This window comes from Malaya genurostris, chromosome 2 (assembly GCF_030247185.1).
Source record: "Malaya genurostris strain Urasoe2022 chromosome 2, Malgen_1.1, whole genome shotgun sequence".
Classification (NCBI taxonomy): Eukaryota; Metazoa; Arthropoda; class Insecta; order Diptera; family Culicidae; genus Malaya; species Malaya genurostris.
In genome coordinates this window covers 15,492,176-16,068,891 of record NC_080571.1, presented here as the reverse complement: position 1 = coordinate 16,068,891, position 576,716 = coordinate 15,492,176, and the positions used below count along the sequence as shown (strand labels likewise).

The 576,716-nt window shown below is 38.2% G+C and overlaps 11 protein-coding genes across 25 annotated transcripts; 5 read left to right on the top strand and 6 right to left on the bottom strand.

The window, feature by feature from the left end:
* Positions 1-27,354: 27,354 nt before the first annotated feature.
* Positions 27,355-58,003, bottom strand: LOC131427293 (uncharacterized). Of its 3 annotated transcripts, XR_009229253.1 has the most exons (8): positions 57,276-58,003; positions 56,503-56,567; positions 55,698-56,051; positions 51,064-52,104; positions 49,457-51,007; positions 49,161-49,265; positions 34,631-37,030; positions 27,355-33,742 (listed from the first exon to the last, which is right to left on the bottom strand). XR_009229253.1 is itself a non-coding variant. In XM_058590348.1 (7 exons), the coding sequence occupies exons 1-7, from the start codon at positions 57,349-57,351 to the stop codon at positions 35,969-35,971; spliced, it is 4,254 nt and encodes a 1,417-aa protein (XP_058446331.1). In that variant the 5' UTR covers positions 57,352-58,003; the 3' UTR covers positions 34,520-35,968. The 3 variants fall into 3 exon arrangements, 2 of the variants coding, with proteins under 2 accessions (XP_058446331.1, XP_058446332.1); XM_058590348.1 differs by lacking the exon at positions 27,355-33,742 and having other exon boundaries at positions 34,520-37,030; XM_058590349.1 differs by lacking the exons at positions 27,355-33,742; positions 49,161-49,265 and having other exon boundaries at positions 34,520-37,030.
* Positions 58,004-60,329: 2,326 nt separating this feature from the next.
* Positions 60,330-62,563, bottom strand: LOC131431985 (uncharacterized). Its single transcript, XM_058597990.1, has 3 exons — positions 62,414-62,563; positions 61,511-62,351; positions 60,330-61,448 (listed from the first exon to the last, which is right to left on the bottom strand). The coding sequence occupies exons 1-3, from the start codon at positions 62,494-62,496 to the stop codon at positions 60,630-60,632; spliced, it is 1,743 nt and encodes a 580-aa protein (XP_058453973.1). The 5' UTR covers positions 62,497-62,563; the 3' UTR covers positions 60,330-60,629.
* Positions 62,564-64,507: 1,944 nt separating this feature from the next.
* LOC131431396 (large ribosomal subunit protein bL19m) lies at positions 64,508-65,641 on the top strand. Its single transcript, XM_058597077.1, has 2 exons — positions 64,508-64,675; positions 64,733-65,641. The coding sequence occupies exons 1-2, from the start codon at positions 64,609-64,611 to the stop codon at positions 65,614-65,616; spliced, it is 951 nt and encodes a 316-aa protein (XP_058453060.1). The 5' UTR covers positions 64,508-64,608; the 3' UTR covers positions 65,617-65,641.
* A 5,010-nt stretch (positions 65,642-70,651) lies between these two features.
* Positions 70,652-86,471, bottom strand: LOC131427666 (zinc finger MYM-type protein 4). 3 transcript variants are annotated; one of them, XM_058591059.1, is made up of 8 exons: positions 86,352-86,471; positions 79,479-80,496; positions 75,870-79,421; positions 75,684-75,809; positions 75,494-75,615; positions 75,278-75,413; positions 75,111-75,210; positions 70,652-72,240 (listed from the first exon to the last, which is right to left on the bottom strand). In XM_058591059.1, the coding sequence occupies exons 2-8, from the start codon at positions 80,383-80,385 to the stop codon at positions 72,066-72,068; spliced, it is 5,118 nt and encodes a 1,705-aa protein (XP_058447042.1). In that variant the 5' UTR covers positions 80,386-80,496; positions 86,352-86,471; the 3' UTR covers positions 70,652-72,065. The 3 variants fall into 3 exon arrangements, with proteins under 3 accessions (XP_058447042.1, XP_058447040.1, XP_058447043.1); XM_058591057.1 differs by lacking the exon at positions 86,352-86,471 and adding an exon at positions 81,063-81,273; XM_058591060.1 differs by lacking the exon at positions 86,352-86,471 and adding an exon at positions 80,635-81,023.
* A 289-nt stretch (positions 86,472-86,760) lies between these two features.
* On the bottom strand, positions 86,761-88,074 carry LOC131432164 (short coiled-coil protein B). The gene is made up of 2 exons (XM_058598276.1): positions 87,882-88,074; positions 86,761-87,704 (listed from the first exon to the last, which is right to left on the bottom strand). The coding sequence occupies exons 1-2, from the start codon at positions 87,946-87,948 to the stop codon at positions 87,355-87,357; spliced, it is 417 nt and encodes a 138-aa protein (XP_058454259.1). The 5' UTR covers positions 87,949-88,074; the 3' UTR covers positions 86,761-87,354.
* A 6,999-nt stretch (positions 88,075-95,073) lies between these two features.
* On the top strand, positions 95,074-109,311 carry LOC131429670 (cysteine-rich hydrophobic domain-containing protein 2). Of its 3 annotated transcripts, none has more exons than XM_058593955.1 (4): positions 95,074-95,283; positions 96,601-97,409; positions 108,094-108,304; positions 108,398-109,311. In XM_058593955.1, exons 2-4 carry the CDS (start codon positions 97,288-97,290, stop codon positions 108,563-108,565), a joined length of 501 nt encoding a protein of 166 aa, XP_058449938.1. In that variant the 5' UTR covers positions 95,074-95,283; positions 96,601-97,287; the 3' UTR covers positions 108,566-109,311. The 3 variants fall into 3 exon arrangements, with proteins under 3 accessions (XP_058449938.1, XP_058449937.1, XP_058449939.1); XM_058593954.1 differs by having other exon boundaries at positions 95,074-95,413; XM_058593956.1 differs by lacking the exon at positions 95,074-95,283 and adding an exon at positions 95,426-95,762.
* Positions 109,312-120,361: 11,050 nt separating this feature from the next.
* LOC131433161 (G protein-activated inward rectifier potassium channel 3) lies at positions 120,362-427,425 on the top strand. 7 transcript variants are annotated; one of them, XM_058600013.1, is made up of 11 exons: positions 232,001-233,050; positions 234,201-234,301; positions 286,605-286,651; positions 363,650-363,764; positions 400,064-400,211; positions 400,267-400,625; positions 400,688-400,877; positions 400,935-401,059; positions 401,242-401,347; positions 401,443-401,878; positions 427,287-427,425. In XM_058600013.1, the coding sequence occupies exons 2-10, from the start codon at positions 234,203-234,205 to the stop codon at positions 401,781-401,783; spliced, it is 1,530 nt and encodes a 509-aa protein (XP_058455996.1). In that variant the 5' UTR covers positions 232,001-233,050; positions 234,201-234,202; the 3' UTR covers positions 401,784-401,878; positions 427,287-427,425. The 7 variants fall into 7 exon arrangements, with proteins under 7 accessions (XP_058455993.1, XP_058455997.1, XP_058455991.1 ...); XM_058600010.1 differs by lacking the exons at positions 232,001-233,050; positions 234,201-234,301; positions 286,605-286,651 and adding exons at positions 120,362-121,266; positions 147,107-147,456 and having other exon boundaries at positions 401,443-401,667; positions 427,287-427,421; XM_058600008.1 differs by lacking the exons at positions 232,001-233,050; positions 234,201-234,301; positions 286,605-286,651 and adding exons at positions 120,364-121,266; positions 147,107-147,456.
* LOC131433162 (serine/threonine-protein phosphatase 2B catalytic subunit 3-like) lies at positions 162,283-362,174 on the bottom strand. Its single transcript, XM_058600015.1, has 4 exons — positions 361,935-362,174; positions 360,138-360,849; positions 272,714-272,785; positions 162,283-171,914 (listed from the first exon to the last, which is right to left on the bottom strand). Exon 4 carries the CDS (start codon positions 171,366-171,368, stop codon positions 169,833-169,835), a length of 1,536 nt encoding a protein of 511 aa, XP_058455998.1. The 5' UTR covers positions 171,369-171,914; positions 272,714-272,785; positions 360,138-360,849; positions 361,935-362,174; the 3' UTR covers positions 162,283-169,832.
* Positions 427,426-427,826: 401 nt separating the features above from the next.
* Positions 427,827-470,110, top strand: LOC131433163 (G protein-activated inward rectifier potassium channel 3-like). 3 transcript variants are annotated; one of them, XR_009230032.1, is made up of 5 exons: positions 448,757-449,312; positions 461,455-461,729; positions 461,800-462,582; positions 469,031-469,324; positions 469,433-470,110. XR_009230032.1 is itself a non-coding variant. In XM_058600018.1 (4 exons), exons 1-4 carry the CDS (start codon positions 427,827-427,829, stop codon positions 469,057-469,059), a joined length of 1,278 nt encoding a protein of 425 aa, XP_058456001.1. In that variant the 3' UTR covers positions 469,060-470,110. The 3 variants fall into 3 exon arrangements, 2 of the variants coding, with proteins under 2 accessions (XP_058456001.1, XP_058456000.1); XM_058600018.1 differs by lacking the exon at positions 448,757-449,312 and adding an exon at positions 427,827-428,017 and having other exon boundaries at positions 469,031-470,110; XM_058600017.1 differs by having other exon boundaries at positions 469,031-470,110.
* On the top strand, positions 469,501-470,110 carry LOC131433164 (uncharacterized). Its single transcript, XM_058600019.1, has one exon. The coding sequence runs from the start codon at positions 469,501-469,503 to the stop codon at positions 469,855-469,857; it is 357 nt and encodes a 118-aa protein (XP_058456002.1). The 3' UTR covers positions 469,858-470,110.
* Positions 470,111-486,377: 16,267 nt separating this feature from the next.
* Positions 486,378-499,187, bottom strand: LOC131432056 (ATP-sensitive inward rectifier potassium channel 12-like). The gene is made up of 4 exons (XM_058598102.1): positions 498,795-499,187; positions 487,966-488,243; positions 487,129-487,899; positions 486,378-487,061 (listed from the first exon to the last, which is right to left on the bottom strand). The coding sequence occupies exons 1-4, from the start codon at positions 499,022-499,024 to the stop codon at positions 486,766-486,768; spliced, it is 1,575 nt and encodes a 524-aa protein (XP_058454085.1). The 5' UTR covers positions 499,025-499,187; the 3' UTR covers positions 486,378-486,765.
* Between the last annotated feature and the right edge of the window lie 77,529 nt (positions 499,188-576,716).

Sequence of the window (576,716 nt, the reverse complement as noted above, 5' to 3'; positions counted from 1 at the left end):
GGTATATCTAAGAGGGCCGAAAGGTTCTAGCATGGAAAAGTTATTATTCCGGGAATCTGTCCATCCGGCGGGTGGTGCTCCATTTACTAGGGCAAAGCAACCGGCACAATTTTCCGAGCGCATACGTTTAAATGCAAAATAATTGGCCTTATTTGCCGCTCCTGCACCAAAGGTGAAAGGTGAAATTAATTGGGCGGAATGGTCATAAAGGATAACATCGTGTGCATCCGCATTCACTTCTAAGCTTTTATAGATGAATGCAGCGGGGTTCTCCTTCTGTTCAAATATGGCAGGGCCGGTAATCACATCACGGATATTTGAAAATACTCCACAAGCCGTCTCAACTGCATGAGGGCTGTGGGCAATCCTACCTGCTATGGAATCGTCATTATCAAAGGCGCATTCTTGTAACTTCTGTAGGGCAGTACGATGACATTGTTCTAAAGGTAGCTATCCTAACAGATTTTCATTAACTCTAGCACCAGCTGGTAACCATTCTGCTGGGAAAGGGTTCCAATACGCATCTCTCACAACGCCCCTATTGTACTCTATGGTTGATAGAATGTATTGTTTTGTAACATGTGGACTCCAATAAGCCTCGTAGACATTATGGTTCGCTGCAGTTGGCATTCCAAACGTGCCGCTCTCTGCGTCTTCTATTGGTCCCTGTGGCATGGCTTGGTTGGGATAGTTGAACCAAACTTTATCTCCAGTTGGAGTAATACTCTGGCCGACACTGTTGATATAATCAAAAATAGGTTTTGGAATAAGCAAGTCTTTTGCGCGTATGGCTTCTAGCGCATCTTGCATTCCTGTCAAGGCGGGATTCCGCTGTTCGTTTCTTTGCACTGACAAAATCCTGGCGTTCAGCACTTCGACCATTGCATGTTGGTACAATGGGAATGGACACATTTGCTGGAGTCGTGGTTCACATTTTTGTGCCGTGTTATATGAACTAGATAGAACATCGGAAAAACTGGAAAATTCTAAATTATGGCCAATAGTTTTCCGTTTCGCTGTCGCTCCTTTGCAATCGCCGGTATAGATGTCTTCGTCAATTGGTTTTGTTTCCGAGGTAGAAACTTGAATTAACGGTGCTTCTCTCCTCTTACGTGGTGGTCTCTTCTTGTCGATGGCCACTCGATACTTGTCCTCTCTCTCCGTCTCGTGATACCAAGAATTCTCATCGTTCCTGGCTTCAATCTTCCTCTCGTTAAACGCGTTCATGCGGTCGAGGTCGCGGCGAGAAGGCTTCTTCACTGTGCGAGGTACTCCATCGCGTGGGTCTGCCGTTTGCCGGAATTCCTGGCTTCGTGCTCCTTTTGACGCCATTAGGCTTTGAATTTACTTTTGAGAAAAATAAGAAGATGATTCGACTTGACGATTCTAATATTAGGTAACAATATTTCAAAACCCTTGTGTGGACACCACTTATACAAAGGCAAGTTTTAAGAGCTCGTAGTAAGTCACATGCTTCTAGTGGTTCATCTTTAAAGGTTTTTTCTCTTCCACCACCGTGTTTGTCTTCGACATCGAAATCAGAATATTCGTCGCTTTCGTTCGCGTGATTTCGATTGCGCATGCGACGGGCCATGATGGCCTATCGGTATATCTAAGAGGGCCGAAAGGTTCTAGCATGGAAAAGTTATTATTCCGGGAATCTGTCCATCCGGCGGGTGGTGCTCCATTTACTAGGGCAAAGCAACCGGCACAATTTTCCGAGCGCATACGTTTAAATGCAAAATAATTGGCCTTATTTGCCGCTCCTGCACCAAAGGTGAAAGGTGAAATTAATTGGGCGGAATGGTCATAAAGGATAACATCGTGTGCATCCGCATTCACTTCTAAACTTTTATAGATGAATGCAGCGGGGTTCTCCTTCTGTTCAAATATGGCAGGGACGGTAATCACATCACGGATATTTGAAAATACTCCACAAGCCGTCTCAACTGCATGAGGGCTGTGGGCAATCCTACCTGCTATGGAATCGTCATTATCAAAGGCGCATTCTTGTAACTTCTGTAGGGCAGTACGATGACATTGTTCTAAAGGTAGCTATCCTAACAGATTTTCATTAACTCTAGCACCAGCTGGTAACCATTCTGCTGGGAAAGGGTTCCAATACGCATCTCTCACAACGCCCCTATTGTACTCTATGGTTGATAGAATGTATTGTTTTGTGATATGTGGACTCCAATAAGCCTCGTAGACATTATGGTTCGCTGCAGTTGGCATTCCAAACGTGCCGCTCTCTGCGTCTTCTATTGGTCCCTGTGGCATGGCTTGGTTGGGATAGTTGAACCAAACTTTATCTCCAGTTGGAGTAATACTCTGGCCGACACTGTTGATATAATCAAAAATAGGTTTTGGAATAAGCAAGTCTTTTGCGCGTATGGCTTCTAGCGCATCTTGCATTCCTGTCAAGGCGGGATTCCGCTGTTCGTTTCTTTGCACTGACAAAATCCTGGCGTTCAGCACTTCGACCATTGCATGTTGGTACAATGGGAATGGACACATTTGCTGGAGTCGTGGTTCACATTTTTGTGCCGTGTTATATGAACTAGGTAGAACATCGGAAAAACTGGAAAATTCTAAATTATGGCCAATAGTTTTCCGTTTCGCTGTCGCTCCTTTGCAATCGCCGGTATAGATGTCTTCGTCAATTGGTTTTGTTTCCGAGGTAGAAACTTGAATTAACGGTGCTTCTCTCCTCTTACGTGGTGGTCTCTTCTTGTCGATGGCCACTCGATACTTGTCCTCTCTCTCCGTCTCGTGATACCAAGAATTCTCATCGTTCCTGGCTTCAATCTTCCTCTCGTTAAACGCGTTCATGCGGTCGAGGTCGCGGCGAGAAGGCTTCTTCACTGTGCGAGGTACTCCATCGCGTGGGTCTGCCGTTTGCCGGAATTCCTGGCTTCATGCTCCTTTTGACGCCATTAGGCTTTGAATTTACTTTTGAGAAAAATAAGAGGATGATTCGACTTGACGATTCTAATATTAGGTAACAATATTTCAAAACCCTTGTGTGGACACCACTTATACAAAGGCAAGTTTTAAGAGCTCGTAGTAAGTCACATGCTTCTAGTGGTTCATCTTTAAAGGTTTTTTCTCTTCCACCACCGTGTTTGTCTTCGACATCGAAATCAGAATATTCGTCGCTTTCGTTCGCGTGATTTCGATTGCGCATGCGACGGGCCATGATGGCCTATCGGTATATCTAAGAGGGCCGAAAGGTTCTAGCATGGAAAAGTTATTATTCCGGGAATCTGTCCATCCGGCGGGTGGTGCTCCATTTACTAGGGCAAAGCAACCGGCACAATTTTCCGAGCGCATACGTTTAAATGCAAAATAATTGGCCTTATTTGCCGCTCCTGCACCAAAGGTGAAAGGTGAAATTAATTGGGCGGAATGGTCATAAAGGATAACATCGTGTGCATCCGCATTCACTTCTAAACTTTTATAGATGAATGCAGCGGGGTTCTCCTTCTGTTCAAATATGGCAGGGACGGTAATCACATCACGGATATTTGAAAATACTCCACAAGCCGTCTCAACTGCATGAGGGCTGTGGGCAATCCTACCTGCTATGGAATCGTCATTATCAAAGGCGCATTCTTGTAACTTCTGTAGGGCAGTACGATGACATTGTTCTAAAGGTAGCTATCCTAACAGATTTTCATTAACTCTAGCACCAGCTGGTAACCATTCTGCTGGGAAAGGGTTCCAATACGCATCTCTCACAACGCCCCTATTGTACTCTATGGTTGATAGAATGTATTGTTTTGTGATATGTGGACTCCAATAAGCCTCGTAGACATTATGGTTCGCTGCAGTTGGCATTCCAAACGTGCCGCTCTCTGCGTCTTCTATTGGTCCCTGTGGCATGGCTTGGTTGGGATAGTTGAACCAAACTTTATCTCCAGTTGGAGTAATACTCTGGCCGACACTGTTGATATAATCAAAAATAGGTTTTGGAATAAGCAAGTCTTTTGCGCGTATGGCTTCTAGCGCATCTTGCATTCCTGTCAAGGCGGGATTCCGCTGTTCGTTTCTTTGCACTGACAAAATCCTGGCGTTCAGCACTTCGACCATTGCATGTTGGTACAATGGGAATGGACACATTTGCTGGAGTCGTGGTTCACATTTTTGTGCCGTGTTATATGAACTAGATAGAACATCGGAAAAACTGGAAAATTCTAAATTATGGCCAATAGTTTTCCGTTTCGCTGTCGCTCCTTTGCAATCGCCGGTATAGATGTCTTCGTCAATTGGTTTTGTTTCCGAGGTAGAAACTTGAATTAACGGTGCTTCTCTCCTCTTACGTGGTGGTCTCTTCTTGTCGATGGCCACTCGATACTTGTCCTCTCTCTCCGTCTCGTGATACCAAGAATTCTCATCGTTCCTGGCTTCAATCTTCCTCTCGTTAAACGCGTTCATGCGGTCGAGGTCGCGGCGAGAAGGCTTCTTCACTGTGCGAGGTACTCCATCGCGTGGGTCTGCCGTTTGCCGGAATTCCTGGCTTCGTGCTCCTTTTGACGCCATTAGGCTTTGAATTTACTTTTGAGAAAAATAAGAAGATGATTCGACTTGACGATTCTAATATTAGGTAACAATATTTCAAAACCCTTGTGTGGACACCACTTATACAAAGGCAAGTTTTAAGAGCTCGTAGTAAGTCACATGCTTCTAGTGGTTCATCTTTAAAGGTTTTTTCTCTTCCACCACCGTGTTTGTCTTCGACATCGAAATCAGAATATTCGTCGCTTTCGTTCGCGTGATTTCGATTGCGCATGCGACGGGCCATGATGGCCTATCGGTATATCTAAGAGGGCCGAAAGGTTCTAGCATGGAAAAGTTATTATTCCGGGAATCTGTCCATCCGGCGGGTGGTGCTCCATTTACTAGGGCAAAGCAACCGGCACAATTTTCCGAGCGCATACGTTTAAATGCAAAATAATTGGCCTTATTTGCCGCTCCTGCACCAAAGGTGAAAGGTGAAATTAATTGGGCGGAATGGTCATAAAGGATAACATCGTGTGCATCCGCATTCACTTCTAAACTTTTATAGATGAATGCAGCGGGGTTCTCCTTCTGTTCAAATATGGCAGGGACGGTAATCACATCACGGATATTTGAAAATACTCCACAAGCCGTCTCAACTGCATGAGGGCTGTGGGCAATCCTACCTGCTATGGAATCGTCATTATCAAAGGCGCATTCTTGTAACTTCTGTAGGGCAGTACGATGACATTGTTCTAAAGGTAGCTATCCTAACAGATTTTCATTAACTCTAGCACCAGCTGGTAACCATTCTGCTGGGAAAGGGTTCCAATACGCATCTCTCACAACGCCCCTATTGTACTCTATGGTTGATAGAATGTATTGTTTTGTGATATGTGGACTCCAATAAGCCTCGTAGACATTATGGTTCGCTGCAGTTGGCATTCCAAACGTGCCGCTCTCTGCGTCTTCTATTGGTCCCTGTGGCATGGCTTGGTTGGGATAGTTGAACCAAACTTTATCTCCAGTTGGAGTAATACTCTGGCCGACACTGTTGATATAATCAAAAATAGGTTTTGGAATAAGCAAGTCTTTTGCGCGTATGGCTTCTAGCGCATCTTGCATTCCTGTCAAGGCGGGATTCCGCTGTTCGTTTCTTTGCACTGACAAAATCCTGGCGTTCAGCACTTCGACCATTGCATGTTGGTACAATGGGAATGGACACATTTGCTGGAGTCGTGGTTCACATTTTTGTGCCGTGTTATATGAACTAGATAGAACATCGGAAAAACTGGAAAATTCTAAATTATGGCCAATAGTTTTCCGTTTCGCTGTCGCTCCTTTGCAATCGCCGGTATAGATGTCTTCGTCAATTGGTTTTGTTTCCGAGGTAGAAACTTGAATTAACGGTGCTTCTCTCCTCTTACGTGGTGGTCTCTTCTTGTCGATGGCCACTCGATACTTGTCCTCTCTCTCCGTCTCGTGATACCAAGAATTCTCATCGTTCCTGGCTTCAATCTTCCTCTCGTTAAACGCGTTCATGCGGTCGAGGTCGCGGCGAGAAGGCTTCTTCACTGTGCGAGGTACTCCATCGCGTGGGTCTGCCGTTTGCAGGAATTCCTGGCTTCGTGCTCCTTTTGACGCCATTAGGCTTTGAATTTACTTTTGAGAAAAATAAGAAGATGATTCGACTTGACGATTCTAATATTAGGTAACAATATTTCAAAACCCTTGTGTGGACACCACTTATACAAAGGCAAGTTTTAAGAGCTCGTAGTAAGTCACATGCTTCTAGTGGTTCATCTTTAAAGGTTTTTTCTCTTCCACCACCGTGTTTGTCTTCGACATCGAAATCACCATTTTTGAAACGTTGAAACCACTCCCGACACGTTCTTTTACTCAGAGCAGCATCACCGTAAGTTTCTGAGAGCATTCGATGCGCTTCAGCAGCATTTTTATTTCGAATTGTAACAGAAAAGATAAACTTCCCGCAAATAGCGAGAATTGGGCACATAAACAGACAATTCGTTAGGCACTGTACACACTCACTTTAAAGGCATTATCATCTATGTATTTTAACCAGCCTCAGCCGGTACAGCCACCTGTCGGAAAACGACGGAGGCAAAGTTGTACACCTGATAAAACGCAATCTATTGCAATTCTCGGTTGATTTTTCAGAAGGCCGTAAGACCAAGTGACAGTTTCTCTTTGTTGACTTTCACTTTCGGTTATTGTAATGTGATAATGAAGATTTTCTTGGATTTCACAGGTCTATCTTAAAGTTGAAAGTTTCGAGTGTCATTTTATGCAGAGTCGAGTGATAAAGGTGAAAACCTCTTGGTAATTGATAGAAGAGAAAGTAAACAAAGAGAAGCTGTCCTTCGCTCTAACGGCCTTCTGAAAAATCAACTGAGAATTACGTACTACTCGTACAGGGTTGGTCATCAAAGAATAGAAACATCCACATCTTGTCACGTATAGGTAGACTACGATTAATAGATTCTCACATTTATATATTTTATCATGTGCGTTATAAGCGATGATTCATTCCACCACGACAGGCACTAAAGAATCACTTGGCAGTATCTTCTAGGGTAGAAATGATATTCTATGTAAAAATGTACTAGTAATAGTGCACTGGTGTACTAAAAAATTGATGCTCAACTATTTAACAAGAGCTGAAGTTTTTAGCTGGATTGCGGTTTTTTCGTATCACATCGTCAATGATGTAAGATTATAGATTCTCCATATTCGAGCTGAAAATCCCACGCGCTCATTTTAACGTGTGGATTATCAGGAATCTAGCGAATATTTAAAATCTTAATATTCTTCCGATTCAATTCATTTCGATTTAGTGGAATAAAAACAAATAACTTCACAAGAATGGTATAATGAAAATAGTTGATGATACACGAAGGAATCGGTCTGCAATACAGTCGATCTTGGAGTGCAGAGTCGAACAATCCACTGATGGAACTGTGGCGATATGTCCGGGTGTTTTTTGGTGTGATTGAATTACAGCTGAATTTAGAATATTGGGAAAGAATCCCTGGTTGTTTTGATAACCAAACCAACAACTCAAATTTTCAACATTTAAGCCTTGACCAAAAACCTCACTCGTTGCCACTGTGGCATTTGAAATACTGAGATTTTCAATTTGAGTTCGACATGCAATCACTAGATTCGACCGTGATTCATTCGAGCTGAGTGCCTTTGTGGCTGCCTGACTGTCGAAACACAAATAAATTCATTAACCATTTATTTTATTTACTCTGCTGAAGTACCGAATGTATTTCACAGGGAATCTGCTTGGAAAACAGTACAATATCTACCAAGTGAACGAGCCTGTTCTAGCCTCATTTCACGACAGTAGACACCAGCATCTGTAGTGTACCATCGGTTACCAAACCTGAACTTTGCTGGAAGTATAGGGGTGTAATCAATTTTAGTACCTCTTTTTTGCAATATACGAGTTACTGGAGCCAAAAACATTGTTTCATTATTATGGTTGACTGGTATCTCATGGTGGACATGGCTCAGATGTTCGATAGGTTACATAAACCGGTTTGCATTCTAGTATGTAAACTACCTCATCAGCTACAACTACTGTGTACCCAGGCTGCTTTACGATGCTATTAACAAATTCTGTAGGGTTCAATCTTGCTAGAGTTAGCTTTGTTTCCATCATAGCTTTATCAATTTTACACATTTCAGTCGTAATGGTTCCATAAACTTTGTCCAGTTTTTGGCCGATATAATTTTCTATTTTCGAATTAATATATGTAAATATATCATAATTCTTACTCGTCGGTTTGCGCTTGAAAGGAGACCTGAAATCAGTTTCCTGAAAAATTAGAATTCAGAAATTTATCCATTACGTAACTTTATTTCATTGTTTTCAATGTCTATCGTTGCCAGGAAGAAAAACGCACTCTGACTTAATCGTGGAGGTGCAGTTTACTCGTTTTTTCCACGTTATTGGGTAATGTTTCCCACTTAAGCTAATTCATTTATCCTAACGTTACGACTTTCTTACGACGATATCGTATTCCGTTTGCTTAACATACTCCAGGAACTCGTCTATCTCCTCCCAGATTTCTCCGAGGATCGAATCTTTCATTTCATTTTGTTTTTAGCCTTATCTACGTGGTTCTCTCAATGCTACAGCGAAGGTATCGAAATGCTGCTCGGAGAGAGTTGTGCAGTAACAGTAACAGTAATTTCTATTAGAACCATAGGATTCTTTAAAACTATCGTTTCATAATGTTTATATTTCGACTTGGAGCGACTTACTTGATGGTATCCGGAGGGTTTACTTTTACGATTGATTCAATGCCGTACCAATTTACCCGGCTTTACACTACACTTATCGTCTTGTTCACTAGGCCCTTTTTCTTCGAAATATTTCCTTGACTAAAATCTTCCGAATATCCGAGAAGAAACAAGTAGGGCATAATTTGGACATTTTCTCTAAGAAATGTGTACTGAATGAAATTCCTGATACAAGTATATTTAAGCCCGCTTTGGTGGCCGTTGCTTCTGCTACCTCAGGGGGTATTTTTGTTTAATATAGATATGCTCGAGTGAAGTAGTTAAGTTTTCTACATCCTCGCAGAATTTTGTTATTGGGCCAGTCTGTCTGGTGGCCTTAAGTTTTGCGATTATGTTTTCGGGTGTTGAAACGTCCATACACCTCGATCTAACGTTTTCTATTAGTTCATTTATATTATTTATACTAACAGGTAGGCCCAATCGTGCGCTATCTGATAAACGTAATTTTATTTAATTAAAAGCTTTATTGCGAACAAGTGCTTACAGATGTATTATTCAAAGTATTGTCCGTCGCTAGCGATAACTTTCTCCCATCTTTCCGGCCATTTTCGGATCCCGGCTCGACAAAAGGAGTCCTCTTTTGACGCTATCCATGAAGCAAACAATTTTTCCAACTCTTCGAAGAATTTAAAATGTTGATCTGCCAGCCCGTGTGCCATCGAACGGAATAAGTGGAAGTCAGAAGGGGCGACATCTGGGGAATACGGCGGGTGGGGCAAGACTTCCCATTTCAGCGTTGTTGGAGGATGACTTTGTCATGAACACGAGCAAGATGGTTTTTCGGCATGAGAGCCTATACCTTGCGCTCAGTGGAATTGGATGTATGTTGGTTTAGGCCTTCCATTTGATGAAGACAAACCGTTTGCCTAATTATGTATTGTGATTGAAAAATGTCGGTGATTAGGCATAATGATACCAACAACTTGATTTTTATTTTAATCGCAGCGTTAACAAGCAAACTATCTCGTCGCCACTTTTATGTTTTGCTTGTGTATTTCTTGGGTATGTCCAGATTCAAGGGAAGAAGAAACCGGACGCAACAAATGTTTTTGATTTTTGCTAACATGAGTCTTAAAGTTAAATGGATTGCAGCAACGATTTTTGATTTTTGGATTCATTTTTTAACCGCGATGTTAACTGAAACGTTGCTAATAATAAACTGTCAAAGTTAGGATTCGATCAGTGGCGCGACATGTGTTGACAAGTTAAGCCCGTATTCGAGCGAGTTGCGCTGCGGTACACTCCGCGCGTGCTGTAAGTTTTGCCAAATAGGATCTGTAGGCTGTGTAGATCCCTGTATTGCAGCGCAGTCCGAGCGGCGTGCGTCGAGGATTGAAGGGGTGTTTCTTTTTGATCGGAAATATAAAACTGGTTTTGTCGTTTACACAAACTTTTTATTCATTGGCACTTTTGCTATCTTCGACTTAGCGTATAGAAGCAGGTACGATCACTGCTGGCTTATTATCATAAGTTCAGGTGTTTACAGTTGGTCTTTACTTAGTATGGATAATTAATTTTGTTTTCATGGGATATCACAAACTATCTCGTCGCCACTTTTATGTTTTGCTTATGTATTTCTTGCGGGTATTCCCAGACTCAAAGGCGGGTCTCCCTATCGTGATTAAGACATCCTGAAACGTTACAATTATTAGAAATACACTGCTCCTACTCGTGAAATTAAAATGATGATTATCTTGCCCATTCCAAGCTATGGTGTTCGTCTGTTTGGTTTTCTGGACATTGAACAAGTATAGTTATAACTGTTTTAATTTTTCACCAGCATCACACTCGTCTACTTCGATTTGTTATTTTTCTGTTTCCATAGGAACACGATCACCTGTCAACGAAAGCGCTTCGGTTGCCAGTAACGATTGCCCAATAGTGTTGTCAACACTAAATACATTTTTGTTTTGAAACTTACGCCATATAAAACTGTTTCGAATTAATTGTTCGTCTTGAAGGTACAGTTAAAATATCAGGCATACTAATTTCTATTTAACTCTGATATTGGCATAAAAATTCCCTCGTCGCCAACTTGTGATTTCCGACTTCCGACGAACTGGACTTCATCACTCATTAATTTATATGAAAAAGTATCAATGTGAACAATCAAATAAATAGGAGCGTTAATAATATGTTTACTGGCACTCGTGTCCTAGGCGTTCTATTTTCATTCGTAAACTGAGACGCAGATATGATGAATCTAGCAGGAGATATTGGGTCTACATATTTATTCTGGGATCATAATCTGGTGTTCGAAATTTTCAACATTAACGTTAACCAATCACCGTAGTTTCTATTTAAACCGTACTATGTTTCAAAACCTCCCTCGTCGCCAATTTGTGGTAACCCACTTGCCCATTTGTGGTAACGATGAATGGAGTTTTATGCACTACTATGCGTGACTGACGGACTTCGGAGATTCAACGAGGATCCGATCAGGCGGTCACTGAGCGGTTTCTTTAACACAAGCATCATCTCCGACGGTCCCCATTTGAGATTTTTGGGGACCATTGAATGTAAAACTCATGAGTTTCCAATTACAAGTCTTTTTTTATTTCAAAAAATTGGTCTTATATATCTCTAAAGTGCTCAGAGTATTTTAGGGGTGTATCCTACACGCGTTTGCTAGAAGCTTTCGTGATGTGGAAGAAGGGTATGTGATCGTAGTGGTGGATAGAACGTGAGAGTAAGTGGCTTTGTATTTCTTCGAAGAGAATGAGTAGGAATGTGAAGGAGGAGAGTGAGAATATGAGTGACCTGATACAATATGGGATTCTCACTAGCTTACTGGGTCAAGTGTTCTATAAGCTGCAATGTGTTGTTATTACGTAACTGTTGAAATCGGATCTTTTCCTTGCTCGTGTGATGCCGAGTTGATATTTATGGTTAGAATGTTTTTGTAAGGTTTGGGATTACTGGTTACTGTGTTCGAGTACGTGTATGATTTGTGGTTTATGCATGAGGTTAGCTTTGGTGGTAAGAAAGTAAATTTATTTTCTAAGATTTTATAGTTTTTTCTTGGCAAGAGATTTCTCGGGTGTCTTGTCAAGTGCGTGTAGTGTAATGAATTTTGGTTTTCGTGGGAAATTTGTTTGATTGGTTGGGAAAGTCATTAATTTTGATTGCTTGAGAAAGTTATTGAGTGTAGGATAGATATTCATTTCACAGTATTGTAACTCCCGATCAAATTATTGTATTAGCTTCACTCTCACTTTTGCATCCAAACTATTAAATTCTAGTTAATTTAACTAACTTTGACATTTACAATGGATCTTACAAAATTTTCTGTGGCGTTTTAAATTCGCGCACTCTGTGTTATCCACCATTTTCTACACAGTTTAACGTTTTCCTTGATCAGCTAATAGTGTGTCCGGAGACACAGGTTGTCCATCATGGCTGTCATGTCTTATGTTTCCGACATGTAGTTTGGTAGATCTTAACTACTTCAGGGATTATTCCGGAATGCTGCCTGGTGGCCATCAGCACGTGGGCATAGGTTCGTTATTTTTCCGGAACCAATCAAACTCTGTCGTTCTGCTTATTCACGAAAAGTGAACAGTTTTCCGTCTGTAAAAAAAGATTCTCCAACCTCAGAAATTTCTTATTACTTAAATTATTATAAAAACAAAATAACAACAATTTTTCTTTTTATATGTAGATAGCAAAGATATAAACTTATGTGTTTGAACACTAGTTTGTTAGTTTGTTATAATAGTAAACTTTCACTTCACTAGTTAGAGTTTCTTCACTAAATCGTAGAACAAGCCGTACGACTGCGCCACTTATGTGTTATGTTTCATCAATGTATTTAAAAAAAAAACATTACACTTTGATTTACATGTGATTCTTACGACCGAACTGTTTTACTTCTCAAATCGAACTGACTATCTTGTCCTGCCTGAATGATCGTTAGACCTGACTACCTAGCCCTAAACTATTGTATCAGCGGTTATCCTGTCCGAACATGTCGAATCATCGATGCGGCGTGGTGGTTTCGGCTGATGCAACCACGGTGGCCGGATGTCTGCTGCGATGTCAGCGGTTCAATAATTGGTAACAGGGTGGTTGACATCTCCACGCGTTGGATACACTGGCGTCTTACTGCTGGCGCGTACTTTGCTGAGGTCTGTGCGTACGGGCCATATGCTATTCGGGTTCGTCCATAACTATAATTGTCGGTTTGAATTTGTAGAAAAAAAAACAACATCAAACATAACTTTTTACGTTTCGTCTTCAACTCATTGAAATACTTGCATTAGCAGTTTATCAACATAAACTAACGCCATCTAACGGTGAGTCGAAGACGAAACGTAAAAAAATAACATAGTTATGGGAGGGTTGGCGATTCAATTCCTAGGGCGCTGGTCTTACAAGTCAGTTGTCGTATGTTCGAGTCCCGACCTTGGTCCCAATTCTTAGTGCTAGTATGATAGTAGTACTAGCCATGCAATGATTCTGTACGCTATGAATCGGCTGCGAAGTCTGTTAAAAAGGAACGACCAAATTCCACCAAAGGAATGTAATGCCAGGACCTTCGTTTGTGCGTCGTTTATGGAGTATCAATTACGAAGACAAATGAGTATGTACAGTATATTGAAGCACAAATTGGTATAATAATAATTTATTCATATTTTTTGCAAAATTTTGTACAATTCAATGAAATTTAGACAAACAATTTTGGCTTAATCTATCAATTATCCCGTGATTCTTTCTTAGCACTAAGCACAAGTTCAATTGACGATAAACACATTTGCTTAGTTAAAACTCCAACCGACTGTCTCGCAAACCCTAAGTCCACTCACGAAATTCAAAGCTAATATTATTTCGACATCCACGATACTAATGAACGACTCTCCGATACTAACGAGCGAGAATGGATTTGCTCAACAGACAGTCCGTTCGGTCTGATTGGTATTTATATAAATGAATGCAAACCTCTGCAATTTCAATTGCATGGCTTCCCAGAGAAGCAGTTTAAAGGCTGGCAAAAGCTTGTGTTAATCGTTTAATGGCAATGGCAACTCCTACTCCTCTGGCAGCCGGGGTACAAAAGTTGTCATCTGTGTTTAGAAACGATGATGCCGACCCGGCATTTTATGTCTTACTTCTATGTGCTTATCTTTCATTCGGCCATGGCCTGCTCCAACTGTCGTCGCACACCGTGAGTGTTTCTCTTTCAAAAGTACTTTTGAAAGTTGAAACGAGTGTTTTCGTCGCGTTTGGTGTCGTATATTTGAAGCGTTGCGATTTTTTCTCGGCGTCGCTTTGCGGTAGGTTATTCGTGTCGACTGGTCGACAATATCTTATTGATGTAGGATAATAATTCTCCCAAATGACTGTTTCGCCTTTGGAACAATTTTAACGATACGACTGATGTCAACATGCCATTGTTGCATCTGAGCTAGCTGCTTTGCAAATTTTCGGTTATACTGTGTGAATGTTGTACTCCATTTGAGAACTATGCGCAATGCAGTTTGTGCTTCAATTCTTACATTACCAAGACGAACTAATCGCGAAGCAGTGTGGTTTACAAGTTCTTGGAAATTAATTTTGCTTTGAATCTCAAATATTTCAAAACTAATATTGCAAAGTATAACACTTCAGCAGCAGAGAACTCTTTTAATGGTCCACCAGTTTTTTACACTACTATTCACAGTTTGAAGGAACGGATTATGACGAAGCAAATCGGCAAAATAGGATTTTTATTGCTGCAAATTAACTGCTCTTGTTTTTAAGAAAATTTCATATATATGCTCTAAGCTTTTGAAGTACATATGGGAAGTAATTGACAGTTGGATGCGGAGAACTGAGATTTTCTTCATCTAAACGAGTGGTAACGGGTTTTCTTAGTAATCATATCGATTATGGCATGATTTTTACAGAAAAACAAATAATTTCCTGTTTCTCTTTCTCTCCCGACGACACCCAATTTTGAAGTTTGGATTTATCCGTCACATATAAATTTATTTTCATATTTAAATTCAAATGAATGAATACCAACCTCTGAAATTTTTTTTTGCATGGCTTCCCGAAGAAGCAAGTTAAAGGCTGACAAAAGCTTGTGTTGAACGTTTAATGGCAATGGCAACTCTTACTCCTCTGGCAGCCGGGATACACAAGTTGTCATCTGTGTTTAAAAACGAGGATGCCGACCCGGCATTTTATATCTTACTTCTATGTTACTGTGCTTATCTTTCCTTCGGTCATGGCCTGCTCCAACTGTCGTCGCACACCGTGAGTGTTTCTCTTTCAAAAGTACTTTTGACAGTTGAAACGAGTGTTTTCGTCGCGTTTGGTCGTCGCGTATCTTTGAAGCGTTGCTAGTTTTTCTCGGCGTCGCTTTGCGGTAGGTTATTCGTGTCGACTGGTCGACAATATTTTGTTGATGAAGAATAAGAATTTTCTTAAATGACTGTTTCACCTTTGGAACAATTTTAACGATACGACTGATGTCAACATGCCATTGTTGCACCTGAGCTAGCTGCTTTGCAAATTCTCGGTTATACTGTGTGAATGTTGTACTCCATTTGAAAACTATACGCAAATCTGTTTGTGCTTCAATAGTTACATTACCAAGACGAACTAATCGCGTTCTTGGAAAATAAATTTTGCTATGAACCTCAAAAATTTCAAAACAAATATTGCAAAGGATAACGCTTTAGCAGCAGAGAATTCTTTTAATGGTCTACTACTTTTTTACATCACTATTCACATTTTGAAGGAACGGAATATGAAGAAACAAACCGTCAAAATAGGATTTTCATTGCTGCAAGTTAACTGTTCTTGTTTTTAAGAAAATTTCATATATATGCTCTAAGCTTTTGAAGTACAAATGGGAAGTAATTTACAGTTGGATGCGGCGAAACTGGGATTTTCTTCATGTAAACGAGTTGTAACGGGTTTTCTTAGTAATCATATCGATTATGGCATGATTTTTACAGAAAAAAACAAATAATTTCCTGTTTCTCTTTCTCTCCCGATGATACCCAATTTTGAAGTTTGGTTTTAATTATTTTCATAATTAAATTCAAATGAATGAATACCAACCTCTGAATTTTTTTTGCATGGCTTCCCGAAGAAGCAAGTTAAAGGCTGGCAAAAGCTTGTGTTGAACGTTTAATGGCAATGGCAACTCTTACTCCTCTGGCAGCCGGGGTACAAAAGATGTCATCTTACTTTATGTCTTACTTCTATGTTTCTGTGCTTATCTTTCCTTCGGTCATGGCCTGCTCCAACTGTAGTCGCACATCGTGACTGTTTCTTTCTCTCTTGATGATACCCAGTTGCCATTACATTATTTTTGAAGTTTGGATCTATCTGTCACATTTGAATTTATTTTCATAATTAAATTCAAATGAATGAATACCAACCTCTGAAATTTTTTTTTGCATGGCTTCCCGAAGAAGCAAGTTAAAGGCTGGCAAAAGCTTGTGTTGGACGTTTAATGGCAATGGCAACTCTTACTCCTCTGGCAGCCGGGGTACAAAAGATGTCATCTTACTTTATGTCTTACTTCTATATTTCTGTGCTTATCTTTCCTTCGGTCATGGCCTGCTCCAACTGTCGTCGCACATCGTGAGTGTTTCTTTCTCTCTTGATGATACCCAGTTGCCATTACATTAATTTTGAAGTTTGGATCTATCTGTCACATATGAATTTATTTTCATAATTAAATTCAAATGAATGAATACCAACCTCTGAAATTTTTTTTGCATGATTTCCCAAAGAAGCAGTTTAAAGGCAGGCAAAAGCTTGTGTTAATCGTTTAATGGCAATGGCAACTCTTACTCCTCTTGAAAAATCTTAACTTCTAAAGGCCACTGAGTGGCGTGAATTTCTTTCCATTGAATTAACTACATTCCAGGTCGAGTGTATCTTCTAAATGGTTTTACTATTTATTACTGTTACTATTTATTTTCATTGATTTATTTTTTCTTCCTCTTCTTCTACATAATTTACCCAGGTTAATGGATAATCTCCTGGTAATTCTTTTAACTATTTCGTTCCACTTAGGGCACGAATTTTTCTCAAGGGGGGCAAAAGCTCCTGTTCGCTTCGCTGTTGATTTCTTTCTAAAGAACCAATTGTCTGAGGATGATAGGCTGTAGAAAATCTCTGTTTGATGTTTAGTAATTTACAAAACTTTGTTCTAGAACCTCATTTTTGTATTCAGTTCCTCTGTCAGTTTGTAGGACGATTTCAAATATCTTATTCACTAATTTTATTGCTAATATCAAATAATTGCTGAGGTATAATTTTATTTCTCTTGAACACGATTTTTACGATTACGCTGAGTGCGTCCATAAACAAAACTGAAAAAAATGATCTAGGGATCAAGGTCGTGTGAATTAAGTCAGTCACGAAACGAACTCTTCCTGTGAAACATTTCTTCAAGATACTCTAGAATAGTCTTATTGATATGGCCCAAACCGGCACCGAGGAGACCGATTCCGAAGGAAAGATAGATTTCTTTTTAAACCATTGTTGTACGCTTGGAAACAGCAAGGTTCGAATGAATTGCAATACTCCGCTGGTTAACGGTACCACAGATACGACCACTTGATTTTCTATACTAGCTCACAACTAGACCGGATTAACGGATTAATTCGGACTATCATTCAACTGCTCTAATGCAAATACATTATGAATACGGAATTACCTTGATAACGGATTAATTCATGACTTAACGATTTTATTCATTAAAACGTCTACTGTTCTTGCTACCTATCACGACTATCTCTGTAACTTGACGACGGTGTTTGGGTTTTCGCACGGACTTTATTTCTTATATGTGTGTACGCGATCGAGATTAACAGTACAAGAATTTTTCTGATTTGCACTGATCTGACACCACTTCATGGGTACAATGTTGCTAGGAAGAGCAGTTTTTTATACACTCTGATTCTAAACAGGTAACATTTCAGTACATCAACACTCTGACAGATGACAAATAAGAAGCACTGATTTTAGCTAAAGTCTGCCCTTTTATATGACCCAGACTATTTTCCGGCTATAGTGAATCTGCCGCAGCCCCAGCAGAATTTGTGATTATTTATGCTCTAATGACACTTTTCCATTGTACTTACCAATACTGAAACATGATGTAAGCTATACTAGTGGTCAATTTCGTTTCGTTTACGTTGACTTTTCAAGGAAAAACGGAATGATGTTGTTTGACGATCCACAATTCCATTACCTAAAAACAGTTCTTGGTGGAAATCAAGTTTCGTTTTCGTTGACTTTCAAGGAAAAACGGAATGATGTTGTTTGACGATCCACAATTCCATTGGCTAAAACATTTCTTGGTGGAAATCAAGTTTCGTTTTCGTTGACTTTTCAAGGAAAATCGGAAAGAAGTTGTTTGACGATCCACAATTCCATTACCTAAAAACAGTTCTTGGTGGAAACTTTTTTTTTATTCTTGCAGCCGTTTTGTTCAAAAGTAGCTATTTATATGTTTGACACTTAATATGGCCACTGTTCTTTTATGATGTTTTATCAATATTGAATACGTTTCCGAATTGAAAACGTTTTCGAGTTCGGTTATTTCTGCGGTGCTTGTTCGCACCGACTTTGAAAAGTTACATTCAGTTTTGTGATATCTCTGGGAAATGAGCACACGAGTCGGAGTTCAGTTGACGACTAAACAATTCTTTATTCTCTATTCTTACACTTACAAACTGTTCAGCCTGGTTGCTGGTTTCCAGGTTCAAATTTAGTAACTGTCATAAATTATGCATCTAGAACTTCTAAATATGTCTGCAATTCACGGTTTGCTCTTTAAACTAGAAAACTAAAAACTAACTCGACTGATCTGATTCTGATTTGAATAACGTTCTAATTATCTGCGAAGGTTTGAATCAAATAATGCCATCAAACAATTATTGTCTTGAGAAGTAAAGCTCAATCGACCCATGGTCGTCTATAGGATTCATATTGTAACTAATTTTTACGATGAAATGTCTATCAAAACGAATTAACTGACTATTAAAAGACTTGCATTTTCCGTGAGTAAATAAAACCTGAAATCTTAACTATAAGTCTTTTCTAATGGATTCATAAATGTATAGAAGAATTTTCAGTTCTGCCATTTATTTTTAGAGCTATAAATACCGTAGAAAATAGATAAAAAACAACAAAAAGCAAGAGAACAGATATGAACCGGAGAAATTTGGTTAGGATGCAATTTACAATCTATGGAAATTCATTTACGAATTTATTCAGTAATTATCTATACATACAAACGAACAGAATCCAAAATCTACTAATAATCTACTACTAGCTAGTGAAGAGTGAGTGAAGTATTATATTATAGGTATTATAACATTGAATATTCTGAGTAATTTCCAAATCAACCAATACCAGTAAGTTCGAATTGTCACTCTAACCAGGGAAAAACTGTATCTTGGTGACTGGAAGATCCTTCTTTTTTAAATGTCACAATGCGTAGAAGAGCTAAGTTTCGGATGAATTCAAAATAATTACATCACATTTATATGTATAACGTTTAAGAAGTATTTAAGAACGTTACGAGTCAAAACGCCAAATAAAACAAACACGTACAGTCAAATGAAGATACATCGACATTAATATAAACATGGAAAATATATCTGAAGCTGGTTTGCTAATAAAAGTTAAATGCAATAAACCTGTTCTGACTTTATAATGGATCTGAAACAGCCGAAAGCTTTAAGTGTCCCGTGAATGATATGCAAGTAAGTATAAGTATACGATATTACACTGTTTTATTCCAGTTTCTCAGTAAGTAGGGCTATTGTACCAATAGTCGTTTCATTAGTAAAATGTGGACAAACAATCGAGCATTAAAAATCGAGTAGAATTTTAATTTCTTTATCGTAATTCGTAATGATGGTATTCTGATCGATGGTATGGTAAAGTATGGTTAATAGACACTGAATAAATGTGTAGCTAACACTATCCAATTTTTGTTGAATATTCTTCTACATTGTTCTGATCTTTGCAGAAACATGTTCACCACAGTAACATGGCTTCCCAGCAGCGGGCTGGTTTCATCGATAATTGCAGTGGAACTGATTTGAATGTGATAATCATAGTAGGCGTGCTCATAGGACGCACTCCCGTCAAAAAATTAGTGAGGAAAAAGAGTTTTGGTCGATATAGTTGAATTTCGGTACGCAAAACATTGACAATTCAGTAGTGAATCCGGAAGGAATTGAGGAGTGGTACAGTGAATTTTGTAGAAGGCCTTTTGGTTTGGCCAGATTCTGAAACCAAGCAAGATAATTAGTGACACGAAATTTTGAGATGATTAATTAAGGTCCCAGGATATCAATGAAAACATTTCTAGTATATGACAGGTAGGATAAATTAACGCATTTCAATAGATATGTTTAAAATAATATTATAGGAGATGTTACATACATCTCCTATAATATTATTTTAAACATTTTATCTACATGAGTGTTCTTTGGTATGCGTGAACCAATTTACAAACGTTGTTTTTGACGTTTATGCAAAGGTTTTAGGGACATTGCAAAAAATCATCGGAAAAGTTGAGAAAATCTAGGAAATTGTTTTGTGTGGAATAGAAAATCTTTAATGATTGAAATAGAAAATCTTTGATGATTGATTATTAATAAAATTGTTTGGCGCGCAACGAACTGTTTTGTGTGGATATTTTATCCGTACTTCACTAGTGCGAAACGTATGCTCAATAGAGCATTAACTTTCCAACCAAACATCTTTTTCATTGAAGAAAATACTGCTTCCGTTTTTTCTACGTTATAGGTTTTGAATAGACTTGCTGCCTTCACTAAAAAAATTGGCTTCCCGAATTTCTTTCGCAAGAATATTGGAGAGAAAATTATTTTCTTTTTCTTCTACAAGGCCCAAGGCAGAGCCGGTGAAATGTATAAAGCCCAGGTGGGTATTTATTCGTACCGGGGAGCAAGGATGGCTTTTATCGTATCAAAGAACGTTCGCTGGCAACTCTTCACCGATTGAATCAGTGCCATCAAAGAGAGTTGGAAATCATCGCAACAACAAAAAACCCGCCATGGCTCATTTAACATAGAATCGACACCAGTGCGAGAGCGAATTTCTCTCGATGACATTTCTGAGAATCAAAGGTTAGCACGCTACTGTGGGGATCCTTTCTGAAGCAACAAACAGTTGCTTATTCTCGTTTCGCGATCCGATTCTATACAGCAGTTGATAATTGCGATAGAATCATTTTACTATTGCCGCTTATTCTAACTATGTGCATATAATCTTTGTATAAGTTGTGTCTATGAAAATGTATGTAAATGCTCCACACAAGGGTTTTGAAATATTGCAACCTAGTATGAGAATCATCAAGTCGAATCATCGATTCGATTTTCTGCGATAATTGTCAACTTGCGATTCTCTCTTGGTAAATTCCACACAACGGCGATCATTATCAGACTGCAATTTTTTTTAAGGGCCGAGAAATACTCAGAGTATGAAGTGGAGCGAAGGAATGTAGAAAAATTCTCTCGCGGTTCATGCATTGAGAGACTCGAGTTCTTGTAGCATCGTCTACCGGATTGAAAATGTTGTATACAATATAGATAGCAATATACCAGCTTCTGTGAAATTTTCGGCAATCACCAACACTGCCGGGGAGAACGACCCACTATTTTGAAGTATTATTTAGTCGATTTATAAATAATATTTTGTTTCGATATAACTTTGCATGAGACGCGTAAAAGCTTGAAGCGTTTTCGATATTTTGTTGTAAAACAAAATTGCGCATTTAAGGGTTAAATACAATATCAAACTTCAAAATTTCTGCCAATATTTGTTTGGAATATTAGGTCAGCAGTCTTTTAGGTTCCGTATAAACTTATTTGTGTTTGCAAATTTTCGAAATTATTTCTTTGAGAATTTTGGTTACTCTGATCTTTTAGCTGGTTGGGGTTGATGGTGAAAAATGTCTCGCATGAATCGAAAGCAATGTCTTGGCATTAAATTCCTTCTGGGGAATTTGGTCTTTCTGTTTCAACAGACTTCGCAGCCGATTCTTAGCATACAGAATCATTTTATGGCTAGTACTACGATCCTACTGACACTATGTGAATCATTCCACGTCGGGGCTCGAACATACGACAACTGGCTTAAAAGACCAGCGCCGTATGCATTGAACCGCAAACCCGGGCGAATCGAACGGTGCACAAAACAAACCAGCCGCTGATGTGCATAGCACATTGTTAAAAATGGTCCTGGGACCGACTGAGATGACGTCTTAAATTCTTAGTCTCAGGTCTCTAATTCAATGCTCCAAGTTCTTAATTCTAAGTACCTAATTTCTAGCTCCAAGCAGAGCTGCAAATTGTCAGTCATGTCAAATGACCTTGACAGACTGACTAAAATCATCGTCAACTGTAATCGGTACGATCAAATTGTCTGTCAAATGAGATACTCGATAGTTCAATGACCAAGTAGAAGTATAGTCAGTCAAAGACAGGTGACGCATTTTGTTCTCTCTCTCATTCTCCTATTCCCTGTTGAATTAAAAAAAAATCCATGAGAGTACTAGCATAAACATAAATTGATAAAGTTAATTGTTCTTTGTAAAAAGTCATCGGACTTCGGAGTTTATTGGTGTACATGAATTTAATTTAATGTTTATGCTGCTTGATTAATATTTAGTCACATTGTAATCAAGCAGTGACAGGAGAAATGAAGATAATATCAATCGCATCGGCAATCAATGAGCGTCCTGGTGAGTATAATATCAAGAGAATTTAAGTTATGACAGATCGGCTCTCAGACACTCAATATATGACGATTGGTAGAGCCTAGTTGGCAGCAGTCCAGTGACATAAACTTTCCAATCTCCGTCGTGCAAAGTTGCTCGTTGATAGTGACATTAAGCAGCTCTGGCCAAGATAGCTCGGCGGCACAAAGCATTATTGCATTTGCGTTTATAACAAGATTGACGACTACATGGTGTATCGCTAGTGCAAAAGTGTGAAGAGATACCAAAACAAAGAGCACAACGGAGTGCTCACCGTAAGCTTCCGCAAACATTCGATATGATTCGGCAGCCGTTTTCTTCAATAGGTAGTAGAAAAGGCACAACATTCGATATTTTCAACACAGTAAAACAATCGGGTGTTGTGAGAAACTTGGATTGATGTAAACTAAATATTGTTGCCAGAATGAAAAATTGTTATAAAGGGTAATTTTTCAAGAGGTGTAGATTTGATTTTCGAAAAAAAAACAAAAAAATTGGGAAAATTGAATTGATTCTTTATTGGAATGGATAGGACGTTCAATATAATCACCCCTATCCAGTATTTCGATCGAATCGGATTTTTTCGAACGAATGTAATTGCATTCTGTAATTCGACCGAGTTATGGTTTTGTATGGAAAACTCGAACTAGATCGAGTTACAGAATGTAAAATTTAATTTTCGATTCGAACGAAATACAGAATCGGGGTAAATTTAATATTTGAAGATGATTTCATGCAAATGTAAATAATCCAATTTTGGCACACTCTCTCCAACATATCAACCGGTATTTCACGGATACTGCCACCGGCGCATAATCCACACCAAACAGTGACTTTTTTGGGATGCATTGGTAGCTTTTGTAATGTTTCTGGCTGGTTTTCACTCCAGATGCAGCAATTTTGCTTGTTGAGGTATTCATTCAACCAGAAATCGTTGCTCAACACAATTTTTCGATAAAAAGGATGATCTTCCTGCAATTTTATCAGCGCCTATTCATGATTAAATTATAGATCAAATGACGATTTAAAATCACCCTTTAGTTGGCAGAGTTGGACAACAATTGAATTGTTTGAAACAAGAGACAAGCATTAAGTAATGAGCCATTGTTCGGACTTGTGGCGATTTTCCTTTAATAACTTTTTCCACAAATGTGGGATTGTTTTGCGGTCTTCGAAGGTTTTGTTCCTCATTGAATTTCCTGCGATAATAACACATACAGGCCCTTATTCTGCGAGTCGAGTGAGGAGTGAGGTGACTCGACAAATCTCACCTCGCTGTCACGTGACTGTAGTCGCCCTATTCTACGAGTCGATTCGGGTGACGTGAGAGGTTCATTCCATGGTGAGTGAGAAGATGTACCTCAAGCGACAAACGATTCATTCCCCAAATGTCAAAACAATTGAAATTGCCCCTTGGTAAGAATCGCCTGTTGTGAGGCAAATAAATTATTTATTCCGATTGAAACATATTCAATTAAAATCTTTATATTTTTGCAGGGTTTGTTATTTGCATGCGTTATTCTAATATAACACGTGGATCAATAAGTCCCGAGACTAACAATGGGAACAACATTTTTTTTGCAAATTTTTTTTTATTCATCAACATAATCAACCTTTTAGGGTGAACCTTTACAATGGTTCCAACGTTTTTCCAATTTTTCAATACCATGTTTATAGAAAAATTATCTTTCGCTTCAAAATAAGCTTCAGTTTCAGCGATGACCTCCTCATTTGAGCCAAATCTTTTTCCCTGGAGCATTTTTTTAAGATCAGCAAAGAGCCAGTAGTCACTGGGGGCTAAATCTGGCGAGTATGGGGGTGGTGAAGCAGATCAAAGCCCAATTCGTTCAATTTCGCCATTGTTTTCATCGACTTGTGGCAGGGTGCATTGCAGCAATCGCGGCACCCACTTGGAAAAAAACCTTTTTCATGCTCAATTTTTCATGAAGGATAGTAAATACACTTCCATATGATATCTGTGTCATCTCAGCAATCTCACGGAGCTTCACTTTACGATCTTTCATTATAATTTTTGTCACTTCACTCACATTTTCCGATGTAACGGCTTCCACAGGTCTACCCGAGCGTTCCGCGTCATTTGTGTCGGTACGACCACGTTTAAACTCGGCGAACCACCGACAAATCGTTGCTTTTGATGGACAAGAGTCCGGATAACTTTTATCAAAACACAAAACTCGTTTTATTCCATTTTTTAAACAAACTGCAAAACGACTTTACTCCAACCTCGATAACTCAGCTGTTTCTGGTCGGATCGACTTAAAATTTTGACCCGTTTCAAGCAAAGGTTAGTACTCTAGAAAGACGTGGTTACTGGTTTACTACGAGCGCCATCTCTGCTTTAGTCTCGGGACTTATTGATCCATGTGTTAATAAAAATTCTAAGTGCACTAATATAACAAATACGCTAGTGCATGCTCGTGATAAATATTCCAGCATCGAAAATGATTTGGAAAAAGTTGAAATTTGCCAAATGGGCCGTGGAAGCCGCTGATAGTTCCTACCAAAATATATTTGATTAGTTTCCTTCATGGATTTGGTTACGATGGCCGGTACACTCGATTTTATTACGTGGTTTCGATAAACTGATAGCCGTTGTAACCGGTGACGCTGTGAAAAATCAAAAGAGAAAATTGTTTCATAACACAACCGCAGTCAATAGCGAATCAAGTTGATTGTCGTATGTTGGTGAACTACGCTTCCGACGATGGCCAGGATATAATTTTGCTTGCAATTGAATATTGGTTTTGACAGATCAAGCGGGAGTTGTAACCGCCGAAAGTAGCAAATTCGATAAGTTAAATTCAGGTATTGTTTAAGTGGAAGGGAAAAGCTTCAGCCCATCAGTCTGAAAGCGGTTTACAGTAAAAAGATTGCTTCATGTATTTTTAACACAAACAAAAAAATCAACTCCTAGATTCGGAAAGGTGAACGAACTTTTTGAATGATATAGGGCACAGCCAAACATCATTCGGTTAGATGAAATAATACTAATGGTTTTGCTACTAATAATCATAGAAAAGTATTCCAAAATTATTTACTGTTAAATTGAATCTAGATCATATTATTTATTATCTCTCACCTTTTATATCAAGAATAATCGGAATATTATCATGGTATCTGAAGCCCTTTCAGTTGAATCTCAGATGTTAAAAATTAGTCGAGGCATGTTCGGAAGAAGTTACTGATGATCACCTTATAATTCCGGAACCGGAAGTCGCATCTACATGAATCTCAGAATCTGTATGGGACCATGAGAGCTTTCATTTGAATCTAAGTTTGAGAAAAACGGCTTAGTGTTCTTCGAAAAAATCGAATGACAATATTTGTCACACACACAGACATTTGCTCAGTTCTTCGAGCTGAATCGAATAATATATGGAATTCGGTTGAAAAGCCCATGTTCACGTTGATTATATATGCCTTTGTATATGAGGAAGGCAAAAATTAAAAACCTGTAACCGCATCATTTTCACCAGTTACTAAGTTATTCCATACGTTATTACGCCATATAAAGTTGACATAATACAGTTGGCGATGAGTAACATGAGTTGTTTTTCAATGACCAGTTAGAACTTTAGGTGTTTTATCATTAAAAAAATTACAATTGACAATAATTATGCAGTGTATTGAAAAATACAAAATAAAATTCATTGAATTTACTTCCCACTAAAATTAACAATTATCATGGTATAAATTGTAAATTCTCTGCAATTTTGTTCTCAGTTTTTCTTCTCAAGCATGTGCATAGAACATGATATAGAACCCGAAATCTTTTTTCGAATCAAATCCTCATACGTTATAGCATAAATCTTTAAATCTTTTACTTCAAAATTTCTTTTTGTGCTAAACCTACCGATATCGACTTCGAAACTTCAAGATTTCTGAGTCGATTTCCAAAGTGATTACATAGCCATTCTGTATGAGAAAGGCAAAATTATACCCAACTTGACAATCACAAAATAGGTGAACAATGATCGTGCAAAGCTTATCAATAAAATTCAATGGCAATAGCCGTTCGTTGCTCATAAAAAATGGAATCAGTAAATACTCCTCATCTCAAAATATCCAGAATGTTGTTTGATTTGATTTAGCAAGCAAGGCAAGCGATTCCGACCGAGCGCATATTTTGAGAATTACTAAAAAGATTAACATTTTTCAGTTTTTCTGTCTAAAAAAAAACAATTTAATCTTTTTCCGTACATCATTCACATTTTCTATAGCAGAAATTTTGAAAATCTCTAAGACTATTCGTTTAATATTTCTGCTGTCACTTGCCTAAAAGTTATCGACTCTGAAACACACCCCCGGTGACTTCTGTCACCCAGATTCGACTGCAAGAATACGGTGAGATTTTATCGAAGTTCATCCTGGTGACGTTTGTCACTTCATTCGACTGTCAGAATCGTGTGACTCGACTCATCTCACCTCACTCGACTCGCAGAATAAGGGCCGGTGTTCTATAACGGTTGATCTGAGTTATTTGATGTCTTCACAATAGTTACTCAGCTTAATATGAAGATTCTTTTTACATGACAATCCATGTTCCAAAACTTACTGTAAAGACACAAAAACGTCATATTTTTTTGTTAGCTTAAAAATTTTCATGATTTCTCAATCATGGGTACCGGCAATGGATTTGTATCCGTGTAGACTAACACAGACTTGGATTTGAACATTGGTCGATTTTGTAAGGCCGAGAAGTAAAATGAGAAAACGGACGTTTGTGATAAATCGCTACGCCCAGACAAGCAACACAGTTATAACTTTTATTTCGATAAATTATCGTATGTATCTTGCACAGGAGAAAAAAATGAACCAAGGAAAAAGCTTCATTTACGAGTTGGTTTTAAGGGAAAAGTTACACAAATTGTATTTGCACGTAGCGCAGTTCCCATACGCGACTATATAAATCTTCCTTGCTTAGGCACTAGTTTTTTTATGGTATACAATTTAAGTAAATTATGGTAAAAATACATAATCTTTCTTCTTTCTTTCTGTACGATCTGGGCTTTTTATTCGAATTTTTATTCAATATCTCGGGCCCATTTTGACCTAAACTTTGGACTGATTGACGCATGTTTTTAGTGGTTGTTTTGATTTTTATTACTTGAATGTATATGAAGTTTTGCTTCGCGTGAGAGACAGCATCTGCAAAATGACTCTCTAGATAATAAATATTATAAAAACAGGAAACTATAACATCTATTGGTAAGTATTTTATCAAACTTACTTCTGTAAAACAAAAAAAAAACACGATTGGTAAATATGGTTGTATGTATTGCCTAATCTTTCTCGCGAAATATCTCTCACGTTTAGCCTAAGTCTTAAGGTTTATGAAAAAAAAACAATATAATAATATAATTTGCATACGGTACATAGTAAAATCAATTCACCTTTGGTCTCTGCTTCCTAAACATAACCTCCTAGCCCGCTGATAAACATGTTTGGGTTTATGCTTCTTGCTGTATAGCATTATGCTCTTGTTCAAGGTTTAGCGGAAAAAAAAACCTGTGCCGGGAGATTCGATTACCTTACACACTAGAAAAAAAATATAGCTCAACATCGGTGCATATAAACTCTTGTCCGTTATGGGTTTATTTGGCTTTCAAAAGGCACAATGATTGCATTCTGGTTTCGCTTGGCAAAATGGCACTTGTGTTTTATCTTTTTTATCTTCCCCTTTCCGTTTCATGATAGTTTTGCACTAGTTTGCTTCAAAGCTGCCTCTTCGATTGAGAATCTTTGTTTACCTATGTTTTGTTTTTGCTATATACGTAATTGCTGTACTGATAATAAATTCGATTAACTGTCAGTGGTTGAAATTTCGATTAAGTAAATATGGTTTGATTTGCAGCGCAATGTGGCGGTTAAAGCATGTATGATGCATATATCAAAAGAAAAATTACACTGCTTTCAGAAAGTCATTTCAGATCAATTACTTCTACGCAGTGTCCTAAAACTGTTCTATAATCATTCAATTCAGAAAAGTATTATGATTTTGTATTTATGTTCCATAATGTGGATAGATTGTGTTACGTAAATACACAACAGAATTACAACGGCTCAGGAAAACAATGGGAGCCATAATGGAATTTGAGTAGTTCAATAATTAATATGGTTGCAATCGCGCCTGGTAGTTGTTTATTGAGTGTTAACGCATCGTTGGTTAAATTTTTTCGTCAACTCTAAGACTCTTTTCTGATTAGTTAAAATGTTGAAAAAAAAATGAAATATTCACCTACAAGAAATAAATCGGTTGTTGTTATTAAACTCCGGACGCCGTATTAACTAAAAATTTACGTTTGTCGTTTGCTGAGAAAAATGGAAATGACTTTTATGTGCTAAATGTTGAATAATTGAGACCCTTTCAAACTTCGAATTATGTTCGGACCAGAACACGAAACAACACAAATCGCACAATTTATTATTTCAAACAGTTAATGCACCGGCGTTTTACAGCAAATGGAAAACACCAGAAACATCTTTCCTTGTGTGACAAGTGCTGAGTGCCTCTTGATCGAAATCTCTATTTTTCCTAACAACTGGACCACCAGTTGTTAAATAAATAAATACCGGTGGTATTTTTTGGTAATCGCAAAAATAGTTTTTTTCCTATTTGAAAATTGTACTCCAGTTTCGACAATTTATTGCTGCCTGGTTTGCAACAAAAGTCGAAGGTATATTTGCAAGTTTGCAACAAAAGTCGCGAAAATATTCAGTTGCAAACTATACGGTATAAACATAGCTTAATACATTGTTGATAACAACGCCGCCGCATCTCCCCATATATCCTGAATGAATTTCGAATAAAATTCAAATGGACGCAGAATTTTCATCCGGTATTTCATGTGAAACTAATAAATTGCAAATTAATGCGGACTCTAGTTTCATTGATGCTGGTATGTATGTGACAAAAAATGTGCACTCAATTGGCTGAATGACTGAAATGTGCACTCACTTTGCTCGGAGATGACTGAACCGATTTTCACAATCTTAGTTGGCATTGATCAGTGGTTCAGTCCCTTAGTCCTGCTATTGAATTTCATCTAGATCCACCTTCCGATTCCCGAGTTACAGAGTGGTGGGCAATGAAATGAAAAAAAAATATGAGCTCGATTTTCTCAGAGTTGGCTGGACCGATCTTTTCGAAATGAAAGGTTTTATAGTTTCATGAAAAATTCCTGCGAATTTCATCCGGATCCGGAATTACAGGAAGTAAGTGGAACAATTTCAATTTCAGTACGTGGCATTGTAGAAAGGAGTAAAATTCTCAAAACCGTTTGTTATAGTACAAGCAACGTATATGGCAAAATCGGAAACACTCGGCTTCGGTGTTAGCCGAAGTCAGGAACACTCGATTTCAGTGCTGCCCGAAAATCTAAGCACCAGTGTTTGGCAATTACACGACCACCGCTACGGGTGCTTTTTCTACTGCGTTCGGTGCTTGTTTTGTCGTGAATACGACTTACTTTACTATGGGGTGCCTTTTCAAAATTAGTCATTTGGAAGAATGGGCAGAACTTAATCGTGAATATCTCGACTTGTATTAATGGCAGCAACATAATTCTTTTACTATTTCATCAAAAATATGATCAGAAATTTAGGATAATATTTTGAACTGTGTGAGATAACCACAAACAACTCAAAAATTAAGTTTTCAGAAAATTTTAAAACAACGCGGAAAACTCTTTACTTTTGCTTGGGTTTTTCGCGCAAGGATGACGATTTTGAGGTAGTCAGGCACATATCTTCAACTAAACGTTATAAAAGGGGAACCGTGGTCGAAAATCGATCATTTCTTCTTGTGCGTTGGATGGAAGCAGACGTCGGGACGAGAAGACGCATTCCAACAGCGGCATCTGAGAGCGTATTTTCTGCGTGGTTAAAAATCTTAAACGCTCAGGTCGTAGTTCTCATTTGCCTACCGGTCGTCAAGGCGAAAAGACGCATTAAACCAGTTTCGCATCATTTGGCACTGCGAGCGGATGTGTCTTTTTGTACGCAAAGCTAGTTTCAATTCAAGCAAGAACGATTGTATCAGCTGCTGGTGCTTTGCATCGGAGAGAAAGAAAACAAGAAACGAAAAGTGGACAGCATTATATAAAATTAGCCGTTCTAATGGCTCTAAATGTTATCTAAAGAACTATTAAGATTACTTCTTTGCAAATCGAAGGTAGAAATCATCAGTTTAGTAAAAATCGAAAATAATTTGATTTGCTTCGTGCACTTTTCGCTGTGCGAAAATCGTTCGAGATAAATGTTCCGAACTATGCTAAATATCGTAGAGAATTCCACAATTTGGTCCTTCTAAAAGGCAGAAATGAATCCTGTACAGCACCTTGATAGTTTCTTTCAATGAAATATGCAAATCCGAAATGAGATAATCGACGTCAAAAATCGTTGAAAATTTTAGTAGTGAAAAGGGGGAAAGTTTCGCAATTCACACAATCAATCAACTATCAATTCGAATTCGAAAGTGTAAAGAAATTGTGTCAGTTTTATTCGTATTCACGACATCCAGTTATGTCTCTGACATTACACACCCGTACTTTTTTCAACACGGGCACGAAGCGTTGCATTCAATACTTTCGGTGGTGTGTTCACGAGTGAAGGGGAGTACCGTGCCGAACGGATCCGTGTTTTTGCCATGCCTGGTTGTGAAACTTTAAACTTTTTAGGATTTTATGTCGAGCCATGCTGAAAGACTTGAAAGCAAGATGGTTTGAACAAAATTTAATTTTGATTCGTTCGAGGGTCATAAGTCCACTAATAATCACTCATTGACTGAAACATTGTTGTTAGCGAAAGAACCAACCCACATCGACAAAACAATGTGCATATCTAACACCGCGTTGGGTTTCCGGTAATTAGATCCATAGTTAGTTATGTACACTCCAAACAATGTGAGAAAAATACGGTAAGACTAGTACTCAGATACGACTGTAGCATCAGATATAAGAGCTGATTTGTATGATTTGAAATGTTGGAAAGCCAAATTCATTATCTTTTTCCTCCAAATAAAATTGTTATCGGGACAGCGATGGTTCCGAGGTGGAAATTCCGAATGAACGAAAACATTTCACTTGAGATTCAGTATGAATTCCAAATCAATACAAACTCCGGTGCAACAAACGGTTCCGAATGAATTTCGTCGCCAACCCAAACAATTGGGAAATCCGTCCCAATTAAGTGATAAAAAGCGAACTGAACTAACATTACGTTTCTTGATTCTTCTACTTCTTTTCCGATCTAGAATTTCATCTTTTTTGGAATATCTTCCAAATTTGGAATGAAAATATTTTTATATAGAATTTGTTGAACTGAAACCTCTAATTTTTCGGATACATATACATGGTGACTGATAAATCAATGTTACTCTAGATAGGAGGCGATAGTAGACCTTATTTTCAACCTAAATTTTTTTTGTTGTTCGTGTTATTTCAAAAAATCGACAAAAAAGAGATAAAATTGATTGCAATCAAAGAGAAAATGTGGCTTCATGCTGGATGGCTTGGATAGTTTCCTCTAGATAAAAAAAAAAAACAATATATCCTATGATCCCCAATAAAAGCAATACAGATAAAGTTTGCACACTTAGCCGTTAGCCGGGCGCAAGAACAATAACCTAGTGCGGCTTCGGTAAATGTACCTAACTGAGATAAATTTGCCTAGTTTTGGGTAGGCCAGGAAACGGAGAGAAATCGTACATTCGCCAAACATTTGGGCTTTCGCAAAAGCTTTTCAAAGTTGACATCCGGTATGCGAATACAACTAAGAAATGCGAAAAAAAAGCTACTCAAACCCGTAGCATACATGAAGACGTCCTAGATTTTCCACTGTACGGAGATACTGAGAACACTGCCAGTGAGAAGTGGGTGTACCTTTTTTCCAATAAATACTGCATACTGCTACACTGGATAGTCTTGATGCATTTAATTCAGGCCCGTAGTTGGATCCTACCCGGCGAAATCGTTTTGCCAACTAAACTACCCAACATGTGAAACACATGAAGAAACAACCTAATTGAACCGAAGAACCGAGTATGCTTCGCTGTGCTCGGGCGCCACACAGTTCAATTATAATCAAACTCAAGCCCTCCGCAAGCAATCACTACACATCGCAAGTCTCATTTCATTCGCATTCTTCTATTTATTCAGGCTGTTTCTACGTGTGTTTCACATGCAGGGTAGTTTAATTGGAAAAACGATTTCCCCGGATGAAATAAGCTTCAGGTTCGAGTCCTGTCTTCCGATAGCTTTTCCGCAGTTTTCATTTCATAGTTCATTTTGACAAGACAAGACTAAAATAAATCGTTGAAGAGATTTTGATTTCTTTTTTCTTTCTCAAATATCAAAGAATTTCTTCTTGAATTTAAAGAAATTTTGTGAATTTGGCTGGTGGAATCTCTGGAGACAATGTGGGATAGATTTAGTATTTCTTAACTCGATTGTTTGTAGTCTTGTATGGCAAGAATCCAGAACCGATGATAACCGTTACGTGAATTGCATTATTACCAAGCTCTAGCCGGAATTCTGACCAAATGTCGCCAGATATTTTTGGCAGGCACTATTTGTTTTTTTATGGGAGCATTAGTCAGAGTTATGGTCGTTCAAATTTTCTTGTTAATGTCGATTCAGTTGAATTTTGATTCGGCTGTAAATGTGGCACCCAAAATAGTGTCGATCGTGGCGACATCTGCAAGTGTTCGCCAGGCTAATTCAAAAACCTTTGTTATTTGTTATCTGGGGTAAAAGGCATGAGAACTTTATCGTTCCGAAACGTTTTGAAAGATCGAGACGAACAGTCAAAAAGGTGGCAGTGGTGAGTTCCTTATTTCCACCGTACAGCAAATTTAAAATTTACACAGATTTCTGACACATTATTGTCGAGCCTTGTACGGCTTAATGCCGATACGAAACGGTACCGGACAAATGTGAATACACGCATTGAATCGTTTGGAAGAATATTTGCGTCCGTGCACGGAACTGTGCCGGTTTTGAACAAAACACCGAATAAAAATTTAAACAGATCTTTATGTGCGACAAGTGGGGAGGAATCAATGTGGTAGAAACAGGTGGGGCAAACACAACTCTTTTCTGTTAGTGAAAATGACTTTGCTTCAGCAAGCCAAGTAAAACTAAAAACCTGTTTTAATCCACCTAGTGGTGTAATGATGCCTTTCTCATATCAATCATACTATCATATATAATAATGTGGTATTCTTCAAAATAATTTTCTTTGATTCTTAAAAGAATAACCGAAATCGGTTTGTTTGACCGTCTACTGATGAAAACTATCAATTGGAAAAAAATTGAGCTCGATTTAAAAAACTTTTTACGGTTTTACGCTCTTTTCAGTGATGGTATAAAATTTTTAACACACTTTATCCTATATTTCCGGATCCGGAAGTCGGATCCTGATGAAATTCAGGAATTACGTATGGGACCACAGGACCTTTCATTTGAACCTAAGTTTGTGAAAATCGGTCGCGCCATCTATTAGAAAAGTTAGAACACATATTTTCCTTTTTTTTGCACATTTTACCCCATAACTTCCGAACCGGAAGTCGGATCCAAATAATATTCAGGAATTTTGTATGGGACCACAAGACCTTTCATTTGAATCTAAGTTTGTGAAAATCGGTTCAGCCATCTCCGAGAAAAGTTACTGCAAAAAAACGTTACATACACACATAGGCACATACAAGCACACACATACACACACACACACACACATATATATATATATATATATATATATATATATATATATATATATATATATATATATATATATATATATATATATATATATATATATATATATATATATATATATATATATATATATATATATATATATATATATATATATATATATATATATATATATATATATATATACATATATATATACATGCACACACAGACATTTTGCGTACTCGACGAACTGAGTCGAATGGTATATGACACTCGGTTCAAAAGTCGCTTTTCACAGTGATTGCATAACTTTTCTATATGAGAAAGGCAAAACCACGTGCTTGCTGTCGTCACATCGTTCGGGCAAGTTTATTTTTAATGTATGTCGTCATACCGAACTATTTACAAATTTTTGGTTACCAACGCAAGCATGCCATGTGGTCTGCCCCACCTGTTTATATCACATTGGGGAGGAATCACGGTTCAAACTTTCAACCAGTTTGCAATTTATTCTCCGTCACAACAACGAGGATTTGTATTATGTGTACGGATTAAACAAACTAAACTAAGCTAAAGCCCCTGTTAGACATTCGAAAAAATTGTTTCCGAGCCGTTCAACATTGGACCTAAGCCAGTTTTGATCGATTGGTTAGATGTTGAGCCGTATCGATTCAACGTTGTGTCACGATCTTTTACGGGATCAGCATTTGACAAAAAAGTGTCCAAATCCTATCTTAAAGTACTCTACTTAGTCCATGACTCATAAAAATGTGAGGTCTCAATTATTTTTCCCAGTGAGCTAAGTTGTGAGTTCTAAAAAACGAGTCTCTACGTACGAAGATTTTTCGATTCTAATTCTAAAAATTCGTGAAATTTTTTATCATATAATAACCAAAATGCGACAGAACACTACGATACATATGAACGTGATCAACAACAAAAAAAATAAACAACCATGCGCCTCCACAAATCTTCTGAACTCAACGCCTTCCTCCATTCCAGCGATTGCATTCATTGCAGCGGATCACCAATGAAAATCAATCAAATGACTAGCAACATATTTAATCGTCAAACACATGTAGGAAGTCTCTGCAGATCCCGCTGCTTTTGTTAAAAAATATTCATGCTATTCGAAATCGTTAACGGTAGCTTCAATAGTTACTGAACTTGTGCCTCAATTTTGTCCCTAATGGGTGTATTCTCTAAGCTTAAAATCTGCCACTATAGAGTTATAAAACTGTCAACCTAACGATGAAAATTATTTGTTGAAATATACGCAGATAAATATAACTTATCTTAGCATTTTGTGCTTGTTTTCAGTTTTCAATAGGTAAACAAGTTATCCCTAAATAGCAATAGAGCGTACGCGCGTTATCGCGTACTTGCATGCACACACACATAGTTTCTATAATAAATATACGTAATAAATAAGTCTACAACAAAAAAAAAACAAACGAAAACGCCGGGAAACGGAACAGAAAAGCATTTGAGTGTTGCACTTAATTGCTAGAGGAAAAAATTATGCTACAGCAAATAAACATGCAGAATGTACGAACGAAAACAACATCTAAACCACGCGCACATTCTGTCGATCGCGCATCATCGTCTCCCGGAACGCTCCCTTCATCCATGCAATCCCATTTCCCATCTTCCCTCCTGTCAGTTCGTTCCCTTATATCAGCATAATATTCTCCTCTACGTTAAGCAGCTTATCGCCGATCTCATTCGATGAATCATTCGTCATTAGGTTATTCTGCCATTTCAGCTGCTCCTCGTCAAACGACAGCTCAGCGTCTAGCTTCTCTTGGATCTGATCGAACGATGTTTTGAACCGCTCTTCGATCAGATTGTACGACTGGATCGATGTATTGTCATCGAATTCGTAGTTTTCAATCGAAATGGTATCGAACAAATTGTCCAGTATCATCTGGTTATCAACTGTCGAACTGTGCGTCCCGTTGCTGTGTCCACCACTGCCCCCCGGTGGATGCATTGGATGGCCACCGGTACTGCTTCCCTCACCCACACCAATCGATTTCTTCCTCATGTACTTTAATGCTCCATTGCTGGCCGCAGATGCTGTGACGTAACGCACTTCCTGTCCATGCGCATCCACAAGCCGTATTTTCTTACCTTCGTCTCCTGCATTGATTCGCCGTTCAGTTGCTCCTACAGCATTGGCACAGTCGATTGGCTTTCGTTTCAAGCCATTGCTCTCGTCATTCCTAATCTCATTGCTACCATTTGTACTGCTCTTTCGTTCTTCACTTCCTCCTTCTCGCTCGCTACTACGCTGCTCATTCTGGTAGCTGTTCAGCATCTCATCCGGTGTGACTCTGTGTGTCATCTCGGTGCCCGTGTCCTGTTGCATTACGCGTGATTGCTGTTCAACCATCGTGACACAATTTTCCAAAACAGTGTGTTGATTTTGTTGTTGCTGTTGTTGCTGCTGCTGCTGCTGCTGCTGTTGAAGCTGCTTTGCTTGCAACTTGGCACACTTGTTTCTGATCTTTCGCTCGTTTTTAGCGTACAACTCTCGTAATATTTCCTCGTCTTTCACCACCAGCGTGGAGATAAATTTGTTCATCTCCTCCTTCGGAGGTGCCCGTTCCGGATGGATCGTGTTGAGATGTTTACGTACCGACGTTTTTGCCTTCAGCGGCGATCGGTCACAGTACGGACACATGTAGTAGGTGCTGTCGTGGATTTCCATGTGGCGTTTGAGTTGGTAGTTCTACAGTAAGGATAGATAGAAAAAAACAGGCATTAAAATTTCGGTAGGAATGAATTTGAATGCTAGTTTTAAATGATGTAATGCAAGGCTTGACTCCGTAGATGGTGTATAACAACTAAATGTCATTTTTATGTTGGAACCGAAGCCAATTCAGTTCCAATTCCGTTACTGCTAAATCCGTATATTCGACAGCAGTTGAGATCAAAACTGAGCTAAGTTTAATTTCAAGTGAAAACTTCATAACATTACTGCAGAATAAGTAAATAAATACATACAATTCCAGTTCTAGATGCATAATTACGTCAGTTTCAAAATTTAAATCTGGAAATTATAATAGGAAAAACTGGTAACCCCAGCAGCGTTTTACCAAAGATAAACTCAAGATTACAATGTCCCATACGATTCCTTATAGTTTCCTTATATTACATTTTGGTGGGGAAAGGGTTCCAATCAGCTTTTTAAAGCCCTGTCCAAAATGTATTGCCCTCCCCGTTAATTTGTATCAGGCCGAATTAGCGCATGCGCGCCATATAAACGCCTCTTTCAATATGAGGAAATTATATTATTACCCAACAGTTTCTATTATTTATTCATGTTGGTTTTCTTACCTTTGGTCATAGTTTATGTTCTGTTTTACCTTAATTCCAGTGTTCTATTCAATTGACACTTACGAAAGTCTTTTGTTGTCCTTCTATTTTATTTCCATTCCGTACTTTTGCTGATGTTATTTTATTCCCTGAAATGTAAAAGTTAGTTGTATGCAATGGTCTTTTTATTCTTACCGATGTTCCATTTTGTATCTAAGATTTCCTAAGAGTGTTAATTAAATTATTTTCCAATTTTTCAGCTCCACATTTATCACCTTTGTTCCTGCTTTTCTTGAGTATCTTATTCTTTATTCTTGGTTATGCTCAGTCATCCATTTCCGAAAAAAAAACAAAAAGAGAGACAAGAAAGGATTAGTGTTTTTTTAATGACATCTTTGTACGGCCGGTCATGATAGTTTGACGGGAAAAAAACTGAGAACATGCATTTTTATTTAAATTATATTGACCCTTGGGTCCCATAAGTATCCCATAAGTATTGCTACAGCATGTTCACATTTAGTTGTCTTCAGTTGATCCTTGACAGTGGCAAGGCACAAATCTCCAAATATCAAGGGGAACGTGCCATTTGAGCCAATTTGTTCTGATTCCTGATTCCTGACCCACAATCGAAATGCATCACTACCAATTTGGTACAACGCACTCAAAGGCACGGTAAAATGTATATTGTATATACACACAAAAACACATACATACACACACAGTCACACACATACACGCATGCATACATACCCACATGTATTTCACACGCAAGCATTACAACATTGAGTTACTATTTCTACTCTGATAGATCCTAACTAAAACTAGTGTGCCAATAGTCATCTCATTAGTAGAGTCACCATGTTATTTTAGCGATCACTCGACTTTTAATAATTGATTTGTGATAAATACAAAGTCTTTGCATCGTCTCTAAGAAGCAATAACGCATAGCAGTAGTTCGGAAGTGGTTCAATACTGCTGTTTTAGCGAAGCAAAATTTCATGTTACTTCTGAAATTAATATATCAAACAGAGATAACAGAGCTCACTATAACTAATGGTTCTCGTATATGAAATGACTAATGGATTTGAGATGAATGGAGGTACCGTTATCCAATTTCTATCTCTTCTAATGATCGATCGTTAGTCCTGAGCTGAAACGGTGGCCTTTATTACCATTCTTGCATGCACTTACTCTTACATTTCACTCACACATCATCTCACCCATCAGGTCCCAAACGATACATCCTCACAATACAAACTGGATGAACATCGTTTGACAGCTATCAGTGGTTTGCCCATTGGTTAAGTCATTATTATTCCGTTCTATTTTACAATATTCTATCTCATACCACAGTAATCCATTGTACACAAACCACCAATAAACGTCAAATATGGACTCGATTCACCGTTCACCTGTTGTCATCGTGTGAAACCCAATTGGGATACGTTCACTCCACTTAACTTCTACTTCTATAACACTGGTTATAGGAACCGGTAGTATGAAAATAAAACATAAAAAGAGCTCAGTTAAGCCCTACCGGCCTCTCCAACCCCGGATGTTGGAGCGTAATGCAATCAACATTTCACTCACAATCGAAAGGTATCATAATATACGGTTTGATACAACGCATACATACATACATGTATAAATATATACAGGCACCAAGGCATACTGACGTACACACATATATACATCCATATACACACATGTGTACATACATATACATATTTACAAATATGTATTTCACACGCAAATATTGTAACATTGATTAAATAGTAAATTCTAATAGATAAATTCGAATAGATTTTAACTAAATTCATTGTGCCAATAGCCATTTCATTAATAGAGTCACCATATTATTCTACCGATTACTCGACTTTCAATAACTGAATTGGGATGAAATCAAATACAAAATCTTTGCTTCATCTCTGATAAGCAATACCGCATAAAAGTAGTTCAGAAAATGTACGATATCGCTGTTATAGCGACGCGAAATACTCCTAACCTCATCTCACTCTCGAAGTCAATCTATCGAACAGACACAACAGATCTCGCTCTAACCAATGGTTTTCATATATGAAATGACTAATGGATTTGAGATGAATAGGGGTGCCGTCACCCATTTTCTATCTCTTTTATTGGTCGATCGTTAGTCCTGAGCTGAAACGGTGGCCTTTATTACCGTTCTTGCATTCCACTTCACTTATACTTCACTCACATATCACCTCATCCATCAGATCCCACACGAGCACGACACAACCTCACAGAATAAACGTCAAAGATGAACTTAATTCATAATTCAACTATTCCGTTATCGTGTGAAACCTGAGTGGGGTACGTTCATTTCGCTTAATTTCCACTTCACATCGGTAATAAGGGCCGGTAGTATGAAAATGAAACATAAAAAAGAGCTCAGTTAAGCCCTACCGGCCTCTCCAACCCCGGATGTTGGAGCGTATTGCAATCAACATCTTATTCAAATCGTTTCATGCCTCACTCAATAATTAAACTAAAAGTTATAACACATATTTATATTAAATTGTAACAATAATTAATCGTATCTGATGATGTTTGCAATACCGTCAAGCCCATCAACCACGGAGGGAGAATGTCCCATACGATTCGTTGAAAAATGTTGGGTCAGTAATCACTGGTTCATTTTTCATAGCGCAAAATTCTCTTCATTGACGCATTTTTGGTTGAATGGATACGTCAACAAGAAAAAATGGCCGAATTTGGAGCTAAGATAATCCACACGCCGTTCAAGAATTATCGATGCATCCCGATAAATGTACACTGAGGTCTTTTTTTATGCGGTCTTTTTTATGCGGTTTTTTCACGCGACTTTTGTTATGCGAATTTTCAGAGTTATGCGTTTTTTTTATGCGAAGTTTCAGAGTTATGCGGTTTTTTATGCGAATTTTCAGAGTTATGCGGTTTTTTTTATGCGGTACGTAAATTCGCATAAAAAAAGACTTCAGTGTACTGTTTGGTGCGGTCTATGGGCTGGAGGAATCATCGGTCCTTAACTTCTTTAAATGCGTTACTGTGAATGGAAATCTATACTGAACCAGGATCAATGAATTTTTGTTGTCAAATCTTCAAGATATGGATGTAGACGAAATGTGGTTTCAACAGGATGGTGTCACTTGTCATACTGCGGCCCAAACAATCGACTTATTTAAAGAACATTTCATCGACAACATTATTTCAAGAGATGGACGCTCGTGTGATTTGACACCACTCGATGATTTTTTGTGAGGATCAGTGCGGTAAAACCAAATACAAATTATTATACGGAGTACTCCGACAAATTTTCAAGGACACATTTTGCATCGTGCGGTACATTATCATGATACACTGTCAGAGTGACAATGTACTTTAATGAATTTCCTATAAAACTAGCAACACTGAAGGGTAAGAACAAGTTCACTATAGTTACTGTTTATTATAGTGAAAAATATGTAAACACAAGCGAAGTCAGAAGAACTATAATCTTAACCGATCCTTATGATGGAATTTGAACTGGTCCATGAAAATACGAAGAGCTCACTCTCCTAATAGAACAGCATCTATAAATTCTGTATACTGAAATACATAATATTAAATTTAAGTAGAATAGAAATATGAATATCATTACCATTTCGAAAGCTTCTCGTTTATTTACCGGAGATATTTAGACTGATTGTTGCAGTTTAATACAGCAACGATAAACAAACAAGTTTGTTTTGCATCGTAGCAACTAGCATAAAGCGTTGCCAGAACCAATCTCCTTTCACATTTTCACACTATCGCAACGAAAGGGAGATATTTGCTAGGCTTACTTGTTCATGCTGTGAACCAAACATTGGCGATTCGTTTATATGGGACTTAGGGGTATTATTATTTGTATTTGGTAAAACTTCATTTCAATCAAATATTATTAGTTGAAAATGAAAGTTATGGCCGTTGACTGTCAGAATATCCCACTCTCAGCTTCGCTTGCAAACTATGAGAACGAAATCCATGTCCAGTCAATGACATAAGCGGAACAGTAGTTTCAAAATTGTGTTCTTTCTTTCATTAGCCCTTTCAGTCATTTGCTGTTTTCAGTGAAAATCCCAAAGTATGCAGTATCGGTATTCAACCAAAGCTTTGAGAATCGAAAATGATAGAAAAAGGTTTCATAATTACTTTTACCTGTTGGTGCGTGAATTTGTAGTAGTTTTGATTTCCAAAGAGGTTCTGGAATGTAATTACTTCTATTTATCATATGTTAGATACTTTTTATAGCCAAGCGTCGCAGATGTTCAATACATCAATGGAAGAATGAGAATTGAAATTCTGCTGATGCTCTCTGAAGACGTTAGTTTGGTTTCGTCTTGTCATAGAGGAAAGAGTGACGTTGGCAATTATACTCTCTCTTTGTTTCAATGAGAAACGAAAATGCTTCGTCGCTCTTCGTTTGTTCTGGTGTCGGTCATTTACGAATGAGACAGTAAAATATTGAAAATGAGACTGTTGGACTGGTTTCATTCATTGAGAATGCGTGACAATTTTAAGCTCTGGTCTTTACTGTGGGTAGTAAGCAAGTGCGAATGAATAGGCATAAACATCAACTCGATAACACAAAACTCTCTCCGACCATAATGACAAATAAAGGGTAGCGGTTCTCATTTGAGTTTTCAATTATCAGCAGCAAGTTAAAATCGATAATTTCGACTGTTTGAAATGTATTGAGATGTGTTTGGAAAAATTAAAAAAAAACAGAAAGAGGGAACAATCAATTCATGTTTATTTTGTAATTGGAAATATCAAATTATCATGACTGGTTTACCTTTCATTAATTATCTTGAACCAATTTGAATGTTAACCTAAACCTCACTTGAAGGCCGCTCTCTTATTCAATTTTAAGAGATGTTTTGTTACTTCAAGAGATAAACTAACGGTGGTTGAACTCTAAGACAAGACCTGACATCTGGGGGGGCTGCTTTTGTTCCAAAATGGACCAGTTTCTGATTGGCTGATTTTGATGTTGCCACCTGCACATTGTGAAAAGAAAAAACTTTTGCAGGGTACGCGAGCAATGATGCCAAGTATAAAGAAAATCAGAAAACAATTTTTTTTAAATGTATAACTTTAGCTCACCAATGAAAATGAAAATTTTCGGAGAATGTTTCACTTTTTTTTCAATCTCATTGGTAATAAATGTTTATAGTGGCAGGACTGTGTGATTAAAATAGGCATCAAGCCGTTTTTCTTTTTAGTGAATTAAAGTGTAACTAAAAAAGATTTGTTAAATTAGTGTAAACTCGAAAGTGTGTTTAGTTTTACGAGAAGAATGAACTGTTGTTTTCCACACTGTGGTCGCATTAAGCATTTCTATCCAAACCTGACTTTTTCCGGTTTCCAAATAATCCGGTAATACGTCAACAATGGATTCGATTTTTCGTTCAACATGAGATATTTCGTGTTTTGTCATCAAAGCTCAATTAATTATTTTTAAGCATTAATATATAATAAAGAAATGCATTCACCAAAACATGTTTTATGTTTATTTCAAATCAAAAACCTAAAGTCTAAAAATTTAAATGTAATATTTTTTTTCTAGCATAGTTATTAAAAAATCTGTAAATATGGCTACACTGTAGCCGATACGTTGGTATTTATTCCACAGGGCGAAAATGACGAGAAGGATGATTCGGAAGGAAGAATAAGAATCCAGTTGTCAGGTCTTGTCTTAGGTTGAACTGAGCTTCGGTAGAAAGAGAAACGCTTGATGGGCGGGATGATACCCCTTCGCTGTGACAGCGAAGATAGTGTGTTAGAATGTGAAGTTTACTGCAGTAGAGTGGTCGTCAGTGTGTGAACACATTCGATTTCAATTGAATTGAATGAAGTTATACAGCACTGATGGGGATACATGATGTCATTGGTTTATGTGGATAAACCAGCAACGATTGATGCTTTGGTATTCAATATTTAACGTGTCATTGCTGAAATAAGTCTTCAAATGCTTGAAAATGAAATCGAAAATTGGACCTCGAAATAATATTTAAATACTAAATGCCAAGAAATTATTCAAAAACTAACAAAAAATAGGCCATTTCATAATTTGGCATGTGTTTCATTTTGATTTAAAATGAGCAAGCTCCTAAAAACTATTCTTTAAGATCTTGCACGATTTAAAAAAAAATATACTTCCCGTGAATCATTCGAACATTTTGTATTTTTTTCATGGAAAAATATTGAGAAATAAGTCGGTGAAGAGATATTTTTGAGGACGCCTCTTAAAAATCATGATTTGCGTTGTCCACTGTATCTCAGCGCAGACTAATCAGAAGTGAAAAAAAAGAACGCAGCATAGTTAGAGTAGGAGTTTTTCTAGACCCCAACGTTTCTGTATGATTTTTTTAAACATTTTTTTTTTAATTTTTGGTGGTTGCTCAAAGTGAAAACTACGATTTGTCGCCAAAAAATCCGCCATTTTGTAGCTGTTAAACCTCCCCAAAGGTAAAAACAACGAAAAGGAAACGTAGGGGTCTGGTTTTTTATCTGTAGAAAGTGTGTGCAAAATTTGAAATAAAACTTGATTCAATAGTTTTTGAATGACGATGGACACGGACTTTCAAAACCTGCTTTCGAGAAAGTTTTTTGTCTACAAAATCAATGGAAACAATTTATTACTATAGGCAGCCCGTAAGGTCCAACATCTTTAAAAACTCATATTTTTTCTTTTCGAATTAATTATAATGAAACATTTCAAGTATGTTTTGTCAAGTTTTGAAGTCAATCGAAGTAGAAATCTTGGGTTTGTGCGCCGAGCTCTTTTTCTTCGCAGAATGAGATAGCCATAGATAAAGGTTCATAACTTCCAGAGTTTCGTTCCAATAGGCTTGAAAATTGCACAGAATATTATTGAAATGTTTTACTATAAGGAAGTATAAAGAAAATAATAAATGATTTTTCAAAAGTGTTAGACCCTACCCGCCCCTTAACAAGCGTCGACTAGTTCCCACAAAATGCCATGGAAACAATACAAGTTAGAAAGGAAGCAAACATATATTTACATTCAGCACATAACGACGCATCTGGTGATCAGACGCTTGTTGTTTTGCTTCAAAAACTGAAACTGACAGTGAACCGAGCTCATCGAGAGGTCCTATTCAAATCATATATACTAAATCGCAGAGTTTATCTTTGATTTTACTAATGTTTCAAAAATACAAAAAGTAGAATGGCATCGTACACCAGTTTTAAATTTGACAGTAGAACTGTTTGATTAAATAAAACTAGAACGACTGGCTGGGGATACGTTTGTTTCAGTTTTAGTTCTATTATAGATCGCCCATATTAAACTTCCAGCTGATAAATTGGGCTTTAATGTCGAACTCATCAAGTAGTCTTTGAGGTAAAGAAGATGGCTGGAAATGTCTATGAAAATGTCAAATTTACTGAACTTTTTTTAGTAAACATGAAATAATTTTCTTCTATAAACCTTAGCTGGAACAGTATTCAGTCGTGAACCAAAAATGCTTAGATAGTCACTATGAATTCATTTGTAGAGTGTCAAACATTCAAGAATTTAAAATTTCAGGATATTTATCATATTTATAGAAAATTTGGAACATTTTTCGTCTGAAAACTATAACTTGTACCAAAATCAAATCGATGAGAATCAAAAAGTTCTTTCTTTCTTTTGCATTTCGTCTTCGATTCATTGGTGCTATAGCAGTTTAAATTAAACTGCTTCCTCAGCCTAGCAGTTTAATTTAGACCATTGGTTTACTCTTTCGAGTATAACGGAACCATAATCGGAATGTCCTTTCAGTTCCAATTATTAATCGAAAGCTTGGTTTTTAAGTACATGAAAACAAATATAAATAGAAATAAAAGTAGTATCAAAAATTACCTTGCAAATTAATTCGAAAGAAATCAATTGAATCTACTGCGAAATAATTGTTTGTCAAGGAATTGACAGGAACGCACAATTGTCATTTTTATCAAAATATGGATAGAAACAAACTAATTGTTTAGTTGCCCATCAAACCAAAACAATAGTTGTTTCAAAACGAGATATCGCAGATGGAAACAAATTATGCTTGCTTTAAACTAGAATATAGTTGTTCCAAACAAATGCTGGTTGTTTAAAAAATACATTGATTGAATTGACATTGTCACAATATCCACAACAAAAAATCGTTAAAATTATTCGGGTATCATTTATTTTTACTTTTTTTGCGGTACAGTCTTGTTGAAAACTTTACATCTACTTAACGGTTTATTTTGCACTACTGAATGTCGTGGCTATTCAACATAAACTGCTATGCACTAATGAATCGAAGACGAAATGTAGAAAAAAAAAACAAAAATACGAATAGATTTTTTAATTTTATTTGACGAAAACTTGCTATAAATAAGTTATATTTTGAAATGACTGAGGAAAAACATAGATTAAAAAGGCGAGTAGGTAATGTCACAGACCTAACTGGAGGACGTGAATACAAATAAAACTGGCATGCTTCTTTCATACTTCCGAATATAGATAAACGGTACCATACCATTAAATAATGAGGAACAAGTACAGTTTTTGTAGAATTAGATATTCAGTAGACTTCGCATACACTTCGCCACCGATTCGTAGGTGCGATTTCATGATCACTGGTCAACTGAACTTAAAAGCTAACAAATATGAATTCGTAACAACTGGGGTCAGTTTGATAAAAGTAGTCGATCGCGTTCAAAAAACCAAAACGTCAAAATGGAACTCGAAAAAATATAAAAAATAATTTGTTCAAACACCTGGAAAATCCATAATTGAGTGTCGAACCTACGGACAAACTGTAATCAGGGATCATCAGCAACGTGTTGAGGTCCTTTAAGGGCTGAGGACAGTACGTTTTTTTAATATTGTCCCGTTTCAAATCAAATTTTCTTTGAAACGGCAATGAATATCGAAAAATCCACCTGATGATGTCTTTGTAATTTAGGTAGGTGAAATTTTCAAAATGATTTTTTGAGTTTACTGCCCGAGTTGTATTTTTCCTGATTGAAGAACTGTTGAAAACTGCAATATTCATCGAGTATCTAGACTCTTAAGGGCTTAGGCCAGTGCGTTTTAGGGTGTTTTAAAGGGCTATTTTCACGCTTCAAATCTGATTTTCTCAGAAACGGTGACGAATATCAAAAAACCCAACTGACAATCTCTTAGAAAATTAGTTAAGATTATTCTGTGAAAATTTCAGAATGATTGTTTGACTTTAGCGGTCGGGAAAGTCTTTTTTCTGAAGGAAAAATTGCATAGTTGAAACCAGCAACTTTCAATTTGCTCATTGAATATCTCGCCTTCAAAAGCATGGATCAAAAATCTATCCTTACAATGTCTAGATAATTTAATTTAGATGCGATGAGTGCATAAAAACATATATGTTGTCGAGATGAAAATGAAGTGAATGTTATTTTTGTGGAGGTAAGTCGATTTCTATGTCGGCGCTATTTTAGTTCCCTGGTAACGTAACGAAACATGAGAGAGAAATAAATCGGCTCAAAAAGGCTGCCAAACAAGGGGCAGCTTTCTTGGATTTTATGTGATGTAGTCAAAATTGTAACCGAAAATATCAAAACTTTCTTGGCGACCCGGCCACATCGAGAGTCATTTTGCACATTTGCGAGAGAGCATGGAGAGGAATGTAATACGTACAGCGAGCCACGTGGTTTTACGCGACCTACTAGCCTCAGCCCTTAAGGCATAAATCTATTGTGGTGAAGTTCAAATACGATTAGTACCATTCGTCCGCCAGCTTTATCAGCTTTAATTTCCTGGTAGCAGTCGGAACAAGGAGAGAGAAATTAAGTCGACTCAACAAGTTTGCCTGACACACAAATGCAAAAGAAAATTGAGGGATCCACGTTGTCGATTCAATATCTGTACGTGACACACTGTCCTCAGGCCTTAAAGCCAACCCCGGTCTTTCGATCCGAGGTTCTACGATCGTGTTTTAATTAAATACAAGTTCTGCACTTTTTTTATTTAAAAGATATTTTTATTCAGGCCTATTTGCGTACAAGCTTTACGTGGCCGAATAAGCCGATTTTTTAAATAAAGAATTTTTTGAAGTGGATCTCGTTGTCACTCTTTTTCTAGGAGGAGAAGAGCTTCCATTTCCCTCCTGCGAGGGTCACTTTGTTCGTGGCTCGTCTCGTCATCCATTGCCGCATCGGTGGTTTTGTTGTTGATTTCCGTCTTCTTTTCGTTTTCCTTGTTGTTCGCAGTCTTGAGCTCGTTGTCAGTTGCTGTAGAAGCGCCTTGTTGTACATTGGTTGCAGTTGTTGGTTGGTTTGATGGTGAAACAGGAGTACTACGCTCACTAGTTTTCGTTGCTGAACGGTTGACCTTGTCTTTGGTTGAAGATTTTCTTTTCGCAGTTTCAGTGCAAAGTTTACCGTAGTGTGCAGGTTTTTCACAAAACTGACATGTAACCAGCTGATTTTCGTAGGTAATCAATTCACGTTTAAACATAATTTACATCGTAATCGCATTCACGTTTAAACATAATGTACACATAGTTAGACGCTTTGTTGAATTGAATCTCACTTACATTATTAGCGTCTAGATGCATTCGTTCTTTAAGTAAGATTTTAATTTCATTTGCTGCTGGTCTAACTTTGCAACGCTTGAAATCTATACAAATCGAATTTGGTCTTGTAGGCCAAGTTTCAGGCTTTGTTAAATCCTATTTGACCATTCCGTACATTCTATTGTTCACTGCACTGTATTGTCTTTGTTTCTGTTGTTTCGACCGCGAACGATTTTCGATTGTGTCGGGTAAGATGCGAGCACGAACTGAGGGGCTGCACTTTGATCGATTACGAAACATAGATCAAACTCAATTTTAAGTAGCTTCTCGATAAACAGTTTTACATCGCACCTGGACGAGGGAATATGCCGAGAAAATTCAATTTCGTGTCTGCTTGCTCGTGAAAAAAGCCATAATATGGCAAGCGATTTGCAGTTGTGACCTGAAAATGCAATCAGCAATCAGTGGACGGCTGCCACTACTCCAATGTGGTTCTGAAGTCTGCCAACAAGATCGATTATGTTTCCAAGTTAATGAATTCTTTAAACTCCGACAAAGCGGCGGGACAGTCAAGGACATCAGCCAGTGCAGGGAAAATTCAAGAATTGCACTGATTCTGTGTCCATTTTCACCGTGCGGGCGCTGATGAGCTTGAAATGTAACCATCTGATTGCGGTTTGAAGAAATTCTGATTACGGTTTTCCCAACTCTGGTAATCTGTCGCACTAAAGTGATTTCATCAGATATTGTCAAACTTTATTTTTTACACTTTTGCCTTTCTCATACTTTTTCGATGTGCTCCATTTTACTAATGATCACTCCGATGTATTTGACTGAGATATGCCATCGCCCGGTTGGCGATAAATAAATAGTAGTATTTTTTTTAATGAAATATTCAAAACAGCACTTCTATACACTATACACAAAACAATTTTTAGAAGCCACGAATAATTGAAATAATAAAAAAAACAACTGAGCATATGTTACCTTTGGAAACACCTTATCGCACTCATCGCATGGATAGCTTGTCTGGGTTAGTTGTGCGCTATCGCTATCGCCATCGTTACAATGGTTACTGTCGTTAGCATCCGCCTAGCATCGTGAGCAAAGCAACGTCGAGAAAGCAGTCCGCCGAGTCATAATGCAGCGTGACCATCATGAAAAAAGGAAAAACACAGCAGCAGAATAGTAAAGCCAATAGATACAACGAAACAGTAGAGCGAAGAAAAAAACACAAATCTAACAAAGAACGCAACACGTTAGGTCGAACGCGAGGTACTTACGGAGAGCTCATCTGGGCTGAGGAAACTGTTGCTGATCGCTTCGACTGCTCGTTCTCCGGACACAGAAATTAGCTGTTGCCCTTCACTGTTGTTCTGACCGCCGACCTTAATCGGAGAAAGGGTCAACAAATGTGATTCGCCCCCGACGGAAGCATCATTGAACATGTGATTAGACTCGTCCACGCGGTCACTGTTGTCAACGATTGCGTTGAGACTGTGGGTGCTTGAGATACCGTCCAGTAGGCCGGAGTTGTTTGATCCTGCTGTTGATAGAACCGTATTGGGCTGGTGAAGCGATGTGATTGGAGAAACTTGAAATTGGCTCCCGGTAGGAACCGCCTGGGGAGCACCGGACGCTGATGGAAGAATCGCTGCAGGAAGTAGTGCCGTTTGCGATTGCTGGTGATTGTGGTGTGAGCCGTGATTAGATATCGGTACCAGCTTTGGTAACTTGTCGGTTGAGTTTAATACTTTAAGATCTATCTTATTGCCTAGAGCGTTACTGTTTTGGTTCAAAAACAGTTGACTAGTATCAATCAGGTTGTTGTTGGTCAGCTCGAGATTCGAGATTATGATGATGCTGTGAGGTTTGCTGGAATTGTTACCATTCGGTGATGACGTACTGCTGCTGACAATTGTGGAAGCTGCTGACGAAGCAACCTGCATGGTGACCGGTGGATTGATTGTCGACGTAATTGTTTTGTTCGGATGTTTTTTCTTGTTATATTGACGTGGCACATGGATCGGTTGCTCTGGAACCAGCGCTACGTTCGGACTCTGATTCGGGCTGGTAGTTGCGGTCGTTTCTTCCAGTTTCTTGTTTTTCTGGGTTAGCTTTGTGGCCAACGCTTTTGCAATGGCTGGTTTTATCGGCGAAGTTTTTTTCTGACTTATCTGGGTAATAACTTTTTTCTCTGTTTTGTGATCATTCGAAACCGTATAAACGGTGTGAACTTTTCTCAAATGCTTCTCTAATGCGTTGGGATTTTTGAACAGTTTAGCACACACAATACACTTGTACAGTTGCTTTCCGTTAGCCGCATGCACGTCAGTAATCATGTCCTGACTGGAACAAGTGTTCGTTATCGAAATAGAAGGAATGCCGGGCAACGCAGAGGTCAGTGACGGTAACTGCTGTTGCTGCTGCTGCTGCTGATGGTGCATGTAGTCGAGTTCTGGTTCTACATCGATTTCCTGTAGCTGCATTGGCTCTGTTTCCATCATAATGTCACTGCTCTCGTCGGCTAGGAGCAAAGGTTCGCTGTTTGCCGCAATAGGTTCGATACTTGGTTTCAACTCGTCCAGAGGAGTCGGTTCGATTTCTTCGAAAACCGGCTGCTCTTTCGATTCAACTAAAACTTTGTCAACCGAATCTTCCGCCACCGAAACACTCAACACCGACTCGTTTGGGTCCTTGTGAATCTTCATGTGCCGCTGCAGTGACCATGAGTTGGATAGAACTTTCAAACATTGGGGACAATGCAGGTAAGCTGTCTTGGATTTGCGTTCGGTGCATTCGTGATCCTTCAACTCTTCTGCCATTTGGAATAACTAGAATGGGATAGATTCGTTAACATCTAATAGGGGGTAGAAAAAGAGAAACCAACCTTCATGCAAAATACACACAAAAACAGATTGTGCTTTCGCATGTGCTTGTCCAGGTTTGACTTAGTCATATACTTCCGCAGACAAATCTCGCATGGATATTTTTTATCCGTCTCCGGATCAGCTGCAGGCGTGACCACAGTATTGGATGTGGAAGGTGCCGACGTTACCGATGGGACCATGTTCAAACTTTCATTCAGTGTTACCAACGAATCCGTCGACGACGAATACCGACTGTGCAATTTTTCCAATCCCTGCCCACCACTAACACTGATACCGGAGTCTCCCAAATTGCTACCACTGCTACTACCACCATCGTATCCGATCAGATTACTGGTACCGAAAGAATCGAAGGAAATATTCATATCGCTGGCTCCAAGGGAGATATTAATTAAATCAGCCGGACTAAGAGTGTCTTCCGGAAGTGTCTGATAACTGGGATAAGTTGAGTGCACCATCTGCTGGTGCAATGAGTGTTGCTGTTGCATATCTGCATTTTGATGATTTTGAATTTGCCCCTGTGATGAAGACTGCTGATGCTGACTAGAATGATGCATTTGCGAAGGTGGATTAAATTGTCCGTAGTCATCGCACGGTTGTTGCTGTTGCGCAGGCGCTCCGTGCTGGGTGATTAAATCGATATCGAACATGTGGTAGTGGTTAATGTATTTTGGTGACGTGGTTTTCATAAGGCTATCTATCGGTGGTAGAGAAATCTTATCGTAGCTGGAAACCACATCCCCGGATGAAATCGATCCCATGTTGCTATTGTTGTTCAAATCGCTGCCGCCCATCGCGAGAGCAGCCGGCGACGAATGCACACCCGACGTAGACGGAAAGCCTTCGACGTAGTTCTGATTCTGATCGAGATTGAGTCCATAATCGAGACTGACTGACCGAAGAATGTTGTTGCAGATATCGTAGGGACTTGGTTCCAGCAGTGTGGCACCAATTTTAGCCGCGTAACTTTGGGAATACCAAACCCGCAGAATATCGCCCAGTTCGATGTCCTTGACAGCCGTGTAGTATATCTCGTCATTTTCCTAGGAACAGGAGAAATTCAAAGTTATTTTCAATCGAAAATGTTTTTTAATTTTGCTATTAATATAATTCTTTGATAAACTAGGATTTTTTTTCGCAGCTTACTATCTGGTAGAGTGTAAAGAAAAGGATCACTCAATATGACAAAGAATTTCTATAATTGCTACCAACTCCAACAGTAGTTTTCATCTACTGTAGTAGTATGTAAAGACTGTCCCAGAAAGTATGGACGCAACCAAAAACCGCTGCCATTTCGCAATGGTTCAGAATCTGTCAATTTTCATGGCTGCGTCCTGTTGTTTACACTCTTCTCTAACCACTTGTGCAGTTGTTTATTCGTTTTCATTAGTTTGTTTCGAAACACGTGGACTATCAGCAGAACAAGGTCGAAAAATTGTGTACAAATGGTGCACAGAACGCGGACTGTCACTGAGAAAGATAGCAAAAATGGAAGGAGTAAGTGAAAAAGCCGTGCGAAATGCAATCAGGAAGTTCGGTGAGGATAACACTTTTGAGGATAAACCGAAAACGGGTCGAAAAAAAAGTCCTGCTAACCCTCAGTTGGATAAACGTATACTGAAGGCGTTCGAGCAAAAGAAGAAGGTTTCAGTTCGGGATGTGGCCAAAAAAGTGGGCATGATTCGAAGCCACAAGGATCCTGTTGTCTTCTGGCCAGATCTAGCTTCTTGTCACTACTCGAAATTAACGGTAGAATGGTATACTACCAAAAATGTCACTTTCGTCCCAAAAGACATGAGTCCACCAAATTACCCACAACTTCGACCAATTGAGGAATTTTGATTAATTAACGAAAGCACATCTTAGGAAACATGTCTCGGCAGCCGAAACCATTCAACAGTTCGGAAAAGATTGGAAAAAAAAGTGTCAAAGCTTGTCGCCTAGAAGTCTGTACGGAATTTAATGAGGAACGTTCGCAAGAAGGTGCGCCAGCTAGTCTACAGTGGCTAAGTAGCAAATGTTGAGAATAATATTCTGTTGTTGTAGTCTAATATTATCAGTATATCGAACAAAATCTGAATATCTAACAATGTGAATTATTTACAGCGAAAACAAAGTGCGGCCATACTTTCTGGGACAGTCTTTATCAAACAGTTTAAATTTATCGTCCAGCAAAATTTTATCCCTCCAAGAATTGATATGTGAATTGAAATTATTTCTTGCAGTCATGAATTCACCCGAGTTTAAGCCACATTAAGACTGCAGAAGCACCAAAGGACATAAGTTACTCGCATTACACTCCAAATTTATTATTTAACTATCTAACTCAGTACTTTGTTTGAGGTAATCTAATAATGATCAAGCACAATTTTAACAATTTACAGTTATTTAGTTTGATAATTCATAATAAAAATTTCAGCACGTTCTAAAAGTCCGCGTCCATCGTCACTTAGAACATTTTTTTCAATTATTGTCAATTAATGAAACTTTCTACATATTTTTACTCAACCCCAAAACTTTCGTTTTTTTTTTTACTTTGGGGATGTTTTACAATTACAAAATGGCGGACTTTTTCGTGAAAAATCGTAGTTTTGACTTTGAACAACCACCAAAAATTATAAAATCAAATAAAAACAAAGGGATCTGGAAAAACATCTACTGAAACTATGGTGCTTTAATTGATTGACTTATGATAATTCTACACTGAGATACAGTGGACACCGCAAGTCATGATATCGAAAACACGTCCTCAAAAATACTTTTTCACCGACTTATTATAATTGAATATTGAAGCAGCCTTGAGTTCAATTTAGAAGATGTTTTAGGTTTTTCGCAGAGTCGTTTTCATTGTTTGAATGAAATTTCAGTTGCTAGCTACCCTGTTATTTCGGAACTGCAAGTCGATCGAAAAGAAAAACAGTAATCCTAATCCTTTGAAACTAAACGTGTGTAAATCCACAAGAAATAATATTATTTGGTCATCGACTATTAAAATCTATAAACAAGATCAATTTATGTGAAATTGACATTTTTACAATCACGTTGTATGTGCGGAACCAGATGTTTTTATGCACTTATCGCATCTAAATTAAATTATCTAGACATTGTCAGGATAGATTTTTGATCCATGCTTTTGAAGGCGTTTTCATCTATGCAATTTTTCCTTCAGAAAAAATACTTTCCCGACCGCTAAAGTCAAGTAACGTGATACTGGTGATAGGAAAAATCAAGTGAAGTGACATGTAAATGAAGTGAATGTGAAAGTGGAAGTGAATGTGAAAGTGGAAGTGAAAACGGTAATAAGGGCCAATAAATCATTCTGAATCTTTCACAGAATAATCTAAACTAATTTCCTGAGAGATTGTCAGTTGAGTTTTTGGATATTCGTAACCGTTTCTAAAAAAAATTGAAGACTTGGACCTGGTCTCATCCTTTTCCTGATGGCAAGGGAAGGATAAAAGAAACATGGAATGGTATTGCGAAGTTGGTGAGGTGGGAAAACAGTACAACACGAACAGAAAGAAATCGCGAAATGATGTTGAACGATTTGCAGGTACCAAAATGCACATTCAATAAAACCTCCAATCTCCGAGAGGATTCAAAGAATTTACAAAAACGACACTATTCTGCATTCCCAGCAGAATGCAGAACGATTCGCAATATGTAAGAGCAGAAATAAATTCGACACCCCATGAGGGATGCCAAACAATCTGCTGAAATTATTTAGGGTACATACAGAATGAATTCATTCACTCCATGAAGAACGATGAACCCCTCCATCTATAGCTCCTTACCACATTGGGTGAGAAACAATAGAATGTCCTTCAATGTTTCGTCTTTGACTCATCAGTGCATAACAGTTTATGTTGAGTTGTTATGTAACATAAACCGCTGATAAGTCAAAGACGAAACGTAAACATATTCAAAACTGGTATTTAGAGATTTTGACAACGCATCGTTACCGGTTTGTGCTACGCGCACAGAACAATTTTCTAATTTTTACATTTCGTCTACGACTCACAGGTGCATTAGCAGTTTATGTTGAGCTGGTAACAATACAATTAACTACCTATGCGGTACTAAAACCCCTAAATAACTATTATTTATTGACGGCAAAAACGGTTTTGCAAACATCATTAAGTGAACATCTGCTTAGTGGCTAATGTTAAACAATTAGGTTGCGTTAGCAGTTCAACATAAACTGCGAATGTACTGATGAATCAAAAACGAAACGCAAAAAAAAAACAAATTGAGTAAATCTGTAATAATCAAAACATTGTACGATTATGGTTATGTATCTACACGGTTAATATTGATTTTCGAGTTACCATCGCCTTCTTCAAACTATTATTCCAGAGAAAATACATTAACTCAACAAATTTTCGCATTGGGTTGTGACAAGACAATGATTGCTTTGATCAAACCGAATATTGAATGCTAATGCTAACATGCTCAGACGTTTGTAGATGTTTTTTTTTTCTCTACCAAGACATGGTTTGCTACAACAGCCATGCAAACCCGATTCTAAAATATAAGCAAGATTAAATAAATCTGACAGTCTGTGACCGCCGATTAATCTTTCCAACCGAAAACTATCCTTAAATGGCAGTATCTATCACTGCTCGGGCTCACTGACCTGATAGCAGATCAGATTCTGCTCGTTGGAGAACCGTGCCAGACTAACGTGGATCATCCAGTTGCACTTGCTTTCGTTCCTGGTATCCAGATACACGTTCCGCCCGTTGAACAGCGTTTGAAGATCGAAATCGAACTCGTTGCCATAGTAGAATGGGGTCGCGAACAGCACCAGCGGAAATGGGATGTTCTTGATCGGTGCGTAAGATTTCTGTGCCAACAGCGGTCCGAAGCGTGTTCCTTTTGCAAACTTTTGGGACGTCACCACACAGCTGGACCCGTCGGCAGCATCCATTATCAGGAGCCCATTGGGTACGGATGACCTTGACAGGTTAAGTGAGGGCTTATCTTTGATCTGATTGTTGGTCGATGGTCGATCGTTGAGTGGGTGGTCGCGCAGCACGTAGGATGAAATGGAACAGAGCAGAAAAATGGATTAATCGAAGAATGTTGTTTTGACTGTCGGTACGCATCGGGAGGGAGAAAAACATCATCTCTTGGATCCGTCCATTTGCAAAGTGGCTGCTGCAACATGGGGATAAAAATATTGACTTTTTTCGCCGAGCTGCGCAAAGACTAGCTAATGGCGAACGGACTGCGCACATGTTGTCATGGACATTAAAATGCGTAAATTATATAATTTATTCAGGTCAAGTTGCACTTCCTGTGCTTCGGGCTGCTAGGGCTTAGGGCGCCCCACCAGTTGGCGCCCCGTTGGGGTAGATTTTCACTCAGCAAACGGTCGGATCCGACAATACTTCCATAAATGGTATTAAATGGCCAGGCACTAACTTGGATCTACTTACATGATCTCCCTTGGCAAACTCTGGACAATTTTGGGTGTAGTGCGATGCTCCACAGATGCTGCATACTAGTATCATGATGGATCGAGCCCAGCGGTGGGTTCGAAATGCGTCGTTTTGCGGATAAGGTTGGTTCGGTCCGGAACCACGATCAGCAGCACAGGAAATTGACGAGATTCGTAGACGGCAGACACCACCGAGAAACAGAGAGAAAAGATCCAGGGATTTTGTAGTACTCGTTCCAGTTTTTCGCCCGAGGACAGCGAGAGCGAGAGTGTTTTGCCAGAGCCGTACCAGTACCAGCACCAGCAGCTTAGCACTGACGGCACACGGGACCCACACACAGAGCCGTGTCCACCACCCAAGCTCGCATAGGAATGGTGGGTTTTCGTTGGCGAACGCAAATGACACAGACCAATCAAGCTAATGTGTGTGAGAAAACCCAAGTTGTGCGGAAAAATAAGTCAGAAAATGGATACCACTTTTCCCTGTTCGCTTTCCCAAGACTTGACAAATGGGTTCAAATGGAACGTCTAATTGACCCCTTTCGAGCCATTTTCCAGCCATAAAAACATTGTACAAACGACCTAATTACACTCCAGTGTATTCTGGTAGGTTCCATTTTGTGTACTAATGATCACTGACGTTGAAAGTTGCTAATCCGGAAAAGGGATCTTATTTTCCGACCGAACCCGTTTGGCTGCGGCTGCTGATGCTGGCTTCTGGGGACACCTTTTGGTAGATTCCAAGTAGGCACTGGTACTGTAACTGCTTACCATTTTCGACTAATTGCACATTGCCACTTAGTACAGATAATGCATCAAAACAAATATTGGTTGATAAGTCACTCATAACTGAGGCCAAAGAGCCCGACTTTTCACTGTGCCTAATTACACTATTCTTTTTGGTACAATTGGATCGCGCAGAAAGCCAATACCCGTGGGTTAAGAAATAAATAAATAAAAAGACTAAAGGAAAAGAGCAGAGAGGAAAAAGACCGAACTATGGTGAATTCAGCCAAGAAAATACGCTTATACTAATCCATTTTTTCCGCTGTCTCTCAAACCCCTGTCCATATGTAATAACTATATACACTAAAGTGATCGAAAGTACAGACACGCATATATGCATGCGCATAGATCTTACTTTTCCATATTTACAGTCAATTAAATGGCCCCCGTCCTATGCGAACACGAGACATTACACACCCACATTTACAGAATAGTAGTGTCAAATGCAGTCGTGGAATATGCATGAGCGCCACCACACCATCAATCGATGAATCGGGTGACCATCGGAGTTCGGCTCATTAAAAGTTGACTTAAGCTGCAGCGGTAGTGGTATAATAATGAAAGCGGCGAACTAATGAAGCAATTTTACTATAAAACTTGCTAGAAATGTTATCGAAATGTAAAATGATACTTCTATAGGATATCGATGCAACTGATTCAGGACACGGCAGCAAATACTTAAGGGCGGAGTAGAGTCTAAATGATGAAAAAAATCATCATTTTTGCGATTTTTATTAGAAATATCGTGCAACAAAATAAATTCAAAGGTTTTGCATGATAAAAAGAATCATTCGAATAACATTTTGTAATTTTTTCGTGGAAAAATATTGAGAAATAAGTCGGTGAAGAGGTATTTTTGTGAACGCTTCCTAAAAATCATGATTTGCGGTGTCCACTGTATCTCAGTGCAAACTAATCAGAAGTGAACTAATCAAAGCAACATAGATAGAGCAGAAGGTTTCCTAGACTCCAACGTTTCTGTTTGATTATTTTTGATTTTGTGAATTTTTGGTGGTTGCTCAAAGAGAAAACTACGATTTTTCACGAAAAAAATCCGCCATGTTGTAGCTGTACAACCTCCCCAAAGTAACAAACAACAAAAAGGATCTGGTTTTTATATGTAGAAAGTGTGTGCCAAATTTGAACGAAATTGGTGCAGTAATTTTTGAACGACGATCGACACGGACTTCCAAAATCTGCTTTCGAGAAAAACGCGTTTAAAGTTTTTTGTCTATAAAATCAATGTAAACAATTCATTACTCAAAGGAGCCCGTAGGGTCTAACATTTTCGAAAATTCCTATTTATTCTCTTATAACTTGTTATAATGAAACATTTCAAGTATATTTTGTCAAGTTTTTAAAACGAACAAAGCAGAAATCTTGAGCCTGTGTGTCGATCTCTTACTTCTTCGCAGTATGAGATAAGCAAAGATAAAGGCCCATAATTTGCTGAGTTTTGTTCCTAGTGGCTTGAAAATTTCACAGAATATTCTTGAAATATTTTACTATGAGAAAATACAAAGAAAATAATAAATTATTTTTCAAAAGTGTTAGACCCTACCCGCCCCTTGAAAACTGATTCTATTAAAATATATATATATGGAAAGTCCTTCCCTCAATGTACGGAATTTCAGTGCAAAATGGAATGCAAAAACCATTGGAATATTTCACAATTTATCGGTGAAATGAAATTGATTTATAGGGTAACAGAGGTATTTTGGCCACTTCATATATTTTGTCCCACCTAACAAACTTTATGGATTTAAGCGATGTTAAGTAACCCATGTTGCATCAATTTTAAGCTAATTAAATTAAATTACCTATTGCGGAAGAGTTTTTCAAAGATATTATAACATTTGGTGGATATTTTCACAAAGTGGACCAAAATACCTCTGTTACCCTACGTATTCGTTAATATCGATTCATTTATCAAGGAATCGAATCGAATCCGATTTGTTTGCAAAAAGTACCAGAACACAAACGAATTATAAAAACATGTTTTAAATATGTTTGATTTAATTTCAATCGAAATCGTCATACATATTGTAGAAATATTTCTATTTAGATCGTTTAGTCGAATGACTAATAAAATCATAAAGTGTGTCATAATGTCAGACTTAATATTAATACACTTTTTAAGACTGCAATAGGAGGACGAAAATTTTAATAGGGTTATTGTACCAATAGTCATCTTATAAGAAGCTATTATTTTGCTATATTTTTTTTTGTCGATATATCAACGAATTTTGATATATCAACGAATTTTGACAAAATCGAATACAATATCTTTACTTCGGCTCTAAGAAGCAATACCGCAGAAGAAATAGTTTGAAAATTGTTAAACAGTGCTCTTACCCTTAAGATTAATCTACCTAACAGAGACAACAGATCTCACTCTCACTATTGATTTTTGTATATGAGATGATTACAGGAGCTGCGTTGACTACTGGAGTAATAGAATTGCTGGAAAACACGACTTCCGAATGGAGCCGCGGAGACCCATAACGGCCCTTATTACTGGTATCACTACACGAGGAAAACCAAGTGAAGTGATTGTGACTCTTATTGTCGGTATCACTTCACAGTGAAAATCAAGTGAAGTGCATGTAGGTCCTTATTACCGAAGTAACTTCAGAGAAACAGTAATTACTTGGATGAGCTTGATGTTTCTATGAACATCATGTCACCAACATTTTGTTGGAAAACATTATTTTTTTGACTGCAGTTATCACAATACTGTGCGTGATACTGGTAATAGGTAAAATCAAGTGAAGTGATATGAGAGTGGCATGATTGTGAAAGTGGAAGTGACATGAATGTGAAAGTATGATATATGTGTGTGTGTCATTGTCAAAAAAAACTTTACAGTTCAACTTTTTCGGAGAGTCAACGGAGATTTTCTCGAAGATGACTCAACGAATTTCGATATACTCAGACTGTTCTGCACGCCGAGTACAAGTGGGATAATGGTTTTATTATTTTCCTTTCACAACTTCAGATTCCTTAACAAATCATAAAAAAAACATTCCAATTGTGGAAATCTGTGTTCGGAGCTCGAACATACGAAAAATGACTTGTAAGACCGGTGCAATCAGATTGCCGTGCGAAAATTTGTATCAGTTCACTTATCAGAAGTTAGTATCGAAATATATACAATAACGTTGAGTCAAACCGGAACATCAGTATTATTCTACAAGACGCAAGAAATACGTTTACCGCAAACCGAAGATAAGTAAATATAAAATATTTGAACTTTATTTTTCAATCCATTTCAGAATCGCACTTATATACAGAATTCATTTTTGTTCTTTTATAATGAATTTTTAAAGTTAAACTTTTTTAATTGTTCGCCAAATCTTTATATATTCGCCACTGCTGAATTTGTTCCAAGTCATTTAACCCTTGTTGCCAATTAGCGTACATGTTATGAAACAATACGCCGTCATATTTTGGACATTCGAGTAAATCCTTTACTTCTATGTTCAGTGCTTTGAAGGCCTTAGCAAAGTGCGTGTAAAACTTGATGAACATAAAAGACACATGAAATGCGCGGTAATCAAGTTTCTTAGGATATGGAATCTGGTCGAAATTGTAGGTTTTGAAGTGCACATCGAAAGCCACCCGTAAAAACAGGTCTCCTTCGAATAATTTGATTATTTTTTTCTCAAGCAGAAAATAGACAGTAACTACGGTCTCCCGTAAGGCGGCTGGAACCTGTTGAAGTAGTCGAATGTCTAGAGTGTCGGATACAATCCAACAATAAAGTCTCATCTTCGTGTCGTGCAGACTGGCACGAACTTCCGGATTTGTTGACAGTAAATCAAGCAACGGTGGTGGTGCGATGTGTTTCGGAAACACGACTGGATATTCTTGAAGGGAATGACCGGCATCATGATTGAGTTTGATGACTACACTGCAGGTAGAGCTATTGGGTAACAATTGATGATGATATAGGATGACGCCTGCCTGTCGCAGCACTACTTCTAGAGCAATATTTGGAAATTGTGCACCTAGTTCCGGTTGGCGCATATCCAAAAAGAACGTTGTAACATTTACTGGATGTCCGACCCAAAGTTGATAGATGAATGTATTTTCCAAATTTATAATTTGTTCTAGTACAGGATCAACTTTTGAACCTGGCTCTGGTGCAGGATAATTCTGCAATTTGGAATAAATAAAAACGTTCAACATTATCAAAAGGATACTGACAAAGTACTTACAGTGTCGTAAAACTCTAAACTCTTCTGGAAACGATAGATCAAATCATCATTTATTGCTACCCTTCCAAATACCCGAGACAGCACGGTCTGGAGACGTTCGCCGATTGGAATATTTCGCACAAAATTAGCCAACTTGTGAAATTTATTCAAATTTCTCGGACCTAACGTATTGTGAAAGTGTTTAACTTCGTCGTACTTGATAATATCATTTCCGCCTAGCGTTGCAAACATGGGCATCTGTTTGTAGTTTAGACGTAAATGTTGAACGAGGGCCGGACGGTTATACTCGTAGGTTGTGAGAGTTTCCAAATCAATATCTTTAGAAGACCAATATCGCCAAGCACCTTCAAAGATCATAAAATCCGTGTCATTTGAAATGACAGCTATTGCTCGAACCGCGTTCGCATAAGCAGCCAATTCTTGGTCACATTCGCGATCAATTGCAGTCCTCAAAGAGCCATATTTCATCCCGACTTGTTTTACCGGGTACAAGGTGTTCGATGGTATAGTTCTTGCGAATCGTTTTACGATATCCCGAAGATCCATAGACCTTACTGCATCTGTAATTTGCATCATGTCCTGATACTTATTATCTTGACGCGTGGCCCAGGTGTCATATTTGGTGTCCTGAACCGGTCCGTCATAATAAAACGCCAAAGTAACATTAAGATTTTTTAGCCTTGTGTAAAACTGATCCAGCACATATTCTGCCCTATTAAAGCGTCCCCCGCAGAGTAATCCAGCGAGATCTAGCTGGCACACAGGATAGTACAGGGACATTAAATCGATAACGATGACCGGAGGAACAAAGGTTTGAGAATTTTTGTTATTTGTGTACTTCCTGTTAACCGAGGAAAACGAATGTGATTAATTGGAAAATGAATAAATGTCACTCTAATTTACTTGATTTCTTCTTCGATGTTGATTTGAAAATATCCATTGGGAACATTTTGCCGGACAAACGTTTCCAGATGACGAATCCCCATCGTTGTTTATATTATGAATACCTTTTTGTATCATGCACTGAATACGCACTACGCAGAGACATCAGCAGAGTTGCCAATGTTTCAGATTTATTTGGTAGATGCAAGATTATTCTCAATTCGACAGACACTCAACCAAACCCCAAATCGTTTGCCAGATTTCACTAGATTTTTTCCCCAAAGAAATATATGCATTCTCAGATTATAATTGTCTTGATTTGTTAAAATATTTCTTTTGTCAGACTGTGTTTTCCGAATTGGACATATTTCATTTAGTTAATCTTGGCACCCCTGGATATCAGGCTAATTCTCGACGGTTGTTTTTATCAGTCATCTTCACGCAGAGAAATGGGGCATGTTTCAAATAACAAAACAATTAGTACATTTTTGAATTTCGACAAAAGGGCCAAACTGCAAATGAGAGTCTCTCTTTGTTTACTTTCTCTTTTGATTGTTACGGAGCCATTATTGCAAATTCTTCAAAGTTTCCAATATAAATCGAAAGATTGTAGTTTTACCTTGAAAGTTTTGCGAAGAGTAAAGCGTAAAATGTATAATCAATTCGGTAAATCGTGAAAGAAAAAGTAAACAAAGAGAAACTGTCATTTTCAGTTAGGCCCTTTTATCGTGGGACGGTTGATTTAATTTATGTTCATTTCAAGCGCGAATATAAATGTTTTGTAATAATTTATCCCATCAACATCAACAACGATCTCTGTTTGATTTGAATCAAAATTTTGGTCTAACCAAACAAAAAATATATTTGTTCATGCGAAGTTTTTTGTAGAAATTAACTATCTATTTATTATGTGTCGACCAAAGTTGATTTGATATTATCGAAATGTCCACATTGACTTGATTCTGATATATCTTTATGTCACGAAAAAAAAGATTCAATTTATCAAAGAACATATTTGTGTAATGATACAACTAAGTTTACTGTTTAAATGAACAGTAATAGTTTTATTTCTTATACACGAGAGCGATTTTTTCCGCGTGAATAAATCACAACATTTTTTGTTCGGCGGAAAAGTTTGTACGCGTTTTCTAAGAAAAATTTCATCCGCTCTTTTCAACAATTCGATCGTATGTATTGATATTTAAGAATATTTTGGAAAATTGCATAACATTACATAACAAATTTTCTTTAGAAACAATACTATCTTGACCGGACTGATGGAGCACCGAATCGTTGGATGCTATAAAAATTAACAAAAAACTGGATTTGATTGTGAAATGGGAATAAATCGATCATCTTGCGACATAACGGTTAAATGTTTAAAAAAATATAATTCAAAAAATGCTTTTCAGAAATTCGAAAACGAATATCAATCAAAATAAAAGTATTATCAAAACTTACCTTGTAAATATGTTTGAAAGAAATCATTTTATTCTTAAAAACAAACAAAAATGAATGATTTCAAAAATTAAAAGCGTTAGTTGAAAGGAAATTTATTTCAACTAAAAGGTTTGTGAATTTAAAGCGCAACAATTGTTAACTTCATCAAAAGTTCGTTAATTTATTTGTTTGTCAAGAAATTGACAGGAACGCTCAAGTAAAATATTTGTTATTTTTATCAAAATGTCGCTTGAAACAAACTAATCCGCTGAGAAAAATTAATTGTCATGTTTTGTAGTTTCTAAAATCAATATTTGCTAAATCAAACCAGATTTTCTATTGTCACTATTTCAATAAAAAAGAATCATTGTGTGCAACCCGAAATAAGATATTTTTACAATTTTTTTCTCTGCGTGTTAAGTCTTGACCAGAGTTGCCATTAAAATATCTGTATTTCGACTTAAAATATCTGTGTCCCGTCTGTGTTGCATATTCTCAATCATAATCTGTGATAATCGGTGAAACATTTTGAAAATTTGCCATTTTGATCATTTTCATGCAATATTCAAAAATAGTCTAATGAAATCTGTGAATTTTGATAAAATCTGTGATCTGTGACATATAATCTGTGTAGCAAAATAAAAAGAATCTGTGAATATGGTAACTCTGGTCTTGACAGACAGAACACAGAACCAAAATATTTCCCGTTAAATGTGCGGTAATTCATGCCGTTTTTTTGACTCTATATTCAGCTCCGTTTCTTAATATCTTAAATCATGATTATTATATCCAGAAGGTTGATTGCCGAAAATTTCAGCCTGTACAACGCGGCTCGTAGATTAGGTAAGACTTCATAACAATAACTCACTGCAAATTCAACACATGTAATGATGTTTACAGAGTTTCTCAGTTCACCTGGAGTCACATATTCAACCAAACCAAGCTTAGATCCAAATGCAAAAAATGCTACGACCTCACACACTCACTCCCGAACCGGGAATCCGGTAGCAATAGGTGCGGAACGCAAAAGTATAGTTCCACCAGAATATCGATTTATCTATCAGGAATTCCTACCAGATCCTAAGATTGAATGGCGTAATCCAATCCGCGAAAAGCTAGAGCGTATGGATATGCTAGACCGTCGTTCGAATATTGACATACCTGAGTTCTACGTCGGTTCAGTCATAGCAGTGACGAGTTCGGATATGCATGCCGTTGGCAAGACTTCCCGCTTCGTTGGTATTTGCATCTTGCGAGAAAAATGTGGACTGAGGGCCAGATTCATATTGCGAAATGTGGTCGATAAGCAGGGAATTGAAATTAGTTATGATTTGTATGATCCCACCCTGCTGAAGATTGAAGTACTTCGGCTCGAAAAACGAGTGGATGATCATTTGCTCTACCTGCGTGACGCCCTCGATGAGTACAGCACATTCGATTTAAACATGGAGCCCGAGATATTGCCCGATGGAGTGCCTGTTCCGGTGAACGATGTCAAGGTAACACTGAAACCGAGGCCCTGGTACGACCGCTGGGAACGTCACAATCTGCAGGGCGTTGCCAACATTGATGAGCACACTAACACGAAAAAGCGATTGAAGGCGGAAAAATTAGCGACTCCGTGGGAACGGTTTGACCTGATGAAAGAATACAGAAGGACGATTCCGGAAGAGGAACAGAAGCAGGTCTTTACCGAGGTGTACTCCCAGTTACATCAGTTGGAACTGGCCCGTAAGAAGATGAAGAAAAAGCGTACGTTTGTCAAACCGACTAAACTTGCTTAACTGAACAAATAATATTAGAATAGGACATAGTTTGTTTGCAGTGAATTAGTTCTTAAAAGAAATTGCTGATTTTGCTGTCGCTTACACTGGTTGTGGTCCATTATAAAGATCAAGGTGGTTAAAGAATTTGTACTTTGAAACTTACCTTACTTACCTAACAGCTATAGGCCTGGGGTGTCCTTTGCTGTATCAAGCATACGTATCCACATAACTCGGTCCATGGCTACTCGTCGCCAGCCACTCAAGGCACGGATGCTGCTGAGATCACCCTCCACTTGATCGATCAACTTGCTCGCTGCGCTCCTCTTCTTGTACCAGTCGGATTAGATTCAAGAACCTTTTTCACTGGGCTGTCGTCCGACATTTTTATGACATGCCCAGCCCATCGTAGACGTCCGATTTTAGCTGTCCGTACGATGGGTGGTTCTCCTAGCAGCTGTTGCAATTCGTGATTCATACGCCGTCTCCACGTTCCATCTTCCATCTGCACTCCGCCATAGATGGTTCTCAGTACTTTTCTTTCGAAAACACTGAGGGCGTGTTGGTCCTCTGCCAACACAGTCCCGGTCTCGTGACCATAGAGAACAACCGGTCTAATAAGCGTTTTGTAGATGGTCAATTGCGTGCGGTGGCGTACTTTCCTCGATCGAAGGGTTTTTCTAAGTCCAAAGTACGCACAATTCCCTGCCAAAATACGTCTCTGTATTTCTCTGCTGGTGTCATTGTCGGCGGTCACCAGTGAGCCCAAATACACGAGCTCGTCAACCATCTCGATATCGTCACCGTCTATCAATATTCGTGGTGGGAGGCGTAGTGTTTCTTCTCTAGAGCCTCTTCCTCTCATGTATTTTGTTTTCGACGCATTTATGGCCAGTCCGATACGCCTAGCTTCCGCTTTCAGTCCGATGTTGGTTTTCGTCATCTTCTCAAGGTTACGTGCCACAATATCAATATCGTCAGCGAAGCCAGAAAGTTGTACGGACTTTCGGAAGATCGTGCCACTCGTGTCGATCCTCGCTCTTCGAATCACACCTTCCAGGGCAATATTGAACAAGATACCAGAAAGTCCATCACCTTGACGTAGCCCTCTCCGAGATTCGAAGGGACTCGAGAGCGTCCCAGATACTCGGACGTAGCCACATCACTCTATCAATCGTTGCTTTGACCAATCGCGACAGTTTATCCGGGAAACTGTATTCGTGCATTATCTGCCATAGCTGTTCTCGATCTATTGTGTCGTATGCTGCTTTGAAGTCAATGAATAGGGTACGTTATATTCACGACACTTCTGGAGTACTTGTCTTATCGCGAATATATGATCCGTAGTGGCGCGGGCTCCAGTAAATCCCGCTTGGAACGGCCCTACGAATTCCTTAGCTATTGGTGATAGACGACGGCAAAGGATTTGGGAGAGTACCTTGTAGGCGGCGTTCAGCATTGTGATTGCGCGGTAATTGCAACAGTCTAGCTTATCGCCCTTTTTGTAGACGGGATATACCACTCCATCCATCCATTCCTGCGGTAGAATCTCCTCCTCCCAAATCCTAGAAATCATCCAGTGCAGCGCTCTAGCCAGTACCTCTCCTCCATGTTTGAGCAGCTCGCCTGGCAACTGGTCATTGCCCGCGGCTTTGTTGTTCCTCAGCTTGCCGATCTCCTCACTTATCTCCGACAGATCAGGGGCTGGGAATCTGTCGTCGGCTGAGCGTGCACCCAGATTGATTCCTGTACCGTTCTCTGTATCTTGTGCTTCGCCATTCAGATGTTCGTCATAGTACTACTTCCACCTGTCGATCATCGGCGTGTAGCCTCTACGTGAGCGGTTCACCTTCTCATAGAACTTCCGTGTGTCATTTGCGCGGTACAGCTGTTCCATCGCTTCGCGATCTTGGTCTTCCTGGTGGCGTTTTTTTTCCGGAAAACCGTGTTCTGTCTGTTCCGCGCCTTTGATACGACTTAGTTGGTCACCCCTATTCTAAATTTTGATCGAATCGGATTATTGCGATCGAATGTGAAAATTTTCATTCTGTTATTCGATCGAGTAACACTTTCGTATGAAAACTCTATCGAGATTCAGAATGCAAAATTTTGCATTCGATCGGAATATTCCGATTTCATGGAAATAAAGGGCGGGTAGTTCAGAGCACCACCTCTATTTTGCATTCTGATCGAATGTAAACTTTTCCTTCTGCATTTTGAACAAGTGACGTTTTTGTATGGATAACTCGAACTCGATCGAAACACAGAATGAAAAATAAAACATTCGATCGAAATATTTCAACTCGATCGATGTACAGAGTAGGGACACATCACCCCTGTCAAATTTTCTAATGAATTTACAGCAAAAGATATTCATGTTTTGCGTTACAAATTGATCACGCGAAGCAATTTGTCGCTTGAGTCATATGCTGAAGGGAACTTATTATTTAGCTGATGGGCTTGGTTTCCGCCTGGGTTGGCGGTTCAACACATTGGGCACTGATCTTACAAGTCAGTAATCGTATATTCGAGTCCCGATTTGGAAGGATTCTCAGTGTCTGTAGGATCGTAGTACTAGCCATGCAATGATTCTGTACACTATCAATCGGCTATGAGGTCTGTTGAAACAGAAAGGGTAAATTCCACAGAAGAAATATAATACCCAAGATTGGGTGAAGTAGCCTAGTTCGTCTGGTATAGAATGTATGGAACCTGGAAATTCCCATCCTTGGCCAGAGTAGCCAACAAAGCAAAAAAAAAAAATACGTGTGCAGTACAGTGCTTTTGCTTTCCTATTCCTTTCGAATCCAAGATTTAACAGTTCGGCTGAGAAGTTCGTATCGTTTAATAGAAACACACATTTTTTTGCCAAAATTCGTTTTTATTATTCAACATAATTGCCATCAGAGGCGATACAGCGATTATAGCGATCTTCCAACTTTTCGATTCCATTTTTGTAGTACGATTTGTCCTTTGCCTCAAAATAGGCCTCAGTTTCAGCGATTACCTCTTCATTGCTTCTAAATTTTTTACCATCGAGCATTCTCTTGAGGTCTGAGAACAGGAAAAAGTCACTGGGGGCCAAATCTGGAGAATACGGTGGATGAGGGAGCAATTCGAAGCCTAATTCGTTCAATTTCAGCATGGTTTTCATCGACTTGTGACACGGTGCATTGTCTTGATGAAACAAAACTTTTTTCTGCTTTAAATGAGGCCGTTTTTTTTTAAATTTCGTCCTTCAAACGCTCTAATAACGTTATAGAATAGTCACTGTTGATGGTTTTTCCCTTTTCAAGGTAGTCGATGAAAATTATACCATGCGAATCCCAAAATACAGACGCCATAACCTTACCGGCCGATTGTTGAGTCTTTCCACGCTTTCTGTTCGGTTCATCGCGTGCAGTCCACTCAGATGACTGTCGATTGAACTCCGGAGTGAAGTGATGGAGCCATGTTTCGTCCATTGTTATATATCGACGAAAAAAATCGGTTTTATTTTGATATAACAGCTCCAAACACTGCTCAGAATCATCAATTCGTTGTTGTTTTTGATCGATTGTGAGCTCACGCGGCACCCATTTTGCACAAAGCTTTCTCATATCCAAATATTCGTGAATAATATGTCCAACACGTTCCTTTGATATCTTTTGGGTGTCAGCTATCTCGATCAACTTCACTTTACGGTCATTGAAAATCATTTTGTGGATTTTTTTTACGTTTTCATCGGTAACAGCCTCTTTTGGACGTCCACTGCGTTCATCGTCTTCGGTGCTCATATGACCAGTACGAAATTTTGCAAACCACTTACGAATTGTTGCTTCGCCCGGTGCAGAGTCTGGATAACACTCATCAAGCCATTTTTTGGTATCGGCGGCACTTTTTTTCATCAAAAAGTAGTGTTTCATCAGCACACGAAATTCCTTTTTTTCCATTTTTCACAATAACAAAAGTAGCTTCACTCAAAATGCAATATCTCACAAACTAATAATAAGACAGCTGTCAAATTTTTACACGTATCTTTTGAAGGTTGGTAACTAACTGAAAATGGTATAGATTTAATTCTAGTGGCGCCCTCTCATAGAAACGAAACGAACTTTTCAACCGATCTGTTACACTGATTAGAGAAAAACATTATTCGAGGAAATTACTTCCGCTATTCTAGAGATCGCTTTAATTTCCATGTTTTTGTGTATTTTTAGAAAATAATACTAGTAAGAAATATATTTGCGTCTCCGACTTTAAAAGATTTTATTACTTTCCAATATTTTTTGTAACCGAATCGTGCGTAGTATTCCAAAGAATAACCGAAATCGGGCGATTTCTCGTGAATATTAGGTTTACCAATCATGGGAAAAGACGCGTAAATCGAAATATATGAATAGGAGTCAGTACTTCCAATTGTCATATCAGTACGTACCGAGGAAATTTGGCGCACGGTGTAAAATAAGAGTTTTGCCGCGTCCATCGTTGGATACGCCACTGCGTCATATGTTTTACAATCGGTAGCCGGCTACCGAAGCATCAGCCACATGCTATCATTAGGACATTTACAAAAAAAAACTGCCCCTCCCTATCATTTATTCCCATACTCTGTATTTCTATCGAATCGAAATGTTTCGATCGAACGAAACATTTTTCATCATGTACAAACTTTTCTTTCACGAGCAACGGTTACCACGGATAATGTTTACTGTACGCACAAAAAGGCAAATGACTGCGGAATCAAACCACCATCTGAAATAGCTGTAGAAGTAGTGCACGTACAGATATGCAAACGATTGAGCGTGCGTTTGACTTGTCGATTTCGAAATATAAGCGTCGGTATTGATCAACATGCAGGGAACATTGAAGTGTGAACCCATGTGTTATTCCCAAGCATGCTCCTGCAACCTCGATCGATCCTGATCAATAACGGAAAAGAAACACACGGACGGTCTCCAATGCCTATCCATGTGAGATGGACCGGTTCAACATAAACTGCTAATGCACCGATGAGTCGAAGACGAATTGTTAAAATACACAATTAATGCTGTCATCGTAACACCGATAAGAACTGTTTTGTTATTATTTGATACTTTATTTTAAATCCGCTTATTCTCTGATCAGAAATTGGGATAGTTTGTGTGCACTGCGACTACTTTTGTCCGGATGCAGATACTATTTTTTACTGAAAACGAAATCCATTCTTGCCCCTGAAATGATCAATTTACGGTGTAACTGCTATCGAAATTGCGACATTTGTGTTAGCTGGATATAAGTTTTTACCATCCACTAATGTATCATACTGCTCGGATTTATTTTGCTCGTTGAACTTACGATGTGTATATGGAGCAGCTTTTTTCTTGATCAAGATAGTATCTCCTTAAACACATTGTGAAGTTAAACTCGTTTGTATCATCTGTTTTTATTACTTCTAACAATAAAATGTGTATTTTCATTTTTTGCATATACTCACAAATGTATGTGTCTGTAGAGTGATTCATCTTTCTTATTCAGTTCCACCTAAAAACTATGTACTGCTATCGATTCCACTGACTTTATGGTTTTATGTGTTTATACTCAGAGTGTAGTTATCGCTATCAAGCTGTTAAAGGTAATATTTACAAAAACTCGCTGACTTCTAGCTTTCACTCTCCCTCGTTACATTCTTCTCCACGCGATGCAATTCTATGTGTTTGAACTAAATATAGTCTCTCCTCTAACAACTAAAAGCACTTATAAAACAAAAATTTGATAATGATAAGATCCTCATTTTCTCCCGTTTTGCAGCGGTTAGAATATTCTCTGAAACTACGCCGGGGTAAGCTGGCTCAATTCAATCAACAACAAACGTGTTTTAACCGAATAGAAGGATAGAACGGGGTGAAATTTATGATTTTTTTTTGTTTCGCGAGTGGTGCTTTGCACTGTTATGGAATCTCCATATTGTATCTCTAGAGATATTCGACCATAATCACTCGGTTTTCAGTTTTCTGTTTTAACGAAAGCGGATCAACATCTCGAACCTACGACCGACCTTCTGTTCCATGTCTTCATCTTTGTGTTCTGTGCTTTCACTTGTAGAAATTCATAATGCCGCTCCAGCGACGATAGTAATCGTTATAATAGTAGTCATAATCAGGTGGCGGTGGCGGATGCGTTGTGTTGTTAGCCATGAAACTGGCCGGAGGCTGTCCGGAGGTCGGCACAGAGGCTTGTACATTGTTACAGTTTGCCTGATGTTGAAAGTAATTCTGCTGCTGGGAAACGGCATTCTGATGCTGCTGTTGTTGTTGTTGTTGCTGTTGGTGATTATGTAGCTGCTGGAGTGATGTCTGCAAACTACGAAACGGAAGCGAACTGAGAGCATTCGCTACCTGATTCATCGTCGAACAGAAGTTTACATTCGGGCCGGTTGTGATTGCGTTGGAACTGGTGGTGGTTGTGGTGCTGTTACAAGTGTTGTCCTCGTCATCGTGGGTCTCGTTTCATTAGCTGGTGAGCAGGGCGATGTTTATTTCCTTTACCATCTTAACGCGGTGCAGCATTTTGCTCAGGGAATCCTTGCTGAGGGCCTGCGTCGAGTACCAGACGGGAGAGTCGGGCACGCAGGATCGTTCCGGTTGCAGGTAGAATACATCGTTGCGGGTTTTGACACTCTCCGGACTAGAAAGATCGAAAGAAAACTCAAGTTACTTATTTGTTGTTAGAAGAAGAAAAAACCTGTTTTAATCCACCTAGTGGTGTAATGATGCCTTTCTCATATCAATCATACTATCGTATATAATACTGTGGTATTCTTCAAAATAATTTTCTTCGGTTCTTAAAAGAATAACCGAAATCGGTTTGTTTGACCGTCTACTGATAAAAACTATCAATTGGAAAAAAAATTTGAGGTCGATTTAGAAATTTTTTAAAGGTTTTTCCCCATTTTCAGTGATGGTATACAATTTTTAACCCACTTTACCTTATATTTCCGGATCTGGAAGTCGGATCCGCATGAAATTCAGGAATTACGCATGGGACCACAGAACCTTTCATTTGAACCTAAGTTTGTGAAAATCGGTCGCGCCATCTATGAGAAAAGTTAGAACACATTTTTTGCACATTTTACCCCATATATATCCCGAACCGGAAGTCGGATCCAAATAATATTCAGGAATTTTGTATGGGACCACAAGAACTTTCATTTGAATCTAAGTTTGTGAAAATCGGTTCAGCCATCTCCGAGAAAAGTTAGTGCAAAAAAACGCACACACACACACAGACATTTTGCGTACTCGACGAACTGAGTCGAATGGTATATGACACTCGACCCTCCGGGCCTCGGTTCAAAAGTCGGTTTTCATAGTGATTGCATAACCTTTCTATATGAGAAAGGCAAAAACCTGAAGATCAAGCATGTCAACTATTCTTAAAAGCTATTTTTTTATCTCGAAAATAAAGGAACTTCAACCGGCACCGGCAAAGCATCGTGCATTTAGTTCGGCTCAGGAATTTGAAATAAAAAAAAAAATGAATTGAGATGAGAATGGAGTTTCAGATTGCAATTTTTATTAAAAAGCTATGTAGTTTTCACAATAGTATTCGAACGTTTCTTTGATCATCCCAATTTTGATCTACATTTGATAAGTAATATTTAGTTTAAAACACTTGTCTCATCTTAATTGTGAAATTCACATCGATTTCCCAATGATATCCCATAAAATAGTTTTTTTTCTGTAGACAACATCCGATTCGTGAGTTTTAAAAAGCGATTGGCTAAAAAATCCCATTCGGAAAAATTTGAAAATATTTGCTATTCTGGTTTTGTTAACGACTAACCAAAGGGCCATTGGTTAATTTGGTTTTCGATACTGGTGCCATTTGAGCAAATTTGTTCTGATTCCTGATACACATTTAATATGTGAATTTCAAGAGTCAAATGAAAATTCTTCAAAGAATCCCATAGTAATCTCATACCTACGTAATTATTGAGGGGGGCTTCAAAATTTCTACTAGCTGTGACGTGGTAAAGAGGGGGTTATTTTTAGGAAATTTGGCCTGACGTAATTTTTATATAGTCATTTTGCGATTTCGACAAACTGAGTCGAATGGTAAAAGACACTCAGCATCTGGTTCAAAAGTCGGAGTTCACATAAAACATCTGTAGAGAAAATGGCGTGTGGATGGATAAAGTTGCATGAATTGAATACGAATAAAATAAAAAGCCACTAGGTCGGTACAATACAAACTATAATCAAGACAAAATTAGAATAAATCTTACTACAAAAAACAGATTTTTTTTTATTATTTTGAAGGAAAATCCGCGTATTTCAATAGAAAAATCAAAAACGGGTAATTTAGTCTTTAAAAGATGCCATAATGGGATGGACATGTCATTAGGATGCCGAACAGCAACCCAGTGAAAATGGTTTTTGAATCCGATCCGGTAGGCACAAGAAAAAGAAAAGCACAGCGAGCAAGGTGGATCGATCAAGTGGAGGAGGATTTACGAAGTATTCGGACCTTGAGTCACTGGTGAAATGTGGTCATGGATTGAGTTACATGTAGACATTCGCTAAATATAACAAAGGACACTACAGGACTAGGCTGATAGATAGGGTAAGTAACCATTTTGAATGCGAAATGTTCCATAAAATACAATCGAATTAATCGACAACAAAATCAACGTTCACAAAACTTTCTTTTTCAGTTCTGTTCCTATTATTTTGTCGAGTTCTGTTCCTATTATTTGAATACGACTTACTTTACTATGCGGTGCCTTTTCAAAATTAGCCTTATGGAAGAATGGGCAGAACTCAACCGTGAATATCTCGACTTGTATTCATGGCAGCAACATAATTCTTTCACTATTTCATCAAAAATATGATCAGGAATTTAGGATAATATTTTGAACAGTGTTAGATAACCACAAACAACTCAAAAATTAAGTTTTTTCAAAATTTGAAAACAACGACATAGCACCGACTCAGAAACCATTCATTTCGAATTTGGCTGTCGTTGTCATCGTGTTGATTATGGTGTGATCGAGGAATCTCCAAGCGAAATACAAAGCTTGTTACCGCAAGCGGAAGAACTCCAACAGAACACATATCAGTTTCGCATTCACGGACAACAGGTCATCCTGGAAATAGGTGACGGAAGTCAGCGGTATCCATCGGAATTTGAACTTAACTCGTCACTCTCCATCACAAACGCCTTCACAAAAGGTTCTTTTCGGAGCCACCATTATTTTATCATAGGGAACTATACTGGTTATTTCGTAATATTTGTGTGTCAGAATGTAACTAATCTGTACTGTAGTTTAGGTGTATCGTTTCAAATTCTAGTAGTGTAAAAGGGCAAAACTTGCACAATTCACACTATCGATCAACTAATTTATATTCGGAAGTATAAACAAAGAGTTTCAGTTTTATTCGTATACACGACATCCAGTTATGTCTCTGACATTACACACCTGTACTTTTTGTTGGACATGTTCATAACATTACATGTGAATAAAGAATTCAGAAAAAGCGCATTTTGTTACTTACCATTTCGACAGGTAGAACTCGTACAATTTCACCGGACACCTGAGGGGATTCTCTTCATTCTCCTGTTGTTCATAGACCTTCTTTTTTCTTGAATTGGCGGCTGTATCAAATTCGAAAAGCAATATAAATAACTCATGTCTTACAATGATTCCATCTGGTTAGCTTACCAAGTGATGACTGTGGCGGATAGAACCGCAGAAGCACATTCCTTGAACCGGGCATTTTAGCACCACCCTGATTAGGGTTCCGTTTCCAGTGTTTCATAATGTGCGAGAAGCTCAGCTCCATGTGTTCCTCGACAGTCTGAATGGGATAAAGGAAAATATTTAAAGAAAAAAAAAAATGCCATTGGGCAGGACATTCAAGATCGAGATGTGACGTACCGTCAAGTTGAAATGTTTTGTGTTGAAGAACATTAGTGTACTGAGTAAAACGTGTGGCGAGTGGGCTCCTAGTTGTTTGCATTCCCAAAGGTGTTCCTCTTCGACACGGGTTACGATGTACTCTGCAATACAGATAGTATACGAGTTAGAAAAAAAAACTAGGAGGTAGTTGAAGATTTCGTTAACTTACGGGAATCATTATATAGCACGGAGAATTTCTTCGCCACTTCATCCAGACAGTCAGTGAAGCGCTCGTAGTACGGATCAGTGAAGATATTATCGATTCGTCCATTCTCAAACAGATATTGCTGGATACCTATCGGAACATAAATGAATTGCTAATGTTGACGACAAAATAAGCATAAAAATGTTTTACCTAACACCAGATAGTAGATTGTATCGGGCGCATATTCGGTTCCATTCGGTTTGCGCACTTCTTTCACGAACAGACAGAGAGAATAGTTGAGTTCGTCTGCAGTTAACTGTAGAATTTCCGATTTGAACGGTTTCCTTCGTATGGTGCTCTTTTCGAGATCAGCATTTTTAGTAAGAACCCACTGCTTCCAAGCGTTCACCCCGAATGTGTATTTTAGACACATGTTGGCGTCTGGTTTTTCCACCGGTTCTCGAGGAGGTTCAGGTGACGGTTCGTTGATCTGTTCACGTTTGATGCGTTTGTTGGGTGAAGCTTGCTGGCGATTGTTATTGTTGGCGCGAGAGTTCTGAGCTCGTTTGCGTCCTCCTCGTTGCGCGACCGTCTGATTTTGACGTTGCTGTTCAAGCATCATGAGTTGCTGCTGGTGATGTATTTGTTGCTGGGATCCGTCATCGTAGCCATGGTGCGTCGGTGGTTGTGGAGCGATTGTATTTGCTTGCATGGCGGACTCTAAATCCACCGGCGGATCTTCAAAATCGTTCGATGCCATTTTGAGTGCCATCTGCACCAGATCTTCATTGAAGGAGGTATTATTCTCTATTCCATGATCGGTTCCAGTGCCCGTGTACTGATCCGTGGCATCGTCATCGGAATCTGAATCACTGTCGTCTTTTTTCTTATCACCGGCAACCATCTCGGCCATCATCAACAGTTCGGCTTCGTACGGATCGGTAGGCATTTTGTCCTGGATCTTCTTGATTTCTTTCATGATACCGTTAGCGGAATTTCGCGTGGTGGGTATAAACACGGGAACCGGAATAGGCAGCGGTATTGGAACAGGGATTGGTACCGGCATAGAGTACATATGCATTGGTGTTGGAACATAGATGGGTACCGGAATGGGAATGACAATTTTTCTTTGCAACCAATCTTCCGTCTGGCACTCAACGTTGCACTGAACTGGTCGACAACTTACGGCTTTCGATAGTTGGACAGGCTTACACATTGTGCCAGCGTTTGCCACAGGAGGCGGAATAGTCGGTACCGTTACGATTTGCGTTTTCAACTCTACTCTTGGTGGTGGTGGTTCAGGTGCTTCGTACCGGGGCGGCACTGCTGTGGTCAACTGTACGCTGAGTGGTTCCAAGGACACTCTCAACTCGGGAAGATCCATAGACGAAGCGGATGGCGCCGACGTTGCCGCAGATGGACGTCCTACTTTGGAGCGCGTAGATCGATTAGCACTACCAATTTGACCGGCGAGAGATTGCACCGATGAAATGACAGGCAAATCACCCGAACTCATAACAGCATTGGCAACCGCAGCTGCCGTTCGAGGAGGCCGTCCCTTCTTCGCTGGCATCTGTCCTTGGGACACTAGAGGCAACGAAGGAGTAGATGCTGCAGCTGCCATTGCCACTGCCGGCAGTGAACCTGTCTTTTTGACGCGTTTTGGCAACCCAGTCGGAACGGGATTATTTCGTACTTCTTCGGAATCGATCGTCAATGGAGTTTTGTTGAATTGACTCTGGAAGGACATCACGCACTGATAGGTACAGAAATTGCGGACACTGGCATCACTCATCGTTAGATGGTATTGCGGGGTTTTCAACTGCTTGCAATGATCGCAATGGATCTGCTTCATCGAAAGTGCATTCACCGACACTTCACACAAAGTTAAACAGTTCAGCGAACACATGGCCATGTTTCCGATCACCTTTTGGATCATATCGAAATTGTACTTCTTCACTTTACACCAGTTGCATGAGACAATCTTCCTGTTGGTGATAATAAAGAGATTCATGCAAATCTTCGAACAAAACGGAGCTCCCTCCGGACCACGATCCGATGTAAAGATGGTGAAGCATTCGGCCGACTTCCGTTCGAAATATAGTTTGCACATCGAACACTCATCTGGGTTGACGTTGTTGACGAATTTGAACGCCGAAAAACAAGGCGTACTGCAGAAGAAATGCTCACGATTGTCCAGCACAACGTTTATTTTGGTCACCTTCTCGTGATTGCAGACAGCACACACGTGAGGAATCTGCTTCTTACTGGGATCCAAGACCTCTTCGTACTTTTTCAAACAGGTCTGGGTACAGAAATCTTTGAACAGACCCTTATCGCCAACCGGTGCGAGGAACCCAAGTCCCCCGACGGTGATATCGCGCTGACAGTAGGAACAAACTTTTAAATTCTTCTTATACTGATCCAAACAACTCGAACGACAAAACTGTCGTACATCGAAACCAAATCGGACACAGTATTTACCCAGACTGGTCACCGACACGGCGTTACTGCACATCGCACAGTTTGATCCGACCGAATTTTGATAAATCCCCAAGCATTTCTCGTTACAGAAATCCAATGTTTCCCACTGCAAAGTTTTCTCGTTCAGTTGAATAAGTGTAAAACACTGAGCACAACGTCTCATATAGCTGGCATCGCGATCCAAACGGGCATGTTCGGCTTCCTCTTCGGTACGGGCAACCGCTTTGGCATTTTCTACCACCGGTTCCGGTTCGGTTGGAATCCGTTTCGGTAGGTCCCTAACTCGGACCGATCTTCGCTTCAAACGGAACAGATCCGGATGCTCGGTCATCAGCAAATTCAAACAGTCCTCATGGCAAATGAACAATTCATCATCATCCTGCGAGAAAAAGTATTTGCAGCTCTTGACGTCATTACATTGGATGCATTTTTTCTCTTCCGCTTCGGATTTTTCGTCAATCAAATAACGCTTCTTCTTCAGTACATATTTCTCGCCGTTGATTGTAGTCAAATGCTCAACACATTTCGTGTCACAAATGTACTTATAGCGATTCTGATCACTGACTTTGCCACCCAGGTACCGATACTTGCACGTGGTGCTTTTCTCGCAACGGCAGCAAATCTGTTCACAGTCGAAAATTTGCACGATCGGTACTCGCTTCTGAACGAGCACATATTTTCCCGGGGACTCCGTCCTCATCGATTGCACACAGTCGAAGGAACAGATAAATTTTGCCTCTTCACCATCCTCTTGGATTAAACTGTACTCGCAAGGTTTTACGGCGGAACACTTCAAACAAGTCTGCTCCATCGGTTCCGGCACCTCGCGGATTTCATTGACTTGAGGAGGTGCATCCGCTGGTTGATCTTGTTCATTTTCAATTTCTTCGATTTGTTCGGCTGCCGCTTCCTGCCGAACCTCAACCTCCTGTGGGGCACTTTCCTTGTTCTGATCTTCAACTTCCGCTGTTGTCGTCGCCGCCGCCGCCGCCGTCGCCTCTGTAGGCTCTTCACTAGCCACCTCCGAGTCTTTGCTCGCTGGTTCCCCATCAACCTGATCGCTTTCTTTTGCTTTATCTTCTGGTGTTTCCTTTTCCACTGGAACCTCACCGCTTGTACCGGTATCCATACCGTCTAGACTTTTTTCTGCTTCTTCCGCTGCTTCGCGAACAACACGGGCCTGCTCTTTGTCCGCTTCCGAGAGTTCCCGTTCGTCATCTGGCAGTAGACAGACATTCTCGTCCACGCCTTCACCCTCCGTCAGTTCGTCGATGCTGTCTGTGGAAGGATCTATCATTAGTAACTTAAACAACAACTGATTAATAACTTATTTACCTTCAGCTACACTTTCATCTGGATGTTCCGTTTCTTCCGCGGGCTGCACATCTGCCGTGGGTTCCGATGTTTCAGTTTGATCCATGCTCTCGACGTTTTCTGTCACATCCGCGACGACACTTTCGTTTATAGTGGTTTCATTTCCTGACGGCAGATTGTCATCAGTATCGTTCGTAGCCAACGTAGTATCGCCCTCAGTTGCAACGCTACTTTCCTGCAGCACCGAAGACTCATCCTTGGACTGATCGGCGTGCTTCACCTGATCGAACGGGTCCAATGTGGCCAACGATCGGTCGTGTGATTTATCTGTTTCATCCATCGGTTCACCTTCGGCAACGTTAGTCATTTCGATGTCTTCCAACAAATCATACTCGTTTCCTTTATCTTCGGCAGCACTTTCCGGACGACTTTCGTGCCTCGTCGGTTCTTCTTCCGGCTGTTCAACACACTGACTTTCACCCTTTTCTTCCACTGTTTCTAACGTAGGAGCAAAACTATCTCCGTCGTCCTTTTCTGCGGGTGTATCATCAGCAACATCACCACCACCTTCATCATTTTCACCTTTATCCGCCGTCACAACGGGTTCGTCCTCCTCTGCCACCGGAGGTATCAAGCATTCGTCTACTTCCATCTGTTCTGGAGGTTCCTGAGCTTCCTGAGTTACTACTGGTACACTTTCATCAGTGTTATTATCTTGGGATTGTTCTTCTGCCACCGTCGGAATAGAAGCGAGCTTCTGACCCTCAACTTCGTCCGTTCCTGCTACTGAGGAGGACTCTTGAGAGTCCTCTCCGGTAACAGCGGGTGGCACAATGCCAGCATCGATGGCATCTTCTGCCTCGGTGCTGACAGTGCTCTCCTCAACCGGGGGCGCCGGTGGTGGCGTTTGATCGCCTTGCTCATCCATTCTAACAACGCGATCCACTTGTCAAGCTAGTACGTACTTACGAGATTGTTTGTTTTCTTGCGATTATGTGTACAATTGACTTTACTAATGGTTCAATGCTGCCTTTGTAATCTGGAACAAGAAATGTTTCTAATTAGTTTAACACATTTAGCGAATTCCGAAAATTACTGCTCATTATTCATTTGTTCCAAACAATTACGTTAAGAAATCCCAAATTTATGATCTTCACCAATTATAAACATCACTAACCGGCAAACCGCCCAGTGCGGCAATCTTGATCCAGTAACTAGCGTACAAAAACACGCAAAAACAACCCGCGACTGTACATCGCTGAAAACAACTACAAAACTCCTTTTTCCCTCGTTTATGTTTTCCACGCGCTGATGCCGTCAGATCGAGGCAAGCGACGATGGCGAAGCGGAAGAAAAATAAAAAAAAATGTGCAGCTCCAATCAGAAACACACTCCCGCGTTCCGCCTAGACAGAAATCTTTGTAACAAAATTACGGTGCTTGACCATTAGTAAAATTGACCGGAAAATAATGAAAAACAATCGTCCTCACACTAGCTTCACTTTCAGGGTTAGCTAGCACAGTGTAGCAAAATTTTAAGCAGAAAACTTAGTTTTTTTCACATGGTTACCACAAAACACTAATCACGATTGGTCGGCTTAATTACCTTTCTAGTTTGTGCGCACAATGTTGCCGCTCAGCACTTCACATTATATTCCGTCTGCAACCGATGGATCGAACTAACGATTGGGACCGGTTCGATGCGGGTGTAAAGGATTTTTTCCGCAATATTTTACTTTTTCACGTACCGCGAAACCCTAGCGCAACATTATGTCAAAAACAAGCGCACACCATTTTGTTTTTCCTTGCGTCGCAGCACTGCTCCTCTATGACATTTGATTATCTGACACTGACCGATCGACCGACCCTGTACCCGCGTGCATGCTGTATGTTGGAGATGCGAGGCGATAAAAGAAAGCAACAAGCCCTCCCTGTGGCTGGGGTTTGTTTCAGCGATATTCAATAAAACATTTGTGAAAGATGGAATGTTTATAATTTTTCTAATTTAAAACATCCCGCATAAATAGAATTAACCAATACGGTTCGAATTATATAATAATCTTTTGTGTTGTGGTAACCACATATGTTATGGTATGTTGTTGTTTATACGATAAACACAGATTTCTGTCAACTACAAGGCATTGTACTCAGATGGTACGATTTGTTGTTGTAATATATAGTTTATGGATATTGCACAACATGCTGTAATAAGAAAAAATTGCAAGTGTTTAAGATAATTATAAAGAACTTTTGTTGAACCATCTGACATGTATTCGCTACAATTATCTTTGTAGTGCAGTTTTGCATTAAATTATTTAATAATGCTTCAACCATTATAGGTTACAACAAAAAGGCTTCAACCACCTACACTGAAAATAATTTGCACGATAGCATCATGTGCAAAGCATTTGAACTATTACTACATCTAGAACAAAATGAAATTCATGAAAATATACACTTAACATTAAATTGAAGTGCTCTATACATACGAATCGACCGTGTAAACTTTTATCAGTGTACTGTAATAAATGAGCAAATGCGATAGTTTACTTTTGCGTAAGGCCAACTTGATTATTCTAATCCACATTTAGCGAAGCTTTATTTATGTACATGTTATACCCATTGCTTCTCATGTATTATGGATTTACGAATAATTTGGATCAATTCAGAATCTTCGATTACAGTAACACGTTCGATTTAAAAATTCGTTATTAGTCCGCGAATTGATAAGATATATTATTTTGTACCAACACTACATTATACACGAGGATAATTTTTCACTTATTACAATCCAGAGCAATAAACTACTCAAGCTTGTAATTTTTAAAAAGTGGCACAAGTGTGGAGTATAGTATGAGGAAAAACGCACGGCTAACTCAAATGAAGCAATAGTTCAATTCATCAAATTGTAATCATCAACGTCAAATGAATGAAACGAAAGCAAGGCAAAACATTTATGTTTTTCCTATCCGTTTTGACAGTTAGATGAACACATATATAGTATTGAAAAAATTTATTTGTATAATTTATTACATATTCTTGAACGTACGACGATATTTAGTATAGTTTCAAATTTTTTCATGCGAACTTGTCAATCAAAATAGGTGAATTTATTAAAATAGTAGGGTTTTCAACACACTTTTAAAAATTTTGTAATTTTTGTCATATTTTTTCTAAATTATAACGATCCTGAGGTTAAAACAAAAAATACCTTGTTATTGGATTTTTTTTTGTAACATGAAGCTTATTTGACAGATATTTATGTTTCTATACAATGTTTGAAAGTGTTACCAATTTCGAATTGTTTCTTCATGTCTACAATTTTTTTAAAAGTCACGACAGTTTGTTTCCTAAACCTGTTTTAATTCACCTAGTGGTGTGATGGTGCCTTTCTCATGTTACTGACACTATCATAAAAATTACTATAGTATTTTTCAAAACCCTCCATTGAATTTTGAATAAAAATAAGCAAGTTTGTTCGAGCATAAACTATCATATCCTACTAATTGAAACAGTTTTGAATAACCAAATTTAGAAAAATCTACTAATATATGTATAGAACGCTTTTGAAATGAATATTTTGCTACTAATCACCATGTAATTTGGGAGCCGGAAGTAGTACCCAAACAAAAGTCTCGACGTTTCATGTAATTCTAAGACGTTTGACATAAAAAAATTCTCATGTACTCCCCCTATGGTGATTTTTAAAGATCGAAAATTTTCAAACCTTGACCACCGGGTAGCACCTCTTACCCATATCTGATTTAGCTCAAATTTTGAATGGGAACTTTTTTCGAGATGCTTGAACTTTTTTTTCTAGCGCTTTAAGAAATTAGAAGTGATCCCAAAATATTGGCACTCTTATATACATTAGAGCGGTAAAAAACAACGTGTTTTGTCGGTTACGTCACTTGTACCATTATATCTCCGGAACCAAAAGACAGACATTCGATCTTCGAACTTGATCAATGGACTAAGAATAGCTTTTAAATGGGCCTAAGCTGGTTAAAATCTGTTTGGCCATCTCCGATAAATTTGCGCGGTAAAAAAAAAACAACACGTTTTGTCGGTTACGTCACTTATACCATTATATCTCCGGAACCAAAAGTCACAGCCATTTGATCTTCGAACTTGATCAATGGCCTAACAAAAGCTTTCAAACGAGCATAAGTTTGTTAAAATCAGTTCAGCCATCTCTGAGAAAATTAAGCGCGTAAAAATACAAAGCGTTTTGTCGGTTACGTCACTTAAACAATCATATCTCTGGAACCAAAAGTCACAGCCATTTGATATTTGAACTTGATCAATGGCCCGACAGTAGCTTTCAAACGAGAGTAAGTTTGTTAAAATCGGTTCAGCAATCTCTGAGAAAATTTAGCGCGTAGAAATATCTTCGACAAGTGCCCACACAGACATTTTCCGATCTCGTCGAACTGAGTCGAATGGTATATAACACTATGGGTCTCCGAGGCTCCGTTCGAAAATCGGGTTTCCAGCAATTCTAATACCTTTCTAAAGGCAAATACAAAATGTTTAGTAAATTTCATTCTGAAATCACAGTAGTTCGGAAACAGCAGCGTTTAGAAAAAAATGACGCAAACCTTTTATTCGATTTTTTTTTCATTTTCATAACTTTCAAGGCAGACAATATTAAAAAAAATATTTCAACATTTTTCAGGAATTTAACATTTTTAATAACTATAACACATTTACTTATATAAGCAGACAAAAAAAACCTGATTCAATCAACCTAGTGGTGCGTTAATTAAACCTTAAGGTTACCCCGACAATATCCACAAATCAAAACATTTTAGAGCCAAATTTAGAAAAAAAATCAGTTCGTTTGGCCAGCAATTCACATTACCAACCAGTCTGTTTTAACCGAAATTTAGATGTATTTTTCTGTTTACGGAATTGTCGCATGAAATTTTAAACTTAATTGCACTGCAATTCCGGAATCGGAAGTCGGATCGGAATAAAAAAAATAATGTTGCATACGTACGAACACATAGACAATTTGCGTACTCGAAGAACCGATTCTCCGGCGAACGACTATTGCAAGATAAAAGCCGGGGTTAAAAAAAGTATATGATACACGAGGTTTCTATGTGAGAAAGATAAAAAATCATAGATACTTTGGAGAAAATTGATCTACGTTAATTAAAAAAATTATATTTGTATGAAATGTTCAAAACGACGAATGTGACAATGAGAAATTCTCTTTGTTTACTTTCTCTTTCGATTATTGCGGGATATTCCTGCTTTTTTCGATAATTTCTCCAGTGCAGATTCAAAGATGATAACTTCAGTTATTAATATCGGTAAATAATTGGAGTGAAGGATTGCTAAGAGTACCGTAATAATCGAAAGAGAAAGTAAACAAAGAGGATCTTTCATTGTTATTAGATGTACAACTTTGCTTTCGCCGTTTTTTCCAAAATTTAAAGCTTTATTGCGAAAAAGTGCTTACAGATGTATTATTCAAAGTATTGTCCGTCGCTAGCGACAACTTTCTTCCATATTTCCGGAAATTTTTGGATCCCGGCTCGAAAAAAACAGTCCTTTTTTGACGCTATCCATGAAGCAATCCATGTTTCCAACTCTTCGAAGGATTGAAAATGTTGATCTGCCAGGCCGTGTGCCATCGAACGGAATAGGTGGAAGTCAGAAGGGGCGACATCTGGGGAATACGGCTGGTGAGGCAAGACTTCCCATTTCAGCGTTTCCAGGTACTTTTTGATCACTTTTGCGACGTGAGGCCGAGCATTGTCGTGTTGGAGGATGACTTTGCCATGTCGCTCTTGATACTGTGGCCGCTTTTCTTTTAGCGCGCGACTAAGGCGCATCAGTTGCGTTGCGATCTCCTGTGATGGTTTCACCCGGTTTTAAGAGCTCGTAGTAAATTGTTATTCATCTTTGAAGGTTTTTTCTCTTCCACCATCATGTTTGTCTTCGACATCGAAATCACCATTTTTAAAACGTTGGAACCACTCCCGACACGTTCTTTTACTCAGAGCAGCATCACCGTAAGTTTCTGAAAGCATTCCATGCGCTTCAGTTGCATTTTCTTTCGAATTGTAACAGAAAAGTGAAACTTCCCGCAAATGGCGAGAATTGGGCACATAAACAGACATTTTCGAGCGTGAATAATACGAAAACAAGAACAACTGTCACTGAAACGGCGATAACAATTTGTTAGGCACTGTACACACTCACTTTAAAGGCATTATCATCTATGTATTTTGATTAGCCTCAGCCGGTACAGCCACCTATCGGAATACGGCGGAAGCAAAGTTGTACACCTGATACATTCGTCGTTTTGAACATTTCATACAGATATATAAACATCTTTTGGTAATTCTTTTTCACATAGTGCCGAAGATACCGAATGGACCAACCGTTTTCAATCTTTTGAATTATTTCAAAGAATTTACAAATTACTAGTCAGAATGAAAACTTATATAAGTAATTTCGTCATTTGAAATCGAATAAATTAAAATTTTACCCTTGTGATTCCGATAATTTAACTAAAGTATGATGCGCTAACAACTAAACTAGAAAAAAGAAATTAACATTACAAAACTGAGTTTCGATATATATTTAATTATCTCTTGCAAAAAATCTATTAACATATTTCTAATCTCAGTCACAGGGAAAATAGTTTGTTGATTCTTTCTTCTCACACACAAGAAAATCAAAGCCTCGAAACAATTGTCAAGCGAAAGCTCTTGACCGCTGTCAATGAGTTAAATTTTCCTAGCCCGGCCCGTGAGCCGTCGAGGCAGCAGCAAAGTTTGAGCCGAAAATGACGCCTTGTTCGGTGGGGATTTTTTTTCTGATCAATTTTCTGCACTATCCTCATATTATAAACCGTAAATGCAACTGTATCACTTACCTTTCACGATGCGGTAAAATTTGAATGCACTTACGATCACTTTTCACGACACCGTTTGCACAAATTATCACTTCTTAATAGCGGTGACGTTCTTATGGACCGACTCTTCTGCTGCAAACTTGCACTGACTCGGCTGACCGCTCTAGCAAGCTGGGATGTCATTGAGAAGGGTGCGATTCTGATGGCGTGCTTCGGCGTTGCGTCAAATTCAGAGCTTTGGACAAACATTTCTTCCAATAAGAATATAAGCTCGTAATGTTTTGTTTGCAAGGGGTGAGTTGATGATAAAAAAATTTTCTGAGTTCTGCGTATTCTTCCTTTTTCATATGACTAATGCAAGTGGAAGCCCCATCTTGCCGCATTCTTTCTTTAATGAATACGAAGGGTTGGATCAAAAAGCGAGAATTTATTACATCTATGAATCAAAATAAGTTTTTGTGGTCTGATCACAATATTGCATAAAACTTAAACAACTAAAAATAGAATTAAAATTGAGTTTGAACGAACAAATGCGCGATAATTTCCAAGAAATCATTAAACCTATTAATACATTATGTTACTTATAGAGAGTCATTGTATACGAGGAGCAAATGTTCGAACACAGGATTAAAATTAATGCCTAAACGACCAGAAAAGTAATGGCTATTTGTCATGTATCATACAAAACTTATAAGTAGTAATATTTGATAACTAAATCGCTTGAACTGTGTGTCATTTTTATAGTTTGTTACTTTATACGTGTGACTGTTATTTTCTAGTATAGTTACTTTGATTCTGTGTTTAAGGTAGAAATAGATATAACATATCTTTTGCACATTTAGTTGGACGAAGTGTCCGGCAATATAAGCGATTTCAACTACTCCGTTGAACGTGAAAGCGTTTAACTATTTTGTTCATAATTTTTATATCTAGCACCAGCGTGAAGACAAATCTGCGTGTCAAACGAATGATTCTCTTTGGTCTACGGAAATTATATTCCAAAATTCACCAACTGAAGGCCGGTTTACTTTTTCTTCGGTGCAGAAGAAGATTGGCCTTGGTTGGTCGATTGGAACACCGACGAAGCGGACATCAGGTTCTCAATGTATTGACCAAGAACCTGATTTTCAGAGCGCAGTTTAAGATTCTCCTCCTTCACGCTGTCTACGCGTTGCGACAGATCATCCAGTGTGTTTTGCAGCTCCAGTACCTGCGTTATGAGTCGTGCCCTTTCCTCTTGTTCGTCCGCATCCGGACATTCGGCTTCCAAAAAATGACGGGGGCTTGTATTCCCATTAGTGTAAGAACTAGCAATCGAATCCAATGAGCGTCCGTTTTGCATGTACTTTGAGCTTTCGTCGTCGTTGATGATTACTGTGTATAAATAATAAGTCAGTTTAACAAATAACCTTTTTGATCAAAGATTTGGGCGATTTCTAATCTAGGCACGTTCTTGTTCTATACAGTAACATCAAATTGGGAAGCAACCAGAACGTTATACAAAAAAATATCAAGTTTCGGTTTCTGTGGGTTGTTTTCGCCATGACTCACCTTCCAGATCATCATCCGCTAGGGGAATATCTTCCGTGGAATTTAGTGACATTGCAGAAGTATCCATCTTACACTTTCTACTGCACCAAATTCCTAATAATCGAAAATCCTTGCAGCCGAAAAACTGCAGATTAAATTTTTTAAAGAATTGATTGACTGAAAAATCGACGTTTTGCAAAATTATGACGTTTTGACAGAATCTAAAAGTGTAAACAAAAAATAAGAGTTGCCAAAATGTTGACTAGGCATGGGCTCTTAAATGCGATGAAAATTCTGAACAGTACGGTGTTGTAGAATGAGTTCGAATTGCTTCGAATTAGTAAGATGTACACATCAACGTTGCCAGGTATACCGATTTCTCGGTATTTATACAGGTTTTTGACCTCTATACCGCAATACAGATATGTACTCCCAAAATACCTTGGTGACATTTTCCAGGTACTTAGACTATCCCCGCCGGTGCGTGGGTAGAAGTAATTTGGCAACCATGATCATAACAAGATTCCACACAGGCAGTTGCTAAACTGGTTGAGAAATAGATATCAACTCGTTTAGTTATTAGCGGGTTTTTAAATTTAGCAACGCTTTCCAAGCATATTAATCGTTTCTATTTTCACGTATGATTCCACATTGCTTGAATGACAACCGCTGGTGTGGAAACGCGGTTGAGTTTTAGCAACCGTGGTATGCACAACCGATGTAGAAAAGAGTGTTTAAGCAAAGACATCATATTAACAAGATACTCAGCTCTCACATTTCCCGAACAAATCATTGACAACATCCTTTTTTGCGAGCATGTTGCCCTCAGGTGAGTCCGCGTCGAATCTCACATATAAGTAGAGGAGAGAAATGTCAAATTCGTGCGCGCCAAAATAGCAGGGCTGCGCACCCATACAATTGACATGATATGTTGAATGTGATGCCGTGCGATGGCGTTGTTGAACTGAAGATTGATTTCGCTCCAAGCTGACAGGGTCTGGTTTAAGTAAAATAGTATTGCAATGCGTAATCATAATAGACACGCATTTAGATACTCACTGGTGGGCATGGTCTTATGTAGAAGAAATTCTGATACGTACAGATAGATTTTTGTGCCGAATACAGATTTTTGGAAAAATGATCTGACAACGCTGGTTCACATTAAACTGGAATATATAATGATAATTGAGCGTATACTTAAATTTCTTACAAACAAAGATTTAAATAATTTTTCAAGAAAGAATACAGTACAAAAAGTATGACAAAAAGAATTCAATTTATACACTTATCATATATTTAAAAAGTCGCTCTTTACACGTGATATATATACATTTTATATATGTGTATTTGTATTTAGATTTCACAACTGAAACACAAACTAATCGAGCTCTATCTAGAAATCTTCAAATCCAGCACACATAGTGCTCAAACAAAAAAACTAATCTATTCCGAAATAATTTCACCTTGTCCCGCCCAATCCTTCCTGAGCTCCAAAGTCCAGAGTAAGGGTGAAGATAAAGTGCGGAAAAGTGAGGCGTGACAAGGGTCATTTAAGTAAGCAGAAGGCTTCTCGTATCTAAACTTTTACCTTCTACCAGAGGAGTCGAACTTAGGCATCTTAGCGATACGAATCATCCGAGTCTCTGATATGTCAGAAAGTAAACACATTGTGTGAAAAGCCGTCGTGGGCAGAATGTGACAACTTCTCGAAACTTTACTTCTGCTGGTTCGGATAGTAAATGGCAAACGACCTTTGCTTTTGCTTTTTGCTAAAGATACAAAGCAAAAAAAATCAGAAATCAGTCTCCAAGTAGCACACTTTATTACACTCCAATGACAGTAACTTATATGACACAAATTCATGGAAGCCTCTTACGTTTTTCAGGTTACATAACAGTTATATGTAACCTGAAAAGCGTAAAAGGCGGAGCTTATGCGACTTACCAAGGATTGCCAAACAACTTCTCAATCACGAATATTTGATTTGATTCAGCGTGCACATCAGTCGCAATGAAACAGAAAATAAAAGTTTGTGCCAGGTTACAATTTGTAGATGCTTTTCCCATTCAACATTTACGACCAAAAATTGGCATCCGATAATCAGAGTTAAAATCTTAAATATTCTTTAAATTCACTATATCTACTCAAAATCTAAGTGCTATTCGATATTTATGGTGAAGTTGATCATTGTATTTATTGAATTTGTTATTTTACTTATTGGGTCTTAGAACATCGACAAACAAAATAATATTCGTATTTTTATGCCCGTCATATTAAAATTTGTTCAGATAGAACTTTTTATTTTATTAATATTAGTTTTTCATATACAAAAGTTAGACCATTCGCAATAATTAAAAATTGCCGTTTTTTTTTCAAATTCAATGAATATTTCATTCCCTGGTCATAATGGTAGCCATTGGTATGTTTTTCCATGCATGCACAGCCTGGACAAAGTGTAGAAATATTCTCGTCAGTACAGAGAATGTACTTCCCAAAACGTAACAAGTTGGCTTCGCACATGTACTGGCAAATAATTTGCGTATAAGCGCAAATTGAACGAGAGCCATTTCTTTAAACTGAAGGTATTTTATTCTACTTATTGATTTAATGTTATTGTCCGGGATAATGTACGGAAGCTTTCAATCGACATTGTAATTGTATTTCTTTGTTGCACAACAACGAATTCGGTAACCGATATGAAATCATAACTTAACTTTGTAATGTGTCACTTTTTCTTTGTCACATTTTGTTATGGTGACCAGTTGGCGACAAAAAACAGTCAATGCGAGCACGTCGTAAGAGTTAGATTACCAAAACGTTACGCAGGAACTTATTGTAACTTAGTATGATGATATGTGAATTCGTAACATTATTTTGACTCCATTGTCACCATTATAATACGACTTGTTTCGTCGTCATTCGACCATTATGCAGCATCTGTTTTATTTTATTTTTTGTCGTGAATACGACTTACTTTACTATGGGGCGCCTTTTCAAAATTTACCCTCTGAGAGAGTGATAAGTTTTTGATCGTGAATATCTCCTGTTATATCTAACGAATCAACATAATTCTTGCTACATGCCATCGGAAATATGATCACAATTTTATGATAAAACTTTCAGTTGTGTGACATATTCTTAAATAGTTCACAATTAAACTTTTCTGAAATGTTTGGTATAAACGAGTATCAAAGAGGATAATTCATATGGCGCGTTTGCCTTTCTCGTATTTTGAAAGCTCATAGCTCAGTGATCTGTAGAAGGATTTATATAATCTAACTACCAATAGAATCGAAAATCTTCGACTTGAACGTGTATTACAACAATATTGAAGTTTTTCAATAGTACACTATTGAAAAACCTGTTTGATTTAACCCATGACAGCACCAGCCAATCAGAACGCGAGATGTCTGTATCTATACAAAAGCATCCATATAAAAGTTGAATGGTTCATTTTTCCTATCATTTGCTGAGCAACTCTTCCCGAAACAAGACACACGACAGCAACATCGAGGACCTGTCGTCTCATTGTTTCCCGATATGAATGCACGAGACACCGTCAGCACAATGACACCGAAAAAGGCAGCCAAAAAGTCCAGCAAGGCCCATTGCCGAAACAAGACACACACGAGAACCATCTCAGATCTCAATATTTCCTACCAAAAGATTCATCAAGATGGGAGTTAAAATAATTTGCACCGTCACTAACACATTCAATTACGAACGGCAATGCGAAAGCGAAAGTGATGATTTTGAACACATTTTTATACTAGTATACAAATATGCCGTGCGAAACAGAGTTGCCACAGATCAATATGTATTTTTGTCGCGATTACTTTAGTATGTGGCCGAAAACAAAAATTTTTAGAACAAATGTTTCCACTTGATTTGCGCATTCTACTTTCCAGACGTATCAGAACTGGCTAAACTTAAAGCAATTCTAAATATTTCTTTATCACAGTAATGTGGTCATCCTGAAAAGGACGGTGTTTTCAACTGATGGCCAGCTGCAGATGGCGAGGGATGATTTTCGTTTTCGTTGTCGTGGGCAGCGTTACCGGTCAACTCCAACACTTCGGCAACCAAGTACTCCATCACTGCCGCCAGATAGACCGATGCACCAGCACTGACACGCTCGGCGTAGTTCCCCTTCCGAGGCAAACGATTGATTCTGCCGCCAACTGGGCACTTCAGACCAGCACGGTTTGAGCGGGACTTTACCTTGCCCTTAATTGTTCCTCGACAATATGCTGTTACCAGCTCGACGACCCATTCAGTATTACTGGCTGCCGCTCTGCTAACTCTCTCTTTTATATCGTTTCACTGTTTCCCGTTCTGCGTATAGGAAAGGGATTCTAACAAAGGGGACGTCCTACCGTGCTACCACTAGCACGTATAAAAGGAAATGTGATGTGAGAAATAGCGTCATTTAAGTTAAAGCAGCTACTCTGTACGTACGAGACACCGTCAGAACGATGGCTCCGACAACAGGTAGAAAAGCAGATTTGTACCGTCACTAACACATTCAATTACGAACGGCAATGCGAAAGCGAAAGTGATGATGTTGAACACATCTTTATACTAGTATGGGGTCGTGTGAAAATATGCCATGCGAAACAGGGTTGCCATATATACAAGTTAATCTGTATTATTATTATTACTATCATTATTATTATTAGAGTCACTCTTGCATACCGGAGATCGTAGATACATTTCAGACCAGGCCATTGCAATTGTCTCGTACTGAAATTTCGAGAAGAATCAGATATCTTCGAACTTCATAGCTTCAATAAAAATAAACTACAAATTTGTCGTACCTAGCTTCCTATATTAGCAAATTAAAAAGGAATTGTTTCAAGTTTGGAATATATAGTTGTAGTATAGTAGCTGTTTAATGTAACTAATCTGTACTTTAATGTAGGTGCATCGCTTCAAATTCTAATAGTGAAAAAGAGGAAAGCTTGCACAATTCATACAATCAATCAACTAACTGATATTCGGAAAAGTGATGGGAGCGTGTCAGTTTTTTCGTATTCACGACATCCAGTTATGTCTCTGACATTACTCACCCGCCTTTTTTTTTTTAATGAACAGTTACACGTGCTTTTTGGGTCTTCAGATCAGCTACGCCATTGTACGGCATTACATATCATGTGAATTATGTGGGTGCGTAGTGCTGTCATTTTGGTGCGCACGAATTTGACAATCTCTCAGCTACACTCAGACAAAATGAGTAGTGGAAATCGTAGGGCCAGTCTTATGATGCATCAAAAACCACCATTTCAAAAGATTAATATGAAAAATATATTTATTATAATGTTTATGACTCTGCAATATACGTAACATTTATCACTATTATAGTTTTTATACGAACTACTTATGAACTCCACAGCAGGGATGCCAGGTTCACAGATTAATCTGTGTTTCACAGATTATGAACTTTGTGCACAGATTTTAAAAATGACACAGATTTTCACAGACTTATGAAAATGATCACAGATTTTCACAGATGTTGAAATAAATCACAGTTTTTTTTAAATCGAGCGCAGTTTAGCTCGAAAAAAGTACAGAGCTGTTGAGTAAAAAGGTACGAGAGCGTGTTGGTAGTGAGACCTTTTCTTTTGCTCACCAAAATGATTTTCGATGACCTTTTTTTGCTCACAAAATTGATTCCGAACTGCTATAATGGTACGGGTTACGAGCACAGATTTTCACAGACAGGTTTTTGGCTTGATCACAGATTTTTGAAAAAATGATCTGGCATCCCTGCTCTACAGTAGTTGCGAAATGTTATGTTTGTTATAGAAATTTCGCACAATGTTCCTAAAAATTTCGCATGAATTTCATAAGGCTTTTTATTGGAATACCAATTTTCGTGACTTCATAAGGCGGTCTTATGATTCGCATACGATATTCTTGTGGCTAAAAACCATATGATATCATTATGAAATGTCATATATTTTGGCCTGAGTGTACCTTATGATAAAAAAAGAACCGGAATTTTATTAAAAAACGCAAAATTTCAATTTTTAATAAATTTCTTTATTATCGCCTTCAAAGTACTCTCGTCCTGCGGCAATACATGCATGCCAACGCTTGATTCAATTTTTCATACAAGTTTTATAGGCCGCCGAAGGTATGGCCTTTAGTTCACGCAGCGAATTCTCTTTCATGGCCTCTATGGTCTCAAACCGCGTTCCCCGCAATGGCAATTTGAGTCTGGGGAAGAGGAAAAAGTTACACGGGGCCATATCTGGAGAGTACGGTGCTTGGTTGAGTTTTTGGCCAAAAACTGCGACACAACCAACGCTGTTTTTGAATTAAATTCAGCTTTTTTGGCACCAGCCGAGAAGCGACGCGTTTCAAACCCAAAACATCTGTTAAAATGTGTTCGGCTGATCCATAAGATATGCCCAACAACACAGCAATCTCGCTAATCGTACAGAACGATTTTGTAACACGATTTGCTTCGCCGATTCAATGTTTTCTTCAGTAACAGATGTTGTTGGGCGGCCAGGGATCTCATCATGATCCAAGCTTGTACGACCACCTTTGAAGCGTTTATACCACTCGTATGCCTGTGTTTTTCCTAGACACAATTCACCAAAGGCCATTTCTAACATTTTCAACGTTTCGGAACACTTAAATCCATGTGCAACACAAAATTTGATGCACGCACGTTGTTCTAAATTTTCATCCATTATAAAAATAGCCACACGCAAATTTTTCAACTTCTTTGTATAGACGCCAAACAAAAACTAATCGTACGATATGCGTCAAAATTTGACAGAATGTGTATAAAAGAGTTGCCAACGTTGAGAGAGTAAAAGTTTACCGATTGGACAAGCGCGGAAATTTTAAAATGAAAATTCCGGGTCTTTTTTGATCATAAGGTATACCGAACTTGTATGTACGAGATTTGTTGTGCACTCGTCCAAGAGTGCCATAGTGGCAAAAATGTTTGTCGCTTACGATTTGTTCTAAAATTTGAGAACTGGATATCTTGATAATATGATTTCTTTGATAGTGTGCAGTTATAGATTTGGCGTGAACTGTGTGTAATACAATATTTCTCTTCATGCTGTACATTCATGTCTCGCACTTTTGGGGAGCTTAAAAATAGTCGAACAAAATGGCTCAACCCATAATTCGAACCTTACAAAAACTGTCAAAGTATGATGACAGGAACCATGCGATGTTTTCGTAGTGCGTAATCTGCGTAATCATAACCATTCGAAGAGCGAAAATTTATCAAAGCTCAGCAATCGAGTGATGTGAGTGTGGTGCAGTGTGAGGGTCATCGAGTTTTTCTTTTGCTGTGCTGTAATTTTGTTTCGATGATTGGTGGCCCTTAGAACCTTCAAATAAATTAAGTGTACTTGCACCAAATCTTTCCTATTGGTTTAGCTTAGGGTCTCTGCGTGTGAGTACAGTTTCAAGTTTATCTCGCATAACAAAGTTTGATGCTGAAATCTTTTGCGCGGGGGATCATTGTAGCAAGAGTTGTGATGAAAAGTAGTTTTCATTTGTGGAGGAGGTTCAGCAGTGGAGAGGTAAAATTTACAAAAATCCCCTTCGTGCGAGTGCATTATGGTTTGGCTCCGCTTGTGAACCTACGTATGGAGGAATTTGACAGGCCAGCAGACACCAGAGGAATAGCAAACAAAACTGAAAGCGAAGATTGCGAAAGAAGTACGAAACGCAAAGTCTGTGAAATTTTTTGTGTGGATTGGTTCGACTGGAATTGTAGAGCAGTTCGTAGCCTGCAGCAACAATAACATCAACAACAGTAGCAGCATCAGCAGTGGTGTTATATTTATTTGTAACAATATTTTTTTTTGCAATCGACATCGACTGTTTCTACTCGGAAAGTACATCATCAGCGGTTGTGCCATCCATCGTGTGAGTGAGGGTTCGCGTTACACCAATATAGACGATGCATGGTACGGTTCTTGGTTGGTTCTACTTGGACGAAGGGCAACAAAGGAACCTGAAACGAGCATTCCGAGAGGACGTCGATACGACATGCTCTGCCAATTGTTGAATGATTTTTTTTAAAAGAACCTCGTAACCCCCCGGACAGTTTTATTGATTCTTGGGTTTTGTAAAATTCAATACTTCGATCTTTGCTGTTGAATGTTTGCTTACATGAACGATAATTAACAAAATAATAGTGTTACTAAAAATGTGTTTTGAATCATAAAATGTTAAACTTGAGAATGAACGGTTTTTTTACTGCAGCTTTACTGATGTATGAATAGAATCAACGTGTTGATCAAAAGAACGCAATGGGCATAGCATGATGGAGAAGGCCATTCGTTTTTCGTGCTCGAGTTTGATGCGAAACCTACCAGCTCAAAATCCGAAAGTTGAAGCAAAATTGTGTTCCACATTAAACGTACCGTTTAGTGAGAAATAATGTTAAAATTTCAACAGTTTGTCAAAACTGATGTTAATTCTTTCCCAAACGGCGATTTGTACTGGAAAAACAGTGTCTGAAAGAACATCTACCAACCCTGCTTGCGAAACTGTTTTGTCTTCTTGTCTCCTGTTGGTTTTCATCATGGCCAGCTGAGATTGTTTTCAAAAAATGATGGCCACCATTAGTGGTAGTGGTGCTAATTGTCAGAAAACATTTATCACGGAAGTCACAGTTCTTATTCATTTGAATGTTCCTGATTAATGACTGAATGGTCTGTTGTCTTATTTTTTCTGATAAAATTTCTCTTCCCACTTACAGTTTAATCACAAAATCACACCCTGCTCGTGCTGTCGTGGGAGGATTGCGTCAACAGTGGAACATACAAAATTGCGCGGCTACTTATTTACTTTATTTTTCAAGTGAATCGATCGAAATAACAATCATTGGCAACAGTAGCAAACGATAGTGAAGTGCCAGTTATGGTGCGGTGATGAGTTGATAAATAATAACGAACAAGATGAGATTTTTTTCGGTAAAAGGTGAACGAATTCGATGGAATTCCTTGAAAGACACGTAGTTGTTGGTTCCTGAAAAAAGAAGGTCAAGCTGAGTTCAAGAAACATCAACTTGTACTCGGCTGTGAGGTCCTTGAATTAAGATAAAAACAGCAAAGGTAGTGCTACGAAAAGTAACTAGTGCGAGGGAATGCTTCCCTTTTGTCATTGTTTTGTTGTTGTAAATGTCTCATCAGCTACGGTTTCCGCGACTGCTATCGAGCGGATGTCTGTCACTGTTGCAACGGAAGCGATTAGGTGTAACTAGGAGGCCAGGGTGGAAAACACCATCTTGTATGTTTATTCACACCGAAGAAAGGAAAGCCAGTTGAAATTGAAAGCTGTATCATTCGGAGCGATCAGAGTGGAATAGAAAGAACTCGACAAAGATCATCGTGCTGTGAAGTGAATAGGGGCATTTAGCTAGCAGAAAGGGGCAAAATTCCGAACAATGGCTGATTTTGATGCGATCTACGAAGAACAGGAATTGGCTGAATCGGAGGAAGTGGAAGAGGCTCATGTGCAGTTGGTGCCAGATCCAATTGTCATACGGGGAGCAGGCAATATGACAGTGTGAGTATGATTTTGTTTTTTTTTTCTATATTTCCTCCCCTCGACAGAGCAATTTAGCCCAGATGGACGAAATATATAGAAACTAGAGTTCAAAACAATGTATTTAACCAGTTGCGATAGTGTTGACGTTAGCAAAGCAATTGACAGAATTTGTTTGAGACAGTAGACGGTAAACAAACGTTTTATAATCTTTTAAATTTCTCTTCTACATTCGGAATTTTCGAATTATTCGATTATTCCATGATTAGATTGTAGTCGATTATCTTGGAAAAGTCAAAATTTACCATTTACAAAATATGTTTTCGAAGAGCCACATCCAATAACTATAAGGAAGCGCCTCATGCGGTTGTTCAAATTCTTGATGTGGAACAAGTCAATTAAAATTTAGGGTGGTATATTTCCAATCCTGAAGTTTACTCAATCGTCATTTTCAATGTGCAATTGAATGGTAGTCTCATTATACCGATCCTCATTATTCTCGGAAAAATGCGTACAACATCCAACTCGCGAGCCAAGAAAATAGTCTCTGTCAACCTTGATTTGTATTTGTCTTGCAACTGACAAATTTATATAAATAGCCCCAATATATGCAATTATATCAACGTGCTTACTAGTGTTACAGATTTTTAACCTGCTCTTCGCCATGTTTGTGTTCAAGTTTTTGTTGCATGCAGTTATTTTTATAGCGTTAAGTGTCTTGCTAATGTGTAACGTAGCGATTATGGTTCTACCAGTCTGCGATTTCGGTTAGAGTGATAGAGTTCTTTTCACTATGAACCGTGTACATCTTATTTACATTGGAAATTATTCTTAGGCACTCAAGATTTACCCTTGGGTCAGTTCCAGGTTTCTCAGGCGAAAACGATATAGCATAGCATTCCATTCAAACTCGTCACTTTTTTCCATAAATACGTTTATTTCTGAAGGCAATGTACCTAAGTTTTTCTTCGCCGTAGCATCACTTTTACATAAAATTCTTATCCTAATATAGAACTAATATAGTCACAACGATTTGAGTTTATTAAAACATATTCCTCTTATTTTTAAATATCATATTATTTGAACCAAACGATTAACTGCTATAAATTATAAAATAAGCTAAAATTTTTATATCTACATTTTGTTGTTGATTTCATAACCTATCTCGAGTTTGTTTAAGCACATCATTTTTATAAAAAAATTGCTATTGGATGAACTAATGGACGCAGTAGGAGTCAGAACTAAAACTCAAAAGGGTTGATTATTAAATTGAAACTTCAATTGTCTTTATGAAATGATAAAGAAGTTTCATGTAAGAAAGGTCATGACAAGCAAGAATGTTTCGAACTGGGACATTGGATGGTCTACCTTGGGTACGCAAAGAATTTATTAGTTTAAATCTGACATCACGGCGCATGTCAAAACAACATGATCAATATCGCGATAGCCTTCGCCACAAGCACAATGATTAGTCTCGTAAAGTCCAATTTGAAGGAGATGTGCATCTAACGTGTAGTGATTGGACATGAGTCTGGACATCACACGAATGAAACCTCTACTCACATCCAGTCATGTTTTCTTGAGAAGACGACCAGCTCTGTTTTCTTCGCAGAGAATTCGATACCCAGATGAACAGCCCAAACAGACAAGTTATCTAAGGTATCTTGCAATGGTTTTTGCAGATCAATAGCTTTGGGTCCAGTAACTGAAACCACGCCATCATCTGTCAATTGTCTTAGTGTACATGGGGATACTAGACAGCTGTCAATGTCATTCACGTAAAAATCATAGTGGAGCGCACTGAGGCATGAGCCTTGCGGGAGACTCATGTAGCTAATTCTGAATGTTGCCAAATCGCCATGTGAAAAATACATGCATTTCTCTGACAAAAAGGTTGTGCAAATAATTATTTATAATCGCTGGAAGTCAATGTTGATGGAGCTTGTCTGAAAGAACATCAATGAAAACTGAATCAAATGCTCCTTTAATGTCTAAAAATACAGAGGCCATTTGTTGTTTTTGAGCGAAGGCAATTTGGATGTCAGACGAAAGCAATGCAAGGCAATCATTCGTCGCTTTATTTCTACGGAAACTAAACTGAGTATCTGACAACAAGCCGTTCGTCTCGACCCAAGTGTCGAGACGTCGTAGAATAATTTTTTCGAACAATTTTCTGATACAGGACAACATTGCAATGGGTCTATATGAGTAGTGATTGGAAGCTGGTTTACCCGGCTTTGAATGGCAATAACTTTCACTTGCCTCCAGTCAGGTGGAACAATATTTTGCTCAAAAAACTTGTTGAACAATTCCAACAAACGTCTTTTTGCAAGGTCGGACAGATTCTTCACCAAGTTGAATTTAATTCTGTCCAACCCAGGAGCGTTATTGTCACAAGACATGAGTGCTATGGAAAATTCCATCATTGAAAAGGGGCTATAATGAAACCATTACCAGTCTTTGTCCCACCAAGAGTTTGGAGGCCTTCTGTTAGACGATGGATCAACAATAAATAAATAATATTAGTGATTGAAGCAAAATTGACTAAGTTCCAAGTGTAAAAAACCAGCAATTTTTTTACATGTATTTTACCTTGAGTTTCTAATTGATTCTCAAAGATATTACTCAATTAAACGTTCGGTTTTCTGAGGAATCCCACATTAATGTTGTCACAGAATTATCGATTATTCACGTGACGAGTCTGGGCTCAATTGCTTCATCAGTTTCTGGTTATTGCTCCGAACATAATGCTTTTCATTTGAGATAAAATTATTTTTCCTGGATACTGTTTCTCACGCGGATTATCTGTGCTCAATTGATAACGCCCGCGCCTAAGCTGTATTAGTCATACAAAGCTTGATCGTGTCAGCCTTCGAAATTATAACGCAACACTCCGGTGAAGGTAAATGTTTGCTGTCGTTTTTAGCAGTTGTGAAGTTTATACAATGTTACACATTTCGCAGTATTGCTTGAAGTCGGTAAATAAGCAACAACGAAGTTCGTCAAATCTAAATAATAAATGTGTTGTGAAAACAAGCGGACAAAGGATGTTTACATGTATTTAGGGTCATAGCAAAGCGAAGTAAAGTTAGGGTACTACATTCCGATACGGAACTTGGCCTTTTGTTCCAACAGACTTCTTGGTCGATTCATAAGTGTACCTGATTTTTGCATGGCCAGTGCTACGATCCTAGGACACTGAGGATCCTTCCAATTCATAAAAAAAGATTTGGGTTTGGTGCCATATAAAATTCAATTGGTGCTATAATTGAAGTCATACGACCATCGTATGCGCCGTGAATTCAGTAATTGGTCGCTTAATCAATTGGACGAAGACCCGCTTTTTTACCGCCAAATTCTCTTCAGTGATGATTTTGGTTTCATGGATACGTCAACAAGCAAAATTTCCGTATTTGGAGAAAAGATAATCCACGCGCCGTTCAAGAAATACCGATGCATCCCGTTAAATGTACTGTTTGGTGCGATCCATGAGCTGGTGGAATCAACTGAGCAAATGTCCGTGTGTGTGTGTTGTCAACAAAGAGGTCGAGATCTCAGAGATGACTGGACCGATTTTGATCAAACTAGTCGCAAATGAAAGGTCTTCCCGTCACACTAAACCCAGGTATTGAATGGTTTTGAGATCGGATGTTTACTTTTTGAGTTATACAAAGTTTTACGTAAAATTTTTTTTTGACAATATCTGTTACAATTGACCTTGAAAACAAAATATGTTTTTAGATTTAGATTCCGCACGGTAATAGCTATCCAACAAGCCATAGATTGTTAACATCCATCCATTTTTAGCGGAGATATCTATATTTTTGTGTAAGCAACTTTTCGCCTTATTCCAGTAGTAGGCGTTTTGAGTGCTGTATGACAAAGCAATGCTTGGGATCTACGTGAAATACGATTTTTTGTACTGTTACATACAATTGTTTCTAAGTACCAAAAAGACTGCGTACGGCATTCTTTTTATGATTTTTTGCCTCGGACCGATTTTAGCATGGCAACATAACCGTTCAAATATAACATATGTTAACTAGATGAAAGCAGAATTTTCGAGTTGAAAGCAATTCCATAATTATATTGATTTAAACTGCTTACAGCAATAAATGCTGGAAGAACGTAACACCCATATACCATTCGAATCAGTTCGTCTAGATCAGCAAATGCGTGTGTGATGAATAAGTTCACTCAATTTTATCGGAGGTGACTCAACCGTGTACTACAAAGTCAGATTCATATGAAAAGTCGTATGCTCCCAAACTAGGTTCCTGAATAACGTTTGGATCCGACTTCTGGTTCCGGAACTACAGGATGATATGTGGAACGAAAATACAACTGTGTAACTCATTTTTCTCGTAGATGCCTGAACCGATCTAAGATTCAAATGAAAAGTTTTAAGATCTTATAAAACATATTGCTTTTCAGTCAGGTCCAACTGTCGTTTGGTCACCTTTTTGCCTTCGAGACATTCAACGCCTTGAATGATTTACACGGAACGGCCGAAATTAGCTCTGCGCCTAATTAGTATTACTGTTTTTGAATTAGTTGATTTTAACAACAAAATTTTCAAAATAACTATAAAATTAGTTAAAATTAAGAATTTACTTTGCTGAAAAAAAACTCCTATTTTTAGAGAATGTGTTTAGTTGGCGAATATCCTGGACACAAACCAGCAATATTTCAATCCAACACAAAATTCTCATTGACAACTAATTTTGTTATTTAAATCAGAAAATTTGTTTCTATTTATCTATCACCATCATTACTGAAGGACAGCACAAAGAAAACAAAAATGAAATTGATTTTATTAACAAAGTTTATTAGCCAAAAACTCACGAGAAGTGTCAAAGCAAAACCATCCATTAAAAAGCTCAAAAGGATAGTCTTGTTGAAACTGCTTGCAAATTGTTTAGATGTTTTTCGCATGTGTTACGATATATCCATATATAAATTTCTAAACCGATATGTAAAAATGACGTAAACTGTTAGTGGAAAGTGCATTTATTCAGAATTTGTGCGCATTTGAAGCGATTGTGCGTAATAACGTTTTTACGCGAAACAGTGAAGTGAGTTTCGAATGTTGCACTCTAATGGTATATGTCAAATGATGTTTTTTGTACATTCCAACCTTCCGGGCTACGCCATCCGGTGTACTACTTGTATTCGGTTTTTGTTTTCCGAGTGCTCAAATTTTTAGTGAGAGAGTCAATTTCGCGAAGTCGAATGATTTAGAAGAAAACATTTGCGAAAATAGGTTTTGGTTTCGTTTATATCTTTTTCTCCAATACAACATTGTATTTATACCTGCCAATATAGAAATGACAACCGCAACTGAATTTTTTTTCGGTCGTAGTGTGCCATCTAGTGGCTAGTAGACATTACGGTGTTAACGTTTTTTCGGTGACAGAGCGTTGAAAACAACGTTTTATTTCTCTAATTCAACTAAAAAATTCGTTGAATGGAAATGAAGTGTGCCGTAGCTAAGAAATGACAGCACGTTTAATTGGTGAATTCAACTAAAAAAAATAGCCATTTCAACAAATATTTTATTATTATTGAGGGAATGAGAATGAAAAAATCTATATTAGCAAAAGTAAGATTTTTTTAGTTGTCTCAAAAAATAACTAACTAAAATCAGAAAATCAACTAATTTTTTCGCCAAAATGCTGATTTCGGTCTTTCCGTGTAACGCAAATTCGTCTGTTTTGCACTTCGTCGTCTTCCGTGGATAGACCCATCCGAGCTACGAAGATCGTTCTAGATTTGCTCTCTGTTCGACGTGACGTCTGTAAGGTCATTTTTGTCGCTGATTTACTATACAAGCTCGTATAAACTGTTCAGATCTTCTACAATTGTTACACATAGATATTCATCGCCGTACTCTTCGTTTCCACCCATTTCTTAGAAAACCCTCATCTAGAAATAACTACGGTTATCGCCTATTCAATAATTGCTCCAATGCACGATATCGCAGTTTTTGATTTTTGCGATAGTTGATTTAACTAATTTCTTTTTGATTCAACCAATATGGTTTTTGATTTTCATATATTCAAGTAGTTGAAAAATATGTTGTTTTGAATGCTGTCAAATGCCGGAGACAGTTGAAAGGAAAACAATAATCGCAATGCAAAATCAACAACTTTTTTAGTTGAAATCTGTTCGCGTCGCTTCAAAATGTCAATGAAAACAACATCGATGGTTGAAGCGTTTGGTGAAATTGTGTTCATTCGATTTGAGAATTTTATGATAACAAGTGTTTATCTAACAGCGGTGTTGTGATAAAGGTAACCTTATTCAAGATGAAAAAGATTTGGTGACAAATAAGAAAATGTTAAGGAATGATCTCGTAATCTTTCAGGTATGCGCAAAAATTTTATTCTTCAAATTCGATCATTGATTTACTTCTAGCAGACTGTTTAACTTCCAGCTGTTTGATACCGATGATGATGTTCATGCATTAGCAATAAAACGCTTTTTGACATGAATTTAATTTATGAAAGTAACAGGAGCGAAGGGTTTCAAACACACAGAACGCGCTGTGATTGAACGGCGCGTTTGAATTACCGTCGCAAAATTCCAATTCCCAGCGGTTTATGCACCCAAGCTCATGTTATAAATTGACTGAAATTATCAGTGCATAACTTTAGTTCAACCGTTTTAAAGCATTATCTTTCAATACTAATTTTAAGTAAATTTAATAATTTCGCTAATTTACTCGCGCCTCCGGGCGCTTTTTGCTAATTAAAAACGTTTTTCTACATCAATCATTTCCAATGGAATCAGAGGTTTTTTTTAGAATTTAGATCTTTACTGATCTCAACTTGACATGATCATGATCATACAAAAATCAAAATCACTTAGAGATCAGATCAGTTCTGATTTCGTAATGATAATTTATTCCTTGGTTAAGATCACTTGAAATCAGCAGTGATTGGTGGTTTTCCCAGCCCTAATGATATTACATGTCAATATAAAATACTGTTTATATTTTAACAACGATATTTAATTCATGAATCTCAACATACCGAACTTATTTCAAATAGATCATGACGTGTATCAGTAAGTATATTTTGATTATGTTCGAGTTGATTCAACTATTTGGAATGTCTAAAACAAATAAAACCGATTTATTTTTCAACTAACAGAATTTTGTTTCAATAACAACACTAGTTATTTCAACTAAAATATTTGTTGAAATTGAAAGGTATGTGTCCTCACTTATTGACAGCATTTTTTTTTCAAACAGTTAAATTAGTTGTTTCAACCATCGTTTCTGCTAATCGAAAAACAAAAATGACAGTTTAGTTAAAACAACAATCGATTAGTTGTACCAAATTTTAACCAATCGAATTCAGAAAATCAACTAATATTCTGGTTGAAATGGGATCGCGGGTGGTTCCGTGTGTATTTGACCTCCATCATTCTCGTAATGTTCTAAAAAAGCTGTTTCTCAGTTATCTTTCTCGATAAGTTCTAGTAACTAGAATACTATATTTAGTATTAGTTTTCTCTCATCATTGTATAATTACTAAGTTTTAGTTTTGAGTTATTATGTATTATGTATCATTTGGATCATTGTAATCTGTTGATGCAAAAGATGAGGAGGTTTTATTTTTTTTATTATCAAATTTTATTTGGCTCATTTGCTTTAGCTTAACGTGGCCGATTGTCTTGTTGTTATAGGAGAAGAAGGGACGCCGTATTAAGGGGGCGGCATACTCCCCTAGAGTTAGTAAAGAAATGTGAGCAGGGCTGGATTTACAAAATATTGATATCGTTTGTGGCACAAATTTTTTAGAGTTTTCTGGATCTTCACGTTCTTCAGATTGTAACGAGAGAGATTATCCTTGGCTGGGATGCTTTGTTGGTGGGCTCTGACGTTGATGAGGCGTTTTTGGGTAGTTTTCAGCAACTCAGTCAGTTCAAGGCAGGTGCATGCTCCGCTTTCAGCAGCCTAAAGAAGAGTGCGATAGAGCTGTAGACGAGAGAGAGATAGGGAAAGCACTATATTTGGGCATTGATAGTTTTCAAGAAGTTATAGATGAGAGTCATATAAGGAAGATTTCGAGTTGCCAAGACGTCGCGGACTGGTACGAAGGGTGGTATACCTCGGGCCCGAAGGGAACCTATGGGTTGGGACCTGGCATCACAATACTCGACACACATCCAAACAACATGCTCGATGTCATAATAACCCTCACCGCAAACGCAGACACCACTCACGGCGAGCCCCACACGACGGAGATGCGCGCTGAACAGGTATAATGATTAGACATGAGCCTTGACATTACACGAATAAACGCCCTTATTCTGAATAACGACGTATCGTTTTTTCGATCGTATTTCATTCGTATTCCTAGTAACGCTAGCAAAATCAAACGTAGCTAGGATTCGACCGAACCATATTCGATCGAAAAACCAATACGTCGTTATTCAGAATAAGGGCGAAAGTCACGGCTCACGTCTAACCCCCGGAACCAAGGTTTCGTCGATACCTGTGGAATTATTGAGTGTAACCATCGTCCCAGAGTTCCACTATTCCATGTATTTTGCCAGCTGGCTAGAGTTTTCTGACGACAACAACTGAAAAATTCATTGAAGCAGATTGGTCTTTCATAGATATCACCTTCTAGTGCGCCCACCTTGGCTAACGAGTCCGCCCTCTCATTGCCCCGTATGGAGCAATGTTAGGGGACCCAAACCAAGGTAATCTGGTATGATTTTGCTGAAAAAGAGGAGGTTTTATGCCTGTTAGAGGGAAAGTTTTAACTAAACTAGCTCTACTAGGCTTTTCCCTGCTCCACAATTACAGAATGATGAGTTTTTAAAATTCAAACCGATATAGAAGATGACAATCCCAAAAAGCCTCGAAGTTGGACTCAAAACCATTGCAATTTATTCGTTATATTTAGTTTTTGGTAAAGTCGAAGATGGAAATCGATACTGAACCATGATCAATGATTTTTTGTTGCCAAATCTTCAAGATATGGATGTGGACAAAATGCTGTTTCAACTGGATGGTGCCACTTGTCATACTGCAGCTGAAGAACAATTCAACGACAACATTATTTCGAGAAATGGACCGTTTTTTTTGGATAAACCAGCAACGATTGATGCTTTGGAAACCAACATTCGACGTGTCGTTGCTGAAATACGTCCTCAAATATTTGAAAAGGTGGTCTAAAATTGGACCTCCAGAATGACCTTTGTAAAAAATAGTCGGGCGACCATATGCCAGAAATCATATATAAATGTTAAATGTCAAGAAATTATCTACAAAAAAAAGTTTGATCATTTCATAATTGTGTTTTCTTTAAAGTTCAAATCAGCAAGATAAAGTAAAAAAAGAAAGTAAAAAGGGTTCGAATAATTCTACTGACTGCTTAAGCTAAATGTAGTGACTCAAAACACAATTCTAAAATTTCAATACTGGGAAAAATGCCCGTTCAGGTTGATCAGTTCAGTCCGTTCTAAAGAAAGTAGGTGAATTTATCTAAATGCGGGAAACACTGTTTAATAATAGGAATTCACTAGCTCTGTTCGCGAATGACAACTGTAACAGGCTCTAACCTTTTTGAGAATCAACTAGTCTCGGGTCCGATAAATCCATTCTCATGAAAACCACAGCCTCTCTACCCGAGGTGTTACGCCCTCGAGGAACCATACACGGTACTCCCATTAGAATCTGCCATATGACATACGATATAGTAGGTGTAGAGACGTCAGTCAGGTTGGGATGCTCGGCACATTGGCCTTATATAAGCACTTCACTTAGCCCGCACAAAGAGGATTGCGGTGAGCCGCATCGATGAAAGAGTGAAATGGGGCTAATGTGTGAGGGTTGAGCTTCATGAAAGTAAAATCACATAGCAGAGCCGAGTGTGTTGAAAGGAAGACTATCAAAAATGGACTTTTCGGCCGGTGCTGACAGACAGAAGCCCACAAATTTCGATATATCAAACCATGCAACCAAACTATGGACGGTGAGTCGGTTGGCGAGGGACACAAAGCAGTATCACCTTGATAGGAATATTAATTTTCTCATTCGTCGTTTTTTTTCTCGTTCTACTTCGTATCATCATAGCACTGGCTTCGTAGAACCTGTAATGGATGCGAGGAAAGAGGTGTATTCCCGTCCGCCGCCGTAGCGTTTCAGGGAAGGCATTTTAATAGTCATTTCACTCGCCGATTTTCGTTCAACACTTGCCTTGCGTTGTTTTTTTTTTTGCTTCAGTTTCGGAACGGTTGGCACGATTTTTGGAGCGAAATTGATTTGCACAAATCCGTGCGGTTGCCTCAAAACATTACCGCGAGTGTCGGATCGGAATTCGACGCTGCAGATCAGGTCTGGTCTGCTGATGTAATAGGTGAGGCGCGCGTTTTACCCTAGTTAGTTATGTGAATTTTTGATGATTTTGAAATGAGTTGCTTGTTTGTTTTGTTTCAATTCGATTTTATGTATAATTCAGTGGTTTTCGTTCGTAGAGGTTCCACGATATGAATAATTGATGAAATGTTAAAGGAATGACTTGTTTTTGAATGAGCGAGAGGATACTGTTTAGGACTTTGTTGGGTGGCAGGTTGAATCGAACCAAAAAATGATACAAATTCTCGCAAAATCTCGATGATAGAATTAAATTCGGTTGAGTTTGAACTACATCCAGTACTAATCCATCTTTCCTTCTTTTTTTTACAGTTTCGGTTTGAGCAACCGGTTCAACGTGCAATTCCCAGCCGGTCTGGTTTCGCGCGTCGCCCCGGAGGAATTCAAGGCGACTATCCTGCGCATCAACGCCGTCCTGAAAAAGACACTTCCGGTTAACGTGAAGTGGCTGTTCTGCGGTTGCGTGTGCTGCTGCTGCACACTTGGATGTTCCCTATGGCCTGTGATATGTTTAAGTAAACGAGTAAGTTTTTGTGCCGCGCTGGTGGCCGTTGCGTCGCTCCGTAACCTTCGATACATTTACATTTACCTTAACCTTGTACGCTTTCCTTTGCAGACTCAGCACACATTGAACAAACTGCTCGAGTGGGAAAATAGTCATTTGTATCATAAGCTCGGGCTGCACTGGCGGCTCAGCAAACAACAGTGCGATTCAAACTCGATGATGGAGTACGTGCTGTTGATAGAGTTTATACCGAAGACGCCCATCTATCGTCCGGATTAGAGCGTTGTTTGTTCTGGACGTCCTGACTAATTTTGGTCTCTATAAATATAATTATTAACATTACTAGTTAAAATACATGATTGTATTATGGATGTTTTTTTCGAGAACAAATGGATGGCGAACTTGCCAGTAGACTGTTTAACTGAAAGGAAAAACTTTCTTATCGATAAAATTCAGTTCCTTTGATGAGAAGTAGATTAAAGGTTGGTGCTGAATCAAATAGAAAAAATGAAACAAACAAGAGTCGAGTTCAAGAGAGTTAGCTTAGTTTTGAAGCTAGAAAAATATTATTTAGCGAGTTTGATCTTGCGTATTAAAGCAAAAAGAAATATCTGAGAAGTAATTGTTCTTTGCTTGTCAAAGATGTTTATTGTTTTTGTACACTTGCCGTCAGAGTTATATAGAAAATTGTGAACCGTACTTCCGAAACAGAGATTACAGTAGATGGAAGTGGAATTTTGGAACAGGGAAACATGTTCGAATATGTTTGGCTATGGCGATGAATGCAGAGGTAGAATGAAATATAATTGACTAACAATAACCACTCAAGTGATCTTAGACCCGCAACAGAAAAATGGTGAGTTAAAATTAAAGATACTGAACAAAGGCTTTATTAGAAATCAATCGTAAAGCAACAGGAAGAATAAATTCATCCGAACGCGAGGAGTAGTTGTATAGTGTATAGAGATTTGTTTAGCATGTAAGGCGAATTCAACAATAAAAATGGAAAGCAACTATTTCAAAGAGCGATGTTTCATTCGACGGAAGCATAAACCTGATGGTGTAATGATGCCCTTCTCTTATCACTCATATTTTCATTAATATTACCAAGCGATTCTTCAAAAAGCTTAGTTATGAATTAAAACAAAATTCATAAGTTTAGTTTTTAGCATAAACTAGCATAACCTTTTCAATTTGTAAACAGTTTTGTGAAAAAATTACAAGTTTTGTCCCGTTTATTTGCATCATCGCTCTAAATGTCGGTTCGAAATATTAAACACACTTTATTCTGTAATTCCGGAGCCGTAAGTCGGATCCGGATAAAATGCAATAGTAGCCTACGAAACCATTCATAATATCATTCATTTGAGTTTGAATTTGTGAAAATCGATTTAGCTGTCTCTGAGAAAATGAAGTGAGTTCGGTTTTTGAGTTTTCGACCACTTTTCATGGTATTTCCGGAACCGGAATCTGGGAACAGGTATAGCCGAAAACAGATCTTTTAGCCAGTAACAAACATGACCTACAACTTGATAATTTTTTTTTTGCTAAATGTAGAAGAATTTTTTTGCTTTTAGAATATCGTTCAACTGCAGGCTTACACTTTCAGTCACACTTCACCCTGTACTTCTGGATCCGGACAAAATTCTGCATCAGCTTATGGGACCATATGACCTTTCATTTTAATCAAATTTTGTGAAAATCGGTTCCGCTGTTTCTGAGAAATTGGAGTAATTTCCGGTTGATGTAAATGCACTTTTTTCCGGTCAAACATTTGGAAACAATGCGAAAGAAAAACTGATCACACTTGCTTGCATTTCTCATACCCGTGACTACGGTTTTGAGGTAGTCATACACATATCAGTCCCGATATTCAACTGCACGATGATCGAAGATCGATCGATTCTTTTTCTTGTGCTTTGGAAGAAACTGGACGCTCAGTTCGTTCGATCATTCGCATTTCACACGTCGCGACGTGTAGTCGCCTTCAACCAGCAGCAGCAGGGTATTGAATTTTGGATTAAATTCTAGAACTAAATTGAGAACCTGGATTCTGGTCTACCTGAATCCCGAACTGGTTTCTTAAGATTTAGGAACTGATTTCAGTTCCTTAATTTATGTTCGGGAATCGAATTCATAATTCTGATTAGGGGTTTCAACTACAAAACACAACTAGATCTGGATTCATGAACTAAATGTTAGATCTGAAATCCGAGCCTGAGTTCTAGAACTGACTTTCGAATCAGAATTAAATTCCTGAATTGAGCTACAGATTTTATTTCCAGAATTCAGAACCTGCATGGTAGAACGAAATTCGGAACATGGATTTTGAAGCTAGATTTCGGAACTGCATTCAGTTTCTTTAAGGTTCGGAATTAACGTTTCTGAAGGATTCTGAAAACGAGTTCAGTTCTATAATTGTAGAACTAAATTTATGATCTGATTTCTTGATCTTTTTTAAATTCTTGATTGGCAGGCCCGGTCCTCTAGTTATTTAGAGACTTGTGCTTTACTATGTCTTCTCATCATTTTCCTGATGGGAAGGAAAGGATAAAGGGAACGTGGAATGGAATTGTGTAGTGGATTCTGCATTCCAGTACTTTTCCCTCAAAAGGATGCCGAACGATCTGCAGCTGCTAAATTACACATTTTTAAAACCTTCAACAACCAAAAAAATTTAGAGATTTTATAAAAGCGATACCATTCTCCATTCCCGGGAGAATGCAGAACAATTATAAGTAGAATTAAATTCGGCACCCAATAAGGGATGTCCAACGATCTGATAAAACCTACAGAAAGGATTCATTCATTCCATGAAGAATGATGAACCTTACCACATAGGGTGAGAAACGATAGCATATCCTTCAGTTTCAGCTCCACATACACAGATGCTTGGAGAACCAAAAACCTGGATACGTAATTAAGGAACACTTACACTTACATATCAGATGCTAAGAGGAGCCGTGTTGTCGTTTTAGTAACATTTTATGATATGGAACAGGGAACCAGTGGATCAATTTTTGGTTGAAATAATTCCGCCAGATACTTATACTACGGGGACAGGGAGCGTAGTGTTATTCTTAGCCAGTTGGGAACCGCTACCGGCTCAGACAAGCAAAGTTGACACTGAAGGTCAATTTCATTAGCGGCCGATGGAACTGTAAATCGCTTGGCTTCCCAGGTGTACTCGAATACTGCACGATGAGTGCACTCACAAATTCGATGTCGTAGCACTACAGGAACTTTGTCGAGTCCCACCTTTAATTACAGCATCATCAGCGTACACTGCCCACATGTGACGAGACCCCATGAAGAGAAGAAAGCATTTTACGCACGGAACGAACCTATGATAGCTGCTCACGAGATGTGAAACTCGTAAATACTACCTTGTCGCGGTTCGTATGTGCTCAAAACTATCGACAGCACACGAACGCCGCGACTCAGTCTCAAGTAGCTACGTAACGATCGTACTGCCAAGGAAAACGCGCTTTAGCTGGATTTAGAATAGAAGAGCAACTTAGCACGGCGTCTAGGAGATGGCAGTAGGAATACAAGGTCCGCTATAAGTAGCACTACAGCAACAGTATAATAGATACGAATCGAGGAATTGACTGGTTTGTCGGCAAATGCCAGCAGTTGGTTGAAGATAAGAATGCAGTGAGGGCGAGGACACTCGGTTTTCCGGAGAAAATAGCGCCACCAGGAAGATCGTGATCGCGAAGTGGAGGCCTCACACAACAGGCTACAGTGGTAACCTTTTCACAAAGAATGTGAGGTGATCGATAGGTAGAAGCTGTACTATGACGAGCATCTGAATGGCGATTTGCAAGAAACAGAGAACGACACAGGAATCAATTTGGGTGCACACTCAGCCATCGACAGATATTAAACACCTGTTCTATCGAAGATTAGTACGGAGATCGGTTATTTGAACTGCGGTCTATTGCCGATTGCCAAGTGAGCTCATCAAATATGGTCGCAATTGGTCAAAGCAACAATGGATAGAGTGATGTGTTACGTCCGAGTATCTGGGACGCTCTCGAGCCCCTTCGAATCTCGGATAGGGCTACGGCAAGGTAATGTCTTTTGTTTAACATTGCTTGGGGAGATGTGATTCGAAGAGCAAGGATAGACACGAGTGACATTGTGTCACGTAACTTTGAAAAGATGGTGAACATACGTTGTACTGATAGCCGTACCGGACTGGCTATAAATTCGTCGAAAACAAAAAAAACATGATAAGAAGATACTCTAAAGAAGAAACATTATGCCTCCCACCATATTGATAGACGGCGACGATAACGAGGTAGTTGACAAATTCTTGTATTCTTTCTCACTGATGACCGCCGATAATGAGCAGAGAAATTCAGAGGCGTATTTTGGATTGAAATCGTGCATACTTTGAACGCAGAAAAACAATATTTCAATCATTTGTCTTTCCGGAATCCGTTTTTCGTAGAATAAAGCTAAGCTGATGATGGTTTCACATCATAACAAAAAAAATCGGCTGGGTTGACTGAATTGCGTAGTTAATTTATATTAAATAACTAAAAAGCGGGTGGGCTGTATAAAATATATATATAATGATAATAAGCTTAATACTTAATATGATAACATACGACAAAAGTATAGGAAATATTAGAAATAGTTCTTTACAATAACGCATGCGCTATCGAATATAATAAATATTTAAGGTAGAGAATGAAAAACAATCAAAAAGTTTATTTGGTCGGTCGCATCGAAATTTCATGCTTCTTGATGTTTTTAAAATTCATTCAACAATACCATGTTGGCGGAGTAATATCAATAAAACCAGCAAATAACATTAACGTATACGTTGTGATTATCAATAATTATAATGATAAGAAAAATATGTTCAATCATAAAGCATGTCATGCAGCTGATTAATTTACCCTGTTTAGCTTGAATATCATACGCAGAAGTAACAGCCCGGGTAGAAGTGATTTGCTAACCATTTATTAAAACCAAACATCTCAATGGTAGAAAATAACATTATTTAGTTTGAAATAAGAGTTAAAATATCAAAAATCATTTCAAAGTCATTCATAACGTAACGAAACCGGTATTTTCCCCAACTCTGCTGATAAGGAGTGTTAAAAGAGCATTTCCCAAAGATACAAAATTGACAATGTTCCATGATTTTGGAAAAGTCTCATTGACACGCGCAATCCTTAGTTATAAATTCCTTTAGGATAGCTGTTATTATTAATTTTCACACTCCTCAGCGGGGGATCAACGATTTCTGACGTAGATCATGTCATGTCTTATCTTGATCATATGTGATTTTCCTCCACCAAGATCAAAGCTGATCGAATCATCCAATAATAATCCATGAATCAAGAATCATTTTAGCTCAAAATCACTACCGATTTTGTGTGACGGAAGATCCGTACCGATTATCTAATTAATATTAATAAAATAATTGCAATGGTTTTGTAGTTTTAGAAATACTTTTTAATCTAATGACAGCAATAAATAATAAATCGATTTTTCCCTCATATTTGTATAGTTTGTCAGACATATTGAGTATGTATTGAGATGATTTTTTTTTTATTTTGAATTCGTGACATGTGACATAAAGGGGGTGGGGGGTCTTTGCTGATGTGACAATTTGTGACAAAGGGGGAGTGGGGAATCAAAAATTGTTAAAAAAAGCGTGACGTCTTTTATGGACAGCCCCTAACTCGGACAACTTAACAGAACAGCGGTATTTTCAAACACAGCGCTCTTATGAAACTCTGATGATTTCCATTGCTACACACAGGAAACGCAAATCGCTGTTAAAAAGTGTGAGGGCTTCGGAGTTAATTAAATTTTGAATTAATTGATACAACGAGAGATATTCACGATCAAAAACTTATCACTCTCTCAGAGTGTAATATTTGAAAAGATGTCCCATAGTAAAGTCAGGCGTATTCATGACAAAGTTTCATTTTACTCTACACAAACGCAGTCAGTTTTATTCATCGCTAAATGTATATATAAACAGGTTCATGTATGATCTTACCCCTAAAGAAAAGTGTTCAGAATAATTTGACAAGAAAGGTGCATCTACCCTCTCAGTAGGCCGTTCAATTTTGTTGGAAAACGCCAGCCGCATTTTGGATGAAACTTCATTCAAAATGATATATAACTGAGGATTCCGACTATTGAATGATAGAACAATTTGCATGATCATGGCCCTTATTACCGTTCTCACTCCACTTTCACATTCACTTCACTTACATGTCACTTCACTTGATTTTACCTATTACCAGTATCACGCATAATGAAGTGATCACTGTAGTGGAAAAACTCATTTTTTCAACGAAATGTTGGTGGCGTGATGTTCATAATGACATCTAGTGCATCCAAGTAATTACTTTTGTCTCTGAAGCGACTTTCGTAATAAGGACCTACATTCACTTCACTTGATTTCCACCGTGAAGTGATACCCATAATAAGTCACAGTCACTTCACCTGGTTTTTACCGTGTAGTGACACCGGTAATAAGGGCCCATATAATCAATATTCAGTGAGTTTTACTTCTTTTATGTGTGGTTTCCATCCATATGTTATATAGCTGTCAGTTACTTTTGAAATGTTAGTGAACTTTGTGTTAATGGTCATGAATCAGACTAAATGTATATTAGCAATTGTCATTTTAATCCTTGAGAAGAATTTATTCCTAAAAATAAATTTCAGTTACAGACAGTTCGAATAATTTTATGTTTAACAATGAAGGAGTTTTATACACATTTTGTCGGATTTTCTTCCACTATTTATATGAATGGCACAATAATAATATGGAATTGTATTACAATTGTATGTATGTTTTCTTGAATCGAAATTAATGTGATCTTTGGAATTTCCGTTACAAAAATCATTCCATGCAAGCTTTATTTTAAATTTGCAGTTATCATAGAGTCGAACACAGAAGAAATTTTCCCCTAAAGTTGAATGAAGCTTTCGCAATGTTGAAGGAAAAATAAGATCGTTTCCTTCACTTTGTTTTTTGTACTCCAAAAAACGGAACTCAATTCGATTTCTCAGCAACGGTTTCACGAATCATGTTTCAAATCAATTTCATCCAGATTCGACTTCCGGTTCCGAAATTATAGGGCGATGAGTGTTAAAACATTCAAAATGGCGATACAAAACTAGTACGCGACGGTACGTGCGGCTTTGCTACATTCGCAGCGTGCTTTGTTCAATTTCGTGTAGCGTGCAGGGTTTCCATAATTATAATTCTTTAATTCAATTTGCACCTACACTGAATTCTTTCAGTGTAGGTGCAAATTTAATAAAAGAATTTGAAGTTTACATTTTTTTTCACCTGAAAAATATAAATTTTAATGTACACGCTACACGAAATTGAACAAAGCACGCTGCGCATGTAGCAAAGCCGCACGTACCGCGTACTAGTTTTGTATCATCATTTTGAATGTTTTAACACCCATCGCCCTATAATTTCGGAACCGGAAGTCGGATCTGGGTGAAATTGATTTGAAACATGATTCGTGAAACCGTTGCTGAGAAATCGAATTGAGTTCCGTTTTTTGTAGATTTTCTTCGCTATTATCGGTGCTTTCGGACTAGTAGTCCCAAAGTAGTTTTATATATTCACCAACTAACAAGATCTGCCAACTAGATGAATTAGCAGTAATACTCGTGAAATTGAAAATTTTAACTAATCGCACTGTAATATCGGAACCGGAAGTCGGACTTTTCGAGGACTTTTTAAAGAATTTTAGGACCTTTTATTTGCTTCTAAGTTTTAAAAATTGGTTCAGAAAGCACTGAGCAAATTGAGTGCGTATTTTTTTTAAATAAAATTGCACATATTTCTTTGTAATTCCGGAATCGGAAGCCGGATCCAGAAAAATCAAAAAAATTGTATGAGGCAATAAGACCTTTCAATTGAATCTAAGTTTGTGAAAATTGGTTCAGCCATCTCTGAGAAAATTTAGTGACATTGACAAATTAACACACATACATACATACACACATATGTACACAGACATTTTGTGATCTCGACGAACTGAGTCGAATGGTATATGACACTCGACCCTCCGGGCCTCGGTTCAAAAGTCGATTTTCACAGTGATTGCATAACCTTTCTATATGAGAAAGGCAAAAAAATATATTTTGAAAGTGCTAGACCCTCTAGGCCCTCTAAAACAATTAAAACAAACTTATAAAACCGATGAATTCCCACATGCTGTAAGGTAAAGGGTGGGAGATCTTTTTCTAGAAAAATTCTAATTAAAATTCAACACGAAATTTTGAAAGAGAAGGTTAAAAAATTGTATAGCATTCAGAGCGTAAAAACTTTGGAATGCTATAACCTTAACTTGAAACTAGCGAAACAATATCCCCAAGGCTTCGAAACTTTTCTAAACAAAGTAAAAATTGCAGAACATTGCGAATCCGAACGCAAACGAATTCTTCTTCATAAGAAATTCGAAAATTTACGTTCCAAAAATCTTTCAGACCGTCCCCCAAAACCTCCAGTACAATTTTTGGAGGATTTTCTTGTAAATCGTTCATCTCAAAATTGTACCAATGAACAAACTAATCTTCTAAATCTTGGTTTAAATTATGCAATTTCTTCAAAAGTAAATCTCGAACAAGTTATTATAGACATAGAAACAGGTTTAAATAACTGTGATCTTTCCTTTCCTCAAATTAATGACGCCAGAACTATCGTAGCTGACGTCATTAGAAGTACTTCTTTGAATAATCAGCAAACCATAGATGAAAAAGAACTAGTGAAACAATTGCGAGAAAAGCCTGTTTTTTATGTAAAGGCTGACAAGGGAAATAAAGTAGTTATTATGGACAACTTGATAACCCAAAAAATTAATGATGGTCCTTATAGGAAACGAAGAACCTACCCCCTTCCTGGAATTATCAAAAAAGCGGATAAAACTCTTCTTGAATGTAATCCAAACTTCGATATCAACCTCAATTACCTCAAAGTTCCTAACCCTTCTTTACCCAAAATCAAAGGACTACCAAAGGTTCACAAACCTGGTAACGAAATAAGGGAAATTAATTCTTCAGTGGGAGCCCCTACCCAAAAAATCGTCAACTGGCTAGTAAAAGAATTTCATTCTATGCCAAAAAAATTTTTCAGTAGATCAGTCCCCAACACACAAGAATTTACGAGTCAACTTCAAAATTCTGGTGAAATCGAAGAAGACGAAATAATGGTGTCATTCGATGTAACCGCCTTATTCCCAAGTGTCCCGGTGAAGGACTCAATCAATCTATTGGAAGATTGGTTACTTCAACAACATAGTAACAGTTTATGGAAAAGCAAAGTAAGGTCATATCTGAACCTAACTCGGCTTTGTATGGATGTAAATTACTTCAAATTCAGAGGCGGATTTTATAAACAGTTACAAGGGGCACCAATGGGTAATCCGCTCTCCCCGTTTTTATGCGAATTGTTTATGGCAAATCTTCAAGAACTTTTGAAAAACCAGGGATTATTACCTAATCGCTGGTGGATACGTTGATGATATATTCTGTATCATCAAACGCAATGATTTATCAACTTTCTTACAAATGATTAATAACTTACATAAAAACATTAAATTCACCTATGAGGAGGAGAAAAACAACAGTTTACCTTTCTTAGATATCCTCATTGTCAGAGAAGCAAAAACCTTAAATTTCGAGATATACAGGAAGCCAACCAACACAGATCGGGTCATACCAAATACTACTAATCATTCCCAACAACACAAAATGGCAGCTCTCCTCCATATGATTCACAGAATGCTGACCTTACCCCTTAAAAGAGATGCTGCAATAAAAGAGAAAAACTTTATTTTCGAAATTGGAAAGCTCAATGGATATCCGGAGCGTTCAATCCAAACAATCCTCGACAAAAAATTAAGATTGTTGAAAAAACAATCACTCCCCCATCGGAAAATTTAAAAAGAATATCGGTGGACTTCAATCCAAACATTGCACATCCTTTGAAATCAAAACTAAATAAATTTGGTTTAGATTTAGTATTGCATAACTATTTAGTATAGCATGAACTGTCAATTGAAAAATTTACTAGGTTCTACAAAAGATCCTACGGATAATTTGAAAAAATCTGGGGTATACAAAATCTCGTGTTCTCATTGTGATAAAATATATATTGGACAAACAAAGAGAACTCTAGACATCCGTTTCAAAGAGCACGTCGCTGAAATAGCGAAAGCAAATAAAGAATTAGAGAAAGGACTACCACATCATTTCAAGTCAAAAGTAGCTGAACATGCCTTTTCTGAAGATCATGAACTCACTACCAACGACATAAAAATCATAAGACAAATTTCCAACGCATGGAAATTAGACACACCCTAACTCCATTTCTTTATTGAATCGTGACCAAGGAAATAAGCCCTAATGGCTATTCAAGTTATTACCGACACATAAGATACAAATAGATTTTGGAAATACTTAATCTCTTAATATCCCACTTCTTCAGTTTGTCACCCTCCGCTGACTACCGTCCTACCCGTTTGTTACTATCTATTTCTTTCCGTTTTTACCCGTTGACAATAAGACATTTTGTATAAAATGAGCAGCATTACAGCATTCTTTCAAACAAACTTATAAAACCGATACACTGAAGAAGGATGTAAATAACGTTCCAAAAACGCGTATCTGTATTGTAACGTTTGTTATGCTTCATTAAAGTATAGTGACTTTGTGAAAGTGTAATAACGTGACAGTGAAATAGTAGAATTAAATGGTACATAAATAGTGACACTGTTGAATAAATTGTTTTCCTCGAAAGCAGATTTAAAAAGCCCGTGTCCATCGTCATTCGAAAACTATGTCACCAATTATTTTCAAATTTTGCACACACCTTCTGCATGTAAAATACTAAACACCAACGTTTTCCTTTTCGTTGTTTGTTACTTCGGAGAGGTTGTACAGCTACAAAATGGCCGAATTTTTTATGAAAAATCGCAGTTTTGACTTTAAACAATCACCGAAAATTAAAAAAATCAAACAAAAACGTTGGGGTCTAGAAAAACTACTACAGCTATTCTGCTTTGATATACACTGAAGTCTTTTTTTATGTGAGTTTACGTACCGCATAAAAAAATCACATAAAAAACCGCATAACTCTGAAACTTCGCATAAAAAAAACCGCATAACTCTGAAAGTTCGCATAAAAAAGGCGCATAAAAAAACCTCATAAAAAAGACCGCATAAAAAAAAGACCTGACTTCTGTTGACTTCTGATTTGTCTTCGCTTAGACACCACAAAGAAGCGTCCTCAAAAGTACTCCTTCACCGTCTTATTTCTCAATATTTTAAGAAAATTACTAAATGTTGTTCGAATGATGCTTTTTATTATGCAAAACATTAGGCAGAATACTTGTTCCGCAGAGTAACAAAAGTTGTTACCCGGTCAAAACGAATGAATCAAATGAAATAGGGAATTTAGTCTTCAAAAGCGGAAAACTTTCTGATGATGTCACGAGTAAAAAAAATGCATCACAAAAACCACCAAGCGTTCCCCACTGTAATTAACTGTCGCCAGTTTCACGTCTGACATGCAAACAACGGACTGCATTTATGTCCACTGCAAACGGGGTCTATTTTGTAGTTTTTATAGCACAGCACGTTCTCCAAGTTCCTAAACTGATGTTGACTCATCGGTAACTTTGATTGAAGGGAAGCAATTTTCAGCTTGTGCCGAAGTGATCAAACATAAACAAAACGAAATGACGCTGAGACGTCGGATTCTCACTGTTTTTCCCATGAGAACCGTGAGAGGGAATGGAGCGCAAACTGCGCGAACGTACTCCAAATCACAACAGCAGCCAATGGTGCACGCGGTACCCTGACCCAAACCGTGTCGTGCGCCGGCTGGGAGATACGCGAAACTGTTTGCAAGCGTGCGTCATTGAAAGTTTTGTGCTGCGCTGCGCTACGATCATCAACGATGCTTCATCATCAGTAGCAACGGACAGGTGCTATTGCTGCTGCTGCTGCTGCTACTGTTGCGAATGTTTCCGAGTAGCAGTAGCAGTAGCAGACAGTACAAGAGTTTGTCAGCAGGAGCGGCGGCAGTTAGGAAGCCAACCTTTAGTCGATAAAACGTCGCGATCGTATTCACATCGTTTCACTCTGGTAGTGGGTAGTGCCATCCTAGTAACGATTTACATCGTTGCGAATTGAATCGAATCAAGTATTTCGCATCGAACCAGGAACAGAACAAGCATCGTGATCGTGAGACTGGTACGAAGCTGCCGGGTACCGTTTTTGTGTTGCGCTTTTATGTGTGTTTGTTGGTGCGACACGCCTGCTTTGTGTTTTCGTAAACCCGGCCTTTGCGCTCTCGGGCGGATTGGTTTTTGACAGTCGCGGGAGGATTGGTTTTTTGTAGGGCGCTGGGCTAAAAATTGAGTGGCCGTGGGACGGAAGTTCACCGCTTCATTGGAAAATAGATGCATTTCGTGTCCGGCGAGACAGTGGATCAGCTTAGTCATCTAAAATTCTGCGGTTTAATTAGGGAAGATTTCCAACGTGAGATTTTTGTTGTTTCCTGTCGGAAGTTTTGCAGTGTACTTCAAAGGTTGCAATCGGAGTGACGCAAGGAGAAATTTCCTATTTTTTTATTTGGGCGAATGTGCATAAGAGTAAATTAGAGTGCAATACGTTACAGTTAAAATTCAAAGGTTGTGCTAATAACAAAAACGTGTTGTCGACGCGTTTCACGTTCGTGTCCGGAGAGTGTAAGTGTAGCCTTGATCAACAACTGAGAGTGAGGTATTTGGTTTATAAATAGTTTATCGTTTGGTCGAAGATTGTCATAGAAATCTCAAAGTGAGTGATTGGTAAATTACAATCCGCTGGCAAGATAATAGTAAAACAAAGCTAACAATCAGAAATCAGAGCGCCTGGTTTGGTTCACAAGAAAGACCTGCACACTGACGAATCTATTCATCAACTCAAAGGTGAGTATTTGTTTGTTTACCAACAACCGTCTGCCGGCTGCTTGGAAGGATGGCACCACTTGGGTTTCATTGACCTTAACCTAATATCGACTGTCAGACGTTGAAGCGTTGCCAGGTTTTCTGTTCCTGGACGCTTTGATATCCTGTGTCAATCGATCGATGATAGCTGATATACTGATACATACAACAATGATCGCTGTCTAGCGTGGTTTTCTAACGAACGATTATAAACTAAACGTGGGGGTACGCGTTTCTTTTTTTGGTTCAAGGCTATACGCATATTTCATGATGCTGAGACGTATATAATAAATTCAAACGCTTCCTGACGCATATGTTGTCTTGGATAACAAACAAACTATGAGACTTTGTGAATCTTTGTTTATCTAGGCCTATTGTCAATCGTGAAACGACTTATCAACTCGACTGAGCAAACGTCGCCGTTGATTTAGCAACTAATCCCAGCGTATACATGTGTGTGCGTCCTCAGTTCTGATGAAGTGGATAATTAGAATTTAAACCTCCTAACTAGCCATCAACGGAACGATTTCGTGAAGAGCGAAGCACCGCTGGAGACCAGACACGGCGCTGGTGTCAACCTTCCGTGGCCGGAGAGTATACGTGGGATGGATGCATGACCAGCAGGAAATCCAATTTGAGGTGATCGTGTGCGTTCCTTACGAACCGACTTATCTTGATATACGGTTCGAGGATGTTGCGCACTGATGCCAACAATCAACTAATTAATTTCGGTTATCACAATTTGCGTCAGACCTATGGTACTGCAGAATCACTAAGCTTCATGCACTGTAGAGCGGATTTATGGTTGATTGTCGGTATATTGCATGTTTAGCCTATTATTAATGGATTAGTTCAAATGATGGTTCACTATTTGTTCATCTTGAATATTTATAGCAGTGTAATTTCCGCATGCTTAACGGTACTATTGTACAGATGTTTTTGGTAAGCCTATCAGAGAACGGTAAAATGTTCCACTAATACCAAGCGTTCATCTTAATACCGGTTTTATGATATACCATTAGAGCTTGGCAAGATTCTTAAATTTAAGATATTTTTCTTTAGGTTTCGATATTCATCGACAGTAAAATGTGCATTTTTATACGCTTACTAATGCTAATCAATATAATTCTTCAATTGCAGTTTGTCATAATAAGGAGTGTATCGAAAATAAGCTATCCACATACATTTGTGTTGTACGCATGTATTTGTGATGGTTTTTTATGCTCAGATCACAGCATACTGTGCGTTTGGCTGTCAGCTTTTGTTTGTTTACTTGTTTGTGCGGTTGAAATTCAGCGTTTTCAAAATGTTGCGTATTAAAAAGGTAGTGAAAATTAAGGTTCTGGACACATGGCTAAGTGAGAAGGGTATTACTATGCGAAAATTGGCGAAGCGATTTGGAATTCATCATGCCAGTTTTAAAATAATCATTAATAAGTATGAGGAACACTATTCTTTGGATGAGCTACCAGGAAGAGGCAGAAAACCCGGTTCTTTCAACCCGAAACTGGACCAGAAAGGTATCTCTAATCATGAAGAACAAATCAATGTCAATACGTGATTTGGCCAAAAAAGCAGGAACGAGTGTCGGAATGATCCAGGCGAAATCACCTAAAGATCTACAAGAAGCAGAAAATCTCGAAACAAAGTGTAGAACAGAAGAAGTGAGCAGCAACAAGGGCCCGGAAATTGTATTCGCGTCTTTTGCAGTTTCCGGATGCATGCGTTTTGATGGACGATGCGACTTATGTAAAGGAGGACTCAAAAATCTTTCCAGGTCCACAATACTTTACTGTCGTCGTTGCGAACAGGTCGATTCAAGTGGAGAAATTCGGTCGAAAGCTACTGGTATGGCAAGCAATATGTGCCTGTGGTTTGAAGTCAACCATTTTTTACACCACCGAAACTATAAATGCAGAAATCTTTCGATCTGAGTGTCTCCAGAAAAGATTGCTGCCTTTATATAAGAAGCATAGTACACCTCCACTGTTTTGGCTGGATTTAGCGTCGGCTCACTATGCCGAAACCACTCTCAATTGGGCAAAAATTTCGTTGCGAAAAATATCTATCTACCAAATTGCTCTCAGCTGCGACCCATCGAACGTTATTGGGCAATCGTGAAGAGAGTCTTCAAAAAGACTGGTACGGCAGCTGGGAACATGCAGGAGTTCAAAAAAAGTTGGACTCAAGCGTCCAAAAAATGCGATGCAACACTTGTCCGGAACTTGATGAAATGCGTTCGACCAAAAGTTCGAAAATTCGTGAAGAAATAACTTAAATTTCATCCGGTTTTCATTATGCTCAATTTTAACCTCGTACAATAAAGGATCAATTTTTAGTTTGAATAACATATTGTTTTTTATCATAGTTTGAAAGAAAAATTTGTTGATAGCTTATTTTCGATACACTCCTTATTATAGGAACACGATACAAATATAAATATTGTATGTTTTGATGTAGTTTTTTTGGAGATGGTGTGGAGAAAGTACCGTCATCCGTAAGTGTACATTACTTCTTATCCAATTTCTCGCAGGACTAACAACAGTGTGAAGCTTTCTGCCAATATTGACTTGTAGCAAGCTGATTCTCGTAGGTGACGAAGGATTTATATGGAATTCATGGGTCCTGACCGAATATCGTAGAAAAAGGCATAAAGAGCTAGAAATATTGACATTCAGGGGTTTTGGTACCTCAAAGGAATTCAGTTTGTGCAAAGAGCACATGACGTATTTCATATTTGGTACGTTTTGTCTTCGACTCATCAGTGTATTAAAAAACGCACTTTATCCACCTGGCGGTGAGATGATACCTTTTTATCGAACCACATGTCTTCTGCATCAATATCTGATTTTTTCTCAAAAATTGTAACTAGAAAGAATGGCAATCCTTTTTTTTTTTAATAAATAACACAAAATATTAAAAAATTCAACGAATAACGGGTGGCAACTAAAATTTTGGAATTTGTTCGAGGCCTGTATGCTCAACAAAAAACGAGCTCAGAAAGAACTAACACATGGATCAATAAGTCCCGAGACTAACAATGGAAACAACATTTTTTTTTGCAAATTTTTTTTTTATTCATCAACATAATCACCTTTTAGGGTGATACAATGGTTCCAACGTTTTTCCAATTTTTCAATACCATGTTTATACAAAAATTTATCTTTCGCTTCAAAATAAACTTCAGTTTCAGCGATGATCTCCTCATTTGAGCCAAATCTTTTTCCCTGGAGCATTTTTTTAAGATCAGCAAAGAGCCAGTAGTCACTGGGGGCTAAATCTGGCGAGTATGGGGGGTGGGGAAGCAGATCAAAGCCCAATTCGTTCAATTTCGCCATTGTTTTCATCGACTTGTGGCAGGGTGCATTTTGTTCCATCGAAAGCAATCGCGGCACCCACTTGGAAAAAACCTTTTTTATGCTCAATTTTTCATGAAGGATAGTAAATACACTTCCATATGATATCTGTATCATCTCAGCAATCTCACAGAGTTTCACTTTACGATCTTTCATTATAATTTTTGTCACTTCACTCACATTTTCCGGTGTAACGGCTTCCACAGGTCAACCCGAGCGTTCCGCGTCATTTGTGTCGGTACGACCACGTTTAAACTCGGCGAACCACCGACAAATCGTTGCTTTTGATGGACAAGAGTCCGCATAACATTTTTCAATCCATTGTTTCGCTTGCACGGTGTTTTTACCCATTAAAAAACAATGTTTTATCAAAACACGAAACTCGGTTTTTGCCATTTTTTAAACAAACTACAAAACGACTTTACTCCAACCTCGATAACTCACCTGTTTCTGGTCGGATCGACTTAAAATTTTGACCCGTTTTAAGCAAAGGTTAGTACTCTAGAAAGACGTGGTTACTGGTTTACTACGAGCGCCATCTCTGCTTTAGTCTCGGGACTTATTGATCCATGTGTTAAGAGTGTGTATGTGTTAGCTCTCTTTCTTCTCTTTCTGCTAGTATTTTCTGTTCTGTTCATGCTTGCTCAGTTTTGCTCAAAATGCCGTCGAAACAAGAAGTATTTCACGAGCGCATTGCACGGTTCTACGAACTGCACAGAAATCTCGGCAAATAGTATACGGTACAACATTTTAAAAGCAAAAATGTTGCAGCTTCGACAGTTTACAATATCCTAAGATGCCCAACAACTGCTCGTAAGGGAGGTAGTGGAAGACCAGCAAAAATTATGGACGCAAAAGGACTTCATTCTCTTTCTCGTGCCTTCAACAACAAGGATTCACTGAGTCAAAGGGATGCCGCAAAAAAGTTCAACTGTTCTCACCAGTACATCTGCAAAACATTGAAAAGACTCGGAATAAAGTACCGAAAGAAGACACGAGCCCCGGCATATACTGACGCACAGATTTCAACGCTGAATTCCCAATGCCGCTGGTTGATTAAAATTTTTTTGGAAAAAAATTTGTTTTGGACGACGAAAGTTACTTCCCTCTTTCGAAGACGCAGATTCCCGCAAACGATCGATACTATTCAACGGATAGTTCTACTGTAAATTCGAACATTAAATATTAGTTTAAACATTACTTCTTATCCAATTTCTCGCCGGACTTATCACAGTGTGAAGCTTTCTGCCAATATTGGCTTGTAACAAGCTGATTCTCGTAGGTGACAAGATATGAAATTCATGGGTCCTGACCGAATGTCATAGAAAAAGGCATAAAGAGCTAGAAATATTGACATTCAGGGGTTTTAGTACCTCAAAGGAATTCAGTTTGTGCAAAGAGCACATGACGTATATCATATTTGGTACGTTTTGTCTTCGACTCATCAGTGTACACTGAGGTCTTTTTTATGCGGTCTTTTTTATGCGGTTTTTTACGCGACTTTTTTATGCGAATTATCAGAGTTTTCTTTATGCGAAGTTTCAGAGTTATGCCGTTATTTTTATGCGAAGTCTCAGAGTTACGCGGTTTTTTTATGCGAATTTTCAGAGTTATGCGGTTTTTTATATGCGGTACGTAAATTCGCATAAAACTTCATTGTATTAAAAAACGGACTTTATCCACCTGGCGGTGAGATGATGCCTTTTTATCGAAACACAAGTTTTCTGCACCAGTGTTCGATTTTTTCTCAAAAATTGTGACTAGAAATAATGCAATCCATTGTTTTTTTTTTTTAAATAAATTACACAAAATATAAAAAAAATCAACGAATATACATATTTTTAATGAATATATATGAGTGAAATAAAAAAAAACATCGTTTTTTTTGTTGTAGCAGTTGAAGATATTTACAGTCGATTTAGTTATTTATAAATGTATGTGCAACATTGAGTTCGAAGATAATGCAGAATTGCCAATATAAGAATTAACATGTCACAGTTGAACGATTATGTTGTAAAAAAGGAACTGTGCTAAAAACAAATCGAACCAAAAAACTATGCTAAAGAGCACTGTATTCAATCTTTCAATTATTTAAAAAAAATAAAATTGTGTTTAATTTAGATTTCAAGCGTCATTCTATCGCGCATCATTCTAAACTCCCACTATGAAGATACCATGAACTATTCGATAACACAAAAATTCAAACACAGAAATATCTCCGTGAATAGTAAACGGATTCATACAATTACAATAAGGAATTTGGAATCATGTTTTGTTTACAAGGTCAATTGCGACAGATATTTTCAAAAAGCTGCAACTTTTTACATAACAATTTGTATAACTCGGAAAGTAATCGTCCGATCTAAAAACAAAAAAAAAAAACAATAGCGTAAATACTTTCAGAAAGACCTTCTATTTGCAACTAGTTTGGTCAAAATCGGTCATTTTTTTCATTGTTTGGTAGAATATGTTTGTCGTCAATAAGTCGAACTTGAGTATAGATGCACCGTTACAATTCCGGAAGTGAAGCAATAAATGTTGCAAAATTCACACAATCACGAACGATTATCTACATTCGGAAGTGTGAAAGAAGCATTTCAGTTTTATTAGTATTCACGGTCTCCAGTTATATCTGTGACATTACCCACCCGGCTTTTTTGTAGATTTAGATAGTAGAGGTAAACTCAGAGGGCATAATCCGTTGAGAATATTTAAATGGTTCGAATATGAACCATATGTGGAATTTATTCAATTTTGAATCTGCACGGCCTTCAATTAAATTATGTTTCTGAATTCTGGAACTGGATTCAAGAACTAAATTCGAAATCTGCGACTTAGGTTTAGAACTTAGTTCAAAATTCAGGTTCGGAATCCAGATGAAGAAATCAGGTGATAAATTCAGATCTAGGATTATAGAACTTTGTCCCGGGTTGGCGGTTCAATGCATAGAGCGCTGGTCTTACAAACCAGTTGTCGTATGTTCGAGTCCCGATCTGGAAGGATTCGTAGTGTCAGTAGAATCGTAGCACCAGCCATGCACTGGTTCTGTACACTCTGAATCGGCTGCGAAGTCTTTTGAAACAGAAGGTCAAATTCCACTACAGGAATGTAATACCAAGGCTTTGCTTTGCATTATAGAACTGACCTCATTTCCAGAATCTAGGTTCCGAGTTTAGTTTAAGAACTGGATTCTAAACATGAATTCCGAACCGTAACAAAGCAACTGAATTTAGTCCCAAAGTCTAGCTCCATGTTTCGAATTTAGTTCTAGCGTGCAGGTTCAGAATTATGGAATTGAAATCTGAAACTGAATTAAATTCTAAAACTGAATTTAGGAACTAAATTCTAAAACTGAATTCAGGAATCAATTTCTGATTAAAAAGTTAGTTGTAGAATTCAGGTTCGGAGTACAGACGCTAGTTCCAGAATTCAGATCGAAAATTCATATCCTGAATTTTGTTCATGTAGCACTGGTTTCTTTCCGCCATATGTCAACATAACGCTGTTAAGTGTGTGTGCTTTATCGACTGTGCACAGAGATGCCAGATACTTTTATAGAAAATAAGTATCTGCTCTATCTGTTTTCACTAATAAAATGAATCAGTTCAAATTGGTTTAAAATTTTAATATAAATGTTTATCAGTGTTCATCATCAAATATTTGAACAAAAGATTTCCATTTTAACATGTGATTTGTCCGTTGATTAATTAACTTTTAAAGAAATACTGCAATCAAATACTAACAGATACTCAGAAACTTTTAACTTCTTACTTTTCATAAACCTTTACAAATTATTAAAAATTAAATTAAATTTTAATTTAGAAAATCTGTATAAAATCTGTACTCTAATTCAAATCAGTATGCGAACGCAAAAATCTATACAATACAGATAAATCTGTACAAATGGCAACTCTGGTTCTGCGTTTTGTTTTTAGAAGGGCTAATGCCTAAATAGTAACAATAGTTTTAAATTTAAAACGAAATTTAACGAAAACGATCCAAAAAATTTTAAACTTCGAAATGATTCCAAACTGTTTCTAAAAATATCTTGTGTTGTCTTATAGTTGGCATTAGGCCCTTTTTAAGACAATTTCTGACATTTTGAACCTCAAAGTGTAATAGTGCAATATTTTAGTTTTGATTACTGTTGCCATTGCTAATTTATGGGATGAATAAAGGACCAATGATAGGATGAATATAAAACCTTAGAGATGAAATTAGGAGTACAGTAGTGCACATATCAGAAGTGTGTTTAGCTGATTTTTTGAATATTATTTTTATTTCTACCGAATATGAATCAATTTCCAATGTGGAATCAATTCCCAAAGGCGAATTAAGCAGAAATGAAAATGAAATGAAAAAATCGTAGTGATTTTAGTGGCTAAATCAGGTTTTTGAGGTAAAATTCTTACAAATGAGATGAAATAGGGAGCCCTTACCCTATGTAATGAAACGTTACAGTAGAGTAGTGACATACACCCAAACGAAAAATTAAACGTTTCAATGAAGCGTCATTTGTACAACTGAGCGTTACGGAGTATTACGAAGCGTTATTTTTGTGTAAGTTATAGGGGTTACGTAGCATAACATGCGTTACTTTTTTGTAAGTTATAGCCGTTACGAAGCGTTATATGCGTTACGAAGCACTACATGCGTTAGTTTTTGTAAGTTCTAGACGTTACGAAGCGTTACATGCGTTACTTTTTTGTATGTTTGAGGTGTTACGGAGCGTTACATGCATTACTTTCTTGTCAGTTATAGGCGTTACGAAGCGTTACATGTGTTACTTTTTTGTAAGTTATAGCCGTTGCGAAGCACTACATGCGTTAGTTTTTGTAAGTTCTAGGCGTTACGAAGCGTTACATGCGTTACTTTTTTGTATGTTTGAGGTGTTACGGAGCGTTACATGCACTACTTTCTTGTCAGTTATAAGCGTTACGAAGCGTTACATGTGTTAGTTTTTGTAAGTTATAGGTGTTACGAAGCACTACATGCGTTAGTTTTTGTAAGTTCTAGACGTTACGAAGCGTTACATGCGTTACTTTTTGTAAGTTATAGGTGTTACGGAGCGTTACATGCATTACTTTCTTGTCAGTTATATGCGTTACATGTGTTACTTTTTTGTAAGTTATAAATGTTACGAGCCGTTACATACGTTACTTTTTTGTAAGTTCTAGGCGTTACGAAGCGTTACATGCGTTACTTTTTTGTATGTTTGAGGTGTTACGGAGCGTTACATGCACTACTTTCTTGTCCGTTATAAGCATTACGAAGCGTTACATGTGTTAGTTTTTGTAAGTTCTAGGCGTTACGAAGCACTACATACGTTAGTTTTTGTAAGTTCTAGACATTACGAAGCGTTACTTTTTGTAAGTTATAGGTGTTACGGAGCGTTACATGCATTACTTTCTTGTCAGTTATAGGCGTTACGAAGCGTTACATGTGTTACTTTTTTGTAAGTTATAGCCGTTGCGAAGCACTACATGCGTTAGTTTTTGTAAGTTCTAGGCGTTACGAAGCGTTACATGCGTTACTTTTTTTGTAAGTTATGAATGTTACGAGCCGTTACATACGTTACTTTTTTGTAAGTTATAGGTGTTACGGAGCGTTACATGCATTACTTTCTTGTCAGTTATAGGCGTTACGAAGCGTTACATGCGTTACTTTTTTGTAAATTATAAACATTACGAAGCGTTATATACGTTACTTTTTTGTAAGTTATAGGCAGTTTTTGCAATGACTGAGCGGAAACATATATTGGAGGAGCCAAATGATTGAAAAATTAACAGAAAAAAAAATTATTGGAAAAAGGACCAGGACCTGTCTCTGAGCGTATCTTTTTCCAATAAATCATCATTTCCGCTCAGTCATTGCAAAAATTGAACTTAGTTATGGCGGCTTCACGTCAAACCCACTAAAATTAATAAAAAATTATAGGCGTTACGGAGCGTTACATACATTACTTTTTTGTCTGGTATAGGTGTTACGAAGCATTACATGCGTTACTTCTTTGTAAATAAAAGCGATACGAAGCACTACGAAACGAGTCTTTTTTGTAAGTTATAGGCGTTACGAAGCGTTACATGCGTTACATTTTTGTAAGTTATAGACATTACGACATGCGTTACTTTTTTGTAAGTTTTAGGTGTTACAAAACATTAAATGTGTTATATTTTTAAAAGGTACAACCGTTACTCTTTTGTAAGTTCTGTGTGTGACGAAGCGTTATATATGTTACTTTTTGTAAGCTTGTAGTGTTTAAAAGCGTTACAAGAGTTTTGGCGTCCCATTTTTAACTCATTTGCAAAATTACTGGAAATGTTAAAATTATGAAATGATTAGAAATGATTCTACAACGACATGGAATTGATATGCATTAATTGTTCTATTCTATCCACGAAGGAAGAATCATTAGTACTTTTCTTGATATGTTATTTAACATGATGTTATTTAACATGAATGTGAGATAGAGGTTTTGAGAGTTACGTGATGGCCAAAACTCTACTGTCGATGGGAACGGGTCATTTCGCCGAAAGTCGTTTAACCGAAAGGGATATTTTTTCGTCTGCACTCAGTTAGCAGAAAATACCGCAAACAATTGCCTGTTAGGTACACTAATAAAATCAACAAGTTTATTTTGGGAATTCAGAAGTACGAGTGTAGGTCAAAAAACGGGAATTAAAATGATTGTTTTTGTTTTGTCTTTATTTTATCAATTCCAATCACGATATTAGAACTAATGAAGAATTCGGCGAAATTACTCGAAATTAGAATTCCGCGAAATGATTTTCGGCGAAATTACCCTTTCGGCGAAATGACTCTTTTGGTGAAATGTTATTCGGCAAAACGGCTTTCGACGAAATGGCTTTCTGCGAAATGACCCTGATCCACTACTGATAAAGCAAACCGCGGCATGTCCTCTGAATCAGAACACAGCCAAAACCACATAAAATGAAGGATGACACCGTTGTAAAATAAAGACAATAATAATAATAATAATAATAATACACTGAAGTCTTTTTTATGCGAGTTTACGTACCGCATAAACTAGCCGCATAAAAAAAACCGCATAACTCTGAAAATTCGCATTAAAAAAACCGCATAACTCTGAAACTTCGCATAAAAAAACCATCACATACGTTACTGAAAATTCGCATAAAAAACCGCAAATACTTCGCATAAAAAAACCGCATAACTCTGAAAATTCGCATAAAAAGGTCGCATCAAAAAACCGCATAAAATAAGGCCTCAGTGTACATCAAATTAAAAAGAGAAAGTGCGAGAGCATGCCTTAATGAAACAAGATTCTGCAGATGAGAAAGATATCCTGCCGCTGGATCCCGCACATACTTATTTAGGACTAGAAAGAGGTACGCAAGCTCACTTCGAGTACATGTTTGGCTGAATCCAATATTATACGCCAGAGAACAGAATGATTACCCGACAACAGCCTGCAGTCAGCACGAGTGCCTCGAAGGGCGTCGCAATGGGACGGAAAGATAACAATGTTGGTTTTCAGGGATAGGCATAGTATACTTTTGGAGGACTACCTCAAATCAGAAAAACGCCAGTATTAGCGTGCATTAATGAAGCGATTTGTAAGCGAGGGTTAACGACCATAGAGACTTTTCCGAAACGATAATCCCGAAGAAATAAAACACCTGTGATTATATTGAACGAAAGATTATAATTTTCCTGTGGAGGAATCATGATTTATACCGTGAGTTCATGTGTATAAATAAATATGTAATTTTTCTTACGTTTAGTATCTCCGAACTGATCAATTAGTAGTTTGCGGTTTGTTACATGTCACGCCTGCTCCGTTAAGGTTAGGCTCGTGCAACTGATCTTTTCAATCACTCAAATTCAAATTTCAATCAAGCATCTATAATCTATTGATCGTACCTGATTAAACGGAAATTCAACTAGCTTTATATAAATTGTTATTCACTGCCAATTACTCGAAACTGTGGCTGGACTATTCTTCTCAAAAACAGTAATTGTAGTTCAGCTTTCATCTAGTCTCTCTTACTTCCTTTCGTGTTTACATTCCAGTGTAGCCAGTGTAGTTTATTTTCAGGTGTGACCAAGTTTCGGGGGGACCGCAATCGAACATTGCAAAGTCGGTTTATCTCATGAAGGTGCGCTTAAGTATTCACGCCACACGATTGAAAACCGCAATCGCTGTGAAATGTTCATGTGGATCGCTACAATGGAGGAAATCAACGGTTTAGGTTTCAATTACTTGGGCACTGGGATTTGGCTTCCTCGTCCTATTATCTGTGCTCAAACGTTAATTTATCTCTGAGTGTGTATGAGTTTCGTTATAGAACTTCAGACCACTACTTCCGGAATCTGAATCCGAGAAAAGTATAGCCAAAAAGATGTTTCTCGTTCTCCACGAATAGGCTGTGCTACTCTATGCAGGAAATTGTCGTCATTTAAAGTAGAAATGTAAATGCTCTCAGAATGTATGGCATCATCACAAGTCTTGTGGATTGTTGTGCTATATAAATATTTAGAAGGTTTTAGACATGTGTTACAGAAATACATGACATGACAGTAAACGTAAAGAAATGTAATACAATTACCTTCTCTCTATAATGACAGTTCTAGTGTAGAAGCTTTTGGTATTTGTTGAATACTTTAGGAGAATTAGGCACATAAGTAATTTTCAATAACATTATTTTTGCCTTTCTCATATAGAAAGGTTATGCAATCACTTGAAAAACCGACTAGTGAAAATTGGCCCGGAGGGCCAAGTGTCATATACCATTCGACTCAGTTCATCGAGCTGAGCAATGTGTGTGTGTGTGTGTGTGTGTGTGTGTGTGTGTGTGTGTGTGTGTGTGTGTGTGTGTGTGTGTGTGTGTGTGTGTGTGTGTGTGTGTGTGTGTGTGTGTGTGTGTGTGTGTGTGTGTGTGTGTGTGTGTGTGTGTGTGCGTGTGTGTGTGTGTGTGTGTGTGTGTGTGTGTGTATGTATGTGTGTGTATGTGTCAAATAATCTCACTAGGTTTTCTCGGAGATGGCTGAACCGATTTTGACAAACTAGGATTCAAATGAAAGGTCTCCCGGTCCCATACGGAATTCCTGAATTTCATCCAGATCCGACTTCCGGTTCCGAAATTATAGGGTAAAGTGTGTTCAATATTGTACACCGTCACTTAAACCGGCGAAGCAAAAAACGTGAAAATTTTTCTAAACTGGTCTCAAAACTACACAAATCGATAGTCATTATCAGTAGGCAACTAAACAAACCGATTCCGGCTATCCTGGTTCCCGGTATCCGGTTCCGGAAGTACCGGAAATAGTGGTCATATATACCAAAATGGTTCTCACTCACTTTTCTCAGCGATGGTTTGACCGATTTCCACAAACTTAGATTCAAATGAAAGGTCTCCCGGTCCCATACGGAATTCCTGAATTTCATCCGGATCCGACTTCCGAATCCGGGGTTATAGAGTGCGTACTAGAAGAGTTTGTGTGTCATGTTAGTTGGTGGCCGTACGAACCGACTTTGACTGTACCGGTTCTCGGGTTCCGGTGCCGGAAGTGCATATAATAGTGAACCCATTTCGTTCTCTTAAGGATGGCTTACGCAATCAAAGCACTGTTTTATTCTGTATGTTATGCATAAACAATCACTTGGTTTCTTTAAAAAATCGAAGAGAAAATTTTTGAATAGAATACCACAATATTATATGTACATGAGAAAGGCATCATTACACCACTAGGTGGATTAAGACAGGTTTTTTATTTGAGGGCCTCTCCCGAAACGAAATCGTGGGTACGAGCCTGCTCTCTTTGTTTGCGATGGAATTTTTACAAGATATGAACTTTCTTTGTCACAAAGATCTTATCGATCCTCAAGATTCAACAACTCTTCACAGGCGCTATCTCATTTATCTGGTAATAAATACTGGTGTTGTTTGGCTACTATCAGCCGTTTGAAATCTTTGCATTTCCGCTTTTATCTACTCCGTTAGTTAAATCTTGATTTTGTCCTAAATTTACAAACACATGTTCATGTGTTACCGCGTCCTTGGCAACCAAAATGACAACTCATCTGCGATCCGTCGACGGTGCCTAAGAAGCGAACACAAAAGTTTGTTTTTTTTTTTCAAATCCATGACCCTAGCGAAGTAGAAACTTGTTGTCAACGTGTTTAACGCCAGTAAATATGCATAAATTTTGATCCGTCTCAACCCCAAACTGCTCTTAAATTACATCACCTCGAGCTTGACCGATAAAACCGGACGGGGAGGTCCTCCGTCCTCCGGTCTGACATGTTTACCACACCGCAGTGTGGAAGCAGGTGAAGGGAAATTGAGAACGTTGAACTTGTCCAGTGCTGCTGAAGTTGAATTCTAATTAGACCACTTCATTTATCCATCTAAGTTCGCCGGAGTAAATTTGATAGATTCAGCAGTGAGACGACCGTCGACGAAAGCGAAAACAGTAGGCGGCGCTCGCTGCACCTGCACAGCGACGTTGCTTCACGGCAATTCACGGTTGCCATTGCTTTTGCAAGTCAATTAATTCTAGAATGGATTAATTGACCTGCCATGTACACACAAAAAAGGCACTAATAATCGACGACAGTTGCATCACCTCAAAATGATCTTTCCGCTTTCCGGTTTCCCGTGTCGGTATGTTTCGGGTTCGTTGTGGATCGCGTGAATGCCGATAATGAACTGCTGTAGCAAACATAACCTTAACCGTGATTTCTATTGCACATATAGCAGTACCGATTACGGCTGTTTGCCATTTATTTTTCCTATTTCGTTACACGTTATAATTACCGGTGCTACTTGGCAATTGAATCCGGCGACTGCTCGGTGTAATCGAATGCGTATGTTGGGTAATTTAGTACATATATGAAACTAATCGAACTCGACATTGAATGTTTGAAGTGACACTATATTACTGAGACAGATCTGGTGTTGATTTTGACCATTGACAGATCGCGTAATTCTAGAGCTACAATTGGAGAGCTTGATCGAAAATGGCAATCAGCAAGGGACACAGGAAAGAATGCGAAAGTCAGACTAGATAGATTTTAAATATTCAAATTACTATTCCGATGAAAACGGCAACCGAAATTCCCGAAAAGCCATGTAAAACTGCTTAGAACAGGATCGCAGCTGTTTGAACTAGTTGATCCAGACTGAAAACCTTTGTCGGGTTGCGATCATCAGCCAAGCGCGAAGCCGGTAGCGTTCGGTTGATTTGTTCTCTTTTTCGCTGATTGTTGGCTTTACCAACGCAGAATTACTGGAGGTTGTATGTGAATAAAAGCGCTATATCTATCGGATAATTCTAGGTTTTGCATATGATGAAAACAGAATTCGACTTGAGATAGACTGACTGTGCAATTTAGACCGAAGATGATCGATCCGACCGATATCTCAAGTGAATACCGGAGGGCAATGTGCCGTTTAATATTCAAAACATTACTTTTTTGAAGTTGACGGAACTGATTTAGGTATTTCAGAAGGATCACCATTCCGTATTTGACAATTCAACTTACTAAATTAGAAAGACTCAGATTCAAATTAAATGTTTTCCAGTACATACAATCATTTACATCTAAAGCTTGCTTCATTTAGAATTGGAACAAACTTTTGCTCATATTGTGGCACTCCTGGTGGACGGATTTGGAAGTTTTTAGCGTCCACGTGTCGGGAATTTTGTCAGCTTCACGTATGATTTTTGACATTCCGCAAATCGACTGTACTTTGTAAACAATCAACATGGAAGCCGAAAGAAGGGAAACAATTGTGCACAGTTATTTGGAAAATCTATTGTGGTCTGCATCTAGGCTAGCTAAACAGCTGAAATTGCCCAGAAATACCATATGGCGCTTTATCAAACGGTATAAGGAAACATTGACGACGATTCGGAAGCCTCAAGCCAATCGTCGGAGTGGAACTGTCGATCGGAAACTGCGTGGTAAGATTTTGAAGACGATTAAGAGGAATCCTAATCTGTCGGACCGTGATTTGGGCAGAAAATTCGGAACTGCTCATAGTACCGTGAGGAGAACTCGACTCCGGGAAGAAATCAAGTCGTATCGAGCTAGCAAACAGCCAAATCGGACCATAAAACAGAATAGTGTGGTCAAAATTCGTGCTCGGAAACTATATGACCAGGTGCTGACCAAGTTCGACGGGTGTCTTCTGATGGACGATGAAACCTATGTCAAGGCTGACTTTGGGCAAATCCCAGGTCAAAAATTTTACTTGGCAACGGCTCGGGGGGATGTTCCAGTCAAATTTAAATTTGTTTTTGCGACAAATTTGAAAGAAAATTGAAAAATGAAAGTTTTCGTTACAAATAAGACAATGACATCGGAACTCTACCAAAAAGAGTGTCTCCAAAAACGAATTTTGCCGTTCATTCGATCCCACGACCATCCCGTAATGTTTTGGCCAGATTTGGCAAGCTGTCATTACAGCAAAGTCGTTCAAGAATGGTATGCAGAGAAAGGGGTCCAGTTTGTTCCGAAAAAACTTTAACCCACCCAACTGCCTCCAGTTCCGCCCTATTGAGAAATACTGGGCAATCATGAAGTGGAGACTCAAGGCATAGGGAAAGTTTGTCAAAGGCATTAATCAGATGACGACCTGGTGGAATAAGATAGCTAAAACGATGGACGAAGAAAGTGTGCGCCGCCTAATGAGCCGTGTTACAGGAAAAATTCAAGAATTCCTTCGAAACCGTGACGAATAATTGTATCCGTATTTTTTTCTTAAAAGTATGAAGAAAACGCTACATTTGTATAAAAAAGATCTTGAATTCAATAATAAATAACTGAGATACAGGCAATTGTTTTTGTTCCAATTCTATCTGAAGCAAGCTTTAGCAATAACTTTCTGAAAAGAACTAAAACATTTTCCGAAGAATTTCATATCGTTCTCAATTCCGTAGGAGTGCTATTCCGGTCCCCTGATAGTCTTACTATACTTCAATGATGGTAGTTTTCTTTGGAGGGTTCTCAAATATCATTCATTTATGACCTCAAGATATGTTCAAACATATAATTTTAAGAGAATGCTGCTTTTCTTTGCTAATCTTTGTAGATTGATTTCCATTGCGCTGATAGTTATGAATAACATTGTAGAAATAGAAAACTTCTCATTCTCTCGGATGACGACCTTGTTTCAAAAAAATAAATCCACCAAAAAGCACCCTCCTGAGAAATTGTTTACTAGAAAACCATTGTTCCTAGTATGACAGTAATTTCCCAAGCTGGCCACAGAAATCAAAAAGAAGTTGCATAGAAATCGCATACCTTCGGAAATCCACCTAGATTAAACTTTTCACTTAAGGTCTGAGACTAGTGGGTGTTTTAGAGGGCTATTTTCACGCTTCAAATCTGAATTTCTCAGAAACGGTGACGATTAGAAAAAACCAAACTGACAATCTCTTCGAAAATTAGTTTAGATTATTCTGTGAAAATTTCAGAATGATTCATTGACTTAAGCGGTCGAGGAAGTCTTTTTTTCTGAAGGAAGAATTGCATAGCTGAAAACGCCGTCTTTCAACTTGTTCATTGTATATCTCGCCTTCAAAGACATGCATCAAAAATCTATTCTGACAATGTCTAGATAATTTAATTTAGATGCGATTACTGTATGAAAACATATATGTTGTCGCGATAAAAATGAAGTGAATGTTATTTTTGTGAAGGTAAGTCGATTTCAATGGCGGCGCCATTTTTTCTGCTCCTGTTTCCTGGTAACGTAACGAAAAATGAGAGAGAAATAAAATCGGCTCAGAAAGGCTGCCAAACAAGCGGTAGCTTTATTGGATTTTATGTGATGTAGTCAAACTTGTAACCGAAAATATCAAAACTTTCTTAGCCACCCGGCCCATCGAGAGTCATTTTGCACATATGCGAGAGAGCATGAAGAGAAATGTAATACGCAGAGCGAGGCATTCCTAAATTTATCCGGCTGCTCGGCCATCCATGGAATTTGACCATCAATGTTAACTTCCCTCTCTGAGCAGCCTAGATAGCCGTGTAGTGTCGGTAGCGGTTTCCCAACTGGCTAAGAATAACGCTACGGTCCACCTGTACCGGTGGTATAAGTCTACCAAACAGGTAAGCCGTGTGGTATCCGGCGGAATTATTTTTTACCAAGAATTGATCCACTGGTTTCCTGTTCCATGTCGTAAAAGGCCACAAAAATAGGAACTCCTAAGTCAAGGTGTATTTCCGTGCCGATGGCTGAATGGCTGCAGGAGGTTAAACATTGCAGTCGTGAACGGAATATCTTGGGTTTTTCCTCAAGGTGGTGTACTATCCCCACTTTTATGGAACCTAGTCGCTGATGGTTTGTTAAGGAAACTTAATAACCTTGGATTTCCGACTTATGGTTTTGCCGACGATTATCATATATTGATGACCGGTATAAGCATTAACACTCTCTTTGATTTAATGCAGCAAGCCCTGCGATCTGTTGAACAATGGTGTTGTCAGGTTGGATTATCTGTAAATCCGGGCAAAACATCAAATGGTGCTTTTCACTCATCGTAGGATAATTACAGGAGCTCGTCCGTTGCAGTTCTTTGGTTCAGAGGTCACTGTGGTCGATCAAGTTAAATACGTCGGGGTTATTCTTGACTCAAAACTGAATTGGTCTGCTCACATTGATTTCAGGATTAAAAGAGCTTGCATGGCTTTCGGCCAATGCAGACGAGCTTTTGGAAAATCATGGGGACTCAAACCCAGATATATTCATTGGATCTACACAACTAGAGTTAGACCAATTTTAGCATATGGATGTCTTGTATGGTGGCAGAAAGGAGAAGTCGCGACAGTTCAGTCAAAGCTAAATCATCTCCAAAGGATGGTCCTAATGGCGATGACAGGAGCATTCACGACAACTCCTACTGCTGCTCTAGAGGCGCTACTGTGTATTAAACCACTACATGTGTTCCTAAAACAAGAAGCTTTATCATGTGCATACCGTCTTAGGGTTACAGGGCTTTGGAACAGTAACCCATTAGATTATGCTACCAGCCACACTCGCTTGTGGTCTCAAATGGTTACGTGGGATGAGTATTTACTCGCTCCTAGTGACCTAACTCTCACATGCAGTTTTCCTTTCAAAACATTCAATGTGAGCTATCCTCTTCGTGAGGAATGGTTGTCTGGTTGTCTGGAACGACAACTTGATGAACACATAGTTTGTTATACGGACGGTTCTCTGTTGAATGGTCGTGCTGGTGCTGGTGTCTACTATCGTGAAATGAGGCTGGAGCAGTCTCATTCACTTGGTAGATACTGTACTGTGTTCCAAGCAGAAATCTACGCAATTCTGTGTGGAGTACAATCGGCACTTCAGCAGAGGATCTGTGGTAAACGTATTTATTTTTGTTCCGACAGTCAGGCAGCCTTAAAAGCACTCAGTTCGAATGACTCACGGTCGAATCTAGTGATCGCATGTCGAACTCAAATCGAGGACCTCAGCATTTCAAATGCTGTTTACTTCTTATGGGTACCCGGCCATTCTAGTATTACTGGAAATGAATGGGCTGATGAGTTGGCTAGAGCTGGTGCAACGAATGATTTCGTTGGTCCTGAACCAGCTTTACCACTTTCAACTAGTTGGATAAAGCACAAGATTCATTCTTGGGCTGCATCCAAACATGTCAGCTACTGGCGCAGCTTGCAAACTTGCGCTCAGACAAAAGCATTTCTACCAGATTTAAATCTGAAAATGTCAAAGTGTCTACTGCATTTCTCCAAGTATCATTGAAGTATTCTGGTCAGAGCTCTGACTGGACATTGCAAACTCAATTATCACATGGCTACTATTTAACGTGCTGAGTATTATTCGTGTGATTTGTGTAAATGCGATTATGGTACTTCATATCATCTGATATGTAACTGTCCCGCATTGACGCAGCTACGTATCCGGGTTTTTGGTTCTCCATACATGGTTGAGTCTGTGTATGCGGAGCTAAAATTGAAGGATATTCTCTCGTTTCTCGCCCAATGTGGTAAGGAGCTATAGTCAGAAGGGTTCATCATTCTTCCTGGAGTGAATGAATCCCTTCTGTATTCACCTTAAATAGGGTTTAGCAGATTGTTTGGCATCCTTTGGGGGGTACCGAATTTACTTCTGCTCGTACATACTGCGAGTCGTTCTGCATTCTTCCGAGAGTGCAGAATGGTGTCGCTTTTGTAAGACCTCTAAATCCTCTCGGGGGTTGGAGGTTTTATTAACAGCAGACTGTTCGGGACCTCGTAGAAGTTCAGAATTTCCTTCTGCTTCCACTAAATGTGATCCTCAGCAGATTGTTCGGCATCCCTTAGGGGTGCAGAATTTACTTCTGCTTTTATGTGTTTTTGTGTCGTCAATTTTTCCTATCCTCATAGTCCAACCCTTACCATTTCCTTTCAATCCTTCCCTCTTATATATCGGGAAAATGATGCTAAAAACAAATTGATGGCAAGGCACAAATCTCCAAACATTAAGGGGAACGTGCCATTTGAGCCAATTTGTTCTGATTCCTGATTCCTGAAACGAAAAATGAGAGAGAAATAAAATCGGCTCAGAAAGGCTGCCAAACAAGCGGTAGCTTTATTGGATTTTATGTGATGTAGTCAAACTTGTAACCGAAAATATCAAAACTTTCTTGGTCACCGGGCCCATCGAGAGTCATTTTGCACATATGCGAGAGAGCATGGAGAGAAATGTAATACGCAGAGCGAGGCACGTGGTTATACGCGACTCATTGGCCTCAGCCCTTAACAAAAATTTTAAGGTTTTTAAATCTTTATGATATATTATAACTTCGCAAGTTCACACAAAAAAGTGAAATTCCTAAATTTCATCCAGATCTGACTTCCGGTTCTGGATTTATAGGGTAAAGTGTATACCATTTTTATACCGTCACTAGAAGCGGTGAAATAACAAATGTAAAAAAATTCTTGAACTGGCCTGAAAACTACTCCAAACGGTAGTTATCATATTCACCAAGTCCAGTTTTTAATTTAAACGTTAGTATCTGAGACTCAATCACTTGAGACAAGTCTCCTGATCAATTTAATGTCAATTATTTGGATGTATCAGAGTTCAATTTTGGAAGAAGGAAGTCAAAACCCGTCTCGAGAGATGCTCGATATGTTTATTATTTGAATAGTTTTAATAAGGAGTGTATCGAAAATAAGCTATCCACAATTTTTCTTTCAAATTATGATAAAAAACGATATTTTATTCAAACTAAAAATTGATCCTTTATTGTGCGAGGTTAAACTTGAACATAATGAAAACCGGATGAAATTTATGTTATTCCTTCACGAATTTTCGAACTTTTGATCGAATGCTCTTTATCATGTTCCGGACATGTGTTGCATCGCATTTTTTGGACGCTTGAGCTCAATTTTTTTTGAACTGCTGCTTGTTCCCAGCTGCCTTACCAGTCTTCTTGAAGACTCTTTTCACGATTGCTCAGTAACGTTTGATGGGTCGAAGCTGAGGGCAATTTGGTGGGTTGATATTTTTCTCACGGAAATTTATACCCTTTTCCGTAAGCCAATTTAGAGTGGTTTTGGCATAGTGAGCCGACGCTAAATCCGACCAAGAGAGTGAATGTGTACTATGCTTCTTATATAAAGGCAGCAATCTCTTCTGGAGACCCTCAGATCGATAGATTTCTGCATTTATAGTACTGGTAGTGGTTGACTTCAAACTACAGGAACATATTGCTTGCCATACCAGTAAGATTCAAATTTGTGACGATTGATTGAACTGTTTGATTGTAGATCATTAGAAATTTTGGTTGCCTTGTTCCACATCAATGGCTCGAACAACTACATGGGGCTGATCCTAGTAGTTTTATCCAAATTATCCTTTAATGCCCCCTTAATGTTTGGCCGTACACTGACAATGACTACCAATTGGAATAGTTTCGAAGCAAGTTAAAAATTTTTTTTACGTGTTTTGTTTCGCCGCTTCAAGTGACGGTATCCAATTTTATCCAGAAATTTGGAAGTTTTATATGGGACCATGAGACCTTTCATTCGAATCTAAGTTCGTTGAAATAGGTCACGCCATCTCTGAGAAAAGTGAGGAAGTAATTTGAAATAAATTTTTTTCACTAATCACCCTGCAACTCTGGAACCAGAAGTCGGATCAAAATTAAATTCAGGGACTTTTCAATGGACGATTGAATCTAAGTTTGCGAGGATCGGTTCAATCGTCTCTGAGAAGGTAGGTGCACTTATCTTCATTTTGTTTTGCACATTTACCCTTTAACTCCCGAACCAGAAGTCGGATACGAATAAAATTCAGGAACTTCGTATGGAGTTACAGGACCTTTCATTTGAATCTAAGTTTATGAAAATCGGTTAAGCCATCTCTGATAGAAGCTACTGCAAAAAAAGTTACATACATACAATTGATACATACATAAACACACATACACATACACATACATACATTTTGCATACTCGACGAACTGAGTCGAATGATATATGACATTCGGGCCTTCGGGTCTCGGTTCAAAAGTCGGTTTGCACAGTTCACTTTCTATATGAGAAAGGTAAAAATAACCATTCCAACTAATATTTCATCATTAATAGAAGAGTGAGGATTAAAAAATCTGAATTAGAAAAAGTACGCTTATTTTAGTTGTCTAAAAAAACTAACTAAAATAAAAAAAAGCAACTAATCAGATCACAGCATGTTGTGCGTTTGGCTGTCAGCTTACGTTTGTTTACTTGTTTGTGCGGTTGAAATTCTGCGTTTTTAAAATGTCGTGCATTGAAAAGGAAGTGAAAATTAAGGTTCTGGACCCATGGCTAAGTGAGAAGGGTATTACAAACTCAAGATTACAATGTCTCATACGATTCAATGAAAAATGTTGGGTCAGTAATCGTGAACCAGTTGGTTCAGTAATAATGTAATTTTATTGACCCTCCGTTAATAAGCGTCGACTAGTTCCGACAAGATGCCATGGAAACGATTCAAGGAAGGAATCAAACATATGTTTACATTCAGCACATAATGATTTCTTGCCACCATTGACTTTAATGCTTCATGGTATGAGGCAATAACAAACTAAATAAATTCTAGGCAATGGTTCTAAGTAGTTTTTACTTTCTTATTGCAAGAATCACTGGGTATGAGGCAAAATTGTTCAATATCGTCCATACTGTAATTTTATATTTTTCCAAACATTAACAATCATTGTCATAGCTACGACGCATCTAGCGATCAGACGCTTGTTGTTTTGCTTCAAAATACTGAAACTGACAGTGAACCGAGCTCATCGAGGGGTCCTATTCAAATGATACATAAGAAATCGCAGACTACTCCATCTTGAGTTTATCTTTGGTATTACTATGCGAAAATTGGCGAAGCGGTTTGGAATTCATCATGCCAGTGTTAAAACCATCATTAATAAGTTTAGGGAACACTATTCTTTGGATGAGCTACCAGGAAGAGGTAGAAAACCCGGTTCTTCCAACCCGAAACTGAACCAGAAAGTGATATCACTAATCATGAAGAACAAATCAATGTCAATACGGGATTGGGCCAAAAAAGCAGGAAAGAATGTCGGAATCATCCAGCGTATCAATAGGCGAAATCACCTGAAGACCTACAAGAAGCAGAAAATCTCGAAACAAGGTGAAAAACGGAAGAAGCGAGCAGTAACAAGGGCCCGGAAATTGTATTCGTGTCTTTTGCAGTGACCGGATTCATGTGTTTTGATGGACGACGAGACTTATGTAAAGGAGGACTCAAGAAATCCTTCCAGGTCCACAATACTTTACTGTCGTCGTTGGAGAGGACGTGAGCGATTCAAGTTCCTGTGGTTTGAAGTCAACCATTTTTTACACTACCGGAACTATGAATGCAGAAATCTATCAATCTGAGTGTCTCCAGAAAAGATTGCTGCCTTTATATATGAAGCATAGTACACCTCCACTGTTTTGGCCGGATTTAGTGACGGCTCACTATGCCAAAACCCCTCTCGATTGGCTTGCGGAAAATGGTATGAATTTCGTTAAAAAAACATCTATGCACCAAATTGCCCTCAGCTTCGACTTATCGAACGTTATTGGGCAATCGTGAAGAGGGTCTTCAAAAAGACTGGTAAGGCAGCTGAGAACATGCAGGAGCTCAAAAAAATTGGTGCTCAAGCGTCCAAAAAATGTGGTGCAACACTTGTCCGGAACTTGATGAAGAGCGTTCGATCAAAAGTTCGAAAATTCGTGCAGGAATAACATAAATTTCATCCGGTTTTCATTATGCTCAAGTTTAAGCTCGTACAATAAAAGATCAATTTTTAGTTTGAATAAAATTTCGTTTTTTTATCATAATTTGAATGAAAAAATTGTGGATAGTTTATTTTCGATACACTACTTGAAAATGATCTGTTACTAATATGAAAACAAACATCCTAGTTACGGCGACTAGACGTTTACTGTTTCGGTTCAACTAATCATTGAACTGCGATTGTCGGTGAATCGAGTTCATCGAGGGGTCCCATTTGAATAGTACATGAAAATTGATCATTCCACCTTTACTTTATCTTTAGTCAAAGTGGTTTAAGTATTTGAGAACGAAAGATGCTGCAAACCATCTGAGACGGAGTACAGATGGGACATTGAACCTGAAGACGGCTGATGAACCGCATGAGTTGCAACATTTTCTATGCCAATATACTATGAAATGGACTTCAATTAACTGGACGGCTACGGAAGGTTTGGCATGCCATTAGGATGTCAGCCAATGGACCAATAGAAATGGACTTTAGGTCTGAATGTGAAGAGGAAATACATCTGTTTTATGAAACATGTGATCACTTCGATTCGATCTGTAACAGAAATACTTTTTATTTGTTCAAAACCTCATGTCCTGATCCAGTACCGCGCAATGCAAACACATTCCCATTCACTGCTAGAATGTTCCACTCATCCAACCGGTTGTCGACTTATCATAACAATTATGATCCGGTTTCTGACGTGGTTGAAAGTTACATTCTCAATTTCCCCACCGCAAGCAAGTTCAGCAGCTCTTGTTACAATCTACGATCTGTGCAGGAAATCTGTGCTGCTCCTACTTGCCGGCAATCGTCAGCAGCGAAGAATTTGCATTGTTCCATTTAACGCATTTTTTCTGTCATTATTCTCCGTTGCACCATTACGGACTAGAAGCGCTGGCGAAGGATCGTATTGAAATGCGTTTGTGTAGCAGGCAAACGCCGGTACGCTTGGCAAGTGAAGGAAAGTGACCAATCACACGATCACGGATTTGATTGATGGAAGCTGCGAGCTCTCCGTTTACCACAGCAATGGGGACTGTTGACAGTAGCGATTGAATTAATCACCGAAGATTTATGGTGTGACGATGCCACAAAGGTCAGTTTTAATGTGACAGCTTTGTTACATGTCAATCACGGTTCTATTCTTTCAAATGATAGTTCAATTTAATTTCGTTTACTGTTTTATTTCTACCTAATCCAAAGAAAGAGCAGATGTCATTGTTCCAAAATGCTACCATCGACCTACTGTAGACTGCTATAATGTCACTTTGGATTGTTTTCAACGAGGGGTTTCTAAATGATGTCATTACATTCGCATTTCAAATCAAAACAACCTTGAACGGATTTCGGAAGGCAATTTTGTTTCGATCTAGAAGTAAAATCATGTTTTTTTTATATTTCAATGAAGTAAACAAATCGAGTTTGTGCTCCGCAGACTCGCCATAAAATAATAATTTGATTAACCAGAAGTCATTAGCTGTCATACGGAGCGTGATTTTGTGCGATCGTAATACGAAATGTGTTTGAATGGAAAGCAACGGTGAATAACTTAAAGTTTGTTCTAGTAGACGTGGGAAGGGCAATACAGGTATCGTGTGGCCCAACTTTGCTAACAGCTGCCGATGTTCCAGCGTAGTTTATTTATTACCATATTGGGTAGGTAGGACCAATGACCGTCCTTCGGTGCGTTCAACAGGTGTATAAACGTCAATTGCACACTCCAGCTGACACCATAATTAAATTATCTACGGTATTAGGAGATTCTTATTGCTTAGCGGATGCTGGTCAGTGCGCTATCAGTTGAGCTAACCGGCGAAACCTAGTCGCCAATGAGTATCGTGCATTTATGACAGATATGACAGTGCAACAGGTACGGTATGGCAATGTTCGGGAAGTAAATGCATTTATAATGCGCTTCAGTGTTTACGTGACTCGATTGCTGGTGGATGTATTGCTCTGATTGTTTGTTTCTGAGTTTGGAGGACGGAATGCTTTGACGCAATTATTACCTCTGTCAACAGTTATCCATCCCATGGCCTACTAACTGAGTCAGGTATTTTTTCATAGAATGTAATTCATGAAAGGTTACGTGATTTCGTTTGTTTTTTGTTGTAAATTTCTAATTGTTTATGTTGGTGTTTTTGATTCACAGTATTTCACAATTTTCTTTCCAATTACAGTGATCCTACCGCATGGAAGCCGAGGTACTCTGAAAGTTCCAGCGACCCACAATGACGAAACTGTTCGAGGAAATTCGAAACGATGGGCAGCATGGTGCGGGCGATGGCGCCGATATGGCCTGGACCAAGCTGTTGTCGGATCAGAACACACCGAGTCCGGTGATCGCTAAAGCGCAAGACGTCACGAGAGACATCATCGTAACCATTGATCCGGAAACGGGCAAGGAGATCGTAACGCAACCGGCGGACGGTGCTACCGGGCGTCGCCGGGAATCCATCATCGGTACATTCCACCGGCAGCTGCGCATGTCACTGAAGGCGGTCAGCGAGGGTCCCGGACCATTGACAAGGTAGGTTTGGAATTTGTTGTTTTGTGCAATCTACAGTCGTGGGTGGTTGCTCGGTGTCTTGAGTTCATGGTCTACGGCTGCGATCTACAATCGATTAGAACGTGTTCCGCTGTTTAGATAAGAGCGGAAAGGAATTGTTTCATAAACGAGCGTTGAAATCTTGTTTACCCATTGGTGGCTTTGAATTCAGTCACGTTTTTTCGCGTGAATTTTATTTCATTGCATTGGTTCGACAGCGATAGCGGAGCTGACTTGGTTTGAAATATGATGATAATGCACTTCAAGCCAACGATAATAAGTGATGATGATGCATTTTCTTCGATCTGCCATTAGACACATCGACTGCATTTGATTTGGTTCTTACTGAGAGACCGGACATATGCCGTCGATAATTTCTGTGCCTTCCGGCAGTGTTGGTAGCTTTTCTTTTCATTGCATCAATCGTGATGAAACGCGGTAGGCCATGTTTGCCACGTGCCAAATCTGTTTTTATTATGGAATTGTTTCTTAGTTTCACGTGTGACAGAAAAGGTTTCGATCAATCCGACGTAATTTTGCGCCTAGTGAGTCATAGTCATTACAGCTCGGCAAACTCATGGGGTGCGAATGAACGAACCAACCAAATCGAAAGCAGTACGGGATCTGGTCAATGTTTGGATGTGAATCATTTTAAACTGACAAAAATAAAACAAAAAGTTAGTGACACAAATTTGGAGCAGATGAAATACGATAGAGAAAACTCCTCCGGTTGTGACAGCCAATTATAGCGACCGCCGGACAGACGTGTGTCTTGGTTCCCCGGACCGACAGAGTGGTATTTACACCAATGACATTGGCTTAATTTTTTTTGTCTGTAGTAAGAAAATACTATTTCGTGCTGGCGGAATGCGATCCGTGAATTATGATCGCATTGTTGTGAGAATTCAAGGTTCTTTGTTTTTCAACACATGCGATGGAAAAAAAATGATGACTTCGCTTCGATAGCGTACGATGCTTAATTTGCAGCTAAAATTTGAAGGAACAGTAGTAATTTGAGACATTTTTAAGTGCTTTTGATTGTTTACAGATGGCCTACTGGGTAGTAGACCACGGGTACAGTCAAGTAGAGTTATGATTTATTTAGATTCAGATGATCAAAATTCTGAAAGACTATTAGACATCCGCGCGGATTTTGCAATTTTCGCGGATTTAGCGCGGTTTCTGCTCAGATTTGATGCTATGGCGCGAATTAAAAAAAACTCATTTCACATTTTTGAATCATTTGGTCGAAAAAGAGTGTATAGCTGGCCATGAAATGATAGTGAAAATAGGAAACTATATAACCTCACCGACGACACGACCTGCCACTCGTATATCAAAACTGTATCGCAAAATTAAGTTCCCCTCAGTAACTCGTAATGTCAAAATGAAATCACTGTTTAAATATTTAAATTGGCAACACAAGTTATTAAATTATTGATTTTTAATAACAGCTACCATGGCTACTACTTATAAAGAAATGTAGAATGTAAATAAACGTGGAAGTTGTGGTTAATGTTACAGGGATTAATCCGAAATACTCTGCCCGACCGAAGTTGGTTTCCTATTTGAGGACTAACTAAATTTGGTAGCATTCTTGAAACTGATAGCGGATGTGATGAAATATGAATATGAATATGATACTGACGCAGAAATATCCCAGTGCTTGATTGGAGCAAAGATCATGTAAAAACCTATTCTAATCCACCTAGTGGTGTAATGATGCTTTTCTCATATTACTTATTCCATCATAAATATAATCGTGAAATTCGCAAAAACAGCTGTTTATTTAATAGAAATACGATAATTTGTTCGGATCTAATCTCATAAACTCTATAAATCCTGTTTAACCTGTAGTTCCGGAACCGAAAGTTGTATCCACAACAAATTAAGGAATTCCATATGAAACTGTAAGACTTTTTTTGTACCTATAAGTTTGTGAAAATCGATTTGGCCATCTCCAAGAAAAGTGAGTGAGACCTTTTAGCAGTTTTTGATTACTATTTTTAATTCTTCCGAAACCGGATTCAGATAAACGGAATAGCCGAAGTTGGTTCGTTTAATACCAACAAATATGACCTACAAATTGAAACAGTTTTGAACGTAGTTAAACCTATATTTACTATCTCATGCTCTATTTCGATTAAACCAATTAAACGAAATCTAGCAAACGAAACGAACCTGCGTTTCTGTTACTTCTGCATATGTAAGTCAAGCAAAACAGCATGAATCAGCAACAGTTAATAATAATCCTTATTATTATTATTATTATTATTATTATTATTATTATTATCATTATTATTATTATTATTATTATTATTATTATTATTATTATTATTATTATTGTTGACATCACTACACAACGTATAGAACAAAGCACGCCTTGTTCGTTTTGTGTTTTCTTCTTCTTTCGGTGTTGTACATATTGTCACTTTATATGGCGATTTGAAAACGTTGACACTCATCGCCCGGTAACTGCGGAACCGGAAGTCGGATCCGGATTTTCACAGTAGCTTTAAAGACAGTATGAACTTTAATTCAAATCAAGATTTGTGAAAATCAGTTCAAGCATCGCAGAGAAATCGAAGTGAATTTAGTTTTAGGAGTTTTTCTTCTCCACTTTCGGTGCTCTCGGAACAGGAAAAGAGGGGACCAGTAGTGCCGAATTAAGTTTTCATGCCCACAAACTAACAAGCTCAGCAAACTAGAAGAATTTATCAGACAGTTTTATGGGATTTGTACCTGTTTTTTACCATCGTTCGTGGAAAAATATTGAAAAAATGGTAATTTTCCACTTATCACGCTTTAGTTCCGGAACCAGAAGTCGGATCCAGAATCTTTGAATCTTAGTTTGCGAAAATCGGTTGAGTTGTTCCAGTGATAATTGAGTTTAAACTTTTTCTCAAATTTTCGCATATTACCATATAACTCTGGAACCGGAAGTCACATTCCATAATATTGCATATTTTTGTTACATACACACACACATACACACACACATACACACGCACACACACACACGGACGGACACAAACACAGACATTTGCTCAGTTCGTCGAGCTGAGTCGAATGGTATATGACATTCGGCCTTCCGGGCCTCGGATAAAAAGTCTATTTTCACAGTGATTGCATAGCCTTTCTATATGAGAAAGGCAAAAAATGGAACTATTCTGAACAACATTACTTGAATAGTATGGTGAGATTATTAGAGTTACACTAAATCAGAACATGGGTGTAAATATTGGTATAAACTTTATGTTGTAACTAACATGACTCATGTTGAGTAAATATACATTTAATATATAATCGTGATTTTCCAGCAATTTTTAATCGTTTTGGTATAATGATACCAACAGAAAACTAGTTATTTCATGTTAAATATTGAAACAAACGAATACATTTTATTACATGTAAAGCGCAATTAACAATATTAGGAAAACGGACATTTTGCACAACGCAAAAGTAATTTTCATCGCTGTCGTTGAGCGAAAATTTAAAAAGAACTATTAGTTTGTTGAGTACATCTTTTTAATTAAACTAATCGTCGTTGTGCAGAGTGCTGATTGCGAAACAAAATTTAATTGTATGGAGAAATGCACTGAAGACTTTACTTTGTATCTGTAGTGACCTTTAAGTATTTCATTTTAGGCGGGTGATCGATCTTTCAGCTTAGTAACAGAACTCTGGACCGGTCAGCATTACTACTCTTCCATCGGCTAAAAATCAGTAGTAACGAAGTAAATCTCCCACCAGTTGTACTGATCTGTAGAATTGAAATCCTGAGTACAAGGCACTGGTGCGACTGATGTAGCATTCGTGAAAATGGGCTTGGGGTAGTTTGCTGTACATCTTTCGCCCAGATGCAAATGAAGAATCTTTCAGATCCGCTACGTGGATTCTACCGATTCAAAATAAGTTAAATTTTCTATTCAATCTCTGTCCAACCAGACTTAACGTACCTGATACAAGCCCTTTCCGATATTCCGGGATCTCTTTTTTCAAATTGTTTGTTTATTTATTCTAGGGTCTCTTGGTAACTAGCTCGTAGCAACTTAAACAGTGTTGCTCAGTAAGATTATTTTTTACATTATCAAGGGGTCGTTGAATTTTTGGTAACTGGCGGTAAATCGTCAACCGACAATTTTAATGCTAATTTTTCTTCGGAGTATCTGGTCGTGTCGTCGACCTCACCATTTGCTGATATCTCTGAAATAAGTTACTTACTAACTCACCTTGGATCATTTATAATTTTATTGTATCTCAACGATCCAAAATTTTCCTTCAAGTGCTTGAAACTATCGTTCGCCGATGACTTTTTAATATTTCATATAATCAAATCTGCATCTAACTCATAATTTCCTACAAGAACAGTTGGATAACATAACTAATTGGTGGTAACATCAACAAAATGGTTTTAAATGCCACTGAATAGCGGCGATAAATAGTTGAAATTGAAATTAAAAAGAGTAAATCTTACCCAGAAGGAAAAGCTTGCGAGCAAGGAGATGTTGAAACAAAAAAGCTGTCTTCGCTGAAATCTGTTTAACTTCTTTCAAAATCACAATTGTTAGCAAATTTTTTGTCGTGAATACGAATTACTTTACTATGGGGTGCCTTTTCAAAATTTACCCTCTGAGAGAGTGATAAGTTTTTGATCGTGAATATCTCCTGTTATATTTAACGAATCAACATAATTTTTGCTACACGCCATCGGAAATATGATCACAATTTTATGATAAAATTTTCAGTTTTGTGACATAATCTCAAATAATTCAAAATAAAACTTTTCTGAAATGTTTGGTATAAACGAGTATCAAAGAGGATAATTCATAGGGCGCGTTTGCCTTTCTCGTATTTTTAAAGCTTATAGCTTAGTGATCTGTGAAAGGATTTATATAATCCAACTACCAATAAAGCAAAATTTTTCAACTTAAACGTGTAAAGAAAAAGCATTGAAGTATTTCAATAGTACACTATTGAAAAACCTGCCTCACTTGACCCATGTCAACACCAGCCAATTAGAACGCGTTCTGAGGAAGAGAACATAATATCTGCTGCTGTACAACAAATCGTTCGAGGAAAATGTTCCGAACAGTGTTTAATATCGTAGTGAGTTCCACAATTTGGTCCTTCTGAAAGGCAGGAACGAATCTCGTACAGTATCCTGATAGTTTCTTTCAATGAAATGCAAATCCGAAATGAAATAATCGACATTAAAATTCTGCATGCGGCTATTTTTATAGCCGTTAGGACCGCCCATTAGTGAAAAAGCTACAAACGAAGTCACATAAAAAGAAACCTCTTAACAAAAATTGAATCAGTATGGATTCTATCGCCTGAGTTTTGGTTCGAATAAATACATTCTACTCATTTTAACAAACTAATGATTTTTTTGGGTTTCAGGAAGTGCTTTGACTTACAAACAATCTATGTTTAGCTTTTGTTTTTGTGTGTCTCATTTCTCGAAAGGACAATGTAACAGATCGGCTGAAAAGTTCGTATCGTTTCTATGAGAGGGCGCCACTAGAATTAAATCCATACCATTTTCAGTTAGTACCAACCTTCAAAAGATACGTGTATAAATTTGACAGCTGTCTGATTATTAGTTTGTGAGATATTGCATTTTGAGTGAAGCTACTTTTGTTCTTGTGAAAAAATGGAAAAAAAAGGAATTTCGTGTGTTTATGAAACACTACTTTTTGATGAAAAAAAGTGCCGCCGATACCAAAAAATGGCTTGATGAGTGTTATCCAGACTCTGCACCGGGCGAAGCAACAATTCGTAAGTGGTTTGCAAAATTTCGTACTGGTCATATGAGCACCGAAAACGATGAACGCAGTGGACGTCCAAAAGAGGCTGTTACCGATGAAAACGTGAAAAAAATCCACAAAATGATTTTCAATGACCGTAAAGTGAAATTGATCGAGATAGCTGACACCCTAAAGATATCAAAGGAACGTGTTCACGAATATTTGGATATGAGAAAGCTTTGTGCAAAATGGGTGCCGCGTGAGCTCACAATCGATCAAAAACAACAACGAATTGATGATTGAAAACCATGCTGAAATTGAACGAATTGGGCTTCGAATTGATCCCTCATCCACCGTATTCTTTAGATTTGGCCCCCAGTGACTTTTTCCTGTTCTCAGACCTCAAGAGAATGCTCGCTGGTAAAAAATTTAGAAGCAATGAAGAGGTAATCGCTGAAACTGAGGCCTATTTCGAGGCAAAGGACAAATCGTACTACAAAAATGGTATCGAAAAGTTGGAAGATCGCTATAATCGCTGTATCGCCTCTGATGGCAATTATGTAGAATAATAAAAACGAATTTTGGCAAAAAAATGTGTGTTTCTATTAAAAGATACGAACTTTTCAGCCGAACTGTTATCTCTAATCTTCAGTTGCACAAACTCAATTGAAGTACACGGAACGACCGAAATTAGCTCTGCGCCTAATTCGTATTACTGTTTTTGAATTAGTAGATTTTAACAACAAAATTTCCAAAATAACTATAAAATTAGTTAAAATTGAGAATTTACTTTGCTGAAAAAACTCTTATTTTTAGAGAATGTGTTTAGTTGGTGAATATTCTGGACACAAACCAGCAATATTTCAATCCAACACGAAATTCTCATTGACAACTAATTTTGTTATTAAAATCAGAAAATTTGTTTCTATTTATGTATCACCATCATTACTGAAGGACAGCACAAAGAAAACAAAAATGAAATGGGTTTTATTAACAAGTTTATTAGCCAAAATCTCATGAGAAGTGTCAAAGCAAAACAAACCATTAAAAAGCTAAAAAGGACAGTCTTGTTGAAACTGCTTGCGAATTGTTTAGATGTTTTTCGCATGTGTTACGATATATCGATATATAAATTTCTAAAACGAGTTGTAAAAATGACGTAAACTCTTGAAAAGTGCATTTATTCAGAATTTGTGCGCATTTGAAACGATTGTGCGTAATAATGTTTTTACGCGGAACAGCGAAGTGAATTTCGAATGTTTCACTCTAATTGTGATGAAGTTCTTTTGTATCTTCAAACCTTCCGAACTGCGCCGTCCGGTGTACTATTTGTATTCGGTTTTTGTTCTCCGAGTGCTCAAAGTTTTCAGTGAGAATAAAGAAAACAGTGATTTAGAAGGAAAAAAATTCAAAAAGATGTTTATGTTTCGTTTATGTCTTTTTCTCCAATACAACATCGTATTTATACCTGCCAATATAGAAAAGACAACCGCGTCTGAAATTTTTTCGGCAGTAGTGTGCCATCTAGTGGCTAGTAGTCATTACGGTGTTACCGTTTCGGTGAAAGGGCGCCATATAGCTGCAGATTGCAGAAGCCAATTCAACCATTCGTATTGGTTGAAAACAACATTTTATTTCTTTAATTCAACTAAAAAATTAGTTGAATGGGAATGAAATGTGCCTTAGCTAAGAAATAACAGCACGTTTAATTTGTGAATTCAACTAAAAATATAGTCATTTCAACAAATATTTTATTATTATTAAGGGAATAAGAATAAAAAATCTAAATTAGCAAAAGTAAGATTTTTTTAGTTGTCTCAAAAAATAACTAACTAAAATCAGCAAATCAACTAAATTTTTCGCGAAAATGCTGATTTCGGTCGTTCCGTGTAGTTATTTTGGTAATAAATGAATTAAAAGTGTTCTGCAATCTATTTTCGGCTGTAGTTTTTGTGTGTCTCATTTCTCGAAAGGACAATGTATGGAACATTTGTAGAACTAATTTGATACTATTATTCTGCTGAGGGAAGTATGTTGATACGTTAAGGCGTTTGAGAGCTATGCAATGTTTTTGTGTTTTTTAAAAAAGAATTTTAAAACTAATTTAAATAAGTTAAAGAAAAAACACCCTTCCAATTTTCTCTTAAATTTTTATTATATTATGACCTTTCGGGAACCGCTTAGGATACATTTTCATCGATCTGGCATCTAATGAATATTGATATTTGAAGCTTGACTAGTTTTGGATAAAAAAAAAACAATCATAACTTTTTACTGGTAGCTCATATGAAAAAGCTTGGTTGAGCGAAATTGTGCGCAATGCTTAATTTGAACCTATAACAACTCTTCTGAAGACAACTTTTAGGTAGAACATTTCACAAAAAAGTTAGAACAAAAAAGGTGATTTTTCAGGAGCCACCCTACTTTTACTCGGGAAAATTATTGTAACTCGATCAAATGAAGAGCTAGAGAGGTACGTTTTTCAGCAAAGTTGCTCGCAATAAAATTTCCTACAATTTATTGTACAACAAAATCATTTTTGAGTTCAATTAAGAAAGTTAGATTCCAGATTTCAATCTAAATAAGGACCACCCTAGTAACTTTTTTCATCAAAGGGAGCGCCATTTGATTACAAACAACTTTTGTGAAGACACCACTTACAAAAAACTAATATTTATTAGAGAAAATATTTTTGTCACGCTAATTTCCCGTTCCGGAACACTGTGCAACGGAGATATGATACTGCTCGTTGCTGCTTGAGGATAGCACAATAGTGTCTGCTGTCGATACCCATACAAAACCGGTGCACAAACAGAACTCACTTGCGGGGATGCTACTTTTTATCACTTCTATTTGATGCCTATAATACAGCCTCTGCTGTGATAGGCACCTTCGTCTTACCGAAGTTGATTGTTAAAAAACGTGTTTGTTTCTTTTCGAACATTCGATTACGAATGCGATCGATTGTTATTTTCCGACACTGAAAAAAATTATTTCCAGTGGAAAATAAACCCAAACAACTTTCTGCCCGTCCAATTTTGAAATGGGCAGCAGTTTTAGTTAAATTTAACTACTCGACACAAACAACCACTCAAGTGTCAGATTTCAACCAAAAGTTAAAATTCACCGCGAAATGGTTCACAGCCTTAATCACAGTTTTAATCAAGGGTTTCCAACAAGCCGCAAAGGTGTCAAGTAATCCAGGATTACTCTAATTTTTTGCAAGAAATCCAGCAATCGGTGGATTACATTAGGAATCCAAAAGTAATCATTAGTAATTCAAAGTAATCAAATAATTCAAGTAACCAGGAAAAAATTTAAAATAATCCAGTAATCATATAGTAATCCGTTTTCCCTTTCTCTATAGAAAGGTAAACGAATTGCTGGAAAATCTGAGCTCCGAAGACCCCTAGTGTTATATACCATTCGACTCAACTCGAAATCGGTTCTTCAATTTGGTGCATGCTGTTTCTAATGTATCTTCGAAGCCTATCAGCACTTACCCTCACGGGCTGCATACGGAATATTGACAATAGAAGAGATATTTTAACGATAATAATTTCGCCTTCAAACCTCCTGATTTTAACAATTTTGTTTTACAGTTACTGTTTCTTTACCGTATTCTTGAGCGCAGTCTTTCAGATCAACATCAAAATCAGTATAAGGGAGAATTTGCAATGTACTCCAACATCATTTATATATTGTCGTGAATATGACTTACTTTACTATGGGGTGCCTTTTCAAAATTAGCCATATGGAAGAATGGGCAGAACTTAATCGTGAATATCTCGACTTGTATAAAAGGCAGCAACATAATTCTTTCACCATTTCATCAAAAATATGGTCAGGAATTTAGGATAATATTTCGAACAGTGTGAGATAACCACAAACAACTCAAATATTAGGTTTTCTCAAACTTTGAAAAAAACGCAGAAAGCTCTTTACTTTTGCTTGGCTTTTTCGCGCAAGGACGACGATTTTGAGGTAATCAGACACATATCTTCAACTGACTGCGTTATAAAATGGGAACCGTGATCGAAATTCGATCATTTCTTCTCGTGCGTTGGATGCAAGCAGACGTCGTGGGACCAGCAGCTTCGGAGAGTGCACCTTCTGCGTGGTTAAGTACCTCAAACGCTCAGGTCGGACTTCAGTCGTCAGGTGGAGCAGTCGGCAATGTAAGCAGACCTTTTGCGTGGTATAAAGCCTCAAACGCTCAGGTCGTGCTTTCATTTGGACTTCAATCGTCGGGAGCGCAGCGGTTGTCAATAATGAGAGCAGTTCTCATTTGCTTTTCGGTAGTCGTAGCGAGAAGTCGTCTTCAAGTTTCAGATTTTAGTTCCGGAATATAGGTTTAGAATTCAGAGCCTGCGTGCTGAAACTGGATTCTGGAACTATATTCCGGAACTGATTTCAGTTTCGAAATTATAGTTTTAGAATTGCAACTGATCTCTGAGTCTGTTCTTGGTTCTAAATTTAGTTCTTGAACTCAGGTCCAGTTCCTTATTCTTGAATTCTATTCGTTCTATTTAGAATCATAATAATACTCTCAAAGAATTATGCGAAATTTAGCTTTATTGTGCTCTATACAACCCATTTTGATGGTCGTGGCGAAAAATCGTCTTCAAGTTTCAGAGCTTAGTTCCGGAATATGGGTTTAAAATTCAGAGCCTGTGTGCTGAACTGGGTTTTGGAAAAAATTCCGGAACTGATTTCAGTTTCAAAATTGTAGTTCTAGAACTAAAATCCAACTGAATTCTGAGTCTGTTCTAAGTTCTGAATTTAGTTCTTGAACTCAGGTCCAGTTTCTAATTCCAGAATTCTTCAAATCGGTTCTTTTTAGAACCATAATAATACTCCCAAAGAATTATGCGAAATTTTACTTTACTGTAAACTATACGGCTCATTTTTATTATAAAGAACTATCTAGTTATTTCATAATATTTAATTGCGTTTCAGAATGTTTAATGTAACTAATCTGCAATTTAGTCTAGGCGCATCGTATAAAATTCTAGCAGTGAAAAAGGGGAAAGTTGCACAATTCGCACAATCGATCAACTACCAATTCGAATTCGGAAGTATAAAGAAAGCGTGTCAGTTTTATTCGTATTCACGACATCCAGTTATGTCTCTGACATTACACACCCGTACTTTTTAATGGCTTCTAATCTGGCTGATTCGATGATGTATTACTGGGCGTTGATTCAGGAACATACATATTGCTAGGTCTGGCATCTGTATTTTGCGTATCTTTCAGTATAGCATCAGATTCAGATCGAAAATCCACTTGTTTCACACGGTAAAGAGATTACACCACCGAAAAAATTACTATCGTTAAGTACGTCGAACTCATTGATCTGGGGTTTCTAAAAAAGCTCTCGTTGCATTGATTGTTTTGAGACGCTCATTTGATTCGATGCAGAAATATGAACTGTTTGTGAAGAAAAAATCGGTAGCGGTCAAACTCATATCTACTAGCCAATCATACCAAAACCTGAGGCAATATATGGCATACCACATACGAAATATTCTTTAATCAGCTGTTAGATGAAAATCGTTGAACGAAGATAAAGTGTATCGTAGTACTTTCAGGAATAAAACAGTGCCCTCACTTTGATAAACAACGTCTCGAACACTTTTGGATGGATTTGCTTGTAAACTATTTTGAAATTCATACGATCCATATCCGTAATTGGGCAGATTAGAGTCAAACTTGGAAGATGTTTTTTTTACAGCTCCTCTCTAAATGCCGGCATGAAGTTTCAAATACGCCTAACCCTGTCCAGAACCGGAAGTCGGATCCGGACAAAATTCAATAACAGATTACGAGATTATAAGACCTTTAATTTGAGTAAAAGTTTGTGAAAATTCAGTTGTTTCTTAGAAAATGAAGTTAGTTTTTTTACTAGACATTAGAAAACTTACAGTGAGATCAGCGCATTGCGAAGTATTGAGAATTATAAATGTTTGAATAATGTGTATTGTAAATGTTCTAGAAAAAAGATGTGCATTGCGAAGCATGGAATTCCGATACATGCCATTTCAAATGAAGTTCAATCCATTGAAATCCTTTCATTTTTCTTTCAAAATTACACATCGGTAGCAATAATTCATATCTGCACCGTGCATTTCGTTCTTCAACACGGTTGGAAACACGTGCACATGTGGGCTCTGATACCAATGAACTCGCTTGTAGTTTCAAATCCGAGCTTAAGCTTTCGTTCTCTTTACCGCGTGCACGGCCTTTTATGTACATGTTTTTTTATTCAATAATATAATATAATTTTGAGGAACACTAAGCTCTAAAATGCCAAGGGTATTTTCTAATCTTAATTAACCACTAACTTGAAACTAGAATAATATCAACTAGAATAATATGGCGTATCGGGGTCGCGGATTCTCGAAAATCCAGCTGGCAATCTGCAGTGGCCGGTTGATTGAATATAGCAAAGTCAGTCAGATGGCGTTGGAAAATATCTATGTTGTAAGCATCATTCGGTTCGTGTGGGTCCGCGGGAAACCGAGGGCCCGGCGGGTGGCCCGCATGCTGGTCATCGACTGGAGCGGTCACGGGATGGCGATGTTACGGAACAAAATGAGAAAAAAAGTAAACATTGAGGAAACGGAGTGAAAAGGGGATGTGGGAACAAAATGTCTGAAAACGACAGAGATCTAATTAGTTGCCATCGAGATGGTGAAGAGACAGGGAAGGGGGAACGAGAAAGTTAGTAACAAAAAAAGATCTTGTTAGTTCCAATGAAGATGGTGGACAGGGACGGAAATCGAGAGAATCGGGCGGTTATACTTTCTGAGCGAGTTCGCCATTGCTCCATGAAGTTTGCCAATTTTCGAGAGTTTTCTGACGAGAGATACTGCTAAATTCATTGAAGCAGATTGGTCTTTCATGAATACCTCCTTCTAATGCGCCCACCTTAGCCTTTTCCATTCCCGGAATGGAACAATGCGAAGGGACCCAGGCTAACGATATTGAATAAGACCGTTTAGATAAAGTTCGCAAGTGTTCCCGTATTTTCCCCAAAAAATATGGAGGATACTTTCCTGGCTTTATTGCCCGGAGAGCTTCTATTGAGCTTAGACTGTCCGTGACAATGAAGAAATGGTCTTCGGGCAAGGCTTTAATGATCTAAATATGTGAAAGTAATATGTGAAAGTAATTCAAGCTATGGCTGCGAAAAGTGTGTCCAATTTCAAAATTTCGACCACTGTTTCCGATGCTTCCGGAATTGAAAGCTTGGGACTAATATAGCCGAAGTCGATTTGTTTGGACTTCAACTGACAAGGCCTGTCGATTAAAATTGATTTAAGCCATGTTTCAATTTTTTTCCGTGTTTCGCTGCTCCACACAACAATTCACCATTATTCGGGAAGTAGGCACCGGATAACACTTCAGAAGCTTTGTATGGGTTCAGAAGACATTTCATTTGAATCTAAGTTAGTGAAAATCGTCCATCTCCGAGAATAGTCAAACGTTACTTGCACATATACACAAACAGACATTGTACGTACTCGAAGAACTGATTACTAAGCCATTCTCTATGAGAATTATTGGAATAATTTGTGAAATTCAATAAGTCGGTGAATTTTAAAACTTTCAAAGTTCTGCCAGAGAAGAGCAGGAATCAGAATTAATTCGCTCAAGTGTCTCGTTTTCCTGTACAAAGTCCAACCAAAGGGGTTTCAAAATCGTTCAAGTTGGATTGTTGCAACGCTATATTGAATAAATGGTTCTACGTGGGTCCTGCACGGAACCGATGTTCTGAAACAAGTTTTTTTGTTGTTTCCACAGGGTTGTGGGAATTTTTCATACAACAAACAAAAATGATGTTTCCATCGAAAAATGTGAAAAAGTTATATTTCGTGTTTGAGCTTTTTAGAAAAATTGTATATTAGAGGGACGAATATAGCTTGATGGGTTAGTCAATGCCTTTCACGCAACCCTCCTGGGTTCGATTCCCAACCCCGCTTTTCTGGCCCAGAAAGGTGAATGGCCTTAAGGTTAAAACCTCTATAATTGAAACAAAAAAGTATATTGACGTAATCCTCTTTTCAAATATTGTATATTTAAGATTAATGCAGTAATTCCAGAAGAAATATTACCATAAACAAGAAGTAATCCCGAGTAATCAGATTTTAAAAGAAATCGAGTAATCCAGAAATAATCAGGGTAATAATGTAAGTAATCGAAGTAATCCACTTCAAAACGACCGTAAAATAAACCTATTTGCTGGTTCCCAAAACCAAACCAAGATTAACACAATTTAGCCGTTGAGTCAATATCAGTATAGTTGAAAAAAAAACTATGAATTTTTAAACGGAACATCAAAGAACAATGCTATGCAGTAGAAAGAGATCTAATAAATGCTTTGTTGCGGCATGAATTGTGCTGTTGCTGCACTGCTCCATGGCGCCATACGATATCTAACCCAAAGCCACACTATTAGCATGACAATATTTGCATTCAGCAAAAAAAAAAGTTTTGTTATGTTTAGTTTTCACTACAGTTTTTACCTCCATATACGATATCCATTGAATTATCGGCGATCTGGTCAAAGCAGGCACAGATAATGGGGTTGCTATTGTAGTGCAGTAGCACTTCCCCGTAGTAGAATACTGTGTGTCAAATCAGACATGCGAAAATTTACGACCGTAGCAGCAAACCATGATGAAAGATTAGACAGGTGGTAACATTCGGAGCGTTCTGAGCGTGTTGAGTAAATGTCGAACATATTGTCGAAGCAAGAATCTTCACGTTCAAGCGATAAAATTGTTTCAGTGTCGCATTGAAGTTTTTGCGTTTTATGTTATGAAAATCGGATTCTGAGAAACAGATGAAAGATTTGACTTGTTTAACAGACAACAAGCGAATCGAGGAACAGACGACGGGCAATCGTTGCCTGTCGTCGTTGTCACGGTTTTTGCGGATTCACACTTTGTAGCGAATCGGTTGGCACACGTGATTCGTAAGGGGCGGCTTACTGCGATCGGTGCGATAAGCGTCTTCAAAACCTACCGGTTCAAATGAGAACGCCCGACCGGATGTTTTAGTAGATTTTTTATTTTTCTTTTTAATTATAGGTACATATTATTTTTACTCCACGATAAAATACAATTCAAAAATACATATAATTAGATTATCAAAAATTCATTCATATAATGTATAATAATTTCCATTGTTTTCTTTATGTTTTCCATGTGACTGTGAGTGTGTGTATTTGAGAGAAGGAGAGAGAGAGAGAGAAAGAGTTGGTTTTCTGTTCAGTTCTACTGTCGATATTTTTTATCCAATATTAGTGAATGTTATTGATAAACTTAAAAATCGCCTTGGCGATTGTTCTGCTGTGTCTATTTTTATGTTACGTTTTTTTCTCCAAATTTCAAATCATCCAAACTAACAATTCGCTACAGTTGTCGGTTGAGAATTAAAAAAAACACCACTATATATTTCTATGTATGTATTTTGTTCTGTTTGCTTGCCTTTGGTATGTTTGGCGTCGTATGGAAAAGAGAGTACGGAAGAAGGAAACGGAAACGAGACGACAGACTTTGCTCACACACAGTATTCAAGTTCGCTCACTCATCAAGCTACAGAGACACGATACAGTGGCGACATACGGCGAAGGTGATGTGAAACAACTGATTAGAACCATGATACCGTGCAATGGATGGGTGGTGATGGTCGGGTTTTTAAACAAACAAACATGTTTTGTTTGTTTGTTTATTATTCTGGAAGAAAATACGCAAGTATTAATTCGTGTGCCGAAACTGATTGCTATTCGAAACTTTTCTAATAACCAATGGCTGCGGTAATAGTTTGAAACGGGTTTTACAGCGAAAAATTAATCATATTTGTACTGTTCAATATATCCTTAGCTGGTCAATTCTAACAAAACAGATATGATCAATTCAGCTTGCAAAAATTTTCAGTTTAGGCTCAAACTATTCAATTTGGAAGAATAATGTTCTAGTTCTGTAGGCTTGCTAAGCAAAAACTGTATGTTTATGTGTTTTTTTTTGTGTGAGTGTGATTTGGTTTCGGGAGATTAGATTGCGATTAATAATATAGGTAGTATAGGTAGTTTGGTGCGTGCAAGCGTAATACTTAGTTTTTTTTTCAATTTGGTGGTTTTTTTTGGACGAGTGCAAAAAGTGACATGATTCGCGCAGAGTTGGAACAATGGAACGGAAGCGAAAGGGGGAAAGTGGTGCAGTCCGAGATGCAAGTGACGGTTTGTGTTTTTTAAATCTTCTTCTGATTGGTGCGCGTACGGATGAATTTGTATTGGTTTTGCTATTAGTATTATTTCTCTTTTGGTTTCAACTACGTGTGTGTGTGTGTGAGAGTTGTTTTGCTTTGTTTGCGTTAACGTACTTCATAGATGAAATGTGCATCTTGTTTCTCAGCCTACTAATTTATTCGATACATTCGATAACAGTTATGCTGTTTACTAACTTGTGGGTGCTTGCTGCGATTCACTTGTCAAATGGTTGCTTTGATCGGTAGGAAAATCGAACTGAACGTGATCGTAACAATGAAATTGTTTTTTGGTTACTAGTTGCAATCGTTTTTGTTGTTTTGTGTTAAAAACCTTCAATCGGCTTGATTTGTTTGCTCTATTCAATTACCATACACGGTGAACAACTTGTCTTGTGTTCCATACTTTGAAACATCGATACCGCGTGGGTCAGTTAATCTGTGATTTTGTTCTATCTCTATACATAACGCCACTTTCCTTCTTCATCGGCTAAAGATTTGTCTTAACATTTGTTGTTTGCTACGTTTGTGTTAGTGATTTTCTGAGGGATCTAAGCAAACTTCTTACGAAGGAGAAATTTGTTTATACGTTAGTATTTGCTTTTAGTTTCGTTTGGTAAAGTACTTTATGCACAAACAAAAGCCTATTTATGTTAAAACTTAAATTTTAACATACAATATGCGATATATTTTTTAGTTTGTTTTTAATTAGATGGGAGTTTTTTTTACAGTGGCCATCCTTAGTAAACGGCGGTTTCTCTTACCGTGCATGTTACTCTTAATAAGGGTTAACAATTTTGTTTGAGAACAAGTTGATTGTTCTTGCGACAGCGATGAAGCTTTCACAAAGTCATCACCATCGGCTTAATGTTTTCTGTTTGTGTGCATGGGTATGTTCGTATGTAACATCTGCAGGAGTATTTCTAAATATGATTCAGTTCAAAGTGGTAAAATAGTTTCTTTTTTTTCCGGTATGGGTAAAAATAAGCCATTTTTTTTATAACGTCATTATCAAGGTGAAGACACAGCTAGAATGAATTAGAATCATTTTCAACAAGTTTTCCCTTTATTTTGTTTTTTTAAAATTGTTTAACTAGATTGTAAAGTTTAGAAAGGTTTATTTGTTTTCTTGTGTTTTCCTTTGGTTGCCTTCTTAATATCCGTGTAATCAATTATTTATAATAACTATCGTAATATTATTAGCAATTATTTTGTTTCCAATCAAATCGTCTCGTAATAAATTGTTCGAGCTTCTCGTGTTTAGCAGAATATTCCTTCTCAATCCATTTTGTTTCAATAAACATATGTGAAAGAAATGTTACACCTAAAAGTACACACGGCTTCAAGATACTCGTGCAAAGAGTTAACGTGAAATGTCATTCTTCTGTCAAATATTTTGCCCTTCGTTCGTGCAGCAGGGCTTACTTCGGTGCGCAATCCAGTGTTGCAAACTTCACTGCTGTCGCCATCGGTTCTAAAACAAACAAACGAAAAAATCAACAACGATAAACCTGGCAACAAGTTTGCTTGTCGTTTGTTTGCAATTTTTTTTTGTGTGTTTTGGTATGTGTAAGTGTATGAGTTTGTTTGAGAGAATTCCAAGGCAATCGAGCATATCGGGAAAAAACGAGAGTAGTTGTCGAAAAAACGAACGAACGGTACACCAACAGCAACAAGAACAAGAACAACAACAACAACAACCCTGATCGGAATTTGTTTTTTTCTCGGTGTGTCTACGCACACTTACAAGCACACATACGGAGAGCTCAAACAACGAACGAAAAACTGATAAACCGAAAACGAAAGCAAAGCGAAACGGAACCAATAAGGGAAAAAAAGAGGGAACAAACAACCGCGCCCGCGTGGGTTTGTGTTGGTGGATGTGTGTGTGTGTGTGTGCGTGTGTCGGAGACAGAAAGATAGTGAGCTAATGAGAGAGAGAGAATGAGTGAAAAAGGGGTAGAAAATAAATGAAACAAAAGCGATGGCACGCTTGCTTTGTTTTAGAATAGAAGAACAAATTTTAACTTTTATTATGATTCTTAAAAAGAGTGTGATGACAGAGTTGCTTCTTTTGTGATTTCCTTATTAGTTTTTGTTTTATTTTTCTTTTTTGTTTGATCAACATCTCGAAGAAAGTATTACAAAATGTATATAGATTTAGTTGACCAGATTATTCAATGGTTGCATTAGCAATGTATAGTAATGAAGAGGACAGGGTTGTTGCTCTGCATTTTAAGTTACATTATAACAATATTTTGTTTTGCTGTTTTTCTGTTTACACATTTCGTACGAAGAAAAGAACTAGATTTAAACATAAATATTTCGTTTCTTTTACTAACATAACAACAGGTTGAATAAAAGTTATCGCTAATGATAAAACTTAGACGTTAAAATTCCAACCGGGATTTAAGTAAAACGTACATTTGTAAACCTCTTGATTTTACTATAACTATGTCGATTTGTTTTTGTTGTTGTTTGATGAGAAAAGCGCATGCAAATATTAACACGGGAAGGGAAGTTTATTAATCTTTTGTTTATTTTTTTCTTTCACAATGATGGTTGTCCTTATAAACTATGCTTGTTTTTCTTCTTCTTTTTTTCTTTAATTACTATTTCAATTTAGAGAATCGTTTAAAATAATGAAAATGTGTTCACGTGTTTTAGTCGCTACTTGCTTCCTCTTGTTGTTCATATTTTTTTTTGTTTTGCAGACGCATGATTTTTCTTGGTTTTTGTTAAATTCAATGCTTCTATATAAGATTCTTGTTTTTCTTTCACCTTTTTGTCGTCAATGATCATAATAGATTCAATAATATGACAATAATTAATTTTCTCTTGCTATGTTATTTTTCTTTTAAATTAATTCTCGCCTTTCATTCGACACTAGTTTTCGCTCCCTTGTTTTCCTTTGCTTCAGTTTATTTCAGTTAAATTAGTTTACTTATCAATTAATCAATTATACACTTACGACTTAACTTGTATTTACTTTGCTTTCTTCTTGCATATTCTATTCCTGCTTCGGTTGTCCATGCGTTTCTGAACGTCCTCCGACAAATTATTAGATGATTCTTCGACTTGGTTTTTTTTTCATACGGTCAATTAGTGTTAAGTGTTGTCTCTTCAACCCCCACGAATGCTTCCGTTTCGTGTTTTTTCTCTAACTCGGCTTATAAAATATGTAGTTCTGTTCTTCTTCATTGAATGGGACGTAGTTGTGAGTTGTAGGCTTTACTGGACTGGTGGATAAATTCGTGTCGAAAATCAGATTGAACCAAACAAGCTGTGGAACAACGGAATCAGTTCACTAACAACGGCAGTACGGAAAAAGTTTGTGGTTTAGCATAGGTTTCACACTTGCAGTTTCCCATTAAAATACTCTTTTCTTCTGTCTGTGTTATTAGTGTTCTTAATTACACCTAATGGTTAGAGGATAGGTTTTTATTCGCTTGACTTCTTTCTTCGATTTGCTTATGGTTGAATGCTCGTTAAGGGTCAGAACTTTTGTGAACGGTTTCGTTTTGTTAATATGCTGATCTGGCGGAATAAAAGGGTTTCGAAAAGAGTTGGTAGACGCGACTGACAGTTCAAGATTTAACTCTCTGTTTTCTTACATGGCTTAACTAGAGAGAAGTGTTCAAGCGGAAATGGAGAAACCTGACAATGTTTATGTGTTTTTTTTGTTTGTTACAATATTGTTATTAATATTATTATTATATTATGGAGGCAATCGCATTTTCCTTTGTTTCGATATTTCGTTACGATCTTCAATTTTGCTTACACTTCCTGCTTAACCCTCAATTTTTTGGTGTGCGTTCATCGATTGGATTTTGATTTGTATATGCTTTGGTAGCTGTCTATTGCAAACTTCAAGCCAGGTGTCATTGGAAATTGATAGGGCAAAATTTTACTGTAAGAAGGCCATGCAAAAATTCAAACCGGGAGGTATCAAGTCTTTTCAGCCTGCCAAACATTGTTGCTATCAAAGGCCTACTTTGCACTGTTGTTGACTCTTGCTCTTGGTTTGAAAGTGAGGATGTTCAGATTTCTGCGAAAAGCAATGGTTTGTCGTAAATCCTCTCGTTCTTCTGAAGTTTGCTTATCACATTGGAAGCCACAGTTGCAAAGCATAGAAAGAGCAGGTTTTCATTAGTTCTATTGCAGAACTTCTGAACGTCAAATTGAAATTTGAAAAGAAGCATTGACAAGATTTTTTAATTTTTTTTAATTGAAATTACAACAATATTAGAAAACTAAAGAAAGGGATTCTTGACATCTATCATCTTCCAATGGTTTCATTTGCGTAATTACCAGAGCTTAAAATTGTCACGCATTCTCAATGAAAGAATCCAATCCAACAGCCTCATTTTCAATATTTTACTGTCTCATTCGTAAATGACCGACACCAGAACAAACAAAGAGAGACGAAGCATTTTCGTTTCTCATTGAAAAAATGAGAGAGTATAATTGCCAACGTCACTCTTTCCTCTATGACAAGACGAAATCCAAACTAACGTCTTCAGGGAGCATCAGCAGAATTTCAATTCTCATTCTTTCATCGATGGATTGAAAATGTATGACGCTTGCTATAAATAGTGACTAAAATATGACAAATCGAAGTAACTACATCCCAGAACCTCTTTGGAAACCAAAACTACTATAAATTCGAGCACCAACAGGTAAAAGTTATTGTGATTCGATGCTCAAAGCTTCGGTTGAATATCGGTTCTGCTTGAATATCGGTAGAATTTTCACTGAAAACTGCAAATAACTGAAAGGGCAAATGAAAGAAAAGACACAATTTTGAAACTACTCTCCCGCTTAGAGCAAATTCAGCAACTGCAAGATTCATATGGGTGGTCTGTAATGTAAATGAAACTGAAACAAAAGTATCCCCAGCAATCCGTTTTAGTTTTATTTATTCGACCAGTTCTACTGTCAAATTTAAAACTGGTATACACTGCCGTTCTATTTTTTTTCTATATATGAAACACAGATAGATCGCTGCAGGGGCTGCCAGTTTATTTTGTTATAATTTCTAGAATTAAATTTTAAAACTGACATAAATTATGCATCTAGAACTAGAACACTCCTGAATATGCCCTTATGTCATTGGACATGGATTTGGATTTCGTTCTCCTAGTTCGCAAGCGAAGCAGAGAGTGACAGTAATTTCTCGTCATTTTCGTCTATTTTGAGTCAATGAAAATGACTTTTATTAACTCTGGTAAATACCACTCTTGTCTGTCACCTCCTTTATGAAGAGTTATTCCACGATAAGTTGGCTTTTAGTTTAAATTTTTCAATCGATGATTCTGTTAAATGAGTGGCCATGAGAATTTTTCCAGTTGTCACGTCATCTCACCAAGTGAGAAGACTACGGGTGTACGGTTTTCAACCTAGAGAAAAAAGGTAAACTCAGCAAGTTTTTTGAACTTTAACGCGGTTTTTTTTTCAGCGGTGGGAATGAAGACAGAATACAGATCCGTGATTATTGCATGAAGTTTTCCATTCGTCAAAAAAATAGTGAAAGAGAAATGAATTCGCATCAGTCAAAATTTGTTGTATAGGGATAAAACCCTCAACAAATTAGAGAACATCTATAACATGGGTTTGGTCTAGCAATGTCATGTCATGACGAAACTAGTGAAACTGTATTTAAAGAAACCAAGCTGGTGGTATCATTTTTTTCCGAAAGTAATTATTTTCCAAGTTGACTACGGCAGAATCAGATTACCGGGGTCATTTCCACGTTTCCAATTTGCTCGTACGAAAAAAAACCCTCACACAGAACGGTGTCACGTGACAACTGCCTCAAAAAAAACCGGGGCCTTCTTCGATTGGGGTAAAGCTCAAAAGCGGAAGCAAAATTTCCCTATCATATCGTAGCACTCACTAAACCGGTTCGGGGGATACGGGAATCGCTGATTTTGGGCTGTTTGATTAGAAGATTCTTCTTACTGGTTTCCCCTTTTTTTATCAATCGAGTTTCTTTTTCGTGTGTGTGCGATTTTTATTGACACACTTTCTTATTTCAAATTTTTACCGTTTGCATTTTGCTTCCTCAAATATAAGATATTAGTGGATTGACTTAAGGTAGTTTTTTTAAATGTTTCTTCCATAATTTATTATAATAGTTTTTTGTTGTTGTTTTCAGTAGCTTCAATTATATTATTCTTTTATATGTATATGTGTGTGTTTTTTTTTCCTCTGTACTGGATGTAGCCTTCTATCTCCGCTAGTTCCTGGCTGTGCCCGCTGATGACTTCTCATGTCTCCAACTTTCCCTCGACCCCCCACCCCCCTTGGTGTACCGACGAAGATGTCGAAGATGATTATTTCGATGCCGCCAGGGAAATGCATTTCTCCTCGCTGGGCGTCGGTGTCGTGTCCCGCCGCGGTGGCATCCGTTCGTTGATCGCATCCAGACCCTTGGCTTCGGCGAACGATGTGATCTTGTGGTTGGGCGAGAAGCCTTGCAGGGCATTGTGTAGCGACTGTTTGCCCCCGGACAGGGCACCCAGCGGTAGGGCACCGGTCGGTGTAAGTCCCTTCAGCTGCAGCACCGATTCCGATTCTTCTCTCAGCACGGAGAAGACACGGGCCATCTTGCCGATGGCGCGGATCTTGTTCCGGATGACCTCCTTGCGGGCGTTCGCCTCCTCCAGGGTGTCGTCGCCCTCGCAGATCAGCTCGTCGTCGGAGCAAATGTTAAGTACGTTAACCAACATTTCGGTCACCTTCTCGCCGACGAACGGTAGGGACCAGGTGAATACGTCCATGAAGTTTGGAAGCCAGTACGGATGTGGCGAGCAGTTGAACTGTCGGATGTTCATCACGTTGTTTTCATACTTTAACACGGCCGCTTTGTTGTTGTAAACGTCCAGGTAGTTTGGAGCGGAGAAGATTGTGATTAGCGATGGGAAACCGGTCGTCGAGCTCTTTCGGTACATACGGTAGCCAGCGTCCTGCGCTTCGTGGGCCCGAATAATCGATAGGAGCTTGTTATTCTGCAGGAAATCACAGCAGGCCTTGTAGCTGTAGAAGTACGAACAACCGCGCACCGTATTGTGCGAGTAAAAGTCCGAATTCTTCTCATTGCCAAAGTCTTCCAGCGGATCGGACCACAACAGGTCGCACATCGGTCCGAAGGCCGGCGGTTCTTTGAATCGGTCCAACTTCCGAATGTCGTCCAACTCTTGGATCTCCGGCGAGAGGCCACCGTGAACACAGAGGAATTGCTGATTCATGAGTGCAGCCAGGGGCAAGCAATCGAACGCTTCCATACATGCATCGTACACCCGTTCCGAGTACTTAATCTTACATTCCTGCTTAAAGGTAAAGTATTCCGTTAGATGTCGACACTCGTGATTGCCTCGCAGCAGAAACAGTGTGGTCGGATAGCACAGCTTCAGCGCCCACAGATACAGCACGCACTCTATACTAAAGTAACCACGGTCGACATAATCGCCCAGAAAGAGATATTTGGTCGAAGCAGGCGAGCCGCCGATTTCGAACAGCTTCATCAGATCGTAAAACTGTCCGTGTATGTCGCCGCACACTGTGACCGGTGCTTCGATGTCGATCATCGTGCTTTCCGCCTTCAGAATGCTGGCGCCCTCCTGTATGATCCGCATGGCGGCATTCTCCTCGATTCGGCCCTCCAGGATGAAGTGCTGCTTCAGCACGTCCGGGCGGGGTTTGCCGGTGTGTGGATCGAACACCTCGGCCATCGTCAGTTTGTGCTTCGGCGGAAACAGCACACTGTCGATGATCCGATCGTTGCCGCAGGTCGCCGCTCCGGCTGACCCCGCCGCACCCGACGGTGGTGTTGCATTGGTTGATTGTTGACTTGCTGTTTGCGAAGACATCTTTACTAGCTGTGTTGTGTTGTTTTGTTTGTTTGCTTTGCTGTTGCTGTTGCTTGGTTGGTTTTGCTACAATAATCTACTCCGATTTTATACTTATAGACACGTGTTTTGTTTTGTTTGAGAGTGCTAAAATATGCGTGTGTGGTGATTAAACAATAGTTAAGTATCTTTCCGATTCTGTGTTTTGCTGCTTACTCGGCTTAAGTTACTACGATACGATAGACTAAAATTAGCTGTGATGATCTTTTAGTTTGAATCTACTGCCTAGACTTGTTTATGATTTAGCTAAGTTTTTTTTTCACTTATGTTTTGTTTTTTTTTTAATTTCTTCTTTTATCTAGGTTAGATTTTTGCTTCTTTTCTATCGACTCAATCGATGAATTTTGATTCAATTTTCACTGGTTCTCCTTCCGGGATTTTATTCTCTGCACACAGCAAGCTGCGATCAATCGTATTTCCAGAAGTTCACACAGTCTAACTTTCCATCCGTAGCGGCCTCGTGAATTCGTTCTTATCGGTCCTTCGGTTCTTTACACCCGGTTCAGCCTGAAAATACAGAAGGAGAAGGATTGTCGATTAGTAAGATTCAGCAATGATTTATAGCATCTGGTTAGGAATAGTAGTTTGAGATGTTAATGTTTTGGTCATTTTTAGAACTAAGTACAAAACGATTAAACCTAGACAGATGTGATTTCGGCAGAAAAACTACCCTACCACAGAGACCGAAAATTAGGCAATGAACCTGGAAAGTTACTGAAACCGTAAAATTGCAATGACATTGATTGTCCCCAGAAATTGTGATTAGTTCCACGGAGGAAAGTAATCTAATTAAACTAACTGTTGACTTCACGCTACTAGCAAATTTGTACACACTCAACCAGTTCCCTCAAACAACCGGCGGGTAGTAGTTGAAGATTTAGGGCCATAACAGACTTATAAGCACATCTCCATGGTAGCTCAATAGTAGACCAGTTTCATGGAGTTTGGAAGGGGTTTACGGGTTTAAGTATCACAAATTTCGTTTTCATAACATCATTAATTTTCCATCTGTTTTTTTTATTGTGTATTGAAATTTTGTTTTGTCGTGAATACGACTTACTTTACTATGGTGCGCCTTTTCAAAATTTACCCATTGAGAGAGTGATAAGTTTTTGATCGTGAATATCTCTTATGGTATCTAACGTATCAACATAATTTTCGCTACATGCCATCTGAAATAATTCACAAATAATTCAAAATTAAAGTTTTCCTAAATGTTCGGTATCAATGAAGAAAACTTATGACGCATTTCTCGTACCCGAGCCGACGGTTTTGGTGTAGTTGATGTGAGTTTCGTTTCAAACAAAGGCAATTACAACGGCAGTCAGCTGTTGATCTTTCGCATTGGAACAAAACACACCGAAAAGTAAACAACGACCGTGAAAAGTATACCATTCAGTCCTTTTAAAAGCGATAAATGTTTACAAAAGAACTAAGGAGCAGAGATGCAAGGTAAAAATTTCGAATATCTGCGGACTGGATGTAAAAAGTCTGTAAATCGGAAAAAAAATCTTCAGTCAGCTAGTATGTCTTGCTGGCAGCAGTTTCTCTATAAAGTATGATACGCAAAACTGACTTGGTGAGCAAAAAAAAGGTCACGCAAATTTCAATAGTCTGTAAATTTTGCCGAAAGTCTGCAAAACTCTCGATTTTCAAAAGTCTGCAAAAGTCTGCACAACAGAAAATGTCTGCAGCTCTACACACGAAAGCTGCAGATTTACAGTCAAATATGCAGATCTGGCATCTCTGCTAAGGAGTATATCGAAAATAAGCTATCCACATACATTTGTGTTGTACGCATGTTTCTGTGATGGTTTTTTTTTGCTCAGATCATAGCATGCTGTGCGTTTGGTTGTCAGTTTTTATTTGTTTACTTGTTTGTGCGGTTGAAATTCTGCGTTTTCAAAATGTTGCGTATTGAAAAGGAAGTGAAAATAAGGGTTCTAGACACATGGCTAAGTGAGAAGGGAATAACTATGCGAAAAAAGGCGAAGCGGCTTGAAATTCATTATACCAGTGTTAAAACCATCATTAATAAGTTTGGGGAACACTATTCTTTGGATGAGCTACCAGAAAGAGGTAGAAAACCCGGTTCTTTCAACCCGAAACTGGACCAGAAAGTGGTATCTCTAATCATGAAGATCAAATCAATGTCAATACGTGATTTGACCAACAAAGCAGGAACGAGTGTCGGAATGATCCAGCGTATCAAGAGGCGAAATCACCTGAAGACCTACAAGAAGCAGAAAATCTCGATACAAAGTGTAGAACAGAAGAAGCGAGCAGCAACAAGGGCCCGGAAATTGTATTCGCGTCTTTTGCAGTGTCCGGATGCATGCGTTTTGATGGACGATGAGACTTATGTAAAGGAGGACTCAAAAACCCTTCCAGATTCACAATATTTTACTGTCGTTGCGGACAGGTCGATTCAAGTAGAGAAATTCTGTCGAAAGGTACTGGTATGGCAAGCAATATGTTCCTGTGGTTTGAAGTCAACCATTTTTTACACTACCGGAACTATAAAAGCAGAAATCTATCGATCTGAGTGTCTCCAGAAGAGATTGCTGCCTTTATATAAGAAGCATAGTACACCTCCACTGTTTTGACCGGATTCAGCGTCGGTTCACTAAGCCAAAACCACTCTCTATTGGCTTGCGGAAAATCGTATAAATTTCGTTGAGAAAAATGTCAATCCACCAAATTGCCCTTAGCTTCGACCCATCGAACGTTACTGGGCAATCGTGAAGAGGGTCTTCAAGAAGACTGGTACGGCAGCTGGGAACATGCAGGAGGTAAAAAAAATTTGGTCTCAAGCGTACAAAAAAATGCGATGCAACATTTGTCCGGAACTTTATGAAAAGCGTTCGATCAAAAGTTTGAAAATTCGTGAAGGAATAACTTAAATTTCATCCGGTTTTCATTATGCTCAAGTTTAACCTCGTACAATAATGGATCAATTTTTAGTTTGAATAAAATATCGTTCTTTATCATAATTTGAAAGAAAAATTTGCGGATAGCTTATTTTCGATACAATCCTTATTAAAATTACCTATCTGTTTGAATATGCAAATCCGAAGTGAAAATAAACGTGTTGCATTAGGATAGTTTCATTCGTTGAAAAAAGCAAATCCGAAATGAAATATTCAACATCAAAATTTAGTATGTTGCCTTTACAAAAATTGCTTCATTATTGAATCAATCCGCACAGAAAGCATTTTTGCTGTGGGTCGTTTGCAGTGCGGGTTTCGCTTCAAACAAGAGCGATTGCGTCATCCAGCTGCTGGTCGTTTACATTGGAGCAGAATGTCTCGAAAAGTAACGGCCGTAAAAATTTCACAAATCAGCCCTTTTAAGGGCTTTGAATGTTCACTAAAGTACTATTAGAATTACGTATCTGTTGAAATGTGTAAATTGGAAGTGAAAATGATTCAACTTGTCTCGTTTTTTTTAAATTGGATTTTTCGAGTATGGGTTTGCATGCGCTTGTTGACTTCAGCGTCTGAAATTAAGTTTCAGAACCCAAGACCAAATTTCCAGAATCAAAATCTAAAATTCTGTTCCTCATCCAGAATCCGAGGCCAGATTCGAGTTGCATTGAGTTCTGGAACTGAAACCAAATTCCAAAATCTGGAATTGAGATCAGAATCTTGATTCTAGACCAGGACGTGGAACTAAATTTCGGAAATAAATTCTATAAATTCTGGAATCTGAATATTGAAACTGAATCCTGATACTGAAATTGAGGTCAGAATTAAGTTCCAAATCCAAAATTGCTATCCGGAATTCAATTTTAGGACCAGAATTTAGATCCAAAATTCATTTGTGTTTCCAGTGTTTGATTCTGAAATCCAGGTTCTGAATTTAAAATTTGGTCCCAAAACTCAGTTCTGGATTCTTAAACTGGATTTCAGAGCTGAATTCTGGATCAGAATTTGAAAACTGATTCCTGGACCATAATTCTGAAACTAAAATTTAGCTGCATACCAGAATCCATGTCCATAGCTCTGTGTTAGAATTCAGGTTCAGAGTTCGGTGTCGAACCAGAATCGTTTACTCGGATTCAGTTCCAGAACACAGGTTCAGTGATCGGTTTAACAATCACTTTAAGAATTCAGCTCCCGAGTTCAGCTCCAGAATCTAGCATCAAAATTAAGTTTTCAGAATTCAGTTCTAGCATTCGGCTCCAAAATTTGGTTCCTGAATCTCAGATCTAGAATTCAGGTTCTTTAACATCAAAGAAACTGATTCATCCATTTTATTCGTATTCACGTCATCCGGTTATGTCTCATGACATTACCCATCCGTCTTTTTTCACGAGATATATAATCGAGACATATTATCGAAATGGAAACATTCGTATAATTTAGTTGACAGATGTGCACTCATACCTAAAATTATGATATCCATATTAATTTTGACTCTACAGTATCGATTAGTTGGTGTTGGTATGACGAATAGTTTGATGTATTTTGGAATTCAAAAACCGGATAAAAACATTGAGTACAAAAGCCGGACAAGGATTTTGCTGTGCAAAAATCGTTCAAGGACGTTTTTTTTGTAAGAATCGGACAAAAAAACTTTGAATGCAAAAACCGGACAAAAATTTCTTTTAACTCAAATGCTTTTTCGATTTTTGCATTGAAACCTTTTGCTTGTTACGAGCGGCCAGATCTATGGTGTTCCACAGCAAAAGATGGCAACTTTGAATTGCAAGAAGCGAATAAAAACATTTGTTCCTGAAGAACCAGCTGAGTTTTTATCCGATGTTTGCATTCAATTTTTTTTGTTATTATCAGGTTTCTGTATTCCAAAAACTAACTGGGACCTATCCGAATTTTGCATTTAATTGTTCTTATGTGTAAACACTATTCAGAAGGCAACCCGATTAAGGTTGAATAGTGCTGATCACGTGCGTGGTACTTTGCACGGACCGGTTGAAGTTCATACTGTATTACTACTACCTGCTGCTACTGATCTCATATCACAAATCTCGTTCAGACTATTATAATCATCCATTTACTAATGACAGCAAAAAATTTCCAAACATTGTTTGAATGTATTCAAAAAAGACATGAAATATATCAAATATTTTGTTTCAACGGTTTTTCAGAAAAAAAAATCTCCGAAATAGTCTTTAAAAAGCGCCCGTCATATTAGCTGACCCCCTTAAATTCTTCAGTTTCGTTCGTATAAACGTGCATTAAATGTTTTAATATATGATAGATAGCACTTTTCTCTGGTCACATCATGTGCTTAGAACGAATCTATTCGGTGAAAAGTACACTACTACGTGACAACTATGGAAGAATTTGATGAGTCGTCGTCCTCATGTAAAGTAGGTGAAAAACCAACATTTCTTCTTTTCTTTATTATGTTGTCTTTTCAACATTCTAATTTCTCCGAAATCGTAAGCTTTTGGGAAACCTATTTTTGAACAGTTTAATCGAAATAATTGGTAATAAAACCATTCGAATTAAAATTCTCCACTTACGAAAGAATTTGTCGATTGGGACGGACTCAGTGTCTGTACACTGAGAATGGGCTGCGAAATCTGTTGAAATAGTAGGGTCAAATTTCACAAACGGAATGTGAACTTTGCTTTTTATAGTGTTGAACATGAAAAAGGAAGATTGTGGGGCACAAAATAACCTTGGGATTGAGAAAATGTTAAATGTATTTGATTTTTTCTTATTCCTGCATTTATCCAATTTCTTTTTATCGCACCCTGAAAGTCATTTTCAGTAAAGTTTGCCAAATATTCTTCCCCGGCGTCGATGATCTTCCTTTTCGCGAGGTGATGAGCCATCTTTTGAGGCTTGTGAACTGATAATAATTCGGTGGAGACAAATCAGGTGAGTAAGGTTTTTGGGGAACTAAAAGAAGCCCCAAATTGTTGGCACGTTGTCTTATGAAAACAATATTTTTTCAAACCTATTTGAGACCGTTTCGCAAAGATTTCAGGCTCAATATGCTCCAAAAATGTGCAGCAATACTCGCTGACGATTTTTGTCTTAGTATACCATAATAATCATCAAAAACATTCCCAACCTCTATGACGCATCGGAGCCCTCGTACCAGCGTAAGTTCATTACCGTGAACTCATTCTGTTCGATGACGTGTAATACAATATCCGGAATTCATAAACAGTTACAAATTGCCGCCAAAGGTCCAGTCGATTCCGCTGTAGCTCTGTCAAACACACTTCCGAAGTGTGCTGGCGTTCATGTTTTTGATCCGGAAGAAGTCTGCGCGACATCCAGCGGTAGAATATATTTTTTGCGAAATTTACAAACATTTATCATTTGACGCCAAAACTTCAGCCGATTCTGTTTTAATTCTGCCAAACACGCTTCCGACGTGAGCTTGCGTTCATGGTTTTGATCCGGAGAACATCTGCATTACATCCACAGGCAGAATATTTTTTTTGTGAAATTTACAATCATTTATCAATTCACGCCAAAACTCCAGCCGATTCCGCTTTAGCTTTGTTAAACACACTTCCGAAGTGTGCTGGCGTTCATGTTTTGATCCGGAGAAAGCCTGCGCGACATCCAACGGTAGAATTTTTTTTTGCGAAATCCAACCGATTTTGCTTTAGTTCTGCAAAACACGCTTCCGTAGTGTGCTTGCGTTCATGTTTTTGATCCGGAGAACATCTGCGCGACATCCAGCGGCAGAATATTTTTTTTTTGCGAAATTTACAAATATTTACCAATTGACTCCAAAACTCCAGCCGATTCTGCCAAACAGACATACGAAGTGTACTGGCGTTCATGTTTTTGATCCGGAGAAAGCCTGCGCGACATCCAACGGTAGATTTTTTTTTGCGAAATTTACGAACATTTACCAATTGACGCCAAAACTCCAGCCCATTCCGCTTTAGTTCTGCCAAACACGCTTTCGAAGTGTGCTCGCGTTCATGTTTTTGATCCGGAGAAAGCCTGCGCGACATCCAGCGGCAGAATATTTTTTTGATCTGCAGAATCCAAAATACGGCGTCTGTTAGCTTTTAAATTACTCTTTGCCGGACGATACCATTTTATGCATTGTTTTGACATTGTCCTATGTAACCGTACGTCGTCTGTGAAGGACTTTGGTGTACTCCTGGACTCTAAGTTAAATTTCAACGACGCATTGAGTTTACTATCTCCAAAGCCTCCAAGCTGCTAGGATTCATTTTCCGCGTTACTAAAGAATTCGATGATGTACTCGAATACGCCTCGGTTGTCTGGTCACTGTACTACCAAAACGATATCCGACGCATTGAAGCAATTCAACAAAAATTTGTTCGATTTGCTCTGCGTCGGCTTCCTGGGAGAAACCCTTGGAACCAAGTAACCATGCCGGATGCAAACTGATTGATCTCGATTTGTTATCTGTCCGTCGCGATGTCAGCAAGGCTTCTTTTGTGGCTGATCTCCTCCAATCAAGAATAGACTGCTCCGAACTCTTACAGCATTTACAAATTGATATCCATCGCCGTAATCTTAGAAACTATTCTTTTCTTAGGATCCCCTATGCTAGAACTAATTATATTACTAATCTATCACGAAACGTTTAAAAACATCTTTTCTGTAAGAACCGAACAAAATAACTTTGAATGCAAAAACCGGATAAAAATATTGAGAGCAACAAACGGACATGGACTTTTCAATACAAGAATCGTTTGAAAACATCTTTTCTGCAAGAACCGGACAAAATAACTTTGAATGCAAAAACCGGACAGAAACTTAACCGATTCTTCCAAAACAAATGTACTTATCGTGTTTTTGCATTCCAAGTTTTTACAAACTGCCGCTGTGGAAACGATTTTTGCGGATAAAAACTTTGAATGTTTCTATCCGGTTTCTGCAGTCAAAGTTATTTTTCCGGTTCTTGGAGAAAAGATGTTTTTATTCCGATTTTTGCATTCAAAAATACTTAAACGGGTTATCCAAACAAAGTTGCACTTTTCTGACTTTTGCATTCAGTCGTTCATTCAGGGGTTAACCTAAGTTTGTGCTTAGGGTACATAACCGTTTTTACCTTTCTTTACGTTTCGTCTTAGTCCCGTCAGTGCAGAGCAGTTTAAACTGAACTGCTTTGTGCAAACGTCTGTTTAGCGGTTCAAGTTGCTCTGTTTAAGTTTGCACTCGACTAAAAATAACTAAATAACTTTCAAACTTGATAAATGACCTTTTATATAAACCTAAGTTTTTCGAAATTTATTGAGTCATCTCCCAGAAAGCCGATGAAAAAGTTCGATTAGTTGGTTACGTCACTTAAACCATTATAGCTCAAGAATCAGAAGTGACAGCTATTTGAATTTAGAACTTGAACAATGGCTCACTCTCCAAGGCTCAAGGATGACTTTTATCGTATCAAAGAACGCTCACTAGCAACTCTTCACACGATTCAACCAGTGCCATCAAAGAGAGACGGATATCATCGCAGCAAAAAAAAAATCGGCATGGTTCATTTAACATAGAATGGACACCAGTGCGAGAGCGAATTTCTCTCGATGACCTGTCTGAGAATCAAAGGTTAGCACGCTGCTGTGGGGATTCTCTCTGCAGCAACAAACAGTCGCTTATTCTCATTTTGCGATCCGATTCTGTATGGGCAGTGGATAATTGCGATAGAATTTGTAGAGGTTGTGCCTTTGAAAATGTATGTGAATGCTCCACACAAGGGTTTTGAAATATTGCAACCTAGTATGAGAATCATCAAGTCGATTTTCTGCGATAATTGTAAACATGCGATTCTCTCTTAGTACGTTCCACACAGCACTGATCATTATCAGACTGTAAATTTGTTTAAGGGCCGTGAAATACTCAGCGTATGAAATGGAGCGAAGAAATTCTCTCACGATTCATGCATTGAGAGGTAGCGAGTTCTTGTAGCATTTTCTACCGGATTGAAAACGTTGTATACAATATCGATAAATATCGAGCAGCTTCTGTCAAATTATCGGCAATCACCAACATTGCCAAGACTCCAATCGAAATTTGGGTTTGTCCAGCAATTCTTTATCCTTTATATAGAGAAAGGTAATGCTTTTGTTAAAAAATATCAATAACCTAGTTTACCAACCAATAACAAAAACGTTGTAGCTTTTTTTCTGCAAATCGTCAAGTTGTTGCAAAGAAATGGGTCAAAATATGTTCAGTTTTTGCCATGACTGAGCGGAGAGATAAATCGAGAAGTTAAATTGATGAAAACTTACAGAAAAGATTTTTTTTTGGAAAAAGGTACACCTAAAGGTAGGACTCGAACCTGCGTTCTTGTGCATTCCGTACATACGCGTTTACCACAACCGCCACCCTGAGCTGTGGTAGACACAGTAATAAAACGTTAAAACGTAATTGCGGTTTGATTTTCCGTAGCAATTTGTTTCTGGTTGTGAAAGTGCGGACTACCGATTTAACTTCTCAGTTTGTCTTTACGTCAAACCAACTGAAATTCAGTTTTGCAATGACTGAGTGGAAACATATATTGGAGAAGCCAAATGAATGAAAAACTTAACAGAAAAGATGATTTATTGGAAAAAGATACGCTCAGAGACAGGACTCGAACCTGCGTTCTTGTGCATTCCGTGCATACGCGCTACCATTTCGCCACTCTGAGCCTTGTTATAGACACAGCTCTATAACGCAGTCAGACATGGTAAGAACGTACATCGAACATGGTCTACATCCTGGCCGTCACCCGACCAATGCCATTCATCCAAACATCTTCTCTGTCCATCAAACACTAGTCTTCTCACTCTACATATACCTATTTTTCCGCTCAAGCACTGAGTATGAGAGTGTATCTATAATCGCTTGCCACCTTCTCTACTGGTGCCAGTCGCTGGCACTGAAATTACTAAATCGTCAAACGTTGCAGCTAGGGTATGAAACGATGCAATATGATGCGATATGTTAACCAAATGGGCTTCAACCTTTATTCTAAAGCAATGTGAACAAGAAATAGGAATTCAAATGGTCCAGTAAAAAAAAACTGAATAAAAACTAGTTACGATCCCAAGGTCCAATAGGTTAGATAGATTTGAGGATCATTATTGAATTATTTTGAATGAAGCTCGCATAAGGTTTATTAGGAAAAACGACCACCAACCAGTTAAATGGTCATCTTTCGAGCACAGTTTTATCCGTGTAAGCAAAAAAAAAAACATCGGAAAGGAGTTTTATTCCCATTTAATCCATCGATAATCCGATGAATAGACGATATAACGAAATTCTCGGATCAGTACACCGAAACCCGACCGGACACGACTCGCCCCGATCCGCAAATTAATCAATCAATTCGTAATCAACGCGATTCACCACGCACCTTCTCTTCTTCTTCTTCTATTTTCGTGATCAATCGAACGGCATGTCGACGAAGTTCGTTATTATTTCGGGACCCTTCCAAACCCCCCCATATATTCTTTCGGTTTAGTATCGTTGCTTTCTACTTAACCTTATCCCACACCCACAAGCCACGAATGGCTTGATTCAATGCAGCATGTGAATTGCTTTTCACCACTCATAAAATGCTGAATTGAACCATTTACACTCGCTACCGCCACCGCAACGCGCTCCATCGCAACGATGCTGATTGTCACAGCCCACTTGGATCGGAGCAGGAATCGTGCGGCGATGCGATGGTTGTGGAAAGATTGTGACAATAATAACCTCCTGCTCCTCGAAAAAAAAACCTTTGATCGAAGCAACCGCTCAATCGAAAGTAATCCTGACAGTGCGTGTCATCATCTTCTCGGGACGCGTTCCCGAGGTTATGGTTGACCCGTGCCCCGGACGACGACGTTCCGAGTTACGAACCATCGGATGTCGGACAGAAGCATGGTGTATTTTTTTTTATTCATTTCGTCCGTTGATTGATTGATTGATTGATTGGATTCATTCAAGTTTGAAGCACATTCACAATGGCACGTTGGCCGTACTATGACTTCTTGACCCAACTGTTGCATGCGCGGAGATTTCGGGCTGTTCGGCACGCAAGAGCCTCCAACCATCTTCGCATGACTTCACGATATTCGCCGGTAATTGTTTAGTGTGTTTATTTATTTTTTTTTTCGTCGACATGAGCAGTTGAACCGTCGAAATCGGTTTACGATCCCAGAATTATGATAATGTAACGTGGGATATTCTACATAAACAGCACCTGTAGTCGTTGATGGCTGTTCAGGTCATCATTCGGCTGAGAAGAGTGAGAAATTCAAGGGGAAGCAACCAAGCATTTGTTCTTGGATCTTTTTTGTATTTAAAAATTTTCAGAAAAAAAATGTGTGATGTGCTTTGATTTTGTCTTTGTGAAGTGGCTTGCATTCGAGCACGAGAAATTTAATATCTGGACACACTGCTCATTTTACTGTGTAGCGCTCAGCGTTGCCAACTATATCGATTTATCGGTATTTATACCGATTTTTGCACTCGATACAGGAATACAGATATACTCTACGAAATACCGATAAGTTAATTGTCATACAGATAAATACCGATTTTCGGTTTTTGTGGTCAGTTCCATTTTTTTACTCGCAAAATCAGTATCCTCACTAAATCGATTTTTGATTTTTCGAGATAGATATTGTACCGATCAAGGGGAATGGCAGTAATTCATCTCGTTTCGAGTTTTACTCTGCTTTTTTAGACTTGAATCTCAGTGCGTCATTTTTACGTAATATAATAAGAATATGAAAAAGTAAGACTATGAATCTACTTCGATTTTGCTCTGCACTTTCTACTCTATCTCTCACTAAAGTAAACTACTAAATAAACTCTCAGAACCAATTAACCCTTCCATGAAAAAACTATGTAATTTGCATTGAATTGTGGGCATGAAAGACCACATCAAATTTACTGATTGATTTGATTTCCTAGGAATTCATGACCATGATATTGAGTCCATTATTCGGAATATTTAAAATATCAATCTAAAGCTTGCTTCATTTAGAATTGGAACAAACTTTTGCTCATATTGTTGCGCTCCTGGTGGACGGATTTGAAAGGTCTTGGCGCCCACAGTTATTTGGAAAATGCATTGTGGTCTGCATCTAGGCTAACTAAACAGCTGAAATTGCTTGGAAATACCGTATGGTGCGTTATCAAACGGTATAAGGAAACATTGACGACGATTCGGAAGCCTCAAGCCAATCGTCGGAGTGGAACTGTCGATCGGAAACTGCGTGGTAAGATTTTGAAGACGATTAAGAGGAATCCTAATATGTCGGACCGTGATTTGGCCAGAAAATTCGGAGCTGCCCATAGTACTGTGAGGAGAACTTGACTTCGGGAAGGAATCAAGCCGTATCGAGCTAGCAGACAGCCAAATCGGACCATAAATCAGAATAGTGTGGTCAAAATTCGTGCTCGGAAACTATATGACCAGGTGCTGACCAAGTTCGACGGGTGTCTTCTGATGGACGATGAAACCTATGTCAAGACTGACTTCGGGCAAATCCCAGGTCAAAAATTTCACTTAGCAACGGCTCGGAGGGGATGATCCAGCCAAATTCAAACTTGTTTTTGCCGACAAATTTGCAATAAAGTTTATGATTTGGCAGGGCATTTGCAGCTGTGACAGAAAAAAAAGCGAAAGTTTTCGTTACAAATAAGACAATGACATCGGAACTATACTAAAAAGTGTGTCTCCAAAAACGAATTTTGCCGTTCATTCGATCCCACGACCATCCCGTAATGTTTTGGCCAGATTTGGCAAGCTGTCATTACAGCAAAGTCGTTCAAGAATGGTATGCAGAGAAAGGGGTCCAGTTTGTTCCGAAAAAACCATAACCCACCCAACTGCCCCCAGTTCCGCCCTATTGAGAAATACTGGGCAATCATGAAGAGGAGACTCAAGGCAAAGGGAAAGGTTGTCAAAGACATCATTTAAATGACGACCTGGTGGAATAAGATAGCTAAAACGATGCACGAAGAAGGTGTGCGCCGCCTAATGAGCCGTGTTACAGGAAAAATTCGAGAATTCCTTCGAAACCGTGACGAATAATTTTATCCGTATTTTTTCTTAAAAGTATGAAAAAACGCTACATTGGTATAAACAAAAATCTTGAATTCAATAATAAATAATCGAAATACAGGCAATTGTCTTTGTTCCAACTCTATCTGAAGCAAGCTTTATGTCATAAGACTTTCCAGAAAATATATCATTTTTAATTTGATGACATGCATGCCAAATTCAACGAGTTAGAAGTAATGGCCTAGATCTCTTGCCGCCTGCGTCATAAAAATTCCTAATAATTCTACCATTTTAGGACAGTACATTTTGCGTAAGCTGTAATCTCTTGGTCTTGGTTTCAAGACCCACTTGAATTTTTCTTCGTCTGATTCGAAAATGAAATTTCGTCTCACTCAAAATGTCAAATTTTAAATTTAATTTGGAATCAGTTCCATATAGCTGAAGGGACATATTATTATTGTCCATCATGAAAATTAATAATGAGACCACTTGAATCACTCCATAAGAAAAGGCCAATCGAACTGGGCCAAATACACGGAGAACCCGCAGATCACAAAATTACAATATTGCAATTGTTGTTTCGCGCCTTGGTTGTTTCAACTAAAATGTTGTTGATTTAACTAATATATCTGTTGATTTTGTCATAACTATTCAGGTAAGCGAAATTGTTGCATTCAAATGCTGTCACTTGGCGGAGAACGAAGACAGCAAAACGCAGAACAAAAAACCTCTTCATTTCACCAGAAGCGTTTCAATTGAAAATTTTCAATGGTAAATGAACGTCATTTATGTTAGTTACGTAATGGTCGTTTTATGTAAGTGAAAGTATGCTGAAGAATATAACAGTTAATTGTAAAACAAGTTTTCCATGTGTTAAATAAATATTCCTACAGTATAAATGTTTTAATTTCATCTGAGAGTAATGTATGCTAGGACAGCTCGCGTCAATGTTATTAAAACCGCTTAACACCTTAAAATTTGCTGCTAAAGTGAAGTGGTACTACTTGTATTTTCTTGAAAGTGTATCTGTAGAATAAGGTTTACTAGCGAGCCATTCTGCAAGTGAAGAAAAAATTTCCTAACTCCCAGTGACCATTTTTCTGGTGAGTTCCCTTTTGAGAATAGTAATCTTTTGGTTCATTTCCATATCCTTTGTGAGTTTAGTGATAAAAATATAAGCAGTTAATTAGATAATTTCGTTGTTCAAGCAGTGAACGATTAGCTGCCTCCCGAAGAGGCTAACAGTAAAAAATATTTATTGCAATTGGCGTTTTAAGTTCGAAAAACTGATTAATTGGTTGAAACAACTGAGACATTTTTTTGCTTTCATGCATACAAGTAACTTTGCTGGAATTGTGTCTTTGCTCAATTGCACGAGTGACATCTCGTTGAAACGTTTCATTGTTCGCTCAAGGTGTTTGGCATTGCTCAACTGAAACGTTTAATTACTTGTTGGGTGTCGTTGCTAAGCTGCCAGCAGGATAAATCAAAAATTACAGATTAGTTAAAACAACAGTCGATTAGTTATACCAAATTTTAACCAATCAAATTCAGAAAAACAACTAATATTTTAGTTGTTTTGCGATCGCCGGCTTTTCCGTGTACTGATAGGCAATCTTACTAGTCAAAATTTGAAGCAAAGCAAACTAATTTGAGGGTAAGCAGTGTATCGAAAATAAGCTATCCACATACATTTGTGTTGTACGCATGTATTTGTGATGGTTTCTTATGCTCAGGTCACAGCAAGCTGTGCGTTTGGCCTTCAGCTTTCGTTTGTTTACTTGTTTGTGCGGTTGAAATTCTACGTTTTCAGAATGTCGCGTATTGAAAAGGAAGTGAAAATTAAGGTTCTGGATACATGGCTAAGTGAGAAGGGTATTACTATGCGAAAACTTACGAAGCGGTTTGGAATTCATCATGCCAGTGTGTTGGATGAACTACCAGGTAGAGGCAGGTTCTTCCAACCCGAAACTGGACCAGAAAGCGGTATCTCTAATCATGAAGAACGAATCAATGTCAATACGTGATTTGGAAAAAGGCCAGGAACGAGTGTCGGAATGATCCAGCGTATCAAGAGGCGAAATCACCTGAAGACCTACAAGAAGCAGAAAATCTCGAAACAAAGTGTATAACAGAAGAAATTAGCAGCAATAAGAGTCCGGAAATTGTATTTGATGGACGTTGAGACTCATGTAAAGGAGAACTCAAAAACCCAGGTCCACAATACTTTACTGCTGTCGTTGGGGAGGATGTTAGCGATGCGGACAGGTCGATTCAGATGGATAAATTCGGTCAAAAGGTACTGGTATGGCAAGCAATATGTTCCTGTGGTTTGAAGTCAACCATTTTTTATACACTACCGGAACTATAAATGCAGAAATCTTTCGATCTGAGTGTCTCCAGAAGAGATTGTTGCCTTTATATAAGAAGCAAGTACACCTCCACTGTTTTGGCCGGATTCAGCGTCGGCTCACTATGCCAAAACCACTCTCAATTGGCTTGCGAAAAAGGGTATAAATTTCGTTGAGAAAAATATCAATCAACCAAATTGCCTTCAGCTTCGACCCATCAAATGTTACTGGGCAATCGTGAAGAGTGTCTTCTAGAAGACTGGTAAGGCAGCTGGGAACATGCAGGAGTTAAAAAAAAATTTGGACTCAAGCGTCCAAAAAAATGCGATGCAACACTTGTCCGCAACTTGATGAAGAGCGTTCGATCAAAAGTTTGAAAATTCCTGAAGGAATAACTTAAATTTCATCCGGTTTTCAATTTTTAGTTTGAATAAAATATCGTTTTTTATCATTATTTGAAAGAAAAATTTGTGGATAACTTATTTTCGATACACTCCTTACCGGTTCCCAGTTCCGAACGTACCGGAAAAAGTTGTCGAAAACCCACTTCATTTTGTCAGTCTGGCTCGATTTTCTCAAACTTAGGTTTTCATAAAAGGTCCTATGAATTATTAAATGCATTTCGAATTTCAAATCTTCATTTGGAGCGACGATTTAGGATCGGTAAAATTCATCTGAATTATATGAGTTATCACTGAATATTGAATCGAAGATGGTTAAAATCGGTTGAGCCAACTTCAAGAAAAGTGATTGACATTATTTTCATTTCTTGGGTGCATAGCACTCTGAGATAATAAGATCTTTTATTTGAATCTAAGTTTGTGAAAGTTGAACCATTTCCGAGAAAACTTAGTGACAATATTTGTCAAACACGTACACATACATACACATGGTAATTTATTCAGTTCGTCGAGCTGAATCGAATGGTATATGACATTCGGTTTTTCGGTTCTCTGTTGAAAAGTCGGTTTTCACAGTGATTGTATAGTGATTCTATATGGGCAATGCAAAAAAAATTCAAAATAAATGAAAATGTGTTTTTTTACAATGTATACTTTTTTACATAGCGCCAATTATTGCCTAAAACAACACCGAATATAAAAAATCGATCAGACAGACCGTTTCTGAGTTAGCTTTCGAGCAGCTATCGTGTGACGAAGCTTGGATTTTGTATGGCCGAACACGATACCGAAGTGCACTCGCGTTCGTCGTGTTGATCTGCAGTGAAAATGACCGGTACACAACGAGTGCGCTTCAGGTTAACACATTATGTCCTAGCGTATGATATATCAGACGCATAACATCCTATATCTTATTAAATGTTTAGTTTAGAAGTTCATTACCTAACATCTTTACTAGAGCATTAATTGATAGTTTACATTTCTAATGACTTTGTATATTAAAATTGTTCTCAAGTGTCAACGTTTTATTTGTATTACAATTAGTTATTTCTGTAGCGAGATTCCAAAAATATACGTTAAACAATAAAAAACATTGTTGTTAACATTTGAACGTATGATGTATCATACGGTGGGATAATACAGCAGTACTTTTTCTAAAGCAAATCGTTGGCCGATAAACTCGAGAATCTGAACTTTTTTACTAGTTGAAGTCTTTCGAAAATCTCTTACCATCAGAAAATTCAAAACGATTTTGCTATATCTTCGAAAGGTGGAATATTTAAAAACAAAATAGTGATAAAAATAGCGACCTTTTAGGATTTGAATATGAGAGTAAAACGCTAGCTTAGAAAAGGATTCATACTTTCTTACCTCTTCTGGTCCCATAGGTCGCTATTGAATTTTATTCCGATCCGACTCCCGGTTCCGTAATTATGTGCAAATCTATGAGAAAATGCGCATTCAAATTACTCGGAAATTTCTTAACCGTTTTTTACAAACTAAGATGCAAATGAAAGGTCTTGAAATTTTTTTTAAAGTCCCCGAAAAGTTGATCCAGATCCCACTTCCGGTTCCGGAATTACAGTGCGGTTGGTAAAAATTTTCAATTTTTTCACAAGCGATGGAGAAACGAGGTGCACATTTTTATAAAATTTACTGGCAAATGCATCTAGTTGGCAGCCCTTGTCAGTTAGTGGATACATAAATCTACTTTGGGACTACTAGCAAATACAAATTATAATACGGAGTACTCCGACAAATTTTCAAGGACACATTTTGCATCGTGCGGTACATTGTCATGATACACTGTCAGAGTGACAATGTACTTTAACGAATTTCCTATAAAACTAGCAACACTGAAGGGTAAGAACAAGTTCACTATAGTTACTGTTTATTTTAGTGAAAAATATGTTATCATATTACTTACATATTTTGATCCTTAGGAAAACTATGGAGCGAAATTTCGGACGACCCTGTTCGTGTGTCACATCCCTCTACTAAGCAACTTCTCACCATTTCGAAAGCTTCTCGGTTTATTAGCCGGCGATATTTAGACTGATTGTTGCAGTTTAATACAGCAACGATAAACAAACAAGTTTGTTTTGCACCGTAGCAACTAGCATAAAGCGTTGCCAGAAACGATCTCCTTTCACATTTCCACACTATCGCAACGAAAGGGAGATATTTGCTAGGCTTACTTGTTCATGCTGTGAACCAAACATTGGCGATTCGTTTATATGGGACTTAGGGGTATTATTATTCGTATTTGCTACTAGTGCCCGGTTTCTGCTTCCAAAGGTAATAGTGGAGAAAAGCTCCTAAAACGGAACTCACTTCAACTTCTCAGCAACGGTTAAACCGATATTCATAAATCATGATGCAAATTAAAGCTCTCAGTGTCTTTAAAAACATTGTGCATTTTCATCTAGATCCGACTTCTGGTTCTGAAATTATAGGACAATGAGTACCAAAACTTATATACTGTCATACAAAATTTTGCAAAATCGGTACGCATCGGTACGGAAGAAGAAAAAGCACCCGCCTAGCGTGCAGTGTTGCCACATTTAAATCTTTATTAACTTGACATAACTGTTTACAGATTGAAAAGGTGATGAGTTTACACCAAAGAAAATTTTTGATTTTATTCAAGTTTGAAAAAGAAAATCTTGACAGAATCTTCTAGTGATAAAAACATAAGTAATATGAGAAAGGCATCATTACACCACTAGGTGGATTAAAAAAGATATTTTTCATGCTATCGAACACTTAAATGAAAATAGACTGACGAAATAAAACTAATTGAATTTGACATATCAGCCTAAATATGGATGGATCACAGCTAGTAGGTTATAGATAATCCATGGATTTATGGTAAACTTGTAATGTTGGCATCACTGTTAATGACAAATATACGCATGGTATAATTCGAGATTTTTTCGATTTTTGCCTTTCCGTCCCCCAGAAGCCACTGGGTTGGCTCCGAAACTGTCGCACTGAATAATTGTCCACAGCTAAAGTTAAGCATCTTAATGCTGAGGTCGTTAAGAAGACTACACATACATTGATTGCTCTGTTCTGTTCGTTACGCCCAATTGGCAGTGATTCGGTTGACCGAGCTGCTCCATCGTTAGTCGTTAAACGGTGAGAACGCACCGGCTAATTTAGGAATGGTCCAAATTACACACTGATTGTCATCTATTCTGGCGATTCGCCAAATCACATTCAAGTGCTTCTTCGAGTGGCTGTTTTTCCACTATTTCACACTTCGCCCTCGATTGCTCCTACGACGGTGAAAAACGGTGCCGACTGGATCGGTTCACGGAGGATCTTTCGGAACCATAGAAAGCATTGAGCTCGTATTCCGATAAATCACACAGGTGTTAGCACCGTGCCATATAGAGGAAGCAAACACACTTTTCCTCTACCTTTTTCACTTGAGCATTGCTTTTGTTAGGAGCACCGGTTTCCAAAAAAAAAAAATCCGATTCATCACACCCGCTCGCAGACCATTTTCAAGCAGCTGTTGCAGTGGCCAAAGTTATTGTTTTTCCTGTCATGAGGGAGTTCGGTGCTGAACGAAATACACGGATAGACCGTTTCCCGTACAAAAATAGCCGTCTAGTCATTCGGTTTGCGAGGAAAACAACAAAAAAACGTAATATATATAAACTGACAACAAACAAACAAATAAACAAACTTGCCCGGTGAGCTTTACACCGCGAACTATGCGCACATTTGCTCCGGCGCTTAGTAGGCTGTGCTACTGTTTGTGAGAGTGTGAGTGTGTGCGCGCGCGCGGAGGTGGAAGCTGGCGCAATTTCAAGCAACGTGCAAAGTGTCGGCAACTGAGTAGGCCTTGCTCGGTGTATTCGATAGCCGCCGGAGACCGAAAGAAGAAAACTAGGTGAGGGTGGTTTGAAAGTGAAAACGAACCGTACCTCTTCTTATCCGACCAGTGCCAGTGAAACCGGGAAGACCTGCTGCACACTTTCGAACTTACCACCTGCTGCGCGCCCGGTGAACAGCTGACAGTTGTGTAGTTCCACTGATGGTTGTGCAGTCAAGAAGCAGAGTGTGATGCGTGGTGAGTAGTGGAGTAGCGACGAGGAGTCGAAATCTGACAGTTGGCGTGAGCGCGTGGTGAGTAATGGTGAAACGGGTGGATTAGCAGTCAGTGAAGACTGATGTACTTACAGCCAGATGTATGTACGATTTGGGGCCCGCTTTCTTTCTCCTGGCGTGACACTTGGGTCGAAGTGTGGAGTTCGTGTGCTGCCTTGTCAGTTGACCCGTAGCACATCTAGCACGGAATATTAGACGAAAGTGTGAGTAATAAGCGAATCGAATGTTGATTAATACTCATACCAGCCGGCCGCACGACAGAACGGTGGCGGCCCCCCCGGGAGCGCTCTCGGCAGCAACGGGCACTAGGATCGTTGACAATGACTTTCCGAACTGCGCGCCTCGCTTATCAACATACATACACTTGAACTATGGCAGACAGGAGACTTTCTAACGGTTCGAAGATGGCGGCGACGGTGCAAATCACTGACGATAAAAGTCACTTCCCAAAGCTTGCCGTTGTACGACGCGACACCTCCGCAAGGGCTTACAAGGAACAGTTTGTATTTAAAAAAAAAATGACTAACTTAAAACGAAACGTAACACAAAAAAAATTTACGCTGATAAAGACGACCGAGACCGGCTACGAGACACTACGAGAGGATAAATCGCACTGTCTCACCAGCGACATGGTACGAGTGGATTAAGCTCTCTCCACGAGGTTTCCTCTGTGCATCACAGTCTAGAGTGCCTTCTCGCGAGAGATCTCACGTGAAACGCTCTCACTCGACATTGTAGGTCTCATCGTCTGCGACGATCGCTTCACTAAGCAAACTGACAATCTGATAATCATCGATCAATCGCAGTAAAAACCGTGTCTCTGCAATCGATGACATCCAATTGGTTTCAATTAAGTCATTAGCTGATTTACAGGAAGGGAACAAATTTCGGGAACTCTCTTTCCTCTTACACTGTACAATTACACTGATCGCGGGCGTTGAGATGGTGCGAGAGCGAAAGAGTCAGATCACAACTATAGCCGCATCGCAGCAGGCGGTACGAAATCTAAAATTAAATCGCGTTCCGACCGATCGCACAACAATGTACACGCTAACGTCAAACTATCGGGTTTCACTGAAACATGTTTTTTTCTTTGTAGTTATCCATCCGAAGATCAAATCTGAACAATTATTGTTTATGTGAGAGAATTTTTTTTTGCCCACAGATATAACCCATTTACGCTTAGTGTGCATTGCTCGAGGGGGCAAATTTCTTTCTGGTTGCGTCGATTGTTTATGATAGGCAGTACAAACAAACCGCGATCGTTGATCGTGACTCGCGGTGGTGAGTGGAGCGATCAGCTAGTGTGCGGACATTAATCAGAGCGCCACCGAACGCCGCTGAGATCTGACCTGTGTGGCTGGGGAGGATTTTAAAACTCTGGCTAGAGAGAGCGAAAAAGAAAGAGAGTGTGTGTGTGTGCAAGCATGGGAAGGGAATCGTGATCTAAATATCTAATTAAATTAAATTGGGCTTGATGAGAGCGTTGATGGTCGATTCACACGGGGAAACGGTAAGGATGGTAGCACGATTGGAGATGGATAATCGGTGTCGATCGTCGACGATGGTCGAGTATTTGGGTGACTTTGGGTGTGTGCGTTCGGTTCTGGTGAGACATTGCTCAGCGTGAGAGTAACACTTTTTACGAGCGAATGTGAGAGATAAATTATTCACGTTCTGCGCTAGTAAACTAGGTGAAAATATGAATAATGTCTGGGAACGAAGATTTATTGTCCATGGTTAAACAGTTTTTTTTCTGTTCGCGTAAATCAATTCTATTCCAAACACCTAACCTTAGTTCTGAACTAGGGAATGCGAGTTTGGTTGGTTTTCATCGATGCCGTAATATTTTTTTAACTTTGATAGAATGGAAATAGACAAGTAGACAATTCATGTAGCGTTTGAAGTTTTGATCTTGATGGTGATTTATGCTGAAATGCTAACTGGCATAACAGTTCAGCATGAAATGCTATTCATGAATGATTTGAAAACGAAATTTTCATACGCTTGCTTGAAGTTAATTAGTTTTCGGAACTATTTTACTTGCTCAATTGTTTGGTCAAAGAAATTCACTTCGTATCACATGTCGATGAATTACTAATTTAGATGACGATTATTTTATTTATTTACAGGTAAGTTTTTTTGGCCCGCGAAAAGTTTCGCCATCCACGTCAAGTAATAATTATGACATCCAAGTCACATCTAAGAATGAAGCACTTAACGATATTTGATGTCGACGAAATTCCAACCATTTTACGCCGAAAAACCGATTTTTTCAGAACCAATAATTTTTAAGGTATGAATTTATTGTGATTTTTTTTCGATCAGAAGTATCAAATCAGCCAATTCCATTATATTGTTCTACTCCTATAAAGTGAAGAATGTTTCAACGAAGATCCTTTGAACATTCTTCAAACAAACCATAAAGACTGGATACATTTTGAACACAAATGGTTTTGTTGTAAAGGACTCTTGGACTATTGGACTCTTGGACTCTTGGACTCTTGGACTCTTGGACTCTTGGACTCTTGGACTCTTGGACTCTCGGACTCTTGGACTCTTGGACTCTTGGACTCTTGGACTCTTGGACTCTTGAACACAAATAATTATGAGCGGAGAGTGAGCAGAAATTGGGCAGAGAACAGACAAAATGTTCCAGTCCAAGAGTCCAAGAGTCCAAGAGTCCAAGAGTCCAAGAGTCCAAGAGTCCAAGAGTCCAAGAGTCCAAGAGTCCAAGAGTCCAAGAGTCCAAGAGTCCAAGAGTCCAAGAGTCCAAGAGTCCAAGAGTCCAAGAGTCCAAGAGTCCAAGAGTCCAAGAGTCCAAGAGTCCAAGAGTCCAAGAGTCCAAGAGTCCAAGAGTCCAAGAGTCCAAGAGTCCAAGAGTCCAAGAGTCCAAGAGTCCAAGAGTCCAAGAGTCCAAGAGTCCAAGAGTCCAAGAGTCCAAGAGTCCAAGAGTCCAAGAGTCCAAGAGTCCAAGAGTCCAAGAGTCCAAGAGTCCAAGAGTCCAAGAGTCCAAGAGTCCAAGAGTCCAAGAGTCCAAGAGTCCAAGAGTCCAAGAGTCCAAGAGTCCAAGAGTCCAAGAGTCCAAGAGTCCAAGAGTCCAAGAGTCCAAGAGTCCAAGAGTCCAAGAGTCCAAGAGTCCAAGAGTCCAAGAGTCCAAGAGTCCAAGAGTCCAAGAGTCCAAGAGTCCAAGAGTCCAAGAGTCCAAGAGTCCAAGAGTCCAAGAGTCCAAGAGTCCAAGAGTCCAAGTCCAAGTCCAAGTCCAAGAGTCCAAGAGTCCAAGAGTCCAAGAGTCCAAGAGTCCAAGAGTCCAAGAGTCCAAGAGTCCAAGAGTCCAAGAGTCCAAGAGTCCAAGAGTCCAAGTCCAAGTCCAAGTCCAAGTCAAAGTCCAAGGAGAATTTTTATGTGCATAAAATAACGCGTCTTCTTCCAAAGCAAAACCGAAAACTATCATTAAACACTGCAAACGTTTTGACCTAGTTTCATAATTCATAATCCATTGTAAATAGAAAACTGAATCCTGGCAGCTAGAATCAGTGAATTTTTCTTCATTACCAACGTCCAGTAATGTAAACAGTAATCTTGTTTTAGTGTGCTGACTGTGCATCGTAGGAGAAGTTGGGAACATAATTTTTGTTTGAACAATTTATCATTTGGATTGCATCGTTCTATTTACTCAATTTGATGACTTCTAGGAGCTCTGGGGTGGTACGCGAACTAAAAACTTACCAAATCCAAGCCAGTATAGGCAGCAATTTGGGAATTTTTTATAACCGTTCGTTCCAATCCGCTTGTCCCCTACGTTTGTTAACATTCAGAGCTTCCATGGCCTACTGCCGTTTGTCGCCTTTGACTCTGACAAAGGTGCTTCTTCTTCATATTCGAAGTGAAATAAATGTGCAAACAGACAGACCGAGTTTGGATTACATTTTCCGGCTGCCGGGTTGGACTAACTTGCAATTTCATTTCGCTTCGGCTGCACCTTCCGTGCCACGATGGAAGGTTCCCGAATGCCGAGAATCCGAAGATTTGTATTTACTCAGCTCTCCAGAGATTGTCCTGAACGGGTATTCAAGATACGGTTCGCTTCAAGTGAACGAATAAATCAAACGTGGTACTTTGAAAAGTTTGAGTTGAATTGATGTTTGTTGCACGAAATATATCACTATTTAAAGAGAAGAATCTCATTTTCATTGACAGAATGGTGACTGGATCTTAACATGGGGCACGCTAGACAACAATTTTTGAACCAGTAATATTTTTCTTCAGGTTATCTTGAATTTCTGTTTACATAGACAAAATCTACAAAGACGAAATACAAATTCCAAACACCAGCTTCCAAAATAACATCAAACACTTTGGCATCCGAGTCTCTTTCATGTGACAATTTAATGGCATTCGAAAGGGGCCAAACTCGCACCGGCACTGGCAGGCCGCTTTTCCATTTTATACCGTATAATTAATGAGTGTTTTTGTACTTAAATGAGGTTATTTATTCAACATTACAAAGAACAACATTGCACCTTGCACATGTCCAATGCACGTTGCTCGGAAGCTTGGATGTGGATGTGTTTCTTTCTCCCTAAAAAAAAACTTTGAGGGCCACAGCCAGCACCACCGCCGACGCCTTTACCTTGACCACTGTTTGAAATAATGAAAATAATAACGTGCCGGGGCGCTCTTGGTAACGGACATGACAGCAGCGACCATCCAAGTTGGCGGAGAAAATTCTGCTCGCGTTCGGTACCCCGAAAAGAAGAAAGCATTCTGATCATTTATCTTTGTCCGTGTTCGAATCATGGTCGGTCATTCTAGTTGGAAATTGTCTAGAGTCAGAGTCGGACGAAGTGGACAAAAAAATGGAATTTTTTTCTGTTGTGTCTTGCTAGTTTAATGGGATTGAATTTTTTTTTCTATTTTTGTTAATTACAATGCCATCACTAGTTTTGATATTCAGTTGGAATGCAATTTTTTCGCCCCTTTTCGTTGATTTGAACTGCCACCTGAAAATTCCACTTACTTCATTCGTGTGAATACTTTTAGGAATTTGAAATTTATAGATGGATTTCTGATATCGACGAGTTTCCTGATTTTGAACTGAGTAGTTTTCTTTCAACTATTTTGTTTCACGCAGTTTACGTTTTCGAATTGATTTGCTGTTGAGGTTTATGCCAGACGGGAATTCATTCGACGGCTCCAACAATTCGGGTAAATTTTAGTTGCTCTTGACTGAAGTGGTAAGAAAGTTCTGCATCGATCGATGAATGGCGCTAAGTTTGGACTGTATAGCCGGAGAGGCAGAATTTCCCATTCTCTGCTACCCAGATAGCTTTTGACCAGAGCTGCAACATGGAGCCGAACGTTGTCGTGATGAAAAATTACGGATCTGTCATTGTCATTCAATACTTGTTTTAAACTATTCACAAAAAAATGAATTGAACGTAAACTTCACAAGTCTTGAAAGTTAATGTAGCTGATAGAAATGTCCTCAAATGTTCGTAGGAGATTCAATGTCAGAGTCTAGAAATCTGGTGGCTCCAAATAAGAAAAAAAACGGAATAAGGCTTGTAAGAATTAGAAAAAATCTTGCTTTCAATGAACCGAAAACAACAGTTTCGTTCGTCTTAAGGTTGAATCGGTGATATGCCAAATGAGATTTGATGAAATGTGTTTATTTATTTATCAAAATTAAATCAACAATTACAATTTAGTTGACATGCACAGGAAACAAATTTAAAATTTACTGGTGAAGAAAATCCACAATGATGCCATTCATACAAACATATTTCATCAAACGACTGCATTTTACAAGAATGACTTAAATTTTGGCAAACATACCCAGTCTTTAATTAAGCACATGATTTAACACCAAAAAATGTTTTGAAATGCAGGAATCTTGGATTGAATCAACTGTAATATTCGAAATATCGGTCTCAGAAGACGTGATTTTATTCAATTTTTTCTATGCGTGTAGTTGAAAATTCGATCTAGGGACGGACACAGCGTGATGGGTAAAGCGATCGCATTTCCTACCAGCCTACCTGGGTTTGATTCCAAATCCAGCACATTTCTAAACAAGAGGCGAATGACAGAAAGGCGGAAAATTGAACACTGTAAGAATAATTAGCGATTTCAGTGACATAGTTTTAAATTTGATCAGCATCTAACGAGAGGAATCGATTGAAAAAATGACATGCGAATACAAGTATGAAATAAAAACTGTGAGAAAGCTACGGGTTCAAGTCCCGTGTTTGCGGTAACTTTTTCGCAGTTTTCATCGCACGGCATTATTTCGATCTATTTCACTCGTTAGATACGGATCAAATTTAAAATTTGTTGTTTTATTTTATTTACGTTTAAGTTTCGGCTGGCCAGTGCAATGGCGGTTCAAATTAAGATTCAGATTATTAACAATTTGCATTTGCGGGACTCAATTTTGCTCTCCAATTAATTAACCGCACAAGGAACGTATATAAATGAGCAAATTTACTAACTAACAAATAATTGTGCAATTGCAGTGGTGATTTATTATCGAATCAGACCGTTTTTCAGTTCTGACAACAATGCACGGAAAATCCCGCGATCGCAAAACAATGAATATATTAGTCATTTACCTTAATTTGAGAGGCTATTGGATTATTTTCTATTATTCGTCATTTGTAATATATCATGATGATAGTTTAGCAATGGCAAACATACTTATCGAGCAATGACACACCTCCCTGTAAAATTCTTAGTTGTTTAGGGGAGCTTAAGGGATAAACAGTTTCGGAAAATCGTTTTTTTACATTTTTTTGTAGTTGAACATTTCAAAAATGTATCAGAATTTTAAATCAATATGAACAAAACTGTCAAAATACTTTTTGAAAAAAAAAATCAAACGCGTTTTTCTGAAAACCAAATTTTCGATGTCCGTGAACACGATCCTGCAATATCTACTGAGCCGATTCTATTCAAACTTGGAAGATACCTCCTCGCTGTGTTTTTGATTAAATTTTTATATTATGGTAGTTTTTCACCTCAAAATTGGCGGAAAATTCAGCGTTAGATCGCGTTTTGTTTTCTCAAATATGCAACGAACTGTTAAAAATAAAATAATAACTGGAGAACGACAGAGAGGGGAGAAATAACTCGTACTTTAAGTAAAATTAAGAACATTTTTGATTTCAGATAATTCTCAGCCGAGTTATCGTGTTCACTCACCGTGCAAAGTGATTCTCAAAAGAGGTTTTGGGGAATGCTCTGTTACCGCCTTATTTTTAAAATATAGTATATGAAAATTTAACTAAATACTCTTTAAATGAGGCTTTATGATGTAAAAAAAGTTTGAATAAATTTGCTTAAGCTGTTTCTCCTTGAAAAAAAAACTACAAAAAAGTGTTTTTTGATTCAAATTATCCCTCTCCCCTTAAACTAAAAAATTATTACCCTCCCCTTAAACTAATAAATGGTTCTTCCAAACAAATGTTGATTGTTCTAAAAAAACATTGGTTGAATCGAACCAGAATTTAGTCGCTATATAAACAACTATTTTTCTGTGTGAAGAAAGTGATGTGAAATGATAATTTGAAGTGTCAAGCTTTTTTATTCACATTGCTTCAAAAAGTTATTCGCTGTTTAAATTTGAAATAGTTATTCATTTTACAAAATCCAACAGTCAGTATAATTGGAATTTTTATCTTGCCTTGAATGCCTTGAAGTAGCAAAAATGTTAGTAACACTCAACTCACTTTTTAAGCGTTTTTTGTATGATTTTATACGATTTTTCAATGCAAATTTTGAAAGTTATGCGGTCTTTCAGAAATTTCAAAGATTTTCCTTACGGGCTGGGATTGATAGAATCCCTTTATCTTTCTCCGGACAGGACCAGCCTAGAGGCCGTGTGGAATCCGGCGGCAAAAAAAAAATGTATTCAAGAATAGATCCACTGGGTTCCATGCTTCTATGTCGTAAAAGGCCACAATTGCAAGACTTTCTTTTTTCCTTCTTTCAGTTACTAGAACTCTGTTGTACTGATGTTTCAAACAAAATAATACAAAATAATAAAAACATATTTTGTAATTTTTCGGTATAATTTTTTCCCTAACTGAACTTCTAAGAATAGTCTACTCTGGAAAAATTGTTTTTCTTCTTTCATTTTATTTCTTGTTCTTCTGGTGAGCTCAAATCTTACGCGTTTCACATCGCTTATTTTCATAGCGTGATTCGATAGCTGTGCTTCCATTGAAAGTGTTCTGCATCAGAAGTGTTTGTAGTTTTCTCTGTTTTATACGCCTCTTTTATTAGCTTAAATTAAAATACGAACTTAATTTTCTAATCCTTTTTTTTACCGTCTGGAGGGTGGTGAGCCCAATTTATCCGCTTCCCTATATCGAATATTAAGTCTGGTTAAGTCTGAATTCTTTGTGCATCAGACATCTTGGTCGTCTAAGATAGTTCTTGTTGAAACAGTAGAAGTACCGGGATGATTACTTTGATAGTTATGTATCAGGCTAAATAAATTGTCTTGGAATTGTTCGGACGAGAGTAGCCACACAACATAAAGTTTCATTGTGAGATAAACCGAAGATCGTCAAACTAGACAATAGTTGTTTGTAAGAATCGATTCATTCGAAAATAAATAAATATTCAAATATAAACTCAAATGTGCTAGCCATCATAGCACTTCAGTTAGAACTTATTGGCCGTTGATTGAAATAACTTCATATTTCTCTCTCGGTAACCGGCTGCCTAGAGATTAAAGAACAAAACCTATAAATTAAAAAAAAAACAACATTGCGTTAGAAATTTTCTAACGAATATCGGCTATTCTGAATCAGACGCCTATTATGAATAAGTTGTCATTATGATTTTCGTCGACAGTTTTTATAAAAGAATTGTTATTGCGTTTTGAGATACGATTTGGGATTCGGTTGGTTTCAAATCAACTGACTACCGTCCAGAGAATTTGAACTGTACTGGATGCAAGTCACTTCTAAATGGAAATATAACACTTAACTCTTATCCTTATCCTTATTCCGAATTTTGGCTCCAAATTGCTTGCATTTTGATTTAATGGAGATATTATTTCAATTTTTCACTATTTCCAAATTTTTTTTTCACAGATCAAGAAGCTTTCGAGTTTTAAGAATTAGTTCGACTACTTGTTAAACATCCTACTTGTTAAACATCCCTGGGCGCATACGAGAAGTTATTGTTGTCAAATTTGCGAGTTCATCGGTAGTGATTGTTAAAGTAATTTTGTAGCGGCGGGGAATTGATGTTGGCGCCACTCATGACAATCGGCTGCCAAGACGGTTTTACCAAGACATATCCGGATCTTTTTTTTCGATTATAGAGGTTTTAACATTGTTGTCATTCACCTCTTTGGGCCAGAAAAGTTTTCTGATCCTATATGCGGGGTTGGGAATCGAACCTAGGTGGGCAGCGTGAAAGGCATCGACTTACCCATCACGCTATACCCGTTCCCTATCCGGATCTTCTTCCTTTCCTATCAATACAATTCCTCTCCCGTGATACTCGTGGAGATGCAGTGGTACCCGCGGTCTCTAGAAACAACGAGTATCGGACTAACATTCCTTCCCTTCCTCAGTAGCACAGGCTTTGGTCGTGGCCGGCGTCGTTTTTGACCATTTTATGTAAAGTTTTGAATCAGTGGGTATGCACAGTGAGAATGATTCGCCTCTCCCAATCATCATTTGGTTGGTTCATTGTGCATTTTCACTCATTCGGTCAATCACGAAGTGCAACTATGGGCAGTCTACTTCAGCTCAGCTCAGAATTTTCAAAGATTTTCTTGTTTCGTTTTAGAAATGCACTAAACGCTGAGATCTAGATCGAAAAATTTCAAGTCAACTTTCTGCGACTTAGAAAAAAATAATTTTCAGAGAATTTGTAGTATTTCTGAAACATTTGACATCAAAAAATTTCGATATCGTAAATATCAAAGCTTTTCTAAGTTCCAAAGTCCGAATTTATCAAAAGAATTTTTGTTTTTCACGATAACACCGGACCTCGATGTTTGCTGAATCTGGCAACAACAAGTTTTTCCCTTCGTCATGTGTTTATTTTTATGCGAATTTTCGAAGCTATGCGGTTTTTGTGCGATTTTTCGTGATTATCCGATTAGCTTTGTGATATTCTATACTGCAAGCAGTGATGGCATTTCATTAGAGCGATACACCAGTGCGTAAGTTTCATTTCTACACTGCGGATACATTTGGTGTGCTCCACACAAAGAGCAAAGCACGGAAAAACCAAAATTCAACGATAAATTGTTGGCTCCTAAGGGTAACAAATTGTTTCCATTGATTTTATCGACAAAAAACTTCAAACACGTTTTTCTCGAAAGCAGGTTTTGAAAGTCCGTGTCCATCGTCATTCAAAAATTACAACAATTTTTTTCAAATTTTGCACACACTTTCTACATATAAAAAACCAGACCGCAACGTTTTCCTTTTCGTTGTTTGTTACTTTGGGGAGGTTTTACAGCTACAAAATGGCGGATTTTTTCGTGAAAATCAAATCACTTTGAGCAACCACCAAAAATTAAAAAAAAAAAACAAACAGAAACGATGGGGTCTAGAAAAACTTCTACTCTAACTATGCTGTGTTCATTTGTTCACTTCTGATTAGTCTGCGCTGAGATACAGTGGACACCGCACATCATGATTTTTAAGAAGCGTCTTCAAAAAAAAACCTCTTCACCGACTTATTTCTCAACATACCCTATCATCACAACAACCATCTTTGAGGAAAGTGACTGTTAGTAGTTAGAAATAGATTTTTTGTCTTTTTATCATCCTGTAATTCCGGAACCGGAAGCCGAATTTAATAAATATTCTTGAACTTTGTATGGAACTGCAAGACCTTTCATTTGAAACTAAGTTTGTTGAAATCGGTTCAGCCAACTCCGAGAAAAGTTAGTGCAGATATTTTCATTTTTTTGTGCATATCACACTGTTATTCCGGAACCGGAAGTCGGATTTTAATAAAATTTAGAGACTTTGTAGGGGACTACAGGATTTGAATCTAGATTTGTTAAAATTGGTCCTACACACTTTGAGAAAATTGAGCGCAAAGAAATATTACTCCGGCCCTCGATTCAAAAGTCGGTTTCCACAGTGATTACATAGTCTTTACGTATGAGAAAGGCAAGAAACGTTACAAGGAAAAGGATGTTTGCGCATTGCAATCTTCATTTTTAGTCACCTAACAGTATTTTAAAACAAGAATTTCGTTTATCAAATTGAATATCACAAAATTAACACATATATTAGTTAAATCAGTATTTAGTTGAAACATCCAGTAGAAGAAGTAACAATAGCAATGCTCCAATTTTGTGATATAGAGGCTTTCCGTGTGGACGTTAGTCTCCGTGAATAGTTGTTTTTACTGCGAAACATTACTTAGTTGTTCATTCCTCTTTTCAAAAAAAAAACTGCGACGAATAATAGATTTGTGGAAAAATCTGGGATGTTCTAGTCAAATCTCGTACACTCCCAATTCTGGTTACGACAGTGCACGGAAACAAAAAAGCACTAGTTTATTAAATACTTATTAATTTTATTGCTTCAGAAATTGAAATGCAAAATGAAGTGTGAAGTGAAGTAAACGCATGCAATCCGAAATAGTGCGAATTTTCATTTTTACCTCAATCTTAGAGAAAACTTTCCCGAGCTCGGTTTATTATGCTGCGAAGAGTGGCGATTATTTTTATTACAATTACAGTTACTAAATCCTCATCTTTACTGAATTTTTAGGAGCTGGTGTCTATTTTCTGTTTTTAATACATACCTAGTAAAAATGTCTTATTTTTACAGTAGATCTAACTCATGTTTTATGCATTCTGACATATTTTTAAGTGTTGAAGCATGTGAATTTACTCGTCTGCTTTAAAAGTAGAGTATGTTCGACACATATGTACATCATTCTTGTGAAATTCAGCCCCTTTTACGAATTACGTTCTTATAATTTGAGTCATATGCGGATTTACGCCACCGTTAAATTTCATTATTTTTTGCTGTGTAGTATAATAAATCACTTATTTCAAAAGATGCTTAAATTTTTACACGCGAAGCGATACTGCTTTTTTGCCGAAATTTAATCATACACTCTATTATTTTAAACCACGTCTAAACTGCATACTGCAATACTAACTATATACATTCATATCTAATGTAAAAGTCGACATTCGCCTAGAACCAGGTTAAACGATAGATCTGAAAACATTGATTTGTTTTCTAGTTTTCTAGAAACTGGATGTTAAACCGCGAGGTGGTATTAGCAATTCACCACAATCTGCTAATGCACTGATGAGCCGAAGGCAAAAGGTAAAGAAATCGAGAAGCTAGAAAATTCTGGTAGAAAGTTGAAACCACCCATGCCCCCACAAATGCCATATAAAAAGATATATGATAATAGTAGCGAGCTTCAGATCAATTAATCGAACATCACTAACTGACAACCGTCCAGCCCAAGCTGAAGCGCAGCTCCAACTGCAGGGCAACTGAGTGACTAGGTAGAGTTCCCGGGGAAAGTTTTGCGATCCATGCAGGGTGATTTCGCGACGATCGGAAGCTAAATAACAAACCGGCCGTCCACTCACATGATAGCACGTCATTAAGCGATAGATTAATGGGGGGACTGGCTGGTCACCGACGGGGTCACATTTGAGTGATACTTGACAACCAGTTTGTACTGGCTCTGCTTCTTTTTTGTTTCGTTCTTTTTATTGTATTTAATATTTTTGTTTTTATAACTAAGCGTTGCATGAAATGTGCGAATTTGCACGAATGATTGTTTCAGCACAGTCCGATGCATTTAATTGAATGTTAAATCACTACTTTATGATCGTTAATTTACCTTTTCTCTTAGCCGTATAAGAAGATTTGGTGAGGGTTATTAGGGGTCCGCAAAACCCTAAGTGCTACTTGATTCGTTGGACAGTTTTTACCAAAGTGTAACACTTTTCAAGGTCACCTAAAACGGAGCAATTTCAATTTTGTTATTTGTTTTCCGTTGTTTAAAAACTGACAACTTTTGTTTATCTCTGAAAATAACCTGAAAACCAAATCGGTATAAGTTAGAAGAAAAAAACTTATATTATGATTCAGTTATATATAATATATCCACCTCAAACCACGCTCGCTATTCTGAGACATTTAGTATAAAACAGTTTGCTTCCTTACTGACAAAGTGTCACATATCTTTGTGAAAAATGTTTCGATGTTGTTGGAATGACATCGCATCGTTTGATTCACACAGCAAGCCATGATTTGTCGGATTCTGCAGTGACGCAGCAATTTTTCGTGGGGGGCGAAGGTTTTGTTTACAACAATATTTCATGAATAGATACAAACTGTTTTAACTGGTATACAATTCTGACGGTGCTGACAAATGGATGCAAAAATTACTTGGCATCCCATACAAGTCGATCCCCTCTTTATTTTTAGTGCCAAAACAGCAGCCTACTTTGACTATCTCCATATTTATTACTGGTGAAGTGACAAAGGAAAACGGTTGAATTGGCAACGGTTTTGTTTTGCTGTCAAATTTTGTAGTCAAGATGGCAAGTCAGGTGTGTTCATTTCTTACATTGATGCACTCGGCATGTTTCCCGGTAATTTAGTCTTGTTAACAATTTAATTCATATTATAAAAATAAAGTCGTGAAGAATATCGCGAAGTATCAACAATTTATGTTTAGGAAAGGGAAACTTGATAGCTTCTCTGCTTACTAATGGCACATAGAACTGGCGTCCAAGTAGAGAATTCAATGTGTGCTAGAAATTTAACGGTATCTCTGTGCTAATGGTAAATTTTGAGAAATGTTTTCGGAATTCGAAGCAGATTAGTAGAACGAAGAGATCGTAGAGAATCGTACGGAAATCCAGGAGACATAAGTTCTTTGAGAAACTGGGTCGCCATTGTTTTACGTCAGGAAATGTTTGTTGAATCTTTTTGCGTCGTTCTAGTAATTTCCGAACGATCAGGAAACATCGGACACGATACGGTTTTGTTAATGATTTTATATGTAACTTTGGGAATCATAGATGATTTGTAGGAATGACCCTTTCGGTACCTTAATGTTTTATTGATTAGTATTTTTACTATTTTCGGTTTGAAAAAGTGGGTCAAATCAAATAATTTTGTGTTTTTCCTTCTCCTTGAATAATAATAAATACTAGAGAATTTATTCTTCTTTGAAATGTATGAAAAAAAAAACAAAATCGGTACTACATTCCAAGGCAGAATTTGACCTACTGTCACAGCAGACTTTGCTGTTGATTCATGCATGGCCTACTAACGCTACAAATTTTTCTTGGTTAGAGTCGAACATACGAGGAAAATGTTTATCGCAATTTGTATCACAATTGTATCACTAGCCAGCGTGAATTTCTTACTTACTACTATGCTTTTCACTGAAATATGAGTAAAATACATCCGAAAAAGTAACCCACTGAAATTACTCATTTTACCAATAAATAAGAGTTATTCATTTAAGTATTAAAAATTAAGGCTATAAGTCCTGCGTGTTTGATTAAAATTCTTTCTTTTATTTGGTGCACAGAGAACAGAGGACAGAAAACAGAGGACAGAAGACAGAGGACAGAGGACAGAGGACAGAGGACTGAGAACATAGGGCAGAGGACAGAGGACAGAGGACAGAGGACAGAGGACAGAGGACAGAGGACAGAGGACAGAGGACAGAGAACAGAGGACAGAGGACAGAGGACAGAGGACAGAGGACAGAGAACAGAGGGCAGAGGACAGAGGACTGGATGGACAAAACCAGATCAAGATCTGACCAAGACCAAGACCAAGACCAAGACCAAGACCAAGACCAAGACCAAGACCAAGACCAAGACCAAGACCAAGACCAAGACCAAGACCAAGACCAAGACCAAGACCAAGACCAAGACCAAGACCAAAACCAAGACCAAGACCAAGACCAAGACCAAGACCAAGACCAAGACCAAGACCAAGACCAAGACCAAGACCAAGACCAAGACCAAGACCAAGACCAAGACCAAGACCAAGACCAAGACCAAGACCAAGACCAAGACCAAGACCAAGACCAAGACCAAGACCAAGACCAAGACCAAGACCAAGACCAAGACCAAGACCAAGACCAAGACCAAGACCAAGACCAAGACCAAGACCAAGACCAAGACCAAGACCAAGACCAAGACCAAGACCAAGACCAAGACCAAGACCAAGACCAAGACCAAGACCAAGACCAAGACCAAGACCAAGACCAAGACAAAGACCAAGACCAAGACCAAGACCAAGACCAAGACCAAGACCAAGACCAAGACCAAGACCAAGACCAAGACCAAGACCAAGACCAAGACCAAGACCAAGACCAAGACCAAGACCAAGACCAAGACCAAGACCAAGACCAAGACCAAGACCAAGACCAAGACCAAGACCAAGACCAAGACCAAGACCAAGACCAAGACCAAGACCAAGACCAAGACCAAGACCAAGACCAAGACCAAGACCAAGACCAAGACCAAGACCAGACTAGATTTTAAATATATGTTTTGGATTGACAACTAAACTGTAATTCGTCAACGTCAACAATGTTTGAACCATCAGCTTCAGATCTCATATCATCCGCTGTGATACTAGAGAAAATTGACGGCTCAGTAACAGGTAATTGATACTGCAATTATTACCTGTCTTGGAATCTATTCTGTCTTGAATGATTGAGCCACCAACCAGCTTCTTTGACGTTATATTTTTTTGTATAGTTATAAACTGTCTCCTCCATTAATCGTTGAGATTAGAAGAAGACTGCCCGTCGAAAAGATAAAAGCAAACGGAAGTAGAAGGAAACAATTTTCTTCGTCCGATGTTTTGCATTCACTTTCGCTAATTTACCACGCTTATTAGCCCACGTCCGCCTACCATCAGCTCGGTCAGCACGGATGCTGCGGTAAAGTGCCCGGAATGAGTTGATTACGCATGTATTTCATTCTTCCGGCTTGTTTTTTTTCGTTCGAGCTCTACCAAGGATAAAAAGATTTACGCCATTCAGACGGGGAGGGGTGGAGTGAGTTGCCGCCCTATCCAGTAACGCAAGTTACTGTTCACATTAGGTCCTGGTTTTGGTCTTTGCTGGAAGAAAAGTGCTTACAATTCGATTTGTTTTACGGCTTCCGCCTTGTGCTTCCGCGAGATGTAAATATCAATTGGCACTGACAAACGTAGTGGGCAATGACGACAGCAATGGCGTCACTTCGTTATGTGACACGTTTGGGATCGTAGCAGTCTGGTGGGAAATCCAAAACCCCAGTGAAATTTGTCAACCAGCATAAGTCCGATCATCGGCCCGATTATCGGACCGATTGAGCTCGATATGGGACCGATCGTAGCGCTTCGATCGGCCCGTCATCGGACAATTCTGCACCATTTGCATCAACCGCGTCGTCCTAAGAAAGCTTTATTTTTACATTATGTATCGCTAGAGAAACAGAGCGAAGGAATATCAAACAAGGCATATTCAAGCCGACGTCTTTCCGATAGGGGGTGAAATAGTGTTAAACATTCTTTTGTTTCGATCATAGAGGCTTTAACCTTAAGGTCATTCGCCTCTTAGGGCCAGAAAAACTCTGGCCCTATGTTCGGAGTTGAAAATCCAACCCCGATATATCCCATCCTTTGCGTATCAGACATCCGCTCTCTGCTTTGGTATTTCTTCACTCTTTTGTTCTATCGATACACTATGTAAGCTTGAAACGCAGTCAAAAGCTTTCTTGCACGATGCGTCCGATGCTCGGATTTACTGGGACGCCGCGACGTATGACCAGCGATGCCAGAGCATTGCAATTTCGGCAGATCAACGGATTATGAAAAATTATATGAATCTATGGAATCTATGCAGATCCATGCAAACGAGAAGATACCCGATCAGAAAACCATACCAGAATTATAATAAAATTTTACTTCGTTTTGATTTTTATACCAACAAGGGATAAAATTAAGATGTACACTTCTTCATCTGACAGGTAATTCTGTTGACATTGTGTTAGAATCTGATGTGTAAATTGTGAAATTTTTTTATATATCAAATCATCATCAGAAAGTTTTGAGTTTTGAACAGTCAAAATATAATTATTTTTCACACCCTGACAGATAAGACAGGAATACAATAAATGATACACGAATTATAGAAAATTCTCAGATCAATTGTTGATTAGTCGATGAATTGTTGGTTTATATTTAAAAGGCATGCAAACTTTACCACTTTCCTACTATATCCACTGAAGAAATCAACAAAAAAAGAGTTTGGCTCTTTTTCGATTTGTTTACTTCCTGTGTGAATTATAAACATACGCCCTTGCGAATTTTTCGTGAAATGGGCTGGTTTTCGCGATTTAGACAAATCTGCGGGTAATTTTATCGTCTTATTTACTATTCCCAGTAGTTAAAGGTTCGGAAACCATCTAGAATAAAGAAAAAAAAAGTTTCCTTTCCTTACTAGCAATTGAAGTATCGCCCTGTTTGTTGGCATGGAACACGGAGGACGAAACTTACGTAAACAAATGGAGTGACAGTTTCGCCCTTTATAGTTGTTTGTATTACTAAGATTACAATTTTTACAAATCTGAGTTTTTAGGCAAAATTGTAGGATTTTGAAGCATTTATTGGTAGGAGAGAATAACTCGATTTGTTTACTTTTGTAAGATTCGCCCTACTTTGAAAAACAGCTGATTTTGTCGTTGTCAAATGTAACCCTGATCCAGAGATGCCAGATATTTTCATAGAAAATTTGTATTGCTTCGTCTAAAATATCTGTATTTATCTGTATTTGCTAATACAGTGAAATTTCTACAATACAATTATGTTAAAAGATGTTATTCCAACAGATTACGATTATAGAATGGTAGATTCAATTTCACATCTTCGTAAGTCATTGCGGTACTCACAAGAATATTCAACGACGAAATTTAAGAGGTTTAACAGCAATTGAATTATGATTCCATATACATATCTAGTTTGAAAATGTTCACTTCATAAGTTGAGATGAATTTCCAAAATCCAATATGCAACGTTAATTCAGGTAGTACAACTGTCAGTCCGGCAAAGATGTTTCATGATGCCACGACTTGCTTGACTGGAAGTTCAAATTGGTTACAAATTATAATATAAATGTATTTCAGTGTTCATCATCAAATATCTCGTCACTGCAATCACATACTAATAGATAGCTCAGACGAAAAAGTTTTTTTTCTTTGATACTTTTGGTGAAATCTGTATAAATGTGTATTAAATTTAAGAAATCTGTAGCAATCTGTACTCTGTATTAAATCTCTATGCGCATGAAAAAACTGTATAAATGGCATCTCTGCTGACATCTCTGATTTATGCCCACTCAGAAAGTCTCGGGTAATTTTTCAAAAGGGCGTATAAGCAAGTGACAGTTTCTCTTTAATTACTCTCTCTTTCGATTATTGTGATGTGATTGAAAAGATTTTCTTTGACATCACTATTCTGTTTGAAAGTCGAAAGTTTCGGGTATCATTTCATGCAAAGAGTTGAGTGATAAACGTGGAAACCGCTTGGTAATTAATAGAAGAGATAGTAAACAAAGAGAAACTGCCACTTGCTTATACGCCCTTTTGAAAAATTAACCGAGAAGTGGTTACATAATGTTGGAAGTTGAGCGTTTGTTGAACGACGTATTGAACGAAGGACACGTTCAGTTTGTTAGAACGGTTGATTTCATTTTATTTTCAGTGCAAAATAAATTGAAATGACTTTTGATTCGTTGATAATTCGCTAAATGGTCCTCGGCTTTATGAATGATTTGGATATCTAAACAAAAAAGTTGAACCAAACATAATTATGTTTTAGTGAATAATGCGAGTATATTTTGACAATATTACTGTGAAGTCTGTTGACTAACAATGATGAAAATTGTATGAAGGAAAAAGAACATTATCCTTGAATTTAAAAAAGTCAAAATCTACTAGAAAGGGAAAAACTTGAGCAATAACAGCCATGATTGAAAGAAAATAAAAAGAAGTTTATTCACTTCGAAGGCGTTTTGAACAAAAGTCTTGATTGTCTGATGGTTTTAGCGTCGTCATATCTGACAGTGAAGAAGAGGTCGAAATTTTCTCATTTTGCCCACGAAAATGTGAATCAAGATTTCCGATTGTGAATCAAAAAACTGAACACCGTGAATCAACAAATTGGGTAACAAAACTAAAATTGTGATTATTTTTTAAATTGTGGTAACTATATGTTACACAGAGTAGCAGCAGACCTTATGCATAGGTGCTCTTTTGATTGCTTTTGTTCTCATTCTCAGAAGACAACCATGCGCAGGCGAAGACCTAGTAATTTTATTTTTTTTGTATCATTTATTTTACCCCGGCTTTAACCATTTTGGTCGTTCACCGGGAAAAGTAATTTTAATTATATTAAACGACTTTTCAAACATGATAATATCGAAAACTGGAGTAATTTTTTTACACTTTAATGAATTTTGGTTCCAAAAAATATTTTAATAGACATACGACATATTATCGAACTTAATTCGTCAAGGTAAAAATATATGATTTCTATACAATGAAAGGTTCGTCATCAATATTCAATATTCAGTTCGTCATCAATATCTAATTATCAAAAATCTCCAACAGCTTGTAGGTTAAGTTTAATTTAAATATTACATCAAACAACTTTGAATTTGTTAGATCAAATACATATCATACAATATATGAAATGAATCCCGCAGCCGAGGGAAACACGGAGAACATTTCCATGCAAAAATTCACACATTTGTTCTAAGAGTACCGACTAAGATTTTATCCGGTTATCCCGTTCAAATTTTTCTGCTTCGGAAAGTTCAAGTACGGTTTTTGGCACACCAAATATTATTTCGGTTTTCGTATTCAAAACTACTTAAAGGGGGTTTCAACGATAAGTTTCACTTATCAGCCGTTCATATAACGCTCAATCACCGTCTGGAATCTTCTATGATTTTTTGATAAAAGGCTTTGGGAATTAATGTTTCATTCATGTCTATTCATGTGAACTTGAACATGTGTATTAGGCCGCAGAAAGCATTTTGGTTTTGTCGCTCATTTGAATCACGATGAAAAATCTAAAATTATAGTGGTCTATAACTCCAAAATGGAACTGGTATCGAACGATTTTCACGAGCTTAGATTAAAAACAAAGGTATTATTAGCTGAATTCCATTCTGATACAACTTTTGATTCCGATTTTGCAATTCCAGAACTATGATGATTTTAACATTATGATTTTTCACCTCTCCGGATCAGAAAAACCTCCATCATAAAAAATTTAAACTGGCATATAAATCTTCACAACTGATCTCACACATTTCAAATTATCTTCTATGTCGAATGTATAAACAGAATAAGAAATATATTCAAAAAATATGCCACGTTCGATTTTTACGCTCATTTGAGTTTTGCTGAGAATCTACGAATTGTTGAGACATCATTTTTTCATATTGTTGCATCTAATTAGAAAGCGATCCTTCAGTTGAACTCTTGAACTTTACACGTTTGAATTGCTGTAGCAAAACCTGCACTCCTGTTACTTCTGTGTATGATGTATGATATCCGCTAAAAAGGGTAATATCAATCAGCTGCGTAGCTCGTTTTGTGATTAGACATGTTTTTCTAATCATTATATTTATTATTAATCGCAGCATGTATGTTAATATTATTAGCTGTTTTGATTGATGATATTACTCCATCACGACGGTATTACTGAATAAATTTCAAATACTTCACGAAACACGGAATTTTGATGCGACCGACGAAATAAACTTACCTAACGAGTTTAAAATTGTTGATATCGGATAATCCATATCCGAGAAAATTGAGCGGCAATCAGTTTTGACGTTTACGTTACTTATACCATTATATCTCCGGAACCGAAAGTGACAGCTATTTGAACTTCAAACCTGGTTAATGAACACAGAGTCACATTAAAACGAGTCTAACTTTGTTGTAATGTTGATTCCGAATCAGACACTGATAACGATGAAGACATTTTTAAATTCTAAGTAAAATCAAAATTTATCAAAAATCATTCATTTTAAATGCCTACAATAATTATGTCATATGAAAAGATAATACTGACTATTTTTATTAACAGTGAGTCAAAAAATTTCTTTATTTCCACCCCTGATTCACACCATCAACAATTATTTTCATCGCAGCAAAAAGTAGACGCGTCTGTTTGCTTATGACATTTGTCGGAATGATGCTATCTGCTTTCTGTCAAAAGTTATGGTGGGGTGCCGGTAACCACTTAAAACCATTTCTTGAGCTCGGCATAATAAAATGCCGAAACTGATTGGCAGCACCTAACTTTGCTGATTACTCAGTAATCAATACGCATGTTTCTGAACTTCGTCAAATGCATTCACTGATACTTCGGTAAAATGCTTCAATTTGCCGAAATTTGGCATAATTGCTTGCTGAATTTATCAGTAAACAACAGATATGCCGAAATCAGCAGTTACGTTTGCCGAGATTTCGGAATATGCGCTAGCTTTTGCCGAAATTCAGCACGCCAGCTCAGTCATTTCTTGCCGCGTTACATTTTCGCTTCGTATTGCGCAGTTATTTTCTGGTGAAATTTTCTAGTGAAAAAATGGATATTTTAGAAACTGCAACACATTCTTTTTTATATACAGGGTGATTTTTTAAGAGCTTGAGAACTTTTTTAAACAATAAAACGCATAAAATTTGCAAAATCTCATCGGTTCTTTATTTTAAACGTTAGATTGGTACATGACATTTACCTTTTGAAGATAATTTCATTTAAATGTTGACCGCGGCTGCGTCTTAGGTGGTCCATTCGGAAAGTCCAATTTTGGGCAACTTTTTCGAGCATTTCGGCCGGAATAGCCCGAATTTCTTCGGAAATGTTTTCCCTCAAAATGGCCATAGAATCGCGAGCTGTGTGGCATGTGGCGCCATCTTGTTGAAACCACATGTCAACCAAGTTCAGTTCTTCCATTTTTGGCAACAAAAAGTTTGTTAGCATCGAACGATAGCGATCGCCATTCACTGTAACGTTGCGTCCAACAGCATCTTTGAAAAAATACGGTCCAATGATTCCACCAGCGTACAAACCACACCAAACAGTGCATTTTTCGGGATGCATGGGCAGTTCTTGAACGGCTTCTGGTTGCTATTCACTCCAAATGCGGCAATTTTGCTTATTTACGTAGCCATTCAACCAGAAATGAGCCTCATCGCTGAACAAAATTTGTCGATAAAAAAGCGGATTTTCTGCCAACTTTTCTAGGGCCCATTCACTGATTTGCAAGCGTTGCTCGTTAGTAAGTCTATTCATGATGAAATGTCAGAGCATACTGAGCAAATAATAATGCATGAAAATCATAACCTCAAAAAATCTGAGCAAATACTAATGCATGAAAATCCTAACCTCAAAAAAATCACCTTTTAGAAAGCAATTTCTATTGCTTATTTCTATTGTCGTGAAGTTATCATGGAATTTTTGGAAATTAACTCAATATATAAAAACCTATTTTTATTTTCATATTTCCAGCTCGACTCAAAGTGGCCGCATCCGGAAGCGTCGCTATTATTAGTGATGTCTGAGGAATTTGGCGAAGGAGACTGCTCTCTAATTTGAAAAGATGTAGTAATTCCCGCGGGACCGAGAATACTGTCAACATTTAATGGTCTTTGCATGGCTTATACAGTATTCGGTATTGAATGCGAGCCTTCCGACAATTTTTTGTCGTGAATACGACTTACTTTACTATGGGGCGCCTTTTCAAAATTAGCCATATGGAAGAATCGGCAGAACTTAATCGTGAATATCTCGACTTGTATTAATGGTAGCAACATAATTCTTTCACCATTTCATCAAAAATATGATCAGGAATTTAGGATAATATTTTGAACAGTGTGAGATAACCACATACAACTCAAAAATTAAGTTTTCTCAAAATTTCAAAATAATGCGGAAAACTCTTTACTTTCGCTTGGGTTTTTCGCGCAAGGACGACGATTTTGAGGTAGTCAGGCACATATCTTCAACTGAATGAGTATAAAAGGGGAACCGTGGTCGAAAATCGATCATTTCTTTTCGTGCGTTCGATGAAAGCAGACGTCGTGGGAGTTAAACCTTCAACCAGCAGCGACGGAAAGTGCACCTTCTGCGTGGTTAAAACCTCAAACGCTCAGGTCGCAACTCTCATTCGCTTGCTGGCCTTCAAGGCGAGAAGACTACCATCGCGAAAGCTAAACCATCAATCAGTTGCGACGGAGAGTGCGCCTTCTGCGTGGTTAAAACCTCAAACGCTCAGGTAGCAACTTTTATTCGCTTGCTGGCCATCAAGGCGAGAAGACTGCCATCGCGGGAGTTAAACCATCAACCAGCAGCGACGGAGAGTGCACCTTCTGCGTGGTTAAAACCTCAAACGCTCAGGTAGCAACTTTCATTCGCTTGCTGGCCTTCAAGGTGAGAAGACTGCCATCGCGGGAGTTAAACCATCAACCAGCAGCGACGGAGAGTGCACCTTCTGCGTGGTTGAAACCTCAAACGCTCAGGTAGCAACTTTCATTCGCTTGCTGGCCTTCAAGGCGAGAAGACTGCCATCGCGGGAGTTAAACCATCAACCAGCTGCGACGGAGAGAGCACCTGCCATCATTTGGTTTTCGGTAGTCGTAACGAGAAGTTCAATTTTCAGATTTTAGTTCCGCAATATAGGTTTAGAATTCAGAGCCTGCGTGCTGAAACTGGATTCCGGAACTAATTTGAGTTTCGAAATTGCAATTCTAGAATTGAAACTGGATTCTGAGTCTGTTATTGGTTCTAAATTTAGTTCTTGAACTCAGGATCCAGTTCTTTATTCCAGACTCCTTCTAGTCGATTCTTTTTAGAACCATAATAATACTCCTAAAGAATTATGCGGAAATTTACTTCACTGTACTCTATAAAACCCATTCTGGTAGTCATGGCGAAAAATCGTCTTCAAGTTTTAGAGTTTAATTCTGGAATATGGGTTTAGAATGCAGAGTCTGCGTGCTGAACTAACTCAAATCGTCACTCTTCATCACGAACGCTTTCATAAAAATTTCTTTTCAGAGCCACCATTTTTTTATTATAAAGAACTATGCTGCTTATTTAATAATATTCAATTGCGTTTCAGAATGTTTAATGTAACTAATCTGTAATTTAGTCTAGGCGCATCGTTTAAATTTCTAGTAATGAAAGAGGGGAAAGTTGCACAATTCAAACAATCGATCAATTACCAATTCGAATTCGGAAGCATAAATAAAGCGTGTCATATTCGTATTCACGACATCCAGTTATGTCTCTGACATTACACACCCGTACTTTTTTAAATATTTTATGCCACTTGTTTTCAGGTAGACCCCTTTTAGCACTACCGGCAACAAATTTGTAAGTCTACTTTAAGTGTAAATAAAATGAATTTTTGATCCCAAACGGCCTGTTTATAATGTTGACAAAACACGAACTAAATTAATCGTTTAACTTCTTAATTACTGATGATTCAGTAATTTACTGTCTCGTTTTTCTTTTTTTTTCATTGCGTTACTGAATACTCAGTGAAAGTTTAACTGAACAAACAGTAAATCTTCTGCTGACGATTTCGGCAATATTTGACGTTTGTCAAATTTGAGGGTGCCGAGAAGTTCAGTAATTTTAATTTTTACCGAGATGAATACTGATTCCTCAGCTGTGCGAATCTCGGCATTTTTTTGCCGAGACTCAGCTAAAAAATTTAAGTGTGTAGAAGATTGAAAGAATATCGATTTTTTGTTCAAATGGGCAATGTAGCCTAGCACGTCTGGTTTGAAATAGCGCTAAGCCGCTTACTTTTAATAGTTTACAGAATATCGTTTTATGGACTATTCACACCTTCTCGATCAGGTACAGTGCCGGCACCAGTGCGGTAAAATTTCATTTTCAATCGGATGATATCAGATGAAAATGAAATTTATGGTCACTGACTGGCAGGCTGTTATTTTCAAGTGAAGCTCCCAGAATTCATCGTCAGTTGAATAATCGCATCTAGTCATTTGAAGTTTCGCTTGCTCAGTTTCAAGTGCCTAGTAGTCTAGCTGCTTCATTGTCTTCGCTGTTGGTAGTGAGCAAGTTCGAATGAATAGAATTATAAATAGAGTAAAGTATTACAAATGAAAACTGAAGGGAGAAACTATTCATTTATGTGTATTCTGCAGTTGATATTTCAGCTACCTGGTTTGCCTTTCATCTATTATCTTGAACTAATTCGAATGTTTACATAAACCTCATTTGATGGTCGTTCTCAGAACTAGTGAAAGAGTTGTTTTGTTACTTCTATAGATCAACTGACTTTGATTTGAAGAGAATCGAACGTTGTGCGTGTCAGAGTGTGAAGTTTACTGCAGTAGAGAGATCGTCAACTCACATTCAGTTTCAATTGAATTGAATGAAGTTTTACTGCACTGGTCGGCACAGTTCCGTACACGGAACTGTTCCCGACAATGACCCTGATCGGAAAGTTGTGAATAGTCCATTACCTATAAAGAACAAAATTAAAATCTTCAGAAAAAACATTGTGACAATCTGGCATCGCTGGTCTCGGGCACCGGTTTGCTTCCCAGCCCAGGACTGGAAACGTAAATTATATGCAGAATCAGAAAGATGAGTTTCTCATTCTTATGTCGCAGATCAAATAGACAGCGAAGCAATAAAATCTTGCAACAACGCCCATCACCGGGACGGGGGAGAATGTTACGTTCGCAATTACCAACCGTGAATTCTAGGGAAGGTCCCGGTATCCCAGGCAGAGGCCGACAGGCGAAACTAGTTTCGTAAGCAGGAAGCGTACCAAGAACCGGTGATGGACTTTTTCGGGATGGATGATTGTTTGGCATATTCGCTCGAACCCGGTCGACCCCGAAGACGTGATGAGATCGCGATGAAAAGGTTTCGGGAAATTCGGTCTTCTCGAGTCATTAAATATAATGTATCGTTATTTTTTCGTTCTTTCTTTTGTTTGCTGCTGCGCTCACAGACACTTGCGCTGATGCTGTGTGTGCCGTGCAATATATCACCATCCCCATCAGCATCATCACAGTCATCACAGTCTAGCGTCGTGGCTTAGTAGACGGTGACTGCCTGGCCGTTACCCCACGCAACTGTCACAACAGCGATGCGGAATGTTTGACATAGGAATGTGCCTGGTTTACTCCTTGGCGGCAGCGGTTCTAGGGGGAGACAGATTTGATACTTGACGTTTGTAAGCCGGACGGCGAGTGCCGTTGGGGCGAGCCTTCTTTAAATAAAGCACATTTTATTTTTTTTGGTTCCCAAAGGGAACAGCTTGATCCCATCTATTCTAGGAAATAATGAAAACACATGGCACTTTGCTAGTTTTCATGAAGACGCATGGTGATTTGTTAGGGTAATAAACTTATATTTGCTTATTCTCTCTAAAGATGAAAAGAAAAACAAAAAACTTTCGCAACCATGAAACAAACGCGAATCCTCGCGGCGCCATTCGCTTGCTTTGTCGGGGTGGAAAGTAATCAAGGTCAGGGAAGCAGCCAGGGCGGGGTATTGCTACTTACATGCCCACTGCGATCCCACGCTCGAATGTTTTGCAAGAGGCTTACACTGTTCCTCCGACCGAAACTGTAAATTATGAAATTAATTAAAATTCTGTTCGCTTCGTTAATGCCGATGATCTTTGGGTGGGGCGATAAAATCTCGTGGCGGAAGAAACATACTAGTACTTATTCGCCGGCGACATTGGATCGCCAAATTTACAATTTACACACGTGCACCGGAGAGCTTAGCCCGCGCCACACGGTTCCTATCTTGCGGCCTTATTTACTTTCCTAATTGATCTTCCAGTAGAGCAAACGGTTCTATCCGAAAGCCGACAGTAAATACAGTGAGCGGAAGGGGGAGGACTGTGACTTAGAAGGGGGGTACCGCTTGTTGCCTAGATTCTTCTTTTTAAACCGATTATCGAGAGAGCATGGGATAAGAGGAGGATGGAACTTTGCTGGGGATTTCCGGCTATCAAGGAGCAACCAAGCGGGCGATGACAGTCGGGAGTGAATCGACTTCAGCAGTGGCTTTGGAATGCTTGAGCTACTAAGTGGAATTAACACGTTAATTGAGGAGAGATTAATTTTGTCCCCCGGGTTACTCGAGGTTGGCATAAATTGAAACGATTTTACTGGGAGAAATATTCTCCCAACTTCGTGGCAGATGAACCGCAAGCAGCTTCACGGAATTCCAGAATTTTCGTCCATTCTGTGAGCTCCGAATGGTATTCCGTTATCCGTACATTCGTTACCGATGATATCCAATTTATCGATGATATAAATTGTACATTGTCAGACCGGCAACCTGCTGGAAATTAATGAATTGGATTCCTTTATTTACCATCCGAACAAAATTTATATCGTTCCGCCTGCTCTGTCTCTCTCTCTCACACTACGGTTCACTCGGCTTTGGTTCGGTCGAAAGCGCTTGCGGAAATTGTCGGTAGCAGTGCAGTGCAGAAAAGCAGGCGGTGATAATTTGTCTGTTTGTCATTATTGTTTTGTTCACTCTCTTTGGACTGGGAACTTAATTCGAAAGTTCAGTATCTAAGGTTGGGTTCTGATTTCTGGTTCACCATGGTGGCTATTACCGTCGTCAGGAAATTTTAATTTCGCTGCCCGTTTGATCATAACAAAGTTTGGTTTTCCCTAGGACAGGACCAGACAACTGGCTTCTTTTTCCAGCAAAATATTTCTCTTCTTATTCCGGTTTAGAGATGGGCAATTCGCTCCTGAGCTGTTCCAGTGAATCGAATCATTGAAGTGAGCTGACAGCCAGCGATGCCAGATAGTAGTAGTGTCATTTCCGTAGATTGGCATTTTTATCGTAAACTCTCGCGTTGAAAACCTTTTTTTTGCTCTTCAGACCAAACTAGTTTCCGTAGTTCTCCGTTGATGAATTTAGATTTCCGTAGATTTCCGTAGAAAAAATCCAATTTCCGTAGATTTTGTCTACGGATCCGTAGATCCGTAGAAAATGGTCGAATCCGTAGATCTACGGAGATTTCCGTAGATCTGACATCGCTGACAGCTCACAGCTCTTTTCGAAAGAACCGCAGCTCACCAGCTCACTAATTTGCTACCGAATTCACTGTATTATGACGAAGGGAACACGCAACGAGCTGATCGGATCTTCGGCTCTTTGAAAGATTCAATTTAGTCGACATCAATTAAAGATAAATTAATTCGCATTGCATTCATTGCATCATTGCAAATCAATGATTTAATTTCGATCATGCATATGAAAGAAACCCGGTGCATAAGAAAAACGGCGCACAAAATTAACCTTAAGTTCAAACTAAAAGAGCTGATGAGCTGATACATCGAATCGATTCACTTTGGTGAGCTGATCGGTTCGGAGCTGTTCACCAAAATGAGCTGTTTTGCACGCCTCTATTCCGGTTGCTCCCTGTTATAAATAATACATGCCTCGCGGTCACGGTTGCCAGTAGAGATAATTATTCATTCTGAAAAGCTTCTCCCCTTATAACCAGAGATGCCATTTATACATATTTATCTGTATTATACAGATTTTTACATGCTCATACAGATTTAATACAGAGTACAGATTTTATACAGATTTCCTCAATTTAATTGAGCAATTTGACGTCTCTGTTATACCATGTTCACATTAGCGCTTATATCACTTGATATACCGAGATGATATGCATATCACGTGGGAGTGTTCACATATGATCGAAATAATATAGTTTGACAATCAAATTGTCATATTGAATGTTCCCATTAGGAGTAAGATCAATAATATTGCTTTTCTCTCCTACAATTCAATCAATAATTGAAGTCTTGCAATAAATGGTCTCCGAACGCCAGTATTCGTTGAAAAATTTGAAATTATAATGATTGTTTATTGTCATTCTCGAAGTGACGTCCATAAATGAGTGCGTTCAATGCCATTATCCGTGTTGCTAGTAGCGATTTTTGACAACTCGACATGATATCGTACATGATATCCCGGATATCATGCCAAAATGGTGATACGCGTTGACATAAAATTGTATGGGATATCAAGTGATATCGCACATGATATCATCGGATATCAAGTATATCCGTATATCACTTGATATCAGCGCTAATGTGAACATACTATTACTCACACCAATGCAGAGTGCACATATCTATTCATATACGAAATTAGAATGTGTGCGAGCCGAAGTCAAAAGCGGCCCTTACACGATTTATACAGATCTCACAAAAAGTAAGAAAGAAAAAAATAAACTTTTATTTCTGATCTATCTTTAAGTATTTGATTCCAGTGGCGAGATAAAAGTCTATCAATCAATGGACAAATCACAAATTTATATGGAAATCTGTTGTGAAAACCATTTAAAAGATGATTAGTACGACCGTACAAATATTTTGCATTAATTATGGTTTCGGCTTTAGCGGTCTGTTAAATAAGAACGGCTGTTATATACTGCCCGAAGTTTCAACCATAACCAGTGGTCGAAACGTCGGGCAGTATATAACAGCCGTTCTTATTTAACAGACCGCTAAAGCCGAAACCATAATTAATGAAAACCATTTATATAATAATTTGAAACCAATTTGAAGTGATATTCAAGGAAGTAATGGCATGATACTTTACCGTCAAACTAAGAGCTGTATGACCCGACTTGACGTTGCATATTGGGCGTTGAAATTTTATGTCAAATTATGAAGTCAACAATTTCAAACTAGATAAATATCTTGGTTGATTTTTTACAATAAATAGATTACGGATTGAGTTGTGATTAAGACTGAATGCCTCTTTATTTTATCAGTTCCTTAATTTATATCCTTTTCTCTCCTAGTCTAGCTAATTAGTTTTCTCTTTTTTTGTCGTGAATACGACTTACTTTACTATGGGGCGCCTTTTCAAATTTACCCTCTCAGAGAGTGATAAGTTTTTGATCGTGAATATCTCATGTTATATCTAATGAATCAACATAATTCTTGCTACACGCCATCGGAAATATGATCACAATTTTATCATAAAATTTTCAGTTCTGTGACATATTTTCAAATAGTTCAAAATTGAACTTTTCTGAAATATTTGGTATAAACGAGTATCAAAGAAGATAATTCCTTTGCTCATAGCTCAGTGATCTGTAGAAGGATTTATATAATCTAACTACCAATAGAATCGAAAATTTTTAACTTGAACGTGTATTGCAACAACATTGAAGTTTTTCAATAGTACACTATTGAAAAACCTGTTTGATTTAACCCATGAAAGCACCAGGCAATCAGAACGCGAGATGTCTGAATCTATACAAGAGCATTAATATAAAAGTTGAGTGGTTCATTTTTGCTACCATTTGCTGAGCAACTGTTCCCGAAACAAGACACACGAGAGCAACATCGAGGACCTGTCGTCTCACTGTTTCCCGATCTGAATGCACGAGACACCGTCAGCACAATGACACTGAAAATCGGTAGAAAGGCAGCCAAAAAGTCCAGCAAGGCCCATTGCTGAAACAAGACACACACGAGAACCATATCAGATCTCAATATTTCCTACCAAAAGATTCATCAAGATGGAAGCTAAATTAATTTGCACCGTCACTAACACATTCAATTACGAACGGCAATCCGACAGCGAAAGTGATGATTTTGAACACTTTATACTAGTATACAAATATGCCGTGCGAAACAGAGTTGAACAAATTGAACAAATGAAAGAGATGAACACATTGTTAAAATAAATGTTTCCACTTGATTTGCTCATTCTATTTTCCAGGTGTATCAGAACTGGCTAAACTTAAAGCAATCCTAAATAATTCTTTATCACAGTGATGTGGTCGTCTTGAAAAGGACGAGGTTTTCAACTCCTCATCGTTACGGATGGCCAGCTGCAGATGGCGAGGGATGATTTTCGTTTTCTTGTTGTCACGGGCAGCATTACCGGCCAATTCCAACACTTCGGCAGCCAAGTACTCCATCACTGCCGCCAGATAGACCGATGCACCGGCACCGACACGCTCTGCGTAGTTTCCCTTCCGGAGCAGACGATGGATTTTGCCAACTGGGAACTGCAGACCAGCACGGTTCGAGCGGGACTTTGCCTTGCCCTTAATTCTTCCTCCTGTGTGCGTGTTTCTGCGTAAAAATTCCACAAGATGCTGTTAACAGCTCGACAGCCAATTCAGTATTACTGGCTGCTGCTATACTAACTCTCTCTTTTATATCGTTTCACTGTTTCCCGTTCTGCCTACAGGAAAGGAATTCTAAACAAAGGGGACGTCCCTACACCGTTACCAGTAGCAGGTATAAAATAAAATGTGATGTGAGAAATAGCGTCATTTAAGTTAAAGCAGCTACTCTGAACGTACGGTACGAGACACCTTCAGCTAGATGGCACCGAAAACCGGAAAAAAGGCAGATTTGTACCGTCACTAACACATTCAATTACGAACGGCAATGCGAAAGCGAATGTGATGATGTTGAACACATCTTTATACTAGTATGGGGTCGTGTGAAAATATGCCATGCGATATAGGGTTGCCATATATACAAGTTAATCTGTATTTTATTTATACATACATATATGTACAGATTAATCTGTATTATTATTATTATTATTATTATTATCATTATTATTACCATCATTATTATTATTAAAATGACTTGCATACCGAAGATCGTCGATACATTTCAGCCCAGGCCATTGCAATTGTTTCGTACTGAAATTTCGAGAAGAATCAGATATCTTCGAACTTCATAGCTTCAATAAAAATAAATTACAAATTTGTCGTACCTAGCCTCCTGTATTGGCAAATTAAAAAGGAATTGTTTCAAGTTTGGAATATATAGCTGTAGAATAGTAGCTGTTTAATGTAACTAATCTGTACTTTAATGTAGGTGCATCGCTTCAAACTCTATTAGTGAAAAAGGGGAAAGCTTGCACAATTCATACAATCAATCAACTAACTGATACTCGGAAAAGTGATGGGAGCGTGCCAGTTTTTTCGTATTCACGACATCCAGTTATGTCTGACATTACCCACCCGCCTTTTTACAATTGATGAGAATCTAGGGGGAGGAGTTAGAACGCGCAGTGTAAGTCGGGTTTAACCAATGAGACTAGTTGAATCGAATCGGCCATTGTATACTTTGTGAGTAAGAGAGGAAATAAGCTTCTTGATGAGAGTGAGCGGGTGTGATACGGAGAGGAGCGGGCGATAGCATGTTGGGTTATTCTCGTGAGTGTCGGTTTGAGTTAGTGTGCGTTCTTGAGTTAATGTTATTCTAGGTCGTGCTGGTTGGTATTTCAATTGTGGACTTGAGGGGCGTCAAGAAGGGGAAGTGACACAGTAGGTCAGGTTTATTTTGTGTGTTCGGCGATGATATAACAATTTGAAACTTGATGCTTCCTTGTTTCTGCAGTCGAAATTTATGTCTACTTCGTTCCTTTCTTTGGGTCAGCGTGAAGTGCAAGTGTTGATATTTTAGTTGCCTTCATGTAGGTAATGTATTTGTTTTATGTAGGTTTCTAGGTTTTCGTGGAATGGAGTTTTTACGGGATTTTGTCAAGTGCGTGTGGTCTGGAGTGTGAGAAAGATTTAGTCTTGAATATATATAACATATTACATGGTTTTAAATGTGTGAGGAGATTTAGCGTTAAATGCTCATATTACAATTTTTCAGAAGGCCGTAAGAGCAAGTGACAGGTTCTCTTTGTTCACTTAGCAAAGCAAAGTCTTGGCATTACATTCCTTTTGTGGAATTTGGCCTTTCTGTTTCAACGGACTTCGCAGCCGATTCTTAGTGTACAAAATCATTGCATGGCTAGTACTATGGATCCTACTGACACTAAGAATCCTTCCAGGTAGGGGCTCGAACATACGACAACTGGCTTGTAAGACCAGCGCCCTATGCATTGAACTGCCAACCCGGGACGTTCTTTGTTCACTTTCTCTTCTATTAATTACCAAGCGGTTTACACGTTTATCACTGAACTCTTTGCATAGAATGATGGCCGAAACTTTCGACTTTCAAACAGGACTGTGAAATCCAAGAAAATTTTTTTAATCACATCACAATAATCGAAAGAGAGAGAGTGACCAAAGACAAACTGTCACTTGCTCTTACGGCCTTCTGAAAAATCAACCGAGATATATGAAATTACAATTCAATTGTTGTGGGTATTTTGTCGTTGAATATTCTTGTGAGAGCGGCAATGACTGATTGAATCTACCATCCTACAACCACGTTTTATTGAAATAACATCTTTTTGCATTATTTTGTGGTAAGAATTTCATTTTATTAGTGAATACAGATTAATACAGGTTTTTTATACAAAGCAATACGGTTTTCTATTAAAACATCTGGCATCTCTGCTTATAACATGCGATTACACTGGGGTCTCTTTTTACGCAGATTTCCGAAGTTACGCGGTTTGTTTTCGGCATCAAAAAAAAATTTCGATTTTGGAAGTCTCAAAATTTGTCTATGTTCCCCTTAATCCAACTAGCAGTGAGATGATACCTGTTTTTTATCAATCTGCATGTGTTTTTTGCATCAGTATTCTTCGGTGTTTTAGTTCTCATGACATTATTTTAATGACCGTCGTTTTAAGCGGCAATTTGTGATTTTAATCACTTATTACATTAATGTCGAAGCGGCAAATCGGATCGAATTTGAATGTAAACGTGTGACAATCGATTGAACATTCCATGAGATGTCGAAGTAAGTTCCAGTTTAGAGTTTACGGTTATTTACGGTACTTCCAGAGCCGGTTTTCAGGAATCAGCATAACCCAAAACGATTCGTATGGCCAAAAAATAAATATGACGAAATTGCAATAGTTTCGAGTCCAGCTTTGAAGGTTTTTGGAATTGTCATCTTTTATATCGGCTTGAAAACTCATCACCCTGTAATTCCAGAATCGGATAAAATTAATTAATTTTGCATGGGACCATAAATCCTTTATTTTAAATTTTTGTTTTCGAAATTCGATATGGCCTTTTTTACGAAAACGATTGTGATTTGAGAAACGATTCGATACTGGAACCGGAATTCGAAAATCGGTGTAGCCGAGGTTAGTTAAATTCACCCGCAGGAGCTACTACATGTGATTCAAAATGTTTAAAAATCAGTGTAGAATTTTTGGGTACCTTCCGAATCGAAAACTGAATACCGATAAAACTGAAATAAGTTTATTTGGTTATCGAGTATCCAAATCTACAAACCCGATAAACGTGTTTAATTTATGTGAAATGGTTACTTTCATACTAATCACCATGTATCCCCTAAACCGGAAGTTGGATCTGTCTAAAAAGCAAGATGTCTTATAGGATCGTAAGATTTTTCATTTGAATCTTAGATCGGTTCAGCCATTTATGAGAAAAATGAGTAACACTATTTCAATTTCGTTTGACATATCATACTGTAGCTCAGGAACCAGAAGTCGGATCCGTCCGACGTAATTCAGGAACTTTGTTTGAGAGCATACGACTTTTCCTATGAATCTGAGTTTGTAGAAAACGGTTGAGTCATCTCCTAGAAAATTGAGTGAAATTATTTTCCACACACACATTTGCTGATCTCGACGAACTGATTCGAGTGGTATATGGGTGTTATGTTCTTCCAGCATTCAGTACTGTAAGTAGTTTAAATCAATATAGTTATGAAATTGTTTTCAACTCGAAAAAGCTGCCATCATCTGGTTTACATATGTCATATTAGAACGATTATGTTGCCAAAACGAACCGTGCTAAAATCGGTCCGAGGCGAAATGTCATGAAAAAAGATGCTGTACACAGTCTTTTTGGTACTTAGAACCAATTGTATGTAACAGTATAAAAAATCGTGTTTCACGTTGCTCCCAAGCATTGCTTCATCATACAATGCTCAAAATTCCTAAAATGCTGGAATAGGGGGAAAAGTCGCTTACACTAAAAGGTCGATATCTCCGTTAAAAATGGACGGATTTTAACAATCTATGGCTTGTTAGATAGCTATATCAGTCAAAAATATAGTTCTGAATTTATTTTGATCAGATGCTTGTATTAAAGAAAACGTGTAGTTGAAACAGTTTAATATAATTTTCCTAAAACACATTTTTGGGTAATTCATTTCTGCAGCTTTAATAACTAAAGTATCCAAAATATTCAATTTGAGAAAAATACCAACAAATAGAAGTACCCAAAGATTTGGTGCTATTCTCAAGTACAACTAACATAATCAATATTCTCGTCCATGTCACACTTCGTGATATCAGGCTTTCTCTTTGTATCATCCAGTGATTGTTAAATGTATTCGTATATTGGCCCGGGTTGGTAGTTCAATGCATAGGGCGCTGGTCTTATAAGCCAGTTGTCGTATGTTTAAGCCCCGACCTGGAAGGATTCTTAGTGTCAGTAGGATCCATAGTACTAGCCATGCAATGATTCTGTACACTAAGAATCGGCTGCGAAGTCTGTTGAAACAGAAAGGCCAAATTCCACAAAAGGAATGTAATGCCAGGACTTTGCAATATTTTCCACATTGACAGGACTTAAAAACAAATTGAATTTAAATCTTATTGAAATTTATAATTTTAAAAACATGATTCGAAAAACAAAATATGCAATATCAAACTACATTGTTACCGACGAACACTGGCAACACTTTTTCTACCACCCTGCAGTAATATTAATTTCAACAACTTGAACTTGCTTATGTCAAATTGATCAAATCACGAGCTGGTCCGAAACTGGTTAACAGTTGTCAGGTCCTGTCCTAGGGTTTTCCTACTTATTAATGTTGAGAGCATGCGAGTGAAATGTTTTCCTGCAATTTTGGCAACACGTTTCTATCAAATTGTTACAACCCTCTAAGAAAAAAAAAAGAATTGGTGAGCCCAAGTCACCGAGTCAAAGGTTCCGAATTTCAATCGAGTGGCCGATTATTAAACGCTGAGTCCAAGTCGCACAATTTGAGATTCACGATCGATGTCGAAGACGCAAAGATCAAATGGCAGTGTTAAAGTTGCAGTCCGAGATCAAGTTCAAGTCGCAGAAATCAGAGCTCCACAGAGTCCAAGTTGCCGAGTTCGAGTCACTGAATTCAAGTTACCGAGCTTAAATCATGGAGTCAGAGTCGCTGACCTCAAGTTGCAGAGTCCAAATTGTACAAGCAATCTTACATGCAAAGTCCGAGTCGTAGGTTAATACACAGAGCCGAAGTCGCAGAGTTGAAATCGCAGAGTTCAAATCGCAAATTATAAACACCAACGTCTTAGAGCTAAAGCCACTGAGTTTGAGTATAAGTCACGGAGTCACATCGCCGAATCTAAATTTTTGAGTCCAAGTCACAGACTTTTAGATACAGAATTCAGACGCAGAGTTCGAAGACTCCAAGACACAGTTTGAGGGGTCGTTGTCGCAGAATCCCAATTGCCAAACCCAGATCACGAAGTCACGTAGTTGAAGTCGCAGAGCACAAATCTTAGAAACTTAGGTTCAGAGTTTAGATTGCTAAGTGCGAACCCAACACAGTTTCGTGAAAAGTGTTTTTTTGATGAAACTACCCTGGGTCAGTTTCGGTTTTCTCAAGCGAAAACGACATAAGTTACAGAGTCCAAACCTCACAGATCGTGAAGCAGAGTTCAAGGCCCCGTGTCTGAATTGCAAAATCCGAGTCGAAGGATCTAAAGTCCAGTTCCTACAGTTGAAGTTGCAGAGTTCAAGTAGCAAAACTTCAAAAGCAAATCATAAAGTCTAGGTCGTATAGTTGATGTCGCGGAGCTTCGAAGACTTCTAAGACGTAGAGTCCAAGTCCCAGGGTAGAAGAGTTCTAGACGCAAAGTCCAATTCGAAGAATCGAAATTACAAAATTCAAATCACAAACTCGCTGAGTACAAGCCTGGAAAACAAGTTTCAGAGTCGCAGAGTCCAGGTGTCAAAATCTAATTCGCAGATGTCAAACTTTAGAAATCAAGGCACAGACTTCAAGCTGCTGGATCAGAATCATAGAACGTAAGTCGTAGAGCCAAAATAATGAACCTCAAGCTGGCGCTTAAGTCCGCTTAAAAGTCCGCGTCCAAGTCCGCGTCCAAGTCCGCGTCCAAGTCCGCGTCCAAGTCCGCGTCCAAGTCCGCGTCCAAGTCCGCGTCCAAGTCCGCGTCCAAGTCCGCGTCCAAGTCCGCGTCCAAGTCCACGTCCAAGTCCGCGTCCAAGTCCGCGTCCAAGTCCGCGTCCAAGTCCGCGTCCAAGTCCGCGTCCAAGTCCGCGTCCAAGTCCGCGTCCAAGTCCGCGTCCAAGTCCGCGTCCAAGTCCGCGTCCAAGTCGGCGTCCAAGTCGGCGTCCAAGTCGGCGTCCAAGTCGGCGTCCAAGTCGGCGTCCAAGTCCGCGTCCAAGTCCAAGTCCGCGTCCAAGTCCGCGTCCAAGTCCGCGTCCAAGTCCGCGTCCAAGTCCGCGTCCAAGTCCGCGTCCAAGTCCGCGTCCAAGTCCGCGTCCAAGTCCGCGTCCAAGTCCGCGTCCAAGTCCGCGTCCAAGTCCGCGTCCAAGTCCGCGTCCAAGTCCGCGTCCAAGTCCGCGTCCAAGTCCGCGTCCAAGTCCGCGTCCAAGTCCGCGTCCAAGTCCGCGTCCAAGTCCGCGTCCAAGTCCGCGTCCAAGTCCGCGTCCAAGTCCGCGTCCAAGTCCGCGTCCAAGTCCGCGTCCAAGTCCGCGTCCAAGTCCGCGTCCAAGTCCGCGTCCAAATCCGCGTCCAAGTCCGCGTCCAAGTCCGCGTCCAAGTCCGCGTCCAAGACCGCGTCCAAGTCCGCGTCCAAGTCCGCGTCCAAGTCCGCGTCCAAGTCCGCGTCCAAGTCGGCGTCCAAGTCGGCGTCCAAGTCCAAGTCCGCGTCCAAGTCCGCGTCCAAGTCCGCGTCCAAGTCCGCGTCCAAGTCCGCGTCCAAGTCCGCGTCCAAGTCCGCGTCCAAGTCCGCGTCCAAGTCCGCGTCCAAGTCCGCGTCCAAGTCCGCGTCCAAGTCCGCGTCCAAGTCCGCGTCCAAGTCCGCGTCCAAGTCCGCGTCCAAGTCCGCGTCCAAGTCCACGTCCAAGTCCGCGTCCAAGTCCGCGTCCAAGTCCGCGTCCAAGTCCGCGTCCAAGTCCGCGTCCAAGTCCGCGTCCAAGTCCGCGTCCAAGTCCGCGTCCAAGTCCGCGTCCAAATCCGCGTCCAAGTCCGCGTCCAAGTCGGCGTCCAAGTCGGCGTCCAAGTCGGCGTCCAAGTCGGCGTCCAAGTCGGCGTCCAAGTCCGCGTCCAAGTCCAAGTCCGCGTCCAAGTCCGCGTCCAAGTCCGCGTCCAAGTCCGCGTCCAAGTCCGCGTCCAAGTCCGCGTCCAAGTCCGCGTCCAAGTCCGCGTCCAAGTCCGCGTCCAAGTCCGCGTCCAAGTCCGCGTCCAAGTCCGCGTCCAAGTCCGCGTCCAAGTCCGCGTCCAAGTCCGCGTCCAAGTCCGCGTCCAAGTCCGCGTCCAAGTCCGCGTCCAAGTCCACGTCCAAGTCCGCGTCCAAGTCCGCGTCCAAGTCCGCGTCCAAGTCCGCGTCCAAGTCCGCGTCCAAGTCCGCGTCCAAGTCCGCGTCCAAGTCCGCGTCCAAGTCCGCGTCCAAGTCCGCGTCCAAGTCCGCGTCCAAGTCCGCGTCCAAGTCCGCGTCCAAGTCCGCGTCCAAGTCCGCGTCCAAGTCCGCGTCCAAGTCCGCGTCCAAGTCCGCGTCCAAGTCCGCGTCCAAGTCCACGTCCAAGTCCGCGTCCAAGTCCGCGTCCAAGTCCGCGTCCAAGTCCGCGTCCAAGTCCGCGTCCAAGTCCGCGTCCAAGTCCGCGTCCAAGTCCGCGTCCAAGTCCGCGTCCAAGTCGGCGTCCAAGTCGGCGTCCAAGTCGGCGTCCAAGTCGGCGTCCAAGTCGGCGTCCAAGTCCGCGTCCAAGTCCAAGTCCGCGTCCAAGTCCGCGTCCAAGTCCGCGTCCAAGTCCGCGTCCAAGTCCGCGTCCAAGTCCGCGTCCAAGTCCGCGTCCAAGTCCGCGTCCAAGTCCGCGTCCAAGTCCGCGTCCAAGTCCGCGTCCAAGTCCGCGTCCAAGTCCGCGTCCAAGTCCGCGTCCAAGTCCGCGTCCAAGTCCGCGTCCAAGTCCGCGTCCAAGTCCGCGTCCAAGTCCGCGTCCAAGTCCGCGTCCAAGTCCGCGTCCAAGTCCGCGTCCAAGTCCGCGTCCAAATCCGCGTCCAAGTCCGCGTCCAAGTCCGCGTCCAAGTCCGCGTCCAAGACCGCGTCCAAGTCCGCGTCCAAGTCCGCGTCCAAGTCCGCGTCCAAGTCCGCGTCCAAGTCGGCGTCCAAGTCGGCGTCCAAGTCCAAGTCCGCGTCCAAGTCCGCGTCCAAGTCCGCGTCCAAGTCCGCGTCCAAGTCCGCGTCCAAGTCCGCGTCCAAGTCCGCGTCCAAGTCCGCGTCCAAGTCCGCGTCCAAGTCCGCGTCCAAGTCCGCGTCCAAGTCCGCGTCCAAGTCCGCGTCCAAGTCCGCGTCCAAGTCCGCGTCCAAGTCCGCGTCCAAGTCCACGTCCAAGTCCGCGTCCAAGTCCGCGTCCAAGTCCGCGTCCAAGTCCGCGTCCAAGTCCGCGTCCAAGTCCGCGTCCAAGTCCGCGTCCAAGTCCGCGTCCAAGTCCGCGTCCAAATCCGCGTCCAAGTCCGCGTCCAAGTCGGCGTCCAAGTCGGCGTCCAAGTCGGCGTCCAAGTCGGCGTCCAAGTCGGCGTCCAAGTCCGCGTCCAAGTCCAAGTCCGCGTCCAAGTCCGCGTCCAAGTCCGCGTCCAAGTCCGCGTCCAAGTCCGCGTCCAAGTCCGCGTCCAAGTCCGCGTCCAAGTCCGCGTCCAAGTCCGCGTCCAAGTCCGCGTCCAAGTCCGCGTCCAAGTCCGCGTCCAAGTCCGCGTCCAAGTCCGCGTCCAAGTCCGCGTCCAAGTCCGCGTCCAAGTCCGCGTCCAAGTCCGCGTCCAAGTCCACGTCCAAGTCCGCGTCCAAGTCCGCGTCCAAGTCCGCGTCCAAGTCCGCGTCCAAGTCCGCGTCCAAGTCCGCGTCCAAGTCCGCGTCCAAGTCCGCGTCCAAGTCCGCGTCCAAGTCCGCGTCCAAATCCGCGTCCAAGTCCGCGTCCAAGTCGGCGTCCAAGTCGGCGTCCAAGTCGGCGTCCAAGTCGGCGTCCAAGTCGGCGTCCAAGTCCGCGTCCAAGTCCAAGTCCGCGTCCAAGTCCGCATCCAAGTCCGCGTCCAAGTCCGCGTCCAAGTCCGCGTCCAAGTCCGCGTCCAAGTCCGCGTCCAAGTCCGCGTCCAAGTCCGCGTCCAAGTCCGCGTCCAAGTCCGCGTCCAAGTCCGCGTCCAAGTCCGCGTCCAAGTCCGCGTCCAAGTCCGCGTCCAAGTCCGCGTCCAAGTCCGCGTCCAAGTCCGCGTCCAAGTCCGCGTCCAAGTCCGCGTCCAAGTCCACGTCCAAGTCCGCGTCCAAGTCCGCGTCCAAGTCCGCGTCCAAGTCCGCGTCCAAGTCCGCGTCCAAGACCGCGTCCAAGTCCGCGTCCAAGTCCGCGTCCAAGTCCGCGTCCAAGTCCGCGTCCAAGTCCGCGTCCAAGTCCGCGTCCAAGTCCGCGTCCAAGTCCGCGTCCAAGTCCACGTCCAAAAACAACTTCAAGCTAAAACTCAAATCGAAGTGTTCTGTGCTCAGCAGCTCTTAAAAATCCAACGATTTCTGTCTGTATTTTGACAGCAAGGTTTTCGACTTTTGCCCAAAACTACATAATTCACCACCGTATCAACTCACCCCACGGTACGGCATTCGAGCACACTGAATAGATGGTAAAGGACGACGCTAGCGTTTTTCATTTAGGATCAAGCTGAAACAATTTACAGCAGGGCAGAGGAAAAGAGTGATCCGAGTGCGCTATTTTCGGATTGGATTCGATTCATTACTCACACCCACCTCGTCTTTGCTACTAAATTTGTGCCTTTTTTACATCATGTGTGTGCCAGTTGAAATGCGGCTAAAACAATTGGCAAGCTGTTTTATTTTTGCAAGCAAACGATCCTTTTGTTTCATTCCTCCCGCTTCGGATAGCTGATAGTCGAAAAGTTCACACGGAATTACCGCGATCCGGCGAGGTCGTCACTCAGTTCGACTGTTCAGCAGACAGTCGGTGTCGGTGGACTGTCAGTGACGCGATCGAGAGTGAGAGTGAAAACACAATCGTGTTAGTTGTGCATTGTTTCAGAATCCAGATGCGGTTTCGGTTTTGTTAACCTTTTATCCTTTCTTCTGGTTATTTATAGCAATCTGTGCGGTGCGATAAGATAAACCCAGGACCGCGGGTTTGAAAGAGCGGATAGTGTTGGTACCGAAAAAAAGCGATGATTGGTTCGTTCGCTTTTTTCCTTGTAACAGGTTAGTCACCATGCTGCATGGTAGCAGCAGAACAGTCGCTATAAACAACGCGAAACAAAAGTGACAGCTTGATTAGATGTCGCAGTGAAAAATCTACAGCGAAGCTCTTAGAGTGACGGTTTTGTGAGTTTTGAGATTCGATTCCCACTCAGTAGGCCGAGATTACTTTCGCCCATGCCAAACCTATTGCTAGTGCCGCAAATCATGTCGGAACGATTACTTCAATGTCTCAGTGAAGTGTCGGTTGGGATTGACAGTAATAATAATAGGAACAACAACAACAATAACATCCCTGTATGGGTTAAAACCGCCACACCCGGCGGTCGAAGTAGGCCACAAGAACCGTACAACAGGTAGGTGGTATTTGAGCGTGAACTGGAGTAGTTGTTTTGATTTCCGCCACAAAGGCTTGTCATTTTGTTTGATCCGACAGGCGGAAAGTGTTGCCAGAAATAGGGAAAAAAAATTTTTTGGGCTACCATTGTATCAAAACACGTGCGTTAATTTGAAGTTTGTCTTTTATTTATTTTAGCAACGAACACGCGGATTCGTTAATCGTTTTCTTGAATGTCGGTATTTCATTGTGAAAGTTTGTTTTAATTTACATGGTAGTCAATTCCAGTTTAAAGACTGAAATCCGTATATTTTCGCAGTATGTTTTTGTCCTAGAAATTCATCGCTTCATCAAAAATAATTCAAGTTGAAAGTTGTGACCGTTCAATATTCAAGGACTCGCTCAGAAATAGCCTGTATCTTCAACAACTCGATTACCCCGAACCGAGGGGGTTTACGGTTGTTCATCACGGCAGTGTTCATAAGCAATTACTGTTTAAAAGTTACAATTGGAAAGTGGTACGGTAAAATTGAACTTATTAAGTACGAACGCAACCTTCGGATGTGGGGGAGGGGTCAATTTCCGATTCAGAGTTCTTTACTTGGTTGGGGGGGTTGGAAAAGTTGCACATTTCACTTCGCCAGGATGAACCGACTGGCAGGAGGAAAATCCAATTAATTTCAAGTGCGCTGTTCCTACCTTACGCATGTTGTTCGAGCTTTCGACTTACCGGCTCTTGAAGTAAATTTATTTTGTTGTAGTTCTCTGAATTGTATTTATCTCCGGATACCATCGTCCGGCGAGTTGGCACTCGTTGGGATCTTTTGATTATCCCACCCGGAGCTGAGCAGTGCCAGCAACGATAGTGCCCGGGATAATGGAAAAGAAGGTTTGCGCCGTACTGAGGCTACCAGCAATTATTTTCTGCACTGAAGCAGTTTGCCTGATAGGAGACTATCGGATAAACTTGATGTTTCTTTTGAGCGTTTTTACCCTTGAGACCACTACAGTTGTCCGGCTCTAGTTAGCTGGAAATTGAATTCATTTCACTTTGGTGAGCGTGGGTTTGTTGACGATCCAGTGATGAAAGTTTTGAAATACTTGAATTGATTTCGATAAAAGATTCGATTTACAATTGTCATATATCTTATTATTACCTTGCTTTTCAGGTATGATTATCATGGTCTTTATGGAAGCTGCTTTGGGCCTCTCCTCTTCTAAAATTAAATTACAGAGCCGAACCCCGAAACAACGCGCACTTAAAAATAAAGTAAGTTATGTATACTCTTGTTAGAATAAGTTAGGACATTTTCTGCAATTTGACGTAAAAAATCGTGGTATACTGATTTTATTCAAACAGAGCCTAGAACTCTAAAGATCAGAGTAAACGATACAAATCATGTCAATGAAAGCTTGTGCAAAATTACTCATAAATTTTCAGTTCCTTTATGGGAAGGTCTAAACGAGTCACAAATATTATTGTCTACTTTGTCTGAAATTAAATTCACAACGTTTTGATTTTGTTTTGAGAATTCAACAAGTTCTGTTCCCAATTAGAAAAATTGACGATTGTTGACCAAAGTTTGGTACAGTTTTTGCCTTTCTCATATAGGAAGGTGATGCAATCACTGTGAAAACCGATTTTTGAACCGAGCCCCGTAGGGCTGAGTGTCATATACCATTCGACTCAGTTCGTCGAGTACGCAAAATGCATTTTGTTCCGACTTTCGGTTCCGGAGTTACAGGGTGATTAGTGAAAAAAAATTTATTTCAAAGTACTTCCTCACTTTTCTCAGAGATGGAGTGAGCGATTTCAACAAACTTAGATTCAAATGAAAGGTCTCATTGTCCCAGAAAAAAACTTTCAAATTTCATCCGAATTCGACTTCCCGTTCCGGAATTATATAGTGAAGTGTGTTAAAAATTGGATACCGTCACTTGAAGTGGTGAAACAAAACACGTAAAAGAACACGTGGTGACCTCGCTGATTGGATTGTTCAATACCCTGGGTATCGATACTTTGATTTCCGAGTATCATCCCTAGTGTCAGAGATTGATTTCTATAGCAGTGCTGCCATAACGTTATTTTAAATAATACAGCTTTTTCGTATTCATTCAAATTGCGAACTGCCACACTACATCGATTTAGCATTGGCAGCACCCGCGTTCAGTTTCGAATGTCGAATCGACGTGATTCTTTGTAATACCAGTGTGAAAAAAAACACGGCAAACGTTGAAACGATAAATCAATAACAGATTCATCGCAGTTGGCCTAATTATCATCCCCTTGCTTCCTTGATAGGCTTCGTCAACAACAAAATGGAAGCTGGAACGTAGCGAGAGAGAAAAAAAAATACCCTTTCAAAACTTTGTTGCCTATCGAAGCAGGCTAGAAAGTAGTTAGTGATCGAAATCGAAACGGAGATTGTCAGCAAAATTGAAACTGCGTTGTTTTGATTCCACCGATGGTGCCATTTTGTCTCCTTCGTCGTTCACTCGGACTGCTGGTATGAAAGATAGGTCTTGTTTACAATGTTCGTAAAATTGTTTTCGCTCAATCTGTGATCTAAAATCACTTGACAGCTCCTGTGTCTGCGGTTTGAAAGATGTTCTAGCGCGAATATTTTCCAAGCGTCAGTGACGTTCGTCTTGCATGCAATTAACTGGAATCGGGATGTGCAACAGACTCAATAAACCAGTATGCAAAAGCTGGGACGAAAAAAAAACCTGCATTGGCCTGTCGCCAAACTATTTTACAACTTGTTACGACGACAGCTGCTGGCGGATCTACACCAATCTGTCTCGTATAGAGCCGTGTTGCATACGGTCGGGAAAGAAGGCGGTTACCGATTATAGGACCGCCGGTCGTCTAGCACAGACAGTTCGTCACAGCGCAAAAATGGCACCGGTCTTCCGTTGTTGGTGGCTGCTTCTACCTTTCAACCACCAGTCGCTTATGAGTGATAATCTCCGACGGTCTAATTATTCCAAGATTGAATTAAATATTAATGAGTATTGATTGCGCTCGAGCTCGGCTCACGGGCGGCCAGCGGCGTTGCCTCCGGTGAGCTTTGTTGTGACTTTTGCCTGACCCCGACTTGCTTGTTTGCTCGCTTGCTTGCGCGCCTACCTATCAACATGCATATTTAGGTACCTCCACTCTGACAGTTCGAGCAGAGCTCACACACAAAGTTAATTAGATTCGTAAGTTTTTTTTTCTCTTCATCCAACGATCGCAGTAGGCGCTGCACTGTCAGCCGGTGGAGGTGATGCAAGGAAAGGCGATTGAGAGATTTATGTTTTTGTTCTAAATAGAAAAAAAATGCCGTACCGGTCTATCCAACCGTGGCGGCGTTTAGTTCCAGATGATGGTGATCAGATTCACCACGAGAAGATTTCTTCATGGCTGGTGCAGGAATCGGAACGCAGTGCGGGTCGGAGCAATCGAAAATAGCTTATTGTGCAATGTCAAGTAATGCAATGGATTAATGTTGCCAATTGACAAATTTCGTTGCCAACTCGAGCGAATGTTGGCAGCACCCTCGCAGAATGCAGTCAAACTTTGGGTACATATAGAATTGTTCACAAAAAAAAGACGGAAGGGTAATGTCAGAGACATAACTGGATGACGTGGATAGGAATAAAACGGATATGCGTTTTCCACACATTCGAATATCAATAATCGTACGTACTAGTTGACTAGTCGAACCCGGGTTGGTGGTTCAATGCATAGGGCGCTGGTCTTACAAGCCAGTTGTCGTATGTTCGAGCCCCGACCTGGAAGGATTCTTAGTGTCAGTAGGATCCGTAGTACTAGCCATGATTCTGTACACTAAGAATCGGCTGCGAAGTCTGTTGAAACAGGAAGGCCGAATTCCACAAAAGGAATGTAATTCCAGGACTTTGACTTTGACGTACTAGTTGATGGATTGTGTGAGTTTTGCATAATTGAATAATTAAAAGGCGGAACACACGAGAGCATGGATTTGTATATTGAACAGAACCGATGAAATAAAAAAAAATGCAATGTTCAAATTCATTCATAAATTGAAAAATTCACAACAAAGTCTAACAGTATCCATAATTCCTTCAAAAATTCATGAGAAAAGGTAACATATTTTTCACCCATATACTCATCATATGTACTTCACAAACTAAATATTTCTAGTGACCAGATTACAACCCAGCTATAATTTCTGTTCTTAATAATCTTGTTTAAATATTATTCAGTTTTTTGTCGTGAATACGACTTACTTTACTATGGGGCGCCTTTTCAAAATTAGCCATATGGAAGAATGGGCAGAACTTATTCGTGAATATCTCGACTTGTATTAATGGCAGCAACATAATTCTTTCACTATTTCATCAAAAAAAAAAATGATCAGGAATTTAGGATAAAATTTTGAACAGTGTGAGATAACCACAAACAACTCAAAAATTAAGTTTTCTGAAAATTAAAACAACGCGGAAAACTCTACTTTAGCTTGGGTTTTTCGCGCAAGGACGACGATTTTGAGGTAGTCAGGCTCATATCTTCAACTGAACGTTATAAAAGGGGAACCGTGGTCGAAAATCGATCATTTCTTCTTGTGCGTCGGATGAAAGCAGACGTCGGGGCGAGAAGACGCATTCAAACAGCGGCATCGGAGAGCGCACCTTCTGCGTGGTTAAAAACCTCAAACGCTCAGGTCGTAGTTCTCATTTACCTTCCGGTCGTCAAGGCGAGAAGACGCATTAAACCAGTTTTGCATCATTTGGAACTGCGAGCGGATGTGTCGGTTTGTACGCAAAGCTAGTTTCAATTCAAGCAAGAACGATTGCATCAGAAAACAAAACAAGAAACGAAAAGTGGATAGCATTATATAAAATTAGCCGTTCTAATGGCTCTAAATGTTATCGAAAGAACTATTAAGATTACTTCTTTGCAAATCGAAGATAGAAATCATCAGTTTAGTAAAAATCCAAAATAACTTGATTTGCTTCGTGCACTTTTCGCTGTGCGAATTCCACAATTTGCTCCTTCTAAAAGGCAGAAATGAATCCTGTACAGCATCTTGATAGTTCCTTTCAATGAAATATGCAAATCCGAAATGAGATAATCGACGTCAAAAATCGTTGAAAATTTTAGTAGTGAAAAGGGGGAAAGTTTCGCAATTCACACACTCAATCAACTATCAATTCGAATTCGAAAGTTTAAAGAAATTGTGTCAGTGTTATTCGTATTCACGACATCCAGTTATGTCTCTGACATTACACACCCGTACTTTTTTTTATAAAATGATACATAATTGGAATCAGTTAGATCAAGTATTGTCATCATGCCAACGGTTTTGATCGGTAAGCATACATTGTTGGTATCTGTTTTACCAACGAGCAAAACATGTCGTAAGCTCACTGCACTCATTTACTGAAAATAGTCCGTACTTCTATGTGTCGGTTTTGCACGATATGCTGTGTGCGATGATTCGTTCGATTAGTGCGGTTGGAATTTTGCGTGCCTTGCTTTGGCACCGAATTTTACTTTAATGCTTGTTCATACCAAACGTTTGGAAAGACTTCAACTTTGAGTTATTTGTGGATATCGCTTACTACTGAAAATTTTATCATAAATTGCTGACCATTTTCCGATGATTTTTGCGTACACAGCTAAATCACAGAGAACAGACATCCAAGTAGAGATTTCAATTTGTGTAAGAAATTTAACGGTTGTATTAAAAAGCAATCACCAAGTAGTAGCTTCGAGCAACCCATTAATTTCTTACGGGCTCTTGCGTTCGAGCTTCCATACAATGGCAATTCATGCGTGCAAACGGTGATTTTAAACGGAATTTTACTTGTATGCTTTACACAGCAGTTTTGAAATAGTTTGTACTAGCTTGGATGTCTGTTCTCTGTGGCTAAATTGCCTTTTGCAAACTTTGATTGATAAGGTTTTGTTGTCACATCAGAACTAATTGGCTCAAGTGGAACGTTCCCCTGCTTGTTTGGAGATTGGTGCCTTACTTCAAACGTAGTCGTAGAGACACCGATGATGCAAACGGCAGTGGACGTCCAAATGACGTGATTACACTAGAAAACATTAAAAAATCCACAAATTCGATTTGAACTATCGAAAAAGTTAACTTACGTGAGTTAGCTGACATTGTAAAAATATCAAAAGAACGTGTTGGATTTATATTGCATGAGCATTTGACTAGTCTGCAATGAAATTTTATATGAATCCGACTCACGGTTTTGGAGTAACGAGTTAAAAGGTGTAAAAATGGAAAAAGATGAACTCGATTTTTTCGTACACCGCTGAACTAACTTTTGCTTACTTTGATTGAAAGATTCGGATCCTAAAATTCAAAATGGAGAGTTTAAAACTATTCAAGCCGTCATTTAAGGTGACGATGCAAAGATTCCACGTAACTGTTGCAAATATCTGTACTAATATGTAGATTTTGTCAGTTGATTGCCAAACAAATCGACTTTATCGGTGCCGGTTTTCGGTACCGGAAACACCGGAAATGATGGCTAAAATCTCTGAAGATACGGAACTCGCTTCGATTTCTCCGGAATAGTTGAATCAATTTTTAAAAACTTGGTTGTGATAGGATGAAAAGTGTTGTCAATCCCTAATTGAAAATGACTATGCAAAATATTCAAGAAAAAATATTTTTTTGTTTACGTTTCGTCTAGGAAGGTACCCATCAGTGCATAACAGTTTTTGTTAAACTGTTATGTCACTTTTGCACTTCGGTGCAAAACAAAAAGTATTCTGTAAATAGCAGAAACTTTACGTCTGCTTAGCGGTTTATGTCGGACTGCTAGCAGTTCAACGTAAACAGTTCAACACAAACTGTTATGCACTGATGAGTCTAAGGAGTGTATCGAAAAAAAGCTATCCACATATATTTGTGTTGTACGCATGTATTTGTGAAGATTTTTTTTGTTCAGCATACTGTGCGTTCGGCTATCAGCTTTCGTTTGTTTACTTGTTTGTGCGGTTGAAATTCTGCGTTTTCAAAATGTCACGTATTGAAAAGGAAGTGAAAATTAAGGTTCTGGACACATGGCTAAGTGAAAAGGGTATTACTATGCGAAAAGTGACGAAGCTGTCTGGAATGCCAGTGTTAAAACCATCATTAATAAGTTTGGGGAACACTATTCTTTGGATGAGAGACCAGGAAGAGGCAGAAAACCAACCCGAAATTGGACCAGAAAATGGTATCTCTAATCATTAAGATCAAATCAATGTCAATACGTGATTTGGTCAGAAAAGCAGAAACGAGTGTCGGAATGATCCAGCGTATCAAGAGGCGAAATCACTTGAAGACCTAAAAGAAGCAGAAAATCTCGAAACAAAGTGTAAAACAGAAGAAGCGAGCAACAACAAGGGCCCGAAAATTGTATTCGCGTCTTTTGCAGTGTCCGGATTCATGCGTTTTGATGGACGATGAGACTTATGTAAAGAAGGACTCAAAGACCCTTCCAGGTCCACAATACTTTACTGTCGTCGTCGGGGGAAGCTGTGAGCGATGCGGACAGGTCGATTCAAGTGGAGAAATTCGGTCGAAAGGTACTGGTATGGCAAGCAATGTGTTCCTGTGGTTTGAAGTGAACCATTTTTTACACTACCGGAACTATAAATGCAGAAATCTATCGATCTGAGTGTCTTCAGAAGAGATTGCTGCCTTTACATAAGAAGCATAGTACACCTCCACTGTTTTGGCCGGATTTAGCGTCGACTCAATACGCCAAAACCACTCTTAATTGGCTTTTAGTTTGAATAAAATATTGTTTTTTATCATAATTTTAAATTAATTTTAAAACCCTCCTTAAGACGAAACATAAACATAATTAAAAACGGTTATGAACCCTAAGCACAAAATAAGGGCGAACCTCAGAATGACTCAAGTGAAGGTTTAAACTGATCCGACGTGTTGGTTTTGTTAGCTGCATACAAATTTATTTGCCTATTCCGATACTGGAAACAGACAAAAAAATCTTAAAAGCAACTTGCTTCAATTCATATTATTTGCGATTATGATAAAGGCATTATTTTACCACTTGAGGTATCAACACAGTGTTTTTACTTGTGAATTACTCTCTGAAAGACATGATTAAATGGACCTTCTACATCCTTTTTTGACTGGGGAGGAGAAATGGAGCTCGTAATAAATCTCCAAAACCGAAAATTATGAGACAAGCATGGTCTCACAGCATCATCAACATCGAAACTCAATCCATTTGATGGGACCAGAAGGGCCGTTTCTGTTATCGGAAGTCATCTTACTCTTTACTTATTGCAAGCGATGCCAAAATTTACCTTCAATCCCTGAAATGGGAGGCGCTACCTCACCCGCCGTACAGCCCAGATATGGCCCCTTCGGATTTCTATCTGTTCCAACAATCGACGCATGACCTTGTTGAAACAAACGGTTCATCTTATACGAAGACTCCACCAAGTTGTTTTAAAACTGGGATCAGGAAATCGTCCGAATATTGTAGGAAATAACGGTGCATTTTGACAATCTACGCCCTTTAACATAAACGTTTGTTCGGTAATCGAAGTCAAAAAATGGAAATTTGTCTCTTGTCACATTCATTTTTACCATCATCTCCGTTAGCAGTGTCTTCTAAAGTAGGTTAGCAATTCCAATGCTGATCTTAGTCGTTGTTGCGATTTCCTCTGTTTAGAAGCAGAGAGCGCTTTACGATTTAGACTATTTCGAAAACTGTAGAAAAAACAGTGAAGTGTCTATTTCCGTTTTTTTAGCTACATATTTGTTATAAAAATCCAATTTGTAGTTATACACCGAAACCTCCATTTACGAACTAGACGGGGGTTCGTAAAAAGAGGTAGTTCGTAAAAAAAGTTTACGTTATTTGGAATTTACTTCGTAAAAAAAGTTTTGTGTGATTATTGTGGAAACCGCGCATCATATGTTTATTTTCGGAACGGATGTGAAGAGTAAGTGCAAAAAAATGATGTTTGGGCTCGTTTCAAAATCCAAGATGGCGGCTTCCGGTTTATTCAGATTGCCTAAAACCCCTAATAATATGGGTATCTTCGGAACGGAATTGATGAGTAGATGTCAGAAAACGATGTTTGAGGTAGTTTTGAAATTCAAAATGGCGACTTCCGGTTTGTTGATATTCCTTGAAAACCCTTGCAATATGGATAATTTCGGAATAGGGTTAATGAGTAGATATCAGAAAACGATGTTTGAGGTAGTTTTGAAATCCAAGATGGCGACTTCCGTTTTTCTTTATATTCCTTGAAAACCCTTGCAATATGGATATTTTCGGAACGGGATTGATGAGTAGATGTCAGAAAACAATGTTTGAGGTGATTCTTAAACCCAAGATGGCGACTTCCGGTTTTATATATTCCTTGAAACCCTTGCAATATGGATATTTTCGGAACGGGATTGATGAGTTGATGTCAGAAAACGATGTTTGAGGTAGTTTTGAAATTCAAGATGGCGACTTCCTTGAAAACCCTTACATAATGGGTATTTTCAGAACGGGATTGATGAGTAGATGTCAGAAAACAATGTTTTAGGTGATTCTTAAATTCAAGATGGCGACTTCCGTTTTTTTATATTCCTTGAAAACCCTTGCAATATGGATATTTTCGGAACGGGATTGATGAGTTGATGTCAGAAAACGATGTTTGAGGTAGTTTTGAAATTCAAGATGGCGACTTCCGATTTGTTGATATTCCTTGAAAACCCTTACATAATGGGTATTTTCAGAACGAGATTGATGAGTAGATGTCAAAAAACAATGTTTGAGGTGATTCTTAAATTCAAGATGGCGACTTCCGGTTTTTTTTATATTCCTTGAAAACCCTTGCAATGTGGATATTTTCGGAATGGAATTGATGAGTAGATGTCAGAAAACGATGTTTGAGGTAGTTTTGAAATTCAAGATGGCGACTTCCGATTTGTTGATATTCCTTGAAAACCCTTACATAATGGGTATTTTCAGAACGGGATTGATGAGTAGATGTCAGAAAAAAATGTTTTAGGTGATTCTTAAATCCAAGATGGCGACTTCCGTTTTTTTATATTCCTTGAAAACCCTTGCAATATGGATATTTTCGGAACGGGATTGATGAGTTGATGTCAGAAAACGATGTTTGAGGTAGTTTTGAAATTCAAGATGGCTACTTCCGGTTTGTTGATATTTCTTGAAAACCCTTACAATATGGGTATTTTCGGAACGGGATTGATGAGTAGATGTCAGAAAACAATGTTTGAGGTGATTCTTAAATCCAAGATGGCGACTTCCGGTTTGTTGATATTCCTTGGAAACCCTTACATAATGGGTTTTTTCAGAACGGGATTGATGAGTAGATGTCAGAAAACAATGTTCGAGGTGGTTCTTAAATGTAAGATGGTAACTTCCGATTGGCTGATATTCCTTGAAACCCCTTACAATATGGGTACTTTCGGAAAGAGATTTAAAAGTAGACGTCGGAAAATTATATTTGAGGTGGTTTTGAAATGCAAAACAGTGACTTCCGGTTTATTAGTATCTCTTGAATGTTATTGCCATTTTACTTTAACTTAGTATTCCTTTAAAACACTATACCGTTCCGAAAATACCCATATTGTATGGGTTTTCAAAGAAAATCAACAAACCGGAAGTCGACATCTTGGATTTCAGAACCACTTCAAACATCATTTTCCGACATCTACTCATCAATTCCGTTCCGAAAATACCCATATTGCAAGGGTTTTCAAGAAATATCGATCAACCGGAAGTCGACATCTTGGATTTCAGAACCACCTCAAACATCATTTTCCGACATCTACTCATTAACCCCGTTCCGAAAATACCCATATTGTATGGGTTTTCAAGGAATATCAACAAACCGGAAGTCGCCATCTTGGATTTCAGAACCACTTCACACATTATTTTCCGACATCTTCTCATCAATTCCGTTCCAAAAATAACCATATTGCAAGGGTTTTTAAGGAATATCAATCAACCGGAAGTCGCCATCTTGGATTTCAGAACCACCTCAAAAATCATTTTCCGACATCTACTCATCAATTTCGTTCCGAAAATACCCATATTGCAAGGGTTTTCAAGGAATATCGATCAACCGGAAGTCGACATCTTGGATTTCAGAACCACTTCACACATCATTTTCCGACATCTTCTCATCAATTCCGTTCCAAAAATACCCATATTGCGAGGGTTTTCGAGGAATATCAATCAACCGGAAGTAGCCATCTTGAATTTCCAAAATACCTCAGACATGATTTTCCGGAATCTACTCTTTAAACACGTTCCAAAAATACCCATATTGTAGTAGTTTCCATGGAGTCGGAAATCGCTTTCGATGAATGACAAAACCTCTTTTTACGAAGTAGGTTCGTAAAAAAAGTTTACGTTATTTGGGATTTGGTTCGTAAAAAAAGATTACGTTATTTGGGATTTGGTTCGTAAAAAGAGGTACGTAAAAAGAGGTAACGTATGAAAAGTGTTCGTAAACGGAGGTTTGGGTGTACCAAATTCTCACATGTGACTGCAATCCTAATTTTCTATAGATAAGTATCTATTAGCTATTATAAACATCGACTACCATATGGATAAAAGATTTTTTTAACAACTATTTATTGGAATATGAGTTACAATAACCCGGCGAACGACCAAAATTGGGTTAAAGCCGGTTAAATAAACGATATAAAAAAAAAGTTACAATTCAATTATGAAGATTTAAATTGGGTGTTCAGCTACAAGTAATGACTTTTCAGCCCTATTATATACATGATCTGGTTATTACCAGACGAATAAAAGATCTTTTTTCCAATGTAACTATTAGCTCTTTATTGTATTTCCAGTATCGGAAGTATTTGATTTGGACTGGTAGTCTGACCATGGTCTACCGGCAAATCGAATCGCATTCGCGTTCCAATAATCAGAAATGTCGTCAGCGAGTACGGAAAGTTTTACTCTCTTGGGAAATTAAAGCACAAACGTGGATTACGACCTATCGTAAAAGTTGTAAAGTGTTGCCACTTTGGAAAATTGACACCACCCATTTTAATGCACAGCGTGCCATGCTTTTCAGCCCAGTGGTGAGTTGAGTTACTGTCAAACTGGAAAGAGTTTTTCCGCACCCAGTACAGTCCGAATCATCGCATTGTGAATGTCGGCGGCGGACAGTTTTGTACCCGCCTATTGGGTTGAATCAAATGGCATCTGTCATCAGGCGCAGAGCTCGATTGCAATCAGTAACGAAACAAAACTCTATCAACAGTGCACTTTGCATTAGCAAATCAAATTCATACGACGAAGTGACATCGGTCCGGCGCTGGAAAAAATGAAAATTTTTGAACAACTTTCACACACTTTCGGACCACTCGGCGGTTTTTCGTTCGGAACGTTCGGCTTGGCAGGATCGAAACTGCAAAATAATGATGATTGATGTGCGTTCCACGTGACCGGCTACTGACCTCGCCTGCTTTGCTCGTTATCGCAAAATAAGAACAAAAAAAAAACAAACTGTCGAAAATCGTGTGACAGGCTGAACAAAGTGGCAACAGGTCCGCCGTACACACCCAGGCCAATTAGTTAACTATGCAGGTGGCAAGCTTGACAGTTCGAATTTTCAGCTCGGAAACGGAAAGTGAGTATTGCTATCACAAAAAGGAATATTCTTTTATCGAGTCTCAGCGACCGCAAATGTTTGTTGCTTTAAGAGTGCTTCGCCTAATGGTTTCCGTGGAAACTGGACGGTTCAACGGAATGGAATGGTGAGGTTTCAAAAAATTTCACAGAAACCCGTCGACAAGGGTACGATAGGAAGAATCGGATGCCGGGAATGTTTGGAATTCTACATCCCTTCTCGTTCCAAAACGGCGCGGAAGGCTGGAAACAGGCAGGGGGGGATGACAAATCTTATTTTTTCAATATGCAAAGCTGCTTAATATTCGTGTGGTTCATAATTCTGACAGGATACGTCTGTAAGGCACCATTTTGTCGACTGTTTCTTGGACAGTTTTTCTTTCCGTATTGACATGGGTCCGGTCGGTCGGTCGGTCCGTTTGATAAAATATTCATGTTTATGTGCTTGCCGCCGATTACACTGTTCGAGAATTATATCGAATTCGCTGCTGACCACACATAGACAAACAGTGATGATATTGTTTTGATCGAATACTGAATGTGCGAATGAAGGAACTCTTATTCGAAATCTATACTAAATAAATAGGACTCAATTTAAATGCAAATTAAAGTGTATTCTCCCCGAAAAACTCTTCCGAAATCTGACGATCAAGCATGCGATTTGTACCTGCGGACTCAAAACAAAACTCGTTATAATCAACAATGTTGTGGACTCGAAGTCTACGAACATTGAAAATTGAAAAGACGACTTAATGCGCTGCACAGAACGGGTGAATATTCGAAAAAGGCTACTGAATAAAAAATCTAAGAAAAAGGCTACTGAATAAAAAATTTTCGAATTAATTTGATTTTGTAGTATCCAATCCTTCTCGATTAAAAATGCCTCCGTGATCAATTTGGCCAATGTTTTATGGATATAAACTGAGGAACTTGTGATTTGCGTATTTGTGTTAAGAATTGAGAATTATTTCCGTTTGTTAAGATTTTTAATATTTGATAATTTCAAAACTGTTTCATATGTTTTTTGAAAAAATGGTATTTCCGTACTCACTTGAACACCGCCTCCTATGTTCAAGCTTGTAAAGGGTGTTTTCTAGAGTTCTAATCTTCCGATAGCGATAACTGTCATTCGTGTCATCCGACTGTCAGAGTCATTTCTAGTGTTTTGCTCAATAATGTTTGGCTATTCATCGCTTTCACATTTAAAAAATGGAACTCTTTAATGGACAGCACACTAAACGTACCATTTTTGGCTCAATGGGCTTGTGAGTAAACATAATTGCCGTTTTTCAAATCAAGAGCAATCCTCACGAAGATCTCGAGACACCATTTGGAATTCACACTGGTGGCATTATCGATCCGCATCATCGATGGCATCAATCCTGAAAAGTTTTGGTTTCAACAGGACGGTGCATCATTCCATACTACGGACGAATCGAATGTCGAAAACCATGTAAATTCACATTTTGGTTTGACGGATTGGCCACCTACATCGAGAGATCCCTGATTATTTGTTGTGGGGCTATGTGAAGTCACTGGTTTATGCAAACAAACCCAATACTTTGGATGTTTAGAAATCGTGTTCAAGTTTGTACACAAGTGCATGGTACAATTTTGAACATCGTGTTTCGAACTGAGTGCAAATATCACATTTCTAGCTCAGTATGTCCCTTGATGCGAACAGTTGAGTAGTTTCGCCAAGTGCCGTTTCGTCGAACTGTACACTTATCTTAATGTCGTAGATGGAATTAATTTGAAATAAAGACAAATGATAGATGATAGTGTTTACGTCCGTTTTGTTGGCCTACAATCGTACTTCTGGATAATCCTATTCAAAATTCATTTCCCAGCGTTTGATCCAGATAGACTACTCTCTTTATTCAATCTTTTCGATTGATTCATGATTCCAAAAACGAAATTTTCAAGAAAACTAGTTGATTTTCTAAGCTACTAAACATCAAAGCATTTGATTTGGTGTATCTACCAGGAACATATTTGCGATATTTTCCGTTAACTGGGTGCAAATAGAAAATAAGAAAGATAAGAAAATAGCTAATATAGCTTCACTACACCGTTTTTGTTCGTGTGCTGTCTATAACTATAGCTAAGAAACCTAGCTTTGAGATGATCAGGCATTAGCTTTAGGGTTAATTTAAACAACTTCTGTCTAATGTTCTCGATATACGTTTGAGCATATAAAAATCTGTTCTAATCCACCTAGTGGTGTAATGATGCCTTTCTCATATTACTCATAACATAAAAAATATTACTGTGGAATTCGTAAAAACAACTGTTCATTGAAGTTTGAACTCAATGTAACAAACTCTACAAATCCTGTTTACCCTGTAGATCCGGAACAGGAAGTAGTATCCACAACAAATTTAGGAATTCCGTATGAAATTGTAAGACTTTTCCTTTGAACCTACAAGTTTGTGAAAATCGATTTGGCCATCTTGATGAAAAGTGAGTGAGATCTTTTTTTTTTAAGCACCATTTCCAATTCCTCCGAAACCGGATTCAGATGAACGGAATAGCCTAGTTAAACCCATTTCCTACTATCTCATGCTCTATTTCGATTAAACCAATTAAACGAAATTTAACCGACGAAACGAATCTGCGTTTCTTCTTCTTCTTCTTCTTCTTCTTCTTCTTCTTCTTCTTATTATTATTATTATTATTATTATTATTATTATTATTATTATTATTGTTATTATTATTATTATTAACATTACTACAACACCGGCACGGCATTACTACACTACCGGCTGTGAAAATTGCATATTCAAATCATATAATTCATTGACATTCTTTTATTTTACCCCGGCTTTACATTATTTTATTCTCTCGTTGCACTTATCGTAAAATAGCTAAACTTTTTATCAACCGCAGCACCGTCTTTTACCAATATCACACACTAGTAGCAGACATCCGTAACCGTTTCGTTTTCTTTATACGGTGTACGAAATAGAACAAAGCACACATCGTTCGTTTTGTGTTTTCTCCTTCCACCGTATCACCACGTACCGGTGTTGTACTTATTGTCATTCTACATGACGATTTGAAAACGTTGACACTCATCGCCCTGTAACTGCGGAACTGGAGGTTGGATCCGGATGAAATCTTACAGTGGCTTAAAAGATAATATGAGCTTTAATTCAAATCAAGATTTGTGAAAAACGGCATAGCAGAAAAATCGAAGAAAATTCTATTTTTGGAGTTTTTCTTCGCCACTTTCGGTGCTTCCGGAACAGGAAAAGGGGGGCCCAGTAGTGCCTAATTAAGTTTTTATGCCCACAAACTAACAATCTCTGCAAACTGGTAGAATTCATCAGACAGTTTTATGGGATTTTTTACCTGTTTTTGACCATCGTTCGTGTAAAAATTATAATGAAATTGGTAATTTTCCACTTATCACGCATTAGTTCGGGATAAATTGTTCTAGGAAATGTTTTTAGGATACTATAAGACCTTTCATTTGAATCTTAGTTTGTAAAAATCGGTTAAGCTGTTGGAGAGAAAATAAAGTACGCACTTTTCCTATAATTTTCATATATTACCATGTAACTCCGGAGCCGGAAGCCGGATCCAAATGAAATTCAATAGCAGGCTATGGGACTATAAGACCTTTCATTTGAATCTTAGTTTGTGAAAATCGGTTCAGCCATCTCTGAGAATAGTGAGTGCATATTTTTTTCCTGAATTGGAAAGTTAATTTATTTTTTCAAGAAAAACCATTTTTTCAATTGGAATGTGTGACAAAAACTGTAAAAAACATCTCCAGTTTGGGTCAGGTGCGATTAAAGATATGATTCATGTTATGAGATGAAGGGATGAGATGGAAGTAGGAGCTCAGATTAATTAGGGTGCCGGTGCCCTAAATTGAACGTCGTTGGCGCCTGGTTTACTAGCGAACAAAACGTGTCGTAAGCCTATTGCGCTCAATCATTCCAAGTATTGCGTGTTTCTATGTGTCGGTTTTGCACGATACGCTTTGTGAGATGATTCGTTCATTTCATGTGGTTGGAATTTTGCTCACCACTTTTTTGGCACTGAATTTCACCTTGGAGAGTTGGCAACACTGGGAGTACGATGCGACGCCTAAGTGTTGCCCTCGAAAAAGTTTAATTACAATGTGTATGAAACAACTTATAGTGAATTGATTTATCGAAACCGTTATTTTGAGTGAGAGTGCAGTTGTGGCAAGTATGTGTTGATCAGTGAAAGTTTTATTTCTTGAATATTGCTGATGCGCGAAACTAAAAAATGTTCAAACGACTCAAAACTACGAATTTACCGCCCAAAATTAAACGACGTCAACCGATCGAAGCGCCATCTTCTTATCATTGTCGGTGTTATCAGAGTTATGCTACTAGATTTAGATGGAATGTGTAAAAATTTACAACTGTGATTCAAACTGAAAATCGAAAATTGGTCTACAGCAAACCCATCCGCGAGTGTTGATTTTATTTTATTTTTTTAGTAGCGGTGTCTCATCTCGCGTTGTTTACAGTAATGCGAATAGGAGAAGCAGGATACTGGTGAGATCGTTCCTTAGAGATAATGTCGCTTATTTACAATATTGTTATATTTTTTCTCCTTACTAAAAATCGGGCTAGACTAAACTTCGTCGATTTTTCGGGAAGCGTTCGATCTATTTTTCCTCGGATATAACGTTAAGTATAAGACGCGGGTGTAAAGTTTATCGCCCTTATTCTGAATAACGTCGTATCGTTTTTTCCCTCGTATTTCATTTGTATTCCCCATAACGCTAGCAAAATCAAAGGTAGCTATGATTCGATCGAACCACATTCGATCGAAAAATCAATACGTCGTTATTCAGAATAAGGGCGTATAACTGTGCAGATATTTTTTTTGCGACCGTTTACCTACTTAACACTCCGAATACCAAGAGGGTAAAAAGTTACGTGGACTACCAAGGGTACCATGAAAAGTGGGAACGCTAATTTTGACTGACTATATCTCAGCTGCTAGAAGTCTGATTTTGAAAATTTGTTTATCATTAGACATTAGATAGATATCACAACATAAAGATACTTCACAGAAATTTTAAAAATTTAAATAAAATTACACCTGTTTGAGACTTAGCAAAAAAAATCATATTGGACATTTAGGCATTGTTGATCACCAGTCGATTGAATATTGCTTCAATTGAAATTTTTACCAGGAAATTCTATCATATTTACTAAAAATTTGTATTTTTACAGAAATTTTTGAATCAAGCAATTTTGTATTTTTACAGAAATTTTTGAATTTTGGAGTTTTTTGTGACTTAGCTAAGCACGCATTCAAGAATGTTTGTGTACCAAACGACTAAATTTATCTTCAGCCAAAATTTCAAGAGTGAAATAGTCGAAATATTTTATATTTATCAAAAATCCCAAAAAAGTCTATATTTTCACAAAAGTTTTTGAAATTGAAGAAGTTGTAGGCACTTACCAGGGTGGCAAGTGACCGGGAAAATCTGGAAAACCGGGAAAAAGTCGGGAGTTTGATTTCACCGGGAAAAATCGGAAAAAGTCGGGAATTTCAGTGAAAACCGAGAAAAATATTACTAGCTCACCTATGAGTAACAGTTGTTAGCATAATGATTTTTTTTCAACAATCGAAGAGTAAGAGACAATACCCAATTTTGCGTTTGAGTGAAATGTTCAGTACAAGTGTTGAAATAACTTATTGTCCATTGGAAATTGGGCCAACACCCCATTGCTCATATTTCTGTGAGATGTCAAATAGACTCGCAAAATTGGAACAGTTGAAACTGGTTTCTGAGAACCAGTATAGAATCTTAGATAGATTTAGAAAATTAATTGATTTGTTCAGTGAATCTATGTTTAATTTTCTTTTAAAGGTCCTCAACTGTTCCATAGTAGGATCACAAGAACGTTGATATTGATGTAGATGAAGGTGAATTGAATCTAGTTTGAGCTTTTGGAACTTCAATAAAGTGATGATTTAAATTATTTACGGCTATATCTATATTTACCAAAACAATTTCAGGGTTTACATTCGATAGTATTCTAGTCGATTAGCTCTAAACTGGTAGAATATATAACTAATTGAACTAATCATTGAAACCCTGAATGTTATTGATTGATCTGCTACAATCAGATCAATTGTAGGAAGATTTCTCATAGCAGATAAATTAGCTAAGCTATTGGAAATAAAACTGGTTTAAAACCAGCGGAGAGTTCTGTTTAAATCCGTCGTTCTGTAGAATCATCCAAATTTACACAAGTTCATCGTGAAGAACTCGTACTTTCTGATTACTCTACGAGCGTTTAGAATTCTATTAGAATTAGACCGATATATTGGGCATTTTAACAGTTATCATTGGATTCATTTGCCCATCAACGTATTGAAATCGTAAACATTGTTTATTGACTAACAGATATATTAAAACAAAAATGGTGTTTTAAAAGAGCAAGTCAACGGTTTTGCGAAATCTTAGATATACATACATCTAATGATTTTAAATTCAATTCTATTACATGAAAATTTCAAATTTTTGGTTTGACATGACTTTGTTAATAATTGGTTTTATAGTTTTCATCACAATCACAGCATGATAATTCATCTGAGGGTATCCTTAATTGAACAGATGTGCGACATAATTCAAATAGTATATGTCCATATAACAATGTATTGTACCATGGTCGAAGCCCTGGCAATGACGATATCATGTTAGATTCGCTGTGCCAGCATCAGTGTTGGTGATTGCCGATAATTTGGCAGAAAGCGGCTCGATATTTGTCTACATTGTATACAAAATTTTCAATCTGGTACAAGATGCTACAAGAACTCGCTGTCTCTCGATGCATGAACCATGAGAGAATTTTTCTACATTTCTTCGCTCCACTTCGTACTCTGAGTATTTCACAGCCGTTCACAAAATATATACAGTCCGGCAATGATCCAAGAGAGAATCGCAAGTTGATAATTATCGCAGATAATTCGACTTGATGATTCTCATACTAGGTTACAATATACAATATTTCAAAACCCTGGTCTGGAGCATTCACAGACATTTTCATAGACACCACTTATACAAAGGTTAATTGCACATAGTTAGAATTAGAGGCAATAGTAAAATGATTCTATCTCAATTATCCACTGCCCGTATAGAATCGGATCGCAAAACGAGAATAAGCGACCGTTTGTTGCTTCAGAGAGAATCCATACAGCAGTGTGCTAATCCGTGATGCTCAGACAGGTCATCGAGGGAAATTCTCTTTCGCACTGGTATCTATTCTATGTTATATGAACCATGACGGTGTTTTGTTGCTGAGATGATAGCCGTCTCTCTTTGATGGTCATGATTGAATATTGTGAAGAGTTGGTAGAGAGCGTACTTTGGTACGATAAAAGCCACCCTTGGCCATTATGCCGTTTATAATTTTCCTGCCGATCTGAGATTTCCACTTTTACTTCCGGAAGAAGCGAAGAAAGCTCTGTACAAATTGATTTGAAGTTGCAAGCATAGTTTGTAGTTGTTTTTTTCCTAGTGGCAAGCGTCCATTTTTGGGATTGTTGTTCCTTATTGATTTATTTTCAATCATGTGTATACCAAAAAAATTATAAAAACAGTAATGTGCACTCGGAAGAAATCGGTTACGTGTAACCAAAACCCCTGAATGACTTGCAAAAAGCTTTATGTTTTTCTTATACGCACATGTTATAATTTATTTTTTTTATTCATCGAAATGCCTGGAATTGAATCCTCAATTAGCGGGCCTATTACAACGATTCTTTTTAGACAAGGGATATCTGTTTAAAGTTTAAATAAAAAACAAACGGGTGATTTTAGCCTATTCCAAAAACCGGGAATTTTTATCTCAAAAAACCGGGAAAACCGGGAAAACCGGGAAAAACCGGGAAATTGAAATCGGCAATTCACTTGCCACCCTGACTTACGTGGATTTGACGTAAGTGCACTTCTAAGAAATTTTGTTTACCAATTTATTGAACTTAGCAATGTGTAAAATTTTAGGAGTAAAATAATCTTATATTAACATTCGAATTTTAAAAAATCAACATTTTCGTCGAAGTTTTCGAATTTAATATATTGGAAAGTGTAAAACAAACATCTATGATCTTTTATGTAGATCGAATTTGGTATTAGCTAAAATTTGTAGAAAAAATAATTACATATATACTAAAAATCTGATAAAAACTAGATAGTTTTACTTACATTTTCAAATCTTAACAGTACTAAGAACTTAACGAGGAATGCAAAGAAATTTGGATAATTTATTCTTGGAGTTTTGGTTACGTTTTTGATCATGATTTTCATTAGAAAAGTGTAATGGAAAAATTTTCAGTTCCATTTATGTTGTGATAAACGAATCTGTCTAATTATAAACAAATTTTCAAACTACTTCTATCAGCTGAGGTATGGCCAGCCAAAGTAAGCGTTCCCACTTTTTTTCAACAGATTTTAGTTGGATCTTTTTATAATAACTTTGAATAGAATATTCGGATTTCCATCGTTTCAAATGAATTTTATTTCGAATGAATTTATCTTTCTAATGGTAAAAAAAAATTGAAATCGGTCTAAAAGTGGCTAAGATATAGGGGTAGATGGGGTAAAACGCACCCCCTAAGGAAATGTAGCTATAGCTTAACTATACACGGAAAGGCCGAAATCAGCATTTTGGCGAAAAAATTAGTTGATTTTCTGATTTTAGTTAGTTATTTTTTGAGACAACTAAAAAAATCTTACTTTTGCTGATTTAGATTTTTTAATTCTCATCCCCTTAATAATAATAAAATGGCTGTTGAAATGGCTATTTTTTTAGTTGAATTCACCAATTAAACGACTACTAGCCACTAGATGGCACACTACTACCGAAATATATTTTTCAGTCGCGGTTGTTTTGTCTATATTGGCAGGTATAAATACGATGTTGTATTGGAGAAAAAGACATAAACGAAGCATAAACTTCGTTTAAAAAAATTTTCTTCCAAAACGCTGATCTCTTCATTTGACTTCGCAAAATCAATTTCATTTTCGTTTTCTTTGTGCTGACCTTTAGTAGTGATGGTGATAGATAAATAGAAACAAATTTTCTGATTTTATTAACAAAATTAGTTGTCAATGAGAATTTCGTGTTGGATTGAAATATTGCTGGTTTGTGTCCAGGATATTTGCCAACTAAACACACTCTCTAAAAATAACAGTTTTTTTTCAGCAAAGTAGATTCTCAATTTTAACTAACTTCATAGTTATTTTGAAAATTTTGTTGTTAAAATCAACTAATTCAAAAACAGTAATACGAATTAGGCGCAGTGTTAATTTCGGTCGTTCCGTGTAGAGAATAACACGGAAGAGTTTCATGCATGACTATCTTCCGTAATCATTATTTCTCAAAATTACGTACAAATACTCGCTGAATGCATTGAAAAATACATGAAATATCTTATTTTCCAAAACCCTTAAAAATTGTTTATTGAAATATATGCGGGGATGACGCCCGATCGTGGAAAACATGAAAAATATACATTTTAAATTACGCGAATTATCTGAACATAAAGGTAGGATGATCTTAAACAACGGGTAAACATCCATCAAAACAACCGATTAAAGCTCATGACAACCACGGGGCAATATGCACCCTCATAAAGCTTCTTCTTCTCATTTAAAGAAAGCTTTAGACTTTTTGTTGACGAAATATATGCCAGGTAGAAGATTGTTCACTATTATTCATTAAATTGATAACTTATAGATAATTTTTGTAAGCGATTTCTTGAGGCAAAATTCACACAATCCGGGTCGTTTTACCCCCAAAACTATGAGACGATAAATTTGGTGATTTTGCTATAAAATTGCAAATACATCGTCTGTATTAGAACTAATTCTAGAAACCCGAATGATTGGCAAAGAAGTTCACTGGTCACATAATTAAAATCGTCTTCCTCACCCTAGAAAATTACTATGGAACGAACATCAAAATAACTTATAACAGAGACATATTTGTTTTTTTTTTAATTTTCCAGATATGATTGAACCATCGTTACTAAAATTGCACAGTAATCTGTTGTTATGGCGGACTTTCAGTTTCATTAAAATTTCTGAGAAAAAAATTGGTAACTTTTGAGAAAAGCAAAAGGTGCATTATGCCTCGGGGGTGCATTTTGCCCTATCTTCCCCTAGTCAGTCAAAATTAGCGTTCCTACTTTTTTCACCCCCTTGGTATTCGGAGTGTTAACTAGGACTGATGAAGAGTGGATAAGCTAAGCTAAGCTATTTTGGCACTGAATTTCACCTTAGTGCTTGGCCATACCAAACTTTTTAGAAAACTTCAATTTTGAGTTAAATACAAATATAAATAGTTTGCTTGATGAAACTACTCTGGGTCAGTTTCAGTTTTTTCAAGCGAAAACGACATAAGAATCTCAACAAGAAGCTCGTCTTCATCCGTTCAAAACTCGAGCTTTATTTTTTTCCGGCCATGGCACACTATCTGAAACCTCCCGAAGGACTGGGACAAAGCTTAAACTCGGCATTGTTAGATTCGCAAACTTCGAATCCCAGCAACAGTTTGCGGCGTTCTTTCTGACTGTCAATTAACTATTCGGACTGAAAATCGGCCCGCATATTTTCCAATGAGTTTGCAACAAAATGCCATCCCTTCCATCCGTACGCTTGTTGTGCTGATCAGCCTCTGTTCTCGATAAATAGGTCAAATTAAAATAAATGTATCAATTTAGTAGTATGCCAGCCACGTCCTGGAAAGTTCTTCTGCCCCCGCACAGCACACAGGAAAGGAACTGCATCGCCGTAGATCGATCATACCGTTTTTCATTCATTACTACGCGCGGTGGTGGGTTTTGTTTTTGCGTGTTTCCATTCGTTTATTGATATTGATGTGTTGGCGGTCGTGTTGAGCATAGCCTACTGTGCGTTCGACGCACCGCCGCACCGCGCCGCGTCGGTTACAGTGTGCGTGACCGGGACCCACAAGCTTTCGATTATTGGCAGTGCGTTGCTTTGTTTCTCTCTTTTACTCACTATTGGTGAGATTCGCCAGGAAATATTCATTCCGGGTCGATAAACAAATTTACAGCTGTCCGTCATTTGAGCAAGCTTTTAATTTGCTTGTCAATTTACTCCGGCTGTTGTCTGTAGGCGGAAGGTTGAGCTGAATTCGGGACAGTATTTAGCAAATGTAATCAACCGCCCCTCCGGTCGACTCATTTTTCAAAGTAGAAAAAATAGCGATATTTTGTTTTCGTTGTTTAATTTTTTTTATCGAAAGCAGCAATCGGCACCTCTGTGTTTTTTTTGTGACACATTCAGAAAATTAGTGGCTCATAACTAGCTGAATAGGGTAATGATTTTGTCCGACAATCTCTAACCTTTCAACCGGCTCTCCTAAATCTCGAGTGAAATAAACACGACCGTAAATCCAGACCCAGAATCGGCGATTGCTGTGATGTGTTTCTTCTGTCACCCCTGAGTTCATGGTTGCTATTTTTAGCCTTTTAGCTCTCGGCAAGACGGGCGCCGCGGCAGACGCGTGTCGCATCATGGCGCGTCGCCACCACCACGTGACGATGAGACGGTTGTTTTTCGTCCGATCACAAGATTGTCAATCGGCTGCAAAACCCATCTGCAAGCGCGGTGCTGGCGCTGCCGATTTTCTTCTTTGACTGATTTTGTTTTTCTATTCGCGAAATTTTAGCCGTTTTCGTTTCATGACTCATACGAAGACGGTGAAATGTGGCGAGACGGTGAGATGTTTTCCGCCAATAAGAAAATACTGGTGCTCAAAAATATACTTCAAATTATTTTTCCATCAACCACGAGTTCAAACATAGTTTTGGGAGGTTTTTTGCGTTAACTGGTGTCACCACCAATGAAACCTTTTTTGGGAAACTTTTTTGTCGCTGAAACTGCACTTATTCCAAACGAGGAAATTTAGTTTCCGTGGGTCAAATAAATCTCACAAAACTTCTCCTTCGCTAGATAGATTATTTCTTAGCAGTATTCTCTGAGAGAGAAACCGGAAAATTCCGAAAGCCCATCTCCCGTCAAATCGACCGACATTCAACCAGACAAACAGGCTCCAGTTTAACCTAGATCTCGCATCAATGTCACGCGATGGAACAAAGCTACGAAAGCGAAGCAAAAAAATTCACTCTGCAGGTGCCAGTGCACAGTGGTTTGAATCGACAAAAACGTGAACTTAATTCTCTAGCTGCTAAACCGTTGATCCGATATACATAGTTCCTTTGGAAAACTCATTCACAAAAATATACCTCGTGATTTGATCACAATAAGAAATGTGCAAAGCCTACTACGATAAAAGTTCATTTCAACAACTTTTTTCCCTTAAGAGATAGAAAAACGATGTCTTCTAGAAAGTTTTAGAACGAGAAAAAACTTCTCCGAAGAAGCTAAAGGTCTAACGCATATAGTTTCGGATATATGAAGCATTTTCGTTTGAAACCACTTAAAATAAATTTTTTGTACCTAACTTTTTTCGCAATTATTTTCAGTGTCTACTATGTTCGAGACAATTACTAAAAACGTTAAATTACACATTTTTGTTGAAGACAGTGCACGGTTTAGCCTTTTCCTTAAAAAGGTATTTAACATTTAAGCTTTTATATACACTCGCTTTAACTACTAATAGGAAGCAGGGTCGCAGACCAAATGGCACATACTTATACTTTTTGGAAAGCTTTTGTCGACATGGAAGCAGGAACCCAGTGGATCTATTCTTAGTAAATTTTTTTTCCGCCGGATTCCACACGGCATCTAGGCTGGTACTGTCCGGAGAGAGCTAATAGGTACTATCAATCTCCTAGTGGACCCCAGCCCCTATTAATTTTTCTTAAACGAAATCGAAGTGAATAACCTTCAAAACAGAATATTCTAGAGTCTTAAAACATGTTACCATAGTTATTGGATTTGTTACCAAACGAAATGCAATTAGAAGTGTATAAATAAGTTTGCACCGTTTTCTAACAGATGGCGTAATTTTAATTTTTATGTCAGTGATTTACGTTTCCAAATAAGCGTTGGAAATCTACTGTCTGAAACTGTATCAGAATCAGCATGTGTCATCTAGTCGAAACATAAACAACGTTTTTTTGCTATGAAAATGTAGAGTTTTGAGACGAATAAAGTTCTTTTGCGGGGAGTTTTGCCTTATTTTAATATGTAGAAAATAGTCGCCGAAAGTCATCGTATTTTAGTGAAAGTATATGTTGAGCATGCTCAAGCAAAGCGAATAAGTTGGAATTGGTTTGCATGATATAAAGATGGCAATTTTTATTTTGAAGGCGAAGATCGAGCCAAAGCGCCGAAAAAAAAAGTTTGAGGATTTTTTCGATCAGAACTCATCGCAATCACAAGAAGAACTTCCAAAATCAATCAAAGCTACTCGATCAGCCATTTGCCAATGTTTAAAAGTGATGAGGTAATTGGATGCCATATTAATTGAAACCAAGGTACGTCGAACATCGTTTCTTCACGTGCGAGTAACTGCTTCAACGGCACAAATGAAAAGTTAGAACAACGTTTGAATATCACGAACAGTGCTGTAAAACTGCATTCAATTCAATTGAAACTGAATGTGGAACACATTGACGATCTCTCTAATGCAGTAAACTTCACTCTCTGACACACACAATGTTTGCTGACTGCCCGATCGGGGAGCATTCAATTCATCACTGGTTTCTCTTCAATCGAGGCTCAGTTTAACCACCGTCAGTTGATCTCTTGAAATGACAAAATATCTTTATCAATAGTGTGAGAGCGGCCTTCAAATGAGGTTCATGTAAACATTCGAATTGGTTCAAGATAATAGATGAAAGACAAACCAGATAGCTGAAATATCAATCACAGAATACACATAAATTAATTGTTTCCTCCTTTAGTTTTCATTTTTAATACTTTACTCCATTTATAATTCTATTCGTTCGAATTTGCTTACTACCAAGAGTGAAGGCATTGAAGCAGGTAGACTACTTGGCACTCGAAACTGAGCAAGCAAAACTTCAAATGACTAGGTACGATTAATCAACTGACGATGAATTCCGGGAGCTTCGCTTGAAAATGGCAGCAAAAGTCAAATGAATTAGTAGGGATATGCTGACTGTCAGCGGCCATAAATTTCATTTTCATCTTATATTATTCGATTGAAAATGAAATTTTACCGCACTGATCACGAACCATGCACCATCGAGTGAAAAGATCACGGAGAAGATCTACCGACGACGATTGATGCGTTTTAGTCAAGCATTGCGAGAAAAACGATCACAGTACATCGATAGATACGACAAAGTAATTTTACAGCATGACAATGCTTGTCCAAATATTACACAGCCGGTAAAACATACCTAGAAACGGTCAAATGGGAAGTCCTACTCCACTAGCTGTATAGTCCAGACATTGCTTTAAACCAAAGTCTTGGCATTAATTTCCTTTTGTATAATTTGGCCATTCTATTTCAACCGGCTTCGCAACCGATTCTAGCGTACAACATCATTGTATGACTAGTGATGTGATCCTATCGACACTAAGAATCCTTGATCGAATAGCTTGATAGACCAGCGCCTTATGCTTTGAACTGGCAACACGGGTCGACATTGCTTCTGCCGATGGCTTTTTTTTCTTGTCGATGCAACGTGGCATGACTGGCAGGCTTTTTTTCAATTACTACGAAGTCAAAACCCTGTTTTAATCCACCTAGCGGTGTTATGATGCCTTTCTCATATAACTCATGTTTTTATTAATATTACTAAAGGAGTTTTCAAAAAACTCAAAACCCAAGTCAATAGTAGTTCTACGTTTGCTCTTAATGACGGAATAAAATTTTAAACACATATCACCCTGTTGTTTCGGAACCGGAAGTCGGATCTGAACAACAGTTAAAAAGCAGTCTGTTTATTTGAGTCTAAGTTTGAAGTGGAGAAAGTGAAGAGAGCTACGTTTTGAGTTTTTTACCACTATTTCGGGTACTTCCGGAACCGGAAGCTGGGAGCCGGTATAACTGAAATCGGGTCGTTTGATCAGCAACAAGCATTATCTATAAATTGAAACAATTTCAAGTCAAATTTTAAGAGTTTTCACGTTTTGTGCAATATCGCTCTATATGACAAGTTGCAATTTCATACATACTACCTTGTATCTCCGGAACCGGTAACCAGATCTCGATAAAATTCTGCTTTATTTTCTGATAACCTAATACTTTTCATTTAAATTTTAGTTCAGTCGTTTCTGAGAAATTAGAGTGATTTCCGGGCTGTAGCACATGAACACTTTTCCGGTACTTCCGGAACCGGGGACGAGAATCCACTATCATCAACTAATCAGACCTGTCCAATTGGAAAATTATACAACTATTTGAATATTTTTGGCTTGAAAATGGAATCTTTATACAAATCAGCCTGTGATTCCGGAACCGGAAGTCACATCTAGATGAAATTCGGTAGGATTATACGGGATGGTAAGACATTTCATGTAAACCTAGTTGAATCCAACTCGAGCAAAAGTTGGCAGCACCCTCTCAGATTTGATCGAAACTTTCTAGCCCTGTAGACTTTGTCACATAAAGCCACTTTGCATACCTGTTTTTCCAAATTTTAACTAGACTGTCTTTTGAAAAGGGCCAAAGATTTTTAACCTATTGTTTTCAAATAGTTCTAGTGGAAAAATGACAAATCATACAACAAAGTTTTGTACTGCTGATATTCACAAAATCAGTCAAACTATTGAATAAAAATACTGAACAAAATCCTTATTGAGTCCTACACTGAAAACAAAATTGCTTTGAAAAATTCAAAATCAAATAATAATAAAAAAAGACTCTTTTGGTTTTGATAAAATTTTGTCCAAAGATAGATGATTGCGTTCTTTATCAACCATTCATACATTGCAAGATAGGCACTTTTAAGGAAAAAAAAGTTCCTCGGGTATAGCGTGATGGGTGAGTCGATGCCTTTCACGCAGCCCACCTGGGTTCGATTCCCAACCCCGCACATAGGGTCAGAAAGTTTTTCTGGCCCGAAGAGGCGAATGACTTTATGGATAAAACCTTAATAATCTAACTAAAAAAACATTTCTTTTTCAAACAAATTTTTTATCCAGTGTCTTTTTAATAAAAACTAAGCTTAACTGAAAGTCATAATCATCCAAGATTCCAATGAAACACAATTTGTGAGAAAATTACACCAAATACCCTATTGCTAGGTGTCCGATTATGGAAGGTTAAAGGGAAACATAATTATCTATGTTGGGACAATTTCATGCAAATCAAGAGTGGTGTTTTTTGTAATCTGACATAAAATTGTAGGGTTCGAGAAATAATTTTTCAGTATTTTCATTCAAAAATTTAACTAAATTTTGTTAATATCACTAGCACAACATTTTTTGGTAGGATTTGACATTTTTTCCAAAAGTATGGTAAACAAAAGTCTAGCTTTTTTCAAAACATAGCCTAGATGAATTTTGAAAAAACAAAGTAAGGAAAGTGGCTTTTTGTGAAAAATTCGATATGCTGAGAAAGTTTCATTTAAATTTGAGAGCGAACACGATTGGGCACGACTTTCGTCTTATCGAATCCTACAGTTTCATAATTTCATAATTTATTATCGATTTACAAAAAAAAAATACTGTTTCCGAATTAAATGAAATTTGGTCCCAAGTTGGGTAATTATTTTTCCTGTCAACCTTCCTATGTTGCAAAAGGGCATTTTTTAAGGGAAAAAAGTTTTTCCAACGAACACTTTTTCTTACTCAGCACTGATACTTTCTGCTAATATCTGGCAGCAATCTTGGATGATTATGACTTTCAGTTTAGTTTAGTTTTCGTTTGAAAGACACTTGAAAAGAATCAGTTTTGATAAGAAGTAGTTTTTGTTAAAAAAAAAACATTTTATTTTAAATAGACCATCTTGTTATGTATGAACGGTTTACACAGAACATGGTTATTTATCTCGAGACTTTATCAAAATCAAAAATGTTTTATTTTTATTTTTAATGTTTTTTTTTTTTTAAATTTTAAAGAAATTTTTTTTCAGTGTAGGACTTGATAAGACATTTGACAGTGTTTTTATTCAAAAATGTGACTGTTTTGGTGAAAATCACTAGCGCCACACTTTTTTGTAGAATTTGTCTTTTTTCGACAGTAATTATATGAAAAAAACCTGTTTTAAACCACCTAGTGGTGTAATAATGCTTTCTCATAATACTCATTACATCATAAATATTATTATGAAATTCGCAAAAATAACTGTTCATTGATTAGAAACAGGAAAACTTTTTCGAACCTAATCTCACAAATTCTACAGATCCTGTTTACCCTGTAGCTCCGGAACCGGATTTAGTATCCACAAAAAATTATTAATTCAATATGACACTGTAATACTTTTCCTTTGAACCTATAAGTTTGTGGAAATCGATTTGACCATCTTGAAGAAAAGCGAGTGAGACTCTTTTACCAATATTACACACTAGTAGCAGACATTCGTAACCGTTTCGATTTCTTCATAGCGTGTACGAAATAGAACGAAGCACGCATCGTTCGTTTTGTGTTTTCTTCCTCCCCGTTACACGGTATTGTATTGTCAGTCTATATGCCAATTTGAAAGCTTCGACACTCATCGCCCTGTAACTCCAGAACCGGAAGTTGGATACGGAAAAAAATTCATCGTAGCTTCACAGATAATATGAGCTTTAATTGAAATCATGGTTTGTGGAAATCCGTTCAAGCATCGCGGAGAAATCGAAGTGAATTCTAATTTTGGAGTTTTTCATAACCACTTTTGGTGCTTCCGGAACAGAAAAAGGGGGAGCCGGTTGTGCCGAACTAAACTTTTATGCCCACAAACTAACAAGATCTGCAAACTAGAAGATTTCGTCAGACAGTTTTATAGGATTTGTACCTGTTTTTAAACATCGTTCGTGAAAAAACACTAATAAAATTGGTAATTTTCCACTTATCACACTTCAGGTCCGGAACTGGACGTCGGCTAAAATGTTCAAGCAATTTTTAGAAAACTTTAAGACTTTGCATTTAAATCTTAGTTGGTGAAAATCTGTTGAGCCGTTTCAGCGATAATTGAGTGCACACTTTTTCACATATTACCATATAACTCCGGAACCAGAAGACGGATCCGAATGAAATTCAATAGCCATGAGACCTTTTACTTGAATCTTAGTTTGTGAAAATCGGTTTAGGCATCTCTGAAAAAAGTGAGTCCATATTTTTGTTACACACACACACGGACGGACGGACACATACAGACATTTGCTCAGTTCGTCGAGCAGAGTCGAATGGTATATGTTCAATTTTATTTTTAAAGCAAATTTTTTTAAAAAATATATAGTTAATTTTTTTCAGTGTAGGACTTGATAAGAAATTTTGACAGTATTTTCATTCAAAAATGTGACTGTTTTTGTGAAAATCACTATTTGAAAAAAAGGTTAAAAATGTTTGGCCCTTTTCAAAGGACAGCCATCTATTTTGGAAAAACGAAGTATGCAAAGTGGCTTTATGTGACAAAGTTTGTCCAATGTCCAGAAAGTTTCATTCAAATCTGAAAGAGTGTTGCCAACTGCGAATACGATTTGGCGCGAAATTTTACTATGGGACCAAGATTGTTTCTAAGTTTGTGAAAATCGGTCATGCCATCCCTGAGAAAATTTGGTTTTCACAGTGATTGCATAGCCTTTCTATATGAGAAAAGCAACAAGAGGTACAAATGACATTTGTATGGAAAATGGAGTTTTTCGTTGAAAAATTCGTCCAAGATTGCTAGTGCTTGGCCGTCGAGGAAAAGAATACTAGATCGTTGAAAAAATCGTTTGACGCGCAATGACTAAGTTGAATGCCGTAGTGACCAGGTACAGCGAAGCATGCCTGGTTTCCGTCTAGTCAATTGGACTTTCTCTTCATGTGTTTTCATTGAATTTTAACAGCTTCAGTTTGTACATCCAATGACGAAAAACTAGTCGCGATGGCAGCCTCAAAAGAAATTATGAACCTTCCAGAAATGAGATTGATATTGCCTATTACCGGGCGATTATCGAAAAATTCGGAAAGCAATGAAATTGTATGAAATCATGAAAATTTTTATCACAAAACATTAATTTTAGTAGAGTGAAATTTTCCGGTTTCCGAGTGGAGTTGCTATGGTTGATAAATTTAAAATTGCGAATGCCTTATCATCCTTAAAATCATTGACAACATTGACCGATCCGTAGCAAATGTTGATTTCATCAACGGATCCGCAGATTCGCTGCCATATCGGCTGAACTAATCGGAACCGGTGTCGGTAGTCCTTCGCAGGAGCGTAGCTAAATTTTTGCTCAACAACCAAAAAACTGTCAGCGAGTTGGATCTGTTTCGGATAGGCAGCACAGTATTGCCATGCCAACACGGTAGCTCCAGTCCCGTTTATCCAGGTAAAATTTGAAATAGCACAGCTGCCTATGTTCTTGTTGACGTGAAACGATTGCTCAAGTAGGGTTCGATTGAAAAACAAAAAATACATCCCGCTCGTACCGAACGACTACTTCACAAACACCCGAGGTAAGAATTTGGACCGAAGCAAAAAAAAATGTCCAGGTGTAATTACAACTTGGACATGGTCTCTAGTTTCCTCCAAGCGCAACACATCTTCCGAGAAGATCCATTCAATTCCGTTCTAACGACCGGACGGACGGACTGCAGTGTTGGGATTAAAACTGAAGCACACCAAATCGAGCTGGCATAATTTGGCATGCCTGTGGCGTCCCGGGGTTTTCTTCCGAGCACGCAACCCATTTTCCTCCCTCATTTCACCCTTCGCCGGGCTTCAGTTTTGTTCCGAACGAAGGAAAAAGCCGTCCGGTCCGGTCAGCAATTACTCATGGGGACACGCCGACGTTTGCCGCTAGGCTAGAAAAACTCATTAAAGTTTTATCTTGTCGACGCATTCTTGGCCGGTGGCCTTTCGGTTGAAAGGAGGGCGGGGGTGAAAGCATGAGAGTAAATCACCTACCGACTGGTGTGGTGATGTCTTTCCAATAGTAATGAACCGAGCGTTGAATAAATAAAGAAAAGGATTTAATTCTGTTGTAACCTTCGGCAAAGATGTGGTGTGCTTGTTCACTTGATTGATAAGGGAAAACATCGGCAAGGACGTTCACGAGAGGTTCTGAGACTTTTGACACGAAAAAAGAAAAATCACCAACTGTCGTACGAGATCCAATTAAACAAGATGCAGCAAAGTTAGTTTAGGGAAAAATGATGATAAAAAAATTTCCCAAAATGACGTCTTTGAATACTGCATAATCTAATCGCAGTCAAATTTATTGTTTAAGCCAACTAAGTTTCATCGAAATTGTTAGTTTGAAACAACTAGCGAAAATTATACCCGAAAGCCTCCCCATCGAATCACACAACAAAGGAGACGCTTGGTAGTTGGCTACAGTTTGCAAAACACAGCAATCTATGACTTTCTATGGAAGCTTGGCGACGTTGTCATTCTTAAGTTTACCACTGGTTGCTACGATCTGAACAGTTGAGAACACAACGACGATTCATGGACCTGAGTTTCAAAGAATAGCGAATCGCCCAAAAGTAAACATACCGACTAGAATTAAATGTTTTGAATTTTGATTCTGCAAAACTTGATTCATTCATTCCTTTTGTTTTCGTAAGCTACGTCAATTTCTGAACTTGATCAGACTTGTTAGATAACGGGAAAAACAGATTAGAAAAATGACATGTGAGTGCAATTATGTAATGAAGACCGCGAAAATGTTACCGCAGAGACGGGACTCGAACTCGTAGCTAGCTCCTAACCAGGGAAATTGTTTTGCCTACTGAACTACCCTGCATATGAAAACACATGAAGAGCAAACCTAATTCCTGTCTCTGCGGTAATGTTTTCGCACATCATTTTTCAAATCTGTTTTCCCTGATTGAATTCATAACTAGCTCAAGACAGCTCTACTTCTTAGCAAGACCAATAAAACCAAACCGATAACCGATGCATAGTTCGATTGACGAGGGGAAGAAGAGCGAATGTTATTTTCTGTTTTAATTTTGTATATTTCCCTTACTTTTAACCTTAGGGAGCGATCGATGTGACGACGAAATCACACTCTGATTTAGGGTTTTATTTCAAAGCCTGATTTTGATTTCGCAGGAGAAACCATTTAACAATCAAGTTCGAGACTGACTCAAATTTCAGTTCAATGACATAGAAACTAGGTCCACCGGCGAGGACTTCAAATAAACGGTTTGACGGCACTAAGGATGGAAACTGGTTTAGGATTGGCATCAAGCACAAACGAGATAAGATTTTAACGAAACAAGTTACGTATTGCAACGTGAAAATCAGTTTTACTCACAATTTAGGGGTTAACTTTGTTTTGTGCATAGAGTACATAACCGATTTTAATTTTCTTCAAGCTTTATGTGCAGGTTTCCTCAAGTAAAATAATTGTTTCGCTCTTTTTTGGTCGGATTTGGCCTCATACCATTATGTAAATTATGTTTTGGTAAGTGGCAATGTAAAAATTGAACTAATTTCCCAATACTGAACAGTATTTTTTATTTGATGACTAAACAAACACTCAATATCCAATTCAATAAGCACTAGAAGTATCTATCAAAAGACAAATACTCCTCGAGTTTCAGTTAAATTTTGAAAGGTTCCGACTTCCGGTTTCCGATTTACAGGGTGGTGAACGTTATAAATTTAAATTCGTCGGATGAATCATGTTGCTAGACAGGTGCGAAATATTCAGAACTGCTCTAAAAACTTTTTAATTGGGAAGTTTTGTTAATGGAGGTATTTGGAATCGTTTTAAGTAATGTTTCACCAATTTTCAAACGCCTTCTGTGGAGTTATTGTAAAATAATTCAGAGCAACAAATACTTTGTGTTGCCAGCATTTTGCTTTGCGTCTACATCGTTGATAGTGTCATTGTCATAACTGTGTCAATGTTTTGTCGTGATATTCGGTTTGTTTTTTTTTTTAAACAATGCGTTCCAGCTTCCAACTTAGCTTGGTATTGGGAGTACAAATTAGTTCGATTCGTTTTCAAAAGATGGCTCTGACTGTTATGAATATTGAACAGCAACAGCTGATGTCAAATAATTTCACGCGTTTAAACATCTGCCATTAATATTCAGCTCATATTGCTTCGGTCTTTCACAAAAAAACAACCTTGTTTTTCATTGTGTTAATTATGAGCAATTTTCTGTTAACTAAGTAGAATTTGTGGGAAGTTTGAGTTTTCTGTTTGAATTGAAGGGAAGTGCATCAAATGCTCGTAGATGTTTATGGTGCCAATGCTCCAACTGATAAATCATGCAAAAAATTGTTTCGGTTTTTCAAGAATTGAGATTTTCAGTTTTGAAAACCAAAAAAACTCGAAGACCAACAGTTGGAGGCATTATTCGATGAAGATCCGAGTGAAACGCAAGACGAGCTTGCAGAATCATTGGAAGTACATTACTCAACAAGTAATTTCTGTACGATTAAAATCTATCGGAATGATTCAAAAACAAGGCAGTTAGGTGCCTTAAGAACTGAAACCGAGAGACATTGCAAGACGACTTTTCACTTGAGAGCGGCTTAAAGGTTTTTTTTTTACATCGAATTGTTACTGGGGTTGAAAAATGGATATTATATGACAATCGCAGAAGAAAGAATACTACGTAATACCGGGTTAATTGTTGCCATCGACCTGAACATCAACACCAAAACCGAATACTCATGGTTCGAAGGTCATTTTGTGCATCTGGTGGGATCAAAAGGGCTACAGCCAGGCGATACTATATCGGGCGATCGGTGTAGCCTACAATTGATGCGTTTGAGCCGTGCATTACGAGAGTAATGTCCGGAATACAAGCAAAGGCATGATAAAGTTATTCTCCCGCATGACAACACTCGGCCTCATGTGGAACATTTTGCCGCACCCGTCATATTCTGCTGACATTGCTCCTTCTGATTACTGCTTGTTGCGGTATACAGTGGGAAAAAATCTATGAAAATCCGTAAAGAATTCTGTAACTCATGAACTAATTGAGATAGGTCAATAAACTAAAGCGTTTCTTATGTAAAAATGTCCAAGAAATTCAATGGAATGGTTTACAATGGCCGCACGAATTGCAATCGTGCTCGTTTTACCCCAAATGTACAGCAGTTTTGTGGTTTCCTATAACATTCGCTCTGTAACTTGAAAAGAAGTCGAGTGCGGTATTTTGGAATAGCCTACTTTCATGTAAAAAAGTCTGGAGAATCGATCAGAAGAGCCCACATTGGCCGCACGAAACGGTTTGGTGGCTATTTTACCCCAATTCCTCCATTTCATGAGATCCTTACTGTAAATCGTCCTTAAATCTTGGTAAAACTTCTTGCAAGTTTGCTAAATCTAGTTTATCTTTTGTAAAAAAGTCTGGAGAATCGAATGGAAGAAGCTACACTGGTCGCACGAAACGTTTTGATGACTATTTTACCCCATTTCCTTCATTTTATGGTATTTAATTGTAAATCGGTCTTGAATCATGGTAAAACTTATTGGAAGTTTACTAAATCTAGCTTATCTTATAGAAAAAAGTCTGTAGAAGCGAATGGAAGAGTGTAGACTGGCCGCACGGAACGTTTTGGTGGCTATTTTACCCCATTTCCTCCAATATGTGAAATTTTCATCTAAATTACCCTTAAGTCTTAAGCGAACTACGTTGAAAGCATACGAAAACTATCTTATATTATGTAAAAAAAATCTGGAGAATCGAATGGAAGAACCTACACTGGCCGCACGAAATGTTCTGGTGACTATTTTACCCCAATTCCTCTATTTCATGATATCTTATTGTAAATCGTCCTTAAATCTCGGTAAAACTTGTTGGAAGTTTACTAAATCTAGCTTATCTTATGTAAAAAAAGTCTGTAAAATCGAATGCCAGAACTTATACTGGCCGCACGAAACGTTTTGATGACTATTTCACCGAGATTTAAGGACGATTTACAATAAGATACCATAAAGTTGAGAAAATGGGGTAAAATTGTCACCAGATCGTTTCGTGCGGCCAGTATAAGTTCTGGCATTCGATTTTACAGACTTTTTTTACATAAGATAAGCTAGATTTAGTAAACTTCCAACAAGTTTTACCGAGATTTAAGGACGATTTACAATAAGATATCATGAAATAGAGGAATTGGGGTAAAATAGTCACCAGAACATTTCGTGCGGCCAGTGTAGGTTCTTCCATTCGATTCTCCAGATTTTTTTACATAATATAAGATAGTTTTCGTATGCTTTCAACGTAGTTCGCTTAAGACTTAAGGGTAATTTAGATGAAAATTTCACATATTGGAGGAAATGGGGTAAAATAGCCACCAAAACGTTCCGTGCGGCCAGTCTACACTCTTCCATTCGATTCTCCAGACATTTTTACATAAAATCAAGTTATTTCAGTAGATTTCTTTTCAAGTTACAGAACAAATACTACTGAAAACCCTAAAACTGCTGGGCATTTGGGGTAAAACGCGCCGGATGGCGATTCGTGCGGCCAATTAAAACCATTCCATTGAATTTCTTGGATTTTTTTACATATGAAACACTCTTGTTTGTTGCCTTTTTGCATGGTTTCCGGTTTCTTTGCGGGTTTCCTGGGTTTTTTTTTCCACTGTGCATTGGTTTGCTTCTTTTGCAGAAACCGAAAATTTTCTTCAATCTTGGATCACCTCAAAAGACGAGACATTTTCTCGAGATGGAATTTGAAAATAATTCGGATTCGAATTAATTTGTACTTCCAATATCATTATGTAAAACTGATGCAACAATGCATATGGTTTTACTGAAAGTCGTTTCATCGACCCTTTTTAATCTTTATCGTTTGTGTGGTAAAGTGACAAGAAGATTTATTTTGGTTTGCTTTCCTACATTGAGACCAGCTCCCGACACGGGATATCGCAATTTTTTGAAGTAAGTTGAGATTCGTTGAAGTGTCATCAGAAGGCTCCATAAAACTACAATCATTAAAAAAAAAGGCGGGTGGGTAATGTCAGAGACATAACTGGATGTCGAGAATACGAAAACAAATGACATGTTCCTTAACACTTCCGAATATCAATTAGTTGATCAATTGTATGAATTATGTAAGCATTCCCCTTTTTCACATTTTTCGCAAAAACAAAGAAAGCTTCACTTGATCTCGATTACTGTGAATTTCACACAGCGAAAAGTGCACAAATCTAATCAAACAGTTCTAGATTTCCACTAAACTGAGGATTTTTATCACCGTTGGCCTCTTTTCGTTGTTTTTTCACCAATGCAAACGACTAGCAGCTGTGACGTAATCGCTCTTGTCGGAAGCGAAACTAGCTTTGCAAACGACACACAATACATCTGCTCGCAGTGGCGATAGAATCCAAACTGATCCCATTTTTGTTAAGAGGTTTCTTTTTACAGGATTTCGTTTGTATTTTTTTCCACTAATGGGCGGTCCTAACGGCTATAAAAATAGCATCATTTTAAGGCGGACCTTTCAACTCAAAGCGGTTCTGTGGTCAGTGTCATCTCAGGTGTACTTTCCCAATATCGTCGGTGTTGCTCAATTGACAGAGCAGTTCCACGGTCTGGAAAATGAGTGCAGCTACTGATATTGTACAAGTATAAGTAAATTGATATAATTAAAATCAAATTAAGTAATAATTTCACGATTATCGAAATTAGCAAACATGAAATTCCCGAAAAAAAAACTCCACCTGACAACAAGACAAAATTGACATGACAATGAACGTCATCGAGTCAGCCAAGATCGGGAGCAAATCGGAACAGCACTTTCTTGACAACTAGCAATCCTACGATGGGGCCTGTAGCATGCTTGAGTTAATGCCAACAAAAGCCAGCTCTTCAATTTCGAGATCGCACGGTTCTTCGGTTCACACGGCAACATCGAGGGAAAACCGCTTCCAGTGTTGTTCCGTTCCGCCATTTCCTTTCCACTTCGTTCCACCCGGTGCTGTACAGTTTTGACAGATGACTCCGGTTAGGACGAACGAATTCTTTTCTCCCGTGCATGGCTCCTGGTGGCAGTGGCAGTGGCAGCATTTTATCGACCGGGTTAAAGGAGTAGAGTAAACTTTTCTCATTTTGTTATTCTTAACTTTTGGCTTGTGGGTCGAAAAAGGTTAACGAACAGTTTCGGTGGAGATGTCAATATTTCATATTCGCTCACTTTACAGTGGAATGGAAACACAAAAGAACACATTCTCAGTTGTAGCATTCCTTCCGTTCGGTTAATGGAGTGGTGAAACAGCAATTCAATGAAGTATTAAAAAGTCGGTATCATTTCGGATGGGTCGCATCTTATATCATTGGATTTATTACGTTTAATCAGACTGGAGAGTAGGAAAACTTTCGTAAGGACATGGTTCTGGACATTAGAAGCAAAAAGTTTCTCAAACCAGTAATTAAATAAGGGTCGGACCGATCGAACACTTCCCGTTCCCGATCTGCAGCAGAACGCTTCGATAGCCAGTCAACCCCTCGTCGAATCAAAGTAGGCGCGGCTTTCCCTGAGTGAGAGATAACAATCAACATTTCCCGACGCTTCGCTGCGATTAATCGATTTTCGCTTCGCTTGAACTGTGGCTTTCGGGGTTTTGCTGCTGGCTTTCGGATTTCACCTTGTATCGATTACAATTGGGGGTTCAAGGATTGGGAAGAGAAATAAACTGGTTTTAATTAAAGCGTTTTAAGAATGGTTTGTGGGCGCGCGATGGTCGGGGTCGAGGTGGACCGAGCCGACGACGAGCCAAAGTTTGGCTAAAGTTTCAATTACATTAGCGAAGGTCGAACCGGACGAACAAGACCGGCCCCCAGCCAAAGTTGGAATGCGAGATGTTTGCCGGGGGGAGATGAAGGGATTGGTTTGGTTTCACGGTTGCAGGAAGTTGAACATGTTTATCTCGTTTGTTAGACAAAAGATTGCTGGACCGCATACTAAATAGCTTAGTACGATGCCCGTTGGGCTTTTCTACGGTGACTTTTAAGAACAACAGGAACAATACTTACTTGAACATCACTAGCACCAGGACATTTTATCCGGAGATGATGTCTTCTATCGAATTTGTTGTTGGTTTAGTCCTGTAAGTAGATGATAAAATGTTCAATTAGTTCCTCTCGAATCAAAATTAGTCGGAAGGTTTAAAATAAACTGTATTATAATTCGATGAGTTGAGACCACCAGCTCAACCTACCGGAAAACCCTCCGAAAGTACCACACATGCAATTAATCAAATAGATTCCTTATTAAACGTCAGTTGGTCAATCGAACACGGTTAGAATTTCCCACGTGACCAGCGCTGATTGGCGGTGGCTTTGGTGGTGGTGGCAAATGTTGCCGAAAGGTGGCAGTGATGACAGTAGGCTTGAAGACAAGCAGCAGTTCATTAGCGGACCCGTGTTTCGTGGTTTCTATTTTCCAGTCGAATTGAAATCGCTCGGATTGCTTTGATCAATTGTTACGCGGTGTATTTGACTAGGGGTGTGTGGGAGCTGATATTACATTGTTGCTATTATTGCAACTAGTTAAATTATAACAACCAACGTTATTTAATGTTCCAAATCCCACCGCTCTAGTTTATTATTCCGAAGTCATGTGTCATAATTGAACCCTAAAATAAACCGTTCATTCGTTGAAATAAACCTCAAAAAGTTTATTTTAAATTTGCAAAATGATTTTCATCCAGTTGAGAACCAGACACAACAAAAAAATGTAGAGTTCAATGACTCTCAAAGTTGTGAGTACTGCCCACTAGTGGGCGTGATTTTATCACACGATTCGAATGGATAATTGATATGGGTGGATTATTGATTCGATAATTGCATGCTATGGCAGTAGATTGGATGCTCAAATCAGCACACTTGACATCATCTAATGAAATTTCTATTTAGTCTGATTGTAGCATTCAAATTGGATCGATAAAGTTTGATACCAAATAATTAAGGGACTTATAAGTGTTAAAATAGAAAATTTTAAATTAAAAAAAAAACAGATGTTCCTTTTGTTGGTCATCGATTAATCTGTTTTCTAGCATCGAAAATCTCTAGTTCCTTTTCCGAGTGATAAAACAAATAAAATAATATACCTTCAAGCGTCTTTACCGTGCAAACGATAGGACAAAAATTGCTCAATATTAAGATTTCGCATGTAAGGCTAAAAATGGAACGACAAAGACTGTACTAAATGTGCTTTTCTGATTCAATTTATGATTCGTAGGTTCTATTGCCGCCTTTCAAGTATGTTTTTGACACGTTTTACTTGTTTTCTAGAGATTTTAACCTTAAGGTTATTCGCCTCTTCGGGCCAGAGAACGTTTTCCTGACCCTATGTGCGGGGTTTGTCATCGAACCCAGATGGGCAGCGCGAAAGGCACCAAAAAGACAACAAAAAGACTACAAAGAGACACTAAAACGGCAACAAAAAGAAAACAAAAGGGCCACAAAATGTCAACAAAAAGGCTTCAAAAAGGTACTAAAAAATGCACAAAAAAAAACACACAAAAGGCTCCAAGTAGATACCACAAGGCACAAAAGAGGGAGCAAAAAAGGTAACAAATAAGGCACAAAAAGACACCAAAAAGCTTTAATAAGACTTAGTGGTAACCTGAGACGCATAAAAAAGGCATCAGAAAGGCAACGAAAAGGAAACAAAAAGGCACTAAAAAGCAACAAAGAAGCACGAAAAAGGCATCGAAAGGCATACAAAAGGAATAAAAAAAAACAGGCCAAAAAGGCATCAGAAATACATTTAAAAGCACCAAAAAGGCAACAAAAAAGGGCATCAAAAGGGTACTAATGTGGCATCAAAAATGCATAAAAAAGCTACAAATAGGCAACAAAAAGTAAATTAAAAATGCAACAAAAAGGTACCAAAAAGACACCTAAAAGGCATCAATAATGCAACAATAAGGCAACAAAAAGGCACCAAACAGGTTCCAAAAAGGCACCATAAATTTAACAAAAAGACATTGAAAAGGCACTATAAAGGCCTTAAAAATGTATAGCAACGGTATCGAAAAGGTAACAGAAAGGCAACAAAAAGGTACTAAAAGAGCACTAGAAACGAATCAAACAGCATAAAAAATGTAGGCTCCATAAAGGTAACAGAATGGCAACCAAAAGGCATCAAAAAGGTACCAAAAAGGCACTTAACAGGAAACAAGGTATAAAGAAGGTACAAAAACAGGTAACAAAGAGGCATCAAAAAGGCAACAAAAAAGATAACTGAAAGGTAATAAAAGACATTTAAACGACATCATGAATGCTCTAAAATAGCGCCAAAACAGCATCAAAAAAGCATCAAAGAGGTATCAAAAAGCACAGATAAAAATATTTTGTGATTTTACATTTATTTTCATGCACATATTTGGAGCAGGCAATTTAATGGAAATTCACATTACAAAACGAAGCGGTTTGCAAATATACAGTCTTGTTCAATGAAAAACTAAATGTAATTTTACATCAATCATGGTTTTAAATCAGATTTTCGTTTCAACTGATGTCTATTTCATAGTACTATCGGTTTACATGTCGTGTAAGTTTCATCTTTTCTTTCTGTGAGGTTATAAAAAGGCATCTAAGAATGCAACAAGAAAGCTAAAAAAAAGTATCAAACAGGCAACCAAAAGGTATCAAAATGGTATTAAAGGACATGAAAAGGCAACAAAAAGGGAACAAAAAAGGGAAAAAAGGAATTGATACGGTAACTGAAAAGCATCGAAAAGGCATCAAAAAGGTTTAAAAAAGGCATCACAAAATGAACAAAACGGTATCAAAAAATCAACCAAAAGGCATTAAAACGGAACCAAAAAGGCAACAAAAAAAGTATCAAACCGAAAAAGGCATCGACAAGACGCAAAAGGCTTCAAAAAGACACCAAAAAGGAACCGAAAAGGCACAACAAAGTAACGAATCAAAAAAGGCATCAAAACGACACCAGAAAGGTACTGAGACGGCATTAAAATGGCATCTAAAAGGTAACAAACAGACAACAAAAAGTTACTAAACGCTAAAAGTTACACAGTTAAAGAATCAAAAAGCCGTCAAAAGGGCACCAGAAAGACAACAAAATGGCATCAAAAAGGTACTAAAAGAGCACTAGAAAGGAATCAATAGGCATCAGAAATGTAGGCTTCGAAACGGCACTAAGAAGGCTCCATAAAGCTAACAAAATGGCAACCAAAAGGCATCAAAAAGGTACCAAAAAGGCACTAAAAGGAAACAAAATAGGCATGAAAAAGGTACAAAAACAGGATCCAGTAACAAAGAGGCATCAAAAAGGCAACAAAAAAGAGAACTGAAAGGTAATAAAATGGCACCAAGCAAAGTCAAAGTCTTGGTATTACATTCCTTTCGTGGAATTTGGCTTTTCTGTTTCAACAGATTTCGCAATCGATTCATAGCGTACAGAATCATTGCATAGTTAGTGCTACAATACTACTGACACTAAGAATCCTTCCAGGTCGAGGCTCGAACATACGACAACTGGCTTGTGAGACCAGTGTCCTATGCATTGAACCGCCAACCCGGGCGTATAAAATAATAATGGCACCAAAAATCACCATAAAGGCACTAAAAAGTGAAACAAGGCACTTAAACGACATCATAAATGCTCTAAAATGGTGTCGAAACGGTATCTAAAAATGCAACAAGAAAGTTAAAAATAGCATCAAGCAGGCACCAAAAAGGTACAAAAAGGTAAAACGACCCATAATGGTAACAAAATGGCAACAAAAAGGCACCAAAACGGTACCAAAAAGACAACAAAAATGCACTAAAAAGACATGAAAAAGGCAACAAAAAGCGAACAAAAATGGGGAAAGAGGAACCTACGCGATAACTCAAAAACATCGCAAAGGCATCAAAAAAGGTTTAGAAAAGGCACCATAGAGTTAAAAGAATGGAAATAAAAAGGTAACAAAAAGGCAACAAAAGGCACCAAAAAGCCACTAAAATATATCAAAATAGCAGGCAACAAAAAATGCGCCGATACGGTAACTAAAAAGCATCGAAAAGGCCTCAAAAAGGCTTCCAAAAGGTACCAAAATGGAACAAGGAGCCGAAAAGACACAAAAAGCCATAAAAAAAGCACAAAAAAGAACATAATAGGCACAAAAAAGGGAACATGAAAGGCAAACAAAAAGACACCAAACCAAAAAAGGCACCTAAGGAACCGAAAAGGCACAAAAAGGTATCAAAAAAGCACCAATAAGGCATCAAAAGGGGACTAAAAAGACATAACAATGGCAACAAAAAGGAAACAAAAAAAGACCGTACCTAAAAATAATTCAAAAGGCATCGAAAAGACACAAAAGACGTCAGTTAGACACAAACATGGAACCGGAAAGGCGGCAAAAAGACACCGTCAACGAGCCTAATAAACACAAAAAGTAATCAAAACGGCATCGAAAAAGCACATAATAAAATAGGCAACTAAACGGTACCAAAAAAAACGAAAAAGCACAAAAAGACACAAAAAAGCATCAAAAAGCAAAAAGACGCAAAAAAGCATCAAATGGAAAAAAAGGAACATGGCAGGCAACTTAAAAGGCACCAAAACGCCACCAAAAAGGCATTTAAAAAGTAACAAAAAGCCATCAAAAAGACCCCAAAAAGGTACCAAAAGATATCGAAAAGGCATAGAAAAGGATACAAAAAGGCATCGAAAAAAGCAACAAAAAGACTCAATAAAGGGCACTAAAAAAGCTTTAAAAAGAGACCACTGAGTTACTGGAAACGCATGAAAAAGGTACCAGAAAGGCAACAAACAGGCACTAAAAAGCAACAAAGAGGCACAAAAAAGGCATCGAAAAGACACCAAAAAGGCATACAAAAAAAAAAATAAAAAAAGGGAACAGAAAAGACATCCAGAAGCACCAAAAAAGTGTCGAAAAAACAAAGAGGCGTAAAAAACGAAAAACAAATTGGCATAAAAAGGCGCAAAAACAGGCATTAAAAAGTATGCAAAAGAGCATCAAAAAGTAACAAAGAGTTCTGGAGTCATAAGGCATAAAAAAGGCAACAAAAAAGGGCATCAAAAAGGCACTAAAGAGGCATCTAAAATGCATCAAAAAAGCTCCAAACAGACAACAAAAAGTCATTAGAAAATGCAACGGAAAGGCTAAAAAAAGCACCAAACAAGCCCAAACAGGCACCGAAAAGGTACCAAAAATGCACTACAAAGGCACCAAAAAGACATCGATAATGCAACAATAAGGCAACAAAAAAAGCTCCAAAAAGGCACTATAAAAGCCTCAAAAAAGTATTGGAAAGGCTTCGAAAAAGCATAAAAAAATAAGGGCAAAAAGGCATCTGAAAATGCAACAAAACGACTCAATAAAGTGCATCAAAAAGATTTCAAAAAGGCACCAAGGAGGTACCAAAAAGGCACTAGAAAGGCAACAAAAAAGGTGGGACTAAAAAGACCTCAAAAATACGAGGAAAAGGAACCAAAAGACACTTAAAAACACAAACAGAAAACAAAATCGGTATCGGGTATCGGAAATGCACCAAAAAGGCAGAAAACTCGACAAAAAAGACAACGAAAGAGACAATAAAAACCTGTTTTAATCCACCTAGTGGTGTAATGATGCATTTCTCATGTATAATACGGTGGTATTCTATTCAAAATTTTTCTCTTCGATTTTTGAAAGAAACCAAAAGATTGTTTGTGCATTTACTAGTATAACATACAGAATGAAACAGTGCTTTGCTCGCGTAGGTCATCCTTAAGAATACGAAATGGGTTCACTATTATATGCACTTCCGGCACCGGAACCCGAGAACCGGGGTATAATCGAAGTCGATTCGTGCGGCCAAAAACTAACATGGCGTACAAACTCTACTAGTTTCGCGATATAATACCATAAAAAGTATAGATAGAATACGGCCAGACAAGCTCAGGGTCTTGTTTACCAGCTCAAAACAGGCTAATGAGCTTGTTCAAAAGGATCCTTTTACGCTGGAGTACCGCGTCTACGTGCCAGCTCGTGAAGTCGAAATCGACGGTGTGGTCACCGATTCGAGTTTGACTTGCGAGGATATTCTTAAGTACGGGGCGGGTTGTTTTAAAGACCCCTCACTTAAGAATGTCAAGATACTGGATTGCAAGCGATTGCATTCAGTATCGATCGCCGGGGATGGAACAAAGTCTTATCCCCAATCAGACTCTTATCGTGTGACCTTCTCCGGCTCGGCATTGCCCAACTACATCCTCTTGGACCGGGTTCGTTTGCCTGTTCGTTTATTTGTACCCCGGATAATGAATTGTACCAATTGCAAACAACTGGGGCATACAGCTACCCATTGCAGCAATAAGCCACGTTGTGCTAACTGTGGGGAAGCTCATGCGGACGGCTCTTGCGGTAAGGATGCTGAAAAGTGTCTCTACTGTAAGGAGGGTCCGCATGACCTCTCTGACTGTCCCGCTTACAAACTGCGAGGAGATCGGATGAAGCGTTCTTTGAAGGAACACTCCAAGCGTTCCTTTGCCGAGATGGTTAAGAGTGCCACCCCTCCTAAACAGGCAACGAATCCATATGCCTGCTTGTCAACTGACGAGAGCGATTCTGACGACCCTTTGGAAGGTCCATTTTCAGCGGTCCCTCATAGCTGTAGGAAAAGAATGAATAAATCTTCTCATAAGCTACCTAGTAAGGGTTCGAAGGTGTCTTCCGAAGGGCTTCGAAAAGTTACAGCTAACGGGAATCGGGAAAAATCACCGAAGCAAAAAGCTCCTGGTCTCGGAAAACTCAATTCCGAGATGGAATTCCCACCGCTTCCAGGGACTAAAAAATCCCCAAGCGTCCCTGAAAATCCACCAGAGAACCAACTAGGTGCTGGACTTATAAAGTTCTCTGATGTTGTGGACTGGATTTTTACAACTTTCAATATTTCAGACCCTCTTAGAAGCATTTTAATTGCTTTCATGCCAACAGTAAAAACATATTTGAAGCAGTTGACTGCAAATTGGCCCCTTCTTTCAGCGATTGTATCTTTCGATGGCTGAATCATCCACCGAGGTCACGGATCTAATCACTGTTTTACAGTGGAATTGCAGAAGTATTATCCCAAAAATAGATTCATTTAAATTTCTAGTAAACAATCTGAAATGTGACGCATTTGCATTGTGCGAAACTTGGCTAACTTCTGAAATACCCTTAAACTTTCACGATTTTAACATTATTCGTCTGGATCGAGATAATCCCTATGGAGGAGTACTTTTGGGGATCAAAAAGTGCTATTCTTTCTATCGCATTAACCTCCCCTCGATACCAGGTATTGAAGTTGTCCCATGTCATGTTACAATCAAAGGTAAGGACCTTTGAATTGCTTCCATCTACATTCCCCCAAGAGCCTCGGTTGGGCATCGGTGGCTCAGTGATATCGTAGAGCTCCTTCCTGCACCGACGTTGGTTTTAGGAGACTTTAACTCACACGGTACGGGATGGGGCTGTCTTCACGATGATAACAGATCAACTATGATCCATGATATCTGCGACAACTTCGATATGACAATCTTGAATACGGGAGAAATGACACGGATTTCTGCACCACCAGCAAGACCAAGTGCGCTGGATTTATCCCTTTGCTCGACATCGCTACGGTTGGATTGCACGTGGGAGGTATTTCCTGATCCCCACGGTAGCGATCATCTACCGATCGTAATATCAATAACCAGCGGCTCAAAACCATCGAAGACAATCAATGTTTCGTATGACCTCACACGAAATATTGATTGGAATAGCTATGCGACCTCGATATTTGAGAAACTTGAAAGAACTCAACAACTTCCTCCGGAGGAAGAGTACACGTTTTTGGCTGGCTTGATTCTCGACACCGCGACTCAAGCTCAGACGAAACGTGTACCCGGCGCGAAAACTAACATCCGTCCTCCCAACCCGTGGTGGGGCAAAGAGTGCACAAATTTAAACGCGGAGAGAGCCTCCGCGTATAAAATATTCAGAAAAAATGGAACACCTGATAATCACCGGAATTACTAAGAACTTAATTAGAGCCAAGAAACGCGGTTACTGGCGTCGGTTTATAGACGGCTTAACGAAAGAAACATCTATGAGTACTCTTTGGAACACAGCCCGACGAATGCGCAATCATAACACCACGAATGAAAGCGAGGAATATTCCAACCGCTGGATATTCGATTTCTCAAAAAAAGTATGCCCAGACTCTGTTCTGGAACAGAAGATCACCCGCGCCGCGACACCAAATACAAACGAAACACCGTTTTCGATGGTAGAGCTCTCACTTGCACTCTTGTCATGTAACAATAAAGCCCCGGGATTAGACAGAATAAAATTCAACTTGTTGAAAAATCTGCCAGACCCCGCCAAAAGGCGCTTGTTGAGTTTATTCAATAAGTTCCTTGAGGACAACATTGTTCCACATGACTGGAGACAAGTGAAAGTGATCGCCATTCAAAAACCAGGAAAATCAGCCTCCGATCACAATTCGTATCGGCCGATTGCTATGCTTTCCTGTATCCGGAAATTGTTCGAAAAAATGATTCTCTTCCGTCTAGACAATTGGGTCGAAACTAATGGCTTACTTTCAGATACACAATTTGGTTTCCGCTGGGGTAAAGGAACGAACGATTGTCTTGCGTTGCTCTCAACAGAAATTCAAATGGCATTTGCTCGTAAGGAACAAATGGCGTCAGTTTTCCTAGACATTAAGGGGGCTTTTGACTCAGTTTCTACAAATATCCTATCTGAGAAGCTGCATCAGCATGGTCTTTCGCCAGTTTTGAACAACTTTTTACATAATCTATTGTCTGAGAAACACATGTATTTCGCGCATGGTGATTTGTCGACAATACGATTCAGTTACATGGGTCTTCCTCAGGGCTCATGCTTAAGCCCCCTTTTATACAATTTTTACGTAAGTAATATCGATGAATGTATCAACACATCTTGCACGCTAAGACAACTTGCCGACGATAGCGTTGTGTCTATTATAGGACCCAAAGCTGGCGATCTGCAAGGGCCGTTACAAGATACTCTTGTCAACTTATCCACATGGGCTCTTCAAATGGGTATCGAATTCTCTACGGAGAAAACTGAGCTGGTTGTATTTTCGAGAAAGCGAGAACCAGCACAATTACAGCTTCAACTAGGGGGTGAAACCATAGCTCAGGTCTTCACATTTAAATATCTCGGGGTCTGGTTCGACTCCAAAGGCACCTGGGGATGTCACATTAGGTATCTGAAAAGAAAATGCCAACAAAGAATCAACTTTCTTCGTACAATAACCGGGTCGTGGTGGGGTGCCCATCCAGGAGACCTGATCAGGCTGTATCAAACAACGATATTGTCCGTGATGGAATACGGATGCTTTTGCTTCCGATCCGCGGCGAACACTCATTTCATCATGCTGGAAAGAATTCAGTATCGTTGTTTGCGTATTGCCTTGGGTTGCATGCAATCGACTCATACGATGAGCCTCGAAGTGCTGGCGGGTGTTCTCCCATTGAAAAACCGGTTCTGGGATCTCTCATATCGTTTGCTCATTCGATGCGACATTTTGAATCCTCTGGTAATTGAAAATTTCGAAAGGTTAGTTGAGCTTAATTCTCAAACCCGTTTTATGTCCTTGTATTTTGATTACATGGCTCAGAATATTAATCCTTCTTCGTTTGTTTCCAACCGTGCTCATTTCTTGGATACTTCTGATTCCACTGTGTTTTTCGACACATCCATGAGAGAAGAAATTCGTGGAATTCCGGCTCACGTGCGCCCTCAAGTGGCCCCAAATATTTTTTATAATAAATTTAGAACAGTCAACTGTGAAAAGGTGTTTTACACTGACGGATCAAACATTAACAAGTCCACAGGCTTCGGCATCTGCAATCAAAACATCACCGCTTCTTACAAACTCAGTGATCCGGCTTCAGTTTACGTCGCAGAATTAGCTGCTATTCAGTACACCCTCGAGATCATTGAAACCTTGCCCAAAGACCATTACTTCATTGTCACGGACAGTCTAAGCTCAATAGAAGCTCTCCGGGCAATGAAGCCAGGAAAGTATCCCCCATATTTCCTGGGGAAAATACGGGAACATTTGAGTACTTTATCTGAACGGTCTTATTTAATATCGTTAGTCTGGGTCCCTTCGCATTGTTCCATTCCGGGCAATGAAAAGGCAGACTCATTGGCTAAAGTGGGCGCATTAGAAGGTGATATTTATGAAAGACCAATCTGCTTCAATGAATTTTTCAGTATCTCTCGCCAGAAAACTCTCGAAAGTTGGCAAACTTCATGGAGCAATGACGAACTGGGACGATGGCTACACTCCATTATCCCTAAGGCATCGACGAAACCTTGGTTCAAGGGGATAAACGTGAGTCGTGATTTCATTCGCGTTATGTCACGGCTCATGTCAAATCACTATACATTCAACGCACATCTCCGGCGTATCGGGATCGTGGAGAGCGGGCTCTGCACCTGTGGCGACGGTTATCAGGACATCGAGCATGTCGTGTGGTCGTGCGTAGAGTATCGCGACGCCAGGTCGAAGCTACTGGAATCCCTCAGGGCCCGAGGTAGACCGCCTGAAGTTCCGGTTCGGGATGTGTTGGCGAGTCGGGATAGTTCATATATGCTTCTCATATACCAGTTTCTCAAACACATTAATATACAAGTGTAATCTGTTACATCTGGCTTAGAAAGTTCCTCCTATTTAACGACGTTGTTTCAACTGTGGCTAAGAATTATTTCTCAACTGCAGGTTCGACACTAACTTCCGCCGATTATCCCGATTCCTCATCTGCCCACCATCTTCATCGGAACTAACAAGATCTTTTTGCTGTCACTAACCTTCGCTTCCCCCCTCCTCGTCTCTTCACCATCTCGATGTCAACTAATTAGATCTCTGTCGTTTTAGTCATTTCATTCCCATATCCCCTTTTTACTCCGTTTTCCGCAATATTTACTTCGCTATATTTTTTTTTCATTTTCTTCTGTAACAACACCATCATCGCCCACGGAAACTTATCAACAGCATGCGGGCCACCCGCCGGGTATTCGTAACCTGGGGGTGTTTCCCGCGGACCCACACGGACCGAAGAATGCGGCCAACATGAATATTCACCAACGCCATATGGAAGACTCTCATGAAATATTCAATTCACCGGCCGATCACCACATGAAGGCTGGATCTGCCAAAGTCAACCACTGCGACCCAAATATGACATTACTTAATGATACAACCCTAGTTTTAAGTTAGTCGTAAATTTTAAATTAGTAAAAGCCCTTGGCATCTTAGAGCTTAAGCAGTGTGCCTTAAACATTATATTCTTGAATAAAAAAAAAAAAAACTACTAGTGTTTATTCAAATTTTGAAGATTTTGTGCAATTTTGCCATCGCACTCTAAATGACGATTTAAAGGTCAGACACCAGCAAAGCACCAGAATGGCAACAAAAAGGCACAAATCAGGTAACAAAATAAGCATCATGAAGGTCTCAAATGGTATGGCATTAAAAAGGTAACATAAAGGCACTAAAAAGAAACCAAGAAGGCATCAAAATGGTAAAGAAAAGGTAAAAAAAAACACATAAGAGACAACAAGTGAAAACCGGCAAAAGACAAACGTCATAGGCCCTATTATCATTAAAATATTAATATAGTTATTGAAATCGATTGCAGTTGTATGACGAGGAATCACCAAAATAGTTTGTCGACTCAATTTTTAACGGATAAAACAAAATGACAATGATTAAGTTCGAGGTTGCTGTCTCATGCGGCTACAGCATCTGAGCTGAAGAACTGCGTCACATTTTAATGAACAAAACTTGTTTAGTGTTATAAGAAGCCACAAAGTTTCGCTCGCGCTCGTTCTAGAGCCGGTGTTCTCCCACGCTTGCAAACATACGTCGTTTCTTTTCTGCTTTCCACATTTGAGTTAGTGCAAAAAAAAAGAAAATATGAACAATAAAAACCATACGCAGCTGGCAGCGAAGCTTCTTTCCATCTTCTTGGAAAATTAGATTCATCTTTAAGCAACTTCCATCGCCTCCCGAGCGTACATCGAAAGTGGAAAGTTTACCCCCTCCGGCAATGGCAGGAGCAACTTTTTGCTTAGTTCTCGCTTCTTTCCGATTGCAACACTACTGGTACCAGATTGTTTGGTTGGATAATCCGAGCCAGTTATGCTCGGGTCGGTAAAGGGATAACGGGGGGAACTAATTTGAGAAGAAAAAAAAAATGTCTGCTGAGTAGCGGAAGACAAATGTGAAGTACGAGCAGGTTTATTACGACTGCCTCAACGATATTGCGACGGAATGACAGGAGCACAAGAAATTATATTATACGTATTATACGACTACTTGAACCAAGGCTTGCTATGGTAGACTTACGGTTTGATTATATTTTTCTCTCAGAGAACTAGAAGACATACGTTATGCATCTGGTGTGTATTTTTTTCCCATTTTCTCCTATTACTGTTTATTGAGCAAACCGAAAAACATTCAAGTTTAATTGAGTTTTCTATCGAAAATTGTGGTTGAATGTGCACCGTAGAGATCGTCAGAACCGAGGTTTAAAGTCTTCTTATCTCAAAAAAAAAAAAACGGTAAGCTTTTCATGAACTGTTTTCAAAAAGATTGAGAAGACTTCTATCTGCTTCTATCTGTAATAAACTCTGCGTAAAACATCAAACATTTCACTCGAAGCGTTGAACCTGACGATACACATTCTTTGAAAGCTCGGACACAAACACACGCACACAGTCCATCCACACCGCAAAAAAAAACGTTTCTATGGTTTCATTTCATTTTCCGCACAATTCCCGAAAAACAACATCCCGCTCAGTAGGCTTTGATTAACAACAGCTCGTCATATCGCTTTGACTGAATCCCAGCCAACTGCCAACAACCGAACCAACTTCCGCCCGTTGTCAAGCGCGACTTTTTTGGCTGGCTGTCGGAGCAGAAAAACAGAAATCATCGATCCCAAAATGTTGGGTCCGCTTTGGGTCGTCTTGTCCTGAAGCATTCGCGTAGGAATGGCGGGCAACCCTAGAGAAAAAAGAAGGCCGAGCTTTTCTGCCGAATGTGTCGCCATCGCCATGTCGCCGACAGACAAAATTCCTCCTAACCTCGAACTCTAAACTCCGGTAGCTGGCGTCGTCGCCGCCGCCGGGAGTGGGCGTTCTCTCGTGTTCCATTTCGTGTAAGTGAAGTGAGTGAAGAGTACCGTGCAAAGTTGTTGGGAATAATTTGTCGGTGTATAAATATTCAAATTAAATGGGCAAAATTTTCGCTCAGAGCATGCACACTTGATGATAAGGATCTTTCGGGCTCGGGAGAAGGAAAGAAAAAAAAAGGAAGCTTTATGAGGCCAAAGTCAGCCAACACTCGGTTGGAGCATGAAGAACTGAAAGCATTTAAAAGCCTGACGAAAAGTTTTCCTTTGCTTTTCCGCACTCCGCTCCGGCAGTCCGACAACGCGACGAACAGGACGACGGGGGTTTTCTGCTCTGGGTAGAGTTGGCCGGTTCGCCCGTGAAGGTCAAATACTTTTCTATTCCTATTTGCTGCCGACGCTACACAGTAAACTGAGTGCCTTCCTTTTTTCCTTCAGTTTTTTTTTTGGTTATCATCAAGGGAAAAAAACATCGTTCCGGCAGTAACGTGAAATAGGTCATCCGATTCGTTGGCGGGGATGGTAGGTTATTTTTTTTTTATTGTGGGCACGATTAATCCTATCCTTTTGAGAACCTGTGATCCACCCTCATCTGGGTAAATAAGCCGTAGGAGGACGGCAGGAGGTCTTGATAGTGGGGCCCGCCGGTTGTCATAGCTGTAAAGTGATTTGATCCTATAGTGAAAGTATTCCGCTAAGATTCGTTAAGTTAATATACCTTTCTTTTTCGTTTTGTCGTTTCAGGTGAGCAAACTGAAATTCAAACTCAAACTTTTATTGGAACTCAATAAGTAAGTAGGAAAAGATCATTTGAACCCGTAATTGGAACATTGTAATATTTATATTCGACATTAAATAGGTCCGTTACTTTTACAAAGAAGTAAAGTATTTTTAGGGGGTTTGTTTTTCAATAGAGATTACTATATTATCTGAAAGTTGTCGTGACAATGTAAAGTGACGTCTCTAAGAGGTGTATCGAAAATAAGCTATCCACACACATTTGTGTTGTACGCATGTATTTGTGATGGGTTTTTATGCTCAGATCACAGCATGCTGTGCGTTTGGCTGTCAGCATTCGTTTGTTTACTTGTTTTGTTTGTGCGGTTGAAATTCTGGCGTTTTCAAAATGTCGCGTATTGAAAAGGAAGTGAAAATTAAGGTTCTGGACACATAGCTAAGTGAGAAGGGTATTATTACTATGCGAAAATTGGCGAGACGGTTTGGAATTTATCATGTTAAAAGCGGAGTTAATAAGTTTAGGGAACACCATTCTTTGGATGAGCTACCAGGAAGATGCAGAAAATCCGGTTTTCCAACCCGAAACTGGACCAGAAAGTGGTATCTCTAATCATGAAGATCAAATCAATGTCAATACGTGATTTGGCAAAAAAAAGCAGGAACGAGTGTCGGAATGATCCAGTATATCAAGAGGCGGAATCACCTGAAGACCTACAAGAACTAGAAAATCTCGAAACAAAGTGTAGAATAGAAGAAGCAAGCAGCAACAAGAGCTGCAAATTGTATTCGCGTATTTTGCAGTGTCCTGATGCATGCGTTTTGATGGACGATGAGACTTATGTAAAGGAGGACTCTAAAACCCCTCCCATGTCCACAATACTTTACTGTCGTCGTTAGGGAGGATGTGAGCGATGCGGACAGGTCGATTTAAGTAGAGAAATTCGGTCAAATGGTACTGGTATGGCAAGCAATATGTTCTTGTGGTTTGAAGTCAACCATTTTTTACACTACCGGAACTATAAATGCAGAAATCTATCGATTTGAGTGTCTGCAGAAGAGATTGCTGCCTTTATATAAGAAGCATAGTACACCTCCACTGTTTTGGGCGGATTTAGCGTCGGCTCACTATGCCAAAACCACTCTCAACTGGCTTGCGGAAAAGGATATACATTTCGTTGAGAAAAATATCAATCCACCAAATTGCCCTCAGCTTCGACCCGTCGAATGTTACTGGGCAATCGTATAGCGGGTCTTTGAGAAGTTCAGGAGTGCAAAAAAAATTTGGCTTAATCGTTCAAGAAATGCGATGCAACACTTGTCCAGCCACTTTTTTTCGCAAAACCTAAGAGTGCATTGTAGAACAAGTTTTCTATGTACTGAATAGATATTCCTACAATATAAATGTTTTAATTTCATCTGCGAGCTATGTATTTTCGGGTAGTTCATGTCAATGTAATATCACTCAGAATAAAAATCTGAAAATGATTTTGGAGCGTCCTCCCTGGTTTAGTACGTATGAGTTACGAAGACTCACAAGTATAGAGCCATTAGATGTAATGTCACATAATATTATAAGCAAATTCCGACAAAAATCGATGCAATCTTCAATTGAATCGATTCGCTCTCTGTATTAGTTAGTAAGTTAGTATATAAGTTCCTTTTCCCCATTACACAATACAAGTAGGTTTAGAATTTCCCCTTCACAAAAATCACAGAATTGCGTAAGCAAATGATGTCTTCATGGTAATAACTAAATAATGTATATAATAGGGCTGAAAAGTCACCACTTGATGCTGAACAATCAATTTGAATCTTAATAATTTAATTTTAACTCATATTCCAATAAATAGTTATTAAAAAAACAGACATTTTCTGCTACAGGTACTTTGCAGGGATTGTGTCATTGCTCAGTTGCACGAGTGACACCTCATTGAAATATTTCATTTTTCGCTTAGGGTGTATGTCATTGCTCAGTTGTAGCGTTTCATTACTTCTTTGTGGTGCGTGTCTTTGCTGCGTGTCATTGCTATACTGCCAGCACGATAAATCAAAAATGACAGTTTAGTTAAAACAACAATCGATTAGTTGTACTAAATTTTAACCAAACGAATTCAAAAAAACAACTAAAATTTTAGTTGTTTTACGATCACTTACTTCTTTGTGCAGGATCATTAGCCCGCTAATATTTATTAAACCTAAATGAAACTCTTTGCCCTTCTAATATAGAAAGGTTATGCAATCACTGTGAAAACTGACTTTTGAACCGAGGTCCGGAGGGCCGAGTGTCATATACCATTCGACTCAGTTCGTCGAGTACGCAAAATGTGTGTGTGTATGTGCGTATGTGTGTATGTTACGTTTTTTTGCACTAACTTTTCTCGGAGATGGCTGAACCGATTTTCACAAACTTAGATTCTCGTGGTCACATACAAAATTCCTAAATATTATTTGGATCCGACTTCCGGTTCCGGAGTTATGGGGTAAAATGTACAAAAAAAGGAAAATATGTGTTCTAACTTTTCTCATAGATGGCGTGACCGATATTCACAAACTTAGGTTCAAATGAAAGGTCCTGATGATAGTATGGTTGATGTGAGAAAGGCATCATTACACCACTAGGTGGATTAAAACAGGTTTTTATTTCTTATTTCGGGTGGAGCCGTTTTTTTTATACGGATCTACGAATGAATCATTTAAAATCTACGATTTTTCCATTATTTCTTCAAAACTCCAAATTGTGAATTTTCTAGATATTTGTGGAACATAATTCAATAATGTCCAATATTATCCCGTTCCCACACTTGAATTTTCGTCCCGAATCTCGGCAAAACTTTACAGAGAATTAAACAGCCAAGCTGTTTGACCTCAGCAAAAAGTGGCATCACTGCTCCATTACTATTTAATAAACAGGTGTGGCCTAGAGCAGTGTTGGTGATTGCCGAAAATTTGACAGAAGCTGCTATATTGCTATCTATATTGTATACAACATTTTCAATTCGGTAGAAGATGCTTACAAGAACTCGAGTCTCTCAATGCATGAACCGCGAGAGAATTTTTCTACATTCCTTCGCTCCACTTCATACTCTGAGTATTTCACGGCCCTTAAAAAATTACAGTCTGATAATGATCGTTGCTGTGTGGAATTTCCCAAGAGAGAATCGCAAGTTGACAATTCGACCGTCCCACGACAAAAGGACCTAACTGCAACTTACAGTTTCTCTTTGTTTATGTTTTCTTTCACGATTTACCGAACTGATTTTATATTTGATGATATACTCTTCGCAAAACTTTCAAGGTCAAACTACAAGCTTTCGATTTGTATTGAAAACTTTAGAGAATTTGCAATAGTTTCTCCGTAATAATCAAAAGAGAAAGTAAACAAAGAGAGGCTCTCATTTGCAGTTAGGCCCTTTTGTCGTGGGACTATCGAATTATCGCAGAAAATCGAATCGATGATTCAACTTGATGATTCTCATACTAGGTTGCAATATTTCAAAACCCTTGTGCACGGAGAACCCGCAGATCACAAAATAACATTATTTCAATTGTTGTTTCACGCCTTGGTTGTTTCAACTAAAATGTTGTTGATTTAACTAACATATCTGTTGATTTTGACATAACCATTCAGGTAACCGAAATTGTTGTATTCAAATGCTGTCACTTGGCGAAGAACGAAGACAGCAAAAGGCAGAACAAAAAACCTCTTCATTTCACCAGAAGCGTTTCATATTGAAAATTTTCAATGGTAAATGAACGTCATTTATGTTAGTTACGTAGTGGTCGTTTTATGTAAGTGAAAGTATGCAGAAGGATATAACAGTTAATTGTAAAACAAGTTTTCCATGTGGTAAATAAATATTCCTACAGTCTAAATGTTTTAATTTTATCTGAGAGTAATGTATTCTAGGACAGTTCATGTCAATGTTATTAAAACCGTGATTGTGTTTTTTTCTTGAAAGTTTTTATTTCTGCTATTTATTTATCAGTCTTTTGCAGTCTGTTTTTTGCCGAATACAGATAATCTGTTAAATTGATGGAGGTTTCGTTTCTAAATTGCACTGCACTGAAAAAGTCATAAATGAAACGAGAATTATCTGAAGATAAACAAAAACCAAGGGGAACGTGCCATTTGAGCCAATTTGTTCTGATGTCGTAAACTTCTTTACGTTCGGCTCTTTTTCAATGAAGACTCTGTGCTCAAAACTACACAAATCGATAGTCATTATCAGTAGGCAACTAAACAAACCGATTCCGGCTATCCTGGTTCCCGGTATCCGGTTCCGGAACCACCGGAAATTATGGTCATATATACCAAAATGGATTTCACTCACTTTTCTCAGCGATTGTTTGACCAAAAATTACTGCATATTTTCGGATACAACAAGCATTTCAATCGTCATTTAGAGTGCGATGGTAAAATCATATGAAAACTTCAAAATTTGAATAAAAACTAGTAGAGTTTGTACGTCATGTTAGTTGGTGGCCGTACGAACCGACTTCGATTATACCGGTTCTCGGGTTCCGGTGCCGGAAGTGCATATAATAGTGAACCCACTTCGTTTTCTTAAGGATGACCTACGCGAGCAAAGCACTGTTTCATTATGTTCGTTATACTAGTTAATGCACAAGCAATCCCTTAGTTTCTTTCAAAAATCGAAGAGAAAAATTTTGAATAGAATACCACAATATTATACATGAGAAAGGCATCATTACACCACTAGGTGGATTAAAACAGGTTTTTTGTTGAATTGCTGAGTGGCGTGCCTTGATGAGTCGAAAATAGAGACAGAGAGAGAGAGACTGACACTGACACGCTCCCATCACTATTCCGAATATCAGTTAGTTGATTGATTGTATGAATTGTGCAAGCTTCCCTCTTTTTCACTAATAGAGTTTGAATCGATGCACCTACATTAAAGTTCAGATTATTTACATTGAACAGCTACTATTCTACAACTATATATTCCAAACTTGAAACAATTCCGTTTTAATTTGCCCATATAGGAGGCTAGGTACGACAAATTTATAGTTTATTTTTATTGAAGCTATGAAGTTCAAAGATATCTGATTCTTTTCGAAATTTCAGTACGAGACAGCTGCAATGGCCTGGTTTGAAATGTATCGACGATCTTCGGTATGCAAGAGTCATTTTAATAATTATAAAGATAGTAATAATAATAATAATAATAATAATAATACAGATTAACCTGTATATATGGCAACACTGTATCGCATGGCATATTTTCACACGACCCCATACTAGTATAAAGATGTGTTCAACATCATCACATTCGCTTTCGCATTGCCGTTCGTAATTGAATGTGTTAGTGACGGTACAAATCTGTCTTTCTACCGGTTTTCGGTGCCATCTAGCTGACGGTGTCTCGTACGTTCAGAGTAGCTGCTTTAACTTAAATGACGCTATTTCTCACATCACATTTTATTTTATACCTGCTACTGGCAACGGTATACGGACGTCACTTTTGTTAAAATACCTTTCCTGTTCGCAGAACGGAAAATAGTGAGACGATATAAAAGAGAGAGTTAGTAGAGCAGCAGCCAGTAATACTGAATTGGCTGTCGAGCTGTAAACAGCATCTTGTGGAATTTTTACGCAGAAACACGCACACAGGAGGAACAGTTAAGGGTAAGGCAAAATCCCGCTCAAACCGTGCTGGTCTGCAGTTCCCAGTTGGCAGAAACCATCGTCTGTTCCGGAAGGGAAACCTCGTCTAGCGTGTCGGTGCCAGTGCATCAGCCTATCTGGCGGCAGTGATGGAGTACTTGGCTACCGAAGTGTTGGAATTGGCCGGTAACGCTGCCCGTGGCAACAAGAAAACGAAAATCATCCCTCGCCATCTGCAGCTGACCATCCGTAACGACGAGGAGTTGAAAACCCCGTCCTTTTCAGGACGACCACATCACTGTGATAAAGAAATATTTAAGATTGCTTTAAGTTTAGCCAGTTCTGATACGCCTGGAAAGTAGAATGCGCAAATTAAGTGGAAACCTTTGTTCTAACAATTTGTATAAAGTATACTAGTATAAAGATTGAATGTGTTAGATATCACGATCAAAAAGCGCCCCATACTAAAGAATTCGCGACAAAAATACATATTGATCTGTATACGTGGCAACTCTGTTTCGCACGGCATATTTGTATACTAGTATAAAGATGTATTCAACATCATCACTTCCACTTTCGCATTGCCGTTCGTAATTGAATGTGTTAGTGACGGTGCAAATTATTTAAACTTCTCGTGTGTGTCTTGTATCGGCAACAGTTGCTCGGAAAATGGTAGGAAAGCGACAAAATTCAACTAGTTCTTTATGATTATCTTTAGCACTAAAAAGTGCTTTTTGAATGGGCCTAGCTTGCTGGACTTTTTGGCTGCCTTTCTACCGGTTCTCGGTGCTATCGTGGTGACGGTGTCTCGTACGTTCAGAGTAGCTGCTTTAACTTAAATGATGCTATTTCTCACATCACATTTCATGTTATACCTGCTACTGGCAGCGGTGCACGGAGAGCCCTTTGCCAAAATTCCTTTTCTTGTACGCAGAACGGGAAACAGTGAGGAACAGATGCTCAGCAAATGGTAGGAAAAATGAACCACTCAACTTTTATATGGATGCTCTTGTATAGATGCAGACATCTCGCGTTCTGATTGGCTGATGCTGTCATGCGTCAAACCAAACAGGTTTTTCAATAGAGTATGTAATGTTGTTGCAATACACGTTCAAGTTGAAAATTTTCGATTCTATTGGTAGTTAGATTATATAAATCCTTCCACCGATCACTGAGCTATGAGCTTTCAAAATACGAGAAAGGCTCTTTGATACTCGTTTATACCACACATTTAAGAAGGGTTTAATTTTGAATTATTTGAGATTATGTCACACAACTGAATACTTTATCATAAAATTGTGATCACATTTCCGATGGCATGTCGTAAGGATTATGTTGATTCATTAGATACAACAGGAGATATTCACGATCAAAAACTTATCACTCTCTCAGAGGGTAAATTTTGAAAAAGCGCCGCATAGTAAAGTAAGTCGTATTCACGACAAAAATTCAACTTACAAATAAATTTTAATATCTACACAGTTTTTCGAAATAAAGTGCAGAAAAAGCCTTGGTGTTACATTGTTTTTGTGGAGCCGATTCATAGCGTACATAATCATTGCACGGCAAGTACAACGATCTTATTGATATTAAGAATCATTCCAACTTATCAGAGCGAATATCAATATTCAAACGTTTTATACGCGTGTTAGTTCTAATAGAATATTCCCAACAACGTCAGTTCGATTTTGTCTCTGACGTTACCCATCCGTATTTTCTTACAGTAGAAAAACTAGTTCATCTCGTTTGCAAATTAGAAGGAATTGCAAAACAATTCCGAGTCCGATAACACTGATTGGTAATCGACGTTCATTAGGTGATTGAATCAACCGTACAGACATACGGAATTCCCCTGAGCCATACCAAATATCCAAATCCAATCATGTTCGTTCGTTTCGTTCCGTAAACGCCGCCGCCGACAAATGGCAGAGTTCAGTCCAAAAAAAAAACAACAAAAAAAGAAAAACCATGGCTTGCTTCGTTTTCACCGACGGTAACTATTGACGTTACGGCTCCCAGAGGAACGGATTGATGCAGGGCGATATGCGGCACTGATCGGAAACATCTGTTACTGTTACGGCTGGTAGGCAGAGTAGGTACCTACCAAAGTTTCCTCACTAATGCAAGACTCAATTTCAGTTAACAGGCAAAACTGGTACATGTTCGGAAAGAGTGATTTAATCCCGACCGACGATGTGCGGTTGATTCTGAGCGTAGGATTAGACCGGGGTGGAGGGGAGGGGGCTGGCTTAGATTGCGCGCGTGGTTGGAACTACGAGAATAAGGGAAAACTTTATCGTTATCATTATCTCTATCTTGGCTCTATGATGGCAGCCTCCTGAATCCCAACCCGGTCGGTATACGTTTCACTTAGACTCATTTTGAATGGTTGAATGCTTTCAGGCTGAAGTGCTGTTCCTGCTTCTCTATACTCAATCCTTTCCTATAGCCAACTCGTATGCATAAAGTGGAGGATTTTCCGGACGTAAGACGAGAAGAACTGTAATTTAACAGGGATGCTTCGCAACATTCTGCTCGGCTCTTAGTTTGCATACATCCGAAATTGGCTTTAAGTGGATTACCGTTTATGTCGAAATTCCATACTCGAACTAAATTGCATTTCAGAACATGAAATGTCCGCAAGTCGACATTCGAAAACGTAAAACAACGAGTCATCCAGGCACTGCCGCAGATTGCGAAATTTCGTCCTGATGGCGCCCAGAAGACCCACTTCTGTTTATGTTTCTCTCGCTCAGTCTTGCTCTGTCTCGGTTTTTCTATGCTGTGTTCCCATTTCATCCGACTCAGCTCACGATTCGAGCGAAGAGCGAAATTCGAGCCGCCATGGCCTACTGGATTTATTCCCGTCATAATCGCCCAGCCTGCCGAGCTGCCTACCACCGCGTCAAGGACGTGTGAATTTACGCCCGGAATAGATTTCAATAATGAATTTGTTTCCCGTGCTGCTGCTGCTACTCGCTAGGATGTTTTCCTTCGTCCAGGTACACGACGACGAACAACCAGGAAGAAACCCCGGGAATAATCGTACGCTCCGGATAATACGAGTGTGCCGTTAAAATCAAGAACATCCAATAACATTATGCTAAACGCTTTGTCGCGTTCGCATAAAAAAAAGTGTGTAACTTCATCCGGGTTGTTCCGTTTTATGGCGAAATGATTCCGTACACGCGTACCGGAGTCCGCTGTGACAGCCTTGTGCTTGCTTGTCGTGTTGCGGAAGTGATTCTGTCGCCGGAGGTAAGTGAATCAGTGGAGAAATAATGGAAGTAAAATTTCATTCGGTTGAATGCGTTTGAAGTTTTTTTTTGTTTGCGAACCAGTATTCTGAAGGTAGCATTCGTCTGATGATGCGGGTTGGAAATTTGTGTTGAGTCGGTTTCGATCGCCATCCGCTACAGATTGTTCTCTAAGCCTACTTCGTATTTTTTAATTTTGTGATTGAAATTTCATACACTGTGGAAACAAAGAATGCTTTCTGTGATTGACCGCAGTAGGCTTACGATACGGTTTTTGCCTTTCTTATATAGAAAGGTTATGCCACTGATAACAGATATACAGGCTTACATATGAACTGTGTGTAAAATTTGCTCAATCAGCAATATACCAATCGATTCAGCTCGACGAATTGAGCAAATGTCCGTGTGTGGGTCTGTATGTGTGTTGTCAACAAAGAGGTCGAGATCTCAGAGTTGACTGGACCGATTTTGATAAAACTAGTCGTAAATGGAAGGTCACCATGAACGCTATTGAATGGTTTTGAATTATACGAAGTTTTGTGTCAAAATTTTCAGTTTTTTGACAATATCTGTCACAATCGACCTTGAAAACGGAATATGTTTTTAGACTTAGATTCTGCACGGTAATAGCCATAGATTGTTAAAATCCATCCAAAATGCAGCAAAGTGAAACACGATTTTCAATACTGTTTTATGCGATTGTTTCTCAGCACCTGAAGGACTATGCACAACACCCTTTTTCATGACGTTTTATTTTCAAATTGAAAACAATTTCATATTTATATTGATTTCTACTGCTTCCAACATTAATTGCTGAAAGAACACAACTTCCGACATCCTCATACCATTCAAAGAAGTTCATCAAGATAAGCAAATTCGGATTCGGAATTGTACAGGGAGTTTCTAGATGATTCGACCTGGGACTAGTAAATCATCACTAGTTTCAACAATATCCGATACTGAAGTCCCGAGGAGTCTTGATTCACAGTTCTTATTCGAAATACCTGCTACAAAATAAACGGGTGAATAGGATTTAGACAAAATAGCAAAAGAAGGAGGTTTCAGTTCGGGATGTGGCCAAAAAAGTGGCCACTCCGAAGTCAAATGTTCTTTGTGCTAAAGAAAGTTTGAACCTTAGAACCTATAAGAAGCAGAAACAACCAAAACGTAGTCCGAAACAAGAAGCAGCGACCAGGCCGAGGGTTCGAAAGCTGTACAATACGATTCTTGCTGGAAATTTGAACTGCATAATCATGGACGACGAAACCTACGTGAAACTCGATAACAAATCCTTGCCGGGACCACAATATTATACGGTGCGAGAAGGGCAAGTGCTTAAACAGTCCGAGACATCGATTGAAGTCGAAAAATTTGGTAAGAAAGCAATGGTCTGGCAAGCAATTTGTAGCTGCGGTAAAATTTCGAAACCCTTCATCACCACTGATTCAATGAACAGCAAAATATACATCAAGGAATGTTTACAAAAACGACTTCTACCCATGATTCGAAGCCACAGGAATCCTGTTGTCTTCTGGCCAGATCTTGCTTCTTGCCACTACTTGAAATCAACGGTAGGTATACTACCAAAAATGTTACTTTCGTCCCAAAAGACACGAATCCACTAAATTGCCCACAACTTTGACCAATTGAGGAATTTTGGACATCAACGAAGGCACATCTTAGGAAACATGTCTCGGCAGCCGAAACAGCAGTTCGAAAAAGATTGCAAAAAAGTGTTAAAACTTGTCGCCAAGAAGTCTGTACGGAATTTAATGAGGAACGTTCGCAAGAAGGTGCGCCAGCTAGTCTACAATGGCTAAGTAGCAAATGTTGAGAATAATATTGTGTTGTTGTAGTCTACTATTTTCACTATATCGAATAAAATTCGAATATCTAACATATACGAGGTCTGTTCAAAAAGTTCCCGAAATTTTTTAATTGCGCGCGTCTGGAGAGTCCGGTGGTCAAAATTGTTTTTTTATTGTGTTGGTACATATGTCCCTAATGTATGGTGAAATTTTCAGCTGTATTCATTGTTTACATTCTGTCTTGTAGCGGCTGATGTAGACGTGTTTTTTTGAGCTCGGCGATATTTGTTAGTTTAAACAATGGAAGAATTGAAGAGTCAAAGAATTTGTATTAAATTTTGCGTGAAAAATGAAATAAAGTGTAACCAAGTGTGCGAAATGTTACAGAGAGCCTATGGTGAGTCTGCTATGAAAAAAAAACAAGTGTTTACGAGTGGTATAAGCGTTTCAAAGATGGCCGCGAAGACGTTGAAGACGACGAACGCTCCGGTCGACCCAGCACGTCAATAATCGATGAAAATGTGGGAAAAGTGGAAAAAATGATTATGGATGATCGCCGAATCACTATTAGAGAAGTTGCTGATGAAGTTGGCATATCAGTTGGCTCATGCCATCATATTTTTTCAAATGTTTTGGGCATGAAACGAGTGGCAGCAAAATTTGTTCCAAAACTGCTGAATTTTGATCAAAAAACAAACGCATTACCATGCCCCAACCTCCTTATTCACCAGATATCGCTCCGTGTGATTTTTTCCTGTTCCCAAAGTTGAAGAGACCCATGAAAGGACAGCGTTTTTCATCGATTGAAGAGATAAAGGCAGAATCGCTGAGAGTGCTACAGAGCATTACAAAAAGTGACTATCAGGGGTGTTTCGAAGACTGGAAAAAACGCTGGCATAAGTGTATTATATCTAGGGGGGATTACTTTGAAGGGGACCATATAGATGTAGATGAATAAATATTGTTTTTGAAAAATTAGAATTCCGGGTACTTTTTTAACAGACCTCGTATTTACAACGAAATCAAAGTGCGTCCATACTTTCGGGGACAGTCTCTATAAAAATTTTTAAACTGTCATACAAAATGGTGCAAAATCGGTACGTGCTGGTACGGAAGAAGAAAACAACATCGCCTAGCACACAGCGTGCTTTGTTCAATTTTGTATAGCGTGCAGCGTTGCCACATTTAAATTTATAATAACTTGACAAAACTGTTAAGAAACTGAACAAGTTATGGTAGTTAAAACCCAAAGAAAGTATTTTATTTTATTCAAGCTTGAAGAAAACTTTTTGACAGAATCTTCTAGTGATGTTTTTGAAAATATATTTAATATGAGAAAGGGATCATTACACCACCAGGTGGATTGAAAAAGGTTTTTTTAAGTTATCAGGGGGTTATTCAGTATCATGGTATCGATGGCTGAATGTATTGATGCGGATTAAATGCTTACTTGAATCTTAAAATGGCGACTATTTTTACAAAACTTGAATAGCTTTGAATTCCATAATCATTTTTTTCGTGAATTTTTTTTGGAAAGAATACGTTGAATGGAACTGTAATCGTTTATATTTTTCTAAAACTGATAACCTAAAATTTAATTTCGAAAGATTGTGTTTTCTAAAGTTTTTCCCGTAAAGGCCTCCACGCTTAGAAAAATAGTGTAAATTTACGTTACGATATATTCGAGCATCAGAAATGACATTTAGTTTTTTCTCCTAGGAAAGCAAACAAAAATTGTGGACATTTTTATCCATTTTCCTAGACAGCAGCCTTCTTTGATGTCGAAAGTGCACAAACCATTATCAGTCTAAAGTAATGTTCGAATAAAATTTCCTGACAAAAAAAAAACTCAATAAAAATTTACTCAACTTGTCACATGGTTTCCCCAAAGTACCCAAATTAAGTTTAAATCTTTCGGTTTGAAAAGCTTTTATCTTCCGAAGCGACGAACAGAGCTGCCGAACAACGCGCTTCCCACAAATCTGAAACTTTTCGTTTTCCGCCTCGATAGCGCACCGTAGAAGGCCATGAAATGTGTGGCCTTCATACATTCGCCACGTCGGCATTTTCCCCGTTCCCACCCTCCGCCTCCCCTGTTCGCCCTCATTCTTGAACAACTAACCAACCTGCGGAAAATGCTAGCCGCCCATTTTGCCTTGCATGTGTCAGCTGGGTGGAGTAGAAAGCACCAATAAATAAAAGATAACATCTCAACAGCCAAAACGCAGCTCCTTGAGACACGAAGTCAGTTCCTTAATTCGAAGGACTTGAGGAATATAATCATTTATCTTTTGGCGTTTTTTTTCCTGCTTCTAGTGAAAAATGTAATAGGCCAGGAAAAAAAAAGAAAATTAAAAGGAAACGAGCAAACCCGTTGGGCCGGTCGGTCGGTCGGTTGGTTGGTCGAACCATCTAATCTGGAAATCGCATTAAAGTCATATGGCTGCTCGCCGATTCCCGTTTGGCTGGGTCGCCATAATGTATACGTGGCAGCAACCAGGAACGCCTTACAATGTGCCATTTGGGGTGGAGGGACTACACCGTCAAAGTAGGCCACGGAATGAAGTTAGTTGCTACGACGCCCATTCGAAAGCAGTTCAGTTCAAAAATCGGTTCCTATTTGTTTTGTTCTTTGAATTGTTCACAAATTTCTGAAAGCATTCCGACTGCTTGGGACAGGTCAAAATCAGACAACCATTGGTCACCATAAGAAGCAGATGAAATTTGTTTATCAATAATTCAGTTCCAGCCTGGCGTGAATGAAAACTTTTTTTCTTCCTTCCGTTGACAACCAAGCAGAAAGCGAAGGAATTTTCTAACGCCTAGCTCTCCTCTAACTCTCGTACCCTCGGTTCGGGTAATGTCGGGTGGCAGATTCACAAAGCCTGGGTAGGGTTTTCCATCGACGTCGGTTCCAACATTGTATCGAAACCTGCCTCTTTCATGTGACTATGTGTACACAATTCATAAAATCATAAAATTATGACGCTTTCGCTCACGCTCTTCTTTGTGATCCTGAAAACTGGAGAGGGGGGGGGGGATGGCTTATGTGTCCGGATCTCGCGCGGGTTATAGCATGTGACATTCAAGACGCGTATGAATAAAGCTAATAAAGTTGTTTCTGTCTCATGTTCTTCGCATACACCGTATTTTCCTCGAAGTCATGTGCTCATAAAAAGTATATCAGCAGCTTCGTTGCAGGCCGGTGCTTCTAGAAATGATTATCGGCATCGACTTCACCATGGTGTCGGACCGAAGTAGATTTCAAGCACTTATGCGAAGAACTAATGCTCTTAAGTAGAGCAACGCACGCTTAACGTTCTCTCAGAAACATGAAAAATCGATCTGAATTTCAGGGAAATTACAGTTTTTAATAAAACGAGCAGAACGTGAACAGAATTCAGAAGAAAAATATAACTCAGATAGAAAGCTAAACGAACAGTTGGTGAAATGAAGAACCAAAGAGCCAAAGGTCCAAAAAAACAGCTATTCAACGAAACAAAACAAAACAAATAACCAAAGAACCAATGAACCAAAGAACCAAAGAACCAAAGAACCAAAGAACCAAAGAACCAAAGAACCAAAGAACCAAAGAACCAAAGAACCAAAGAACCAAAGAACCAAAGAACCAAAGAACCAAAGAACCAAAGAACCAAAGAACCAAAGAACCAAAGAACCAAAGAACCAAAGAACCAAAGAACCAAAGAACCAAAGAACCAAAGAACCAAAGAACCAAAGAACCAAAGAACCAAAGAATCAAAGAACCAAAGAACCAAAGAACCAAAGAATCAAAGAACCAAAGAACCAAAGAACCAAAGAATCAAAGAACCAAAGAACCAAAGAACCAAAGAACCAAAGAACCAAAGAACCAAAGAACCAAAGAACCAAAGAACCAAAGAACCAAAGAACCAAAGAACCAAAGAACCAAAGAACCAAAGAACCAAAGAACCAAAGAACCAAAGAACCAAAGAACCAAAGAACCAAAGAACCAAAGAACCAAAGAACCAAAGAACCAAAGAACCAAGGAACCAAAGAACCAAAGAACCAAAGCACCAAAGAACCGAAGAACAAAAAAACTAACTCGGCGAATGACCACAAACAGGTTAGAGCGAGTATAAATAAACAATATAAAAAAAAAACAAAGAATCAAAGAACCAAAGAACCAAAGAACCAAAGAATCAAAGAACCAAAGAACCAAAGAACCAAAGAATCAAAGAACCAAAGAACCAAAGAACCAAAGAACCAAAGAACCAAAGAACCAAAGAACCAAAGAACCAAAGAACCAAAGAACCAAAGAACCAAAGAACCAAAGAACCAAAGAACCAAAGAACCAAAGAACCAAGGAACCAAAGAACCAAAGAACCAAGGAACCAAAGAACCAAAGAACCAAAGCACCAAAGAACCGAAGAACAAAAAAACTAACTCGGCGAATGACCACAAACAGGTTAGAGCGAGTATAAATAAACAATATAAAAAAAAACAAAGAATCAAAGAACCAAAGAACCAAAGAACCAAAGAACCAAAGAATCAAAGAACCAAAGAACCAAAGAACCAAAGAATCAAAGAACCAAAGAACCAAAGAACCAAAGAACCAAAGAACCAAAGAACCAAAGAACCAAAGAACCAAAGAACCAAAGAACCAAAGAACCAAAGAACCAAAGAACCAAGGAACCAAAGAACCAAAGAACCAAGGAACCAAAGAACCAAAGAACCAAAGCACCAAAGAACCGAAGAACAAAAAAACTAACTCGGCGAATGACCACAAACAGGTTAGAGCGAGTATAAATAAACAATATAAAAAAAAAACAAAGAACCAACGAACCAAAGAACTTCTAGAGGCATGGAAAATTAAATTACAATATCAGAAGAATAAAAAACCAGCGTCTAGTGAAACAGAAAAATGAAAATGTATGAAGAGTTATGTAGTGGAATTCATGGTATTAAACAGTTGTTTGAGATATAATATAAAACAAATGAAACCAGAGCAAAGTTTGTCGGAAAGCTTGTGAATCAAAATATTGTCTTGAATATCAGTACATCAGCATGAGAAGGAATAGAAATGCTGAAAAGGAAAGTAAGAAAAAAATAAATTAAATAGAAATTAATAGACGAACATAGGAAACATGATAAAGTAGACACAATAAGTATTGAAAGGAAAAGAATGTTAAAAATTAGAAAAAAAACAATCACAAAAATAGAAACGTTCATAATAATATAGAACGCTTCAAACCGCAATAAGAAAAGTATGACTTTGGAGCTTCGATTCTGTATTTTATTCGAATCGTTTGTTTTTTATTTAATTTTCCCACTTTTTAATTTTTTTTTCGCTGGTTTTCAAGTGTGAAGTCATTGAAAAGTGAATAACTGTTTGTTTTTCGAGTTTTCATTATTTTTTCAATTATTTGCTGGTTTCCGAAATGTTCGAGTTTTAAAAACTTGTTTTTTTTCATTTTAGTTTTGTTATATTTTCGGTTATGAAATTTTTTGATTTGCACTGTAGTGGTGTTCTTTTGTTTTCAATGTAAATGTTTTCTGTTTTTGTTTTTTCTATTCTTAGGATTCCCATTTGAGATTGTTACTATTTTGGAATTTATTATTCTTGCATTTGGTGTTGATCTGGTTGATTGAGTGGTGGGATTCAAATCTTTTGGTTTTGGATCTTTTGGTTATAGCGTGAATGGTAATTTATGGCCTTTCACGCAGCTCACCTGGGTTACATTTCCAACCCCGTACATAGGGTCAGAAAGTTTTTCGGGCCCGAAGAGGTGAATGACCTTACCGTTAAAATCTCTATTATCGAAACAAAAGAAATATTTTTGGTGTTGGAATTTTTGCTACTCTGTTATTTGTATAAGTTTGTTTTTATATTTTGGATTTTAGTTTGCTTTTCACAATTTTAATTTTAAGATTTGATTTTGTGGAGTTAAAATGCAGTTTTTCTTTTATTTTTGAACTTATTCGATTTTTAGATTAGTATAGGGCAACGGCTCCCTATTTCATCTGAGCTCCTATTTCCATCTCATCCCTTCACCTCATTACTTTGAACATGAATAATATTTTAAAACCTACCTGAACCAAACTGTGAAATGTTTTAAAATGATTATAAAAGCTGTTGTCACACTTTCCTATTGAAAGAAATGGTTTTAGGTTCTTCGTGTATCGTTTTTTTCATTTAAAATAAACTCATTTTTCAATTTAGGACACATTTTCGTCTCAAGATTTACAGTTCGTCATGTTTCTGATTATCTACTAATCGATTCGTCTCAAAACATGATCACTTTTTCGCATAATTACACTACCATTGAATGCTGGATGACTTCATAATTAGTAATGTTCGCTTGCCACTTGTTTAATTAACGATTTAAAACTTCAAGAATTACCCGACAAACCCGACCCGTCTTTAAAAATATGAGATGAAAGTTTTTCACTTAGTTCACTTGATTGCGCTTTGTTTTCATCTCATTTGGTTTCGCAAAGTTGCCAAGTTATCTCATATAGTTACAAAAAATAAATTGTTTTTCTTCTTCAAATTATTACAAATAAAGTATGTTTTTGGTATCCGTGACATTAGTTTAATTATATTATTGATATTAATATTTAAATAAAACTGTTTTGGCTTCGAATATTACCAGAAAGAGCGTGTTAAATACTAATGAAATAACCATTGTGGCAAATCTAGTAGCACTGGTTTCATTCCGCTATACGCCAACATAACGCTGTGAAGTGTGCGTGTGTTTCATCGGTTGTGCACAGAGATGCCAGATATTTTCATAGAAAATATGTATTACTTTGCATAGAAAGTCTATATCGGTTCTATCTGTTTTCACTAATAAAATGATGTTAAAAGATAGTTTCTTAGATCTCCGTAAGTCATTGCCCCATTAATTAGATAATTCAACGAGTAAATTTTTTTACCAATAATAATAATGTGGAAAAATCCTGGTGGGTACGGTTGTATCGTTTGAGTTTTATATCTGGCAGCGGTAAAGCAGTCGGTCACCAGAATGTCTGCAAGCCATATTTTTCCAGCTGGCAGCGTTTAGTCAGCCATCTGGCAGCCATGCGAATGCGGGTGAGAGTGTAATAGTGGAATATTTTGTTTTGATTGCTGTCCCCATTGCTAATTTATAGGATGAATAAAAGATCAACGATAGGATGAATAAAAATCCATTGAGATGAAATTAGGAGCAGAGTAGTGAAAACATTATTAGTGTTTTTAGCTGTTTTATAAATATTAGTTCAATTTTCAAGAAATGTGAATCAATTTTCAACGTGGAGCAAGGCGAATGAAGCAGTAATATGAAATAGTTACAGTGATTTTAGAGGCTAAATCGGGGTTTGAAGGCGACGTCCTTACAAATGAGATGAAATAGGGAGCCCTTACCCAACATGTTCTATTTTTCCAGAGTTCTTTTTTTTCTATTCAGCTCCGAAAAGTTTGCTTTTTTTTCGAATTTGTCGATTTTAGAGCATTGGTATTATCATTTTTGTTTTTTGTATTCTTGGGTTTTGATTTTTTAGTGTTTTGATTATTGTGTTTTTAGTTTTTTATTGTATTAGGTTTATTGTGTTTCTGTTTTTGATGTATTTAATATGATTCTTGGAAATATACTTTTACATTCACGTTTAAATTTTGTCGCTAGGACTTTCGAAATTGGTTTATCGATTTGGAGAGGTTGATTTTTTCATTTAAGGTTTTCTGAATTTTAAAAGTTGGCAATCTTCGGATTTAGATTTTTGGATTTCTCAAACTTTATTTGTGTTAATTTATTTAGTTTAGTTTTGAGTTTTGGGTTCTGAGCTTAGAATTTTGATTTTCGAGTTCAGGGTTTAGAACTGAGCGTTGCGTGTTTGGAGTTTGGAGTAGAAAGTTTGATGTTGAAAATTGGGAGTTAAGAATTCGGAGTTGAAAGCTGTTTTGAGTTTAAAGTTCAAAGTTTAGAGTCTTTCGTTTAGAGTTTTTCGTTTTGAGTTTAGGGTTTAGAGTTTAGAGTTTAGAGTTTAGAGTTTAGAGTTTTTCGTTTTGAGTTTTGAGTTTAGTGTTCTGAATTTTGAGTTTTAAGTTTTGAGTTTTGAGTTTTGAGTTTTGAGTTTTGTGTTTTGAGTTTTGAGTTTCGAATTTCGAGTTTCGAGTTTCGAGTTTTGCGTTTTGAGTTTTGAGTTTTGAGTTTTGAGTTTTGAGTTTTGAGTTTTGAGTTTTGAGTTTTGAGTTTTGAGTTTTGAGTTTTGAGTTTTGAGTTTTGAGTTTTGAGTTTTGAGTTTTGAGTTTTGAGTTTTGAGTTTTGAGTTTTGAGTTTTGAGTTTTGAGTTTAAAGTTCAAAGTTTAGAGTCTTTCGTTTAGAGTTTTTCGTTTCGAGTTTAGGGTTTAGAGTTTAGAGTTTAGAGTTTAGAGTTTTTCGTTTTGAGTTTTGAGTTTAGTGTTTTGAATTTTGAGTTTTAAGTTTCGAGTTTCGAGTTTCGAGTTTTGAGTTTTGAGTTTTGAGTTTTGAGTTTTGAGTTTTGAGTTTTGAGTTTTAAGTTTTGAGTTTTGAGTTTTGAGTTTTGAGTTTTGAGTTTTGAGTTTTGAGTTTTGAGTTTTGAGTTTTGAGTTTTGAGTTTTGAGTTTTGAGTTTTGAGTTTTGAGTTTTGAGTTTTGAGTTTTGAGTTTTGAGTTTTGAGTTTTGAGTTTTGAGTTTTGAGTTTTGAGTTTTGAGTTTTGAGTTTTGAGTTTTGAGTTTTGAGTTTTGAGTTTTGAGTTTTGAGTTTTGAGTTTTGAGTTTTGAGTTTTGAGTTTTGAGTTTTGAGTTTTGAGTTTTGAGTTTTGAGTTTTGAGTTTTGAGTTTTGAGTTTTGAGTTTTGAGTTTTGAGTTTTGAGTTTTGAGTTTTGAGTTTTGAGTTTTGAGTTTTGAGTTTTGAGTTTTGAGTTTTGAGTTTTGAGTTTTGAGTTTTGAGTTTTGAGTTTTGAGTTTTGAGTTTTGAGTTTTGAGTTTTGAGTTTTAAGTTTTGAGTTTTGAGTTTTGAGTTTTGAGTTTTGAGTTTTGAGTTTTGAGTTTTGAGTTTTGAGTTTTGAGTTTTGAGTTTTGAGTTTTGAGTTTTGAGTTTTGAGTTTTGAGTTTTGAGTTTTGAGTTTTGAGTTTTGAGTTTTGAGTTTTGAGTTTTGAGTTTTAAGTTTTGAATTTTGAGTTTTGAGTTTTGAGTTTTGAGTTTTGAGTTTTGAGTTTTGAGTTTTGAGTTTTGAGTTTTGAGTTTTGAGTTTAGAGTTTTGAGTTTTGAGTTTTGAGTTTTGAGTTTTGAGTTTTGAGTTTAGAGTTTAGAGTTTTGAGTTTTGAGTTTTGAGTTTTGAGTTTTGAGTTTTGAGTTTTGAGTTTTGAGTTTTGAGTTTTGAGTTTTGAGTTTTGAGTTTTGAGTTTTGAGTTTTGAGTTTTGAGTTTTGAGTTTTGAGTTTTGAGTTTTGAGTTTTGAGTTTTGAGTTTTGAGTTTTGAGTTTTGAGTTTTGAGTTTTGAGTTTTGAGTTTTGAGTTTTGAGTTTTGAGTTTTGAGTTTTGAGTTTTGAGTTTTGAGTTTTGAGTTTTGAGTTTTGAGTTTTGAGTTTAGAGTTTAGAGTTTTGAGTTTAGAGTTTAGAGTTTTGAGTTTTGAGTTTTGAGTTTTGAGTTTTGAGTTTTGAGTTTTGAGTTTTGAGTTTTGAGTTTTGAGTTTTGAGTTTTGAGTTTTGAGTTTTGAGTTTTGAGTTTTGAGTTTTGAGTTTTGAGTTTTGAGTTTTGAGTTTTGAGTTTTGAGTTTTGAGTTTTGAGTTTTGAGTTTTGAGTTTTGAGTTTTGAGTTTTGAGTTTTGAGTTTTGAGTTTTGAGTTTTGAGTTTTGAGTTTTGAGTTTTGAGTTTTGAGTTTTGAGTTTTGAGTTTTGAGTTTTGAGTTTTGAGTTTTGAGTTTTGAATTTTGAGTTTTGAGTTTTGAGTTTTGAGTTTTGAGTTTTGAGTTTTGAGTTTTGAGTTTTGAGTTTTAAGTTTTGAATTTTGAGTTTTGAGTTTTGAGTTTTGAATTTTGAGTTTTGAGTTTTGAGTTTTGAGTTTTGAGTTTTGAGTTTTGAGTTTTGAGTTTTGAGTTTTGAGTTTTGAGTTTTGAGTTTTGAGTTTTGAGTTTTGAGTTTTGAATTTTGAGTTTTGAGTTTTGAGTTTATAATTTTGAGTTTTCTGTTTTGAGTTTTCTGTTTTGAATTTTGAGTTTTGAGTTTTGAGTTTCGAGTTTTTCGTTTTGAGTTTAGAGTTAAGAGTTCAGAGTTTAGAGTCTAGAGTTTAGAGTTAAAAGTTTAGATCTTATAATTTAGAGTTTAGAGTTTAGAGTTTAGAGTTCAGAGTTGAGAGTTTAGAGTTTAGAGTTTAGAGTTCAGAGTTTAGAGTTTAGAGCTTAGAGTTTCGAGTTTAGAGTTTAGAGTTTAGAGTTTAGAGTTTAGAGTTTAGAGTTTAGTTTCGAGTTTAGAGTTTAGAGTCTAGAATTTAAAATTTAAAGTTTAGATTTGGAGCTTTGATTCGGGAGTCGGGAAACAGGATCTCCAGTATTGAGTTTAGAGTGAGGGATTTTTATTTTGAAGTTTGGAGTTTCTGAAATGAAGTTTTAACTTTTGATTTTCGAATTTCGAATTTTGAGTTTTCAGTTTTAACTTTTTATATCTTGGATTGCAGGGTATTTTTGATTTGGAAAAATGGGAATCGCATTCGAATTTCGGCAATGGCTTCTTGTGGCAAAATTTACGAATAACAGATGTAACAGTCTGTTGTAAGTGAAAAATAAAGATTGAGGAATTAATACTCGCTTGTGTTTTTCAACACAATGAAATATCGATATACTTTTGGATAGGATTTTTTTTAATAAACTCATTTCGTATCATCGATACAATAGAAGAAATCCACACGCAAATCTGTCAATATCATCAATAAAATCGCTTCGACGTTGCAACTGAGACAAAAATGGTCCCGCCACTTTTAAACCCTCTGTAGGACACTGGTTTCCCTAGCGATTTGAAGACTTTTAGAGGCTCATTGTCAGTCTATGATTGATTTCGAAAATCTGTGAAAATCTGTATCATCTTTAAAATCTGTTCAACTTATTCAGAATCTGTGAAACTCAGATAAATCTGTGAACCTGGCATATCTGGAAACAACAATTTGTTTTCAACTGCCATAAGCATAAGCCATTGAAGCCTCTCCTGAAGGTATGCATACAAGTTCTCGCAGAGCCAAATGTGACAGAAAACAACAATTCTTTATTTGCTATTTGGTATGGAGATGCAGAATTATATTCTTTCAATTTGATCGGTTTGCATCGGTTGTGGTTGGACGAGACGTCAATGAATTTCGGGTAGATTTTTGCAATGGTTTTGGGGTGTGTAATTCGGAGGTCCGGGTTAAGAGCTTAGAGTTTGGATTTAAGAGTTTTTAGTTTGTCCACTTTTAGCTTTGGGATTTGAGTTTCGTATTTTTACAAAATCTGAAAAGTATTCGGATTTCGATGGGTTTCGAGATTCGAAATTTAGAATTTCTAGATCTGACTTAGCATTATAGCACAATGGGTCGTATTTTGATGCCCAGTTGAGTGTATATTTCAATAAGATCATAATAAAAAAAAAATGATTTTGCTTTGGTTTGGCTCCAGCAACCTTCTCTGAGCCATTGTCCGCGTTGTTGGCTTTTTAACACTGTGCATCAGGACGTTCGCGCCGGCAACAATTCCCACTTACATAAAAAAAAAAAGAAAAGGAAAAAAAATCTTTCGGCTGCCATCTCTCAGCCCACAAGTAGATGCCGGAACAGCTGCATGAATTGTTGTAGGAGTAGCATTTCATTGTTATCCTGTACTGCAGCTTCCGTTTTTTCATTCCAGTGTTCCTTCCGTCACCGCCAAGATCGGTGGCCTTCTTCAATCCGCTTTCCTGATTTGGTGGTTGCAGCTTCAAAAGGGTCCTTCTACGTCTGCTTCACTTTTTTTCCCTCGGAAATTCCTTCCATTGTTCCCCGGGAAACCGACCGACTCTCGGAGACCAAAAAACCCGGCTACTGCGATCGTGTAGATTTCATCCTGCACCAAACCATTGCGGGCGAAGTTTGCCAAATGCATCCATTGGACTCGTAGCAGGTCAGCTGTCGGAATTATGCCAGAGGCAGGGGAAAAACATGACCCGGTCTGAAGTCGAAACCGGAAACAACAAACTGAACCTGCATGTCGCACTCACCAGTTGCACATTTTTCCCACGCCTTCGGTGCAGCTTGGGAACACTAGTTGCAAAGCACAATACAGCCAACTACCGGGCGCTTGGCGTGGCGGAAGGTTGCCAGTTTTCCCTTTACTTGTTTCCTCCTGCTCCGCGTCTCCTTTACCCTAGTGGGTGAAGGACGCAAAAGGTTGTGTGGGTGGCGAAATGGCGTACGAAAGGGCGCAAATCGATGCTGCACACACACACGAAACCGAAGGCGGCAAAATGGGAGCCTAGGTTTATGCAATCCAGACCGGCAGAGGTTGTCTCGCTGTCTTTATGCTATTTCTGTCTCCTTCAATCCGAGCGTTTGTGTGCTTGACTGTCACCTCCGGGCAGTAGGTAAATGGTGCTCTTCTTTGTTGGTTTGCATTAAAGGAAAACTTATGCACGTGATGGAATAGATGAGACTATTTCCGTTGATCGTTTCAAGCCGCTCTTGAGGAATTGAACTTTTTCAAGTGTGAAATTGAATTGGATCAACATGTTTGTATTTCTTTGATTCGGGCTCCTTCACTTTCAACAAACTTAGACAACCGGCGGTTGAGGTTTGATCCTTTTGTCGTAGAAATTGGCTGCAACGGAGTTTTTTTGTTCTTGCAGTGACTGTATCATCAAATTGGGTTTGAAAGCAGCAAACAAAATTGTTACTTGCATAGAATCGGGAATCCTTTTCTCGCCTTTTTGTTCTAGTAATGTTTTTACGTGACCGGGGCTTTAATTAAAGTAATAGCCTGGTAGCTGGTCGGTCTCTCCACGGTCTCTGACCCAATTCGATGGTTTTTGTTTTACCATTTGCTTTTCATCGCTCGGATGCCATCCAAACGTAACTATAATGGACGTACGAACAGATAATCTCTGAAGTAATTCCTCGTGATATCCAAAAAAAAAAACACCCAGCCATTCATCATTTGACCACCGCTAGTCGGACGCATGCTGAATCGCTCGTAAAACGTCCATCGCAAGCGATGACGGGATTTCCCTGGACGCGAGAAGTGCGCACCGCAGTTGTAGTTTTTTTCCCTGTTCTGTTCACAACTCTCAAAACTAATCCTTTCGACCTACTCTCCTCCGAGAATGGTTCGTTTTTTTTTTGTTCGTGAGCGCCACTGCAGCATCCAACTGCATCGCGGAGCCCTCGTCTATCGCCATTTTGTACCGTTTTGAAACAAAGGCGTGGAAGTACGACGGCGGGTTGGTTGGTAATAATCAAGTCATCCATTAATAATCAGCAAAACCATAGTAAGCCTTGGTTACGGTGGTCGTGCGACAATGGATTTATTGATGATGGTTTTCACGAAGTGCGCGGGAGCTGTCAATCCGCTGAGCAGCGCTGCCAGGTAGCTCCGGTTTTTAATTGCATTCATTTCCCGGAGTGTGTTGGCGGAGGCGAAAAAAAAGTTATTCGTTTTAGTGCTGGAAATTTGTTCTTCAACTAAACTCATTACAGTTTAATGATGGTAGTGGTACTGACATAACGATAGAAAACAAAAAAAGTCTAAAGTTTCTAGAGAGATGAGTTTCACTGTTGATGTTGATGACCTTAAGTTTCAATTGGCAACCTACTTCCAGTTGTTAAATTAAATTCATGTTTCAGTAAATTTGATTTTCCGTCTAGGCTTCCATCGGCCCCGAAGAACCGTAATCCGCAATTCTTTCAAATACGAAGGCATATGCTCCCTTGTGACAAAAATACTGCGAGGTGTGAGATTGTTAAAATTTGATTATTCAAGCATTCTGTTTCTTGTTTATAATGCTGAGAATAAATCATAATTTTCTCTGCGCTCAGTGGTCCTTGAAACGACTGAAAAGAAACATGGTAAGCATTCGTTTGGTGAGTATTATAATTCACTGAAAAAATGCACCACAATTTTCATAGCAATTGAATTTGATGAATAATGGCAATAGTGATTGCAATTACACTTCAGCAGTTTGTTTGCAGGTCGTAATCTGAGCCATTTACTGTTCAACTTTACGCTTGATAGGTGTGAATCCGTTTACGTCCCTTCTCATTGTGGGTAACATCGACATTTTTGACGTTGATCGCAGAGTAGCGGAAAGGTTTTTTAGGAGTAAAGAATTTGGCAATCACGTGTTACAACAATCTCCCTTTCAAAACTTCTAAATGATATTCTGAATTTTTCGAACGAAGAAGTTTTTCCGTTGCATTTAAAAGGTTTCCCCTCAAATCAGACAATGTTATTGCTTATTATATTGTTGCATTGATCATAAAGAAAGGTTATGCAACCACTGTTAAAACCGACTTTAGAACCGAGTTCCGGAAGATCGATTGTCTTGGATGTAACAGTTCGGCTGAAAAGTTCGTATCGTTTAAAAGAAACACACATTTTTTTGTCAAAATTCGTTTTTATTATTCAACATAATTGCCATCAGAGGCGATACAGCGATTATAGCGATCTTCCAACTTTTCGATACCATTTTTTTAGTACGATTTTTCCTTTGCCTCAAAATAGGCCTCAGTTTCAGCGATTACCTCTTCATTGATTCTAAATTTTTTTACCAGCGAGCATTCTCTTGAGGTCTGAGAACAGGAAAAAGTCACTGGGGGCCAAATCTGGAGAATACGGTGGATAAGGGAGCGATTCGAAGCCCAATTCGTTCAATTTCAGCATGGTTTTCATCGACTTGTGACACGGTGCATTGTCTTGATGAAACAAAACATTTTTCTTCTTCAAATGAGGCCGTTTTTTTGAAATTTCGTCCTTCAAACGCTCTAATAACGCTATATAATAGTCACTGTTGATGGTTTTTCCCTTTTCAAGGTAGTCGATGAAAATTATACCATGCGAATCCCAAAATACAGACGCCATAACCTTACCGGCCGATTGTTGAGTTATTCCACGCTTTGGGTTCGGTTCATCGCGTGCAGTCCACTCAGCTGACTGTCGATTGGACTCCGGAGTGAAGTGATGGAGCCATGTTTCGTCCATTGTTATATATCGAGGAAAAAATCGGTTTTATTTCGATATAACAGCTCCAAACACTGCTCAGAATCATCAATTCGTTGTTGTTTTTGATCGATTGTGAGCTCACGCGGCACCCATTTTGCACAAAGCTTTCTCATATCCAAATATTCGTGGATAATATGTCCAACACGTTCCTTTGATATCTTTAGGGTCTATCTCGATCAACTTCACTTTACGGTCATTGAAAATCATTTTGTGGATTTTTTTCACTCTTCATCAAAAAGTAGTGTTTCATCAACACACGAAATTCCTTTTTTTCCATTTTTTTCGCAATAACAAAAGCTTCACTCAAAATGCAATATCTCACAAACTAATAATCAGACAGCTGTCAAATTTATACACGTATCTTTTGAAGGTTGGTACTAACTGAAAATGGTATGGATTTAATTCTAGTGGCGCCCTCTCGTAGAAACGATACGAACTTTTCAGCCGATCTGTTATGTAACGTTTTTGAGCACTTATTTTTCTCGAAGATGTCTCGACCGCTTTTCATAAACTTGGATTCGAATAAAAGGTCTCGTAGTCCCATACGAAATTCTTGAATTTTATTCAAATCCGACTCCCGGTTCCGGAATTGCAGAGTGATGAGTGGACAAATGTCAATTTCAAACTACTGAGTAACTTTCCTAAGTGGATATGGCTTGACCGATTTTGACAAACTCCTGATTTTCATTCGGATCCGACTTCTGGTTCCGGAGTTACAGGGTGAAGAGTAGTAAAAATTTCATAAGCAAAATGCGTAAAAAAAATTTAAACTTGGGTCCAAACCAATTCAATCGGTAGTCATTGTCAGTAGATGACTGAATAAACTGATCCCGGTTATCCCGCTTTCCGATTCCAGAAGTACCGGAAACAGTAGTCATGTACTTCAAGTTGAGACCCGTTCACTTTTCTCAAAAAAAAGGCTTGATTGAAGTTCGAACTGCAAGATCTTATGATCCCAGAAAAAACTTCATCCAATTTTATCCCTATTTGGCTTCCGGTTCTGGAATTACAGGGTGAAAAGGATTAAAAATTTGATAGTAGCGAAGTAAAAAATGTAGAAACGAATACCACATCGCATCATTTCAAAAGCACTTCGCCCTGTTGTCCCGGAACCGGAAGTCGGATCTGAACAAAAGCAGTGTATGGGACCGTAAAACCTGTCATTTGAGTTTAAGTTTGTGAAAATGGACTCAGCCGTCTCTGGCACGATGAATTGAGTTCCGTATTTGAGTTTTCGGCCAAATTTTGGCTCAAGTACTTCCGGAACCGGGAAACTGGCAACCGGTATAGTTGAAACGGTTCGTTAAGCAAACAACTAATATGATCTATAAATTGAAAAAGTTATTCGCCAAATTTGGAAACTACATTTCCGTTTTTCGGATGATCGCAATGGGAGATGGGAGGCAATTTCACACACTGTATTTCCGGAGCCAGAAGCTGGATCCGAATAAAACTCAACACCAACTTAAGGAAATACAATACTAGTTTCTTGAAATCGGTTCAGCCGTTTCTGAGAAATTGGAGTGATTTCCGATAACGAAGTTCCGGTAGAATTGGAACAAATTTTTGCTCATATTGTGGCACTCCTGGTGGACGGATCTGGAAGTTCTTGGCGCCCACGGGTCGGGAATTTTGTCAGCTTCACGTATGATTTTTGACATTCCGCAAATCGACTGTACTTTGTAAACAATCAACATGGAAGCCGAAAGAAGGGAAAAAATTGTGCACAGTTATTTGGAAAATCCATTGTGGTCTGCATCTAGGCTAGCTAAACAGCTGAAATTGCCCAGAAATGCCGTATGGCGCGTTATTCGGAAGCCTCAAGCCAATCGTCGGAATGGAACTGTCGACCGGAAACTGCGTGGTAAGATTTTGAAGACGATTAAGAGGAATCCTAATCTGTTGGACCGTGATTTGGCCAGAAAATTCGATGCTGCCCACAGTACCGTGAGGTGAACTCGACTCCGGGAAGGAATCAAGTCGTATCGAGCTAGCAAACAGCCAAATCGGACCATAAAACAGAATAGTGTGGTCAAAATTCGTGCTCGGAAACTATATGACCAGGTGCTGACCAAGTTCGACGGGTGTCTTCTGATGGACGATGGAGCCTATGGCAAGGCTGACTTCGGGCAAATCCCAGGTCAAAAATTTTACCTAGCAACGGCTCGGGGATGTTCCAGCCAAATTTAAATCTGTTTTTGCCGACAAATTTGCAAGAAAATTTATGACTTGATAGGGCATTTGCAGCTGTGGCAAAAAAAAAACGAAAGTTTTCGTTACAAATAAGACAATGACATCGGAACTATACCAAAAATAGTGTCTCCAAACACGAATTTTGCCGTTCATTCGATCCCACGACGATCCCGTAATGGTTTGGCCAGATTTGGCAAACTGTCATTACAGCAAAGTCGTTCAAGAATGGTATGCAGAGAAAGGGGTCCAGTTTGTTCCGAAAAACCTTAACCTACCCAACTGCCCCCAGTTCCGCCCTATTGAGAAATACTGGGCAATCATGAAGAGGAGACTCAAGGCAAAAGGAAAGGTTGTCAAAGACATCAATCAGATGACGACAAACTTATTTACATTACCCGTTGAGACTAGAGACATTTGTGCAGAGGCTTTACCAACCACTTCGCTCAGACGATCGAAGAGCATTTTTGCAAGCCCTTCGAGCCGACACGAATGCCTCCGACCCATCTCTGCGTCGGTGGTTTCAAGCTCTTCTGCATAGTTTCCTTAGTCTAGCAAGTTCAGCATTCCACCAAGGAGTTCCTCTAGTAGCTCGCACAATCCGAAGTGGACAAGCCTCTTCATATGCTGTAACTTTGAGTGAATTTGTCTCGTCGACAACATTTTCCAAATCAATTGGGGTTTCAATTGTTGGTTGGTACCCGTAAAATCTAGTCGCCAAGCCCTCTTCATAGAGGTCCCAGTTTGTAGATTTGGGATTACGATATGTGATAATATCAAATTTAACGTTTGAATGATCAAAAAAGATGTACTTATGATCAGACAACGAAGGTTCGAGCTCATCGGAGACGAGCCAATTTACCAACTCATGCGCAATTCTATAAGAGCAGAGAGTTACGTCCAAAACCTCCTCTCTTCCAGATCTCGTAAAAGTTGGACGGTTTCCTGCATTGACTATGTGCAGGTTTGTACTGCTCACAAATTCCATCATATCAGAGCCTCTCGAATTTATATCTGTGCTGCCCCAAATGATATGGTGAGCATTTATGTCACTGCCGATTACAAGCGGTAAATCACTCATGCAGCAGTATGATACAACCTTCTTGAAGTCATCGCTTGGCGAAGGTTGGTTATGCGGTAAATATGCCGAACAATAGACATATTTCCTGTTTATGCTATCAATAGTCATACCAACTGTGACAGCACAAATATCCCGAGTTATGAGCTCCGATATGAGAGAAACATCGAGAGCACTATTTGAAAGTATGCATGCTCGAGGCATTTCATGTGGATTAGTCATACCGTTCTTGTTGAAGGCAACAAAGACTGGGTTTAACAATTTTCCAACGTAGAAGTTTCCCTTTTGGAAATATGGTTCTTGAACCAAAGCTATAGAAGCTTCACCTTCTTGCAGAAGTCTGGATAGATTTATAGTTGCTGTACGTTTATGCTGGAGATTGATTTATGCTACTCTAACCATTATCAATTAGAGTAATGAACACTCCATCTCCAGTACTTATCGTACAACAACTGGAAGAAACCAAATATATTTACTTATAATCGCCTAAAGCGAACCATGTAAGGATTTTTTAAAATGTTTTAATCATTTAAATCCCACGAGTTGCGAAGAAAGAAGTCGTCCACTGTGCCAGAGCTTCGCTTAACACAGTAAGGGAAAACCCCAAGATATTCCGTTCACGACTGCATTGTTTAACCTCCTGCAGCCATTCAGTCATCGGCACGGAAATACACCTTGACTTAGGGGTTCCTATTTTTGTGGCCTTTTACGACATTGAAGTGGATCAATTCTTGGTAGAAAATAATTCCGCCGGATGCCACACGGCTTACCTGTTTGGTGGACTTATACCACCGGTACAGATGGACCGTAGCGTTATTCTTAGCCAGTTGGGAAACCGCTACCGACACTACACGGCTATCTAGGCTGCTCAGAGAGGGAAGTTGACATTCATGGTCCATTTTGGAACAAAAGCAGCCCCCAAAAGAGAGAGAGTAAAAATGGCAAACTTATGATGAAAATTGTCTCTTTTGATCATAAAGAATGGATATTTGCAGAATTTGAGCCAAATAAAAAAATACAAGAGAAACTCGACCTTCGATTTCGTATGGAATTGCTCAAAAGTAAAATAAGACGAATTCACGTCAAAAACTTTTGAAATTTGGCAAGGCCCAAACAGTATCAGGTGTACAACTTTGCTTCCGCCGTCTTCCGATAGGTGGCTGTACCGGCTGAGGCTGGTCAAAATACATAAATTTTTTTTTTTTATTCAATAATATAACTATTTTTTAGGCACACTGCTTTAGCTCTAAGGTGCCAAGGACTTTTTCTAATTTTATTAACGACTAACTTAAAACTAGGATAGTATGATTGGATAATGTTGTATTGGGGTCGCAGTGGTCGACTTTGGCAGATCCAACCTTCAGCTGGCGATCGGCACCGGCCGGTGGGTGGAATATATCATGAGTCTTCCAGATGACGTTGGCCGCATCCCTCGGTCTGTGTGGGTCCGCGGGAAACACCCCCAGGCTACGAATACCCGGCGGGTGGCCCGCATGACTAGAGCGACCTTCCGTGGGCGATGATGGTGATGTAAATATAACGAAAAAATATAGAGAAGTAAATATTGCGGAAAACGAAGTAAAATGGGGATATGGGAACGAAATGACTAAGAACGACAGAGATCTAATTAGTTGACATCGAGATGGTGAAGAGACGGGGAGGGGGGAAGCGAAGGTTAGTGACAGCAAAAAGATCTTGTTAGTTCCGATGAAAATGGTGGACAGATGAGGAATCGGGATAATCGGCGGAAGTTAGTGTCGAACCTGCAGTTGAGAAATAATTCTTAGCCACAGTTGAAACAACGTCGATAAATAGGAGGAACTTTCTAAGCCAGATGTAACAGATTACACTTGTATATTAATGTGTTTGAGGAACTGGTATATCAGAAGCATATATGAACTATCCCGACTCGCCAACACATCCCGAACCGGAACCTCAGTCGGTCTACCTCGGGCCCTGAGGGATTCCAATAGCTCCGATCTGGCGTCGCGATACTCTACGCACGACCACACGACATGCTCGATGTCCTGATAACCGTCGCCACAGGTGCAGAGCCCGTTCTCCACGATCCCGATACGCCGGAGATGTGCGTTGAATGTATAGTGATTTGACATGAGTCGTGACATAACGCGAATGAAATCACGACTCACGTTCATCCCCTTGAACCAAGGTTTCGTCGATGCCTTAGGGATAATGGAGTGTAGCCATCGTCCCAGTTCGTCATTGCTCCATGAAGTTTGCCAACTTTCGAGAGTTTTCTGGCGAGAGATACTGAAAAATTCATTGAAGCAGATTGGTCTTTCATAAATATCACCTTCTAATGCGCCCACCTTAGCCAATGAGTCTGCCTTTTCATTGCCTGGAATGGAACAATGCGAAGGGACCCAGACTAACGATATTAAATAAGACCGTTCAGATAAAGTTCGCAAGTGTTCCCGTATTTTCCCCAGGAAATATGGGGGATACTTTCCTGGCTTCATTGCCCGGAGAGCTTCTATTGAACTTAGACTGTCCGTGACAATGACGTAATGGTCTTTGGGCAATGTTTCAATGATCTCGAGGGTGTACTGAATAGCAGCTAATTCTGCGACGTAAACTGAAGCCGGATCACTGAGTTTGTAAGAAGCGGTGATGTTTTGATTGAAGATGCCGAAGCCTGTGGACCTGTCGATGTTTGATCCATCAGTGTAAAACACCTTTTCACAGTTGACTGTTCTAAATTTATTATAAAATATATTAGGGGCCACTCGAGGGCGTACGTGTTCCGGAATTCCACGAATCTCTTCTCTCATGGATGTGTCGAAAAACACAGTAGAATCAGAAGTATCCAAGAAATGAGCACGGTTGGGAGCAAACGAAGAAGGATTAATATTCTGAGCCATGTAATCAAAATACAAGGACATAAAACGGGTTTGAGAATTAAGCTCAACTAACCTTTCGAAGTTTTCAATCACCAGAGGATTCAAAATGTCGCATCGAATGAGCAAACGATATGAGAGATCCCAGAACCGGTTTTTCAACGGTAAGACGCCCGTCAACACTTCAAGACTCATCGTATGAGTTGATTGCATGCAACCCAAGGCAATACGCAAACAACGATACTGAATTCTTTCCAGCTTAATGAAATGGGTGTTCGCGGCGGATCGGAAGCAGAAGCATCCATATTCCATAACGGACAATATCGTTGTTTGGTACAATCTGATCAGGTCTCCTGGGTGGGCACCCCACCAAGTTCCGGTTATTGTACGAAGAAAATTGATTCTCTGCTGGCATTTTTGTTTCAGATACCTAATGTGACATCCCCAGGTGCCTTTGGAGTCGAACCAGACCCCGAGATACTTGAATGTGAAGACCTGAGCTATGTTTTCACCCCCTAGTTGAAGCTGTAGTTGTGCTGGTTCTCGCTTCCTTGAAAATACAACCAGCTCAGTTTTCTCCGTAGAGAACTCGATACCCATTTGAAGAGCCCATGTGGATAAGTTGGCAAGAGTATCTTGTAACGGCCCTTGCAGATCGCCAGCTTTGGGTCCTATAATGGACACAACGCTGTCGTCGGCAAGTTGTCTCAGCGTGCAAGATGTGTTGATACATTTATCGATGTCGTTTACGTAAAAATTGTATAAAAGGGGGCTTAAGCATGAGCCCTGAGGAAGACCCATGTAACTGAATCGTATTGTCGACAAATCACCATGCGCGAAATACATGTATTTTTCGGACAATAGATTGCACAAAAAGTTATTCAAAATTGGTGAAAGACCATGCTGATGCAACTTCTCAGATAGGATATTTATAGAAACTGAGTCAAAAGCCCCCTTGATGTCTAGGAAAACTGACGCCATTTGTTCCTTACGAGCAAATGCCATTTGAATTTCGGTTGAGAGCAACGCAAGACAATCGTTCGTTCCTTTGCCCCTGCGGAAACCAAATTGTGTATCTGAAAGTAAGCCATTAGTCTCGACCCAATTGTCTAGACGAAACAGAATCATTTTTTCGAACAATTTCCGGATACAGGAAAGCATAGCAATCGGCCGATACGAATTGTGATCGGAGGCTGGTTTTCCTGGTTTTTGAATGGATATCACTTTCACTTGTCTCCAGTCATGTGGAACAATGTTGTCCTCAAGGAACTTATTGAATAAACTCAGCAAGCGCCTTTTGGCGGGGTCAGGCAGATTTTTCAACAAATTGAATTTTATTCTGTCTAATCCCGGGGCTTTATTGTTACATGACAAGAGCGCAAGTGAGAGCTCTACCATCGAAAACGGTGTTTCGTTTGTATTTGGTGTCGCGGCGCGGGTGATCTTCTGTTCCGGAACAGAGTCTGGACATACTTTTTTAGCGAAATCGAATATCCAGCGGTTAGAATATTCCTCGCTTTCATTCGTTGTGTTATGATTGCGCATTCGTCGGGCTGTGTTCCAAAGAGTGCTCATAGATGTTTCTTTTGTTAGGCCGTCTACGAACCGACGCCAGTAACCGCGTTTCTTAGCTCTAATCAAGTTCTTAATTTTAACGTCTAACGCCGCGTAATTCCGGTAATTATCAGGTGTTCCATTTTTTCTGAATATTTTATACGCGGAGGCTCTCTCCGCGTTTAAATTTGTGCACTCTTTGTCCCACCACGGGTTGGGAGGACGGATGTTAGTTTTTGCGCCGGGTACACGTTTCGTCTGAGCTTGAGTCGCGGTGTCGAGAATCAAGCCAGCCAAAAACGTGTACTCTTCCTCCGGAGGAAGTTGTTGTGTTCTTTCAAGTTTCTCAGATATCGCGGTCGCATAACTATTCCAATCAATATTTCGTGTGAGGTCATAGGAAACGTTGATTGTCTTCGATGGTTTTGAGCCGCTGGTGATTGATATTACGATCGGTAGATGATCGCTACCGTGGGGATCAGGAATTACCTCCCACGTGCAATCCAACCGTAGCGATGTCGAGCAAAGGGATAAATCCAGCGCACTTGGTCTTGCTGGTGGTGCAGGAATCCGTGTCATTTCTCCCGTATTCAAGATTGTCATATTGAAGTTGTCGCAAATATCATGGATCATAGCTGATCTGTTATCGTCGTGAAGACAGCCCCATCCCGTACCGTGTGAGTTAAAGTCTCCTAAAACCAACGTCGGTGCGGGAAGGAGCTCTATGATATCACTGAGCCACCGATGCCCAACCGAGGCTCTTGGGGGAATATAGATTGAAGCAATGCAAAGATCCTTGCCTTTGATTGTAACATGACATGCGACAGTTTCAATACCTGATATCGAGGGGAGGTTAATTCGATAAAAAGAATAGCACTTTTTGATCCCCAAAAGTACTCCTCCGTAGGGATCATCTCGATCCAGGCGAATAATGTTAAAATCGTGGAAGTTTAAGGATATTTCAGAAGTTAGCCAAGTTTCGCACAATGCAAATGCGTCACATTTCAGATTATTTACTAGAAATTTAAGGGAATCTATTTTTGGGATAATACTTCTGCAATTCCACTGTAAAACAGTGATTAGATCCGTGACCTCGATGGATGATTTAGCCATCGAAGGATACAATCGCTGAGAGAAGGGGCCAATTTGCAGTCAACTGCTTTAAATATGTTTTTACTGTTGGCATGAAAGCAATTAAAATGCTTTTAAGAGGGTCAGAAATATTAAAAGTTGTAAAAATCCAGTCCACAACATCAGAGAACTTGATAAGTCCAGCACCTAGTTGGTTCTCTGATAGATTTTCAGGGACGTTTGGGGATTTTGTTGTCCCGGGAAGTGGTGGGAATTCCATCTCGGAACTGAGTTTTCCGAGACCAGGAGCCTTTTGCTTCGGTGGTTTGTCCCGATTCCCGTTAGCTGTAACTTTTCGAAGCCCTTCGGAAGACACCTTCGAGCCCTTACTAGGTAGCTTATGAGAGGATTTATTCATTCTTTTCCTACAGCTATGAGGGACCGCCGATGATGGACCTTCCAAAGGGTCGTCAGAATCGCTCTCGTCAGTTGACAAGCAGGCATATGGGTTCGTTGTCAGTTTAGGAGGGGTGGCACTCTTAAGCATCTCGGCAAAGGAACGCTTGGAGTGTTCCTTCAGGGAACGCTTCATCCGATCTCCTCGCAGCTTATACGCAGGACATGCCATTAGGTCATGCGGACCCTCCTTGCAGTAGAGACACTTTTCAGCATCCTTACCGCAAGAGCCATCCGCATGAGCCTCCCCACAGTTAGCACACCGGGGCTTATTGCAGCAATGAGAAGCTGTATGCCCCAATTGTTTGCAATTGGTGCAATTCATTACTCGAGGTACAAAAAGACGAACAGGCAGACGAACCCGGTCCAAGAGGATGTAGTTGGGCAAAGCAGAGCCGGCGAAGGTCACACGATAAGAGTCAGATTGGGGATAAGACTTTGTTCCATCCCCGGCGATCGATACTGAATGCAATCGCTTGCAGTCCAGTATCTTGACGTTCTTAAGTGAGGGGTCCTTAAAACAGCCCTCTCCGTACTTAAGAACGTCCTCGCAAGTCAAACTCGAATCGGTGACCACACCGTCGATTTCTACTTCGCGAGCTGGCACGTAGACGCGGTACTCCCGCGTACAATGGTCATTTTGAACGAGCTCATTTGCCTGCTTTGAGCTGGTGAACAGAACCCTGAGCTTATCTGGTCGTATTTTATCAATACTTTTTATAGTATTGTATCGCGAGGACAGATCCCGCGATATTTTCAAAACATTCAATTTTTTTTCTTTAGCCTTGGTCCGGAAATAAACCGAGTAAGGCCCGGCCGAGAGTGCAAGCCCATCGGGATAACTCTTTATGCGAGACTTATTGCTGCCAACAGAAGTCTCCATCTGATCATCGAGAACGGAGGGGTCGGGAGTCAAATTTGACATGTCGCGGAGCTACCTCCGCGCAGAAATAAATGATTCGAAGGGGGGGGGGGGGGTAATGAACGGTCGAATGAAGAAGAAAAAAAAATATACAAAATAATAGTACTTAACTTTTAATCCAACGGGGGCCACCAAGGCCAAGCCCTCGTCGATCGGCGTATCGCCGCTTCGAGGGTGTGCAAAAAACCTCCGAGAGGAAAAAGCACACTCACTTATAATCCGCACAGTATAATCACAATGGCCACTGAAATCTGGCCTTGATCGATCAAACAATCACCGGCTAACGGTACTGTTTCGATCGTCCGCTCACAACAATGCACTGCTTCAGTGTATAATGTACAAAAAACCTCTCACAGAAAAAAGCACTATTGTCTATTACACAATAGCGATATAATCTAGTTTTGATCGTCCGGTCACGTTATCACACACGGCACTGGTTTTTTTCGCAGTAAACACAAAGCACGTCCGTTCGCTCGGAAGGTTGAAACGGCAATGAAAAATACATAGATGATAATGCCTTTAAAGTGAGTGTGTACAGTGCCTAACGAATTGTCATCACCGTTTCAGTGACAGTTGTTCTTATTTTCGTATTATTCACGCTCGAAAATGTCTGTTTATGTGTCCAATTCTCGCCACTTGCGGGAAGTTTTACCTTTCTGTTACAATTCGAAAAAAATGCAACTGAAGCGCATCGAATGCTCTCAGAAACTTACGGTGATGCTGCTCTGAGTAAAAGAACGTGTCGGGAGTGGTTTCAACGTTTTAAAAATGATGATTTCGATGTCGAAGACAGACATGGTGGTGGAAGAGAAAAAACCTTCAAAGATAAACAACTAGAAGCATTGCTTGATGAAGATTCGTGCCGAACCCAAGAAGAGCTTGCCGAATCGTTGGGAGTGAGTCAGCAAGCCATTCCAAAACGTCTCAAGACCCTGGGCATGATTCAGAAAGAAGGAAACTGGGTGCCGTACGAGTTGACACCGAGGGACATCGAGCGCCGTCTATTTGTATGTGAGCAACTGCTTCAAAGACAAAGTCGTAAGGGGTTTTTACATCGAATCGTAACCGGTGATGAAAAGTGGGTTCGATACGATAATCATAAACGCAGAAAATCATGGGGAAAGCCCGGGCATGCTACTTCGTCGAAGGCAAAACCGAATATTCACGGCGCCAATGTTATGATTTGTATTTAGTGGGATCAGCTCAGTGTGATTTATTACGAGCTCTTAAAACCGGGTGAACCATCACAGGAGATCGCTACCGAAAGCAACTGATGCGCTTTAGTCGCGCGCTAAAAGAAAAGCGGTAACAATATCAAGAGCGACATGACAAAGTCATCCTCCAACACGACAATGCTCGGCCTCACGTCGCAAAGGTGGTCAAAAAGTACCTGGAAACGCTGAAATGGGAAGTTTTGCCCTACCAGCCGTATTCCCCAGATGTCGCCCCTTCTAACTTCCACCTATTCCGTTCGATGGCACACGGCCTGAGAGATCAACATTTTCAATCCTTCGAAGAGTTGGAAAAATGGATTGCTTCATGGATAGCGTCAAAAGAGGACTCCCTTTTTCGAGCCGGGATTCGAAAATTGCCGGAAAGATGGGAGAAAGTTGTCGCTAGCGACGGACAATACTTTCAACAATACATCTGTAAGCACTTTTTCGCAATAAAGCTTTTAATTTTGAAAAAAAAAAAAAAAACGGCGGAAGCAAAGTTGTACACCTGATACAATCCTTCTGAAACAGGTCGGTAGATACTGTTGCAGGGTGGCAAGTGACCGGGAAAATCGGGAAAACCGGGAAAAAGTCAGGAATTTGATTTCACCGGGAGAAACCGGAAAAAGTCGGGAATTTTAGTGAAAATCCGGGAGAAATATTACTAACTCATCTATGACTAACAGTTGTTAACATAATGATTTTTTTTCAACAATCGAAGAGTAAGAGACAATACCCAATTTTGCGTTTGAGCGAAATGTTCAGTACAAGTGTTGAAATAACTTATTGTCTATTGGAAATTGGGCCAACACCCTATGTCTCGTCCAACGATTTTTAGAGCCTTGCAGGTAGTTTAAAATCAAACAGGAAGCATCAGAGTTTTTTTGAGTTGTTATCAATAACAGCATAATGAAAGCTCATTTTGAAAAATGAGGATAATTTGGATGCTTCTGTTAGATGTTTATTAAATTTTTATATAAGTATTCAAATCACCTGCAAATTTATGCCAAAATCTTAAGGTAACATAGGGAAAAATTTTTAGTTTTTAGGTTTGCTAATAATTACCCTTGTTTCATCATAATTTGTCTCAGTAAGGCTATCTTGAGACAATATATGTGTTATGCTTATGTTTCTGTGAGATGTCAAAAGGACTCGCAAAATTGAAAGAGTTGAAACTGGTTTCTGAGAACCAGTATAGAATCTTAGAAAGATTTAGAAAATTAATTGATTTGTTCAGTGAATCTATGTTTAATTTTCTTTTAAAGGTCCTCAACTATTCCATAGTAGGACGTTGATATTGATGTAGATGAAGGTGAATTGAATTTAGTTTGAGCTTTTGGAACTTCAATAAAGTAATGATTTAAATTATATACGGCTATATCTATATTGCCCAAAACAATTTCAGGGTTTGCATTCGATCGTATTCTAGTCGATTAGTTCTAAGCTGGTAGAAAATATAACTAATTGAACTAATAAAACTGTTTTCAAACCAGCGCAGAGTTCATCATGAAGAACTCTACGAGCGTTTAGAATCCTATTAGGATTAGATCGATATATTGTGCGTTTTAACAGTTATCATTTGATTCATTTGCCCATCAACGCATTGAAATCGTAAACATTGTTTATTGACTAACAGAATTAGTAAAAGAAGCAAGTCAACGGTTTTGCGAAATCTTAGATATACAAGTTAAATTATTTCGGCGACGGATCTGATTTAAAAAAAAACTACTCTGTACTGTTCAACGGTTCGACTTAAAGTGATTTATTACAAATTTGAAAAGGTTTACAAAGGCCTCACTTGTCTCTAAATTCTCTGGAAAAGATATTTTATAAACATTGTAAACTGCTGAGCTGGTATCCGATGCTGTAAGCTGGCGTTGCTACTGGTGTACTTTATTGTATTTGTTATGTCTATTGCCGGACAAAGTTGAGATAAGTAAATGGTGAGCGCGTTTCGTTAACTTCTCCTTCCTCAAGTTCGGCACGTCCCGGGCCGATACTGTTTGGTCTTTCCGAATTTGGTTTTGGTAGTTGTTCGTCTTTGTTGAATAGCTTACTCTGTCTAATGAACTTTATCAAACAGATGAGTGATATTAACCCTAAAATTATACTAAATATGGACAGGCCCGTATGTATTAGGTATTTTGTCGAATGTATAGTTTGTAGATACTCCAACTTTTGTCTGTTGAGTATTTGAAATTTGTGAAGTTTCTCTATTGTAACGCTGGTTTCCAAAAACTTTTCTTCTATCTTGATTCCTTCGAACGGTATAACGATTGCCGGTTGTTTTGTATGCAACTCGAAGCTGCTATAGGTTTTGTCGTTTACAGAGACGGAGCAATTTGTGAAGTGTACGAGAAAAGTTCCAGAGATATTGCGATTCGTCAGGTTGCAATCGGTTATCAATTCAACCATGGTAACATTTTTGATCACAATATGGTTATCTGTCAATGGTTTTATTTCGGTGTCGGTTGCTGATTCGACGAATGAACATTTTCCGGACAGTCCTCTCAGTATATTAGAGTAACAGTCATCTTTTGACACGTCTTGTAGATTTTTGGAGTTGCAGAGTAGCTCGCTTTCAATTCTTTGGCATGGGGTGGTGAGAAAATAGGAGGTTTCCTTACTGATTATTGCTGTGTGGGTTGGTAATTTTAAAATTTTTCCAGCGATGGGTAACGGTTCCAAGAGTATGATGGTAAAGCTGCCAGGTATGAATTGGGGTACCAAGATAATAAAGTATATTTTCGATGATTGGTGAACGGCTTGCAGGTCTAGATACTCGTAGGCTTGATCCGTAGTTAATAAGGTTATGTTTTGTTCTTCTAATCTATTGCTGATAAATCTAATTTCTTCTGCTTCTAGAAATCTCTTAGATATTACATTTGCTTTTGCTAATTGAATTGTTTCAAAAATTGAGTTAAGATGATTTATAATTACGTCTAGCTGATATGAAATTTTGAAGATGTTTCCTAGAGCTGTAATGTTATGGTTAATATTTCGATTATTGATTAGGTCTTGTCTCATTGCAATTATTTGTTTTGTAATTTTTGTTTGTTATTCATTAATGTTCTCTACTAGCCTATTTATCCTGGTTTCAATCTGTTTGTTAATGTGTACCTGTTTATTATTTTCACTGACTAGGTAATTATTAGCATTTCTGAGCTCCTCCAGGTCACGGTTTATGTGTATCAGATCATTATCATCTAGATTTCCTGTTATCATCTTAATGCCTGAGCCTAAAGCATTTATTAATCCTCGTTTACTTCTATTGCTTTTATTTGGATATAATGTTTTGTGAATTTTTTCTGCAGTTTCGAGTTTATCTTTCAATACATCTGTAAGGTCTTTGAGATTTGGGAAAATCCTGAGTCCCTCAACGATTTGTCTGAATTTATCAATAAGCGGTATGTATTTATCGAGATCGATTTCGTGATACACTTTGTGGTGACCTGTTTTTATTATGCATGTTCCTATTTGTAAGGCAAGTAGTCCAGGATTTTGGGAAAGGTTTAGAATTTGGATGGTTTGGGTTTGAATGAGCGGAAAGAAGAGGAATAATAGTATCATCATCATGTTCACTATCTGCAAAAGAAAATAGTATTAGTGTTTTCTGATTCTTTTTAATTTTGATTTATGCAGTTTCCTATTCAAGGCATCAGTAAACGTCTTTGTGTTATCCTGTTGCACTCGAATTGCGGAATACCGTGCTTTTCTTTTGTTACGAATTCCTTGCAACCTGATAAAAACTTCATCATTCGGTTCTAGTGCTGGTTCATGTTCGCGTTTTTTATTTCGTTGTTCAAGGTGTTTTTTCTGAATGCGTTTTAATTGTAGCCCGACTTCGTCATATAGTTGGTCTCTTTTTCCAACCATATCTTCGATGTCGAGTGGTCTTTCTTCATTATCTTTCAAGCCAAAAAAGATTTCCCGTGGCTTAAGATTCGTCACTGAATGAATTGTCTCGTTGTACAGGGTGCATGCAATTCGAAACACTTCTTTACTTGTTAATCTCTCGTATTTATCCTTTATGCATCTATAGATTTCTGCCAGTGTGGAATGGAATCTTTCGACTATTCCATTGGTTTCACTGTGATTTGACGGCGTGAAATAGATGTCAACATTGAGATTATCAAGTAAACCTCTAACCTCGATAGACCGTATGGATGGCTCATTATCCGAAACTATCAATTTTGGCCTTCCATACCGGCTAAACAAGTCAAGAAGAGCTTTTCTCAAGTCAGGTATGCTTCTGGATTTTATTGGGATTAAGGTCGCAAATCTAGAAAATTTGTCAACAGCTGATAGAAACATATCTGGTTGTGAAATGAAAATATCAACGTGAACAATCTCTAAAGGTTTTTTGGGAATTGGGGATTCAGCTAATGTTATCTTGAATGGGTTTCGATCGTACTTCATTTTGTTACAAATGGGGCAAAGTTTTATGTATTGTCGAATTTTTTTCTTCATTCGGGGAAAATAGTATTTTCTGGCTATTGCTTTTTGGTTTTCCCATATGCCTCGGTGGGATTCTTCGTGTACAGTTTCGATAATCTGGTCCTGTTCTTCTTCGGTTTTTAAGTCTTGTAAAATGTTTTGGGTGATTCTAACCTTAAAAGTTTTGCATCTATTGAAGTAATTTTTGTAAACGAGTTGGATGGTAGGGATAACACGTTCAGGACAGTAAATGCAATTAATTTTCCTAGGGTTCATGTATTCTTTGAATATTTTGATGATAAAAGGAACACCAAATGCTACCTTTTTCAGTGTTCTTCGGTATACTCGGGGGAAAATTTGCTCTAACTGTTCTTCGTCTCGATCTGAGAATTGAAGAACAATTTGATTAGAATAGTAATTTAAAGGGTGTAGCGTCATGGGAACAAATTCACTGTCGTCGGTGTCAGCCGAATGTACAGTTGCATTGTCTGTGTTAGTATCGTCTTCTAACTCGTTAGCATTAATTTCTAACCGAGAGAGAGCATCCGCTATAGTATTCTGTTTACCCGGTCTGTATCTTATCTCGTAATCAAATTCCTCTAAAGCCAATCTCCAACGAATTAGTTTGCTGTTAGGATTTTTAAGGTTCAACCCATAGGTCAATGGTTGGTGATCTGTGTAGAGAATAAATTTTCTGCCAAAAAGATAAGGCCTAAAATATTTACAGGCCCACACGATGGCCAATAGTTCTTTTTCTATAGTGGCGAGGTTTTCTTCCGATTTAGTTAGCGTCCGTGAAGCGAAGGCTATGGGTTTGTCATAACCGATAGCTCCTTGGGATAGCACGGCACCTATTGCTTGATTTGAAGCGTCCGTAGTTAGAATAAATTCTTTACTGAAATCTGGGTATTGAAGAACTGTGCTACTAGTTAAAATATTTTTGCATTTTTCGAAGGCTTCCGTGAATTCCTCAGTATGTTGAATTGTCTCACCTTTTCTTAAACATTTCGTTAATGGCTTTGCTATTCGGGCAAAATCTCGAATAAATTTTCTATAGTAACCTACCACTCCGAGAAATCCTCGTAGCTCTTTTTCATTTTTGGGTAATGGCCAATTTTTTATCACACTTATTTTGTTCGGTTCGGGTTTTACACCATCTGCTGTCACGAGATGCCCTAGAAAAGAAACTTCTTTATGAAGGAACTCGCTCTTATCAAGTTGAATCTTCATATTGTATTCTTTCAGACATTCAAAAATCTTCTTTAAGTTTTCCATGTGTTCTTGTAGACTCGTGGAAAATACGATAATGTCATCCATATAAACGAGACATATCTTTCCAATGTATTTTCGAAGAATGTTGTCCATTACTCGTTGAAAAGTAGATGGAGCATTACGAAGGCCAAATGGCATTCGTAGAAACTCGTAGTGCCCATGATCGACACTAAAAGCTGTCTTCGGGATATCTTCCTCATGAACCTCGATCTGGTGAAATCCAGATGCCAGGTCTAAAGTAGTGAAATATTGCGATCTACCCAATTTATCCAAAATATCGGTAATATTAGGAATTGGGTACCTATCTTCAATTGTCTTCTCATTTAACTTGCGATAGTCAATGACGAGGCGCCATTTTTGCCTACCGGAAGCATCTGATTTTTTCGCAACCACCCATACTGGTGAGGACCATGGACTATTGGAAGGTTGTATAATTCCTTGGTCTAGCATTTTTGAAATTTGTTTTTGGATTTCTGCTTTATGGCAGTAAGGATAACGGTACGATTTTGCGTGTACTGGTATATCATCTCTCGTTGAAATGCGGTGTTTAATTGCGTTTGTAAATGATAAATTTTGGTCTTCTAAGTGGAAAATATCTTCAAATTCTTTAACAAGTTTTAGAAGTTTACAAGCTTCTTCTTGGTTCAAATGATCTAATCTTAATTGTGAGGTAAAGTTAAACTTTTTCTTGCATGTTGTAAATTGAGGAGTGTCAAATTCGAAGTTATTAATTTCCGCAAAGAGTGGACGATTCGGGTTTATTTTGACATCTGCGTTCGTGAGATTCGTTAAAATTACTGTGGCTTTATTATTATTAGCTTTGTAAATACCTGGTGCTACGGCTACGTCGGGTGTGAGAGGCAGAAGGGTTTCAATATAAAAATCACCATTCGGTGCATTGGTAGGTAGTTCAGCAATCACGTCTTCGTTACAATTTAGTTTCAATGTGTAGGTTGTAGGATATTTTCTCATCATTGAAATTGAATAATTAGGGAATTTAATAGAGTTATTTGAACAGTCAATTGTGGCTTCTAGGGATTGAAGAGTTTCATATCCAATCAATCCATCGAAAAAATCATGAAACTTGTGTAAGTAAAATTTTCCAGGTTGCTGATTAATGAATGGAGAGAAAAATATAAATTTATTTATTTCGTGTTTTCCGCTCACGTTTCGTACATACATTGGAGTAGTTCTAAGTATTGATTTGTTTTTCACATTTGCAGGGTTAATATAATTTTTGTTTGAGCCAGTGTCTATCAATAATTTTAGGTTGCCTAACTCGGTATCCATTTGAATGTATGGGATAAAATTCCTATCTTCTATTTTTCTGGCGGTGGTTCGAAATCCGCCGGAAAATTTAAATTGTCTTCAGTACTAGCATCTACATGTTCAATTGCTAACTGTTGACCTTCTAGTTTTGGATGAGAATTTTGATCGTATGCATTTTGGCTTGTGGTATTTATTTCTGGAATACAAAATGTGTTTGAATAGTCGAATTGTTCATAAGGGTAAGGGTAAGGGGTTATATCTGGATAGTAACTAAAATGTTCATAGAATGGATCAAAATACGGTGTTTGTTCAATGTTATGTAATTCTTCTACGTGGAATCTAGGTTGACCTGTTCGGAAAAACTGCTGTTGTGGAAGTGGTCTAAATTGTTGAGCTGGATGGGGTTGGAAGGGTTGTGTATATTGAGATTTCAATCCTGGGTGAATTTGTGGTCTTTGTGGGGTTTGTTGAGGATTTCTGTTTATATAATTCACTTGTTTTGACCTAATAGACTGATCAATGTCCATAGGTGTGGGTTTTGGAAATTTCGTAAACAAAGGCTTGGGTTCGAAAACGTTCCTAGGCGGTATTGTCACAAATTTTGGCATGCCCGCATTATAATACGGTTTCTGAGGGAATCCGTTAGCTTGTATTGGCGTTTTATAGGCTGGAAGAAATGGATTTTTCGGTGGCCTGGGGGGTGCATTGTTAATGATCGGTGTAAATTTTTTCTGGAAGTTTTGTTCTTCTATACAGGCATCGAAGGCTTCTTTCAAAGTGTATGGTTTTCTCGCACGTACATTCCCACCTATGGGCTCTTTTAATCCGCCCAGAAAAACTTGTAGTGCGTTTTGTTGATAGGTTTGAATTCTATCAGCTTTTACTCTTGTGTCGTTAATGGTTATATTAGCATTATTGATTAATAGCGACATAACGTGCTGCACACGTCCATAGAATTCTTCGACGTTGGTAGTTTGTGCCAAAGCAAATAATTCACGTGTTAGAGTAACAGCATCTCTTTTGTCACTATAGTAAGTAATTAATGTTTCTTTCATGGCTTCCCATTCGAGGCCAGTGCCATAAACCTCTAAGATCGTATCGGCTTCACCGATTATTTTATTCCGAATGGCTTGGGTCCACACCTCTAAAAAGGGTGTGTTTCCCATAGCTCTCAAAAAGGGAATTAAATTGTCCACAGCTTTTATGAATGAGTGCAATTTGACGGGGTTTCCGTCGAAAATTGGGAGGTCTCTGATCGCTTGTGGTGTTTGAAGTGAACGAATAATTCGATCAGCTTCGTTCATAATCCGCTCGGTAGCAGCGGCTGCCGTTTCTTCTTCGTTTGGAATAGGATTCATTGTAAATTTTATTTGGGTTTGTTAAACTAGTCACTTGGTTACTTAGTTATCTCACTTAAAATTTTTTTTTTTCGTTTTCACTTGTACTTCTTTTTTCACTTTCACACACTCTATAAAATAATATAAATTTGCACTTACCTAAAGGTTTTGCGATAATCCGTCGCAGCGTATTTTAGCGATTTCCTCTCGCTGGGTTTATTGTTGGCCGCTTTCCGGTGGTAGTGCTGCTACTCCTCGATAAGCCGTCGAAGATTCGAACACCACACTTTTTCACTCGCGACACTAAGATCCTTTACGACTGCGCCAGTTAAATTATTTCGGCGACGGATCTGATTTTAAAAAAAACTACTCTGTACTGTTCAACGGTTCGACTTAAAGTGATTTATTACAAATTTGAAAAGGTTTACAAAGGCCTCACTTGTCTCTAAATTCTCTGGAAAAGATATTTTATAAACATTGTAAACTGCTGAGCTGGTATCCGATGCTGTAAGCTGGCGTTGCTACTGGTGTACTTTATTGTATTTGTTATGTCTATTGCCGGACAAAGTTGAGATAAGTAAATGGTGAGCGCGTTTCGTTAACTTACATACATCTAATTATTTTAAATTCCATTCTATTACAAGATCATTTCAAATTTTTGGTCTGACATGACTTTGTTAATAATTGGTTTTATGGTTTCCATCACAATCACAGCATGATAATTCATCTGAGGGTATCCTTAATTGAACAGATGTGCTTGCAAGCGACATAATTTAAACAGTGGCCCTTATTACCGTTTTCACTTCCACTTTCACATTCACTTCACTTACATGTCACTTCACTTGATTTTCTCTATTACCAGTATCACGCATTGTGAAGTGATCACTGTAGTGCAAAAACTTTTTTTTTGTCAACGAAATGTTGGTGGCGTGATGTTCATAATGACATCAAGTTCATTCAAATAATTACTTTTGTCTTTGAAGCGATTTCCGTGCTAAGGACCTAAATTCACTTCACTCGATTTTCACCGTGAAGTGATACCCGTAATAAGAGCCAGTATATGTCCATATAACAATTTATTGTACCATGGCCGAAACCCTGACAATGACGATATTATGTTAGATTCGCTGTGCCAGCTTCAGTGTTGGAGATTGCCGATAATTTGGCAGAAAGCGGCTCGATATTTTTCTACATTGTATATAATTTTCAATCTGGCAGAAGATGCTACAAGAACTCGCTGTCTCTCGATGCATGAACCATGAGAGAATTTTTCTACATTTCTTCGCTCCACTTCGTACTCTGAGTATTTCACAGCCGTTCACAAAATATATACAGTCCGGCAATGATCCAAGAGAGAATCGCAAGTTGATAATTATCGCAGATAATTTGACTTGATGATTCTCATACTAGGTTACAATATACAATATTTCAAAACCCTGGTCTGGAGCATTCACAGACATTTTCATAGACACCACTTATACAAAGGTTAATTGCACATAGTTAGAATTAGAGGCAATAGTAAAATGATTCTATCTCAATTATCCACTGCCCGTATAGAATCGGATCGCAAAACGAGAATAAGCGACCGTTTGTTGCTTCAGAGAGAATCCATAAAGCAGCGTGCTAACCCGTGATGCTCAGACAGGTCATCGAGGGAAATTCTCTTTCGCACTGGTATTTATTCTATGTTATATGAACCATGACGGTGTTTTGTTGCTGAGATGATAACCGTCTCTCTTTGAAGGCCATGATTGAATATTGTGAAGAGTTGGTAGAGAGCATTCTTTGGTTCGATAAAAGCCATCCTTGGCAATTATGCCGTTTATAATTTTCCCGCCGATCTGAGATTTCCACTTTTACTTCCAGAAGGAGCGAAGAAAGCTCTGTAAAAAATGATTTGAATCCGTTTTTGAGATTGTTGTTCCTTATTGATTTATATTCAATAATATGTATCCCAAAAAAAATAATAAAAACTGTTATGTACTCTCGGAAGAAATCGGTTAAGTGTAACCAAATCCCCTGAATGACTTGGAAAAGGCTTTATGTTTTTCTTATACGCACATGTTATAATTTATTTTTTTTTATTCATCGAAATGCCTGGAATTGAATCCTCAATTAGCGGGCCTATTACAATGATCCTTTTTAGACATGGGATATCTATTTAAAGCTTAAATTAAAAATTAAAAAAAAACTAAACAGGGGTGATTTGAGCCTATTCCAAAAACCGGGAATTTTTATCTCCAAAAATCGGGAAAACCGAGAAAAACCCGCGAAATTGAAATCGGTAATTCACTTGCCACCCTGCTGTTGACAGTACTGTAGATCCGCGGAGTTTCTCCAAAAACTTAGATCCACTGAGAATTTCGTAAACCGTTGCTATCAGATTACTAGAGAAAGTTGAACACTAAATATGTTCTAATAGATTTCCCTTGTACCTTCAATCTCATCCAATGATTTTTTTTGTCGTGAGATTAGCTAAAAATATGCGAATCTGTGCTGCACAACCTTGAAATACGTTCGAAATCTCCCTAATGGATCCCAAAAAGCTCACTCAAAGATTCACAGCAGCTTCGCAGAATTTTAAATCAACGGTATCAAGCACTGACATCGGGGTCCGTTTGTTCACGAACATTCGAACACCTGATCGAAAGCGACGCTCGTCGTCGAACAAGACCGCAAACATGGCCTGCTACTACAAGGGGGTAGCAGCACAAGTAGGCGTAGTAGGCATTGAGCCGATTTAGTAAGTACATGTAGGTAGGTAGGTTTTCACCCCTACGAACTTGGTAGGCTTAATCCGACGGCGACGTGAAAGTCTTCGGCAAAAATGTTTACTGCCCTGAAAAACGAAAAGAACGGAACGAATAAAACCGCGATTATCGCCATTCGACACAATTCACACCGGCACACATTACGCATACAGATGACGGTAAGTTTATTCAGTGGGTGTGAAGGTGCAGAGCAGCAGCAAAAAAAAATCGAAAAGGATTGGAACGTGAGCCTGACGGCCCACACGGCAGCCGAATGGACGATTGGGTGGGGTGGCGAAGCATTTCCACGGTATGGATTTTCCCATTAGCACTTGTGGAGTCGTAATCACCACACAAATGGCACCTGGACTTTGCATTTCCTCCGCTATTTCATCACCAGCGGTTGTTGTTTTTTTTTGTTTCACCCCTCATTTGGACGTATGTGGTTTCACGCAAGGCTGCTATCGTGGTGACTTTTTTTTTGCTATGGCGGTCAACAATCCATCAGCCGTCCGTGGCATAGAAAAGTCGAACCCCACAAACTCCCACCCGAACCCCGCTCAGGTACTTGCGGTTTGGTCTACATCGACCACCGTCACACGACCGTTTAGCGATGGGAAGTTCTCCCCCCCCAATCGATGAGACATTGGAGGAAAAAAAAATCAGCAATACCAGGACAATTACTCGAAAGGGCAATAAAACTGTCAGTTTCTCACCGTTGGTAAAACCAAAGCTTGCTGCGCGTCCGCAAAACTTCTCGACGCTCGTCGGGGTTTGCGGGTGGTCTTCACTCCTCTAGCCTCTAGACTGAAGAACGAAAAAAAAAACCGAACTAGCCAAAGCGGGTCACGTTGGTTGTTGATGCCATTTTGGGGGATGTTGTTTTTGCGGTGTTGTTTCTGCCAGCGGTTTTGTGGTGGTAGCAGCGCGGATTCGCTGGAGGATGCTTGTTTATTTTGCTTCGGTCGGTCCGATGTAGCTGGTTAATGAAATTGTGGCTTGTTAGCTTAGCAGGTTGAAAAAAAAATGTAATCGGTTTCTCGATCCGAACCCGTAACCAAAATTGAATTAAACAGCTTTTAAAATGGTACAGTTTAGTCTCTGCATTTATCAATTTTCACATTCCTGCGAAGCCGGTCGAACTGCCTGAATGGCAAACTAGTTGAAATATAACCCTCCAGGACACGTTCATCATTGTCGGTAGAGACTGTGGTTGATTAAATATTCAAGACGTCTTCAACAATTGAACTTCGAAGTCATCAGGCTGAAAGCCAGTACCCGGGGGTCGAAAATTTCGGTGGTAAAACTTTATCATGGCGCCGCATATAAAATCCCCAAAGGACGTTCGAAAAATTTGAAGAAAAAAAAATGGAAAACGACCGTATATAATCGAGACGCTTTTCCGCAGCATAACTTCGAACAAAGGAAGCTGAATTTTTCATTGGACTGGTCCAACTGCAGTGGCACGGAGACAGCATCCGTGCGACGATGTCGCAGTGTTCTCCAAGTAGGCCATTGTCATAATTTGAAATTGTTTATTATTTATTCAGTATGTGTGTGTGTGTGCGTGCACACATGTGTTTGTGCTATGTGGCTGGGGATTGTTGATGAAACATTGTGGAAAACTTAAACTGTCGCTATGGTCACCGCAGCAGCCGACTGCTCGGTAGCCAAAGTTGGAAACAGCTGTGAGTTAGTGCTTTGCGCCGCCACCCGTCAGGATCGAAGCAAGTCTCTACGTCTTCGTCTCTGCCATGTGTCACAACAGTAGGCGTTGAAAAATGACCATTCACCGGATAGTTTTCCAAAGGGTGTTGATGGTGAACCCTATTTCGATCGTTTGGAAGAGTCGAGTGATCTACGAGCTTCAGTTCTGGCTCTAGTCATTCTCAGCAGTGCAGTGCCGCACCACGAAACGACAGAGTTTCGTTGTTTTCCTCATTGAATTCGACATCTCCGGTCGGAGGTGGCGTCAGATGGCGACATTTCCCGGTCGGGTCTATCTATAGCTTGTTTTCATTTCGAGCAGTAGTTGTTGCATCGACGGCAACGTCACGACTCGGAACCGTTTTTGCGAAGTATTAGTCACGCGTTTATGAAGCGAAATTGCCCATTAAAGATAGAAGAGTTGTGCGAAATTAAACTGCATTATTCCGACTAAAATCGACTAGATATAAGCTTTGTGCTTTTTGACGTAGGACTACAGCTCCGTTTGCTATATAGCTTCTATTACTATAGTATAGTGGTCAGGTATTGCATATCTACAACTTAACCAACTTGAAGATATTTCTACGCATTAAGTGGGGCAATCTATGGAACGATAGAAAATAAGGTCCATTTTCATTATTTTACTGTAGGCGATTTTCACGCCAAATCATATTCGCAGTTGACAACACACTCTTTTAGTTAGATATGAATGACACTTTCTGAACATGTATATTTCAAACAAGTGTAGTACTAAAGATTTTTGCAAATCGTTCTTATCCATCGAGGACAGGGCTTGTATTGTGAATCCTCAAACGAACGAACCAACAAAAAACATCTGCTGTGAACACTTTGCTTGACATAGCTGAATGAGAGACCTATATTAGAGAGAAACTGGATGCGTGAGAATATATGCTACTGAGCAGACCAATTCACCTTGCCAAGTAAATTGTCTGTGCTATCAGTCTCAGTTAACACATGAACTAAGCAATCCATGACAATGTAATGAAATGAAGGGTTCGCTCTCGTTAGTATTGTACGGGAAAGAAGACCTTGCTTCACGGCGTGCTACAAGACGCGAAGCAAAGTCATATAGGCAATGTTTACGGTTTATTTTTAAAAAGTAGGTTTACAGAAATCAATTTTAACATAATGTTCGCATTCCAAGACCAAATTTGATCACATTTCAAACATACTTTAAACATTTTATAGCAGAAGTTTTGCATTTGAGCCCATTTTCAAAACGATCAATTTGTTTCTTGGCAGTTTACACTGTGTATATATCCTAGAAACACTAAAAGCAATGTTCTTTAAATTAATATTCATCGGGACTAAAAGTTATGAAACTAGTTTCCTCATAGGCATCTACAATATGAGAACCATTCATCAAATGCTAACCTCATGAAGCATAGGTCTCAGCAAGCGGGCATATTCATGAACTAATGAACGAACGAAGCAGCTCTCCTGGCTTGGGTTGCGCTGTGAATTCTACCTGACATACGAATGTGTGTGAATAGCACAGATGGTGAAACCCTTTCTTTTTTTATTCAAGAATATAATGTTTAAGGCACACTGCTTAAGCTCTAAGATGCCAAGGGCTTTTACTAATTTAAAATTTACGACTAACTTAAAACTAGGGTTGTATCATTAAGTAATGTCATATTTGGGTCGCAGTGGTTGACTTTGGCAGATCCAGCCTTCATGTGGTGATCGGCCGGTGAATTGAATATTTCATGAGAGTCTTACATATGGCGTTGGTGAATATTCATGTTGGCCGCATTCTTCGGTCCGTGTGGGTCCGCGGGTGAAACCCTTTCGTTCATATTCGTTGCTTCAATTTGCAAGCCCTGATCGAGGATTTCTAAATTCAAGGAAATTAATATGACAATCATTTCAATAAATCACTTGTCAAACCTGTCTCGAAAATACAAATTGTATAGCAATTTGAAAGAAAATATTCGAACCGAATAGAGCAGTGATTCCCAAACTGGTCAGTACAGCCCACTAGTGGGCATTAGCTCCTTTTCAGTGGGTAGTATACTCAAAATTGCTAACAGGTGGGCAATGAGACGTAAATGGCGGACTTCGATACTTAAAAAATCTCGCTGAGAAAAGCCCTGAGTGAAATGTATTCATGACAAATTTATATTGACATGCGGATAATATATTTTTGCGAAAAACAATTCCATTCAAATCTATCATGTGATGTGATTAGATCATCACTTAATTCTTGTGAGATTTATGAGAAAGAAAACGAAAGTAAGAAGATGAAAATTTAAGTGCTGTTACCAAGAATTGGTTGAATAAGAATGAGTGTAAATATCAATATCAAATATCATATCAACAAACAAATCAGATCCACGTTCAAAATCCAGATGGTCAGAATTATTCTCAGAGGTCGAGTCCAAAATCTTATTCAGAATCCTGAGGTCAGATTCAGAATTCAGATTCATGTTCAGAATTCAGACACAGAATCCTGCTTTTCGGTTCAGAATTTAGGTTCAGATTTAAAATTTCTGTCGGGAATTCAGACTCAGAATCTAGGCTTGGGATCAGAACTTATGTCTACAACACACGAAAACCTATGTATTCCTGTCAGTACTTCAGATCTATAACCCAGGTCAGTCACGTACCGAGAGGTTGGGCCCGAGGGGCCCTGGCCCCTCCCGAAATCAAATACAGATATATAACTATTCAGAAGATCTGAGACATGTGTTACAGAAAAATTAAGACAGTAAACGTAAAGAAATGTAATACAATAACAGTTCCAGTGGAAAAGTTTATAGTGTCTGTTAAAAACATCCGTAAAAGGCACACCGAAAATTAGGTACATAAGTAACATTATTTTTTATCTTTGGGCCCCTCCTGGATACGGGCCACCATAACCACTATTTCCAGAGTCAAGAACAGAAATGAGAACAGAAACTAACAAGATATGTTAATTAGATGATTTTACCAACCAGTTTCAGATTACCCAATCGAATTTTTTTCGAAGCTCAAAAGTCGGTTTTCACAGTGATTACAATCAATGTCAAAATTAAAGGAAATGGTACGGGATGACCAGAAAGTGCCATGATGATTAGTACTGAGCAAAATAATCAGACAAAGATTGTTTTTCATTAGTTCTTCAAATTTCCCGGCTGAATGGAACCAGATCCTTTGAAATTATTTAAAGAATATTGTGTTGCACTCGAATTAACAAAAGTAATACTATCTACAACGACCTTTAAATTCTTGCCACTCTCTTGTTTTACGAAAAATGGGAGATGAAAATTTATTTTCAAAAACCCCTTCTTCTAGTCTAAATGTCGATTCTCTTCAAATTATATAAATTTCGTCATTGACCCTCTCCCCCATATTAAGGACACTTGCTACACACTTTCCTCCCTGAAAATGTCCTAATGATCATTTCTGAAGAGCAAGAAGTATCTGTGCCAAATTTGATAGCAATCCGTTCAGTTGTTCCGGAGTTGTGCCGTTAAAAACATTGCATCCCTTTTTAGAGGGACGTACTACATCTATCCCACACGAATACCCTTATAATCATATCTAAGTTGCGCAAAAAGTATCTATGGTCTTCAAAAAGTATCGATTCTTGTCAAATTAAATAAATTTTTTCATGACTTCTGTTAAGTATAATTGCTACGCTCCCTCCCTCATAAAAATACCCTTACAACTACCTGTGATAGCAATCCGTTCAGTGATTTCGGAGTTATGCCGTTACATCTTTTTAAAGGCATTTGCTCTATTCATATCTAAGGTATGGGAAATGTTTGCATGATCTTCAAAAATTATCGATTCTTGTCAAATTTTATGAATGTTTTCATGGCCGCTCCTGTTAATGATACTTGCTACGCTTCCTCCTCTATAAAAATACCTTTATGACTATTTTTGAAGAGCAAGAAATAACTGTGCCAAATTTTATAACAATTCGTGCAATAGTTTTGGAGTTATGCCGGTACAAACATTACGCTTCATTTTTAGAGACACTTACTACACCCTCACCCCACAGAATATCCTTATAATCATATCTAAGTTGTGCAAAAAGTGTCTACGATCTTCAAAAAGTACCGATTCTCGTCAAATTAGATATTTTTTTTCAATGACCACCTTTGTTAAGGACACATGCTACGCTCCCTCCCCTCATGGAAATATTTTTATAACCATCTCTGAAGAGCAAGAAGCACATTTGCCTAATTTGATAACAATCCGTTAGGTAGTTTCGAAGTTAGACCATTACAAACATTACCTTTTTAAAGGCACTTGTTACATCCGTCCCCCATTGAATCATATCTACGGTATGCAAAATGTTTCTAAGATCTTCAAAAATGTCGATTTTCGTCAAGTTGTATGAATTTTTTCATGACCCCTCCGAGAAGCTGCGATTTGACGCCCCTGGATTATTTTCTTTAAGGAGCGTTTAAAGATAAATGTTATGCCAACCATCCAGTATCAATTGAAGACTTCAAGCACGAAATTCAAGTTGCTATTGATTACACAATGCCATAAACAATTGAAAACGTACTCAGAAATTGAAAGAATACTGTCAAGCCAGGCATGAGGGTTATTTGAACGAAATTATTTTTCATAAAAAAATTCATGAATCAACCTTTCAAATAAATGTAAACCGTTTTTTTATTATTGCATTTTTAAATTCTAAATTTCAAAATTTTTTTTTGGTTTTTGGAAAACAAAAAGGTTTGTCCCCAAACTAGCATGACCTACAGAGTGAAACAGTACTCCGGTCGGTTAGGCCATCTCTGAAAAAAAAAGAAGTGAGTTCCACAATTGCAGGTACTTCCGAGACCGGAATCCGGGAACGGGTTCGAAATAGGTTCGAAATAGGTTCGAGAAAATTGACTGGGTTCCATTTTTGAGTCCATGGACACAATCTCCAGTCGTTAATAGAAAACCGGGAACCACGAAAGCCAAAATTAATTTGTTTTCCTGTCTACTGACAATGACTACCGATTGGAATAGTTTTGAGGTAAATTTAGAAATTATTTTACCTTTTATTTCCGTTGCTTTCCGGCATCGGAAACCGGGATCCAGCATAGCCAAATTCGGTTTGTTGGGTTGTCTACTGACAATGGCTGCTGAGGTAAGATCACTTTAGAAATTTTTTTACATGTTTTGTTGCGCCGCTTTAATTGACGGTATCATATTTTTAACACATTTTACCTTATAATTCCGAACCGGAAGTCGGATCCACATGAAATGTCGAAGTTTTGTATGGGACCACGAGACCTTTCATTTTTTCAAACTTTCTTTGTGGAAATTGGTCACGCCCATCACTGAGAAAATAGAGGAATTATAGAATTCACCCTATAAATCCGAAGCCGGATGTCGGATCTAAAAAAAAATTCAGGAACTTCTTATACAACGATTGTATCTTTCATTTGAATTTAAGTTTATGAGAATCGGCTCATATTTTTATTTTTTACAACATATCACCATAACTCCGGAAGCGGAAAGCAGATCCATACAAAATTTAGAAATTTTGGATGGAACCATAAGAGCTTTCACTTGAAACTCAGTTTGTGAAATTCGGTTCAGTCATCTCCCAGACAAGTTAGTGCAAAAAAAAACTATTCGCAGATTAACACTTGACTGGAGAACGGACCAAAGACACTTCTTGCGAAGAACCTATCATTTCAATGACGGCCTGGGTTGTATGCAGTCAGTGTTCATGTGGGAAGCATAGCCTCAGTTGTATATGTCGTATGGCGTAGTTAATCCGAAGGCCCCGGAGTAAATGATAAAGTTTCTTTTTAACAAAAGACTATTTACGCAGTTATCTTTGATTTATTGTAAAGTGCAATTTCGCGTCGTTATAAAAAAAGGATTGAACATTTTTTACAGTAATTTGTTGTGATATTACTTTAGTTCCGATCAACTCAACCAATTGGATGACTATTGGTACAGCAACCCTAATTTGTAGTGCAAACTCTTGCGTGTGCATTGAATGCATGTACATTTAAAAGCATTTTATCGTACACCCCCGCCTTATCTGGCTTGATTTCTTGTTTCGAGATAAGGCAAGACCGATTCTGTCTGGTGAAGCATTCTCGACGGACCCTTCAATATCGGGCAATACAAAGTTACGATGCAACATGAAAGAAACGTCCCCCCCCATTCGGTTTCACACGTTCACAGCTTTTAAGTCAACCCAACACAAGACGGAATAATGTCAAAGTTGACACTTATGCAGTCCAACGGTGTGTCACCGAGCAGAAAGCAAAGCAAAACTGTAAAAGCTCGGCCTACTGCAAAAGGAATGAATACAATATCTTCGATCGATTTATAAGAGTGGGCTCCCATCTTCACCGGTCGTTGATTTCAGCGTCGTCCGGAACCGGGAGGGGGGGGGCGGTTTTCTGTAGGTACCGTAGCGCAATCTCAATGAGCAAGTGCCGTGGTTACCGCATATAAATGAAGCTCACGGCGCGCGTCAGCTCGAGTGCAATGACAGTGCGGTATGGCAGCTCGTGACAGCAGCCGTTTACACCAGAAGGAATGACGCAGCGCTCCTTCGCCTGCGCCCTGTCCTTTCTTCGGTGTGGGGTTTAATACTAATCCAATAAAGTAATTTCACTGCACGTTGTCCCAGAAATACCTGACCGTGGTCTGCGGTGCAACAGGGCGCAGCGTTTCTGAAATGAACTGTTTTCCCGTTTCAAAAATGATAAAATTGGTAGTCAAGTGTTTTTTCTCTGTTATTGACAAGTATGTAACATTTTCGCGTATTTGCTGACTGCAGTCGTCGATTGAGTTGGCGGAGATCTTTTGGCACCAAGTCTAGCCACCGACGGTTGCCAGCTGGGTAAGAATTTGAATGATTTGCCGAGGGCCGATGACGGTGATGCAAAACCTTCGACGGCACCGCGTCTGAACCCTTTTCGGAAGACCGAGAAACGCGATGCAGTCGGCTTGCCACATGCACAATCCGGTCGGATCTCATGGTCATCGCCAAAACCGTCGCCTAGCGGTAAACGGATTGACAGACTGGGCACAGACAACAGTTTAACTAACACACACGGTACGGTCCCGTTTATTCTGCCAACCGGATTCCGGCGATGCAGTGTCTTGGAACACTGGAAACAAGCGGTGACAAATCAAGCAAGCGGTGCCCGAAGGTGACCGAGCTGTCAGTTGAATTTTATTCGCACTTGTGTCAGGTTGCAAATCACTGAAGCCCAACGGTTTCGTATGAGTGAACGACGAGTGAGCGAGTGAGTGAGTGAATGAGTAAATCGCAACAAATTTTGAATGCGAACATGTGAACCAACGCTGGCATCGTCCTCTTTTGCCGGAGACGTGACCGGGGTTGATAATAACGAATCTACACTCGGTCGGAGGTGGCAACGTGAGCAGACTCACCCTTGCACCTGGGGCTGAGCCAAATCGGTTTAACAGTTTTACCTTATTGATTTAGTCATGCTCCGGGCGTTTGACCGTCCGGGTAAATTTGCACTGTCCGATAATCCGTTTTTGTTTTCTGATTGTCAATTATGATACTCAGTAACACGGCTACGGCTAATGAAAACAATAAATCTCCCAGCCACGGCAAGCGTTAATCTGTCTGTTTATCAACATTCCTCAATGACGTCACACTTGGACTTGGAAGCGCACTTTAGCAGCCATAATAATGCGGTCATAAATCAAAATTTGATTAGGTCGCTCTGGCTTTATATGGTGCATAGCTCCTTGTGTGTGTACGCATCGCAAGTGTTTATGTACGATTTTAAAGTACCGCAGACAGACAGACAGGAGAGAGAGAACCAAAAAGAAGAAACTCGCTGTAGGCCAACATTCGATTAATCAATCGCAAAAAAGGAGAAGCAACTTGCGGCAATGCGGCGATTTAGATGGGCCGGTGTCGCACCGCTCTGCGGGGATGGCGATGAAAAGTTGAAATGAGTTTTTTTTTCGTATGTTTTTTTTTCTTCTTCTAACGCTTCCAACGCCATCTGCGATCGATCCCGGGTAGGGTCACGTCACGAGCACGACAGCACAGGGTGACAGTTTGGCAAACTGTCATCAACAAGTTCAGACATAAAAATAATAATTATGACGATGGGACTGGTTTGTAATTAGCAGTAGCGATAAATTCGATCGTTTCACCCCGGGGCTGCACTGGAGAGGAGGGTAGTTTGATGAACTCTGCCATTTTGCTATATGCAACATGTGATGGCGTTCGAGCGTTAGAAGTCCTACTGCTTTTGGCATATGTTTGACCATGGGACCAGGCAGCGACTTGTGCACCTGGTGTGGACACGGAACCACCCGCGATCCCATTTCAACCAGAATATTAGTTGATTTTCTGAATTCGATTGGTTAAAATTTGGTACAACTAATCGATTGTTGTTTTAACTAAACTGTCATTTTTGTTTTTCGATTAGCAGAAACGATGGTTGAAACAACTAATTAAACTGTTTGAAAAAAATGCTGTCATTTAGTGAGGACACATACCTTTCAATTTCAACAAATATTTTAGTTGAAATAATTGGTGTTGTTATCGAAACAAAATTCTGTTACTTGAAAAATAAATCGATTTTATTTGTTTTAGACATTGCAATTAGTTGAATCAACTCGAACAATGTTATTGATTTGCGAAAATAATCAAAATATACTTACTGATACACGTCATGATCTATTTGAAATAAGTTCGATATGTTGAGATTCATGAAATAAATATCGTTGTTAAAATATAAACAGTATTTTATATTGACATGTAATATCATTAGGGCTAGGAAAACCACCGATCACTGCTTATTTCAAGTGATGTTAACCAAGGAATAAATTATCATTACGAAATCAGAACTGATCTGATCTCTAAGTGATTTTGATTTTTGTATGATCATGATCATGTCAAATCGAGATCAGTAAAGATCTAAATTCTAAAAAAATACTTTTGTTTCGATCGGAAATGATTGATGTAGAAAAACGTTTCTAATCAGCAAAAGTGCTCGGAGGGGCGAGTAAATTAGCGAAATTATTAAATTTACCTAAAATGAGTATTGAAAGATGATGCCTTCAAACGGTTGAACTAAAGTTATGCACTGATAATTTTAGTCAATTTATATGAGCTTGGTTGCATCAAACGCTGGGAATTGGAATTTTGCGACGGCAATTCAAACGCGCCATTCAATCACAGCGCGTTCTGTGTGTTTGAAACCCTTCGCTCCTGTTACTTTTATAAATTAAATTCATGTCAAAAAGCGAACATCATCATCGGTATCAAACAGCTGGAAGTCTGCTGGAAGTAAATCAATGATCGAATTTGAAGCATAAAATTTTTGCGCATACCTGAAAGATTACGAGATGATCATTCATTAACATTTTCTAATTTGTCACCAAATCTTTTTCATCTTAAACAAGGTTAACTTTATCACAACACCACTGCTAGATAAACACTTGTTATCATAAATTTCTCAAATCGAATGAACACAATTTCACCAAACGCTTTAACCATCGATGTTGTTTTCATTGACATTTTGAAGCGACGCGAACAGATTTCAACTAAAAAACTTGTTGATTTTGCATTGCAATTATTGTTTTGCTTTCAACTGTCTCCGGCATTTGACAGCATTCAAAACAACATATTTTTCAACTAGTTGAATATATGCAAATCAAAAACCATATTGGTTGAATCAAAAATAAATTAGTTAAATCAACTATCGCAAAAATCAAAAACTGGGATATCGCAATTTTATGATCGAAGGGTTCTCCGTGTGTTTGACCATGGGACGAGGCAGCGACTTGTGCACCAGGTGTGGCGGAACTAAGTTTCACTGGTGCGAAATTTTTACACAAAGAGAATTGTCACGATCGATGAAAATAATAGGTTATGAGTTTGATTTTTGAAAATGTTAAAGTAAACACTAAATGTATCAGAAGTAAATGAATTCGTTGTTTTTTTAGGTTAGTTTAACTTCGGCACTCTTTTTAACAGACTTCTAACACCAGTATGTCATAAACTGCGCCTTCAATGTAGGCTAACAGTACTACAATCGTGTTTAGCTTGACGAGGGGTTTTTGATCGTGAAGAATGATAAGTTTTGAGTTTCTCGGGGTGCACTACCCGTACTTCATTATTCATTCTACATGTCATCGGTGATTTAGGAAATCTGCAGATTATGGTTAAATTTTCAGTTCCATTAGATAAGCATAAATGATGCCAGCCTTTACTTTCTGTATTTCAATATCAAAGCTAAAACTCATCTCGCTTCCCGAGTAAAGCCAAACCAAACATGAAAACCTGTCTTAATCCACCTAGTGATGTAAGGATGCCTTTCTCATATTACTAATATTTCCAAAAATTTCACTGGAAGATTCTGTCAAGAAATTTTTGTCGTGAATACGACTTACTTTACTATGGGGCGCCTTTTCAAAATTTACTCTCTGAGAGAGTTAGAAGTTTTTGATCTTGAATATCTCTTGCTGTATCTAACGTATCAACATCATTTTCGCTACATTCCATCTGAAATATGATCATTTATTTATGATAACATTTTCAATTGTATGACATAATCAAAAACTATTCAAAACTAAAATTTTCTGAAATGTTTGGTACCAACGAGAATGAAAGAAGAAAACTTATGACGCGTGCTTGCCTTTCTCTTACCCGATCCGACGATTTTGATGTAGTAAGCAACATTTCATTTCTGCGTTACCCACTGGATAGGTAAAGAATGTTAACACTTGATATATTTCGTTCATTCTTGACTGAACAGGAAATAAAGCAAGTGCATCATTTCGGTTGGTTGAGGTCCACAGTTCAGTTTCAGTTCCAGTATCGAAAATTCAGCTTCTAAATAATATTTAAGAATTTAGTTCTAGATGCAGAATCAAGCATTCAGTTCTGATGCATGACGGTTTTTTATGCATCGTTTGCAGTATGAGTTTCACTTCAAACAAGCGCGATTGCGTCATCTAGCTGCTGGTCGTTTGCATTGGAGAAAAATACAACGAAAAGTGAACAAAGATGGGGAACAGTCTACAAAATCAGCCCACCAAAGGGCTCTAAACGTTATCTAAAGAACTTTTAGAATTGCTTATTTATTGAAATATGCAAATCGGAAGTAAAAATAATTAGTTTAGTGAAGGTTTATAATCTTATAGTTTCTAATTAGAAAATTTTCGCACACTTTTCTCGGTTTTTTGACGTAAATACGTCTCACTTTACTATGGAGCGCCTTTCAAGAGCTTATTAAATGGGTGAGTGGTAAGTTTTTGATCGTGAATATCTTTTGTTCCATTTAACATAATTTTTTCTCCGCGTTATTGGAGATGTCATCAGCAATGTGTGATAGAATTTTCAGTAGCATGTGGTAACCACAGTTCTAAAACTCAGTTCTGCATTCCAGTTCTAGAGCTCACTTCTGGATATCAGATTAAGAATCCAAGACCAGATTTTCTTTTTGATTTCCGCAACCCAGATCTTAACTTTAATTCCTCGTCCAGAATCTGAGGCCAGAATCGAGTTCCAGAATTCTGAATCTGTGGCTGAAACCGAATTTTAGAACTTGATTCTGCGCCTGGATTCTATAACTGAGATCATGGTCTCGATTCTAGACCTGGGCTCTAGAACTAAATTTCTGAAATGAATTCTGGGCTTAGATCTGAATCTTGAAACTGAATTCTGGAACTGAAGATGCATATCAGACCAGAATTCAAAGTTTCAGTCCGGAGTTCAGAATTCAGTATCAGATTCCTGAAACTAAGTTCTGAACCTGAAGTTCTGGAACTTCAGTCCGAAGTCTAGGATTATAATTCAGATTCAAAATTCAATTGTATTTATAGAATTCAATTCAAAAATACACTCCAAAATCCATGTTCAAAATTCAGTTCAGTGCAGGATTAGAATTTGGTTCAAGAATTCAGTTATACAATCTAGAAGAATAACTGAAATCAGGTAGAAGAATCTGAAGATTTTTGAACTGAATTAATTTGAATTTCGGAGCTGAGTTCGGGATCCGAATTTCAGAATTGAATCCTGAACCGGATTTCCGTAGCTAACACTCAGCTGTAGTATCTAGATCTAGAGCACATTACTAGGATTCAGGTTGAGAATTCAGTGCCGAGCCAGAATCCTGGTCTCGAATTTAGTTCCACAACACAAATTCAGTAATCAGTTCAGCAATCCAGTTAATTAAGTTCTAGAACTCAGCTTCAGAATTCATCTCCAAAATCTGGCATCAAAATTGAGAACTCAGATTCAAAATTCAGTTCTAGCAGTCGGCTTCAAAATTTGGTTCCAGAAATAAAGGTCCAAAAGTCAGATTCCTTAATATCAAAGAAAATCAACCATTCATTTTATTCGTATTCACGTCATCCGGTAATGTCTCTGACATTACCCACCCGTCTTTTTTTTTATCTTGAATAAAATAAGAAACTTTCTTGGGTATAAACTAACATATCCTTTTCAATTTGTAAACAGTTATGTCAAGTTAATATGAATTTTTCTTTATTTTGCATCGTTGCACTGAATAATTGAACACACTTCGCCCTAGATCTAGAACTGGAAGTCGGACCTGGATGAAATTAAACAGCAACCTATGAGACTATAGGAACTTTTACTCGAGCCTAAGTTTGTGGAAATCGATCAAATCATCTCTGAGAAAATTGAGTGAATCTCGTTCTAGAGTTTTTGACTACTATTTCCATTATTCGGAACCAGTATAGCCGAAGTCGGTTCGTTTAGTAAGTAACTAAAATAGCCTACAAATTGAATCAGTTTTGAGTCAAATCTAGAAGAATTTTACCCTTATTTTGCATCGTCGCTCTAAATTAAACACACTTTACCCTATGAAAGCATGATGAAATTGAAATGGGATTATGGGATTTTTTATTTAAGCCTAAGTTTGTGACAATCGCTGAAGCCATTTCAGAAAAAAATATTTGACTTCATTTGACACATACATACTCAGCTCGATGAACTGAGTCGAATGGTATGCGAAACACTTAGCCGTTTCTTCATATTAGAGATGGGCAATTCGATTTTTCTCCTGAAAAATATAGATTTAAATGTGGCAATCCTGCACCCTATACAAAATCGAACAAAAAAGGCTGTGTGCTTCGTTCGCAAAGGTTTTTCTTTTTCCGTACTAGCACGTACCGATGCGTACCGGTTTTGCATCGTCATTTTGTATGATGATTCGAAAGTTTTGACACAAATCGCCATATAATTTCGATACCGTATTTCCATTACTTGGAACCAGTGTAGCCGAAGTTGGTTCGTTTAGTAAGTAATTAATATAGCCTACAAATTGAATCAGTTTTGAGCCAAATCTAGAAGAATTTTTTTAACATCGTCGCTGCAAATGACGGTGTGCAATTTTAAACACACTTTACTCTATGAAAGCATGATGAAATTCAATATTTGTGAGTATGAAATCTTTTTATTTTACGTTCACAGACACATACATTGCTCAACTTGATGAACTGTGTCGAATGATATAGAACCAAGGATGGCTTTTATCGTATCAAAGAACGCTCACTGGCAACTCTTCAACGATTGAATCAGTGCCATCAAAGAGAGACAAATATCATCGCCACAACAAAAACCCGGCATGGCTCATTTAACATAGAATCGACACCAGTGCGAGAGCGAATTTCTCTCGATGACATTTCTGAGAATCAAAGGTTAGCACGCTGCTGTGGGGATCCTCTCTGAAGCTTCAAACGGTCGCTTATTCTCGTTTCGCGATCCGATTCTGTACAAGCAGTTGATAATTGCGATAGAGTCATTTTACTATTGCCGCTTATTCTAACTATGTTCATATAACCTTTGTATAAGTTGTGTCTATGAAAATTCTGTGAATGCTCCACACAAGGGTTTTGAAATATTCCATCCTAGTATGAGAATCATAAAGTTGAATTATCGATTCTGCGATAATTGTCAACTTGCGATTCTCTCTTGGGAAATTCCACACAGCAACGATCATTATCAGACTGTAAATTTTTTAAGGGCATGCAATACTCAGAGTATGAAGTGGAGCGAAGAAATGTAGAAAAATTATCTCACGGTTCATGCACTGAGAGACTCGAGTTCTTGTAGCATCTTCTACCGGATTGAGAATGTTGTATACAATATAGATAGCAATATAGCAGCTTTTGTCAAATTTTCGGCAATCACCAACACTATATAGAACACTTAGCCTCCTGGGCCAATTCTCACTGGTCAATTTTTCAAGAGATTGCCTAAACTTTCTATATGAGAAAGGCAATATGTGTACTTTTATAGAGAAGCATCGTTATAACACTAACAAGTAGGTAAAAATTGAATAAAAGAATTAGAAAATTTACGCTTTTCTCGCCTGAAAAATACAAATTTTAATGTGCCAACCCTGCACGCAATACGAAATCGAGCAAAGCACGCTGCGAACGGAGCAAAGCCGCACGTACCGTCGCGTACTAGTTTTGCATCGTCATTTTGAACGACGGCTTGAATGTTTTGACACTCATCGCCCTATAATTTCGCAACCGGAAGTAGGATCTGGATGAAATTGCACAGTATCCTTTAAGGCGATGACATATCATCAACTTTTATTGCAATTTCTGAGAGTATATTGTGGATAGATTGCATTTCTCAAGCTAACTCAGTATTGGCGAAAATCGATACTCATGAAATTGAAAATTTTTCTAATGACACTGCAATACCGAAACCGGAGGTCGGATCTGGATCAACTTTTCGGAGACTTTTCATAGAATGTTAAGACCTTTCATTTGCATCGTAGTTTGTAAAAATTGATAAGGAAAATTCCGAGAAAATTAAATGCGAATGTTTCCATAGATTTGCACATATTTCCTTGTAATTCCGGAACCGGAAGTCGGATCGGGATAAAATTCAATGGCGATCTATGGGACCGTAAGACCTTTCATTTGAAACCGAGTTTGTTAAAATCTGTACAGCAGTCTCGGAGAAAATCAAGTGACATTATTTGTCACATACACACACAGACATTTGTTTAATTCCTCGAGCTGAGTCGAATGGTATATGACATTCGGCCTTCCGGGCCTCGGTTCAAGAATCGGTTTTCACACTGTATACAATCTACAATGAGAAAGGCAAAAAATAAACAAACCGAAATCTGATAATTATAGTAACATCACATTATGAGCCATTATTTTGTTGTTCACGTTTGGAAAAATCTTCCAAGGTGAAAGTTTTGTGAAAATCCACAAAGGATAATAATAAAATGTGCAAAAAAATGTTAAAATAAGTGCGCCAACTTTTCCCAGTTATGGCGTTACCGATTTTAACATACTTAGATTCAAATGAAAAAACTTCTGAATTTCATCTGGATCCAACTACCGGTCTCGGAGTTATAGGGTAAAGTGTGTTAAAAATTTTATATCATCACTTAAAGCGGCGAAACAAACTACGTCACAAAATTTTCAAACTGGCCTCAAAACTAATCCGTAGTTATTATCAGCAAGCAGCCAAACAAAGCGAATCCGGTTATTCTGGCTTTCAGTTTCAGGTTCCAGTAGCACCGGAAATAGTGGTCATATTTTTCTAAATGGTTCTGACTCAGTATTCTCAGCGATGGTTTGACCGATTTTCATTAATTTAGATTCAAATCATTTCATTTAAATTTTATCTAGATCCGACTTAAATTTCATCTAGATCCGACTTCCGGAATTGCAGGTTGAAGTGTGTTAAATATTTTATACCATCCTTTGAAGGGACGAAACAAAAAAAAAAATTCTAAATCAACATCAAAAGTGCTCCAATCGGTAGTCATTATCAGTAGACGGCCAAACAAAGCGATTCTGGTGATTCCTTCGTATGTTTACTAGCGCTGCTTTAGAGAAACTATGATAAATATTTTATCAATCATCTATTGGGAGTACAAACTGATTCGGTCCGTTTTTTGAGGTAAAAAATTTATTTCAAAACAAAAAGAATTAAAAAATAATCAAAGTATCGAAAAATGTTTCGTCTTTTGAGGTGACGAAACCGATGACCTGCCAGATGATGCTGCATCCGTTGGAATAAACAGTAATCAGAAGGAGCAATGTCAGGAGAATACTTCGGGGGAGGCGAAATGACTCAGCTTTCCTGAAGTCTCAAGTCTCACTCAATGTTTCCTATTTCTTTTCACGATTTTTGTTATCTAAGGCCGAGCGTTGTCATGCAGGAGAATAACTTCATCATGTCCGGCCGTTCTTCTCGTAATACACGGCTCAAACGCATCAATTACAGCCTATATCGATCGCTCGTTATGGCATCACCTGGTTTTAGCAGCTCATAGTACACAACACTCGTTTGGTCCCACCAATTCGATGTAAAAACCCCTTTGAATCAGCTGCTCGCAAGCGAAACATCGCTTTTCAGTTTCTCTCGGTTTCAGGCCATAAGGCACCTAACTGTCTTGCTTTTGTATCATTCCCATGGATTTCATCCATCGTACAGAAAATGCTTGTTGAGTCACTTCCAATGACTCTGCAAGCTTCTCTTGCGTTTGACTCGGATCTTCATCGAGTAATGCCTCCAACTGTTTGTCTTCGATTTTTTTTTGGTTTTCCAGAGCGAGGTCTGTGTCCAACAGTGAAATCTTTATTATTGAAACGTCGAAACCATTCTCTACATGGTTTATCAGTTTGAGCATTATCACCATAAACATCCACAAGCATTTGATGCGTTTCAGTTGCACTTTGCTTCCAAATAAAACAGAAAACTAAAACTTCCTGCAAATGCTGCTTCGTTAACACAAAACTGTTCATAATTATCACTGTAAAAAACAAGGTTTAAAATAAACTCGTTGCAATATGAACTTTTATACGTTTTGTCAATGGAATCGTCTTAGTAAATCTGCCTAATTTTGAGTTACAGAAATTTTGAATATTTGATTGCACTTTTGCGCCGCCAGTTTCAGAAATAAATTTTGTTTTCTATCAGAAACTTCCGAGTGCACTAGCACCGCTTGACGAATGAGTTTTTATTTAACATATTCTTCATAATATTGACCTTGACGCCCTGAACTAGAACTTTTGAACTAGATCATAGCTCCATCTAGAGTGCGATTTCGCATTAATATACAAAAGACGCAGAAATTTTGTTTTCGTATTCTCTCAAACAATCAGTTTTTCATGTAGTATCAATGTTAAAGCCATTCTATCTGTAACAAGGATTACTTAATTACTTATTGCTCATTTTTATTGTTTATCGAACAATTCTAAATTTGAAGTCTACAAAAAAACAAAAAAATATGGTGCTATCTGTGGACAAAAGTGAGGCATTCATTGTCGCAATTAGTCGTCATTCCCAATTCACGTCTCCAGTAAGCCGTGTAAATTTGCAATAAAAAAGCGGTGTTTTTGAAATAAGTCAAAAGACTCATAAATTTGATCCATATCTAACGGAGAAAACAGAATGGAAAAATGACGTGCGAATGCAACTATGTAATGAAAACCGCGAAAATGTTACCGCAGAGACGGGACTTGAACCCTAACCGGGGAAATGGTTTTGCCAATTAAACTACCCTACATATCTAAACATATGAAAAGACAGCCCAATTGACTAGAAGAACCAATCATGCTTCGGTTTCCTTGGCAGCCACAGCATTTAATTATAGTTCTATCTCTATGGAAACACATCCAACAGAAAAACAACACACACCGCATCACAAGTCTATCTTCACGTCTGTTTTGCCGTCAGACGTTGATTTGAGAGTTTGCTTTTTGTTTGACGTCTCGGACGAAACTAGTTTCGGCTTACTAGCCGTACTGATTGTGGTAATTTCACGTCACGATGTAATAGCAAAAAGTGTTTTGCAAATAGCATTAACTTTACGTCAGCATAGCGGTTCATGTTGAGCTGTCAGATCGCACTAGCAGTTCAACATACACTGCTACGCACTGATGAGTCAAAGACGCAACGCAAACTTGAAATGAAAATGGGTATGTGCATCTGGCATAAATTCCTCCTTTCAAATTACCGATGCACATTTTGTTTCAGGGGTTGTTTATCGAGCTTTCATGTCTTTAGACAAAAATTTGTTCGGAAAAGGCCGCATATTTTGATATAATCAGTGTTGTATTTAATTCACCTAAAAGTGAATTAAATAAAATTATTTTATATGCATGTCTTCGGAAAGTTTTTTAAGCAAGTTAAAGCATGAAAAAAATGCCATGATTTCTTTGAAATGCATTGGTGTCGAGACATGAAGCATTGTTTGTTGGAGACTCCTAAAATCAATTTTTTTCATTATAACTTATTTCAACGATTTCTTAGATTTTACAAATATTCTACAGATATATTTCAATGATCAAAATACATATTTTTGTCGAAGTTTGTATACTTTTACATTCAAAAACTAAATAGTCTTTGGGCAAATTTATTTGAAAAAAACTACATGTTCATGTATCAATATCTCGAAAATGTAGAAATATGTAGAATCAATTTTTGAAACGTTTGAAAGTATGACTTAAACAGTAATAGAAAAATTAGTAGTTACAGTAGTACACTTCAATGTATACAAAAACACATTTCTAAAAAAGTATGCCCCAAGAGCAAATTCAGCAGCCAGAAGTTCTATATGGAAGATCTATAATAGAGCAGAAACTGGAACAAACGTATCCCTAGGAAGCCGTTCTTGTTTTATTTATTCGACCAGTTCTTCTGTCAAATTTAAAACTGGTCTACGATGCCGTTCTATTTTTTTGTATATTTGAAACACGAGTAAAACACTGCTGGGGCTGCCAGTTTTTCTTGTTATGAAATTCAGATTTAAATTTTGTAGCTCGCATAAAATATGCATCTAAAACTAGAACACTGCTGAATATGCCCTAACATTCCCCAATATATACACGGACGAAAAAAAGCTATTGAAATCCATAAGAAACACTTATGATATTTCGCTACAAGTTTACCATATGGAAATCATAAGTCAAACTTATGATCTTCAGAAAAAAAATTTCCATTGACCTACTTATGGATTTCATAAATCATACTTATGAAGTTCGTGAGGTAGACTTATGAATAATGTAGAAATGTAGATATGAATGTAATAAGTTATTTATATATTCCATAACCCAAACTTTGAAATTCATCGAAACTTTCTTATGGGTTTCATGACGATTGCTACTGATTTCCATGGTAAATGTGTTTGAATATTTATATATTTATATATTTATATATATATATATATATATATATATATATATATATATATATATATATATATATATATATATATATATATATATATATATATATATATATATATATATATATATATATATATATATCTAACTAAAAAACACTTAAAATTTTCAAAATACAGAATCTATTTTTTACATTATTTATCAATCAAAAAACACCTACCTACTACAAAAAAATGTCGTTTAGTCTGAATAGATAATAATTTCCTACTTCGTGGATAGCAAATGATGAATGTCTAGGGTAACAGAGGTATTTCGGCCCACTTTAGGATTGATTTTATTTTGGCCCACTTTATAAAAATATCCACCAAATATTGTAATATCTTTGAAAACCCCTTCCGCAATAGGTAATTTAATGTGATTAGCTTCAAATTGATGCAAAATGAGTTACTTAACATCGATAAAATCCGATGAAATCGATAAAGTTTGTTAGGTGGGCCAAAATATATGAAGTGGCCAAAATACCTCTGTTACCCTACATATTGGGATTTCTTAGAATTCTTTCCAAAGTATATATTCAAGTCATGGAAAAACGAGTCCGGATTAACAAGATTTTCCTCCACAAACGTTATATTTTCTATTTGCTGTATCATGCATAAACAAAGTGTTACTATCATGAAATAAAATAATGAATAGAGACTTACATTTCTTTTCCTTCAATCCTCAATCCAATTCCAAACAATTTCTGAAAGAACGGGATATTTTGAAGCCAACGAATTTATGTCTTCATCTCCACACTCTATCAATTGGAATTTCGAATTATGAAAAAGTGTTTTGCACGCTTCAGATGGTACGCTTTGCACAGTTTTGAAGCAAAACAACGGTGTCTTCGTTTTCCATTTTTATGGTTTGATTGTTTTTATAAGGAATGACATTTTCACAAGGTAGACAGTAATAAAAATCATAAATTGTGTTTTAAGGAATGCATATGTCATTGATATGAATTTCATAAGTTATGCTTATGAAGTTCATATGTGTGCTTACTGAATGCATATGTCTTCAATGAATTCAAAATTGTGCTGGTTCATAAGTCACAACTTATGAGATTATTAAGTTTTTTTTCTTCGGTGTACGTATCACACTAACAAACAGTATTCAAAAATCCCTCTTCTTATATTCAATATTAGTCAAAGCAGGCGAGTAAATAGGAGCAGCTGAAAATTACAGACAGAAGTAAAAAGAGTTTTCCAAAGATAGATAGTTTCCAATGTTTTTTTTTTAATTGTGTTAAAAACTTCGTCTATCTTGAGAACATTCTTTTCACATCTGTCTGAAATTTTCAGATAACAAGATAGATATGTATTAGGCGATCTAAATATATTGATGGAAATGCATTAAACAGTTATTATAGTCGAATATTTAGGATTTTTGCCAACTTTCAAATGGGGAGACATCACTGATTGGACGAATTAGCAGGAAGCCAAATCCCATCAAATTGGGGTTGACCTTCCACCATCCTTGACCATCTTCAAGGAAACTGAAGAGTAGGGTATGTGTTTATGGTCGTTCATAGAATATGTGAATTGTTGTTCCATGTTCATACAAATTCATGCCAAGTAATTTTTTTTTTGCGAACAGTTACGAACACAGGAAAATTTCAGGGAGGCAAATTCAAGCTCAGAACACCTGACACCGATAGATGTTTGCGTTGTCCTTGGATTGTATTTCTTATCATCTGTAACATCTTGGTTTGGTGAGTTATTACTGGTACAACTTTTTTTTTGCACGGGATTTAGCCTCCAGGTTTTTTTTTTCTCCGGTAGGGTACTTAACACTTTTTTTCAGGGGTAAAAACAAATAGTGCGTTGAATGGGTTTTTACAAAACACAAATTGTATTACGATCTGAAAGTAACTTTCATGGTTGATGACGTTCTCATCTTCGTCGATTCACTCGTTTTCATTCCTGTTACTATTGAATCAGTTCCAAGAAAAATTGGCCTTAACAGTTCGGCTGAAAAGTTCGTATCGTTTAATAGAAACACACATTTTTTGCCAAAATTCGTTTTTATTATTCAACATAATTTCCATCAGAGGCGATACAGCGATTATAGCGATCTTCCAACTTTTCGATACCATTTTTGTAGTACGATTTGTCCTTTGCCTCAAAATAGGCCTCAGTTTCAGCGATTACCTCTTCATTGCTTCTAAATTTTCTACCAGCGAGCATTCTCTTGAGGTCTGAGAACAGGAAAAAGTAACTGGGGGCCAAATCTGGAGGATACGGTGGATGAGGGAGCAATTCGAAGCCCAATTCGTTCAATTTCAGCATGGTTTTCATCGACTTGTGACACGGTGCATTGTCTTGATGAAACAAAACTTTTTTCTTCTTCAAATGAGGCCGTTTTTTTTTTAAATTTCGTCCTTCAAACGCTCTAATAACGCTATATAATAGTCACTGTTGATGGTTTTTCCCTTTTCAAGGTAGTCGATGAAAATTATACCATGTGAATCCCAAAATACAGACGCCATAACCTTACCGGCCGATTGTTGAGTCTTCCCACGCTTTGAGTTCGGTTCATCGCGTGCAGTCCACTCAGCTGACTGTCGATTGGACTCCGGAGTGAAGTGATGGAGTCATGTTTCGTCCATTGTTATATATCGACGAAAAAAATCGTTTTTTTTCGATATAACAGCTCCAAACAATGCTCAGAATCATCAATTCGTTGTTGTTTTTGATCGATTGTGAGCTCACGCGGCACCCATTTTGCACAAAGCTTTCTCATATCCAAATATTCGTGAATAATATGTCCAACACGTTCCTTTGGTATCGTTAGGGTGTCAGCTATTTCGATCAACTTCACTTTACGGTCATTGAAAATCATTTTGTGGATTTTTTTCACGTTTTCATCGGTAACAGCCTCTTTTGGACGTTCACTGCGTTCATCGTCTTCGGTGCTCATATGACCAGTTCGAAATTTTGCAAACCACTTACGAATTGTTGCTTCGCCCGGTGCAGAGTTTGGATAACACTCATGAAGCCATTTTTTGGTATCGGCGGCACTTTTTTCATCAAAAAGTAGTGTTTCATCAACATACGAAATTCCTTTTTTCCATTTTTTTCACAATAACAAAAGTAGCTTCACTCAAAATGCAATATCTCACAAACTAATAATCAGACAGCTGTCAAATTTATACACGTATCTTTTGAAGGTTGGTACTAACTGAAAATGGTATGGATTTATTTCTAGTGGCGCCCTCTCATAGAAAAAATACGAACTTTTCAGCCGATCTGTTATCTCTGTAGGGAAAAGTCTGCTTCGATTAGACTCTTTCAGTTTCCCCTTCCACTTCCCTTTGGGCAGCTGATGTAGCTTACATTCCAGCGGAGCGTCGGAGGCTTGCTTTTTTACGTCGGATCTTATCTTGTATGGTGTACATTAGTAATGCTGTGGTTTAAGAAACAACCTGATGATGATCAAGAGTTCATTTTCACAGCATTTTCAATCGCTGATCAGTGACATGATATCGTTTCTGCTTCAATTCCACTGACAGTAGAAATCCTTTCAAGTCGGTACTAGTGAGATCTTGTATGGCTTATGCTTTGAACTATTTATATGGAAAAATAATGGTTTATCTTTAGTTAGGAAACGGTATTCATTCCAAAAAGCGCTAGTGCGGTTAGAGCTGTTTTAAATAATCATTACGAATTTCACTCTGACACAGCAATGCTGATCACCCTCGCTTATTTGATAAAACATTTAACTTTCCGGAATGTTTTTCAGAAAATTTTTGATTTTGAAAAAAAAAGAAACGTTTTCGAACATTATTTTTCCATTGGTTTTCCATCCTCCGAGGAGGTGTCGGATCCAGAATTTTGAAAGCAACAGGCCCGTACAGCGTTTATCCGGAGCCAACAAGAAAATTAATTGCATTCCTGTTATTATTGTCAATTAGTTGGCAGCTCGTCGCTCGACTAGGAACGGACTAGACTTACTAAACCACTCAACTGGTATTTTTCTGAACGTCAACCAGAGACTTAACCAAGAAACAGTGAGTCAAATCGAAAGATTATAAAACTTCCTCCATTCTCCACATTTCACCCATTCCTCAGTGGCTACGGCAACGGAACACGAGAACAGTTTGACCTATAAGCGAAGCAATAAAACGCTGCTAGAATCTGTTCCTTCCGTCTATATACCACCCAGTCAGCCGATTTACCAAACCCCTTTCCCATCCCAACATCCCTCGGCTCGATAGTGCCGCCCGCACCCCCTTTCCCATTTTTTTCTGCTCTAATCACATTATTGCCTAATGCGTTCTTCGAATGATAATACATTGAACTGAAATTTGGCCAGCTTTTGATTTGGCCCCGCAATAAACGCAAAACCGGAGTATGTTGACCCGTGTTAAGCGCTGGAAAACTCACCTGGACACCAATTTTCCACCTTGGTAAGCTTCTGCAAATCGAGTCGGAGTTCATGGGAAAGTCGAAACCAGGCACAAGCAAATCTGCTCCCTGAAGACTACGATGACGACGAGGACGAGGACGACGACTACGACGGTGTGTACGTGTATGTGTGAGAACGTAATAACCCGTGCGTTTGTCCACGGACGGTCCTCCGTTATCGATAATCCTCTCGAATGGGGATCCCCTTCTATGTGTTTTTCCTCGCTCACTCGCTCTCTCTCTCGCGCGCGCTTCAGGGGGGGTCGGTCCTCTACACTACTGAAAGGAGGCTAGTATCGTCCTTGTGCCTCCAGTTGGGCTTTTCTCTTTCTCGCTTCAACTCTCCGCTTGTTGCGGTGCGGGATTTTGCCTTTGCTCGCTATGCGCTCCTTTGCGACTTTGACGATGGTTTTTCCCACAAATACACGCGCACACACTCGCCGAAAAGCAAAAAGGATGATGTTATCTCAGGTCCAATTTTCCCTTTTGGGTTTTCTCGTTTCTTTTCACTGCTACTGCTTCTTTTGGAAACCGGATTCGTCACGATCGAACTGCTTGAATTTCCTTTTTTTCTCGTTATTCGGACCAACAAACTAATGATTCACTTTGACCACTCTGGCACACTTTTTTTTTCATATCAAAGAAAACACCTAAATTCCTACACCAACGGGAAACTGTAGTGGGAGGATTTCTAAAAATAATACAAAAATACACACAATCAAAATTGCATCGCTTCCACCGCTGCTCCGGCTGCTAGGCGACGTTCCAAGAGACGTTCACACAATCCATACGTGTAGTAGGCTTAACTTGACAGATTGCTTCTTCCACGGTCGTAGCCTGCCAAGTCTAATTGCAAATCCTTGCAGACAGAAAGAAAACAACAGAAAAATCAGGATTTTTTTATCCACATGCTTCCGTGTGTGTGTTCGTTCATGGAAATCTATCGCTCTAAATCGCACACGTTCTCTCGGCGGTCTGTGCCTTTCTCTCTCTCTCTCTGGCTTATTCGTCGTTTTTCCTGGTTACCACACTCTCCCTTGAATGTGGAAAACTGTTTTCCCTGCCAGTGTCTCGCCCTGTCTCGCTTACGTTCGTTTGTAACCTGCTTCGTTTCGGTGTTCCCATTTCACGTTTTTGGAAGAAAATTTTCTATTTCGCCGTGCTCGCCTTCTTGCTCTTACTCTTGCACTGATATTCCGCTGCTGAGGGCTCTTGCAATTCGCTCGATTTTTCGCCCGTCGTCGTCAATTTTTCTTCCTCTGTATGTAAGTTTTCATGTCACTGAAATAATGCCTCCGAAAGGTATTCCCAGTCTGACGTGCACTAATTTCTTTCTACAATACTATTCACCTCACGCAAGACCTAACGGAATTGACCCCGATAAAATGGGCTTCTTCCCGATGGCCTCCTGTTGCTTTAGGGCTCGATTTCCGCACCACTGGGAAATACCTTCACTTTTCCACCTAGCCGTTAATTAACTTATATTCACTGACGAGCGTGCAAGCACTACTGCTGCAGCAGGGGGACACACTGCAAAAGAGCCAAGGCGAAAGATGACTCGCTGGGGGTAAAAAGAAAATTTCTATCCTCACGTTCCATCCACCGAAGCAACCAGTAAATCAAGCTGAACAAACGTAGCCCATTTTGCCAGTAGCCAACTTTGTAATTATTGTACCTATTCTGATCTTTTTGCTACCGTACCGTTCCCAGCTAAAAATGTGTGGATGATTTGAAGGATACACAGTTGTTGCTGTTGCAAATGGGAACGAGACTCACTTTATCATTGGTCAGGTCATGGCCTATTGCCGTAAGGACTAGACTAGAAGAGACGTTTCTACGTAACGCGATTGTAATTAATATTGCTGAATCGTTCGAAGTAGGCTGTTTGTTCTCCTTCCGTATTATCAGTAACCCCGTTTTGCTGTCAGAATTTTGTTTTTTTTTCACGGATCGAAATCACGACACACAAACCACGGGGGCCACGAACAGACTACTGTGTGGACCCTGATCTTCTGCTCATTTCTGTATCTCACGCGCACCGTGTGTCGGTTGTACTTTTTCTCGTCGACTCGCTAGTCGCAACTCACTCTCCCTTTGCTACTGCTGTTGCTACTACTACTGCTGTTGCTCCTATCTGGCTCTTTGGTCGCTGACTCCAATTCGTAGGAGGGGGAGCTGCGAACTAAGCACTATGTAGGTTATGTGTGTGGAACTATGGTGGCTGTACTGTCGTACCCAGACAGGACACTGGAAACGTTTCTTCTAAAACCGTCGAACAGCATCCAAGGCTGTCCCCAAAAGTCGAACAATGCGAAGATTCGAACAAGACCAAGGTGTACGCCGTGAGAAATCTTCGCCAGCCAAAATGTCCAAAGCTTCAAAGATTTCCTGTTGGATGATTTTGGTCACGGAATAAGGCTGCTAAAAAACACTTTACATAATAAATTCTCACGGTTCCGTATGGTCTATCGCAAGCAACGGTCGATCGCAATCCACTGGCCACTACCTCGGTGCAATTTCGCTAGTAAATGCACAATATATTTCGCGAAAACTTTCTGCCACTGTTTTCCCATATAAATAAAAAATAGAGCAGCTGTCAAAATTTTCGATCCATTTGGTGGTGGATACGGTGTAGTAGATCTACCTTTTTTCCAGCTTACTGCGATGAGCAGAAGGGGGTTTTCAGCAGTACTCTCAGCGCGCAGCGACAACGAGCACTCATTTCTCTCGTGCTCTGGGTGGCTCTCTCTCTCTCCCCTCTCGTCGATGTGCAACTGATGATTGCCCCATCCCAGTCACACACGCTGCCGTTTTAAAGCCTGCACGGTACGGATCACACGACGGGACAGGCCAGTGAACGAAAGAGCGACCAAACGGGAGCGGGAGCGAGTATGTGCCGTAATACGGAATATGGCTCCATCGGTGACCGCACGCGACTGCAGTCGCTTGTAGGAGAAGCAAGAAAGAAGTGAGAGAGAGAGAGCGACAAAGTAGGGAATCGATTTTGTGGTGAATTTGGGGCTGGGCTGTGTATTGATACCAGTGCTGTCAACTGTTTTTTCCAAAAATCTGTATTTGGCGGAAAAATCTATCTGTACAATATCTTTCGAAAAATCAAACATCGATCGACTGATTTTGCGACCAAAAAAAAAAAAAAGGTCGCTCGACCTGGTTTACCCCTATGGATTCCAACACAAAAACTGAAAATCGGTATTTATCTGTATGAAATTTGAAATATCGGTATTTTGAGAGAGCATATCTGTATTCCTGTATCGAGTCCAGAAATCGGTTTAAATACCGAGAAATCGGTATAGTTGGCAGCGCTGATTGATACAGCGATGGAGCTGTCAAGGGGGGCTCTACAGCAGAGTTTTTTTTTCCAAATAGATAACCGATCGGGTGGTGAATTTGATTGTACTGAAAACCGAGGGGGTTTGCTTTGATTGGAAACATATCTGACATATTTGTTCGTTTATGCTTTTTCGTTTCAGATATCGCCAAACTCGGTTCTCGTCACGCCGTATTCGCAAGCGAGTGATCTTCAAACAAGGAGACTGCAACGTAGTTCAAGGCAATGTTGCTAAACGAAGGCGCCGTTATTTGCAGGTGAGACATAATAATTTCTGGTGTCACGAGATCGATGTTTACACTATCAAAACTAGTTTTCATTTTAACTGAATAACCAGCTAATTACTTAGGATGTGATATATTCCGAGATTGATTCTTTTTATGGTGTATAGTCATATCTGACGATCTATTGCCTAATTGAAAATTTGACAGATGGAAAGATACTTGAATTTATTCCGCATTGGAAATAACGGGTGATTTTTTAAGAGCTTGAGAACTTTTTTAAACAATAAAACGCATAAAATTTGCAAAATCTCATCGGTTCTTTATTTTAAACGTTAGATTGGTACATGACATTTACTTTTTGAAGATAATTTCATTTAAATGTTGACCGCGGCTGCGTCTTAGGTGGTCCATTCGGAAAATCCGCTTTTTTATCGACAAATTTTGTTCAGCGATGAGGCTCATTTCTGGTTGAATGGCTACGTAAATAAGCAAAATTGCCGCATTTGGAGTGAAGAGCAACCAGAAGCCGTTCAAGAACTGCCCATGCATCCCGAAAAATGCACTGTTTGGTGTGGTTTGTACGCTGGTGGAATCATTGGACCGTATTTTTTCAAAGATGCTGTTGGACGCAACGTTACAGTGAATGGCGATCGCTATCGTTCGATGCTAACAAACTTTTTGTTGCCAAAAATGGAAGAACTGAACTTGGTTGACATGTGGTTTCAACAAGATGGCGCTACATGCCACACAGCTCGCGATTCTATGGCCATTTTGAGGGAAAACTTCGGAGAACAATTCATCTCAAGAAATGGACCGGTAAGTTGGCCACCAAGATCATGCGATTTGACGCCTTTAGACTATTTTTTGTGGGGCTACGTCAAGTCTAAAGTCTACAGAAATAAGCCAGTAACTATTCCAGCTTTGGAAGACAACATTTCCGAAGAAATTCGGGCTATTCCGGCCGAAATGCTCGAAAAAGTTGCCCAAAATTGGACTTTCCGAATGGACCACCTAAGACGCAGCCGCGGTCAACATTTAAATGAAATTATCTTCAAAAAGTAAATGTCATGTACCAATCTAACGTTTAAAATAAAGAACCGATGAGATTTTGCAAATTTTATGCGTTTTATTGTTTAAAAAAGTTCTCAAGCTCTTAAAAAATCACCCTGTATAATGATAAGAAGTGGTGTAACAACAGTAATATATTAGCCTTTTGACCTTACTGTAGTGTTTTTTCGAAAATTACCATATGGGAGAGTGATCCGTTTTTTTTATCTCAAATTGTACCAAAGATAACAACATCACTCTATACTATCGAAAGTAGAATCACCTATTTGAGACAAAGTTTTCAGTAATACGATAACCATTGGAGTCAATGAGCACCAAACAGCAAACCTTCTGACTCGTTTTTAGCTTTACAGTCAGTGTTCACAGTTTCCGAACTCAGGTCCAAAACTCAGTTTCAGAGCCAAGGTTCGGAATTCATTTTAAGAACTCAGTTTCATAATCCAGGTCTGAAATTCAATTCTAGAATCAATCTTTAGGATTTATGTACAGAGATTTCCGGAATTGAATTACAGAGTTCAACTTGTTTCAGAACTTAGGTCTAGAATTTTGTTGCTAAATTCAGTTTCAGAATTCTGATCCATTATTTCGATCCAGAAGCCAATCCACAACCGGAACGGGAAATTGGCGAGGAAAAAATTTTTTCGCCAACAAATATTATTTTTTATAGTTAGTGTCTTCATATGTTCATTAGGGTGGTTCATGTTTGGATTTAAATCTGAATTCTAACTTTCTGAATTTAATTTAAAAATCACTGTACTTCACAGCAAAGTTGTAGGAAATTTTTTCAAGGAACTTTACTGAAAAATAGTCTTCCTACCTCATCATTTGATCGAGTTACAAAATTTTTTCGAAGTAAATGGCTCTCCAAAAACCACCATTTTTGTTCTAACCCTTCTTTTACTTCGAAAAATTTATGTAACTCGATCGAATAATGAGGTAGGAAGATTATTTTTCAGTAAAGTTATTACTAATTAGTAAAAAGAGAAAGAGAAAAAGTTTTCTGGAGAACGGTACATTCTGGGGAAAATACTTCGTTGCTTTATTTTCTGGGAAATGGTTTTCGGGAGAAAGTCGTACAACCAGCTAACAACGTCACTCTCTCTCTCTCCATACTAACAGAAATAGGATCAGAAAATGACAAAATTTTAAGTATTACGATAACCAAAAAAATATTTTTTGTGAGCAATGAGCACCAAAGAACAAAACTTTTGACTCGTGTTTGGCTTTGCAGTGCTCACAATTTCAGAATTTAGGTCCAAAACTCAGTTCCAGAGGTCAGTCGAGATTCAGTTCCATAATTCAGGTCTGAAATTCAAATTCTAGAATCCATCTTCAGCGTTTAGATACAGGATTCAGTTCCGGAAATGAATTACAGAATTCAGCTTATTTCAGAACTCAGGTCCAGAATTCAGTTGCTGAATTCAGTGTCAAAATCCTGATCCAGTATTCGCGTTCAGAATCTAGGTCCAAAATTCAGTTTTATAATCCACCCTACATTCGGTTTTAAAACTCAGCTAGTTTCAGAATTCAGTTCCAAAATTCAGGTCCAGAATTTAATTCCCTACCGTGGTTGATGGGCTTGACGGTATTGCAAACATCATCAGATACAATCAATTTGCGTTACAATTTGATAAAGATATGTGTTACAGTTTTTAGCTTCGTTATTGAATTAAATGAATAAGATATGGAACGACTTGAATTGGATGTTGATTGCATTACGCTCCAACATCCGGGGTTGGAGAGGTCGGTAGAGCTGAGCTCTGTTTTATGTTTAATTTTCATACTACTATTATTCATACTATTATCAGTGTGAAGTGGAAATTAAGTGGAATGAACGTATCCTAATTGGGTTTCACACGATGGCAGCAGATGACCGGTAAATCAAGTTCATCTTTGACGTTTATTGGTGGTTTGTGTGCCATAGAATACAATGGAATGAGATGTAATAAAGCTTGCTTCAGAAAGAATTGGAACAAAGTCAATTGCCTGTATTTCAGTTATTTATTATTGAATTCAAGATCTTTTTTATACAAATGTAGCGTTTTCTTCATACTTTGAAGAAAAAAAACGGACGAAAATTCGTCACGGTTTCGAAGGAATTCTCGAATTTTTCCTGTAATACGGTTTATTAGGCGGCGCACACCTTCTTCGTCCAGCGTTTTAGATATCTTATTCCACCAGGTCGCCATCTGATTGATGTCTTTGACAACCTTTCCCTTTACCTTGAGTCTCCTCTTCATGATTACCAAGTATTTTTCAATAGGGCGTAACTGGGGGCAGTTGGGTGGGTTAAGGATTTTCGAAACAAACTGGACCCCTTTCTCCGCACACCATTCTTGAATGAATTTGCTGTAATGACAGCTTGCCAAATCCGGCCAAATCATTACGGGATAGTCGTGGGATCGAATGAACGGCAAAATTCGTTTTTGGAGACACACTTTTTGGTATAGTTCCGTTATTTGTAACGAAAACTTCCGTTTTTTTTTGTCACAGCTGCAAATGCCCTGCCAAATCATAAATTTTCTTGCAAATTTGTCGGCAAAAACATATTTAAATTTGGCTGGAACATCCCCCCGAGCCGTTGCCAAGTAAAATTTTTGACCTGGGATTTGCGCGAAGTCAGCCTTGACATTGGTTTCATCGTCCATCAGAAAACACCCGTCGAACTTGGTCAGCACCTGGTCGTATAGTTTCCGAGCACGAATTTTGACCACACTATTCTGTTTTATGGTTCGATTTGGCTGTTAGCTAGCTCGATACGATTTGATTCCTTCCGGGAGTCGAGTTCTCCTCACGGTACTATGGGCAGCACCGAATTTTCTGGCCAAATCACGGTCCGACAGATTAGGATTCCTCTTAATCGTCTTCAAAATCTTACCACGCAGTTTCCGGTCGACAGTTCCACTCCGACGATTGGCTTGAGGCTTTCGAATCGTCGTCAATGTTTCCTTATACCGTTTGATAACGCGCCATGCGGTATTTCTGGGCAATTTCAGCTGTTTAGCTAGCCTAGATGCAGACCACAATTGATTTTCCAAATAAATGCACAATTTTTTCCCCTTCTTTCGGCTTCCATGTTGATTGCTTACAAAGTACAGTCGATTTGCGGAATGTCAAAAATCATACGTGAAGCTGACAAAATTCCCGACACGTGGGCGCCAAGAACTGAGCATTTGGAATATAGACGTCCACCAGGAGCGCCACAATATGAGCAAAAGTTTGTTCCAATTCTAAATGAAGCAAGCTTTATTGTGAAATAGAATAAAATAATATAGACTGAGCATGTGAGCAAACCACTAATAGCTGTCAAACGATGTTCATCCAATTCATTTTGTGAGGATGTCTGATGGGTGGGATGATCTGTGAGTGAAGTGTAAGAGGAAGTGTATGCAAGAACGGTAATAAAGGCCACCGTTTCAGCTCAGGACTAACGATCGACCAATAGTAGAGATAAAAGTAGAGTAACGGTACCCCCATTTATCTCAGCTCCATTAGTCATCTCATATACAAAAACAATTAGTTAGAGTGAGATCTGTTGTTTCTGTTCGATAGATTAACTTCAAGAGTGAGATACAATTAGGAGTTTTCGCGTCGCTATAATATCAGTATTGAAAAAATTTCGAACTACTTTTTCTGCGGTATAACTTCACAAAACCAAAGCAAAGATATTGTATTAGATTTTATCATAATTCATTGATTGAAAGTCGAGTAATCGGTAAATTAACAATGTGACTCTACTAATGAGATGACTATTGGTACAATAACCCTACTTAAAGTATATTAGAATAGAAATAGTAACTCAATGTTATGATGTTTACATGTGTATATGTATGCATATGTGTATGTATGTATGTATGTATGTATGTATGTATATATCTATGTTATTTATCTATGTTAATGTTATGTATGTATGTGTGTATGTATATGTACATACACATTGGTCCACTGAAAGTCCAATCAATCGTTCAACGGGAGGCCAACACGGGACCTTCGTTTGCCGATTTTGAAACAGACCGTTGAACCGAATGCCATTTTTTTCGTTCAACAAACGGCAGACAGAGGTCCATTGTTGAACCATTTTTAACATGAGGAGTTGGAGCCCCGTTGGACTAGTTTTACTGCAGAATTTCTGAAGTTTTCTCCACTTATTTGTTTAAACTAACAATGCATACCTGCACAATACTTCTACTTCACGTAGAATAACAACAAATTTTCTTTCTATGTAAAGGTAACACTTAATTTTCACACTATTTTTGCAAGAGAAAAAACAACAAACCGTTCCAGCAAATTGAACGAATATTTCGTGCAATATGTCGTTCAACAAGCGCTCAAAAATCAACAAAATTGAACGGCCTGCTGAGAGGGAGGTTTTTTTTTTGACAATGGAGTTGTACATAACAACCAGAGTTGCCAGGTCATTTTTTTTTCAAAATCAGTATCCGACGGAAAAATCTATCTAGATCGCATCTTTACCAGAATCTCTACTATATATGTTCCAGAAATATGTCACCGGGGTTCATTTAATTGATCAAAAAAGGTCTCATCACAACCTTTTGTCATGGCAATCCAAGCAAAAAACGAAAATCGGTATTCATCTGTAAAAAACAGTGAATTGTCGGTAGTTTTGGAGAACATATTTGTATTACGGTATAGAGGGCAGAAAATCGGTATAAATCATCTCCCTGCTGTGGAAGCTGGTTCCTGAAACCAACGTATTTTGCTTTAGTGGCGTTGTTGTCAACAATAGGTTAAGCTACGTCCATACCATTTTGATGCGCACAGTATATAGTTATAGAAATTCGGACCTATACCGAAAATCTCAAAATTTTCAATCCGGAGCAGAGAAATCAAAGAATTTTTTTCTGTCGGCAACCGTTGTGTAATATTTATTGTCTTGTATATGTTGTAAAAAAAGTGTTCAGTTGCACTTATATCGTAGAAAGAGAAGTGATATCCTATAAATTATCTCTAAAATCTTATTTTTAATAAGTACAAATAAATATAGAATGAACAGAACGAATATTAAGAAATAATTTGAGGGCTTAGATATTGCAAAATCATTTAAATTACCCATTTCTTCCTTGCCTTGCTGAATAGTGTTTTTGTAACAGTAGTCATCTATTCAGTGTGTTGTTGTGGGTATTATTTGACTTTCAATCAACGAACTGTGAACTCACTAAAGAAAAGTTCACTACTGATTTTTTACAAACGCGATTCTCACTGAAACTCCTCTCACATGTCTCAAAATGTGAAAAAAATAGTGAAAAGCTCACTAACCAACATTCCTCTTGATGTTGTCTAAGAAAACCATTCGCACATTGTATCTAATATTAGTGAGCTTTTAATTTCAAACAATAGTTTACAAAAACTACAAAAACTGTTTTGAAGCATTGAGAACCGTAACTTGAGCCAAGGAATAAAAGCTCGAAATGTTCTCTGTGAATGTACTGTAACGATTAGCAAGCGCCTAATGGTAATATCGAATAAAACATACGTTTCATAAGAATTCGTCTTAGCAAAAATCACTGGTATCGAATCTTTGACCAAACTTAGTTTCATATTAGAAATTATTCAAACTGTCACTTTCAGCAATACTTTTAAATCACTGGTAATCAATACCCAAATCACTGAAAACTTAGTTTTATCTTTCTTTCGCTGAAAATTCAAACAAGAGGAAACAAAATGCGAACCGTATGGTGCGCATCCGATATTGCATTGCATCCAAAAGTTGATACAATCAAACCACACTGGTGTTCAAAGTTAATTTAGTCAAACCAAATATAAGTATAACTTTAGTCTTGTATTCTCTATAACCAGTTATTTGAGTTCCTTTTGAATAAGAAAAGAAATTTATGGTTTATTATAGTTTGATTATATTCCGTCAAAATCGTTTCCTTATATTGGTGCAACCGCGTGAAGAAAGATGTGAACGTGTGAACACTGCTTAATCACAGTATTTGACAGCGAACTATAACCAAAGAACCAAAAATTTCGGCTTCAAGCCAACTGCATGCAGATGACAATCGTGTAACCGGGGTGGTAGAAATACCGATAAATTGGTATACCTGGCAACGCTGATAAAAACTTGATTAGAGCTGGCAGATGGAAATTTCAAATGTTTTCAGACAGGATTGAAAAAGTCTGTGAACTCGACCCAAAGTTTGTGAACCTCAAATTGTTTGCAAAGTATTAAGAACGAAAACGATTGAGCGAGTGAGAAAAATACCGCGCTGATTTTAAAAGTCTGACTGACGAATGCCAGCGAAATACGATTTTCTACAGTCTGCTCAAAGACGTAACTGCAGCTTGTTTGAGATATCTGCAGATTTACTGACAAATCGACAGGCCCGGTATTTCAGAAATTCAGTTTAAATATTCAGTTCCAGATTTCAAGTCCAGAATTCAATTCTAGAATCCATGTACAGCATTCAGTTACAGAATTCAGCTCCAGAGATTTAGCTCCGAAATTCAAGTCCTAAATTCATACACTTAAATTGGATTACCGATCTCAAACCTCGGTAGTTGATTTTTTCAGTAAAAACGATTCATCGACACCTTCAAAAACACCATTTCATCAACACCTGCTCTTGACAATTTGACAGCCCCACGACAAAAGGGCCTAACTGCAAATGAAAGCCTCTCTTTGTTTACTTTATCTTTTGATTATTACGGAGCCATTACTGCAACTTCTTGAAAATTTCCAATATAAATCGAAAGCTTATAGTTTTAACTTGAAAGTTTTGCGAAGAGTAAGGCGTCAAATATAAAAATCAAGTCGAATTCTCGGTTGATTTCTCAGAAGGCCGTAAGAGCAAGTGACAGTTTTTTTTGTTCACTCTCTCTCTTTCGATTATTGTGATGTGAATAAAAAAATTTTCTTGGATTTCACAGTTCTGTTCGAAAGTCGAAAGTTTCGGGCATCATTGTATGCAAAGAGTCAAGTGATAAACGTGCACACCGCTTGATAATTAATAGAAAAGAAAGTGAACAAATTGTCGCGAGAATTGTCTATTTATGCTGATATCAGCTGTTTTTCAAAGAAGGGCGAATCTTGTAAGAGTAAACAAATCGAGTTTCTCTCTCCTACCAATAAATGCTTCAAAATCCTACAATTTCGCGTAAAAATGGTAGGATTCTACAAAAATCTCAATCTTAGTAATACAAAGAACTATAAAGGGCGAAACTGTCATCCCATTTGTTTACGTAAGTTTCGCCCTCTGTGTACCACAGGGCGATACGGGTGATTGCTAGTAAGGAAGGGCGATTTTTTTTTTAAATTTCAGATGGTTTTCGAACCTTCCACTACTGGAAATAGTAAATGAGACGTTTACGTTTCGTCTTTGACTCATCAGTGCATAGCAGTTTTGCATAGAGCAGTTCAATTTGAACTGCTATGCACTGATGAATCAAAGACGAAACGTAAACATATCAAAATCGGTTATATGCCCTAGCACAAAATTTGGCTAACCCCTGAATGAGTAAATGAGACGATAAAATTACCCGCAGAGGAAACCAGTTAATTTCATGAAAAATGCAAAAGGGCGTAACCTCATAACTTCATAGGGCGTAACTCTTTTCATGTTGATTTATTCAGTGGATATAGAAGGAAACTGGATCTGAGAATATACGATAATTTCTAAATTAGAATTTCAAACCAAAGTCGAAACATTCATCCATGTTTTTCTCCATTTGCTGTGAATGACAGATTCGCCCTTTTTTAAACACAGCTGATATATCAGAAGAAAGAGAATGTTCGGTAGTTCGACTGTTCTACACTCGTCAAAAGATGAAAAAAAAAACGAATGAAGTTTAATGTACAGGTGCTATATTCAGATTCAGAATCTAGGGCCGGAACTGATATCAAGTTTCTAATGTCGTTTTCGCATGAGAAAACTGAAACTGACCCAGGGTAGTTTCATCAAACAAATTCTTTTCACGAAACGGGGATCTGAGTAAACCTGATATAAAACTAGGTTCGAATCTGACTCGATTTTCAGTTCAACCAGGGCCGGTGAAACATGTTAAGCCCAGGTGGGTAGTTTTTCGATTTTTTAACAATATTATTTTTTCGTTATTAATTTGCATGAAACGTGTAATTCGGTTTCGGTATTTTGTTTTAAAACGAAATTGGACATTTAAGGATTAAATACGCTATGAAATACTACTGTGGTTATTCGAACTGTTGACATAGGACTCCCCAACTAGATTCAAAATCACTGCCAATATTTGTTTTGAGTATTAGGGCAGTGGTCTTGCCTTGTTCCGTATAAACTTATTTGTGTGTGCGAATTTTCGAAATTAATTCTTTGAGAATTTTAGTTACTCTGACCGTTAAGTTCGTTGGGGCTGATGATGGAAGGTGCTGAATTCGCACATGTCATCCTGCCGATTTTCGATCAAAATATGTCTCGTGCGAAGCGAACGGCGCATTAAACAAATTCATAAACAGTCCAGTCGCTGATGTGCATAACACATTGCTCAAACGTCCCAAGACTGACCCAAATGTCAAACTTACCTCATTTTTCGAAAGAACCAACCTTCAGATGTCAAACTTTCACCTTGATCTCACCGTGGCGTTACTTGTTCACTTATGAAAAAATGGAAATAACAAGTTCTGTATGCTGATAAAGCAACGGTTTTAGAGGTGTTACCCTCACTCGGATCCTTTGAAAATAAAGATTTGTGTGTATTCTGATTTCAAACGGGACCAAATGATGCAATCGTCAGAAAAAGTCAAGCAAGTTTTGATAATCGCGATGAATGAACGCAAAATTGAAGTTCGTAAAATTAAATATGCTGAAATGGTTAGGATATTAACTGGCTTTTATGATCTTACGCGAAAAACTGGGCATATAACAGGTTTTTTTCCAATCGAACAAAATCAACAACGCATTAACGATCCAGAGAGCTGTTTGGCTCTGTTAAGTCGCAATAAAAAGGATTTCTTTCGTTTGTATGAAACAGTGAACGAAACTTGGATCCACCATTTTTCTCCGGAGTCATATTAGCATTCATACGGAGAAAGTCGTCCGAAAATGTAACAGGTAGTTGGAATAATAATAAACATTGACTATATTGAAAAAGAAAGCACCATCTAAAGTGATTATTACATTGAATTATTGATGCGTTTGTAATGCGACATCGACCATTTTAAACCAAGACAATGCTCCGTGCCACAAGTCAATGAAAATAATGGCCAAATTGAACGGATTGGTCTTCGCTCTGTTTCCTCACCCACCATATTCTCAATAACCTAGCCTACAGCGACTACTTGTCCTACGAAGAACCGCCGGGTGGCCCGCATGCTGATCATCGACTGGAGCGGTCTTCCGTGGGCGGTGATGGTGATGTTACGGAAAAGGAACGTACTCATTGAAGAGCAGATATCTTATGAAAACCGTGTAAATCCTGATAAAATGTTTTGGGAAACAAGAAAAATTAGACATGGTTCGATACACATTGAAGTTTGAATCACCAATTATCTAAAATGTATAGATTTATCTACTCGAATCGTTGCGTAAAAATATATCCAAGCAGTATGTGTAATGATATCGAAAATCAGTTGAAAAATAGTTGAGATGTAAATGCTCAATCCACTGTTTGTACAGTTTTATTTACTGTATTTTGAACTTGCGCCTCGGTATAGCAAACAAGGACGTAGCCCTACGTTAAAAGATTCTGAGTAATTATTTTTTATCGATACTTTCCAATACACGAGTGATTCATTGATCAGATGCTTAAGCTCGTCTCTTCTGGTTGGAAAAAAGTAAAAGTTAAGTTACTAAAAGATTTCTGCTTACTCAAATGATCCTTGTCACATCTTACCTTTCTGCTGTATATCTTCACACCATTACTCTACTAGCTATATATATAGGTTCTATAATTTTGATTTTATTTATTATTCCGAGTTACATTAAAAATATTCTTATTGTTATAAATAATACTTATTCTTAAACCTTCGATATTCATGAATAATACTTACATTACCATTGTTTTTCGTTAGAAATTTCAGGTGGATAATTACCTACCTCTGGAATTTTCAGGTGGGTGGCCCTGAGTTCAACAATGTTGAAACTAGCTTCAAACAAACGTTTTGACAGCAGTTAGGGTGGAAACTGGGTTAGGTTTGGCATCAAACGAAAACAACATATGTTTCAGTTTTTTTTTTCAGAATACAAGTTCAGGAATGTGACTCTTAATTCGGTTCCTGAACTTTGGTCAAGAACTCTTTTACACCCAAACCTCCATTTACGTAACTTATATATGTATATATGTATTATTATACGTACGCATGTGTGCAAATATTTGTATTTCCTAATACATATAAATGTTGGTGAAGTAAAAGCGATCATTTATATGTATAAATATATACACATATACGCAAACGAGTGAGTGTGTAAGTATACATACATACATATATAAGGTTCGTAAATGGAGGTTTGGGTGTACTTAACTCAGATCCAGAATTCAGATCCTGGAGCTAATTCCAAAATTCTACACTGAGAAAAATTCTAACAATTGAATCATTGTTTGAACAGATGAACTTATACTCAATGACAAAGGTATAATTTATATAGGAGTTCTGTGCAGTGATGTCAGCAGCGATAATATCTATTTGTTAACTTTTTGGCGTCATAGGAAAAGTTCGTTTATTTGGCATACCTGTAATTAAACTTTGAATTGTAATCGTTTAGTAAATATAATAGAGCCTGTGATTTGTAAGTGAATATTTTTATTTTTCTCTAGCAAATGTAATAAAATGTGCTAAGCATTGTTTGTTTTTCACGGTTTTAACATTCCACTACGTAGAAGAGAAAAGTAAAATAATTCCTTTTCCCATTTTTATGAAACTGTTATGATTTCCAAGAAGAGGATTTTGATTGATTCAAACAATAATATTATTAAAGGCACAGATACTTCGTAAATCACCCTCCACTTGATGGATTCACTTTTGCTCGCTGCGCTCCTTTTTTTCTTGTGCCTACTGAATTCTAGAACCATTTTCAATGAAATGCCGTCAGGCATCCTGCCCAGCCCCTGGCTGTTGTCCAACTTTTACTGTACACACACGATAGATGATTCTGTCGCAGTTCGTGATTTATACGCCGTCTCCACGTTCCGTCTTCCATCTGCACTCCGCCATAGATGGTCCGCAGCACGTCAGTTCTTGTTATATAACAATGTTTTGATAGTACCCTATGTTTCAATAACAATACTAATTTATCTGTGATTGAGAAAAGATTTGTTGTACAATTTTGTAGGAAAAAAACACTCCATTATAAAAATGTTTCCACCTCTATTTGAACATCTTGCTGAATGATTTTTGACATTTTGATTTACGGTGCACGTTGAATACAATTTAGTAAATATTCAAGGTTACTAGCTTTTTAAAAAATGAGAGGGGGTTACTGTTAAGTCTTTTTCTAGTTGAATCGTTAGAATGATTCCTATAGGTATATAATGAGTCGTAATTCACTTAAATTTACCGTTCAAAGCATGTTAATAGAAGTTATATTTAAACTTCACATAAATTTATCTGAAGTTTACAATTATACAGACACAAAAATTATTTTTTTTTGTTTTTTTTATTTGTATCAACAGATTACAATGATCCAACAGATACATTTGGACTTATTACTAACAATTGAAACTAACAATTAAAACTAACAATTGAAACTAAATCTATAACCCTATAACTAATTGATGACGCTAAGCCTTACATGGAAGTAATAGTACTCTTGCTTAAAAAGTGAGTGAGAAGAAAAGAGTTGGAATATATACAAGGATTGGTGGAGAAGGTGGTAGACGAGCGTGGGCTAGCAACTGTGTTAGAATCGGCATGAAGGTCTAATTAGTGACCAAAAAGATGGTGGAAGGCAGAGAAAACGACGGGTTTAGAATCAGCATGTAGATCTAATTAGTGATCGAAGAATGCATGGTGGAAGACAGAGAGAAAGAAGAAATGACGACCGGGTTAATTTCGGCGGGCGAATCTAGTTAGTTTCCAATGAAGAATGGTGAAGAGGAGTAGGGGTTGAACGAAAATACAATAATGTACGTATGCATGTATGTGGAGCAGGGAAAAGCCCACTGGAGTTGAGCATTTTTAAACCTCTGCCTCCAGTAGGCATAAAACCTCCCCATCTTTGTACCAATCTTTGATTCTAAAACTAACATGATAAGTGACTAAGAAACAACCGTTTGATTACATTTCGAGATACATGAAAATCGAAGACATTATATAAGTTAACGAATAAACGACACATACTAGTAAACGGTTCATTGAATCCATAGTTTGTTGTGGCGGAAGGTAATCTTAAAAAGGGATGATAACGCAGACTACGACGATGAATGTCGAAATTAATTAATTGTAAGAGTTCGGGACAATCGATACGTGGTTGTAACAAATCGGCTATAAAAACTGCTTTTGAGACATTCCTACGAACAGATAATAGATCCAAGCCTATAAGTTTACAGCGATCTTGGTAACTAGGTAGATTTGCAGGGTCTTTCCATGGTAGATTGCGTAGAGCAAATCGAACAAGTTTTCGCTGGATAGCTTCGACGCGCTCATCGTCAATTTGATAGTAAGGTGACCAAATAATAGCGCCAAGCGTCGAAGGGACTAGTGCACAATATAAGTGCACAATATTAAGGCAGTGTAAATTGACCAAGTTTTTTGTTACGCGAAAAATAAATCCTAGAAGCTTTGAAGCCTTGGAAATTATATAATCAATGTGGTTTTTGAAGCTTAACTTGGTACCAAGAATAATTCATAAGTCCTTTACAAACGATTCGCGTTGCAGCACTTTTTCGTAATGTTGTACTTGTATCTTATAAACGAGTGTTTGGAAGAGAAGAAAATAACAGAGCATTTTGAGGCGTTTAATTCTATTCTGTTGATTTGATACCAATTGGCGAATGAATCAAGCTTGGATTGTAGAAATATTGTGCCTTCTTGAGATTTAACCTAGTGATATAGCTTGAAATCATCAGCAAAAGACAGCTTACAGCATTTAAGCAAAAAAAATGAGATCATTAAGGTATAGTAAAAATATAAATGGTCCAAAATGACTGCCCTGGGGTACTCCAGAGCTAACGGCGAAGGGTGTCGTCGAGCAGTTTCCAATTTTTACAGACATTTTTCAGCCAGTTAAATATGAATGGAGCCAGTTCAGTAAGGATCCATTGAAACCAAGCCTATCGAGCTTAGCTACTGTTATTTGATGATTTATCTTGTCGAAAGCTGCGGAGAAATCTGTATAGACTGCGTCAACTTGGAGACGTGCTTCAAGAGAACGGATGATAAAAGATGTGTAGGAGAGTAAATTCGTTGAAGTTGAACGATTGGGCATAAAACCATGCTGAGTTTCGGAGATGTAGTTACTGCAATTGTGAGTGATAAAATCCAGGACAATAATTTCGAGTAACTTGGAAACTGCGCATAATGCCGCAATCCCACGATAATTGGAAGCGTCAGACTTATTTCCTTTCTTGAATACTGGAAAGATATATGAACTCTTCCAAATATCAGGAAACGTTCCTGAGGTGAGTGATGAGTTGAATAGCAGTGAGAGTGGGACGTTCATAGATGTAATGTTTTGTAATAGCAAACATTTCATCTTTTCTAAGATTATAAACACACAACATAGAATTTATGTAAATTTGCGTTTGTTGTGTCGGAATTCACATAACTTCACATCCAAATGCATGTAAATAATAATCATTCACAGCTAATTCAACTGAATTTTACAGCCACCTAGACACAAAACCATAATTTAATACCTCCATTAAGGATGCGATATTTCAAGAAAATACGGCTGGCTTGAATTTAAGTCATGTGTAATTTTCATTTTTGTAGAATTCAAAGTCTTTTCAATGGCAGATAAAGCACGAACTTCTTGGGTGCCAGTTCACGCACTTGTTTCAATACACGAAACAGACAACATTGACTCATTGATTGAATATTTTTTTGCGATTAAAAAAAAATCCGAGACCCGTTTGAAATTGTCGATTATAAAATCGAAAGTAAACTGCTTGTGCAACGATAGAACGTGGTTAACTTTGGCAACTTGTAGACGTGTGAGAAGATGAAGTTACTGGCATTATTTTGTGCTGTGCTGGGTCTGATTGCTGTGGGTGAAGCATTTCCCACACTGAACCCGAAAATAGGCGTAATTAAGAGGCTACCGTATGTTACTGGCAGTCCCATAATTAAGCTGCCCATCGTAAAACCGTTGGTTTTCTCTACTATTTGAGATTGAGGTTTAATACATGAACGGATTGAAGAATTCCTTATAGAATCGAAATTGTGTCTTCTGATAGATGACAGAGTCCTAAGATATGAGAAACAACCAGTCCGTAAGTTCTTTATCAATGCGTCGTCAACTATTGTATACACAGAAGAAATAACGAAATTTTCACGATATGTAAATCAATAGTACTATGAAATAGAAATCATTTGAATCGAAAATTTGATTGAATAACATTGTCGATATGAAACTAAAGTGGAATGCATTGATTTAGCTTTCAAAGTATATTGTAGAAAAGTATATTGAAGACCTTTATATTCAATTTTTTCTGTTCAAAATATGTGCATGCAAATAGATTTATATCTAAAAAATATTTTCATCTGTGTAGGCATGATCCGCTGTTTAAAACTTTTCCATAATTTCTTGGCTGGTCTATTGACAATTAATTATCTACACAGAAAAAATATGAGTTCTACAGGTGACATAATTCCACAAACGATACGATTTAAAACTACTTAATTCTTCAAATAACGCAATATTCCACTTGCACAGAATTTTACAGGCTCTGAGTGTAATTTGCACTCGGCTACCAAATGTCACTGTATGGATGCATATGTATCAATTATTCAACAAGCAAATATGTGCTTCTGTGGTGTAGTCGACTAACCGATGTGCTCTGTGATCGAATGATTCTCGGTTCAAGTCGCACTGTTTGCTATTGATCTTTTGTTTTTTATTTCACTCGAATTCAAACCATGTAATTTTTTTATGCAAAAAGCACATATTTTGTTTTTATTTTTTTCGCGTTTCAACTTCGGCTCATCCTTTAAGCAGTTCAAATTAATCTCGCACCTAGCAAAAATGTTTGTTCCGATTATAGAGGGATTAACTTTAAGGTCATTTCGAAAATGTTCCATTTGACGAAGCGTTTCGTTCGATTTTATCTTGAAATGGGCAGCGTTACTTTGAGTTAAAGAAGCTAGAAAGCGTTGCATACGATAATTTTCCTAAATTGAGAGTTTTAAATCATATGAGTTCTTTTGTGGAAATTATGAATGTCAAAACCCGTTATAGGAGTTAGATTCTTGTGGTAAACGAGTTACGATGCGTTACTTTTAAGGAAGTTATACACGTTACGAAGCGTGTGCATAGGTTTTTTTTCGTGAGTTATAGGCGTTACGAATCGTTACTTTTTGTGAATCATAGGCGTTACGAAACGTTACATGCGTTACTTTTTCGTGAGTCATAGGCGTTACGAAGCGTTAAATGCGTTACTTTTTTGTAAGTTATAGGCGTTACGATTTTGTGATTTAAATACGTTACAGTGTTACAAGCGTTACTCGTTTGTAAGTTACGGGCGATACAAAGCGTTAGTTTTTGTAAATTGCAGGCGTTACGAAAATTGACATGTGTTACTCTGTATAAATTTTTGGCGTTACATTGTGAATTACAGGCGTTACGAAGTGTTACATGCGCTACTTTTTTGTAAGTTAGAGGCGTTACATTCGTTACTTTAAATAAGTTTTAGGTGTTAAGAAGCATTACATGCGTTACTTACTCTTTTGTAAGCTTTAGGTGCTACAAAACGTTATGTGTTACATTTTTTAAAGGTACAAGTGTTACGAGGCGTTACATTCGTTATTTTTTTGTAAGCTTTGTGTGTTACGAAGCATTATATGTGTTACTTTTTGTAAGTTAAAGGTGTGAAAAAGCGTTACAAGAGTTTTGGTATCCCAAATTGAACATATTGAAGAGGCGCTCATTTGTAAAATCTACTGTAAATTTCGAAATTATGAAATGATTAGAAATGATCCTACAACGAATCTACGATGACATATCTCATCAAAACGATAACTTGTATCTAATTTTGAAGGAAAATGAGCATAAATATTATTCGAGTGAATTAATTGTTCTATTCTATCCATGAAGGAATTTACTAATAAATTGAAATAATATTTATATTTCACATGATTCAACGGTTTCAATATTTTAAATGTTACCGACAGCCACGTACCCAGAAGAGGGCTGAGGGGCACTGGCTCTTCAGAAATCGAAAACCAGAAACGAAGAAAAAGTTTGAGAAATATTATCTTACCAAACAACGAAAACAAAACATGCACAACGTAATTAGTTATCGATTTGCTCTAAAACCAATCTGCGGAAAACAAAATGTCTGTATCTTAATTAGTTATCATCTTGTTGTAATTTTATACTAGGTGTAACAAAATAATTTTGATTGCTATTGTGGCAGTTCTTTTAGCTTGAAAACCAAGTTTTACTTGCTGATGTATCAGTTATCATTTTATTCCGTGCATATATGACTGCCTACATCATATCAATCACATATAAAACTAAACAGTTCAATAATTTACTTATGTTAATATTGCTCACCAACTCTAGTGATGTTAGTAGAAAACGAAAAAAATAAACGATAGTTCGAAAATCGACGTAAATAATATGAAACAAAATTCGAATTCACTCATCTCATGTGCTGGACTACGAATATCGATTGTAGTTACTAATAACTCATTGCACTAGTGGCTACTGAGATTCCATCGTGAAGTAGAAGTCGTCTTTCAAATAGGCAATCTAAAAATATAGTTTACATTCTTAAAATCTTTTTTAAAATTATTCAAAATCAAAAAATGTTGTATTATCAAATATTTACGTTTCATATACTTAAAAAAAAACTAATGAATAAAATCACAAATTAGGTAATCAAATACCTGGGGTGGAATCATGTAAGGTGATTATCACCAAGTGATTATCACTTTTGAAAATTTGGAATCATGTAAGGTGATAATCACCAAGTTCTGTCACCACTGCTGAAAGGCTAACATCACTATCAAACGTTGGCATTACGTAAGGTGATAGTCACCACAATTTAATCACCTTCATGTCAAAATGGAGGTGATAGCAATTTAGTTATCACTTTTAGTAGTGATTTGATTTTTCGGGAAGTGGCTTTATAAATTATTGTCCGTTAGGTGAATTTTAAGCCACTGATATAAACATAACCTACCAAAATTGGTCGGAGAGGATAATTTTCTAATAAAATTCGTACTGATATTGTGTCAAAATTAAATACCAAAATGAAAAGTAACTTAGTTTGTATAGTTTATAGAATTCATAGAATGAACGGAAGTATTTATCCATTAAATCAATTCAATTATGTTGTAATTATTATTTGAAGGAATATCATTGGGGTATTCGTAGAGTCAAAGATAAATTGGTTTACGGAAAAGAGATAAGTTTATGAATGTAGACATCTCCTGTTGCACATAACGTAACAACATAAAAATCTATGCTAACATTTTTAGTAGAATTAGATGGTCGTGATTAAACTGCGTTCTTAATTTTCTTCTTGTGAGTTGAACTAAATAAGGCAATATTTTTGGACAATTAGTTGCTGCTAATCATAGTGGATGTCTGGTGGGTATAATTTCCAAAGTGGAACTAGCAATTGAAAGCTCTGTGAAATGCCATAATCGTAAAGTGAATGAAAACTATACACAAAATTATTTAACGGATCTTTCTCATTCGAGAGGAATGCCATCCGTTGTGAAACATCAAGAAGATCTAACAATTCGTGTCATTTCAAAGCTAGCAAATTTATCCCAAAGAACTGACTGTGACATTGATTTCCATTGATAAATAAAAATCGGCACTTAATGAAACCAACAGCTGATTTTTTTATTTGTTTGTGCGCAGTTTGACATACTCGTCGGGCAATTTTTTTCAACGTTACTCTTCGATCCATACAAATCATCATTGATAAACATGACTCGAATTAATGAAAAGGATTGAAAACTATAGGAATAAAAATTTAGATTTTAAAATATTATATGGGTATACGCCACTTTCATATGTTACTTCTCCTAATATCAACGGTATACGCCACATTCATATTTTACTCCTGAAAAATTGACGTTTCTTGACAGGTGATAAATGGAGTGAAGTTGGCTCAATCGCCGGTGATGGTGATAGTAAAAGTGATCACCTTCGGTGATTCCAAACATTCTGGTGATCACCTCTTTATCACCAGGAGGTGATAGTCACTTATCACCTTACATGATTCCACCCCTGCATCAACTATCGCTTCTTGCTTGTTCTCAGCTGCCTCCAGATTAGGTTCATCATAATAACCAAAATCGTCCAAAGAGCATTGTTCGCCTTCTGAATTATGATCACTCGATAATGGTGCAACAGTTTTTCCACATCTATTACGATCCGGAAGGGATTTTTCTGCCAAGCCTGTTTCTATTGCTTGCTCTGACGGATTGTTGATTCATTTTACTTAGGGAGCATTGTTTTGGGGGTCGATATCGTGATCGACTTATCGATCTTAGGCAATTCCTGGAAGATTTGTTTTTAGATTGACCATCTAAGTAGATACCCTTTCTTTTCATTCCACTAAGTCAATAAGTAAGTAAACGAAATACGTGCACAATACGAGGGCAAAATGTATAATTAAAAGAGAGGGATCTCGGATTTTCTTCTTTTTGAGGTTAAGAATCTCTCAAAGAACAATATTTGCATTTACTTACCGTTTTTATTGATATCGTTTTTATTGATCAGAAGTTCGTTTTCGGCCCATTTCACATAAAAACACACAATCGATACTGCACAAACAAACTTTCGATGGTGTACGGCGCGAATAAAATAGTACTATAGTTCATCCAACCAATGATAGTTGTCTAGAATTTGCATCATAGTGAAACTCGTTTTTATGTATGTTTTGGAATTAAACCAATGTGTTCATTGTTATGAATAAAACTATGGAAAAATACAAGTGACGGTTTGTTGCATTTGAATATATTATTAAAAAAAGTCTGCTTTTATGGAATATGACGAGCATTCTGTTTTAACAGACTTCTGCCGATTTCTAGCATACATTCTATTGACACTAATATCTTTTTTGAAATCTGGAACTGGGTTAAGGTAATTTCGTCAAACAACCCATTTTCACGTAACTAAGTTGGGTTCGCACTCAACAGCGAGGGTGTTACGGAACCCGAAATAATTGTTAAGTTCGAATCTGACCCTAGTTCAGTACAATGACATTAGCACTAGGTTCTGTTGATTGACACAATTATTCTCACTAAACAAATATGATTCAACTCCGTATTTATTCAAAATGAGGTGAGTGGACAGAAAAAAAATATTTGGAATTTTTTTTGCATCTATCCGAATTGCTTAATTTGAAGGAGTCTACATAGCATTGATCACCAACTGCTGTTTTATATTCAGAGTTGCCAATTTTTTCAATTAATGATACATTTTTTCCTGTGACTGTTTTAAAGATGTTTGTGTTTTATATAGTATATGATTATGGCTTAATTGGATTACGGTAATAGCTAATTGGCACATTGTAGCAAAGCTGATTTACCGGTAGCGACACCTGCCAATGAAAAATGGAACCAAGAAAAGGAGGATTCTTTCGGAAAATTTCATATCGGCAGTAGTGATTTGCAACATTTTTATCGTTTATTCAAGAGTACAAATAGATATCAGCAATAAAAGTACACTCGGAGTAGAAGAAAATCGATTTCAATGTGATTAGTACTAGCTTTTTTTTAGTGTAAACTACGATTAAACATGGAAAATCTTCAGAAATGTGTGAAATTGGGTAAGGTTAGGTAAGGTTCAACATTTTTTTAAACAGAAACCAGTGTAATGTTGATTTCTCGAGTACTAGAATGTATAGTGATCGAGTACTATTTATTTTGGATACTTTATTTGTTATTTCCAGGCATTTGAAAAATGCTATCAAACCAAGTTTAATGCTCTATTCTGAATAACCGGTAGATTTCGCACAACAAACTAAGATCAACATTACCACCTCAGAGTAAAAACTTTTTCTTCAACTTCTACTATGATTTTTCAAATGAATTTGCCCGTTTTCAACAGAAATCGTTAAAAAGGTGGAGTAATTAGAAATTTTCCTGCCGATTTGACAGCTCTTGCTGAAAGTATCATTTCTAAACAAGCAGCTCCTCTACATTTCAGTATTGCGACAATATGCCAATTAAGTTTGTATGTTTGGTAAACATAGTATTGTCATGAATCGTCGGAATAAGCGGCATCATTATATGATGGGTCAATATCACGGACGGAAATATGTTCGCAAGGTATTTAATTAAAGCATTAGTAATTTCTCTTAACATTTATATGTCTTCTAGTCTTCTACTCGACCGACTGAAGGTACCAACTTTTCTGAAGGTAGTACGTAGACAGATTTAGTTTTAAAAACGACAGCAGAATGTTTGTTGAAGGACGCTGAGTTCGATGGATTTGATAACGTTGTTGGAAATGCGATGCCGGTGAAGAATCCTTTCTTGATGAGCGCGAACAATGCACACTTTCAACGGAGAATAGCAATTTAGCTATGTTACACATTCAACAAAAGAGCATGCTGTATTTTTTTTTTTTATTCATTAATAATATATTTAAAGGCACACTGCTAATGCTCTAAGATGCCAAGAGTATTTTCTTATCTTGATTAACGACTAACTTAAAACTAGGGTATTATCATTAGGGTAGTGACGTATTCCGGTCGCAATGGTCGATTCTGGCAGATTCAGTTGCAGTTGCAGTTGGCGATCGGCAATGGTCGATGGATTGAATGTAATACGAGTGTCTTCCAGATGACGATTCTACGTGGGTCCGCGAGAAACACCCCCAGGCCACGGATACCCGTCGGGTGGTCCGCATGTTGGTCATCGATTGGAGCAGTTTTCCGTGGACGATGATGGTGATGTTACCTAAGAGATTGAAAGAAACATGGAGAAGTAATTTTGTGGAAAACGGAGTGAAAAAAGGGAGTATGGGAACGAATGACTGAATACGACAAAGATCTAATTAGTTGACATCGAGATGGTGGAGAAACGGAGGAAAAGGGAACGAAAAAATTAGTGACAGCAAAAAGATCTTGTTATTTTCGACAGAGATGGTGGACAGACTAGGGATTGGGAGAATCGGGCGAATGTTAGTCTCGAACCTATAGGTGAAGATTATTCTTAGCCTCGACAAGAGAGAGGATATTACGAGTTACACTTGTATATTAATGTGTTTAAGGTACTGGTATATTAGAAGCATATATAAACTATCCCGACTCGCCAACACATCCCGAACCGGAACCTCAGGCGGTCTACCTCGGGCCCTAAGGGATTCCAGTAGCTGCGACCTGACGTCACGATACTCTACGCACGACCACACGACATGCTCGATGTCCTGATAACCGTCGCCACAGGTGCAGAGACCGCTCTCCGCGAGCCCAATACGCCGGAGATGTGCGTTGAAGGTGTAGTGATTTGACATGAGCCGCGACATAACACGAATGAAATCGCGACTCACGTTCATCCCCCTGAACCAAGGTTTCGTCGATACCTTAGGGATAATGGAGTGTAGCCATCGTCCCAGTTCGTCATTGCTCCATGAAGTTTGCCAACTTTCGAGAGTTTTCTGACGAGAGATTCTGAAAAATTCATTGAAGCATATTGGTCTTTCATAAATATCACCTTCTAATGCGCCCACTTTAGCCAATGAGTCTGCCTGTTCATTGCCTGGAATGGAACAATGCGAAGGGACCCAGACTAACGATATTGAATAAGACCGTCCAGATAAAGTTCTCAAATGTTCCCGTATTTTCCCCAGGAAATATGGGGGATACTTTCCTGGCTTCATTGCCCGAAGAGCTTCTATTGAGCTTAGACTGTCCGTGACAATGAAGTAATGGTCTTTGGGCAAGGTTTCAATGATCTCAAGAGTGTACTGAATGGCAGCTAGTTCTGCGACGTAAACTGAAGCTGGATCACTGAGTTTGTAAGAAGCGGTGATGTTTTGATTGAAGATGCCGAAGCCTGTGGACTCGTTGATGTATGATCCGTCAGTGTAGAATATCTTTTCACAGTTGACTGTTCTGAATTTGTTATAAAAAATATTGGGGGCCACTTGAGGGCGTACGTGATCCGGAATTCCACGAATCTCTTCTCTCATGGATGTGTCGAAAAATACAGTGGAATCAGAAGTATCCAAGAATAGGACACGGTTGGGCACAAACGAAGAAGGGTTAATATTCTGAGCCATGTAATCAAAATACAAGGACATAAAACGGGTCTGAGAATTGAGCTCGACAAGCCTTTCGAAGTTTTCAATCACCTTCGGATTCAAGATTTCGCATCGGATTAGCAATCGATATGAGAGATCCCAGAATCGGTTTTTCAACGGTAAGACGCCCGCCAACACTTCGAGACTCATCGTATGAGTTGACTGCATGCAACCTAAGGAAATACGCAAGCAACGATACTGGATTCTTTCCAGCTTGATGAAATGAGTGTTCGCCGCGGATCGGAAGCAAAAGCATCCATATTCCATAACGGACAATATCGTTGTTTGGTACAACCTGATCAGGTCTCCTGGATGGGCACCCCACCACGATCCGGTTATCGTACGAAGAAAGTTGATTCTCCGTTGGCATTTTTGTTTCAGATATCTAATGTGACATCCCCAGGTGCCTTTGGAGTCGAACCAGACCCCGAGATATTTAAATGTGAAGACCTGAGCTATGGTTTCACCCCCTAGTTGAAGCTGTAATTGTGCTGGTTCTCGCTTCCTTGAAAATACAACTAGCTCAGTTTTCTCCGTAGAGAACTCGATACCCATTTGAAGAGCCCATGTCGACAAGTTGTCGAGGGTATCTTGTAATGGTCCTTGGAGATCGGCAGCTTTGGGTCCTATAATAGACACAACGCTGTCATCGGCAAGTTGTCTTAGCGTGCAAGATGTGTTGATACATTCATCAATATTGCTTACGTAAAAATTGTATAAAAGGGGGCTTAAACATGAGCCCTGAGGAAGACCCATGTAACTGAATCGTATTGTCGACAAATCACCATGCGCGAAATACATGTGTTTCTCGGACAATAGATTATACAAAAAGTTTTTCAAAATTGGTGAAAGACCATGCTGATGCAACTTCTCAGATAGGATGTTTATGGAAACTGAGTCAAAGGCCCCCTTGATGTCGAGGAAAACTGACGCCATTTGTTCTTTACCATGCGCAAATGCCATTTGAATTTCTGTTGAGAGCAACGCAAGACAATCGTTCGTTCCTTTGCCCCTGCGGAAACCAAATTGTGTATCTGAAAGCAAGCCATTAGTCTCCACCCAATTGTCAAGACGAAAGAGAATCATTTTTTCGAACAATTTCCGGATGCAGGAAAGCATAGCAATCGGCCGATACGAATTGTGATCGGAGGCTGGTTTTCCTGGTTTTTGGATGGCGATCACTCGCACTTGTCTCCAGTCGTGTGGGACAATATTACCCGTAAGAAACTTGTTAAATAAATTCAACAAGCGCCTTTTCGCAGGGTCAGGGAGATTTTTCAACAAGTTGAATTTAATTCTGTCTAGCCCCGGGGCTTTATTGTTACACGACAAGAGTGCGAGTGAGAACTCTACCATCGAAAACGGTGTTTCGTTTGTATTTGATGTCGCGGCGCGGGTGGTCTTCTGTTCCGGAACAGAGTCTGGGCATACTTTTTTAGCGAAATCGAATATCCAGCGGTTGGAATATTCCTCGCTTTCATTCGTGGCGTTTTGGTTGCGCATTCGTCGGGCTGTGTTCCAAAGAGTGCTCATCGATGTTTCTTTTGATAATCCTTCAACAAACCGTCGCCAATAACCAAGTTTCTTTGCTTTGACTAAGTTCTTCATTTGCTTGTCTAACGCCGCGTAATTCCGATAATTATCGGGTGTTCCATTTTTTCTGAACTTTTTGAACGCTAAAGATCTTTCCGCGTTCAGTGATGAGCACTCTTTGTCCCACCACAGGTTAGGAGGACGGATGTTGGTTTTCGCGCCAGGTACACGTTTCGTCTGAGCTTGAGTCGCGGTGTCGAGAATCAAGCCAGCCAACAACGTGTACTCTTCCTCCGGAGGAAGTTCTTGTGTTGATTCTAGTTTCTCAGATATCGAATTTGCGTAGTATTTCCAATCAATATTTCGTGTGAGGTCATACGAAACATTGATTGTCTCCGATGGTCTTAATCCGTAGGTGATTGAAATTACGATAGGTAGATGGTCGCTACCGTGGGGATCGGGGATCACCTTCCACGTGCAATCCAACCGTAGCGAGGTCGAGCATAAGGATAAATCCAGCGCACTTGGTCTTGCTGGTGGTGCGGGAATCCGTGTCATTTCTCCGGTATTCAAAATAGTCATATTGAAGTTATCGCAAAGATCATAGATCGCGGTTGATCTGTTGTCATCATGAAGACAACCCCATCCCGCACCGTGAGAGTTAAAGTCTCCTAAAACTAACGTCGGTGCGGGAAGAAGTTGCATGATACTGCTGAGCCAGTGGTACCCAACTGAGGCTCTAGGGGGAATGTAGATGGAAGCAATGCAAAGGTCCTTGCCTTTCATTGTGACATGACATGCGACAACTTCAATACCTGGTATCGATGGGAGGTTAATTCGATAGAAGGAGTAGCACTTTTTGATCCCCAAAAGTACTCCTCCGTAGGGATCGTCTCGATCCAGGCGAATAATGTTAAAATCGTGGAAGTTCAGGGAAACATCAGAAGTTAGCCAAGTTTCGCACAATGCAAATGCGTCACATTTCAGATTATTCACAAGAATTTCAAAAGAATCTATTTTTGGGATGATACTTCTACAATTCCACTGTAAAACAGTGATTGAATCCGTGACCTCGGTGGATGAGTTAGCCATCGAAGGATACGATCGCTGAAAGAAGGGGCCATTTTGCAGTCAACTGCTTCAAAAAAGTTCTAACTGTAGGTATCAAAGCCATAAACAGGCTTTTAAGGGGATCAGAGATATTGAAGGTGGTAAAAATCCAGTCCACAACATCAGAGAATTTTATGAGCCCAGCACCCAGCTGATTCTCTGTTGGGTTTTCAGGGGCACTTGGGGATTTTGGTGTCCCGGGAAGTGGTGGGAATTCCTTCTCAGAATTGAGTTTTCCGAAACCAGGAACTTTTTGCTTCGGAGCTTTTTCTCCACTACTCCTAAATATAAATGTTGGAGGCCCATCGGAAGACATCTTCGAACCCTTACTTGGGAGCTTATGAGAGGATTTGTTTACTCTTTTTCTAAAGCTATGAGGGACCGCCGAAGATGTACCTTCCAATGGGTCGTCAAACTCGCTCTCGTCAGTTGACAAGCAGGTATAGATGTTCGTTGATTGTTTAGGGGGTGTGGCAGTCTTGAGCATGTCAGCAAAGGAACGCTTGGAGTGTTCCTTCAGGGAACGCTTCATGTTATCCTTGCGCATTTTGTACGCAGGACATGCCATTAGGTCATGCGGACCCTCCTTACAGTAAAGACACTTTTCAGTGCGTTTACCGCAAGAGCCATCCGCATGAGACCCCCCACAGTTAGCACAACGGAGCTTATTGCAGCAATGGGATGTTGTGTGTCCCAGTTGCTTGCAGTTGGTGCAGTTCATTAAACGCGGAACAAAAAGACGAACAGGGAGGCGCACTCGGTCCAGGAGGACGTAGTTAGGTAAAGCCGAGCCAGCGAAGGTCACCCGATACGAGTCTGATTGGGGATATGATTTGGTACCATCCCCCGCGATCGACACTGAATGCAATCGCTTGCAATCCAGTATCTTTACGGTCTTAAGTAAGGGGTTTTTAAAGCAACCCATCCCGTACTTAAGAACGTCTTCGCATGTCAAACTGGCATCGGTGACCACGCCGTCAATCTCGACTTCACGAGCGGGGATGTACACACGATATTCCCGCGTAAAGAGCTCGCATTGAACGATCTCGTTAGCCTGTTTTGCACTGGTTAACGAGACCCTAAGCTTGTCTGGGCGCACCTTGTCGATACTCTTAACGGTAGAGTATCGCTTTGACAGTTCTCTCGATAATTGAAGAGTGTTCAATTTTTTTCCATTTAATTTGGGCCGGAAATAAACCGTATACGGTCCGGCCGGGAGTGCAAGTCCGTCGGGATAATTTTTAACGCGGGGTTTGTTGCTATTAGCAGTTGTATCCATTTCATTATCTGGTGGATCAGGATTATGTTTCTCAATGTTTATCATGACACGGAATTGTATCCGTGCGGGTAAGAGATCTGGGGTACTATCAGGTAATTTAAACGACAGATAAAATAGGAAAAGAGAATATTACTTATCTTAAACAATAGCCACCAATGCCTGGCCTTGGTTAATCGGTGTGCTCCGTAGCAAAGCTCGGCCGCTGGGGCCACGCGTTGATTGAATTGTAACTGTGCCCGTGTGCAAAAAAACCTCTAGGAGGAAAAAAGCACACAGCACCGGGTCACGGCACCACTCCAAACGTTCGATCACTATTTAAAGTCTACAGACTTGCACTAGCACTTGAAATCGCCTAACGGTATTGTTTCTATTTTTTTTTTTTTTTTTATTCAATAATATATATTAAGGCACACTGCGTTAAGCTATAAGATGCCGAGGGCATTAATTTTACTACTTAAAATTAGAGTAATTTATTCTATTTCCTGATGTGATTTCGAGATCAGATTTCAAGGATGTAGTCTCCAACTAGTCATCGGCAGCGTCTGGTCGGTTGGAACTTGTACGCTGAATTATCCTGGTGACGTTGGTACGCATCGATGGTTTTCGTATTCTTTCGTGTGGGTCCGCGGGAAACACCCCCGGGCAGCGAGAACCCGGCGGGTGGCCCGCGCGTTGATCATCGACTGAAAGGAGTGAAACAAGGAGAAATAAATGTTGCTGGAAAAAGGGATAAGAAAGTGAAATTACTTAGCTCAGCGAAAAGATCTAATTAGTTAACGTCGAGATAGTGAAGAGACGAAAGAAGGGGGAGCAAAACAAAATTAGTGTCAGCACAAAGATCTTGTTAGTTCCGAAGAAGATGGTGAACATATGTTGGATGAGGAGTTGCGAGCGGATGTTAGGATCGAGGTTGAACTGAAATATCATCGGGGGATAAGTGAAGACTTTCTAAGGAATACTAGCTCATTTTGCAAAAAAGCAAGATTTCGTTTCGCTTTTATTTCATTGGCTTAAACATCCACGTGGAATGGGATAAAGGTTTCTGAGAGAACACAGATCAGACTTGTACGTTGATGATTTTTATGAACTGGTATAAGAGTGACATATAGGGAAGGTCTCGATGAGCCAACACGTCTCGTACTGGAACCCCGGGTGATATACCTCGGGCCCGAAGGGAGTCCATTAGCTGCGATCTGGCGCCACAATACTCGGTACATGCCCAGACAATATGTTCGATGTCGTGATAACCCTTACCGCAAATGCAGAGACCGCTCTCCACGAGGCCGATACGCCGGAGGTGTGCATTCAAGATGTGGTGATTAGACATGAGCCGGGACATCACACGAATGAAATCACGACCCACATTCATCCCTCTGAACCAAGGTTTCGTCGATACCTTCGGGATAATGGAGTGTAACCATCGTCCCAGCTCCCCATTACTCCATGAAGTTTGCCAACTTTCGAGAGTCCTTCGACGAGATATACTGAAAAATTCGTTGAAGCAAATTGGTCTTTCGTAAATTGCACCATTTAATGCGCCCGCCTTAGCCAATGAGTCTGCCTTTTCATTTCCCGGAATGGAACAATGTGAAGGGACCCAGACTAACGATATTGAATAAGACCGTTCAGATAAAGTTCGCAAGTGTTCCCGTATTTTCCCCAGGAAATATGGGGGATACTTTCCTGGCTTCATTGTCCGGAGAGCTTCTATTGAGCTTAGACTGTCCGTGACAATGAAGTAATGGTCTTTGGGCAAGGTTTCAATGATCTCAAGGGTGTACTGAATAGCAGCTAATTCTGCGACGTAAACTGAAGCCGGATCACTGAGTTTGTAAGAAGCGGTGATGTTCTGATTGAAGATACCGAAGCCTGTGGACCCGTTGAGATTTGATCCGTCAGTGTAAAACATCTTTTCACAGTCGACTGCTCTAAAATTATTGTAAAAAATATTAGGGGTCACTTGAGGGCGTATGTAATCTGGAATTCCACGAATCTCTTCTCTCATGGATGTGTCGAAAAACACAGTAGAATCAGAAGTATCCAAGAAATGAGCACGGTTGGAAACAAACGAAGAAGGATTAATATTCTGAGCCATGTAATCAAAATACAAGGACATAAAACGGGTCTGAGAATTGAGCTCAACAAGCCTTTCGAAGTTTTCAATCACCATTGGATTCAAGATATCGCATCGGATTAGCAATCGATATGAAAGATCCCAGAATCGGTTTTTCAATGGTAAGACGCCCGCCAGTACTTCAAGACTCATCGTATGAGTCGACTGCATGCAACCTAAGGCAATACGCAAACAACGATACTGAATTCTTTCCAGCTTGATAAAATGGGTGTTTGCCGCGGATCGGAAGCAGAAGCATCCGTATTCCATTACGGACAATATCGTTGTTTGGTACAACCTGATCAGGTCTCCTGGGTGGGCACCCCACCATGATCCAGTTATTGTACGAAGAAAGTTGATTCTCTGCTGGCATTTCTGTTTCAGATACCTAATATGACATCCCCAGGTGCCTTTTGAGTCGAACCAGACCCCGAGATATTTAAATGTGAAGACCTGAGCTATGGTTCCACCCCCTAGTTGAAGCTGTAATTGTGCTGGTTCTCGCTTCCTCGAAAATACAACCAGCTCAGTTTTCTCCGTAGAGAACTCGATACCCATTTGAAGAGCCCATGTCGACAAGTTGTCGAGGGTATCTTGCAATGGTCCTTGGAGATCGGCAGCTTTGGGTCCTATAATAGACACAACGCTGTCATCGGCAAGTTGTCTTAGCGTGCAAGATGTGTTGATACATTCATCGATATTACTTACGTAAAAATTGTATAAAAGGGGGCTTAAGCATGAGCCCTGAGGAAGACCCATGTAGCTGAATCGTATTGTTGACAAATCACCATGCGCAAAGTACATGTGTTTCTCAGACAATAGATTATGTAAAAAGTTGTTCAAAACTGGCGAAAGACCATGCTGATGCAACTTCTCAGATAGGATATTTATAGAAACTGAGTCAAAAGCCCCCTTAATGTCTAGGAAAACTGACGCCATTTGTTCTTTACGAGCAAATGCCATTTGAATTTCTGTTGAGAGCAACGCAAGACAATCGTTCGTTCCTTTGCCTTTGCGGAAACCAAATTGTGTACCTGAAAGCAAGCCATTAGTCTCGACCCAATTGTCTAAACGAAAGAGAATCATTTTTTCAAACAACTTCCGGATGCAGGAGAGCATAGCAATCGGCCGATACGAATTGTGATCGGAGGCTGGTTTCCCAGGTTTTTGAATGGCGATAACTCTCACTTGTCTCCAGTCATGAGGGACAATATTACCCTCGAGGAACTTGTTGAATATATTCAACAAGCGCCTTTTGGCAGAGTCAGGCAGATTTTTCAACAAGTTGAATTTAATTCTGTCTAGCCCCGGGGCTTTATTGTTACATGACAGAAGCGCAAGTGAGAGCTCTACCATCGAAAACGGTGTTTCGTTTGTATTCGATATCGCGACGCGGGAGATCTTCTGTTCCGGAACAGAATCGGGGCATACTTTTTTAGCGAAATCGAATATCCAGCTGTTAGAATATTCCTCGCTTTCGTTCGTCGTGTTTTGGTTACGCATTCGTCGAGCAGTGTTCCAAAGAGTGCTCATCGATGTTTCTTTTGTTAATCCGTCAACAAACCGTCGCCAATAACCTAGTTTCTTTGCTTTAACTAAGTTCTTCATTCGCTTGTCTAGCGCCGTGTAATTCCGATAATTATCAGATGTTCCGTTTTTTCTGAATTTTTTGAATGCTAGAGATCTTTCAGCGTTCAGAGATGAGCACTCTTTGTCCCACCACGGGTTGGGAGGACGGATGTTAGTTTTCGCGCCGGGTACACGTTTCGTCTGAGCTTGAATCGCGGAGTCGAGAATCAAGCCAGCCAAAAACGTGTACTCTTCCTCCGGAGGAAGTTCTTGTGTTGTTTCTAGTTTCTCAGATATCAAGATTGCGTAGCATTTCCAATCAATATTTCGTGTGAGGTCATACGAAACATTGATTGTCTCCAATGATCTCAATCCCCTGGCGACTGAAATTACGATAGGTAGATGATCGCTACCATGGGGATCAGGGATTGCCTCCCACTTGCAATCTAGTCGTAACGAGGTCGAGCAAAGGGATAAATCCAGCGCACTTGGTCTTGCTGGTGGTGGAGGAATCCGTGTCATTTCTCCCGTGTTCAGAATAGTCATATTGAAGCTATCGCAAATATCATAGATCGCGGTTGATCTGTTGTCATCGTGAAGACAACCCCATCCCGTACCGTGAGAGTTAAAGTCTCCTAAAACTAACGTCAGCGCAGGAAGGAGTTGCATGATATCGCTGAGCCATTGGAACCCAACCGAGACTCTTGGGGGAATGTAAATGGAAGCAATGCAAAGGTCCTTGCCTTTGATTGTGATATGACATGCGACCACTTCAATACCTGGTATCGAGGGGAGGTTAATTCGATAGAAAGAATAGCACTTTTTGATCCCTAAAAGTACTCCTCCGTAGGGGTTATCTCGATCCAAGCGAATAATGTTAAAATCGTGGAAGTTGAGGGAAATATTTGAAGTCAACCAGGTTTCACATAATGCAAACGCGTCACATTTCACACTATTTATTAAAATTTTGAAGGAATCAATTTTCGGGATAATACTTCTGCAATTCCACTGTAAGACAGTGATTGAATCCTCAACCCCGTTCGATGAGTTAGCCATCGAAGGATACAATCACTGAAAGGAGGGGCCATGTAGCAGTCAACTGCTTCAAAAATGTTCTAACTGTTGGCATAAATGTCATAATCATACTTTTAAGAGGATCAGTGATATTGAAGGTTCTGAAAATCCAGTCCACAATATCAGAGAATTTCAGTAGTCCAGCACTTGATTGATTCTCTAGTTGAATTTTGGGGGTACTGGGGGTGTTTGTTGTACCAGGAAGTGATGGAAATTCTTGGTCTGATCTTAAGTTTGCCAGACCAGGAGCCTTTTGCTTCGGTTTCTGTGAAGCACTTCCCCGTGTTGTAACTTTGTTGATCCCCACAGAGGACACCCTTGGGCCTTTACAAGGCAGTTTAGGAGATGAGGTTGGCTTTCTTTTCCTAGAACCGCTAGGCATAGCAAAGGATGTTCCCTCTTGAGGGTCATCGGAGTCAATCTCGTCAGAAGGCAAACAATCATAAAGGTTTACCGATTCGACAGGTGGCATGGCGTTCTTCAGCATCTCTGCGAAGGTGCGCTTGGAACGTTCTTTAAGAGATCGTTTTAATTTTTCCCCGCGCAGTTTGTATGTGGGGCATGAACTCAATTCATGTGGATTTTCCCCACAGTAAAGGCACTTTTCAGCTTTTTTACCGCAGGAATCATCCACATGGTCCCCCCCACATTTAATGCATCTCTGTTTATTGCCGCAATAGGTGGCTGTATGGCCCAACTGCTTGCAGTTAGTGCAATTCATCACCCGCGGCACAAAAAGTCGAACCGGTAAGCGAACTCTGTCCAGAAGGATGAAGTTAGGAAGGACAGATCCAGCAAAAGTCACCCGAAACGAGCCTGATGGAGAATATGTTTTTGTATTATCCTCTGCAATTTTTATTGAATTCAATTGCTTGCAGTCCAATATTTTTACCTTCTGAAGTGTAGGGTCCCTGAAACAACCAACCCCATGCTTCAGAAGGTCTTCGCAATTCAGGCTCGCTTCCGTGACCACGCCGTCAATTTCTACTTCTCGCGCTGGTATGTAGACTCGATAGCTCCGTGTAAAAGCATCGTGGCGAGCGATCCTATTCGCCTGCTCTATGGTTTTTACGACCACTTTCAATTTTTTTGCTCGAACCTTTGTTATCTGAATCACGTCCGGATAATGTTTAGCCAGTTCGCGCGATATTTGCATCAAATTAAGCGGTTCATCTTTTTTGGACCGGAAATATACCACATAAGGCCCAGCAGAACCGATCGGCCACACGCGAGTACGAGGGGGATTGTCAGAGGAAGGAAGATAATTTTGGTCTTCTATAACATCCATATTGATGAGGGGTTTGCCATTTGAGGGGGAAAGGCCTCCACCCTCGCTCATAATAAGGTGAAGGAGACGCTTCACAAAGATATGCTAGCGAGAAGGAAAGAGAGAACAAATACTATAATAATACTTAGCTTGTATCACTTCAAGGGTAGCAAAATGATCGTCCCTGCTGCTGGTGTGCAGAAAACTTCTCAACACAGCAACCAATGAACACTGACCACGTGTTTGGTTTTACGATGGCGGTAGATGCTAAGCAGTATCTTCAGACACACTCTCACTATCACACAAGTCTTCACTGCACATATACAATATAGCCGATGGCTATCAGTTTACGCCTGGAAGGCTAAGTCCGAGCTGGCTACCGTCCGGGAGGCAGAGCTCGACCTTGGCAGCCAATATGGAGATTCGTTGCTGTAAGCACGTGTTATCACAACGATTTTTGTGGTATCGAAAAATGCACTTTTTATCCGTACAACGGATCGAATTGCACTAGATCGGGATGGGTTAGCTCCGATCCCATACACTGGCACTGAAATTACCCGTAACAAACGGTCGCAATCCACAAATAGGCACTCTACAGAAAACACTTGGGGAGATTCTACCAAAGCGACCGATGACAACGAGTGTTCGATACGAAGTCCCTCTATTGTTTCTATTGTTTCGTGTTTGTCTGGTACACTGCTCACAGTAACAAAAGATTAATCTTTGATTGACCTTGAAGCGGATTAGCACGGCTATATACACACTTGCTCTACCACGAATTAGCATCCGAACGGTACGACGGTCGCGTTAGGAATGAAGAGCATGCTGTAGTTAGTTCCCATCGAAAATCTATCGAATTTTCTAGCTCAACTAATCAACGAAAATAATGATTCGTTTAATTATTTAAGTGAGCAGTCCTCAGATGACAACTGTAATCGTTTGTCATATTCAAGTATTAATTCTTCAGAAAACTATGTTAATGAGGTTTGTTTTATCACTTGTATGTGTTTGTGTTAATATTATTTAATATGTTTTAAGTGAATATAAAAGTAGTACTTTGATTATTATCATAGAACCTGTTCTACAATTTGTGACGATACTTTTCTTTTTCCTAAATACGGATTTGTAAAATACCCTTTGTTAAGAATGTATTTTCTTGACACAAATTTCAATATATTTTTAGTATAGCTCATAGTTGAGTGTAATTGAAAGATTTATTATTTTTTCAATTTGGTATTATTGGATAACTCATCTGTTATTCAGATGAAAAGTCCTATGATCCCATAGTCTACTGAAAAAGACTCCTGGTTTCGAAAATACAGGGTTTCTCTTGAATGGCTTAACCGAGTTTCTCAAATTTATATCTAAATGACGAATCTGAATGTTTTATTGGGTAACACCGCGTAAGATGAACCACCACCTCTCATTTCTTTGTGCATCGTAGAAATGAATCAGTTGATCAATATGAGTAATATTTGGTCTTTATACAAGAACAGTCTTGTTTGCGTCATGTGTAATTTTCATTTGTTCTGTATGATGTCATTTGTGGTGTGTGATAAAAAAGGTTCGAATTAAAACTAACAATAATTTCTCACGTCCATATAAATGAGAAAAAGTATCATTACAGTACTAGATGGATTAAATCAGATTTAGCTTAGCATGTCAAACAAGTTATATGCTACCATATCTTGTTTTAAAACATCATAAGTAGTAGAGCAAAACGAAAACATAATTTGTTACCAGGTAATCAATTTATTAAGTGAAATCAAATTAAGAATTCAATTTGATGTCGATATCATAATATGATTTCAATTTGCTCTCATTTTGATGTACGACTTTACTCGGATCTACAAAAAACATACTAACAGACCAATCAAATCAGTTTCAAATCACCAAGATATATTAAACAAGACAAGGGGTGAGAGTAAACTGTCCAAGCTCGTATTTTTTTTTAAATTTGAAACGTTCACTGATTAAAGGAAAATTCTGGATATAAATTAATTGGAGCAGATGATTATGCTTAAAATACCTCAAACTTCGTTTCCCGAAATCTACTCTTCAAACCCGTTCTAAAAATAGCCGGAAATCGTTTTCATTTTATGGCAAAACCTATTTTTTATGGAGTATTTTCGTTATTTGGGATTTGGTTCGTACAAAGAGTTACGCAAAAGGAGGTAAGGAAAAATTCGTAATTCGGAGGTTTGGGTTTATTCTAAACCATGAAGGTAGTTCTGTAAATATACATTTATATTTAATCCCCTATAGGTGAATTAAAATAATTCTTGCAATCGGGGCTCCTTTGGTCAATAATTTTAAGCTGTGACTATTTCTTATTATTTGTCGATAATTCAAAATCGGCGTGAGATACGGTAAATATCACTCAAATTGTATACGAAACACAAATATTTTGGTAGCCAATTTACGCACTTGTTTCAACAAGCAGAACTGAGTGAATTGGTTCAGATGTTTAACGTTTTTACGTAGGAGTCGACTTTCAAGTCCCGTTGTAAATAGTCGGTTATAAAACGGGAGCAAACGTGTTTGGGCAACTATAGAACGTGGTAAACTTTGAGCATTAAAAGTCATTGCAAGACAAAAGACAATGAAGCTGTTGGCTTTATTTTGCGTTTTACTGGGTCTGATTACTGTAGGGGAAGCATTTCCCACACTGAAGATTAAAACAATAGCGACCAAGAAGATACCAATTGTTACGCTTCCTCCAGTTACTAAATCACCACCAAAGCCGATATTTGAATTTGATATGAAAATTGCCAGTGCAATAAAGAACATTTAAATGCATCGAAATGGTATCTGTTTGTTGATGACACAATCCTAACATGTGGACTCATACCTCAATTCTAGTACGACAAAGTAATACGCCTACTGCGACTGTCTGTTGATTTCTTGCTAGCGCCTGCGCTTAATTTTAATCACCGTCTCTGATTTGCCTACTTGCAGGATATTTTCACCACACTGGTCGACATTCAGTGGCGTTGGACGCTGTTGGTATTTGCTCTCAGCTTCATCCTATCGTGGCTGGGATTCGGTACGATTTGGTATCTGATCGGGTACAGCCACGGCGATGTCGCTGCCTATGCCATTGGAGGTTTGTGTTTCCGTTATTATTATTTGCGTTGGGTTATTTTTCATTTTTTTTACAGATTCCCAACACCATCCGTGTGTGACCTCAATCTATGGATTCACTTCTGCATTCCTGTTCTCGTTGGAAACTCAATCCACCATCGGTTACGGGAATCGATACGTAACGGAGGAATGCCCGGAAGCGGTGTTCATCGTGGCACTGCAAAGCATAACCGGTGTATTTATACAAGCATTTATGGTGGGAATTGTATTCGCGAAACTTTCCCGCCCGAAAAAGCGAGCCCAGACGTTGCTATTTTCACGTAATGCCGTCATCTGCCACCGGGACGGGGTACCGTGTTTGATGTTCCGAGTGGGTGATATGCGCAAGAGTCACATCATCGAGGCGCACGTGACGGCGCAAATCATCCGAAGGAAGGTGAGCTCTGGGAGTCGGTTAAATTTGTTAAAAAAAACTTAGTATTTCAATTGATTCAATAGATCACCAAGGAAGGAGAGTTACTGCCATTTTTCCAGCAAAATTTAGAGGTTAGCTGCGACGGCGGAGACGACCGGCTTATGTTTATATGGCCGTCGATTGTCGTGCATAAAATCGACAAAAGTAGTCCACTGTACAATCTTTCCGCGCAGGATGTACTCCGGGAACGGTTTGAAATTGTCGTAATGCTTGGTAAAGTGGACGATTTGGCGATTGTAGAATTCATTCAAACATTTCAGTATTTTCCAGAGGGAGTAGTCGAATCGACTGGAATGACAACTCAGGCTCGAAGCAGTTACTTACCATCGGAAATTCTGTGGGGTCATCGTTTCGAGTCGGTGGTTACATTCAAACGAGATACCGGAGAATATGAGGTATGTATGGGCAGTTTAATGCATGGACTGCTGCGATGAATGAATCAACTAGGAACGCGCATGCGTATCTCCGTAGCATTCACGCATTTTCTCACGAGTTCCGGCTGACACAAATTCGATGTTTCACGTAGGTCACTCATTAACTGAGCTATTAATCGATTTTTTTCATTTTCAATTAAAAGGTTGATTACACGATGTTCAACAATACCTACGAGGTGGATACGCCACTGTGCAGTGCCCGGCAGTTGAGTATCGTTAAGAAAGAACTCAAAAAGCAGAATGGTGTAGGTGAGGTTGTTTTTTACGTTCTACCGTCGTCTCGAGACTGTTCGTCTGACTGTTTGTTTGTTTGTTTATTGTTTTCCCGCGTCAATTATCAACAGCACCCAGTTCATCGAGTGACGAATCGGACACTTCGTCCTCTTCGGATAACGGATCGGCGACGGCACGATCTTCCAACAAGCCGCCGCCGCAGTCGAAGCGGCAAAACGGTTTTTTGCATTTGAATTTGAACGCTACCCAACACCTGCAAACGGTTGTTCCGGAAGTTAATGGTGGCGGTGGTGTTGGCGGCGGTGGCGGCCCTGGAGGAGCTTCTCTTGATATTGGTGAGCTCACGGGTGTTGTTACCGTTATCTCCGAGGGGTCTCCTTCGACGGCACAGAAGCAACGGAACTCCCGCATGCTTTCCGTCAAGGAACCATCCATGGACTCGCTGTGCTGATTAGGAAGGGGTGTCCGCGTGAGAGTCACAGTAGGCTGTATATTTTCTGCTGTCGATGTTTTACGATTTATTAACCAATCAAAGTGTGCTGTGAGGTAAATATTCACTTGTGTTACGTCTGAACTTCGGTGGCTTGCTGGGCATGTGCACATTCGAGCTTTGTTTCTACTAACATCCTTATTAATTTGCCAGACGGCATTATTTTTGTATTAAGTTCAGATTTCATGCATTGAATCACCACCTTATTGGAGGTTGTTTGTAGAATGTTTCGAAACTTTCGCTTTATGTCATCTATAAGTTATTTTTATCCGCTTACTAAGCATTTCATTTAAATCCTTCTCATTCTTCTTGAGCTTTCCTGTTTAATCATGCTTTTGTAGATGTCGATTGAATATTGCTCAGAGCAGTTTTGTGGATCGTACAGATTATCTTCATATCATTCTAATACACTTTGGAAACGGTGGTGTAAGACTAAATTCGACCAAAATAACAGTTTTGCGCTGAAAATCCGCTGAATATAATTTTTCGAACTATTCAGTTTAGCGAATTTCGCCGCACGGAAAGACCGAAATTAGCATTTTGGCGAAAAAATTAGTTGATTTTCTGATTTTAGTTAGTTATTTTTTGAGACAACTAAAAAAATCTTACTTTTGCTAATTTAGATTTTTTAATTCTAATTCTCTTAATAATAATAAAATATTTGTTGAAATGGCTATTTTTTTTAGTTGAATTCACCAATTAAACGTGCTGTCATTTCTTAGTTAAGGCACGCTTCATATCCATTCAACTAATTTTTTAGTTGAATTAGAGAAAAAAAAACGTTGTTTTCAACCAACACAACTGGTTGAATTGGTTTCTGCAATTAGCAGCTATATGGCGCTCGTTAACACCGTAATGACTACTAGCCACTAGATGGCACACTACTACCGAAAAAAATTTCAGTCGCGGTTATCTTTTCTATATTTGCAGGTATAAATACGATGTTGTATTGGAGAAAAAGACATAAGCGAAACATAAACTTCTTTTTGAAAAATTTTACTTCTAAATCGCTGTTTTCTTCATTCGACTTCGCGAAATCGACTCTCTCACTGAAAACTTTGAGCACTCGGAAAACAAAAACCGAATACAAGTATACACCGGACGGCGTAACCCGGAATGAGAAGATACAAAAAAACATCATTTGACGTGTACAATTAGAGTGCAACATTCGAAACTCACTTCACTGTTTCGCGTAAAAACATTATTACCCACAATCGCTTCAACTGCGCACAAATTCTGAATAAATACACTTTCCACTAAGAGTTTACGTCATTTCTACATATCGGGGTAGAAATTTATATATGGATATATCGTAACACATGCGAAAAACATCTAAACAATTTGCGAGCAGTTTCAACAAGACTGTCCCTTTTAGCTTTTTAATGGATTGTTTGGCTTTGACACTGCTGTCATTCAGTAATGACGGTGATAGATAAATAGAATCAAAGTTTCTGGTTTTAATAACGAAATTAGTTGTCAATGAGAATTTCGTGTTGGATTGAAATATTGCTGGTTTGTGTCCAGAAAATTCGCCAACTAAACACATTCTCTAAAAATAAGAGTTTTTTTCAGCACAGTAAATTCTAAATTTTAACTAATTTTATAGTTATTTTGGAAATTTTGTTGTTAAAATCAACTAATTCAAAAACAGTAATACGAATTAGGCGCAGAGCTAATTTCGGTCGTTCCGTGCGTTTAAGGTGCCTGTTGTTGAAAATTTCACTTCATTTTCTTCAGGTGCTGATACCTTTCTAAATGAAGTATTTCAAAGTGAAATTCGGAATATAATGGGGTAGCTACATGTGAGTTTTGCTATTAATAAATATACTGTTAATATGAGTATGCAGTGCTTTTTGTACAGCTTTTAATTTTGATCTTTAAGAAAAAACTAAGAGTATATCATCTGCAATACCAAGAAATTAACTGTACTCAAGTTACACGTAAAAATTCTGGGTCTTGATTGCCAACGTTTTCTAGTTTGCAAATCTTGCTAGTTAGTGGCAACTGTAACTTACTTACTCCAGAAATAGTTGTGAAAAACTTCAAATTAGAACTCACATCGATTTCTCAGTGACGACTGAGCTGATTTTAACAAATTTAGATTTTAAGGATGTTGGGCAATTTTGTTTCGATCCTAAATCCGGTTCCAAAACTACAGTCCTATGAATACTTAAGCATTTCAAATCACCATAAAAAATCTCTGATTTCGGAAATACCGGAAACTGCGTTTAAAAACTTTCCACTTTAGCGTAAAATGGTAATGAGAATGGCATCAATGCATCACCAGTTGCATTTAAAAGATTTTACATCCTGCTCTGTAGCTGTCCTGGAATTTTGGAGAATCTAGAATCCACTATCTACAATTCAGATCCTGAATCATGAGTTCTGAGTCCTGAATCCAGATTCCCGATAGCTGATTCTTGACTCCCGATTTCCTATTTTCGAATTTATTAAAAGATGGCTTATTGGCCAAGTGTTGCTTTACAAAATATTTATTTTGCGTTAGAAGCCGACGTTTCGAAGGAATATCCCTTCATCTTCAGGGCAACTATAAGGTTAACATACATGATTAGTCACAGTTTCCACATTATACAATTTCATAACAAATTGTTTACTCACAAACGACAACAAATATTTTTCGTCAAGTTGAAATCAGAAATCAGAAATCAAAAATCAGAAATCAGAAATCAGAAATCAGAAATCAGAAATCAGAAATCAGAAATCAGAAATCTGAAATCAGAAATCAGAAATCAGAAATCAGAAATCAGAAATCAGAAATCAGAAATCAGAAATCAGAAATCAGAAATCAGAAATCAGAAATCAGAAATCAGAAATCAGAAATCAGAAATCAGAAATCAGAAATCAGAAATCAGAAATCAGAAATCAGAAATCAGAAATCAGAAATCAGAAATCAGAAATCAGAAATCAGAAATCAGAAATCAGAAATCAGAAATCAGAAATCAGAAATCAGAAATCAGAAATCAGAAATCAGAAATCAGAAATCAGAAATCAGAAATCAGAAATCAGAAATCAGAAATCAGAAATCAGAAATCAGAAATCAGAAATCAGAAATCAGAAATCAGAAATCAGAAATCAGAAATCAGAAATCAGAAATCAGAAATCAGAAATCTGAAATCAGAAATCAGAAATCAGAAATCAGAAATCAGAAATCAGAAATCAGAAATCAGAAATCAGAAATCAGAAATCAGAAATCAGAAATCAGAAATCAGAAATCAGAAATCAGAAATCAGAAATCAGAAATCAGAAATCAGAAATCAGAAATCAGAAATCAGAAATCAGAAATCAGAAATCAGAAATCAGAAATCAGAAATCAGAAATCAGAAATCAGAAATCAGAAATCAGAAATCAGAAATCAGAAATCAGAAATCAGAAATCAGAAATCAGAAACCAAAACCAATTCTCGATTCTCGATTCTCGATTCTGAATTCTAGATTCTCGATTCTTGATTCTCGATTCTCGATTCTCGATTCTCGATTCTCGATTCTCGATTCTCGATTCTCGATTCTCGATTCTCGATTCTCGATTCTCGATTCTCGATTCTCGATTCTCGATTCTCGATTCTCGATTCTCGATTCTCGATTCTCGATTCTCGATTCTCGATTCTCGATTCTCGATTCTCGATTCTCGATTCTCGATTCTCGATTCTCGATTCTCGATTCTCGATTCTCGATTCTCGATTCTCGATTCTCGATTCTCGATTCTCGATTCTCGATTCTCGATTCTCGATTCTCGATTCTCGATTCTCGATTCTCGATTCTCGATTCTCGATTCTCGATTCTCGATTCTCGATTCTCGATTCTCGATTCTCGATTCTCGATTCTCGATTCTCGATTCTCGATTCTCGATTCTCGATTCTCGATTCTCGATTCTCGATTCTCGATTCTCGATTCTCGATTCTCGATTCTCGATTCTCGATTCTCGATTCTCGATTCTCGATTCTCGATTCTCGATTCTCGATTCTCGATTCTCGATTCTCGATTCTCGATTCTCGATTCTCGATTCTCGATTCTCGATTCTCGATTCTCGATTCTCGATTCTCGATTCTCGATTCTCGATTCTCGATTCTCGATTCTCGATTCTCGATTCTCGATTCTCGATTCTCGATTCTCGATTCTCGATTCTCGATTCTCGATTCTCGATTCTCGATTCTCGATTCTCGATTCTCGATTCTCGATTCTCGATTCTCGATTCTCGATTCTCGATTCTCGATTCTCGATTCTCGATTCTCGATTCTCGATTCTCGATTCTCGATTCTCGATTCTCGATTCTCGATTCTCGATTCTCGATTCTCGATTCTCGATTCTCGATTCTCGATTCTCGATTCTCGATTCTCGATTCTCGATTCTCGATTCTCGATTCTCGATTCTCGATTCTCGATTCTCGATTCTCGATTCTCGATTCTCGATTCTCGATTCTCGATTCTCGATTCTCGATTCTCGATTCTCGATTCTCGATTCTCGATTCTCGATTCTCGATTCTCGATTCTCGATTCTCGATTCTCGATTCTCGATTCTCGATTCTCGATTCTCGATTCTCGATTCTCGATTCTCGATTCTCGATTCTCGATTCTCGATTCTCGATTCTCAATTCTCGATTCTCGATTCTCGATTCTCGATTCTCGATTCTCGATTCTCGATTCTCGATTCTCGATTCTCGATTCTCGATTCTCGATTCTCGATTCTCGATTCTCGATTCTCGATTCTCGATTCTCGATTCTCGATTCTCGATTCTCGATTCTCGATTCTCGATTCTCGATTCTCGATTCTCGATTCTCGATTCTCGATTCTCGATTCTCGATTCTCGATTCTCGATTCTCGATTCTCGATTCTCGATTCTCGATTCTCGATTCTCGATTCTCGATTCTCGATTCTCGATTCTCGATTCTCGATTCTCGATTCTCGATTCTCGATCCTCGATTCTTGATTCTCGATTTGGGATTCCAAATCCCAAATCCCAAATCCCAAATCCCAAATCCCAAATCCCAAATCCCAAATCCCAAATCCCAAATCCCAAATCCCAAATCCCAAATCCCAAATCCCAAATCCCAAATCCCAAATCCCAAATCCCAAATCCCAAATCCCAAATCCCAAATCCCAAATCCCAAATTTCAAATTTCAAATTTCAAATTTCAAATTTCAAATTTCAAATTTCAAATTTCAAATTTCAAATTTCAAATTTCAAATTTCAAATTTCAAATTTCAAATTTCAAATTTCAAATTTCAAATTTCAAATTTCAAATTTCAAATTTCAAATTTCAAATTTCAAATCCCAAATCCCAAATCCCAAATCCCAAATCCCAAATCCCAAATCCCAAATCCCAAATCCCAAATCCCAAATCCCAAATCCCAAATCCCAAATCCCAAATCCCAAATCCCAAATCCCAAATCCCAAATCCCAAATCCCAAATCCCAAATCCCAAATCCCAAATCCCAAATCCCAAATCCCAAATCCCAAATCCCAAATCCCAAATCCCAAATCCCAAATCCCAAATCCCAAATCCCAAATCCCAAATCCCAAATCCCAAATCCCAAATCCCAAATCCCAAATCCCAAATCCCAAATCCCAAATCCCAAATCCCAAATCCCAAATCCCAAATCCCAAATCCCAAATCCCAAATCCCAAATCCCAAATCCCAAATCCCAAATCCCAAATCCCAAATCCCAAATCCCAAATCCCAAATCCCAAATCCCAAATCCCAAATCCCAAATCCCAAATCCCAAATCCCAAATCCCAAATCCCAAATCCCAAATCCCAAATCCCAAATCCCAAATCCCAAATCCCAAATCCCAAATCCCAAATCCCAAATCCCAAATCCCAAATCCCAAATCCCAAATCCCAAATCCCAAATCCCAAATCCCAAATCCCAAATCCCAAATCCCAAATCCCAAATCCCAAATCCCAAATCCCAAATCCCAAATCCCAAATCCCAAATCCCAAATCCCAAATCCCAAATCCCAAATCCCAAATCCCAAATCCCAAATCCCAAATCCCAAATCCCAAATCCCAAATCCCAAATCCCAAATCCCAAATCCCAAATCCCAAATCCCAAATCCCAAATCCCAAATCCCAAATCCCAAATCCCAAATCCCAAATCCCAAATCCCAAATCCCAAATCCCAAATCCCAAATCCCAAATCCCAAATCCCAAATCCCAAATCCCAAATCCCAAATCCCAAATCCCAAATCCCAAATCCCAAATCCCAAATCCCAAATCCCAAATCCCAAATCCCAAATCCCAAATCAAATTTCAAATTTCAAATTTCAAATTTCAAATTTCAAATTTCAAATTTCAAATTTCAAATTTCAAATCCCAAATCCCAAATCCCAAATCCCAAATCCCAAATCCCAAATCCCAAATCCCAAATCCCAAATCCAAATCCCAAATCCCAAATCCCAAATCCCAAATCCCAAATCCCAAATCCCAAATCCCAAATCCCAAATCCCAAATCCCAAATCCCAAATCCCAAATCCCAAATCCCAAATCCCAAATCCCAAATCCCAAATCCCAAATCCCAAATCCCAAATCCCAAATCCCAAATCCCAAATCCCAAATCCCAAATCCCAAATCCCAAATCCCAAATCCCAAATCCCAAATCCCAAATCCCAAATCCCAAATCCCAAATCCCAAATCCCAAATCCCAAATCCCAAATCCCAAATCCCAAATCCCAAATCCCAAATCCCAAATCCCAAATCCCAAATCCCAAATCCCAAATCCCAAATCCCAAATCCCAAATCCCAAATCCCAAATCCCAAATCCCAAATCCCAAATCCCAAATCCCAAATCCCAAATCTCAAATCTCAAATCCCAAATTCCAAATCCCAAATCCCAAATCCCAAATCTCAAATCTCAAATTCTGCTGTCCCGATTCCAAATCTAAAACTCAAGAATCCAGAATCTTCGATTCCTAATCCATAATCTTTAATCCATTTAACTCAGATTGGAGAGGTTATTGACCACGAAATGTTATTCATGAATTACACTGAGGTTTATTTTTACGCGGGGTATACGTTCAGCGCAAAAAAAAGCGTAATTACGGAAATCCGCGTGAAAAAAAAAACCCGGGTAACTTCGGAAATCCGCTTAGAAAAAAACCGCAAAACGGAAGAAAATTTTGTTTTTGATGTCAAATGTCCTAGAAATGCATGAAACGTCGAGATCTGGTGTACTCTGAACATTTTTTTTGAAAAAAATCGAAAGTTTTCTAGTGTAAAAGAGTTTACTTAAAAGAAAATTCGGGATAACATCAGATCTCGACGTTTCGTAACGTAACTTCAGAAATCCGCGAAACTTCGGAAATCCGCCTAAAAAGAAACCACATAAAAATCACCGCGCAAAAAAAGACCTCAGTGTAATTAAATTTCCCTTTCTCAAATGAACTTTCTTCAAACGCAAATGAAAAGGAAGTCGAGTGAAACATCATTGGCAGACACGGTAAATAGTCTATATACTAAAGACCCACAACAAACACATCACAACAAACAGACTATTGACTAATAATGGTGTACGAATCCGGAACCCCATTTCTCGGTCACTCAAAGCGTGTACGGAATCAGACCGGTCGTTACCCGCCACTTACACTACATACCTAGACCTTGAAATTTGATTGAGAAATTACGTTGAACCTTCCGCTCGTTTAAAACTTTATGTGCTGCGTTCCCCGCCCCGGACACGGACATTTTGCATTCCGGACGCAAAACGGTGAATGGTGACACAACGCTTCGCACCAACATGTCCGCCATGGCCTACTAGGTGCAGATTCCGATTCCCTATTGCTTTTGACAGTTGGCTAGCTTCTGGCACGTGTGCCGTCCCCGTTGCCTGTTTAATATTCATCGATCGTGGGGCAAGAAGTCATCGATCATCACATTTGCTGGCTTGAAATGCAGTAGCACCGTGCTGTCTGATGAACTTCGGAAGGTTCCAGAGCTTTGCTTTAATACACGGATGATCTAAGCGTTGAAAATTGTTGCATTTATTTGTCTACTAGTGATAACGAAGATGAGCACTCAACTCAACGTGCCGTGATTGGGAGGTGCTTTGTGAGTTGATGACATTTCTAGGTTAAGCTGCGAGATGAGCGCAGTGACCTACCGGTGGTTTACGGATCATGGATCTCGCGGATAAATTGAAAGTAGTAGCTTCAAATCTGTCATCAGAATTTTTAATTCTTTGGTAGAATAAAAACATCTGAAGTACGAATAGAAAAGCGGCCGCCTAGCGGAACATCACGTAAAATAAGAAGCGTAACGATTACCAGTAGCAACACTCATAAATACTAATCTTTCACCGTATCAGCATTTCCGCATCAATCAACGGAATGATCTATCTGGCCAGTTCAGCCGGTCATTGGATGATCTTGATCTTCACAACTGCACGGCTCGCATGGAGTTGCGACGGCCTGTAAAAACGACGACGCGATCGGCGAGCGGCGAGCGGCTGCTCACGGTGCTAATTGTGACGTAGATGATACTGGATCACATCGCATCACGTCCATAACGATGTGACAATTGCGCTGACAAAACAACAGCCAACCCGGGGAAATATTTATGCTTAACGTGCGCGGTATAACCGGTTGGGTCAACAAACGTCCACAATGAGAAATGTCATCTTTGTCGGTGGAGGTTTTTCAAAAAAAAAAAATGAAAATTTTGATCTTTTTTTTCGTTACGCGCGGCTGCCACTGGTTGGCATGGTTTCGTGGGCTTACAAAAGCAAAGTTTGGCTTTGTTCCAGCTTGCTTCGATGAAAAACGAACGGTGCACCGCAAAAGTTTTTCCCTTAATTCCAGTGTAAGTTTTAATTTGTACTCCCCCAGATTTAGTGTAATTTCTCGTGCGTATCAACCGTCGCAATTCGAGGCTACGTAGATTATTTGTCATCTTGTTCGCACTTCAGGAACGAACTTGTTTGCTTGCTCCACGATCTGGCCGGAACTTGCTAATTCGCTGTGCTGACTGCTGAGGTTCATGTTTTGATTGATGATAAACGTATGCTAATTAGCCCAGCACTGTTCGGGCTGGAAATTTTTCGCTCTCGGTAAAATGTTCATAATTACAAATTGGACCTACATCTGCAGCCATTGTCCGTCCAAGTCGAAGGAACCAGTTTGTTTCACGGAACGCACTCCTAGTGAACCGGTAGAAAGCGGCATAAGAATAATTTAAACTGTATCCGTCAAATCTGTCAGCAACTTTTTTTTTCTCACATGTCAACTGAGCCGGCCGATCGAAACAGTTTCCATAACGACGTCGTCGCGGTAGCAGAATCGTTTATCGGCACACGGCAATTGCATAATGCACACTCGCAGTTAGAATTTTGTTGCATCGTTACTCTGTGGGTTGACGTTAAAAGTATAGAACTGGATCTATAATTCATACCGTGCCGTGCGAAATGACAGTCCACGTGCGCTGGCGGGGGCGGGAATGAAAAAAAAAAAATAACAGCTTCATGAATACAATTCCTAAGTTGGATTATACTATTTCGCAGCATTTACGGTGACAGGTTCAGTAGCGGTGTCATGTTTTGTTTGGTGTGTATTTTAGTGTTTGACATTAATTCTTTAATTTTTTTTTCGAAAAAAATCTCATAATTTTTGTTAATTCCATTCATCCAAATTATTGTCAACTATTTTCTTTATCAAAAGATTCATGTATTCTTAGATTTGGAAAATTGCAATTCTTAAATATTAGGATTAGAAATTCTCATCGTTTTATAAAAGATTGCGTCTCTAGTTTCGGACTAGGATTGAACGATTTCTACGCTTTAATTTCATATAAGCGTCTTTTGCGGGGTGTCATTTCTTCAATATGAAGTTTTGAAAAAATACTCATGAAATTGAAAAGTTTTCACTTATTGAGCTCTAGTTCTAAAACCAAAATTCGGATCCGAATGAGATGCTCTAGAAATTATCAAATGACTTCAAGACCTTTCGTTTGAAGCTTGGATTGTGAAAATCGGTTGAGTCATTCCCGAGAAAATCGAGTGCACATTTTTTCCTTAATTTTCACATATTACCCTATAACTCCGGAACAGAAAGTCGGATCTCAATGAAGTTCCATAAGATCATTAATTTGGAACAGAGTTTGTGAAAATCAGTTTAGCCGTGTCTGAAAAAGTGAGTGCATATTTTCATTTTTCTGGATCTCAAGAGATCGCTACTTTTAAGTGGTCAAACCATCGAAGAGCCTTTGTATCTAATCTAACTAATTCGTCTGAATCAGATAAGGAAGGAAAATGGCCAAAAAATGATACCAGAACTAATTCCGTATATATTTCTTACACCCGCTAGTATTCTGCGGCTCCGGCACAAAAACTATTTGAATGAAAGTGTATGGAAAATTTTGCCTCGTCCGTTGTATAGTCTAGAATTGATCCTATCCGACTGCCATTTGTTTTGATCGATGCCTAAATTTGCTCAATATTTCACACGATTTTTTAGGTTCACAGGAATTGAAAGATGAAATTCGAACGTAGGATTAGGGTCTAGATCTAGGAATTAGAAACTTAGGACATGGCGTTTGAAAACTGAAAATTCAAATTTGAATTTTGAAATTTGGGAAACCCAATTTGCGACTTGGGGCTCAATACAAAAATCTGAGATTTGCTATCTAGAGCATGCAAAATGCATGGTCTGGGCATAGTATTTGGAACTCGGGTCTTTTGACGTGGGACTTGAGACGTCGGACTTGAAACTTGAAACTCAAAACATGGGAAATGAGACTAGAAATGTGAAACTTGAATTTCGGAGCTCAGAACCAGAGAAATTTAGGATCTAGGAACTTTAATCCTAAAACGTGGTATTTTAAAATTGGTAGTTTAGAACTTGAACTTAGATCTTGGACCTTGAAACGTAGGCCGTAGGATTGGGAGCTGAAGCTTAGAATCAGAAAAATCATATTTAGTATTTAGTATATTGAGTCTGAAACCTGAAACCTGATACTAGAAACTTGAAACATGGTTCTTGGGACTAACAACTGGTAACTCAGAATTTGAAACTAGAAGTTTTGAATTATTAATTCAAAACTGCAAACTTGAACTTGTAAATTAGAACTTACAAACTTACTTACGAAACGAAACTTACAGCTTGGAATTAAGAACTTGAGAGGTGGAACTTCAGCCATCGGGCTTAAGACTTTGATTTCAGAACTAGGAACTCTGACCTTTGATCCTGGAATTGGGGTCTCGGAACTTTTTTTTTTTTATTTTCATAAATACGTTTATTTCTTAAGGCAGTTTACATAAGTTTTTCTTCGCCGTAGCATCACTTTTACATAATATTCTTATCCTAATTTAATTCTAACATAGTCACAACGTTTTGCATTTATTAAAACATATTCTCTTATTACTTAAATATCATCTTAGGTAACTCGTCATTAATTATGAAATCTACTCGGAAATATTATTTGAACCAAACGATTAACTTCTATAAATTATAAAATAAGCTGTTATTTTCAGACATTTTGTTGATAATTTCATAAACTGTTTCGAGTTTGTTTGTATCATTACATAATTTTTATTCTAATTTAGCTATTGGTTGAACTCATGGACGCAGCTGGGATCAGAACTAAGTCTTAAAAAGGGCCTTTATTAAATTGAAACTCCAGTTTTCTTTATGAAATGATAAATAAGTTTCATGTATGAAAGGTCACGACAAGCAAGAATGTCTCGAACTGGGATATTGGATAGTCTACCTTGGGTACGCAAAGAATTTATTAGTTGAGATCTGACATCACGATACTCCACGCATGTCCAAACGACATGATCAATATCTCGATAACCTTCGCCACAAGCACAATGATTAGTCTCGGAGAGCCCAATTCGAAGGAGATGTGCATCTAACGTGTAGTGATTGGACATGAGTCTGGACATCACACGAATGAAATCTCTACTCACATCCAGTCCCCTGAACCATGCCTTTGTCGATATTTTCGGAATAATTGAGTGCATCCACCGACCCAGATCATCTTTATCCCAAGAAGCTTGCCAGCTGGCAAGTGTTCTTTGGCGAGACGAGCTATAGAATTCGTTGAAAGCAATTGGTCTCTCATAAATTTCACCCTCAATAGCACCACGTTTGGCTAAAATATCGGCTCTTTCATTGCCAGGAATGGAGCAATGAGCCGGGACCCAGACTATAGTGATTAGATAATTATTGTTCAATATGTCGTTCAGGCACTGTTTTATTTTGCCCAGGAAAAACGGTTCAGTCTTGCCAGTCATGTTTGAGCGAATGGCTTCAATTGCACTCAGACTATCTGTGAAGAGGAAATAATGGTTTGGAGATAATGTGACGATTACACTCAAACTATAATGAACTGCTGCTAACTCTGCTATATAAACAGATGCAGGTTCTTGAAGCCTAAATGAGGCCGAAACATTATTGTTGAACATACCAAACCCTGTCGCTTCTTCAATTCGCGATCCGTCCGTGTAAAACATTTTCTCAGAGTCAATATGCCTGAACTTACTTGAAAATATTTTTGGGATTTCCGTCGAACGTAGATGATCCGGGATTCCACGCACTTCGCGCTGCATGGATGTATCGAAAAATAAAGTTGAGTCAGGGACATTTAGGAGGCTGACACGGATAGGAATATATCTTGAAGGGTTGATTTCCTGTGACATATGGTTAAAATATACTGTCATGAATTTTGTTTGAGATCGAAGCTCGACTAGTCGTTCGAAATTATTAATTACCATGGGATTCAGCACCTCACATCTTATTAGCAGGCGTGATGAAAGCTCCCAAAATCGATCTTTTAATGGAAGAACTCCCGTAAGAACTTCAAGACTCATTGTATGTGTCGAATGCATGCACCCTAAGCAATTCGCAAACAACGATACTGAATTCGCTCCAGTTTGATAATATGAGAGTTTGCAGCGGAACGAAAGCAAACGCATCCATATTCCATCACTGAAAGTATCGTTGTCTGATACAATTTTATTAGATCTTCCGGATGAGCACCCCACCAAGATCCTGTTATTGTTCGAAGAAAATTCACTCTTTGTTGGCATTTTGTTATCAGAAACCTAATGTGTCCTCCCCACGTGCATTTGGAATCGAACCACACCCCGAGGTATTTAAAAGTTAAAACCTGTTGGATCATTCTTCCCATCATATGGAGCTGAAGCTGCGCGGGATCATGCTTTCTTGAAAAGACGACTAACTCTGTTTTCTCCGCAGAGAATTCGATACCAAGATGAACAGCCCAATCGGACAAGTTATCTAAGGTATCTTGCAATGGTTTATGCAGATCAATAGCTTTGGGTCCAGTAACTGAAACCACGCCATCATCTGCCAATTGTCTTAGTGTGCAGGGGGTTACTAGACAGCTGTCAATGTCATTTACGTAAAAATTATAGAGGAGCGGACTGAGGCATGAGCCTTGCGGGAGACCCATGTAACTATTTCTGAGTGTTGCCAAATCGCCATGTGAAAAATGCATGTGTTTCTCTGACAAAAGGTTGTGCAAATAATTATTTATAACCGCTGGGAGTCCATTTTGGTGAAGCTTGTCTGAAAGAACATCAATGGAAACTGAATCAAATGCTCCTTTAATGTCTAAAAATACAGATGCCATTTGTTGCTTTTGAGCGAAGGCAATTTGGATGTCAGACGAAAGTAATGCAAGGCAATCATTCGTCCCTTTATTTCTACGGAAGCCAAACTGAGTATCTGACAACAAACCGTTCGTCTCGACCCAAGTGTCGAGACGTCGTAGAATAATTTTTTCGAACAATTTTCTGATGCAGGACAACATCGCAATGGGTCTATATGAGTTGTGATTGGAAGCTGGTTTCCCCGGTTTTTGAATGGCGATAACTTTCACTTGTCTCCAGTCAGGTGGAACAATATTTTGCTCAAGAAACTTGTTGAACAATTCCAACAAACGTCTTTTTGCGAGGTTGGGCAGATTCTTCACCAAGTTGAATTTAATTCTGTCCAACCCTGGAAGGGTCTCGGAACTTGGAAACTTAAAAATACGACTAAGAAATTTCTAATAATTACGAGCCGCAGAACTTGAAACCTAGCACTTGAAAATTTGAAGCCTGCAACTTAGTACTTGAAACCAGAATTTTCGAAATTAGAACTTAGATCTTAGACCTTGAATCGTAGGATGTGAGATTGGGGATTTTCAATTTAGAGTCTGGATACTTTCTTGAAACAAAGAACTAGAAATATGACGAAATTGGAACACGAAATGTTTGAAACCAAAAATTTAAAATTTGGTAGTTGAGACTTGGATCGTGGAATTTATTTTAATTGGGTTTTTATTGGATGTTGGGATTTGGAACCTTAAACGGAATTGGAACGAGGAACTCCAAACTTTAAAATTGAAACTTCGATCTTAGAATTTAGAATCTATAATTCGAATTTTGAAGCTTGGAATCTCTCACTTGGGACTTAGAGTTGGAAACAAACAATTCAGAATTTGGCGAATAGGTCTTGGAACTTGAAACTTACAATTTGGAGCGTTTAGAGAACTAGAAACTAGAAACTTTGCAGTCAAAACTTGAAATATAGAACGTGGGATTGGGAACTTGAAATTTAGAACTTGAAGCTTGAGAATTTGAACCAGAAAAATCTTACTTAGTATGTTGTACATAGAACTTGGAACTTAAAAACTGCTGCTTCAAATCCGAAATTTGAATATTGATTCTTGGAATCTGAAGTTGGAACTTGGTAGACGTTTTGAGTCTAGAATTCCAAACTGAAAACTTAAAACTAGAATCTAGGAACTTTGAAATTGAAGTTTAGATCTTCCGACTTAAAGTTTGAAATCTACATCTTGAATCATTCTTGAAAATAAGAATTTGGGACTTGCGATTTGAGACGAGAAACTGGGGATTTCAAACTTGAAATTTGAATTGCATTACTTTGAACTTGGACTTTGGAACCTGGGATTGGGGACTCGGAACTTGGGGTTTGCATCTTAGAAGTCCCTAGGAAATTGAGACCAGAAACATGGAATTTGAAATTTTATACTTGAAACAAACAATTTTGAAAATAGAATTTTCGGAGCCTGAAACTTGAAAATCCGAAATTCAAATCTTGACTCTCGAAACATAAACTTTGAAGCTTGATGCTTGGATCTTTTAACTCGCGACCTGAGAACAAAGATTTAGAGCTCAGGATTTGGGATTCGAAACTCGAAACTTGGAACTTAGCGCTTGGAGCTAGAAATTAGGTACCAAGAATTAAGAGCTTGAAACATTGAATTTGAGACTTGAGACTAAGAACTTCAGGAATTTTCGACTTGGAAATTGAAAACTAGAATTTGGATCTTGGAAATAAGAACTTGGGACTTGTGATTTGAGACGAGGGATTGACTTGGTATTTCAGACATGTAAAATGAACCTTAAAATCTGTAATTGGAGGCTAGGAACTTGGGATTTGCATCTTAGAAGTCCCTAACAACAATTTTAAACTAGATTTTTTGGAGCCTGAGACTTGATAATCCGTGATTTAAACCTTGGCTTTCGAAACTTGAAGCTTGGAACTTTAACTTAGGACCTGAGACTTAAAACTTAGAGCTCAGTATTTTAGATTTGAAACTGGAACTTGACACTTGGAGCTAGAAATTAGGTACCAAGAATTAAGGGCTTGGAACATTGAATTTGAGACCTGAGACTAAGAATTTAAGACTAGGAATTTAGGATTAGTTACTTGGGACTCGCGACTTCAAGCTTTGGATTTGGTTCCAGGAAGAATTGGTACTGGAGTTTCGAGAATTTGGAACTTGTAGCTTACCAATTGCAACGCAGCTTGAATCTTTGGAGTTTCTAACTTGGAATTGGGAACTTTCTATTTGAAACCTTAATCATGAAACTTTGAGTTCAGAACCAGACTCGAGACATGAGATTTAGAGCTTCGAATTTGGTACTTGACACTCGGAACATGGAATTTGAAATATTGCACTATTGCAAATATTGAACTTTGAACTTTGAACTTTGAACTTTGAACTTTGAACTTTGAACTTTGAACTTTGAACTTTGAACTTTGAACTTTGAACTTTGAACTTTGAACTTTGAACTTTGAACTTTGAACTTTGAACTTTGAACTTTGAACTTTGAACTTTGAACTTTGAACTTTGAACTTTGAACTTTGAACTTTGAACTTTGAACTTTGAACTTTGAACTTTGAACTTTAAACTTTGAACTTTAAACTTTGAACTTTGAACTTTGAACTTTGAACTTTGAACTTTGAACTTTGAACTTTGAACTTTGAACTTTGAACTTTGAACTTTGAACTTTGAACTTTGAACTTTGAACTTTGAACTTTGAACTTTGAACTTTGAACTTTGAACTTTGAACTTTGACCTTTGAACTTTGAACTTTGAACTTTAAACTTTGAACTTTAAACTTTAAACTTTGAACTTTGAACTTTGAACTTTGAACTTTGAACTTTGAACTTTGAACTTTGAACTTTGAACTTTGAACTTTGAACTTTGAACTTTGAACTTTGAACTTTGAACTTTGAACTTTGAACTTTGAACTTTGAACTTTGAACTTTGAACTTTGAACTTTGAACTTTGAACTTTGAACTTTGAACTTTGAACTTTGAACTTTGAACTTTGAACTTTGAACTTTGAACTTTGAACTTTGAACTTTGAACTTTGAACTTTGAACTTTGAACTTTGAACTTTGAACTTTGAACTTTGAACTTTGAACTTTGAACTTTGAACTTTGAACTTTGAACTTTGAACTTTGAACTTTGAACTTTGAACTTTGAACTTTGAACTTTGAACTTTGAACTTGGAATTTTGAGCTTTACCCAATGTTGAGCGGAAAATGTATAGATGTATAGAGCGAGAAGACTAGAACGCAGGTTCGAGTCCTGCCGCTGAGTGTATCTTTTTCTAAAAAATCGTCTTTTCTGGGAGTTTGTTATTTATTTGGCTTCTTCAATATACCATGTTTCCACTCAGTCATGGCAAAACTGAATTGAAAGTTAAAAGCTGGAAGTTGGGAGTTGAATGTTGATACACCCAAATCTCCATTTACGCAATAATCGGTGGTTCGTAAATCGAATTATAACGTAAAAAAAGTTTACGTTATTTGGTATTTTCAACGTAAAAAACGTATTATTGAATATGTGTAATATATTGGATAGTTATGGAACAAAAATGTTCTAAATAGCATCAATTTCCAAGATTGCGACTTTCGGATCATCGATATTCGTTACAAACCATCAGAATATGGGTATTTTCGGAACGGGTTTGATGAGTATATGTCGGAAAACGATGTTTGAGGTGGTTCTGAAATCCAAAATGGCGGATTCCGATTAGTTACTATTCCTTGAAAACCCATACAATTTGTATCGATATTACTGGAATCTCTCGAATACCTTCACAATATGCATATTTTCGGAACGGTTTTCGAGAGTAGGAGCTTATATTTTTGAAGTAGTAGTATAATATCTGCGGCAAATCTAAATTATAGCCGAATTTAGTAAAAATACACTAAAACACCAGTCAAATCATTTTCAGATTATCAAGACTGTTGAAGTGGCTGAATAAGTGCTCTACATAGAGTGAAATTCTGAATATAAAAACTGACCATAAAATCTATGCCATCTTGGAATCAGAATCACCATAAACATCGTTTTCCGACATCTACTCATCAAATCCGTACTGAAAATACCCATATTGTAGTAATTCCCATGAAATGTAAATGAGCCGGTAATGATTTTCATTGCATGTAAAAATCTCTTTTTAAGAAGTAAGTTCGTAAAAAAAGTTTACGTTATTTGGGATTTGGTTCGTAAAAAGAGGTAACGTATTTTTTTTTAAAGTAGACGGAGGTTTGGGTGTAGTTGAATGTTGAATGTTGAAACTTGGTACGGGAGACTTTGGATTTGGAACTAGAGACGTTGGATCAGGAATCTGAAACTTGCGACTTGAAACATTTTAGCTTTGGATATTGAGAGTACGAAATTTTGCACTGGGAACTGAGAATTGGGAATTAGCGCTTGGATCATGCGAATGGGGTTTCGAAATGGGATTTGAAACATAGACTTCGGGTTTGTAACTTAAAATTTTTAACTAGGAACTGGGAGCCGAAAGCTTTCGGAATTTACAATTTGAACTTTGGCGCTAGGGAGTCGGAATTTGTAACCAGCGTTGGCAGGTTGCCAGATTTTTCTCTCTGGCTCGTCAGACACTCTAATGAAACAGCACTTTTGCCAGATTTTACAAATTTTCCAAGATTTTGTAAGATCTCATCAGATCTCAACGGTTTTGGCCTCTAGGATTTTTTTAGCTCACTGAAAATGAAGCCCGGTCAAATGACAAATCCAGATAAATTTTTGAGTAAGAGGCAGATTTTTCAAAAAATGACCTGGCATCCCTGTTTGTAACGAAGAATTTGGACTAGAAACAAGTTTCTTAGGATTTCGGAACTCGGAATTTGAATTTCAAGCTTAGATCTTGAAGCTTGGTACTTGCAATTGATGATATTCAATCATCTGTCTCGGGTTATGGCTAGCAACAGTTTTAGGTATTAAATACCCGTGAAATAACCTTTCATTTCATTTGGAACGTTTTGAAGTAAAGTGTCGTCTCCTAGTTTTCAATTTTGAGTGATATCTAACGAGCAACGTATTGCAAATATCCGATGCTGTTTGAATTTTTCAAAAGGACTTTCCCATTAGTTTCAAAAACTACCGATTGTTGAAATTGTATTATCGAAAAAAATGCGGCTTTCTCAGTCAAATGGATATAGGCAAACCATTTGTTTATGAAATTGCCCGACATTTCGGTCGTTTTTGATAGCCTTTTTCAAGGGAAACTAAAAATATGCATTCATTATACGACATTGTATGGACGTTTATGGTATATGGATTATTCTAATGTACTTATTTTCCTATTCTTCACTATAATCTCCATTTAGAGTCAAGGTCTTCAAAATAGGTTTCCGTTTCTGAGATGATCTCAGTTTTCGACGAAAATTTATTTCCCAAGAGAAACCTTTTCAGATGTGGAAATAAATAATAGTCACTCGGGGCCAGGTCTAGAGAATACGGGGGATGGTCAGTCAATTTCACGGTTGCTGTTATGCATGAATGCGGTGGTGCGTCTTTTTCCAAAACTTATTGAAAACTAGAACTCGTCTGACACGATCAGCTGTTATTCAAACATTAGTGGATAAATTGTCATCAAATTTGGTATTCAAGAGGCTTGTTCGCAACAAAAACATACACGGCTCGAAACTATTCACGTCCTTTCTGTGAGAGTTCCGGGACTTTTCATTCCATGTAGTATAATGAAGCTGTTAGTGATAACGACAGCGCCTTCTGGTGGTCCTTTGGATACTCCCAAAATTTATGAAAATAGGTTAACTAACACATGGATCAATAAGTCCCGAGACTAACAATGGAAACAACATTTTTTTGCAAAATTTTTTTTTTATTCATCAACATAATCACCTTTTAGGGTGATACAATGGTTCCAACGTTTTTCCAATTTTTCAATACTATGGTTATAAAAAAAATTATCTTTCGCTTCAAAATAAGCTTCAGTTTCAGCGATGACCTCTTCATTTGAGCCAAATCTTTTTCCCTGGAGCATTTTTTTAAGATCAGCAAAGAGCCAGTAGTCACTGGGGGCTAAATCTGGCGAGTATGGGGGGTGAGGAAGCAGATCAAAGCCCAATTCGTTCAATTTCGCCATTGTTTTCATCGACTTGTGGCAGGGTGCATTTTGTTCCATCGAAAGCAATCGCGGCACCCACTTGAAAAAACCTTTTTCATGCTCAATTTTTCATGAAGGATAGTAAATACACTTCCATATGATATCTGTGTCATCTCAGCAATCTCACGGAGCTTCATTTTACGATATCTTTCATTATAATTTTTGTCACTTCACTCACATTTTCCGGTGTAACGGCTTCCACAGGTCTACCCGAGCGTTCCGCGTCGTTTGTGTCGGTACGACCACGTTTAAACTCGGCGAACCACCGACAAATCGTTACTTTTGATGGACAAGAGTCTGGATAACATTTTTCAATCCATTGTTTCGCTTGCACGGTGTTTTTACCCATTAAAAACAATGTTTTATCAAAACACGAAACTCGGTTTTTTCCATTTTTTAAACAAACTACAAAACGACTTCACTCCAACCTCGAGAACTCAGCAGTTTCTGGTCGAATCGACTTAAAATTTCGACCCGTTTCAAGCAAAGGTTAGTACTCTAGAAAAACGTGGTTACTGGTTTACTACGAGCGCCATCTTTGCTTTAGTCTCGGGACTTATTGATCCATGTGTTAAACAAACAGAGAATATGAAAATTTGATGAAAAAGTATCTCCTAGTAGCTGATCCGAAATTTTCCACTTCTCCAACCGAAGGAAATTGTTTTACCGTCCATGGCATGGTGAAGGTCTGCAGGTTCGAATTATGTCTCTAGAAGATGTTTATTCGAAAATTCAGTTTGCTGAGCTTAAGATTACAGAGATGACGCTCTTGGAGTATTGATGTGAAATAAATGAGAAGTTGTTCAAGTAACATCGCACCTTTCTTCTACCTAGTGGTTCAAGTTGAACTGTTATGGTGCAGCGGTAGTTCCATTTGAACTGCTAGGCACTGTCGAGCTGACGAAGAAACGTCAATAAAACATAACATGACTATTGAGGAGTGTATCGAAAATAAGCTATCCACAAATTTTTCTTTCAAATTACGATGAAAAACGATATTTTATTCAAACTAAAAATTAATGCTTTATTGTACGAGGTTAAACTTGAGCATAATGAAAACCGGATGAAATTTAAGTTCACGAATTTTTCAACTTTTGATCGAACGCTCTTCATCAAGTTCCGGACAAGTGTTGCATCGCATTTTTTGGATGCTTGAGTTCAATTTTTTTTTTGAAATTCTGCATATTCCCAGCTGCCTTACCAGTCTTCTTGAAGACCTTCTTCACGATTGCGTAACGTTCGATGGGTCGAAGCTGAGGGCAATTTGGTGGATTGATATTCTTCTCAACGAAATTTCTACCCCTTTCCACAAGCCAATTGAGAGTGGTTTTGGCATAGTGAGCCGACGCTAAATCCGGCCAAAACAGTGGAGTTGTACTATGCTTCTTATATAAAGGCAGCAATCTCTTCTGGAGACACTCAGATCGATAGATTTCTGCATTTATAGTTCCGGTAGGGTAAAAAATGGTTGACTTCAAACCACAGGAACATATTGCTGGCCATACCAGTACCTTTCGATCGAATTTCTCTACTTGAATCGACCTGTTCGCATCGCTCACATCCTTCCCAACGACGACAGTAAAGTATTGTGGACCTGGAAGGGTTTTAGAGTCCTCCTTTACATAAGTCTCATAGTCCATCAAAACGCATGTATCCGGACACTGCAAAAGACGCGAATACAATTTCCGGGTACTTGTTGCTGCTCGCTTCTTCTGTTCTGCACTTTGTTTCGAGATTTTCTGCTTCTTGTAGGTCTTCAGGTGATTTCGCTTCCTGATGCACTGGGTTATTCCGACACTCGCTCCTGCTTTTTAGGCCAAATCAGTTTCGGATTGGAAGAACCGGGTTTTCTGCTCTTCCTGGTAGCTCATCCAAAGAATAGTGTTCCTCAAACTTATTAATGATGATTTTAACACTGGCATGATGAATTTCAAACTGCTTCGCCAATTTTCGCATAGTAATACCCTTCTGTCCGGAACCTTAATTTTCACTTCCTTTTCAAAACGCGACGTTTTGAAAGCGCAGAATTTCATCCGCACAAACAAGTAAACAAACGAAAGCTGACAGCCAAACGCACAGCATGCTGTGATCTGAGCAAAAAAAAACCATCACAAATGCATGCGTACAACACGAATGGATGTGGATAGCTTATTTTCGATACTATGGCGAGGTCCATTTTCGGTATGAGTCAGTGCCTTAAAGTAACAACCCAAGTAGCAAATGTAACTTATTGAAATTTCAAGTGGTTCTACAATTGTCTTAGAATTGTTTTTTTTTATGTTAGATAAGTTCAAAAAGATTTTTAAATATATTAAAACCGGTTGAGAAACTTATACCTGTTAAGTTTTACGGTAATGCCGAAAAAATCACTATAGAACAATTTTATGTATATCTAAAACAATTGTGCAGCAAATCACCAACTTGCCCACGTTGCACTAGTAGTTATAGAAGCTCTGCCAAAATTTTCACATCGTCAAGTAAAAACGAAGTAACTAAAACAATTCTTCAACTTATCAAAAATTTTCCAAATGGCTGTTATAATTGTATCTGACTCAATATATGCCGAAATGGTTGTATATCTCTTGTGAAGAAAAAAATAGTGAAATTATGCTCTCCACAAGGCAAAAACTGATAAGCCGAATTGAAAACCTCGCAGTAAAAACTATTTTGCTACCGAATCCGCATTGTCTAGACTGCCTCATGAAATATTAGGTCAGTGTGTGCAGTTTTCTTCATTTTTAGAAAAACAATTCGAAACTTGCAAATAAGTTGTACCAGATTTATCTGCTTGAAATGAACGTAAAACTTGCCGACATGAGAATATTATCATAAAAGTTTCAGAAATACAGCATTACATACTCAATGAAAACAAAAATCAAATCAGATAATTTGTATTCGGTTTTCATCTCGCGAAAAAAATGAACAGACCTGACATCACTTTTCAAAGATATTGAACGAAAAGTTACGTTCATCATAGTTACTCTCATAGTTATATATTGCCGCTTGAGCAACTTGTTCTTGCAACTAAAGCACATGGGCTCACCAAAATAATACCTACAGTGCGTATCACAAATGTCGGGTTCACTAAGATGAATGACTAAACTGTATTGTTGTTTAAGTTAACTAGTTTGATAAAAACGAAAATTTCTCTTTTCAATATTTACATGTTTATATTTCCTTTTATTTAGGTAAAATAAATCATTACGTTGGGTGAACCATTTTCTTTTCAACACACTGTTACCCTTGATGCCATATTGGAAAATATTGAAGAACAATTCATTTCAAGATTTTTCAGATTAATTGAAACGTCAATATGATTAAAATCGTCTGGAAAGGTGTATGAATGTTTGATAGCTTTCTTATACATATTTTGAACACAATTCCGATCATATTCATTGAAAAGAATAGATTGTTATTTGCATAGAAATTGATGTGCAATCTTCAAAACACGTACATTCAAAGGCGCTTGAAAATTTCAGGCGTACGAAGACATGTTTCACCATAAAAATGCAGTTCGTTGTCGATTTTCTATTTACTAAAACATAAAAGATCAATTTTACAATATGAAGTATTACCATTTATTTGTGTGCAGAATATTTTCAACGCTCCATGTTTGTGTTACGGGCAGTTGTATAGAAAATCAAATGTGAAACTTATTCATTAGAAATTATGTTTGTTATGTTTTTGTAAACATCAATTCAATTATTGTTTACATTACGTATTAGTTCCCATGAGTTTCACAATTGTTTTTTCGCTGATTTAATTGCTGCATTTGTAGTGGGATCGATGCATGAGTTTTTGTATCAGTTGCACAATAATTGTGAATAAATGTTCGTGACAACGGAAGAACTTAAAGATATGTTGCTCAACACAGAAAAATTGCGCTTTTTCCATAACACAACAGTTACTACAATAGTAATATGAACTAATTTGATAAATTGTACAATCTGTAGAAAAATACAGGACAGCAACTTAACGTGCTACTTGGGAATACTATTCCTGCTAGGATACAATATGCTATAACGCTTCTTACCGGTTTAGTCCAATCTAGTTGTTTTACAGCTCTCTTTAGAAAAAGAATCACTAATTTTGAAGCAGTAAGTGAGTGTTATGAATACTTGTGGTCATTGGTTCTATTACTTCAAATCTTACCATCGGAGATGTCGATTACGCAGTCGTATTTTAAAACTTCTCGTTCATGATATTTGCTCATGGAATAATATTAAACGTAGGCGTGTAAATGTTTCCATTTCCTTTTTACTTTACAAAAATAACGAATAATCTTGTACAACATTTTGACAAATCTATTCTGCTGGCTAACACCCTTCTTGGCACATCGAATCATAAATTTGAGAACCAGAGAAAAAATCAATTCTGGAAAATTGTACTGTTCACTAGCTTTGAAAATGAAACTTGCTTGGTACTTATTGATGATACAATTTGCATTAAATAAACCAATTCAAACGCATTGAGATTTAACTACAAAAAGCATTTCTTTTCGAAAGAAAATTTGATCTTTTCCAACAAAATCGCACCGCATAAATATTGCAGATGATTCAGTCAGCTGAAATATTGTTGTAACGAAAATAATAAAACTAATATAACCATAGCAATTTTAAGTGAAATTGCCTGTTGCTAATGTTTTCGTTTACACTGCCTTGACAAAGGTATTAAGAAGAATGGGCTAGGCCAACCTGATTAATCGGTGAACCAAAATATAGTGATCAGTTTGTATGGGAAATGCATTTGAACTGCTAGGCACTGTCGAGTTGACGATGAAACATCAACAAAACATAACATGACTCTTATTTTTACTTTTAAAGTCAATTTCCTTGAGATTGATTCAACTTCAACCTTGATCGTTGGCCACGGCAGACAGAACGACTCCATTCCGCCTGGCTAACCAGTTTACACTAGACCTACTGGCATCCGTCCGGAGGTCAGCACATCAATCGGCCTAGGTCGTCGGCGAGTCCAGTCCAGTAAATTGGGCTCAACTCCCATTGTCATCTCATCTAATCTAAATGCTTACTTTCGAATGATTACGCACACACACACACACTCGTAGCTATGCGCAAATGCCATTCATCCATTCATCCGGATCCGAATTTCGCACTAAACTAACAATGCTAACCTTTGTCGGTCGGAGACATGTAATCACACACCCGGCTTCGACCTTTCGTGTGTATGTGTGTATGCTGGCAGTAGTGTTTTATTCCCGGTCACCGCGGGAATTGTTAGTAATTCTGCGCTCGAACCGGACCGCGACCGCCGGACTAAATTAGTAGATCTGCTGCAGTCGACCGGTGCGCTGCGCACTTTGCCACGGTGTGTTGCAACAACGCCTGAAAAAAAAAGAAAAGAAAAACAAGACCCCGATTCCGGAGCACAGTAGGCGTTGCTCTTTACAAAAAAAAACGTATTCCCTTACTAACCAAACAAATCAACGGTTGCCCTTGGTGTTTTGTGTTTTTGTTTTTATTTTTTTCTAGCGCTCGCATTGCATGCTTTGATTAGTGTCCGCGTCCGGTGTGTGTGTGTGTGTGTTTGTGTATGAGCTTTTGTGGGGGAGCTCTGAAGTTCACTGTCAAATCCTACAGTGTCAAAAGCCATCGCAGATGACCGACTAATTGGTTTAATTAAACCTTTTTTTCTCTGTCTCCATTTCTTTGCTCCAACCAACCAACCAACAAACCAACCGACACTCGTCCGGTCCGTGATCGATTGTGTGTGTGCGACTTCGGCCGCTAGCCGGGCTGGAGAAGTGGATCGACGTCGAAAACGGAGTAGAATAGAAACTTCCTGCGGATGCTACCGAGTGGAACCATTCTAGCTTTTTTTTATGTGCGAACCAGATTCGGAAATCCAGTGAGCGGCGCCGTGTGCTGGGCGCCGAAAGTGGTGCAAAAAGTCATCAGTTGCGAAAAAAAAAACAAAAATTTGATTCATGCGTGGTTCACTCTGTTTTACAGGGCTTACATTTAAAAACAAAGTTTTTTTTCCATTCGAGCAATGTAGGTTTATCCGATTTTACGTAAGACACAAGAATAGCGCGAATTTTATCCTTCAATTAATTGTTTTATAATTAAGTTAAGAAAGTGCCGAACAAAAAGAAGCTAATGAATCAAATTCATATAGTTATTACTAGTGCATTAAGTGTCAGAGAATTCGTTAAAACTTGGTAAGATAGAAGAGAAAGAAAACATCAAATAAATCAAATAAAGTGAATCTCAAATAAGCACAGAAAACAAGTGTCAATTTAGTAAAAGAAACAAAAAAAAACGAATCGAAATGTCCGACCGCCAACTATCCCTGCTGGAGGAGAAGAAACCGTTGGGCCGGATATTCATGCGTCCGGGGGTGATCGAAGAGGAACCGGATTCGCTGGACAGTGTGATCGGGAATCTACCGCTGACGATCGTGCCCAGTCTGGCAAGGATTTCCACCCAAGGCAGTGGTTTCAGTCGGCAGGAAAGCGTTAGGTAAGTGCTTATTTCATCTGACCCTTCAGGGGTCTCCTAGGTAGGTTGTTTTACCCGAACGGTCCGCAAACCGTTGTTTACCAACAATGTCTGGCACGCGCGCAGGCGGTACGGCGGTTGTTATCTCGCCTACTTGGATGAGCTTGTGCGTCGGACCACCGCAATCGTGATCGAAGTGGATTACTTGATGATAGTTCGGTTGAGCGTTCTCCGATGAGACATTGAAAACGGTTACTCTCAGGGTCGTGTGATAAGGCTTTTGTTCCCACGTTTTATGGTTTTGCTGGCTGGAATTCTTGGTAAACGTAAATGCGGAAATATAGAAATGACCTTATGATTATAAAAAGAAAATAAATTATTTCACCATATGGACATTGTCCTATCCCGTATCGAATGGAATTTTTCAATTAGTTTCTTGGGCTATCTTGGGCATCAAAACTGTCAAATGGCCAATTATTTCATAGTGCCTGGAGTTTCCGATAAATCATCCCATCCATTCAACAGCAATCCGTCTGGTGGTGGCTCGCGTGAACCGACTTTATTTCCCCGAAAAGATTGGCCTGATATGACAAATTCGATTGATCATACCGGAACAATATAGCATAGTTAATTAAAACAGATAACTACCGAGATACCGAGCACATGGCGGCAAATTTGAATGAATGGGGCGGTATTCCAACAACAATTTAAAAATAAACCGTTATCAGTCATCGCATCAAGGAAAATTGATCGTTTGATTGCAATCGGTTTTTGATATGTTCGGGGGATGTTGTTTACTTCTTAGAAGCTTAGAGTGGAGCTTACCTGCTTACTTTACTTTACTTCGCGAAGTAACCGTAGAAATATTCTCCAGTGAGAAATCGGCCGACTGTAATCGGCCATGTTTGAAAAGGTTTCCAATATTGACATTTTCGATGAGTGACAATTTTTTTGCGGGGCAAAAGATTCAAGAAGACAAACAAAAACCGTGAAGTGGGAAGAATCATTGATCCGAATTTGACACGGATGCAATAATCGATAATCTACTTTATCGACAATTTATAAATTCCGATTCACGTTAGATGACATACGGAAAGTTAAAAATTAAAATGTTGAGGCGAGGGATGGAATTCCCGAGAGGCAGAAGTGATTTGGAACCCTCTGTGGTCGGAATGCTTTAGGACGACCAGAGAATGTGCTCTGTCGGTATAACAAGAGTTACAGATTTGATAGTACAATCTATCGAGTTTCGTTCTGTGGACTGTAGAATTTTATTTCTCACGAATACCTACTTGGGTTTCACGAAAAGATTGTCCACGATCTATCAAATCCCCTTGATACGAGCGTTGTTACTTATGTATTTAGCCGAAACATGAAAACATTATCAGGTGTACAACTTTGCTTCCGCCGTATTTTTCCAAAATTAAAAGTTTTATTGCGAAAACTACAAGGATCAGCCTCATGGGGTTGTTCGAGCCGTTGATGTGGAACAAGGCAACCTAAATTTCTAATGGTCTACAATCAAACAGTTCAATCAATCGTCACACTTCAATCCGCAATTGCAATTGCAGAGTCTGTCTAGATTGATCTTGATTAGGAACTAACACCGAACATTGTTTGTTTTATGGCCGACGAAATTACACCAATATCCCAAATGTATGCAATTATATCTTTTTACATACTTGCGTTACGATTTTGATATTAAAGCTCCTCTTCGCCAGTCTTGTGTTCAAGTTTTGTTTGCAAACAGTTATTTTTATAGCGTTAAGTTTCTCTACCATTCTGCGATTTCGGTTGAAGCGATAAACGTTTTTCTCATTATCAATCGAGTTCATCTTATATAAATTTGAAATTAATCTTAAGCACTCAAAATTTACCCAATTTCTCAGGCGAAACGACATTACATGGAATTTCATCCGAACTTGCATGACACAAGTTCAGAGCATACCAATTAAAGATTCAAATCGTTTTATGGCCAGGGTTGCGAACGGTACTGAAGAATGACACGAAACAGCGGACAGTCAAACCGCACAAATGGTAACTGTCGCCGTGACTGCACCGTATAAAAACGTCATAGATCTCATGACATTTTCTCTCGTAGATGTACCCGTGTGCTTTCATCGGTAGCTGCTTCTACTCTCTTCAATCAGAGAATGGCTTACCACAAAGAACAGTTTCTCCTGTCAAATTCTACAAATTTCGAGAGACATCCAACAAAAAGGCTCAACGTTGAAATTCGTTTTATGTCTGTTCTCACGCGGTGTATGGAGACATACACATGGAAGTTTTGGTCCGCTATGCTGACGGTTTTTCTGTATTCTTTTTTGGTTCTCCGCACTCTCGTTGGAAGAAAGCGGTTCAGTGAGCAAAGCTGAAAAGCTGTGTAAACTAATGCTTTGGCACGAATTTGTATATATATATATATATATATATATATATATATATATATATATATATATATATATATATATATATATATATATATATATATATATATAATGCTTACGGAGATTAAAACGAAATTTATATATTAGGGGAAAATAGTATGAATCATCCCATCATAGTAAAAGCACCCTTTTTCAAATAAACTTCTTCTTTCAAACATTCAAACATGTTTCTTGCAGTAACATTATCTTTCCGCAGGACCTTTCGGCTTTGCTAGCATGACCGGTGAAACAGGTGGGTACGGTGGGTAGTACTACCCACCCGAAAATTCCAAAGGTGGGTAATTACCCACCTGAAATTTCGAGCGAAAACCAATGGTAAGAATTCATAACAAAAAAAATTATTTTTATTGTAATTCGGAATATTAAACAAAATCAAAATCATAGAATGCTAGTTCTGAAGGTAGAGCAAGGATGTGAATTAGTTTAACAATATATTTATTAAGGTGAGACTTGACAAGGGTCATTTGAGCAACCAGAAATCTTTCAGTAACTTAACTTTTCCCTTCCAGCAGAGGAGCCGAGCTTAAGTATCAACACTCAAGTCTCAGATATATCTGAAAGTACTGATAAAGGTCTTTTACCCTTTACTATCCGAACCGGCAAAAAAGAATGCAGTAGAAAGTAACAACTTCTGGTAGCTTTGACGAACCTAATAATAAATAGGAGAAGAGCTTAATCGGAATTTTTCCGGCAGATGTTTAAGCTCGACTCCTTTGGTATAAGTTGAAAGCTAAGATACTAAGATACTTGTCTTGTCTCAGCTTCTATATTTTCACTTAAATAAAAACACTCAAAATCTTTTGACGTAGGACAACGTTGTAATATGAGCATGTAACATTAAATCTTTCACACACTTCAGACCACACGCACTTGACAAATTTCCATAAAACACGTACTCGACAAATTTCCACTCGACACCAAGTCATGAAACCCAGAAACCCACTTGAAATATAAACTTCACCTACATAAGACGATTAAGTTGTCAGCACTTACTTCAGTCCAACGAAAACACCGCGTTCATATGACAAATATAAATAAGGAAACATAAGCATCAAATATCACCCAAAAACAAAACAGTTATGTCATTTCCCCGCTTCTCCACGTTCCACACCTCTCTCAAACAGTGCCATACGACATGACCTAGAATAACAGTAACCCAGGAAAACACACTGACTCGAACCGACACTCACGAGAGTTAAACCTGACTACTCTCAACCTCCCCTTTCCGTATCACACTCACACACTTGCCTAGAAACATTACTCACTCTCTCCTACTCAAATACAATACAATGACCGAGACATGTCATTGGCTAAATCAGATTTACGCTGCGCGTTCTAACTCCTCCCCCCGGATTTTCAGCAATCCATACTGTAAAATCCAACTAGCTAAGTTAGGAGAGTATAGGCTATAAAAAAGTGATTTTTAAATAAAGCAAACAGATTTGTTTAAAACTTAAAGATATGCTGTTTTATATTAAAACGTTTATGTTTTCTTCACCGGTGTGCAAATTCACAATACAGAAAATAATACCGTACAAACAAGGTTTGAACATCTATATCTCAATCATTTTTAATTGATTTTCAATATCATTACACAAACTGCTTGGAAATATTTCTACGCATATTTCAGATAATTGGTGATTGAAACTTCGATTAGGAACGAAAATCATTGTCATGGTTTCCTTTAGCAAATAAGACAGTTTCGTCTGTACACGGTTTTCATAAGATTTCTGGGTTTCAATGAGTGCGTTCGCATTTAATAAAATTACTCATACAAAACAAGATTCTGTATCAAATTGACTTGCACTCTGTGCGGGTCAATACTGCCGTAGAAAAAGTTGCTAACACATCGTTCACAAAGTCCAGGAACTAACTAGGAAAACATAAATTATGGTGCAGGAATCTTTTTTATTCATCAACATTATCTTCGAAGGTGATAATGCCATATAATCGTTCAAGCATTTTAATATTTTTTTCCTTATAGAATGAATTGTCAATGACCTAAACATAGACTTCAGTTGTAGCGATGGCTGTCTCATTCGAGCCAAACATTTTTCACTGGCGTGTCAGAAGATCAGCAAAAGACAAACAGTCACTAGGGGCTAGGTTATTGTGAAAAAAGTGGGTGATGAAACAGATCGCAGTCCAATTCGTCTAATATTTTCACTTAACGGTGATTTTTTTTTGCACATCTTATGAGGCCGTTTCTTTACGATTCGCACTTCAAACGCCTCAATAAATCAATGTAAGAATAACTTTTGATTGTATTTTCTTGTTCAAGTTAGTCGATGTTAATTATACCTGTTACGTTTTCGGGTGGCTTTCCCAGTATGAATGCTGGTATGAATACGGATAAAAATAGTAGATCCATGGTTCGTCCACTGTTTCATACAAACGCATTGTGAGCGAATGCGACACTCATTTGGAAAAGATCTTTTTCAAACCCAGATTTTCGTACAAGATCGTTCATGTGCTAACCATCTCAGCACATCTAATCTAACGAACTTTGATTTTGCGTTCGTACATCACGATTATTAAAACTTGTTTAATTTTTTTTCCAGCTGACTGTTTTATTTGGCCACGTTCAAAATCAGAACACCACAAGCCTTTATTTTTTAATGGATCCGAGTGGGGGAAATACTTCTCAAGCTAGTGCTGGGCTTGCGATGATTTTGTCTTTTAAAAAGCAATGTTTTATCAATACATGGAATTCATTATTTCCATTTTTCATAAATGAAATAGTAACGTCGCTTATATTCAGTATTTGTGATGCTATTGATGTAAAAAATTTGACACATGTTTTCTGAAGGTTGGTACTTTCGAAAAATGAGATTAGTTCGACATCACAAACGTCATCTCAGTCAGGGTCAGTCCCGGGACTTATTGATCGATGCGTTATGTACATCAGCGGCTGGACTGTTTATGGATTTGATTTATGCGCCGTTCGACTCGCGCCACATTTTGATCGAACATCGGGTGTTCCTTTGTATTCGAGGAAATGCTAGATGACCTCGTGGATCATGGAGTACTGGATGAACGAGCTTAGCAATAATTTCTGAAAAAAACGACCTTGCACTCTTAAGGGATAAATATCATTTTCGTTAGAGCCTTAATTTACCTTAATTTGGAGCCTTAATTTACGCGCAGTGCCGAGGGTGCGTAAATTAAATTTCGCGAAAATTAAATAAAACATCGCGTTATTTCAAATTTTTCGCGAAAAAAAAAGTTTTTACAACTTCATTTGAATTTAGTGTTAATAACATGAACAATCCTACTACGTCCGATGCTTTAGCGCCTGAGGACCTTCTGAGTATGTTCTGAGACTATGGAAATGCTTAAGAGATGTTCCAAGATCCAGGAACTATTTAGAGTATTGTCCTTAGGGACTACACTGTGTCAAAACAAGAACTACAACGGCTAATACATTTTTTGTTTGGAGCTCAAACTTTTAGAGCTACACATTGCTTACTTGTCTATTTATAGCTGTTCCAAGTAAGTTCCCAGTCATCAAAGAACTTCAGTGAAAACAGATCTTAGGATCTATACGAGCATTCAGCAGACCGAGAACGATAAGTTCGTTAAAGCACTTTGTTACACTGGTAGATCTTAAGGCCTGAACTCCAGGTAGTTTTTGGATGGCAAAGAGCAATCACAATTATCCTATTGATCGCATATGGCATCACGAATATAGACCGAGAACGATAAATTCTCTAATGCACTTTGTTACACTGGTAGATCTTAAGGGCTGAGGCCAGTGTGTTTTAGAGGGCTACTTTCACGCTTCAAATCTTATTTTCTCAAAAACAGTGCCGAATATCAAAAAACCCTACTGATAATCTCTTAGAAAATTAGTGAAGATTATTCTGTGAATATTTCAGAATGATTCATTGACATTAGCGGTCGGGAAAGTCTTTTTTCTAAAGGAAGAATTGCATAGCTGAAAACGCCGTCTTTCAACTTGTTCATTGAATATCTCGCCTTCAAAAGCATGGATCAAAAATCTATCCTGACAATGTCTAGATAATTTAATTTAGATGCGATTAATGCATAAAAACAGATATGTTTTCGCGATAAAAATGAAGTAAATGTTAGTTTTGTGAAGGTAAGTCGATTTCTATAGACGCACCATTTTTTCTGCTCTTGTTTCCTGGTAACGTGACGAAACATGAAAGAGAAATAAAAACGGCTCAGCAAGGCTGCCAAACAAGCGGTAGCTTAATTGGATTTTATGTGATGTAGTCAAACTTGTAACCGAAAATATCAAAACTTTCCACATCGAGAGTCATTTTGCACATTTGCGAGAGAGCATGGAGGGAAATGTAGTTTTTCGCGACCTACTGACCTCAGCCCTTAAGGCCTAAACTCCAGGAAGTTTTCGGATGGATCATCGGATACGTTGGTAGACCTTGAGGCTTTTTCCGTGAAGGTTTTGAATGAGCAAGCTCTTCTACAGATCTTTTCGCAGTGCGTCAATTTTCTGTAAATAGTACTACGAGTACATACCGCACTCAATAGTCATATAAAAGCGATTATATACAATATTTCTTTTCCAGATAATTCTTGGATGCCCGCGCTCTTATTTAGATTTTTTGAAACTAAACAATTCATTAATATACATTTCCCAATATTCAATTTGCTGAAGCATGTTAGTATGTCAAAAACATCTTTTCACGCGATCATCGCGTAAATTAAATAAAAAATAGCGTTATTTCAAATAAAACGCGTTAAAAAAGTTACGTTAATAAAATGCGCGTAAATTAAGTTCGCGTAAATTGAGGTTTTAGTGTACTTTAAAATAGTGGGTATACAAAATTACCCACCTGGATTTTACATGTTTCACCGGCCCTGTTTGCTAGAACTTTTTATCTAAACTTTGTGCTTTGATTCTGAACTTAGATTCTGGGGCTGGACCTTAGTTCAATTTTAATAAAGTTCCAGAGCGCAGGTTCACAATTCAGGTCAAAACTCAGGTCCAGAAACCAAATCCAGCTTCAGAATCTAGGTTAGAATTATAGACCAGAATGCAGATAAAGTGTCATGGCCAATAATCCAGCTTCAGAATTCAACTCCGAAACCTTGGTCAAACACGAGAATTAACCAGGTTAAAAATTCAGGTGTAGAATCCTTGGTTCTAAACATGGATTTTAAAGTTGGATTCTGTATCTGATTTATGGACGAAGGTTCTGGATTTGGATTTAGAGCTTGTACTTTTGACTCTGATTCGAGACACTCTGAACCTAAACTAGACCTCAATGCTGAAGCTAGACTCTGAACTTGGACCTGGATTTTGGACATGAATTTAGATTCGAGTTGGAGTTCTGGATATGTAATTTCAATTTGGATTTTAAACCAGTATTCTTCATCTGAATTCTTGACGTGAATTCTGGACCTGGACTGTACACCTAAACTTTGTTCCTGGTGTTTTAGTTAGGTCCTTAATTCTAAATCTGGGCTCGGATTCAGAGCTGAATTTCAGCTCGTGATTCTGAACCTGCACAGTAAAAAATTATGTAAATTACAGCTAACACAAATCCACTTATGACTCAATTTTTAAGAACATAATTCGTAAAATAACTGAATTTTACAAGAGTGATGCAAATATGTGTCAAACACACCCAGCTTAAATGTAAATTTTTATGTTTCAGCACTTAAAAGTATGTCAGAATGCATTAAATATGTTGTAACACATAAATGAGTAATTTTTGACGGTCTAATATGTCGGTCACAGAAGACGTAAATTTATACGATTTTTTTCTGATTTTAATTCTTACCTGGATTCTTAGCTTCGATTTTGAACCTAGATCTTGGATCTGGTTTCAGGTCCTTGTTTTTGGACCAGAGTTTTTATCTGAATTTTTAATCAGGCCCTAACCGGAATTGCGAACCAAGATTATGAGCATGTATTTTGGACCTGAACTTCAGAACTTGATTTTTCACATTGATTCTAAACTGGCACCTAGATTTTAGATCTGGATCCTGGAACTAGTTCCGGGCTTGAATTTTGGACCTGAATTCTGTACTGGTTTTTCGAACCAGGTCCTTTGAAATTGAAATTGGACCTGGTTTCTGGACCAAAATTCGGGACTTAAGTTTCTGGCCTTGATTTTGAACCTGGATTCTAAATCAAAATTCGTGACCTTCACTATCGAACCCGCAAACTGGCCATTCCATTGCGTTGGAAATGCCGATAAACTATGTTTCGGAAAACGATTAGTTTGGACAGTGATCCGAACATATCTATTTAACAGTTTACTATCATGTCTCGTTCGATACAGACACAAACTACTAACGGAACAAAGAACAGTAATGTTCAGTGACCGACAGGCAAATTTACAAATAAATTGTAAATGGAAATACCTGCTACAAAATAAATGAGTGAATAGAATTTAGACAAAATAGTTGATTCATTGTAGTGAAATATTCTAAAAATTTTTATAAAATCATTTTAAATCGCCAAGCAAAGGTCCACAGATTTCACGCGCGAGTTGATTTTTTATTATTTCCGCTTTATTATTTTAATTATTAATTAAAACTATTAATTGGTTATATTGGTTGATCTGGGCAGCCGGCTACCGAGAGAACATCGTTCAGTTGCTGGTCGTTTGCTTGTGAGTAACAGAAAAAATACATTTCTTCGGCCCCAAAAATAAAAAATGATAATTGGAAATGAAGTAATCAATCTCAAAATTCTATATGTTGTTATTTTTCTAACCACTCTTTTGATCTTTTGATCTATGTTCACCGTTCGTTCCGTTCGAAGTGCGGCTTTTGCTTCAAACAAATCTGGAAAATTTATCAAAGTATGAACACAATGAAGAGAATAAATCTACAAACCGACAGTTCTAAAGGCCATAAATGATAGTGTTATAATCCGCAAGTGTGGTCAAATCATTTAGCTCCTTACCATTTTCAGTGTCTTTACAAAGAGTCAAGCAAAGAGCTAATTGGATTTCCTCATATACATTAACTTGAACTGATTTTCAATCAGAATAAGTGTCGTCACTAATAAATACGACGTCCAACTTCATGGGTGCTACGATTCAGTGTGGAATGTTAGCGCTGTAGGGAAGGGCACACAAGCAAGAAATTGTTATCAGTGTTTTTAGTGAAATACGAGCCTCTCGATTTGTGTGAGAAAGTGATCGAAAATTGGACCGATCGTATGGCATTCGTACCGAAAAACCAACCTGGCCATGTGACCGAAATCATATTCAAAAATATTTTTCATGAATTGATCTTTTAAATGAAACCAAATTTTGGTCAAATTTAACATATTTGTGTATTTTATATATAAAGTTGTGACAGTTATTACCGACGTAACGTAAATTTCTAAACCCTTTAATGTAAATTGCAATCAGAACATAACGTATCAATGTAAAAGGCTTATACACATTGACTCATGAATTTTACAGTTTTCTGAATGAATCACCAACCCAAAGTATGTTGTTGTTGGATTTTGTCTTGTTTTTGGCTTGAGGAACGGAGCCTTATAGTCGCCATTGACAACCTACACGTGCAACAACCACGCCTCCTAAGATTTGATTGAACCAGAAAAGTTGATAGAACCAAACTGGGAATATCGAATGGGTTGTTAAAAATTATCAAATCGTAAAAAAGGCATGAAATAATCACGGGTCGATGAAAAAAAGAACTATAAACCATAATCTAGCGTAACACCAATAGCCCCATCGAAATGCACAATCTTTAATGCCATGGCTGATAGTCTCGGCTGGTGACCGGTGCAAATCGGTTGTTTACGTGCCAGCAGTAGACGATCAATGAAACAAGATAGGATATTATTAGTTTTTTGCCAGACTTATTTTTTTTTCTAGCGTGCATTAGGATTCGCATTCGTCATTCGTAGGCTACACAATCAATTTTTGAAATCGGGAGTTTTGAAATTCGGCGTTATATGTTGAACTACGTTGCTACGATCAAAATTGGTCTATTTGAATCAGATACATATTTTTCCTGTACATCTTCTTTATGGCTTCGCTGTCAACGTTTATATTGTGATACGTAGCTTCCAGAAGATGATGGAAACATACATTGGACTGAAAATCAAAAAGAGAATACATGAGAGGAAGAGGCTCTGAAGAAGAAACACTACGAATATTGATAAATGGTGGATATATTGAGGTGGTTGACGAGTTCGTGTATTTGGGCTATATATAGCTCGAAATGCAGATAGAAGACGGAACATGGAGACGGTGTATGAACCATGAATTGCAACAGTTGCAATGAATAGCAAAAGATGAACGATTACGATGAGCTCGGCATGCCATTACGATGCCGTATTGCAACCCACCAGCATATATTTTCACCAAACATAAAAAAATTGTGTCGTGAATAAAACTTACTTTACTATGGGGCGCCTTTTCGAAATTTACCCTGTACAAGAATCGATAGAACTTAATCGTGAATATCTCCTTTTGTATTTAAGGCAGAAACATATGGTCAGTAATTTATGAAAAAAAATTTCAGTAGTATGAGATAACCATAAATAAATGAAAATTGATGTATTCTAAAATGTTTGATATGAACGAGCATTATTGTGAAATTCAGTGCCGCATGAATCGAACGAATCATCGCATAAATCGTGTCGTGCAAAACCGACACATAGAAATACGGAATATTTTCAGTGATAGAGTGCAGTGAGCTTACGACATGTTTTGTTCGCTAGTAAAACAGACCCGATCAGATGCACACAACAAAATCATAACACAAGTATATCAACAGTTGATACGTATAACAATTTTTGTTATTTTGAGATATTTAACAAATGAAAACAGCTGAAAGTTAAAACTTATGATAAAAATATAATAACAAAATCAGTTATGATGTTTTATTTTCATTTGCAAGACTCATGATAAAGTTCATTAATTGAAAAAAATGAGTTTTTTCGTTGCTTTATATCGAAATATAATGCTCAGAGTTTAAAAAAACTAAAAGAAAAAATCATCACTAAATAAATTCTTCATTTAATAAAAAAAGTCATTCAACAATTTTGGATTGAAACGATGCTTAAAGTTAACTGTGATATAGTTTTCATGTGTTAAATTTGCTATATAATTTATTACAACTTTTGTTATAAATTTCTGTTTTCGGACCTCTGTAGTTATATCAAATTTAATAATAATTGTGATACAAACGTTTCAATATTTGTTACGATTTTGTTCCCGCTAGAGTCTTTTTTGTTATTTTAACAGCCTACCAGCCAAAAATATTTTAAAATTTGTTACAAAATATTTCTGAAATAAATTATTTCAGTTGTTATAATTCTGTTATTACCATCTGACCGGGGACACTAATTGTGTATGGTTATATACCATGAGTATTTTTAATTGATTAATATGAGGGAGACACATTTATGCAAATTGCTTAAGATGGTCAATTTAGTCAGTCGATTTATAGACAAACTAATGTTTGATATTCTTGCATATAGCGAAATGGTTCATTCTATGTTACGGTCTAAAATCTTTGACATGATGACAACTCCTCACCCAAGTGATTCCTACTATATAATAATTTATGGAAGAACTCAATAGTATTTAATCAAGATCTTTGTATATGGAATTACAACAGGCTTGTAATATGTTGACTATAAATATATCGTTTGTGAAATGCATATCATATGAGTATATAAATGAATAATACAGGCAAAAATGTCTTGAATGGGTAAAGGAAAAAAATGGTGTCGTGACATTGAATTGGCCCTCTCAGTCGCCCGATGCCAATCCAATTGAGAACGGCTTAAATGAAGACGAAGCTTGGGAAAAACCGACCACACAATTTGAAACAGCTTGTTCGCCGAATTCACAAATGTGAGGTTCTTTTTAAGAAGAATACGCACAAAATCTCGCTCAAAGTATGCCTCGAAGGTGTCAAGCCATTATTAACGCTGAAGGCTCTATTAATTTATTTGCATTTTCTCACAACAGTGACCACGCTCTTATGTAACAGACTGTATGTTACTATTTCTCATGATTTTTTGAAGAAATTATAGATACTTTTTGTTCACGCTTGGCGAGTAGATATCAATATTTTACTCGTAAAATCGAAGATGACGGCTTTCGGTTTGTGGATATTTGTGTATCGCTATACAATTTGTATTTTTGAGACGGGTTTGATAAGTAAGTTATTGAAATTAATGTCGATATTCGATAATTTATGTCGATTGTGGAAGAATTCGTTCGTATTCGTATTCACGTCATCCAGCTATGTCTTTGACATTACCCTCCCGTCTTTTTACAAAAACAATCGGTTGGACCTTTCAAAACTTTCAAAATCAGTACATGTGTTTTTTTCGTAGGAAATTAAACGAGGAAGAAAACCACCTTCAAAGACCGCAAAACAATCCGACATTTGTAGAAAATGCTAATAAAGGAAAATCGACACAAGGTCCGAACAATGGCTCATTAGCACCCCTGCTGCTAGTAGTCGTAATATGATGTGACTTTCTTTTGTCATGCTATAACTTAATATGAAGATTGTTTTTATGCGACAAGCCATGTTCCAAAACTCTCTATAAGGACACAAAAAAGTCTAACTGTTTAATTTGAAAAAAATAGGTTTTTAGTGTCTTGTGTTCGATAAACTCAGATCAAAACACTTTGCCGAAGACATAAACTCTCTATCTCATGTAGTTTAGAAGATATGGACGATGATATTTTATGCAAACAAAAAGTAATTTACATTACTGTCGACGTAGAGTTATTGCTATTTGCAACAATTGCTCGCTTAGCGGTTCAAATTGTACTGTTTAAGTTTGCAGTAAGCATTTCAATTTGAACTGCTCTGCACTGACGAGTCTAAGACTAAACGTAAAGATAGTGAAATTGGTTATGTGCCCTAGCACAAAATAAAGTTAATCCCTAAATAAATTTACATGACTTTTATGTGTCTTTACGTCAAGCTTAGGAACATGGTTTGCCACTTGAAAAGAGTCTTCATACTAAGCTAAGTAACTATCGTAAATACATTAAATAACTCAATTCGAATGTTTTTTTTTCAATTGCGTCAATGCGTTCCTGACGTCCCGAAGGAATTCAATTGGTAGCTTTTTGGCTGATCGCAGTTTTTTGTTTGCAGAAAATTTTCAGAAGAAAACTACACAATTAGAGTCCGCTAAGGTAGCTAATACAAATATTTTTAAAGTTTTTTGGGCGACTCTGGTTCAACCCTACACAGAAAAATATTATGAATTTTACAGGTGACATGACTCTACCAACGATGCAATTCATAACTACTTAACTTGTCAAATGACGCTATATTCCATTCGTACAAACTTTTACAGGCTCCGAGTGTAATTTGCGCTTGGCTACCTAGTGTCGCTGTATGAATTCATATGTATCAATTATTTGTTAAACAGATATGTGCTACTCTGGCTCAGTAGATTAAGTGGCGTGCTTTGCGATCTAATGTGTCTCGGTTCAAGTCGCGCTGTTGCTATCGATCTTTTGTTTTTTATCCATTATCATCATATTATCTTTTGTTTCCAATCCAGAGAAACTTATTGTACTCCTAGTAAATGGAACACAGTAAATTTCACTAAACGAATTTCGAACGATTTTCGACAAATTTCAAAGGTGTCTTTCATCGATTTGTTTGAAAAAAAAAAAATAAATAAATAAATGCTATATTGTTCCGCGTGCTCCCGACAGTTTCAACGTATTTTCGGCCTTGCTTCAACCCATTCCGATTGTGTTATCAATGACGTGTTGATTTCCTACGAATGTGACGATGTTGCTTTCCAAACGTCGTTGAATCATAGCGATAATAAACACGTCACGTCTTTGTTTTGACCACTATACATACAGTCCTAAAAACATAGATTTGGCAATTTGTCGACTGATGCTATGTCGTTCACAGTTTTTCTAGGTTTCACATGCTTAGCGAAAAATTTGCTATTTCATTTGGTGTTCCACGCGATTTGCTGATAAGATGTTTAGCATGCAAAAAATCACTCCCCAATCTGGGAGCTGGGTTGGTCATTATGACAAAAATGTTCGGCAACGTATTGCTATTTGCACTGTATTAAAACCGAATCGCTAACTTGACAGATTGTCAGGCGTTCTTCAAATCGTATCAGGACATCACATAATTGCATCAATAAAAGAAATAAAGTTTTCGATTTCCTTTCAGTTCTCAGTGAACAAGTTTTTCCTAACTCAGTATAATTTCTAGTTTTCATGTAACCGGATTTTCCCGTGTGAAATTTCTATTACCCATCAAGTGATCACCCTTGGTCCTGTTCTCGGAAATTTGTTTGTTCGCTGAAATAGATTCTCGCAAATTGCCCGAGCAAATAAATAAGAAATCCATTTGTCGACACTGCACTACTTGCCTTACCAATCGATGGTACGATTTGAATCGAAGTAGGCGTTGGTAACAACAACGAGAGTCTGTCACGTCACGAGGTTCCTTTCGAAAAACCATCGTGTTTACAGCGAATCAGGTCGTCCAGTTTGCACCTCTTTGTGCTGTCCTGTTTGACGTACTCAAATATTTTTCTGTGAGCTTGTTTGTTAAATACTGCAAAGTGCTCGACAATAGCAATTTTGCCCAAATTATGAAAACAGAGCTGGTTTCGGATGGCAGAGCATTTTCTCGAAACTATACCGTCATCATCATCGATCACGTTGTTATCAGTGTGTACTTAACATTGTATGCTAATTGACGTTAAATTCGAACTATGGCTAATGCTTTTTACCGTACTGTGTTCTACAGTATTGTATTTTCGATCCAAATACTGTGTGCTGTATTTTGATATGTACTCTTTATTCCTATTTAAAGCCTGAGGACAGTGAGTCACATATAGATTTTGAATCGACCACGTGACTCCATCAATTCCCTTTTCGTCTGTGTGTTTAACAATCTTGTTGAGTCGATTTTCTTTTTTTTTCGAACGCTACCAGGATAATAAAGTGTGATAAAATGGCACATGCATTGAAACGACAACATAAATGTTTTTTATGTACTAATCGTATCTAAACTAAATGATCTAGACTTCATCACGGTAGATTTATCGTATAAGCCAGGTATGCCATTCCTAGCGTTGCAGTTTTCAGCAGCTCTTCAGTCAGAAACAAAGTACAACTCGAGCGGTAAACTAAATGAATCATTCTGAAAATTGTGCAGAATATACTTAACTAAATTCCAGAACCATCATCGGATGGATTTTTCTATATTACCGCTCAACTTTGTTAGAGATAACTCAACCGATTTCAGCAAACCTAGGCTCCTATTCAATTTTTTTTTCATGAAGTTCGAATATCAAATGGTCACTGTCGGTTCTGAAGATACAATAGTAAAAGTGACGTAACCGACTAACCGCACATTTGTCATCGGCTGAGCTTTCTCGAAGATGGCTCAATGAATTTCGGTAAACTTTTTTTAAAGCTAACAATGCCAATCAAATTTGGAAGGATTATGGCGAGCAATTCCGGTTTCGATATTATATGTGACGTAACCATCGAATCCTAGTATATTTTATTTCACTAAAATTTCTCGGAGATAAAAGAATCAATTTCGAGAGACTTTGACTCGTGTGATAGCTACTATTAGGTTGTTTGATAAGCTCACAATACCGATGGCCGAGGATAGAATCTTACACGTTTGAATGGCGCGTTTGAATTGCCGTAGCAAAACCTGCACTCCTGTTACTTATGTGTATGATATTCAAATAATAAATTGAATTATTCAGTTGCATAACACAACATTATGATTGTTAGTATTAATTATTATTAATCGCAGCATATGTGTTATTCGCTGTATTGCATTTTTTCAGCCATCCTTCTAGTAAAGAGGCTATGATTTTTCTCAATCGTACCGGCACTGCGATTTGTTTTTCAATACGGTTGAAAACTCGTGTTTTCAAAACCAAGCTTCGGTATCGGTTATCGTTTTCATTCCCGCGTGTACGAAATCCTTAACTTTATCAACACATGTACATACCGCTGTGAATTGTGAACATATAATTAGATTCCCAAAAATTAGAAAATTCCAATTCCCAGCAGTTGATGCACCCAACCTTATATAAATTGACTAAAATTATCAGTGCATAATTTTAGTTCAACTTTTTTTCGGTTTTTCAACGATATCAAACTAACTAGAGATTATAAGAGGAGAAAGAATATGAAATCATAGAGCCATAGTACTCAAGGAAGAGCAAGGATGTGAAGAATAAAGTGCGGAAAAGTAAGACGTGACAAGGGTCATTTAAGTAAGCAGAAGGCTTCTCGTATCTAAACTTTTACCTTCTACCAGAGGAGTCGAACTTAGGCATCTTAGCGATACGAGTCAACCGAGTCTCTGATATGTCAGAAAGTAAAAGCAAAGGTCGTTTGCCATTTACTGTCCGAACCGGCTTCAACTGTTTGAGGGCATCTTCTTTCAATACTCATGTTAGGCAAATTTATTATTTTCGCAAATTTACTCGCCCCTCCATGCACTTTTGATGATTAAAAACGTTTTTCTACATCAATTATTTCCGATCGAATCAGTAGTGTTTTTTTTAGAATTTAAATCTTCACTGATCTCGATTTTAAAAGTTTTGACTTGATTTGGTTAGGCAAATTGTTTCCAATAATAGAAATTGTTTCAACACAGATAAAAATATTTTGTGAATTTACATCAATTTTCACGCACATATTTGGAGGAGACAATTCAGTGGAAAGTTACTTTACTGCTTTTCATTTTTCAATATAGTTTTAAAGCAAAACTAAGTATTTTTTCAATTTTTCAATGTAATTTTAATGCAAAACTAAGTAGTTTTCTCCATTTTTGAATGTAATTTTAAAGCAAAACTAAGTATTTTTTTAAATGTACAATCATTGAAAATTAAATTCATTCCAATTTTATTTTCAAATCGGTAATGGTTTAGAATCAGATTTTAAATTCAACTGATGTCTATTTCATAGAACTATTGATTTACATGTCGCGTAAATACCATATTTTTTCTGTATATTTGCACCAAATTTCCTGAAATATTTTGAATTTCATCGTTTCCATTTCTGATTTATCTACACACATGAGAAAAAAAAAATTATGAGTATTTATATATTCACCTATTTTTCAAGATTTCTTTTGATAATGCCAAAATGTTAGTTGGGCAAAAGTTGTAACTGGAATCACTAGCAATCGAATGATGTGTAAAAATCAGGGTGGTAAGTGAAAATTGGGAAAAAGCCTGGAATTTGATTTTACCGGAAAAACGGGAAAAGCCGGGTGTTTTAGTGCAAAACCAGGAAAAATATTAGTAGCTCGAATATAAGTAAAAAATTTCAGCATTTATAATTTATTTTAATTCAACAAGTGAAAAGTTGGAGGCTAAGCCCATTTTTTCGTTTTTGCGAGAAGCTCAGCAAAAATGTTAAAACAACTATTTGTCCCATACAGGTTCAACGCTGAACAATTCATTGGATCCTCGTACAACGTCCAACGGTTTTTTAAGAGTATAAAAGCAGTTTTAAATCAATCAGAAGTCATTAGAGTCTTTTTAACTATACTAATGACTGGCCTTTACTGTTACTGAATATTAAATCTAAACCAATTTTATTTAGTTTTGATTTCAAAGGATGTGCAATGTTTGGATTGAAGTCCACCGATATTCTTTTTAAATTTTCCGATGGGGGAGGCAGAGTTGTAAGTGATTGTTTTTTCAACAATCTTAATTTTTTGTCGAGGATTGTTTGGATTGAACGCTCCGGATATCCATTGAGCTTTCCAATTTCGAAAATAAAGTTTTTCTCTTTTATTGCAGCATTGAACTGTCATTTGAAAAATTTATTAGGTTCTACAAAAGATCCTACGAATAATTTGAAAAAATCTGGGGTATACAAAATCTCGTGTTCTCATTGTAATAAAACATATTTTGGACAAACAAAGAGAACTCTAGACATCCGTTTCAAAGAGCACGTCGCTGAAATAGCGAAAGCATCTAAAGAATTAGAGAAAGGACTACCACATCATTTCAAGTCAAAAGTAGCTGAACATGCCTTTTCTGAAGATCATGAATTCACTACCAACGACATAAAAATCATAAGACGAATTTCCAACCCATGGAAATTAGACACAGCCGAAAGTTTAGAAATCTTCAAAAATAACTCCATTTCTTTATTGAATCGTGACCAAGGAAATAAGCCCTCCTGGCTATTCAAGTTATTACCGACACATAAGATAAAAATAGATTTAGGAAATACTTAATCTTTTAATCTCCCACTTCTTCAGTTTGTTACCCTCCGCTGACAATCAATCTACTGTCCTACCCGTTTGTTACTTCCTGTTTCTTTCCGTTTTTACCCGTTGACAATAAGACATTTCGTATAAAAGGAGCAGCATTACAGCATTCTTTCAAACAAACTTATAAAACCGATGCACTGAAGAAGGATGTAAATAACATTCCGATATACGCGTATCTGTATTATAACGTTTGTTATGCTTAATTGAAGTATAGTGACTTTGTGAAAGTATAATAACGTGACAGTGAAATAGTGGAATTAAATGGTACATAAATAGTGACACTATTGAGAACTAATTGGCTCAAGTGGTTCTGATTCCTGATAAGGTTAAAGCCTCTATAATCGAAACAATAAAAAATTGTGGAAGGATTTCTTGATTGAGTGAGATTCAAATTTGAAAAATAGGCAAATAATTGCGAAACACTAACGTTACTAATATATATGATCGTCAGCTGCGTTCAAGAAGTAATTGTATTCTTTGTTCTTTTTCGAACACATGTTTGGCATTTAGCGCCGCACTGCACACATGTTAAATGTGGCAAATCCATCTACAAATTACCGAGATACAAGTGTTTCAAATTAGGTTCATAAAATCTATCGCCGAATGTTCTGAATTGGCCTGCTTGTTCCCGTAGAATCAACAGATTCAATATACTCAAGCGAACACGGTGTGCCGCAGATGGAATAAGATGACATCTACATACCACAAAAAGAAGCACTCAGCGAGTGACAAGCTACCTGCTTCAATTGCGGCTGGCTGCCGATTAAAGTTAAACTTGTAAGATGGCATATATTTATAGGTTCCCTTCTGTGAGAACGTTCATGCGATGCAGAAGGGAGCGATACATTTTCTTGCGTGACGTAAATAATCCCTATACCGAATGAAGCAGATCTGCTACTATATGAAATTCTATGTGCAGACCAACGATCGAAACCGTCGGCCGTGTACGAAAAATCAATAGGATGGCATCATTTGTCCTTCTGTTAATGGTTAGTGAAAACATAGGTCGATTCCAACCAATTTTTCAATAGTAAGCTATTGAAATACTGAAACGACGTTGCCATACGTTGTCTAAGTTAAACGTTTACCTATCGATTGAAACCCATCCACAGAACACTGAGTTATTAACGTTCAAATTCATGACATTTTTAATGGCAAAAGTGCATAAAAGATACAACTGCTGCTTTGGTCTCTATATTGCTCACTCATGCCTAGCTACAAAAGTCGTAGATTATTGATTGGACTCGACGCTCTTGGCATTTGACATGGTTTATCCCCCGCCATATTGAACAACGTACTAGATTTTTGCCCTGCACTCCTGAGTGAAATTTTCATTCTAAGATGAAAATGATGAATTATTTGATAATGAATTTGATGAATTGACATTGTCAATTGAATTTAAGATTTTCTATCACAATCAGAGCATGATAACTCTTCTCAGGGTAATTTAGCTGTGACTTCAAACCGAAATGACATGAGAATGCAAAGTTGACTTAAACAGAGAGTTGAATACCGTATCGGGTAATACTAAGCCACCGGCATCTTAAAAAAAGACAAACTCATTTTTCTGGCTACTCGATTGGCCCTAGCTTGTAGCGAAACATCAACTTCGTGTCAATACTCTCGAGTCTAGCTCTCCTGCTGATGCAACCCCTAAACCCCAACCGGTTGATGTAACCGATGACGTACTACGGGAAATGATAATGACAACCGTAGGCTTTGCTTTTTCCAGTCCAACAATCGCTTGTAAATATTTCAATATCTCACACAGTGAAAAATGATTTGAATGATGGTTGTTTTGCAACAGGCAACATGTCGATCCGGAGAGGGTGAAGTGGCGGAAAATTATTTGACTTGATAACGAAGTCTCCGGTTCGGTTTTGTATATCTGTGCCTGTGTCTGTGTATTCTGTGCTGTTTGGTGCTTGGACAGGGAGAGGCTGGGCCGGACTGAGTCGAGCCGGGTGTTGAAGTTGGGAAGTATCGATGATAGGTGGTGAACAGGGCCCAGGCCTTGCCTTGCCTTGCCGCGACCGAACTGTATTGCTGATAACTGCCGATTTCGGATTAGTCTTGCACGCACGGTAGACACGACCGAACGGAATTGAGGATTCGCTTCGTCGTCGGAATCGGTTGACTGAAAATTATCAGTAATTTGTGTTTTTTTTTTCTTCTGACTTTGCGACGATTGTTGTTTCGGTTGGATTTGCCATTTTTTTTGTTTGTTTGAAAGCGTCGATTGACGATTCGCAAAATGTTACTAATCCGGTGATTAGAGTTTAATTTTGTTTTATGGCGGCAGGGAAAGTCCAAGTGCCGTAGTGCAGTTATCGAGATAGCAAAGAAAAAAAAATACCGAAGCTTAAAACGTGAGCCAAACAGTTTGAACAGTGTCCGTCCGTGACTGGAATGAGCCGCGAGCAAAAGAAAGATCTAGCCGTTCCGATGGGGGACATTGAAGCGCCAGATGGCCAGGATAACCAGAAGCTGCTGTTCGATAAGTTCCCACCGATACTGATCGGGGGCCAAAACGGAGGCTATCAGCAGTTGCATCGGCAGAAAAGTAGTCCAGTGACGCCTACTTCTCCGCTTGTCTATGCGCCTCGATCGCCGTCGCTTGGCAGAAGGTGAGTCAACAAAGTGGTGGGCCCTGTTTCCTGGCTACTAGATTGGGATTCGGTGATTTGCCGTTTGAATATTATTCTTATTCCTTTTTGTCTTTCTCGTACAGAAATTCTATGTAATAACTTTGAAAATTGACTTTTGAATTGAATTTTGTCGAGATCATAAAATGTCTGTGTTTAAATGTGATGAATAATTTCTCGCACTAGCATGCTATTGAATTTTATCTGAAATCAACTTCTGGTTTCGGAGTAAAATATGGAAATTATAACACAAATCATACTATATTGTTAACATTTATGAGAATTTGGTTTGTGCGAGAGGCACATATTCAACTCCCATTTCCGCTTAGCAGTTCAAGGTGGAGATTAGGCGGAGATAACAGTTCAGAAATTTCTTTAAGCAGGCAAATCCAAGGGTAAAATGTGCAACAGAATAAAAGAAGGGCATTGAATCTAGCAAAATCCACGAATCAAAACATCCTATAGCTTGGAAACTGAAAGTATCACCCGCAACGAATCCAGGGATTCAGACATTTCCCTTGAATCTATAAGTTTGTGAAAATCGATTTGGTCATTCTGAGAAAAGAAAGGTTTGCAGTTCATTCAAAAACTACTGCACCATTTTTTTTCAAATTTTGCACACACTTTCTACATAAAAAAACTAGACCCCAACGTTTTCCTTTTTGTTGTTTGTTACTTTGGGGAGGTTGAACAGCTATAAAATGGCGGATTTTTTCGTGAAAAATCGTAGTTTTCGCTTTGAAATTAAAAAAATAAAAAAAAAAATAAAATAAAACAGAAACGTTGGGGTCTAGAAAAACTTCTACTCTAACTATGCTGCGTTCATTTGTTCACTTCTGATTAGTCTGCGCTGAGATACAGTGGACACCGCAAATCATGATTTTTAAGAAGCGTCCTCAAAAGTACCTCTTCACCGACTTATTTCTCAATATTTTTCCACGAAAAAACTTCAAAATGTTGTTCGAATGGTGCGAAATTTTCCGCTGAGAAATCGAAGTGAGTTCTAATTTTGGAGTTTTCTTCACTACCTTCGGTGCTTACAGAACAAGACATTGAAAAACAAATTGAAAAGTTTTGCAAACTAGAAGAATTTATCAGCCATCGTTTGTTGAAAAATACTCATTAAATTGAACATTTCAGCTTATCGCATTCTAGTTCCGAAGTCTGAAGTTGAATCCGGATTAAATTTTCTGGAAAATTTAAAATGATTTCAAGACCTTTCGTTTGAATCTTAGGTTGTGAAAATCGGTTTAGTTATTTCCGAAAAAATTGAGTGGACATTTTATACTTAATTTTCACATATTACCCTCTAACTCTGGAACCGGAAGTCAGAACTTGACCTGGACCTGAGTTCTGGACTTCGATACGCAATTTTGAAACAGAATTTTAAAACTGAAATTATAGTTCAGACCAGAATTCAGTTCTAAAATTCCTGCACGGAATTCAGACTTAGAATTCATTGTCAGAATTCTAGCTCAGATTTCTGAAACTGAGCCTCGAGCCTGAAGTTCTGCAGCTGTGGACCGATATCCAGGACCAGAGTACAGATCCAAAACCCAGTTGAATTTCCAGAAGACAGTTCTAAAATTGTAAAGGAACTAGATTCTTAAGATTTATAAAGTGAATTCCGGCTCTGGATTCTAGAATTGAGTTTCGGAGCTCAATTATAGATCTGAATTTGGAAACTGGAAATTTTGCAACTAAAATTTAGAATCCAGTTCCAAACCAGAAACTTGGTCTTGAATTCAGTTCCAAAACATAGTCATAGAACAATCCTGATCCAGCATTCAGAACTCAAGCTCAGAGTTCAGTTCCAGAATCTAGCATCAAGTTTGAGTTTGAGTTTCAGAATACATTTCCAGAATTCGGTTCTAGCATTCTGCACCAAAATTCGGTTCAGAATTTCAGATCCAGAATGCAGATTCTTTTACATCACAGAAGTTTAACCACCTATTTTATTCGTATTCTCGTCATTCGGTTATGTCTCTGACATTACCCATCCGTTTTTTTTCAGCAAGCTTTTTTTTCGAACCTGAAAACATACTAATGAAACGGTGCAATTAATAAGTTATGAGAAAGCGATAACTTTTTCATCGCTTTTTATGAAAATAAATTTCATTTAATTCCACTATGCATAGAAATATCTTTACAATTTCGCCACTAATGCCACGAAATAGCAACAGACACAGATACTAGTTTTCCGGTGTGCTATTTGCAACCTACATCATCATATCAGTTCTAAGTCTGTTTCCGAATGAAATGAGGTTTAAATATGTGGTGATTCTGGTGATACTAAACAATACATTATAATTATTTCAAACGTATGACGTCATACATGTAAAAAGACATGCAATAGTCCAATGGAAAATGGATTGTGTGGTATAACGAAATCTAACACGTGTTTCTTATTCTACTTGGTTCGCGAAAGCTGAATTCATTTCACGAACACTGAGGTGCTTAGTTTTGCCTTACCTATTTTTATCTCCTTGGTTCATGCATCGATTCACAGTGAAATATTCCACTTTCATCTATTACTAATAGCTGATGTTGAACTGTTAACTGAAGTTGAATATTGCAATGTAAAGGCTAACAAATAGTTATGTGACCTTATCACAAACCGGTACTCAAATAGTAGCAAAGCCTCTAAATAATTAGAGACCTTTCTTCTAGAAACAACCGTTCTCAAGAAATTCAGATACTAAATTCAAAGAATTGCGGCGTAACTGTGCTTGTTGTATCTGAGTTTACCATACGACAGATCTTGTCAGTTTAGAACGAAATCACACGGATAAAAATCCAGTGCCGAAAAAATGATACGGATAAAAATCCAGTGCCGATGTCTTTTCATGAGATCATACCTATTATTAATGATATTATGAGTAAAATTATTTAAATCATGAAATATGTAGCTCTGAAAATATGAACTTCAAACAAAAAATAGACATTAGCCGTTACACTTCTTGCTGTGACACGGTATAGTCCCTAAGGACGGTATTCTCAAAAAAAAGTATGTCAACATTTGTTCGTAAAATGTGAGAGCTGAATATCTTAATAACACGATGTCTTTGCATACGATTCCAATCATTGCAAGCGCAGATAAACAAAGGTAATAATAAACTTACACGGAGAACCAGCAGATCACAAAATTACAATATGGCAATTGTTGTTTCACGCCCTGGTTGTTTCAACTAAAATGTTATTGATTTAACTAACATATCTGTTGATTTTGTCATAACCATTCAGGCAATCGAAATTGCTGTTACTTGGCACAGAACGAAGACAGCAAACGCAGAACGAAAATCCTCTTCATTTCACCAGAAACGTTTCATATTGAAAATTGTCAATGGCAAATGAACGTCATTTATGTCAGTTAAGTAGTGGCCGTTCATGTAAGTGAAGGTATGCAAAGGAATATATGAGTTTTCCATATACTGAATAGATATTCCTACAGTATAAATGTTTTAATTTCATCTGCGAGTAATGTATTTTCGGACAGTTCTTGTCAATGTAATTAAAAACGCGTTACGCTTAAAAATTACTACTAAAGTAGAGCGATAGTATTTGTATTTTCTTGAAAATGCATCTGTAGTATTAGGCTTATCAGCAACACCATTGAAAACAGAATCAAAAAGCTATTCCAGCGAGCCATTCTGCAAATGGAGAAAAAATTACTCAATGAACATTTTGCTGGTGAATTCCTTCTTGGGAATTTTAATCTTTTGTTGCATTCGTATATCATCTGTGAATTTAGTGATAAAACTATATGCCGATACTTAGGCAAAATTTCGTTGTTCAAGAAGTGAGCGATTAGCTGCTCCCGAACTGACTAGCAGAAAAAAATGTTTATTGCCAAAGGTGTCTTAAGTTCAAATAACTGAATAATTGGTTAAAACAACTGAGACATTTTTTGCATTCATGCATACAGGTAACTTCGCTGGGATTGTGTCATTACTCAGTTGAACGAGTGACACCTCATTGAAACGTTTTATTTTCCGCTTAGGGTAGGGTGTATGTCATTGCTCAACTGTAACGTTTCATTACTCGTTTATGGTGCGTGTCTTTGCTGGATGTTAAACTGCCAGCACTATGAATAACAAATGACATTTTAGTTAAAACAACAATCGATTAGTTTTACCAAATTTTCTTCAATCAAATTCAGAAAAACAACTAATATTCTAGTTGTTTTGCGATTGCTGGCTTTTCCGTGTAGAATCGTTGACTTTTCAATTTGCTCTTTGTATACTTTGTTTTACGATTGTTGTGACGCTTTTATGAGGAATATACAGATGAGTACGACGCACAGTGGTCCAAAACTGGAAAAAGACGGTCAAAAGTCTGTACTGACGTGCGATTTTGTTCAAAGAAATAGAAGTCGAACGTGGTAACAATTGCAACTTTCAACGTTACACAGAAAGAAATTTTGAATTTTACAGGTGACATAATTTTACAAACGATACAATGCATAACTACTTAATTTATCAAATGACGTAATATTCCATTCGTACAGAATTTTACAGGCTCCGAATGTAATTTGCACTTGGCTACCAAGTGCCGCTGTTTGGATTTATATGTATAAATTATTCATCAAGCAGATATGTGCTTTTGTGGCTCAGTCAGTCAGATTAACTGAAGTGCTTTGTGATCTAATGTTTCCCGGTTCAAGCCACGCTGTTGTTATCGATTTCGAGCCATGTAATTTTCGAATAAAGCAATTTTTTATGTTCTTGAATATAAATTTTTGTGAAATATGACGCTCTATTTATATACATCTGTTAAATGTAAAATCTTAGGAATTTTTCAAGCTGTATAAGAAAACAGAATATCTTTCTTTTTCACAATTTAGAGAAAATTTATATCAATTCTTTCTGTTATCGTATGTATACTGATGATTGAAGAGGATCTCCGAACGTCAAAAATTCCATTCACATAAACTGTGAGAGTGTTTCTAATAGCGTTTTTGTTTTCAACGGGTACTGGACAGAAAAGGATGCATTGAATATAATCAAATTGGCGCGAGTAGTACCAGTGCAGCGCTAAACACAACAATAGCATAAGTGAATCGTGAGTAAAGTCCAATTACTCCGCAAAATACTCTGTCGGATTAAATTCCAACCTTGTCGATCAGCAGATTGCAGCAATCCGAATCCAATCGCTGTTGCTGATAGCAAAAATGACAAAAAACAGACGGTGACTTGAAATTATTAGGTGACTCATATCTCGTGACATCCATTCGACCACGTTTCCCGAATGTTGTTTTTCAATGCTTGCTGAGATGGGCCGAACATGGGCTTGAAAAGATGGCTACTTGAGCGCGATAACGCCGTTCGACAGCATTGAACCGAAGACAATAAATCAGACAGACGGGTCACTGTTTCTTTTATTTCGAATTGTTTGTAGAATTTGAACTTCTTCTTGACGCGACTTGCAAACCAGTTTTAATATGGTAGGGTAACGACTCCAATAGTCATCTCGTATACAAAAACCTTTAGTTAGAGTGAGATCCGTTGTCTCTGTTTGATGGATTGTCTCTCAGAGTAAGATGAAAATAGGTGAATTTGCTACGAATTCTTACGTCGCTATTACAGCACTATTGAATTACTATTTTTTCCTTTGTCCAACCTTGTATAATTGCCCTATTCACTAAAATAAAAGTTGTTGTACAATGTCAAAGATCTTACGTTGTTCGACATTTTTTCACTACTATGTCGTTTTTCTTTTTTTGTTGTTGAATGAATATTGGGATTAAGTGAATTGTCACATAGTTATCAAATTTCATGAATTTTATCCTGGTCATATTAAAAACCGATTAATTGATTCTAGTTAGAACATTTCGATTGACAGTTCACCAGTTTAGGGAAGAGCATTCAGTTGTGAATATTTCATATAAGAAATATGGAATTTTCTGTTAACAGGTGCCGTTTTTTTTAAAGATTTTGGAAAATTAGCGCAACTTCCTTGTTTTGGTCATTTTCATGACATGTAAAAAACAAGCGTATCTCAGCTTCGAATTGATAGGATCAACAACCCAAAAAAACTTGATTCGATCAAATGATTCAAGTTCGTAGGAGAGAAAATACCATCAACCGACCAAGAGCCAATTGCGGTGGTCTGCACCAGAACTGTCTTGATAATACAGCCAAAAACGTCAAAAACTGCGGCGAATATATTCCCGGATGATTGATGTGACTAACGTGACCGTGGCGAATGGAGTCCGTTGCGATGCCACCTGGGCACACGTTTGTCAAGCGACTGCAGAGAAAACCTGATTAGTTGCCATATCTCGAAATAAACGCTTTGCGACAATCTGCGGCGATTGAACTCAATTGTTGTTTTCCGTGGGTTCTGGTTCATCACGAAAATGTTTGTTCACAACAAGGATAATTGAAAATACTGCACAACGATAAGAACGATTCTGGCTATAGTAATTTTCGATTAATTCACGCGACTGCCTGGGGAAACTGTTTGGAGTTTTGACATGACTAAATTGGCTTAGCATATTGAAGCTTTTCCAAGCGATTTTCTCTAAAATTTTCCAAGCATCGTTTCTCTGGAAACTTTCGTCTCAATACTTCGGAGGAAGCTTTTGGAAGCTTCTGGAATATATATCATGTTTATATGGCAGCTGTTCCAAGTCTCTGTTTAAGCTTGTACTGTGGAATCATTTCCAAACCTTTTTGAAGATGCTTTCCCAAGCTTTACTGAGAGAGCCGCTCCGGGGAAGCTTTTGCAATCCTTTCCGAGAAATCTATCCCAAGATATTTCGGAAAAACTCCCTTAAGCTTTTCCGAGGAAGCTTTTGTAAGCTTTTTCGGAGAAGATTTGGAAGCTTTTTCAAGCATCTGGGTAAAATTCATATAGCTTCTGGGGAAGCTTTTCCCAGCTTATAGTGAAACTTTTTCCAGCTTCTAAGGAAGCTTTTTCTCATCTTCTGGGAAAGCCTTTTCTTAGATTCTAGTGATACTTTTTCTCAGTTTCAGATGAAGCTTTTGTTTTACTTTGATTTTACTCAGTTTCTGGGGAAACTTTTTCAAGCTTTATTTTAAGCCTTTTCAAGCTTCTTGAGAGGCTTTTTTAAGCTTCTTGAGAGCCTTTCTCAAGCTTATGGGGAAGCTTTTTCAAGTTTCTCGGGAAGCTTATTCATACTTCTTGGGAGGCTTTTTCAAGCTTTTACAAGTTAAGGGGGGTACTTTTTCAAGTTTCTTGAGTAGCTTTTTCAAGCTTCTGGAGAAATTTCTGGAGAAGCATTTTAAACATCTGTGAAAGCTTTTCCTAGCTTTTGGGGAAACTTTTCCCAGCTTCTGGGGAAGCTTTTCCCAACTTCTGGAGAAGCTTTTCCCAGCTTCTGGATAAGCTTTTCCCAGCTTCTGGGGAAGCTTTTCCTAGCTTTTTCAGCTTCTGGGAAAGTTTTTTAAAATTTCTGGGGAAGCTTTTCAATCGTCTGGGGAAGCTTGTGCAAGCTTCTGGGAAAACTTTCCCAGATTTTGCAGACGTTTTTCCTAACTTCCGAGGCAAGTTTTTCAAAGCTGTTGAAATTACTTTTCTTAAAGAAGCTTTTGCAAGTTTCTGCGGAAATACTTTCAAGTGGAAACTTTTCGGAATTTCTCATGAAGCTCTTCCGTGCTTCAGAGGAACTTTTTCAAGCTTCTTGGGAAGCTTTTTCAAGCTTATTGGGAGGCTTTTGCAAGCTTTTTCAAGGTAATGGGGGTACTTTTTCAAGCTTCTGGGGAAGCGTTTTTCAAGCTTCTGGGGAAGCTTTTTCAAGCTTCTGGGGAAGCTTTTTCAAGCTTCTGGGGAAGCTTTTTCAAGCTTCTGGGGAAGCTTTTTCAAGCTTCTGGGGAAGCTTTTTTCAAGCTTCTGGGGAAGCCTTTTTCATGCTTCTGGAGAAGCTTTTTCAAGCTTCGGGAGAAGTTTTTTCAAGCTTCTGGAGATGCATTGTCAAGCTTCTGGAGAAGCTTTATCAAGCTTCTGGAGATGCTTTATCAAGCTTCTGGAGAAGCTTTATCAAGCTTCTGGAGAAGCTTTTTCAAGCTTCTGGAGAAGCTTTTTCAAGATTCTGGAGAAGCGTTTTTCTAGCTTCTGGGGAAGCGTTTTTCAAGCTTCTGGGGAAGCTTTTTCTTGCTTTTTGTTAAGCTTTTCCCAGCATTTGGGGAAGCTTTTCCTAGCTTCTGGGAGTGCTTTTCTAAGTTTATGAAGATTTTTCAAAGCTGTTGAAACTACTTTTCCTAAATAAAGCTTTGTAACTTTCTATGAAAATACTTTGAAGTAGAAACTTTTTCAAGCTTCTGTAAATGAATGGTGCCGGGTATTTTTTTAAAATATCAGTGAAAGCTATGCGTAGCTTCCCTGGAACACTTTAAGCTTCCATGAATGATTTTTCTAGCTTCTGGGGAAACATTTTCAAGCCTTTGTGGAAGCTTCTTTTGGTTTCTGTGGAACTTTCCAATCCTTCGAAGCAAGTTTTACCTGTGAAATCATTGCTCAGCTTCCTAGCTTAGACATTTTCTTCTTCGGCGTACATTTTTTTTAAATTTCGTAGAAATGACATTCTGATTATTTCCTGTCGGAGACTCTAAAAATTTGAATAAAATATTTCGTTTAGCAGTGTATTTCTAAGACTTCGTTTTGAAAATTAACACATTTTATTGCGGTGATTCGTAGTGCGGTAACAACAACGAGATTTAGTAAATAGCAAATCGTACGATAAAATGTTGTGGAAATTTAATTATTTCGTGTTTGACAGTACGCTTACGGAGTTTTGTGTAGAAAATCGTTGGTTGTAAATGTTTCAAAAATATCCGCTATCAAAACAGCTTTCGAGGAATATTTCAACTGTAGTGAACATTTCTGTGGCTTGGTTTTTGCTACTCCGAAAAGTAATCTTGAAATATATTCATTTTAAATCTAGGTAGTAAGGCCTGTGGTCTAAAACAACTTATTTTAAACAATGCATAATTTCAATTCTAGAATAAATTGAATAATATAGGACTATGAAGAAACTTTTTATTGAATTTCGTGCTCTGAATGTGTGCTTGAAGAAAGATGTGAATTTACAAAATGTTTTTATCTGTGCGTAGATTTACTAATTTTGATATCAAATATATCGTGACAATGAAAGTCGATTCTATGATCATGTGAAGAAATTCTTTGAAAATCTAACTACAATAATAGCTCAGATTAATGTAGTATTGCCGTTTTGTTCGAATATTAACGATAAAATCATTATGTAGTTGGCAATATTTCCAGAATGTCCTTAGAAAAAAATCAAATTTAAAATTTACAATTAATCAAACAACTCAGCAGAATCTGGAACGCCTGAGTGGAATGCAACGAAACGTCAAATCACGTTATCGATGACGTCAACTTTGCCGCAGTCGTTTTCTTTCTGTTCACTTTTATTAACAATTTTGACGCTTGCTGTGATCTCTTACGTACGGTGCTTCCTATCAAGTTATTTTTGCGTCTGTTGCGCTTGATAGCATGATTGATGAAGTTTTTTTTTATTCTGCGTAAACACCAGCAAAGTAACTATCGAAGGTCTCACATGTGAGTTTGCCTGCCTTGTAGATAGGGTCTTGGTCAATATTTTTTTTCTTTTGGAAAATGATGTTATTTTGGCATTAAAAATGCCTTACTCTTCACTATACGGGGCCGGGTGTCAATTAAAAGTTTCAAAAATAGCCGCGTAACCTTTTTGTGTCATAATTTTGAACGTTAATAACTCGGTCATTTGTTGATGGATTGTTATAATTTAACAACCAATCGATTCGGAAACTTTTAACTTAAACATGTATGACGACGTCGTTTCAGTATTTCAATAGCATACTATTGAAAAAATGGTTGGAATCGACCTATGTTTTCATCCACCAATCCCTGCTTTACAAAATGACGTCAACTTCTTGTTCGGCATAGGAGGCTTTGCGTCATGCATAAAAAACACCGCATCGTTCTGCGTAGTATGAAGAGAAATCTATAAATATAGGCTGCACAATATTTCTTTGCCTAGTTGATGTTTGACTGCGAATGAAACAAGTAGCTTGTCCAGTGAGCTGATGACTGGATTGTATATGCGTTCACTTGCTGGATTGTCGCTTTTGCATTATGTGTTGGTGAAATTTCCTGCTATCAGTGCAACACCGTTTTCGCTTGAGTATCTTATATATCATCCAGTATTGAAGAACCGAATCAGTGTGATTACCGATTCTTTTGAAATATCCCATGTATTGAGCAAATTTTTGGTCGATTTTGCCATTAAAAATGCCTTACACTTCGCTTCCCGAGGCTGGGTGTCAAATTAAAACATGCAAAACTAATCGCTTAACATTTTTCTGTCATAATTTTGAACGCTCATACCTCAGTCATTTGTTGATGGATTTATATAATTCAACAATCAATCGATTCGGAAACATTTAACTTAAACTTATGAGAAAACGTCATTTGAATATTTCAATTGCATTCCATTGAAAAATTTATTTGAATTGAGTATTTTATTTTGGTTCTCTGGTAACTATCAGGCTAATTTAGTATTATCGGCAATAGATCTAATTCGGATCTAATTTTCAGCGCTTGTTCCTCGATCATTTGTTAATGGATTTTCCTCATTTAAATGATTCCAAAGCTTCAATATAGTAAGCTTAAAAATGTTTTAATTTGTCAACGGATCGGTTTGCATACTTAAATCTCCATTGCCATACGAACAAAACGGTGGCGCGAAAATGGATTCAGTATAAAGTTGTGTTATAACTTCTTCGTCATTATAAGTGACTGAACAAGTTGTTGTCCCACCAGGAATTAAACGCTTCAAAAGATTCAAAATTAAATTCTGAAACTTATCTAAAAGCGGCCTTCTCGGTTTGGTAGTATAAATGAGTTCCACAGGCTCACATATACAGTACAAATAGATGCAATATCATATAGTATCAAATTGATCGTTTGAATAGCAACTCTCGTAGAATTTGGTTAACCGCCAGTTTCAGTTCAATTATTATTTGCTTCAAAACACGCGTTGTAACTATGACAATGTTCATGCATGTGTTAATAACATCAAGTTACAATATGAACAAAATTTCTGAATTTTGTTGCGTATCCATTTTGTATATTCCTAATATGCCAAAGCGAAAATCAAATCAAGTAACTAAGTAACTAAATATTTTATGCGGACTGTTTCACATTTTTCTTCCTCGTATTGTTGCCATATTATTTACCGACACTTTCCGAAGATTATCGACGATTTTGAAGAAGGATTAATAAAATTACACTATTACTGAGCTTACTGGTACAACATTTTTCGTTAAAATAAATAAAATCTTCTCTTGGATCGATTAACTGTTTATAAAATTAATAAGTTTGTACGTTTCTCGAAGATTATTGTCATAAAATAAAACAGTTTCATTTGTTCAGGATTAAATCTTTAGGTTGTTTGTATCTAAAATTGAGCTTTCAAGTAACTTTGAATTCTAGTTAAAGAACGTTATTCAAAATCTTAACAATGTAAAAAATTGTGGAAAGGGATCAAAATTGAATATAATTAATTATCAAGAAAGAATCTAATTGTCAATTTTATCATTCGCCAACAATCTAAGCGCTAAAACTAGAGCAAGTTTGTAATTAGTCAATTGAAAAAGTTTTTAGTTTAGTGTATCATCATCTCTTTATTTTTGTATATATTATGAAGACCCTAGAAACGTTCCATTTTTAATGTTATTGTGCTCGGTCGTGTCTTGAATACAACCCTCTAATTTTTTTTTCTTGTGAAACTTCTACAATATCAAACTTTATTTCGAATATCAAGCTAAACATTTTCTTACTCTGATTCAAAATTTAAAATTGTTATTTTCTGGAACACCCGGTTTGCCTGTGCTAATCAAATGTTTATCTTATCAATTGACAATTTCGGTTATACGAAAAACGTTTCGGCCTGAATGAGTTTGCTGCTAATGCAATTCGCGTTTTCTGCTGCGGTCTAGTCATTTTGGAGCATTTTTCATTTGAACAGTTTGTAGTTTCGATTTGTGGGGCTTTCGACAATGGCAATTGCTTCACTTCGTCGGAATGAAGCGTAAGTTTCGACCATTCGTTTAGGAAAATTAATTCATTTTTCTATTTCATTTCCTCACTCTCGAAACAGAAGCCGAGCATATCGTCCGGGCACAACACGAAAGTACCGGAAAAGGGCGATCCTGAAGAGCGGTGAGTGCAACATTTCGACGTCCAAAGTGTCCCAGCAGCGGTTGCGTTTCCTGCAGGATATTTTCACCACCCTAGTCGATGCCCAGTGGCGCTGGACGCTGCTGGTGTTCGGATTCAGTTTCGTCGGGTCGTGGCTGTTTTTTGCGGTGATCTGGTGGCTGATTGCGTTCACACATGGCGACCTCGAAGAGCTCCATCTACCCGACAATCAAGGTAGCCATGAGTTTGCATTTTGACAACTGTTACCTGGTTTTGACTAAACACTTTCTCTCATTTTTTTCAGCGGAATCCGGATGGAGTCCTTGCGTTTACAACATCCATTCGTTCACTTCCTGTTTCCTGTTTTCGATTGAAACGCAACATACGATCGGTTATGGTGTCAGAACGACGACGGAGGAATGTCCGGAGGCGATCTTTATAATGTGCTTCCAATCGATCTACGGTGTTATGATTCAGGCCTTTATGGTTGGTATCGTTTTCGCGAAGATGACCCGACCGAAGCACCGCACACAGACGTTGCTGTTTTCGAAACACGCCGTCATCTGTCAGCGTGACGGAGAACTGTGCTTCATGTTCCGGGTTGGAGATATGCGCAAGAGTCACATCATTGGGGCTAACGTGAGGGCGCAGTTGATTCGTACCAGAACTACCAAGGAGGGTGAAGTACTGATGCAGTATCAGTCCGAGTTGGAGGTGGGCGTCGATGGTTGTGCTTCCGATATGTTCTTTATATGGCCTCAGGTGGTGGTTCATAGGATCAATTCCGATTCGCCGTTGTACAACATGTCGGCGACGGATTTACTGCAGGATCGGTTCGAAGTAGTGGTCATCTTGGAGGGAACGGTGGAATCAACCGGACAATCGACTCAAGCCAGATCGAGCTACGTCAATACGGAGATCTTGTGGGGACATCGATTCGAACCCGTGGTATTCTATAACAAGGATATCCAAGGCTACGAAATCAACTACAGTAAGTTCGACGAGACGCAACAGGTCGATACGCCCCTCTGCTCGGCCCGCGAACTAGCCGAATTCTACAAGATTCAGGACGATTACAGAAGCAATGGTGAGTTTTATGCAAAAGGCATTCTGTTGAGTGATTGGTTTATTCAATTGGCTGGGTGCAGTGTTGCCAGATGTGTGGTGAATTGTTTCATAGTAGTAACAAGCAAGCGGCTGCTGGTTTAATGGTTTCTTCTACATTAAGATTTTTGTGTTATTTGAGTTTGAGTTTGTTATTTCAGTGACTACGGAAAAAGAAAAGACCTTAAACAAATCTAGTGACGAAAGCTGATGTTTGTTGCTTGATTTGATTGAATGACATTTTGTTTCCGTTTTCAGCAATTTCAGTCAATTTTCCAGTTTCCTCTGATCAGATGCAAACATTACTTGTTGTGATAATTGAAGACGACATTTTGTAATCGTAAGATTTGTGAAAAAAGATTATCAGACACAGACTGGGTCAAATTTGGAAAGTATGAGGATACACTATGAAAAAAATAAGCTATGAAATTAAAATTACAATTAAATCTGATAACTAGAGTGACTAGAGCAGGAAATGACTTGAATTACTGGAAACAGACAAGACGGAATTAGGAGAACCGACAAAATAAAAAAAAAAAACTAAATAAAAAATATAGAAAATATCAGCAGAGATAATGAGAGCCAGAATAACTGAACAGGATAGAAAAAATAATAAAAACACTAGTGAGAGAATTATAAAAACATTTGGAATCTTCAATTTATCGAGAGTTATCTTTTGAAAATCATGAAAGTCAAACAATTGTTCAGTTTGAGACTGACAATATTGAAATATTGGCTTTTTTTCTAGTCGAATGTAGAAAATTCGTATGATCCATTTTCTTGCTTATAAAACTTACAGATAGACAAATGAAATTGAAATGTAAGAAGAAATTGGAGGAAATACATTGACTAAAGTAACTAAAACTCAGAACGAAACAAACAACAGAATTATACTGAGTAACTTAAGTAACAGAACTGGTGACAAAATTGCTAGAAACAGTAGGAATATTTAAATCACAAAAAAACCTAACCTATAATTTGTAGAAGATACTGAAACACTAAAGACTCACGCAGCCCGCCTGGGTTTGATTCCCAACTCCCGCGCATAGGATTAGAAAGTTTTTTTGGCCCGAAGAGGCGAATGACCTTAAGGTCTAAATATCTATAATCGAAACAAAAAAAAAACACTGAAAAAGAACACAAAAAACTTACACACTAACCGAAGAAACTGAAAGCACTTAAAATACTAGAAAAATGAAGGATTCAATATACTGAAAAAACTAGAAAACTAAAAATGGCGAATGCTGAACAAACTTGTAGAAACATGAGGTTTATATACTGAAAGACAGAATAGAAGACTACAAATAATGAGAAGATTTAGTCTATTTATTCTTACGACGCTAAAACGATTAAACTGACTAATAAGGTTGAAACGACTTAACAGACTGCAAAGTATAAAAATAATTGGAAGAAAAAAATCCTTAAAGAATGAGTTGAAAGGTCTTTAATAAACTTGATAAAAAAATAGAAAGAATGAAAAGGCTGCAAATATTGAATAGATTAAAAGATTAAAATGACGAAAATGAAAATACTAAAACGACTAAACGACTAAAAAACTAAAATTACTAAAAACTGAAGATACTAAAGAAAATATAAGGACTAAAAATCCGAAAAGTTCAAATACTAAAAATTCTTGAAAAAAGTTAGGAAATACTTGTCTAGATAAGATTACAAATACATGATAAACTGGAATCTCGTAAGACTAAAACTGTTAAAAAGACTGCAAAAAATATTTGAATGACTAAACAGACTCGAAAGAATGAAACGACTAGAGGGAATGAAAAACTTGAATATAATTCTAAAAAATAACTAAAAACCCTACAACGGTTAAAAATACTTAATAGAGTTTAAACACTAAGACATTGAAGAAGTCAAAAATGATTAAACTGGCTAGATAAAGTGATAACACTAAAAAGGTTAAACAGTCTAAAAATACTAAAAAACTGAAAATACTAAAAAAATATAAGCACTATAACTTTGAATACAAAAATACTCGAAAAAGCTAGTAAGCACTAGATATGTCTGGGAAAAAATAGAAATGACTAGGAAATACTTTAAAATATTAGAGAAGCTTCAGAAACTAGAAAATACTACAAAAGACTACAACTACAAATGACTAGAAAAGTCTAGTCTACAAAGACATGGAAAACTGGGAATCTCAAGAGACTAAAACCGTTAAAAAGAATAGAAAGATTTAACTGACTAAATTAACTAAAAGGAATCAAACGATCAAAAGAATTACAAAACTAAAAAGAAAAAGTTCAAAACTAAAATGTGAAATCTAAAAAAGTCTGAAAAGTAAATATTAAAAAGACTGAAAAGACTAAAACGACTAGAATTGTTTAAATTTTAAAAGATTTAAAAAACCAAAATGACTGAAATTTCTAAAGCGACGAAAAGAACCAAAGTGACTTAAAGGACTAGAAAGTTTGAAAAGACGAGAAAGACTAAAAAGACTAAAAATATTAGAAAGACTAGAAAGAGTAGAAAAACTAGGAAGACAAAAAAGACTAGAAAGACTAGAATGACTAGAAAGACTAGAAAGACTAGAAAGACTAGAAAGACTAGAAAGACTAGAAAGACTAGAAAGACTAGAAAGACTAGAAAGACTAGAAAGACTAGAAAGACTAGAAAGACTAGAAAGACTAGAAAGACTAGAAAGACTAGAAAGACTAGAAAGACTAGAAAGACTAGAAAGATTAGAAAGACTAGAAAGACTAGAAAGACTAGAAAGACTAGAAAGACTAGAAAGACTAGAAAGACTAGAAAGACTAGAAAGACTAGAAAGACTAGAAAGACTAGAAAGACTAGAATGACTAGAAAGACTAGAAAGACTGGAAAGACTAGAAAGACTAGAAAGACTAGAAAGACTAGAAAGACTAGAAAGACTAGAAAGACTAGAAAGACTAGAAAGACTAGAAACAGACTAGAAAGACCAGAAAGACTTGAAAGACTAGAAAGACTAGAAAGACTAGAAAGACTAGATAGACTAGAAAGACTAGAAAGACTAGAAAGACTAGAAAGACTAGAAAGACTAGAAAGACTAGAAAGACTAGAAAGATTAGAAAGACTAGAAAGACTAGAAAGACTAGAAAGACTAGAAAGACTAGAAAGACTAGATAGACTAGAAAGACTAGAAAGACTAGAAAGACTAGAAAGACTAGAAAGACTAGAAAGACTAGAAAGACTAGAAAGACTAAAAAAACAACGTTTAAAAAAGACTTAAAAGAGTGAAATAACACTAGATAGACTTAAAATAGTAGAAACTAAAAATAGCAGAAAGACGATAATTTTATGTTTACCATAAAAAAAATGAAAACAAAAACGACTTAAAATACCAAAAAAGGCATCAAAAAGGCTTTAAAACGACTTAAAAGTGAGAGAAAAATTACAGAAAAGATACTTAAAAAAGGATTTGAGGAAAAATTTGGAACACAACTTGAAAGAAAGCTTAAGAAAAGGTTTGAAGAAAACTTGAAACACGCTTGAAATGACAAAAATCTGGAGAAACTTGAAAAAACTTTTAAAAAGCTCAAAAAGATTTGAAAAAGGCTTCAATTCTAGAATCGAATACGATTTGAAAATAAATAAGTAAAGACTCGTTGAAGACTTGAAGAAAGGTTCGAAAGACTTCAAAATGATTTGATGATATCTTGCATAAGGCTTGAACACGGCAAATTAGGAAAATTCTTTAAAAAGACTTTAAATAATCTGAAAGTCATCAAACAGATTAAAAGATTGGAAGCAGACTCGAAAAATGTCTACATAGACTTGAAACATACTTGAAAAACAGATTAGAAAAAATCTTGAAAAGAAATTTCAAGGAAAGATTTGAAAAAATACGGTAAAATGACATAAACAAACGAAACACTTTAAAAGGCTTGTGAACTACTTAAGAAGGACCTGGAAAATACATGAAAAAAACTGAATAACGGATTGAAAAAATCTCGGAAAAGACATCTAAAAGGCGCAAAATAACTTTGAAAAACATTTGAAAAGACTTGAAAAACACTTGATGTGTATTTGAAAAACCATTTAAAATAACTCGAAAAAGATTTGAAATTCACTTGAATAAAACTTGAAATAAAAACACGAAAAAGATTTGGAAAACTTGAAAAACCTGAATAAAATTGGAAATGTATTGAAAACGGGTTGGAACAAACTTGGAAAAGAATAATAAAAGACTTGAAAAAGATTTGGTAAAGACTTGAAAGAACTTGGGAAAAGTTAAAATACCTTGAAAACCTGAAAAGGGCTTTAAAAAACAAATTTAAAAACTAAACTTGAAAGAGACTCGAAGAAGAACTTCCAAAGAAAGACTTGAAAAGGATTTGGAAAACACTTGAATAAACTTGAAAGGCTTGAAAAAACTGGAAAAGACTTGAAAAAGATTTGGAAGACTTAAAAGAACTTGGGAAAGGCTTGCAAGAAGCTAAAAATACCTTGGAACCATCACGAACAAAAACTTGATAAGGGCTTTGAAAAGACTTCAAAAAGTCATAACAAATTTAAAAAGTCTTTCGAAATACATGAACAAGACTTGAGAAAGGACCGTCACAGAACTTGAAAAAACTTTAAAGGACTTGAAAAAGACTTTAAAGCACTTGAAAAAGACTTGACAAAAACTTGAGTTGAGCCTGAACGAGACTATAAAGGCTTGAAAGGGCTCAAAAAATTTTAACTGAAAGAATTGATAAAATGTTTGAGAGTGCTCGAAAAAGATAAAATATTTGAAAACATTAGAAAAATACTTAAAAGGAATTGAAAAATACTTGTAAGGCATGAACTAGACTTAAAAGACTTGAAAAAAGCTTGAAAAAAAGCTTGGAAATGGTTTGCCAAAGGCTTAAAACTTAGAGAAAAAAAAACTTAGACTCGTAAATGACATGAAAAATGTTTGGAAAAGGCTTGAAATTTGAAAAGTATTTGGGAAATGACATAAACATAACAAAATTAAAATGTCTTGAAAAATACGTGAAACAGACTTAGAAATTTTATGAAAGTTTTATACAAGTCATAAACAGAATTTGGAAAAGACTTGTAAGTTTGATTAAAATTTAAATAGAAAACATTATGAAAAGATTTGAAACAAATTGAAAAAGGCTTGTAACACGCATGAAAAAACACTTTGAAAAGCTCAGAAAATAGACTTGAGTTCCTTGAAAAGCCGAAAAAAACCAAAATTGGCTTCAAAACGACATAAAAGATTCGAAAGACTATTTGAAATCTTGAATGACTTGAAAGTTTTTAATGACTCGAAAGACTGGACTTGAAAAAGATTTGAAAAATACTTCGAATGGACTTGAAGAAAACGGAAAAAAATTTGATTTGAAAACGACTCGAAAGACTTGCTAAAGACTTTCAAAAGAATTGACAGAACTTGAAGAAATCTTGAAAATACTTCAACAAGACCTGAAAATGCTTGATCTACAAAACTTTATTCGTCAAAAATTGTATCTAAAAACTGAAACGGTTTTAAGGGAAAGTCTGTATGATAGACTAAAAAAAGCGTTTGTTCAACATTTCAGGGTTTCAAACGAAATAAAATAAGTTAAAACGATTAAACATATCAAAATAGGAAAAGGTGTAATGGAATATTGTGCAGTCACATGGTTAGATTGATTAGAACGAACTTAACAATTGAATTATAGATCACAATGAACTTATCAACAGAAATTGAAAGTCATCTAGAGGTTTGGTTACAACTAATCGGTTTGTTCGGAAGTGTGCAAAACGTTTCGTATTCGGCTCATCAGTGCATAGCAGTTGATGTTGGGTGTCTCAGGTAGAGATAACTTTACGTGTGCTTAGCAGTTTATGTTGAGCTGCTGAGTGGCGTGACAGTTTCACACGAACGGCTATGCACTAATGAGTCGAAGACGAAACGTAATATATACAAGAAATTGCAAAACTGGTTCATAATTCTGGGATCTTGAAACAGAAAAACTACAAAGCAATGAAAATGCTGTAATTTTCGTGTCTTTGGAAGTATGAAGCATGGTTCGTTCTATCATGTACATCTAATTGTCAATCGGTTGTGTAAAAGAGAAGAAGGAGTGGTTGATTAGATTGATGATATTAAATAATATTTAAATACCTTACAATTTACGGAAACAAACTACAAGAAATGATTTAGCAAGATGTGTTCACTAAGTTGAAATTCGTCGGGTCTATTTGATAAAAAACACTAAATTTTCAAATGATGATTGAACATTCTTTATCTCAAACTAATTTTTTAGAACCTTTCAATATACTGATAAGTGCCGTGAATCTGGCAACACACAAAAACAAAACAAAAAAAATCTTAACTATATATAAAAATGCTTACTGCTTCGTTTGTAGAACATTTGAACGAAAGCGACGCCTACTAAAAATACGTTTTTTGGTTATTTCCTGTTTTCTCTTTCTCTTCCCGTTTTGTATCGTTTTAGCGGAGGAAACAATTCAAATGCCTGCTTAGATTGTTTCGCGTTTTACCGTGCCTTGCCTTGCCGTGTGTCGTCCTGTCTGTAAAAACCGATCATATTCCAATCCGAACGGAGAAGGCAGTTTTCATCATCCACTCTTCTCTGCATTTTTTGTTTTGTTTGCGAAATCATTTTCCAGCTTGTATTCAAACCTCATCCTGCAGTCATACGACCATCATCATTGCTTTTACTCCTAAAAGTCAGCCGTGCGTTGCAAGCCTCAACAATCAATCTCATACTATTTCTCATTGATTGAATGTAAGTCTCATCGGACGGTGGGTTTTTTTTGTTGTTTTTGGTGGCTCGAGCGGCTTCGAAGCAAAGAAATTAACTAACCACCTTTTGCTACTGCTTCTGCATCAACAGACAATCTCGACAACATTTCCTCGAAAACTCTGCTGGAACAACGCTGGCAGAGCAAGTACCGCTCGCTGATGGATTCGCTCAGCCAATCGGTCAATCTGGAGGATGAAACTGGATCCCTGCGGCTCAGCAGGCACCCATCGAATCGATCCTACTTGACGATCCAGAATGTCCCCCGGAGGCAACGATCCTACATGCAGCTGGAGAACAACCTGCGAAATCTGTTCGACTCAGTTCCACCAGTGAAACCTCGTGCTGCTTCCTCATCACAACCGCTTGCGGGGGAATTCAGAGATCGGTCGAGTTCTATTCCGTCACCGGCGTCGCCACCGCCGCCGCCACCACAGCCGGTGATCTCAGAAGGCGTCTTTACTTTCGGAAGCAATCGCAATCGGAACGATTCGACGAGGAGTCGGCACAGCAGTTAGCGGCCGATGGGCACGAGGAATGAGATCTTTGCTTTAGTTATTTTTAGTTTTATTCGTTTTTTTTTTTATTTTGAGATAGAGTAACGAATGGTGCATAGTCAGTAGGATAACTAATTCCTTATTACCAATTGTAGACTGTAAGACTAGCTAGGATCAGTTGAATCAGACAAGAGAGTATTATTTTAAGGACAACATGAAGCGAACATTAAAACCAGTGATATTTCATCCGAGACGATTGTTGAATCGCATAAAACTCGTAGGCGTCCGTCTGTGGAAAGAAAGTCCTCTTTTTTGAAAGAAATTTACTTTTACTCTTCACTATACGGGGCAATATAATGTCAATAGAAAATTAAAAAAAGCCGCGTAATCTTTTCCTGTCGTAATTTTGAACGTATATAACTTCTTCATCTGTTGATGGATTTACATGTTTCAACCATTTAAATGTGCATAATAAAAGTGGAAACGTTATCCAATAGTATGCTATTGAAAAATCAGTTTGACCCATATTTTCACGAGCCAATAAGAACACGTTATGAAGACACTCAGCAAACTGTGCAGCTTTAAAAGCTAAAGGTTTTTTAATTATTCTTTCTGGAGCGGTTATCGCAACACGATGGGCAGTATGAAGCCAACTTTATTCTGTCTGGGGCGGTCACATCTGCAGGACGGAGGCCAGGGAAATTTCACGATACCATTTTCGAGCTGGTGAAATCATTGTGCACATCAGCAGCAAGCGTCGTCACTAATAAAGTTCTGTCGAGTTGGAGTCCGGAACCACTTAATGTGTTGCAGCGGCACATGACAGGAACTAATTGCTGCTAGAGTTCTTTCGCAGCGGTTTGTTTACCTAGGCACCCACGGTGTTTCGTGCAGTGAGTCAAAATTTATTCCAGATGGAAACCAAGGAGAGAGAAAAAGTTCTGCACACCCACTTTGATAATCCAACGTGGTTTGCAATAAAAAACGTTGAAAATTGCCAAATCAACCGTGTATGATGTGCTCAAACGTTTCAGGGAGCGAAAGATCGTGGATCGAGTGCCTCAAGGTATGCGTCGTAGTGGGACAAGTAACTGCAAGCTGATCAAGAAGGTGTTAAGAACCGTCAAAGCAAACCCTGGACTATCAGATAATGAAATCGCACAAAAGTACGCTGCTGTTCGCAGTACCGCTCGAAGAATTCGTTTGCTAGCAGGATATCGTTCTCATCTTGCCAGCAAGCAACCAAACAGAACGTTTAAGCAAAGTTTCGTCTCCAAAACTCGGACTCGTAAATTGTACCAGCTAGCTTTGATGAAGTACCAAGGATGCCTGCTCATCGACGTCAAAATGGATTTCGGATAGAAGTTCAACATGACGACGGCACGAGGAGCCGTTCCTGTGAAGTTAAAGTTTGCTTTTATGGACAAATTTTCCGAAAAACTTATGACTAGCAAGGGATATGCAGCTGCGTTAAGAAACAGCCCAAAGTGTTCGTGACGAATAAGACGATAGACTACAGGTTCGAGCCCGAGGAAAAATGCCTCAAAAGAAGGTCATCCAGTACCGCAATCAGTGCGGAAAAATTTCATTTTCAAACGAATAATATAAGATGAAAATGAAATTTATGGCCGCTGACCATCAGCATATCCCTACTAATTCATTCGACTTTTGCTGCTATTTTCAAGTGAAGCTCCCAGAATTCATCGTCCGTTGAATAATCGTACCTAGTCATTTGAAGTTTTGCATGCTCAGTTTCAAGTGCCAAGTAGTCTACCTGTTTCATTGCCTTCGCTCTTGGTAGTAAGCAAGTTCGAACGAATAGAATTATAAATGGATAAAGTATTAAAATGAAAGCTGAAGGAGGAAGCAATTCGAATGTTTACATGAACCTCATTTGAAGGCCGCTCTTACACTATTGAAAGAGATATTTTGTTACTTCAAGAAATCAACTGACGGTGGTTTCAACTGAGCCTCGATTGAAGAGAAACGAGTGATGAACTGAATGCTGCCCGTTCGGGCCGTCAGCAAACATTGTGTGTGTGTCAGAGAGAGAAGTTTACTGCAGTTGAGAGATCGTCAATGTGTTCCATATTGAGTTTCAATTGAATTGAATGAAGTTTTACTGCTCTGACCGCAATAATAACGTAGTTTTCATCGATAAAAACATAAATCCACCCAACTGCCCGCGGCTCTGGCCCATCGAAAGAGATTTTGTGTAATAATGAAGTGGAAGCTTTATAAAAGTGGAAAAACGGTTCGGGACTCGACTCAGATGACCAAAATACGGATCAAATGTGCCCAGGAAGTTGACTCCGGAGGTGTGCAGCGTTTGATGGGAGGACTCAAGAAGAGAATGCGAATTTGTATTGATATTTTTTCCTTAAAGTACAGTGAATTAGCGTTGTTTTTGATTTATAAGCCTTTTTTTTCATAAATACGTTTATTTCTTAAGGCAGTTTACATAAGTTTTTCTTCGCCGTAGCATCACTTTTACATAATATTCTTATCCTAATTTAATTCTAACATAGTCACAACGTTTTGCATTTATTAAAACATATTCTCTTATAGCTTAAATATCATCTTAGGTAACTCGTCATTAATTATGAAATCTACTCGGAAATATTATTTGAACCAAACGATTAACTTCTACAAATTATAAAATAAGCTGTTATTTTCAGACTTTTGTTAATAATTTCATAAACTGTTTCGAGTTTGTTTGTATCATTACATTATTTTTATTCTAATTTAGCTATTGGTTGAACTCATGGACGCAGCTGGGATCAGAACTAAGTCTTGAAAGGGGCCTTTATTAAATTGAAACTCCAGTTTTCTTAATGAAATGATAAATAAGTTTCATGTATGAAAGGTCACGACAAGCAAGAATGTCTCGAACTGGGATATTGGATAGTCTACCTTGGGTACGCAAAGAATTTATTAGTTGAGATCTGACATCACGATACTCCACGCATGTCCAAACAACATGATCAATATCTCGATAACCTTCGCCACAAGCACAATGATTAGTCTCGGAGAGCCCAATTCGAAGGAGATGTGCATCTAACGTGTAGTGATTGGACATGAGTCTGGACATCACACGAATGAAATCTCTACTCACATCCAGTCCCCTGAACCATGCCTTTGTCGATATTTTCGGAATAATTGAGTGCATCCACCGACCCAGATCATCTTTATCCCAAGAAGCTTGCCAGCTGGCAAGTGTTCTTTGGCGAGACGAGCTATAGAATTCGTTGAAAGCAATTGGTCTCTCAAAAATTTCACCCTCAATAGCACCACGTTTGGCTAAAATATCGGCTCTTTCATTGCCAGGAATGGAGCAATGAGCCGGGACCCAGACTATAGTGATTAGATAATTATTGTTCAATATGTCGTTCAGGCACTGTTTTATTTTGCCCAGGAAAAACGGTTCAGTCTTGCCAGTCATGTTTGAGCGAATGGCTTCAATTGCACTCAGACTATCTGTGAAGAGGAAATAATGGTTTGGAATTAATGTGACGATTACACTCAAACTATAATGAACTGCTGCTAGCTCTGCTATATAAACAGATGCAGGTTCTTGAAGCCTAAATGAGGCCGAAACATTATTGTTGAACATACCAAACCCTGTCGCTTCTTCAATTCGCGATCCGTCCGTGTAAAACATTTTCTCAGAGTCAATATGCCTGAACTTACTTGAAAATATTTTTGGGATTTCCGTCGAACGTAGATGATCCGGGATTCCACGCACTTCGCGCTGCATGGATGTATCGAAAAATAAAGTTGAGTCAGGGACATTTAGGAGGCTGACACGGATAGGAATATATCTTGAAGGGTTGATTTCCTGTGACATATGGTTAAAATATACTGTCATGAATTTTGTTTGAGATCGAAGCTCGACTAGTCGTTCGAAATTATTAATTACCATGGGATTCAGCACATCACATCTTATTAGCAGGCGTGATGAAAGCTCCCAAAATCGATCTTTTAATGGAAGAACTCCCGCCAGAACTTCAAGACTCATTGTATGTGTCGAATGCATGCAGCCTAAGGCAATTCGCAAACAACGGTACTGAATTCGCTCAAGTTTGATAATATGAGAGTTTGCAGCGGAACGAAAACAAACGCATCCATATTCCATCACTGAAAGTATCGTTGTTTGATACAATTTTATTGGATCTTGCGGATGAGAACCCCACCAAGATCCTGTTATTGTTCGAAGAAAATTTACTCTTTGTTGGCATTTCGTTATCAGATACCTAATGTGTCCTCCCCACGTGCATTTGGAATCGAACCACACCCCGAGGTATTTAAAAGTTAAAACCTGTTGGATCATTCTTCCCATCATATGGAGCTGAAGCTGCGCGGGATCATGCTTTCTTGAAAAGACGACTAACTCTGTTTTCTCCGCAGAGAATTCGATACCAAGATGAACAGCCCAATCGGACAAGTTATCTAAGGTATCTTGCAATGGTTTATGCAGATCAATAGCTTTGGGTCCAGTAACTGAAACCACGCCATCATCTGCCAATTGTCTTAGTGTACATGGGGTTACTAGACAGCTGTCAATGTCATTTACGTAAAAATTATAGAGGAGCGGACTGAGGCATGAGCCTTGCGGGAGACCCATGTAACTATTTCTGAGTGTTGCCAAATCGCCATGTGAAAAATGCATGTGTTTCTCTGACTAAAGGTTGTGCAAATAATTATTTATAACCGCTGGGAGTCCATTTTGGTGAAGCTGGTCTGAAAGAACATCAATGGAAACTGAATCAAATGCTCCTTTAATGTCTAAAAATACAGATGCCATTTGTTGCTTTTGAGCGAAGGCAATTTGGATGTCAGACGAAAGTAATGCAAGGCAATCATTCGTCCCTTTATTTCTACGGAAGCCAAACTGAGTATCTGACAACAAACCGTTCGTCTCGACCCAAGTGTCGAGACGTCGTAGAATAATTTTTTCGAACAATTTTCTGATGCAGGACAACATCGCAATGGGTCTATATGAGTTGTGATTGGAAGCTGGTTTCCCCGGTTTTTGAATGGCGATAACTTTCACTTGTCTCCAGTCAGGTGGAACAATATTTTGCTCAAGAAACTTGTTGAACAATTCCAACAAACGTCTTTTTGCGAGGTTGGGCAGATTCTTCACCAAGTTGAATTTAATTCTGTCCAACCCTGGAGCGTTATTGTTACAAGACAAGAGTGCTATAGAAAATTCCATCATTGAAAATGGGTTATTAATAAAACCATTATTTGGAGGAGATTCCCGTATAATGCTCTGCGTAGGAACAGAATCTGGGCAAACTTTCCTAGCAAAGTCAAATATCCATCGGTTCGAGTATTCATCACTCTCATTGCCCACGTTACGATTCCTCATTCGTCTGGCCGTGTTCCAAAGAGTGCTCATTGAGGTATCTCTTGACAAACCTTCGACAAAATGTCTCCAATAGCTACATTTTTTGGCTCGAAGTATGCTCTTCTACTTGGTTTCTAAAACCATAAGTTTTTCAAAATTCTGAGGAGTTACTCCTCCCCGTTTTAGAAACGTCTTGCAAGCATTTTGTTTTGCGAGTTTAGCCTCTGAGCACTCTTTGTCCCACCAGGGGTTGGGATGCCTTCTGTTAGTCGTTGGCCCAGGAAAGCGTTTAGTTTGGGATTGTTCTGCTGCCTCCAGAATCGAACAAATGAGGAAGTCATATTCTTCAAGTGGAGGGAGCTCTTCCATTGAATTCAAAATACTAGAGATACTACTTTGGTATTTAATCCAGTCGATATTTTTTGTCAAATCATATGGAATACTAGCGGAAGTAGCAATGCAATTGCTACTGCTAATTGAGATGATGATTGGTAAATGATCGCTACCGTGTAAATCAGGCAGTATTTTCCAGGTGCAATCTAGTCGAATTGATGTTGAGCAAAGAGATAGATCTAATGCACTTGGGCGTGCCGGAGGTCTTGGGATCCGTGTCATGCTACCCATATTTAATACCGTCATGCTAAAATTGTCACAAATGTTTTGTATTAAAGATGATCTGCTATCATTGTAAACGGAACCCCACATAATACCGTGCGAATTTAAATCCCCCAGAATCAATCGTGGTGCAGGAAGGGCTTCAACCATTTCATTAAGCTGTTGCTGTCCAACTTGTGCTTTTGGAGGAATATAAACCGAAGCTATGCAAATATCTTTGCCTTTAATGTTTATTTGGCAAGCAACAACTTCTATACTAGAAGTTGAAGGGATGTTTAATCTATAAAAGGAATAGCATTTCTTAATTCCCAAAAGCACTCCACCATACGGAGAGTCTCTATCGAGACGTATAATGTTAAAATCATTAAAATTTAAAGCTATGTTTGAAGTAAGCCATGTTTCGCATAAAGCAAATACATCACATTTTTGACTATGCAATAATATTTTAAATGAATCAAGTTTTGGCATGATGCTTCGACAATTCCACTGCAGGACAGTGATTGTATCATTTGCGACGGGAGATAAATTATCCATCAAAAGATACAAAACCTGAGACAATTGGCCATTGAGCTGATAACTGCTTCAAAAAGGTTCTAGCTATTGGAAGGAATGCCATTATGAGGGTCTTTAAGGGTTCAGATATATTGAATGCTGAGAAAATCCATTCAACAATTTCCGAAAACTTCAGTAATCCTGTTGGTGGCTGTGAAATGGAGCCCACTGGATTATTATCTTTTTCTGCACTAGATCCTGGATTGGTTTGTGAATTTGACAAACCAGGAGGCACAGTCTTTGGTTTTGACTTTTTTTGTTTAACACGGGGATCTTTTTTTGAAGATGAAATTTTGGGTGTCTTTTTTGGTAATTTGGAGGAAGACTTCTTTCTCTTAACTGACCCTTGGGTAGTGATAAACGAATTACCTTCACTATTTTCGTCAGAGTCAGAGTCCTCTGGTTCCTCTAGATTTGAAAACCCGTTTTCGGTTTCCAAAGGGGGGACATCAATGACCGTTTTAAGCATTTCTGCATATGTGCGCTTAGACCGTGCTTTTAAAGAAAGCTTAATTTTGTCTTTGTGCACTTTAAATGCAGTGCATACTGAAATATCCTCATGAGGACTTTCCCCACAATAAATACATTTTTCAATTTCCTTGTTGCAATCATTATCTTTATGAGGTCCTTCACACTTAATACATTTTGGTTTATTGCTACAGTAAGTAGCTGTGTGGCCGAATTTTTTGCAGTTCGTACAATTCATTACATTTGGAACAAAAAGCCGAACAGGGAGGCGAATTTTATCGACATAGACATGGGACGGCAACGCAGACCCGGCAAATGTCACTCGAAACGAGTCTGATGGGCGATAAACTTTTTTTTCCTCTTCATGAACTACTGAGTACAGTTGTTTGCACTCCAGTATTTTCACACCCTCAAGCATAGAGTTCTTGAAACGACCAACACCATGCTTGAGTAAATCATCTACCGAAAGACTCGCTTCGGTAACAACACCGTCAATTTCGACATCTTTGGAGGGTATGTAAACTTTATACTCTTTATTGAAATGTTCCGAAGAGACAATATCATTCGCGTGTTTCAAATTATTTACCACAACACGAATTTTATCGTTATTTACTTTTATGATCTCTTTGATTGAAGAGTATCGTGATGTCAAACCTTTATTAATTTGAAAAATGTTTAATGGCTTTGATATACGTCTAAAAAAGACTATCCAAGGCCCAGAAGAGCTCTCCTGATATTTTTTCGTTCGTTGGGGGTATCGGATTCATGCTAGGATTTACGTCCATGGATTCATCCATTACATTAAAATTTTTAACTAAACTTTAAAATAAAATTTGAAACCAACACTACACAGTACTCAATCAAAAGGAAAAGAAAAAACTTCTACCTTGAAATTGTTGTCTATCTCCGTTGCACTGCCGTGTAGATCCTCGTTGCTCTAGATGTTCTTGTTGGATGTATCTGGACGTTGATACAATGCTGAAGCTCACTGTAGCGATAGAATATGATGTGATGCTACTGCTACCTGACATCCAGCACCACTCGAATTCCGATTTGCTTTCGTCTTCGCCAGCTGTAACCAGCGCAGGTCACCGGTGTATACCTGCGTGTTGTATGGCAGTGGAAAGACCGAGTTGTCTTGTCTCCTTCTTCCTTGTGCTCCGCACCGATATGCTTCTGCACCGAAGTGCCTTCGCACCGGTGTGCCTTTGCACTCTCCTGCTTCTATGTGCCTTTGCACTCTTCCTCTTCGATGTGCCTTTGCACTCTCCTGCTCAGCACTTGTGGCTGTATATTGCGGCCTGGGTAGAGTTTGGGAAACGCCCTTTGTTGTTTCCTTCACCAGCTTGGCCCAGCACTAGGGCTCTCTTATGCAGCACGACTATACGTTTTAACGGCTGCTGCCAACAGGTCTCTACCTGTAGTTCAACCGTTGTCGTATTTAACGCGTGTAAACCAACCAGCGTTATTAAACTGTACGCTTCTATACACAACCTTCTCGGTTGAACGGCTATTACTGAATGATTTATAAGCCTTATTTGTACTTAAATTCGTTACCGAGATATAGAGATGTAATACCGGATTCTAAATGGACATAGCTTTACATTCGACACTTTGTCTTCGTATAAGTGTCATTGAACTATAGAAAACTTTTATTAACAAATAATTTCTCATAAAATACACGGAACGACCGAAAGTAGCTCTGCGCCTAAATCGTATTACTGTTATTGAATTAGTAAATTTTAACAACAAAATTTCCAAAATAACTATGAAATTAGTTAAAATTGAGAATTTACTGTGCTTAAAAAAAATTTTTTTTTTAGAGAATGTGTTTAGTTGGCGAATATCCTGGGCACAAACCTGCAATATTTCAATCCAACACGAAATTCTCATCGACAACTAATTTTGTTATTAGAATCAGAAAATTTGTTTCTATTTATCTATCACCATCATTACTGAAGGACAGCACAAAGAAAACAAAAATGAAATTGGTTTTATTAACAAGTTTATTAGCCAAAAACTCATGAGAAGTGCCAAAGCAAAACAATCCATTAAAAGCGATTGTGCGTAATAACGTTTTTACGTGGAACAGTGAAGTGAGTTTCGAATGTTGCACTCTAATTGTATATGTCAAATGATGTTTTTTGTAACCTTCCGGGCTACGCCGTCTAGTGTACTACTTGTGATCGGTTTTTGTTTTCCGAGTGCTCAAAGTTTTTAGTGAGAGAGTCGATTTCCCGAAGTCGAATGAAGAAAACAGCGATTTAAAAGAAAAAAAAATTCAAAAAGATGTTTATGTTTCGTTTATGTCTTTTTCTCCAACACAACATCGTATTTATACCTGCCAATATAGAAAAGACAACAGCGACTGAAATTTTTGGCATTAAAAATGCCTTACTCTTCACTATATGGGGCCGGGTGTCTATTAAAAGTTTCAAAAATAGTCGCGTAACCTTTTTGTGTCATAATTTTGAACGTTAATAACTCGGTCATTTGTTGATGGATTGTTATAATTTAACAACCAATCGATTCGGAAACTTTTAACTTAAACATGTATGACGACGTCGTTTCAGTATTTCAATAGCATACTATTGAAAAAATGGTTGGAATCGACCTATGTTTTCATCCACCAATCCCTGCTTTACAAAATGACGTCAACTTCTTGTTCGGCATAGGAGGCTTTGCGTCATGCATAAAAAACACCGCATCGTTCTGCGTAGTATGAAGAGAAATCTATAAATATAGGCTGCACAATATTTCTTTGCCTAGTTGATGTTTGACTGTGAATGAAACAAGTAGCTTGTCCAGTGAGCTGATGACTGGATTGTATATGCGTTCACTTACTGGATTGTCGCTTTTGCATTATGTGTTGGTGAAATTTCCTGTTGTCTGTGCAACACCGTGTTCGCTTGAGTATCTTATTTATCATCTAGCTATTGAAGAACCGAATCAGCGTGGTTACCGATTCTTTTGAAATATCCCATGTATTTAGCAAATTTTTGGTCGATTTTGCCATTGAAAATACCTTACAGTTCGCTTCCCGAGGCTGGGTTTCAATTTAAAACATGCAAAACTAATCGCGCAACATTTTTCAGTCATAATTTTGAACGCCTATAACTCAGTCATTTGTTGATGGATTTATATAATTTAACAATCAATCGATTCGAAAACATTTAACTTAAACTTATGAGGTAACCTCATTTAAATATTTCAATTGCATGCCATTGAAAAATTGGTTTGCATTGAGTATTTTTTTTTTGGTTCTCTGGTAACTATCAGGCCAATTTAGAATTATCGGCGATAGATTTTTCGGATCTAATTTGCAGCGCTTGTTTCTCGATGATTTGTTAATGGATTTTCCTAGCTTCAATAGTGTAAGCTTAAAAATGTTTTAATTTGCCAACGGATCGGTTTGCATACTTAAATCTCCATTCCCATACGAACAAAACCCTAGAAATGTTCCCTTTTTTATGTTATTGTGCTCGATCGTGTCTTGAATACAACCCTCTATTTTTTTCGGTAGTAGTTTGCCATCTAGTGGCTATTTGGCATTACGGTGTTAACGTTTTTTCAGTGACAGTGCGCCATATAGCTGCAAATTGCAGAAACCAATTCAACCATTTATGTTGGATGAAAACAAGGTTATATTTCTCTAATTCAACTAAAAAATTAGTTGAATGGAAATGAAGTGTGCCTTTGCTAAGAAATGACAGCACGTTTAACTGGTCATTTAAACTAAAAAAATAGCTATTTCAACAAATATTTTATTATTATTAGGGGGATTGAAAATTAAAAAAATTAAATTAGCAAAAGTAAGGCTTTTTAGGTGTCTAAAAAATAACTAACTAAAATCAGAAAATCAACTAATTTTTTCGCCAAAATGCTGATTTCGGTCTTTCCGTGTACGAATGCAATCTCCATGAAGGCTATTTCTCTCCACCGGTAGCAAATGCTTCTATCTTCAGCTGTTTTAAGGTGCTTGGTTGAGATTTTACGTTTAATTCTATTTTGTTTGCATAATAAGGTTCTATTCTGTTCACGGGCATTAATTATTAACGGTTGCTTACTAAGTTATTGAACATCTTCTACAAACCAAATCAATATTTAAAATTGTTATCATAAGCTTCCCTAACAAAGATTGTTCTAGTTCCTTCGATTTAGTTTGGTAAACATAAACTTTTCCCCCTGATTATTATAGCTTTTGGTTGCTGTGAAACAAAAGTGATATGATTAAAAGGCGGATGGGAGATGCCAGAGTTATAACCGGACCGACGTGAGTATGAAAACTTCAACTGTGCCCTTATGAAACACGATAATGAAGGATGACATGCATTTAATATCACATAAACTAGCTTACCTTGTCAACTTGAGCACTGACATTGAAGCTAGTCTCGAGTTAATTTTGAAACAAAATTCAAAGACATTTCAGATCTGCAGTTGAAAACCTTCAATTCCTTTTTTAACGTTTTGAAAGATTCCTGAAATCATACAGTTGGAATATGAAATGTAAGGTGCAGGCTCAAGGAGAGCTATTTTATAACAAAACACTCCGGAAGGCTTCAGAAGGTTTTCAAGAATCTAAAAAAAAAATCCTAAGAAACTCTTTCTCAAACGAAACGTATGGACGTAGCTAGATGTGCTGTCATACACGAGCAACATTCCGACTCTAGAAATAAGTAAAACGAGTCATGATTTCGAGAAATGAATGTGTGTTTCTATATTATTAAACTCAAGTGAAGTGATATGCGAGTGAAGTGAAGGTGAAGGTGGAAATAAGAATGGTAATAAGGGCCTTCATCAAAAGTCCAATCATGAGTAATGGAAAACCTCGTTAATGAGACATATATTTAAACTGAAAACGATATCAAATATTTATTCATGTATCAATAGATTGCATTTGATACTAGAATATTAGAAATATTGGGCACTTTTTGAGGAATGGTATGCAAAAAGTCAAGTACATTTGCATTGTCATTGATTGATGTTGATAAAAGCTTTAATTTCCAGATGAATTTTTTTTTAAATTACTAAAAAATATTAAAAATTGATATCTACTCAGAAATATTAAAATATGGAGTGTTTTACTAGCAATTCAAAGTGACCATCTAAGCATTTTTGTTCACCAAACGATTAGCTAAAATTTGAGCATGGTAATCGTTTCATATGCTCAAATTCAAAAAATTGTATTTTACAAAAATTTTAGAATTTTTTTCTCCTCTTAATTTCGTCGGAAACAGCTGAACCGATTTCTGCAAACTTAAACTCGTTTGCAATCAACTATTGCGCTGTGTGAATCGTGCTCGAAGATCAAGTGGCTGTCACTTCTGGTTTCGGAAATATAATGGTATAGGTGACGTAACCGACAAACGCATTTTTTCTATCCGCACTTTTTTCAGAAAGTAACCAATGATCAAATTCGAATGTATTATTGCTGATACTTTCGGTTTCGACAATATTGTCGAATATGCGATGTAAGCGTTGAGTCCCGGTTTTTCTGAAATAACTGAAACAATCTGAATGATCTTGTGTTAAGAATCAGTCCAAATTCGTGTCAGAAATTATGCTATAAAAAGTGTTCTAACAAGACTGTTGGAATGACATGTGAAAGGCCTTCTTACACCACTAGGTAGATTGAGAAGAAGTTTTCTAAGTGTATTACTACAATCTCCGGTCGTTAACCAAAAACCTGAAACCAGGCAAGCCGAAATTAGTTGGTTTGGCGGTCTATTGAAAATGACTACCGATTGAAGTGTTTATGAGACCATTTTAAAAATTCGTTCACGATTTTTGTTTCGCCACTTTAAGGGACGGCTTTTAACAATCTGCACTCTGTAATTCCGAATCCCTGAATTTCAGGAATTCAATATGGAACCACAAGACCACTTATTAATTTCTTTTGCCAAATAAAACAAAATAGAATTGATAGCCGTTCGTTATTCATAAAAAAAATGGAAAAAGTTAATACTCCCCCTCTCAAAATATCCAGAATGTTGTTTGATTTGATTTAGCAAGCAAGGCAAGCGATTCCGATCGAGCGCATATTTTGAGAATAGCTAAAAAGATTAACATTTTCAGTTTTTCTGCCTAAAAAAAACAATTAAATCTTTTTCCGTACATCATTGACATTTTCTATAGTAGAAATTTTGAAAATCTCTAAGACTTTTCGTTTAATATTTCTGCTCTCACTTGCCTCACAGGTATCGACTGTAAAACTCACTCCCGATGACTTTTGTCACCCAGATTCGACTGTTAGAATCGTGTGACTCGACTTATCTCACCTCACTCGACTTGACTTCCCATGGATTTCATCCATCGTACAGAAACTGCTTGTTGAGTCACTTCCAATGATTCTGCGAGCTTCTCTTGCGTTTGACTCGGATCTTCTTTGAGTAATGCCTCCAACTGATTGTCTTCGAATGTTTTTGGATGCCTAGAGAGGATCGTTTTCAACGCTGAAATCGACGTGAATATTTCATAGGGGCACATAAACCAATGAGAGATTCTCTTTGTTTACTTTCTCTTCTGTTAATAATACCTAAATTTTCGCGTCCACTTACCAAATTTGCATATAGAATGAAAGAAAATATCTCCAGCTTTGTAATTGTATCATACATGTATCGAACAATTGCGTAATAACGCAGATATAAACAAACAAAGAGAATCTGACAATTGTTTTAAGGCCCTTTTGAAATGTTCACGTCAAAATATCCAATCTTGAAACGTCGAAATCATTCCCTACATGATTTATCAGTGGGAGCATTATCACCTTAAACATCCAGAAGTATGCGCTTCAGTTGCACTCTTCCGATTAATACAAAAATTACGAATTTTTCGCTAATCCTGCCTAGTTTAAACAAAATTGCTCATAATTAACACAGTAAAAAATACAGTTTTTTTTCAAACTTGAGGTAATATGAACTGAATATTAATGACAGATGTCTAACCTCTTGAAACTATCGACATCAGCTGTTATTGTTCAATATTCATACTAGCTAGAGCCATCTTTTGAAAACGGATCGAACTAATTTGTACTCCCAATAATTGTAATTGTAATTGTAATTTATCAGCCCACAACCTGACAGACAGTGTCCGCCCATCTGCTTGAGTGAGGCTCACTACATGCTGGTTGTGAGCCTACTAAAGCCTGACCGTTGATCTGCACTAGACCGTATAGCACACCGGCTTCCTCCACCAGCAGGTGCAGCTCTGAGTCCCACTGGTTTCAGGGATCAGGGTCATTTCGCCGAATGCCATTTCGCCGAAAGCCATTTCGCCGAAATGGTCATTTCGCTGAATCCTGAAATCGTCTTCAAATCGTAATGAGAATTGATTTAAATTAAAGACAAACGAAAGATGATAGCGTTAACGCCCGTTTTGTTGACCTACCATTGTACTTCTTGAATAATGATTAATTGGTGTACTCTTGAATAAAGATTGATTCGTGAACCTCAGAAAGTATTTCCCAAGAAAACTTGTTGACTATTAGCTACTAAGCATACTACAGGTTTGTATGCAAGAGGCCGCCGCTTCCGACGGCGGGTCGGCGGCCGACTCAGCTGACAGATAACATAAAATGCAGGAGATATGACCCTTTCAGCGAAATGACCCTTTCGGCAAAATGACCCTTTCGGCGAAACGACTTACGGCGATATGACCCGCTCCCGGTTTCAGATACATTAGGTTAGGGATAGTGAAGATAAATAGGGAAATTTAGAAGTTTACTAACTACTACTAACTACTGTGTTTGTGGTTGAAAATAAAGCGTACGGAACAATAATAATTATAAGAACACTAATAATAATAATAATGACAATAATAATAAAGTGATAATAAAAATAGTAGTGCATTTACCTTTTTCTCCCACCATATCGCAACTTACCAAAAGTCAAGTTATTACATAAAATACCTCCTTTTTGTTATTTTCTTTGGAGGCTCTAGGGTTTTTCTTCCTCAAATTTCCTTGGTCTTAAGCCTTCGATAACAGTCTTTTATTCCAACATTCTCGTTTCATTGCGTTTTTCATCATGAAAATAAAATAAGATAAAATAAAGTCAGGTGTTAAATGGGTTTGTTGAATTATATAATGTAAGGTAAGGATGAGCATTCAACACTGGATTGTCCAGGGAAGTCACAGTATGTGCACAATGGCACGATTGCTTTAATGTCTTCATCCCTATCCGAATCAGTTTCGCCGTAAATGCAATTTGTATAACATCAGTACCGATATTGAACCGGATCGGAAAGGTTTGAAAGTTCCATAAGATGTTAATCCACTCTTATTCCTGATAATAATAGTCCTCTTTTTTAATTAAATACACCTGTTTAGGACGAATGTGATATTTGAATCACCCCTATTCTGCACCTCGATCGAACCGGACCTAGTCGAACGAATGCAAAAGTTCACACTCTGTAACTCGATCGAGTGATGCTTTTGTATGGAAAACTCGGACTTGATCGAGCCACAGAACACAAAACTCGAGAAATCCTGTCCATTCAAATTTATTTAAATTATTTTGCATATCAATAGAATGTTACGTACGGCTTTGTCGCAATATTTTTCACTGACTTTCTCGTAAAAAATTGATAATTTTCGTATAAGCGAGACACAATTCTTCAACTTCGTCAATTGAAGCGACCTCTTCAAAGCTACCGGAGCTACTCTCAAAACTTGACGATAAAGTGTTGATCACATTTGTCAGCATTTCGTTTCGTTCCCTTTATTCAGATTACATTGAAATATGAAACAAAATATGAAATATGAACGCTTTCAAACGTTTTACGAGAAAAGAAAAACGAGAACAGCTTTGACAGATCACCAATATCGACGAAACAGAAGAGGAACGCTATTCTGTCAGAAAAAAAGTATTAGCTTGAGAAAACCCGGTTTCGGCACTAGACATAGGCCCATCATCAACGTCAGAGTTTATCTGTCAAAAGTAATGAAAAGTAATGAAAATGATAATTGATATTCGGAAGTGTAATGGAAACGCGTCAGTTTTACTCGTAAGCACATCATTCAGTTATGTCTCCGTCATAACCCTTTTCAGTATGTTTGAATTTTGCTGGAGCAGATACTGATTAAAAACTCTTCGGAAGTTTTAGGTCAACAATTTTCATGGAATATAAAATCCACACCACAACTGAAAGCTCTGTAAGGTAACTGACCTTTGTGAGCAAATTCATTACGCGTTTTCTAATAAAAATTTCAGTTCGTCTACGAGGTTTGTTCAAAAAGTATCGTGTAAATTTTCGCGGGTTACGTAAGTCGATTTTTTATCTTTTTGTGGTGTTTTGTTGGTACTCATGACCTTAATTTATGTTGAGAATTCTGGCCTGTTTGAATCCCAGTCTTTTTTGACATCTATTGAGCGAGGACGTGGTTTAAGCTTGTCTTTGACTTTCGTCTCTCCCAAAAAATGGATGGGATGGGTTTTGAAACCAAATGATAAAAAATCGAACATAAATTGCCCGCGGAAATTCGAAATCCGCAATTCGTTTTGAGCAAATCTCGTGGGTTGTAAATTATAAATGAGATTTTATTTACTAAGTCATCATCAGTTTATTTCTCAGAATCAATTTTGATTTCACATGTTAAAATCGAATTTAGAGCAGAAACAGCAAGATATGCTATTTCGATATCTGAAACTAGAGTCATTAATACTATATAGCTTTTCAGAAGTATTTAAATTCATATTTTTATGTTTAAAATTAGTGAGCGACTAAGTACCTAGGATACAATATATAATATAGAATAATGTTCAATGAAACATTTCAAAATTTTCAGCATTAATAATCGGTTTTGTAAACCCTACCATCCGTTCTTCATCAGTTATTGAAAGATAAATGCCACATTCAGGCGTTAAACGCTGCTACTGCTGGCGATAACGCCTAAATGCAGTGCCAAACGCGCTTCGTCGATTCTGTTTCCGTTTCGCTCGTTCTCAGCAAATCGAAACTTTCTCCACTCCGCTGACGGTTTCATCGTTTTCATTGTTGTTGCTGCTGCAACGTTTTAGCCAACCTGCGGAAGCTGATCGGCGACCTCCGAGCGGTTCCTTTGAATAGACGGTGCCATTTCCGGTGACATCTTTGACCTCGGCCGTTTCGTGCTGTTGCAGTCTAAAAACGGACCCATCGACTGTCGGCTGCTGATGACTTTTTTCATCTTCCACCTGAAAGTGATGCAATTTTTCCACCAAACTGCCATATTCGAAGCATTGCTTGTCGACGAGGTTTTCTGCGGAATGATTTTAGGATTGTTAGTGTTTTGTCTTTTTTTTTTCCTAAATTCGATTGATTCTTACCATGGCTGCAGTAGTTGGCTCCTTCTAACATTTCTTTGGCTGAACAGCTGGGAGTTTCCACCGGAACCGGTTCGTCAAATTTATCCAAATTGATTTCGTACGTTTGCCGTTGTTTGTTGTAGAACAGAATGGGTTCGAATCGATAGCCCCACAAAATTTCACTACTCAAATAGCTGGATCGGGCTTGGGTTGTCTGACCGGTGGATTCGATAGTTCCCTCCAAAATGACGACGATTTCGAATTTTTCCTGCAACAGTTCCAAAGCACTTAACCCGTACAGAGGCGAATCGGCATTGATTCGATGGACCACGATTTGAGGCCATATGAAAAACATATCCGATCCGCAACCATCCACTCCGACTTCCAACTCGATCTGATACTGGGCCATCAGTTCCCCTTCGCGAGTCATTTTCCCTCGGATCAGCTGAGCCCGGATGCTGGCACCGATGATGTGACTCTTGCGCATATCTCCGACCCGGAACATCAGACAGAGTTCACCATCGCGCATCGAAATTACGGCCTGCTTCGAGAAGAGCAGTGTCTGAGACCGGTTCTTCGGTCGAGTCATTTTCGCAAAGATAATTCCGGCTAGCAGAGCCTGTATCATCACTCCGTGCACCGACTGCAGTGTCATCACGAATATGGCTTCCGGACATTCCTCGGTGGTAGCTCGAGATCCGTACCCGATGGTGTGCTGAGTTTCAAGCGAAAACAGGAAACAGGATGCAAAACTGTAGACACCGGCGATGCAGGGCTTCCAACCGTTCGTATCTGAAAATTGAAATTGAATTTGATGAGTTGTTGGTACTACGGTCGGGAATTATGATCTCTCGTAACCTTGATTCTGCGGCAAATGTTGCTCGTCCAGATCTCCGTGCGAGTATGAAACGAACCAGTAGAGCAGGGCAAAAAACTGCCACGAAATGACGAATCCAAGCGCGAAAACCATCAACGTGTAGCGCCATCGTGCGTCCACCAGCGTCGTGAACATGTCCTGCAGGAAACGGAGGTGCTTCCGGGAACCCTTGATCGGGGCAACATTGCAGTAGCCATTTTTAAACACTGCCCTCCGGTGCAGACGGTGGGCGAACACGCTCGGTCGGTAGGCACCGGTTCTAGGAACAATTTCGAGAGGTTAGAGGTTAAAATAACTCATGTCAATCAGCACGGATCTCGCCCGACAGTAATTTTATTAATGGGGGAATAATCCTGCAGTTGAACAGAGATGCTTATTTAACTATTCTGCCAATTTACATATTATTATATACTGTTTTTTTTTGCCGTGAAAACGTCTTACTTTACTATGGGGCGCCTCTGGACAATTAAGGGTAGAACTTAATCCTGAATATCTCTTGTTGTACTTAACGCATCCACATTTTTTTTCCATACCATCGTAAATATGTTCAGCAATTTATGGTAAAATTTTAAGTGGTATGCGATAACCGTAAATAACTCAAAATTAAAGTTCTCTAATATGTTTTATATGAACAAGCATCACTGAGAAAACCTCAAAGCGAGTGTTAGCTTTTTTCTGTCATAGTTTTATGTCCCTATAACCAGTGGTGGTAAATTGCGAACCGAACACCGATGCTTTTTCATATTTACTCGGAGATGTCTATCTCCTCTGTGTGACGAAGAGCAAGCAAAATTTCTCCCCTCGCACTGACAACTTCAACGAGAGCTCTTCTCTTTCACATTTATACACCACTGTTGTATAAAGTGTGCACGCATCATGAGTGCGTTTGTTTATTTCCTTTTACCTCTTCCACTGAATCGCACCAAAGTGCTAGAGCATTAGCTAATAAATTCTCTGAGGAGGATGCAGATACTTTCACAGAGGTGTACACGCCGGTGAGCGCTCTGCTGTATGGTTTTCGTAGATGAAGTGTGGACACGCAAAATCAGCAAAATAAAACAATTTATCGTAAAATTTTCGGTTTTCCTTGCAAATTTTTCATAGCAAGGCCAGATCTACTCTCTATTAATTGAAGTTCACAGAAGTGTTCGCTCACAATCACGCGCCAGTGGTCACTTGGGTGTATTTAGACGAGAGCGCGTGTGAGCGATTCATGCGAAGAGAATGTTTTTCACTCGCGCCAGCTGCTTTACCCACAAGCACACACTCAAATGCTGTCTATTCGACACTGAGAAGAAGTGCGCTTTCCTCTTTGTGCGGTGCTTCGTTTTTTGCATCCTCGGTGTTGACAAGAATCTGACTCCAGCGTGTATCACTCTGGTGAAATGCCATCTCTGAGTCGGAAATGTTCGCCGAGCGTAAACATGCGATAGGTTCGAAAACTATTGCCTCGGGTAATGCGAAGGTGTTCTGTGCTCGGTGTTCGGCGAAGCAATCTGTTTCGAACCGTTCGGTTGGCGGACCTTCGGCAAGGGTCGAGTAAGCTGCGTTCGATACGATGCTTTGTTGATTTCAGTTCTCGCATCCTGGTTTTGAAATTATCAATGCATAGCAATTCAAATGGAATTATTTTGGACATTATCCGTGTGCGTAGGGTGGCTCGATATGAAAATAGTAAGTTTTTGAACTTTTCCAAATTGGATGGTATTTCGGTTATTGAATCAATATCAATTAGAATTGAATAATTTTGGGCAATTCTAGCAAGTCTAGTATGGCTTAATATGGAAAAAGAACAGTTTTCAACTTTTGCAAATTTGATAGCCTATGGATTAGTGAATCAATAACAATTAGAATTAAATTATCTTGGACGTTTTCAGCAAGCGAAGGGTGGCTGAATGTGCAATATTTGTAAATTGTTTGACTATTGCCGAATCGATGCTCTATTGATTAGTGGATCAATAGCAGTATAAGTGGAATGTGTTTGAAAATCGCATCGCATTCACTCTGACAGGTTTTCTTTAATGAAATGTAAACAGCACGCACGCACGTGTTGACGCTTCGCGAGACTTTTCGCTCTTCAGCAGCAACCTAAGCTGATAGTGCGCGGAAAGCGGTGTGGTTGAATTTGGTTGCTAATCAATTTAGCGAGCCATTAATTGAAAATGACAAAAGCATTTTCAAGATGTTGAGGATTAGGTTGAGATGATTACAAGATCTTTAAATTGTAGAGTTTATGTCGCAATCCTCGGTATCGCGAAGCGGCTAGCACATGTTTTCCTTGAGCAATGATGTCGTCCTCCGTTTCAAGATATACACCGACTGCCTGAAAGTTAACTCTTAATAGTTTTTTATGTTTAGCCGTACCAGTTTTATATTAGCAAAATAACGACTTAAACTAGCTTTAAATAAAACAATAACAAAATACAGAAAAAAAATTAAAAAAAACCTGTTTTAATCCATTTTTTTTACGATTTTTGTATCGCCAGTTTAAGTGACGGTGTACAATATTGAGCACACTTTAGCCTATAACTCCGGAACGGGAAGTCGGATCCGGATGAAATTCAGGAATTCCGTATGGGACCATGAGACCTTTCATTTGAATCTAAGTTTGTCAAAATCGGTTTAACCATCTCCGAGAAAACCTAGTGAGATTATTTGACACATACGCATACATACACACACAGACATTACTCAGCTCGATGAACTGAGTCGAATGGTATATGACACTTTTTACTAGTCGGGTTTTCAAGTTTTGCATAACCTTCTTAGATGAGAAAGGCAAAATGACAAAATTTTGAATTCGTTGCAATGCAAGGAAAACTCAAAATGAAAAAACAAATGCTTCAAACTTATTACGCTACGTTAGCTAAGGTTTGGTTGCTCTCACGTATCAGAATGTTCTCAAACGCTCGCGGTTGCTGTTAGCAACGTAAAATGAAATGCGTACCAGAACACTAGATGGTGCGATTCTTGACTAGTTGATTTGTTCTTCGGAGGTCCTACTACTGTCCAGGTTGTAGGTCGCAAAAGTAGCATGAAGCAGTTATAGCAGGCTGTAGTTTCAGTACAATCGTTCGCATTGTGTGCTCTGCATATTTTTCAACGTGTGATTGTGATCGGTGGAAAAGTCCAACAAATTTGTGGGAAAATGGCAGACAATACTGGTAAAACTAAGTGGAATAAAAGACCAAAACCAGTAACGAAAAAGATGTTATTTTGGAAAACACGAAGAAGGTGAGCCTCTATTTTTTACTAGAATTGATGGATGCTTCAAACAGATTATTCCTGGAAGAATGGAACAGTGCTTTGTTCGCGTTGCTCATGCTTAAGAAAACGAAGTGGGTTCACTATTATATGTAACTAACTGAATTATCCGGCGTTGCTCGGAAATGTTTCGGGATGGTAAGGCTGCAAAAAAGTTCTCGAAATTGTCCTGCCCAGTGAAATACTCAGATTGTAATGAAGCACAACTTAGACGGCAACGGCCAGAGTCCCGTCTCAGATCTCACAATAATCAAAATTTTCACGGTATTCTCGTCATATTCGGTCAGTTTTTTGTTGTTATGTTTTCCGTAAAATTCGATCAATTTTACCTTACACTTCCCATGTTTGGGGCACTTGCTACACTCCCTCTCCCTCAAAATAACCTTATAATCTTCTATTAGTATTATTTGTATTTGTGAAGAAGCATCGTTTCTCGTCGAATAAATTTAACATTGAACTCCCCGTGTTTTAGTGATCTTACTACAGCTCTCCTTCATGATCACTCTTATGATCACCTCTGAGTAGTGTAGAAAGTACATGTGCTCTTCAAAAAGTATCGAATTCCACCTTTGGTACATGTGCCAAACTTGGTGGCGATTCGTTTGGTTGTTTCGTAGTTATGTTATGAAACTTCCATACACTCGCGTTCAAAGACAGATAAAGATTAATATTCCCTTAGTTCTTCAAATTCCCAGGTGGAAAATAACCGGATTTTTTAAAATTATTTCAAAAAAATTGCGTTGCATTTGAATTAACAATAGCAATACTATCTTGTACGACTTTGAAATTCTTCCCCTTTTCTTGTTTTACAAAAAATCTAGTCTAAATCTCTCTCCTTGTTTGACGACAAATAAGATAAATTTTTCAATAAACACCCCTTTTTAGTGCCACTTACTGCAAACTCCACCCTTTTTGATCACCTCTATAATGAACATCTAAGCTCGTCGAGAAAAATATGAACCTCTGAATTAGATTTTCGCTAAATTCGATTTTGCTTCAAATCCCCCTGTTAGCAAACACTTACTATTTAAACCCCCTCCCCTCCACCCCCCCCCCCCCCCTCCTACAATATCTTTATGGCAAGCTATGAACATCAATATCAAAATCATAACTTGTGGTGTTGTTTCGGATTTATGTTCGATCATTTGAACAATTTGAGCTTTGCACCCCCTTGAATGAGACCCTTGCTTTATTCATCCTCTTCCTTTTAAAATACTCTTAATCAATAGAGTATCAGGTTTGAAATGGTTTAAAAATGGACAATTTTTCTTATAGATCCACCCTACGCTCGCTGTAAATGTCCAAAATTGTCCTAATCGAAATGCTATTGATTAACTAATCAATAGACTATCAGGTTTGAAATGGTTTAAAAATCTACAATTTTTCACATTGAGCCACTCTACCTACATTCACATAAAGTATACAAAATTATTTAATTCGAACTTCTATTGATTCATCAATCAATGGATTACCGACTTGGCAGTAGTCCAAAATGCCATAGTTTTCCATATATAATCACCCTACGCCCGCCAGAAATGTTCAAAAAAATAAATTTTGTTTACTATTGATTCACCAATTAGTTAAACATAGAATTTCAGAAAGGCAAAACATTTACAATTTTCTATATTGAGCCACCCCACTCTCGCTGAAAAAGTCCAAAATTACCATACTCTGCCAAACTACCAAAACACTCTAACGACCTGCCGCAGGTGACAAAGTTCGGTTCATCCGAAGCAACAGCCTATAGTACTCGAATCCGATGTTCATGAACATACTAGTAACGATAGGCTCACAAACTAAAGCATCGGTTCTTTCGCCATCAGCATCGCTTCTTGGTTCGGCGATGCTTGCTCGAACGATGGTATCCGCAAATTTATACTCGCGATGGTGGTTCGATTTTTAGTTCGGAACGAACACATTTTGCGTGTTCGGAATTTATGTTTACCACCACTGCCTATAACTTTGTGATTTGCTAATGGATTTATATAATTAAACTGCCTAGTTCAGGCTCAGGATCCAGGGTTTAAACTCAGGTAAAGAATACAGGTACAGAAATCTGGTTCGTAATTCAGTTCAGGAATCTGAATTCAGATTCAAAATCCAGGAGCTTAGATCTGGAATTCAAGTTAGGAATTCAAATCTAGAACTCAGGTCTAGAATTCAGTGCAGGAACTGAACCCAGAGTTGGAATTTAAGCACAGAATCCAGGTCTAGAATCTAGGTTCAGAATCCAAGTCCCTAATCAGAGGACGGGGATAGCGAAATGGATAAGTCGATACCTTTCACGCAGCCCATCTGGGTTCGATTTTCATCTTCGTACAAAAGATCGGAAAGTATTCGGGCCCGAGAGGCGAATAACCTTAAGGTTAAAACCTTTGCAATAAAAACAGTCCTTGATCTGAATCCAGATTCAGAATCCAGAATCCAAAATTCCAGGAAATAATGCTCAGAACTCAGGTTCTATTTTAATATTCAGAATCTAGATCCAGGTCCGAAATTCAGATCTAGAACTCGGATCCAGGTTCAGGAATCTGGTTTAGATTTGAAACTCAAATCCACAATCCAGAGGTCCAGAATGGTCCTGAAAATAGATCCATAATTCAGATCCTGTAGTCGGGTCCTTAGTTTCGATCTAGGTTAAGATTTCTGATCCAAAATCATGGTCCACAATCCAGAATGAAAGTCCAGATTCAGGTGGAGAATCCAGGTCTGGAATTTAGGTCCTGGAGTTCAGTTGTAGAACTCAGTTCTTAAATTCAGGCCCAGAATTCAGTCCACAAACCAGGCTCAGAATCGTGATTCAGAGTCCAGAATCTAGGTCCGTTCAAGTTTGAAATTTAGATATAAAACTCAGGAATCCAGGTCCAGGATTTGAATTCAGGTTTTGAACTCAGGCTCAGAACTCAGGTTCAGAATCCAGGTCCAAAATCCAGATTCAAAATCCAGGTTAAAAATTCAGATTCAAAGTCCAGGTTCAGAATTCACGTTCAGAACCCGGATTTAGAGTTCAGGTTCAGAATTCAAGCTCAGAATCCTGGTTCAGAGTCCAGGTCCACGATCCAATTCCAGAATCTAGGTCCGTTCAAGTTTGAAATTCGCACAGTCCCAAAAATTCTTGTGATTTTACATCTTATCAGATGCACATAAATGGAGCGTTATATTTCATAAAAATTTATGTTCAAGAACATGTAAAATTGTGTTATTTGAAAATTGCATGGCTTTAAAATGGAAGGAATAAAAATCAGAAGATCGACATCAACAACGCGACTTGAACCGAAAAACATTAGATCACAAAGCACGCCAGTTAGCCGACTGAGCCACAGAAGCACATATCTGGTTGGCTGGTAAGTCGTGCATATAAATTCATACAGTCTAACTTGCTAGCCGAGTGCAAATTACACTTAAAGTCAGTAAGTTTCTGTACGAATGGTATTTTGTGTCATTTGAGAAGTTCAGTAGTTATGAATTGTATCGTTTGAAGAATTAACAGATCGGCTGAAAAGTTTGTATCGTTTCTATGAGAGGGCGCCACTAGAGCGTGAGCTCACAATCAATCAAAAACAACTACGAATTGATGATTCTGAGCAGTGTGAAATTAAACGAATTGGGCTTCGAATTGCTCCCTCATCCACCGTATTCTCCAGATTTGGCCCCCAGTGACTTTTTCCTGTTCTCAGACCTCAAGAGAATGCTCGCTGGTGAAAAATTTAGAAGCAATGAAGAGGTAATCGCTGAAACTGAGGCCTATTTTGAGGCAAAGGACAAATCGTACTACAAAAATGGTATCGAAAAGTTGGAAGATCGCTATAATCGCTCTATCGCCTCTGATGTCAATTATGTTGAATAATAAAAACGAATTTTGGCAAAAAAATGTGTGTTTCTATTAAACGATACGAACTTTTCAGCTGAACTGTTATGTCACCTGTAAAATTAATAATTTCTTTCTGTGCGGATCCAGAACTCAGGAATCCAGGTCCGGGATCTGAATTCAGGCTTAAAGTTCAGGTTTAGAACTCAGGTCCAGGCCCAAAATCCCGATTCAAAATTAAGCATAAACCAGGCTCAGAACCAGTTCTGATTCAGATTTCAGATTCAGAACTTAGTTTAAAGTCCAGGTTCAGAAATCTCTGAACCCTGGTTCAGAGCCCGGTTTAGAATTCAGGTCCAAGTTCTGAAGTCAGGTTAAAAATTCAGATTCAGAGTCCAGGTTCAGAATTCAGCCTCAGAACCCGATTTTAGAGTCAAGGTTCAGAATTCAAGCTCAGGTCCAAAATCCAGACTCAAAATCCAGGTTCAGAATTTTGGCTCATAATTCTGGTTCAGAGTTTTCGTCCAGAAACCAATTGAAGTGCCAGATCTGAATTCAGGTTCAGGATCCAGGTCCAAAACTCAGACCCAGAAATCAGGTTCACAACTCAGGTTTCATGATTATGTTCAGCATCCAGATCCAGTTTCGGAATTCAGATCTAGATTTCTGGTTCGTAATAATCTAAGATCAGGTCCCCAATGTAGGTGAGCAATTCCAGATATGCTTAGCAGATCATCAGACTCGACCTTCTCCGATCTCAAAGAAACTTTGCACATGGCTTCAGTATGGCAAACCATAAGTTTTAAACCGATGGAGAGGTCAATCCGACTCACGACTGATTTTTAAAAAGGGCGTATGTATTTTTGCATTTCACAGAAATTGCCTTTTTCAAAACGTTGTAACTCGGAAACCGTTAATCGTACAAAAATGACGTCCAGGAAGAAGTTGTAGGGAATCAATAGGGCACTCTAAAAAAAATATACATTGAAAAAAAAATTTGACTTTTTTTCTCAATAATTTCAAAATGAACCAAAAAAATTCAATTAAAAAAAATCAGGGTTTCGATTTTTTTGATAATTTTTATTTTAAAGCTGTTATTAAAATCTACAGATTGATGGCTATCCCATCCATGCCTTTTGAAAAATGAAGAAGTTACAGCGAAAACAATTTACAGATATATTCGAAATTTCAAGTTTTCGTTGAAAGATAATCATTTAAACGGTAGAATTTCATTCTACAGATTAAAGGCAATACATTTGTTCATGATATCCTTTCTTCTAAAAGTAGCTGTTCTTGAGATACTTGGATATTTAATTATAACACCATTTTTTTATATTTCCATGAATTGTTTATTTGCTTGCTATATCTACAATTATTACATACACATGAATAATTCTTAATTATATTTAAGGTTTTAAGTTTTTGAAAATTGTATGAGTAATATGTGCATCGTCATTCGAATAGTCTTGTGACGATTGTGGTTTCTGAAATCGAAACGAAAGAATGGTATTTCTGTGTGCCTGGAATCATTTTGGTATGGTCACACCCCGTTCATATTCTTCTCGTGACACGTAACTGTTATAAACTGATATCTGTTCTACGATGCATAGATATTTATATGTGAAACAGGTAGAATTTAGGTAGGCAATTCTCCGGTACGCACGTTGGTTGTAAACAGTATGTAGTCAACTGGCACACCTCTTTGATTCTACATGTGTTTATTCGTTTTGACGTAGTTACGTTAGTTTCGAATATATCTGTAAATTGTTTTAGCTGTTACTTTTTCATTTTTTCAAAAGGCACGGATGGGATAGACTTCAATCTGTAGGTTTTAATAACAGCTTTAAAATAAAAATTATCAAAAATATAATAGAACCCTGATTTTTTTTCGAATTATTTTGTAATTATTCTGAAAAAAAAATCAAAAATTTTTTTCAGTGTAAATTTTTTTAGAGTGCCCGATCGATTCCCTACAACTTCTTCATGAACGCCATTTTTGTACAATTAACGGTTTCCGAGTTACAACGATTTGAAAAAGGCAATTTTTTGTGAAATGCAAAATACATACGCCCTTTTTAAAAATCAGTCGTGAATCGGATTGACCTCTCCATCGGTTCAAAACTTATGGTTTGCCATACTGAATCCATATGCAAAGTTTCATTCAGATCGGAGAAGGTCGAGTCTGATGATCTGCTAAGCATTTCTGGAATTGCTCAGATCCATAATTTAGATCCAGAAGTCGGGTTCTTAGTTCCGGTCTAGGTTCGGAATTCAGATCCGAGGTTTTGGTCCAGAATTCTAGCGCAAAGTTCTGATTCAGGTCGACAGTCCAGGTCCTGACCCTGGAATTCAGGCCTAAAATCAATATCCGGTTCGATAACCTAAAATCAAACATTAAAATCAAAATCCAGGTCTAGAAATCAGGTCCAGCATTCTAATTTAGGTTATGATCTCAAGTTCAGAACCCTTGTGCCATGTTCATATTAAGAATCCAGATCTAAAATCTAGTCTCAAATTTCAAATCTAGAACTCATGCTCAGAATCCAGGTTCGGGTCTAGAATTCAGGTCCAGAATGGGAGTTTCAAACCCAGATTCATAATCCTGGTTCTGAATTAATGTTCAGAACACAGATCCAGGACCAGAATCCAAATCAAAACTCAAGGGTCGGATGTGAAATACGCAATCAGAATTCAAGGCCAAATCCTGATTCAGAGTCCAAATTCGTAATTCTGATTCAGTTTCAGAATTCCATTCCAGTAATTCCAGCAATCAGCGATGCCAGATAGCAGTAGTGTCATTTCCGTAGATTGGCATTTCTCGGAAGCTCTCGCAGTGAAAAGCTTTTTTTTTGCTCGCCAGACAAAACTAGTTTCCGTAGTTCTCCGTTGATAAATTTAAATTTCCGTAGATTTCCGTAGATAAAATCTAGTTTCTGTAGATTTTATCTACGGATCCGCAGATCTGTAGAAAATGTTCGAATCCGTAGATCTACGGAGATTTCCGTACATCTGACATCGCTGCCAAGTAATATGGAAAGTCAAGATTCAACTGCTCTTTTTCATTCAGTGTAAGGGTTTTTTTTTCACGGGAACCGGAATTATGTTGCCAAACCCGGATGGGATGTAATACCGCGGAATTCACTTGTTGTTGTTCAAGTTGCTCGTTAAGGTATTGATGTATGAATATCTGATTATTCATTTCAGATAATGTTGGATCAAAGATTATCACGAAAATAGTCACATTTTATATTTAGCAAATTTTTTGTATCATAGAATTAGAAATTGACAATGCAAATCAAAACTTATTCGTTGTTCTTAGCTTTTTGGATGCTTCAGAAGAATCCGTTGAATGATCCGTCCGATGGTTTCACATCACAACTAATGCAATGATTCAATCTTTAGGAGTCACCGGAAATACTACGAACTGGCATAAACCGGATAAATCCAGTAGCCCGGTAGTTTCTTGTAGGCCCGACACTGCCGTTATTACCCCTGTCTGTAGCTGGCAACCATAATTTTAATCCTGATTTATCCGGATTCAAAACAATGCCAATGACGTAGAGGCGCGCGTGTTTTCAGCCGCTCACGGTGCTCGCGATGACACCGTCGCCAGCAGATAGTCGTAAATCATAGCAAGCCACGACAGACGGATGACAGTTTTCAATTCATGTGATGTTTTGTGTTCAAAATTTTGTAATTTCGTTGTTGGATTCATTGATCGGGTGGTGAAAAGCTTACCTTCTGCTTGGTGACCGTGGTGTGAGGGAACCAAGTCCCGCCAGTCCGGGGCTGCTCCGGGCGACCGATGTCAGTGGGGTGTAAACCGACGGCGATAGTTTCTCCGACTGAGGACTTCCAAGCAGCAGTAAATTACTACTTTCGTCGATGTTGGTCTGATCCCGATTGAAGGAGCCCTTATCGATGTGGATACGCGGCAAAGTCACATTCTTGCTTCGATTAGTGTACATATTTTGTCATCGATCCGCGACACACGGTAGACCCATTCGTGGGAGACACTGGAGAAGAACTACTTCAAGTGTTCGGATAGATTACGGCTTTCAACGACGTCGGACGCAGCTCGTGAAGTGGTGTTTGCTGACGGATTACGGCACCTCGGATAGGTGAGTAAATAAACATCGCATTCGCTAGATTAGTCTCGTCACCTGTCCAAGCTTGTCTTGCCGTAGTGTCGCTTAAATTTTAAGTATTCCAACAATCACCGTTACACTAAATAAAGCAAGGTCACACCCAAATTTTTTAATTCGGTAACAACAGAAAAAAAGCCAGAACATTCTGTTATGATCCAATTATCGCATTCAATTCCTTCACATTTCTTAGCAACCATTAGCCGATCCATGAAATGCGGGTTTTTATTCGTATCGCTGTCAATCACGGCGTTTCCGTCGGCCGAGAACTGCAATGGTTGAAATTGCAACAAAAAAAAAAAAAGAAGAATCCAATTAGGAAATGCACCGATGCCATTGACATTCGTACGTCCGCCATATTCTCGCTTGGTCGCCTAAGAAAAAACAAACAGAAAAATTGAAACCGAAACGAGCGACCACAGCAAAGTTGAAAAGCGGACAATTTCGAATTTCTGTCTTATTTTTATTAATTAAAACCGCATCAATTAAAATGTTGAAGCATTTTAGGACCTGTCCGATTCGGCGATCCGACCGAGGTGCACTTGCTCTCGATGATTCTCCTTTTCCAAAAAGGGGTTTTCGGAATTCCGGCGAACTGAAGACTAATGGAGAAAAAATACACCACGTCTTCTGTGCGTTTATCATCGATGCCTCGATGCCTGGAATGAGAACTGGTTCACAGTTATGTAAGATGGGATGATGATTGAGCAAAATGAGACCATTTTTCTGTGAAGGAATGCAGATTTTTTTTCGAATTCGGTGGGTTTTTACGTAAACGCCAACAGTCATTTTTTTTGGTATTTTCACCAATGGTGCAAATTGTGAGTCGTCAATCTGGGATTTGTTTTAATTTATCTAGTGCATCGAAAAATAAGTGAAAATATAAGTAGAATTGGATTGATGGGCATCTCCTACGCCCAGTAGGTAAAATATCATGCTGAAAAAAAAGATTCGAATTTCAAGTATAGCCCATTTAGAAATGGAGCATTTTTTTGTTTATTTCAGTCGTCGCAGTGCTTGAATCTAGAAGCCTTTAACGCCTATTTGTTCAATTAGATATGTTTGTGCGTTGCATTCATATTAAGGATCAAGAGTAAACCAAGTTAACTTGTGTTGGTAATTTGTGTATTACGTACATTTTATTTGGCACGTAGGTCACAGATCTATGTATTCATATATGTAGTGCAACCAGTTTATCAAAGTGGCTGGCACGATTGAGTTTCAAACAATCTTGTTTAACAATAATTTATTCTCAAATTAATTTTAAGCCTGACTTTTTGGATGAAATATCAGCTTTGATCAATTTTTCACCAACGTTTGATGGAAAAATGCTCACATTTTATGAATGTAACTTTAATTCCCTAATAAACAAATTGGCTACACTGCTTCAATGCATTTGTATTAAATCGTACTATACAAAATAAACAAAACTAAATACTTTCTGTTACAAAAGCAGTTCTCCGGAAAAATAAATAGTTTTACGACAACATTCCATATCCATTGCCTTTCGCGTGTTAAATTAAAGGTTCCTATTTTGCGGATTTACTTATAGAAGGTACGTAAATCTTTATATCGCAATAATTTCTGCAAGAGAACATCCATATAGGAATGTGTTTGTTGCTAATCAAATGTGTTAGGGGAAGTGAGCTGAAACTGAAATAATTTTTCTCGAGCAGTTTTAAGAAAAACGGAAGAGTTTTAGACTAAGATTTTCGCTTTTCTTAAATTGCAATTTTAAGCAGAATGAACTGATTGGTTTATTTTTTAAACCATATGGAACATTCATTGATTAAATTCAGGAAAAGAAGCGCCGGATTTTTTTACGCACACATTGTTGGCATTACTTATACGCTTGCAAAGAGTCTTGCTCCTTAACAATAGTAATACTATCTAGCACGATGAAATTCTTACCTCTCTCTTATTGTACAAAAATTGGGATTTGATGAAAATTGATTTTCACAACCTTCTCCTTCTAGTCTAAATCTCCCACTCTCTTGCTTGTCGACAAATGAGATAAATTTTACAATAAACACCCCTGTTTCGAGGCACTTGCTACAAACTCCACCTTTTTGATCACCTCTGCAATGAGTATCTAAGCTCGTCGAGTAAAATAAAAAATTAGAGGGTTGTATTCAAGACACGACCGAGCACACTAACATTAAAAATGAAACATTTCTATGGTCTTCATAATAAATACAAAAATAAAGTTGATAATGATGATGATACACTAAACTTCACTACACTTCAAAGTTACTTGAAAGCTCAATTTTAGATACAAACAACCTAAAGATTCAAACCTGAACAAATGAAACTATTTTATTTTATGATGATAATTTTAGAGAAACGTACAAACTTATTAATTTGATTTGATTTATAACGTTTATTTACCCCCAGTTTTAACCTAATAATGGTCGTTCACTGGGTGGACTTATTTATTTTATAAACAGTTAATCGATCCAAGAGAATGTTGTACCAGTAATCTCAGTAACAGACGCTTATTGTTTTGAAGCAAATAATAATTGAACTGAAACTGGCGGTTAACCAAATTCTACGAGGGTTCCTATTCAAACGATACATGTAAAATCATAGGTTGTCTCATAAGTTTAAGTTAAATGTTTCCGAATCGATTGTTTGTTGAATTAAATAAATCCATCAACAAATGACTGAGTTATAAGCGTTCAAAATTATGACAGAAAATGTTACGCGATTAGTTTTGCATGTTTTAGATTGACACCCAGCTTCGGGAAGCGAAGTGTAAGGCATTTTTAATGGCAAAATCAACCAAAAATTTGCTAAATACATGGGATATTTCAAAAGAATCGGTAACCACGCTGATTCGGTTTTCACTAACACATAATGCATAAGCGACAATCCAGCAAGTGAACGCATATACAATCCAGTCATCAGCTCACTGGACAAGCTACTTGTTTCATTCACAGTCAAACATCAACTAGGCAAAGAAATATTGTGCAGCCTATATTTATAGATTTCTCTTCATATTACGCATAACGATACGGTGTTTTTTATGCATGACGCAAAGCCTGCTATGCCGAACAAGAAGTTGACGTCATTTTGTACAACAGGGATTGGTGGATGAAAACATAGGTCGGTTCGAACCATTTTTTCAATAGTATGCTATTGAAATACTGAAAAGACGTCATCATACATGTTTAAGTTAAAAGTTTCCGAATCGATTGGTTGTTAAATTATAACAATCCATCAAAAAATGACCGAGTTATTAACGTTCAAAATTATGACACAAAAAGGTTACGCGGCTATTTTTGAAACTTTTAATTGACACCCGGCCCCTTATAGTGAAGAGTAAGGCATTTTTAATGCCAAAAATTCCTTATGATCTCTGAATTGCAAAAAGTACCCGTGCCAAGCTTGGGGAAAATTTACTGAGTTAGTATGGAACTTTGCCGGTATTAGCGACACTTGCTATCTTTTCACGCATATAAATATACTTATGACCATCTTTTAGTTGTTGTAAGAATCTGTGTCTGTCGAAAAATGTCGATTTTCGCAAAATTCAAAACATTTTGCCTCAAATTTCTTCTCTAAGCACTACACCGCCACATCAATTACTCCCTTCTTTTAGAGACCCTCAATACAACACCCCCCATCCCCACCCTTACTTCCACAAATACCCTTATAATCATATCTAAGTTATGTAGAAAGTATCTATGGTCTTCAAGACGTATCGATTCTCGTCTAATTATATGAATTTTCCCATGAACCCCTCTTGTTACACACACTTGCTACGCTCCCCTCCCTTGAAAAAAAAAACTCTTATGAGCATCTCTGAAGAACAAGAAACACTTGTTCCTAGTTTGGTGGCAATCCGTTCAATAGTTTCGGAGTTATGATGATGATGATGATGATGTTCCCACCTCATACCCCTACAAAGGTGTGAGCAGAACGAGTTATCTAAATGATAATTAATATTTTAGCAAATATTTTAGCAGGTATAGATTATTTTTCGAAAGAACGACTAACCACAAAATAACATTCAAATATTTCGGATCTACTATCCAGGGTTAATCAAGAAAATTTCCAACCCGGGAAGATCCTTGATCACATCAGGAATCGAACCCGATATCTTCACCAGTATCAGACAGTAATTCACCTGGCTCTTTCCGGCGGATCAATTCATCGCTACAAACATCATTCGGTACTGGAGAATTTTTAGTAGTAATCGACATTTATTCTCGATATCTAGCCGTTGTAGAAATGAAAGCAATTGATGCAACAAGCACTAATAATGCACTATGTGAGATATTCCGGAGAGTGATTCAAAGCGACAATGGATCCCCATTCCAAAGATCGACATTCATAAAGTTTTGGGAAGATAAGGGAGTATCTATTCATAAATCGATACCTTTTAGTCCACAGTCGAACGGTGCGGTCGAGAGACAGAACCAAGGAATCATCAAAACATTATCTTGTTCAAAACTTGAAGGAAAAAATTGACTAGAGGTACTCCAAAATTTCGTTCATCGACACAATAAACGCGTACCGCACCCAAGACTTGGAGTGACACCATTCGAATTGATAACCGGTTGAAAATATCTAGGAATATTTCCAGAATTATGGAACAATTCTGGTTATAGCCTTGCTAAAATTGACGCTTGTGAAAAAGATGCGGTATACAAACTTTCAAGTAAAAAATATGCTGACTTTAGACGTGGTGCTATGGAATCTAATATTGCTGTTGGAGACATAGAAATATTATCACAGCAGAAAAAAAGCAAAACTGATCCAAAATTTTCATCAGAACGATATAGAGTTGTTGCTAGGGACGGAGCTAAAGTCGTGATTATGAATACAATCGGTGTCCAATATACGAGAAATGTGCAGGAGATAAAAAGCGCTCCATACTCGCAAACAAGTGTAAGCGATGAACAGTTGAAAGAGACCAGACTAGCTCCACAAAACAATGATTTCCTTACGAAGGAAAAACATTCGTCTCAACGTGAACTACCATAAACACTTAGAAATCCTCCAGGAGTTTGTACACCATGCGAAATCGAACCGTTATCCAACAAAGAATCTCGAATACTTTGTAGTAGAGACACGATTAAATTTTCATTCACTATTCAATGATTTTGTATATCATGTGTTCCATTAGAATCGCGTTTCCAGTCCAGTCCAGTAAGAAAATAAATTCAACAAAATAATGTAAATAAACTGATTTTTCTGTTCTAATATGATATTCTCCGATCTGTAATAGAATATGATGACATAATTTACAAGTTTACTGAAATAAAATAATGTTTTAGTAAACCATAATTTATTTTTTTCATACCTTCAATTGAATTTCCAAGAGTACAGAAGAAAAAAGATGTAGGAACTAATAAAAAAAAAAGAAAAAAAGTAACGAGCAGAATCCACAATGTGGATCAAGAGATGTACACTGAAAATCAATTCTACCTATTTTGAGGAGATATCACTCATTATCGAGCTCATCTATACGCTACCCAAAATTAGGTCGTTTCTGCTCAAACTTTGAATTAATTGGTAAAAATGGGTAGTGTGTTTTGTTATGGCATAATACTTGTACTAAACTTACATTTACCTAAATTTCGAGGTCATCACTTGTTACCCAAAATTGGGAAGATACACTTTAGTTGATTTTGGGTAGGTTTAATTAATGAGGTAAATTGAACAGAAAAGAACATGTTATATTCAACACAATTTATAACGATAGAGTAAAAATTGTAATATACTCGAACTCTGTATTGTATGCTCTCTGGTTTATTGATTTTGTTATTAAGATAAATGAATGAGAATTTTATACAATTATAATTCAGTACAATCTTTGAGTGGCAATGTATTTGTATAAAATGGTTATGAAACTGGTACCACTGAAACCGATTTTGGCTTTACCATGGTAACCGTTTATGTTTCCGATAAGCAATTAGGCGTCGTAGGTATGGATACGGATTTGTTGATAATCCGTTGGGACAATGTTAAATGATGAAGTACAAGAAAATTTCGATTCATTCTGTGAACGATAGTTGTGAGAAGAGGTGGTGCAGAATACGACAGTGGAGTAACGAGACTGCGGATGAGCAGAGCCAATCCTAATACCATCAACAATTACTAATCAAACCTTGCGATCAAGGTCAAAAGTCAAACTTAACACACTGAATGCCAAGGCTCTTCGGCCAGTCCTTTTCGCTTTCCAAATAGTCACTACCTGCTTCGCGCGCGAGGTTCAAACGTTTGTAGACTGCTCATTATTTTCAACTAGGAAAACAAGCTAAAAATCCATCATCATCATACCGAACACAGTAATTTAATACGTCTCACAATAATATATAAACAAAAAGAAAATACAATCTTCGTAATACGAAAAAAAAAAATCTAAAAAAATTGAACTAATTAACTAGACATTTGCTTACAGAACGGACTTTATGTGTGAAATACATAACTTTTTGAACTCCACCGAATTTAGATGCTCGTTTCAATGTGCAACAGCTTCATTGAAATCTTTAGCCGTAATTAACAGAACAGTATCATCAGCAAACAAATTTACATCACATAAACGTAAGACTCGCTTCATATCATTAATATACATAATAAATAGAATAGGACCTAAAACACTTCCCTGAGGCACACCAAACGAATTACCGAGGGAACTAGACACTACATCGTTGAAAACTGTTTTTTGAGATCTACCACATAAATAGTTTTCAAACCATCCATATGCCATTCTCCCGATGCCAAAACGCCGTAATGTCTGCAACAATAAAGGTCTTGGAATTGTTTCAAAGGCTCTCTTCATATCCAAGAACACAGCAAAAATACTTTCTTTGGCTTCGATTTTCTCCTTCCATTTGGCCAATACTAGGTTCAACGCGGTTTCGCAAGAGTGACCCTTTCGATATCCCGGTTGCTCCGGTATGAGCAAACTGTTAGAGTTCAAATAGTTACTCAGCTGTTCTTTAACAACAAGTTCCAGAATTAATTTTTTTTTGGTATGCAACATGTTAATGGGCCGTTACAAACATACAAACTTACATCCTTCTTCATATATATAGATCATGTGTTTATGAGTAACCACTTTTACACTTATCCTTTTATTTATACTAAAATCACAAATTTAACAAATGGATCAATAAGTCCCGAGACTAAAGCAGAGATGGCGCTCGTAGTAAACCAGTAACCACGTCTTTCTAGAGTACTAACCTTTGCTTGAACCGGGTCAAAATTTTAAGTCGATCCGACCAGAAACAGCTGAGTTATTGAGGTTGGAGTAAAGTCGTTTTGCAGTTTGTTTAAAAAATGGAAAAAAAACCGAGTTTCGTGTTTTGATAAAACATTGTTTTTTAATGGGTAAAAACACCGTGCAAGCGAAACAATGGATTGAAAAATGTTATCCGGACTCTTGTCCATCAAAAGCAACGATTTGTCGGTGGTTCGCCGAGTTTAAACGAGGTCGTACCGACACAAATGACGCGGAACGCTCGGGTAGACCTGTGGAAGCCGTTACACCGGAAAATGTGAGTGAAGTGACAAAAATTATAATGAAAGATCGTAAAGTGAAGTTCCGTGAGATTGCTAAGATGACACAGATATCACATGGAAGTGTATTTACTATCCTTCATGAAAAATTGAGCATGAAAAAGGTTTTTTCCAAGTGGGTGCCGCGATTGCTTTCGATGGAACAAAAACAGCAACGATTCGATGATTCAGAAAGCAGTTTATCGCTATTTACTCGCAAAAAAAAGATTTCTTGCGTCGTTACGTAACCATGGACGAAACATGGATACAACACTACACTCCAGAGTCGAAGCGGCAGTCATCTGAGTGGCGCACAGCTGGCGAAAGCCGTCCGAAGCGTCCGAAAACGCAGCAGTCAGCTGGCAAAGTCATGGCGTCAGTTTTTTGGGATACGCATGGCGTGATTTTCATTGACTACCTCGAAAAAGGTAAATCGATCAACAGTGATTATTATATTGATTTACTGGTGCGATTGAAGGAGGAAATCGCAAAAAAACGACCGCACATGCAGAGAAAAAAAACCTTTTTTTATCAAGACAATGCACCCTGCCACAAGTCGATGAAAACAATGGCGAAATTGAACGAATTGGGCTTTGATCTGCTTCCCCACCCCCCATACTCGCCAGATTTAGCCCCCAGTTACTACTGGCTCTTTGCTGATCTTAAAAAAATGCTCCAGGGAAGAAGGTTTGGCTCAAATGAGGAGGTCATCGCTGAAACTGAAGCTTATTTTGAAGCGAAAGATAAATTTTTTTTATAAACATGGTATTGAAAAATTGGAAAAACGTTGGAACCATTGTATGATCAATGAATTGTTGTTGCCAAATCTTCAAAATATGAATGTGGACGAAATGTGCTATTAACAGGATGATGCTACCTGTCATACTGCTGCCGAAACAATCGACTTATTGAAAGAACACTATTTCGAGAAATGGACCGGTGAATTGGCTTTCGCGTTCGTGTAATTCGACGCCACTCAGGCACGTACCCAGAAGGGGGACCCTTCCGAAATCAGAAACAGAAACAAAAAAAAAAGTTTGATACGAAACGCACAGTCAAAAATAAATAAAATGGAAATTTGATACGGGGCAAATAAACGACAATAATAATAAGGCACTTAATTGTACTGGAAAGAGAAAGCGCGAGCTTATCATTGTTGAGCAGGATTCTGCAAATGAGAAAAATATCCTGCCACTGGATCTCGCACATACTTATTTAGGACTAAAAAGACCAGTGCAAGTACACTTCGAGTACATTTTTGGCTGGATCCATTATTACACGCCAGAGAAATAAATGATTACCCGAAAATAGACTGGTGTCATTGCGACACGAGTACCTGGAAGGGAGGTTCAATGGGTCGGAAAAATCATGATGTCGGTTTCCTAAGATTGCCATGGTATACTCCGGTATACTCCGTTCTCCTCGAATTGAAATATAGGGATCTATTTCGAACCACTTCTCAAAATCCATCACAAGTCTTGTGGATTTTTGTGGTCTAGAAATGAACATTTAGAAGGTTTAATACATGTGAGATTGAAATGGCATGGCAGTAAACGTTAAGAAATGTAATACAATAACCATCTCTCGGTCATAGTCACAAATTTTATTCGAATACCTAATACTGATCCAGTGTGAAGGTTTAAGGTGTCTGTTAAAAACGCCGGTAAATGGCGCACCGAAAATTATCTACTTAAGCAATCTTCAGTAACATTATTTTTTCATTCTGGGCCCCTCCCGAACCGAAATCCTGGGTACGGGCCTGACGCCACTTGATTATTTTTTGTGGAATACGTGAAGTCACTGGTTTATTTGGATAAACCAGCAACGATTGATGTTTTGGAAAACAATATACAACGTGTCATTTCTAAAATATGCCCTCCAGAATGACCTTCGTGAAAAATAGTCGCGGTGGCCATAGGTCCGAAATCATATTTAAATATGTTTACGTTTCGTCTTCGACTCATCAGTGCGTCAGCAGATTATGTTGAACTCCGGGGGTTTGCGTCACCAGTTCTACATAATCCGCTGACGCACGGATGAGTCGAAGACCAGACGTGAACATATGAAAATGGTTTTGGGCGCCTAGCAGAAATTTGGGGGTAAAAAACTTTTTTCCCCTTCTAATTACCATATTTAAATGTGACAAGAAATTATCTACCAAATAAAAAAATTGGCCATTTCATAAGTTGGCATGAATTTTATTTGAATTTCATATCAGCTAGCTTCTAAAAACACCCTTTATATGAAGAACCCCGTTTAATTGGTCCGATGAGCTAGACCACCACCATTTCCTGATCACATAAAGGTCAAGAGGATACGATTTTGATATTTAAGTTTCTTTTCGCCAAGCTTGTGTTCAAGTTTTGTATGCAAGCAGTTAATTTTGAAGCGTTAAGTTTCTCTCAAATTATGCGATTTCGGTTGAAGTGATAAACTTTTTCTCATTATCAATCGAGTTCATCCTATATAAAATAGAAATTTATCTTAAGCACTCAGAATTTACCCTGGGTAGTTGTCAATTTCTCAGGCGAAACGACATAACATGGAATTTCATCCGATCTTGCATGACACAAGATCAGAGCATACCAATTAAAGCTTCAAATCGTTTTATAGCACTTTTTGTCTCGCTGTCTAGCAACGACCTACCTCTGGCATGCTACGCGTAGGACTGAAACGTTAGCTATAATTTTGCTTCTATTTATAGATTCGCGTGCTTCCAACAGCTTCGCTTTCGCATCGATCGACCAATCAGAGCGATGCTTTTCCTTTGAAATATCGCTTACTCCTACGAAATCTTCGTATATGGCAGGAAAATCCAATATGCCGGAGATTTTTAGCAGACAAAATAGGATACTGCTCGCTACTAATTAAAATTTCAATCATATATAATTGAAAATACTTGGCTTGATACATTCAACTTGGTTAACTTGGTTTTTTACTTGCCTGGCGAGAGAAATTATATTTTTAATCTTTAATACTTCTTGAACGCAGTTTATGACGTTAGTGTTCCACAATTATTTACCTTTTTTGATGTGGAACAAATCTTTATTTTCTATATAGGGGTGCAAATCAGAAAATCAAGGAAAAATACACGTAGAAATGTGGTCAGGTGGTCAGGACACTTACAGCTCAGTATATTTTGTATCAATTATTTATATTATTACATCATTTGATTGGAAATATTTCTACGATTCGATTTGAATGTATCAAGCCACGTATTTTCAATTATGTATGATTGAAATTTTGGTTAGTAGCGAGCAGTGTCCGATTTCGTCTGCTAAAAATCTCCGGCATATCGGATTTCCAACGCCTAGCATACTAGAGGTAGGTTGTTGCTAGACAGCAAGACAAAAAGTGCCATAGAACGATTTGAAGCTTTAATTGGTATGCTCTGATCTTGTGTCATGCAAGCTCGGATGAAATTCCATGTTATGTCGTTTCGCCTGAGAAATTGACAACTACCCAGGGTAAATTTTGAGTGCTTTAGATTAATTTCTAATTTATATAAGATGAACTCAATTGATAATGAGATAAAAGTTTAGCGCTTCAATCGAAATCGCAGAATGGTAGAGAAACTTAACGCTATAAAAATAACTGCTTGCATACAAAACTTGAACACAAGCTTGTCGAAGAGAAGCTCACTCAAATATCGAAATCCGTATCGCAAGTATGTACAAAGATATAATTGCATACATTTGGGATATTGGTGTAATTTCGTCGATTATAAAACAAACAAAGTTCGGTGTTGGTTTATAATCAAGATCAATCTAAGCAGACTCTCGTACAATTGCGGATTCAAAAGTGTGACGATTGATTGAACTGTTTGATTGTAGATCATTAAAAATTTTGGTTGCTTTGTTCCACATCTATGGCTCGAACAACCCCGTGGGGCTGATCTTTGTAGTTTTTTTTTCAAATTTCAATCTGTTGATGAGAGAGTTTCAAAATTGCATTTTAATGTCATTCTGTTTGGTCGTATCTCGCACATAAGCCTGTAAGTTTTTTTTTGGAAATGGATGACTGAGCATACGAAACATGATGAACAAACAATACACAAAAAGTATTACAAACAATGAGGAATAAGAATTACAAGATTAGCAAAAACAATACGAAAATATGATGGATGTGGAGCTGGAAAATTAACAGCTAATTTAATTAGAAAATTAAACCGAAACACTATCTAAGGAAACCATATAACATGTCAGCAAAAGGAGTGAAAATAAAGTAGAATGATTTTTTATTCTTTCCCCGAAAGTTTAGTGAAAATGGAAACATCGGTTGAATCTCGAATACACCATTTATTGTACAGATTATAGATTGATTGATATAATTCCGTGTTCATAGCCGGCATATCGTTACTTGAGCTGATAAAGTTCTAATTTCTAAATTCTAATTTCAATATATCGTTCGGTGATCCGAATCAAGGAGTAAGGAGTGTATCGATAAGTGCAACATTCAAACAGTTATTACTCTGAAATGGCCTAATTTTTTGCAGCGTGTTTTGCGGTGCCATGTTTGTTTACATGCCAATAACAGCTTCTCAATCGATTGGTTTCGGTACGGTTTATCGTTTCAATGATGAGTCGAATTGATCCGGAAACGCGAAAGAAAATTCTGCACACTTGGTGCTCAGAAAGTGGTGTCACGTACAACGAAATGGCAAAACGGGTGAAAGTTCACCACACCAGTGTCAAAAATATTTTCGAGAAGTTCGGTAAAACCCCTTTCAATGGAGGATTTGCCCCGATCCGGTAGGAAAACGGGTCCCAGCCAGCCCGGCCGGGACTTAAAAGTGGTTGAGTACATCAGGAAAAATCCATCGGCGTCGATGCGGGATTTGGCCAAGCAGAAGGTGCCGAAAAAGTCCCTGGTATAGCAAGTTCAGCCCAAAACAAGAGCGCGAAAACTGTATAACCGGATTCTACAGAATAAAGACGGATGCATCCTGATCGACGACGAAACTTACACCAAGGAAGACTCTCGAGCGCTGCCCGGACCGCAATATTATACGAAATCGGTGTACCAGGACCTGGACGACGCTGACACCACGGTGGCGATGAAAAATTTTGGGCAGGCAAGCAATTTGTATCTGTGGTTTGCGGTCGTCGATTTTCTTCACGAAGGGCACAATTAATGCCAAGATGTACGAGGAAGAATGTTTGAAGAAGAGAATGCTGCCACTGTACAGAAAGCATAGAGCTCCTCCTCTTTTCTGGCCGGATTTGGCTTCAGCCCACTACGCCAACTCCGTTCTACAGTGGTTGTCAAAAAATAATGTACGATTCGTGGAAAAGGACATCAACCCACCGAACTGCCCGGATCTTCGGCCAATTGAGTCATAAAAGTAACTGTGCAGAATTTAATGAAGAATGTCAAGTCCAAAGTGCGAGCGTTTCACAGAAACTAGGTTTTTCTTCAATATAATCAGTGAAATGCATAAAAATGTAATTTTTCTACAATATATCGAAAACTGATGTCAAAATATGTTTTTTTTTTCGCTTTTTTATTCAATAATCAATGTTGCTAACTACACTCCTTAGTCATTTAGGGTTTTTCCAAGCTTCAATTAGAACAGAACAGTTGAGTCGAAGATGAAACGTGAAGAAATCGAAATAATTTGGCCCGAGTAATAGTGTTCGAGTGATGTCCGGAATGAAGTCGTGATGTAAGGCGATAAATAGGTTACCGAGGTCCGCGATCAATTAATTACACTACCTGCACATTAAACACTTTTTGATGCGATGTGCAACTGATGCATAGTTTGCTGTCTTAATTTCTCCGCACTTTAATTATTCAAATCACCCGCATTTTTTGGCTCTGGTCATTTCATTCCCTAGTGACTAACCAGACTCAATCCATCATCCTCATTGTCATTAATTTTTCAAGCTTTGTTTTATGCCTCCATTTACACCCGAAGCACTGGGAACAAATTAGCCCCAAAAGTGGACCCGAATGCCGAAGCTCGTTAATCATTTGGCCCGAAAGCATGCATTTCTAGAGCACTGCAGCTTTAGCGCTTCTCCGTTCCTGATTTGCACTTCTGCACAGCTTCAGGCGCTTTTGGGTGTCAGAAATCAAACAAAATTTATGAATTTCCGAGCGATAACACTTCTCACGTCGTAAGTTCACACTAGCTTTTCACGGCTCCTTGAGGCTGCTCAAGTGACATGAGGTCTTCATTTCCTTGAGCAGGTTTGCATCAGGGTTGCGCATGGTTTGGTGCACTTGCGTTGCGGTCGAAAAATCTCTAGTAAATCAAGTTCAAAAACCAAAAAGAAAAAAAAAAGCGGAGGTCGAGGCTGACCCGACCAAAAAATTGCACGGTAATAAATCATTGCATTCGGTTCGCTTCCTCTGCGTTCGGACAACAAAACTTTTGATATTCCGACAGATTCCGCCACAGGTTCAATTCAAGCCTGTGAAACCTGATCCTTCTGCGAGGACGCAAGATCAATCAAGGCGCGATCGACTTATTTTACATGGTTGTCCTTCACACACAGCCGGACAATATCCGCAACGGAGTGCGATTTTCGCGAATCGAATCGAATCGAATCGCAGTAGCCCGAGCAAATATTTATCTTCACGACGGGTTTTTGATGCGATTACCGAAAGGGTGGTATGCAGTGTTTCAACTTTTCTTCTTCCGTCCACCCGCTGCGACTGATTCGTTCGACGCGACGCCGTGATGAATGACTTTCGGAACGGAACTCAACGTGGCAAAGCTCGCTCACCACAATGCCGTCGAGGTTGATTTTAATCGGAACCAAACCACAACCAAAAAAATTAAAAACAACACCTGCAATGCCAAATCCGAATCCGAGAAGAAAACGCAGAAGCAACCGATTGGCAATAAATTTATTAACTCATCAATAACTTGTAAACATGAGGCTGATGAGTGCGTCGTATTCTGCGTTGATTGAAAATCAATTATCGCGTGTGGTTCTCGTCTTCGGTGGGTTCAATAAATCTTTCCTGATCTTTCGAAGAAATGACATGACGATTTCGGTTGTTTCTTTTTTTGTGATTCGCGTAACGAACACAAATCTGACGTCGCACAGATTGCTGAAGAGTGAGAAGCTTTTAATGATTTTTGGTAGTTTCATTGCTTCAAGGTCCTGTTTGTTGTAGTCTTTATTCTTCCTTCGAAGAACAAGTTCGCAACAAAATTAAGCTCATTGACTGATAGCGACTGGTCAATTTGCAAAATTTGGGCTTCTTGTGCTCAACTATCCACTTATCAACTCAATGTGCTCAATTACTTGCGTGCTCACAGCCGTAAGCGATCCCGAAAAATTTCGTACATTCGTGCATTCGCATGATCATTATCTTCGGGAAGTTCAGTATCGGAAAGTACCACATTTCATTTGCGCCAAATTTATGCAACTTACCCCCTAATTGAGCAATCGAATTCAAATTAACACTCGCTATTCCCATTCGCTGCAGTTGAATAAACAAAATATAATCTGCTCTGGCCGCGCCTTGGCAGCGACTGGCAACGGCTGAACCCCCAAATTATGCTACCGCGACCTCGATACTACTTATTACAATTCGATTCGGACGGGAAAATCCTCTCCTGGTCGGGTATTTAATTCCGCCGATTGACCGGCCCCGGGACGAGAAAAACCGTAACCCGGCGGGGCCACGAAGGTGCGAATAATGGATACTCCTCAATTAGGGATCCGTGAAACGCCGGACCCAATGCAGGACCCGAACGAGTTCCGTGGCAAAAACAAAACCAAAAATTGGCATTGTCTTGAATCATGCAATGCAAACGGTTCCGACATAATTGCGATTAAAAACTGGGTATTCGAAAACGCAGATCCAAGTAGACCTTGCCGATTACTGTCTCTGTCTGCAGCATCAGCACTGGGAAAAATTAATCGATGCTTTATTGAACAGTAAAATACTGAAAGCCACGACCATCTCCATTCGAAAGCTTTTACACACGTTCAACCGATCGCTCGCATTTCGATCCAATGATTCTACAATCGGATTTTTATCAGTGCTCAATTTCAGACCCCGAGTTGTCTTGCGAAATGCCTTGTGTCCATCTACGTACGGTAGTTTGCGAAGTCAGCAGAGCCTGCTATGTTTCTTTTCGCAAGACATGCCCCTACTCTTGCCCGACGACTCTAAGTAGTTCTCAAAGGTGATAATTACATCGTTTGCAGGTGTCAATAAAATAAATCTTTCATAGAATATTTAGTTTACGGTTTGTTTTAGCCTGCCTGCTGGCTGGTGCTGCTGAACGGATTGGCCAGTCCGGGTCCGTGATTCGGACTTTGGTGAACGCGAACGCGATCGCGAATTAATGCCGCGATGGTCAATTTGTTTTAAATTCCTCGACAATGTTTAGTTTCGGTTAATGAGCTTTTGCCGATTTATGGTTTTATGTATATTTGAAAAATGTTGATCATGCCAATGAGAAACGGTTGCAGTATTCTTTTGCCGGTGGAGTACAAATATCATGTACAAATATTGAAACTTTATGAACAAAACTCATGTAAAGCTACAATCAAAAATTGGTCAAACACGAATGTGTCATCAAATACAATTTTTACTACAAAAACCTTATCATCATATCTTATGAAGATTCAATATTATTTTATTGAAAGAAGTTCTGACGTGTTGGAATGGTTCATGTCCTTTGGCACAAACTGAACGTTGTTCGCAGTATACCACTTCGTGACCTTTTTCCAGTAACGGCAAGATTTCAAGTCCAATCAAAATAGAAAGAAATTCGCTGTGGCTCTTCAAACCATTGCACAGTGGGGAAAAATGGACCAAAAACGCGACGATTTTTTTTGGAGGCATGATACAGCTGACCACTAAGCACTTATTTGGTGTAAAATGGTCAGTAAAATCGATTCCATGTATTTAGAAGGAGTTCCTTTTTTATACTGCATTGTGTTCAAGCTTAACTATATAACATGAAATCGAAGAACTTGCAGTAGAGCGAATAGAGTGTTTCCGATGTAAAAAAGTCTAACAAATCGATCGCATATAGTTTTATTGACAGCAAAAAACTCGTTGCACCGTTTTACCCCATTTCTTTTCTAGTTATAATATTCAGTTGAAATATGATCTACAATCCAATGCGATCTATCAATATTGGTTCATAATACGTGCAAAACATCTGTGATCCAATAAAACACAATGGGAATAACAGTACTAGTCCGTTTAACCCGTTTTACCCCAATTTATATCAAAATGCGTATTTCTGGTTAAACTTTCTTTCACATACCGAAAGTAGGCTGATTGCGGTTGATGAAAATCGATTGATATTACGAAGAAAGACCTGAAAATAGGATTACAAATGAATTCAATGACCGCACGAATCTTGTTATACCGTTTTACCCCAATTTATCCTTTAACTGAGTCTTAAGATTTTGCTACACATTGAATTCATTTGTAGTCCAATTTTCATTTGTCGGAAAATTGGGATAAAACGATGTAGCACGAAGCATGCGATCATGAACACTATCTGTAAATTATTTTTTGAGGTTATATGCAAAACATAGAACTGTCTTGTTTAACCAAAATTGGTCCAAACACCGATCAATAGAACTTTTTTTTCTGTAAATTCACGGAAGAAGATGACTGGGGGTGAAACAGAATACAGTTATTTGCGGTCAATCTTATTAAAAACAATCCATTTATCTAACTTATGAGCATTTCAGGAATACCTTCCGATTGGTGGAATTGATTTTTTTTTTCCTGAGTCACAGTTAGTTTTCAATTTAAAGTCAGAAAAAAGGGGAATTGGAGAAAAAAAAAAAGGTAAAAAGGCATGATAGTAAATTTTGCGGATCTTCTAACTATCATGAATCGATTCTATAGAAAAATTTACATAAGAAATACTAATTTTGAAAATATTTGCGCATGTTTTTATAAAATTATTGATCAAAGTCGCGTTTTTGATCGTTTTTACCTTTTTTTACCTTTTTTTATATATATAAAAAATAGGTATAGAATTCGCTCAAACTTTCGAAAAATTTTCCGAGGCCCGGAGGGCCGAATGTCATATACCAATCGATTCAGCTCGACGAACTGAGCGAATGTCTGTGTGTGTGTGTGTGTGTGTGTGTGTGTGTGTGTGTGTGTGTGTGTGTGTGTGTGTGTGTGTGTGTGTGTGTGTGTGTGTGTGTGTGTGTGTGTATGTGTGTGTGTCTGTATGTGTGCTGTCAACTAAGAGGTCGAGATTTCAGAGATGGCTCGACCGATTTTGATCAAACTAGTCGCAAATGAAAGGTCTCCCCGTCACCCGGAACGCTATTGAATGGTTTTGAGATCGGATGTTTACTTTTTGAGTTATACGAAGTTTTATGTCAAAATTTTCAGTTTTTTGACAGTATCTGTCACATTTGACCTTGAAAACAGAATATGTTTCCAGACTTAGATTTCGCTCGGTAATACCTATCCAACAAGCCATAGATTGTTAAAATCCGTCCATTTTTAACGGAGATATCGATATTTTTGTGTAAGCCTTATTCCAGTAGAAGGAATTTTGAGCGCTGTATGAAAAAGCAATGCTTGGGAGCAACATGAAACACGATTTTTTATACTGTTACATATAATTGTTTCTAAGTACCAAAAAGACTGTGTACAGCATCCTTTTTTATGACAATTTGCCTCGGACCAATTTTAGCACGGTTCATTTTTGGCAACACATCTTTCGAATATGGCATATGTGAACCAGATGATACCAGCATTATCGAGTTGGAAGTAATTCCATAATTATATTGATTTAAACTATTTACAGCAATAAATGCTGGAAGAACATGACTTCCATATACCATACGACTCAGTTCGTCGAGACCAGCAAATGCGTGTGTGACAAATAATTTCACTCAATTTTCTCGGAGATGGTTAAACCGTTTTCTACAAACTCAGATTCATATGAAAAGTCGTCTACTCCCAAACAAGGTTCCTGAATTACGTTTGGATCCGACTTCTGATTGCGGAACCACAGGATGATATGTGAAACGAAATTAAAATAATGCACTTAATTTTTCTCGTAGATGGCTGAACCGATCTAAGATTCAAATGAAATCTAAGAATCATCTATGATTCAAATGAGAGGTCTTAAAATCCTATAAAACCTCTTGCTTTTTAGTCAGATCCGACTTCTGGTTTAGAAAATGCAGGGTGATTAGTATAAAAATGTCCATTTCACATAAATTAATCTGGTTTATCGGGTTTGCAGATTTGGATAGTCGATTACCAAATAAATTTATTTCAGTTTGAACGGTATTCGTTTTTGGATCCGGAATGTACCCCCAAATTTTAATTCGCACTACAATTTCTCAAAGATGTCTACACACTGCTCAGGTGAATTTAACTGATTTCGGCTACACCGATTTTAGAATTCCGGTTCCAGTATCGAATCGATTCTCAAAGCTCAATCATTTTCTCAAAAAAGACCAAATCGAACTTCAAAAACAAATATTACAGGACATAAGGTCCCATACAAAATTGGTGAATTTTATCCGATTCTGGAATTACAGATGATGAGTTTATAAATTTCATGTAAATTGTTTAGCGTAATAATTTATGGCCATTCGAATCATTTTGGGCTATGCTAATTCCTGAATACCGGCTCTGGAAGTACCATAAATAATGACGAAAAACTCTAAAGTGGAACTTACTTCGACATCTCATGGAATGTTCAATCGATTGTCACACGCTAAGATTGAAATTCGATATGTTTTGCAGTTTCGGCATTACAGGGTAATGAGTGATTAAAATCTCAATTTGCCGTTTAAAACGACGATAATTAAAATAATGTCATGAGAACTAAAAACCTTAGAATATCCATGCAAAAACACATGCGTATTGATAAAAAAAGGTATCATCTCACTGCTAGGTGGATTAATCACGTATTTCCCACTGTGCATTGGGTCAGATAGTCTGTCACACGAGATTTTTTTTCATGAACTTCGATAGCTTTATGTGTTTGTTATTCTCTGTCACTTTCTCTCTTTCAGTTGTCATATGACATTTCTATTCAGCAAGTTGTTTCAAGTCTGTCTTGACGTACACACTTAAAAAAAACCCTGTGATTTTACATCTTATTAGATGCGCATAAATGGAACGTCGCAGTTCACGCAAATTTACGTGGAAGAACATTTAATATTGTGTCTAAAACTCCATAACATGAAATTCATTGAAATAAAAAAAGAAGTATACTGATAGCAACAGCCGCGACTTGAACCTAGAATCATCAGATCGCAAGTACGTCTGTTAATCGACTGAGCCACAGAAGCATGCATCTGCTTGGCTGGTAAAAGGTGCATTTAAATTCATACAGTCGCACCTGCTAGCAGAACGCAAGTTACAGTCGAAACCAGTAAAATTCAAGCTCATCTAACATTAAGTCATTCCAAAATGAAATTTTCCGTCATTTGACAAATTAAGTCTTTAAGAATTACATCGTATGAGGGATTAAGTCACTTGTAAAATTCAAATTTTTTTGGAGTGTAGGTTTCTTCATTCTGTACCAAATTATCAAACTTTCAGAAATTTGTCACTCGAACGTTTAGTAGAATAAATTCACTATAATATTGTATCATCACTATTTCATTCTATTGGTGATTGGTGGTCCAATGCGAAGTCTTCCTGACTATCGGTAAACGTTCTACGAGCACTTCTACTACGTTGGCCACAGTTGATTTGGCATGGTGTGCAAGTAATTCGAACTCTCGGGATGTTTGAGTAAAATTTTGATGAGCTACTCCTCTTGCTTCTATACTTCTATACTATACGATTATTACTAAGCAATAATCGATTAATGCAATTATGTTAAACAGAATCAGAGCTGCCAAATGAATATATATACTAGCTGACCCGTCGAACTTCGTCTCGCCTGAAATTATTTTTTTAAATTTGTGTTTTCGAACAGCAGAGTTGCCAAACGTTAATGTTTCTTTCCATTATTTTACTGATTACTTGGCTTACAATAAACGAATTACGACAAATTCATATCCAACACAATAGCTTCGTCCCGAAGAAGAAATATCATCAAGAATTATTGTGGATATGTTCAATGCTTTTGTTACGCAAAAACTAAACAAATACACCGTTTGCCATCTCATCCTTCGAGTCAGTGTATTAAACAGAGATTGTCGATCTCTCTCAAACTAAAGATTTGACATGTGGGATGATGTATTGGATTGAATCATATCTGACTGGTGAGAATTGGCGACTGCGTTACTCCATCATTCATCGTGAGCTCTGGCGTTCCTCAGAGAAGCCATCTAGGACCATTCATATTTTTGCTATATCTGAATGATCTGAATTTCGCATTGCAATGTATGAAGCTATCATTCGTCGACGATTTCAAGCTGTTTCATCTTATCAAAGATCTGAAAGACTCAAATTTCTTGCAGTTACAGTTGGATGTATTTTCTAACTGGTGCAACGTCAACAGAATGGTTATCAACGCCTTCAAATGCTTCGTTATCTCCTTCTCTCGCAAACGAACCACGATCATGTATGATTACACTATTTCGCAAGCTGTACTAAAACGGGAGACATCAATTAAGGATCTAGGAGTGTTATTGGATTCAAAACTTAGTTTCAAAAATCACATAGAATATACCCTCTCTAAAGCATTAAAGATGCTAGGATTCATCTTTCGCATCTCAAAAAATTTCAATAACATATACTGCCTGAAATCGTTATATTGCGCTCTAGTTCGCGAGTATGCTGTTGTTGTTTGGGCACCATATTATCAAACAGATAAGCTACGCATTGAAACTGTTCAGTGCAAGTTCATTCGTTTTGCTTTGCGTCGCCTGCCCTGGAGAGATCCATTTAATCTTCCAAGCTACGAAAATCGATGTAGTCTCGTACACCTAGATTTGCTATCTGTCCGCCGTGATACACAAAAAGCTGTTTTCGTCGCGGACCTCATCCAATCTCGAATTGATTGTTCAGATCTCCTACAACAGCTAAGTTTTGACATTCTTCGGCGTAATTTGCGATTTAATCCCTTTCTCAGAATTCCTCGTGCTAGAACTAACTATGGGTTCATTGAACCGTTTTCGAGTATATGTCGCGTATTCAATACTTGCTCTGATGGATTTAATTTCAATTTATCTCGTAACGCCATTAAAATCCGTTTTCTCCAAATATTTTCCCGCTAGTTTTATTAGGATAATTAGTCAATATGAATAGTTGTTAGTTAGCTTTGTAGTTTAAATAAGGGTAATTTAAGATTCGTTATGTATCATTTGGTCAAATGTTATTTGTTGATACAAAAGATGAGAAGGTTGTGTGCCTGCTGGAGAAGTAGAACCAAAATCTCAGCTCTAGCAGGCTTTTCCCTTGCTTCTAAATAAACAAATAAATAAATTAACAGATGAATGAAAAAGAGATGACCAAGATAAGCATGTACTGAAGACGTTTAAAATTTAATAGCAAATCCTTAGGGATTATCGAAAGTAATAAACTAATTTTGAACGGTTGTCCATAACCTACTTCACCGCTAGTGATATTACTTAGTCGTGTTTGATGAATGTTCGTAGCAGGATAATGACAGGATCAATTTTCGATTAACGAATTAGCGATAAAATGAAAAATACTTGGACATTCGAAAGTTCAAATTACCCTTTTATTAAATATTGGGTTCATTAGCTTTGACATGAACGCTATATTCGTTCAAGAATTGTATCAAAAGGCCTCTCATTCGTCGAGCCACCACATCGGTTTGCTTAGTATTCAGTCCTGAGAATCAATATTCTGTTCTAGCGGAGTGAACATGAGGAGTGATTATACCAGTATTCTTCTTATCGTTAAAGCCAATGTATAAAACAGCAGATCTCACAACTAATGGTTCTTACATGCCACGATTTCTCCTTCAGATATGATATTCACGATTCCCATATGGTAATTCGTCAAGTAATCCAAAGTTCGGAAAATGAAATGATTTGGCTTAAGCAGCTTACAAATGTCATGAATACCATCCGTTTTGAAGTAAACCACTCTTGAAAACTCACTCGAATCGGCTGAATAAACGTCAGCATGCTAAATGCAAGGAAAATATTTTCATCTGAACTCATTATTTCAACAACAGAATCCTATCATTGATACGTAAAAAAATCGTTACATAATTTGATTTGTTCAACTCACGCCCACGATGGCCAACATAATTCATCTAACTACATCTACTGTTAAATGACATTAGAACTTGTGCTTCTGTTTACGGTATAGCTAAAACAGTCATTTGGCAAGTAATGATTTTGATACCCTATTAAGCACGTGTTTCCAAATGACGAATCAATCATGCATGTAAAATCTCCACCCAAATCTATTCGTTGCGCGCCAAACTATTTCCCAATGATCTAGTATTCTTTTCTTCAACGGCGAAATACTGAGCATCTCCTTGCGCGCCAAACATCAATTGTAGATCTAGCAATCATTGGCGACTTTTTCAGTGGAAAATTCCATTGTCCATACAAAATAACTTTATTGGTTTTTCCCACTTTTCCGGTAAGTTTTCCTAATTTTTTTGATGTACGAACCCGGTGGGGGTAAAAACTGATCAAACAAAAAAAAAAAGCATCTCAATCCGTCCATCCGTTCTTACGTGATGCGATTACAAAGAATGATCTCTGCATTTTTATATATATAGATAGATATGATTTGGTTATTACCACGAGGACATCATTTGCTTCCGCAATTCTGAGATTTTTGGAAAATTCTAAACCTACTTGTATTGTGTAAAGGGGAAAAAGAACTTGTATAATAACTTACTAAGTAATACAGAGAGCGAATCGATTCAATTGAAGATTGCATCGATTTTTGTCGGAATAAACTTATAATATTATGTGACATTACATCTAATGGTTCTATATTTGTGAGTCTGTGTAACTCATTTGTACTAAACCAGGGAGGACGCTTCAAAATCATTCTCAGAATTTTATTCTGAATCCTTTGAAGCGTTTCCTTCCTGGTGGAACAACAGCTTGACCAAATAAATTGGTACCGCATAAAGCATGGCTGGTCTGAAAATTTGTTTATAAATTAACAATTTGTTTTTTTGACAGAGCTTAGAATTTCTGTTTATAAGAAGATATAAACATTTAATATATTTATTACACTTTGCCTGGATTCCTTCAATGTGATCCTTGAAAGTGAGTTTTTTGTCATACGTTAAACCTAAGTATTCAGCTTGATCAGTCCATGTCAATTCCAAACCATTCAATTTGAGAATGTGATTATGGTTTGGTTTGAGAAAACAAGCTCTTGTCTTATGAGAAAAGATAATTAATTGCGTTTTTGCTGCATTTGGTTTAATTTTCCATTTTGACAGATAATCACTGAAAATATTTAAACTTCTTTGTAGGCGAATGCAAATCACTCTTAGATTTCTACCCGTGGCTAACAGATTTGTGTCGTCACAGAATAGCGATTTCTGACAACCAACGGGTAGATTTGGAAGATCAGAAGTGAAAATATTATATAAGATTGGAGCTACGCTCGAACCCTGCGGAACACCTGCTCGTACGGGTTTTCAGATTCAGATTTACAATTCTGTTAGCTAACCTGAAGAGTAGGATCAGTTAAATAATTTTGAATCATTTTGATCAAATAAATAGGAAACTGGAAATCTGACATTTTTGCTATTAAACCTTTGCGCCAAACACTGTCGAATGCTTTTTCTATGTCTAGAAGAGCAACTCCAGTGGATAACCCAGAAGATTTATTTGCTTTTATCATGTTCGTTACTCTGACAAGTTGATGAGTAGTTGAATGTTCATGACGAAATCCAAACTGCTCTGGTAAAAAAATTGAATTCTCATTTATATGAGTCATCATTCTCAACAAGATAATTTTTTCAAAAAGTTTACTGATAGAAGAAAGTAAGCTAGTTGGTCGATAACTTGATGTTTCTGCTGGGTTTTTATCAGGTTTAAGGATAGGAATTACTTTAGCGTTTTTCCATCTTTTTGGGAAGTAAGCTAATGAAAAACACTTGTTGAAAATTTTAACCAGGAGTCTCAAGGCAACATCGGGAAGATTTTTAATAAGAATATTAAAAATTCCATCATTACCAGGAGCCTTCATGTTTTTAAGTTTCCTAATGATTGACTTAATTTCATCAAAATTCGTCTCAATAATGTCATCTTGTGATAACACTTGGGTTGAAATATGATCAGATTTCAGTGAGACTTCATTTTCAATAGGACTCATAACGTTCAAATTAAAATTGTGCACACTCTCGAACTGCTGAGCAAGTTTTTGAGCTTTTTCGCCATTTGTAAGAAGTATTTGATTTCCTTCCTTGAGAGCAGGAATTGGTTTCTGAGGTTTTTTAAGAACCCTAGAAAGTTTCCAGAAAGGTTTAGAATATGGTTTAATTTGTTCAACTTCTTTAGCGAAATTTTCATTTCGCAAAAGAGTAAATCTATGTTTGATTTCTTTTTTTAAATCCTTAACTATGTTTTTCATAGCAGGATCACGAGAACGTTGATATTGTCGTCGACGAACATTCTTCAACCGAATGAGCAGTTGAAGATTGTCATCGATGATAGGAGAATTTAATTTAGTTTGAGCTTTGGGAACTGAAAGATTTCTAGCTTCGATAATGTAATGATTCAAATTATCAATTGCTGTGTCGATGTCCGCAGAATTTTCTAAAATAGTTTCATGATCCACATGATTTTCAATGTGAGATCTGTAATCCAACCAATTAGCTCTATGATAGTTGAAAATAGAACTAATTGGATTAATTATAGCTTCGTTAGAAAGTCTGAATGTTACAGGAAGATGATCTGAGTCAAAGTCAGCATGTGTAATCGGTTCACTACAAATGTGACTTTGATCCGTTAGAACCAGATCAATTGTAGACGGGATTTTCACGGAAGAGAAACAAGTAGGATTACTGGGATGAAGAACTGTGAAGTAACCAGCTGAGAGTTGATTAGGAGGTATTTTACCATTACTTTTATTTTGCCTACAATTCCACTGGACATGCTTAGCATTTAAGTCCCCTATTACGAAAAATTTCGATCGATATCTTGTGAGTTTTTGCAAATCGCCTTGAAAGAAATTTAATTGTTCGCCGGTGCATTGGAATGGCAAATATGCTCCAGCGATGAAATAAATTCCATGATTGGTTTCAACTTCGATTCCCAAGCTTTCAATAATATTAGTATTGAAAGAAGGTAAAATTCGATGTTTAATTTGCCGTTGGACAAAAATGGCAACTCCACCACCCATTCCAGTAAACCTATCAAAACGATGAGCCACATAATGTGGATGACTTTTCAATTTGACATTTGGTTTAAGAAAAGTTTCTGTCACAATGGCAATATAATATGATGATCATTTGAAAAAGTTGATCTTGTACGTAGATTTTTTTTATATCGTTTATTTACCCCCGGTTTTAACCTAATAATGGTCGTTCACCGGGTATGTATCAGATTGGGGTAGGGGTTTGGGAGTGGCTGGGAGATATAAGGTGGGGCATTTAGGGGAAAGGGGAAGAGTTTTTACATAGATTGTACGTAGATCATTTTATTTTCAGTTATATTGCCTAAATCAACTTCATTCAAAGAAGTGAATGGCATTGAAGAAATATTTGTTGGTAGACTGCCATTAGAAGAAGATGATATGGCCGATCTACCTATTAATAAATTGTTTTCGTTAGAAGATGAACTGCAAGGCGGTCCTGTGCTTTGATTATTTACATTAGAAGAATTAAGTGGTAGATTTCTACCTGTTATACTGGCATAACTGTCATTAGAAGAAGATGATGACGAGGTCGATCTACCTGTCAATAAATTGTTTTCGTTAGAAGACGAATTGGAAGGCGTACCTGTTTTTTGTTTTAAATTCGAAGAAATAAGTGCCTTAGAAGAATTAGGCGTGGCATTTGTAACGGTTTTTTGATTTTCAGGTATGTTCTGTAAAAATAAGCTCGTTGATTTGAATTGTTGTCTAAGTGAACGGGCGTTTAAAATTTTTTTCCCTGACAGGACATTTCAAATAATTGGATTTATGATTTCCATTGCAGTTTGAACATGAAATTTTATCAGTAGTTTCATTCATTGGACAAACGTCTTTCAAATGCGATTTACCACAATTCAAACACCGTATATCCATATGACAATTTTTGGTGCCATGGCCGAAGCCTTGGCAACGACGACATTGCGTTAAGTTTGCAATACGATTATGCCGTTTATAATGTTCCCAATGAATTTTAATGTGGAAAATGAAACGTACTTTTTCTAAAGTTTTCGAATTGTTTCCATCACTTCGATTGAAGTGTATTAAGTAAAGTTCATGGGAAATTCCAGAGCGTGGTTTAGAAGTAACATTCGCTCTTTTTTCATAAGTATTACTTGGGAAGGGGCAAAACCAAGCAATTCTTTTAGTTCATATTTAATTTCATCAATACTTTGATCATTTGATAACCCTTTCAAGACAGCCTTGAAGGGTCTGTCTGATTTTATATCATATGAATAAAATTTATGAAGTTTCTCGGACAAATATCGAATAAGACGTTCGTAATCTTCCAATCCATCAACCAGGACTCGACATTCTCCTCTTCGTCCGATTTGAAATGAGACTTTTACTTCCGGGAGAAAAGTAGAAAGCTCAGTACGGAATGCTTTGAAGTCGGAAATCATCACTGTCACTGGTGGCATAGATTGATGTTTCTTCCCAGAACGACAAGCGTCCATTTTGGGAATTTTTGAAGAATTTTCTTCTATGTCGCTACAATCGGATTCAGGAAGAATCTCGTAAATATTGTTATACGGCATAGAATCAACGGAAGGGAAATCCGTCCGTTGTCTTTTATTTTTACATTCAGATTCTATAAGATCGTGAATGTTATTAGGAAAATGTTGAATAACGGATTGTGATTTATTCCGTATTGAATTATTTTTAGCCTTAGGCTTGTTGCCTTTCCGGTTGGGCGGAGGCATTTTGGAAATCAATGAAATTTGAAATCATATTAACTAGGCTAAATTAGTCTTCGATTAGACTCCTAGTTTGGAAAAGTCTTGATAAAGGCTGATTTTGTGGTAATCTTAATAAAGACTGATTAGTTCTAAGAATAGTTCTTTGAATAGCAAGTCTTAAAAAAGGCTGATCAATTTCTTAGTCACTCTAACATCACTCTTTGTATAGCCTTGAGAAAGGCTGACTAATTGTTAGTCTTTAAAAAGACTGAAGCCTTGAATCAATGAAACTCTAGGTAGCCAGAAAAAAATTCCAGGAGCCAAGAGCTATACGCGTGCGGTGCGAACGACTGTTCAACACCGACTGTTGGTCTATTATTTAATTATGAGTGGACGCTGGCAAAGTTGAAGGAAAATCCACTTTTTTATCGATAAATTGTGTTCAGCAACGAAGCTCATATCTGATTGAATGGATACGTCAACAAGCAAAATTGCCACATCTGGAGCGAAAACCAGCCAGAGGCATTGCAAAAGCTATCGATACATCCCAAAAAAAGGCACTGTTTGGTGTGGTTGTGAAATACCGGCCGATATTTGGAGAGAGTGTGCCAAAATTGGACCTTGTTCATGGACCATGTAAAGAGGAGCTGAGGCCAACATTCGCATAAAATCAAGTTGAAACATTAAATTATATTAATCGTGCCATCGATTCCAATAAAGATTTCATCAATTTTCACAAATTTGTTGTGTTTTTTTTGAAAATCAAATCTTATGCCTCTTAAAAAATCATCATTTACATATTTTTATTCATATGGAACAAGATCAACATGTTCTGAAGCATCCCTCGAAAATTTTTTCTGGGTATGCGCTTGATTTAAGATATGTAAAAAGTGACAAATAAAGTATAGCTCGAGTAGCAGAGCAAAAAGGAAATGTTTCCTCTTTCAGTGCTGAGTATTTCAGCATTGCACTTAATTAACTCGAGAATTAAAAATGAATTTTTGATACCTATTTCCAAAAATGCTTATGATTTGACAAGGTATTTGCTGCTGTGGTCGAAAAGTCAGGTATTCGTGATAAACAAGACATTATTTGAATGTAAAAGTAGGAGTGTTTCAAAAAACGTATTCTTCCTTTCATTAAAGCACACAATTATTTTATAAAATTTTGGAATGATGTGGGAAGCTGCCATCAGCGGGATGGAATGCTTCGAAAAGGATGGCAATTCCGCCCATTTGAAAAATACTGGACTGTTGTTAAAAGCTAAAGTTGAAGAAGGTGCCTCGAGATGCGATAGAGTTGAAGAGAAAACAGAATGGTTGCTCAGGTCAGCAAACCGAGTGTCTAAAATATGATGAAAGGAAAAGTTCGACCGATTTAATCGAAACCAAAACGGAATAATTTTTTTTCCTATTTTTAAATTGCAATAAATGGCCTCCGTTTTGAGTACTCAACATTGCTATTTCATTATGATGATTTCTAGATCAGTTTTTTTGCGTACAGCTAGATTTTTGAAAGTTGTGATTTTGAATAAGGCAAAATGTTACTACAATGCTTCTGTTATATTCATCGTTTTTTTTGTTACTTGAATTGAATTTTTATATTTGAAACTGAACTGCTATAAAGTTATCATATTACAATATCTAATAACTTTTACAATAAAATTAAAGAATTAAGAAGAAGAGTTCCCTGGTTAGTAAATTCATAACTTTTCAATGGTTACCAAACAATGTATTGACAACCAATCTTATCCCAGAATTCGCGTGATTCACCAATTATTGATGCTTATTTTCTCCATCGATCGATCTTCTATCTGATTGACACTCAGCACGCACGCAATCGCGAGAAGGTGATTCGATCATTTATCAATTTATGTACGTCTGGCAATCTGACATGCTTCAAACCCACCATTTCTGTGACACACAAAATTGCACACCATTCCAACCGTTCCTCGGACGGATGTGGTCTGCACACGAAATGAAGAACCCAAATTAGTAGGGAAAATAAGCAAACGGAGCTCGTTACAACTTCCCGAGCGGCGTTTTTTTTGGCAAACGGGATGTGAATTCGCACGGAGAGAAATTTCCCGGCATCGAACCCGCCTGTAAACTCCGCCAAATGCGCGGTCAAGCTATCGCCGTGCACACGCGACGATCACGAATGTCTGATTAGTGCGTCGGTTTTGACCTTTGGGTGCCCTTAGCAGCAGCCCTTGACAACGGAATAAACGATTTCGAAACAGTCCAAAACTCGCCAAATCAATGTAGGCTGCAAACGCGCATACCCGTAATGAGCACCGTCCGGCTTCGTGACATTGCCTACTTCGATTATGCCGTGCGGCTGATCGAAAAAAAGTTTTTCCTCCCTTCGCTGTCTGATAACAGGGAATTAAGTCGCGCTTTAATTCCACGTTTGTCGGCGGTTCCCCCTCGGAGCGTGGTGTTCCGTCCCGGCCGTGATGCTGCGGTACGTCCGGAATTTGCATACGCGTTTTAGCTTTCCCTTGTCCAGGAATGGCCGCACAATCCTTTCGAAATACTCGCTGCCGCTGGTTTCGCTAATCAAAATCACATTCTCTGCTAGCAAGCCAATCTACAATGCACTCGAAGACCGGTAGGTGAATTCAGTAGTTCGGGCTTTTTTTTCCTTCTTTCGCGGATCATTTGCCATAATTGAATGGATTCAGATCTGGAGGCGCTTTGTTGCGTCTTCAATTGCCCGGTTGAATCGTTCGATAATGACTTCTTTATAATTGCGAATATTTGATTGCAGCTGTCCGAAGAGCAAAACAAAAAAAAACCGTAAGAAAGAATCTGATGGACCAGACTGATAAACGGTTCCAAATCAAGAGCGTCGGGACTGCGTTGTTTGTTTTTGGCCGGTTTTCTCACCACTCGCTGCTGAACGATTCCCATAGATTAGGAGGCATCGATGACTACTGCGATCGATGTGCGGCTGATTGAGTCGTCACGGCAACGCAACGGTTGCTTTGACTTTTGACGGCAGAGCAATGCGGGTACTTATTAAAGTATCAACATTAATCACTTAATTTGAGGTTGAATTAAATTTATTCGAATTTAATGTATCCTGATGATCGGTTTCCGCAGTTGTACAAACAGAGTGCCTTCTTTGCCAACCACAATGACTGTGCTTGGTTTGTCCGATTCGTTGCAAATAATACATTGTCATCGGGTTCGTTGTCGTTTTATTTTCCTTGTGCAGTCCCTGGCTCTCGTTTCTTACGCTGATTCACATCCTTCGAATGTTGCAGCGATATTTAGGGCGAACCTTCGTTTGCCTGTGTAGAAACTAGCCGCTCGAAGAAACCGTAATTTAATCCTGAGAAAGATTCACCAAATCCGGCGTCAGTTCTTTAAATAATGACTCAATCAAGAGCGCCAACCGAGCGGTTATCTTCGTGCTAATGTCTTTTTTGCGTGATCCACTCCTAAACGAGCTTCTTCCACTTCGCGGTCAGGAGCCGACTGGCCACATCGAATTCGCACAATTTTTACCACATTAATGGTGCCAAAATGAACGCTCGAGCTGGAGTCAGGAAAATTTCACTTGCAAATATATTATTAAGTCATCAAGCGAAGGAATGCGTTTGGAAGTCCCAAAAAAGGAAAACTGCAGCGGCGAACGTACGGTAATCGAGGAAAAATGACTGCCTTCGAGCTTCGCCATGGGCTCAAATAGTGTCCGTTTGTTTGGTTCATCTTGAAAAATATTGGTCAAATTCAATGATAAAATATCACTGCTGATGAAAATACATGAAGAGAAAAAATATTTCGTAATTAAAGTCGAGCAACATAAGTGGAACTCATTGCTTCTAGGGTAAGGGCTCCATATTTCACCTCATTTGTAAGGACGTTACCTCATAAACCTGATTTAGCCACTAAAATCACTACGATATTTTCATATGCTTATTTCGCCTTGTTCCACATTGGGAATTGATTCACATTCCTCGAAAATTGAAATAATATTTAAAAGATCAGCTAAAAACACTTCTGATATGTTCCCTACTCTGTTCCTAATTTCATCTCAAAGACTTTATATTCATCCTACGTTGGTCCTTTATTTTTCCCATAAATTAGCAATGGCGACAGCAATTAAAACCAAAATGTTGCACTATTACACTCTCAGGTTCAAAATGTCAGAATTTTCCCTGAAAAGGGTTAATGCCAACTATGAGACAACGCACGATATTTTTAGAAACAGTTTGGAATCATTTCGACGTTTAAAATTTGTTTTGGATCGTTTTCGTTACCTTTCGTTTTGAATTTAAAATTTTACTGTGCAGTTAATTTGGAGAATTAAAAAAAAACAAAAAAAAAGAATTGTTTCCATTTAGGCATTAGCCCTTCTAAAAACAAAATGACCAGAGATGTTCTGACCAGAGATGCCATTTATACAGATTTATCTGCATTGTATAGATTTTTGCGTTCGCATACTGATTTAAATCAGAGTACAGATTTCATACAGATTTTCTAAATTTAATACAGATTTGTAAAGGTCTATAAAAAGTAAGAAGTAAAAAATTAGGCTTTTCTCTCTGAGTATCTGTTAGTATTTGATTGCAGTACTTCTTTAAAAGTTTATTAATAAAAGGACAATTCACATGTTAAAATGGAAATCGTTTGTTCAAATATTTGATGATGAGCACTGATAATCATTGGTATTAAAATTTTAAACCAATTTGAACTGATTCATTTTGCTAGTGAAAACAGATAGAGCAGATACATATTTTCTTTGAAAATATCTGGCATCTCTGTGCACAGCCGATGAAACACACACACTTAACAGTTATGGTGACGTATAGCGGAATGAAACCAGTGCTACTAGATTTGCCACAATGGTTATTTCATTAGAATTTAACACGCTCTTTCTGGTAATATTCGCAGCCGAAACAGTTTTATTGAAATATAAATATCAATAATATAATTAAGCTAATGTCACGAATACCAAAACATACTTGTTGATGATAATTTGAACAAGAAAAACAATTCTGTTTTGTAACATTATGAGAAAACTCGGCAACTTTGCGAAACCAAATGAGCTTGAGCTTGAGCGACCACTCCTGGTTGCTACTCCGTTACTGATCGAGATTAGCTGAAATAGTACAGGGAGTTTCTAGATGATCCGACCTGGGACTGGTAAATCATCCTTCAATGTACATCTTCTGGTAATCCCAGAATTCATCGATCAGTACCGGCGCCGGCCAGGCCCGAACGTAGATCGTCTAAGGAATGGGAAGGGATGTTAGTCCAACACTTGTTGTTACTAGAGGCCGTATATACTACTGCGCACTCCACAAGTGTCACGGGAGAAGGATATTTGTTAGTAAAAATTTCATTATTGATAGTATTCGCGTGCGACCTAGTATGCTCCGGTTTCAAGATGCTCGGATGCACCACTAAAATCACTGACTTCCCGAGTAAACGTTTCAACAATATCCTATATTGAAGTCCCGGGAAGACTTGATTCACAGTTCTTTTTATAAATTTCACAGCTTTTTATAAATGAAATTACGTGATACAAAATAAACGAGTGAATAGGACTCGGACAAAATAGTCGATTTATTGCGTTGACATATTCTAAACAATTGTTATAAAATCATTTTAAATCATCAAATAATGGTCAACAGATTTCACGCGCGTCTAGATTCTTTATTATTTCCACTTTATTATTTCAATTATTTATTAAAATTATTAATTGGTTATATTGGTTGATCTGGGCAGCCGGCTACCGAGAAAAATATTGATATCATGTGTTTTTATTATGTATTCAATATACCGATATATTTTATCTATGTTATTAACTTTGTAATATCAACGGAGTTGGCAAAAGTTGATTTTTATCATTCAATTTATAATCCTGAAAGACAATCAATAACATGGAAGAAGAAAACATTCCAAATAAAACTTTTCTTCGAAGCTAGACGGAAATTGATAGGTTGAATGAAGAGTTAATTTTGTAAAATAGAGTAATCAGAAGTGAAACATTGAAAATACCTGATAACTGAAAGGAAAAAGAAACTCCTGCAATTGTCGCCTTTTACGACATGGAAGCAGGAACCCAGTGGATCTATTCTTGGTTCATTTTTTTCCGCCGGATTCCACACGGCATCTAGGCTGGTAATGTCCGGAGAGAGCTAATAGGTACAATCAATCTCCTAGTGAACCCCAGTCCCTTCGGCAACTTTGCGAAACCAAATGAGATGAAAACAAAGCGGAATCATGTGAACTAAGTGAAAAACTTCACTTCCGGTGAAACTATCAACGGGTGAGCACGTTGCATCGTGTTAGTCCGAAGAAAATTCGAGTTCCTATTTCGCAAGAAAGGATTTTCAGCCGTACTTTGACGATTCGACGCAGCCACACAGCGAAATTTTCGCTTGTAGTCAAGTGAAAATAAAGACCATTGGACTATAAACGAAAATTAACTGGCAATATAGCCTTAGTTGCTGTGCCATCAATTCGGCATCATCTCATTTGAGGTGACGCCAACCAGAAAAGAAGAAGAAGAATATGAAGTGAAAAACTTACATCTCATGTTTTTGAAGACTTTTATTGCTTGTCGGGTAATTTTTGAAGTTTTCAATCGTTAATTAAACAAGTGGCAAGTGAACATTACTAATTATGAAGTCATCCAGCATTCCAAAGCAGTGCAATCACAGACTAACATACATGACACTATAAGTAAATTATAAAAATAAATTTTCGTGATGCATTAGTTCCATCTATATTAAACTGCGCGAACTATTTACTATCGGTACACCCCTTGTGTTATGTAAAAGTTTTTTTTACTAGTTGGTTCCCCCTCGTTCGTCAACACGGATCAGTTGCTTGCAGGGATGCCTGATTTCATCAGACTGTGTAAAATTTGAAAAAAATAAATCGTCGCAATATATTATGGGGTTACGTTGATAATATATTTAACTTTTTTAATGATGTTGGAAGGTAACGATTAATTTTAATTGTGTTGGTAATTTTCACCCGAAATAAAATGACGACCGACAAGAAGTAAGTAAATATCGTAACAAAACATTCGATTCGGTTTGATTTTATATTGCATTGGAAGAGGAGAATTAGGCACAATTCTGTTTTTAGTTTTAGCAATATGTATTAAATTTGTATCCTGCGTGTAATTCGCATGGACGTATACAAATCAATACATTACAAATAATTCTGTATGAATGGCAACTCTGTTGGTAAATGAAAAAAATAAACACAGTCTAGATGACAGACTAGATGTTTTGATAGGGTAACGTGGCGCCCTTATGATATATGCAAATACTGTCCACACTAAAGGAATATTCTAAATGACCGTTAAAATGATTGAAGAATCCAATTAGAGTGTCCTGTCTGTTAGTCTGTGGTGCAATTGTGAGAAATAGTGATCATGTTTTGAGACGAATCGATTACATGACGAACTGTAAATCTTGAGACGAAAATGTGTCCTAAATTGAAAAGTGAGTTTGTTTTAAATGAAAAAAAAAACAACCACCGAAGAATTTAAAACCATTTCTTCCAATGAGAAAGTGTGACAATAGCTTGAATAATCATTTTAAAACATTCTACAGTTTGGTTCAGGTTCGTTGTAAGATGTTATTCATGTTCAAAGTAATGAGATGAAGGGATGAGATGGAAATAGGAGCTCAGATGAAATAGGGAGTCGTTACCCTATATAAATTCATGACAGAAAATTATAATCAGTTCAACATATTTTTTTATATATATTATTAAGGTTTCAAACAAACGCAATCTATGAGAAAAGATTACGGAGAAAATCGGCTATGTGATAAAAAGTTGGAACGTACGGATTGTTATTGTACGGATTTAAATAATACTTATCACGTTCATTAAGAGGATCATAAAAATGGGGGCTGTAATTAACGCGAAAGAGTAAATACAGAATCGGAAAATGCAAAAGAATCCTGTCTGTGTGGAAGCCAAGCTGGACATGTTTCACGCTTCTACTCTGACTTCCATTTGATTTGCTTTTTTCATGGTAAAGTTACCCTTCAACTCGGCACAGCTTCTTGCTCTCACCCCCCTGACAGTGGCTTTCAAACGACATAAAACGAGGTGAAGTGTAAAAATCAAGCAAATTCTTCGCCGGCGGTCGTTCGTTGGATAACTTCATAATTAGCAACTAGGTTAAAGCCAGGTATAAATAAACGATAAAAAAACCAATTATGTTATTGTACAGAATGATATCAGATATGCAAAGACGTCATAAAAACAAACTGAAATTTAGGATTCAAGTATTGCGGGGTGGGTAGGTCTAACACTTTTGAAAAATCTGTATTTTCTTATAGTAACATTTCAAGAATGTTTCGTTCAATTTTCAAGCCTATCGTAACAAAACTCTGGGTATTATGGGACCTTCACTTTTCTCATTTCATACTTCGAAGAGGCAAGAGCTCGGCGCACAGGTGCAAGAGTTCTGCTTCGATTGACTTGAAAATTTGACACAAGATTCTAGAAATGATTCATTATAACAAGATATAAGGAAAAATATGATTTTCAAAAGTCTTAGAGCCTACCTACCCTTTAGAAAACACATTTTTTCCTTCAATTCTATAGACAGAAACTTTCCATGTCCGCATAAAATCCATTGATTTTTTGACGTAGGAATACGTCTTTTTCTACTATGCTCCCCTGGGTGCATTTTCAAAATTTCACAGCCCGAAAGTGTAATGAAATTATTCCAGATTAAATTTCTGAATAACTTTTTCCCTGTATGAGTGTTTTGTGTACTTCTAATAGTAATAGTGAAAAAATTGGTCCAAACACGAAACATCAAAATCAACCGACCCTATTGCACGTTTGCTAGCTTCAGTCTATGCTAATCCATGAGCGGAGACACATCAAGTGGAACTACACCCGGCATTATTCAACTCAGTGGCGAATATGAGGCTCCGTTCCTTAAGCCAAAACGCAGAAAAACAACAACTACTTCTTCTATGAGCATATCTGCTGTTAAACATTCGCAGTGTGAGTTTCGCTTCAAACCAAAGCGATTGCGTCATCCAGCTGCTGGTCGTTTGCATTGGACAAAAAGAAAACGAAAAGTGGACAACGATGGGGAACATTATACAAAATCAGCCTTTCTAACCTACTATTAAGATTACTTCTTTGCAAATCGGAGGTAAAAATCATCAATTCAGTGCAAATTTAGAATAATTTGATTAGCTTTGTACTAAATTCGTACCAAACGAGAGCAAATAATGCTAGCATTTGGTTGCTTTGCGTTCGAGAAAAATGTTCGAAAAGTGTTTAATATCGTAGAGATTTCCACAATTTGGCTCTTCTGAAAGCCGGAAATGAATCCCCTACACCCTAATTCAACATAACTCAAAATTGAGTGAAACACCACTCAAATTCACAATAAGTGGACGTACTCTAAACTTGAGTTACTACCTATCTACTCCTTTTTGAGTTAAGCGACGAAGCTTTCAAAATTTGAATATTTTTTTCTCAAAATATGAAAAAAATATTTTTTTCAAAAATTGAGTGAGTTTAACTCAAAACTTGATTTGATTGCACTCAAAATAAAGACATTCTTATTCTTAAATGTTTATATACAAAGTCATTCTTCATTTTTTTAATGGGAAGCCCAGAAGAGTAAATCAAACCCTTTTTGACCGGTTTGGAATCGAAATTGAACGATGTAGATATACTTATGTTGTACTTCTCACTTAGCATAATTCAAACCACAAAATTTCTATTGAAAACATCTATGATTGATAATTTATGGTTTCAAAAACCAGATCTAGAAACGAACGAACAATGAAAAACGACATATTCTTGCATCCTTAAATTCGATAAGAATATTCCGATAAAGAAATGGCATTTAACTGTTAGGAGTATTTTTTTCACTCATATGTTTGAAAACTCAACGCTTACTCTATTGTATGAATAAATGCGAGAGAACTCATGGCCTGAGCAAATTTTACTCAAATCCATACTCAAATTTCGACATATTGCTCCAGTTTATGAATTTGAGTGATCGGAACTCAAACCATGAGTTATGTTCAAAGAGCGTGTACAGCATTGTGAAAGTTTCTTTCACTCAAATATTGAGATGTTTGAAATATTGAAATATATGACAAATGACTAATTTTGTTCTAACTTATTTCTATATTGAATTGAATCGGTCAAAAAATATTATGTCGAATTTAAATGACATTGGCTTTAGCATTAAGGAATACCTCGAAATAGTAAGACGTTTTCTCCGGTGTACAAACTTACCCACCTGAGCTCAACATGTTTCACCAGCCCTGGTCCTACGTCAATCTCGCGGCTATGTCTCTGATACCGTTTTCGTTTTTAAACCTAGACGCGGGCTACTCTGACTCCGAGTAAAACGAACACGTGGTACGCGCCCTAAACAACAACTCATGAAAAAAAGAAAAAATAAACAAACTCGGCTGGATGCGTGGTGCGACCCGAGAAAATTTTCAGAGCGAAACTACGCGATTGGAGTCCGATCTAGAGCGACCACAGGTTGCTAAAACAAACATATCAAACGTTGTGTGGGCGACTCTGGGTCAGCTTTCGGGCTGCTCTGATCAATAAACGAAAACGGTATGAGATTACCTACTTCAAGTTTTTCATTTGGCTCTTTTAAATCAAAGTAGACTCTGTATTTTCGATAGCTGAAAATGCTTGAGCAGAGTATGAATGAATAATAATTTATTTGGATGTTAAATGATAATGGTCGAAAATTGTGGACACTGGTTGTGTAGCTTCAACCGTCAGCTACAATTCCCATTTTGTGTCTTGGCAAAAAAATTGCATTAGTTTTCTTTACCAAGTCGCGATGAAGAGACCAACCGGAAATCCAGAATTTCAGAAACTTAAACTTCAGGGTTGAATAGTTTCACACAAAAATGAAAAATCAATGCAATATGGTACCAAATCTCAAGGTAACACATGGGCTGAAAAGTCCCGAGCCTAACAAAGAGAACACGTTTTTTTGGTTCAAAATTAACTTTATTCATCAACGTAATCCCCATCAAGAGAGCCAAATCTGGCGAATACGATGGGTGTGGGAGCAATTCGAAGTTCAATTTATGTAGTTTTGCCATTGTTTTGATGTGACACGGTTTCATAAACAAAATTTTTTTCTTTGCCATATGCAGTCGTTTCTTTGTAATTTCAGCTTTCAAACGCTCCAATAACGCTATATAATATTCACTGTTAATGGTATTTCCTTTCTCAAGATAGTCGATAAATATTTCACCACTCACATTCCAAAATACCAAGGCCATAACCTTTCCAACCGATTGTTGTGCTTTCGGGCGCTTTGGACGAGATTCACCAGTTGCTGTCCACTCAGATGACGATCATTTTGATTCCGGAGTGAAGTGATAAATCCATGTTTCATCCATTGTCACATATCGACGCAAAAATTCCGGTTTGTTACGTTTAAACATGGCCAAACACTGCTCAGAATCATCAACACGTTCTCGTTTTTGGCCAGTTAGCAAACGCGGCACCCAATTTGAACAGAGCTTTCTCATAGTCAAATGCTCATGCAATATTGTTGCAATTGGTTCATATTCCAGCCTGAAATTGATATAATTACGTGAAGAACATCTTCTGCTTTCATTTAGGGGTTGGCCAAATTTTGTGCTAGGGCACATAACCGTTTTCATTATTTTTACGTTTCGTCTTTGACTCATCAGTGCAGAGCAGTTCAAATTGATGAGTCAAAGATGAAACTTAAAAATAATGAAAACGGTTATGTGCCCTAGCACAAAATTTGGCTAACCCCTAAATGACCAAACCTGCATCGGCCAGAAATAGTCGAAAACACGTTTTCGTTCGGCACGTCAGAAAAGACATTGCACTTCGTTGCAAAACAGAAAGTGTCCTGTAAGTAGCAGAAACTTTACGTCTGCTTAGCGGTTCAAATTGAACTGCCGAGTTTGAGCACTAAGCAGTTCAATTTGAACTGCTCTGCACTGATGAGTCAAAGACGAAACGTAAAAATAATGATCTTCTGCTTTATTCTTTTAATCTAGTTTCATATTTATGTGTGTCAGTCATCGATAATTGTCTAATATTAGATGGCCTTCTCATGTACTCAGAAAACCTCGAGAGCGAAATTACGGATATTCAAGAACTTTTCGAAAGTTCTTATAGAACACGATAATTCTTTATTTTATTCAAAACTATGATTTTCAGGTTTTCTCTGTTTCTCTCCGAAAAATCCTAGTAAGCTTGCAGAAATATTCAAACCTTCCTTTTATTACATTGAGTCATTAAATCGATATTACAATCACCTGATTACCGATACACATGTTGCTTACATCCAGGATGAATCGACGCTCGTTCAGAGCAAATGACGGTGAATTTGAAGAGCTGAAAATTGCGTGTTGATGGCATTCTGAACGGTCAATTTTTGCCCGATGCCCGCTTCGATGCGACCTGGGCTCGATCTCAGAAAGGAAAATCGATTCCCGGTCGTCTCCAATAATGCTGTAATTGGTTCAAAAAACAAAAAAAAGAAGTTATAATTTTGAGATACTTTTTGGCGAACGTTCGTCTAGAGGCAATTTTGAGCCCGTGGAATGGATTTTGTTGTTGCAAATCGATTATCATAAACGGTTAAACAAGAACCGTGCTCCTAAGGATCTTGTTAATGTCCTGACATTACAACGTAAATTGTTGTTTAAAAATCGATCAAAATTTGTTCCCATTTTTCTGATCAGAGATGAGGGGAAGAATTTTGCCCAAAACGTTGCACTGCTGACCTGCTTCAAAGTACCGTTCCCAAAACGGTCGGTTTTAATGCTTCAATCAGTTCTCAGCGGATCAATAAAAGAAAAATGAAACTGGAATCTCATTACCACGAATCGGCTATTGCTTAAGTTATGTTTTATGTTCTTCTCCAAAACTCGGCACAAATTATCCGAACTTGATCCAAGTAGCCATCGGTTTTATCACTGTAATTTTCGTTAAAAAATTTGTACATTTTGTGCATTTCTGGTTCTCGTCTCGATGATCTGCTCGGTCAATAAAATCGGACCGGTCAAGATACGTTTTCATCGTTCTTCATTGTAGGATAAGCAAAATCAAACCACGGTCAAAAGTGAAACAAAACAAGAGAAATAAAAAAAAAGTCGACCACTGCTGGCGGCTGGTTGCTTATTTCGATTTTCGGAATGACAGAAAATCGATAAAATTTTATTACCTCTCAATCATGCACGGCCTGCTCAGTCTGGCTGTCGCGCCCTCCGTTCCAAATGCATCCATCAATTCAGCAATAATTTTCATCTCGTCCATTTTATGACGTAAGAATGCTTGGAATAACAGCGAAAATTATAAACTTTTCAACGTGTTTTTTTGTTGTTGTTGTGGCAACTTTGACTCCCGTCGAGAGTTTTAAGGGTGCCGGGGCACCAGATTTTCCCTTTCTGACTCCGCGAAACTCGCCGATTCTGGGCGGATTTTTTCATTCGCACAGCGGAGCCACTATTAAAGACGGCTATGATTTATGGGCAATTTTTTATTAGACAATACGCGAGATGCGAGGTTCCGCAAACGAGGTGTCGTAAAATTTTACTGGTCATAATTGGGCCCAAAAGAGGGTACTTTTGGTCCCGTAATTGGACCAACTGAACTGCCCAGTCAGACGAATCGCAGAACAAACAGTTGTCTTGTTGTAGGGTCTTAGTGCTGCCGGCTGCCCACTTCAGCACCAGAATGGCCCAGGTCCGGGTCCGGAAATTATATGGATTTTGCTAAAAGTTGCAGCCGTACCCGCCGATTGTAGGTTACGTTTGGCCGGGGTTGTCATTTCGGTTCCATTTGCGACCAGGTGGGCTTCACTCGTTGGAACTGAACGGGGACAAAAGTAGGTTAATGAATAATTTGTGTGTGTGTGTGTGTGATTTTAACTTTTTAATAATTCTAAAATATGGTCACCAAATTTTAAAGTAGAAAAATTGTGGGCACTTGGATTCGATCGAAAAACCAATATACCTGTATTCAGAATAAGGACGGTTGACTCGCCCTCACACCGATATCAAATAGTTTAACTGTGGAAGAATGTAAGTAAAAAATGTCCATACGGGCATGCTACGAAACAAGCGATTCGACTTTCCACAAAACACCTTAGTACATACTTAAGTTTTATTGCTATCGCCGAACTTGTCAGCAACAATTTTTCAGAAAATTGATCATAAAAGCTAATGCTGTTTTATTATTATTACTATTTTAATTCAAGCATAAAATAAAAAGCAATCACGAAAAAAAATATCAAGGCTTTAAGCATTTGCTCCTCGACGCGTCTACCTGGAAATAAGTATATATTTAAAAGTATATACAAAGCAGATAGTTTTTTATTTCACTTATCTTTTTTGGATAGATCAATTTTTTTTCCTTCGTAAATTTTTTATATTTTTTTCAGCTGGCAACATGGTGCTAAGCAATATCAACAGCGATTTATTAATTTTAGTTGGTTTGACGTAAAGCCGCAATAACTAAGTTCAGTTTTTGCAATGACTGAGCGGAAACATATATGAACATTAAAGAAGGTGACAAGCGATTATAAATACAATTCTCCTACTCAGTACATGAGCGGAAAAATAAGTATAGAGCGAGAAGACTAATGTTTGATGGACAGAGAAGATGTTTGGATGTAAGGTATCGGTCGAGTGACGGCCAGGATGTAGACCATGTTCGATGTACGTTCTACCATGTCTGACTGGCGTTTTAGAGTGTCTAAAAACAAGCTTCAGAGTAGCGAAATGGTAGCGCGTATGCATAAGAACACAGGTTCGAGTCCTGTCATTCCAAAATCAACAGGTAACATTGAAGATTGTCCCAGAAAGTATGAACGCAGTAAGGGAGCTAGGATGCGTAGGAGATGCGCATGTTTTTTTTTTCATTCGATAGGTAATATTCTAGATAGTAAATCAATCGTAGCAGTCTGTGCTTTAGAACGGACGGAAAAAATTTTCGCTTGTCATTTTTCCGTTATAATTACAGACAATTGAAAATTAGTTTTCCATCGTTATTATTTGAATTAGTGAACAGTTTCAATAACAAAATAGACTTGTTATAAGTTCCTAGTGAAAACGGTGTTAGTCGGTGTGTGCTTTTTCCTCACGGAGGTTTTTTGCACAATATCAAAGCGGTGATTCACCGGTCCACGAAGGTTTGACCTTGGTGGCTGCTCTTGTTTTAGGATTATAAGCTAAGTATTATTTTCTTCAATCCCTTTCGTCTTTCAATTTACTATAATATTTTGTCCCCAAACGATCCTTTTCCGTACCTGCACGGATACAATTCCGTGACATGGTAAATCGTCTTGAAATTGACCCCCCTCATCCCGATATTGAAATGGAAACTGCTTCCAAAAGCATCAAGACTCGAATTAAAAACTATCCTGATGGACTCGCACTTCCGGCCGGGCCATATGCGGTCTATTTCCGGACCAAATCAAACGAAAAAAAATTGAATGTTCTAAAAATATCGCGAGACCTGACTTCGCGATACAATACAATAAAAAGTATTGATAGAATACGGCCAGACAAGCTCAGGGTCTTGTTTACCAGCTCAAAACAGGCTAATGAGCTTGTTCAAAAGGATCCTTTTACGCTGGAGTATCGCGTCTACGTGCCAGCTCGCGAAGTAGAAATCGACGGTGTGGTCACCGATTCGAGTTTGACTTGCGAGGACATTCTTAAGTACGGGGCGGGTTGTTTTAAGGACCCCTCACTTAAGAACGTCAAGATACTGGACTGCAAGCGATTGCATTCAGTATCGATCGCCGGGGATGGAACAAAGTCCTATCCCCAATCAGACTCTTATAGTGTGACCTTCGCCGGATCGGCTTTGCCTAATTACCTCCTCTTGGACCGGGTTCGTCTGCCTATTCGTCTTTTTGTACCTCGTGTAATGAATTGCACCAATTGCAAACAGCTTGGGCATACAGCTACCCATTGCAGCAATAAGCCACGTTGTGCTAACTGTGGAGAGGCTCATGCGGATGGCTCTTGCGGTAAAAATGCTGAAAAGTGTCTCTACTGTAAGGAGGGTTCGCATGACCTAATGGCATGTCCCGCATACAAACTGCGCGGAGATAGGATGAAGCGTTCTCTGGAAGAACACTCCAAGCGTTCATTTGCAGATATGCTTAAAAGTGCCACCCCTCCTAAACAGGCAACAAATCCATATGCCTGCTTGTCAACTGACGAGAGCGAATCTGACGACCCTTTAGAAGGTCCATCTTCGGCGGTATCTCATAGCTATAGGAAAAGAGCAAACAAATCCTATCATAAGCTCCCTAGTAAGGGTTCGAAGATGTCTTCCGAAGGGCTTCGGAAAGTTACAGCTAACGGGAATCGTGACAAATTACCGAAGCTAAAAACTCCTGGTCTCGGAAAACTCAATTCCGAGATGGAATTCCCACGACTTCCCGGGACTACAAAATCCCCAAGCATCCCTGAAAATCTACCAGAGAATCAACTAGGTGCTGGACTTATCAAGTTCTCTGATGTTGTGGACTGGATTTTTACAACTTTTAATATTTCTGAACTTCTTAAAAGCATTTTAATTGCTTTCATGCCAACAGTAAAAACATATTTAAAGCAGTTGACTGCAAATTGGCCCCTTCTCTCAGCGATTGTATCCTTCGATGGCTAAATCATCCACCGAGGTCACGGATCTAATCACTGTTTTACAGTGGAATTGCAGAAGTATCATTCCAAAAATAGATTCTTTTAAATTTCTAGTAAATAATCTGAAATGTGACGTATTCGCATTGTGCTAAACTTGGCTAACTTCTGAAATATCCTTGAACTTCCACGATTTTAACATTATTCGCCTGGATCGAGATGATCCCTATGGAGGAGTACTTTTGGGGATCAAAAAGTGCTATTCTTTTTATCGCATTAACCTCCCCTCGATACCAGGTATTGAAGTTGTCGCATGTCATGTTACAATCAAAGGTAAGGACCTTTGCATTGCTTCCATCTATATTCCCCCAAGAGCCTCGGTAGGGCATCGGCGGTTCAGTGATATCGTAGAGCTCCTTCCTGCACCGACGTTGGTTTTAGGAGACTTTAACTCACACGGTACGGGATGGGGCTGTCTTCACGACGATAACAGATCAGCTATGATCCATGATATTTGCGACAACTTCAATATGACAATCTTGAATACGGGAGAAATGACACGGATTCCTGCACCACCAGCAAGACCAAGTGCGCTGGACTTATCCCTTTGCTCGACATCGCTACGGTTGGACTGCACGTGGAAGGTGATCCCTGATCCCCACGGTAGCGATCATCTACCTATCGTGATTTCAATCGCCTACGGATTAAGACCATCGGAGACAATCAATGTTTCGTACGACCTAACACGAAATATTGATTGGAAAGACTACGCATGTTCGATATCTCAGAAACTAGAAACAACACAAGAACTTCCTCCGGAGGAAGAGTATACGTTTTTGGCTAGCTTGGTTCTCGACTCCGCGATTCAAGCTCAGACGAAACGTGTACTCGGTGCGAAAACTAACATCCGTTCTCCCAATCCGTGGTGGGACAAAGAGTGCTCATCACTGAACGCAGAAAGAACCTCCGCGTTCAAACAGTTTAGAACCGGTGGAACACCTGATAGTTATTGTAATTACGCAACCATAGACAAGCAAATGAAGAACTTAATTAAAGCAAAAAAACGCGGTTACTGGCGCCGGTTTGTTGACGGATTAACAAAAGAAACATCGATGAGCACTCTTTGGAACACAGCTCGACGAATGCGCAACAAAAACACCACGAACGAAAGCGAGGAATATTCTAACCGCTGGATATTCGATTTCGCTAAAAAAGTATGTCCAGATTCTGTTCCGGAACAAACGATTATACGCGTCGCCTCATCAAACAGAAACGAAACACCTTTTTCAATGGTAGAGTTCTCACATGGTGGGGTGCCCACCCAGGAGACCTGATCAGGCTTTACCAAACAACGATATTGTCCGTAATGGAATATGGATGCTTCTGCTTCCGATCCGCCGCGAACACCCATTTCATTAAACTGGAAAGAATTCAGTATCATTGTTTGCGTATTGCCTTAGGTTGCATGCAGTCGACTCATACGATGAGTCTCGAAGTGCTTGCGGGCGTCTTACCGTTGAAAAATCGATTTTGGGATCTCTCATATCGATTGCTAATCCGATGCGATATTTTGAATCCGATGGTGATTGAAAACTTCGAAAGGCTGGTCGAGCTCAATTCTCAGACTCGTTTTATGTCCTTGTATTTTGATTACATGGCTCAGAATATTAATCCTTCTTCGTTTGTTTCCAACCATGCTCATTTCTTGGATACTTCTGATTCTACTGTGTTTTTCGACACATCCATGAAAGAAGAGATTCATGGAATTCCGGATCACGTACGCCCTCGAGTGGCCCCAAATATTTTTTATAATAAATTTAGAACAGTCAACTGTGAAAAGGTGTTTTACACTGACGGATCAAACATCAACAATTCCACAGGCTTCGGCATCTTCAATCAAAACATCACCGCTTCTTACAAACTCAGTGATCCGGCTTCAGTTTACGTCGCAGAATTAGCTGCTATTCAGTACACCCTCGAGATCATTGAAACCTTGTCCAAAGACCATTACTTCATTGTGACGGACAGTCTAAGCTCTCCGGGCAATGAAGCCAGGAAAGTATCCCCCATATTTCCTGGGGAAAATACGGGAACACTTGCGAACTTTATCTGAACGGTCTGATTCAATATCGTTAGTCTGGGTCCTTTCGCATTGTTCCATTCCGGGCAATGAAAAGGCAGACTCATTGGCTAAGGTGGGCGCATTAGAAGGTGATATTTATGAAAGACCAATCGGCTTCAATGAATTTTTCAGTATTTCTCGTCAGAAAACTCTCGAAAGTTGGCAAACTTCATGGACGAATGACGAACTGGGACGATGGCTACACTCCATTATCCCTAAGGTATCGACGAAACCTTGGTTCAAGGGGATGAACGAAAGTCGCGATTTCATTCGTGTTATGTCGCGGCTCATGTCAAATCACTACACTTTCAACGCACATCTCCGGCGTGTTGGGCTTGCGGAGAGCGGGCTCTGCACCTGTGGCGACGGTTTTCAGGACATCGAGCATGTCGTGTGGTCGTGCGTAGAGTATCGTGACGCCAGGTCGAAGCTACTGGAATCCCTTACGGCCCGAGGTAGGCCGCCTGAGGTTCCGGTTCGGGATGTGTTGGCGAGTCGGGATAGTTCCTATATGCTTCTTATTTACCAATACCTTAAACATATTAATATACAAGTGTAATCCGTTGTATTTGGCATAGAAAGTTTTCCTTACTCTTTTCGAGACGAAGAATACTCTTCACCTATAGGTTCGACACTAACATCCGCCCGATTCTCCCAATCCCCCGTCTGTCTACCATCTTTATCGATACTAACAAGATCTTTTTGCTGTTACTAACTTTTCGCTCCCCTTTCCCCAGTCTCTTCATAATCTCGATGTCAACTAACTAAATATTTGTCGTTATTAGTTATTTCGTTTCCATACCCCCCAATCCGTTTTCCTCAACAATTACTTGTCTATTTTTTTTTCATACTATTCGGCAACATCATCATCATCGCCAACGGAAAGCCGCTTCAGTCGATGACTAACATGCGGGCCACCCGCCGGGTCTTCGCAGCCTGGGGGTGTTTTCCGCGGTCCCCAGAAGGATGCGGCAATTTTAAATACATTCTCACGTCACCTGGCTGATCCCAAGAACGGAGGACCACTCCTGTCGATAACTAGCACGCGGGCCACCGGCCGGGTCTTTGACTCGGGGGTGTCTTCCGTGGACCCATACGGACAAGCATACGACCACTACCATTGAGTAGCAACGTCACCAGTAAAACATTAGAGGCCAGCACCTACACAATCATTATTATTAGAAAATGCCTTTGGCATCATAGAGCTAACGCATTGTGCCTTAATAAATATATCTTATGGAAAAAAAAAAATTCTAGATAGTAAAGACTCTTAGCTCTTGAGTTGTGCGATCTGATTTCTCATTGCAAGCTTTCATTCAAGAAGGGAAACCATAACATAATTGTGTTGTACTATATTTCGAATAATTGTCTCACAATAGTATTTTTTGACTGCAGAAAAACTCGACTTTCGATCGGAGCCTCGAAGACCTCTAGTGGTATATACCATTCGACTCAGCTCGACGAGATCGGAAAATATCTGTGTGTATGTATGTGTGTGCTTTTTGATGATTTTTGACGTAGGACTAAGTCTTTATTTACTATGCGATGCACCTGAACGCATTTTCTAAATTTCACAACACGAAAGTGTAACGACATTACTACAGATTTGTTTCCCCTAAAAACTTTTTCCCTGTTTGAGTGTTTTCTCTAATTCTTTCTCGAAACGAATGGGAAAATATGAAAAATTGTTGTTAATACCACGTTTATTACAGAAACATGCTTTAAATAGTGTAAAAATAGGTCCAAACACGAAACATCCAAATCAACCGAATCGAAAGTGGAACTACACCCGGCATTATTCAACTGGTGCTTCAGTCAGGCTCCGTTCATCGAGTCTAAACGCAGGAAAACAACAACTAGTTCTTCTGTGATCATATCTGCTGTTGGACGTTCGCATTGTAAGTTTCGCTTCAAACAAGAACGATTGTGTCATCCAGCTGCTGGTCGTTTGGAGAAAAAGAAAACGAAAAGTGAACAATAATGGGAACATTATACAAAATCAGCCTTTCTACTGGCTCTAAATGTTACTATCTAAGAACTATTAAGATTACTTTCTATGTGCAGCGCCCTTAGCAAATTTTCCTTCGAACTTGCTGGTATTGTAGAAAAAGTAGGGAGCCGTGAAGGAATAACAACATTGCAAGAACAGCAACCCAGTCGTGAAGGAAAAACTCGTCACCTTTCAGGCAAGCCTTCACGTCAGCGTAAACGCGACGAGCAATGTCTTTTCACGGGCACCGGTCACTGTCATTGACATTGTGGCAGTGGTTTCGGTTCGCGGCTCTCGGAAATTTTGATAGAACTTCGGGAGAAAGTCGGATGAACTTTCTACTTAAAATCACAAGCTCGGCTTGTACTAAAATCTTCGGGCTTTACCGAAAGTAAATGTTAGGAGCTGAAAAACCCATAGTTGGGAAGAGTTAGGGGTTAGTTAAGTTTTAAAGAGTGCGCGGTAAATAGCCGTTAGTCTCCGTCGTCGGCCCGTGGACAAATTAGTTAGTGGTTAGTAGTGTAATACGCGATAACCGAAACAGTTCATCAATTAACTTCTGCTAAAGGTAGATTACGGCAAATTCAGAACAAAAAGTGTAAAAATTCCGATATTAAATTGATCCAAGAGTGTACTCAGTTAATTGAGAAGAAATAGAAGTGAAGAAATACAGAAAAAAAAACAAATTGACAAAGAGTGTTACTATTTTTCGTATAGAACAGAAAGAAACATCCTCCATCGGTATTTTCCTCCCGCCGCCGCTCGGCCGGAAACAACGAGGAGCTTGCATATGCCAATCAAATGTAAAAATCATCAGTTTAGTTCAAATCTAGAATAATTTAAAAGGTTATGCACTTTTCGCAGTGCGAGATTCGCACCAATCGAATGCAAATAAAGTCAGAATTCGAGTAAAATGCTCCGAACGGCGTTCAATATCGCAGAAAATACCTTCTGAAAGCTTGAAATAAATCCCGAGATTAAATCATTCAGCTGTTGGTCGTTTGCGTGCGAGTAACAGAAAAAATACATTTTATCGGACCGAAAAATGAAAATCCTAAATGAAATAGTCAATCTTAAAATTCTAACCGTTGGTATTTTTGTGACCGTTAGAACCGTTCTTTTGAACTTTTGATCTATTATGTTCATTGTTCACTTCGTTCGCAGTGCGGCTTTCACTTCAAACAAGTTCTGAAGCTCCATCAAAGTATGAACACAACAAATCGAACAAAATTTGCTTCGAGAGGATTATCAATTTTCGATCGGTTTTATTACATACTAGCTGACCCATCGAACTTCGTTTCGCCCAACAATTATTTGTTCGAATTTATGTTTTCGGACATCAGAGTTGTCAAACGACTAAATGGTTAGCGTTTCTCTCCATTATTTTTCTGATTAACCTACAATCAAAAGAAATATCACCAAAAATTAATGTGAAAATGTGAAATACCTCTGTTAGGCAAAAATTGAGCAAATGTACAGATTATCGTCTCATCCTTTGAATCAAAATACTGAACAGAGATCCCTCACTAATGGCTTCGACATAAAGGATATAAGGTTTCTCTTCAAGATGTGATTCTTGCTTTTGGTAATCGATAAAGAAGCTCACTAACCAGAATTTTGTATTGATAAACTCAATCAATTTCAATCAACAAATTGTGATGGAATCTAAGAAAGTATCTTCTCTTCGGCACTAAGAAGCAATGACACAGAAAAAAGGCGGGTGGGTAATGTCAGAGACATAACTGGATGTCGTGAATACGAAAACAACTGACATGTTCCTTAACACTTCCGAATATCAATTAGTTGATCAATTGTATGAATTATGCAAGCATTCCCCTTTGCACATTTTTCGCAAAAACAAAGAAGGCTTCACTTTTTGTTGAGAGGCTTGTTTCTACCTGATTTCGTTTGTAGCTTTTTCACTAATGGGCGGTCCTAACGGCTATAAAAATAGCCGCATTCAGAATTTTAATGTTGATTATTTCATTTTAGATTTGCATAATTTATTGAAACAAACTATCAATATGCTGAAGGGACTCGTTTCTAGCATTCAGAAAGGTCAAATTGCGTAATTATCTACAACATTAAACTCTGGAACATTTTTCGCAAAAACAAAGAAGGTTTCACTTGATCTCGTTTACTGTGAGTTTCACACAGCGAAATGTGCACAAATCTAACCAAATTGTTCTAGATTTGCAGTAAACTGAGGATATTTCCCTACGATTTGCGAACAACAAATCCTAATAGTTCTTTAGAAAACTTTTAGAGCCATTAGAACGGCTGATTTTGTGCAATGCTCTCCACCCTTGTTTTTTCACCAATGCTAATGACTGGCAGCTGTGACGTAATCGCTCTTGTCGAAAGCGAAACTAGCTGTGCAGACGACACTTAACACATCTGCTCGCCAGGGCTTGCATATTGAAGCAACGAATATGAACGAAAGGGTTTCACCATCTGTGCTATTCACACACATTCGTATGTCAGGTAGAATTCACAGCGCAACCCAAGCCAGGAGAGCTGCTTCGTTCGTTCATTAGTTCATGAATATGCCCGCTTGCTGAGACCTATGCTTCATGAGGTTAGCATTTGATGAATGGTTCTCATATTGTAGATGCCTATGAGGAAACTAGTTTCATAACTTTTAGTCCCGATGAATATTAATTTAAAGAACATTGCTTTTAGTGTTTCTAGGATATACAAGGTGAGATGAAAAAACTGCAACCAACTTCAGACTGCTGTCATTTCTAAACCGCTCGTCCCACAGCTGTCAGATTTATTCTAGTGACAGCTCATTATATTATTTACAAGCGCACAAAAGCATTTTGGTGGGAATTTTTCAGAAAAAAAGTTATTTGTGATGGAATTCAAGTGTGATAGTGTGATTGCTTTGCATTTGGCTGGAAAACCACAAGTGGCTATCGTTAGAGCCCTCCAGCATTTAAAAGTGAATAAATCTTTTGTGTCTCGTACCATCGCTCGTTACCGTGATACTGGTAGCGTAGCCCGACGTCAAGGAAGTGGACGAAAAAAAACAGCAACATCGGCAGAAATGGTTCGAAAAGTGAAGAAGCGAATTGAACGAAATCCGCGTCGCAGTGGCCGAAAAATGGCTCGTGAGCTAAACATATCGCAATATGCCATTCGGCAAATATTGAAAAATGAGCTTGGACTAAAGCCATTGAAGTTCCAAAAAGTGCAAGATCTTACTGATGCGCAAAAAAAAGTTAGACTCGAAAAAGCTAAAGAGTTGCTTCGCTTGGCCGAAAGTGGTGAACTGCCGAATTTGGTTTTCTCCGATGAGAAACCATTCGTTATCCAGCAGTTTGTAAACAAACAAAATGATCGTGTTTACTTGCCAGAGAGGTCAGCTGAAAATTTGCAACTTCGGTTGGCCACCAGAACTCAAAAGCCGGCCATGGTGATGGTGTGGGCCGCCATAACAGCCGATGGTCGCTCGCCGCTCGTATTCATCGACCGTGGGGTCAAAATAAATGCGCAAATCTATCGCGAAAATATTTTGGAGGGAGTTCTGAAGCCCTGGGCACGCAAACATTTCGGCCGCAGACCTTGGACATTCCAACAGGACTCAGCACCATCGCACTCAGCACGCGCCACCCAAGAATGGTTAAGAAATGAGGTTCCTCGCTTCATTTCCACCGCACAATGGCCACCAAAATCTCCGGATGCCAATCCGTTGGACTATTGTGCCTGGGGTATTTTGGAAAGCAAGGTTGGCACTAAAAAATACCAAAGTGTCGATCATCTCAAGCAAGCGCTTCGCCGAGAATGGGACAAAATACCGCAGAGCCACTTTCGGGCAGCGTGTGATGGTTTCATTGGCCGTTTGAAGGCCATAGTTCGTGCCAAAGGTGGCCAATTCGAACAAATCTAAACCGATTCTCAAATTTGATGTTATTTCCGACATTTTTTGCTTTCATTCAATAAAATTTAAAAAAAAAATGAAAAAATTATGGCGTTTTACTTTGTTGCAGTTTTTTCATCTCACCTTGTATACACAGTGTAAACTGCCAAGAAACAAATCGATCGTTTTGAAAATGGGCTCAAATGCAAAATTTCTGCTATAAAATGTTTAAAGTCTGTTTGAAATGTGATCAAATTTGGTCTTGGAATGCGAACATTATGTTAAAAATGATTTCTGTAAACCTACTTTTTAAAAATAAACCGTAAACATTGCCTATATGACGTTGCTTCGCGTCTTGTAGCACACCGTGAGGCAAGGTCTTCTTTCTCGTACAATACTAACGAGAGCGAACCCTTCATTTCTTTAGATTGTCATGGATTGCTTTGTTCATGTGTTAACTGAGAATGAGAGCACAGACAATTTACTTGGCAAGGGGAATTGGTCTGCTCAGTAGCATATACTCTCACGCATCCAGTTTCTCTCTAATATAGGTCTCTCATTCAGCTATGTCAAGCAAAGTGTTCACAGCAGATATTTTTTGTTGCTTCGTTCGTTTGAGGATTCACAATACAAGCCCTGCTGCTCGCAGTGGTGATAGAATCCAAACTGATTGAATTTTTGTTAAGAGATTTCCTTTTATGTGATTTCGTTTGTAGCTCCTAACGGCTATAAAAATAGCCGCATACAGAATTTTAATGTCGATTATTTCATTTCGGATTTGCATAATTCATTGAAAGAAACTATCAATATGTTGTAGGGATTCGTTTCTATCATTCACAAGGACCAAATTGAGGAACTCACTGCGATATTTACCACTTTTCGGAACATTTTTCCCGGACGATTTGTTGTACAGCAGCAGATATTTTGTTCTCTTCCTTAGAACGCGTTCTGATTGGCTGGTGTTGACATGGATCAAATGAGACAGGTTTTTCAATAGTGTACTATTGAAATACTTCAATGCTTTTGCTATACAAGTTTAAATTGAAAAATTTCGATTCTATTGGTAGTTAGATTATATAAATCCTTTCACAGATCACTGAGCTATGAGCTTTAAAAATACGAGAAAGGCAAACGCGCCTTATGAATTATCCTCTTTGATACTCGTTTATACCAAACATTTCAGAAAAGTTTAATTTTGAATTATTTGAGACTATGTCACAAAACTGAAAATTTTATCATAAAATTGTGATCATATTTCCGATGGCATGTCGCAAGAATTATGTTGATTCATTAGATACAACAATAGATATTCACGATCAAAAACTTATCACTCTCTCAGAGGGTAAATTTTGAAAAGGCACTCCATAGTAAAGTAAGTCGTATTCACGACAAAATAGTTCGACAATTGTGCAATACTACTGTTATAGGATATAAGCTGCAAAAACTTGAAGCGAACGCATCTGCTTTTACTTTCATCCTTCTCTTGGCTTCAATGGGTTGAACAGAGACAGATGAGATGGTAAGTGAAGCTGAGATGAATTGTGTTATGTACGATTCAGACGATCCGGCTTCTTCCGTCACCGTCACCGGAACGTCAGCCTCCGTCCGTTGTTGTAATTCGGAAACCGTTCAAAAACGTCAACGGCAAGCTCCGTCAACATTTCTCCGAAAGAATATTTGACGGACTGTAAATAATTTTCTCCTGAACTGAGATGACTCTCACAAATCTTTCGTTTGTAAACATTTTGTATTGTTTGATCAGTAAATATTTGAATGGCGATTAACCATTTTTTCAACTCGCTGCACGGAGAACCCTTCGATCATAAAATTGCGATATCGCAGTTTTTGATTTTTGCGATAGTTGATTTAACTAATTTCTTTTTGATTCAACCAAAATGGTTTTTGATTTGCATATATTCAAGTAGTTGAAAAATATGTTGTTTTGAATGCTGTCAAATGCCGGAGACAGTTGAAAGCAAAACAATAATCGCAATGCAAAATCAACAACTTTTTTAGTTGAAATCTGTTCGCGTCGCTTCAAAATGTCAATGAAAACAACATCGATGGTTGAAGCGTTTGGTGAAATTGTGTTCATTCGATTTGAGAATTTTATGATAACAAGTGTTTATCTAACAGCGGTGTTGTTATAAAGTTAACCTTGTTTGACATGAAAAATATTTAGTGACAAATTAGAAAATGTTTATGAATGATCATCTCGTAATCTTTCAGGTATGCGCAAAAATTTTATGCTTCAAATTCGATCATTATTTACTTCCAGCAGACTGTTTTACTTCCAGCTGTTTGATACCGATGATGAAGTTCATGCATTAGCAATAAAACGCTTTTTGACATGAATTTAGTTTATAAAAGTAACAGGAGCGAAGGGTTTCAAACGCACAGAACGCGCTGCGATTGAATGGCGCGTTTGAATTGCCGTCGCCAAATTCCAATTCCCAGCGGTTGATGCACCCAAGCTCATATAAATTGACTAAAATTATCAGTGCATAACTTTAGTTCAACCGTTTGAAGGCATCATTTTAGGTAAATTTAATAATTTCGCTAATTTACTCGCCCCTCCGGGCACTTTTGCTGATTAAAAACGTTTTTCTACATCAATCATTTCCGATCGAATCAGAAGTATTTTTTTAGAATTTGGATCTTTACTGATCTCAAAACAAACAAACAAATAAAACCGATTTTTTTTTCAACTAACAGAATTTTGTTTCAATAACAACACCAGTTATTTCAACTAAAATATTTGTTGAAATTGAAAGGTATGTGTCCTCACTAATTGACAGCATTTTTTTTCAAACAGTTAAATTAGTTGTTTCAACCATCGTTTCTGCTAATCGAAAAACAAAAATGAAAGTTTAGTTAAAACAACAATCGATTAGTTGTACCAAATTTTAACCAATCGAATTCAGAAAATCAACTAATATTCTGGTTGAAATGGGATCGCGGGTGGTTCCGTGTGTGGCTGGAAACGCCACCTTTTGACTCAGACTTCAAAAAATTTTCATCGCAACAGGTAACAACACATTTCACTGGAAACTCGGTTTTACCACACCTTCACTGACAATTCAAACAAGAGGGGAAAAAATCAAAGCATATCGTGGGCATCCCATATTATACTGCATACAAAAGTTAATACAATCAAATCACACTGTTGTCAAAAGTTAATTTCGTTAAACCCCAATATAAGTATAACTCTAATCTTGTATTTTTTATGAAACCAGTAATTTAAATTGTTTTTGAATAGGAAAAAAAAATTATGGTTTATTATAGTTTGATTATATTCCTTCGAAATCGTTTCTTGATGTTGGTGCAACCGTGTGGAAAAGGTGTGAACACTGCTTAAACACAGCATTTGACAGCGAACTAGAACCAAAGGACCAAAAATTTTGGTTTCAAGCCACCTGTATGCACATGACAATCGTGTCACCGGGGTGGTATATCCACGTGGCTCGCTCTGCGTATTACATTTCTTTTCATGCTCCCTCGCATATGTGCAAAATGACTCTCGATGGGCCGCACAGTGATGCCTCTCATACAAAAGTTGGCAAAAACCATAAATACATCGATAAACGTCAGCTGGGTGATTTTTTATTAATAATTTTCGATCCACCTAATAGTGACATGATTCGCCGTTTGCTATGGACTGGAAAATGACGACTGTTTTTAAATAAATTAACTTGTGTATTTTTATTTATTTCGTGATTGATTAGGATCTTTAACTAATGTTTCAAATAATGATTAAACCTGTGTGGAAAATGTATACACAGAGAAAAAAACTTCCTTATATCTTGAAAATATCAATTTTCTCCAGAAGGGCTTATCTTAATATTTTTATTTTCTGATATGCTGTAACATATAACTGATGTACTTTATTGCACTACGATTGAAGATGGGAGAGTGACAATCAAAAAAGTATTTTTTTTTGTTTTTAACAAAAATTCTAATTTTTGGAAAATGCTCTGCATTTTGCATTTTTTAAGTTTTTCGACTTTATGAAAGAACACAAACACAAGTACAAAATAAAATTTGGTTGAATACTACCGCTTTACTAATAATAGGGGATTTTTATTATATTAAAGTATCTTTTTAAATTATGTAAAATGAAAAATGACGAAAAAAATAAGTGCATAAAGTGGTTTTCGTTGTTCAAATTTGGGAATTTTTATATGGACTACAAGAAAGTTCCGGAGAACAGAAAAAGTGCATGTGGTGGGATCAACTGGGCGCTATTTATTATGAGCTACTCAAATGCGTTTGGACAGAGCATTGCATGAAATGCGTACGCAATATGAAGATCTCCATGACATAGTATTTTTTCTTCATGACAATGCAAGACTGCATGCTTCGAAAGTTGTAAAAGCATTTTTTTAATAATCGCTGCAATGAAAAGTTCTGCCCCAGCCGCCATTTTTTATCAGACATTGTTCCATACGGTTGCCAACTTGTCAGGTCAGTGTCAAAAACTACGACACCACCAAAAATTGGATCGATTCGTTTGTCGAATCTGAGGAAAATTAATTTTTCAAACGTGGTATACTTTGGAAAACGGTACTGCAATGATACTCTCACTATAAATCATGAAACTTTAATAATTTATTCCAACTCCTGATATATTATAAATAGATTCATATACCGACATTTATATAGGTGTTTTATGTTATGTATGTTATAAATATTCTGATTTCACTTATGATAAAGCCGTTTATTTAAATTTTACTGACACCGACTTCAGTTACAAAAGCCCTTGTATCTGTGGCTTTTATTGTCGACCCCGCAAACTATTGAAAATAACCTTTAAGGTGCAGAAATGTGCAGAATCGCATAGTGGTTTCTGAAAAGTAGAGAAAAAATGCTGTAAAATTAAATACTATTGAACAGTGGCAGCCCTTTCCTACCTATTTAGAACTCTAATCGCAAAACATCGTCATTGCGCCATATATTTTGTATGGAAGGATGAAAAGAAAGTTTACAATACCCAATCTTTGAGAGGATATGGAGAGATTATTTCTTATTAAAAAATTTTTATACTTTAAACTGTAATCCTTCACTTATCTGAGAATTCAAAAAAAAAAAATTATACAGTGCAGGAAAAAAATAAATTTATTATTTGGATTTCTGCCACCTTGGCATCACTGTGGGCCGGGTGGCCAAGAAAGTTCTGATATTTTCGGTTACAAGTTTGACTACATCACATAAAATCCAATAAAGCTACCGCTTGTTTGGCAGCCTTTCTGAGCCGATTTTGTTTTTCTCTCTCATGTTTCGTTACGTTACAGGTAACAAGAGCAGAAAAAATGGTGTGTCTATAAAAATCGACTTACCTTCAAGAAAATAACATTCGCTTCATTTTTATCGCGACATCATATATGTTTTTATGCACTAATCGTATCTAAATTAAATTATCTGGACATTGTCAGGATAGATTTTTGATGCATGCATTTGAAGGCGAGATACTCAATGAACAAGTTGAAAGACGGCGTTTTCAGCTATGCAATTCTTCCTTCAGAAAAAAAAATTTCCCGACCGCTAAAGTCAATGAATTATTCTGAAAATTTTCACCGAATAATCTAAACTAATTTTCTAAGATATTATCAGTTGGGCTTTTTGATATTCGTCACCGTTCCTGAGAAAATCAGATTTGCAACGTGAAAAGAGCCTTCTAAATCACCCTAAAACACACTGGCCTCAGACCTTAATTTACGAAAACAAAAGTCAAACCGTAGCGTGATGTATACCATAAACAACAGACTCTCATAGTAACAGACCGGCGAATACTTCTTGGGGAGCCAAACGAACCGTCAAATTCCTATGCTAGAGCATGGGAGTTTGACGGTTCGTTTGGCTCCCTAAGAGGTATTCGCCAGTCTGTTACTATGAGAGTCTGTACCGTAAACGAATGAAATTCATGTCTCGAGCTCAACACAACTGGCTACTGAACCGAATGCGTTTTCCAGAATACGAGAACATGTGTTGAGAATTGGATTGAAATAGCACCGATTCGAACGTTGGCCGCCCATGGCAACTCTGGTGGATAGGGAATACAAGCGAGACAGTGTCATAAGAATCTGATTCAATGTGTTGATGTACAAACACATCAAATCACAACTCACAACTCTTTGGAACAGCAGGGACTATGTCTAAGGGCTTGAAGTCCCTTTCCATTATAAAAAGCTCCATGTATCCGCAAGCAAGTCCTACTAAAGCGATCGTGTGCTGCTCAAAGTGCACAGGCCCAGCAGGAGTGCCGACTCGGCACGTTAGGACTAACGCCAGTGATGTCCTAACTATGGCATACTGGTTACTACACCATCCATGGATACGATACGGTAGATCGGAATATATAGAGAAGCTAGGGCTGACAGTTGCGGTATTCTACTCCTTCAGTAAAGCAGGGTGGTAAGCGAGCGTAAAGCCAACCACCGCATGGCTTCACTGCACCGCATAGGTAACCATGGGATCATGATAGCGACTACTTTCGGCTGGGTTTGACGGTAGCCATAAGGGGGACCCTTATAAACATGAGTTCTACACCATCAACATCGGCGTCGAGTAAGGAGATAAGCTCTTTCGCAAGAGGGAGTTTGAGGAGGTCTCCATCCAGAACGGGTGCGAGAGAGGAGAGCGAGGCGGTAGCTGAGGGGACGAGCGACAGCAATGCCCATGTCAAACCAGTGGACCAGCCTGAGTACCGGGAGCAAGTGAAGGAAGTAGTCAAGCCGAGTATGACAGCGGTCATAGAACAACTCGACGCGACTATTGAATTCACGCAGGAGAAATCCAACATCAGCAAGGAGCTGAAGGTGAACTTGCTGAAGCTACGTAAGGCCGTGAACGTAGCTAAAAGGGACCAAGAGGCGTTGTTAGTGCGGCTAGAGGGTGGCGGAAAGTCGGAGAAGTGTTCTCAAACAGAGCCCTTCACCTTCGATACCGACAAAAAACACTGTATCGAGGGATGCGGCCTGCGTGGTTGCAAGTATGATGCCTATCGGTCTGATAGTGAAGGAAGACGCGGAGTGCTACAGCATGCGAGGAGACAGGAACGCCCGTAGGGCCTCCAAAGCCGCTTCTCTACACAGATGGCAACAAGAGTGGGACAGCTCAACCAAGGGTAGGTGGACACATCGGCTCATACCTAGGGTCTCGAGTTGGTTAGATAGACCTCACGGAGAAGTGAACTTCGGCCTGACGCAATTCCTCACAGGCCACGGGTGCTTCAGATGGTACCTCCACAGGTTCGGCCACGCGACATCCCCTGTATGTCCTGGCTGCCCAGACGAGATCGAGACGGCAGAACACGTCTTGTTCGCATGTTGCCGTTTCGCGGCTCAAAGGAGTGAGCTACTGGAGGCATGCGGCATTGACACCAGACCGCAGAACCTGATCCAGAGAATGTGCCACTGCGTAGAGAACTGGAACGCAGTGTCGACCGCGGCATCCCAAATTGCGGGCATATTGCAGTGGAAATGGAGTGCGGAACAACAACAGGCAGCCGCGTGCAACCGTAGTAGGCTCAAGAGGGATCAGCAAATAAACGTCGGTCCGGGAGAACCTCCTTCGCCGGGGAGCTCTTCGTCGGAGTAGTCCAGATCCATCGTCGGGGACTAGACGAGTAGTACGTAAAACTGTTAGGATTGTCGGGGCGCCAGTGAACCGGAAGCTATCCTCCAACCGGAATCACTGGATCGACCCAGGCATCCTCTCGGTCGGGCGTTGACGGGAATCGAAAGCGTCGGTTTCGGGAGGGCCTCCTTCGTCGGGGAACTCTCCGTCGGTGTAGGCTAGATCCTTCGGCGGGGGCTAGTCGAGTAGCCGCCACAACATCAATTCGAGTCGTCGAGGCGCCAGTGAACCGGAAGCCATGCTCCAACCGAAATCGCGGGACCGACCTCGGCACTCCATCGGGTGCCTCGTGTGGTGTAAGAGACTCGGTGTCGGGAGATTCTCCTTCGCCGGGGAACTCTCCGTCGGAGTAGTCTAGATCCTTTGTCGGGGACTAGATGAGTAGATCGTCGCGTGGTACCGCTAGGATCATCTGAGAGCCAGTGAACCGGAAGTCACGGTCCAACCGGAATCATTGGATCGACTTAGGCATCCTTTCGGTCGGGTCGTAGACGCGTACCGTAAGCGTCAGTTCGGGAGGACTTCCCTCGTCGGGAAACCCTCCTTCGGGGTTGACTAGATCTTTCGGCGGAGACTAGTCGAGTAGTTCCGCCACGTAGCGTCAGTTTTGGGTCGTCGAGGCGCCAGTGAACTGGAAGTTACCCTCCAGCCGGCATCACTGGACCGAACTCGTCATCCAACTGGTCGATCCCTCAAGAGCAGGATGCTGATCCCCATTCTGCATAAATCTGGAAAAGGTGCTGTGAGCACCAATAGCCTTCCACCCCAAAGTAATACCTAGCGTTGGTGCCGGGGAGGTAGGGTTGGAGATCCAAGGTGTTTTAGTGGGTAGTTCCAATCAACAGTTGGGTAGTCCTGTGGAGAGTCCCACACTCCGTGCGTAAATGTATTTCACCTCGTAAAAAAAAAAACAACTCACAACTCGTCTCTCAGTGGGTTCTAATATGATGTTGAGACGATGTTTTCTCTACACAAATGGTTACCCAGTTACTCAACTCGCTCAGTGATGCTTCTGAAATCGATTTGCAGGTGAGCTGAAATCAGTGATGATGAAGTATGGAGTTGATTATTGCCAGCCCTGGGGCCTGCCACTGCATGGTTTAACGGCATCGGAATTTCGATCATTGCGGAATTCTCTCAAAATCTGTATCTCATGGTATTATCTGTAGAATCAACAGCCCCATAATATTTATTAAACATTTCTTTTGTTTTTGTCTCTGATTTCGGGAGGGGCTAGGGCCCCTCGGGCCATCCCTCTTGGTACGTAGTTTCACAAAAGGCAACTTTTCACACTTCGCTTCTGAAATTGCCCTAGACTGTCTTTTGAAAAGGGTTAATCCTTTTTTTTATCGTTCTTTTTCAAATTGTCATTGTCGAAAAATGACAAATCCTTCAATCAGTCAAATTTTCGAATAAAAAGGCTCAACAAATTTCAAATCGAGTTCTATGCAGAAAGAAATCGACTTTCAAGATACAGAGGGGTCTCGTATAACGCGGTACACCGGGGGCGTGAAAAGCGAATCCGGGACCCAGAGCATATGGGATTTCGACTGATTGGGGCTGTGAACGATTATCTCGCTTCGGTCGACAGATAGAGCTATACAATTTTCGGCAAACTTGTTGAAGATTATTAGACCAACAATTTAGTGTAGTTTGACCAACAATTGGTTGAGAACTGCTCCGCCAGGAGCGCTTTGAAAAGAGCATGAAATAATTCATATGTTCACAATAGAAAAACAGTTTGAACATGAAATATCGCGAATATTTTATTTTCGGTGGTGTCGGTGTTTTCGGAAAGAATGTTCCGGAAGTCAAAACAGATCAAATGGTGTAAACAGTAATTGAAATTTCCCGCATGGCTGACTCTAGTGTGCAATTCAGCGTTCGAAATTTCTGCAACTCAAAATCATGTTGACTTATTAAAATGGTTTCTTCGAGAAGATGTTTTAAGATTCCAATACCTATTGAATGATTGATGAAACAGTTCTTATTGTATCTACAATGTGATCTTCTGTAACTGAATACCATACTTGTTTATGAGAGTGATCTTATCGATCAGTTTTTGAACAAGTTGATGAAGGAGATTTTAAACTGTTTTTCTAGAAGGCGTTAGTAAGTTACTAAAGTATGAAGATGAATAAGCTATCGACATCTGAAATCTAAGGAACTTGATAGAGTGAAAACTCGAATTTCATACTTAATGTTTTGATTATTTATACAATTATGTGACATGTATTGATCATATAGTTTCATTTTATTTTTTATTTGAATTATATTGAACAGGGAAAAGCCCAAATTCAGTTTTTGTAACAAGTGCGGATAACCAATTCGATATTGTAACAAAAGCTGCTACGTAAACGACCAAAGACATATTTCGGTGAACTGATAAAAAGTAAAAAACGATAAATTTATGATGTGGGGATCAATGCAAGGGAAACTACGAAAAGCAAACCGAAGAAGTATATTCTGAATGGCTTCGACGCGGTGGATGTTGAGTTAACAATGAAGAGCCAAAAAGACAGTACCATTTTCAAGAATCGCAAAACAGTTCACAATATAGTGCCTTTAGGCAATACATGTTTTAAAGGACTTTGTGATACTAAATGTAAACCCTAGTACTTCGAAAATTATTTATTTGATGATATCCTCAAAATTAAGTTTTGTTTACAACAGGACGCTCAAATCCTCTACGGTCGAATTCCGTTTGAAAACATTTCGTGGAACTATATGGTCGAATACGACTGTTGAGCGTTTGCGATAGAAAGAATTTACGAATTATTTTAATCCATACAAAACCATTCTATTGAGACCGCATCAATTGGAGAAAAAAATCGAACTGTTTCTGTGGAAATTTGGTATTACCCAGATCTTTGAAAGGATTAATTAATTTAAAATCATTGGCTAATGTTAGTTTTAGGAATTGTTGTGGAAGGTTGAATTTATTTAAATAACAAAAAGTATCAAAACTAGTCGAAAATGAAGATATTATTCAAATTATTAATCGTACAGTAAGTTATATTTGTGGTTAGTTTTGTTCACTCTGATCGTTCTTTCATTCAATCAATAAGTTCTTTAGTTGTGTATTAGATTGTCTAAGGATGTGTTGCATTTGCTCTCGTCGTTTGATGTTGTTATCCAAAGAACAAAAGTTCTCCAATTCGTTGAGAAGGAAAATTTTTGAGTTGATTTCTTCAGCACTTGGTTGTGGAATTATAATATCGTCTATATAATCTGTATCTGCGTAACATCAGTGACAATTTCTTCTGCCGTAATCAATTCATAAGCGATGATGTCATCAATTTCCTCACGAGAAATATGTTCAGCTCCCATCTTTTCACCGAAATCCTTAATTTCAGAAATTATTCTTTCGTTCTCAATATCATCGATTTGTGTACCAGGCTGCAAAAAAAAGATGGAAGTAGTTTTATCCAGCAATTTTTCAACGTTGATGACTTAATTTGAACTAAAACTGATTGAATGCAGGTGGATGAGAAGGGGCATTATCCAACAATAAAAGAGCCTTGAATCCGATATTGCGATTTAAGCAAAATTGTTCTAACTCGGGAATGAAACAGTTTTGCACCCAATTTTGGAAAAATTCTCGAGTCATCCAGCCTTTTTTATTCCTCCGGTAGTGTACTGTGCGATTCGAACGTTGCAATTTTTTTAAAGCACGTGAATTAGCTACATTATTAACACTCTCAATACCAAGTCTGAAAAAAGTTGGAACGGTACCTTCGAGCTGTCGTCATAGCTTAGCTGTTTTTCAACAAATCTCAATAAATTTTACACCCTCGAATTTTGTGGAGTTCGTAAATAATTCAAAAACTTTGTAGCAGGAAAACCAATGAGAATTTGAGTTTTCCCGTACCAGGTTTTTTTTCACGCGCCCAAAATGCCCTATCTGCTTGATTTCTACTAGATGATCAGAAAGTTAGCTACAACGAAAGAAAGAATCTATGATCGTTCTCTCTGTTGCACTGTAGTTGTTTTTTATATTCTAGCTTTCAACGCGACTCAACTAACAGATCGGCTGAAAAGTTCGTATCGTTGCTATGAGAGGGCGCCACTAGAATTAAATCCATACCATTTTCAGTTAGTACCAACCTTTAAAAGATACGTGTATAAATTTGACAGCTGTCTGATTATTAGTTTGTGAGATATTGCATTTTGAGTGAAGCTACTTTTGTTATTGTGAAAAAATGGAAAAAAAGGAATTTCGTGTGTTGATGAAACACTACTTTTTGATGCAAAAAAGGGCCGCCGATACCAAAAAATGGCTTGATGAGTGTTATCCAGACTCTGCACCGGGCACAATTCGTAAGTGGTTTGCAAAATTTCGTACTGGTCATATGAGCACCGAAGACGATGAACGCAGTGGGCGTCCAAAAGAGGCTGTTACCGATGAAAACGTGAAAAAAATCAACAAAATGATTTTCAATGATCGTAAAGTGAAGTTGATCGAGATAGCTGACACCCTAAAGATATCAAAGGAACGTGTTGGACATATTATTCACGAATATTTGGATATGAGAAAGCTTTGTGCAAAATGGGTGCCGCGTGAGCTCACAATCGATCAAAAACAACAACGAATTGATGATTCTGAGCAGTGTTTGGAGCTGTTATATCGAAATAGAACCGATTTTTTTTCGTCGATATATAACAATGGACGAAACATGGCTCCATCACCTCACTCCGGAGTCCAATCGACAGTCAGCTGAGTGGACTGCACGCGATGAACCGAACCCAAAGCGTGGAAAGACTCAACAATCGGCCGGTGAGGTTATGGCGTCTGTATTTTGGGATTCGCATGGTATAATTTTCATCGACTACCTTGAAAAGGGAAAAACCATCAACAGTGACTATTATATAGCGTTATTAGAGCGTTTGAAGGACGAAATTTAAAAAAAAACGGCATCATTTGAAGAAGAGAAAAGTTTTGTTTCATCAAGACAATGCACCGTGTCACAAGTCGATGAAAACCATGCTGAAATTGAACGAATTGGGCTTCGAATTGCTCCCTCATCCACCGTATTCTCCAGATTTGGCCCCCAGTGATTTTTTCCTGTTCTCAGAGAATGCTCGCTGGTAAAAAATTTAGAAGCAATGAAGAGGTAATCGCTGAAACTGAGGCCTATTTTGAGGCAAAGGACAAATCGTACTACAAAAATGCTATCGAAAAGTTGGAAGATCGCTATAATCGCTGTATCGCCTCTGATGGTAATTATGTTGAATAATAAAAACGAATTTTGTCAAACAAATGTGTGTTTCTATTAAACTATACGAACTTTTCAGCCGAACTGTTAGTATATAGTAGTATGTATGCGAGAAAGTAATTCTGCAGAAACACACTAACACAATTACGATAGCGTCGCGTAGGATGCATGTTTAGTAGATTTGTTAGAGAATCGCTTGACACAAAATCATTTTATGACGAAGGGAAGCACATGAGTTCGCATCATTTTGCGAATCCTCTGAAATAACAGCTATTTTAGCAAACCGAAAAATTCAGAAAAATATATAGAAATCGCATTTCTTATCAAGTTTGTCCGCGACCAGACAGCTATTAATTCCTACACAAGCATTGTAGAAGAAATCTCTACCGTCAACTAGTATAAATCACGAAACAAACAAATATAATTTACTCAAAAAATAGCTTTCTAAGTCATCATGATCGCAACCTTTTTTTTCGAATACTGAACTACTGTTCACATAATCAAATACTTTTTGATATCCCAAGCAATGTTGAGGAAGATACACTGCTCTTAAATTATCACACACAAGCTTTTTTCAATCTTCTAACCAGTTTGTAAACCCTCGAAAAAACGATCTTAATAAATCAAAATTAATCAAGATTACAGAAATTTCCAACGCAGAATTGCATAGCGTCACCAAGTGAGAAAAAATTTTACAACTGTTCACACTATTTAATCTATTTTACCTCCTCTACTTTCTGTCCGAAAACACCGCCAATCTATATCATCATGTTTTAGAGATATCACATAATAAATTTTATATCGTAAGATTGTGATCACACTAGCGCCATTCTGTGGGCAAGTTCTCAAAACATAGTTTTTGTAATGTAAACTATAACATTCCTAACAACTTTCCAACAAACAAAACCGCTTTATATCTTTTAGTTTTTTTATAAGAAAATAATTCTGATAATTGATATTTCTATTCAAGCACACTAGCTACATCTGATGGAGTAAGTCCGAGTTAATACTTTCGCTGTTTGACAAACTTTGAATTCCCGCATTCTTCAAAATACTATAATTTGCGAGTTACTTCAAGCTCAAATCGTTTTGTCTGTGTAAAGCTCTCAACCAATTGTCTGTCAAACTACACTAAATTGTTGATCTGAGTATCTACAACAAGTTTGTCGAAGATTGTGTGGCTCTATCTGTCGACCGAAGCGAAATAACCGTTCACAGCCCCAATCAGTCAAAATCCCATATGCTCTGGGTCCCGTTTATCGCGGTTATCCGCCAATAACGAATCCGGCAAAACCGAATCCGCGTTGTACGAGACCCCACTGTATACATATATCAATTATTGGGTGTAGCCTGGAGATGTTTGCTTGCCTACGGTATAAGGACTCATGGGTAAGATTAATAATTGATCTACATCGACCATGAGGAGTGTAAATGTATGGGACTTTGTTTAATCGAATCGCCTACTGAGATGCGTTAAATACAAACTGTGGAACAAATTCGAGTCCGGACTCTGAAAAAATATTTTCGCTTTTCGAAATCTCATCTTATCAGCTAGCGATTCCTAGTCTGTTTTTCGTTGGGTATTGATTAAAAGTGAAGCTAAGTTAACGATCACTTAGTGTCATAATGATTCAAATCATATGAATCTTCAGAAGTCATCGGTAGATTGTTTCCATTACAGTAGCTTCTTCTAGACCCGCAACTTCCGGATGAGACCCGTGCCGGTGGTAACCCTAACCAGCATTGGAATAGAAAATCTCCTCGTCAAATGTCCAGAAACAGCAATGTTTTTTTAATGGAACTCCTGTCCTAAATTTGCAAAAAATACCGTGCTATGGCAAGCCAAGCCACAGCTCATCATCCCTCTTGGCCAATGTTCAAGTTTCACACAGTGGGTCATGACCTCCCGCGAACACACGAGGACCACCCAAGACGATAACCGGCTGCGCCTCCCGACGACTACAACGACGACGACGACGAGAAGCCTTTTTACTTGCTAAGAAAGCATAACCTCCAAAACCAAACAGACCATCGAAATAATAAAAAAAAAACGCAACGCAACTGAAAACGAAAGCTTTCTGCTGGCTTCGGACCCCCCCTCATGCTGCTGCGGTCTAGTTTGGCCAGGGTACGGGGACGACGCGTACATCGAGTCAAGGACTACTTGACCAAAACAACGATTGTTCGGTCTTATTCTGAAGCAAAGAAACAGCAGCGGCGAAAAAAAAATAACCAGCTCAGGCCGATTTTGTGTGGCTAACTGTCACTTGAGCTGTGTGTTTTCGTTTTCTTTTGCGGTTCTCCGAACAAAGCGAAAGAAAAGGTGGGCGTGGTGGACTCATCGACGGCGTGCGATAATCGACCACTTCAGAATCTTTGACGGGTAACGGATTTCGGTGCGTCGGACCATCGGGATGTCGGCTCATGTGTGAAGTTAGCATTGTGACATTTTTTATTTGCGATTAAGCTGTCGGTGGGAAAAATCAAGTAACTCGAGTACTTGATACTCGATTTGGGGCGATCATGCGATCTAGTTGGGTCACATTTTTACTAAACTGGAAAGCATATCACACCAAAGCGAAGCGGATCCCCAGGAAGGCAACCCGAACTGGCTTATAATTTGTGCCAAAAAATCGTCCCGACAACGCTGTGATGAGTGGTTTTCATGTAGCTGCTAACGAGAAGACATTACCCGATGGGTCCCATTACTGCAATTACCGAGCCTGATCGGCATTCTGGCGCGTCCTCTGGCTTCGATGACTCAAAGTGCACCATAAAGAAAAGCGACCAATAATAGCTATTATTATCTCTTAATCAACCCATAGTAAGTGCATTCGCTCTTTCCTGCTCTACCATCACTGTTGATCTCAGAAACCACCAAAGAGTTGACCATGTCCGAACCAAAACGGAAAGCTGGGATTGGGGTTTGAAATTGTTCTGGTGGAAAACTTTTGCCAATAAATGAAAAAAAAAGTTTGTTATTCGAACGATCTGTCCAAAGAAGAGATCACATATGAAACTTGAGCAACATCGTTCCGATTGTATTCAAAAGATTTCTAATAGAGGTCAAAGTGGCGTTCTCTTCGAACTTTTGTTTCTAATCTGTGAAAACAAAGTAACCCGGCTTGCAGACAATCTCTAGAGTCATTAACCTTGCCAAACCGCGAGTGCTGAGATTGATGGCCAGTCAACACGGGCCCACAAAATGGGTTAAACTTTGAACTAGATCGTCTGATCTTAGCAGGCGGTGCGACGACGGTTGCATCATAGACGGCGCGTCCGCATGTGCGCTCTTCGATCGGTCGTGTAAGCGGTTGTGATTTCGCTATTCATTTGCGTCTGCTTTGCCGACGGCGTTAATGGTGTTTGGAGTTTACATGTAAACATTGTAGGTATCATAAAGGTGATCATTGTTTCGGAAGGTACGTCTCACATAGCTCTACTGACTCTGATCCTATTAGACTAATCCTGAAGATCGATGGATGCCTGGCGGTTTTCAGTTTCAGTTCGCTTTTGTTGGAGTTGATGTTTGCCCCGAAGGTCAAGACGGTCGTTTTGCAACATCAAAGATTTTCGAACCGACGGCCTACTCCGATTGAGCTGGTTGAGTGGATGGATGATGTTTATCCGAAACATGTGCCGATTCAATTTGAGTGTGTTTTTGAGCTTTTTTCTATACGCGTAGGGGACCGTAACAAAGTTTAAGCAAACTTCTCGTTTTTTTAAAACATGATGGGAATTTCTTCAAATCTATTTTCGGTGACAATTCACTACTACTACTACTACTACTACTAAATGGAATGAAAAGTCCCGAGCCTCTCACAGAAAAGACTGACCAAATTTCATGACAATCTATCAACTAGTGTTTGAATAACAGCTGATCGTGTCAGACGAGTTCTAGTTTTTATCAAGCTATGGAAAAAAAACGCACCAGCGCATTCATGCATGAATGCAACGATGAAATTGACTGATTTGTAGTACGGATTGGTCCACCATCCCCCGTATTCTCCAGCCTTGGCCACCAGCGAATATTATCTATTTCCAAACCTGAAAAGGTTTCTCAAGGGAAATTTTTTTCCATCATTGCCGAAACGGAGTCCTTGAAAAATCTTTCTTTTCTAAGGGATTCTAGATGGAGATTAAAAAGGAATGAAAAATTTTTCACGGTTGAAAATCGACTTTTTATTTGTTATTCACGGGACTTCTCATTCCATGTAGAACGCTACTGATGTTACTGATGTATTAGATTGATTTCTATGGGTTAGCTGCGGGAACACTCCAAAAGAGTGTCACATAACAAACATGATCGATCAGTTGTGTTAATCCGTCATGAATTCCGCTGAAAATATCGGTGCTGTTCTGTGTCCAACGGCGAGCCATTTATCCAAATTTACCCCTAATTTTTTAATACACTGAGATCTCTTTAACGCCGTTTTATACGATTTAGTTAAGTGGTTTTTTCCACGAATTTCCGAAATTACGCGAATTTCTGAAGTTACATTTTTCTACGCGGATTTTCGAAGTTACACAGTTTATTTAGTTACGCAACTTTTTTCACGCATATTTCCGAAGATAGTTACACGGTTTTTACGCAGATTTGCGAAATTACGCGTTTTATTAACGCAGATTTTCGAAGTTATGCGGTATTTTTGGTGGATTTTCGAAGTTACACGGTTTTTCACGCGGATTTCTTAAGTTACACGTTTTTTATGCGGATTTCGAAATTACGCGGTTTTTTTACGTAGATTTTCGAAGTTATGCGGTTGTTTTGGCGGATTTTCGAGGTTACACGTTTTTTTACGCGGATTTCGAAGTTACACAGTGCATTTTTCGCGGATTTTCGAAGTTACTCGTTTTTTACGCGGATTTTCGAAGTTACACAGTTTATTCGTTCGCGGATTTCTTAAGTTACACGTTTTTTACTTTTTTTACGCAGATTTTCGAACTTATATGTTTTTTTGACGGATTTTCCAAGTTACACGTTTTTTTACACGGATTTTCAAAGTTACACAGTTTATTCGTTCGCCAATTTTTTAAGTTACACGTATTTTAATGCGGATTTAGAAATTACGCGGTTTTTTTACACAGATTTTCGAGTTACACAGTTTTTTTTTCGCGGATTTTCGAAGTTACACGTATTTTATGAGGTTTCAGAAATTACGCGGTTTTTTACGTAGATTTTCGAAGTTATGCGGTTTTTTTGGCGGATTTACGAAGTTACACGTTTTCTTACGAGTATTTTCGAAGTTATACAGTGCATTTTTCGCGGATTTTCGAAGTTACTCGTTATTTTTCGCGGATTTTCGAAGTTACACAGTTTATTTGTTCGCGGATTTTTAAGTTACACGTATTTTAATGCGGATTTAGAAATTACGCGGTTTTTTACGTAGATTTTCAAAGTTATGCGGTTTTTTCGGCGGATTTTCGAAGTTACACGTTTTTTACGCAGATTTTCGAAGTTACACAGTTCATTTTTCGCGGATTTTTGAAGTTACTCGTTTTTTTACGCAGATTTTAGAAGCTATGCGGTTTTTTGCGGATTTTCAAAGTTACACGGTTTTTCACGCGGATTTTTTAAGTTACACGTTTTTTTACGCGGATTTCTTAAGTTACACGTTCTTTACTTTTTTTACGCGGATTTTTGAACTTACATGTTTTTTTGGCGGATTTTCCAAGTTACACGGTTTTTTATGCGGATTTCCGCAGTTGCACGGTTATTATAGACGAATTTACGAAGTTACGCTACTTTTTTACGTAGATTGTCGAAGTTACACGTTTTTCACGCAGATTTTCGAAGTTAGGCGGATTTCTTAAAATACGCGTATTTCCGCAGTTGGACGGTTTTTTTAGACGAATTAACGAAGTTACTCTATTTTGTTCGCGGATTTCCGAAAATAGTTACACGGTTTTTACGCGGATTTGCAAAATTACGCGGCGTGTTTACCCAAATTATTTTTTCGCGGATCTTCGAACTTACACGTTTTCATACGGATTTCGAAGTTACGCGGCTTTTTTACGCAGATTTCCGAAGTTATGCGGTTTTTTTGGCGGATTTTCAAAGTTACACAGTTTTTCACGCGGACTTTCAAAGTTACGCGGATTTCTTAAGTTTATTTCATACACGAATTTATGAAGTTACGCTACTATTTTTACGCGGATTTTCGAACTTACACATTTTTTATGCGGATTTCGAAGTTACGCGGCTTTTTTACGTAAATTTTCGAAGTAGCACGTTTTAACGCCTATTTTCAAAGTTACGCAATTTATTTTTACGCGGATTTTCGAACTTACACGTTTTTGTGCGGATTTTGGAAGTTACACTTTTTTTACGCGGATTTTCGAAGCTACTCGGCTCTTTTACACGGATTTTTTAAGTTACTTTTTACACGGATTTCCGCAGTGGCACGGTTTTCATACATGAATTTACGAAGTTACGCGCTACTTTTTTTACGCGGAATTCTGAAGATGCGCGATTTTTACGCGGGTTTTGAAGTTACTCGGTTCTTTGCGCGGATTTCCGAAGATACGCGGTTTTTTTACGCGGATTTCCGAGGTTGTGCAGTGTGTTTTCGCGGATTTTCGAAGTTACGCTGCTTTTTGAAGTTACACGTTTTTTCAGGCGGATTTCCGAAGTGACACAGTTTTTATACACGAATTTACGTAATTATGCTATTTTTTACGTTTAGTTTCAAAGTTACACGGTTTTTTCACGCGGATATCCGAAGTTATACGATTTTTTTAACAGGATTTCCTGAGTTACATGTTTTTCACGCGGATTTCCGAAATTCCGTGGCTTATTTTACGCGCATTTTCGATGTTACTTGGTTTTTTTACGCGGATTTCTGAAGTTTCGCGTTTTATTTTTACGCAAATTTTCAAAACTACCTGTTTTTTTTACGCGAAGTTTTTTTTCAAAAAAATAGTTTTTGAGACTATATCAGATCTCGACTTTTCATGCATTTCTGAAACATTCACGTGAATTCAGATAAAACTGATATGTTTTTTCCGCACTTCCGAATTTCGATAACCGTACGTTCTAGTATGTTGATGGATTGTGTGAATTTTGCGAACTTTCAATGCTTTACTGAACGCTGAATTATAACGGTGTAAAGCGAAACACACGAAAGCAATAAATTACAGGGTTGTGTATGGGGCAAGACCGATAACGATGACATTAAAAATACAGGGTCCGCCATGTAGCTTTTTTTTAAACATGCAATAAGCACACAAACGGTTCATCCGATTTCAAAATTTATTTTTTCATATTAAAGTACAATCCTTCCGGTTAATTGTGGAATATAATTTCATTCCAATGGCTGCCTCGGCTGGCCTTGCAGTACGCCATACGGTCGGTCCAGTTTTTTAGCACATTTTCGATTGTATACAGCTTTATTTCAGCTATGGCTGCACGAATGTTGTCCTTCAAGGTTTGAATTGTCTCTGGCTTGTCCACATAACACTTATCTTTGACAGCCCCCCAAAGATAATAGTCTAACGGCTTAAAATCACAGCTTCGAGGCGGCTAAACGACATCCGAATTTCGACTGATAATTCGATCTTCGAAGACTGTACGCAGAAGATCGATCGTAGCGTTGGCTGTGTGGCACGGAGCTCCGTCTTGTTGGAACCAAATGGTGTCCAAGTCTTCCTCTTCAAGTAACGGGAAGAACTAATCGCTAATCATGGCGCGGTAGCGCTCGCCATTGACCGCAAAAGGGCCAATGATGCCGCCAGACCAAAATCCGCACCAAACCGTCACTCTCTGAGGATGCATCGGCTTTTCCATGATAACGTGTGGGTTTTCCGTCCCCCAGATGCGATAATTTTGCTTATTAACAAACCCGTCGAGATGAAAATGTGCCTCATCCGAGAAGATGAATTTTTGGAAAAAATCGGCGTCTTCTTCAAGCTGATCGCAACCCCAGTTGGCACTATTTTCACGCGTCCCTCAAGCGTACACGAGGTCTGTTCAAAAAGTTCCCGGAATTTTTTAATTGCGCGCGTCGGGAGAGTCCGGTGGTCAAAATTTTTTTTTATTGTGTTGGTACATATGTCCCTAATGTATGGTGAAATTTTCATCTGTATTCATTGTTTACATTCTGTCTTGTAGTGGCTCGTGTAGACGTGTTTTTTGAGCTCGGCGATTTTTGTTAGTTTAAACAATGGAAGAATTGAAGAATTTGTATTAAATTTTGCGTGAAAAATGAAATAAAGTGTAACCAAGTGTGCGAAATGTTACAGAGAGCCTACGGTGAGTCTGCTAGGAAAAAAAAACAAGTGTTTACGAGTGGTATAAGCGTTTCCAAAATGGCCGCGAAGACGTTGAAGACGACGAACGCTCCGGTCGACCCAGCACGTCAATAATCGATGAAAATGTGGGAAAAGTGGAAAAAATGATTATGGATGATCGCCGAATCACTATTAGAGAAGTTGCTGATGAAGTTTCATGCCCAAAACATTTGAAGTTTTTCAAATGTTTTGGGCATGAAACGAGTGGCAGCAAAATTCGTTCCAAAACTGCTGAATTTTGATCAAAAAAACAAACGCATTACCATCGCACAGGAGCTGTTAAACGACGTCAACGACGATCCAAATTTACTTGAAAGGGTCATAACTGGTGATGAAACATGGGTGTACGGTTATGATGTCTCAACAAAAGCACAATCGTCCACGTGGAAGCACCCAACGTCACCAAGACAAAAATCGCCGAACTCAACAAAACACATCTACACCAGCCGTTACAAGACAGAATGTAAACAATGAATACAGCTGAAAATTTCACCATACATTAGGGACATATGTACCAACACAATAAAAAAAAATTGACCACCGGACTCTCCAGACGCGCGCAATTAAAAAATTCCGGGACCTTTTTGAACAGACCTCCTACACAACCATTTTCGTTCAGCGGAAGGATGAAACTAATTTTCTGTCAAATCAGAAATGACATTTAGGTTACCAATGTCGAAATAACCGCTAGTTCAAAAAAAAAAAAAGAAATGTTAGATGGCGGACCCTGTACAATGTTTAAATCGTTTCACCAAAATTAGAAAAATCGACAACAAATCGTTTGTGGTCACCTAGTATTTCTATATTTAAGCCTTCTGTAGCGTTTTGAAAGACTATCTGCAAATAGAAAGCCACCATCTTGGATTTTAAGAATTCTACAACTACAAATTATTGATAAGCTTTAATAAGATAAGTCAATAAGATTATTGACTTACCAAGCGGTGACAAAAAGTATCTATAATTTCATAAAAAAAATCATATAGAGAAATTCACTTATCACATGAATTTTGGTAGGTTGAGAAAAAGAGAAGAGGGAAATATGTGAATATTATCATCGTCAGCTAGCGTGGATATGCCTGGATGCAATATAGAAATTGATAATTGAGTCGGAGGTTATTTTTCCTGATTTATCAATAGTCCAAAATTATATTCCTAAATGCCACCAATTCCCAATAGCGAAAGAGCGTGAAAGGTCATTGTTAAATCAAGTCAAGAGGTGTTCAGTCTATTGCAAAACAGAAAATTCGCTAGATTCATTCAATCGCGTCCTTGCTACTTGTTTAACTGTACCAGACGAACACGAAAGAATAGAGGAAGATGTAAATTTTAGTATGTGATTGGGCTATTGTACCAATAGTCATCTCATTAGTCGAGTCACCATGTAATTTTATCGATTACTCGAGTTTCAATCAATGAATTGTGATAAAATCGAACATAATGGGCCGTATGAATAAAACGTAGCATGCTTGAATTTCGGTAGTAACTGCTACGTGTGGATCACGTTCCTGTCAAAACATGCTACAAACTGTAGTATTTACTACAAGTTTTCGGTAGGTAGCTCTAGAGGTTACTACTCGTGTGTTTGCTGATAAAGTGAAGTATAGAAATTAAAAAAGTGGCATTTTTACAGATGTAAGTACGTTTCTTGCTTTGTGCATGCTTATGCCAGCTTTTCCGGCTCTGTGTCGATACGGTATGCAGTAAATGCTTAAATTCGGAAGTAGCATTAACTACATGTTCGAACTTGTTTTTTTATTCATTCCAAACCGCGTAATACTCTGTGGACTTTGTTTTTGAGAAGATACTACAAACAACAGACTTTACTACATTTTATTCATACGGCCCAATATCTTTGCTTCGGTTCAAAGACGCAATGTCGCAGAAAAAATAGGTCGAAAATTGATCAATACTGCTGTTATAGCGACACGAAAACTCGAAATGAATGAACCTATTTCCATCTTACCCTTTAGGTCAATCTATTGAGCAGGAACAGTAGATCTCAGTCTAACTAATGGTTTTCATATATGAGATGACTACTGGAGCTCAGATGATCATTGGAGCCGTTACCCTACTAGTTCCATAAATGAAATGGTAACTTTGTGATCACTTCTTCACGGTGCGTGAGAAAAAGATCGAAAAGAAGGAAGGAAGCAGCCGAGACGCGTTTAGGCGATGGTTACTAGACGAATGAGAATTGATAATGGAGTCAAAATTTAATATCAGCTGTATATTGTGGCAAATGCTGTCACCCGTTTTTTTTTTATTTTCCTAGTTTAGTAAACAAGAATAATAGATGAGATAAACCGGTTCTTTTATTGAGCTCAGACATAACTAATTCAGTGTGTGTGTGTGTGTGTGACCTTGCGGTGTTTAGTTCAAAACTACAAGGGACAGCTCTGTGGTGTTTGTCGAGAATCGTTATAACGTTGGACTAACTCAACTGTCAACTCAAAATCATTGTTATTTCTTCTTCTTAATATACAGGTAGCAGTTTTTTTGTGTTTCATATATGTTTATTTGTTTTTATGGAAAGCATACGATGTGTTACGATTAAACATAAAAACGCACTCCTTGCTTTTCTCAGAATTTACAAAATTTATTGGAACAAGAAGTCCGTCATGACCATAGATTACTATAAAATTTCGGTAGCGATGGTTCAATTATACCTGGAAAAATAACCAAAACACAATTATAACTTTATTATATTTAATTTTTGAGTTCGTTCCATAGTAATTTTTCAGAGTGAGGAAGAAGATTCTGTTTATTTAACCACGGAACTTCTTTACCAATCCATCGTTTTATGTTCGAAATCAAATTCTAATACAGATTATGTATTTTTAACTGGATGGAAAATTCGCAAAGTTATCATTCCATGTTTATGGGGTTAAAATCACTTGTATTGTGTAGGGAAAAATGTTTTAATTTTATGAACAATCTTCCATCTGGCAAGTATTTCTTCTACGAAAAACCTAAAACTCTTCATAAGTTTTATGAGGGTGCGTTTTGCCCCGCTGTTGTCATGTTTTTTGATGAATGCTGATTAAGATCACCCTGCCTCTATGTTCAGATACCCGAGACTTAGCGTAATTTAAAATTAATATTTTTCATGTTTTCCACGATCGGGCATTATGCCTCGCTTATACTTCGATAGAAAATTTTTGAGGGTTATGGAAAATGAGAAATTTTATGTATTCTTCAATGCGTACTGCGAGTGTTTGTTGGGAATTCCTTTCTCATACAAATTCCGTTTTCATACAAAACAACTCCCTGGATTTTCCTTACTTTTCCAGCCAATTTTTCAACTAAAATAATAATATTACCTTCTAAAATTTAGACCCGAACGTACTACTGAAGGGTGTTTACTTAAGACTAGCCTAGACTAGTGCTAATGGTTAATAATCTCTGCTGTACTAATCACGCTCTCATGTTTCTTCTAACTAGAATCATCCTGTCTCTATGCTCAGATACCCGTGACTTCGCGTAATTTAACATGTATCTCTATCGAAACTAACAAGATCTTCTTTCTGTCACTAACTTTTTCGTTCCCCCTTTCCCCGTCCCTTCACCATCTCCATGTAAACTAATTAGATCTTTGTCGTTTTTAGTCATTCGTTCCCATACCCTTTTTTCCACTCCGTTTTCCACAACATTTACTTCTCCATGCTTTTTTTCTCCATTCATTTCGGCAACATTATTATCATCGCCCACGGAAAGCCGCCCCAGTCAACATACGGGCCACCCGCCGGGTTCTCGTAACCCGGGGGTGTTTCCCGCGGACCCACAAAAGAATGCGGCAACCTTTGAAATGTTTCCATGTCACGAGAATTATTCCCATGTTTTCATCACCACCGCCACGAAGAATCACTCCCTTCGATGAGGGACACACGCCGGATCTTCAAAGACTCAAGAGTGTGTCCTGAGGACCCACAGGGACAAGCCCTTGGCATCATAAACTTTAACAGATTGTGCCTTAATAAAATATATCTTTGAAAAAAAAAACATGTATCGGGTAAAGTATTATAAAGCGCCCCTTATTGCAAAAACGCCCCCTACCTTTTTTAAGCATTCGAGACTTTTTTAAACAAAAGTTTTGTCACTAACACTATCTTTTCGTAGGATCTTTCTGCTATGCAGGTTTGGTAGTTGTCGTTTGCTGGAAAATATTTAAAAAAAACGTGCTTTATCCACCTAGTAGTGAGATGATACCTTTTTTTTAACAATCCGCATGTGCTTTTTGCATGAATTTTTTTCGGTGCTTCAGTTTTCATGACATTATTCTAATGTCAGTCGTTTTTAGCGGCAATTTGAGATTTTAATCACTCATTACTCTGTAATGTCGA

Bases quoted from the DNA above. Each gene is read 5' to 3' on its own strand.
- LOC131432056 (XM_058598102.1), bottom strand. From the start codon at position 499,024: ATGTACACTAATCGAAGCAAGAATGTGACTTTGCCGCGTATCCACATC. The intron at 488,244-498,794 runs GTAAGCTTTTCA...AATTGTTCCTAG, and splicing joins CCACGGTCACCAAGCAGAAG to AACCGGTGCCTACCGACCGA. The intron at 487,062-487,128 runs GTAAGAATCAAT...ATCATTCCGCAG, and splicing joins AGCCAACTACTGCAGCCATG to AAAACCTCGTCGACAAGCAA.
- LOC131433162 (XM_058600015.1), bottom strand. From the start codon at position 171,368: ATGTCTTCGCAAACAGCAAGTCAACAATCAACCAATGCAACACCACCG.
- LOC131432164 (XM_058598276.1), bottom strand. From the start codon at position 87,948: ATGGATACTTCTGCAATGTCACTAAATTCCACGGAAGATATTCCCCTA. The intron at 87,705-87,881 runs GTGAGTCATGGC...ATTTATACACAG, and splicing joins AGCGGATGATGATCTGGAAG to TAATCATCAACGACGACGAA.
- LOC131433161 (XM_058600008.1), top strand. From the start codon at position 147,158: ATGACGAAACTGTTCGAGGAAATTCGAAACGATGGGCAGCATGGTGCG. The intron at 400,626-400,687 runs GTGAGCTCTGGG...TTGATTCAATAG, and splicing joins CGCAAATCATCCGAAGGAAG to ATCACCAAGGAAGGAGAGTT. The intron at 401,348-401,442 runs GTGAGGTTGTTT...AATTATCAACAG, and splicing joins CAAAAAGCAGAATGGTGTAG to CACCCAGTTCATCGAGTGAC.
- LOC131431985 (XM_058597990.1), bottom strand. From the start codon at position 62,496: ATGGGGATTCGTCATCTGGAAACGTTTGTCCGGCAAAATGTTCCCAAT. The intron at 62,352-62,413 runs GTAAATTAGAGT...CTCGGTTAACAG, and splicing joins AACATCGAAGAAGAAATCAA to GAAGTACACAAATAACAAAA. The intron at 61,449-61,510 runs GTAAGTACTTTG...TCCAAATTGCAG, and splicing joins GTTTAGAGTTTTACGACACT to AATTATCCTGCACCAGAGCC.
- LOC131433164 (XM_058600019.1), top strand. From the start codon at position 469,501: ATGGATTCGCTCAGCCAATCGGTCAATCTGGAGGATGAAACTGGATCC.
- LOC131429670 (XM_058593955.1), top strand. From the start codon at position 97,288: ATGGCTGATTTTGATGCGATCTACGAAGAACAGGAATTGGCTGAATCG. The intron at 97,410-108,093 runs GTGAGTATGATT...TTTTTTTTACAG, and splicing joins GGAGCAGGCAATATGACAGT to TTTCGGTTTGAGCAACCGGT. The intron at 108,305-108,397 runs GTAAGTTTTTGT...TTTCCTTTGCAG, and splicing joins TGATATGTTTAAGTAAACGA to ACTCAGCACACATTGAACAA.
- LOC131433163 (XM_058600017.1), top strand. From the start codon at position 449,095: ATGAGCCGCGAGCAAAAGAAAGATCTAGCCGTTCCGATGGGGGACATT. The intron at 449,313-461,454 runs GTGAGTCAACAA...CTCTCGAAACAG, and splicing joins TCGCCGTCGCTTGGCAGAAG to AAGCCGAGCATATCGTCCGG. The intron at 461,730-461,799 runs GTAGCCATGAGT...CATTTTTTTCAG, and splicing joins CCATCTACCCGACAATCAAG to CGGAATCCGGATGGAGTCCT.
- LOC131427666 (XM_058591059.1), bottom strand. From the start codon at position 80,385: ATGGATGAGCAAGGCGATCAAACGCCACCACCGGCGCCCCCGGTTGAG. The intron at 75,810-75,869 runs GTAAAACATTTT...ATGTTCCGATAG, and splicing joins AATCTACTATCTGGTGTTAG to GTATCCAGCAATATCTGTTT. The intron at 75,414-75,493 runs GTACGTCACATC...TATCCCATTCAG, and splicing joins CAAAACATTTCAACTTGACG to ACTGTCGAGGAACACATGGA.
- LOC131431396 (XM_058597077.1), top strand. From the start codon at position 64,609: ATGATTATTATATCCAGAAGGTTGATTGCCGAAAATTTCAGCCTGTAC. The intron at 64,676-64,732 runs GTAAGACTTCAT...TGATGTTTACAG, and splicing joins CAACGCGGCTCGTAGATTAG to AGTTTCTCAGTTCACCTGGA.
- LOC131427293 (XM_058590348.1), bottom strand. From the start codon at position 57,351: ATGAGTGACTTATCAACCAATATTTGTTTTGATGCATTATCTGTACTA. The intron at 56,568-57,275 runs GTAAGCAGTTAC...TCATGATACTAG, and splicing joins TGTGCAATTAGTCGAAAATG to TATGCAGCATCTGTGGAGCA. The intron at 49,266-49,456 runs GTAAGTACCTCG...TCACGATGCTAG, and splicing joins TCAGCCCAGATGAGCTCTCC to GCGGATGCTAACGACAGTAA.